The sequence below is a fragment of the Bacillus rossius genome, chromosome 1 (genome assembly GCF_032445375.1).
Source record: "Bacillus rossius redtenbacheri isolate Brsri chromosome 1, Brsri_v3, whole genome shotgun sequence".
In the NCBI taxonomy this organism is placed as follows: domain Eukaryota; kingdom Metazoa; phylum Arthropoda; class Insecta; order Phasmatodea; family Bacillidae; genus Bacillus; species Bacillus rossius.
Genome location: NC_086330.1, coordinates 366,233,666 through 366,746,906, shown reverse-complemented (window position 1 = coordinate 366,746,906; position 513,241 = coordinate 366,233,666). Strand labels below are relative to the sequence as shown.

The 513,241-nt window shown below is 40.7% G+C and overlaps 10 protein-coding genes across 24 annotated transcripts; 4 read left to right on the top strand and 6 right to left on the bottom strand.

Moving 5' to 3' along the window:
• Positions 1-58,870: 58,870 nt before the first annotated feature.
• On the bottom strand, positions 58,871-63,295 carry LOC134528400 (trafficking protein particle complex subunit 2-like protein). The gene is made up of 5 exons (XM_063361999.1): positions 63,066-63,295; positions 60,578-60,750; positions 59,697-59,784; positions 59,369-59,448; positions 58,871-59,200 (listed from the first exon to the last, which is right to left on the bottom strand). Exons 1-5 carry the CDS (start codon positions 63,096-63,098, stop codon positions 59,155-59,157), a joined length of 420 nt encoding a protein of 139 aa, XP_063218069.1. The 5' UTR covers positions 63,099-63,295; the 3' UTR covers positions 58,871-59,154.
• A 3,803-nt stretch (positions 63,296-67,098) lies between these two features.
• LOC134528398 (activin receptor type-1) lies at positions 67,099-109,501 on the bottom strand. Its single transcript, XM_063361997.1, has 10 exons — positions 109,395-109,501; positions 109,032-109,264; positions 107,700-107,913; positions 102,259-102,485; positions 94,672-94,886; positions 93,751-93,973; positions 93,062-93,249; positions 92,128-92,353; positions 90,831-91,019; positions 67,099-79,526 (listed from the first exon to the last, which is right to left on the bottom strand). Exons 1-9 carry the CDS (start codon positions 109,453-109,455, stop codon positions 90,879-90,881), a joined length of 1,728 nt encoding a protein of 575 aa, XP_063218067.1. The 5' UTR covers positions 109,456-109,501; the 3' UTR covers positions 67,099-79,526; positions 90,831-90,878.
• Positions 109,502-110,134: 633 nt separating this feature from the next.
• On the top strand, positions 110,135-123,591 carry LOC134530557 (von Hippel-Lindau disease tumor suppressor-like). The gene is made up of 2 exons (XM_063365487.1): positions 110,135-110,282; positions 122,617-123,591. Exons 1-2 carry the CDS (start codon positions 110,245-110,247, stop codon positions 123,107-123,109), a joined length of 531 nt encoding a protein of 176 aa, XP_063221557.1. The 5' UTR covers positions 110,135-110,244; the 3' UTR covers positions 123,110-123,591.
• Positions 123,592-131,605: 8,014 nt separating this feature from the next.
• On the bottom strand, positions 131,606-134,206 carry LOC134528396 (14-3-3 protein epsilon-like). Its single transcript, XM_063361988.1, has one exon. The coding sequence runs from the start codon at positions 134,005-134,007 to the stop codon at positions 133,246-133,248; it is 762 nt and encodes a 253-aa protein (XP_063218058.1). The 5' UTR covers positions 134,008-134,206; the 3' UTR covers positions 131,606-133,245.
• Positions 134,207-159,048: 24,842 nt separating this feature from the next.
• Positions 159,049-199,627, top strand: LOC134528397 (mannosylglucosyl-3-phosphoglycerate phosphatase). Of its 7 annotated transcripts, none has more exons than XM_063361992.1 (13): positions 159,049-159,141; positions 159,590-159,805; positions 168,268-168,487; positions 170,667-170,753; positions 171,828-171,976; positions 173,098-173,214; positions 174,078-174,200; positions 176,420-176,585; positions 177,669-177,932; positions 178,770-179,020; positions 180,362-180,489; positions 181,357-181,597; positions 184,679-199,627. In XM_063361992.1, the coding sequence occupies exons 2-13, from the start codon at positions 159,680-159,682 to the stop codon at positions 184,781-184,783; spliced, it is 1,977 nt and encodes a 658-aa protein (XP_063218062.1). In that variant the 5' UTR covers positions 159,049-159,141; positions 159,590-159,679; the 3' UTR covers positions 184,784-199,627. The 7 variants fall into 7 exon arrangements, with proteins under 7 accessions (XP_063218062.1, XP_063218066.1, XP_063218061.1 ...); XM_063361991.1 differs by having other exon boundaries at positions 159,071-159,448; XM_063361989.1 differs by having other exon boundaries at positions 159,082-159,178.
• A 1,875-nt stretch (positions 199,628-201,502) lies between these two features.
• Positions 201,503-211,666, bottom strand: LOC134528399 (protein SYS1 homolog). The gene is made up of 3 exons (XM_063361998.1): positions 211,217-211,666; positions 205,746-205,813; positions 201,503-202,587 (listed from the first exon to the last, which is right to left on the bottom strand). The coding sequence occupies exons 1-3, from the start codon at positions 211,385-211,387 to the stop codon at positions 202,347-202,349; spliced, it is 480 nt and encodes a 159-aa protein (XP_063218068.1). The 5' UTR covers positions 211,388-211,666; the 3' UTR covers positions 201,503-202,346.
• A 710-nt stretch (positions 211,667-212,376) lies between these two features.
• Positions 212,377-225,703, top strand: LOC134528394 (uncharacterized). 5 transcript variants are annotated; one of them, XR_010074394.1, is made up of 6 exons: positions 212,385-212,589; positions 214,482-214,620; positions 216,447-217,538; positions 218,491-218,616; positions 223,208-223,441; positions 225,595-225,703. XR_010074394.1 is itself a non-coding variant. In XM_063361985.1 (4 exons), the coding sequence occupies exons 1-4, from the start codon at positions 212,472-212,474 to the stop codon at positions 218,543-218,545; spliced, it is 1,404 nt and encodes a 467-aa protein (XP_063218055.1). In that variant the 5' UTR covers positions 212,377-212,471; the 3' UTR covers positions 218,546-221,035. The 5 variants fall into 5 exon arrangements, 3 of the variants coding, with proteins under 3 accessions (XP_063218055.1, XP_063218056.1, XP_063218057.1); XR_010074395.1 differs by lacking the exons at positions 223,208-223,441; positions 225,595-225,703 and adding an exon at positions 221,063-221,299; XM_063361985.1 differs by lacking the exons at positions 223,208-223,441; positions 225,595-225,703 and having other exon boundaries at positions 212,377-212,589; positions 218,491-221,035.
• LOC134528393 (uncharacterized) lies at positions 223,437-446,598 on the bottom strand. Its single transcript, XM_063361984.1, has 7 exons — positions 446,410-446,598; positions 314,496-314,608; positions 291,200-293,793; positions 234,078-234,227; positions 230,000-230,258; positions 228,577-228,755; positions 223,437-225,909 (listed from the first exon to the last, which is right to left on the bottom strand). Exons 2-7 carry the CDS (start codon positions 314,587-314,589, stop codon positions 225,568-225,570), a joined length of 3,618 nt encoding a protein of 1,205 aa, XP_063218054.1. The 5' UTR covers positions 314,590-314,608; positions 446,410-446,598; the 3' UTR covers positions 223,437-225,567.
• A 13,249-nt stretch (positions 446,599-459,847) lies between these two features.
• LOC134528391 (protein EFR3 homolog cmp44E) lies at positions 459,848-491,248 on the top strand. Of its 5 annotated transcripts, XM_063361981.1 has the most exons (17): positions 459,898-459,979; positions 467,140-467,270; positions 468,109-468,185; positions 468,728-468,855; positions 470,305-470,455; positions 472,428-472,580; positions 473,559-473,665; positions 475,269-475,412; positions 475,911-475,989; positions 476,410-476,545; positions 477,394-477,683; positions 478,349-478,521; positions 482,842-483,073; positions 484,061-484,189; positions 485,338-485,649; positions 486,460-486,615; positions 489,576-491,248. In XM_063361981.1, the coding sequence occupies exons 2-17, from the start codon at positions 467,240-467,242 to the stop codon at positions 489,747-489,749; spliced, it is 2,472 nt and encodes an 823-aa protein (XP_063218051.1). In that variant the 5' UTR covers positions 459,898-459,979; positions 467,140-467,239; the 3' UTR covers positions 489,750-491,248. The 5 variants fall into 5 exon arrangements, with proteins under 5 accessions (XP_063218049.1, XP_063218051.1, XP_063218050.1 ...); XM_063361979.1 differs by lacking the exon at positions 467,140-467,270 and having other exon boundaries at positions 459,848-459,979; XM_063361980.1 differs by lacking the exon at positions 459,898-459,979 and having other exon boundaries at positions 467,018-467,270.
• An 11,723-nt stretch (positions 491,249-502,971) lies between these two features.
• On the bottom strand, positions 502,972-510,759 carry LOC134528392 (peptidyl-prolyl cis-trans isomerase Fkbp12). The gene is made up of 6 exons (XM_063361983.1): positions 510,462-510,759; positions 510,280-510,371; positions 507,552-507,599; positions 506,130-506,242; positions 505,500-505,573; positions 502,972-503,432 (listed from the first exon to the last, which is right to left on the bottom strand). Exons 2-6 carry the CDS (start codon positions 510,314-510,316, stop codon positions 503,375-503,377), a joined length of 330 nt encoding a protein of 109 aa, XP_063218053.1. The 5' UTR covers positions 510,317-510,371; positions 510,462-510,759; the 3' UTR covers positions 502,972-503,374.
• Between the last annotated feature and the right edge of the window lie 2,482 nt (positions 510,760-513,241).

Sequence of the window (513,241 nt, the reverse complement as noted above, 5' to 3'; positions counted from 1 at the left end):
TTTCTCTAAATATTTTCTCCGGAACATCCTTCAGTGAAAATCTTTCCTCTATAAGAATTCACAATACAATATTTAACAGTGTGTGTTTTTTTTTTTTCTTTTTTAATATACTGCCTTTTTTAATTACAAAAAATGCAGTGTATTTACATTCCCTAAAGTTTAAAATCAGTTTTTTTTATTGTTTCAGTTTTTGTGTTTTTGAAAACAAGGATTTTTTATAGCAGACATAATTACGGTAGAAAGATTCTGTCCTTCTAAGGAAGCATCTTTCAAGAGGCCTTTTTGTTTTATTTTCGTGCATTTTTTTTTTGTACGCGGCAACAGCTAAGTCTTGTTCGCGTGCGAGGCAGTGCTCTCAGAGTCCCTCAGAGTCCCGTCAGAGGCGCTGCTACCACAGAGACGACTGCGCTGCTAGCGAACCTAGCGGCCGCTCCACTCACCCTCTATCCCCTCTCTCGCTCCTCTGACAGGTCTTAATGGCTAACGATGTACGTGTGGGATCTCCGCGAAGTGAAGCCGTCTGTCGTTGTACCCTCTTCAACTTCCGAGAACAAAGTAAAAAAAAAAAATTAAGTTATTTGGCCAGAACTCCCGTCCCACCCTACGCGTCCATAGACTCGAACAGTCGGAGTAGTTTCGGCAAAGAAGCTAGCGTTTCACTTTCTCGTTCCACAAAGGTTATACTTCCACTTTGGTGCTCTAACCGGATTATACTCCTCATCACAAACCTCTGAATATTATACCTGATAACAAGTTATTAACCATTAAGTACCTCACAATGAATTCGCGCAGGAAATTCTCTGATGGCCCTGTGAAAATCAGTGAACTCACTCGCTGATACCAAACTGTGAAGATTCTGATTCAGGTGAAGCAGTGCCAACTGATTATCGACCAAATTTTACTGGATCTAAATGTACTTATTATAACTATCTGACATACTCTTCGTTGAGAGATTGGATTTTGATTTCTTTATAAATAATTTTAATTCACTTTACTCCGTAGGCTTGTATTTTTATTATTTAGATCAATAATTTTTTTCCTCCTTCCGGGAAAAAATTTAGTGCCTGCATTATGTATAAAATTCAACAAAATTATTCAAATGCTCAAAAACATTTTTTTCAAAGTAGACCAAAAATCAGCAACGTGAAACAAGTCAAGCTTTCCTAGTTAATGATGTACACCTTATCTTATATAATAATTCAGGCTCTGAAGCACATAATGATTTTAAAACGTGTCAAAATTACTTCAGTACGAATCGAGTTAAACAAACATTGTACACACAAACAAATATTTTTAAAAAATATTGTTTTCCTGCATGGCTTCGAATGTAAACACTAGCCGTAAAAACTTTCTGATAGAAGATTAAAAACAGAACACATTTTTTCTAACTATTTATCACATGTATATAGTTTATGTAGTGTTGTGTGTGTGAGTGAGTGTGTGTGTGGTGTGTACTTAATAAGGTTTTTTTCGGGTGGGTTTTTGATTGCCTGAGTCTCGGTGTTGAGTTCTGTTGCCCGCACTGAAAGTTTTCTCTTTTCTGAAGTGTGATTTCCATTCACGTGAAACTAGCTTCAAGTCTGGGCAAAAAGTCTTACACTAGTTTGGCATCCCAGTGCTACCATTTCATGTGATTAATAGCTCCTTGACATTATCTGGTCGCTGCGGCAAGGATCTGGCCAGCACCCAGACTTGCGGTATTGTGCTGACTTGTGTTACAGAACTTAAAAAGGGGTTAGTAGTGAAAAAAGACGCTAGAGAAGTTGTTTGGCCTAGCAAATTAGTTACACCTTAAAACAGTAAATTGAAATGAGGCTATCTAACGCCTGCCTAGCAGTTTGGCAACCTCTGCTCTTGGTCCAATGAAGTCGTTTCCGTATCGAACTATGTCTAGTAGCGTGAAGTGACTTCCGAATATATATTTTTTTTTCCGTTGCCGATATGCCCCATGGGACTTTTAAGTAATTATAAAGGTAAATTCGTGTTGCATGACCCTACGAAACGTTCGCGTATGAAAATTGTCACAATTGTAAGTGAGGACGTGCAAAATTCTTGTTTTTTTTCCTAGCACCACACCATAGACACATAGACACAGTAGTCACTATAGACACTCACAGACTGTACAGGCACACAGGTCATAGACACACATAAACAGGCCAATTTCTTGATGCCGCATTTTATCGTCTGTCCCGATTGCGTACGGTTGGCTCAAAAGAAAGTGTGGTTATAAGCTTACTAGCTGCCCGACCCGGCTTCGCACGGCTATACTAATGGAAAAAAATTAAACCACATCTCCCATTTACAGTAATGGTAAATAAAAAAAATTCAGTGAAAATGTATTACAATGCTGTATAATGTACCGGAGAGAAAATTAATAGCACCGATGGTTTCCCGACTCGTGCATGCAACGTACAACTGATGTACCCGTACTTCGCTACGGCAGTCTACAGGTGGATCACTCTTGCGTCGCTCATTATACATGCCCCTCCTTGTGGGTACGCCACTGCCGCACGATGCCCGAGGCCATGGAGACGCAGAAGGCATGAACAATGCAAAATCCTGTTCTCATGCAGACAAAGTACCCATTGTTGCCTGATTTTAACCACCCATGGGATCTAATTTTCGGAAAATGTCATCCTGCGTATCATAAGGAACATTACTGTGAAGTTTCAAGTCTGTAAAATATATATACTTGAAAAAAAGGGCAATTTTTTATATTTATAGTACCCGCAAAATTTCAACGGTGATGAGGACTGAACTAACAATGAAATAGTCGTTGCCATAGAGACGAATGAAGTATCAACAAAGCAACAGCCGTTGCCATGGTGATTTCCTACCAAAAACTGGAAATTTTGATATATTACGCCCCCGAAACTCCCCTTGGGATCGGATTTCCGCAGAATCCGTTCTTAGTGAGCGTCTACATCACAAAATGAATAACTATGCTAAATTTCAAGTCAATCGGGTGTACAGTTTTAGAGATCTCGTGATGAGTGAGTCAGTGAGTGGTATTTCGCTTAATAAACTTCTAGCGCCTGCGGCATTGTCAACACACACTTCGTACGTGTACTGCATGTTGTATCTAACCCCCTCCAACGCATTTTATTCTAAATTGGACTTTTAGTAAGGATCCCTAATGTTATTGATAATATAATATAGCCTATAGCCTTCCTCGATAAATGTACTATCCAACACTGAAAGAATTTTTCAAATCGGACCAGTGGTTCCTGAGATTAGCGCGTTCAAACAAACAAACAAACAAACTCTTCAGCTTAATAATATTGGTATAGATTCGAAAATTTCATTTATTTATATGTGTATATATATATATATATATATATATTATAGATACGTGCTAGGCTGTCTCGAAGTAATAACCTCATTCTCAGGTGCTAACCTACAAGTTATCGGGAAAATTACCGTTTTAGACAATTTCTCCATTAAATATTTTACAATTTAAAGATAAAACGAGAAAATATAAACTAGTTGTGAAATGTTTCTTGAATGATGTTCGTGACGTACGTACATACTGAGTAATGTTTAAACGAAAGCTTTTCTACCGTTGCTCCACGCATCGCTCGGCAGGGAAACTGATAAACCTCTTAACAGAAACATTGGCGATGAATTAAGAAGGGACGCTCCAGAAGAGGTTGGTTGGCCGTCTTCTCTCCTCGACTTCGCCCGGGACGTGAGATGTCATCCGCAGGCACTCTGCTCCGAGGGATCCTCCCGAGACTGTAAATCCGCTTCCGGTCTGACGTCAGCGATCTCCGCGCGCGCGACAAGGAAGGAAGCCATTGTCTCCCGACTTCCTCGTGGGCGCCGTTGCGGTGTCAGGGTTTGGCACGCCTGTTTCCCGGCGAGGGTTGGTAACTCTGCTTCGAGCGCCAAAGCCTCTCCTACTACGAGCTTGCCAACTTTCTGGTTGCCACAACTCGTCGCTTCTTACTTTGCTTGGAAAAGAAACGTACCTAACAACCAAACTATACGAGAGGTTTCAGAATGGGGGGGAAAAAATGTACGCGCGTTAGAAGGTATAGGTACTTACTTGACGTAGTAAAAAACTAACTTTAATTTTGCATGCAAATTATTAATATAAATTAAATAATCAAGGGACTGGAGTGATATTATAAACACGATCGGTAACGTACAAATCTAATTAATTTAGAAAAAATATTAAATAAATACTCAGTTTTATACGTGTATATAAAATAAATTATTTAATTTAATAAAATACTCTAGATAAATGTTAATTAATAATGATAATCAATAAATGTGCTGAATGTTTATTCTAATGTATGTATTATAGTAATTATTCATTAAATAAAAAGTAGGAATTTATAATTTTCAATGCAAATAAATAAGAAATACGGTAACATAACCTCACTTATATAAACATACTTGAAAAAATTTATAAACACGAATTGTATCACTAATATTCACAATAAATAAATGTTTTTAATTATATGTACCAGTATTCAATACCAACAAGTTTATGATTTAAAAGCACATATATAATTTTTATTCATTCTATGAATTCATTTTTGCATCGTAAAATTTCATTATCATCAATTTTTTTTCACAATGCGTCTAAAAAAGTATAAATTCAAAGAAGGGGGGAGGGTTATTGCTCTAAATTTGTAATGAAACCTAGTTAATAACATAATTGTGGAAAACTCTCACGCCCCGTTTTTTTTTTTTTTTTTTTTTTTTTTTTACGATTTTCCAAACTAGTTGGGAGTATTTCCTTGACTTGTCTCCATTTTGCAGGTACGTGACCGCCTCGAGCTGAAGCAGAAGCACGGCCTTGTGACGCTGTGCTGTCTCTTGGATGGGGGGGGGGGGGATGGGTTGTGTCCTGGGGGGAAACCTTCATTGGACAGACGAGAGAGCCACACCCGAAGTTCATGCTCGCTTTTTTTCCGTTCTATCTCATTGTATAAACAGGTGTGGCATTAAATTTTGCGGTCGATTAGGATAGGTTAGCTACATTATAAATACCTTAACACATTGTGGATGGTTGGTTATATTAGGTAAGTATAGCTACAGTAAGAATACTGTACAATCATTTTATGGTTGCTTAGTAAATACTTTTTTAATATGTAGCTATCCAGGGCTAGGAAACCGTTTACATGATTTCACAGTATATTTAATGTAGCTATCCTAACCAAATCAACCGTCCACAATGTTTTGAAGTATTTATAATGTAGCTAACCTAACCTAATTGACCATTAGTTATCATGAGTTACAATGAACCAAAAAAAAAACCCAAGATGCACGATCGGGCGTTTGGCTCTCTCGTCTGTGAAAAGAAGGCTTCCCCTTGCAGAGCTCGCGAGCCCCATGGAGGTCGTATCTGTCGCCACTCTGCGCGTCGAGTCCACGCCTTGCAGTGTATTGTTATATTGTTATATAATGCATCATTCTCTTTGGCTGAGGTCGCAGCTATAAAAACAAAAACCTTTGCAACAATGCGAGCACTAAATTAAGCTATTGCGCAAGTTATGTGAGTGTGAACGTATGCAAATATACGAGTGTGCAAACATGCAAGTGCGCAAGAATGCAAGTGTGCAAGCATTCAAGTGTGCAAGCATTCAAGTGTGCAAGCATTCAAGTGTGCAAGTATTCAAGTATGCAAATGTGAAAGTATACAAGCGTGCAAGTACGCGAGTGAGCAAGCATGCATGTGTGCAAGTATGCAAGTATGCAAGTATTCAAGGGTACAAGTGTGCAAACATGTAGGTTTACAAGTATGCAAGTGTGAAAGTATGCAAGTGTGCAATTATGCGAGTGTGCAAGCATGCACGTAATAAAGTGTGCAATTATGCGAGTGTGCAAGCATGCACGTAAGAAAATGTGCAATTATTCAACAATACAAGTGTACTAGTATGCAAGTGTACTTGTGTTCAAGTGTACGAGTGTGTAAGCATGCTTTTGTACAATCATGCAAATGTGCAAGTATGCTGCGCCATTTCTACCTCACCCCTGCCGTCTCCCCCTCTACCGGTTCCCCCACCAAGTACCTAACTATTCCCCTCGTGCGATCAGAGTTTTCGTAACGCTCGGAAATTCTAGCCCCCTCAGCAAAAAAGTTTCACTTAAAAATAAAAATAAAAATACTGTGAAATCAGTTTCAGAACCAAAGTTGTTCAGCTGAGAAAAGAACTACAACTATGGGTAGTGGTTTTTCCTGATAAAAATCTGATCGTTTGCTACAAAAGAGTGTGTGTAAAATAAATATTAAATCAATCTTCCTCGTCGCAAAACCTTTCAAAGCAGGGACTGTCACTATACAGGGCCTACGATGCGATTATTATACGGGAAGCCTACGATGTACATTCTGTATTGCACAGACCCGAATACTCACGTTGGAAAGCCTTCTTTTCACAGGTTAGAGAGCCAAACGCCCGATCGTGCATCTTCGGTTGTTTTTTTTTTTTTTTTTGTTCATTGTAAATAAATATACAACTCATGATAACTAATGGTCAATTAGGTTAGGTTAGCTACATTATAAATACTTTAAAACATTGTGGACGGTTGATTTGGTTAGGATAGCTACATTAAAGATACTGTGAAATCATGTAAACTGTTTCCTAGCCCTGGATAGCTACATATTAAAAATTTATTTGCTAAGCAACCATATTTATAATGCAGCTAACCTATCCTAATCGACTGCAAAATTTAATGCCACACCGGTTTATACAATGAGATATAACGGGGGGGGGGGGGGGGAAACCGAGCATGAACTTCGGGGAACTTCGGGTTTGGCTCTCTCGTCTGTGAAAAGAAGGCTTGCTAACGTGAGTATTCGGATCTGTGCAATATAGAATCTACATCATAGGCTTCCCCTTATTGTACACTAAATATTCCATCTATACCAACATCACAATGTCATTCACATACGGAGCTGAATTCTAAATGATTTTTTTTATGTGGCATGTGAACTAACTGTGATTTTACTTTCTCAATATAATTATTTTAACTTGTACAACATTTTAATGTCGATAAAACAACAACTTAATATTTTTTTTATTAAAGGTGCGAATGAACAAATGTCACACCGTCAAGTTGGAGTCTTTTTTTTTTTTTTTTTAAGTCACGCTCGTTAAAAGATCGTTGTTTTTTGCACGAGCCTGTCTAATATATGTATTTTAAATAATAGATAGGACGCTTAGCTATTAAATAGTGTGTAGCACCTACATGTAAAGAATCCGGGAGACCTCGGTAAACGTTTATGTTTAAATACCAACATTTATGTTAATTTTGTGTGGCCATGTGTGATTGAAACTATCAGTTGATTCTTGAATGCACTAGATAATGGTACTTTCCTATTTACAGTATTTGTAGCTACCGCTTCAAATAAAGCCAATTTATGTGTATTGCATTAGATGGGTTTATGTAAATTAATATCGCGATTTTACGAGCCAAATATGGTTATGTATTGTGAAACATGTTTAACCTACAATTGTTCTAGACCACCAACGAAGACCAACTAGACCACCTTCCGATTCTAATAAAATCTTATAAAATTCCTTAATTATTTGTCATGAATATCAAGACACTAAAATACAAATATTTAAGAGACAAAGAATTCTAAGAATTATAAAAGTAATGTAAATCCTGATATAATTCGGGACAAAACTAAATTTCTTTGGGTTTTTATGCTGTGTGGTTGGTAGTGTGAGAATCATTAGTGACAGATTGCAGAGAAAAAAATTAATTATGTTTATCCTGTGAGTGAAATTTCTGTTTATTTCTATACTCGTTGTTTCAAAGAGCAAAAACAAAAATAATTTTTTCCTATTTTTTTGAAAATAATTACTGATTTTAAATCTGGCAATACTAATTCAAAATGGCGGGATCAGTTTCTTATAAAAGTTGTATTAATATTAAATTAAGTAAATTTTTTTTTAATTTAAAAATTTTTTCCCGATTATTTTGGATAATAATAACGGATTTTCAATATGGCGGCAAAAATTAAAAATGGCGTAATCTGTGTGTATCAAATAAATTCACTGTCATCAGAACTGAACAAATATGTAAATATTTCAGCTCTCTAGTCTGGTTTTAATTGAACTTTTGCAAGATTTGAACCAAACGGTCAAACGTGTGGAGTCAAACAGAGGCTTGTGAGAAGGTTGGTGTCCAGTGGGCCGCCGTCCACACACGTGATTGGCTGAGTGTGTGTGGGAGCCGCCGCTTTGTTGCTGTGCAGTGGCGACCATTCTGCACACGGCCCACCCGGACGGCAAATAAGCGCCCGAACCCTGCGCACGTGCGCGTGGGGGACCGCCGCGCGCGCCGACTAGCGCCTCTTGCGGCGCGCCGCGGCCGTGTGAACCCCGCGCCCAGGTTCTCTCTCCACTTGCGTGCCTCTCTGCATGGCCTCCGCGGCCGGTTCACGCGCGCTTCACACGGCTCTGTCCGCGGCGGTGGCTCGTTTCCTTCTTCATGCACAACATTCTAAATCAACAAGTACTAATTTAATGTTGTTTATTTTTATGAATTCAAAGGCGAATTTTCACGTCAGTCCTAGCATGTACGGAAAGCATTAAAAAATAAGGTATACAGTTTTGGATTAACCATTTGTAAGACGTCTCCCTCTTCAAAACACTTTATTTTTTAAAAATAATTCACTAAAATTAGTTTTGTTCACAGTCGTAGAAACCAGACATTTTCAGGCTTTTGTAAATACCTATTTTTTTTTTATTTATTTAAGAATGACATACTAAAAAAAAAGTTTGGAGACGAAGGCTAAATGAGAACTGTAAATCCAAAACTGTATACCACATGACTTCATGCTTACAGTAAATGCTAGGACTGACATAGAAATTTACCTTTAAGTTCGTAAAAACCATTTAGAATAAAATACATTTTATAAACAATTAATGATGGTTATATTATGAATTAAATTTATACTCATGTGCACAAACATGTAATTTTAGAAGCAAAATTACGTAACCGTGGCATTTTGGGTTAAAATAACTATGAGATACGGCACAGTCTAACTGAAACGACTGGATTCCTGAAGGCATGTGGTTGTATTCACACGGGTTGTAATTCCGGGCGCCGCGAACCGAGGCGCGCGTGAACCAGGCTCCAGGCTGCGCTGCTGCTTCTGTAGTGTGGGCGAGCGGGACTCGTCTGCGAGGGAGCCTCCATGAATGTGCAGTGTTCTGGGACCAGGCGCTGGACCGCCCCCCTGCAGGCCGTCGGCAACCCTCGGTCAACCTCAGCAACCCTCGGCCAACATCGGCCAACCTCGACAAATCTCGACAAACCTCGGTTGACCTCGACAAACCTCGGCAACCCTCGGCCAACCTTGGCAACCCTCGGCAAACTTCGGCCGACCTCGGCAACCCTCGGCCTATCTCGGCCAAACTCGGCAACCCGTGACAACCCTCTGGATTGGTAGTCAGCGATGCTAACCGCACGGCCACGAGGCCATTAACCTCTAAACAATCACCAATCATTAAAGACTAGACTACTGTCGCATATAAAACACATATTTTGTTTTGATGCATTTCTGCAGCTTCAAATAAACATTTATCTAAAATTTATACTTCATTGATAAGATTTTTACTTTAAAATATTTTATTGATAACAATAAATGTGGTTATTTTTTTAATTCGCCTGTGACTTTAAGAGGAACACTTCTTAATTTCTACTATTTTGTCTACATTTAATTCCAAAATTTAACATGGCAATAATTGCTTAATTACACCCTACATAATGCCGGTGGACTAGTTAAAGAGATGGTTTTATACCTAATTTACTGTTGAAGAAGCCATCACACACTTCCATGCCATTTTCTAGATTCAACACTTGCTTGCCCGGCACAGCAAAATGGCCGGTGAATTTGATTTTGCAATACTTAAAAAAAAAATTAAAACAAGTGTGCCATATGAAGGTTTGTGGTCATGTCAATACGGCTGTATTTGTGTGTGTTCCCTGCCAAGAGAGACAGACTTCCACGATTGCAAAATAACAGTGGAGTCTATTGGCAAGCATCAAATGCATCCATGTATTGTGTGGAGACAATCTTTGAGGTGGTTACTGACAGGAATAACAAAACCTTAGTCGAAAATTGTATGGACTAACTTTCTAGAAGGTACCGTTTTCAAATGGCGAGTACATTTTTCTAACCAATCAGAGCGGAGAACGTAAACTGTTTTCCCGCCTCGCTGGTGAGTCGCACTGCGAGAAAACTTTCACGTGCCCCGCCGTGGTTAGCTAGGAAAATTTATTGGCCATTTTTACGTGAAGCCTTTTAGACCACAAGTCCACAGAACGTTTTTGGACTAAATTCAAGTCCCGTTCAGCACTACGGTACGGGGTTGTTATTCTTGAGGCATAATTTTGCAGATTTTTACCAGAGAGTTCTTACCTTACACCTGCCCCACACCGTGTGTGTAAAGTGTTGCAACTTCAGTGTCACCATGCAATAACATTTCCTCCTCTGCAACTTTCAGTGCCCTTGCTTTGTGCTCTCGTTTCCACAAACACAGCTTACTCCGCACGGACCCCCTCTCGTGTTTCCTGTGGCCAAATTTGTGGACGCTCTTCAACTCGGCTGCTTTTGTGAGCTTCTGAGCGCGGTTCCACAACCCCTGTGAGTTTGCCAAGTTGCTCGGGACTATAATTCCACGGTGTATTCCTACTCGCGCTCGAGTCATGGTAAACTTCCATACTTATTTGAAATTCAGCCTAACGCTGTATGTCGAGAAAATTAGCATGTTCATTTCACGATGGGCTAAAATTTAAATACCTACATATAGTCTTACATTTGAGCTGGTTTCTCTGTTGGCTCACTGTTTATCTGGAGGACTCTGGTCTAATGAGAAAAAAAACTCTCAGCCAAAGAAGTACCCGGTCACTAGGGAGCAGGAAAATATCGCAGGTTCAACGATCTCCTTGACAGACTCCACGGTTCTCTCCACACTGAGACAAATGTCACGCGTTCATTGGATCTTGGTTTATGAGATGTCCTAACTGGATTGTTGTGGTTTCGTTATTTTTTGACTGGCAATTTCTCATTGACCCACAGGCATCTATATGAACTGTGTGGTATGGTTATCAGAGTAGCAGCATAAAGGTAAATTATTTGGAATTCTAACCTATCACAAAATGAAACCGCGATTGTTCTTTTTACGGATTCTACCAATCACAGACAACCCATTTGAGACGCCTCACAAGTCAACAACCAGCGAACTGCCCGACTGTACTGAGGACTATGTAGTCTATCCTGAAGGTCACGCGCGAAGTAGAAACAAAATATGATTGCAAGGCAGCTTGGTTGTGGAATGCACCGCGTCAGGGTAGGATCTCTAACAAGTTGTTGCTAAGCTCGTGAATCTCGCTGAGGGAGTGAAGCAAATCCGAGTGCTGTTAGACCTCATTTGGCATTGCCCTTAGAAGTTCAGTAAGGTTTCGTCATTACTAGAGACCGGAAAAATTCGCGGATTCATTTCGTGATAGGCTGAAATTCAAGCATGTGTATAATTCTGCTGGTTCAGATATTGGCTCTCAGGTTAACTGGAGCTCTCTGGGCCAATGAGAGACTATCGACCAAAGAAGCGTCGAATCACAAGCTACCCAGTGGAGACGACTCACAATTTAGTAACCAATGAACACGCGTGTCTTTTTGAGAAATGCAGAGGATAATGGAGGCTATCCTAGAGGTCACTGAATCCGCGAATTTTTCCAGTCCTTAGTCATTACATTTTACACTTTTATTTGATTACTTCATCCTATCCATACCGCAGTCTGGCTTCACCCCTAGCATAGGGTCTTAAATGTGCATTCATGCCCTCAGGCTTTTTGATGGCTCGCGGCTCTGAAAACGGCTATTCACGCTTCACTGAGAGCCTGGTAACATTTCTCTATTAGAGTCACTTGAATCACCCTGAAATTAATTTCACTTGTTTGGACGTGATTTGCACTGATTTTCTGTCACCTACAAATTATTATTCTGATTTATTATTCTGCAACAGACACAAACTATTCATTGTTTATTGAAAATTACTACAGCTTAAATCGGGATGGTCACAAGAGATTTTTTTTAATTACACGCACCTATACAAAAGAAATATAACACTATTGTGAATTTTGTCACTGTGAAAATTCAACGATCTTGTTATATCTAAATTGACTGAATGTCAATATTCAAGTGCGACATCTGAAGACTGTAGCTTATCGAGCCATTTTGTGTTTTCCTGAAGGTGGTTCAATTTTAGTAGGCCATGAAAATATTTTTAAAATGCATACATAAGTACGTACTTAAAAGCTGATCTACAAATGCTACAACTTGAATGGACGTTACTGATTTTGTGTAGCGAACATGGCGTCATGTCCCGCGTGAACTCAGCATCGGTTGAGGACCTGTAGTCTCTTCTCTGGCTTCGAGGTGCTTTGCGCATATAGTGATCCTGCATGTTTCGCAAAGCACGCTTGCTTCGCCTGCTTCTCCGAACTCATTCTTCTGCTTTCACGGCCCGGCATTCTTGTAGTGCACGAAGTGTTGCATGTTTAGTAGGCATTCTTTCTCGTCTCTGTCTGTGCCTGTCTCTGTCTCTGTCTGTACTGAGCTAACGAAACTGTATGTTTAAATTAGAACCAAACGTTTCCCCTTGCTTCGACGTAGGTCTAAGTCTTCCGGCTACTAGAACATTTTGATGAATTAATAATCATAGAAACTAAGGTACCCGCTCTAAATGAACTAGCACAAAAAAACTGTTAAATTTAAATTTAAAGATGTCTCCATTCAAAGGTATTTCCTTAAAATACTAAATAATTTTATTTTTTCCCTTGTTAAATATAAACACAAAATACTCAGTCACTAATAATTAATTAAATTATTATTCTTTGAAATTTTTAATGAAATTTTTAAATATTCTCTGAGTACTATACCAATCACGCACAATATTTGTGGTCAGAAATAATCGCTGAGATAAGAGTTGAAAAAGTAATGTCATGATTAATAGTTTTGCCTAACAATAAGTATCAAAGTGGCAACATATAAGTACGAGAATTTAAAACTGGAATGAAATATTTTCATGTTATTTTATTGAAACTGTACGTGGCTATTAAATGGCTAACATTATACAAATTCACGTCTTCTGTGGGGATCGATATGTGTAAGTTATTGTGTGATGCCGATATGTGTACAAATGAGCATGAGTACACGACGTAAAAAAAAAACATGATATCATACATATTTCTTCTAAAATAACCTAAATACTTAAATGAAGACACACAAGTAAAATAAAAATCACCGTATAACAAGCGGTATTTGGATAGTATCTTATTTATTTGTAACATGCCTGCAGGCACAAACACAAAATGGATACATAGGTTACACAGCAAAAGACACAAGAGGTGGGCACTGAATTCAGGGTAGGCACTACATAACGATAGGCACCTCATATAGGTAGGACACTACAACATGAAGCCTCTAAACACAAGGTGATCACCAACCCATAGACAGGCACCACCTACCAAGGGATAATACAATACTATAGCTCAAGGTGACAACTAAAACACACATAAACACATAAACCCGAAATAACCAAAAAACATGTACTAATTAATAAGGACACCAACTAGTACAAGCGTCTTAAAATAAGAAGATAAGAGACTACTCTAGATACAGACTAGTAAAGAATTAAACTTAAGTATAATATGAATTATAGTACAGTGTCAGGAGTCAAGAAAATTAATATAGGTATCTTGTTTGTTGAAGTTGGCAATTTTTTTATTAATAATGTTTTCTAAAGTAGGCCTACATACAAAAAAAAGACTGAAGACGATTATTAAACTGTCGGCTCAATGCCTCTTTAGAATTTTGGGGCAATTTTTGAAAAACTTCCAGTATGATCTCGTAATGAATTTTCTTGATTATATTTGCATTTATTCTAAAACTTTTGACGTACATCACGTTAAATTAGCCGGTTACACTGTTACCCCCGGAAATGGTTTGCTGGGCTCGACCGAATATTGAATAATTGGGGTTCATCATATCACATGGCAAAATGTTGGTGGACGAAGAAAGAATCGCTCCTATTGTAAATTTTCCTGAGCCTAAGAACCATATTGGGTTATGAGATTTTTGGGTATTTTGGTGTATTTCAGCAGGTTTATTCAGGATGACGCTATTTTGTGCACTCCTCTTAATAATCTTAAAAAGATAAATGTAGAAATTAAATGGGATAAGGAGCAAACGAAAGCTTTACACAATTTTAACAAAGTCGATTCCACGCCCTCCTGTGTAACTACTACTTAATTTTGACCAATTTTATTGGTCAGGTAGATGCATCATGCCTATGTTTTGGGGAAGTATTATTACAAGACCTAGGACAGTGCTTGCAACCTATGATGTTTTCGAGTAGGACTTTAAATCATTAGGAACAACGGTACAGTGCCTATGAGAAAGAGGCTCTGGCATGAATATTTTCTTTTGAAAATTTTGAAAAGTTTCTTGGAACACGACCGTTTTGAACTCTGAACCAATAACTCCCACCAGGCCAGATAGGAAGGAGGTAGATGCATTTGACACGTTTTCCTTTTGATACAAAGCATGTTAAAGACAAATAAAATCTAGTTGCCGACACCCTTTCGAGGGTGTTTGATCCCCAAGAATTAAGCGAGTAGGAAAATAAATTGGAGGACAAAGTTTGGGATTTTTGCAGTTTTTTTACAAGATTTCCCTAAGCTTTTGTTTATCTCGGGGATGGCAGCAAAAGGATCAGGATTCGCAAGAGATTTTGTATCGGTTAAAGAAGTGAAATGGGCAAGGATATATATAAAATAAAGGTATTTTGTATGTTGAGAAAAATAAGGAAAATTAAATCTTTGTTCCTGAAGTTTTTCGAGGTGAGATGATAAAATATATATTTCAATTCTGGACTAATTGGGGCTCATCGGGGGATAGAAAATAACTTACCAGAAGATTATATGGCTGAGCGATATCGATAAGTATGTTAAAGTATGTCAAGAATGTCAGCATATCAAATAGCCTAGGAATACTAAGATAGGGAAATACTTAGATGAGCATCCCTGGCAAAACGTGTACATTGATTATTTTTTTTATAATTTTTTTTTTTGGGCACCAACACGCACTAAGTCTGGGAATAATTGTTTGTTGGTTGCTGTGGTTGGCTTTGCTAAATTTTCGTTCATGATTCCGTTACGAGATTTGGAAAGTACACACATTGTTACAGCTCTTGTAGAGAGTATATCGGGTGTTTCGGGGCTCCTGACAATGCGACCTATTTCGTCAGTCATTCCTTTGGGAGTGTGTGCTTGGACTGGGGCATTAAACACGTGACAACACGCCCACACTACCCATGCCCCAACATGGTTGAAAAAATGAATAAGAATGTGAAGATTGCTTTGAAGCTTTTCAATCGAAATAAAAAAAAATGACATGGGATGAATCAACTATTTATTTGAATTTTTCATTTAATATAGCCAAACATGAAGGAAATAAATTAACTCCTGCTGAGTTGATTATATGGAGAAATTTGCCTCATTCCTTATTATAAACTTCAGCGCCTGTAGCCTTAGACTGCTAGAGTAGAGCTGGAAGGAAGCGGCTAAGTGTTTAGAGAGGGCTAGATAGAAAATTAGTACCCAATTGAATAAAAGCAAGGTAGAAAATAATTTTGTTGTAGCTGTCGATAATTTCCTCAGAGAAAAAAAAAGAGCATTTAAGTCAGCTAAACTGATAAGGTCTTTTTGGTGGTCCATTTGTTTTTGGGAGGATTCTGGTATCAGGAAGAAGGAAATCCCTTTAGAACCAGGAAAGCCCATATCAGTCACGTAAATCTATTTTGTGAGAGAATTTAATCACTCTGTAACTCCCCCCCCCCCCCCCCCCACACACATATTTTTTTTTACTTTTTAGTAACTCTTTAAATTTGTCACGGAAAATAATTTTCTAGTTGATTATGTGTTGTTTTTTTCTATCTGCTAATTTTGTGACGTGCTCTTCACTTGGTGTCTTGTAATTTGTTGTCAATGTTTTATTAGTTTTACTTATTTCTAGTTCCTGACCAAATCATTTTTTTTTTTTACCGTAAATCTTTTGCGAGTTTTAAGCCATGGTAAAGAGAGGTCCAGATTCTGATGTAACTGATTGGATACATTTTGTGAGTGTGTGTTTTTTTTTCTGCTATATTAAATTTGGTTTACTTGTATTATATTGTCTTTAATTAATATATTTTAGTTTTTTCTTTGAACATTTTTGATGGGAGATTTTTTAGTCAAACTTGAGTTTTTTGTACCATTTAAAATTTTTAAAAAAAAATACAAAAAAATACTAGATCTAGTGACTTTTCCCCTCAGTTGGTAACTATGTGGCTTTTAATTTCGACAGTTTGATTTAACTTGCTTTTTTTTTTTTTTAAACAATTCCAATTTATGTTTCTGTTATGTCATGTTTTGCTTTGGCTATGAATTTCGTTTCTCCAGTGATGCTTGCAGCCTTTTCAAAATACTTATTTTTTCTGAGTGCAACAAGTTTTGCTAAGCGGCGTGTGGGAAACTTGTCACGTGTTACGCCACCGTGAGGCGCTGCTGTTGCGGCCAGCGTCGAGCTCGGAGCGTGGAAGCCGTGTTGGCAAGTTCCCGGTGTGCCGGAATGGGGAAGCCTTCATTTCACAGACGAGAGAGCCACACCGAAGTTCCCCGAAGTTCATGCTCGCTTTTTTTTTCCGTACCACGACAGGTGTATTTATTTGGGATGTAGCTTACTCATACGCCATACGCCGTTCTATCTCATTGTATAAACCGGTGTGGCATTGAATTTTGCGCTCGATTAGGATAGGTTAGCTACATTATAAATACTTAAAAAGATTGTTGATGGTTGGTTATATAAGGTAAGTATAACTACATTAAAAAATACTGTAAAATCATTTTATGGTCGCTTAGCAAATAACTTTTTAATATGTAGCTATCCAGCGCTAGGAAACCGTTCACATGATTTCACAGTATCTTTAATGTAGCTATCCTAACCAAATCAACCGTCCATAATGTTTTAAAGTATTTATAATGTAGCTAACCTAACCTAATTGACCATTAGTTATAATGAGTTGTCCAAAATAAACATTCACGGACACACGGCAAACGAAAATTATGGCGGCGTACAAATTAATACCGTTGCCTTGTTTATGGTCTTTCTTTTATCAACACCGCCATATTTATTTACAATGAACCAAAAAAAACGAAGATGCACGATCGGGTGTTTGGCTCTCTCGTCTGTGAAAAGGCTTCCCGCCGGAATGAGCGACACACCGTGCAACTTTTTGAGTTATACCTCTTTAGGCGCGTTTAGAAAAACTCCTTACTATGCGCGCGCAGCATGCAAAAATAAAAATTATATATGTGTTTTTAAATCATATACTTGATTTATATTGAATACTTGTTCATATAATTGAATACATTTAAGTATTGTGAAAGTTAGTGATGGAAATTGTGCTCATAAACTTTTTCGTGTATGTATATTTATATAAATGAATTTGTGTTCCCGTGTGTATAATTTATTTGCATTATAAATTATGATTCATTACATTATTATTTAATCAATAACTAAAATTAATAAATAAAAATAAAAATTCGACATATTTATTGATTTTCATTACTAATTATAATTATTTATCTCCATTATTTCACTAAATTAAATAATTAATTTTATACGCAAGTTTATGTTAATATTACGTACTGATTATTTATTTAAGTTTTTTTGGAAAGTAAATTTTTAATTATTTCAGTATCTTAAATCAAAAAGAAGTATAACTTATAACGCACGTACGTAAGTGCACACATCTTTTTTTTATATTATAAATTTTAACTTAATATAACATTTATTTTCTTCCATAGCCCAAAATATTGATGTCGATTATAATGTAGGCTACACCATGATCCACAAATTCAACGTTTAAGTAATCCAGTCATAACGAAGATGTAAATTGACCACTTCAGTTGACGAAGAAATTGAAAGAGTTAATGCAACGACTCGTGTTGATTGGTGCGATAAACACAGGTGAAGCGAGAATATTTTGGTATAAAAGGTACCTAAAATGATCTTTTTGTAGCTTTTTTCAGCTGCCTTTTCTTCATGCGTGAATGCAATGATTTACACTAAAAAGATTTGCAACTCAAAAAAACTACGCATTGGGGCACACCGGTTAAATGAAATATTGAGTTTCTGTCAGCTAACATCGGTCTCTTGACATCAATTGCTGACACGGTACCCGTAACCACTTGTTCGCCACGGAAAGGAATGGAACATGCGAAGGTGCTTACGTGCCACAGCACAAAGTTTCCAACTAGACATTTATTAACACAGTCCACAAACAACGCATTTTCCCTTAGTTTCTTGCAATTTAAAATTATTCTTCATCCTCAAAACAGTTAAATTTCTAAAAACGATGTGACTCTTCAGTACCTACATTAATTGTACACAGTTTTTTTTTATCCCCCATTATGATAGATTAAGAGAAATTACCTATTTTTCATAAAAACCGAGATTTCTTTTTTTACCCCTATTAGAGGTTGAATTTCGGAAAATGGTAGCAAGTAGTTAATCCTTCCAGGGAGGTCTTTATTCTGTCTGTAAATTTAACATTTGACATTAGCTGATTTTGGCTTGTTTAATGTATGTTTGTGTATTCATCTTTTTTTGTCCATTTTTTTAAGAATTCTCAACGACATGCAGCATAAACCAGCAATGGCATATGTCCACAAAAAATTTTTAAATCATTCTTCCTCACTGCATGAATAATTCAAAATCGGAAAGATTTTTTATGTTCAATTCAATACCTTAACTTTCAGTTGATCAACTTCGTATGTATGTATTATTTTCATCATAAAATCATATTCACCCCCTTTTCCTTACTTACTGTTACATAGACATCTTTGTTATGTTTTGTCGTACTAGGGATGCAAGGGAACGAACAAATGAAATGGAGTGGGCGCCACCACGTGATGTGGGCACGTGGACCCGGCGGAGACTCCCTTCAGGGCGTGACGTGACCCGTGTAGGGCTAGGCCCGGTTCCCTTAGCACGCGATATCGCTCCAGTGGGCTCTTCAGGCGTCCCACACGCCTCGAGGTTCAGGAGCAGGGACACGTGGTCACTCGACTAAAAATCACAAGTTCGACGTACTCCTTTTATTTCAGCAACGTTACAACACGTCTCCAATTGCGCTACATCTACATACACTATGAAACTGTTAATAACGCCAACGGCGGGAGAGAATCAGTTTACAGGCTGACCAGGTCACCTCGTGGCCTGGCCTCGTTAGTTTAGGACGCGGTTCGTGATTAAATGTTCGAATTGAACTTAAATATTTATTAAAACGAGTCGGCCACCCGGAGTAGGCCTCGCAGATACGAAAAGGTTTTAAGAATTATAAAAAGTCCGGCGGATGTTAAGAGATCAGTTGATTAAGAAAAATATGAAGTTGCGCGGTGCTCACCAAGCATCCTACCCCGGGTGACGAACGGAAGCGACTATAGATAAGGGAGGGAATAGATGGATATCTTCCATAGAGCAAACATTGACAGTGCTTACAGCGCTCCTGGTGGCTGGACCTCGAACAAAACCAAAAAAAACTACTGTGGCGGGCAGTTCAAAATGCACTATTGAGACTTACATTCCAACTCCATCAATGAAATTGCTTAACTGTAAGAGCCAATGAGTAATTAAATTTTACAAACAATAAATTCCATTTACCGAGTATACACCATAAATGAATGTCCTGTTTGCAAATTTTAATAAACATTGACATAAATTGTTAGAAGGAAAGCAAAATAAAAAAAAGTTGAATTTCAAGCCTTAACAGTGCATTTTGAACTGCCCACCACATGTGTGCATGTAAATTGTTAGTTGAGATAAAATATTGTAATAACTTTATTATAACAAAAACAGGTATATATGATACTGGTGACTGACGAGGCCAGGGCAGCATGGCGGCCGGAAAAGCGCTGGATTTACCGTTAGCCTCTCCTGTTATTTATTACCACTTATTTAACTAAAACAAATAAACTAAAATTCTATAATAAAATTATAACAAGCTTTCCTTAATTATTTATGTTGAGTACCTAAGTAGTATGTAAATGTATTTCCTAGATCAGGATGCAGGTAGTGGATTGAAGATTGTCGGTCCGCCATCTTGGATTGTGACGTCACGGCGGCAAAAATTCCTCAAAATTCCTCAAAAATGACTCAAAATGACTCAAAATTTCCCGTTTTCGAGGGAAAAATTCCCGTTTCGAGGAAAAATTAGGATTTCAAAAAACCACAAATGTATTTTGCCTTAGAAAGAACACAAATTCCTAAAATAGGCTTAAGCATCCTTAACTCAAGCCTCAGTTAAGCCATTTCTAGGAATAAGGATACCATGACCGCCATCTTGAATTATGACGTCATCGTTGCAATTTCCGTTACGGCCGCCATCTTGAAATTTGGACGCCATCTTGAAAATCTTTAATTATTATCCGATTTTAATGAAAAAAATTCCAAAATTCATCAAAAAATTAACTTATTCGAATTCTGATTGATTATATCGATCATCGTCCTCGGTTCGAACCCGGTGAGTGCAAAAAAAACTAAAAATGGCGACAGGCTCCTTCCTCAATGGTGGATGCAGGCAGACTGACTCCTACCACTTTTTTTTCAAAGCATATATATCATCACCTAGTATGACCACATGTCCGCCATCTTTTCTTCGTCCGCTGGAGATCACCATCTTATTTTCGTCCGCTAGAGTGTGCTGATACCATGTTAGTATAATTATCTGGTCACCACACCTTACACCTTGACATTGAACATTGACATTGACCTTGAACTTTGACCTTGACCTTAAAATTTGACCTTGACCTTGAACTTTGACCGTGACCTTGAACTTTGACCTTGACCTTGAAATTAAACCTTGACCTTGAAAATGACCTTGACCTTTAAATTTGACCTTGACCTTGAACTTTGACCTTGACCTTGAAATTTGACCTTGACCTTGAAATTTGACCTTGACCTTGAAATTTGACCTTGACCTTGAAATTTGACCTTGACCTTGAAATTTGACCCTGATCTTGAAATTTGACCTTGACCTTGAAATTAGCCTTTGTCCTTGAAATTTGACTTTGTCCTTGTCGACCATCATGGATCCGAAATTTTATGTTCAGTACAGGCTACCAGGAGCTACCACCTGCTGGAGTACGCCATCTTGTGTGTGTACTTGTATTATAGAGTACATTTCCATCTGGATAATTTTATTCTAACCCGCTACAGTGCAGTAATCATTTATTACGGAGGTGCCCCCCCCCCCGCCATCTTGAAATTCGGCCGCCATCTTAAAATCATGTAATAATGTAGCTAGAAAAGCGGGAAAAATTCCAAAATTCATTAAATAAATCACTCATTAACTTACATATCGATTCGATCCGCTCCAGTCCTTGGTTCGATCCTCGATCGATGCAATAATGTTTAATTTTATGAAAAAAAATAATAATTCCAATAAACCATGTTCAACATTCTTAAAGAGACTTTAAATCATCTACTACCATCATCCTATCAGACATCAAGACCACCATATTGGAAATTCGTAATTGTAATGCTAGAGATTCGGGAAAAAGTTAAAAATTCATTAAATAAATTTGTAATCCATATAATGATTGATTGGATCGACTAATGTCCTTGGTTCGATCCCTGGCCGATACAAAACAACTTTAATATTTTAAAAAAAGTACCACTAAAGTGGCAGGTTTGATAAAATAAAATACACCACAAGTTCCTTTAAAAAAACTTTTATTACATACATACTACACTACTACAAGTACAAAAAAATACACAGACAAATTACTAAAGCCTTTTGGATTCCTCGATTCAAACAGTCTTCTTATTGTACGGACTAAGCCTTTTACATGACTTTAAATGTCTATCCGATCCGGTCATCACCGCAGCCAGAGACAGACTGAAGTTCATATCACTTATATAGTCTCATTAGCCGGTACAACACATGAGTCAAATCAATAACCATGTTCATTATAGGTCTCGGAGCATTTTTTATAATGACGATGTAAGCTATCGAAACGTGAAATTAGTTTATTGCACTTATTGCACTGAAATTGTATTCTTTGAACATTATTAGAACAACCGCTTCTTTCATGTCTGCGAGCATTTGAGGTGATAGTAAATGATGCACCACAGTATTTGCACTGATGCGAAGTACGCTCTTCATTAATTGAAGTATTCAATGCTGATGAAACTTCAGCTGATGGTGGAACAGCACATATCGAAGTCTCCTTTAGTGTTGTCAGAGGCGTTGCCAACGGGATCTGCTCCAACATCGTCGGCGCTGACGTCATGGTTCCCGTAGTCGATTCTACATCCTCCATCGAGTTCGACGTTAAAGTCGGTAAAGATGCCATCGAAGTCTCAAGAACAGGCAATTACACGACTTATGCACCAGAAGAAACAAACTAGGTGATCCGTACACCGTCGACGGCAGTAACAAACTGAGCGTCCTGCTGTCTAGGACTCGTTTATATACATTAACCGGTTTGAATAATACGCTAGTCAAATCAAGAACAATTTACTAAAATACTAGAGTCAAAACAACATTAAAAAAATAGAAGCACCATCAAAAAAGGAAGCACATTTGGAAGCATCATCAAAAAAGGAAAAACAATAGGAAGCACCGCCAACGAAAAGGCAGCACATTTGGAAGCACCGTCATCGAAAAGGCAGCACATTTGGAAGCACCGACTACGAAAAGCAGCACATTTGGAAGCACCGACAACGAAAAGGCAGCACATTTGACAGCACCGACAACGAAAAGGCAGCACATTTGGAAGCACCGACTACGAAAAGGCAGCACATTTGGAAGCACCGTCATCGAAAAGGCAGCACATTTGGAAGCACCGACTACGAAAAGCAGCACATTTGGAAGCACCGACAACGAAAAGGCAGCACATTTGGAAGCACCGTCATCGAAAAGGCAGCACATTTGGAAGCACCGACTACGAAAAGGCAGCACATTTGGAAGCACCGACAACGAAAAGGCAGCACATTTGGAAGCACCGGTAACGAAAAAGGCAGCACATTTGGAAGCACCGACAACGAAAAGGCAGCACATTTGGAAGCACCATCATCGAAAAGGCAGCACATTTGGAATCTCCATCAACAAAAAAAAAAGGAAAAAAGGAAGCACAAGTTACGAGATCTAAGTCTTAGTTAGAAATCAGAATACAAGAAATAAAAACATTAAATTCTTATAATTTAATTTATTTATTTTATTGCTTTACATTATACAAATTCAAGTAAAACAAGCCATTATTGTATGTAGCCAGCATTCCTCAGTTCCTTGAGTATGAAGGATATTTCTTTGATGCACGAATAGTTTCCTGCACAAAGCGACCCATGTAGAAGTCTTAGCCGGTCAACCAATATGTTTGGATCTTTCCATGATGTGTAATCATTCTCTTCTACCACCATCTTTCTTGCACCTTTATAATAAATATTATGATCTCTGGTGTCTTCCGTTTTACCACCAACCTCAGGGTAACTTTCATGTTTGAGACGGCGATCATCACAAGCTTGATCAGATTTATTTAATATATCACGTCGTTTCCACCGTTTCGGTCTCAGGACACCGCTACATTCTTCGATCTTGGCAGCTTTAGGTGCTTCATCATAATCTATGTCTTTGTCAACAGCCTCAGAGTCACTGTAACAATCACCGTTGAAGGAATCGTCTTCACCCAATTTACCGTAATAATTCGATGTTGATGATGTTGAAGTGTCTTCATCGCCTTCATGCTTCCTTTTTAGGAGTCCATCATTTTTACAAAGTAGGAAAGATCTACTTGAATTCGGCTGGAATATATTCTCACTTTTCACGTTAAAGATTCTTCCATTGTCTTCATTCTTCCGTAAATCATCAACCTCCTTCAATTTAAGTTCTTTGTCGAGATCGGAAGAGCCAAGAAAATTATTGTCGTAATGCAGATCACTTTTCCTTAGGCTAGTAGATTCATCGTTGTCCTCTAGCTTGTACGCAGGCTTGGCGCTACAAGTTCTGCCATGTCTTTTTAGGCTCTCTCTCCGCGTAAACGACTTGCTACATCGAACACAACTTATCATATTGCGCAGTGGATTTTTAACACAGTCATTCTTCTCGTGTTGTCTTTTATTCTTTCTCAAGATAAACTCTTTACTGCAAAACTTACACCTATGTTCTTTCGATACAGCGTCAGATCCCAAATCGGAATTCATATTAGTTACTGAGACTAATGCCAGATACCAATTGAGTGTTTTAAATTAGATGCAATACTTAAATAGAAATTTTTTCATATTTCATCAGCGAGAATTAATATATCTCATGCAAAAGTACTTTATGCATGTAGTTCTGCTTTTCAACAACAGATGTCGCCACATATTGCTTGCAGGTAAATAATATTTAGTTCTTTTATGCAGGATGCGGGATGCTCACTAACGATCGCAAAAGAAGGATGGCTTCGCTAGACTCCAAGGAAAAGGAAGTTCGTCTTGCATGTTGGTGCTCCACAGATATCTCATGGCGTAATATTAATTTAACTGAGTAATGATATTTTTTAATTCCACCTGATAAAAATATTGCAAGTTTTGATTTAGTAGCAGAAATTATCGAATTAAATGTAACTCCAAATAAAATGACATGTCTCATCAGACAAAAAAAAATCCATGCAGAGAGTGGTTTCTCAGAATAGTCAGAAACACTTGAAGAAACCACAGGAATGATTGCAAGAACACGGGAAAAACCATCAAAATATTGACAAGAATAATCAGGAGCACACGGAGAAAACCACCATAATATTGACAAGAATAATCGGAAGCACACGGAGAAAACCGCCACAAGTTTACTTTGATATCATAAAAATACAAAAAAAATTAATAAAAAATTAAAAATAAAAACGGAAAAAATTCAAACATTCTGGCTTGTACTAGAACTCTAACTTTGCACATCAAAGAGAAGTTCACAAGCTAGCAGAATGTTTGAATTTTTTCCGTTTTTATTTTTAATTTTTTATTAATTTTTTTTGTATTTTTATGATATCAAAGTAAACTTGTGGCGGTTTTCTCCGTGTGCTTCCGATTATTCTTGTCAATATTATGGTGGTTTTCTCCGTGTGCTCCTGATTATTCTTGTCAATATTTTGATGGTTTTTCCCGTGTTCTTGCAATCATTCCTGTGGTTTCTTCAAGTGTTTCTGACTATTCTGAGAAACCACTCTCTGCATGGATTTTTTTTGTCTGATGAGACATGTCATTTTATTTGGAGTTACATTTAATTCGATAATTTCTGCTACTAAATCAAAACTTGCAATATTTTTATCAGGTGGAATTAAAAAATATCATTACTCTGTTAAATTAATATTACGCCATGAGATATCTGTGGAGCACCAACATGCAAGACGAACTTCCTTTTCCTTGGAGTCTAGCGAAGCCATCCTTCTTTTGCGATCGTTAGTGAGCATCCCGCATCCTGCATAAAAGAACTAAATATTATTTACCTGCAAGCAACATGTGGCGACATCTGTTGTTGAAAAGCAGAACTACATGCATAAAGTACTTTTGCATGAGATATATTAATTCTCGCTGATGAAATATGAAAAAATTTCTATTTAAGTATTGCATCTAATTTAAAACACTCAATTGGTATCTGGCATTAGTCTCAGTAACTAATATGAATTCCGATTTGGGATCTGACGCTGTATCGAAAGAACATAGGTGTAAGTTTTGCAGTAAAGAGTTTATCTTGAGAAAAGAATAAAAGACAACACGAGAAGAATGACTGTGTTAAAAATCCACTGCGCAATATGATAAGTTGTGTTCGATGTAGCAAGTCGTTTACGCGGAGAGAGAGCCTAAAAAGACATGGCAGAACTTGTAGCGCCAAACCTGCGTACAAGCTAGAGGACAACGATGAATCTACTAGCCTAAGGAAAAGTGATCTGCATTACGACAATAATTTTCTTGGCTCTTCCGATCTCGACAAACAACTTAAATTGAAGGAGGTTGATGATTTACGGAAGAATGAAGACAATGGAAGAATCCTTAACGTGAAAAGTGAGAATATATTCCAGCCGAATTCAAGTAGATCTTTCCTACTTTGTAAAAATGATGGACTCCTAAAAAGGAAGCATGAAGGCGATGAAGACACTTCAACATCATCAACATCGAATTATTACGGTAAATTGGGTGAAGACGATTCCTTCAACGGTGATTGTTACAGTGACTCTGAGGCTGTTGACAAAGACATAGATTATGATGAAGCACCTAAAGCTGCCAAGATCGAAGAATGTAGCGGTGTCCTGAGACCGAAACGGTGGAAACGACATGATATATTAAATAAATCTGATCAAGCTTGTGATGATCGCCGTCTCAAACATGAAAGTTACCCTGAGGTTGGTGGTAAAACGGAAGACACCAGAGATCATAATATTTATTATAAAGGTGCAAGGAAGATGGTGGTAGAAGAGAATGATTACACATCATGGAAAGATCCAAACATATTGGTTGACCGGCTAAGACTTCTACATGGGTCGCTTTGTGCAGGAAACTATTCGTGCATCAAAGAAATATCCTTCATACTCAAGGAACTGAGGAATGCTGGCTACATACAATAATGGCTTGTTTTACTTGAATTTGTATAATGTAAAGCAATAAAATAAATAAATTAAATTATAAGAATTTAATATTTTTATTTCTTGTATTCTGATTTCTAACTAAGACTTAGATCTCGTAACTTGTGCTTCCTTTTTTCCTTTTTTTTTGTTGATGGAGATTCCAAATGTGCTGCCTTTTCGATGATGGTGCTTCCAAATGTGCTGCCTTTTCGTTGTCGGTGCTTCCAAATGTGCTGCCTTTTTCGTTACCGGTGCTTCCAAATGTGCTGCCTTTTCGTTGTCGGTGCTTCCAAATGTGCTGCCTTTTCGTAGTCGGTGCTTCCAAATGTGCTGCCTTTTCGTTGTCGGTGCTGCCAAATGTGCTGCCTTTTCGTAGTCGGTGCTTCCAAATGTGCAGCCTTTTCGTTGTCGGTGCTGCCAAATGTGCTGTCTTTTCGTAGTCGGTGCTTCCAAATGTGCTGCCTTTTCGTTGTCGGTGCTGCCAAATGTGCTGCCTTTTCGTAGTCGGTGCTTCCAAATGTGCTACCTTTTCGTTGTCGGTGCTGCCAAATGTGCTGTCTTTTCGTAGTCGGTGCTTCCAAATGTGCTGCCTTTTCGTTGTCGGTGCTGCCAAATGTGCTGCCTTTTCGTAGTCGGTGCTTCCAAATGTGCTACCTTTTCGTTGTCGGTGCTGCCAAATGTGCTGCCTTTTCGTAGTCGGTGCTTCCAAATGTGCTGCCTTTTCGATGACGGTGCTTCCAAATGTGCTGCCTTTTCGTAGTCGGTGCTTCCAAATGTGCTGCCTTTTCGATGACGGTGCTTCCAAATGTGCTGCCTTTTCGTTGTCGGTGCTTCCAAATGTGCTGCTTTTCGTAGTCGTTGCTTCCAAATGTGCTGCCTTTTCGATGACGGTGCTTCCAAATGTGCTGCCTTTTCGTAGTCAGTGCTTCCAAATGTGCTGCCTTTTCGTTGTCGGTGCTGTCAAATGTGCTGCCTTTTCGTTGTCGGTGCTTTTAAATGTGCTGCTTTTCGTAGTCGGTGCTTCCAAATGTGCTGCCTTTTCGTTGTCGGTGCTGCCAAATGTGCTGCCTTTTCGTAGTCGGTGCTTCCAAATGTGCTGCCTTTTCGTAGTCGGTGCTTCCAAATGTGCTGCCTTTTCGTTGTCGGTGCTGTCAAATGTGCTGCCTTTACGTTGTCGGTGCTTTTAAATGTGCTGCTTTTCGTAGTCGGTGCTTCCAAATGTGCTGCCTTTTCGTTGTCGGTGCTGCCAAATGTGCTGCCTTTTCGTAGTCGGTGCTTCCAAATGTGCTACTTTTTCGTTGTCGGTGCTGCCAAATGTGCTGCCTTTTCGTAGTCGGTGCTTCCAAATGTGCTGCCTTTTCGTAGTCGGTGCTTCCAAATGTGCTGCCTTTTCGTTGTCGGTGCTGCCAAATGTGCTGCCTTTTCGTAGTCGGTGCTTCCATATGTGCTGCCTTTTCGTTGTCGGTGCTGCCAAATGTGCTGCCTTTTCGTTGTCGGTGCTGCCAAATGTGCTGCCTTTTCGTAGTCGGTGCTTCCAAATGTGCTGCCTTTTCGATGACGGTGCTTCCAAATGTGCTGCCTTTTCGTTGTCGGTGCTTCCAAATGTGCTGCCTTTTCGATGACGGTGCTTCCAAATGTGCTGCCTTTTCGTAGTCGGTGCTTCCAAATGTGCTGCCTTTTCGTTGTCGGTGCTGTCAAATGTGCTGCCTTTTCGTTGTCGGTGCTTCCAAATGTGCTGCTTTTCGTAGTCGGTGCTTCCAAATGTGCTGCCTTTTCGATGACGGTGCTTCCAAATGTGCTGCCTTTTCGTTGGCGGTGCTTCCTATTGTTTTTCCTTTTTTGATGATGCTTCCAAATGTGCTTCCTTTTTTGATGGTGCTTCTATTTTTTTAATGTTGTTTTGACTCTAGTATTTTAGTAAATTGTTCTTGATTTGACTAGCGTATTATTCAAACCGGTTAATGTATATAAACGAGTCCTAGACAGCAGGACGCTCAGTTTGTTACTGCCGTCGACGGTGTACGGATCACCTAGTTTGTTTCTTCTGGTGCATAAGTCGTGTAATTGCCTGTTCTTGAGACTTCGATGGCATCTTTACCGACTTTAACGTCGAACTCGATGGAGGATGTAGAATCGACTACGGGAACCATGACGTCAGCGCCGACGATGTTGGAGCAGATCCCGTTGGCAACGCCTCTGACAACACTAAAGGAGACTTCGATATGTGCTGTTCCACCATCAGCTGAAGTTTCATCAGCATTGAATACTTCAATTAATGAAGAGCGTACTTCGCATCAGTGCAAATACTGTGGTGCATCATTTACTATCACCTCAAATGCTCGCAGACATGAAAGAAGCGGTTGTTCTAATAATGTTCAAAGAATACAATTTCAGTGCAATAAGTGCAATAAACTAATTTCACGTCTCGATAGCTTACATCGTCATTATAAAAAATGCTCCGAGACCTATAATGAACATGGTTATTGATTTGACTCATGTGTTGTACCGGCTAATGAGACTATATAAGTGATATGAACTTCAGTCTGTCTCTGGCTGCGGTGATGACCGGATCGGATAGACATTTAAAGTCATGTAAAAGGCTTAGTCCGTACAATAAGAAGACTGTTTGAATCGAGGAATCCAAAAGGCTTTAGTAATTTGTCTGTGTATTTTTTTGTACTTGTAGTAGTGTAGTATGTATGTAATAAAAGTTTTTTTAAAGGAACTTGTGGTGTATTTTATTTTCTCAAACCTGCCACTTTAGTGGTACTTTTTTTAAAATATTAAAGTTGTTTTGTATCGGCCAGGGATCGAACCAAGGACATTAGTCGATCCAATCAATCATTATATGGATTACAAATTTATTTAATGAATTTTTAACTTTTTCCCGAATCTCTAGCATTACAATTACGAATTTCCAATATGGTGGTCTTGATGTCTGATAGGATGATGGTAGTAGATGATTTAAAGTCTCTTTAAGAATGTTGAACATGGTTTATTGGAATTATTATTTTTTTCATAAAATTAAACATTATTGCATCGATCGAGGATCGAACCAAGGACTGGAGCGGATCGAATCGATATGTAAGTTAATGAGTGATTTATTTAATGAATTTTGGAATTTTTCCCGCTTTTCTAGCTACATTATTACATGATTTCAAGATGGCGGCCGAATTTCAAGATGGCGGGGGGGGGCACCTCCGTAATAAATGATTACTGCACTGTAGCGGGTTAGAATAAAATTATCCAGATGGAAATGTACTCTATAATACAAGTACACACACAAGATGGCGTACTCCAGCAGGTGGTAGCTCCTGGTAGCCTGTACTGAACATAAAATTTCGGATCCATGATGGTCGACAAGGACAAAGTCAAATTTCAAGGTCAAGGTCAAATTTCAAGGTCAGGGTCAAATTTCAAGGTCAAGGTCAAGGTCAAATTTCAAGGTCAAGGTCAAATTTCAAGGTCAAGGTTTAATTTCAAGGTCAAGGTCAAAGTTCAAGGTCACGGTCAAAGTTCTAGTTCAAGGTCAAAGTTCAAGGTCAAGGTCAAATTTTAAGGTCAAGGTCAAAGTTCAAGGTCAAGGTCAATGTTCAATGTCAAGGTGTAAGGTGTGGTGACCAGATAATTATACTAACATGGTATCAGCACACTCTAGCGGACGAAAATAAGATGGTGATCTCCAGCGGACGAAGAAAAGATGGCGGACATGTCGTCATACTAGGTGATGATATATATGCTTTGAAAAAAAAGTGGTAGGAGTCAGTCTGCCTGCATCCACCATTGAGGAAGGAGCCTGTCGCCATTTTTAGTTTTTTTTTGCACTCACCGGGTTCGAACCGAGGACGATGATCGATATAATCAATCAGAATTCGAATAAGTTAATTTTGTGATGAATTTTGGAATTTTTTTCATTAAAATCGGATAATAATTAAAGATTTTCAAGATGGCGTCCAAATTTCAAGATGGCGGCCGTAACGGAAATTGCAACGATGACGTCATAATTCAAGATGGCGGTCATGGTATCCTTATTCCTAGAAATGGCTTAACTGAGGCTTGAGTTAAGGATGCTTAGCCTATTTTAGGAATTTGTGTTCTTTCTAAGGCAAAAGACATTTGTGGTTTTTTGAAATCCTAATTTTTCCTCGAAACGGGAATTTTTCCCTCGAAAACGGGAAATTTTGAGTCATTTTGAGTCATTTTTGAGGAATTTTGAGGAATTTTTGCCGCCGTGACGTCACAATCCAAGATGGCGGACCGACAATCTTCAATCCACTACCTGCATCCTGATCTAGGACATACATTTACATACTACTTACCTATTAATTATTTTAATTAATATTATGGTTCAAACTGGTTGCGGGTAGTTCCATTGCCTGCCGTGTGGGGCGCTGCGCCGTCCTTATCAACTAGCACTGCAAATATAATCCTTAGAGAATATTATTTAAGAAAAGACAGGTAGCAATTACGTAAACATAAAAATTGAATAATAAAATAAAAGGGGTCGTGGCACAGACTCTACTCTCGCCTCTTGTCGGCAGCCTCTCATGCACACACACACACACACACACACACACACACACCTGCACACGGGGCGGGAGGTTTGTAATAGTGGGTGGCGACGGCGTGAGGCACATCGGGCTTAGGGAGGGCGTAGCCCCGGTCGACGTCAGTTCTGATTATTGAACAGTGCCTCGCTCAATGTATCAAAACTATGATTTTCTTCCATGATATGCTTTATGCTGCTCCAATTACTCATTAAATTTTGACTTGCATTCATCTATTCTTGAAATAATTTTGTATCTGCACACATTTTTCAATTATTCGTGAACTTGCTTACATTGTCTTGGTGTATGGATTGTCTTTTATATTACTGCTCTTTTTTAGTAGGTAGCATTTACTCTTATGATTTTGTTTATTCTGTCAAAGCTAAAAACTCATTTTTTATTGTATATTTTAAAAAAATGTAATGTCTTCATTGATTTATGGAAATACATACCAAAGTCATAAAGCAAACAGGTGCACAGTACTTAGTTTATTTAAGTTTAAAATTATCTTTTATTTTGAACAAAAAACAAGGTAAGTCATTATTAAAATAATAAATTAAACGAGAAAATGTAGGTTTTTTGATTAACTAATGTTTCAATGAAAAAATTCTGTCTATTTTAGGTACTTTCTCTTCCACCGTCATCAGAAATATAGGTATCTGTGTATAACATTGTGGCGTAAACCCTAAATTAGTTGTTTCGTAAGTCACATGCCTAAGCTACTAGATTGGAAGGAAGTTTAATCCAGGGCTTTGCAAGGTTCTATGTGGAGAGTTTAAAGATAATGCCACACTTAATTTAAATAACTAAAACAAAACCTAAAACCATAAAAACAGCCATGATAAAAAAAAATACATTTTTAAAGATACATATGGATCCAAAATTTTTCATTCATGTATAATTTTCTTTTACAGCCCAATTAGGAATTATAAAGAAAATATCTTACATTTATATTGCTTGGCTCAATTTATCTAAATTATTGATCATATATATTTCATATTTTTCTGTTTGTGGCTAAGTTAAATGAGTCCAAGTTGAAATAAGACACTTAAGGACTTAGGTTGGGGTAATGGATTAAAGCTGGGTGAATTCTATCATGACAGAGAAGCATCGCAGGTGACAGAGTTGAGATTCTGCAGTTAAGCTTATTTTGTTTCTATTTGCTGGTGTTGACATAAATACATTTTTGCTTACCTATTCATTTAATGCAATAGCATATAGAAGATATATTAAAAGTTCAATTTAAATACTAATCAAAATGACATCTGAATCGAGATAGGTTCAGAAACCAAATGCACAACAGTGTCTACTGTGAAGCATGAATAAAAAAAACTAGTGAATTTTCTTAGCCTTACAATGACTTTTGTAACCACATGCAAACTAGTGCAAAGGTAGTAAACATTTGCCATTGATTTTGTACTGCCCTCTTAGCAAAATCGTTTTTTTTTTTTAAGCCAGTTTTAAAATGTACAGTGCAGATCACACGGCACTTTTTGAACACATCCGAATAACATTCAAACCACAAGTTATCTTCACGCGAAAGCTAGACACATCTTAGTGACCAAGAAGATGGCAAAAAGATAAGACAGTGGACTCCCATTCCGAATGACCCCAAGAGTCAAATCTCGGCCCATCCAATCCAGATTTCAGTATTGCACGGTTGTTCCCAGAATCACACTAGAGAAATGATGGGTGGTTCTGTCTCTACTACAGGTCATGAGTAGAGACCTGCTAAATTCGCAGATTCAGTGACCTCCAGGATAGACTCTACTACACTCTACACACTTGGGCAAATTTCCACCTGTTCATTGGCTGCTGACTTGTGAGTCGTCTCGACCGAGTGTCTGTGATTCGACACTTCTATGAGTGAGGGTCTCTAACTGGCCCTCATTACTCCAGATTAGCAGTGAACCAGTGGCAGAAGCAGCACCAAGGTATAATTATTTGAATTGTAGCATATCACGAAATGAATCCGCGAATTTTGCAGGTCTCTAGTCATGAGTGATTCCTTCACCAGTACCCTGACCCACTTGATGTCCTCATCCACTAAACATACAACTAAGTAACAATTTTTATTTTATTTTTAAGAAACATTTAAGTGACACACAAAAAATACTTTGAATTGTGAAAAACCGTTTGGGACATTGCTGAGAAATGAGTGACTTTGTGACCGAGGAGACATCCCAAGCATGAGGGCATGTTCTCCAGCCAAGCCCCGTCCCGGTGCGGGGTTCGGCCTGAGGCGCCGGTGTTGTTCGCAGGCACCCTGCACGTGCCGCTGTCCGAGGCGGGCGGCAGCGAGCAGCCGCGCATGACGGCACGCCAGGCCAAGCGCTGGCGCAAGACCAACGGCCGCGACGCCGGAGGCCGAGGCGTCTCCTGACATCCGGAGGTCCCGGGCTCGGGCCGAGCGCGGGACAGCAACCAGACGTGGATCTAGAGCGCGTGCCCCCCCGTGTTCCGGGGGTCCCGACCGGAGGACGCCGCCTGCTCCGACCACCTCGGATCGTTTAGCACCGGTACCTTGCGAACGCTGACCAACCAACCAACCGGCGATGGTCTTTCGCAGAGAATATATATTTTTGTGCGTGTGTCGCTACACGCTATATAGACTTCGATACTGTGATATGATTTGCGATCCAACTGTGGCATGTCCCAAGTGTAGCTACTTTGCTGACGTGATCTTCATTCCTGACGAAACATTATTCTAGTCTAAATCACGGGGACACGCGTTGGTACAAAATAACTTCCTCCACTCCACGAGAAAGCAATATCCGATCGTTCTGGTCGATATGCACACATGTCCATTTTTCTTTTTTTGTTATCGGTTTTGTTTCTCATTCGATGTGACGTAATGGTAAAGGTTAGATTCTAAATGTGTGAAAGAATGCCTAGAAATGTATAACTAGGTGAATAAATGGTTACATGTTGAGTCAGTGTGACATATCTCAGCTTCACAAATGCATTCGCAGATTTAATACACAAGTAATGTAACTCAGAAATGTATGTAGGCTGTAGCTTTGCTTACTATTATTATTACTAGTATTTAAGAAACGGGTATTCCAATAAGAGCAAGTACACACTTTGTAAAAACAAGTAGTATATACTAACATCTGTTAGATTGATTTATTTTTAAAGAATGTTATAATACAGAAATAAAAAGTTAGCCTAATGTGGGACTGTAAATTTCTAAATAAATACTTTTAAAATAGAAAAGAATAAATAACAACCGCTATACTATAAAATAAAATAAAATAGTCTCAACATTGTGAAGCTCAACTTCAGAATATTTTCTTCACCTGCCAAACACTATCAAGTAGTAAACTGATTATCTATACGTATGGCACATAAAAAAAAAAAATATTTTGTTTCCACATTAATATTAGGTGGTTAAATGCGGCCAATTAAATTATTACATAAGGAAAAATAAAAAATACGTCATCCTCTGGGAAAAAAATTGGAAACTTTCTATATAACTTAATCATGTACGTCATGTACGTCATCTTCTAATATCTTAATTCAGTCAAATTTTTTTTTTCTTTTTTTTTACGACCCATATAAATCTTGAATAATTATTTTAAAATTTGAAGACACTTGTTTCAAAATGAAGTGTTCTAGATACATTAGTCTAAAAAATTAAAACCATGTATATTTGTGTTAAAGAAGGCTATTTTTTTTTTTTTTTGGATTCCACAAAAAAAAAACCACATAGATTTGAATGCTAAAGATATGCTTTACAACATTTGGAACACACAAATTATTAATAATGAAAAAAACACTCTACTGTTGATAAATGTATGTCTATAGCTGGATAAAATTTTACAATTATATTTTTTAATTATTTAACGTAAAATATCAATAGAGTAATACAATAAAATATTAATTTACTGACTTCCTAACCAACATTATTCAATGTAACTATTTAAGGAGGTTAGCTTCAGTTATTTTGAGATATCCAAGAGTTAAGCTTGTAAGATGTTGATGACAGCTGCTACAGTATTATCATCTTCTTCAGAAAAGAAAATGCTTCACAGCTTATGCTTTATCAATTACAATAACAGCTTAAACTCAATAAATAAATTAGGATGTCAATATTTATGAAACAGATAAAATACCTGGAAATAACATCAATAAAATCTAGTTATGTTTATTGATATTTTAATATTCCTCTGACAAATAGTTACTTATTGTCATTACAATACCAAATAAAAACTTCTGTAAGTTATTTTTGTTTTAAGTTTCTTAGCTCCCAGCATAGTAATATTAGTGCATCACTAACATAATATTATGTAGATAACTAGATATGGATTAAATTAATATGTTTTCGCTATGCCTGTACCAAACATAGAAATTGGGCAATTTTATGTTTACTAAACCAGAACTCTCAATTCAGTGAAGAATATGAACCTTTGAACAAAATATTTACCTGAGGTTAGAACACCATTTGTTTTATTTTGTCATATTTTATAGTAGATATGTTCAATCTTTTAGTTTTCCCTAACATGTTGATATTTGAGTTTTGTAAAAAATACATCTAATTTCAAGTCATTTTATTGTTAGTATGTGTTCTTCTGAAAGCATAATTAAGAACATATGTAGTTATAAACATAGTGAAAAGTGTAGCATCAAAATCATTCCTATACTACGGACTAAACCCATAACAAACTTGGAACTATCCTTCCTCATTGAGGGGAGTGATACCACAGTAATTCCCAAACACAGATAATTTGCTAACATAGATGCAATAATGACACAGGTTTAATACAGCATTGAAAGTTACACTGTTGTCGAATTTATTATGGTTATTTCTTACTATAAATAAAAGTGCTTTTTAGCAATCATTATTTGATTAAAATAATGTATATCTTCTGAACAAATAAAATTGACCATTACACCGTATACACAAAGTTGGGCAGAACTTTTAGAAATTGACCAGTTTAATGCCCATTTTCAGTGGCTAATGCCAGAAAACTGGTGATATTTATTGTTAATAAATTAACTGATTTCATTAGTCATATGTCTCCTGAACAAATACATAACATAGAAGGACTTCTTCCTTCTTTCGATTCATTTTCAGTGACTTCTTCGATCAAAAACAAAATTATAATTAGGGAGGGACCACACTTAGCAATTCTGACAATAAAGTTGAAGCATCAAATACTCCATTAGTACAGGTATTTGACAAGCACCCATGTCTTAAATCGAGAGGAAAAACAAAGGGCAATCCGTGGATAACACAGGACATTATCTGCAAAACTAAACAGAGGGACAATGCAGAGATAATATAATGGAATTCACAACTATTAGACATACGATACCTTTGAGAATGGTAATGAGATAGATATGAATATAAATAAATCTAAAAGACTTTAGACTTGTCAGAATTTAATATTTTATTTTATTTCATTTTCTCCAATATTCTTCTTTGAATATTTGTCTCAGATCTTTCAAATACCTACTAAAGATTCGAGGGTTCAAGGATTTTAACAGATCCATTCCTAATATTTAGATGCTCAGGATGTAAACAATTTATTTGTGTTTCCAAAATGTTCCCTGAGGGGCTTAACACATATCCTCGGTGCAATGCAGGTAAATACACTATAAACATTCCTTTGGTAGCTACTTTAAGCGTTAATAATTTAGTCCTTTTTAGCTACACAAGTAATAGAGTTTAAATTTCTGGATTTTCCTTGTCTCAAATATTTCTCTTCAAATTTTTTTTATTTCGATATGTATAAAATCATTTGAATACTGAGGATTTGATTGGCTCATACTTTTTTTTGTAGAAAACAAATGCATTCCACATTGCAAAAATTTTCATGACATACATTGTTCCTCTTTTCCATAGAACAAGATTGTATGCTAGATGCTGATCTATTTTGTCTACTCCCTCCACTGCTTTGTAATAAGGAACTTCTGCTATAGGTTTGACAATTACAGTATTTCTCTTTTCCGCATTGGTCAACTGAGCACTGTGAACGTATGTCAACCAGATTAGAGGAATATACAGATGGAGCATAAGGTCCAATCCTACACGATGGGGGGTGGAGGGGGGGGGGGGTGAAACCAAAAGGTGAGGGGGATTTCAGTGTACGACACATACCAATATGGCGGCCGTTTGTTTAAAAATGTATCAGCTGTACCTGTACTGGAGGTTAAACTGGAGTAAAATGTCAAATCACATCATTACATTTGTATTATGATGATTTGCTTTGGACTTTTAATTAATACAAACATATTGATCATTAATATACTGATCTAATTTTCTTCAAAACAGCTTAGCAAGAGTCATTAACAAAAGCAGACTATAACAGCTGATACAAATAAAAAACACATCTGCCATATTGGTATGTGAAAATCAGAAAAAAATTGGGGAGGAAAAAAATGACCATATCTGATCGCTAATGCTCCATCGGTATCCTTTCCTAATCTCTGATGACAACATGCACACATCTTTGCCTATCCATTATTTTGCCTTAACCTCACTTCTTTCTAAAGCAACAACTTCTCCATTCTTCAATTTTCTGTTGCAAAAGAATGGAGGCTTGTCTTTTCTCTATTGTCGCACAGAGCCACAAACACCTGTTCGTCGTAAGTAGATCAGCTAGTTGCAGAGAAATGTACTATGGTCAAGTGTTTTGCAATAAGCCTCTGTTCGAAAGTGGTTTCATGTGTGTTGTAACAACCCGTGTGGACTGAGGGAGGGCTTTGTATTCTTCATCAAACTAGTTCCTTTCCCAGCGTACATGATGAACGACCAGAGGTACCACCCGTTGACTCCCAAATCACAAAGCTTTTCATCCCAAATATTGGTCTCTTCAAAGGCAAGTACTGCACCCAGTACAGAGCATCGTACTTTCATCAATCGCAACATCTTGTCCTGTAGTCCTACAAGCAGAACTAAAAGTTCTTTTTTTAGGTGCAGCAATACTAGCTACATTTTGTTTAGCTTTGGTTGTGGGCGATTTTCAGGGTCATAGGTATTATTATCTCATAAATGGAGGCATTTATTTTGCATCCAAAACCTTGAATAGCTAAGAATTTGATGAAAAATTGGAGTTGCAGGAAGAGGATTTTTTTTGTCCAATGCATTTGATTTGAAGAACGCATATTTCCATCGACTTTTTTTTTAAAAGCATGTTCATGTGTCAATACTCACCAGTTTATCATCAATAAATTTGCTGATAAAGTGAGTTATATCATCTTCATGATCATGATCAAAACAAACTGCTGCATTTTTTGTAAATGGAAATCATGATGAAGTTGGAGGTAAAGAAACAATGTCTACTTCGCTGAGCGCTTCTAATGTTATCGCTTGAACTTGAATCACTATCTTCGTCTGATCATATTTTTCCCTATAAGATTCAGTTTCTGAGTCACAGGACTCTATAAACAAATATTATCCTCGCTCTCCCATTTTATAAACACTTGTTTAGAATTATGACTATAAAAGAAACAGACTAAGAACCACCGCAAAAAACCACAATTCAATGTTATGCAATTTTCCTGCCACATTCTTCCTGTCTTGTAAATTTAAATAATGAACAGTACTGCTATCTAGCGGAACAGAATAAACATAAAGCATCGATAGGTTGAAATACAATCATGTAAGTTCATAGACTCAAAAAGAAAGATGACATTGATGCTTTGTAAAAATATATATAGCCTCGTGACACTTTTTTGAATGACACTAGTAATGAATGATAATTCCAAGCATAAAGTGTTACCTACCAGCCAAAATATAGACTACTATGTATTAGTGAAACAAAACCCAAGAATTTGGGTTTTAGAGTTTTCTTATGATCATTGCACTACTACACAAATATTTTCAGGGTTTTGAGTTTACCAAAAAATTAAAAAAAAAATTCTGGTTTTTAAGTAAAGAGGTTAATGTTAGGCCAAGTAATTCCTGAACATCCTGTATACATGACCAATGAGGAATATTGTAATGTCAATATGCTGTCAAAGCATGTTTGGCCAGGTTAAGATGGCAATAAAATACTAATTAGTATGCTTTTTCAGTGAAATTATAATTATTTTTATTTTTGCCTTCTCGCCGCTACTAACTAAAAAATATTATTTTTTATTTAAACACAATTTTAAATGACTCAAAACTTTTTTTTAAGTGGATTATGCTCTACACTTGATATATAAACCAAGGAAATGAAGCTACCTAAGTAATTTCCTGCCATTAGTAATATTTATAACACACTTCATTATGGATTGTTTCAGGAATATAAGTTTCACTACTACTAACTGTTGTTCAAGTAAAAGGTGAAACAAAATTAAACTTATTAAGTACAATCATGTGACCATTTATCATGATTCTGGCTTACTCCGAAATTCTAACAACGTTGCTTCTGATTCTCAAAACAAAACTATACTGTTCTGTAAATTTTGTAAAGACTATCCATAAACTATTATGTAAACACTAGCCACACTTAACAAAATCACATTTAAAATAATTCATGGAGGGATAAAAAAATTCTCTGGTTGTGGAACATTTTCCGGATTAGGTATTCAGGATTTAGGAGCCATGTTCATGAAAGACATTTGTGAGCCGAGTGCTTTTTGAGACGACATGATCAGGAGAGACATAACAGGTAACCAGTGGGTGGACTCATACTTAGTTGAATTTGACATACGTTACACAGACGGGTATTAGCTCTTAATTGAACTTAGGGAAACGTGTAAAGAATAGAGAAAAAACTTACAGCAGCATTCATGGTGGCTGCAGATTCCCAAATAAAAAAAATAATACATCAAAACAGCCATACTAGCGAAAACTACATACTAAAAAAGTAAATGTAATAAGGCATTCTTCAATAAATGGGCCTTTTGTCTGCTTAGAGGGTATCTGTATACATTGCTATATTTTCTGTAATGCAAAATATGTTGTAATCACGTAACGTAAACCACGTGTGCATAATGTATTTTAACAAATTGTGAAGCTATGAGTGAAATGGACAAACAATTTTCTAAAAAAATAAAATAAAATAAAAAAACACACACATTTGTGGTATTAAATCATGTAAGAAAACATCTTATTTTTAAAATATACCTAACGACTGTTTGAAATTGTAACTATGACCCTTCAAAGTCATGAAAGTATGTATTATGTTAATTGTTTTGATTTCAGGGCAACTCATTTTTGTAGCTATGTACTTTCTATACATCGCTGAATGAACGTTTTCCAGAAATATTTTTTTTAATGCATAAAAGTGACATACCAATGAAAATTATAATGCTGGTCTATAATGTTATTTATGTACAAAAAAACCTGTTGCTGGTGTAAAGATTTTATGTACATATTCCTGTTATAATTATGTATTCATGGTATCCTTGGAGGTGTATCAAATAAATTATTTCAACTCTACATTTTGATCATTAATATAAATGTATAAGCTCTTGTCAGTGTTCAAGTTTTGTGGTTTAGTTAATTATGCTATAGTCTAATATACGATGACAACTTGTTAGTGTGAACACATGCCAACACTTAGCCTGCACATTCAGTCACAAAAATTCCAAAACAATGTTAAAGAAATAACTTTGGAACTGAAATACTTAAACCAACATAATTTGTATTTTGTTTCTACAAACCAGCCTCAACACTGACAAAAGTAAAAAAAAAAAAAAAAGAAATGGTCTTAAAATGTTATTTATCAGTTGCTGCATTGTTACTTATTTATTAGTTAATAAAAATTTGGGCGAATAAAAAAAAGACCACAACCCAAAATGAAATATCTAAGAATTTTGATGTGTCAAGGTGTGCGTAAGAATTATCAAACAAGAGATCCATCAAATTCTGTGAAACACAATCTTTTTTTTCTTTCTTGGCTTACCATAAATTTGTTGCATTGTATATTTTTCTGTGTATTGAACACAATTCTTTTAAACATAATTACCAAACAAAAATATTGAACATTAGTGGGTAAGCCAATGTTAAAGCTTCCTTGAACCTTTAAAAAAATATTAAAGCAGTACTCAAAGAATGAATAAGCATGTAATAATTACAGAGTTGTCCTAATCTGGTGTGGGTCGTAATTATCTATACATTCAAATTTCATTTGAAAAAAAAAATACAAATTTTAAAAATCGCTGCAGCTGAAAGCTGACAAACCACAAACTGTTTCAACAAAACAATCACGCAACGCGAGTAACCAATGCTCAGTCAAAGACGGCATGGAAAATTTCTGGCTGCCGACTGTAGTATCCTTATTACCAACAAAAACTAATTTGGACCATTAGGTCTAATAGACGGTGAATCAAAGGTTGTATTGGGTTTGAGTTCCCATAACAGATCTGGAATTTTTTCACTTGTGTGATTTCTTTAAGTGACGTCAGTAAACCACAGTAGAATCACCCTTGCTCACTTGTAAGTTTTTAAAAATAATTTATTAAAACAAAAGTATCAAAATAAAGCAAAAACAAGAGAAACAGCACGAGTGTGAATCTGCCCATCCTGCTGTCAACTTGCCGCAGGACCGCGGGCATGAAGCAAGGCCGTGCGGTGGCCGCTAGGCCTGCACGGTCCCTGCTGCTCCCCGCTAGTAGTGGTGGTCGTCTGCCGGCTGCTTCACCCAGAAGCCGTGCGGGGCAAAGTGCTCGTCGTGCGAGGGGCCGCGGTACGCCTTGATCTGCACGCGCCCGTGGTGCTCTGCAAACAGCCACAGACGCTCTGTTCGAGTCGGCACAGACTCTCTGTTTGAGATGGCACAGACGCTCTGTTTGAGATGGCACAGACGCAGGTGAGGTTTTCAACATAGGACTCACGTCTCACCAGTATCGTGGTATAAATATTTGTCCATGATGATGAGGTCATTACCAGGGACTGGAAGTAACGCGCTACTAGTAACGACGTTATTTGTAACAGTTACTTTTTATGGTAATGCAATATATTAAGTTTTCAGTAACTGTAACTGTAACTGAATTACATTTTTCTGCCTTAAAGTAACGATAATTGTCGTTACTTCTTGCGTTACATTTTTTAAATGTATTTCTTATTGACCGAACAACGATTTGTTGATTTTTTCAATGCCAGAACGAAAATCCCGACAAGCATATTATTTGCGATGGTAGTGCTTGTACTTGTAAAACTGCTGTTGGCTAACCTGCGCTCGTATTTTGATTGTCATTTATTTAATATTTGCGACATGCGGGTTTACTGCTGTGCTGTTTAATTAATTAACCTACCTGTGCACACGCGCGAAAGCAATGACAGAATCTAATGAAGCGAGAAGCCGAGAAAGCAGTCCAGAATTTTCGTTGCCGTGGCCTTCATATTCTTATTTTTTCGAAGTTCGGTCAAGTGATAAAAATAACCTTACTGTGAAGTGCTTGTTGTGTGGTTCTGCGAACAATTTTGTAGTGTGAACTAATTACTCAATGTAATTTAAGACCTATTTAAAAAATTTCAGTTTTAATAAACATATATCTTTACTAAACACAATATGTTTTATTAGCTTTTAATTATAACCATATTACGTATCCCGTTTTTAATTTTTCACAAAGTAACTGTTAAAGTAACTTACAGTTACTTTTCTCAGAACTGCAACTGTAACTGGTTTATTTTCAGTAGTGTAACTTGTAGTTGTAACAGGGTTACATTTCCAATGGAGTATTTGTAACTGTAACTAAGTTACTTTTTAAAAGTAACTTTCCGGTCCCTGGTCATTACAGACAAATATATAAATTATTACAAGTTGCAATTATTGAGAATACTTACAGTACTTACAGTACTTACGGTATTGTAAGTAACTTTTTACTGTCACTCATGCTATCTATTACCATAACTAGTTTAATCATGTCTTGTAAACTCCTTAGTTTCTCAACATTTTAAGTATTTTTGTGTTTTTGGTTGATTGAATACAGAGTGGTCTTTAATTAATCAATTTTGGTGGTCCTTTATGTATTTCCGTTTGTTACATTTTTGATGACTGTGTATTTTTCATCTGCATGCCTCACCAATACTTTTGACAGCTCTAATTTAGTAGGATTGGCCTCTCAGCAGATCGGATGTTAGGTCAGCACGGAATGAAAGCCAGGTCTGGGAATAGAGGTGGTTACATACAATAATCAGGGTTATTGTACCAAGCAACCATCCCAACATCCATGATGTTCCTTTCATCCTCCCCCCTCCTACCACCTAAGAATTAAAAATTTAAATCGAGAGAGGTAACAAAAAATAATCTATGCGAGTCCAATTTTTACCGTCAAAATGTGTTAGTTTATATTTTTTTGTGCTATTTTAGTGAGTTATATAATTTTTTTTTAACTTTCAATTATAGTCTTAAAATTATATAAAATTATTAATTCAGTAATGACCTTTTAAGATGTTAAAAATGCATTTTAAAAGGCTTTCATTTTTCAAAAGTTTAGACTCCCAATTCACCAGCCAAAAAACCTCCCTCATTCAAAGTACAAGAAATGGTTTTCTAAGTTTTCAAGTTTATTCTGAGACTTTCTACGATGTGAGTGAACACAGTACACTTCAGTAGCTTCGAAGAAAAGGCCGTTCTAAACTAGTCTCGCATGATGGACCAAGTAGTTTAGTTCAGGAAGAGGATATTTAAACGTGCATTCTGAGTGCACCTTTTTTTTTTTTTTTTTTTTTTTTTTCTTCCATGATTTTAAAAAAATTTCTGTGTGCATGCGAAAATGTGAAATATATGTAACACTTTTGACCTGTAATAAAAAACATTAACAAACAACTTTTTTTTTGTTTACACCATGCTGATAGGGCTAGTTGTGAGAACCTCCTACTCGCGAAGTGCTAAACACAGCCGCAGATGTCAACGGTTCTGTAACGCTCTACGGGACAGTCGCACTGAGGAACGCATGTTAGGAAGTGCTGAACGCAGCCGCAGTGGTCAACGGTTCTGTAACGCTCTACGGGACAGTATGTTCGGAAGTGCTGAACACAGCCGCAGACGTCAACGGCTCTGTAACGCTCTACGGGACAGTCGCGCTGAGGAACGCACCGTGTTCGGAAGTGCTGAACGCAGCCGCAGACGTCAACGGCTCTGTAACGCTCTACGGGACAGTCGCGCTGAGGAACGCACCGTGTTCAGAAGTGCTGAACGCAGCCGTAGACGTCAACGGCTCTGTAATGCTCTACGGGACAGTCGCGCTGAGGAACGCACCGTGTTCAGAAGTGCTGAACGCAGCCGTAGACGTCAACGGCTCTGTAACGCTCTACGGGACAGTCGCGCTGAGGAACGCACCGTGTTCAGAAGTGCTGAACGCAGCCGTAGACGTCAACGGCTCTGTAACGCTCTACGGGACAGTCGCGCTGAGGAACGCACCGTGTTCGGAGGCCGCAGGAAGCTGGTCCACGCTCCGCACCAGCACGAGGGGCGCGCGCACCGGCTCTTCCCGCTCCTGGTCTGCCACCTGCAGGTGCTGGGGGCGGAAGCCCGGGTGGCCGGCACACACTGCCACCAGCAGCACCACCGCGACACAGCTGCGCACCTGTCACCACGCGGCACGCTCCCACAAACAGTGTCGCGTCTGCGTACCCTCGCCAACACTAGGGCATTGCTCCGACACTAGCTGCAACCTGCAACTTCCTTGTCTTCCGCTTTCCTTCGACCATATTACTGATCTGATACATTTCCACAATTACCACATCAATAATGTTGCATAGTTACATCTACAAATAAATAAAATGTACTAATAAACACATTTTACCAGCTACTGGCTGCAGTGGCGTAGCCAGGATTTGTGTATAGGGGGTGTTAAGAAGAATGGCCCCCTTTATTAAAGCGGGGGGACCCGGGAAAATTTGGATTTTAAGGTGTAAAATAGTGCTATTTTAGCAGGTTCCGGTACTTAAATTTAAATATTGTAATGGTAAAAATTTTATTAATTTTTAATATGAAATTTGTTTGAGTGATTAATAAGATATTAATTAATTATTTGGTGTTAAAGGGAGGGGGGGGGAGGTTGAACACCTAACACCCCCCCCCCCCCTGGCTACGCCCCTGACTGGCTGAGTTTTCTCAAATAACCAAAATTTGTTTGATCATGTAATCCCTATTTTCCATCAACTAGCAACAATTTTTCCCTGGTCAATTGAAAAAAAAAAACTAACTCCAATACAGTATAAACATTTTACTTCAAATGTTTTAGAATAAAACTGCCAATAACAGTATCTAACAAAGATATGGCAGAAGCTAAATAGCTTGTATCACCTGTTAAAAAAATTATAACACCTTGAAAGAATTTATTTAAATGTACAGCTGTTTTCAAAATGACATTTGCCCAATTTGAAATATTTGGAACATTTCAAAATAGTGATGGATTTTAAATTATTTTCTTTTCAAGCTGGAAAGTTAATATAAATTAAATAGAACAACATAAAACTCACCACAAACGCCATGATGTTTCACGTGCAGAGCCTGTGCTAAAGTGATCACGGCATGTTCGCTAGTCACCTTTTATACTCCAGAGAGCGCTTGCCTGACTAGACGGCACCCCCCACCTCCGGGCGATGGAAACACAGGAGTGCACGAACGCGGCACCGCTTAAAAAAAACTCATGCAAAACAGTTGAAGATCGTTCCGCCTGCCGCCAGCGACACCAGCGCTCGTCTCGTGGGGCCACAAACAAGGAAGTGAAACTGCCGAGGGAAAAAATCCCACCGCAGGGAAGGAAAAGTCCAGGAGAAAGCCAATGAAACTCTTCCCCAGTCAGTTTTTTACAGTGACCTGAAAGTGCTTCGTCGAGTCACTCGGCCGTGAAGTAGAAAGAAAGTAAAACAACAAGAACGAGAAGAGCCTATACAAACAACCGTCAATAAAAAAACAGCATTTCTTTTGCTTGTAATACTATATTTTACAGAGTAGTTTCAAATTTCACCAAACTTGAGTTTGCTAATATATAGGTAATGTATAAGTAATGAAAAAATTAGCATTTTTTTTTTTACTTTTTTTTCTTCCAATATTAGACTCTATGATTTTTTTATTACGTTGGCTTTTCCATTTAACTTATTTAAAACTTAATATTTACATTCTAAATTTTTGGAAACTAAATAGCATAAATATATAAAATTCTATTATTAAAAAAAAAACCTTTCATTCATGCATTTCTGGGTCAAATCTCCAATAATATTCTCATACTATTTGGCTTAAAGATTTTTGGTAGTAGGATATGTTATCAAACATGAAATACAAATAAACTGTATTAGCTTGGTTCGACTAACATTTTGAAGTTATCTGTACGCATGTAACTTGGTGGCGTGCACATGGCAAGAACATAAAGCATGCTAGACACAAGAGAACGATAATCGGGAAAGCACTAACACATGAAAAGTGGTTAACTGTTTAAACGGGAAGGAACGCTAAGCACTTGTGGTACTGCTGTGGTTTACATTGCAGTGACGCCAAAGCAAAAGCAAGACAGAGCAGCCGTTGCTTCCTTCTTACTGGCCAACTAACAATCAAGAGAAAAGAAAATCATAATTGTTAAATATTAATTTCCAGCAATTCCAAAACAATTACATATGAAAGTTTACATAGTAATGTTTTTTTTTTCTCTATGAATTATGAAATTGTGTGTGGTATGTGTTTATTTTCAAGGTTTTGTTTTGTTTGTTTAGACTAGTTGAATACATTTTTTAAGTCTGTGATTTTAAGGAAGTGATACAAAATAACTTATAACTATATTTTTATTTAAAGAAAAACAGGTTGAAGCAAAGAATAAATTTTGGTTATCTTGTGTTCAATGTGAGAACTGAGGTGCCCAAACAAGAAAACATTCTAGAAAAAGAACAGTCTGTTGAACCATCCTAAAAGCAAGAAGCTTTTCTGCTATTGTGAATAGTTTAATGTATATTTATTAAAGGATGTGTGATTCTGTACTAGACTGAATTATCTGTGGTTACAGTAATGAAGATAAGTATTATATTTGACTTATTTTTAAGTCATTTTCAGAAGAAAGTAAATCGTTGATAGAAAAGTTATGCAAGATAACCAGAAAACGTATTTGTTAATGTTGGGAATTATCAATCACGACTGGAAAGGACAACAAATCTTCTGTCAATTTTGAATTAACACTGCAATCCAGTTAAATGTAGATGCACATTTCTGAAGAGGCGGGGATTTCAAGACAGGGGGTTCACCAGAGTCCAGGACCTAGAAAGAAGAAAGGAAGGAAGAAGGAACGTCAGTTGGTGTGATGGTCCCAATAATCCACCCAGCCCAGTTGAACTTGACGTTGAACCACTATGTCGTCCTAAGATTGGATTCCAGGATCAAGTAGATGAGCCCAACTCATGACGTGGATTACCGTCTTGTAGAGAGCCGATTGACATAATGAAGGCAAAGAAATATCAAGCAAGACTGTAATTGAATGAGAGACTATAATTTTCCTGTTTATTTACCAATGAGTATATTCACTGTCCAAAATTTTAACCAAAATTCATTTTAAACACCTTTATATTCCAGAAATTGTAATTTTCTTAAAATATATTTTAAACACCAATACTTTGATTCAAACCGTTGCCTGTAAAGACTTTCAAGAGATTTAACTTTATGATCTTAGATTTTTTTTAAGTATTTTATTTACTCACTATTTAATCGTGAACTTGGGTTACTTTAATCCAAGAGGTCTAGCTCTTAAAGCACTGAGTTCAAGTCCGAGTAGTTACACATATTTGGTAGTGATTTTAATTTCATGCTAAGTCGTTATTTTGAATGACATTTTGAAGGATTATCCGATTTATTCTGTTTTCTTGAACTGATAGAACTGAGCAAAGGTTAGGATCATTAGTAACTAACTTGGCTACATTTGAATCAAAGTGTATTTTGTTCATTTTTTCTATTATTGAATTAGGCTTGACCATTTATATAAGATACATTGTTCACGTAATATGTTCAAGAAAAGGTTAATCATTAAATTCAGTTTTGATTTATTTGAGATAATTTTCATTTTGTTATTTCTTGGTGCTCATTTAGAGCTTACTTAAACTTGGTGAGTCAATTCCTAGAATTAGTTGGTTAAAAATTTATTTAATTACTATCTTAGGAGAATACACTTTAGTTTTACCAAATACTGTTATTTACGTTTAAAACATTATGTTGTGTCATTACAAATTTTGTCTATCATGACATGAAACATTAAAAACTTCACACTACATTAGCAAAGATGGTGGGCTTCTGCGACATGCCGATAAGACTCAAGTGACACACATGCATTAAGAAAATCAAATCATGCATGGGTAAGTGTCCTAGACAACATGCAAAATGCAAAAATACAGTATATTTGGATTGTTTAATGGAAATAAAAATGTATTTTTGGAAATTCCACAAAAAAAGTGTTTTTTGTAAGTTTGAAAATGTAAATTTTCTAATATAATTTTGAAATTTTTCTTTAAATAACAGTGTAGCAGTTTTGAGGCATTTAACAAGAGAAATTTTACAAATGGAGTTTTAAGTAACTTAGCTAAGATAAGTATGTATCTATTCCAAAAATTCATGAACATATAGTTTCATGCAAAATCTAGCAAAACTAGCATTGAAAGTATAAATTAGTAAATAGCATCTGTAACTAATGTTAACTATTCTAGCACATGTAAATAACTTTGTTGCCATACTTTTAAGTGTTAGGCTAATATATATATATATAGAGGCATAAATGCATTGGCCCCAAAAATGTTGAAATTCCTCAACTAACTTAATACATACCTAGTTGTGATAGCTTTCACAATAAGCACTAATACAGTGAAGACTGATTGCATTCAAGCTGGCAAAAAAAAATTTGCAACACTTTTTTCTTAATTTTAGCTTAATTTGTTTACTTGCAAGTGACTGTATTTATTTAAAGTCCTGCTTAGTTAATTCCTTCAGCTCACTGCTGCATCACACCGACAATTGAACCTGGGTTTCATTACGAAGTACAGTATACATATCATGCTTTGTGTGAATTCTTGTAACCAACCACTGAAAAATAAATCACTGTACATTACTATGGAGGAATAACACCAGCATTATAGGTATGTGGCGAACTTCAGGTTATTTCTGCAACTAGATAAAATAAAACTTATTCCATTAAATAAATTAAATAAATAAATATATTCACTGCCTTTTCAGAACAATAATGTGTGAACTACACAGCCCAAATCATTATTTTATATCAGTGAGAGTAAGATTAGTGTAAATTACACTTACATCTTCCAACTTATTGCACAGTTACGTTAAAGATGTATGATTGATGTTTTTAAAATTGGAGATGATACTACATAACATTTCTTTGAAATATGTATATAACAGCTATTTGTCCATTTTAGAGGTATTCATGTATTAGAATTGCACTCTAATAATCATACTAATTTTTATTATTTACTTCATTTAATTTGACAAAGCTGTTTAAAGTTGTTATTATTGCTGTTTTGTTTTGGATGGTTAAGTTTCCATGTATATTCACATATTTTTGAGGTACCTAATGTTTGCTACATTTCTTTTATTTACTAATGCCTGGATACAGGGAAGGTTCCAGAACATTCTAGAAAATTTGGATGATGTAACCAACAATAACAGTGAAGGCATAAGAACTCACGCACTTCATGAAAAAAAGATAGTGCTGGCCGGAAGTCACAAAGGATGATGGCCCGTTTTCAGTAATGAAAAGTGTTGTGTCATTAGCAAAGATTGTAAGGTGCTCTGTGATTATCCTACGACTCCCAACACCTTCCAGTATTGCCTGTTAACAGCAAAAACTTTCTTCAAGTGTTCTACGCAGTAACAGTCAGCTAGTCGGGACTGTTGCAATGTAATGCATTGAACTGTCACACTGCAAACATATACCTACATAAGCCTTAGTTTTATGCCAGTGTTAAGTTTGATTTGTGCTGTGTCATACAGCAGGCTCTATGAAAAGACATCTTAAGCTCCCAAAAACATTCATTCAAAAGTTAACTAATAAACTATACCTACTCCTTGTCTGGCAGGTATGAAGTGCTTGCCTTGACAGTAGTACCTACCCTACATGCAGTCTGCCTCATCTATATTTTTTTTTGACGTGACGTCTAATAAATCTATGAACGCTGGCTGCACGCACCAAAAAGTGTTCCGTTGCACACATTGTTCTGTTACGCTGTGTCCCGTTACGCTCATTGTACGCTTGCGCCGCATCTATCTCTCTTCCACTCGACTGTTTATAAAGTGAAGTGAAAAGTTAATGTGGTTTTCATTGCTTATTACAACAACAATTTCGGCACTAAAGGTTAATTATTCTTGCATTTAAAAAATCTGATTACTAGTATAATTTCAAATATTTATTCTTTTATTATTAAAATACCAAATGATTCAATTTTATTCATAAAAGTATGCAATCATTTCATCAATGTTTTGTTATGACGTTGTCACATTAAACTATCGTCCGTAAACAGACTTTACAGACAACCAATTTTTATGTGTAAACGTCTTAGCTCTTGGTATACGGCATTTGGTAGCTGTAATTCTGTGGAAACGGAACGGAAGTCGACGAACGAAAATGTGACACAAAGATGGTGAACCCACGGGTAGCAACATAAACCCATGTATGGTCACTTTCGCAAACATTAGGGTACATACCAAATGTATTGGTGTGCCGTATAAAACTTTATGGGAGTGAAACTACCATAGAATATATTGAGTAAACAAATACTTAGTCTTAGTAAAATGTAATCCCAAGTTTTAAAAAAACATAAGAAAACTGGCATTTCACTGTCGATAGTCTCCTTCCCTTAATTCCAATTGTTCCAATAACACAGTGGTATAACGCACAAATGATATATTCAAGCGGTAATTTTTAAAGTGGTTCAAACCTCGTCCCTAAAGCAACTTTATTTATTTTTTGTTAATAACAGATTACTGGATTATACTAATTGTACTTTAAGCTAATACATATGAATAAATTTTATTTATCTTATTAGTATAATATTATTAAGTGCATAGTTGTCCTTTGTAGTGATTATTTCATACTATTAAAGCCACTAACCTTTACGTTTACTTAAAATAAAATGAAATAAATTCTGTTTTTAAGGGGCCTCCCTAGTAAAAATTTTTAGCGCGGTGGGCCACTGGCCACGTGCTACGGCCAGTGGTTGGGCGGGGCGATATACCTGAGCCTGTCGCCTGCGCCGGGGTGGAGGGGGGAGAGGGCGTTTCAGCGAGGGGGGCGGAAAAATGGGAGGGTTGTCATTGTGTGGAGTCCATTTACTACTTATACCTGCGTTATCTGCGAACAAGATCGTGGCAAGAAAGGTGACTGTTTTTCCCTTTCGCTACATTCAACCAAAAGGATAATGTTCTCGCATTGCCTTGCTTGCTTCCTGACAGTGTTTATTAACTTGAAACATTAAATTAGTGTTGCGATCCAGTCCATATCCATTAAATGCAAACAATCGTCAATTCTGTTTAAAACATGTATTTTTATTTTTTAATTAACGTTCTACATAATTAAGAGATTTACATACATTACAAAAAATGCCGTCACCAACAATCGATGTGTTAGCTTGTGTTTTCAGGGGGGGAAAAATGCAAAAATTATATCATTAAAAAAATTTCCAACATTATACTTTCGAACTGACATTTGTGTGATGAATGGTTTTGCACGAACAGTTATGCTTTCATTCATAAAAGTATTCCGCACCGCGACGAGAAATCACGTCCTACTAATAATTGAGTAATAAAACTGGGAATAAAATGATGAAAATAATATTAATTATTTTTACTCTTAGACACAAATCAACTTTTTAAATCGAAATAACGACAAATAAATTTTTAACTTACTTCCTAAATAAAAAGTGCATGTCAAACTTACTTTTAAATTCTGTAAAGAAAAAAAATGTCAGGAACAAACAAGTGTTCCCACCAACGACACATCGTCAACTTTGTATTCTAGGGTTCACGTCATATTTAGTTACACTAAATATTACTGCATATTATTATTTTCTGGCTCTTATTACATGTTTAGCATTTTATTTTATTTTTGCATATTTTTTTAATGACTTTAACGTTGCATAATATGATGAATAAGTATACACGAATGAACTGGAATCCCGTTTCGAGTTACATACAGACTGTTCACTACGAGCAGTGTACATTTCTTAGCTGTTGCAACAGCGGCCTACAGGTGGATTCAGACTGCAGGCTTAGTCAGTCACGCTGAATCCACCTGAGTTCAGATTTTATCGAAGACAAGTGCGGGCGGTATGGAAGAACTAAGTGTGCACTGACTGTTGTGCTCAAGGTGTCAGTGAAATGTATAGCTGGAATCACGGGCGAAAATTTGTAGGATTCCCATGAGGCCCACGGGATAACGTGAAGATTTTGCAAATGCAAGCGGGCCCCCTCCGATGGGCTTTTTTATTTCAGGGAGGTTCGGGCCACCCTGAGATTCTCCCCTCCTCCCGGAATCTACGCATGCAGCTGGAATTAATTTTTAGCCAAGTACGTCATTTGGTGCTGTATTTAGGCTGTCAAAGAAGATACGAAATATGGCTGCTTTGATAATTGACGATAACTCCTTTTTATTGTGGAATAGTACCCATCTACAAAGAAATCCCTAAATATACCACCACTACTGTTGGGGATTTTCTATACAAACTATCAAAATAATTTTGGTTTCGTCACTGTCACTAGCTATTATTGTATCATACGAAAACATGTATGTTTTGTGTATTAATTTACGGTATTCATCTCTGTCAAAAAAAATATATTTTTCGATAATAGAGTGTAAGCAAGGTAGAATACAATGGCTAATTTTAAAATAAAAATGGAATAAAGTATTTTTTGCTTGCAGTAGTTCAAATTTTTGAATTAATTTAGTTGTTTGTCTAAAAAACCCTTCTAAAATCAAAGAAACTACCTACTTCCTAAATAGATAAATAGTGCTTTAAGATCACACGCTTTCATAAATATTTAAACGCCAACATTTAAAATGTAGATTTCACATAATGATAAAATCTTATCTATTTTCATGGTCACGCCTAATGGAAATAATACACAACAATTCGTCATATATGTTTTTTATGCTTTTAATAACTGCTCTACACATGAGCAAATTTCAATATACATAAAACTGAGGAACTCTGCATTACATTTTTAATCTGTGTACGACACTAACAGAAATTGAAGCATAAAACAACATTTTAATTTTTTAATTAATAAGTATTTCATCAACGTGAGCTTTGCTTTCATCTCAATGAAGCCACTCTACATAGAGGAAGTGCACATGTATTCAGTCTTAACATTAGACCCTCCGGATCACAGAGTAAACGAATGAATGGAATTCATAACATTACGCAGGGTTTTAAGACATATTTTCCCTTCTACTCAATCGCAACATCTCACTTAGCGCGTAAAATGGTTTCAGTAAACATAACATAAAAAATATTCGCCCCATGTACAGTAGAGGAAACTAAAATGTTTGGAACACTGTAAACTAATTGTATTGTCACTTCTGTAGTCGCTCGAAGTGGCAAACTATGTATCTTTGTTCAATAAAACGAAATATTAAAACAAACAAACAATAACATTACGTTCAGACAATTCGTTACGTGAAGTGAATGTAATAAAATACACAAGACAGTTACACACACCATTACCAAAACACAATCCCATAAAAATCATAATATTACATGTCGACTTAAAATTATTATTATTCACCATGATAATTTCTTGCGGGTAGCCAGCAACAAAGGGACACAATTTTTATTCATTTAATTAACTTTGACAAAACTTGTAAAACCTGGCATGAGCAAAGTAAGCTGATTCACAATTTTATTTTGCGTCAAAATATTAAACATCAACTAGTAATGAATTAAGAGTATGCTTCGCTTGGTAGAACACCGAATATAGTCATCTCCAGGTATTAAACTGAATTTTGAAAGAGGGACTCAAGTTTCTGAAGAAGTTGTTAACTTTCCTGATGATCCATCGACAGTTCGTAAACGGTCTCATCGTCGGGATGTCGAGCTTGGGACCTTTTTCCTCACCATAGACCCGTGGTCTGTTCTACCATTCGCACAGCTATCCCAACCTATACAAATAGCCGAGTGCTACTACTCCCGTTGCTTCTATCATGGAGCTCGCCCGCAGTCGTACTTCCCTATCCAGCCTGCGTAATACATGCGTCCTACCTGCTAGCCGCCAAGAACACGTCCATTTGTGAAAAAGCCTCACCCGCCAACAATACTAACTCATTAATTATAATATGCAAAACATAAAAACATTACATATGCGATAAAACAAAATTTGCTGCTGTCATAAGCCGAAGAAAAAGAATCAATTTGAAATATAACATAGACAGATAAATCTAAAATGGAGTTATCGATAGTAATGTTTTAATAAACAGAATAATAAATGTCGTATTACACTAAATACGTGTTCTTACTGACAACCGAATTTAAAAATAAATTAAATTACTTTTTTTTTTTCTTTTTAAACCATAACCGCATAGAAGAAACAATACTTTTGATACAATTTTTGCATAACTATACGACAGGACTAAAAGTACATTGTACGTAATAAGTATTTGCTTATAGGAATTAATGCTGCAGAATATACGAATAGATTCAAATGCATAGAATTTAATATATTGTCAAATTTATTTGGAAATATGCATGTAACAAAAGATTGAATTTGAAATGAATTATCTGTTTTTAACTACAAATATAATTTTATCATATCTCACTTTCATTCAAACTTAAGAGTGTCATTTTCAACAACAAAATAGCCACAACTACACTTAAAAATATTTTAACTTGATACTTACATTGTATAACTTTTGATGAAATTAAATGTTAAGAGGTTCATTTAAGTTTGTAAGGAAACATAAATACAACGTTCAAAATAAATAACAAAAATTTTGTGTAGTTAGGAGCTCCGCGTCATGCAAATAAAGGAAAGTTAAACTTTTCAGTATACGGCTGCAATAATTATAGAGGAAAATGTTATTTATTCTTTACTTTTAATTCCCGTTTGGAGAAAATAAATCGAAAAGTGCTATACCGAAAGTATAAAGTTGAAGTTCAATATCGCTTGTCAAGAAAGTTCAAGAACAAAATTTAAAAAAAGAAAATTTGTTTTCTTGAATCTACTTTTTTCAGAAAAGTATACATACATACAATATTATTATATTATAAAAATAAAATTTTTTAGTCCTTAAGTATAAATTACTGAAATATTTTTTAGTTAATTAATTTTTTCATGCGAAGAAGTATTTAATTGTTAAAATCACGAGAACATAATTTATTATATTTATGTATTCCAAAAGCTTATGTTAAAGATCGACTATATGCTATTCAATTTGCCCAAAAATTTTACTGAAATAGGAGAGCATTACAAAAACACAATTTAACTAATGTAGGTATTATAACAATAAGTTATGTTCATAAACTATATTAATGGGAAACAAATATTTATCATTTAATGATATGCAACTATTTTCCTTTGAGGTAAAAATTGAGGTATATTTAATGTAATAAGTAAATCCTCTCATAAAATTTACTGAAACTAATATTCTTCATTGTCCGTCATATTATGATTCCAAACAGTTTAAATCAACTGAAACATTAAATAAAATAGTAAGGTTAACCATGAGGTGTGGAAGAAATTAGAGATTACTTTGTAAAATGTTTTAAAAATTTCTCATGAAATATTGTGATTATTATGTTTGTACATAATGTAAAAAAAAATTCAATACATGAAATTCAACACATACTTTGTATTGCAAGTTATTAAACATATATTTTAAAAACACATGTGCGTATCTAAGTCGAATTGTTATGTAATACATGATGAACATTACCGATACAACTTCCCTTACAAATAACTTTCACCCAAAGATAAGGCCGCGGACAAATTAGGTATACACGCTGGTCGCACGAGGAGCTGAAATAAGTCATATAAGAAAGCCGTCCGGAGTAATTCTTTTCAAGCCAAAGCTAAAAGTAATGGATGTTGTTTGTCTAAAGCAGGCAGTGAAATGACATACAAGTTTACAGAATAGCCATATAAGATCTTTGACGCTTCTAATCCCGTCAGTGGACTGTACGCGAAGAACCAACTGCATCATGGCCCGCCGCCAGTTTTATACTTACGTATGAATACACTTGTAAACGTTGGTTTGTATATTGTGTGTTGTGTATGTTGCCGACATCGATAGGTATTCTTTGGCAGCTCGATTTGGATTCATTCGAACACGTTTGCGCTAAACACGACATATTTTTACATGAGAGTGACATCGCGCACTGAAAAAAGTTGCAGGTCTGTAACGCAACAGTGATACAAATATTACATAGTTCGAACATTTTCTGGAGCACGACATTCACTTTGGGTAATGCTAAGCTACTTGATAGGTACCCTTTACCCGCTTTAAAAGTGATAACTTAAAAAAAAAGTGTACATGAAAGCAGACTCAGCCATATGTTTATTGCTGTTGTATTTGTCATAAACCTACCCTACGTTCAATACGGCCTGTAAGTAGAACCATGTTTTTTTTACTTGTGTACAAGCTGTGGTTGTAAAGCGAATTTATATTCTTAGTTAACTAACGTCTATCATAACATATTTGGAATAAGGCTACCTTAATTTTTTTTCTAGATTGCTATATTGTTATATATATATATATATATATATATATATATATATATATATATATATATATATATATATAAAAGTATTACTTAAACGGAAATATCTGTTAATAAATATAAATAAAAAAAAGCATGAAATGTTAAGGATTATTTTTTTTCAACAACAAATAATTTATGGTTTAACTGCTTTGTGTACTATATAAAAACAGAACAAACTTTCAAAATTTCAAAATTTCTTTGATTATCCGTTATAGTTATGTTTGGTTTTAACTCATAAATATTTAAGTTGATTGCCAACGTCACGAATGTACAATAATTTATTTCACACCGCTCCGGGTTGCAGGTAAAGTAACAGGCGTGCAATTTGATCAGAAACGCGTTCTACTTATTCAGGCCCTTTAATTGGGCGTGACGGACCATGTGCCAAATATGTAACAATTATAAGTAGGTGAAGTATAAAAAAATAAAGAACTTGTATGAAAAATAATGCATCTAACAAAAATAATTTGCAAGGTTCTTTCGTGGATGTTGTAATGTGTGGGCAATATTTACTTAATTTTGGTTTTTGGATAAATTAATTGTGGTTTAAAATTTTTTTGTATAATTGCTGTAAAAAATTTATTTCCTGCCCTTATTAATTAATTGAGCTGTAGAAATAAGTTTATCTGAAAATTTACGTCATCTTTATTAAACATTGCCACTAATTATACTTTTTAACTTCAAAATGGTTTTTGAATTTTGTAATTAATAACGTACCATCCATAACTACATATGTGAGCGATCGGTCACTGACCTCATCTTCAATCCTCCTCGTGATTCCTGCGCCAGGAGGAACATTTACATAATTCTGACTAGCTTATTTAATATAGAACTTCCCTAGTTTTTATTTTTTATTTATCATTCCATGAACATTTTTAAAACAGTGCAGACAATCAGATATCTATCTAACCAAAAAGCATAGCAAAATGACATTTAGTTTTCAAAATACGATTTTTCTTTTAATTTAAGATACATTTTATACAAAACCTACATTTTTAAGTATCAAAACTTTTGTAAATAGTTAACCATTTGGTTAATACCAGTACAAAATTTTTCCTTGGCGTTGTAAGATGTGTAAAATCATTTTGGAAAACTAACATAATTTTAAAAAATATTGGGTAGTATAATAATTGTTTCTTGAATTTTTATTAAAAATAAAAGGAAAAACAATGAAGTGTATTTTCATGTTAAAAATTATATATAAATTTTGTCGAATTAGCTAGCGAGACTGTAAAGCCACCAATAAATAGTTTGTAGGCCAACTTTCAATGTGTTGATTGATTAGTTTCAATACTTTATTTCGTAATACATGATCTAGTATGGTAAGCTTTAGGATATTTGTAGTTTAAACAAAAGCAATGTTTTAGAGATACACGAATATAGTCACAGAGTAAGTCGAGCACATGGTACTGTGGCGAGGCACACTAAAAGCAATTCTGAGAATTTCTTTCGGTCACGGGATTATCTTTTACCGGTGCCGGTTGTGGGTTGTCTCCCTCTCACGCACGCACGCACACACAGGTAGCCTGACTCCCCTCCGGGAACGGGTTCCTCCACCCCGCTACCTGAGATGTGGCCTGCGAGCTGGCTTCGCCGAGCGGCAGCACGAGACGGTGGAAAACTTTCAGGATTTGCAGAAATTGTGGAAAAGATATCTCGGAATTCAAAGCGATGACTATATGTTTTAAATACATGAATTTCTTCAGAAACAAATTATCTTTTTTTCTAGACTTGTACTTTTTTTCTGTCATTCTCCTAAGCAGTATAAAATGGCCCCAAAGTTGGACAAGTTGGTGATTTTTTATTTCATATTTTGATAGAAAAAAACAAAAATGTAAAAGTATACAGACAATTCATGTATTATCTTCTCGTGGGTGAAAAATTTTCAGATTCGTAGTGTCGATTAATAAAGTCCCATCATTATTTTAAAAACATAGTGTTCCGCTAACTTCTGATGCTACTAGGGAGGCCCCTTAAGTATGGCACTAGTAAAATTTACTTGAATGATGGGGGGGAAAAAACAATACAATCACAAAAGTTTTTCTAAAAAAAAATATATATATGTATAAATAACAAATATGGTATGGCATAAAACCAACGAACAACAAAATTATAACATATTCTTACAAATATCCATTCTCACAAACATCAATTTTTTTTTCCAGACACATTCGCTGGGATTCATTTACAAACCGTCCAGTATTTTGCAGATTCACCACGAAGTAAAATTTCACTGTCTTGGTATAATGAAGCACTATCGAGATATCGCACAATTCTTAACAGCATCCAGAGATGACGTGTAGAACAATCATTTCTCAGAGTTCACATGTTCCCAGCCATTATATTGGCAACTGCTTTGTCAAAATGCCTGAAAGGAAAAAAATATATATTTCCACAAATACAAACACTTGTTCACACCTATAATAAAATTCTATAACTGACTTTAGTATGTAATTTTTATGTTCAACATTGCTCTGAAAGCTCCAGGAGATTATTAACAAAGAATATGGCACGTACATTAACAAATACTACTCACTTTGATGTTATGGGATCTCCAGGTATATAGAATGGATTGCACACCACATCTGTGTATAAAGTATGTAGTTTGCGAAACATCTGGAAAGAATGATAGACTTATTTCACAAGTTTTTAATATCAAGTGCATTAAAAAAAACAGATCTACTTAAAATTTCCATTATTCTTGAATGTACTTTTCAAATAGTCATTTTATTGGATATGTCATGCATCTTTCATTTCATATAAATGGATAAAATACACACATATACAAAGGAAATTCTTCTTGACTTTCATCATGCAGTTAAGCATTGTATTAGTTATTAAGAACCACATAAGAAACATCTTACCATCCTGACTTCGTTATCTCGGAGCAGCGTGTTGGAGCTCTCCACAACAATTATGAACTTAATCTTTGTGTTTGTCACGTAGCCAAAGCTGCAAGGCATTAAGGACAAACATTTACACGAGCTTCGAACACTGCTCCATTCAGCCTTGAGTAAATAACATGAATAGTTGCGAGTAGTCACAAGCATGATATAAAAAAAAGCATAAAAAAAAAGAGATAAATACACAGACTAAGTAACACATCATTACAGTAAATTCCCTATTATCTGCGCATGCTACGAAAAAATACAGCACATATGTAAATCTGTATTTTATTACAAGTGAGCAAATTTTAACTCTACTGACGAGTGTATTGTGTGCAGTATACAGTAAAATGCCACAGGCCTTCTCGGAACTCACTTCAGTAAGCTGGCATGCATTGCTGTTTTTGTCTCTGTCGCACTTTGTTTCTAGTCGTATGGTTGAACACTTTTATGTTTACATTATTGAAATGTATTGTATGTTTATTACTCAGTAAAATACTAAAATTTTAGCATCATTTAAAATTTTGTACCTTAATTGTAACTTTTACTGTACATAAACGTTTAGATTTTTAAGTCGAAATTAATGTTTCCATTTTTTGTTTCCCATTTTCGGCTCTTTTGCGGATTATCCACGATTTTCACTATCCGCGGTGGCCCTGCCACTTAATTTCGCGGATAATCGGGAGTGTACTGTGTATCCAATAACACACAAAAAAAACAATACACACTGGTCATAAACAGCGTCGCTATGCAAACACAACATGGACACAACACACAACACAGTTTCCGAACGTCCCTGGAAGGGGATGAAGCATGGATGTGAGGGGTGTTGAAGAGAGGGCAGCAGGGTTGAAAGATACATCTTGTGCTCCTCGGTGGAGTAGAGCAGTCCCAGGTACAGCTCCCGCACGTCCCCGCCGCCCTTGCCCGCCGCCGACAGCTTCTCCTCGACCACGTCCAGGGACGTGTGCACCCGGTAGTGGAACTGCAGCTCCGCGTCGGGGTCCAGGCACGACAGGAACTTGGGCGAGTTCTGCCAACACAGCCTCGCGTCACTCCCCGCAGCCCCCGAGGCGACCTGGCCTTCTGGCTACCGCTCCTTCCCGTGCCGGCAGACACGTTAGTTTCAACAACAAAAAAATTCGGGATAAATTCGTCACGAGATTTTTCAAAAAAATAATTTGCATCACGCAAATATGCAATTAAATTTAATTAAAGTTTGTAACACAACAAAACATCTTGCAATTATTTACCAACTATTATATTGACTTTTTCATTTTTTTTTTTATACTGTATACTGTACATCACTTTTAACTTAAAAAATTTCTAAATTTTTTTTCTTTTAATTTAAATTAACATTAAATTATACAATATAAAATAAATAAATAGATAAATACTGCACACATGTGCCTGCTACAGCACAGAGAGCGTATTATCCTCACCCCAGCGTGTCTTAGCATGGCGGCGGCCAACAGTGCAAAAACGATGTTGTGTTGTAATCAGTTAAGTTACAACCTTCAATTTTGTAAATATATGTTGTCAATCGAATGAAGGGAAATTTTCCACAAAATATGTGGTTAAATTTTTTCAGAAAATTTTCTTCAAACATTTTCCCATTCGAGTCTCTGCATTCTCCCTTTATCACCTTGAACAGCCTTACCAACCTTCCTACCCTACTCCTATACATTTGTAACTCTTAAACATTCTGTCACCAAAAGTTTAGTTTCTCAGAAAAAACAAAGCTTTTGGGCTGCAAACGTTTTGATACAGGAAACCAAATGCAATAAACCAAACCTGACATGTAGAGGTACAAACAAAAAACTTTTTCTTCCTGAAATTTAAATTATACATGCACTTTGCGTCTCTCTGAGATATAATACACGTCAATAAATTCACTATGCACATATACAAATAGGCTACACTAGAAACCAAATTGCTATCAACCTATGCCAAAAAAAATCTAGCGGCACAGTGCGACACCTCAATAATTTTTATAAGTTAATAATTTAATAATGTATTAATATTATATAGCAACCAAATTTTTTTCAATTCTATCAGAAAATTCCAAGCACTGAAAGTCTTTTTTTACAATAAATTTGTATGATAAAAAATGGTTTGCTAAAAGAAAAGAGAATAATTACTTCTAATATAAAGATGGTATAGTACATTTTAAATAAATACCTACAATGTTAATGCTGCACATACATACTACCATCAATTGGACTGGACAATTTGGTCACACAAAAATCATGAACTTGTCATGTATTGGTTTATAGTGTTTGGTACATATACACAAATCAGTAATTATTTTTGTACATTAAATTAATAATTAAATCATCTAAAAAAGACACAATATAAAAAATTTAATATTGCAAAACAAGTAAAAAAATTGATTAAAAATCAGTGTGTGTGTGGTTTTTTTTTTTTTTTTTTTTTTTTTGACCCTGCAGCTTTCTCTATCAGCCAGTGAGTGAAAAATGGCTATGGTTATTAACAATTAGGTCCATTAAAAAAGAAGTCAAACATTCAATATCTTGACAATTTCATATGACTGTACAATATGTATTTTTACCAAAGACATGAATTAAGTTTAGATCGAACTCTATTCTATTGAAGTATCACTTCAATTAGGCTTCCACCATGACCAGAAGACCTGCCCTTACTTCACTCATCCCCTCCCTTCAGCCTTCTGCCTGTGTCCTTTGCAGCTCCCACTTGCAATATTTCTCCCTCAAGCAAATTCCACTCCCTGCTCTCACCTGACATGAGCCCCACCACTCTCACTGGAGATTACAACCGTGATCTCTTCGTTCTCTATACTCACATCTGTGCACCCTAGTTCCCAGCTTTCCCCGGCCTCACCTCCCTTGTACAGCCTTACCAACCTTTCTACAATACATATCCCCTGTAACCTTTCCCACCCCAGCTCCATAGTCATCTCAAATGGCCCACGCATCTCACCCTCTTGATCTTTCCCTCTCCACCACATAGACATGACCTACCTCGTTGCTCTGCGCTGCATATTCTCCAGCTCCCTTACCTCAATCACTAGGCATGGTTCCCAAAACCCCACCGCACACTCTATCATCTGAATGACTAACGTGGAGTACAACTTTGCCTTTACCTTCCGTTCTGTACCCTGCACGGGCCTGCCAAGCAGCCCGGGGACTAGTATACATCGCGATCCCATAATACTAAAGATTAGGACATTAATAAAACTGTGGGTTGGAAATAAGGTTGATTTAAAACATTTCTTTTTTCACTTCCTTCAATTAGATTTACAGATACTAAAAATAAATTCTAAAAATTACTTTTTTTTTTTCCAAACATAACCTCGTTATTACTTACATCTTTTCCTATTACAGCTATACAAACAGCCATTATCACGCAGTCTTAAAACTTTCGTACGTATTTCCACTACAGAAAGGCCATATTAATAATGAAATGGTTACGAAGAAACAATATACTCAATTTAAAATCTTGCGAAGCAAATAAACAATTTTGATTGAAAAAAAAAATCCTTTTTTAAATGTTATGTTTTATGGCCTAAATCTTTCTTTAATGGCCAGAAGAAGAAACGTTTGATGAGTGGGACCATAGAAGGGAGATATAGAAGTATGGTTATTACGGTGGATAAAGAAATCATGTTTAGCACATGTAACGCTTTCTGTTGGGTGGGCCTATAACTACTTCAAATAAACTTTGGGCGGGAGGTTTAAAACTAAAGTTTTAGTTTTATAGCTTTATAATGATAATTCAACTATTCGATGACTAATAGCTTAGTAAAATACAATTAATTAATACTGGTTTGTAATAAAAAAGGCATATTCTATATAAATGAGTGGGAGATGCAGTGTTTATGGTATGCCATATCATAAAATTTATGGCTTACAAAATTAACTGAAATAATTTTTTCACTAGTTTGTTTACCTGATAGCTGATATATTAATTCCCACAAACAGCGTAGCTATGTCAGTAGTACATTATGGAATTACTATCTAGCAGGTAGGCCCAAAACTACTTGGCAATTAGTGTTTCTCCCCCAGTTATGCCAAGGCAATCTGGATACTGTTGTGAAAAATCTATTTTTGCTGTTTCAAGTCTCTGATGTAGATATCTCATCCAACAGGCAAGTGCTACATTATGTCAGCTATATCTGCAAATCTCACGCAAGTAAAATTGTTTGCGACTAAGCTGTCAGCAAGTTTCACAGATGGAAAATTTTTTGTGACCAAAGCATTTCTGTCAAAATAGTAAACTTTTATATTTTCTCATCTCATAAATAATTTTAATTGGCTATAGGATTAGATCAAATAGCATCCCATATTGAGTAGTTTTGTAGTTTTATTAAAATCACTCGGTGGTCTCCAGGTATGTTATCAAGTGCAACTAGTCAAGTTACTTTTCAATACAAACTGTTTTAATTATCTCTGAGCTACATAATGCATCTGAACCCTGAATCTAGATTATTAATAATTTTTCCAAATTTTGATGCATGTTTTGACCTACTGCTGAGATTGCATGATGGGTCTGTGTGCTGTTTTGCAGTACACAGTGGTGTTTAAGAATGAGCTAGTGGAAATGCAGCAGCTAGGTGGGTGAAGATGGAGAGGATGACAAGTTAAGGCACAATTCTAGCCCAGCAGTGCTAATTAAGGAAATAGGGTGGGAGAGAGGTAGAAGGCAAACTGAAGTTAATTAGGATGCACCAGGTATTGGGTGGGATAGGAATATGGGGAAGTATGGGCCACAGTGTACAGAAGAAAAATATTAAAGTATAAGTGAGAACTCCAGAAAAGTCTTTAGAAAGAAGACCCAAAGGGGGAAAAACTCGCTGGACATAAGAATCCGGAATGAATAACTTAACTAGGAGTGTATGTTGATAAATTCAGGAATGAATAACTTAACTATGAGGGTATGTTGATAATAAATTCAGGAGGAAGGTACAAGGAAAGAAGGGGGATTTATCTTGAGAGAACTCTCTCGTAATGAAAACAATATGAATACATATTATTTTGAATTAACCTCACATCAGGTACTTGCGCTTCAAATATTTCTGGATCCAAAGTAGTTGAGCAGTCAAAAATAACGGAGTTCTTATCTAGGCAATCACATTTTGATTCATAGATGTGTATTCCAAAATGTTCCGAAAGCGTGAAATGTGGCCGACATTACCTTTAGTAGATGGGTTTACTCAGAGTTCCCCATTTCCCTCGCACATTCGTTCCATCACTGCTAGTTTCTCATCTGTTCATCCTGCCCCACTGTTGTCAAGACGTTAATACATTGTTCATAAATTCAAATAATTGTCAGTTTTGCATTAGATTTTATTCCAGTTATGAAGCCAAGCTGTCTTTTCAAAGACTTGGGGTAATGTGCATGCACTGGTAGGTATATGTCAAGACTTTATCCATACACACAATTGCTAAGTAGAAAGCGCAGCTGAGTTGTGCTGCATAAATTTACGTAATTTTATTCTTTGTTGGTATATTTCATTATTGTTGGAAGTGTTTTTCCTTGAAACCAAATTTATTTAAAGCTTGACAAAACAATGTATTTCTTGAGATGAAACAAAGTTCAACTGTATATTATTTTCTCTATAAGGTTCAGGGCTGCCGATAAAGGAAGGCACAATGGACCAAAATCTCTTAGGCCCACGCACCATTCGTGATAATTTTTAATGCATGTGTTTATAGTGATGGAATAGAAAATTATAAATCTATTGCTAATAGAATACATTGGAAATCTTACAAATTATGCAATATGCTCACATCACATTTCAGCTATAGTCATGGTAACATTTGCAAGTATTATTATTAATTTTTTTTTTACTTTATGTAATGGGGAGAGGTTCAACCAAATTATTTGCCCCCGGGCCCTTTTTTTCTCTTGACAGTCCTGACTTTAAAAAATGAAGTAAGTTTATTTACTTGAATATAATGCTATGATTTTTACCAAAACTGTGGGAACTAGAAGTGGGATTCGCATTGTAATCGCAAATTTGTATCATGTCCTTGGGAACAGCTTTGTTGAAAAACTACAAGCTGTGCCTCTTTAATGTGGCACATATTCCACTTAAGACAGCTGTTAACTACCACCTCCTGAACCTATACTTAATTAAAAAACTACATGCTGCCTGTAAACTGCATCACTTACGCCTCTGCACAAGTGCGACAGATGAAGAGACAAGAAGGGGGTGCAAATGGACTGGAAAAATTTAAACCTTTTTTGTAAGAAATAAGTCACATATTGCTTCATTTATTAAGTATTACATTCTCATATACACCTATATTACAAATTATTTACAGTCGCATGTCAACACTAATAGTCATCTAACTCCTATTTTAGAATTAAAATGCAAAATCAAAGTGATGAAACTTAAACTATCATAAAAATACTTTTCCACAGGCTACCAACTCACATGTCACATTACACCATGCACAAATAGGACAGGATGATATTCACCACATATATTCCTAAAAACACAAACACTATGTAAAACTAATTAATAAATCACATACATCAATATCACTGACAATTTAGTTTTACTTAAAATCCAAAAATTTTTAATTCACCACTTGCCATACCAAAAACATTAAAATGTCTGCAAAATAAAATACAGTTAAAAGATCTTATAAGTAAATTTTAGAAAATTTGTAAACATAGCTCAGCACAGAGCAAATCTTTTGAAAAATGAATTTGAATGTTTCAGCCCAACCATAGGTTTACCAACTGTGTAACACAACACTTTATGATTAATCTTATACGATTGTATTTTGACTACAATTAGCGACTACCAACACATTATGACATACCAACCTTTATACCATAATTATAAAACTTCAAATGAAAAAAAAGAAATAGAACTACTTGGCTACAGAAATTATAACTTCAAAAAGGTGTGGTGAGGTAAGCCGAATTACTGTATGGATAAGTTGTGAAAATCACGATAACTCAAGCCAATGCATAATTTAATAAAAAGCTGAAAGGTAATGGTGTGGTACCACTATTCAGTACTTCAACTTTCAGCTTCTACACCTAGTTAGCCAGTCTCCCTATGGGGTCATTGACCCATATCTGTGGTATCGCAGGGTTTGTAAGCATGTGAAGTGTGGTCGTACGAGTGTGTGAAAAGTCAAGATGGACCTAGACTGTAAACTGGCTCAGGAAGCCAGAGGGAGAGGAGAGGTAACAGTCATGACGCTTAAATGTTTGTCAAGCAGTGAAGATTTAACCATCAAAAAAACCAACCCCTTAGAAAAAAAAGAAAATAAATTAAACAGACGTCATGAAGTGATACCTGTTTTGTTTCGTGAAAAAAAAAAAACGCAATATAAAAAAAATATCCCCAATCATTTGTAAAATTCATGGGCATTTCAAATTTTTGCCTGACCAGTTACAAGGGAAGTACATAATAACACGATGCAAAACAACACTATTCTATACCGTGGTTTTTTTTTTAAGGTTAACCTCAAATTAATTTTTTTCTTTCAGAATTATGAATTTTAATTTTTTTTTGGGAATACGTTACTTTAACAGTGTTAACGTTACTGTCTACGAGTGTGTGCCTAGCAGCCAGATGATGCCACCCGCTCGGCTTGCCGCGCAAGCTAGTTTCAGAGCCACTCATTATATTTGACTGGCATCGGAATGGTGCAATCTGGACAGGAAACTGAGCTTAGAGTTATTTCCCGTGGGAACAGTTCAGATATGTCTACCACCTTCTCGATGAACGATTTCCTAGCATAAATACCCCCGTTCGAAAAGCAAAGGAGAGAGAAGCCTGCTGATCGATTACACCGCTACCCGTGTACACCGTCAAAGAAGCTCGCCTGCAGTTATTGGTAAGCCCCGTCTCTGTTTTCATTCTCGCCGTAAAACATTGTACTCGTCCTGTGTGTTGCTACAAGGATGTGGACAAATTTCCGAGTCAACGAGGCTAGTGATAAATGATGTTCGTTTGGACAAAGAAATATTTTGGCCTAACGAGGTAACAAACTAATAGCAGTTGGCGTGTGCTGACAGCGTGGTTTGGAGCAGGCGAGTGGCCACGTGCATAGTGTATCCGATTTAAGACTTAACGGCCATATTGACAGTTTACGTGTTGTTACCTTGTTAAGAGATGCACAACCTCTTGCAGAAAACTTAGCAGTATATAACGAGTTGCCAAGAGTGCCGTAGTTTCAGCCCAAGGTTATGTATTGGTAGCGTCCTAGTTGCATGTTTTAAGACTAGGACAAGATTGTTGCAGTATCCGTCCTAGCGAGTCAGCGAGTCTGATCATTGCCTTCTGCCCTCCCAGAGTTACAATGCACAGCCCAGTCAGCAAGTCCAAGGGTCAAGAGTAAAGGGGCATAAGTCGACTTCACTTGCTGAGTAAAGCTGTCCTCGTTACGGTGACATCCCAGTACGTCACGACATCATCCACCAGACTTTGACCCATAAAAGACTACGGCAAGTTGCATCCCGAATGTCACCACATGCAGCGGTGGTTAATATCAGTCATTCTCTATAAATACATACAGAATACTCATGTACGCTACCAAATATGTACGCTCCTTTGTAGGACAATACCGCTGAATGGCTTATAATAAACTGCAACGTATTGTATTTGTCAATTGATATGGAGGACCAGTAACTTTTGTTATTTTTAATTTTTAGAAATTAGCTATGCAGTGGTCCCTGCTATCATAGTTATTTTATAAAGATTGTTGTCTAATAATATATGTTTAACACATATTTTAGAGTGTATTTAGAAATGTTTATATTATATTTATTTTAGCCCCATGTGATATTTTGAATGTAAATAGAGGGCCAAATAGCCTCATCGTTATCCATTGCTTCTTTTTTTATTGGCTTGTGCAATTGTTATATTTTGCTAACAAGTAATACAAGTAAGAGATTAATCATGTTCAGTAATCGTGACAGAATAGGTTATATCATCATAACAGTGCCTTGTGCATTTGCATGGAATAGAGATATTTAGCTACGCATCATGCAACTGCTTCTTTAAGACTGATGTGTACACGTGTTTTAAGGCTCTCTACTAACTGATAAATAATTGTTTGCCCGCAGAATACTGATGCATGGAATTGAGGAGTCCGAAGATTTTCATAACACGGCATATCACTCACATTCCACAGATATTTATTATTAACGTCTGTTTGTAAAGGGTTGTGATATTCTTAATAAACAAGTTTTTGTTACCTCTAAGCACTTTGTACACATTCTCTGCCATTTTTACCCTCTTGTGCCTCACTCCTGTTATTTTTTGATAAGAAGAGGGGTAACAAGGTAAAAAAATTATATAGACTAATGTAGTTTGATTCAAATATAGAATATTCACTATCTACTTGGAAAACACATTTGTAGAAAATCTTTTATACAACATTATACAAAACTGCGAAGCTGATAGCATTTTTTATTTATAATACAAATTTTTAGGATCAAAATTTAAAATTATTAAATTTAAAAATACTGAAGTTAAAAGTTTAAAATGTGAGGCTGGCCACTTTTTAGCTCATTTCAAAGTCATTTCGAGTTGTCAATTCTATATTTAATAGATAATTTTAGTTTGAATTTTATGGCAAAACTGAAAATTGAGCCATATCCAAGTGTGTTTTACATTCCACATCATCTTATAACAGAGACTGTAAAATGTTCATGGTCATCTTATGTTGAAGGTCACCTTATATTCAAGGTCATTTTATATTCAATGTCACCTTGTATTTGAGGTTATGTTACATTCAATTTCTTTCTATTTTTGCACATATCTTACATTTTTGAGGTCATCCTGCAGGACTAATGCTTACCATGCTTAAAATTTAAAAAAATTACAAGATTAGCTATAATATTACACTTTTTTTAATTATAAAAAAATGTCATACAATAAATTCATATTAACCAATCAAACATTCGTTAGACACACAAATATTTGTTTAGTTCATAAAATTTTTGTTTAATTGACTTTCAACAAAAGTTTTTTTGTTTTTTTTTAATTAAAAGTGAAAATTAACAATTTTAATGTCTTGTTATTGACTGCTTTACTGAATATTTGCACAATCCTGCCAGTTACAACATTCCTAACTACTGCACGTGTTTTTGCAAGTTTCCCAAAGACATGTGGCTCCCTTGAGCTATCCACAAAATTTATTTCTTAACTGGCATCTCGCGAACATGCAAAATAGTCTGGTTTCTGATGACAGGGTGTTTACTTGAAATGACAGTATATGCTCAATGAAAACAAACTTGACAGACTTCCAGTAGCAGGCTTTAAAACACAGCTGGCACAAGAAACATTCAAGAATGTATATGCAACTTTGTATTACTGATGCTAAGCATGCTCAACAGATTGCTTATAGATTAACTTAACTTACAGAACTTCTCACTGTATAATAGATTACATTACACTTATGAAAAAAAATGGCAATATGACCAAACATACACATTACAGTTCTTGAAACATTAAGTGCAGTTTATAAAATGTGAAAACAAAATAACATCACATTTAGTAAAATATGAGAACTGATATAAAAAAAAAAAGAACAATACAGTATAGTGAAGTACGATTGATTACACAAATTATGTTTATCACATTCAATGTGTGATTACGGACATCACATAAAAATATAACAGGTGGAAAATTGTTCAACAATTTTTCACAAAAACTAACACATGAACCACTAATATTTGCCATCCATTGGCAAGTAAAAACAGTAAATATTCTAAAGCTCTTAATACTTTGAAAGATAATAAAGGAAATGAAAAAAATTACAGGCTCTCAAACATGACATTAAAACCAAGACATTAGAAAAATTAAATCAATGATACACTTGATTTGACAGCATATTTAAGAATATATTTGTATCAAATAGTTTAAATTGTGAATTTTAAACTTGTTACTTAATTTTTAGGAAGATTAATTTAATTCACTTAAAAAGCTTATTATTAAAATTAATAAAAATTAATCTATTACACTCTACCATTTCTACACACACACACACACAACTGAATTTAACTCAATAAGAATAACAAACACTGAACTAATCTAAAATATGAAATGGTATAAGTAGTTTCTGCAGAGAAATGATACAATGTACCAAGTTCAGAATTATATTTTTCCTGAATTATTCCACCAATAATGTAGCAAACCTATATGTTACTAAACAATTATTTACATTACAATAATCTGGCACCAAAATAGTTTACCATCAAAAATTTGCATAACAACTTAAAATAATGGTGAAATAAATGCAATTTTCAATATAAGTTATACCATCAATTCAAAAGCAAATATTGACAAAATAATAATAATTTAAATTCCAAAAATCAGCTCTGCATAACTTATGAAAAACAAAATCTTTACAAAATAATATACTAGGATTCCATTCACATTTTTAGTGGCTTATGTACTTCTCTTCCACTAAAAATACTTGTGAGAAGGATAATGTAAAAAACAAAACAAACATTTTTTATACATTACTTTCAGAAGTAAGTAAATAAACTACAGAAGGAGGATTAAGTGTTGTGAGGAAAGAGAGTGGCAGGAAAAGAAAGAATGAGTAGAGGGAAAAAAAGTTTAGGCAGTGAAAACAAGTAGGTAAACCTTGCTGTTTTAGCTTACCATTTGTATGGGTAAATTTTCATTCCAATTATGAATCAAATTTTTTTGGTATGACAGGGCATAGCAAGGAATAATGTTGACATATGCGAATGCTACAATTTGTTGTATGGCACATTTTTTGGGCAAACAGATTTTATTCAGTAACCTACCCTGTGAAAACAATTGTTTGAAGAAACGAAGCAAAAAGAAAATAACTGTTGGTGAACATTAGCAATTTCATCCAATACATGCAGTTATTAATACCATTTGGTAGAAAATCATAGGATTCTAACAATATTGGAGTTAAAAAACTTCTAATTGTGCAACATAACTAATTTACTTCACAAATTTTAAGATAAAAGTACATATTGAAAATGTTTATATTATTATACTAATTCACTTGTGTTCTGCAGTCACATAATACATAACCAAAAACTACAATTTTCTTTTCAAATATGAAAAATCACCATGTCATTGCTTGACTAGTTTAGTTGGTACCATCCATGTCATTTTCATGAAAACCTTGCTGTTTAAAACCTATGGCAGTAAGAGTGTGAGTGAATACTGCACAGCTATGAGTGTGTACCCTGTATTAATATTAAGTTCGTAAAGAAAGGGTGCAAAAAAATTCAATATGCTTTAGACTGCTAGTATACATTCATTATAAATTAACTCATTTGGCACAATTTACAAGTTTAACAACTGCTACTGAGACAAGTGCATTAACACACTCTCTCCTAAACACTTAACTGAAAATAATCCACACTTTGTGCTGTGAATAATTTAATAGTGAGCTGTGAGTACTGATGTAGTGTTATGGAAATATAGTAGTAATGTTTCTGTTGAAGAAACATGAAAAATTTAGTTACGTATTTATATATCACGAGGAATGGCAGAGTATACAATTATTATTAAGTACTAAGAGTAATACGAGACCTCAGCATAAACATGAAAAAAAGTGCACATTCTCTATTTACTAGTAGTGCAGATAACTAACTTGGAAACGGTACAGGGTCATTATGAATGGATGGGCAATAGCATATTGTAACAATAGCGGCCGGGCTTTTCGCAGCTATCGAAATGATAATGAATTTTCTACAAAAAAAAATTTAAGTTGACCGTGGTAAACTGTATAAAGTATCCATTAACCCTTCAGTCTTAATGAAGAAATTTTGTGTGCTAAAACCCAAATTTTCCCTAGTTTGTTTTCTACTGCGCAAAAAGGGCAATTTCAATTCATCGTAGATCCAAATTGCATATTTAATATTTTACTTGCAGTACTTTATGAGTAAATAAAAACTGTATTGACTTATTTTCATTAACACCATAAAAATATTTTTCAACAGCTAAACTTTTCAAACTGCAACAAGCTGAAATTTTGAATGTCTATTAATGTAAATTAAATGATTTTGTCCTTCAAGATATACAAGCACTTTAAATTTGTGCTTTCTTTTGTTAATGACAGTCACTAAACTATAGTGTACTTTCATCAAATAAAATACACTTAAACATACACACCTTATACCTTTGCAAGGATACAAATTATTTTAAGAGAATACTCATAATTTCACATTAGTACTTCCAAAACTCATTTTGAAAGTTCACATTACATAGTCAATGTACACATTATTTCATTTAAATGTTTAAACAGAAATTCATTCTGCTTACATTTGTGATTATCTACGATACTATGAATGCCAGCACTAACATATTACCTAATTTTATAACACATATTATACATAAATATCAAAAATCTTTACTATAAAGTATTAACAACTAATCATCAACTACTTTTCAAACACATAAATACGCACTCATTTCTCCCATGAAAATGCAAAGACACTAACAACAAAATGGCACAATAAAGTATACTTGACCAAAATAAAAACTGGTTTTCATTTAAACAGGTTATGAATTACACACATACATACAAAGATTAATTCAATAAAATCATAACAAAGGTTGTAAAAGTGCTAAAAGTGATTTTACTAGGGATGGGATTTTCGAATCTTGGATTCGTCGAATATACCGAATCCTATGGATTCGAGGATTCGTAGGATCCGAGGTGGGATTCGAGGTGGGATTCGAGGTGGGTTTTTAAGAGTTTTAGGTAGTAATTGATAATTGTAGTGCTGGGCGAAGTTTGAAAATTTCGAACCGAACCGAACCCTTGCGTTCGGTTCGGTTCGAAACCTCTTAAAATATATTCGAAAAACCGAACGATCGTTTAAAAAAAAATACGTTTTTCTAATTTTCTAACCCCCATTTGAGACCATTCACAAAACAGCTCAACAAAATTCTATTACTTGTAATATTCCGACTTTTATCGCATAATCGTCGCCTCAACAGTTTCAAGCGCAGACAAAATAAAAATAAAATTATTAATCGTCGCATAACTCGCATAGCATTTTTTCATATGGGCGCGCTTTGTTTTTTGATTACTTTAGAGAATTTTGTATGCATTTGTCGTACTACGTAATATAAACTATCGTACAAATGCCAAAGGTATTGTATATTATACCTTTAACTATAGTGCGTATACGAGAAGTGTTGTAAAATCACCAAACATTGCGTACCCCATACGTTAAACTAAAGCGCATGTACGAGAACTCTCGTATTTCGGCAAAACTAACGTGATCAAGTTAACACAAGACAAATGCGGTAGGAAATGATTACGTAAATTACGTATTTTAAATTACTGGGATGTATTTATTTTCTTTGGCCTTTTTTGGTTATAACAGTCAGGTAATGAAAATATTAATTTAATCTTGTGTATTAAAAGTACTGGTCCAGTAAATGTTACAGTACGGTACTAAGTTGACTAGCGTAGTCGCGGCAGCCATCATTATTTCTCGTGTTTTCTTTTTTCCGACGCAAATTTCTATAACCACACTTTTTACGTTACGTTTACAATATTATTGTTCTTGAGGTGATTTGCGATGAGCAGGCTAACGTCGTTTAAGTTTTCCAAATGGAGAAAAGATAATGACGACCCGGATGACCCAGAACCACCCCAAAAAAACCGTCTAAAGTTTCTTCTAACGAGCAGCATTCTTCTAAGAAAACAGCAACTGCAGACAGCGGGTTTTGTAATGTAGATAGGTAACTTAATTCACATTCGCCTTTTTTTGATGTCCTATTAAAAAGTTTTACTTATTAAAAATGTTAGGTTATGTCTACCACAAACATATGTAGATAGGTAACTTAATTCACATTCGTCTTTTTTTTATGTCCTATTAAAAAGTTTTACTTATTAAAAATGTTAGGTTATGTCTACCACAAAAATATGTTATGTGGCCTTATGCTGAATGTTCGTCATCTTTATCATATTTTTTTTAAATGAAGGTTAGTGTACACTTAAAAAGGAATATAGTCTTTTTGAAATTTAGATGTAACTTCTTCACGAATTAAAAGTTGGTATATATATAAGCTAAGCTATATAATGTTTTAATTTTACATATGGCTGGAGAATCTTTCTCACCACTCAGTTAAAGACCAAAATGCTGGTCATCGGTTCATTTTAATTGAAAACAATTATTTCTGTATGAGGTTCGTCCAGCTCTAGAAAATTGTAGGTATACCTAAACTATATTATAAAGGTAACGGAAATGGCACAAACATAAGATAAACTACGCTGCATTTTGTCAATTAGCATAACTACTCTATCATTTCCAACTTTCAATAATATAACATTGCAGAAAAAAACGTAACTTTTTTTAAATGGTGTCTGTTATACAAACGTATTTTATTGAAAACATAGGAAGGATTAATTTAACAGAGAATTAGACAGATGCAAACTTACGTGTGTGGTTTTTGAGGTTATTTGTCTCTATTTTATATCAGGTGCATACACTATGCACTTATTTTATAATTTTATAAATACACATGTGATTTTTTTTTAATACATAGGCCTATGTAATTTTTTAAAATAAATGTGTGATTTTTTTTAATAACATGTGGTGAAGTTTAGTGTGGGACTGGGATTCGAGATTCGATGACAAACACTGAGGATTCGAACAAGGATTCGGATTCGACCAAAATGTGGATTCGTCCCATCCCTAGATTTTACTTGTAAATCGTATACTAGACTACTAGTCAAAAAAAATTATTATAAGTAAAGTCTGTTCCAATATTACTGTTAGTAAGGAAATTAATACTATGCTCTAGGCTGCTTCAACAGTAGTTACACTATCTTGTTTTCAAACTAAATAAAATCATGTTAAAAAAAAAAGCTACTTCCTTATGTTTTATGCATTTATTTACTCTATGAACAAGTATTTTCTCAAACACTGTTTCTTGCCACAGACTTTTTGCTGTTGCCAAATCACATCAATTTCTTTTAACAAAAGGAATTAAGTCAAATCTCAAATGTTAATGAATCGTTGCCTTGGGATAACTGAGTGCCCTAAATAATAAGAAATGAAATCAGATGCAAACAAAAAACATATCTGTGATGCTCAACTTTTCTTTAAGATAGCAATGTTGTACATAAATATAAAATTAAGTGCACACCACAAAGTTGTTTAAGTTTAAACATTTTACATTGGTACATGTGACAAGAGAATCTGTGTTCTGGTGCAGCAGTTTGGGAGCTATAGCGCTATAGGTATTCTGTTCACGGGGTGAAAAATGAGGAAATGGAACAGACCTACTTGTAACATGTAATTTATTCTCCCTTTAAACCAGTTTAAGTTAGAGCCATGCTTCGTACAAACTACGTATTAACATTACATCCCACTCATGGTTTTCACTCAAGGTGAACTACAAGAGCCCTCGGATGCACAATAAATTAAATTTTGATGGAAAAAATATTTTTTTTTGCATGCCCTTGGTCAGTGAAATGATTGAAAATGTGTGTTGACACTTAAGTGTCAGACACCACTAACAAAATATTAAAAAAAAAATTACTTATGACAAGTAAAACATATTCATGAAATGTCTAAGATACATGTATTTTTTTATAAATATAATTTTAGAACAAATATTGTAAAATCTCTCTTTAACAAGCAGAAATGAACCTCTTTTAGGTTTTGAACCAAAGTAACACACAACTTTAAATTGCACACAAACTCTTGAAACAAGTATTTTTGTTTAGTAACACCACTTAACAAAACACACACTAATATGTAAATGCTGAGGCAAGAATTAACAAAGAATCTCAAATACTTGTCACACAAGTAAGTACCTAACAGGACAAATGGACACACGGTGGTCTCCCCAGAAGCTGCTAGCCAGTAACCAGCCCGGCTGAATATTCAGTTGATCATCCACACACAGCAGTAGTTGAAAGAATGTAATAATTTAAAAAAAAAAAGTAATTGCAGAAATTTTTGCATCCCTTATTTTTCTGTGTCCATTCCAGACTTCCACACTAACATCCTTTAACTTGAAAAGTCAAGTATGTATATAGAGCACATATAAGAATGTTGCAGCGTCTATTCTTTTTTCAAGTGCAAATATTTACAATGATTCTATTTGTGTTTGGTAAATGTTACAAATATTTAAACACAATCATATTTTCAAGTAAAATTGTTGTATAGGTACAGATTTTATTTGATTAATTTTATTTATTTAATTAGACTTTTGTATAGATAATCATGTTCAAATTATTATTTGGTTTAGTTTATACTTACGATAGGAGAAAAGACTGCTAAATTGTATTTTGTAAGTTATGAAATTTTGTTTTTATTGATAAGTTAGGAATGTTAAAAATTACCAAAAATGGGACAGGAAGTTAAATAATTTGTAAAATGACATTTTTTGGGAGCACTTATGTCTGTATCGGGGCTAGAAAAAGAATAATTTCACATTGTACAAGAGTAAAAGAAACAGTATCACCAATTAGCTGAAGGTTTACTTATCTGACAACACTTCAAAGGTATTCCACTTTATTACAATATGTTACCATGTTACTATGCACCAGGCTGCTATCATTCACCATAATCCATAAAGCTAAGTTGCGAATCTCTGTATGTGAGGTCACCTCGTTACTGTATAGATCAGTTGTTCTCAAACGTTTGGAAGTCTGGTGCATTAAAAATAACTGTAGGTGCATCATATACAAACTTCTGACAAATATGTTATAAAAATTAAGTCAAATATTACAGAAAAAAAGAATGTGTTAAAAAAAAATGAAAAATCCTTTAAGTTTATTAAGACTTGTTTACAAAAAGGTAGAGAGACACTACAGCACCATTCTGTTCTAGGAAAACTTGTAGAGTCGTTCAAATAACACATAATAACGACTTGTTAAGAGTATATACATAATGAAATGGCATAAAAGAGTAACTATGTATATATTTATTTTTTATACCTGGACACATATTTCTCTGGATTACCACAGTGTTCACACTTTGAGAAACACTGGTATGGGTTAAACAGTTGGTAGCCGCCATTACTTCAAGGACCACACAGCTCTGGGGAGAACACCGGACACAGGCATCAAACATGATCTGAACACAGACGGCACATTCAATAGTTAACTGATCAATGTATTTTGGATGCCAGAAGCAATTCTCCCGCTCCAAACGCTCGAACAAAGAGCAGGACATGAGGAAGCAGCCACTCGCCCAAAAGGCTTTCCGAAACCACCACGCTCTGAATCTGTCGATTCCAGTCGTAACAGCGTAACCATTCTACGGCACAATTATAATTGGCCCTGCACTGCTTCAAACCGATAACTAATTAAGGTGAAAATGTTGAGGGCAGGAGCCATCGTTTGTCCTGTCAGCTGTCGGATGATAGATAAAGTTCTCTCACGACATGAACGCTACACTCCGACCTTCGAGGCGGGAAAGGAGGTACAAGCTTAGGAAGAGCTGCATTTGGAGAACCAGCTATCTCGACATTTCCGGAGACTGCCGCTACGACCAGCCACCACAGGAGACGGACGAAGAAGTAGTTCACGCCAGCCTCACAGCGAGTGTAAGGCCCTGCTACACCTGGCAGTCATTATTAATTAGGTATAAGTTTATCTTATGTGTATTTACTAATTCACACCACTTAGATTTACATTCAACAGCGTAAGAACGCTGATCACTCCAATGCATGGTCTACCTATGCTAAGTATGTCTGGACAGTTTTTCTGCAAGTGAAAATGCAAAATGCTGGATGCTACAACACAACTAAATCCTACAATTGAACTGATATTAACATTATTTTCTCCTTAGGTAGCAATCAAGAAAAATATGTTGTGTTAATACAAAAATTTTTTTTAAGAGTTTCTTGATAAAAAGATTTCTGGCTTAGCAATAATTAAATTAAGTGTGAAAGGTTTTGCAGCTTACCTAAAAAAAATACAAATAACTCAACCCATTCAGGTTTTCCAGGTTAACAGACCAGTTTTCAGTAATTTCCAATACTTCTTAAGAGTGTTTCACTAATACGTATGTTTTTTTACAACCATACTAGACAAACAACGATCATGACATCCTCAAACCATAAAAGTCATACTAAACTGAAGTGTCCATTTCACACCATCATGGACACGTCAAAAAATTCCACTAACTTAGTGAACACTCACACAGCAATGACAAAATCCACTCTCCAAAGTTTCTCTAGTAACGAACACAAAGTTCACAGACACATGAACCCCTTCTTCCAAACATTGCTTTCTTCCCTCCTCCGGCCGAGGGCATACTCGACACGGTGCCTGACAGGATCTCGGGAACATGTGGCGCACTTGCAGCGTCAGTGAGGCTGCAGAACCCGAGAGCTCACGTATTTAGTCTCCTGGTTATCATTGCTGCTGCAGAAATCGTGCAAAACTTGCAGGAGAAGATAAATACATAGTTGACTGCATGGCACATTTGTACTGAGGATTTCATTCGCAGCAGTTAACGGCAGATAACATTCACAAATCACACATATGTTTTCGTTCAAAGCTCTTAAAAATTCTTCACAAATAAACCTACTGCACTTTAGACAAAGACTCAAACTTTATACATAGTTAGTTTTCAACCAAAATTCTTTCGGTGAAGTTCATCCTGCACATTGCCTTGTGAAAAAGGCAAACAATCCCTGCATTTTTCTTTGCTGTGTTTCCACAAAAGTTTAACAACTTACCTAGGAAGAAAAACAATTTGCTGACACTTAATGTCAGTTTGTAATCAACAGTTTATGGCACTGTGTGTTTTCTGACCTCAACCTTCATATCTTGCTTGCACATGCGCCTTGGGGCACATTTTGCCTTAAATTCAGGCGTCTTCCTGGGGAGGAAAAAATACGAACAATTTTAGAAAAGTATTATTAACAATATTGTTGTTTATTTTTGCTTGCTATCATCCACATGTTTAAAAGTTTTGTGATTTCTTGGATACAAGAAAACACAGGACTATACAGAAATAACAAATTATTTTTATAAATTTTTAGCCCGGAATATTTGATGTTTTTTTGGACTAAAACCAAATACAATGTTACAGTTTGTCACACTAATATGTAATAAAGAAGCCTTTTCCTGGCCAAAATTTAAAATTTCCCAAAATTATTATTATTTTTTCAACAATTTACCTACTTGTAAATTTTCTGCAAGAAATAAATAAAACCCAGCCTCCACCATGATACAGACACCTACATGATCATCAAACTTAATTTAAAACAGAACCATGCATCCACCAATCTATAGTGTATGCATAACCATGCACTACAACACCACCTGAAAAAAAGAATTTAAGAGAGTCCTTCAGTACTTACCAGTGATAATGAACAAATTCATGTGTTCTCATGTTTCAAATACACTTATGTATAACACAAAACTCAGACACAAAATGTAACATATAAATCTTTAAATAATGCTGAGAATGATAAGTACATATATGCAAAATGTGTATTCAACTAATTTTTCTGGACACGATTCACAGGTAGTTACGCACCCGCTGCTAAAATTCGTTGCTGGAGCAGCTAACGTCGCTATTAAATCATTTGATTTTCAGAGCGGTCGGCTAAACTATGTATATACTGAAACAGCTCCGATAAAAGCTATAAATACTTTAAATAAAATTAGTTATGATATATTATTATACAAATGCAAAAGGCATATCTTATATGTACCTACGCAATAAGATTATATATAACTTTTTAGTAGGGCTTATGCCAAAAGACATAACTATGCCTTAACAGTATATATCAATTTTTATACGAACTTTTTTTTTTTTTTTTTTTTAGTAAAGGATACATAAGAATTTTATTTTTTTTAAAAATATTTTTTTCTTTAAACATACTTTTTTTTTAAGACTATTGTATTTCATGATGCCATGGTGGCCAAGCGGGAAAATGTGTACGCTTTAGTACGGACTAACATCAAAGTTAAGCTTGATCGAATGTTGTTGATACTTTGATTGGTGACGACTTTTATAAAACTAGAAAAAATATATAAATATAAATAAATAAATATATACACACACACAAAAACACACATGAACGAACCACGCTGATCCACCATCTTTTTGATGTTTCCGAGACTTAAGCGCAGACGCAGCACCGTAGTTACGCATTTCCAGTCCGTATTCCCGTAATTACTCCTACCACATGCATTATACCAAGAGCTAAGACGTTTACACGTCAAAAATAACACTTTTACTATCTGTGTGATGGCAGATCAACAATTTCCGTAACACCATCATTTTTTTCACAATCATGCCAATGTTTGTTTATTTGTAAGCCATGGCCATAGACTACTATAACCAGTGAAAACACAGCCGAAACAATGCTATCTTCTGCTGAGCGATGGCATCTTCATCGGTTCAAGCCATACTTTCCATGTCTCACAAATCTAACGTGTGTAGGCCTATATGCATGATGTTTACGTTGCTACTGAAAGATTGTGTTAATTCAGGTTAAGATCAATTTTACTACAAGTTTGGTATATAAATTTCGGAAGTTTGGATTATCAAGATCAATATGGACCACGTCGAAACCCAGCTGTTACAGGTTTGCTATAAGATATAAGAAATGACTTTGACTAGTGAACAATTGGAAGACGGTGTTACTTCAGAGAATCGTTAACAGCCTCAGAACAAAGTTCCGGAGCTAGAGTGGTCTACCGCTGCTGTAGAAGGTATTCAGCGCTCCAGGAGTTATCGTGCCCTGTTTCGAAACCTCTGCGTATTTCAGTACTATCACCATGGTGGTGTGGAGGACTCTCATCGCAGGCATCACGCTAGACCACAACTATCATTTCCTAATGTATGAAATATGATGAACCCCTATTGCAAATGTGGTATCGTATTTACTCGCATATAGGTCGCGGCAATTTTACCAGATTTGAAGGGGAAAAAATGAAGTGCGACCTATGTGTAAAGAAAAATTTTTAAAAATTTTTGAGGAATATTTTTTGCAATATTTTGCTTTAAAATGTGAAAAAGAAGTTTATATAGGTATAGGCAAATTTATTTACAATGTACACATACAGCGAAACCCCTTATTTAAGTTACCGTTATTTACGTTTTCCCGTTATTTGCGCTATATTCTTCAGGTCCCGTTTAGTTCCCATTTAGTCCAATACAATACTTTCACGCGAATTACGTCTCAAAAATCGAATCCATCCCGCTATTTACGTCACGTAACAACCATAAACAACCAGAAAATACCGTGGGTACTTTAAGAGTAGATAAGATTAGCTAGTAGGCCTAAAAACATTGTGAAAAACGTAACGTTTATAGTTGGCAATGAACATTTTAAATCGCAAAATATACATATTTTATAACATGAAAAGTTGCTTTTATTTCTAAACATGTAATAATTTAAGCCTAGGTGTGTAAAAGTCCGAGTAATTATAGCAGGAGACAATCTAAAATGCACGAGGGAAAAATGTAAACTCACGAATGTATAAACGTGGCTGATTGTTAAGTTCTGATACTGTATTTATGTCACAACTTAGCCGAAATACTGGTAAGAGACAAACTTCACAAGATAAAATGAGCGGAGTCTTGGTAACTGTTTTATACGTATTTTATAATTTCGGAAGTATTGTACAGTTGATGCATATTTTTTAAACTAACAATTTATTCCTGGGGATCGTAATTAATTAATTATTGGTAACAAGACATCAAGATGAACGTAAACTTGAACATGTCACGGCAGCGAGAAAACTGGTGCGTATACCAATAAACTGGTATTAGAACTGGACGAAACTGGTACACGGGAGGTGGAGCTTATATTTTTTTCCGCTAAGCTCGCATCTATTGGCTGGCTGCTGATAGAAGGTCACGAGTCTGGGCGGAGCGTTGAGTGAGTTATACTGCGCATGCGCAGCTCAGTGAACAAAGAGAGCCAGCAGGCGCGCTGTAACAGCAGCTGACCGAGTACAATGACCTTTCTCCGCGCACGGCGCGCTATTGACGGTAAATTTCCATCAATTTGCGACCTTTTTTTAAATATTTTTTACTGTGGTGCAATACGTATGTGTAATGAATTACCTGTGTGACCTATATGGGGGAATCTTAAATACCAAATTCAAGACCTCAAATTATGGGTACGACCTATCTGCGATGGCGACCTATATGCAAGTAAATACGGTACGTAAATAAGGTAAATTTTGTTATATTGCTATTTGAGTAGGGTTATAATGTGTTGTGTATAATTCTTCACAGTAGATTTTCATTTATTTTACAGCCTATTTAAGTGCTTTGATTCAACCTTGCATTTTTTCCCATATACTCAGTGGATACCAGATATAACTATTCTTGTAACATTATTATTGAATAACATTTTTATAGACTTTGCTAAGCCAAGTAACTTTTGAAATGTTGATATTCAAGTGTTTGAAGTAGACGATTTTGTAGACTCCAACTGATATTTAACATAAAGATTTCAACACTCTTGTATTTGTAACTGTATCATCAATTGCACTACTACAATAATATAGCATTTGAATGTTAGCTATATTTAACTACGTAGTACATAATCCCATATTTCAAATAAGTAATTTGTAACTAAATCTTCTTTTGCGTACAATAATGTCAAGTTCTATGCAGATTGAGATAGAAAATCATAAAGCTGTTGTATCTTGAACTACGTAATTATGTTAACTTCATTCCCATCTGAGTAAAGTAATTTTGTTAATATTAAACATTTTCAAGGGTCTGCAATGGCGCCCAATTTCCGATAACATGACTACTACTTTTAATCATTGAGGAGATTAACATTTATCTGTGTGTATAGCTGGTATCACTATATCTTAATCAGAGACATACAGTCTAAACCTTTTTGTTGCGACCCCATTTATTGCGACCACCTCTCTATTACAACCCGATTTCGAGGAACCGTGAAAAAATTGCTGAAAATCCGAAGAAAATCAGTTTTTTGTGGTGAGTAGCGTGTTACTTTTCTCTTGCCGAGTGCTGTACTGCCAGGCAACGCATATCTAAAAATAGATACCACTTCCTGTCGACCGTTGTCAGCGCTTGACAACCTCCAAACACGTCCCTTTGCCGGCAGGGTGCAGGGTGGCAATGTGTTTCTGTTTAGCTTTTTGCGAGTGTCTAGTGTGATACGCAGTTAAGGCAAAGCTACCAGCTGGAATACTCTTGTTTTTATTACTAACGGTTGGCAATGTTTGCTTAGTTTTTGAAGTCTGATTTGGTATATTTTCTCGCTTGAATTTGTGAACTATTGTTGATGACTTATGCAGGTTTTTTTTCTTTCCGATTTTGTGTATTATGACTTAATAAATAAAATATCATTAAATATTAATTACTATTAATACAATGCAGGAAAAACCCTCCGGCCGCAACGTGTGAACATGGTAGTCGGCCGCTCGCTCGCCCTTGCTCACCCTCACCCTGTACCGTGCGCTGCGGCCGATCTCGGATGCTGCTTGTACTTGTTAACAATCACGTTATCTGCTTCATTCTAACGAGAGTAAAAATATATTAAAACTGTCAGCAAATAGATAAAAGCTTTGTGTGTCCGCAAAAAAGGGCACAACACTGGCCCGCCAGTTGTTTTCATTCAAAACGTGGCTAAAGAACTTGCATGGATCAGGCTGAAAACATCCGGCAATACGTGTAGGTTATAAGGAATCTTGTTATGAATTGAGACGTTATGTTTTTCGAGTAGATATACACAGCGACCGACTGGATGCACGCCCGCCTCGACTTGTTTTAACTGCCGCAGCGATGTTTATTTTGACAGCTCAAGCAATTATCTTTTCCCGTGGGTTGATAGAAAAAGGTCGCTTCTCCCAGCAAAAAAAAAAAAAAAAGGCTACGCCACTTATTCCCCACGCAGGAAACACACAGGCTGCCGTCTGTCTCCCCCGCATTTATCTTTCTTCTAACATTCCACGTCTCGCCTCTCGCGCGAGCAATAACGCAGCGACCACGCATTGGGCCGTTTTATGCTTTGTTTGGTGACAGCAGCTTGATTTTATTCGGTACAGTAGAATCCCGCCGATGCGACCCCCCTTTGATGCGTCCATTCCGTTTATACGATTGTTTTTTGAGATACAGTGAAAATTTTGAGCAGAGAAAGTCGAAAATTTTAGTAAAATCGGCTGAAAAACAAGTCTGTTACACTTTGTTGGGCGCTATGTGTTCACGTTTATCTTGGCGAAAGCTGGACTGTCAACACGGCAGTGTCTAGCCAAGCTCGGCGCGTCCACTATCGCACGAAAAGCCGTCTCAGCTGTCATGTTATCTTACCCGCCCGCACGAAAAGCCGCTGTGGTAGCTTCTGCGAGAGCGTAAGAAACTCGTCCGGCCAGCATCCTCCTCCCCTCCCACACCGCGTGTGACAAAAGCCAGGTTGTATAGTCCATTCTCGGTAAAATAAATATTTTTATGGGCTTATACGACTGTCCTTCGCCGTTAAAAAATACATTATAAGTTTAAGTTATTATGATACAATTTGTTTATTAGTCACACAGCAGTTTCTGCTGAAAAATCACTAATACCTTGAATTTTATTGAATAGAAAAATTCAGCAGGGCCGTAAATATATTTATTTTACTGCATAGTTACTTTTCCATCTGCATTCCAATGTGTTTTTTTTCTCATCTTTTTTTTTACGCTGCGAAGGGACGTGTGAAAGATAATTGCTTGAGCTGTCAAAATTCACATCGCTGACGGCAAGGGTAGGAGCGCACCCTGTCTGTCTGTCGCTGTGATTATCTACTCCAAAAACTAATGATGGGATTTTCGATACTTCGATACCTCAATACCTTCGATACTTGACGGTATCGCAAAGTATCGAGTATCGAAACTGTAAGTTCGATACATTTTTTCGATACCGGAATGCTTGTTCATATGTATTGAATTAAGTTTTGAGTCACCATCGTACAAAATACAACTACAGTTGAACCTCGATGATACGTTCCCGTTTCACACATTTTCCCGTGTCATACGCTGATTAATTTTGGTCCCGCCAAAAGTACTATATTTACAATGGTTTACTTTCCTGGAACATACACTTATAAAGTCATTAATTTCCAGTTTCATACGTTTTTACGAAGCGGAAAAGCCTTAAAATTCACAAATTTTTTTGTTAGATATATTCCTCCTGATAAATTACGTTTTAAATAATGCTTTTATTTTGAAAAACGTTCATTGTTTACCTTTGCAAACGTAAGAAAATAACTTTATCGCACCATAGATATGGATAGTATCAGGAAGACTGTGCCCTTCGCTAGTAGCATCTATGGCCAGCACCAAGCAAGACTAGTGGCGCAAACTAGCAATGATTATGAAAATGGTGCACGCGCTTTACCAAGGCACGGATCTCATATTTTGTGCATTCATTAATCTTTGAACTGAATATACCCATTTGTTATTGTTTTCTTACGATCGGATTGTTTTGTATTTTACGTTTCTCAAGTTCAAATTTTATTGAAAATTTTTCTGTTGCATAAAGTTGTTTGTAAAATGAAACAAACAAGCAAAAATTTCTGATTTTCTTTTTACAATAGCCTAATTTTTTTATTTCCAATTTAGGCTTGGAGACTTCCCCCCCCCCCCCCCCAAAAAAAAGGACTTCAAACATTTTGTAAGGCCACTGTTTCTCATGTCAGCTTTACTTGATTATGGACTGTATTTTACATTTCTGGTGGTTTTATTATATGTATATATAATGATGAATTCATATCTTTCATTAATATAATGCAATTATTTACACATTATGAATTTAAGTTTAATCTGACATTGTGCTGGTATGATTGAATTTATATAGTTTAAAACTAATTTATGTTATTTGTAATAATTGTTACTTAATGGGAAAATATTTTTCCCTGGAGTATCGAAAGTATCGAAGTATCAAAAGTATCGAACTGAAAAAACAATACAGAATCGAGTATCGAAAGTGTGGTATCGTCCCACCTCTACCAAAAACATGTCACAGCATTTCAGGATAGCATTGTTCTTATATCTTTCATTTATAGCCGAATGTTTTCTACCTGATCCACACAAGCTCCTTCGCCACGTTTTGAACGAAAATAACCACCAGCCGGCTAGCATAGCCGAACTCGCGTGACGCGAATTCCTTTAGCGCAAGTGTTTTATGTATTTGGATTAGGGATGGGGCGAATCCTGATTTCCTCGAATCCGAATCCTAACTCAAATCCTCGACTGGAATTGCCGAATCTCGAACCCAAACCCGAATCTTTTAACAGATGATGTCCACATAGTATCTAATGTTAAGTGAGATGTATTCTGCTTGCACTAAAAGTCCCTTGACTTTATCACATGTAGTTTGGTACATTTCTGGTATAGCCTAAGTGTATATAAAGACAAAAATTTTTTTTTTTAAAAATTTCAGTTTTCGTACAGATTAGCGGTTAGGATTTTTTCTACAAATAAGCTAGAGGTCTGCGAGCCTAAGAATTTTACTTTGAGCCGAGCTCGTGCTTTTGTGGTACAGTTACACTTTTGGGAAATTATTTTTATCTTAAACTTAGTATAATGTTTGAATAAAGTATTAAAATGAAGTGGGCTTATTAATTTTGGGAAACTATTTACAGAGTGTGTTTACATTTTGGACTGCTAGAAAAAAATAACATTTTTTTCCATTGAATCTTACCTGTTTCCATTGGTTCATTAGTAACTGATATCATCCAACTAACATAACCCAGTATATGTTTGTGTAAATGTAACATATCTTTGGGAAAATTTCATCCATGCCAATTTATCTGGAGTCCTTACTGAGCTTCAACAAACTTAGCACCAAAAATCATGTTGTTTGAAAAGTACATTCACATTGTTTCAGCATTTCCACTTTTCAGCACAATAATTCTGAGAGAGATTTTCACAGAGTCTTATTAAATTCTGTTCTTTAATCTATCATGCAGAACAATAATTTGTTCTGCACGTTCAGGAGTTAAATTAGCTCTACGATTGGAGATAGTGTTTCCAGCAGAAGAGAAGCGTCTCTCGCTGGCAACCTGCTTGGCTGGAATGCTTTAGTAAAATTGCTTAACCTCAAAATTAGTGTCATAAATATCTGTAACTGGTCATTTAAGTTTAATCAATTGAAAGTAATAAAAATAAAAGCATTTTACTTCATTCAAATTACACTTGCAAAAAAAAACATACACACATAAACCTACTTGGAAATTAAAGTCTTTTTCAATATCCTGAAGTCTGAAATATGTTTACTCATGTCATTAAATGTAGAGCTGTATTGAACAAGCCGATTTTGCCAATATTTAGTTGAATCGGCATTTCTGCCGACTTCCGATACAGTACGCTTGTTAATTTTTAGCCGATATTACTGAAAAACGAAAGAGACTGCCATAACCTAAAAATCCACGAGTACCATTTTCACTTTTCGTAGTAGTACTGCATTCTTTCACATCGCATTATTTCTTAGCAACATGTGCCAACCGTACATATCAAAGTTTAACATCCTTTTTTTTTTAACAATGTTCTTTAATTTAATATGTCATAAATAAATAATACATTACTATCACGGTAAATATACATCTCGGTTGTTACGGTAACTATAGTGCAAATATGGTAGCTATCATGCTTCTGAAGTAGTTATGGTATTCTACAAAGAATCTTTAGTTCTTATTATGGTAATTATCTTAAAATAACTATTGGGTTTGTACTGTAGTTATGGTACATCATCCATATTTCTTCGTATGTTGTTGTTCATTTGTCTTTTCTTCATATTTACGTGCTCCGTTATTTGAGACAGGAAGTTTCAGAAAAAATTTTAACGGACTTTATATCACACATTTAATGGCGTAAATAATGAGACCTCGAGCAATTTAAACGCTTTATACGGAAAACCTACCATGCGGAACCTCGTAAGCGAGTTTTACTGTATTTTTTTTCCCGTAAATAGTAAAAAACCGAATCCTTTGACGAATCCTATATCAGACCCGCCGAATCTTCGAATCCCTAGGATTCGGCGGATTCGGCGGATATTGGATTCGGTCGCCCCATCCCTAATTTGGATATACTTAGTGTGGGGGGGGGGGGGGGGGGGGAAATTGGCCCGAATTCTCTATTGCGACCATTCCGTTTATAAGTCCGTTTTTACGGAAACCGTGAGGGGTCGCATCAGCGGGATTCTACATTCCTTTTCATAGGACCCTTGCTATTAAAATACATTTATATTTAAGTTTGAAAGCTTGTAAATTCCTTGCCAGAGATGACTAAACTCGAACTTGGTGTGAAAAGTGACATATTTTGACATACTTTTTTTTGGGCATGTGTTTTAGTGGGGAGGGAGGGGTCCGAAAATATTTACAACAGTCTTACCCCTCCCTCATAATAGCCCAATTTTACGGGAGAAGGGAGGGTGAAATGAGCATTTTCTCACTGAAGGTTTTTCAAAGGGGAGCGAAGTTGGGGTGTTATAAGGGAGGACACTAAATGGTTTGTGTGTCTGGGAGGGATGAGCTAGCCTTGAAGAATGTTACCGAGAGGAGGGAGGGGTGAGCTTATGCGTCATGAAGCCGCTGCCGCCAGCCAGCCGGGCGAGCTTAGTGTGCGCCCACTCGCGTTGCAGAACATACTGCTGCCATATTTTTAAAGGAAATCTCCCATTATTTTTTTGTTATTCTTACATGAACATTATTGGAAGTATTAAAGCCGACACAAAAATACGCTGTGTGTTAAAATTAACAGATTTTAATGATCTTTCGTTTCATTTCTTTTTTTTAAAATTATTTTTCTGATTTTCACATTTTGGTCAAAATGTCCAATTTTTTGACGGTTCCCGAGAATGTATTCTAAAATCACTGCTTCGTTAAATCCGGGGTTCGTGACATCGGGGTTCTAGTGTATTTAACTACGGCAAGCAGAAAACGTACATGTAAAAATAAACTGTCTTTTGACATCTTTTCTTTAGAGGTGGCCTGTAGGGTGAGGGACTTGTCATGAAGGTTGAAGCGGGTTTAAAGCAAAGCCGTCTAGCATTGTGAGTGACAGCATCCTGCCATTGTACGGCTGGTTTCTTAGCGAGTAGCGGTTTGGAGAGGGGGGGGGGGGGGGGGGTGTTTTGAAATGAACTGAAAATTTTGGAAAACATCTATTACGACCCCCCCTCTATTTCGACCCTATTCCTGGGAACCATGAGGGGTCGTTTTCTCACTTGTAGGGGTTAAACACACACCTTCAAGGGTGAGGCTCTACAGCGTACTTTTGTAAATAAACATTCTGTTTTGCGTGCTTTTTAAATAAACGTACTTTCCATGAATAGGTTTAGTTTTTATGAATAACTTCACCTAAAAGCAATAATTTTTTTTCGCATAAAAGTCATTAACACTACTTTTCAAACATATTTCAGTACAAAATGTGCAGCGATTAGCCGATAAAAGACGGTAGTAACGTTATTAAACTTTTTTTTGTCTTTATTGAATTTTAGAAAGCAAATGTTATAAGCAGGTAATGCACCATTCGTGGAATGTTATATGCAGGAAATAAATACATTGTCCTTATGGGGAAAACCTTTTGGACTTAAGCAGGAACATTAATACATGGTTCTACTGTAAAAACTTTAGGACTTGAAATAAATGCATTAAATTACACTTATTAATGCTATTTCCCTGTATCTCCAGACCTAGTGCAAGTGTTTGTAGTAGTTTGAGGGGCCCGCCAACCCAGGCACACTCAGTGTGCAGAGCTTTAGGAAAAACCACATGACTGGTGGAAAACTACCCAAGATAGCTGAGCGATGTCTGTTTACAGAAAAGCATTTAAGAACGCACTGAGGCCCGACGAGTAGTAACGTTTCCGTATTTCACTTTCAAACTCTCCTAGGTGAGTAAAATAGAACCAGTACGTGTGTTCTCAGAATAATTTTTTTGATATGAAATGCTTTGTTCGGATTCTTGAGAGCAACACAAGGGCGTTGCATTAATTTCCTCCGGCATCTAATGCAATGGTTTTACCGTTCAAATTTCACAAGTTGCCCCACGCACGACGAGAGGACCGGGAGCCACTTGGAGGGGATACCGCGCTAGAAGCACCAGCGAATGCTGCTCTAATCCTGCCTGACCAGGGAGGGCCCCCATCAATGACCCGAATCCCCGAGAGCTCCGACTGGATGGTCGTCTCCCTGAAAACGCCGTACCGGGTGCGGGGACCGCCGGGTCCCGCGAGCCTGCCGGCCGCCACGCCATCAGACGTCCAGGTCCAGGTGCACGTTGATGTCGGAGGACGCCAGCTTGACGAGAGTCTTCTTGATGCGCAGCGCGGGGAGGCGCACGTTGGGGTTGCTGTGCCAGCACTCCTTCATCAGCTTGGCCATCCCACAGAGCATCTGCGCACAGAGCACACACTGTGCTGTGGGAACAACTTCACAACCGGGGTCAACCACCATCGGAGCTTCAGTCGTCAGCCCATCACATACACTGTACTTGCGGCGTAACACTTTTAAAAAAAAAAGGGAAAACACAAGTAAACTGAATGCACCGCCAACTGTGATAAATCAGAATAAACTTCTGGAGAGTAAAACCCTATTAAGGTTGCCACCTACCCGGGTTCATTAGTTAGTTGGGCAGAAGTTCATTAGCACATACAAGATGACTAATGGCAAGGCTGTGGAAGCTGGAACACACTTCAGTTACTCACTGTTCACTTCATATTACTGTATGTGAAATCACTCACAAATAAATCACAGTGGTGGACGCGTGCTATTGCTCTCGCTATAGAGAAATTACGTCCCAAACGTAATTTAGCACTACAATTTATCCACAATAACCGTCACAGCGCCAGGGGATGCTGAAACATAAGATGCCTCTCTTACCTTTCTTTTTTCTTCTTCATTGTTATGCCTTATACATAATCCAACGGGCCACTGCGCTAATAGCTTCAATTTCTTGACCACTTTGAACATCATGCCGCCGAAGCAACGACCAATCAGATTATGACAATTCAAAACGACGAGAAATAAAATTATTTACTGATATTAATTAAATTTACGACCCAAATAACAAACACTGCAGGGAAACATAAATAGGATATGTTTACATTAAAAAACCAACCAAATATTACCATTTAAGGCAAATGGCACAAATATAAACAAAAGAAATAGTCCGGTAGAACCGTAAATAATAATCACATACAAACAGCAATAAACAACATAAAATTATCTCTGTATAATGTACCATTACAATACATGCAGCAATTCATTTAGTCATGCAAATAGAAGTTTTTTGAAGAGCCACTTTGGACTCGGAACAACTTCGTAAAATACAAAGCCGTTATTTTTTGTCTCTTCGACGAGACCAACTGAGGCATACACAAGCAACAGAAGTCAGGGAAACGGGAGAAGGACCATCCCAGAATTCTCCCGGATGACTTGAAAAATCACTGAAAAAACCAAAATCAGGATGAATGGAGCAGGTTCCCAACGTGCGTGGACTCACGGGGTCGGACGTCCAGCGGTTGGGCAGGCTGGGCCGCTGCTGGTCCAGACACACGACCTTCTTCATGTCCTCGAAGCCGGGGTCGCTGGGCACCAGGTCGTGGTACGGCGGCTTGTAGTCCTCCGCGATGCCGTTGGACAGCGTGCGGCGACAGACCTCCCACAGCACCAGGCCGAACGAGTAGATGTCCACGCGGCGGTACGACTCGAAGCACTCGGAGTTGATCCTGCCACGTCACCGTCACATCACAACACTACAACCAGAGGGACTTTCGAACTAACATTTATGAACCCGTAAAACTTAATACAACGTTACACAATTACAAGTTATGCTCTACATGAATAATACAAAGTGTCAGACTTCAGACATATTTCTCTAATTTTTTAATTTTTTTTTATTTTAGAGCAGAATCTTATATTTACGTACCCAAGATTTAGAAATTCCTGGGATTAATTTTTTTTATTACTTGTACCATCATTTTCCCTACAATATTTATTAATGCATCACTTTCCCGCTTTATGCAAAAACATTTCCCTGCAACAGCGCTGCATTTAATAGCAAACCATCAGAAAAGTTTAGACGGATCAATAAAAGTTGAAAGTGAATATGCAGTAGTGTGTTATAGGATACTGCGTGATACTGCGTTATGTTTTACACGCACTGCTGAGCTATTTTAATCAAACAATTTACTCATGACATATTTATTAAAAACCAACACAGGCTAGTTATTTAAGCACATAGTCAACCACATTAGTGCAATATTAATTTTTTTTACCCAAAATTAAATTTCACACATGGATCATAGTACATTTAACTAAACAAAAAAACTGCATAAAATATGTGACCCCTATGTGGGTGGATACGGAACTTCTGGTCAAGCATAAAGCAAACAAAAAACACCACTCTGCTAGTGATTGGGATAGTGGTCGCTCACGTTTCGTCGAGAACCTCAGGAGCCATGTAGCGCTTGGTTCCCACTCTCGTGTTGGTGCCCACATCCAACTCCCCCGTCGACTGGTTGTGGGTCACCGCCAGGCCAAAGTCGGCGATCACGCACGACCCATTTATTTTCACCAGGATGTTCTTGCTCTTGATGTCCCTGTGGGCGATGGCTGGTTTTCCCTGCCGAGGAAGAACAAAACAGAAGCCACGCTCAATGTGACATGCAAATTATTTGTTTGATTATGTTATTGGCCAACTAGTAACAGAAACCACAAGGTATAACATACAAGACTAGCAAACTTATTTATTACTAGGGATTAGGAATGGGACGAATCCACATTTTGGTCGAATCCGAATCCTTGTTCGAATCCTCAGTGTTTGTCATCGAATCTCGAATCCCGGTCCCACATTAAACTTCACCACATGTTATTAAAAAAAAAAATCACACATTTATTTAAAAAAAATTACATAGGCCTATGTATTAAAAAAAAATCACGTGTGTATTTATAAAATTATAAAAATAAGAATCGAACCCGGGATCGTAGCATTTTTGGAATCGGAATCGACCCATCTCTATTTATTACCTAGCTAATTCGGCAGATACATGCACCCAATTATTTCCGAAAGGTTCGTCGGAACGCAGCTAACACGTGATACCTCTCCGGGCCGGAGGCGGCTCACCTCGGTGCCGAATATCTCTGTGTGCAGGTGCACGAGGCCGTTGGCGGCGGACAGGCACAGCTTCACGGCCTGGTGGTGCGTGAGGGCGGTGCGGTTCAGGTGGTCGTAGAGCGAGCCCAGCGGGTGGTGGTGCGTGACCAGCCACAGCTGCGTGCACGAGTTGCGCGACGTCATGTCCGAGCCCACGTAGCCCAGGATGTTCTCGTGGCGCAGCAGCACCGTGCTGTTGGGCAGACACGCGCCTCTCCGCTCTCCGTTCCCGTACACTCCACTCCAATCACACCCAGATCCTGAACAACGCTACGACGTGGACGGGTAAAACCGAGACAACCGCTACAAAGACCATGCATGCGGACATGTTTCATTGTTTTCTTCCAATTATAAGAACCAAATTACCATACAGATGTATGGTCCTCAAGTATGCTTAGGTGGTTCAAATTATTTTTCCAGTACCGATACTGGATTAAGATATCGGGCGATGTTCAGTTCTCAGCCGATCACGAGGTATTGGCACAGGTATCGCTGGTATCAGAAAAAAATTACAAGAACAGATTTAAGCAAGTCATGTTTTGAATCCCAATTTCTCAGTATTCTTAATAATTTTTAATTTGACCTAAAAAAAAAAAAAAAAGATTCAATCCACCTAAAAAAAAAATTGTGTGTGGTCACTATGATGCTGTCCCCTAATTATAATCCCAACATATTAATTAAAAAATCCTGTTTTAATATTTGTACATTTAGTTTGGCAGAAATTGTAAATGTTGAATGTAGCATCAGTTACTTGCGTCGGTATCGGCGCATCTGGAATTGTTATCTGAAAAGGAGGTATTGGAACAGCCCGAATAGCCATCATGATACAACTGAAAAGCTAAAAGAATGTCGGGATCAACTCCCAGACCCGCCGGCGGCGGACGCACGCACCTGTATATCTCCGTCTCCCGGCTCCAGGAGGCCTCGTCGCGGCTGAAGAAGATCTTGACGGCCACGTTCTCCCCGTGCCACACGCCGCGCCACACCTCGCCGTACCGCCCCTTGCCGATGCACTCCGCCAGCATGATCTGCTTGGCGAGCGTGCGCTGGATCAGCAGCGGCAGTCCCGAGCCGGAGCCCGAGGTCAGCGAGTGGTCCATGTACTCCTGAGCACACGAGGCACAAGCCCTGGCAGACCAGCAGCGCATGCACGTCTCTCAGCAGTAATCTCTGTCCTCAAGTACGCTTAGGTCGTTCAAATTATTTTTCCAGTACCGACACTGGTATAAGATATCAGGCGATATTCAGTTCTCAGCCGATCACGAGGTATCGGCAAAAGGTATCGCTGGTATCAGAAAAAAAAATTCCTGCACAGATATTTTTTTTTTCCAAATCCTTGCTTTGTTTGTTTGTTAATTGTCATAGACCACAAATCTTTTTTACTGCCAGATCATGATAATTAAAATTTTTTCTTTAAGGCAACTAATAATCAATATTAAGTAGTGTCTGTCTACTGGTCAACTGAGTAAATAAGGGCTAACTCCGCTACCAAAACTGAGGAAAGGCGGCAAGTCTTTCTTTTCAGTGCCTTGTATGAACGCTAACACGCACTGTTAGAGCCAGCAATAAACTTGAAAAGGAGGAGGGGGATGTAGGTAGTTTTGTTATGGAATGTGGCAGTTTAAGGGGATTGGTGCACCAGCATCGTATTATAAAAAACAATATATTTGTGAATGATTCAGCTGCTAGAGAAGATTTGAACCATTCTGGTGTAAAATTTATTTTTTTATTTTTTTATTTTAATTAAGTTATTGCTGATTTTCGGGAATTTTTTAAATTCAAGCTTTATTAAAAAACTATAAAGAATTCAGTGGTAAAACTTTCGCAGATAAATTTTCAGACACGGGAGATATGACTGTGACCATTATTTTATCTATAATCATTATTAATTTAACGTATTTACAATTTAAATTTTAATAAATGAGCTGCTACGAAATTGCGTGATATTCATTTGCGAATTTAATAACATTCGCGTTTTCATTTGTAATTCAAACGCCTACATATCTGTCGGCTGAATGATTGACTTTATTTTAGTCTTTAGCTTATTGCAGTCGGACCTAAAGTAAAAACGTAGCTGTAGATGTTTGAGCCGCGTGCAAGCTCGGATACGAGAAATTATGGAGCGCGCTGGACAGTAGTGACACCTTGCGACAGTTTCCCGAACATGTTGCAGCCCGTTCCCACCCTGCCACAGCTGTCTGCTGTTTACGAAGGGGAGACGGGATTTCGCGTGAAACTGATATGAAGGTCAACGTATTCATTTTCAGTAGATAAGAGAACGTGTTTGGTCTAGCTCGGCGTATAATTGAATGGTTATTCTCTGTTATTATTGAGCACAGTGATTTAGCTAGATGTTTTTTTGTTGTAAGTGTGAGATTTATTCAGGAATAAAATGCCGAAGAAGCAGAGTACACAAAAGAACAAAACTATCGAAAGCCATTAGAGCGCTTAGAAAAAAGAATAAAGAAAGGTAAGATATTATTTTATTATAGCTTTTTTTGCCATACATTTATTTTTCAGAGTTGCGTATGTACAATGCGATGGACGCGATGCGACAACAAAAAGATGTGTAAAATTGTAAACATGTTTTTTTTTCAGCAATGCGTGAACCATTCATAAACTATACTCAACATGTATACGTATAATTACGTTTGAATTTTTTTATGAGAGGCATCAATGTTAACAAGTTTTTTAAGCCACAATAGACTTTTTTCAGAAAAATAAGTGTAGCAGAAAACACTCAACATAGTCTCACACAAAATCAGTTTACATGAATGCAGTTTTAAGAAGTAAGCTACGTAAATAATAGTTAAACATTATTTAATATCTGCTGGTAACGTTTCCAAAGTATCAGCTTCGCCTTCATTCACGAACAATATTCGTGAGCTTATTTATTTATTTTGCTGGCGTTTCGTTGGTGACTGTTAGGACTGCAAAATTAGTAAACATTTTTCACCCTATCCTGAGTTAAATCTAAGTGTGCGCGGTTAGATGAGGACCTAGATGTGTCTCATGCTTACGCCTTTACACTCTACTCATGCGGGGTATTAACCATGCGCGTAAGGGCGCGTTGCCAATGACCTGTAGGATAGTCTCAACAATCCTCTACGGACTCGAAAAATGTCACCTGCTCATTGGCTACTTGACTTGTGACAACTGTTTGTTGTAATGCCTGTGATTCATCGTTGATTTTGTTGAGGAGTTTTCAGTGATTCAGAGCCTCCCATTTAACTGTGGCCGAATTGAAGAAGCAGTACAAATGTTACATGCTTGAATTCATAGCGAATGGAAACCACAAATATTTACTGATGTAGTGGTTGGTAAAAAAAAAATATTATTCGTATCGCGTCCATCGCTTCGCGCCATGTTGGCTACTATATTATATGGATTTACAAAATATAACGATTCATTTACGACACTTAAGATAAGGTGTGTAGGATTTTAAGAATTCACTTGAATTAATATTTAAGAACATATTTCAGGATAACTTGTGAAGACGCTCGTACAGACGGCACCGGTTGTGATGACTCATTGTTACCAGAGCAGGTATACACGAAGTGGCATGTGAAACCTCAACACAACTCGAAAATCACTAAGTGTTACATTGAAATGTGTCCGCTACAAATGTTCAGGAATTTTTTTTTTGAAATCGAGTAGAAATATTCCTGCAATTAGCATTAGGTATATTTTAATAGACATTGAAAGCGAATCATTAAGTAGCTTCAAAATCCAAATACCAGAATACAGATAGTCTGTAACAAAACAGACCTCACCGACTAGATATGGTCCAGATTGTTAATACTAACACATTTGAAAAAACTGACCAGTTACTGAATATGTTTAAAATTTTTAAACCTGTTTAGATGATTGGTGATGTAATAATGTCTCTTGGAAACTACATAAGATTTTAACTGCTTTTATTTCTCCATAAATTCGTAAATCACCATGGCAACCATTTTACGATCACGATTTAGTTCTTAAATTTTAAATTAGTTTATTTGTTGAGAGCCTGGTACAATGTGTCTGACCACTAAAGCGATCCGAGCCGCATAGTGTATACTACTGCGAGGTTGCTGAAGTAGGCTCGGGTCGGGACGAATTTCGCTGTGAAGAAACAAAGGTTTTTAATACATGTAAAATTATCCCAAAGCCGAAAATTTGTACAGTAGTAGAATGAACATTTCTTAGTAACACGTCAAAAGTTTAAGTACAGCCGCAAACCTTGTGCGTCACACCAGGGGCGCAACAACAAGGGGGGGGCAAGGGTATTTTGCCCCCCCCCCCTCTGAAACATTGAAGTGGGGGCAAACGGGGGCAAATAAAGTGCTGTGTAATCAATTTTTAGATAATAAAACTGCTTAAATAGCACCATTTTCCACCTTGAAATACAAATTTTCTAGGGGGAGGACCCCCGGACCCCCACGCTTCAATAGGGAGGATCGATGATTCTTTATAAAAAGGTATATTCCTCCCCCCCTTTGGAAATTTAGTTGTTCCGCCCCTGCGTCACACCAAAAACGAGCAGTTAAGTACAAAATGACAATTTTTTGAAACGATCCACAATAATGGATATTGCTAATGCAGTTTATGGAGTAGACCGTCAGTATGGAACCAAAAATAATCTAGAAACATTGCCCTATCTGAGGATAGTGATAAAAAGCACAAAGTTTAAACATGTTTCTATAAAATAGACCTTTTAAATCTTTAAAGGTAACGAATTAACTTTCATTCAATTTTAAGGAAATATAAATACATCTTACATAAACTTAAAGAGCCCAACGTGGAAATCGCTTGAAGTAAACGTTGTTGCATATTTATTCATCTTTAAATTGGTATATTTTTTAAGTGTCTCATACAATTAGTCTGACCACTAAAGCGATCCGAGCCGCGTAGTGTATACTACTGCGAGGTTGTCGAAGTAGGCTCGGGTCGGGACGAATTTCGCTGTTAAGAAACAAACATTTTTAATACATGGAAAATTATCCCAAAGCAAAAATTTTGTACAGTAGTAGAATGAACATTTCTTAGTAACACGTCAAACGTTTACCGATGAAACCTTGTGATCACACCAATAATGAGCAGTTGAGTCCTTAATGATAATTTCTACAATGATCCACAAAAATGTTTCGTAAACTTAATAACTTTAATACTTTTTTAAGTCGGTTCTCATTATGACACCAATGTAATATAAAAGAATGCCCTACATGGTAATTGTGATAAACACCTCAAAGTTTAAACGTCATATTATTAAATTGGTAATTTTAATCATAAAAGGTAAGAAAAAAATATAAATTTTTATAGAAATTTGACTAAATGTTACATAAATTAAATATGTTGAGCGTAGCGTCAAAATCACTTCATAAATATTGTCTGTGTGTGTGTTTTTTTTAAAGGTTTAAATGTGTATATTTTGAGTGTCTGGTACAATAGTCTGACCACTGATGTATTTCAAGCTGCGTAGTGTGTGTGCAGCAGTGTTAAAGTCGCTCGAGCTGGGACGTTTTTTGCTCCAGAAAACTAAGGTTTTTAATGTATGGTAATTCCAGACTGAATTTTACTCTGAAAGAATAAAAGTTTCCTAACTACAAGTGATTTTTGCTGCAAACGTAGATAAAAATCTTCCAGGATGCGATTTGCTTAGGTAAAAGTGTTAGTATGATAAACTCTTTAATTTCTAAATTATTAATAAATAACAACAATAGAACTTCCCAGAAAGTTGTGATAAACTGACGATATTGCGCGAGTAGCAGACCCGTACGTGACTACAGAGAAAGGCTATTTTCCTTGACCGTTAGGATTTCTGGGACAAACAACCTCTCACAGCTAGGGTCATAAAATACGGTCAAACTCTTGCAAAAACATCCACCACCGCTCTTTGCCACTAGCAATTCAACGAAGTAAGCTAGGCGCAGCACTACAATGAATTAACAGAAAAAAAAATACTAAATATGTAATTCTATCTATACATTTTACAACACTACTTATGTTTTATTTATTTTCTGGAAAAAAATAATATATGAATTATGTTATAAAAGTGACAAAACTCAATAAGTACATTTACGGTGTATGGTTTTCTTCAATTGTTACGTAGTAAACTAATTTTATACAATGATATATATATATATATATATATATATATATATATATATATATATATATATATATATATATATATATCATTGTATAAAATTAGTTTACTACGTAACAATATATATATATATATATATATATATATATATATATATATATTATAATATAGGCTACATTAAAATTTTGCATAGTTCTGATCGAAAATAATATAGTGTATTAGAAATAAAAAATAATTATATTTTTTGGTATTAAAATCATTTTGAATAATAAAATTTTTGTAACAAAATACGAACACACATATATATATAAAACCAGAGGTCCTCTAGAATTTTGATTTACAAGTTCCAAGCAGAAATTGTTTATTGTTAATTTTATTGTATCAAAAATCATTCATATAAGAAAAAAGATAATGTATATCTCAATAGATGTAACATGAATACACCCTATCATATGCATTAAATATATTTTAAGTAATCCCTAAATAAGACTAAGTTTATTGAGTGTCGCAGTACGCAGCGTGTTTCAAAGCCCGCCGGCCGTGAAAGATCAGTACGGCCGCAGTACACTGCAACGCTCGGGCAGCTTTAATGAGGCAAATAATTATGATAGACTCTTTATAAATATACTATCTTAAAGCTAAAAGTATAATTAAAAAACATTAGACATTTTTTCGCATTGGGCTCTTCAAATCGGTGTAAATCGTATTTTTATCTGGGTGGCAAAGATAAAAAAATATATGTCGTGAATTAATCGCTTTATATCATATCTTAAATATTAAAAATTTATTTATTTTCTAACATTAATGGGTGTATTACAGTTTCTAGATTATTTTGGTAAGTTTACGGACAGTCAAAATTAAAAACTGTATAAATGGGTAGCATTTTAATGAACTGATGCAAGTTGCTGTCACCTAGGACTTAAATGCAAATTTTCGGTGATAACGTACAAAGTCTACAGCGGTAAACTTTCTGTATGTTATTAAGCATAGTCAACTCTACCACAGTACAAAAATTCAGCTTTGGACAAATTTTTCACAGGTTTGTGCATTTTTAAGTCTTGGTTTCCTGGAGTAACACGAAAGTCTACGCGGGGAAGGGCGGCTACCTGATCCGAGAATGAAGGATAGGGCGAGATGGGAAGCGAAGATAATAGCTGGTTATCGCGGTTCGCTTTCCGTCCGTGTTGGAGAGAGAGAGAGAGAGAAAGGCGATATTGTGGAAGACCTTCGAAAGATTCCCGCTAGATGGCAGGCCTCAGAGCTGCGACCTTCGACAACCTCCACCCACAGAAGCTCTCTCGCCACTAACTCGCCAAATCTAACCCGCTAGCTTATATACGTGCTGGCTGGCCTTACAGTAGTAATAAACAAGCATTTATGAAACACTTAAGCTCATTTCCAACAAATTCTGGCGAATGACTGTTTTTTGTCCTGCACCAATCCCCTTAAAGCGTGGGAAATCTCAAGTCGAAAACAATGTTGCGGCACGGTTGCGTCATAAAAACATGTCAAGACAGACACGTGTTCACAAACATTTCAAACGATAATGCTCCTCGAACCATGGCCACAAGCACTCACAAAATGCACAAACAAACTATACTTTATTTTTCAGAACTTTCCATCCTCAAGAGCAGTCCCTGCAACATCACCAGAAGCATTTTGTGGTATACGTATTACTAATACAAAACTGACAAGAGTATTTTAGGTCCGCTCAGAAACCTGAAGTTTTCAAAAATCCAAGGGTTACTAATCCCCTAGGCGAGAGTTTACTGCATTTATAATTGGTGGCCAGTAATTATAAATATTAGTTGCAGTATCAGGTACTGGTGGTGATGACTTGATGTAAGCTTCTGGACATACACCATTGCTTAGCACATGTATGCCTGTAGAAGAAAACTACAAAAAAACACAAATGACAAAAGAACACAAATTAAGAAAAAGCTTGCTGTTGTCAGGACAACAGCAATTGTTTTGCTTAATTTGTGTTTTTTGTCATTTGTGTTTTTTGTCATTTGTTTTTTTTTGTAGTTTTCTTCTACAAACATACATGTGCTAAGTAATGACGTATGTCCAAAAGCTTACAGCAACAAGCAAAGCTGACAACAGCAATTTTTTGCTTAAATTGTGTTTTTTGTCATTTGTGTTTTTTGTAGTTTTCATCTACAGACATACATGTGCTAAGCAATGGCGTATGTCCAAAATCTTACATCAAGTCATGCACTCCCATTGCACAAATCTTTCAAAGATAATACTGGTGGTGATATGGAGGCATTGGTGATGATATCCAAGCATCGGTATATGGGAAAGGAAGTATCAGGACGGCCTGATACAAAGATGTAGTCACCAACTGTGGCGACACATCGCGCCAAGTGGCGCGGACTGCCGCTCACCCGCAGCGTGCTGTCCCCGGCGGCCGTGACGCGCAGCAGGTCGTCTGGCGCGTAGTACGTCTCCGGGTCGTCGAAGTCGCGCGCCGCCATGAGGCGCTTGCGGTGCGACTGCCGCATGAGCAGCAACATCACCGCGCCGATCACGCCCAGCACCACCACCGGCCCCAGGATGGCCGCCGCCAGCCGCGCTACGTACTGCGCGGTGCCCGAGTACTGGTCCAGCTCGTCTGCCGGGCAAACAAGCCGCGCCAACGCCTCAGCTGGCTGCTTTCCCATTCTACTGTCGTTTCAACCTACTGCGATACTGAGAGCGAGTGAACATGAATCACATGTTCCGAAAGTTACAACTGGACGGTCTCCGAGTAAAAGGTAACAAGTCAAGAATTCACTTTTTGCAGGAGAAACAAAAAACTCTTGGATAAAAATTGAATTTAAATGCTTAAATTTTTCTTGCATTATTCTTTTATTTACCAACATATTTACCAACATAGTTGCCAATTATTAAAAATGCATTACATTTTCTAAGTATACTTAAGAGTTTATTGCTGGAATAAACTAAAAATCACCAAAATGTGACTTGTTACCTTTAACCCGGAGACCGTCCAATTGATTCAGGGGGCCCACCTTAGACAAGGATGTATTTATTTCTGTGGGGCGGGATGGTAAGTGCAATGCTCGCTGGTGCTTTTAGTACTATCTCCTCTAAGCACCAGGCTGTGCACTAGTGTGCAGTCTTCTCGTACAAGCATAGGACAACTGTGATATCAGAGTGGTCACCATAACATTAAATGACAGATAAACAAAGATAAAGGTGTTACCTGATGCCCCTCAAAAGTTTATTATGTTAATATGCAGTAATGTGTAGCTTATTTAAATCCATGTTTTTGAGATTAGAATGATTAGATTTTTCAACAAAGTTAGGATGAATATTTATGAAATGAAGCAGCTTATTCTCTTAAAATTTTAAAATGAAAGAATTTTTGAACAGTCTTTTGTTTTAGCATTATTTTTTCAAATAAAACGCCAATCAAAACTTACATAGAGTTCCAGATGATTTTCCACACTTCTTAACAGTCGTGTTTATAACACAAGCGCAAGAACAATAACAACAAAAAAAAAACATCAATTACATCCTTTGGTTAAACTTTTAACCGAAGTACAAAACTTATGCAAGACCTATGTGGTCTGGCTGGCGAATACCGTCGCCACGGTGCTAACATCTGCGTGGTCAAATTTTCTAACTGCCTTCTCGAAAGTTCAAGTTAGGTTGGAAAAATGTGGCTTGGCCCTGACCACGATGTGAAGTTATCTGCCTTGCTGTTCACTTCATTTTTTTTTTAATTTTGAGTTGCCGATGACGCGGTCTGTTGATAGGATGATCTAACGACAGCTAGTTGGATGACGTAGCGGTCTTCCCTTACAAAGTTGGAAATAAAGGGAAAACAGCTCCGTGGGCCAAACGACCAATCAAAAAATACTCCACCACATAGGGAAAAATATGCGCAAAATTTGTTCCCTGAAAGTCTGTAACATTAAATCACCCCACACCATTGTCCGTCCTGATTGGCTGCTGAAAATAGCACCTAGCGAACCTTCTGGACCACTGCTGCATAATCACGGGCCTACGTGCTGGGTTTTCTCAACGACATACTACATAACTTAAGGCATGAAAATAACTTACTGGCGACAGTGTTGCACCCGGCTTTCTTTTTTATGCTTCTAAAATGTTGAATTAAACCAGACAATGTTAAAACGTAATTAAAACACAATACAAGGATATTAAAAAAAAAAATTCAAAAGGGCATCATTACATAACTCAAAATATCATCAAAAGATTTCCAGGGACCCAAACTTAAATTTCCCAAAACGGAAAAAAAATTTAGTTTTTTTTTTTTTGTTTAGAGAGCTATACATTCTATGATTTAAGTCTTTTTAGTAATAATAAGCATATTAATTTTAAGGTGTCGAATTATGAATATAAAAATCACTTCAATTTAATAATACATGTGTGTTAGAATTATATATCCGTAATTTCAAAGGATACTTACTCTATTGTTACACTTCCATTTTCTATTTTATAAACATCTCTATGGAGTAGGCTAATATCTGTGCTTCACGATACGCTTGTCTCCAAGGTATACATCTCTTTGGCATTACAGAGTCAGTGAGTCAGCAATGAGCGTAACTATACATAGGAATATTTCCCACTCACTTGCCCCAGGCATGAACAAATCAGGGCATCAACACACTCCTCCAGCCCCATGCTGGAAGACTGACCACTGGGATTTAGAGCTAGCTTGGCGACTGCATCATGATTCTCGGGACCAGAACACTTGATTTTATTTGTTCGGGGTGTAATTTCCCATTGAAGGGACTGATAAGGCAGCCATTCGGCCAGAAAACGGTGTTGTTGTGAATTTAATCAAAAACTTATTCCGAAACCGTGACATGAAAAGAAGCATAAGTATAGTATTCAGATCGAAGTTTAACAACTTTAACTAATGAAAGCTACAGTTCATTAGCAATGTAATAAATTATTTCTTTTTCTTGGACAGCAGGGTCAAAACAAGTTACATAATTTTTTTCTTTCTCTTATATGCATGTTTTGAGATAGATTTTGCGATGAAGTATTACTTATTATAACTTGCATAGGTGTTTTCCTTTTTGTCGTTCAAGACAGACTCAGATTCCTCACTTGTATTTCATTTGAACTCACGACTGTTTTGTACAACGACAAAACAGTGAATATCTACATCTGTTGGTTTTGAGAGTTGCTCCTGTAGGTGCTGACGTCTCAGGAATTCCGCTGAGTTGAAAGTAGGTGAGCCGCCCGATTGCCCGGCTAGGCGACTGATACCACATTTCTTGCAGACTGTTCACTTTTCTTGTTGCCTGTACCTTTTCTTGCTATGTACTTGACTGCAGGATTTATTTGGATCATTTTTAATTTATAATCCTTTTTTATTTAGGATCAATTAAATTTTTTTTTAAATCTGAAATTTCACTCCTGGAATCATCCATCAGTGCCTTCAGAACTTGATTTTCACTGTTAAGATCATTTACTTTGGTGCACAAAACTTTCACCAGGTCTATTAGTTCACTTAGTTGTTTGTTGGAATTGGTTAATATTGTTGTACAGATTGCGATAGCGGATTCTTTTCCCTTTAAATACATTTTCAAAGGCAAGGTCTTGCTTTTGTTCATTCCTGGGTCCAAACCCAGGTTCCAATATTACAACATCATGATCTAGGGGCATTGAAAACCCAGAAAATTCATGACAGTCATTGATGGATGAGTTAATGATAACCCTTAATCGAGAGTTGACTGATTTAAACCACAATGGGTTAAACCATTGTCTAAACCAAAGGTTTTTATAAAAAACCACATGGTTCTTTATAAAATAAAGTACTTTAAATAGAATATCTTCATTTTTTGACGTTACAACATCTAATAAATCGATGAATGCCGGCTGCACGCACAAAAAAGTGTCCCGTAATGCACATTGTCCCACTACGATGTGTCCCGTTACGCTCATTGTACGCTTGCGCTGCATCTCTCTTCCACTCGATTGGAACAACCATCAATTTAACTTTTCAATCATGTTTTCATCATTTGAATTATTAATATTATTATAATTTAACGATCGTCCACTGATTTTCAGCACAATCGGTACGGTTATTTAAAAGTAATGTTGAATTTTCAAATACGTTTTTTGTACGAACAATGGTGATTTATAGTTACACATAATAATTCAAATTACACCCGGGATCTTTTGCACAATGTTTTAAAAAATATTGTAAGTACAATACTACATTATAAATAAGTTTGGTATATTTGGGATGCGTATTTGTTATAAAATCATATTATAAAAACGAAATAATCTTATTCCCCTACGGTGCTGTCATCTACGGTGACGGACACGAACCGAACAAATCGCGCTATCTACCCGCTTCCGCGACAACCAGGCACTCGTTAATACATATTTTCCTTTGTTTATCACGAGGGGCGTTATTATTAATGAATTATAAATAAAATTTCGTGCCCAGGGCCACAATTGCTTATCATTTTGAGCACTGGAAGACATAAAAACGTAAAATATTTTTGACAAATTTTAATCTCGGCCCCAACGCACCACGAGCATCTGGGTTGGAGATTAAAGCCGAAATTCTTTCTTAAACTTACTAATACTTATTTTATTAACTGCAAGGGCATTTTTATTAAATTCTACGTTTAATTTCACGACGAACAAACTTTATCGTTAAATGTGTAATTGTGAAAAAGCGTAAAACATTCTCGACGATCTTGAAGTTAAATAGCAAACATGTATAAAAGTTATAGTTAAAATAATCTCTTCGTTAAAGTAATAAACATATTTGAATTAATGAGTGCAAAAAAAAGTAAATTTATCAATTAAATTGTAGATTTCATTTCACTCCTTTTTTTGTATCCATACAAAATAGTGATAATTCAATAAAAATGATTCAATTTTATTCATAAAAGTATGCAATCATTTCATCAATGTTTTTTTATGACGTTGTCACGTTAAACTAGTCCCTAAACCGACTTTACAGACAACCAATTTTTTTCAATAAAAGGTCTTAATCCACTCTAATAACTACAATAGTTTGGTCATTATTGTTAGTGATTTACAGGAACAAAAAATTATACAGTAATCAAGATATTATCATTTAAATTAACTGAATAAGTTGTAAATCATACCTACCTAATTACTCCTCTAAAATTAAAAATATTAAATAGTTAATTCCTATTCTGGGGCAAATCACCAACTGTACTCTATATCCCCATTCTATGGAGATTCCTCCTTCTGTGGGGAAATACCCTTTCTGTCCCAGTCAGATATGCAGATTTGCTGGACTTCAGTTATTTGATGTTTATAACTTATCTGGTTCAACATGAGTGGCAGAAAGCAGGATGTTGTTTGGCTTTCATTTGAACATTCTGAGAACCAAAATAACACAATAAAAAAATGTTCATCAACATAGCTAACACAAACCCGGTTTAAACAAAAAGAAATAAGTTTGGTGGTTAAAAAAAAAATGTTTCTATCCCAATCTTGTCTTAATCACAAACTGACGATTATTAGGATTAAACAACATTACCATAACTTCCCAAAAATGAGTGCTCACAAGATATGTCCGTCTACAGACGACTGGGTGCAACCGATAAAAATTGTTGTTCTCTGGATTTTTTTTGATTTTTTCAACAACTTTCTATGCTATCCAAGCAGTAAGTATTTATTTTCATACACAATGTCATTGAACTACTATGCACAAATGCTTCCTCCTAGATCGTAAGTGCAGATTAAGTGCTCATATAAGAGCACAACACGTTGGCAATCATGAATCATGGCCCCTGAGCAGCCGTGACCTGGACAATAGTGACAAGAGTGTAAGGCGGGATGCATCGTGTGGCCTACTCACTCCTGAACACCGTCGCAGGTAGCTCGGGAAACGTGCCGTTGTTACAGAAGTCACCCTTGCAGCAGATGATGGCATACTGGCCGCCCGCGAAGCGCTTGGTGTGCGGAGACCGCGATGCTGGCGGGCAGTAGAACGGCATCTGGTCCTCCATCTTAGTGCACCCCCTGGACAGGCGCTCCGTCCCGTCTGCATCCCGCACGTGGGCCTTCCAGCACTGGTGGCAAAACACTAGAGCTGCAGCAACGAAGAACACACGTGCACAAGCCTCAACCAGCAGAGCTCTCATCTGCGTAGTAGCTCGCCACTTTGCAAAACTCAAACTGAAATCGAGTGATTCTCATTTTTCAACATGTTCATGGAATGTTTGCAGTTAAAATATGGTCCTTCATGCAACTATAGACTTGTGTATCATGTTACAGTAATTTTTAAAGATAACATGCAAAATTTATTAATTTACCCATGATTATGCTTATTCAATGTTAGATTTCTAGTTCAGATGGTTTGCTTCACTTTATTTCTTAAGGCACAGCTACATTACTATATATTTTTTCTACTAATGTGTTTGGATATATACAAGGTAGTACATGACCATGACAAACGGGACAGCAAAATTATTTTATCGCTACAAGAGGCATGACCATGACAAAAGGGACAACAAAATTATTTGATCGCTACAAGAGACATGAACATGTATTGAAAACAAGCATTTGCTCTAACAACAGAATCAAGAGCTAGAGGGAATATAAATTAACAGCAGCACTTATAAACAAACTAAATAAAATGAAAATTAAGATGAAATGTGCAGAGGAGAGCAGCTAGGTGGGGGAAGGGTAAGTGGAGGAGAATTTATAGTGATGAAAAGGGACGGTATAGTCCAACAGAAATGATGAAGGAAATGGGTTGGGAGAACCTAATGGACACAAGGCAGAGGTAAGTAAGGATGTACCAAGTGCTGAGCGGGATGGGAGGGTGGGGAGAGCTGGGGAGACGAGTTGTGATGGGGAAGCCAAGAAGTAGGCGGGAGAACATTAAGGAACTCTTTAAGGAATAAAGAAATACGGAAAGGGGTAAAAATGCTACAGTTGTAAGAACGATGGGGGATTGGAATGTGTTAGATGAGAATTGTGTATTTGCCAGTAGTGAGACTCAGTTCAGGAGAAGAATGAGAGGGAAGTAGGGTTAATGCTTGCTATAGGATGATTTAGCCATTCGCAGCGATAACTATAACAATAAAAAAAAACTTAATGTGCCCTACTTACAGCCCTACCAAATACATGGCTGTATGCACACAAACTTTGTTGAGTTAATAATAACGCGAGCTTTCCTACAAACCTGGTAAGCTCCAGTACAGAGAATGGCGTCCCTGCAGTCTGGTGGTTCACAAGAGATACATTTGAACTTGGGGAAGGCGAAAACATTGGATCTATGCTGAGCATCGAGTAAAGTCGCGTGCAGAGTTTCTTCTTCGCCTCCAGGTTCTGGAGGCTCCTCTAAATCAGGTGGCCTGTCGCTCTCGTGAAGGAAGAATTTATCAAGTAACTCCCCAGTGGGTTTTGTCAAACCACCTGAAAAAAAAAAAAAAAAACATTATAGGCATATTCATAATTTGCTTCCAGCATACCCGAAACATCTTCATGAAATGTCACCCCACGCTCATTAAAATACATAATTAACACACTACTGCATAATACTCACCCATACATACATTACACATAGAAATAAACAGTAAACAAAATTCACTTCTCCTAATCGCCATATTGTTTCGGCCATCACTAATCAGAATAAAAAGTAAACAAAGAAGCATAACACAAAAAGAAACGAGATAAATTGGTTACAAATATAATATGGCACATAAAATTCTCAAATATTAAGTTAATTTAATATAAATTAAATCAATACTGTATTTAAAATAAATTCTTCACCAAACATTGTTTTCATTAGGCTACATTTATGGCCATGAACCTTAAATTATACAGCCATAAATATTTTACAAATATTTTTACTTTGCCCACTAGGAGACATAACTGATAGACCCTTTTACAGCTCAATGAGATTTCGCATCAACCTGTAAACTAATTTATATCGAATACCATACCATACCATACCATACCATACCATTTTTCATAACGTTACCAAGATGGCTTCACAACATAATTTCCTCGCCTACTTTCTTTCGGGTCAAACGTGGAAATATGGGGATTTGTGGCGGGAAAACATTTTATTCCCCATTTTTCACTTTTGTAATTTTCTTCTAATTACTGTTTTCCGGTATTTGTAACAATAATATAATCCCCTACCCTACTTATATAATATTACGATATCTAAATAGATTTCCTTGAAACTGAGTATCAAATAAATATTTCTATCGATAGTTGTTTTAAAATGTAAAACTATCCTCCAGGAATTTCAGCCGGTGACAGTATAAAATGGAAAGCGGCCGTAAATTTGTTATTGTTTTTTTTTTCTATTATTGCTATATTGTTAATATTTTGTGTTACAGTATGTCGATTTCACTACATTCAATGCTTGGTTTGTTATTAAATTAATGCAGGGATTGTATTATTTGGCTAACACACTCATAATGTAAGTAAAATACTAGTTTATTAAATAGGTTATGTTGAATTGTCAGGGCAGAGTACCAGAGCAATGGAAGTAGGCCATACTGATAGCCTCTTTGGGAGAGAGGGGTCATGTCAGTCTGATGTTATTAGAGTTTGATGAAGAAAGGACTTACTAGATACCAAGAAATTAAAAAATAAATTTAAAAAAAACAATGGATTTAGTGTATTATATGTAATTAATGTATGTAAGTAATGCAATTGGTAACGACCAAATATCAATTAAAATGCTGGAAATTGTTTTACCTTTTGTAGTCCCTTCTAGTATGTACTGGAGAAAACAGGAGGCAACCAAATAAATAAAAAAATAAAATAAACATATTTTTAACGTATCCTTTACAATAGGTAAATACCCGACAGAATGGAAGTATTCACACATAAAGCCCATACCAAAAATTAAGTCTCTTGAGACAGCTAAAGATTTTCGCCCTATAAGCATCTTACCAACTGTCTCTAAAGCCTTTGAACACCTGGGGCACAAGCAAACCTATGATTACCTTTTACAGAGAAATTTTTTAGATACCTTCCAATCAGGATTTAGATCCGGCCACAGTACCACTACTGCCCTCATTAATGTTACTGATAGCATACGTCATGCTATTGATAGGCGTGAAATAACGATCCTAACGTTGCTTGACTTTAGTAAAGCGTTTGATTCAGTAGATCACAATCTTATTGTGCGAAAAATGTCAATTCAATATAAGTTTTCTCATAGTGTTTTTGCATGGTTCAGTTCCTACCTAGGTGGTCGTTACCAACGTGTAGTTCTCAATACCGAAGTATCCACGTGGCTCCCGATAGTAGCAGGTGTTCCTCAGGGTTCAATTCTTGGGCCACTTTTATTTACTATATTCATAAATGATCTACCTAAATGCCTAAAACACTGCCAATACCACATGCATGCCGATGATGTGCAAATATATATTCACGCAAATGCAACCAATATCAATCAGTCAATTTGTTCTGTCAATGATGATCTCGATTCTGTTTCTAAGTGGGCAAAAGTTAATAAACTCAAGCTGAATGCAAATAAAACCCAAGCAATATTAATTGGTTCTCCTCATAAGCTATCTGAATTAATTCCTAACAAATGCTGTCACTTAACGCTCCAAGGAGTTGATATTCAGTTTTCTAACGTCATAAGAAATCTGGGAGTCCTGATAAACACAACCTTAACCTGGAGGGAGCAGATAATGCAAATATGGAAGAAGGTACATTTTTCCCTTCACTGCTTACGACGGTTAAAAAATTTGCTTCCACTTAGTATTAAAACCATGCTTGTTCAAACATTAATTATGCCTCACTTTGATTACTGCGATGTCCTCTTTCCTGATCTAACTGATAAACTAGCTAAGCGACTACAGAAGCTCCAAAACTGCTGCGTAAGATACATTTTTTAACCTTAAATTACGTGATCATATAACCCAGTACTATCAGCAGCTAAAATGGCTCACTCTTGCACAAAGATGCAAAATGCTTATAAGGTGCTGCAGCAGGTATCACCTCATTATATGTCAGCCAGTATTAATTAGGTACCTACATAGTTACCATAGCCATGACACGCGATCCACACGCAACCCAATGCTATCTATCCCAGTGCACTCATCCAAATGTCTGTCGGGATTTTTTGCAACCGCGAGTAGCAGGCTCTGGAATAAATTAGACCAAGCGATAAGGCAAACAAAAAATTTAGCTTCCTTTAAGTACAGGCTGAAAAAACATCTTTGTTACAACTGCTTACCATGACCACTTCACTGCTACCCTACTGCTTGATTCTGTGTGTGAATGTGCGAGTGACTGATTTTAATGTATTAGCACCTTTTTTTTCTTTCAGGTTTTGATACTATTTGCTGTATGTTTAATTACTTTCCTTTTTATGTATTCTATGCTTAGTTTTTAATTACTTAAAATTAGTTATGGTTGAATCTTTTGTAATAGTTAATATTTGAACATTAAGTTAAAATTTTAATTTGTTCTTTTAATATTTAGTCAACATCTGCTTATATCATGCTTAATTTTTAATATTCAACTCTTTGATGTAATTGCTCGCCACCAGTAAAGATGATAAATAAATAAATAAATAAATAAATAAATAAACAAACAAAACATATTACTATTGTTCTGCGACGTAAACAAGGGGGAGAATATGAAATGTCATGATATCCAGGAAAAAAAAAATTATATATATAATTCTAGAATTGAAATACTCAAAGAAAGTTAATCAAACAACAATAAGTTGGCCTAAATTTTAAAGTGAGAGTACATAAAAAATAATCCTGAAATATATAGTTCTTTATTACTTGGCATTTATGTAATAATTCTGTAAAACAATTTTCTGATATTTCAATTAATTTACCAGTATTTTACTTTGTGTTAAGGGGGTGTTAGGTTAACAACATTTTAAATACCTACTGTAAAATCATGTAGATGGTTGGTTAAGAATTACCAGGAAATTTTTTTTAATTTTTGGGATTTCTAGAACTGTGTTACGTAAACACTCAATAAATAAATACTTTTGTCATGTAGAAATAATAAGTACCTACATTTTTTTTTCTGAAGAGAACATTGAAGTATAATAAATGGTTTATTACCTGTGAATGTTGTTGAATTGCAGCTCCGGGAAGTAAGTCAAATAATAAATAAGTAAAAATTTGTTTGGATCAGCTACACTAATAATACATACTTAAAATCATTATTAATTTGTAATTTACATGTTATTAATATTACATGCTGATTTAACCTAACCAAAAGTTCTTTGAAGTTACTTTGTGCAGTTATTTCCAGAAGTTGCGAATGAAACATTTTCAAGTTAAAAATCACTTGCCATCTTTTACTCTCCCTTTAATAAAAAAAAAGATAGTGGTATAAGGTCTGGATACCGATAAAATGTATTCAGTTCATATATCCCACTTAGTTCTAATAATACATTACTTTTAACATTTACAGAATTACCTATTTTAGATTTAGTTAACCTATCTTTAACTAGGTAACCAATATTTAAAATAGTTAATTACTAGGAAAGTAGTTGACATATATAGCAATTCCTCTTTACATAATTATTACAAAAAAGATCAGAATGTAAAAAAATTAACATTTTTTTATTTGTATTTTTCTATTTTAAAAATTACCCAACAATAAAATATGTATATATATTACAGAATATGTAATAAATTCTTTGTTATTTCACAGTTTTGCATTATGGGCAGTTTTTTTACTTGAATTTTCATATTCCAGACTTTTTGATTGTTAATAAATTATACATTTTTTCATATTTGTATTTATCATCATGGTCATGAAATGTGCTGGTCATACCAACTTGTAGCAATATATTTAAGATAATTTGAAATTATTATAATATATGCTATTGCTAACTAATCATTTCTCTTCTTTCATACTGATTATTTGTAATTGTTTAAATTTTTGGTTATTTTTTGCAAAATATTTTTGTTATAAAATTAATTAGAATTCAGTCTGAAATAAAAATGAATTTTCTAAACAATCAGTAAGTAATGTTATAATGCTTTGAACATATTTTTAATGTGGTTTTCTTGAACTAAAAATCTTTTGTCGTCAATTAAGTACTGGGACAACCACTTGAATTACCTTTGACGCCGTCCCCGCTACCTCTGAGTATTTAGACGTGATTTTGTTCAGTTCGTGATCTCAGGGAAGGTTCGGCCTTGTGGCTAGAGGTAGGGGTCAACGCAGTAGGGCCCCCCGAGCTGTTGAGGCCACTCGGGACGCCTGAATAATAACACAAAACTTCTTCAGATAGTTCGTGAATTTAATACAGCACAGCCCAATACATGGTGCTGCCCGTTCTGGCCGTAACGGTTTGCCCGACGCGACTAGTCACACGCGCAGCTCACTTCCTCAGTGGCGGCTCACGATTCTTATGCGCGTGAGGGGCAGACTCGTTTACGTGATGCGAAAGTTACAAAAGACACTCTGACATGGCACACGATATTTTGAAGCACAATACACTACACTAATACCTAGCTCTGGATTAAGTTTGGTGGCGCACTGCCGTACGACGGTGATACATAAGCCCTGACATGACGAATTACACTTAGGCGAACAACTATTCCACTAATACATTACACTTGATAAACTGGGCTAGCAGCACGTAGGCCCGTGTCTCCGGCGACTCTACGTGGTGTCTAGGTGTGTCCCAGGGACTGAATCGTTATTAAGTCTGATAGCACGTGTCGCCTGCTGGCTGCCCCGTGCGGGCCAAAACTAAATAGCCGGTAGGCTAGGTTGGGCGTGAAGCGCCGACGTGAAACCACATAATATCCCCACAGTACTTACGTATGACGTGGCACACTCATCTTGAGCACTGATTGAATTAAGTTAAGTACCTCATGGTAAATTTAGGCCGACCGCGGAACTGTACAAAAGGTTGAAAAGAAATTACACTATGGAAAACTACATGTCGGTGAATGCAAAGTTTGAAGGTTCCGCGTTGCGCGCAGGCTGCCGGCCTGGTTGAGCTCTCGAAGGACACTAGCGGTGTCGCCGCGCGCGACCCCCCTCCCCCGCCAGCCCTCCCGCGGAAACGTGTGAATTTCGCGGGAAACTGAACCGGCCAGGTTCGGGACAAATCGCACATTGAAACATGATTTTGCAAAGACTTAATTATTAATTAATAAAAAATAATGTTTAATAAAATCCTGTGGAAAAACATAATTATAACAATTTGTTGTAGTGCGGCGGAAGGATATGCCACACCCGGCCGGATCCTTGCGCCGGTGTAGCACTCGTTGTATGGCGTTCGCCTCGTCGCACGAACTGCACTTTGCTGCGCGCACGGGCGCGTTCGGTGCACACGCTTTTGCGAGACGTTGATGAGGCATAGCGGTCTATGCGACAGAGGAGCATTGGCGGTCGGCGTCACCTTGCTCTACCTTCACACTAACAACACATGAAATACCAAGATCCATGTGTAGTTGCACCTCATGCAAGAATCACTGTTAACTACAGCATTGCCCAAGAAAACGATTCAGAATCTAACAAACAAGAACACAAGCATAAAAATGACAAGAAATCACTTTTTTCGGAGGCACTTTAAATTAATATTATTATGGTACAGTCAGCAGTTAACGTTCGAGGGAAAAAAATATATGATGCACCATGATTTCATTGAATTATTCAAACAATTGTGTAATATAAAAAAAAAATGCTAAAACATACAAAATTCTTAACAATACACATCATACATAATGCAATGGGGGAGACTCATAGACAATCTGTGATGATGGAGAAGCTTGGTTTGGACACACTACAAAGAAGGAGGAAAGTAGAAAGATTGAAGATTGGTAAAGTTTTTTAAGGATGAAAAGGGGGTGTAGGGGCTGGGGAAAGCTGGGAGGTGTATAGGTATAGAGGGATGGAGGGATCTCAAGTGAAAGATCCAGAGGGAGAGTGGAGGCGAACGGAAAGCGGGAAGCAAGAATTCCTGGTGAGGACGGGGCGGGAGTGGGATGGGCTTGAAGGGAAGGGAGTGGAATGGGTTTGAAGGGAAGATACTGGATGTGTGAATGAGGGAATTAGGGTGGGGGGGGACTCCTTGCCACAGGCCGGTAGCCCAATCGCACGTTTATCAAATCAATATCAGTCGAGACGGCCACATTCAAATTATTTTGGGTGGATTCCTGCAGTTGACGTTGGCACAAGTGTACATTACAGTGCTGCTGGCAGTTTTAATTCAGTCAGATTTTATTGTTACTGTCAGTTTTCATTTCAGTAGTGTTTTTTTTTTGTTTTTTTTTTTTTTATGTGGCTTATATGGCACGTTTGAAATTGCTGTTAAAACTATATCAGCGTGATCACATTCTGGAAAGTCAGGGAGGTCGGAAGTGGTAAGGAAAAGTCAGGGAATTTACTTGAAATCCTGGGGGAAGTCATGGAAATTCCCCAAATGCTCCAGTCTTCACCTAGACTGTGATAAAAATAAATGTCAAATAGTGTTTTATTACATAGTCATAGACACTTTAAAATGGCATGAGCAAGGTTCTGTTTTAATTTTAATTTTTTTAATATAATTTTGGACTAACTCTGGCTGTTCATTCATTAGTTCTTATGGTAATCTTCAAAATAGCTGAATTATTTAAAAAAAAAAAATCAGGGAAATGGAAATTTTTGTTTATGGAAAGTCAAGGAATAATCTGGAAAATTTTATTGCAGATTTGTGTGGACATTCTGTATAGCGACATTTATAATCTGACATATCTCTAATCGGGAATGCTCTTTGTCTCGAACAGGCTGTATTAAAGAGCCGTCACTGTTTAAACTGCACATCTACAACCTAAATCAAAATTTCAGCGTGACCAGTCAGTCTCCCCTATAATGCGACAAGATGAAAAAGAGCCTTCTCAGATATCACTCTGCGCTACAACTGTCTTCCCCTCTTGCAGTACGGTACAAGGGGTGTCTGGTCTAACTGTTGCACTTGAGCCTGTCTTACACAAGCAGCAACACTGTAACTCATGAATCAGTTCAAACAGTTTCATGTCCCTCATGACTACACGTTATTTTTTATCTTTAATTTGATAATTTGAATCAGCTCGAGAATCAGCTAGCTCTCGACCACATTGCTAAAGAGTTTATAAAACTTAAAAAACACTTACAGGTAGCAAAGTGTTTCAATTGAGTGTGAAGTATTTTCTTGCCTGTCCGTCGCTTTTTATCGTGTTAAAGAATTTTCGAATACCCGCCAATTTATGATCTTTCTACTGCATATAATTTTATCTAGTTGATGTTATTAGTTTTATTTTTAATGATTTAGTGCTTTAATTTTGTTACGTTGCAATGTATGTCTAGTTCCGTATATACCCTTTTGGTTTTCATGCTAGCAATATGATCCATTAAATGTAATGGATACATAATAAAAACTAATAACTCTACTGATAGGAGTGGTAGAGGATTGCAAGAGATTTTGTGGACTGAAAGAAGGAAGCCTTTCCGGTATATCTGATTTTTGCTAATTGGCTCGCTGAGCACTGAGGGTTGATGACTCGCACAGGCCAGTAAGGTTAACTCCTGGTGAAGATCACAACTCGAAGCGAACGCTGGTCACCAGAAATCCTGACAAACAATATACATTATTATTGTTATGTGTGATTATAACTGCGAACATGTACAGGGTTGTCTGAGTCACACAACCTTGTAATTGCATACTAAATTCCAATTTTCATGAAAACACTTCTCATCAAAATTATTAAAGAGCATAAACATTTCACGTTTGAACTAAAAAGAAACACTTGATTTGGCACAGTTTCTGGTCTGTAATGGAAATTTTATCAGCTTACAGTTTCTTATACGTACTGTTGACTTACCGAGATGCCACCTTTGCAGCTCAGGGCTCTCGGCAGAATGCAGCCTGGCGCAGGAACCAGAGATTGTGGTCACGTGACGGTTTCCCCAGTTACCGGCCTGCAGTTTGTGGGTCAGAGTTCCGACCAGTCGTTTTATTTTGAAGGTTTTACGTTGCAGGGTTACACACAGAGACTTAAAGGTGGCGAGACGTCCCAAGACCATTGGTAGCACCAGACCGTGAGAGGCCCGTATACTGGAGAGGAATCCAGCAGATGGGGCTGGGGGTTATGCAACATCCCCCAGGAAAACAATGTTTTCAAGCCAGCTTGAAACTTAAATTTCATCAATTTTTTTGGTCATTTATCTTTGATAATTTTTATGAACAGGAGGCATACATATAAAATCATTTCGGAGGAGGGGGAGATAAGATTTGTTTTTCAGATTTTGGGGGGAGGTGGGGGTGGTTGTATCCCCCCCCCCCCCTCCACCGGCCTATGCCCCTGATAATGAACAGGGGTCTAGAATTGAATGATGAAAGGTTTGAAGCCGCAGTTAGTCGCGGCTCGCCTGGCCATAGAGCCACCCCTGATGTATGTGGGTACCAGCTCTGTGCCGATATGTTGGGGTAGTGTCGAGTGAGCATGATGCCTCTGCAATCACAACCACAGAAGACTTGGAGGATTGGGGACAAGTTGGAACGGCACGTGGTAGGCCTAGTTATTGAGGCAAGAGGGTCGGCAAGGAGAAGAATTAAAATGAAAGCATGTACTGCGGGTTTAGTGTTGGGTGTTTCCTCACGATAAGATGAAAGCCCAATTTATTGATGAAATAGTTTGGATGTCCACATTCTGGAAAATTGGAAAACCTGGGGAATACAGGGTAACTATAATTGGTCAGGGAATTTATTTAAATTCTGGAAAAGGTATTTGAAATTTTTAAGTGATTGAGGGCCTAAGTATTTTGAAGGGACTTTGAAATCTTTATTTGTGCATAGTAATACTATAAAATGGTGGATGCAAGGTTGTGTTTATGTTTGATATATATATATATATATATATATATATATATATATATATATATATATATATATATATATATATATATATATATATATATATATATATATATATATATATATATATATATATATATATATATATATATATATATATATATATATATATATATAGAGTTTCAAATTAAGTATAGGGTCATTCCATTTGAAATCAACCAGAGGCCTTAACCTCTACACCTTAGTTTTTCATATTTTTTTGTATATTGGTAATATCAACTAAATACATTATAAATCTATTTTTTTCTTAATTTTTTTCGAGTAGTTTTTTTTGTATAAATTTTTGAAAATTGCAAAAATAGCCAATTTTATCAATGTTTTGGATCACTCAAATACTTGTAGGTTTCCAACTAATGGTGCTAGAAGGCTGTTTGACAGCTGATTTTAAAGGTCATTGAATGGGCTTCAATTTGATATGTAACATGACCAACTTCGGAAAAGAAAATAATTTTTATTTGTTTTCAAAATTTTTAATATTGAATTTCTTAAAAACATCATTTACAATTTTTTTTAAAAAAAAGTATGTCATTCCTACATATATTGGTTAGATTTGTGCCAAATTTCAAGGTGGAGAATCAATGGGATCATGAGTAAATAAAAATGAGAAGTTTAGTAGATGCTTAAGGGGCATGGTAGATAAATAAATGCTTTAAGCGTCAGTTGGACGTTATGGGTTTTTGGAAGACAACATTGAAAATCTGCAAAACAACAATCCTACATAATGTTATTTGCCAACTTTATTACCAGACGTCCTAAAAAGACAATTCTCGAGCGTTGTTTCTTCCGCAGCAATTAAATGTTCGAAATTACCAAGGCAGAAGTTTTGGCTTCAAGTAATCTTCAGTTTTTAATTAATGCATTTAGCTCTGGTTTTGATACCATGCCGCCTTAAGAAATAGTTGCAGCAAGGAAGAGTAGCATAATTTTACATCAAATTTTTACTTAGTAAAGTATTCAAATTTTATTGTTATAGACTAAAAATTTTTTACAAATTATAAAACACGGATAACAAATCTTACCTTACATTCATCCAGTGTTCTTTGATTAAACATTTGTTCAATTTGATAATACAAAGCACGTGATCTTGCTGAACAGATGTAGCCTAAGTTCAAAGCACGTGATCTTGCTGAAAGGATGTAGCTTAAGTTATAACTGACAAAACATGTTACTGTGAAATACGATAACTTTTGGTGGCTTGCATGTATATTGGCAAAAAATAATGAGAATAATGAAGTTAAAGTCAGTTTTTTTACATCCCAAAGGACCTGCTGCTTCCTTTTTTTATCCAACACCAAGAGCTGATATACTAGACATTAGAACTGAAGATCTTCTTAAAAAGGTTGAACCTTGTACAGCAACTGGGAGAACTTTTACACTCACTAAAGAAGAGATTGTAGAGACATCACACCTGCTTGATTGAAGTATGCCACAACCTAAGTGAAAACTGTAAATAATTAAATATATACTAAACAGATTTTTTTCATGAGCAATTATATGTTTTGTCAGTTATAACTTAAGCTACATCCTTTCAGCAAGATAATTTGCTTTGAACTTAGGCTACATCTGTTCAGCAAGATCACGTGCTTTGTATTATCAAATTGATCAAATGTTTAATCAAAGAACACTGGATGAATGTAAGGTAAGATTTGTTATCCGTGTTTTATAATTTGTAAAAATCTTTAGTCTATAACAATAAAATTTGAATACTTTACTAAGTAAAAATTTGATGTAAAATTATGCTACTCTTCCTTGCTGCAACTATTTCTTAAGGCGGCATGGTATCTAAACCAGAGCTAAATGCATTAATTAAAAACTGAAGATTACTTGAAGCCAAAACTTCTGCCTTGGTAATTTCGAACATTTAATTGCTGCGGAAGAAACAACGCTCGAGAATTGTCTTTTTAGGACGTCTGGTAATAAAGTTGGCAAATAACATTATGTAGGATTGTTGTTTTGCAGTTTTTGAATGTTGTCTTCCAAAAACCCATAACGTCCAACTGACGCTTAAAGCATTTATTTATCTACCATGCCCCCTTAAGCATCTACTAAACTTCTCATTTTTATTTACTCATGATCCCATTGATTCTCCACCTTGAAATTTGGCACAAATCTAACCAATATATGTAGGAATAACATACTTTTTTTTTAAAAAAAAATTGTAAATATGTAGTGTGTTTTAGAAATTCAATATTAAAAATTTTGAAAACAAATTAAAATTATTTTCTTTTCCAAAGTTGGTCATGTTACATATCAAATTGAAGCCCATTCAATGACCTTTAAAATGAGCTGTCAAACAGCCTTCTAGCACCATTAGTTGGAAACCTACAAGTATTTGAGTGATCCAAAACATTGATGAAATTGGCTATTTTTGCAATTTTCAAAAATTTATACAAAAAAAAACTACTCGAAAAAAAATTAAGAAAAAATAGATTTATAATGTATTTAGTTGATATTACCAATATACAAAAAAATATGAAAATCTGAAACATGAAGTTTCTAAATTAATTTTTCATTGGTTGATTTGATATGGAATGACTCTATAATGATTGTAATCCTAGGAAAGTTTGCATGGTGGCGAGTGGATTTTCTTTATTTTATTCAGAAAATTACAACATAGGTAAATTATTTCATAAATATCAGCGAGGGAAAGTCGAATTCTTGGTCGAGGGAAGTCATAGAAATTTTATTACAGTTTTGTTTGGGCACCCATATGGTGCACAATTATTTTCCAAACCTTGTTAATTTTACATTTCAAAATTTTTTAGTGTTAATAAGGTTTAGAAAAGTCTAGAAAATGATGATGTGTAAACATAACAATGTTAAATGGAATGTTAGATTGTCCAGAAATCTAATTGTCATAGCCCTCTACCCCATCTAAGTAGGAGACATTTAGATATTGATCTCATTAATTGTAAAATTACCCCTTAGATTTTCAATTCAGGTGAAGTTGTAACCTTAAATAATTACATCGGTGGTGCCCAGAGTCATCACGGATGCCTGCAAACACTCGCACTCATTTTTAATTCATCGTTATTCAGCTTGACGTAAGTCACAGTTGTTGGGCAGGAGAGGTGGTGGTATACATGGGGATCATTTGTTCATTTACTCAAGAGGATTTTAGTTACGTGGAGAGCTGTGGAGGTAGGGATCCATGTGCTGTTGCACTCCACAAATACAGCTTATCGTCAGAGCTCTTCCCACCATCAGGTTTCCTAAATGCTGTAAGATTTAAGAAGTTTTCCTTTTGGGAAACACTTAATGGAACATAGTTAGTGTACTTAAATCAATACTCTTTTGAACTGTTTTATGTATTTTAATATGTAAAATGCATTTTCTTGGCTTCTGGGTGTAGGCCGTGTCAGGTAATTGTCTTGCGACGTTTCAGCAGTCATTGCAGCTGCCATCATCAGGTAGACTAAGTCTGACTACTAAGTCTGACTTACTGAGTCTGACTTAGTCTACCTGATGATGGCAGCTGCAATGACTGCCGAAACGTCGCAAGACAATTACCTGACACTGCCTACACCCGGAAGCCAAGAAAATGTAGACAGTGGCCGTGAAAGCCTGCGATCTTTATTGATATGTAAAATCTTCATCTGTATTGCAGGTTGTGCATTATCCATTACTAATCCAACATACAACCATCAATTTTTTTGATGACAACTGAGTGGGAAAAATCTTCAACATTACTGTTACTATAAAAAAAAAAGTAATATTTAAAAAAAAAAATTCTATACGTAGCATAGCTGTTAAATAGTGTGGGGTCTTTCCGTTTCACTTTAATGTGTTGTGTGCAGCGTTTAATGTACTTTGTCAATTTTCCGAGTTTTGTTTCGCAAACGATGTATTCCGAGTCTTCTCATATCGCCCACAGCTCTCTCTGGGTGCTGCACGGTGTTCTCTTCCGCAGGTCCGCTCGATTCCTGGCCAAGAAGTACGGCGAGGAGCAGCTGCGGTCCAAGGTGTCGGCGCAGCCGTGCTACCTGCGCTTCTTCAACAGCACGGAGCACAGCGTCTTCCTGCTGTGGGCGGACTACAAGGGCCGCCTGCTCGTGTACCGCGTCCTGCCCCCCTCCTCCCACTGCGACGTCAACACGTACGCCACGCACCCGTGGCTGTTCCTGCGGTTCCCGACGTTCGACCCGATGGTGGTCGACCGCGAGGAGGTGTACTTCGTGCCGGAGCCGTGCGGCCGCCAGTCGACCGCCAGCGACCGCACGGAGGTGTTCATCACCAACCCGCTCCTCTCGCTGCGGCGGCTGGCGCTCAGGTCGGTCCGGAACGCGCTCTCGTCGGCGAGGGGCGTCGCCTTGCTGGAGCTGCCCCGGGGCCTGCAGCGCGAGCTTGCGCAGTTGCTGGAGGAGGACCGGGAGAGGAGGCGGGACCTCGGGCTGTTGCGCTGACGCGGGCACGCGAGCGTGTCTGTCTTCGCTTCGCTTCTTCGTGAAAGGAAACTTTGCTCAAGTGTGCGATGCACGAACTATGGAGTAGTGCTGAAGAAATATGTCACATTGAGGTGTTTCCAAACGGTTCATTTCGAACGAAGACATTGTGGTGATCAAGGGTATGTATGTTAATGCTAACTAAAGACAATATATGCATGTGGAACTTGAACTGAACATGTCAGTGCGTAATTATTGAAACATGTTACAGTTGAGATTGCTTGCCATTCAACTAAACGTGCAGTGGATGTGGTTTCAAATGACGTCTAATTCGTGCTGTTAAGAGTCATCCGATAGGCGGGGTTTATATCAAATAATTGTACACTTCCCTAAAGTAAGTTGATGTAATGTGTAGCAGTGTGATACTTCCTATACCTACTAATATAAACTACTGTGGAATGTTACAAACATTGTTTTAATAAAAAAAAATTGTTTATTTAAATGTGTATTATTTGGTGCCTTCTTTCTACAGATAAAACCTTGCAAACAGATGTAAGCTTAACTGTTTGATTGGACATGTTTACTTGAACTACTTAATTCACACAAAGTAGTTTAGCACTTTGGTAACTTTACATGACAGCGACCAAGCAACCTCCACAATAACACAGTGAAACCACCAAAAACTAATTGTTGGGGTTCTTTCATCACAATGGAATTGTGGTAGGTCATGTCACCTGAATGAATTTATGAACATTATGGTTACAGTAATAGCAAAATGGTAACACTTTATTTACATCTATAATTTGGTCTATTGGACTGTTATTTGATTCTTGATGTTGATAGAAATGTTTACTTATCACGAGATTAGACCTAAACACTGGCTCTTTTATTAATGAGTATCTTAATGAAATAATTTTTAAAAAACCATAGTTATCAATAAATTAACAACTCTTGATAGTATATTACTCTATAAAAAAAACTGTTTTAAGAAATTTTATTGAAACAATTTATATATTTTTTCAAACATTGATAATTATCTTTATAAATAAATACATTTGTAAATATTGTTTTATTTATTTATTTACATTTGTACCATGCACACCAATAGTCAAAAGACTTCTAAAGTAGAGAATATGAAAGAATACAGATGAACATTAGCCGTCAGACGTGAAGCCATTTTTTCCCGCGGTCTTTTTTTCTGATTTCCACATACCAATATAGCAGACATTTTGTTATTTGTATCAGCTGTTCTAGTCTGCTTTTATTAACGACTGTAGTTAAGCTGTTTGGAAGAAAATTTGATCAAACTATTACTGGTTAGTATGTTAGTATATATTAAAAGTCCAAAACGAATCTTCATAATACAAATGTAATGATAAAGAGTTAACCTTTATCCTCCAATTTAAGCTTCAAAACAGGTACAGCTGATGCATTTGTAAACAAAACTCTGATTGAATTAGTTCTGAAAATTTATAAGGGACCGGGAAAATGTTTTATGTGAGTTATAGACAAAAACCTTCCCAAAACGAGAGACTTGGATGAAATAACTAGCCTTTATAAGAAATAAAAATCACTAAAAATTTCGCTCGTTATGGCCGTAAATGTTTTTTTTTTTTTTGTGTAGATATAAAATGTATTTCGTCAAAACCCAGACACTAAACATTTAACATGAATACACATTTTACCTACTGACATTAGTGTGCAGGATCTAGGTGCTACTACATTATTAGAAATCTTATTTTCTTAAGTGTTATTTGATGGTTTGGTTTCCCATCTATATTGACAGGTTGGTACGTACACCCACCAACCCCTAAAATGACTGTCCAATGAGGCATAAAGGAAGTTTCGCCATCGTGGGAATATGTCTCAGACTCTCCTTGCTCTGTGGTGTTGATTTATTTATTTATTTTATTTGCACCCAATAGATTCAATTTTTGAACAGTATGTTCACAGAATATAGGGCTTGTCAGTTTGATATACATTACAATAAGTAAATAACACTTAAAACATTAAATATATGTATACATGACTTATAGACAATATCATATACATAGGTAGGAATACATATATAATGATATAAAAAAATGTAGATAAAACTAACACAATTCAATATACTTGTTAAAAATCGATAAGTTAATCTTAAAAGCTCTTATTTACCATAAAGGATACATTGTTTCAGCCTTTACTTGTGTTGACCGGGATTCAAACCGTAGGCCTCTGGAGCACAAGGAATTCGTTCTAACGTTACGCTACTGGGTTTGGAGAGCCGGGTTCGACCCGTGGTGGGGATGACGTATGGGCACCTTAAACCTCGCTCGTGATAACCTGAGACAAACAAGCGCACAGAGTCCGACAAACAGTAACCAAGTAAAGTTTTGTTAAGACTCCACGACCAAATTAAGACTTATCTCACCAACTGTGCCTTTGTTCATACTGACATCACTTCTGACGTTTGTTGGACTTAACTGTTGCTGCATAGTTTCAAAAAATAATTTTGAAACCAAAGCACAATAATAAAATATTATTACAGAAAGAAATAATCTAAGGAATTTTAGAAAACCCTTGCACTATAAAATTAACATTATTAACACCAAGAAAACCTCATTTTTCGCAGTATGGATTGGTTTAATTGTGGTTAATAATCATGTCAACGCCAGCTGATACGACGAAAATTGCAAGTGTATTGCTAATAGACGTATGTAATACGAAACTCTCAGCTCATGTGGTAGGCAGAGATTCCATTTAGAGTTATAGCCATGGTAACATTTGTTCTTTAATTTATTTTTTCTTTTTAATTTTTAGTTTTGAAAAGTTTAACAGTAGGTAATAGGGTTTGTTTCTCTCAACTGTCCTGGGTGGAATGATGGGTACTTTGAAAATCAATCAAATTTTCTTAATGGAAAGGAGTTCAGATAGAATTATAAGACTTGTACATGAAAAATAAACTGTTGATACAATTTTCTATAGAGTTACTTGAAGAACGAAGGGTACCTTTTTGCTTAGTTCATACACGGTGAGCCCAGGTAGCGGTGTAGAGATGTGACCCGTGTGTTTTTCACAGCCGGGTGCTCCTGCAATGGGTTGTCAAGGCCTGCTGTGTGGATGTCAAGAACAACACAATACAACACAACGACCAGCCTAAGGAAATTTTCCACAAGTGAACTGTTGTTCAACTGCTGTTGAGGCTGTCAAATATTTGGTCATGATTTTATATTTATATTAATCACAGATCAACTTTTAGTCTTTTTCAATTGTTTAACTTTCACGAAATGAAAAATATATACAGCGCATACTTTTTGCATAGTAGTTAGCTGCCAAAGTTACATTGTTAACGTTATTGGATTGTACAAATAAGTATAATTTGATTTATTGCATAACTGAAACTTTTTAAGTTTAACTGCAATGCCACTGGCTACTTCAAGAAATGGTTTGAATTTCTTTCGGAAAATATTGATTAATTTTACCTGGCTTTTCAAAATTTTCACATTTTTTACGATTTTGACAGCCACGAAACATGAAATTAGTTTTTGTGATAGAAATGCTAACCATATCATGAAGTAGCCAGTGACTTTGCAGTTAAACCTAAAAAATGTCAGTTCTGCAATCAATTAAATTCTAGTTATTTGTACAACCCAAAAACATTAAAAATGTAACTTTGGCTGCTAATTGGGCAAAAAGTATGCTCTGTATATATTTTTCATTTCATGAAAGTTTAACAATTGAAATAGCCTACAAGTTGATCAGTGATTAATGTAAATATAAAATCTTGACCTAAAATGGGAGGCACCCCCTAAGTACAGTGCAAACTGAGGTCTTATTCTTTTTGCATGCACTTTCATCATTTGTATCCTCAACATACTGTTTGCATTCCAGCCCTTGCATGTGTACAGGATGTCCACAAGTATCTCGTCAACAGATTGCAGGACTTGCTCAGAATCTTTTGATAAAATTTTCTTACAATTTTTGAAGTGAAACTTCTTTGGGCTCAATGGGAGTAAAATTTCAAGGCCGAATTTTAATCCAATGTTTTTTTGTGAAATATTGTTGTGAAACTATTTCTGACGCTAAAAGGATTAAGAATAGGTTGCGGACGGTGCAGAGAACTCGTTCCCTTGAGCGGGCCCCACGTGGCGGCGTGCGGCTCAGGTTGAACCCCGCCATGCTGCAGGGATAGGCGGGTCTTAGTAGTAGGGACCCGCCTGCTCCTGACGCTATCTGACTTGCTGGCGTCTAGTAAGGGAGTATCCGGGCAGAGGGCAACACAGCAGGGTTTGAGCTTATTGTTGTGCACCGCACCACGGGCCATATTCACAAGAAAATTATGTTATTTCAAGTACTTATCATTTTAATTACTTGTGTAAATCAGTATTGTTAAGTATTTAAACAAGTATTGTTTTAGCTGTGTAACTAAATAGTTTTTACTGGTATATTGCTTTTTCACACTTCAGTTTGTCAGGGTAATTATTTGATTAAATAAATCACACACTGTATTATAATTATGAGCCCACAAGTGAGTATAACATAAATAATTACAGTGAGAAAGGTTCGTACCATTTAGTTTCTTGGTAGAACATTATCAATGCCTATGAATGCATTACAGTATGTCTATGTAGCCTATTGTTAGAATCTGTTGCACTTTAACTCATTGATGTGATATTTGCGAACTACAAAATCAGTCTATTAGAATGCTTTATCACATCTTGCCTATACATAATGCAAAAAATTTATTAAAAACTAATTTATTATAATTGTTCCTAGCTTTGATATTTACTATTTAAATTTTCGTTACAGTGTAATATTTATTGTTAATCCTTATTGATCAATAATTATTGATATTCAGAGAACTTATTTTGGAGTTATTATTTTGTTCATTCTCATTTAGAAAATTGTTTTCTTCTATCTTTCTCTTTCTACCATTTTACCCTTAATAATATGAGTCAAGGTATAAATCGCCAAAGAATATTAAATTTGTATCACATGTAATGAGTTTATGCACTCTTTTATCTATCACAGGTGATAAAATGTATAAATAATAATTAAACATGTGCAAATATATTACGAAATACATATACTATTTGCAGGGAAGCCAAGACCTTCAGATTTAAGTGATTTACATAGCCTCAAAATATGCATCTTTAATGTGCAACTATAAAAATAAAGTGAGGAATCATGGAAAATTTGCAAGCTAGCAATGTCTGCTGGAAATCACAGTTTCATGAGTTCTGCACCATTACGGTTTATTTTCAAGACTTTTTTCCTGACTTGCGTGACCTGTGCCATGTGGTACACGTCACATCTTGCGTCGTGTGACATCCGCTCGACTCGAGCAATGGCTAGTGACTCGCGGTCACGGAACCTGAGCAGGGCTCTTCCTGGCAGCTGGAGCTACACTGCTGATCACAAATGTTCGACACAAAGTAGACAGCTGAAGGCTGAGAGAGCAAGGGGAACATGATGGCAATGTGCCACGTGCCTAAACAAACACAGCATGTCTTATGACTGTGTATTCTTCATCACTGCTCAGTCCGGCATTACAAGCCTTAGGATTAGACACCACTAGGAACTATTATTCCCTCGAAAACAATGGGTCGAGTTAAAAAGGTTTTAGCCACATATACATGCTTTTCCTTGGAATTAAATAAAAATAGTTAAATTTAAAAATAAATAATAATAACAGGCCACAAACACTTTAGAATAAGATCTTTTAAATTTATGGTCTTAAAAAAGTTAAGACATTCACCATAAACCTAATAGTAGTATTGTAAGACTACTAAGAAAATAACCATTCTTTTCCTATTTAAACATATAAGCTAAGCTATAAAAAATTTACTTTTTTTTCTCAATTAACATTATGTTTTGCATTCTTAAAGTGTTAACTACCAACATCTGTATTTATCATAAGCGAGAGAGGGTGCAAAGCTAAGACTACATCTGGAAACAATCATGGCTTTGTTTACACAAAAGACAAAAATACACTATTTTATACTTCAGACACGTGTAGACAATGGAACATCCTAAATTCAAGGGTACATATTTTTCACATTTCTGCTCATTTTTAGATGACTACTAGAGCAATAAATTCCTGAAGTCACACAGACTTTGTCTTGAAGCAGTCTCTCCTCACACAACTGTAAATAAATTTCCCTGACAAATTTCTGGGGGCGAGAACTGAGCCTCGTACTACGCCAGTGTGCTGAAACCTCAACTTAAACAAGCCTCTTCAGTTCTCTTCACTTATTCACAGCCACAACAAGGCTTTCGCTCCAAACACAATGAATGAAAAACTTATAACCTGCCAAAATCCAAATCGCTGAACTTAACTTTAAAATATTATGACATGTATTTATTACATAGGTAATTCTCAAGATTAGGTGTGGAATTAAATTAACATGTACTTTTAGAACGAAAAAAAAATTAAACTGCTCTTATAAGCGAGCAGATGGTACTATTACTTCCAAAAGTAATCAGAATAGGAACTTCATGTTGCAAGCACAAAAAAAAATTCACTCCCTATAATTATTCAGACTTGATCCAACTTGTCTGCCAGTCCAGTCCTAGTCCAGTTAGGTTGCTAGCCTAGACACCTGTGCTATACTAAGTGTATTAAAAAATATCAATAACATGTTTTTATATCTTTAAATATTCATTGTCATTTCTGTGAAGCACATTAAAAAGTTTGGTACTACGCAGTTTCCAAAAACTTGACCGTGCATTTGATGATAAACTGGTTTAGCATTATAAAATTACTCTTCGCTGTTCAGAAGAAACTACGCATTTTCCCAATAAATCGTAATAATTTTTTTTCTTTCTTATTAAGCTTAAGTCCCAAATCTACACTACGTTCCTCCAAGCATGAGTAATGAGATGAGCGTTAGGGACACAATTGCATTATCTGCTTTATTTCCTTCCCTACTGTTACCTTTTGACTAAGCACTACCAGCCACAGTTGTGCAGAAAATTAAGCAGGTATGCAGACTAGGCCAACAGCAGTTATGACCAAAGCAATAAAAAAAAAACACAAATCTTTCAAATGAGTTAAATAAAAATACTTTAAAATACAGAATTCAATAATTAGCAATTAAAGAACAAGTTATATTCATAATTAATTTAACTGTATGGACTTAAATTTTAAATATCTCAAGTAGAACACTAATATTTTATGAAAAAATTATTTTTCCACAACATTTTAGCATTTTGACAATTAGTTGCTATTTTAGGGTATTTGGCAATGAAGAATAGTCATTTACTAACAGCTTGAGTTGCACCATATGAAAATATAAAAAAAAAATGGTTTTACCATTTAAACACCAAACCGAGAACTTCTATTGTGTATGCATTAATGAAAGCGTACCTGGTAGTCCTACTTTTAATTGAATTCACAGCTGCTTTGCAAATGAAATAGAACCTTCCACATACAATTTATGGTAAATATGTAGTTGGGCGGTATTTACGAAAAAAATGGTAAAAATCCGAAAATAATCTTATTATATGCTCTTTAACTTCCTCTTTTCATTAAACCGGCGGAGATAAGAAATTCCAAATACTTTAGGAGATATCGAATTTTTTAATTTTCATATTTGGGCGATATTTGTTTAAAAAAAATTTTAAATTCCGAAAATACTTTTATTCTATGCTCTTTAACTTCCTCTTTTCATCAAACCCGGCAGAGATAATAAATTCCAAGTACTTTAGGCGATAACGAATTTTTTAAATTCCATCACAACACCTGTGCACTCATGCGGCAACCATTGTTTCTTGTTTACGAGTAGGAATTTTTTTTCTCAACGTAGGTGAACGACTACATCATTTTCTACTAATGGCAAAGGAATTGTACCCGCCTCTAACTTAGGTGAGTTTTTAGCATTTCAAATTTTAATGTTTTGTTATTTGGATATTGTTGCACAAGTAAATAGTAAAAAAAAATTATGTGAGTTCCTACTGTTCATCCTTTGTACCGGTTTGTTTGGTCAGGTCAGTTACATTATAAATACTTTAAAACTAAACAACCATTAAAATTAATTCACATTATTTTTAATGTCCGCTTAGTTTGAAAGTATTTATAATGTAACTGACCTGTCCTAATTGACCAATTTAATTAGGCATTCACGAACACACAGCAAAATAAAAAAATAGCACCGGTCAAATGATTGCACAGGTCTTGTATTGCAAAATAAGAACGGCGATATCTCATTTGGAATTTCTTATCTCCGCTGGGTTTAATGAAAAGAGGAAGTTAGAGCGTAGAATAAAAGTATTTTCGGATTTTTAACATTTTTTTTTTTGCAAATACCGCCCAACTACATATTTACCCAATTTATGGTCAACACCATTCCAAGACAGGCTCCTAAGGTTAACATGTGCAAGTGACCACAGCCACTAAGCCGCTCACTTAGTTCCAAGAGTGAGTCCACACCTAGAAACATTGTCGACCCAACCGACAACTTACACTCCCCGCCATCAAGTTGGACGCACAAAAACTCAATTCATGGCAAAAGGCACAAATTAACAGACCACATCTAGATAACAGAATTATTGGGCAATATATTTCACAAAAATTTTCAGCTACAAAACAAATTTTACATGAAAACAGTCCTGTTACCTAAACATGAGAATGGCAAGATCAATGAATGAAAAAAAAAAAAAAAGATGGAATGAAATGTTTGTAGAGGCATATATCACTATGAATAAACTAGAAGACACGAACATGAAATTATGAAGATCACAACACGGCTGGAAAATTAGGAATACATAAAAATACTCACATTCATGAGAATAACACTCATTTCTTTGTTAACACACAATACATAGACACATAAGTAATGTGATATGATGCAAGTTTTGACTAAGCAGTGCAGTGGAATTACACATTTTATTCACTTTGTGGCGCAACTATTTATACGATAAAAATCTGCACATTAAAGGAAAACACTAAACTATTTGAGAGGAATGGTGAGCAGAGATGTAAAAATTTTTTCTTTAAAAAAGTGTTCACAAATGCATGTTAAAATCTTTCTGACTAGATATTCAAACTTGTGCTTTTAAGATATCAAAAATGTAATGAAAAAGAACAGAGTAAGTAAAACAAGCAAATGGACTCAACTAATCAAGAATTTATATTGCTAGATCCAACAGAAAAAATACTCTACAATACTTTATTACATGACTAACGGTGCACACGTTTCGCCATTACAACAAATACATTAAATCTAGTTGTCAATACTACTGCAAGTAAAATTTTAATCGGGTTTGAGTATTCTACCTGAATTTAACAATGAAACATGCTAGAAAATTTAATACCTTTACATTTCCGATATGCTGACTGCTGACAGCAATAACTGAAATGTACAAATGTGATGCCACTTAAATGGAAACAGCAATATTATAAGAAATTCCTACAAAATAATTGTACTTTGAGGGTACAGAATAATGGCTCCTATAACACATTACGTTCGGTCCCACACATGCACTGACAAAATAAATGCAAGCAGAGCTGCTGCAAAATCGTGAACTTGAGTTAAATAATAAAACAAAGCCTCTGTGCTGTAACGGTGAGGTCTTAGAGAAGTTACGTGGCCAACTCACGTGCAACTTCCTCACAGCAGGCAGTTTAAACAATCCGAATACTCAGTCCAACTGACAACACTCCTAAAAAAAAAACCTGTAACCTAAGCCCTTTTTGCACCAAATTGTGATACAAATAGCAATACTGGAGATTCAGCCTTGTCAACTTTATGCCGTATACAGAATGAACAACCCATCATTGTACAAGCTTATGATCAAACATGTAAATACCAAGTCCAAATGTTTAAACATATTTTAATTTAATAGCTAATAAATTTTTTTTATATTTTGTAAATCCAATGACACCAATTACATCCAAACAATAGCACATTAAAGTTAAGCAGCCTAACAAGAAAATTTATCTAGATCAGCTGAAAAGTAGTAAAATAATGTCCAAAAGTCTTAGAAATTTGCCATTCACTTATCATTCTGGAACGTTGCTGAGCTACACACTTCTCAATTAAGCGTATTCTACATTGTGTGCTCAAGTTCAATCAGCCAGTTCTGATTTTGATTACAGCCACAAATACAGATTATATTATAGTGTCCTTTTTACATTTTACAGGAGTTGCCCTACATTCAACATCACAAAAAAGTTAGGACACAACTTGATCCTCGTTATCTTCTGCTTGATCCTTCTGTTCGGCTCCTTGCATGTCGGAGGTCCACAAGGTGAGGTTGTCTCGCAGCAACTGCATGATGAGTGTCGAATCCTTGTAGCTCTCTTCACTCAGGGTATCCAACTCGGCGATGGCGTCATCAAATGCTGCCTTGGCCAACCTGCATGCTCGATCTGGTGAATTCAAGATCTCATAGTAAAACACCGAGAAATTTAGGGCAAGCCCCAACCTGATCGGATGCGTGGGTGACAACTCGGTAACTGCAATATCACTTGCGGCTTTGTAAGCAACAAGGGAGTTTTCTGCAGCTTCCTTCCTGTCATTCCCGGTTGCAAATTCGGCCAGGTAACGATGGTAATCACCTTTCATCTTGTAATAGAATACTCTCGATTCACCAGTCGAGGCAGAAGGGATGAGATGCTTGTCCAAAAGGCCCAGAATATCTTGACAAATGTCATTCAATTCCTTTTCGACCTGGCCTCGGTAAGCCTGTATCATCGCCAACTTTTCTTTCGCACCCTTAGTTTCTTCCTTCTGCTCTATTGAACTTATGATCCTCCAACTTGCTCGCCTGGCACCAATCACATTTTTATAAGCAACCGACAGCAAGTTACGTTCTTCGACTGTGAGTTCGGCATCCAGCGAAGCCACCTTTTTCATGGCTTCCACCATTTCATCATACCTTTCTGCCTGCTCCGCGAGTTTTGCTTTATACACATTTTCATCTCTTTCAGCCATTACGGATAAATTTGGCTGTTTAATGCAAAAAACCGGAACGCCCAAACTAAAACCCGCACTATGACTCAACACCAGATTTTTTCACAAAATGGCTACATTCACCTTTCACAAATGCATGAAAATTGAATAACGTAATGAAGTAAGGGTTCATGGGAGGAAGTGAAATTCATTCCAACGGTAAGGAGAATGTGGATAGCGCCAAAGAGAAGTACTTAGGAGAACAAATGAATGTTAAGAAAATAAAAATTAAACTTATAATAATCGTCAACAAAAATATTGAAAATAATTTTTTTTAAATATTTAAATAGTAAAAAAAAATATTGTTCCGTAAAAATTGGAATATAACATAACGTATTTAAACTATAAAAAAGTAATTTTAACATGCTTATGGAACTATAAACAATCTCGGGAAGCCAATTTGATTTTCGATAAGGGTTATTTTTCACTCCAGCATTTAATTTGAGCACAGTGGAAGGCTAATTTAGTGTCTAAAATATCATCAGGAAAAGTATGCTGAACAATCAGCATTATAGATAGGATAGCGTCTTTTCAAAAATAACATATTCTGGTGCCTCTCTCTGTCAAATACAGGTCGAACCAAACTGTTCATAGTCTAGGTGAAAGTTAACCTTGCTTGAGTTATCACATATGGGGACATTTCTCAGGAGCTGAGTAATATGAGTGCCTGGGAAATGCTTTCCTTTCCAAAGAAACGAGTGGTGTTAACTTTATGGAATACAATCTAATATTTAGCTTTTTTATAGCAATATTTTTTCTTCTTTTCAGTAAATAATATTATTTGTTGTTGTTGTTGTAAAGTGCTTCCTCGCAGGTAACAAAATTTTAGAAGAAAATGTTTGAAAGTGAAATAGCATACTAAAATAAACATTAGTTATTACTTTGAGCAATGAAATTTATTTCTCAAAATAGTTAGTAGTGACGTCGTACCGACCATGGCCGTTAAGCCCGTGCTCCGCACCGCCAGTACCGTATCCCGTTTTCGGAGCGCACCCCTAGTGCGGCCGGAATGAGTCAAGCGAGCGCCCCGGGCGTGACCTCAATTAACTGAATTAAACATCAGGACACGAAACCCCGGAGGCTCGAATACGAAAAACAATTCCCAAACGAAGCATTAACACAAAGTTAATTAATCACAAGCAGTTGACGTCGTCCGACCGACGACCATCCCTAAGCCCGACCTGCACCCGCCAGTATACTCTCCCGCTAACGGAACGCACCCCTGGCTGTGGCCCACCCGAGTCGAGCGAGCCACCGAGCCGAACGGCCAAACCAGACATTATTATTATAAAGCACACTAAATCCGAGTGGACTAGAGACGAACCACACCCATTCCCCCTCAAACAATTAATTACGAATTTTGCGACCTTAAAGTCTCTTCCAGACGCAGTCATTTAGTTTTTAACGTAATAAGGTCAAGCTTGGCGCGGCAGGGGCCGACGCGCCACCGGACGCCATGCCAGTTCGGCAGTTCAACTCGACTCGCGGACCGGGACGGACCTACGTCCCACGGAAAGACCACAACCATTGTCTTCATCGCAAGTAACGTCCGGTAAATATAGTCATTTAGCATAAACCAAACCTTTTTCTATTCACCTCTCCGTGCGTGCCCGGTCCGTTTTTTACGGTTCAGGACCTAATCCGACCGCGTAAACGTAAAGTCGTCCCGCACCACACCTGGTGCGCAGGGTCGCTCTTCAGCATACGGCACGGGCCGTCTCCCGCAAACCACAGAACTTTTCTTAAGGGCACGCGCCTTCGCGCTGACCACAAACCCACAAGGAAAACTTCGCCAAGTTTAGTGGCGGTGCGTGTACCACCCCAGTGGGCACGGCACCAGCGTAGAAACAATCGCTTACGGGACTGGCCGACTCCAGTCACCCACAAACTCTGTGTGCCACGTCATTTGTGCGCGCCTAATTTTCATTAAGTGTACTTTGTTAACGTAACTTTGCGCCACGTCATTTGTGCGCGCCTAATTTTCATTAAGTGTACTTTGTTAACGTAACTTTGCGCCACGTCATTTGTGCGCGCCTAATTTTCATTAAGTGTACTTGTTAACGTAACTTTGCGCCACGTCATTTGTGGGCGCCTAATTTTCATTAAGTGTACTTTGTTAGTGTAACTTTGCGCCACGTCATCTGTGCGCGCCTCTCTTGCACCAAGTGTACTTGGCCTGCATACTGTTACCCGAGAAACCAGTGCCACGAAACATTGAACATGTACCGGCCTGCACCTCGCAACGGACAAGTAGCCCTCAGGGGCATGTCTGTGCTCAGTAATTGTATGGTGTGACGTCAATCCCTTGAATAAAGGCACATCGCTACTACGGCAATCCCACGCATTCTTCTTTAACGTAAATTCCCAGACAAGACTGCCGACGGTTCTAGCGGACCACGCTGGGGCAACAAACCACGAACCCTCATTGGTTAGACACCGAGCTAACCTGGCGCCCTCCCGGAACATAAAACGTTAACCAGACCAGCCACCCCGCTAGAACTCGCGCCCGGACTCGAACACGAGACCGCGGTTGACGGCACAGTGAGCAAGTGCGTCGTAGAGGCTCCGTGCGTGACGCTCACGCACGGAACAGAAAGCAAATCTCGTTACTAGTGTACAAATTAAGATCTACAAACTGTGCAAAGTGTCCCCGTTTGTTGCATTTTCTACATATTTCCTTGAACGCCGGACAACTAGAGTTTGTATGTTGCAGTCCGCACCTCTGACACCCTTGCTCTACATAGTTATGTTTATTGTACATACCTTCGCTTCTAGGATAATACTCTCTGTGTCCAAAGGTTGCCTTACTTGTAGGAAACCTCTGCTTCCCGCCACGTCCACGCTGATAGCTATTGCCTTTGGAGTGGTGAATGTTGTTGGGCAGGTGTTGCTTGTTGTTATACTGTCCAGCCCTATATCCATCTGTATTCCTTTGTGTCTGTAGCCTCCCATGGTACTCGTCTCTCTTGCTAGAGGTGTCCTGTCTTCCTGCTTCTGCATAGCTGCTCGTGTAAACTTCATGCACCGCTTCCTTTTTGTCTATAGCTTCCAATAACTCCTGCGTTTGTTCTGCCGCTTTGAATATCTGTACCGCCTTTGCGAGGGTCATATTTGGTTCTCTTAATAACCTGTCTTTTAGACGCGTGTCACGTACTCCGCACACAATTCGGTCTCTTATCATGTCATCTTGTAGGCCATCGTAACCACAATTAGCACTAAGTCGCCGGAGTGCAGTTATAAAAGAGTCAAACGTTTCACTTTCCTGTTGTACACGATTATTAAACTTGTGCCGCTCAACACTCTGATTGGTCTTTGGAAGAAAGTATGATTCCAGACTCTGCAAAACTGTTTTATACTCCTTCCTGTTTTTCTCGGATACATCCAGTGTGTAATATAGGTGTTGCACCTCTTCAACAACCACATGTAATAAAGTGGCGATTTTTACCTCTTCACTCTTGCTCTCGCCCCCTGTGGCTGTCATGTAGATCTGTAACTGTTGTTTCCACCGTTTCCAATTAACCGCCAGATCCCCATCGAAGCTAAACGGTCTCGGTGGTTTTAGCCCGTCCATCTCTTGTTTGGGTTATGTTCACTTCACCGTCGTCATTACCGTACCGTCCTCCCAAATCTTCATTTATTTTTTCTTCTTGTTTATACCACCAAATGATAGGATCGATATACTAAACAATTAGTCCGCAGCGCCATGTTATATATTGGATTGGAAGGGATTGGTGAACCAACTCAAGACAAAAACACATGCTTCATCTGGCCATCTTGGTTCCTGTTTATTTGTCCACTTCCTCTCATAGAGATACATCACAACAGAGGGCACCAGGTTAGCCCAGACTTCTAACCCAAGTGATGGTGTAAGTCGCCAGCCCCTGTGTGGCTCATTAAGCTCAGTGGCTGCGCCTGTTGGTGTTCTTGAGTGCTCCCTTCCCCGCATAGGTCGTTGATTCCTAAGTAGATTGGGCAGTGAACTACAGAATAAAACAAACATTTTGGTGGACTTTGTTTTATTCACACGAGCGAATGGATAGATAATAAGCCTGATTCGGTATGCTACAAATTACATTGGTGTTCGGACTTTGTTACTTATGTCCTTGTTGTGTGAAGTGTTACTTGTGCCCCTTTTGCGTGTCGTATAAACAGTTCGGAAAGATGGCGGGCCGCGTGCAAACCATTTGTTTGATTTGTACATGGCTATCGTTTCGTTGTCATAGTTGTATTCACTAAATCAGACTCTTATTATATTTATGGTACTCCGGAAAAAATTCGTTGAATCAAAGAATATTTGGTCCACACGGGCCGGATATTTACCAGTAATCGTGCGTGTACTTGTGTCTTGTCTCGTGTCTATTGTGATAGCATTTTTTGATCTCATGTTGTCGCAGTGTTGGTGAATACTTTATTTATCGGACTTTCATTCGCTTTATTTCTGTTTTGTGTGTTAAACAGCAAAATGAATGACAAGACAGAAGTGTTAAAGATACATCTCGAGTGTGGGGAAAACAGGTTATGTCGTGCCGATGCACTTGCCGATAAAGTGAAGAGTGACGATAAGCAACGTGAGTTGTTTATCGCAACATGTCGTGATCTGTCACAATTGCGTACTTGTTTTGAAGACGATCACTTGTCTTTAGAAATGTTGCTCAAAGATGACCCGGATTTCAACAAAAAACAGCACAGTGATCGCCTAAATGCTTTCGACGACACGTATTTTCGTGTTCAGGCAATATACATTGCCACGTGCAACTAGAATAAATTGCATGACGGCACAAAAGCACCAACTTCGCACAACCTATCTCAAGCAATTCTTCCAACTATAAAACTACCACATTTCTCAGTAAATCCAACAGAGTGGCTTAATTTTTCTAACCTATTTACCACATTGGTAGTAAACAATGCTCACTTGAACGATATTGAAAAGTTATCATACCTTAAAAAATCACTGTCACCAGAACCACTCTCTCTTATCCAATCCCTGTCATTGATCAATGAGAACTTCAAAGTAGCTTGGAATTTGATTGAACAGAGATACAATCTCAGTCTTGTTGTGTCACACCACATTGATGCAATTATGCAAATATCAACAGTGTCTCTTGCTCATCCTGCTTCAGTAAGTGTCTTGGTGTCAGTGTTAAATGAACATATGGCTGCATTGCGTACTCTGAAACTAGCATTAGATTCTTGGGACACACTCTTGCTACATTTTTTGGAAAGGAAGCTAGATAACAAGTTACGTCAACAATGGGAACTACATATTTCTGGGAGTGCCACAGAAATGCTTACATTTGCTCAGTTTTTAGCCTTCCTTGAAAGTCATCGCCGGGCTTCTGAGGCAATGTCTGGAACCTCCAGTAAGTCAGGGTCTCGAGTAAGGCAGGCACACTATAGCACTGTATCTCAGTCTCGCTCTCAACATACTTCACTGTTTGTTGGAAACACGTTTGATTCTGCTGTAAAGTGCAGTGTATGTGACAGTGACCACCCACTTTACAAATGTCCACAGTTTGTACAATGCAAGCCAGAAGACCGCTACCAGATTTTCAAGAGACTTAACCTTTGTTTAAACTGCCTGGGAGCATCTCATCAAATGAAACAGTGTTGGTCAAAAACCAACTGTCACTCATGCAAGAGTAGACACCACTCGCTTTTGCACTTCACTGAAGCCAACACGCATACACTTTTGAAAGAGAAAGCAACTTCATTTCAGCATTCCCCACCTGAATCTGCAGCAACAAAACCTACACCAGCTGTTGCTTTGGCTACAGCTCAGAGACCTGGTCAATCAGAACCCAGAAACATGTTATTATCCACTGCCTTGGTGGATGTACAAGACAGTGTCGGTGGTTACCAGAATTTTTGAGCAGTCTTAGACTCAGCCAGTCAGTCGAGCTTCATAACTGAACATTTTGCCTAACTTTTGGGGTTGACTCATCAGAAGGCGTTCTTACCCATTTATGGACTATCACAAGCTCCCTTACACACAGCAAAGGGATTAGTTAAATGCTGCAATAAACCAGTTGGCAAAACAAACCCAAAACTGCCACTTTCTGCATATGTTGTACCAAAAATAACTGCAGATTTTCCCACATTTCCTGTACATTCTGACTTGTGGGATCATGTACTTCATTTGAATTTGTCTGACCCGGAATTTGCTACTCCAGGTTCTATTGATATTTTGATTGGAGCAGATTTGTTTCCATATATACGCACGGGGCACAAGTTAGTAAAAAACGTGGATTCACCGGTCGCACTGGATACAATTTTTTGGTTGGATTCTTATGGGTAAAGTGCCCACTCTCATTGTACCAACCAACCATGGTATCTTTGTATCGACTATGTGCCCTCCGCCATCTCTGGAAACTGGGGTTGAAAGGTTTTGGGAAATAGAGGACTTCCCCACCTGTGCACATCTATCGCCAGAAGATGAAGCCTGCGAGGCTTTCTTTAAAACCACTCACCATCGAGAACCTTCTGGACGTTTCATGGTTTCCCTGCCATTCCATTCCCTTAAACCAATACTTGGGGACTCAAGAGCTCACGCTGTTCGCTGTCTAGAGGCCTTGGAGCGCCATATAGTCAAGCAGCTTGGACTGCGTACAGAGTACCAGGCCTTCATGGAGGACTACTTGCAGAGTGATCACATGGAGGTAATTGCTAACCCATTGCATGATGTTGAGTCAGCCTATTATCTTCCTCATCATGGAGTTATCAAGGCAGAAAGCACCACCACCAAGCTGAACGTTGTCATCAATGCTTCCGCTCAGACCCTACGAGACGTGAGTCTAAATGACATGCTGATGACCGGGCCCAAACTACTGCCAGATGTTCAAGAAATTCTGCTTCGGGTTCGTGTACACAAAATTGTATTCACTGCAGACATCAAACAAATGTATCGGCAAATAATGGTGGACAAGGAGCATCAAGACTACCAGCGAATTGTGTGGCGTTTTTCTCCAACTGATCCTATAGTGGACTATCGTTTGCAGACTGTTACTTACAGAGTTTCATCTGCCCCTTATCTAGCAATTCGCACCTTCCATCAGCGGGCCCAAAATGAGCAATGTAACTTCCTTCAAGCAGCTCATGTTTTTAATTCTGATTTCTATGTGGATGATGTCACAGGGGCCAATAGTGTTGAAGAAACCATTGCTCTTCAAAAGGAACTAATTGCTTTGTTGGCAGCTGGTGGCTTCAATCTCAGGAAGTTTGCCAGCACTCATAGTGAAGTGCTTGAATGGCTTTCCCAAGACCAGCTACAATCCCCAGCATCTATGTATTTTGACAAAGAACCGCCAGCTGTGGTGAAAGTGCTTGATGTACAGTGGAACCCTAGCTCAGACTGTTTTTCTTATCAGACGACTCCATTAAACAGCTCAAGCACCAATAGAGCAATTCTTTAAAATATCGTCAGGATCTTTGATCCCCTTGGATGGCTGACGCCCATCCAATTGTATGCCAAGTCTCTTGTACAGCTGTTGTGGCTCACTAGAGCAGGATGGGATGAACAGCTTCCTCCAGAGGTCTTATGCAGGTGGTGTGATTTTAAGTCTGAAATGTCTTTGTTGTCACAACTTCGACTGCCTCGGTGTGTATCAGGCTCAGTAAACGCTGTTCATGAACTGCACGGGTTTTGCGACAGTTCAGAGGTTGGCTATGCGTGTGTCATCTATCTTAGATCAATGTTTTCAGATGGCAGAATCAAGGTCTCACTATTGATGGCAAAATCAAGAGTAGCACCGGTGAAAAGGATCTCTTTGCCTCGCCTTGAGTTGTGTGCATCTGTGATGTTAGCCAAGCTAATCAGTTTCGTGACAAATGTATACAAGGAGGTGCTGGACATCATGCAAGTGTATGCGTGGTCAGACTCAACAGTTATTCTTCATTGTATTGCATCATCACCCCACCGATGGAAAACATTTGTGGCAAATCGTGTCAGCATCGCATCCTCTGTAGTGGTCTGGAGCTCCATGGCTTAGACAGCCTCACAGCCAGTGGCCAAACGATACCCTGGGTAGTGTGGTAATCGATGATGCCATTGCATGTGAAGAAAAACTTACAGCAATAAGTTGTATGACAGAGGTATCCCTAGAATTTGTTGCCAGATTCTGTTCCTTCAGCAAGCTGCAGCATGTTGTTGCTTACTGCCTTCGGTTTGGAGACAACTGTCGTCAACCTAAGGAAAGGCTCTCTCTGGGACTATTGACAACTACGGAACTGCAAAAGGGCTTGGACGTTTGCATGAGACATGCCCAACAATGTTTTGCAGACAAGGTTAACTTGGACAAGGGTCAGTGCAGTTCTCATCAAATCCTGCGCTTGTGCCCCTTCGTGAATAATGTGAGTATCATCCGTGTAGGAGGGAGGTTAAGTCAGGCATCTCTTCCATATTCTGTTCAACACCCTATATTGTTGCCCAAAGATCACCCATTCACGTTAATGGTAATCAATCATTTTCATTGTTTACATTTGCACCCTGGTCCTCGAACTTTGCAAGCCATCCTGAGCCAACGATATTGGATTCTTTGTGCGCGCTCTGTCGTCAAAAGGGTTTTACGTGGGTGTATTAAGTGTTTCCGCACTAAACCCTCTCCGTTCACTCCAACCGTGGGAGAACTTCCATCTCCTAGAGTCCAAAAAGTGACTGCTTTTCACCATACTGGTGTGGACTATGGTGGGCCCTTTCAGGTTACCACGACTCGCACTCGTGGTTGCAAGTCCACAAAGGCATTCTTATGCTTGTTTGATTGTCTTGCCACCAAAGCCCTACATTTGGAATTGGTTTCTGATCTCTCAACCAGTTTGTTCTTTGCAGCATTTTCTCGCTTCATCTCTCGTAGGGGAAGGCCAACCCATGTTTACAGTGATTGTGGAACTAATTTTGTTGAAGCTCATCGAGAATTCAAAGAACTCTACCAATTTGTAAGAAAGACAACCTATAACACTGAAGTGAGCAGTCAGCTGAGTCAGGAAGGAATTGCATGGCATTTCAACCCCCCAGCAGCACCACACTTTGGCGGGTTATGGGAGGCTGGCATGAAGTCTGTTAAAAGCCACTTAACTAAAGTCATTGACTTACAGATCTTTCTTATGAAGAGCTCTCGACCATCCTGATATGCATCGAAGGGGTCTTAAACTCTCGTCCTCTTTGTGAGATCAGCTCAGACCCGTCAGAACTTGATGTCTTAACACCTGCTCATTTTTTGATTCTACAGCCCATAACATCATTACCCGAACCTGATCACCCACCTCAACATTAACTGATTAAATCGCTGGCAGCTAGTCCAATGTATAATTCAAGATTTCTAGAAATTCTGGAGAAAGGAATATTTGTACTCACTCCAGCAGAGAAGCCAGTGGACACAGCCAGGTGGTCAGCCCAAGATTTGAGATTTGGTCGTGATCAAAGATGAGCACACCCCTCCACTCAAATGGGGTCTCGCTCGAATTGAAGCTATTCACCCAGGACCAGGCCGAATCCCCCAGGTGGCTACTATCCGGACTGCTACAAGTGTCTTGCAACATCCGCTGATTAAGCTGTGCCCTTTGCCAGTGGACAATGTTTATGATCTAGGACAGAATTTAACAAGATCATGTAATCTGTAACAAATTGCTTTCTTTTCCTTGCTGTATATACCTTTGTATTTGTTACCTGGAGCTAACAACGGGGGCGGAATGTTCGGACTTTGTGACTTATGTCCTTGTTGTGAGAAGTGTTACTTGTGCCCCTTTTGCATGTCGTATAAACAGTTCGGAAAGATGGCGGGCCGCGTGCATACCGTTCGTTTGATTTGTACATGGCTATCGTTTCGTTGTCATAGTTGTATTCACTAAATCAGACTCTTATTATATTTATGGTCCTCCGGAAGAAATTCGTTGAAACAAAGAACAATTGGAATCACTGTTAATACATGCTGCACTTCATGTTACTTGTCTACGCCCTCTGGCGGCTGTCTTGCCGTAGAAATATTTCGATCCTAATCAGTCAGCCCTAAACTCTTTTTAAATCTTCACAGCATAGTCATGCGGTGAAGGAGAAGTTACTGTGGGAGGGTCATGCCCTGCACCACAAACTGGTCCAGGTATTCGAGGTGAATTAAGTACCGAATATTTCGGTTGATTAATAAGATTTACCGGCACGGAGAACTCTGTGAAGTAAACGTTACAACTTCCATACGTGATGATCACGTCCACCTTGTACCGCGAACTCCTTAAGACTGCCGCTAGATGTGAGCTGCGGAAGAGGGGAGGGACTTCGCCCTCGCATGCCACATCCATAAAGTATTAATGAATGCTTTGTTTAAAATTTAACATCTAAACATCTTACAATTTACTTAGTTAAATTACCCATGTGAGAAACGACTGACAGAATGTCTAAATATGTATACATTATCTATATGGCAATTTTTTACTTGAAAAACACAAGTCATAACTAGAGACAGTTCGTCGCTTGTGTGCATCTCTGTTACCTGTAGCCAGACTTTTTATATTTTATTAAATACACTCAGTGAGCACTATGTTTTAACTCTGGCCTGGGTCCACAACATATTGGCGTCCCTCGGCCCTATGTACCTTGGTCCCTGTCAAAGAATGCCCTGAGAACTCGTTCAATTGCCCGCGTAGCTCCAGCCGGAGAGTGATGAATTCAGGCCCACGTGGCCGGGACCGGAATAAGTAGGGCAGGGAAGGGTTTTTTCGTGGAGATTGGAGGTACTGGTGAAGGTAGTAGGAAAAGTACGTATTGTCCGCTTCCGTGACCGGGTTTTATTTGCAGAAGTCCTATCACAGCCTGGCCAACACATTGTGAGACGAACGTTCTCCCTCGCCGCAACCCGGACTCCCGAAATACTAAAATAGTGAGCACTCAATCTGGTAATACTACTGAAGACAGCCCCGTGACGTATTCAGCTAGTCGCGAAACTCGACCGTACGTAATGCGTACTTCGAGCGAAGCGGAGCGAGAGCATGTCTGCTCCGCGCGGCAGCTAGCAAGCGACTGACACTCCGCCCGCCTGCGCGCCGCTGCACGCGGGCCACGGAGGAGGGGAAGGGGAAGAAGGCCGGCGTGGGAGAACGCGAACTCGCTTAATAGGCTGCGGATCTACACATTAACACAGGCACTGCAATCATATTACATACATAAAATATAAATACAAATGAATAATAAAGTAAAACACAATAAAATACAAAATATAATACAAATATGTGTCCGTCTGTGAGCGGTCCAAGAGCCCACGCGGGTGCATCCCTTATCGAAAAACACTACCACTGCACTATGTTGCACCACGGGGACAAGTACCTCCATTAGGCACAAGTCGGTGGACAGGTACGGCCTCTATGTCTAGGAGGGCACGACGATTGTCGTCAATATATTGAGGTGTTTGTCAAAACAGGCACTTTAAAGGGATCACATGAATACTTAATGTGTACTTTCGTTTGTGAATATTATGACTTTACATAAGTTCTCACGGGAATTATGTACACTTGTACTCATACAGGTGCCTAACACATGGCATGGAGCACTTACTTAGTTGTGGACACAATCACTAACTTGACTCGTGGGGATGTGATGCAAGGGTGTGTTCCGCCAGTGGGGAATGGTACTGGTGGGTTGGCGACTGAGCTTTACTATTATAGGAGGTACGACGTCAGTAAGTAACAATATTAACTTACAAATGATTATCCCGTGACATCTTACCAGCAATTTATTTGTACAGTTTTTCAATATATAAATAAATTAGGGTTATATAAATTTTTGAGATAACCTTTCTAACCCTGACACATTTTTATTTACTATTTTCGTTAGTGAGTTATAAGTAATAGCATTAATTAATTTTGATAGTAATAATAACATTGACGTCGACCCAAGTGTCGACCCAGCTCTCACAGCATGTTATGCCACGCTGCCGTCCGCCGCGGTCTCGTGTTCGAGGTCGGGCGCAAGTCCTAGCGGGGTGGCTGGCTTTCTTAGAGATTACTGTTCCGGGGGGCGCCAGGTTAGCTCGGTGTCTAACCGTGTGATGGTCGTGGGTTCGTTGCCCCAGCGTGGCCCGCTAGAACCGTCGGCGGTGATGGAACTTGTTTCCTGATTAGGTTGGGTTGTTTAGGTTAATTTACATACACTGTTCTGGCTGTTCTACAGGTCGCACGTCGCGCACGGGAGGTGCGGGGTGGACGTTTTATTGCTCACGATTTACACTGGTTCATTACATTGGGCGCGAGTTCTACTCGGCGGTACATGACTGCCAGTGAGGCGTCGGAACACGTAAAAGTTTTGGTTACACTATTATTACAATTACACTTGACAAAACGGCACCCTGTGGTGCTCTTACGTACACGATTACACTCCACACGTTATATGAGAGGGACACCTGCGTGCCTCTAAGTTGACGCCACTCCCGCTGCCTGTTTTAGTTTTTAATTAATTATTAGCATTGTAAAATATCTCAGGGGTTTTAACGGGGGTTCGGCCTCGTGGCTGCAGGCAGGAGCGCGTCTCGTTTCGAAAATTACCTGGGCTGTTTAGGCCACCCAGGACGCCTTGTAAATGAATGGTAAACGAGTTACGGGACACTGCACTTTATTCAGTATAGATACACTCATTCGTCCCGAAACTGGCCGCATCCGTTGTCGGACCGCTATGACACGCGTATCTCTATACGTGACGGTTTGCGCGACCAAGATGGATTGCAAAGTTATATCGACAAACTGAAACAGTGGGTTCTTGTCCCTATGAAAGGTTTAGCAAGTGAATGAAACTGGTACTGCCCCAACTTAGGCGGGCTGGTAAATACGTAGAAAGTTCCTATGTTCAGGATGGTTTGCAGTCTAGCCTGCTGCGAATTATTAACGTTTCAGTAATTACGTGGACACGCCAACTGGAGACGTACACGCAAAAGTTCCTTACAAATGAAAGTTAGTCAATTAACATACACGTTACACTTTGCACTACAAAAACGGAGAAAGTTACAAGACGAAAGTTAGTCAGTGTTATTCTCAACACTTATTATTGAGGATCTACGACGATAACGATTAATTGGCTATTCAGCCGAAAATTGCGTACCACTACTACGCGGTCCTTAAACTGGACATGGAATTACGTATGAAAAATAAAGTTCCCCGATGGGAAGAATTTAATAAATTAAGAGCCGCACGAAATATCGTGCGACTGGGTTGGGGTCGGCGCCGAGTTAATTAAAAGGTTTCCGAAAACTTACACTATTGCTGAAATGTTGAAGAGATGCTAAAGTTGATGACCCGACGTTCGTGGAGCGCCCGACCCCTTCGAGCTCCAAACGGTAACTGGGCGCGAGACCGCCCTGCGGCCTCGCGCCTAACCACGTGAAACGCGGGAAAACCGACCCGGCCAGTTTTGGACTTAAAGACAAGTTACAAAATATATGCTTATAAAACAATTAGACATAATTTCCCTTACATGAATCCTCTTTTAAATTGTTATTAATTTAGTTGTTTTAATTTGACAAATAATTATATATAATTAGTTAGGCGCATTGCCACACCCGGCCGGGCGCTGACGTCGCTCTGGTGTTCGTCGCGGCGCACTTTCACACACTCACGCTCGGGCGTGTTCGATGCACTAGGGGCAAGTGTTGTTTGGCATAACGACCTTTGCGGACCAGAGGGAGCACCGGCGGTTGGCGTCAACGTGTGTTTACTTATTAAGCCCTCACGCCAGTCGCAGTTGAGGGAGAGTGTTCGATTAGAGTCGGCTAATCCCGTAATTGGTAAATTTGACGCGCGGGCCCACCTGTGTGGACTGCGGCTCGCTACTAAATTAAAAACACGTCTACGATTGGATGTAGCCTGTGCCAGTGCACTGGGCGATTAATTAAAATTCTGGGGTGGCAGAAGACGGCCCGTACCGTATACTGCACGGCCCCACGTAGTGCTTTGTGTGGGGCGTGTTAAATTGACACGGCTGGGTTAGGCCCTACACCGGAAAAGGACCGGGCGCACACAGGGAGTATTTAAAAAAAGGTTTTGGTTGTGACTATAATTACCAGATGGACGTTCGGTGAACACAAAGAAATGATGGCTCCCCGTGGGACGTGCGTCCGTAATGGTCCGCAAGTCGCGCTGTACTGGCATCTGGCCCTGGCGCGAGGGTAGGGGTGAGCTCCCTGTCGCACCAGAGTTTCTAAAGTTTCGTTATTCGTAAAAAATTACATTAATAATCAAAAGCAAGTGGCTCTAAATTCATACAATAAAACTTAATGATTAACTTAATATCTATATATGTTTTAGAATTGACATTTAATAAGTTTGTCTAAAATAAGTTTGAATATTAGAGTCAAGCTGGAGACTGTCTGTTTCTTGATAACTACTCCAGTGGCGAATGATAATGCTAATTTGTGGCGGTTTGATTTACGTCACATATTTCACTATTGGATTTAGGCTGAAGGCCGCAAGGGTTGCACTCACAGCTGTTTTAGTAGAAAGCTACACGTGAGTGACTCGGGTACACCTACGTCGCACTCTATTAGTTAGGGGCTTTTGTTTGTTTCTGATTAATTAATTATTGTGTGGGGAATTTTTTAGGCACGGGGAGTGCGTTTCATGTGTAATTAAAATGGTTCGCTATTCTCTACCTTGGGCTGCGGTCCGCTCACTTGACTCAGGTGGGCCATGGCTAGGGGTGTTTTCCGTTAGCGGAGCCGAGTACTGGTGGGTGCAGGTCGGGCTTTGGGGTGGCCTTCGGCCGTACGATGGCAACACCAACGCCTTCTCCTGCCCTGTGTTGCGTGTGCGACGATAGTGCTGTGCGGCTAGGGCAGGGGAAGGAAGAGAGATTCGCGCGCCAGTGGAAATTTAATGTAAATACATAAGAACCGGACGTGACTAGTTATTGTAAATATTCTTTAACATTCTTTACTGTAAATAGTGTATTTTATTATTTGAAGTGTTATGTGTAAGTTATGTATAAGTTTTTACTTGTTCACCGGGCGCCAAGGCCGTGGCTTCCGCCTGTGACCAATGAGCGTGTTCCGCAGGCTCGCTGAGAGGGGAGGGACGCGGGCGCTCTGTCGCGCGAGGCGGGGAAGAGGCAGTCGGCAGCTGGGCGTGGGAGACATCGGACGTGTCTGCGCATCGCTCCAAGACGGTGGGAGCGGAACAGGCGCAGTATCTTGCTGTAATTCAGGCCTTGTCGAGGAGAAGGAATTTCTCTTCCTACAGTTGTATTGTCATTCAGGCGAGTGTGTCACATCGTCATTCAGTCGCGGTTTGCAGTTTGTCATTCTTCTCGCGTGCATGTCTCTCTGGAGGTTTACGAGTCGCGGATTACTTTTGTGGACTGGATATTCGCCATTTCGCGTACAGTAATTTACGGGCCCTCCCGGGCACTGTGTTGTCCGGTCAGACAGTCAGCTGATTGCGCGAGTCATAGCGAGTTCAAGTCTTAGCGGCGTGGGTAATGCTCGTCACGATCGGGACGTCACGTATTTTTCCAATACAGTATAAGCGCAGGGAACCGGGCTTCGCCCTACAGAACCAGTCATAGGCAGAAACGCGGCAGCCCCCTGTAAAGGGTTCGATTTACAGTATATAAAGAATCTGGAAACTGTCTTCGAGTGTGTCAATTGTTATTCTGGTGACGTCGACCCAGGTGTCTCCCCGGCTCCTTCAGGCCATTATGCCTCGCCAGCGCCATCTCTTGAGTGTGTTGTGCGACGCAAGTGACGGTGATGTGCGAAGTTTGTTTTCTTTACAGGATTTGACATATTATTTATTGTAAATATATTTTTGTTTTACGTTTTTGTACATAATTTTGCTTATATTTTATTTTAATTAATTTTGTATTGAAGGGTTTTGTATTTTGTAAGTTTTAATTGTTCACCGGGCGCCAAGGCCTCGGCTTCCGCCTGTGACCAATCAGCATGTTCCGCGGGCTCGCGGAGGAGAGGGGAGATGCGGGCGCTCAGGCGCGGCAGGGGAGTGGGAGGGCAGTCGTGGACCCGGCACGAGAGGCGACGGACATCTTGGTCACGCCGCTCCGGGACGGTGAGACAAGCGGGCGCGGTATTAGCACAGGTTCTAGACTTTTGCCGTGCGGAGACGTTTTCTCAACTTTGCAGTCGAGCTTGTTGATTTGCAGTTACGGTCGCGAGTTTTCCTTTTATTATTCGCACACGCGTGTTCTGCTTTCAATTCGGGTGAGTCGCGATTCATTTTTTCAAACTGGTCATTCGCATTCATAGGTTCTGTGTTTTTTCATTTATTTCTGGCCAGTGCGGAGTACAGTCAGACAGACATCCTATCACGCGCGGGTCATAAGAATTATATTCCTTACCGTGGGAGTGATAGTCATCACGGGCGGGACGTCCCGTAATTTTCTTAACAAGAACAGTGCGCGGAACCAGGTTTCGACCCACCTAGAAATAGTCACAGGCGGAAACGTGGCAGCTCCATGTAAAATGTTCGGAGTCTTGAGCATAAGGAACAATAAAACTTTATTAAAATTGTTGTTCTCATTTAATCTCTGGAGACTAAGTTCCTCGGCCACGCGGCCTGAACCCCCTCTCTACCGAACCCTGAGTAGCCGGCAGTACAGCAGCATTGTCAGGAACTAATCGACCAGACCTCGACATGTGGCGCCCTAACTAGTGTGGCCTAGCCAAAATACGTTTTCTAACTTTGTCTATTTTAAAAGACTACGCATGCGGAACATTGAACAGTGGCAAAAGTCGTAGTGCGCGGGACATTGGACATAGTTTTTCGGACATTGTGTACGGGGCGAGACGAGACGTGGAGACAGTCGTGAGACGTATGAGCAGCTGCGCAGGAAACGGGCGCGACACAGTGGCGCGGGAGCGAGATAACGCGGGGCGTCTCACGCCGGCATCGTATTGCTGGCTGCGCGGATCAGGTATCTCGCGACGGGAAGAGATTGCCGACCTGGGGGAGATAAAGTCGTGGGAAGATACGAGATAAGGCGGAGATTGAATACGCCGGGAAGACGAGCAACGGATAATGGCAGATAACTACGAGCAATGCGAGTGGTGCGGATTACTGCAAACGGGACTTATAGGCGCGGTAACTTGCTCGTGCCCTTTGGGTAGCACGATGAAGTCGGAAGAAATGACAGTGCAACACGGAAACACGGACACAGACAGTGCGGGAAATAGTCGCGGACAGACACCGGCAGAGTCTGACGCAGCTAGCCAGGGGGAAGTGTGGCGCGGAGCAGGCGGACAGGTGACTGAGTGCGGGCAATGCGGGCACGGACAATTACCGGTAGTCATGCGTGTAGTGGAGGAGTCGGAACTGTTACCGAGTTTTTCAGGGGAGGCATATGAGGATCCGAGGATTTTTCTTCAAACATGCAAGGACAGATTGAATGATTTATCGCGGGACAGATGGGTGTCGAGAGTGAGTGAACAGTTAAGAGGAAACGCGCAGGCATGGTGGGCGGAGGTCGGAAATTTTCTCGCGGAGTGGGAGGAGTTCGAACGTACATTGTTAAGACGTTACGACGAACCAATGGCGCGCTCCAGTTGTGAACGACAGCTTTACTGTATGCCGCAGGCGGAAGGGGAAAGTGCGGAGGCATTTATTCATAGGAAAGTGTGCCTGTACCGATGTTTAGGCACAAATGGACCATTGAGTGCAGTGTTGCCAATGATCTGCGAACAGTTGCATCCAACTTTGAGGCCGTTTTTGCGCAGTGCTATCGGACTAGATTTGTGGGAGTTTGTGGAGCTCGAGCGCATTGTAGAAGGGGACTTACAGGCAATTAGGTGCGAGAATGCTGCGAAAGACATTGCGCAGAGATCTGGTGTCGCGGAACAGGAAAATCGGGAAGAGACCTGGGCAGTTGTCCCTTACGTGGCCCCACTCCCTCCGTGTCAATCACAGGCAAGATCGGTGGCTAGACACGACCCGGCGACATGTCAGGAGAAGCGCCGCGTCGACAGGCGCACGACTGGCGGCCGACCACCTAGGTGCCTGTACTGTGCCGCAGAAGAGTATCATTGCACGTAGAATGCCCAACGAGAAACCGTGTGTGGAAGAAAATGGCAGACGAGGGACGCCAGCCGGGAAACTACAAGTAGGGAACAGTGATACAGTCAACCACTGTTCCCGGAGTTTCAGCTTGACTGAGTCACGTGAGTCACCACAGGGAACACCAGCACGGCGGCGCGGGGAATGCGAACAGCGGGAGGGCAGTACAGAAGTGCGGGGAAGAGGCGCGCAGACAGTTAGGCCCCGGACAACAGTCACGTTGACACCAGAGTGCCCGGACAACTCAGCACAACCAGACGGGCGGAAGCAGCGGGACAGGACTACGCTGACACGGACCAGTCAGCATGAGGAATCGCCGAGGGAGGACCTGGACACCACCACGAGAGTCTCCGAGGAGACGATGCCGATCATCATACCTAGAGCTACCAGCACACCGAGGGCACCAGCCGTCAACGCCGGATCAGCTGATGTCGCCGACGAGCAGCCCGGTCAACCGGACGTCCCGGCTGTTCCTGGCAGACGCAGGGTCGCGCCTCCGCGTCTCGGACAGCTGGGGGACGACGCAGCTGAGCTCCTCCGGGTGCCAGTCCACCAAAACGGGCGCCCTGTTCGAGCCCTGGTGGACACGGCGGCCAGCCAGACCTTTGTTGCCGCACATCTGGTGCCGGAGGGGGACGTGGATCCGTACGAGGGGAACGTCCAGCTGGCAACGCAGGGAGTTTGCGCACCCACGTCTGGGTGCGCCAAGGTAATCATCGGTGTTCGTGATAAATCGAGTCAGACATCCGGGACTGAGAGAGGACCTGATCCTCGGCCTACCTTGGTTGATACAGGAAGACGCGGCAATAGACGTCAGCGAAGGTAAGGTGCATGTGGGTCGGCAGGGCAGGCGTACTCTGTACCAAATCGGCTTGCGAGCTGCACCCCAGTCCTCCCCGCCCATTAGTCTAGGAGACATTCGCAATAGCGTGCCTCCGGAATTTGTGTCGCTGTTTGAGGACGTGCTCGCGCAGCAACCACGGGTATTTGCGGCAACGGACATGCTGCGCCGCACCACCTATGCCGAACACACCATACCCACCAGGCCCCACACGCCCGTCTTCGTGAAGCCACATGACACTGAGCACGGGGCACGGCAGGTAATTGAGGAACAGATTAGTGAAATGTTAAAAGAAACGGGGTAATTGAACCCAGTGACTCACCCTACAACAGTCGGGTAGTTTTGGTGAAGAAAAAAGACGGGACCCTGAGGTTTTGTGTGAACTTTAAACCGGTGAACTCGGTCACAATTCCCGCCCCACCACCCTTGATAAACATCACAGACGCTTTGGCCGGCCTGGGCAAGGCCAAGATTTTCTCCTCCTTAGATCTGAAGTCCGGGTACTGGCAGGTGCCGGTGCGCCTGGAGGATCGACCAAAGACTGCGTTCACCGCCCCCGATGGCCGCAGATTTCAGTTCTGCGCCATGCTGTTCGGGCTGATGGACGCCCCCGCGACGTTCCAGACGATGATGGTCAGAGTCCTTGACAGGTATGTGGGAAAGTTTGTGACTGCCTACTTGGACGATGTCATCATCTGGTCGGACACGTAGGAGGACCATGTGCAACACCTCGCCATGGTTCTCGAGCGGCTGGCCAGACATGGTCTGACCTGCGCGCCAAAGAAATGCCACATCGGGGCGGAGGAAATTCAGTTCCTCGACCACATCGTTGACGGGGATTGGTGCCGCCCCCTCCCTGAGCACCTAGATCTCATCGAGCCCAAGCCAGTACCCCGGACGAGGAAGCAGCTCCAGCGATTAATGGGGCTCTTAAATTGGCTCAGGACATTTATTCCAAATTTTTCCACAGTAACTGCACCGCTGACTGATCTCTTGTCCCCCAAAACTAAGTACCGTTGGACAGAAGCTGCGTACCAGGTGCTGACTGCTGTCAAGGCCCTGTTTTGTGAGTGTCATATGCTGGCCAGGCTGAGGCCGGCGGAGCCCCTGTACCTCCAGACAGACGCTAGTCAGGTGGGCATGGGGGCGGTGCTCTACCAGCTTGGGCCCGAGAGCGAGCGGCAGGTCCTGGAGTATGCAAGCGCTAAGTTCGGGCCTGCTGCTCGCAAGTATGATGTCAACGAACAAGAGTGTCTGGCAGTGGTGTGGGCGGTAGGCAGGTACCGTCACCACTTAGAGAGGAGGTCGTTTGTGCTTCGTACGGACAATCAATGCCTGAAATGGTTGAACTCGATACAAGGGAGGAAGTCTAAATTCACACGCTGGGCCATGATGCTTCAAAACTTCGATTTTCAGGTCGAACATGTGCCAGGGAAGGCAAATCAATTGGCAGACGAGTTGTCTAGGAATCCTGATCCAGCCGTGGTGTTCGAGGACGAGGGCAGCTGGGATGACTTGGTGCCACCCCAGGGGGATGTCTCATCCACGACAGAGGGGCCGTCACCCGTGGCCCTTTATCTGACCACGCAGGCCGCCCCTAACAGTGACTCGGGCTATGAGAATACACTTTCAGACTTGGTACAGGCCGTGCAGCAGGCGCAACTGGGAGACGGGGCGACCGTGGCGCAGATGGAGGATTGCCGTGCGGGAGACCTACCTTTAAGGCGCTGCAGAGGGGAAACACTGCAGGTCCGAGACCCAGGGGACATGGAGTCCTGGAGTATTTACGTGTCGGAGCGGGCACGGACGGCAGTCATGTCCTTCTTCCATGACCATTCTCTTGCAGGACACCCGGGAGCGGAGCAAACGTTGAGAGCCGCGAGGGAGACTTTCTGTTGGCCAGGCATCACGAGGGACGTCCGGGAGTATGTCCGCCGTTGTCCACTTTGTCAGCATAGGAAGGTGCGGAGATCAGACGGAGAGGAGCAGCAACGGCCCCGTCGGCCCCAGCAGCCTTTCCACACCGTGGCATTAGACATAATGGGGCCATATCCACGTAGCAAAAAAGAGAAGCGGTTCTTGGTCGTAGTAACAGATCTGTTCACAAGGTGGGTTGAGGCATATCTAGTGCCCAATGTACGTTCAGGAACTGTGGTGGCATTGTTGAAGGGGGAGGTGTTCCCGCACTTCGGTTACCCAGCAGTGCTACTGAGTGACAATGGCGGGCAGTTCAAGGGAGCCAGGTGGAAGATGGCTTGCCGGAGGAGGGGCGTCGAACATCATACGACCCTCACTTACCACCCACGCGCCAACCCAACCGAGAGGCGGAACCAGGAGATCAAGGCTCAGCTCCGCCTCCGGTTGGGAGAGGACCATTCAAAATGGGACGTCCACATTCCTAATCTGTTGTATTGCCTGCGGTGGCGGACGAGTGCCATCACCGGCTACTCCCCCGCGGAGCTGGTGCAGGGAGAGTGCCGCGTGGCTGCGGCGGCAACAGAGGGGGGATGGGGGGAGAACCCCCACGTCGAACTCTCTGAAATGAGAGAGCAGGCACGTCAGCGGCAGAAGCAATACCTGCAGCATAACACTCCACTGACAACTCGCCCTCCCAAACCTCTTAAGCCAGGCGACCTAGTATACGTTCGACAGCACCATCTGTCATCGGGCGCCAACAAGTTCAGCGCGGGGCTGGCCCCGAAGTGGGACGGGCCCTGTGTGGTGTTACGTCGTGCAGGCGAGACATCCTACTACATCCAGACACCTAATGGACGGCCATCGAAAATACACCGGGACGACTTGAGATGAGTTAACGACGAAGACAGGGAGGACAGGACGGGTCCCTGTCAGACAACGTGAGGGGACGCAACACATGACACCGGCCGCGCGAGGGGAGTTCCTCACGGGCCGCGGGACGAAGGGGATGCTGACGACAGACGAGAAGAGCGGGCGAATAACCTGGTGGAAGGACAAGACACTAGACAGAGCGGCAAGGGGAGGCATGACCAGCCGCAGGCGGTGGAGCAGACAGGAATTGGTGAGTGGGAGAGGCAGGAGGACACGGCCATCGAGGTGTCCGAGTGGTCAACGGAGGATAGCCAGACAGATGTGACTCTTTCTGGGCTGATTGAAGAGCCGGACGAAGGGTAGACACAGGAGCCCCCGACAGACGAACAGACGCTTCCGGACGACAGCCCTCAGGTCACAACGAGGAAGGTAGTATGGTTCGAGAGTCTGGCCGGGAGACACCAGGAGCCCCAGAGGCTTGGGGAGCCCCTGTGGCCATTAGACTTCAGTCTTACCGACTCTGATTTTTCAGTCCGTATTACAGAGCCTGAGACAGACGATGACGAGGAGCAAGATGATGGGAAGGGTTCACCGCCCCTGCCGACGGACGAGTCACGTTCAGACGGGCCTGCGGACATGACAGAGGCGGAGACGTCATCGGACGAGGAGGCGGAACCGTTCGTGGGGGATGTTTCTGCCCCACCTTCACCCGACACATCCTCTAACACGTCACCCGTCCAACTGACACGCCCCACTAGGACACGATGGGCACCTGGGTACTTGCAGGACTTTGTATGCTCACAGATGGGCACAGTCAGTCTTGTCGTGCCATCGAAGCCCCGAGATAGTGTCATGAACCTATTGCATTATTTTGTCACTAAGGGGGTATGTAATTCACGACCCACGGCGCCAGACGTCACACCCACCACCACACCCAGTGCTACGCAGTGCGCAGCTACGAAAACTTGTGCATAAATGAGAGGCGTTGACGGACATAACGACGTCGTCGGAGGGGGGGCATTTGACGTCGACCCAGGTTTCTCCCCGGCTCCTTCAGGCCATTATGCCTCGCCAGCGCCATCTCTTGAGTGTGTTGTGCGACGCAAGTGACGGTGACGTGCGAAGTTTGTTTTCTTTACAGGATTTGACATATTATTTATTGTAAATATATTTTTGTTTTACGTTTTTGTACATAATTTTGCTTATATTTTATTTTAATTAATTTTGTATTGAAGGGTTTTGTATTTTGTAAGTTTTAATTGTTCACCGGGCGCCAAGGCCTCGGCTTCCGCCTGTGACCAATCAGCATGTTCCGCGGGCTCGCGGAGGAGAGGGGAGATGCGGGCGCTCAGGCGCGGCAGGGGAGTGGGAGGGCAGTCGTGGACCCGGCACGAGAGGCGACGGACATCTTGGTCACGCCGCTCCGGGACGGTGAGACAAGCGGGCGCGGTATTAGCACAGGTTCTAGACTTTTGCCGTGCGGAGACGTTTTCTCAACTTTGCAGTCGAGCTTGTTGATTTGCAGTTACGGTCGCGAGTTTTCCTTTTATTATTCGCACACGCGTGTTCTGCTTTCAATTCGGGTGAGTCGCGATTCATTTTTTCAAACTGGTCATTCGCATTCATAGGTTCTGTGTTTTTTCATTAATTGACTTGTCCCAGGCAGAGAGGAGGAGCGGGAGCGGTCCCCGAAGAGGGGTCGCTGCCCAAGAGCAGGGGAAGATCGGGCAGAGGTGAGGAGCGGGAGCGGTCCCCAAGTAGAGGACGCTGCCCAAGCACAGGGAGAGGTAGGAGCGGTCCCCCAGAGAGGTCGCTGCCTACCAGAGGAGGAGGGAAGGAGGAAGAGCGGTCCTGCAGAGAGGTCGCTGCCTACCAGAGGAGGGAAGGGGGAGGAGCAGTCCTCCAGAGAGGTCGCTGCCTAAAACAATACTGCTCAAGTATTCAGTCACTTTTATTGGCCCAGAATTACTGGGAAAAGCTTTCTGCCTGGCTTAGCTCAGCCAGGGTAAATATACAATGTATGTACATATTCAGTAGAGAGGGCACATCTGTACCCTTCCTGTGCATACATATTCGAATTACAATACTCTTTACATTCACTTGTATCATTAACAGGTTTCTTGTCACAACACTATATATTTACATATTTGTCCTGAATTAGGCTGGGCAGATAGACAAAGTTACCTTAATTCACATTCCCCTTTGTCTGCCATCTAGGGGCGGGTGGCGAACTAACGTTCGCCACCATAGATTGTGTAGGAGGGGTGGCGCACTTGGGGCTTGTGCTATCATACCAGCCGAGGCCAAAATGGTGGACATGACATTCTTTATGGCCAGTGCGGAGTACAGTCAGACAGACATCCTATCATGCGCGGGTCATAAGAATTATATTCCTTACCATGGGAGTGATAGTCATCACGGGAGGGACGTCCCGTAATTTTCTTAACCAGAACAGTGCGCGGAACCAGGTTTCGACCCACCTAGAAATAGTCACAGGCGGAAATGTGGCAGCCCCATGTAAAGTGTTCGGAGTCTTGAGCATAAAGGACCATCAAACTTTATTAGAGTTGTTCTCATTTAATCTCTGGAGACTAAGTTCCTCGTCCACGTGGCCTGAACCCCCTCTCTACCGAACCCTGAGTAGCCGGCAGAACAGCAGCATTGTCAGGAACTAGTCGACCAGACCTCGACACTGGTGACTAAATCCCTTGACCACACAGCCCGAACCCCCCTCTACCGAACACTGAGTAGCCGGCAAAATAATAGCATTCAGGAGCTAGTCGACCAGGCGACGACAACATATGAGCATTGTAATAGCTCTAAGATTTCTTGGAACAATATGATTTATTAATATAAACAGTTATCTAGTTCCTACAGAATGGCTTCCTACTCTACTCTCATTGGTTGTTGCGCCTTTCGTCCATAACAGAAATTATATATATATTCATTTCCCTTCAATACACACGACCTGTATCCCATTCATACAACCATTCTATGTGCTATTATGAATCAGTAGGTACGAAAATATGGCATTCAAATCTTGTGCTCACGACCTGATGTTGCTATTACTATTTTATTTTTTTCATCTGTGAATCGAGCCTTTGGGTGGGTTTATGATTGAAAAACTTGAGAATTATAAACTAACCTGAACACTTATGTGCACATGGTTAAGTAATACCCAGTTAATAAATGAATTGGTGGTCTTTAATTCCAGCCTAATTAAAACAGGTGAAAAATCAGCCATATAATTTAAGTTTTATTGTTTAGGCTTTAGAAAGGCTTTAGCCTTACATTTTTTAGGAACATGATCGTTATGCCTTACACAATATTTGGTCCTACCTCATACTCGATCTATGATATAAACACCGCACAAGATGTGTGATACTTTTATGTGCTTTTATCTTGTGCGAGTTTTGATGGTCTTGGCTGGCAGTCACTCTTTCATAATCGTTTAGTCTATAGTAAGAGATTAATTTAAACTTTCCCTCGCTGTTTGTGGTAATGACTTATCAATTAACAGAACCAAAAATGTTAATGCTAGGATTTTCTTTTTAATTTTAACAGCAGCATGCAGAGTAACAGTAGTAAAGATCAAAGATGAATAGTTAATTTCAAAAGTTTGCCACTAAAATAAGTTTAAGTTTTTTGACATCCCGTTGTTGTGAATAATCGCTTGGACAAGAGATTATCCATACAACGATTTTTGTAACGTGTGATGACATTTAAGATGTGGTTATTACATTGTGAGATCTTACTGACAGTGACCAAGTAAGGTTTTGATAGCTTGTCAGTGCATTGTTTTTGAAAGACTGATGTGATTTTTATGAAACATGCTAGTTTGAAAACTGTAGTTTAACATTTTGATTTTGGTTTTTTTGTGTGTTGCTCTTAATTTTTTTTTTTTTGCAGGTTTAAAATAAAATGTGTATATTGGTTATTAAACATTTCAACTTAATTCCAGCTGAATTGTTTTCAGTTGAGTAACAAAGCAAACTAGTAATGGCAAGTTTTGCAGCTCAGGCTGCTCTTAGATCAAAGTGGACTGATTTGGTTGAGGGTTCCACTATCGATGTGCCTGCAGAGGTGTCGTCTGGTGTCAGGAGTGTAGTGGGATGGCTGAAACAGGTTAACATAATTATTTTTAAATCCTAACTGCACAGCTTTGTAAGTGCATGGCTTTAATATTTGCTGCTAAAGATTTACAATTTTAAAAATTTATTGTGTGCTGATTACCCTGTAGTAAATGCTACGATCATTATGTTATCAGTATTAGTTAACTTGCAGGTATTAGCTGGCAGTAGATAGAAAATATTTTCTGTTTTAAATTGAACTGTAAGAAATAGATGTAATGGGGAAGTAATTGAAGCAGACTCATTGTCTGCACTCCAAACCCTTCTCTTGTGCTTGATGAAGCATAGCCAGTGTGTTCCCTTGTTTTGGGCGTATGTAACTTGTGAGGTCATTGAGTGATGTTCCCACAGTTAACATTTGCCACTGGTATCAGTAACTTCCCTATACTCGTCAATTTTAATTTGTGAACAGTTTTTGCTGCGACTGCACTTTAAATGAAGCCACGCACATTTATCACTGGTTCGTGCATGCAAGACCAAGCGCTTAAGTAGTGTAGGTTCACTGTATGTGCACACGTAACATAGCGAGAGATTCTCAGACACTTTTATGTTGCTAAGTAGCCTACTTTTTGTTTCACAAGTGTATTGTGATTGTATGGAAGACTTTTTTCCCCTTACCACCCACTCTCCTAACTTGCCTAGCAGCCTCATTCTTAGTTTCTCTGTGATCACTTCCTTTATCCTTTCTCCTGGTTTTTGTCTATTATCCTTATTATTTGCCATATTTCTCCGTACAAACTTAATTCCTATTGCAAATATTTTTGTTTCATTGCTCCTGTAGACTAGACCCATCCAGTTTCCCATTCGATTCATCATATAGCTAGGTTCATAGTGCGCAAAGGTAGTTTTTTATCAGCTATGCAAAAATAAAATGATATAATATAATTAAATTAATATAGTAATATAGTACCTAGTTACAATAAGGGTGCTGTAAAATATCATTAAAGTCACATGTAAATAAATTATAAATAACAGTTAAAATTGTTTTGTTTACTTTGTATAAACTATATACCTATGGATACTAAATAAATTTTCTTGTTTAGTACGTAAGTAATTTTTTGATTATTAAATTAAAGCCTAAACTAAAATTGTTGGAATTGGACAAAATGTTGTAATTGAGGTGAATTTTGCTGCATTTTGTGTTATTTATTTATTTATTTATTTATTTATTTATTTATCAATTTGTTACATGCCTACCAACGGCATAAGGCCATGGGTGGTAGGCACGATAAACATAAAAAAATACATAGACAAAACAAATACATGAAACAAAATGAATAACATTGAGGACAATACTATAATAACACATACACAAGACAACACAGCAAGCAACTAACAGATAAACAAGAACAAGTTTCATAATTCTATAACAACAGTAATGATAATCCAGAACCTGATTATAAAAAAAAAATTAAATATGGTAGCATCATTAACCTTAAACATATTCAAATTAAATTAAGATAAGAAAAATTGTTTTATATTTAAATTATTTTTTGATAGAGAGACATAGCAGCCATGTTTATTAAAATTTGATGTAATTCTGTATAATATATCATTTGCTTTGCCTAAGGAGCATAATAAAGGTGTCTTTCGACTGTTATAGGTGGGTACTTTAATCCCAGTATTATCTAGAATATAATTGCATTTTGTTTTATTTGTATAACAGTTATAGATAAAAAGGGCATCTAATAGCTCTCTTCTTAGAGCTAAAGATCTGAGAGAGGATAGACTATTAGAATTGTTGGTAATGTTGGTCTTTTTGATTAATGATATTGATTAATTTATTTTGTAATTTATCTAGTTTGTCACTATCTGTTTTTGTGATATTGTTCCAGACCACAGAGGCATACTCAATCTTGGATCTTACTAAAGCTAAATATGAACTAACAATAGAATCTAAATTAGTGGCATTGAAAGTAATATATTTAATCAACGCTAACAATTGCGATCTAAGAGATTCAATATGGTTATGAAAGTACAATTTATTATCAAGTAAGACACCTAAATCTCTAACACAAACTGACTTCAAGATAACATGACTACCAAGTTTATAATCAGAAGCAATGATATGATGTTTTCTGGAGAATGTTATAGATGTAGTTTTCTCATAATTAAGGTCAACAAGATTTCTTTTACACCAATCGAAAACTGATGAGATGTCATTTTGAAGAAGTTTACAGTCTAGATGAAGAGAAATTTTTCTGTAAATCTTAAGATCATCAGCAAAAATAGGCAATTAGAGAATTGTAATACTTTGGTAATGTCATCTATAAAAATGTTAAAGAGAAGAGGGGATAATGTTCCACCCTGGGGTACACCAGAACTAACTATATGTAGATCAGATTTAATATTATTAATTGAAACATAAAAGATTCTATCTAATAAATAGCTATTGAACCACTTTAGATATTTATCGCTTAATCCTATGTTAGATAATTTTTTTAGTAAAATACAGTGGTTAACTGTGTCAAAAGCCTTGGCTAAGTCAAAGTAACATGCGTCAACTTGACCCCGCGTTATTACTTCTGAATATGCTTTACATTTTGGTGTTATGCAGCATATTGACTTATATTTCACCGTTATTTTAGTTTTATCTCTGTACTTACAGTGCACTTGTTCTGGCTAGTGTTTATCTAGAGCATAATCGCCACATAATCTTGGTGATAGTCAAACGAACGTGATGTGCTCAGTGGACCATTTACTGAGCAGAGTTGCCATTTTCTTGGCTGGGAAAAGCGATGAAAGTGAGAGAGAGCCTGCCTTGCTAACATTGCCTTTATAGCATCGGAAATGAAAGTGGCAACACAACCAAACTTGAATGCATTTTTGCGTGTGTTGGGACAAAGTTATTGATTATTCCCAGTTAGTGCTTGCATTGTTTTGTGTGCTAACAAATCAACAGGACATTCGTGTGACTCGCATGATAGAGCCACTGCGCATACAGTTTGAGGAAAATCTGTGTCCACTGCAACTAGACATTTCCAGCTGTGTAGTTAGTTTTTTTTACATCTTGCACAAAGTCTTGGCTGTGTGAGATGCATTTTCATGTATTTTAGACTTGCTAAATGCAATTTAAAGTGAAACAATTTCACAAAGTGTAACGAGGTAGTGTTATTATCAGGAATATAGATGCGTTAAAAGCTTGCCATAAGTAGTGAAGTAAAAACACAGGAAGGTGTGTTTAAAATGAAATGTTTTAGTTTTGTCAGCGAGGTCACTATGAGTGGTAACGGACAGCACAGTGCCAGCTTGCGGCCGGCAGTGAGGCACTGTCCCAGCAGTTGCCGGGAGTGACTCAGGGCATCGTGGGGAACTGAAATTAAGAAGTGTTGCCTGCGATTCTAACTCAGGTCTTCCCGAATAAGAATCCAGTACCACATCACCCTGCCAGAAAACACAGTGGTTTTAAAACCAAGATAATTTTTAAAGATCTTATTATTTAGGATATCTTTACTTTGTGGTAACTTGGTTTTTAAAAGTGAGACAAGATGTATACAGGTTTACGGGTTCCCCCCCCCCCCCCCCCAATTATTTTTTTCTTTCCTGATTTTCAAGGGTTAAAACTGCTTTATTTTTGAACATTGCTGTTCTGTATTTTGTGGTTTGGGGGAGAAAAAAAAAATTCCCATGACATGATTTAAGTATTTCAGTTTTTTTTTTTTCCAGTAAGTTTCTGTTGGGACTGTCTATGACCACAGCTTCATGGAAACTGTTAAGCTTCGTAGCAACTCACTGTTACAAATGTGTAAGCAAACACTGTTTCATGCTTGCTTGCAGCTTATTAACAATTCGGGCTTTGTAACTAAGGCTTTTAATTTCATGAAATTTAATCTTTAAACTAATGGTAATCAATGACTAACCATCATGTTTTGAATTTACATTCTTTGAAAAATATTATATCTTTGAGCAGTCTTTGTTTGCCTTAAGTTTTGGGTTTGGTTTATGTTGTGTTTAAGTTGAGCAGTCATTCCCTTACTTTTGCACATAATGCACATACTCCAATTAAGATTACCGAGTTGTCGCTTGGAGTACTTTAGTTTGTGTTGAGCAGATGAAGGTGGTGATGTGCTAGCTGCTTTCATTTTTCTTTTTATTTCCCTTTTTTTCGTGCCCCAGCAAATAATTTAACTTCATGTAGTTGAGGTTCTTAAATTGATATATCCGGATGCCACCCCTCATGCTGCATGATAAAGTTCGCATTTAGACTGTCTGTTGTTTACTTTTGGGTGATCTTGCAATGATTATACATTCAAAGAAATATATATTAAGGGATCCATCTAGACGGTTGAATCTGTGTTAATGAGGCGGGATGATAAGTGCTTCTAGCGCTGAATCGCCTCGAAGTGCAAGGCTATTGACATGCGCGCTATATCTCCTACAAATACAGTTAAAAAATGAAATATGGAAACGGAACTACTCATCCGCCCTTAGTTCATTTTTAAATGCTTTTCGTAAACAGGCCCCACTCGGTTATCTTAAGCACTTTTAAAATCGCGTGGTGTCTTCTGAAGCTCTGCACACCGTATGTGTGCCTAGGTAGGTAGGTAGGTAGGTAGGTAGGTGTGGAACTTAAGTTCATTCTGATTTGCAATATGTGAACATATGTTTTGGTGCCTTTGTGACTAACCCTGTTGCCATGCATGTATGTGTTGTGTTTGGTCGTAAGTCCCCCGGTAGCCCTCGGGACTAGGGTGGCAGCGATTGGACAACTCGCCTTCCTGCAAGGCAATCTGGGTTCCGTTCCTAGCAGGATAAAAACCTGCACTTCCCGTAAGTGAGAAAAGTGGCGGGCATTACAGTCTTCCGCACAAAATTTATTTCATCTCTCCATCCACATCACTTTTGCTCTGATTATTAATAACCCAGATGTTGACAAGACTTAACTCTAATTCATTCATTCATATTTGATTGGCCTAACTCATAAAAGCAACCTAATGAAACAATATGATATTTATTTGTATTAAAAATGGACATTAGTTTTGCACCATATAGCAAGTCTCCACAGTTAAGTTATCATCACAGACACACACTCTCGTAAAACCATGCTATTACTGATTTCTTAGGGGCAAGATTGTATGGTGAATTGCGATAAAACCGAAATAACACGCAAAGAATGTCCATACAACACACAGCACCAAAAGCAAGTTAATACACCATTTAGCATCAAAATGTAACTTAAAACATGAAATCATTCAGTAAGTTAACCAAATTTAATCCAAACCACAATATTGTTATATTTTATCATCATAAATTCATTGAATGTAATTATTAGCATGACTTCCGTACCAATTTGTATAAACTAAATGGACTGGAAAAAAATATGTTGTTTGATCCTGCATCTCTTTTTAGTTACATATTTAACATTAATAACATAGTCACATTTTTCAAATGCTCAAAAAAATGCTGATTTATTTTTCTTTTTCTGAGTAGTTCTTTTTTAGACATGCTTATTACAAATTATATTATTTTATAAGTGCATCATGTGTCAGTCAAAATAAAACTATTTTGGTGAAATAAGTACTAAAAATATTGTTTCATATTTGTTAAATAATTCACAATTTTTATGAATAAACACAATGTATGAAAATATAAAACCATAAAATCTTCCCTGGTGATTCTGTGTGGACGGTTGAGACAGCATGGTCACGTCCGGAGACTGGTGGAGAGACTGTCCGGAGAGGGAAATGGAGCATGGAGGGAATATTTGTCGAGAACTGTGGTAGGAACAGATAACTGCAAGTGGGAAGTTTGTAAGCGAAGTGAAGCAGCTAGAGGATTGTATTGACCGATATGCTCTACCAGGCGGCTGCGTGCAACTATTATTAGATGAAACTTGTTTGTTGGCGTGTGTTTATTTCCATTTCAGAGGGGAAAAAAATATTAACTGCTTTTTAAACTGGTTGATGTAGGCTAAGTTTAATTACGTTTAACGCAAGACAGTTTAGTAAGCCTGTGGGTGTATAGTACATCCTCGAAATAACATGAACGATTTTGTGAGCCTAGCTTCACGCTCGAAACGTCAGTGGGAGGTGGTGATAACCGCACCAGTCATGGGGCATTTGAATCGGTGGTTTTGACAAAGTAAAGGTTTTTGGACCCGGCCTTTGACATTAATTTTTGTCTTATTTTGTATCCTTGTACTACCTTTTAATATTGACGTAGGTCTCACTACTTGTATCCGTACATCAATCACATAAAAATTAAATTATTAGAGGTAGAATTATGTTATCATGACACAAATTCGTATTCTGTCTTGTATCAAAGTTTTGTATTACAGTTTTTATGGCCCTCAAATCAAACTTGCAGTGACTTTTTTAAGACTTGAAACCCTCTTTCCTCATCGCTCTTCCATCCTGTGTGTGCACTGGATAATACTTAAGTTCTTTCATATTCAGAATCTCTAGGTGCCTGTCCAGTTGTTAACATGAGCACATATGGTTCCTTTTCGTTTTTCCTTGTGTGTATGTACCTTAGTCGGTTTCTCCTGATAAGTGACACAGTCGTGATGGGATGGCTTGTGCAGGCAGGTTCCTCGGTAATAAAGTTTTGGCCCTGACACTGAACAGCTCTTTTTTCCAACAGAACGGGTTGTGCATGCCACTTTGCGTGTCCAAGTTTCAACGCAAATAGATGTTTGATGTTCAGCAACTTGTGCATTCAATTATGTAGGCTAATGCAGCAACACACAACTTACAAGCAATGATTCAAACTAAAGCAGGGTCTTTTGGGATAGCAGTTGGAAACAAATGCACGTCATTGTATACATGGGCCGATGTGTACAGTTGTGTCGCCACATTGTGAGTCAGTTTACTGAAAATTTCACGAGCGTATACAGAATTTCATTTTGGCAGAGATAGAACCACTTTGCCTGCTGTTTGCATTCAGATTCTTTCCTTTTGTTGGTGGGAATGATAAATATTTTTAAAATTTCGAAGGGGGTGGGGGGGAATATCTTCCCACTTGCATACACCCCTGTTGAACTGAGATAGTTAAAAGTGCCAATGAAACAACATTATCATATTCCAACATTTAAGTAGATTTAAACACGGTAAAATAATATGTATATTTAATTCAAAATGAACAAATGAATGTGACAGACAATCAAAATTATAAAATTATAAACCAGCTGTGTATATCCATATGTATCTGCTTCTGACATGTCTTTACAGCCAATCGCTCTAAAAAAAATGTTTCAATTTTTTTATATAAAAAAAACCTTATTTACAAAAAGCAGCAATTGCAAATTAACTCTTATTTAATTCTTAATTTTCCACAGCAAGATTTGTCCCTAGAAGAGACAAAACATTCTGTCATTTTTTTTTCCTCCCAGCCTCGAAACTACATACATTCAAACGTTTTTTCTTAGCTGTTCAGTGAACAAACATTCTAGTTTAGGCATCGTAACTGGAACATCAAACAGTACACTTGCACTTGTCTTCAGCAATGAACAACTATATCCCTATGCTATATCCCTATAACAACTGCTAATACAAAGAGAAGAAGGAAGGAGAGAAGTATTTAAAAAAACTAAATTAATAGCTGTAGTTTACCTGAGATCTTTTTCAGATACATACAGAATTAAAATAAAACAGCAACAATTTTCATTTATTTAACATTTACTGAAGAAGAAAAAAGAGGACATGTGCTGGTTTCTTAGAAAAACAACTCTGACAGTTTCGGACAGGATTTTTACGGATGAAAGAGAATGTTTGGTAACTACCCCTCCTCCTTCTCACTCTCTCTCTCTGTCTCTCACACGCTCTCTCTTGGTCCATGCTGCAAATACTGCAGTCTCAGGTCGAGCTCTGAGAATGGTTTGTCGTCATGAGACTTCAGAAATATGGCTTATTAATAATGTTTTGCGTGTGGCTGGAAAGTTTAAGCAGTCAATGTAGTATCTTTGTTACATCACCAGGAATATGAATGAAAATACTGTGGTTATGACTTGATGTAATCTTTTGGACATACACCATTGCTAAGCACATGTATGTCTGTAGAAGAAAAAAAAAAAAAAAAAAAAATGCTGTCATCATTTGTGTTTTTTTTTTTTTTTTCGTTCTGTTAGTCCATTTTTCTTTGTTTTTCTTTGTTTGTTGACCATATTCTTGTTGTGGAGTATTGTGTGGTGTTTATATCCTGACAACAGCAATTTTTTGCTTCATTTGTATTTTTATCATTTGTTTTTTTTCTTCTTCTACAGACATACATGTGCTTAGCAATGGCGTCTGTCCAAAAGATTACAAGTCATGCATACTCCCATTGCATAAATCTTTCAAAGATAATACTTTGGATATGGTTTTTTCATTGCTGAGAAATTTAATACTTGGGACTTTTTCATAAATTGGTTGAGGTAGGTTTGGCTTACTGCCGTGAATATAATTGTGTTAAATTTCACCGGGAAGATTGTTGGTGTGCGAGTGGTGGGGCGGTGTGTGCGACGTGTGTCGCTGGGTGCAGGCCTCCCTGGAGGTGCGGCAGGCGGGACGCCGCACTCTGGGCGCGCTGTCGGGGGGAGCCATGGGCGTCACCATCCTGCACTTCAACGACGTGTACAACGTGGAGTCGCGGGGAGTGGAGCCCGTGGGCGGGGCCGCCCGCTTCGTCTCGGCCCTGCGCTCCTTCTCCCCGCTGCACCCCCTGGTGCTCTTCAGCGGCGACATCTTCTCGCCCAGCATGCGTGAGTGTCCGGAGAGCCTGAGGAACAAGTGCGAGTCAGGGTGAACAGTCACGCACACACACGCGTGCACACTGCGCCCCCCCCCCCCTTCCACACACACACACACATACACGTACACGTACACGTACCATTACTGGGTTACAATGTCATAGAGAAACTTCTGAAGGGCCAAAAAAAGAATACGTAAACAAATAGAAATAAAGGGGGGCAAAAAAAATTCAGCAAAAATTTGTAGACATGCATAAGAAAAACTAAAATCGGCAAAATTGGTATGAAGAGTTGTATTAGCTTCAGTAGAGAGCTCTTGCTGCATTGTTGGATCATGCTTACCTACTCAAAGCGAATGTGTGGCTAATTGGCAAGATTCAACACCTTTTAAAATGACTTCTAAATATCTGCGCTCTTATACAGTAACTTCTTTTATCACCACATGTCAAAACTGCGCTACGCTGGTATTTTATGGTGTTAATACAGGGAAAGGTCTTAATTCAACATCTGTTGTTCAGCACAATCTGTAAACCCGGCACCAGTTGGAACTGTTTGCGTTCAGTTTTTTTTCAGGGGAATTCCGGCTGTTTACCTTTTTACTGCGCAGCCGGCATTTTTGTTTGCTTAGAGTTTAACCTTATTCAGTGTTCATTTCAGTAAATCTTTTCTGTGTTCTAGCGAGGTACATATCCACAGTGATACTTTGAAGAAATTTTAATCATGGAAACAACCTGATATCGGAGACTTTTTAAAACAGTAACACTTATCTGACTTCTTTCTTTATATCAACCTATTGCAACTTGTTCTAAGGGTCCCGCTTAGTCAGGGGTGTATCTGGGTTGGTGAGGCTTGCTGTTGCTTCTAGCGTGGTATCTTCTCTAAGCGCAAGGCTCTGAACTGGTGTGCAGTCTTCTCGTCGTGCATAGGGCAACTATGAAATTGGAGCAGTAACCGTAAAATGTGTAATGCGAGGCCGTTGAGTGCTTTCAAGTATCTTTACAGGACATTCCATGTCTAAACATTATTCTGAAAACACACGTGTTAGCCTTTTTCGCTCTTCAGAAAATACAGTTAGAAAATTGAAATACGGAGTCAGAATTATTAATCCACCCTCAGCGTATTCTTAAATGCTTTTCGTAAACAGACATCACTCTTATATCTTGAGCATTTAGTTCATTGCGTGGTTTCTTCTGAAGCTCTGCATATTGTATATGTTCCAGACCCTTAAATACTATTGTACTGTGTATTAATTTTTCTTCGGTATTCATGTTAAATCGATACTGACGTTTGGTAAGCAAGCAAAATCACTAATGTGGCGTGGCTGTGGACCTGAACTTCCCGGATTTAAGACCTGTAACTGTACGTGTAAAAACTGAAATTCTTTTAAAAATAATCTTGTTAGTGTCTGACTACCATATCTGACACATTGAACATGACATATCACCAATCACTAGAGACCTGCAAAATTCGCGGATTCATTCGGTGATAGACTAGAATTCAAACACATATACCTCTTAGATAATTTTGCTATTGGCTTACTGTTCATCTTGGCGAATCTCAAACAATTATAAACCCTCAAGCAAAGAAGGATATAATCACAGACTAACCAGCTGAGACGACTTACAAGTCAACAACCAATGAACTTGCGTTATTTGCCCAGTGTACAGGAGAATGTGCAGTCTATCCTGAAGGCCATCGAAACTGCGAATTTTGCACATCTCTACCAATCACATTGGCTACCAATGTGAAAATTGCGCCTCTAAATGACATGTTAGATTGTGTTGTTACTTTTCTAGTCTGCCACCAACTGGAATGCTTGTGAACCAGGCAAAGGTCGAGTTAAAGTAAAAATGAGCCATGTGCGTTATTTCTACAAACTTTAGCTTAGAAGTGTGAGCTTTCTTTATGGTCGTGATCGCTGATGCATCACACACTTGTATTAAGAGTCGCTGATTCTGTCCCAGTCCTGGCATCGCTAAACTTTATGACACCGAGTTTCTACGCGAGTAGTTTTGAGCCCACTCATTCTAAGTGTACTTCTTACCTTAATTACCTGTAAACAGTCTTAATTGTAAGACAAGGAATTTTTTTTTTACTTGTGATATGTAACATAAATTATTGTAATGTCAAATGCATTATTGTGTGCTTTCTAGTTTTAGGGTTATGTTGATCAATATTATTCGTGTTGCAGTGAGCACGTTCACCAAGGGTGAACATATGGTCCCGGTGTTGAACGAGTGTGGCGTACACTGCGCTGTGTTCGGAAACCATGATTTCGGTATGTTTTGTGTTTTATCTTAATGTATTGTTTTTTGGTTTTTGTGCTTCCATTAAGGCTTCCAGCAGTAGTCAAAAATACATTTTTTTTTTGGGTAGTATTGTATCTAGTTCTGATGAAGGCTACCATACTTGAAGTACTATTTTGTATGAGATTTTTTGTGCTTTGCCTCATGTTAATCATACGTGAAAACTGAATTTTGAAATTCTGCAGCATAGCCGGAAATTAAATTGTCTAGCTGCTTGTATTTAACTGTTCAAACTGTTGAAATAGAGTAAAACCTCGTTTAACCAGCCCTCGTCGATCCGGAACCCTGGATAATCTGGATTAGATTTGTAGACATTTTATTTAATGTTCACATAAAAATTTATATCTTAAGTCAACAAGAATGTAACTATAAGTATGCCAAATAGTCACTTTTTAGTGTGATTCAATGTAGAGTTCCTTCTTAGATTGTAGGATTATGGTAATAACATTCTTTTTGTTGAGTTTGACTGTGCAACAGCCGACAAACATCATGGTATACTTGGAGCGTCAGTTTAACACCACTCCAGCTGAACTATTAATGATAAGAGCTTTCGTTTCACCGTGCTTCATTCAAATGCCATTCATGTTTGAAACAGAAGAGAGTGGACCAATTCTTTGTTAAGAAATGATGTGAAAAGTTATTTTATATATTTTTTTTCATATCGTCTAAACAATATAGTACATGAATACTAGGTATTTTTGTTTCAAAACTTACTTTTTTTATTGTAATAAACGGCAAGTCTCCTTATTTAAGGATTTTGTTTTGCGTATTACCCAGATTATCCGGAGTTTTGATTTTCCAGATTGCTGTTGGTCACAGTTAGTCAAAATGGATGAGGTTTAACTATACCAGTTATTTTCTGTTTAACTATTGTTTGTGTAGTTTATAGCACATGTAATGCTTTTTAAAATAGGATTTTTTTAATCAGTTTTATTGAAGCATGTAATGCTCTGACCTAATTATTAAATATTTACTGTGTTTAAGCAGAGAACTGCTATCATTAGTCCGTAAAGATTGAATTGTATTTTGAACACTGTTCGTTCCAGATTTTGGGTTGGATGTGCTAGGGGAGTGGGTTTCTCAAACCAATTTCCCGTGGCTGATGTCCAATGTGATCGATCAGGAGACTGGACGACCGTTGGGGGACGGACGAATTACGCACGTCGTCGACTGGGAGGGGAAAAGAATAGGCCTTGTGAGTGAACAATTCAACTCTGTCATTTCATTTACTATTTATTTACCAATGTTAATTTTTAAATGTGACTTTAAATTGACATGATATATTTTTATGGTCACATGTTAAAACAAACTGTGTAACAAAGATGTTGGATTCTAGTCCTGGGGTGAAAAAAACAATGAGATTTAATAGAACATGAAGCAAGTTGCACACATTTTCTTTATTACTTTGTTAGTAAATGTATTCTTGGAATGATGCAATTCATGGTGTTTGCAATATTTCTGGATAGTTGTGAGTAAAACTAGGAATGAATGTGAGATACCAAAGTATTGAAAACATAATATCCTTTAAATAAAAATAGTATGTTTAGGTAATATATATACACACACACACATACATACACCTGTGTGTGTGTGTGTGTGTGTGTAGTGGTGTCCCGCTAATCCGAACTAATTGGGGCAGACATCTGTTTTGGATTACCATATTTTTGGGTTAGCAGGATAATTGCTGTAATGCAACAGCGTGTAGTAAAATACATCTCTGTAGGCATTTAGCTATCACATAACATAGCCTATATCATCTTTACAACCATGAATTCATTAAAATTGTTATTAATTGGTTCAAAATATAAAAATATGTTTTAATTCAAAAAATTCAACTCTTCTAAATATTTTTATCCTAAAATTATTCTGCAGTATAATTTGATGTAAGCTACATAGTTTGTTACTGTTGAATAGTTTGGAACCTCAATAAAAATTTGATATATTTATAACTCAGTATCAGGCCCTAATGGTTTGAATGTTCTGATCAATCCCAACCCATAATATTTGAGCTTGGGAAATATGGCATATGTTGCCGTAAGCTGTCGGTTTTCTCAGGGTACTCCCATTCTCCTAACCCAGTCATTCCCTCAATGTCCCATTCTTATCTCGCCAATCCACATCGTGTCTAATGACACTGATGTCTTTGAGATGTTAGTCCTTAATCCGTTCATTCATAACTCAAAATATTATTATATTAGACTTTTAATGCTATTGTACCGAAGGGTTTTTGTGTGATAGGTGATGGTTTTGTGTGTTTAGAATTGATACTGTTTTTTGCTTTGCTACATCGGCTCTGTGTGTTTGTGTGTGTGGCAGGTGGGGCTGGTGGAGCAAGAGTGGCTGGACACGCTCGCCAACATCAACCCTGACGAAGTGACGTTCCTCGACTACGTGGACGTGGGCAAGAGGCTGGGAGCACAGCTGAAGCAGGAGGCGAGTCTTGTGTAGCTTCCGTCTCACTGCCTGGATGTTTGCTGGAGTGAGAGCGAGTGAGTGTGGGAGGGAGTGAGTGTGGGAGGGAGTGAGTGTGGGAGAGAGTGAGTGTGGGAGAGAGTGAGCGAGTGAGTGTGTGAGGGAGGGAGTGAGCGAGTGAGTGTGTGAGGGAGGGAGTGAGCGAGTGAGTGTGTGAGGGAGGGAATGAGCAAGTGAGTGTGTGAGGGAGGGAGTGAGCGAGCGAGCGAGCGAGTGAGTGAGTGTGGGAGGGAGTGAGCGAGCTAGTGAGTGTGGGAGGTAGTGAGCGAGCGAGTGAGTGTGGGAGGGAGTGAGCAAGTGAGTGAGAGTGGGAGGGAGTGAGTGAGCGAGTGAAGTGAGTGAGCAAGCGGAGTGAACGAGTTAGTGAGTGAGTGTGGGAGGGAGTGAACGAGTGAGTGAGTAAAGTGAGTGAGCAAGTGAAGTGAGTGAGCGAGTGAAGTGAGTGAGCGAGCGGAGTGAACTAGTGAGCGAGCGTGGGAGGGAGTGAACGAGTGAGTGAGTAAAGTGAGTGAGCAAGTGAAGTGAGTGAGCGAGCGAGCGGAGTGAACTAGTGAGTGAGCGTGGGAAGGAGGGAGGGAGGGAAGACAGTTAATATGTATTATGACTGTTGCCTACTGTTTACAATATGCCCTCAAGGTTACTTAATTTTAAACTTCCATTACTCAACTCTTTACTTTTCCACGACTATGTTACAGTGACTAAATTAATTATTTTTTTCTAACCTTTTTTATATCAATGCTAAATTAAACAAAAATAGTAGTGAGAGTGTTATCCCCAGAATATATATTGTTTTAATCATATACTTAATGTCATTTTTTTTCCAGGGGTGTGACTACGTGATAGCTCTGACGCACATGAGGACGCCCAATGACTTGAAGCTGGCGGAAGGAGTCGACGAGATAGACCTGATCCTAGGCGGCCACGACCACGTCTACGAAGTGCGACAGGTAGAGCCCCGAACCTTTCTTGTGCTCAACGGTACTCTGCTAGAGGTTCGCAGAGCACGATGTCGGAAAGCCTGATATGTGACTTGACTGTTGGCAGCTAACAGTATTTTGGAAAGGTGATATAATTGTAGTACAAGAGGATGGGTAATGTTCTAGAGTGGAGAATGGAATAAGTGGTTGGGTGACTTGAGACTAAATAAAAGATAGCTTTAATATTTAGCAATATTAATTCAATGACGAGTAATTTTACGTGCACTGTGTTTTCCACTTGCAAACAATCGTGGTTCAAACTTGCTGATATTGGAACCAGATACCATATTTACTCGCATATAGGTCGCCATTGCATATAGGTCGCACCCATAATTTGAGGTCTTGAATTTGGTATTTAAGATTCCCCCCATATAGGTCGCACCGGTAATTTAATGACGCGAACGGCCGGCGCGCCGTGCACGAAAGAGTTAAAGGGTACTATAAAACTCCGCTACTACGAGAGCTGATGATGGCGTAATAAATTGTTGTAACAACAAGTACTCGTAATAACCGAATATAGAAAATTGATGTCAAGTTAGATTCCTGACTTCTTAAAATGTCTTAATTATAGACTATAACTCGAAAACAATGCTTTGTATTGAAAAAATGCACAGAATAAAAGTTGTAGTAAATTTAATTACGAATAAAAAAGGCCTGTTATGATTTTTTATATCTACAGCGGTTTTCGTTATGGGTTCCGATAAATACTCACACTAAGTGAATTCACGTCACGCGAGTTTGCCTATGCTAGCCGGCTGGTTGTTATTTTCGTTCAAAACGTGGCGAAGGAACTTGTGTGGATCAGGTAGAAAACATTCGGCTATAAACAAAAGATATAAGAACAATGCTATCCTGAAATGCTGTGACATGTTTTTGGAGTAGATAATCACAGCGACAGACCGACAGGATGCGCTCCCGCCCTTGCCGTCAGTGATGTTTATTTTGACAGCTCAAGCAATTATCTTTACCACGACCCTTCACAGCGTAAAAAAAAAGAAAGAAAAAAAAACACGTTCGAATGCAGATGGAAAAGTAACTATGCAGTAAAATAAATATATTTACGGCCCTGCTAAATTTTTCTATTCAATAAAATTCCAGGTATTAGTGATTTTTCAGCAGTAACTGCTGTGTGATTAATAAACAAATTGTATCATAATAACTTAAACTTATAAAGTATTTATTAACGGCGAAGGACAGTCGTATAAGCCCATAAAAATATTTATTTTACCGAGAATGGACTATACAACCTGGCTTTTGCCGCACGCGGTGTGGGAGGGGAGGAGAATGCTGACAGTTTCTCACGCAGAAGGTTGAAATAAGGGAGGGAATGTGTTGAAATTTTAGTTGAAAAAGGAAGGGGGGCGGGTGTTTTTACATGGTTTGTGGCTCTGGGAGGGATGAGCCTTGAAGAATTAGCAGGGGATGGGAGAGGTAAGCGTCACGTCACGTAATGACGTCAAGCCGCCGCTACCGCCAGCCTGGCCGGACGAGTTTCTTATGCTCTCGCAGAAGCTACCACAGTGGCTTTTCGTGTGATAGTGGGCGCGCCGAGATCGGCTAGACACTGCCGTGTGGACAGTCTAGAGGGGTGGTATCTATTTTTAGCCGTCTTTTGTATGCCGGCCTGCTTACAGTACAGCTTTCGCCAAGATAAACGTGAACACATAGCGCCCAACAAATGTAACAGACTTGTTTTTCAGCCAATTTTACTCAAATTTTCGACTTTCTCTGCTCAAATGTTTCACAGTTTCTCAAAAAACGGTTGTATAAACGGAATGGACGCATCAGAAGGGGGTCGCATCGGCGGGATTCTACTGTATTGCAAAAAAAATTCCTAAAAATTTTAAAACAATTTTTTTCACATATAGGTCGCACTTAATTTTTTTCCCATCAAATCTGGTAAAATTGCCGCGACCTTTATGCGAGTAAATACGGTATTTCTCTTATTTACACAAAAAAATAATAATTACCGAAGGAATTCATTCACCACCAGTTCAAACATTGCAATTTTAAGACGCTGCAACACACTAAGTTTTTTTTTTTGCCCCGTATGTGTACCAATTTATTCTTTAATTTTAAGTAATATTCATAACAGTAGCTAGTGCTGTTTTTAAAAGTTGATAAAGAAATATTTCAGTTCAGTGCTTAGGACAAGGTTTCCTTGTAAACTTGTATTTTTTCCCCCCAAGGTTAATGGGAAGTACATAGTCAAAAGTGGCACAGATTTCCGCCAGTTCTCCAAGATAACGTTGACGTTCGACAAAGCAGCGGTCGACGTGAAAGTGGAAGAAATCAACGTGACGTCGTCCTACCCCGAGGATCCATGCCTTCAACTCCGGTTGGAGCAGTACTCAGGTGAGGAGACAGAAGTGTCCAGCTGTGATGGTAAGTTTCAAATACTAGCAACCTTTATTTGGAACAGTGTCTGTATTCAGAAGTTTACAACTATTGGGGTTTGTGGTTCTTGAATCATAAATGTAATCCTGTATGTCATGATTCAGTATTTTGCAAACCACATTTTTGGCTAGCTGGTATTTCATTCTCCATCACACCACTTTCCCCTTCCTTCAACCTTTTCCTTCCTCTAACTTCCAAGACTGGGAACAGAACTCACATTCATTAATAGGGGTGTGTGTGTAGACCATTTTTAGGATTTTAATTGAAGTCAGACAAAGACGTAAGTCTTAGCCTCAGACAAAGTCCATATCCAATATCACTTAAATATTTTGCTTCATTGGGAAAAATCCATACATACAACTTTTGAGTGCTCGAGTAAAGTGTTTAATCAGTACTCCGATATACCACACACTGAATAACAGCAATGTAGCAAAATTAACTTAAGAAGTACATTTGAAATGTAAACAGATTACAATTTTTTGCATACAACTAAGCATATTTTCAAACATCTTGAAAACAGCCTGTTGTGCAAAATCTGAAATATTAAATGTAAATGAGGTGCAATATTATGCTAAATGTAAAGAAGACCATATAGGACAACGCTATAATCCACCAACTATATTTTAATAATTATGTTATATTGTTATATATATGTTATATTGAATATACATTTTTAATCTTAGATGTACTCTGTTAACCGGGTCATACAAAAAAATATTTCATTTAGGGGGTTTTGGTGGAATGGACCACTTTGTTGTTTGCTTTCAAATTTTTTTTCGTTTTGTTGGTGGGAATAATATTTTGTAGGATTTCGTAGAGGGGTTGAATCCCCCAAATGTGTACATCCCTGCTGATAATATTTGATGTACTAAGTGCTTGTTCTAGAGTACGTTTTTGAACGTCAATAAAAATGTTTTTAGTTAGAAAAGGTTTTCGTGTAATTTGAAATAAATGTATGATTTATTCTGGATGACCAGAGTAGTGTGCAATCTGCTAGAGCTGTGCCAACATGGCAGAGCTGTGGTGTGTCTGCGCATGCAGGCGTGATGGACGGCAAGATGGGGGAGGTGCTGGGGGCGTTCACGGTGCCCCTGGACGGCCGCTTCCAGCACGTGCGCACGGGGGAGACGAACCTCGGCAACTGGGTGTGCGACGTGGTGCTGGCCGCGACGGGCGCCGACCTGGTGATCCTCAACTCGGGCACCCTGCGCTCGGACATGGTGCACCCGGCGGGGCCCTTCACGCTGCGGGACCTCGTCACCGTCGTGCCCATGATGGACCCCCTGGTCGTGATCTCCGTCACAGGTGCGTGTGCGTCGCACTCGTCACTAGGGACACCTGTATTTTGCAAAACACTGTAGCTTTTTCTAAGAGTCATGGCAAATTGTGAGGGTGCAGCAGTACGGTGACCACACTCTCATTGGCCCCGTCAAGTGCGGGACGACACCTCTCCCCGACCTCAGCCAATAACCACAGGAGAAAAGCTACAGTATTTTGTGAAATACCTTGACAAGAAATGTATTCGCGAAATACAGGTGTCCCTACTCATCACATTTCATCTCTCTCATGACTGCTGTCAGAGAGGTGTCCAGCTCAACTCATTCATATATTCATTTCATATTATGACAAGCATTGATTTCCTAGCAGCTGGTTATGAATAGAGACCCGGAAAATTCGCGGGTTCATTTCGTGTTACGCTAAAATTCAAATAATTATACCTTAGTGCTGCTTCTGTCATTGGTTCACTGTTAATCTGGAGGACTGAGGGCCAATTAGAGACCCTCGCCCGTAGAAGTGTCGGATCACATGCCACCCAGTCGAGACGACTCACAAGTCAACAGCAAATGAACAGTTAGCATTTGCCCGAGTGTGTAGAGGATATTGGAGTCTATCCTGGAGGTCACTGAACCCGCGAATTTTCCGGGTCTCTAGCTGTGAATCACTGCAGCAGATAATGACACACAGTTTACTGCAGGTGATTACAAGAACTAGGCAAAACATTTTGTTCTTCGCTAGTTGAAATCGGCAGAGTGCTCTCTCTTGCTGATGCGCTGTCAGATTGCCAGTGTGTGGTCGGCATCAGCGCGGCGCCTGCCGGAAGTGCGTGGTCGCAGCGCGGCGTGTGTGTGTGTTGCGCGGCAGGGGACGACATCCTGGCCGCGCTGGAGAACGGAGTCTCGCAGTACCCGAAGCTGGAGGGCAGGTTCCCGCAGGTGGCCGGCCTGAGCTTCGCGTTCGACCCACGCGAGCCCCCGGGCCGGAGGGTGGACCCCGAGCTGGTGCGCATCGGGGACGAGTACCTGGTCCGCGACCAGCTGTACCGCCTCGCCACCAAGACGTACCTCGCCTCCGGCTGCGACGGCTACGCCATGCTCCGGGACGCCAAGGTCCTGGTGAGGAGATGACCCCCTTGTTCCAGCTTCCGTAGGCCGCTCGAACGGTGCAGAGAACAAAAACTTATTTTTTATTAATTTCTTTATGTAAAAAATCTTAATTAAGGAACCGGTTTATCTGGGCGCACATATGGTGTGCAGAACGTCAGAAACCCATGCAATTTGAAAACTGCTATAGATAACCTTTTAGTATCTTTTTACAAAAACCATTTAATAATACGCTGAGAGTTGATGATTAGTTAAGTTTCAGTGTTTGTTTTTTTAATGTATTTTTAGAAGAGTGAAAAAAGGCAAAAGCATGTGTTTTCAAAATTATTTTAATGCATGAAACACCCAGTAGAGATATTTGAAACCACTCACGGGACTTGCATTACACCTTTATTTTCATTTATCTTCCATATACTGTTATGATTACCATACTAAAATCATAGTTGCCCTCTACCACGAGAAGACTATGCGCCAATTAAGAGATTGTGCTTAGAGGTGATACAGCGCTAGAAGCACCAGTGAGCATCACACTTATCATCTCGCCTCACTGACAGAAACACACCTCTGACTAGGGAGGTGTCTTGAGTACGTGGCAAGTACAAGTCTCACACATTCACTGAAGTTCTTTATCACACTTAGAACAAGGATTGTACTTACACTCCATGGGACCATGGCTTATATGGTGGATTGCGATATAACAGAAATAACACCGTAAAGCATGTTATTGAATCATATAACACCAAATTGCAATATATATAATTAAATTAAGCTGATTTTAAACAAACATTAATTCTTATTACAAAAGAAAATTAATTTCAACATACAAAATTTAACAAATGTCACTATTCCAGTGTGAAGTTTGTCCCAAAATGTATGGATAAGAATAATTAATTTTTTTTTTGGTTGGCTCTTTTATCAACTAATTTTTCTGTTATTGATTAGTACTTTTTTTTGAATGCACAAAAATGCCAGATATGCTCAATACAAATTGTTTTATTGTAAAAAGTAATATTTCACAATCAAAGTTACATATACTAGCTTGGTGAAATAAATATTAAAAAAAGTTTGGTGTTGTGTTTGTTAGAAAATACAAAATATAAGAATCTTACAAAAAATAAATATAACACATCTCCAGTTTTTTGAAAGAAAAAAAAATATGTAAAAATAATATCAAAAAATTATTTCTCTTTCAATACATAACTTAAAAAAATATATGAAATAATTGAAGAGTATGAATTAACATTTATTAATCAGAACATATTGTAATAGCGATGGTGTTAGATGATCAGCTTAGACCAGGCAGGCAAGCAGGCAGTCTGTCGGGAATCAGAGCTACAGCCGTCTCTCTTCCAGGTGGATGACGAGGAGTGTCCAGACCTGGGGCTGGCCATCCAGAACCACTTCAAAGCCATCGACATCCGGCTGGGCAAGTCCAAGTGGCACTCGAAGCACCGTCAGAGTCTCGTCACGCTGTCGCGCAGGTGAGGCCGCGGCTGGCTCTTTGGAGCCCGGTGTCTGTACGCTCAGAACATTTTGGAGGAAGGGGAACGAAATATGAACACACAATTCGATGATCCAATGAAGGACAATTAAAAGAAAAGTAAAGAAATATATTCACCAAAATTTTAATCTTCAACCTACAACATTTATTAGATATTATTAGTTAAGGGTCGATTCTGGTTTCGGAATCGACTCCACTCGAACAACTTCATTAGCGCTCTCTTTTCCTAGAAATTCAGTAATGCAGAAGTAATATTCTGTCTTATCATCTGTCACCACAGATGACATTTCAAAGGCAGTAAAAAAAAAAAAAAAGTGATCAAAACTGGCACGCAAGTAATGCAGTTTCAGGTGCGGAGCGTGTAGTTTTTCGAGTAAGCTCTTACATTTGCTGAATGTGTAGGTTTTTCAGTCCTTGGCCTGGCATGTGGATACGGTGATGGTTCTGTGTGTGTGGGGGAGAAGAGGTACAAAACACGAGCACAGTAGGAACAGATAACATTTGTGTTATTTTTCGAGTTTTATCACGATCACAATTTTTTTACAGGTTCCTGCCTATAAGATGTTATGCATATTACTGCCTTTTTTTTTTTTTAATTATTGAAAATAGCTTGCAGTAGAGACACTAAAAATATGTTTAAATATATTATTTTTGTATCGTTTCACCGATTATTTCGATAAATAATTATAATTGTAAACTATGTATTAAACATGTGGGTTTAAATTGAAGATGTTGAGGAGCAACCTTCATTAGAGTAATGTCAGTTGGAATGGTTACGCTACACTTCCTGGCGATGTTGTGCGAAGATGAGCGAGGATGGACCGCACAGTGGTTGTCATGGTTGCAGGCACAGCCTGGTGAAGATGCTGGACGCCTCGGCGGACCTGGACGGCCCGCCCCCGCTGCGGCGCGCCGGCACGCTGGACGCCGGCGGCAGCCCGGGAGCCTCCCGCCACTCCCCCGGCCCCGGCCCCCCCCAGCCGCCCCGGGGCCGCCTGCTGCGCCGGGCCAGCCTCGAGGACCTGGAGAGCGAGTCCTGCCAGCTCGGCCCGCGCGTCGAGGGCCGCATCATCCTCCTCACCGACGAGGTGGGCCGTGCTGCTGGCTTGTGTTCGCTATCAGTCGGGTCGTCTCATGTCGCAAGCAATCTTATATTCGTTATACCTATTATGTTTAAAATTGTCTGTTATTCATACCTATCTTATATTTGTCATCTTATAATCATTATAATATTGTAACAAAGGTTGTCGAATTGAATTTTTTTGAGTATGTACATACAGTAGAAACCCGCTGATGCGACCCCTCACGGTTCCCGGAAAAACGGACTTATAAACGGAATGGTCACAATAGAGAATTCGGGGTGTCACCGCATCGTCGGATACATTGTGTGAATGCCGCTCGGGCAGTGTCTAGCCGAGCTCGGCGCGTCCACTATCGCACGAAAAGCTGTCTCAGCTGTCATGTTATCTTAACCCGCCCGCACGAAAAGCTGTCTCAACTGTCATGTTATCTTAACCCGCCGGCACAAAAAGCCGCTGTGGTAGCTTCTGCGAGAGTGTAAGAAACTCGTCGGGCCACCATCCTCCTCCCCTCCCACACCGCGTGTGGCAAAAGCCAGGTTGTATAGTCCATTCTCGGTAAAATAAATATTTTTATGGGCTTATACGACTGTCCTTCGCCGTTAATAAATACTTTATAAGTTTATGATACAATTTGTTTATTAGTCACACAGCAGTTTCTGCTGAAAAATCACTAATACCTCAAATTTTATTGAATAGAAAAATTTAGCAGGGCCGTAAATATATTTATTTTACTGCTTAGTTACTTTTCCGTCTGCATTCCGTGTTTTTTTTTTCTTTTTTTACGCTGTGAAGGGTCGTGGAAAAGATAATTGCTTGAGCTGTCAAAATAAACATCACTGACGGCAAGGGCGGGAGCGCATCCTGTCGGTCTGTCGCTGTGATTATCTACTCCAAAAACATGTCACAGCATTTCAGGATAGCATTGTTCTTATATCTTTTGTTTATAGCCGAATGTTTTCTACCTGATCCACACAAGTTCCTTTGCCACGTTTTGAACGAAAATAACCACCAGCCGGCTAGCATAGCCGAACTCGCGTGACGCGAGTTCACTTAGCGCGATTGTTCGGGGTATGCAAGTCCGAGGTGTATAGCATAATTCCACGCATTTTTTTTTTTTTTTGTTTAGCTGCGCATGTGTGAAGTCTGCGATGTTACAGAAAAATAGCCGAGAACCAAACACCTGGCGACGTCGTTAACACAGTGAACACAGCTTTTTGTGGCCAGTGACAGCTGGCAAGATCACATCACACTAACCAGTCGCAAGACAAAGGCACGGGACCGGGACGGCAATAGACGCGTGCGTAGATGCTATCAGGTGATGCGCGCCGGTACTGGCTAGCATGGATAGTCTAGAGGGGTGGTATCTATTTTTAGCAGTCTTTTGTATGCCTGCCTGATTGTAGTACAGCGCTCGCCAAGATAAACACATATTGTAACAGACTTGTTTTTCAGCCGATTTTACTCAAATTTTCGACTTTCTCTGCTCAAATTTTTCACGGTTTCTCAAAAAACGGTCATATAAACGGATTGGACACATCAGAGGGGGGTTGCATCTGCGGGATTCTACTGTATATACAATAATATTTGTCTTATAATCAAAGTTACGATGTTTTTTCAAAGTCATCATGTTTTCAGAGTCATCTTGTTTTTAAAGTTGTCTTATTTTTGAGTTCCTTTTTTATCTCCCAGTATTCATTGACATGTGAAAGTTTCTTGTGGTCAAGGTCGTGGCAAAATCGAGGCCACCCAAAATTCAACACCATCATTTGTTCTAGATTGACCCAACCTTGAAGTGGTTCTCGTATTTGAGGTCATCTCTTGTACAACTGATAGATGGATATGGTGTTGATAGTTTAAATATGCAGTTTTGTTTCTTAGAGAAGGATGAATTTGAGTTCTGACTAATGAAACAACTTTATATAAACTAAAATAACTATTTTTTAGTATTTGACTACCTATTTCATTTTTTAAAATATTTACTGCTACCAAATATATTCCCTACCTTTTTTTTCTGTCTTAAGCATGGTAAAAAATGCTATTGCTACCATTTTTTCCCTTCTTTGCTATGACTTACTACCTGACAATAAACAAGGCTGAGAAAAGTTTTCCCTTGAAGAGTAAGCAGCAAAAATTGTAATCTGGATGATCGTGAAACCTGACATTTTCCCATCACTATAGTATGTAGAGGAAGTAAGTTTAGTTTATATATTTATAAACTTTGAAACTTCTGTTAGTAATTTTTATGTATTTGCTTGCCACACAGTTAAAATTTATTGATTCCTAAAATCCTAATTACTACGGAGTTTGTATGCCTCCTTAATGTTCTTAAAACATCCCTAGTTAGTCTTTAATGAATAAGGGCCCTTAAAAGTTCTTAAGTTTCACTAAGAGTCCTTAAAAACTCCTCAATAAAGATTGATAACATGCAAGTATAAGGGTATTTTAATGTTGTTTTGTTTCCAACTTGTCAGCAAACAATGCTATGTGCATGCACAGTACAATCAGCAAAGTTATAAGCACATTGTATGATTTTATATATTAAAAAAAAATTAATTATTTTTATTTTTTATCACTCTTTTAAACTAAACAGTTGTGTTATACATACACTGTCTTGTTTTGATTATGTAAAGTAGGTGTTGGTGATCAAATTAAATGTTAGGTAGGGCTACACATTTAAGATGTATGCAATGCTTGGGTTAGATGTGTGTTACAGAGATAAGTCTCAACAAAAGGGGCTTATCTGTAAGAATTTAATTAACTAACTGAACAATTTTTGTGCATTAAGTATATATAACATTGCTGTTTTCTTAATGGATTTTTTGATATTGCTAACAGTTTATTTTCTTCTTGATAGTGGTGAATACGATGAAGTATAGTGATCCCTAAAAACTCAATTTTTGATTGCTCAAAAGGATACGAACCATGTACTAATCCCCAGTTACTAATTAGTCTGTTTTGACTTACCATGCACTGCTAGTAAAAACTGTACTGTCTTGGAATAAATAAAGTTGTGCTCGTGTGAGGCATGTTGCGAGTTGTTTGACCCGGGTGGGGTGACCGCCGTCTAAAAGGCGCTTGTTGTTGCAGACGCGAGAGAAGCTGTTGCACGAGCGTCAGCGGTTCGAAGAGGACTCCGTAATACCGGAGGTGGAGGACGAATGCTCGCCGCCGGGGAGCGTCGACCAGAATTGAAGCTCGGAGCGCTCTCTCTGTTAAGGGTCGCGTCGTACCGCCGCTTCCATCGCTGTGCGTGACGTGCACTTTGCCCGTAGAAGTCGTAGATCATGTGTTTCGTTTGTCGGAAAGTCGGTCACTGCCTTTCAAGGTTTGCTTGTAATGAGTATAGCGTAGTGATTGGGAAGGAGGTTGTCGAGATGTTTGTGAACTGCTGTTCCAGTGATTGTCGTGTTCAAGTGTATCATGAATTGTTTGGTTTTTAATTCAATCTAATGTGAAAATTTTTTTTCATGCCTTCTCAAGGTGAGTAATTACACCTTGTAGTAACCATGCTTAACTTTTTTTTTGCCTAAGAATTATTTTAAAGTATAAGATTTATGAATTTTTTTTATGTTAAATATTGTAAATGTATGGTTCTGCAAGTTGTTCTAATGTAACGTTCTTGTTTTTTTTGTTTTTATTTTTTTATTTTTTTGCATCATGAAAATTTCAAAACCTAAACTTATTCTTGGACTGGTATGAATACTAGGACAGTAGTAATTTTTTTTTGTCAGTGTGTTGCTGTTTTGAAAGCACATGTGATGAATAAGTCAGTTATTTAAAAATTTTAAATATACTGTGTATTCTAATATGTATCAATAATAATACTCATCATTTAGTTAGAGACAAGATTATATGGTGAATTGCGATAAATCCGAAATAACACCGAAATGCAATTTATACCATGAAATTAAGCCACATTTAACCAAAGCTTAATTCAAATCACAAAAAAAGATTTTATTGTTGGAAATTCAAGGAATGTCTTTATTTTGGGATGAAATTTGTATCAATGCATAGAGATTAGAAAAAAGTTATTTGTACTATTTTAAAAATGTAGTATATAAACAATGCACTATTTTGGTGGGATAAGTTTTAAAAAACATAATTTATGAAAAAAAAATAAAAAATCTGTTTTAAACATTAAATATGACTAAAAACATAAAAAACAATAAAATCTTGTCTCTTAGTTATAATATAGGTAGTAATTTATTTTTGAAGGGTATTCAGAGTAATACTAATTTTACATTTACAATAATAATTTTACAGAATACATACTAATTTTAATAATGCATTCTTTATTTATCATACTAGTAAAATAGATGTACAATGAAACTCCCAGTAACAGACATCTCCGATGAATTAAATAAGTCTTTAATTGAGAACTGTCTGCTGTTAGGAAAAACATATCACACAAAATTTTAATAACATTTTAAAAAATTGCTAAAAACAACGATCTCAAAATGTTGGTACTTCTACCACTTATGCTATCTATCTATTGTGATGCGCTATATGAAGTAAAACACAGCTACTACAAGGGTTGATTATGGGGAAAGATTTTTCGGAGGAGCACTCCTATAGTCAAATGGTGATGTTAAAAGATAAAAGCTTAACTATAGGGTTGTGCGAATGTTTGGTATACCGATACCGAAATCGAAATTTTGCTACTTTCATTTTCGATTTCGGTAAGAATTTCATCTGTCGAAGTTCGTTTTTAGCGAAATATTTCGAGCCAAACGAAAGTTCAATAGCTTACCGAAGTTCGTTTGTTCTAGTTGAAAAAGAAATCGTAATTTAATAAAAATGTACAGTATAATACCTGTACAATAACGTTCCTTATTATAAAGTATATTTCACTTAACGAATTTTTTTTAAGTCCCCGCCAAAAATCGTATCTTAGCCATGCAAAACGGTTTCAGTTTAACGTATCATTTTCACTATAACGTATAAATTCTACTAGTAGCGTGGCATTACTACACCAAAATTTACTTAAACTGGTAAATAAATTTCCAGCTAAATGATTAATGTAGTAGAACAAAGATACACAAATACCAACGCAACGTATTTTCTAACCTCTAAATTCTCAAAACAAAGTTAACAAACAGTTGCGCGCACAACCATAGATTATACCGTACGTAGTATGCGACGTGAGCAACACAACACTAGATACATCGAAAGACGGAGGTTTGAGAGAAGTATTAATTATTTAGACAAAAGTGTTACGCTACGCTAAAAATACTGTTTGATGTCTGTGCCGGGATTGTTTATTGTTATTGTTAAGTTTATTTTCAGGTTACGTTATTTAAACACCGCATTGTATTTGTGCTACAATATGAATGATCCTGGAGATAAAAAGAAACGAAAGCAATTCACGCTTAAGGAAAAAGTGGATATACTCAGAGAACTAGACAAGGGGAAAAAAGCAAGTCGCAGTTGCGAATACATATGGCATTGCGGCTCTCCTGTAGCTATTTTTTTATATATTTTTTTCTCTTTGTAAAGATATGTATGCATGTTTCAGTGCTAAGTACAAAAACTTGAGGTACCTGTAAGTACTTAGCACTGAGATTCTATTGTAATGTCTTTATATGATTTGCTTGTTATTTCTAATAATGTAATAACATATGCAAATCATATAAAGACATTAATTAGAAAAAAGATTTCCATTAAGATTAATTTACGTGGTGATGAAAAAAACTTACGTTAATGAAAATACGGTCTGCTTTATTTAAATTTTAAATACTCTGACTGGCATATAAAATCCTCATAATATACAGCCAATTAGACAAAAAGGTCAACAAGTCACTGCATGTAATGACCACTTGGCAGCAACCATTTGTTATGTTTTGTTTTGACCATGTCCATTGCCTAGTTTACAGCTTCCTGAGCTAGCCATGTGTGACAGTGGTGCAAGATGGCGGCCGTTCCGCAGTATTCACGTATTTTTTCATCAGTACCATGCACGTGATAAATATATTATCATAGACTGCGACATTACGACTGTAAAGGAAATAGTCTGTGCGCTGAAAGATCTGGATTGATTCTTGAAATTTACGAGTGACATGGGGCTGTGTTGTGTGGTCTAGGGCGGATGTTGATTTTATTAAATAGTAATATTTATATATACATCAAAAGGTACCAAAATGATTTATGTAATAGAATTTATTACTGAAGAGCAAATTTTGGGGCACTTTTTTTCTTGTTAATTAAAAAATTTCGCTTAACTTTCGTTAAGAATATATTTATCTCATAGAAAAATTCATTTTCGTTTCACTTTCGCGAAACTTGATAAATTTTCTTTCACTTTCATTTCATGTGGATAAAGTCACTTTCGCACATCCCTACTTAACTACCATATCTCCAAATAAATTCCTCAATTTCTCGTGATATCTTTGAAAACAGTACATTTTAAAGATAAAAAGTATGGACTAAAAACTGTTGCAGATTTCATAATGAACAATAAAAGGTTTTAAGTAAATTTTCTGTATCTCTAACCATTTTAATTTTATTGGAAAATGTCACAAGACGTATCTGCGTGAAGCCGCTCCCAGCCCTCTGTATGCTTGTCGATACCGTCTGAACTCTGGCAACTGCTTAGTTGGAAAACTTCACCTTCTGCATCTAAACGGTCACTTACGCTACTTCTAACCACTGTTGTCACCCGGGCACAAATGTAGAATCCTGGAATGCTTCCCTTGCTGCCGCTGCCAAAATACTTTGCATCTTTTGCTAATCAAACTCAGATAATATTTCACTGGGAAGATGTCTACCTGATGTAAACTCTTGCCGAACCGTTAGTTATGGGAAGCGCATGAAACAAAATTTTAAACAATCTACGCTAGATAATAACAGGCATTTGCTGTGGTGAGGTGACCAAACACAATAGTTTGTGTCATTTATCTCAAAAGGCCGTCTAGTCCATTTCTTAGATTGTCCGTTACAGGGAGGTTATAAGAGCCCATGTTCTGCCGAATGATTTAAAAAATTTAGTTGTTCAGTAGTGTCTACTTGGGTAGATAGTTTTCAGTGTAGTCAGTTATTTAAATCCATTTTTGTACTGACAAATTGCATACCATGGATATTCTTACTTTTTACTATCAGAATTCAGAATAAACATTTCACTTATTGATTGCAACAATATTGTTTATTTCTCATTACTTTACTTTAGCACCAAATTTTTTGAAGTTCAAAGAATTTTTTTTATAATGAAGAATGCAAGTCAAACATACAAACCCAGTAAGTAAGGGTTAAAATAACTTCTCACCTTACTTATGGTAACTGTAGTAGCTACAGTAGATGGTGAAATGAGAGAAATTATATTAGATTGATTTTGTACCTCTAAAACTAGTTTTAGATGTCTGAAGTTATTCATTCATATCTGTTTTACTCAGTACTTATTAGTTTAATTTTATATGTACATACTGTTAATTTATACTTACCTGCAGTGTTAAAATATTATTGTTATCTTTTTAATATTTTATTATTTTAGTATTTGTATTTTAGTGAAACCTCTTACTTACTGTACTTTTTTTAACGAACCAAGTCTAAAAATGTAATAACTGTATACAATGTTTTACTTACGATTAATTTGATACATTCATTTGATATTTTACTAGGTCTGTGCTAATATCAGTTTTTTTATTTTGAATCGAATACGGGTACCAGATAATTCTCAAATATGAATATTGAATTCCAAAACATATTAAGAATGAGAATTGGAATGACACTTAAAATTTTATTTCACATCATGTAAAACATACATTGGGAAAAAAATGGGAAATATGGAGTGTAGTGCCTTTTGGCAAATTACACTATAAATACTGAAGTGAAAGGTTTGTTAGCTGAAGTCAGCCACAATAATTATACATATAATGTTTGTTAAAATATTTGAATTTAAAATTAAAATTTGTTTTTATGCATTTATGCAACTAACCTAACATAACCTAGCCAACCTTACTCTTCAGTTTTTAATTGCCATATTTCCCAGAACCAGCTATCTAAATGTTGATCAGTAAAGTTTATGCGAACTGCAAAATGCAGAAAAATGTTTTGTGTTGTAGTACTTTTTTTTTCCTGCTGCACATACGTATTATGAAAAAGAATATACAGAATAGTTAATTTGTTTTGTGTTTGAGATGTCACAAGTAGTCCGTATTTTGAATCATCCAGGTGATTTTTTTCCGTTACTGTTTTACGAGACAGTAGTGAACTTTGAATACTTGTTGCATGTTAAAAACTCTGTTAAAAACTTTTGTAACTCCTGTTCAAAAATTTTATTGTTATTTTTATCACACAAATGACACAAATCAGTGAACATTGGTAAACCACAAACTAACGAGGTGTGCTATATCTAATATTCATTACCAATTGAATATTTGTTATTTTAAAGTGTTAGTATTGGAAGTCGAATCGAATAATAAATGGTTTGTGTTCGTAAATACAAATATTTGCACAGGCCTACATTTTTTTTAAAAAAAAAATAGTTTTATATTTGAGCTTTCAAGTGGCTACACCATGATTTAGGATTATATATTTAATTTAGCCTTTGTAAGCGCATAAATAATACAAAAGTACCCAGATGCATTATATATTTTTATATGGATATAATTTTTTTTAATGTACACTATTCTGTACAATCAGACTCAGCAGTTATTTTATGAAAACTGTCAAATTTTTTTTCACAAAATGCAAAATGGAATAAAATATTACTGTTTTAGTGTTGTGTGCTACAAACTAATTTGCATGTCTTGGGTTAGTTCAGTAAACTAACTTAGGTGTAATAGCCTACAGTTTTAAATAAATTTGAATGAAAATACAACACACAAATTGCAATAAAAATACCCTGTTTCAGTGTTGCATGCTAGGCCTACAAGTATAACTTGCACTGCATAAATCAATCACAATCTTTTATCAGTAACAATAGACGTCAAATATATATTTGCAATTGCATAATAAAACTACAATAAAAGTTGGCTAAATAGATTTTACACACATCAGTTGAAGAAAGACATATCAAGAGTTCAGTAAACTAAAAACTTTGCGTACAGTTTGGAAGAAATCATAGTTTTTCAATTTTATCTTGAACACTTCATTACTTGGGTGTATGGTAGTCACGAAAACATTTCCTTTCGCGAGTCAGGCAAAGGTGCACTTTGCACTTCTGGCACATGATGTGAGACCTGAATTTACTGTTAGGTACATCTTGTGTTCTTACATCTCGTAGGCTCTTTCTTCTGGTCATGAATGGGTAAATGGTCAATGCTGTCCAGCTGAACATTGGCACTAGGAGCTTTCTCCTTCTTGACCCGTGGAACGTTGACATTCAGTTCTGGCACATCTTCCAAAGAGGGCCGTCCACTTTTCCTGCCTATTATTTTACCAACTTTCAGCAGGCTATCAACTACTTGAAAGCGAAATGCCAACTGATCCAAAATCTGGTTTTTCGGGATATCGTTTCCCTTGCAGTCACGCTTGTATTCCAGCCAGGCATGGAATGCCATTCTCAGTGTCCACTTCTTCGAACGAAGACTGATCCTGTGAAAACTCACAAATCTGTCGTACTGGTCAACTCCACCCATGACTTGGTTGTAAGATTTTATGATTTCAGGTCTGTGAACTGGCATATAGGTTTTCGTGGCCTTTTCATACCTGCGCACTTCATCTTCAGCCCCAATACCCAAAAAATTGGAAGCCATTGTGACAGTTCTATTATCCAACCATTTACATAATACTATCTCATGATCAGTACTAACTAGCTCTTCAGTGTAGCCCCTGTGACACCCCCAGAGCTTATCAAGAATTAAAAGGTAAAAGGGGGGTGGCGTCGTAAGAAAAAAAGAATAGTGTGATGCTAGCTGTAATTGGCCAAATTAAAATCAACGTCAACAACTTCGACTTCATAAACAAATTACAATACAAAAACAATTAAATAAAAAAAAATATTAAAAAGAGAAAAACCAACAATATGCACATATAAAAAAAAGCATTAACAGTCAAAAATGGGGCCAAGGGCATTAAACTCTGAGAGGGTCCAGGCGGCTCCACTGCATTCACATGCATTAGCTTCAAAAACCAACTGCACGCATCATCCGTCAACAAACAAAAACACAAGGAGAAAAAGAGAAGAGGGAAGGGACACTCAAAAAAAGTGTCACACCCCTTACATTATTCTTTTTCATGTTTTTGTCTGTTAGCAAATCTATTTTCACAATTCGTTCCACCTGCGAAAATAATTTTTGATTTTAGAAGTTGAAGGAGATTGTAGGAAGTAAACCAGTTGTCAAAAAAGAGGATGTATCCTAGTTGTACCACTCTCTCCGTCAACTTGAGGACTACTGCCAAACCCAGTCCAAATTTTTTCTGAATGCCATTGTCAAATCCAGTTGTACGTACTACCTTGATACAGCACAAAGTCGTATGCTAAACCGGATGTCCCACAAAGCACAAAATTTTTTATTCCCCATGGATTAGGTTTTCCCTTTACATATTGCTTCACACCAAGTTTCCCAGTGAAGGGAATCATTTGCTCGTCTATAGCAATTTCACGCTCAACATGAAGCTGTAAACGACAACTTCGAACAATATAAAAAATTGGTCTTACTTTCCAAAACACGTCAGTGCATCCGTCTGGTTTTTATAAATTATTTACAAAATGCAAATTGGTTCGTAGTTGGAAAAAACGATCCCTCGTCATATTCTCTTGGAACAATCCCAGACCTAACACAGACTGCCACTACATGCGGATCCTAGGGAAGTTCAGGCATCCTGTAGCTATGTGAAGTGCAAATAAAATTTCTACTTCAACTGCTGTCGCAGGCTTGAATTTTGTTGCACCTGTTTGAAGCGCATATATATTGGTGAACGTGACTGCCTTCTCATAAAAGTCCAGTGGTATGTACCTTTGGAAGTACTCGTAGGGCTCTAAAACAGGTTCTGGAACTTGAGTTTGAAATTCTGGTGGTTCTCGGGTGGTAAAAATTCGCCTTCGCCATGTTATATTTTGTTTTGCTGTGGTCAACTCCAACATATCTCTAATATCGTCATGAACATCTTCACCTGCAACCTCTTCTTCATTCTGTACATCTAACACTGCAATGTTCTCATCATCCTCTATAACCTCTTCTTCGCTATCTTTGTTGACTACAGCTGTTTCGTCAATCACAGTATCTTCTTCTTCACTTAGCCCTTCAATATCAGACACATCACCACTCTCAATCAAATCTAATATTTGTGATGTAGTTAACTTCTTGGGAGCCATAATCAATCACAATATACTTCTCGTCTCAAGTACACAATAAACAAACATAACCTGCTAAGTGCCAAATGTTACAAATTGCAGCTGAGACCGAATGTACATGATAGTGTACATCATATTTCACTTGTGTCAAATAACAAAAAATATATTTTCTGGGATCATAAGCATTATTTAGTTAATAAATTGTATACCTAATAAACCAAATAAACAAAGCCAACAAGTAATAATTTGAAAAGAATGAGAGAATATTGTTTACCAACAAAACAGTGCAACTACAAGGATGTCACCATAGCTGCAAGCACTCAAACAAATGTTATTATTTTTATTTATTTCCTTAGACAGTATCAACAAATGGACTAGCTCAATTATACATGTACGGTATAGTGTACATTTGGTCTGAATTCATGGAAATTTTTCAAATGTGTGTTTCAACTGCTCAAAGATATAGATAGGTATGTACACTATTCTGTACATTCAGACTGAGGTGTTATTAGTTGAAAGGTGTTTGGGTCCGAGGAGGTTAAGTGAATAAATGCATTACAGTTGCACATGTGTGTTAAAACTGTATTTTAGACATGAAAACAAAATTTAAAATTTTGTAAAGCTGTCTCACTTAACAAAGGTACCTAATACAGGATGTGCGAAAGGCAAAACTTTTAAGAAATAAAGTAAGTTGAAAGCAGTTTAAGGATAAATTTGGTGATATTTTGGACACGTAGTGCATTCCAACTAATGTAAACATTGTGAAATCAAATTCACTGTCATTCCTGTCAAAAAATGCAAAAAAATTCAACTTGAAATATCTTAAACCTGTTCCAGTTGGCAACATCTCGTCTAGAGATGCCTTATTCACTGAAACCATTCACTTAAAAAATATTTGAACGTGTTCACATTAAGTGGAATACACATTTCTTGCTTTGCGTTTAAGTTCGTGGCTGAACATCCATGTGCTCCTTTTGATGACAAACAAGCCAGCTTTTTTTTCTCCTAAAGCCCTTATTGCTGTAAAATACCACATTTCTGTTTGGAGCTGTAATAGACTTAGTGGTTATGTTCACATGAATTACTATGAGAGCTGTCGTTCTGTACAAATGAGAAATATTTTCAGTGGGGGGAACACTTTCAATTAAGAATTTATCGCTGTGGAATTCAGTTGTGTATTGAAACATCCTTGTAGGGCTCAGTCCTAAGTTTTTTTTTACCTTGATGTTTTGTTGTAAGCGACATCATTAAACACACGACATGGACCACGAATGTAACCTCCACAACTGTCGTAATAATTACCCAGTCCACGGTTGCACAGAGCTCAGTCCTGTGCTGATGTCGAGCCAAACACTAAACATTTCTTGTAGGTTCAAAATGACAATGTCCTAATGGTAAAATATTGAATACAAGACTTAGCTAGATTTTTGAGCTATATTCAACACACGTGGTTTATAAATAATTGTCAACTCACTTTTCATAATCGTATGGAATGCCTGACGTTCACTGTTTCTTATGATTCTTCCGTGGTGACATCAGCAGTCAGTGTTTTGAAGTTTATGTTCTTTATTACATACTACTAAATAAAACAAGGTGTGTAATTTGAAAGGTACTTTTGGTAGTGAAACTATTTTGATTGATTTTTTTTTGCAGTAACACATGATTTCATAAGTGCTCATAAGATTATTATGTTTTTGTCTACATTGATACGCTTACAGAAATTTATTGCAGTGGGAACAAACGTATAATTGCAAGCTTAAAATATTGCCTTCTCAAATTAAATCAATTTTTACTTTTTGTAGCAATAGCCTAAATCACTGTTTGGGGTGATTAGATTTGATCAGCTAGAAAATAATAGAAAATAGTATTAATTATCACTAGCACATTACTATTTCAAATATATTCTCACAAAAAAAAATTGCATAATGAACCAAATTGTGTGATAGGTATGTCCTTGAGTTACAAACTAGTTAGGGTATGGCCCGATGTTTTTTGTAACAATGTTCTTCATACAGAATGTATATGAAGACATTGGCGTTTGCTTATATGTATAAATTTATAATATTTTGTGTTCAAGCAGTGACCTCTGATTGTTGTTTTTGATTGTTTTTGTTACCAAAATAGGGTTTACATTTCTTGTGTAAGTTTGTAACTTATCATACAAATACGTAGTAAGCTCAACTGTGCTTTATGAATTGCAATAAGCTCTCTCTCTGCTCTCTGAATGTGTGTCAGAATCAACGTATTGATTGCTATGTTATGAATTTTGTGGAAATGTGGCGAGCTTATCTTAGTGTAGTAGTTTACATGTATACAAATTTTTATCAATCAATTTGGAATACAAATTTATATTATACTGTCCATTGCATTGCCAGATTAAATTCCACATACCTAGCTTATAAAGTAGCCTGCACAATAAAAACCATTCCTAATTGCAATCCTGTTGAAGTAATGTAGGTGTTAATCGTACATTAGCTTTTGATTGCATTATCAAGTCCTCGACTCTGTAGCTAATTATTTCCACAATTCCATTTTGCTGTTTATAAGTCAAGCTCTGTTAATACAGGTCTGCAAAATGGTCATTAACGTAAACTGTCAAGTTACAGTATTGTAGCGACTGGGCTGGGAATTGGAAATGTTTGTTTTGCCCGCACTATGACGTAACTTGTAATACTCACAGTAGTATTTCCGCGCTTCAGTGCAGCATCCAGGTATTCCCGTCCTTGGGCACGTGGTGTGTGTCAGGGCCATAGAGGAACCAAAGGCCCGGGGACAAATTATTTTGTCGGGCCCCCTCCCCCAAATTCTTTATAATCTATAATAATATATCATTACCAGCAACAAAAGGAGAGAATTGAAAAGTTTAAAAAAGTGGGCAAAGTGGTTCTATGTCCTGAGATGATATGTTGTGCACTCTCCTTGCCATCCACCGGTTATCATTATTTAACATATTTTCGAAACCTTGGAACATGGTGCAACACCACACTAATCAGCTTTTACTAATTACTAATCTACTTAGTTCTCCTTCCTGTTGTAAAGGGATTTCATGTGACGAACTGGACAAAAAAGATTTAACGGTTTAGATTTCCTAAAGCATGTGAAATTTTTGGACTTTACATTTGAACATAAATGGCAAAACCGGAAAACTACATATAATTAAAGTACGAATTTATTTGTGCAGTTTCATAATATATATTTAGTATACAGTAGTTAGTTTTGCTCTTGTTTACTTCATTTACATATACATATTTAAACATTTTCTGTGATACATATAAAGATGATTGTTCAATTCTCCAGCCAATATTCATTGAGGGAAATATTTCTTTCAAGCACACTCCACATGCAGACATATCGCACCTGTGATGACCTCAGCAGAGACTAGCTCAGAACTATGCAACGTGTAATGTTTGGAGCAATCCAGGATAACGTTTTGCCTGCAAGCTTCTCTTCCGTCCTGTTGCTTGCTCAAGTTTCGCCTCGAGATGCAGGCTGCTTGCGGTTAGTTTTCGCTTGTCCTGTCAGTACTCTGTTTCAGAAAACATAGTTTCAACATTTAGCTATGACTGAAATATATTGATAGCCAGAAAATTTTTTTATTTGTTTAAATGGTATTAAAAGTTTCAAATAAAACAATAGATGAAGCAAAATACTGTATTTTGATTCAGTAATTTTACCTTTTGAAATGTATAGAAGAAGAAGCTTTGAGAACACCATAATTATTGCAATTCATAACTGTTTTTGAACAAATATCTATGGCCTAAAATTTTTATAAGTTTAATGTGGTAAATATGTACATACATTGCACATAAAATACATAAATAACTATGTTTAGTGAAAGTGTAATTTATTTTTGTTAATGTCGCAAAAAAAATATGGATGTTAATACTTTGCTGGCTGTAGCTGTGTCATCTGAAAGGTGTCAAAATGTATCCACAAAAAAAAAATGGGCGAAGCCAGGAAATTATTTAAATGCAACTTCTATCATTTTTCTCATAAATAATTAAAGAGAATCTTCCTGTGGTGTTGAATAAAAGATTCAATGAATTCCATGCAAGTGCATTTGAAATAAATCAGACTGCCATCGATAGACCCGAGTGCGATGTGAATCTAATGGAATTACTATAACTGGTGGTTCGCCCATTTTATTGGCTCTGACAATTTGAAGTGATTTGTGAACCTCGCTTGTATCACGCTACTAACACCCTTTGGTAGTTTGATGTTGAGTCCCGAGGGTTGGTGAGCTGCAAGTATGTTGTCTGGCAACTTGAAGCATGAGTAATAATAAATTACACCATGTAAGTCTGACGTACATGGTATTTTCATGTTCACATGTAATCTGAATGGCATTTAAATTCCTTTTGATGGCTTAGTGCACAAAGATTGTGTGTCCACTTTTCTGAGTTCCGATATGCGATAACTTGAATGTTAGCAAATCTTTTTGTTCATTTTGCTCGTACAATGAAATTACAACAGTTGTTCCATTTATGTGAATGAACTGCAGTAATTGTACACCACCTTTAAAAAAAAATACTTGAAAATATACAAATCAAAACATACTGCTGTGCTTGATGTTTCTCTTTGAAAATACAATAACTTCTATTTCCTTATGTATATTAGTGTCAGTGTGTATGTATTGTTTTAAAAATTTATGTTTTGGAATGTTGTTATAGCATCATGAATCCCTTAGTTTTTGTCATTTGCTTAGAAAAGTGGTCTTAATCAAGACTTTGTAATACTTCATAATTATTTTGTTTACTGCAGTGTGTGTTAATATCGCATGACGTGTGACTCTGAGTTTTCAGTGTTGCACCCTTGGGCATTGTATTTTATGTACAGTCAAGAGCTAAAAAGACAGCATATTCTTCTCATTGAGAAATTAAATATCTACATAGTTGTTAAATTATCTGAAATTTCTTAAGAGTTTATCTAAACTAAGGTACATGATGTGTTCAAACATGTACCAAGTAGTAAAGCGTAGATGTTGTGTACCTGCTTGAGGATGGCTTGATTTTGTTAGTTCTTACAATTGTTCGTTTTGAAAGCTTTGTGTGTTGGTTGTTACATATTAAGACATTGATAAGCTTTGTGTGAGAAAAAGTGTTATTTCAATTTTGCCCCTTAGTAAATTCTAGTTGTGTATTCCTTGACATTCCAGCATTTCCTTTTGCTCACTTTTTTTTTAACCTGAGTATTTTTCTAGTCATTTTTTTTTTGTTACTACTGATTAGCAGTGACAACTATTAATGGCACTCTCTTCTGCTCAATATGAAAAATATACATATGCTATAATTGTTATAATTATTCATATTATAATTTGTCTTCTAAAAGCAAACCAGTTTAAGTGGAGATTTTATTTGTAATCAAGACCATTTCTCTGTATGACAAGTAATTTAGAGCTTATTGTAAGTATCGATTCCTGCTGCCTTTCTGTTTGTCACTTTCATCATCCACTATATTTTATGATAAGTATCAGCTCTGTTGTAAACTGTCACCATATCCTCTGCTTTTCCACCATTCCACTTTCCTCACTTCTTACTGAGTCGTAACCAAGTACCGTGTTTTATCAAATAATTGTCGCACATTTTATACTAAAATCAAGTTTTAAAAGTATGGGTGTGACGATTATGTGAAAAAAAGCATTTTTGTTAGGTAAAGTTATTCATTAAACAAAACCTATTCAAATTAAGTACGTTCATTAAAAAAAAAGTAGAGTACACAAGAGCACGCCAAACAATTAAAATTACTAAGTCATGCAACAAAATCATTTTGTTAAACTTTAAATAGGAAAACCAAAACTTTGACACAAACATGAGTCGGAGCGCATAACTATCTTAGTACACACCACGAGATAGCATGGGTTATCAAATGTAGTTAAGTCAGCACCAGACTGATCACGTGCGTTGCATGCAATTGATGAGCTATCTGTATTGATACTTGACTGTGTGCGCATGCTCTATACGAGAATCAACATAATCAAACATGAATGATGCCAACTGGCGCTGACTACATTTTTATAAGCGGTACACAGCGGCGACGAAGACGAAAAGTTAAAAGTTATAACATTTGAAAGCTTCTTTAAAAGAAAATTTACACATCAGGCAACTTTGTATTTCTGTTTATTTAACAAGTAAGCGCTAACATATGAATGAATATTAGATTTGAGTGTTTTATACAGCAAAACTACCTTCACAAAGCGCTCGGAATCTGAAAACATCATGCGACGTTTACGTGAGAAATTTTCTCTCTCCAAATTTTGGTGTCCTAAAATAAAGGTGCGACGAATTATGTGTGTGCGATGATTATGCGATAAAACACGGTGCTTCAAAACCTTCATCTCCTTGGTACGTCTTCACTTCCTGTCCTCAGGGGATCAAATCCTGAACGCTCGTTCACAATCCTGACCCCCGCCAACTGCCATTCTTCTTCGAACATTCATCCAGCCGCTCACATCGCCCGAGCTCCCATCACCCACCTCCGTGGCTATCCGCTCAAGCTATCCAGCTGAGTGTGCGCTGCGCAGACTTGTTAAGGCATATGTCCAAATATAAATAAATATATATAATGTTCATGGAAATCTCACGCCATGTCGACAAAAAGCTACTGTTAATGTCTCCTTCCAAACCACAGGAATACAATTGCACAAGTGCCCCCCCCCCCCTCCCCCCCTCCAATTTGACAAGTCCATTAACAATGCATGAAGTCCTCTTCCAGTGAAAATGCCTCAAATAATCATGTGTGGAAATGTATTTGCTTTATTTTTAATTGTATTTTTTAAACATTTTGTTGAAATAAAACTGTTGCGACAACTTCATGGTTTCTTTCAGCAGTAAACTTGTATCCTGTATGTTCAAAGTAGTGAGGATGCAAAATGATGCTCACAGGATGGGTGCAGCTTGTGTGTGTTTCCTCATCTGCTCTCGATCAACTTAATACACTCTACACTGTCGACTATAGTAGACTGCATGCTTTTACGGCCATTGATAGTTGCAGTGGTTGTGTGTGCTGCATTGGAGCAGACATCTTCAGGGTTAGGAACCGACCACTGCAACAGCTACACCATGAAGGCCAGACCAGTTTGTCCTATCACGTTGCAGGATATTTCTTCCCAGGCTTTTCCTTTCCTGGAAAATAAAATTAATTCAGATAGTAAAGAAATATTTTTTTTTTCCCTGGGGTTGCAAAAAAAATATACATACGAAAGGACGGACCTGAAAAAAGCACATTTAGTAATGAGTTTTTTTTTTATTGTTCACTTTATTTTTTTTGCACAGGTAGTGTGATACACATAACAACCTTGTCCGATTAACCTGGCAGAGCACAACTGAAGTGTGTGTCCTTCCAGGATTACCCGTACTCGTCGCCGTAGCAGGATCAGTTGAGGCCGGGAGCGCAGGCATTGCGAACCGCCATTCAGCTCCCAGCAGGCCACAGCAAGTGAAATACCGTTACTTTTACAAGTATTAGAGATAAGGCTCTACGGGCGTTGTCAAGTTTTCCTTCCACTCTGCAGTGTGTTTGGTATTGTCTGCTAAAGATTTCAAATAGCATTAATTTTTATCTGTAGCAATTGTTCTTAAAACTTGATGGCCTGGTAAGTGGTATTTTACAAAAAAAAAATTTAATATCTTCTCCCTGGTCACGCCCCACTGTTTATTTGACAGCATCTTATCAGCAACAGTGTGATAATAATATAAAAAAAAAAAAAAAAGCTATCCTGGTTCGGTAAATGCACATAGGCATATATATATGATGTAGCTACTTAATGATTCTGTGATAACTTTTTTTCTAGTTCCCAAATTACACTATTTACCACTTGGCGCTGAATAAAACATTGACACAGCTTCTTTGGATAGCATGCCAATTCTTGATCACTGACATTAACTTCACCTCCATTCCTTACTGGCTCAGTCACCTGGGTTCCTGATGTACCTCAGTTGGCCTCTGTGTGACATCCTTCGGCAGGACGTCCATTCACCACGCTAGAGAACCCGCCTCACCAACCAATATTGATAAGCTATTAGTTGTAATTTCAGCCCAAAGTTATTTTTAAAACATTCTGGGAAAAGATACCTGCTCGTTCTACATCATTAATTCCTTTCAGAATTGTGAAAATTCTCTTAAATTTTCCATCTTAGTGAGTCTATAGCCATCCTAACTAATCAAAATGCTGGGCACAGACATTACGAAATTAGGGAATTTTTTTTAAAAAATAAAGAAATTTTGGCATTATCAACACCCTAGTTAGCCAAATTTCCAAGTCGGGCAGTGTAGTTAACTACATATGGTGAACATTTCAACAATTTTGAAGTTTAAAAAGGCTTTCAAGGTTTTTCAACATAAGTATTTGACTAGCTGAATTCAACCTAGCAACAATACTGAAATGTAAATGTTATGTACTGTGTAAAGACTAAACTGGAATCTTAAGAATACATACAACAGAGAATAGTATTTAACATAATACATAACATATTGCATGAACATGATAATGAAATGCTACTCAATGCTATCAAATCTGTTCAGTCAAGACTCACAAGAGAGCGTTTTCAAACCCACTACCTTAGTGAAACAATTTTACAAAATTATAATGTATATAATTATGTATAAATAACTTTTTTCTAAAATGTTCAATGTACTAAAAATAAATATTTGAAGATTTTTCAAAAAACAAATTTTACAAAATATCTTTCATAAATGTAATAAATTAATTTTAAAACATTCAGACAAATATTCACAGAATGGTTCAAATAAATACAACACAGTTCAAACACCACAAATGAAAAAAAACACCACCTAGACACTCGTGATACAAACACAAGTTCTCTGCTACCACAGCAGTTAGCATGCTAATTAATTCAGTCTTCATTGAATATCATGTGATGCACTGTTCAAAGCAGTTGGGTAATGTTCCTAAAGCAAGCGGCTACGATGATGGTAACTGCATCCGGTTACATTACAGGGGATCATCGCAAGAGAGGCTAAAAGTTATTAAATACAAAGTCTTCCCAAATACAAGCAATGAAGATCCAGTTTCTAATTACGTTTACAACGTTCACAAATAATTTTGATAAGAGCACAGTGTTTGCTATTCTTATGATTTACTCAAAACTGTGTTCACGTATTTTTTTGTCTCAGTTTTTTCAGAACATACAACACTCAAAATATCCCACTCATCACTGGCTACTGAGAAAGTAAATATTCTGGCATGTCTATAATTCTCCTTCAAAGTTGTTAATTTTTTTTTAATATATTATAATATTATGGGCTTTGTTCTGTCTGCTCAAGTAGCAATATACTTTTGAGGTCTCGAGGCTTCTCAAGATGTGCCAGCCAGAGTGTGCCGAAGGTGAAATGTGGTCATCGAAACGAGGCAGACACGGAAGTCGCTCCAGTTCCGAACTGCAACTCGCGGAGCCAGCTGTAAGCTCGGCTCTGAAAGACTCGAGCAGCGAGCCGCTACTGGTGCGACAACACGGCGGTGCGGCGGCTGACGCGAGCTGACGCCACGCCCATCGAGGCGCGGCGGCGCTACAAGTCGGCCTTGGGCCCGAGGCTGAGTGGAATGGCCTGCAGCTCGGTGCGCATGCACAGGAACTCTGCGCACACGCAGGTGATGGTGAGGCACGCACCGTTGAGCAGCCACCACAGCGGGGACGCGGGGAAGTGGCCGTTGTAGCCCCAGCACGCCAGCAGGTGGAACAGGTGCATGGTCGCCGAGAAGTCCAGGCACTGCTTGGTCCGTTGCACCACGAACCACAGCCCCAGCGCGCTGTTCAACATCAAACATGTCACACGCTCCGGCCTGCCTCGGCACTCTTCGAACATCTCAGACCGTGAACAAATGAATTAGGAACTACCATCTCGTCAACTCGTGATCGTTAAGAGACGACGCCGGGATTCCACTGGCTGGGGAAACTAGCCCCTGAGCCAGCCCGCTGCAACATCAGCCACGTTTCCGCAGACAACCCGGGTTGAACCGCGCTTGCAATCCAACCCAATCACCTTGCCGGGTGATCTGACCACTCAACCCCTTCAATCTCCGATCACAACTGCGTACAGACAGTTTTACATCTCATGGTCTCCAAACCACTTGAAGGCTGAACTGATGCTCATGAACTAAGTTGTAACACCCAGGTTAGAAACTGAACCACTAACTCACGAGCACGATTCTTAGAAAACAAGACCTCAGAGGATGTCACTGACTACCACGGATATCCAGGTTCCATTCTTAGAGGAGTCAAGCTGTATATTGACATGTGGGGCGTGGTTTTCTCTGTGCACTCCCCCTTCCCCCCTCTCATCTTTCAGAGAGTGGCAGCACTGCGAGTAGAGGTGGATCATGCTAGTGGGCAAAAGTCGCAGTCAGCATGCTTGTAATACACACTTGCACTCTTAGTTGCATTCACGTGCTTGAATTATTTACACTGACTCTTAACATACCGTGCCTATTAGTTACAAATGTGCAGATCTCCACAAATAATTACATCACTGCTTTTCTCATGAATGAGATAGAACATTCAGAATTGTAGGAATGAATTAAAGCATTTTAAAACATGTATTTGTGCATGTTGAAATAGCAAACAAAAAAGAACATTAAGTAAACATCACTAGGCACTCACATAAATCTAAACTACCAGGTAAACTGGACTTACTGAGTCATGTGAGAGAATATTCTCGCTCATAATAGTTTGAATAAATAGTTTCTGAGCATATACATTTTGGTAAAATATTTTTAAATTAAAAAAAAAGAGAGAGCTCATGATAATGATCAGTTTGTTGAAAACCATATCAAGTTTTATTTTAAAACTGTTCTTAGAAGCTAAAAAGTGTTATAGATCACCGGCAAAGCAATCATTTCCATGTTATAATTTTCATTCACAATTAAAAACATAAAATTACATACAGTTTAGTGCTTGAATTTACTTATTCAAATAAATAAAACTGCTTTTATTTTAAATATATTTATATTTGTCATTGCATAATAATTACCGATAGTTTCCCTGCTCTTTCGGACATATAATTCATATTTATTCAGCTTACTCCATGATCGGGCAGGGTCCTATCCAAGGTGATCGAGTAGCGAACTAATAACCTGATCTGAATAAAATTCATTTAAAACCTAATCAACCTAAAAATTTGTTTGTAAGTAGCCAATAATGTAATAAGAAGTCAATACATTACATACATTAATAAACTAATATTAGAACTAAATATAACAACAATACAAATCCATTAAATTATCAGCAGTATTTAGCTCAAAATATACCTCAGTGTTTTATATTCCAGTAACACTAACTTTCTAGCACTGAGGAATGTTTAGTATTTTATTATAAAATATATTCACACTAAAGTTAACATTTTTATCACAATTTTTTCTTCTCATCTTGACTCTTTATTCTGTGCATTTTAGTGTTTCATTTAGATAACTGTTCTTTTTCTACCATAGCACTATAATTTCTGCTCAAAATGTAGAGTTTGTTTCATTATTTATATATACTAGATGTAGTAGGTAACTCATTGTTGAAAGTATTTTGACTTTTTTTTAGAGTAATTTCGTCTTGTAGTTTGCACATCAGTAAGTAGAGCTTAGGCTATTTGAAAGACTTATTTTCTTGTCCCATCACAAGAGCAAAAACTATTTAGGTTATTTCTGGGAAATTTTGTATGTGTATAGTTCTAACAAAATTTAATTCAATTCCATTGCATTGGTTAGGCCAGGGGGTGGTTGTGTCTGCATTATTAAATGCTAACTGCGTGAAGCCCTTTTTTACCCTTCAGCTAATTGTTGCGCCATATTGGTTAAACACCCAAAACATTGGCTGAATTGTAGTGTTTGCAGTGTGGAAACAGTTTTAAGTGGCTTTTATTTATGAAAGTGACTGTTTTTAACAACTGAGATTCTAATTCATACCTACTAACTGTTTTTAACGACTGAGATTCTAATTCATACCTACTATCTATCATCAGACGTGGTGAAGCACTATTTCCGTAATGTTTTGAGCAGAAAAATATGGTGATGGCGAGTTTAAAAAGTGAAGTAGCTTGGCTTCTGGATTGTAGCCGCATCCTTGGTGAATAATTCACAGACGTTTCGGTCGACATTGCGTCGGTGAATTATTCGCCAAGGACGCAGCTACAACCAGAAGCCAAGCTACTTCAGACAATGGTCGTGAAAGCCTGCGAACATTATTGAGTTAAGAAAGTGACTTCACCTACGTCACAGCATGCTGTCTCCTGGCAATTCTTGACTCCATGGTTTAGCCATGATTGCATACCCTACATACCCTCTCCGCCCCAAAATTAAATCTCAAATTATAGCTACAAAACTCAACCCAACTTCTATCGATAGTGTTCCTTCTGATCACAAGAGTATCAGCACACCCCTGCACACGTTTAGTTTATACACGGAGCTTCCACAAGTACCTCGTGTTTACGTCATGTTGGGAGTTTTACTGAGTGGTTAATGGATATCAAATTATACAGCAAATTTCATGGTAGCCTTTAGTATGCGACAGTAAAAACCAATCAGTATTGGTTTTAATTAGTGGTGGAAATAGTTTATAGTAATGAAACCAATTGGAAATTTCAAGCTAAGTAAAACGTTTATTCAACCACCAAATGTTTTGAACCTACTTAAATATCTCTTTGACAAAGTTAATAATGTAATGACATTATATTTGTAAAAAAAAATTATGTTCCTGCCACATCTGAAAATATGAGCATCAAAAAAGCATAGCATTTACATAATTTCCAAAACTATTGGCAAAATGTAGCAAACGACAACTTAAAACCTAAGAGTCACTATAAAATTAAAATGTTAAGAGAAAAAAAAGAATAATACGCTATTTGGTGATGAAAAATAATCTGTAAATTTGCAAGTCCACATACACTTGAAAATTAAAAACAAATTTATGATAAATACTATACCTTGTCAATGCATTCAAAACAAATGCTGTGATTATCAGTTTGCCATCGAAATCATGGATGTGAATTTCCTGCAAAAATCAAGACCACAAAAATTCTAGTAATAAACAAATTTGTATGAAAACACCCAATGTTTTTACATTTTGTCTACAGCTTATCAACACTGAGTACTCAATATTTACACTAATCAGCTTACTCAGCACTTTTTTTTATATAGTACTGGGCTTATCAACCCAACGTCCATTGTGCTGGTTACCTGCAGAACGCCTGCAAGCTAAACTGAGCTGAACTAGACTTCAAGTCTTGTAGAGAACAAAGAGCAGTGGAGCAATGACAACGAATGCGTGGGGAAAACGGAAGTACTCCTAGAAAACCCAGTCTGATGCAAGGCCCCTTCACGTTTCCTACATGTGTTCAAACGAGTGTCGCTTGGTAGAGGTGGTGATAGCAGCCTCTGAGCTAATGCAACCATTAAAAACAGCAAAAACAGCTGTGACTTCCCTGGGGTTTCAAAATGGGACCTCAGACAAATCAGCCACTTGAAAACTGGCAAAAAAAAATTATAAATGTGAAAGAACATTAAAACATCAAAAACATGATGCATATTTCCTGAAAACTTACATTCCTGTTTTATTTCACTGGTCAGGTGATACAATACGGTAACCCATTGCATGGATGTCTGATTCTAGCCTGGCACAAATGATGAAAAACCAAATTGTCATACACAGGAAAAAAAAAAAAAATCAGAAACACACGTTCTTTGACAGAACCGAGGAAAGCAATTTTAAGAGTAGGGATACAAATGGATACATAATTGTAACATTTTCCCCATTTATTAAGCACAAAATTATAACAATCATAAAAGATTTAATAGTTCTTGAATTTAACTATTATTGAGCTCATATAACTTGTTTGAGACGTAATTTTCTTTGAAGTGGAAAAGGAACTACACACAGGTGTTATTCTGTAGGATGAAGTATCGCTGGCAGTTGGCGAGAAATACAGTGCTGCCACCTATTTTCTCAAAATACTTTTACCATTAGAATAAAAATATGATGCTGTAAGTACATATATATGTAAACTTATTTGACAACATTTTAGTATCTATCATAACTGTTAAAAGACATACATTTATCTCAACCTATTTGCCTGGATCTTGAGGAAAAGTAGACAAAACTGCCCATTCGTTGCATTAATGCAGAGCTTGACGCACGTAGCAAGCGTCAATGGTATCGACTACCGGGAATACCCGGCAATGCGGAGGAGGGGGGACAGCAGGGCGGTGAACTGTGCGGGAGTCTTCCCGAGGGGCCGACTGGGAACGGAAAGATTGGTAACACCAGGGGCATCGCAAGCAAGTGTTCTGTGTCCCTGCTGTTCACTGCTATGATAAATAATTCAGGCGATGGAATGGAGAGTGGGTCGAGGACGGTCGCAGATCACAGCGCGATGTGCGGAAGACGCCGGAACGAGTCGGGGCGCTGGTCGTTTGCAAACAGTACGGAGATGAAGGAAAAGGAAGGGTATTCAAGAAGAGATGCAGCAGCAGAAGGGCACAAGTCCAGCAGGTGCCTGGCAGGACACTGATGACGCGTGGTCGGGCCGACGCTGGGGCACGCGGCAGCAGTCAGGGTCCTGTCTCCGGTGACGGAGGCACAACAGCTAGAGAAGATGCAGCGCAGGATAAGCGGATGCAAGAGGAAGAAGATGAGATTCGTGGGCTATCTGTGATGAATCGGGGAGCTGAGGTGTCAGGACGGACAGCCACTAGTGCTTCTCAAGGTCAGCAAAGAGGAAAGGGCAGGGTAAAACTGGGAAACAGTCAGCACAGAGAAGGGAGAGATGTTACAGAGGGGAAAAGGACTACGGGTGGAAATAACTGAGGGTGTGGAGGTGGGAAAAAAAAAGAAGACAGGGTGGGGTCCAGTTCATTTTAGGATACCGGATTCCTATTGGTTGGAAATAAAGTAGGGGAAATGTATGACATCATGGAAGTTGCAATGTCAATGATAACAGATTGAATTGTGGAACAAAGGAAAATATAGATTGTAAAATAGGCAACAGTGAAAGACAAAATAGCACCGTGAAAAAAAAAAGACGAATGATAGTGTGAGTTTTGGGGTGATCGTGGAACGAAAAGGAGTTAATTAATAAGGAAATAAATTGTTATAAAGTGAATAAATAAGTACACAAGAAGTAATAAGTAGATATAATAAAAAATTATTGGATATGCGGGAAATAAGTGTCGTAGTCAGGACAGAAAAGCAAGTTTGAGTTTATTTATATTGAATTAATATAAGAGTGCAATAGTGCAGAATTGGCTGGTTTTAACAACAATTCTTTAAATCAAGTGGTTTTTATATAAAAAAGAAGTTTTTAAATAACATATCTTGAAGTGACAATGTCTAATAAATCGATGAACGCTGGCTGCACGCACAAAAATTTGTCCCACTACGGATGGGTCCTGTTTACGCATGCGTGGCATCGCTCTGATATGTTGCGGACGGTACAGAGAACTCGGCCGGCACGTGGCGGCGTACTGCTCAGGTTTCACCCCGCCATGCTGCAGGGATAGGCGGGTCGCGCCGGTTGGAACACGCCTGCGCATGTCGCCACACACGGCTTGGGGCAGACGACAACATAGCGGGGTTCAAGGTTATTGTTGTGCACCGCGCCACGGGAGTATATTCGCAAGGAAATGGCGTTCTTACAAGTACGTATTATTTTAATTACTAGTGTAAATCAGTATATTTAAACAGTTTTGTATGAGTATTGTTTTAGCTGTGTAAATAAATATTTATTGCTGGTATGATACTTTTCACGCTTTAGTTTGACATTGGTAATTATTTGTCATGAGTTATTATTTGATCAACTAAATCACACACCGTATTACAGTTATGAGCCCACGAGTGTGTAAATATGTTGAGTCCAACAGAGAATATGCTAATTAAAAGAAATTCAAACAAATATTGTGCGTGGAATATTATTAATTTATTTCATCTGAAACAATTTTATTTAGTATGGCCTCGTAGCCGTGAGGTTAGAATGGCTGACTTCCAATCCAAAGGTTGTCGATTCGAATCCCAGCAGTAATGAATTTTTTTTTGTACTTGTAAAAATAAATATGGTGCAGGCAACATTTCAAAGGAATAAATATATTTGAATTAATTAATGCAAATAAAAGTAAATTTATTTATTAAATTGTAGATTTCATTTCACTCCTTTGTATCCATACAAAATAGTGATAATTAAATAAAAATGATTCAATTTTATTCATAACAGTATGCAGAGGTAGATTTTATCATACAAACGATAGAAAAATTAAAAAAAAAAAATTCTTCCTCAAAGAATATAATATTTTTAATGCCTAAATGGTTTGGTTGCAAAAACCTATTACGGCTCAGTCTCAGGCCGGATATGATATTTCCTTTTCTTCTGGATCAATAATTTCATCAATGTTTTGTTATGACGTCACGTTAAACTATCGTCCGTAAACCGACTTTACAGACAACCAATTTTTCAAATAGATAATCTTCATTTCTTTAATGAAAGGTCTAATTTCACTCCAGTAGCAACAAAAGTCAGCTCATTAATGTTTCTTGTGATTTACAGGAACAAAAATTATATAGTAATCAAGATCTTATCATTTAAATTATATGTTTAAGATGTAAATTATATCCAGCTAAATACTCCTGTAAAATTAAATTAATAAGTGAATTGTAGACAGAGTGTAAAAAAAATTAAGAAATAGCCTACATAAATTCATTATTAAAAAAAATAATAATATTCTGTGAGAAATCACCTTCTGTACCATAAATCCCTAGGTATTCTGTGGAAAACACCCGTTCTATGGAGAATACTCTTCCTGTAGTAAAGTCCCAGTCAGAAGTGCAGATTTGCTGGACTTCAGTTCTTTGATGTTATAACTTTTCTGGTTCAACATGAGTGGCAGAAAGTGGAATGTTGTATGGCTTTAATTTGAATATGCTGCCAACCAAAATAATTAATGTAATAAAAAAACTGGTTTAAACAAAAAAAAAACAGTTTTTTTTTCCATACCTGGTGTAGAGAAATATGTGTGGTTGTGTGATTGTAATGTTAACAGGAAAAATACAGTTCATGTTTTGTGACATAAAAATTAAATGGAGAAATGGCAATTGTTTTTGGCCTAAATTTAATATCTACAAGCGAAATATTGATAGTAAACTAGTATTGCCATAAACCCAAGAAAGGTAAGTGGGTTTTTATGACATAAATGTTTATAATTTGTGGTTGTTTTATGTGTATTGTTTGATATTTTAGGTGAGAAGTGAGTTGTGTGTTAAGTTAGTTTGCAACCGTTGAAGTGAAAAAATGAAGCGAAAGTTTTAGTGAGGGTAGGAAAGCTGTTGAAATAAATTATATACATAAACATTGCGATATGGTAGAGATATTGATGAAGTCATCAAAAAAGTTGTGCTGAAGCAATTACGACCTGTATGCTCTTAAGGTAAAAACGGGTAAATTTATGGGTTTTGGCTTGAGACACTGTAAGTGCAGAATTTTTTGTGTATTTCATATAGGTAAATAATAGGTTTAGGTCATCATAAATTAGACAAATTCTGCCAGGTCAAGGTTTTTTTTTGCGATACTGTTATATCATTTGGTGACACTGAGAAATTTTGCCATAATACTTTCGCGGTATTGTGAAGTAGACTACAGTCCCATCCGGTTTAGTCTATTTTGTGATACTAGTATTTAATTTTTTGAAAGTAAGACTTATCAAGATAATATTTCATCTGTATCGTGAAGTAGAATACAATTCCACCCAGTCTAGTCTATTTTGCGATACCAGTATTTTATTCCTCATAATTCACCACTTTTCCAGCAACATTTATTTTTCAGTATCATGAAGTTTTTTACTATATAGGGGCATAGGGCACGCTGTTATATTTCATGATACCGCCAAAAGTTGTAACATCTACAGATATCATTTCTGTGATAATGAAATATTGGTATCATGAAAGAGACTTAGAGTGGGAAGAGAGGGATTATAGTCTAGTGTTCAATCCCGAATTAGTATAACAGTCAATAGTGAAATACGTGAAAAATAATGTGTTTATAGTTCCCTGCCCAAAACCCCCACATTCCTGCTCGTCCTGTAAAAATGTAGGGGTGGTAATGACATAAGCAACGCCATTTTGGTGACATCATCAGTATTGTTATGGAATCTGAACCTAGACTACTTCCATAGGATGGGTTTGCGGTGAAAGTATTGGTTGTGACAAGGGCGAGGGAGTAAGCTCAGAGGTGTGGAAGAGTGAAGGAAGGGAACGACTCCTTGCCATCGGTTAGAAGTTCAAATTGCAAGTTGTCAATAAAATCAAAATTGACTGCATTAACCAGTAATAAATATCAAAATTACTTAATCTAACTTTTGACTTGTCACGCTGATTACCATCTACTTCATTAGTTACAGCATTCCAAAAACTAACCTGATACTTGAAAAGGTGATCCAATGAGCGAGATGATCCCGCTAATAGATCCACCAAAAATATCCATAGTCCAAGACCAAAGTACATAATGCATTGCAGAGATATTATTTGACATATTATAAGGAATGGATCCCACGTAGTGCTCCGAAACTGTCCTGTCAGTTTCTTCATTTTTATTAAACTCCAGCGATCACTTAACTCAGATTCATTCTTGAGTTATGACACAGGTTAGGATCACGATCCCTAAAGCAAACAGACTTTCCACATAAGAAGAGGAAGATATTATCGCAAAAATACGTGCATTGTTTTAAAATAGCAGGGTTATTTTACGGTAACCCATTACTCTGTACGACCTATTATAATAAAACCCAGGCGTGAATAAAACATAATACGAAAGGCACTCACTAACAAGTGTCAACATTCAAAACAAAACAATAGCTCTAGGTTGTTTTCCGTACTATCAAGATATTACTTATACTTACTACTTCGGTGTAAAGTAGTGTAAAAAGAATATGCCTACGTAACAATAACTTATTTATGGAGGATTGTGTCCCACTATCTTTGGTTGTTAATAAATTGATTTTAACCCATTCAAACTTGTTTTAGACTTTTTGAATTAACATTCGTTTAAATATTACGTCAGCATGTAAACATTTCTGATCGATTACACCGCACACTCTGTAAAACCAGATGATGGGAAAGTTAATATATATATATATATATATATATATATATATATATATATATATATATATATATATATATATATATATATATATATATATATATATATATATATATATTGGTTTTATTTGTTATTGATTAGCTGTAATGATAATTCGCCCAAGATCATTGTGCAAAATTGTAAACATAATGTAATAAAATAAAAAAAAAAGAATTGTTATAAAAGATATATCCTTCCTGCAGTTACATGGGAATATTGTTCAGTAATACCAGAAGATAATGGCATTAAACATTTGAAAATATATTAGTTATGCGATATTAACTATTTATATGAAATAACTTTAAAATACTAATTCTGCCAAATATTTATCTAAATTAATATAAAAAACATTATTACTTCTAACACTCACAACATATTTTCTACAGTAAACCGAATAAAAAAAAGCAGATTATTGCAACGTTTCGAACAATTGCTGAATCATTTTTTTCTCTATGTGAGTAGATAAAGTCGTGATTAAATCAAGTTTTTATAATTTTGAATGTGTAAAATTTAATTAAAGTTAAGAAAATAATGAGTTCGGATGATTCTGATGAAGATATTTCCCAATTAAAAGAAGCCGTGGACTCAACATTTTTAAATGATCATTTGTTTGATAAAAGTAAAGTTATAAATGCAAACGCCAAGCAAGGTAATAAATAGGTTATGTTATAATTTTTGTAGAATGTGTAAATTATATTTAAAAAAACATAACACATGATTCAAAAGAAGATAATAGTTATACGAATCTTATTTTTTTATTCCGCAGTGGCTTATTCTTTTAATTCCAACAATTCCCTAATTCATCCTCTTTAAATCACTAATCTGTGTTACAATTAATCTTGGTTTGCATGTTAAACAAGAACACACACATCTACATGCATTGTTGTCACACCATATTTAAAATAATTAAATAATAAAACTTGACAAGTGTAATCAAAAATGGAATTATTTGAGTTTATCAGCCTGGTAGCAAGGATCTTCCAACTTAATTATACTTCTTTTTATATCACAAATAGCTTCTCAAAATCATTCTACTCCCTCCTAGATGTCAAAAAGAATGAGTCATGCTTGTTTTGTACAAAATAAGTTTTTTATGAAACTTAACTTTGAATATTGTATAATATACTAAAGCCCTGTCTATTGTACCACAGAACATGATGCCAAAGATAGATTACCCACTGTAACGTATTATGTACTACAATCCTGCCTGTTTTATTGTAGGGATTTTGAAATACAATTTTTTATAATTTAAATGTTCATTTTCAACTATTTTTTTAATGTTTCAAGTATCATTAAGCATAAGCCTTACCTATTTTAGTATATAACACTTTAACATTCATATATTACCTAAAGAATAATATTCTATAGGCCTACTACAATTTTGTGATACTATATTTACATAATTTCATTATTAATTTTTACTTTGATTTAAACTTACCAGGTATCATAAAGTATATTTCACCCCTACCTATTCTGTATAGAATACAATACCAATACCGAGGGTCCATGTGGGACATCTGATGTCGTAATTCCAATTTCAGAGCTCTATTTCCTCGCTCTAACTTCTGCCTCTACTACAAGTAATCTCCAGTCCATTTCACAACTCTCCTGTCGTTCACAGACTTGTATATTTTCATCAGCGTCCCAATTGACCCTCGACTGTTGCTCCACTCGCACTTCCGGAAGCAGGGTTGTGCAGATTTACAATTGGAAATGGAAAAACATGATGATCTGAATTTTTCGTTTTGAACACATTTGAAAAAATCAACGCTTGTCAATTTCAAATGGGCGTCTGAAGAGTCAGATGACACTTTTCTCTCAGAAACTGATTTCTATCCAGTTGAGGCCTTAAATGAATAGCATTTAGAGCCATTTCATGTTAATACATGCATGCAAGATGTTTATGCTTGTTTTTTTTCAGACATGTTTATGAAATCATTAAAAATAATTATTATTACGTCACATTTCATTGTAAAGTACATGTTAATTGCATGAGAGAACATGAAAATCTGCGTAGTCATTTTTTTGGCCTAGGACAGGTCAGCATGCATGCAGTGAGGCTGTTACTCCTTGGTTACACGAGCCGGACAGGTCGATCTGGGACAAGCACCTGTGCCAAGGGCTCGAGGCAGAGCTGTGATGGAATGTGTCTTGTGGGCTCGTCCCAAGAAGCCACCAGCTCATTGCAGTTGCGACCTTGACAGAATCAAGGCCAATGGCGCGACAGGTGGCAAGTGATCTAATCTCGCGACCAGTGCGGCTACAGGACAGTGTATATCAACCAAAGAGATATTTAGCTTAAATTAGGCAAGACTTTTTTTTTTTTGTAAATGAAAAGTTATAGCCACCACTTTTAATTCCAAGGGAAAACATACACCTTGTTTGTCTGCGTCAAATGAACGAAGAATGTAAACTTTTCAGTGAATAATTTTTTCCAGCTAGAAAGGGTCTTTTAAAGTTAACAGTCCACAACAAAGTGCTATGTACTGTGTTGATGTTTTATACAAAAAAGAATGACTGTCACTTTGTTTTGACTGACAGCAGAGTCGGTTGGAGGAGGGAAACGAGAGAGCGCACCATCTCTGAGGAAAAACGGAGAAGACGGAGAACAGAACGACCTCAGAGTAACACCAGAGTTCCAGAAGTTTGTCGCCAGGCACCTGTCACAGTTCATAGACCAGTGAGTCCATGATACATTACAGGATACCATTAACACACAGTGAAAGGTTTTTAATCTGCTATTCTATGGTTCATAAATATTTTGTAATCCGGGCTTCTATGGTTCAGCGCATTCTGTTGTCTGGCACCAATCAAACTGCTTGTTTTCAGATCTTTCAGGTGGATTCCAGGTCAGATTACTGTCCCACAGGCATTTACAGTTCACTTAGACACTTAGAGTGTATCGTTGTTGTTGGTCCATCACGGCCGTGGTCCCGAACAAGACGCACTAAAGATCTTTCGCTGAACTACTTCCGTGCAGTTAGTCTTGTGCGCATTGGTGGACTTGCGTTTGAGAGTACCCGGGTTCCAAACTGATCCATCCTCATGATTTTGGTTTTCCATGGAGTTCCGAAATCACTTCAGGGGAGCTGTTCCCTAACTTTTAAGATGTAACATATTATTCTTTTTTTTCTCTGTAGTTCATTACATTTATTAGTGCTTTTATAGATCTCTATAAAAGTCAGGAATTTTTGAAACCCTTCAAAGCATCTATTAAAAATTTAGAAGTGCATGTAAATATGTTATATGACTAAAACTTAACTTTTTTGCAAAGAATTTTAAAAGTTTAATCTAGTTCGTAAGTTATATGATACACTTTTATCGTAATTTTCCACAGCACTAAGAGAAATGTGAGCTAGGTACCTTTATTGTGAATTAATGGGTAATTTTTATATTTTTTAATTAATGTATTAAATTATTTAATATGTTATTTAAAATTTTATATCCCTAAACACAAATACACTTTAAAATAATAAATACATCAGTGAAATTTCTAATGTAATAAATGTAATGTCACCTAGTTGTACTAAATATAATTATGTGATAGAAGAACCAATATATTTTATAGTGAATTTTACACACAATTTAATGCTCAGGACTGTGGGATGCACATTGATTAGACACCAAGGCGAATGCAAGGATGCTTCTTTCCCATAAAACCCTAATTAAATAGGAGCCACGTTGGGTTAGTGGTCTTGTATCCGGGTTAGATTCCTGGTAGGGTAGAACCTGTATTTTTCGCAATTGAGAAAGGTGGCGGATGTTGCCATGTGCTGGTGGGTTTTCTTTGAGTAGTGTTGTGTACCCCTCCTTCCTTTCCCATTAATTCCATCAAGCAATGCTTCATTAGCATCTGATCACCTTTCATCTCACCTTGACCCAAACGTCGTTGAGACCTCAATCCAATCCATTCGTTATTTAATAATTAGTAGTCTACACTCTGTCCTCTCCCCTCTGTGTGACTCTGTGTTTTTGCCAGTTACCTAATGTTCACTCTCTCTGTTCTTGGTGCTGGGTCCTTGTGTAGTTGTTTTCTCCACTCCTGTACAGCTGCCACACTGAGCTGTCACATAGCGTTCTCCAGTCCTCCAACTCCTTGTGGTTGTAATTTTACTTGAAAAGATTCGAGCAGAATAAAAATGCCATGCTAGTAAATTTTCTTCTAATTTTGCTATGGCACCACTGGCCTTTTGGCCCTTGTAGTGGTTTCCTTTCTTTTCTACCCGGTACCTGTTGCTATTACCACTATTCAATTTATTATAGGTATCCCTTTTATTTCTTCTACTTCATACTCATCCATCAGCCATCCTCAATACAATATTTTGTTATCCCATCATCAAGAGAGTTTGATTCCCTCCCTCTGTCCCATTTAAATCTCTCCTGTTTCCACTGCCTCTTTGTCCAGATCTGTCCAGATCAGTTGCACTATCAGTGGCACCCTCAGATTCACTGCAGACACTTCATCCTTGTGCTTGCCGCTGCATGTAGCTCCTCCTGGGGTTCCAGGAACCTGCTGGAGGTGGAGCAAACAGCTGCCCCGGTCAAGGGCGTCGACGAGACTGAGAGCGGGATCAAACTCCTGGCCGTGTCGTCGTGCGTCCTGGGAACCAGCCGTGAGGCGGCTCCGGAGTCAACGTCCGCGCAACGACGCGCAGCAAGCAAGAGGAGGGGGGGCAGAGGTGCCTCCAAGGTGACCCGGGAGGACCTGGCATCCGTCGCAGTGTCCCCGGAGTGGGTTCTGACAGGGCAGGGCACCCAGGGCTGGAGTCCCTCCACCCGGGGCGAGGTCATCACCGTCAGGGCCGCCAGCACTGTCTCACCACGGTCCTCTGCAGGCAGCACTGCCTTCAAACAGGATACAGTGGAGGATAGACAGCAACCCAAACTGGTGAATGGCTTGGAGGAGAGCCAAGCTGGTGCACACCAGTCGAGTGTTAATGGTGACCAAGTTGTCGTTGCACCTTTCCTCACGAGGCCAAAGAAAAAGAAGAGACAGGAGCTTGTAAATTCTTTGGAAAAGGACAGTAACGTTATTGTGCAACAGTCGAGTGTTGACGTTGACCAAGTTGTTGTTGCACCTCTCCTCACGAGGCCAAAGAAAAAGAAGAGACGGGAGCTTGTAAATTCTTTGGAAAAGGACAGTGACGTTGGTGTCCAACAGTCGAGTGTTGACGTTGACCAAGTTGTGGTTGCGCCTCTCCTCACGAGGCCAAAGAAAAAGAAGAGACGGGAGCTTGTAAATTCTTTGGAAAAGGACAGTGACGTTGGTGTCCAACAGTCGAGTGTTGACGTTGACCAAGTTGTCGTTGCACCTCTCCTCACAAGGCAAAAGAAAAGGAAGAGGCAGAAGCTTGTAAATGGTACGGAAGAGGACAGTAACATTGGTGTGCAGGTCAATTCCAGTGTTAGCAGCAACTACATTGTTGACTCGGATCTCAAGAGGAAAAGCAGTAAGAAAAGGGAGAGACAGGAGGTTGATAGTGGTTCAAAAAATGGAATTAAGATTGTTGCACAAGTTAATTCCGGTGCTACGGACAACAGTGTTGTTGACTTGGACCTCAAGAGGAAGAAGCATAACATGAAAAGAAGGCAACAAAGGTATAAAAGAAAAGCACTCCTGAGTGGAAAACAATACGTCAGTGCTTGAAGGTGTAAAAGGTGGTTTACGAACTCTGTAGTAATTGTAGTATGAATTTACTGCAAACTTTTCATAATTTTTGTATAAAAGTTTTTTTTAAATTTATTTATTTTGTTATCATTCTGTTTGATGCATCTTGAAACCCACAAGCTTATTTTCTAAAGGTTGCTTTGTTTTTGTAAAATATGTATTGGGGAAATTATTTCATTCAGTTAGGGAAAAGTGGTTTTATTAATACAAGCTGCCTAATTTGTGAAAGCTCTTTACACCATCACGAAGCATGTCTTGTTTCCTATAAATTGGCTTTCATGGTAGGGTACACACACTGCATATTGGGAAAGCATTAAAGTGTTGCCAAAATTTTTATTAAGTTATTTCTTGTAGGGGCCAGTAAACTTTACTTGTAGGTTTGGCAAAGTGGATGGAATATGGAATGTAAAGGGTATTTTGCATATTTTATTGTAATGTGTCTTTTATTGAAGTGCAAGGCTAGTGAGTTTTTGAGGTTCTCTGTTAAGGTTGTAATAATTAAATACAGTAATTGCAGCAAATGTTCCTTAAATTAATAAGTCGTGTATTTTTCACAATTTATTGAAAACAAACCTGAAGAAAACATAATTCTAGTCCTTTTGTGTTAATAATAATTGTATTACTGTATTTACCAAAATTTACGTATCTTAAATTTAACTGAGCATGTTCTGTATAATTATTATTATTACAGGATTCTGTCCAGACTTATTAATGGATAATCTTTAAGTTTTACACATATGTATGCAACAGAAAAAAAAATTGACTTTTAGTAACATCTCTTTGTTTGCAGGAATCCTGCTTGATTTTGTGTGATTGTAAAAAGGAATTTTAATGAGCAAAATGGGGTGACTGTGGTTGAGTGGTCGAATCACCTGCCCCCAGGTTGTGTCTGCTGCGGTCTCGAAGCATTCCTTCAGTACTTCATGACTTCTCATGATGTCAACGAAACATTAAGCATTTCATTCATGTTGTATGAGTGAGGTTGTGACATTATATAATTATGGAAAGGTAATTATTGAAATTGTGTTGCAAGTTGCAGTGATGAGGCATAATTTAAAATAAATAAATATATTTAATAACTAAAATTCTATGTGTAAAAAAGTAGTAGTTTTAAGTACTTCTGTAGTTATTGCTTACAGGTATTACTGATTTTCATAGTTCTTAACTTGTTATAATTACAGATATTTTTATTAATTAACCCTCTTAGTGCCAAAGTCCGATAAATCGGCTATGCCTGGTTGTGCGAAAATTGCCAGGGCCGAAAAATCGGCCCGATTTTTTTTCCCATTTTCAAGACAGTTTTTGTTACTAGCAGCGCATTCTACCTATGTCTAATGAAGTGTCCTACTATCTAGTTCCTTTTTCTGGTAACAGGTAGCGAAAGTGCCCTACTATTTAGTTCTTTTTTCTCACAACAGAGAGTATGAGTGTCATACTGCTGGACATCGCACAGCGTAAGAAACCGCGTTTTGCTGCATTTCTTTATTCTAAAGAAACACTTTCCCTTTTGAAAAAAAAAAATTGTTTCTTTTGTAAATTCTTTATTTTAATTCTTTTATATCATGAAATTTTTTTCCGGCAATTTCTACAAATGTATTTTTTCAAAGTTATGACAACAATGGTTCATTTTAGGTAAACGGTATATGTAACTACCAGTTTCGTGGATATTACAAATTGCGTAGGATTTTATACCGTTGATTATTCTGCGTTGAAAATTATTATTGTAGTAGTCATAGTAAACACGTTTTCCCGCATATTTGTCAGTGGAAAGTGATGTTATTCTATTTTTTTTATACTCTTTTATTCAAACTAATACCACCGCGAAACTTTGTGCGATCAAGGCATTTGTTCTCATTTTCATAATAATGTCTCGGAAAAGAAATTACATTGCGGGTAAAGATGACAAAGAAATACTCCACTATTTTTATTTGCTCGATAGTGATATTTGTGAAAGTGATACAACAAGCGACAACGATACAAGTACTGATGAGGAAGAGCATTTACCATCTACTTCAAACACACCGAGACTTACTCCAGTGGCTGCGGGTAATTATATTACAGCCGGCGCATCACTTCGTACGAATTCAGGCGATAGTTCAAGTGATTCGTCGTATGAAAATAAACTTACTGACGTAAATAATATAATCAGGTCTTCTTGTGAAAACATTTTCACCACCAAAACACAACATACCCCAGTTTTTAGAAAATGCTGGACCAAACATTTACCGCCTCGAAACACGAAGCAAATAGCATTTTTCCAGCTAATGTTTACTTTTTCCTTACTACAGCTTCTGGTAAAGGAAACCTATAGATACGCTCAGCAGTTTTTATATTTTTAATTGAAAAAAAAGTGATAATGAAAAATGCTGATAAACCAAGTCAAAAAATTTCTTCTAAAATTTGAAAGTCAGTTTCACCTAAATTTGTATAAAGGCATATAATAGTTATGCATAATTTTTTAATAATATCGTTTACTTTTTAAATACCGTACATTAATAGCAGACTTATAATTATTAAAAAAATTATAAAGATTCAAAATACACTAAATAGTTGGAGTTAGGCTAAGAGAAGATTTCATTAGAATTGTCACACAGAAGAGCAATGATTTTTTTTTTTTTCAAAAAATTATTATTACAATAAATATTGGAAAAAATTACATTGCTATTATACTATCATATAGAAAAACAATTAAAAATTTTTAAAAAATTCAAACAAAAGAATATTACTGTCAAAACTACTCCCTATTCACATTACAATCCATAAAAAATATTTAATAATTCTTTTTTTAATTTAAAAATCAACAAAAATAAAATATGATTAAGATTTTTATGTTTAAACATGAGAAGTGACAAAAGAAAACATTTATCTATAAACAGTAAAAATTTCATAGTTATAACACTAAAGGTTAAAAAGTTATTAAAATTAAACTCTAGAGATGCAATTTAGTTAAAAAAGACCCGGCAATGTTAGCATTACCATCCTAGCAGAGGCTGGCACTAAGAGGGTTAACTATATTTACGAGCTTTCATTTAAATAGTGTCTTGACAACCTTTTATTCGACAGTGCTGTACATACTTAAGTTAGTGAATATTCACAAAAATAGCAATCTGTGATTAATGTTTTGTTTAAATTTTAAATTTAATTTAATATTATTTTTATGCATTGCATCTACAATTTTGGAGTAATTGCTGTAGGCCTGTGCAAATACCAGTTTTTAAGTTTGAAATCATAATTGAGTTAAAAATATCGAAATATTTTCAAATCTGAAAATTCAATTCAAATACTGAATTATGACTTTTTAGATTAGGTAGGTTAAAAGTCATAACTTAGCAGATTCTTATTCATGATTTTGTGCAACAGCAATAGATATTTCATGTTAATGGTTATAAATAAAATAACAACTATAAGAAAAATATGTTTTAGGTTTTTGTAAGTTTTGTATTTTTTTTTGCAGTGTTTGCCAAAGTTGTTGGAAAATTACCATATTGTACATTTTCTGGCCATCTGAACATCTGCATATGTTGAAATAAAGTATGGCTAGCTACATCCGGCCCGTTAATTCAATGAAATTGGGTTAGTTCACATTTATAATGTGCACTTAAAATACAGTTGAATGTTCATTATTATTTAAAATTGAATTGAATTGAATATTAAAAATAAATGATTTTGACATTGGAAAATTCGTATATAATAGCACAGGCCTAGTAATAACAAACAGGAAGAGTGTTATAAGGAAAAGAAAGAAAAAATAATTTAATTTTTTGCATAATTTAATAATTATTATTGAAGTTTTCAAATGTATTAATTTCAAAAATATCTTAGTATTACAATGTATAAATGATTTATTCTTTAAAAAAACCTACAATATTTTATCACTTTTTTGTAGGCATGTTCTTTTCTTTGCAATGCAAATAGCAGTTTATGTTAGTTAGTAAGTGTAAACATTGAGACATGTTTACATGTTTATACTCATTTATGTCTTAGTTATATGTTTAATTTTTCATTTAAATAAGAATAATTATATTTTTCTTTCCTGTATTTAAGTACTGAGTTGTGCACAGCGCGATGACCCAGGCGTATTCCATAGCATATCAGTTGATATTCATGTTTGGGATTCTATTCTTCTTTGCTGAATATTTATTTGAGATTTATTATTCCATTTATTACTGATTTCGCTTCACTGCTCTCGTTAGCTATGGTCTTCGAGTATTGACTCTCTCGCCAAGTAGGAAGCGAGGTCGCTTAGTCATTCTTCCTAGCCTAGATGCTTACTGGCCGGCGATTTCGAAAGAAGTAAGTAAAGTGTTGAGCTTCGGATTGAGAAGACGTCCTCTGTGCGTGGGGTGGTCCCTCGGTCTAGGGATCCCGCTCAGATTACGAGAAGATACGTGGCTATCACGAATTTATGTAGCTTTGCAAGTATTAAGTCGAGGAAGTCCAGATTTCTAACACACGGGCCATAGGGAGTCATGTTTCACAGTTATTTACACTACCGTGTCAGGTGAATATCCGCCATTGTGCTGCGAGACTTCCAGTCAATTCTGAAATAATTTTTAATGTGACTCATAATGACAGGGGTTGAATGACAAAAAATTCATAATTCTCTTATTAGGCACACTATCAAATCTATTCAAATTGTTTATACATCTTATAATTTTTATCTAAAACTTTTGTCTGTAACAATTTTTGATAAAACAAACCATTATTGCAAGGGGTTGAAAAAACCTGGGGTTGGAATAAGAAAATAAATAACATTTCCCTACCTTGTACACTACCGATTCCATTCTTATTTTTGTTTAACTTTCTAAATATTGACCAAAACTATCGTTAAAATAAATTTTTAACTAACCAACCATTACTGCAAGGGGTGGAAATAACAAGGTTTGAAAGTAAACAATGGTAATTACTTTTTTAAAAATAGATTTACTATCAAATCCATTATAATTTATTGTATAAATCCTAAACTTTGTTTAAAACTCAAGCTGAAACAATTTTTTATAAAAAAAATTATTACCATAAAAGCAGGGGTTGAAATTTAAAAAAAATTCAAAAATTTTGTAGTATCAAATGCATTCAAATTTAATTTAAACCATCTTAATATTATCTTAAACCTTGGTGCAAAGCAAATTTTTATATGACCACATTATTATTGCAAGGGATGAAAAATAGTTCTTGAAGGTTAAAACAAATAATTACCTTATTTGGCATATACATAATATGTTATTCAATGGTGGATACATTATGTTATAAATTCTCATAATATTTTTGCTGCATGGAAAATAAGCAAATATTCAATCGATCATTTTGTAATATTGGAGAACATAAATATGTTATGTACAATAAGTTCTTAAAATGTTCCAGGAGTTTATAGAAGTTTCCATAGTATTTCCAGAAGAAATAGGTACATACTTTGAATTCTACCAATGCCTTTAGGCTGTCCCGAAAAGTTTTCTTTTTCCTTCAGTCCTGTATTTTATACAATAAGTGTATTATAGCTTTGTCAAGAACAATATCCACAATTCAGTTCAACTTCGCTAATGTTTAAAATATTCAATTTGATGTTTGCTTCCCATCAAAAAACTGGTATGTATTGGCGCAGGCCTCCAGCTACGAAGGCCTGCGATCTGGAATGAGAGCAGGTTGAAGTTTTGCTGCTGCTGCGCAGCACGGCATGAAGACTGCGCGCAGCGAAGTCTGGCAGCGTGCTTGTGCCGTTCCCGTGCTGCTGGACCCCGAACTACAAGAACAGCTCTTCACGGATCTTTTGTGAAAAGATTCTTCTTCTGTTGGGGAAGGATTACCGGCAGTTAAAAAAAACTGTAACAAACTACTTGTAAGTCACATTTATTTTATAAAAAAATATTATTTACACTAAATATAATTTTAGTAATTCTATTGCTTTGTATTGTCGAATTTTGGTCCAATTTGTAAGCATCCTTAAGTAGGTATTCTAACAGATACATATAGGCTCATTTAACTGGGGGTTTCACACACTGTAGAATTTGCATAGCAACTTAGATGTCATGTGATATGCATCCTTAATGCATTCCTCATTGAAAATATATTTTTTAAATTAATCATTTGGCAAGAAAAATCAACAGCTGAAATTTTTTAGAAAAACAAGATTTTTGTAACTTTAGCAGGAACTGTTTAATGTGAAAATACTGTCTATATGGGATGGACTAGGATGTATTTTCTTAAATATGTTTAGATTACACATAGATTTGATTAATTTAAGTTGTTGGGTTTTTATGTTAATCTGACAATCTAAACTACACAGAAATACATGACTTCACCTGAAGAACTTAAGAATATTTCTCATGAATTTCAAAAGTTCAGTGGAAGACATTTTAAGGTTTTCATCACATTAAAATGTTTCATTAAGGCACTCTGTTGCCTCCAAGTATAAGTAGTTATTATTACAAAAAAATCCACAGGTTTTACTTATAATGTTCAGTTTGTAACCAGAAGTGGACTTGATTACTATTACTAACATCGGTCTGCAAACCTTCATGTTATAAAAGATGAGGTTAATATTGTACGAGTAGTAAGCACCATGATTCTGGAACCTTGTATCTTAATAATTGTAAAAGTTAACCTTAATTTCAATTAATGAAGCTCTTATAAACATAATGGAAATTTCTATTAAAACATTCCCAGCAAGAAATTACGAGATACCTCTGGCACGATATAACTACTTAACTATTTCCTCATTACACAGCGTCATTCACATTTCATTGACCAATACTTCTATGCAAAATTATATAAAACTAGTTGCTTTTTTTTTTTACAATATAAGTTACATATACAACTGATGTGGTTACATTTTATAATTTGATTTCTTTTCCTCTTAGAAGTTATTAAACATATTTACATCAACGTTTCTCTACATAATAATTACAGCTGTTCCCAATTTATGGAAAATCATTTGCTGTTAAGTTCCCAGTAATCATGTTCTAGGAACAAATTTCAGAGAGGAAACTAAATGTTCATTCCTAAATTCAGCACAGTTAAGAGTTATGTTACAATTTTATATCTTGGATGAACACATGCCAATTATTTACAACATGGAGTATGTAATTTACAGTTATCAGTTAGTTTTATAAACAAACTTGAAATTTCTGCTCAAGACATCACATGATTAGTACAGTATGTCATTTATATGGTAGTTGTCTCGTGAAGAGATCATGTTTTTATTTATTCAATTTTTTCTGTATTAAAACATTTCAACCTTACGTTAACACTTCAATTATTAGTCTTGTAATGATTTTGCCCAAGTGCGTTATATATTGAGATTAAATCACAGGGAGGCTAACCTAAAGATATTTGTAGCACGTTATGAATGAATTGAAAGCAGTCAACAGAGGATTAGTCCAGTACCTATGTTTCAGCCAGTACACTGCTTCTTCAAGTCCGCAGCAAAGTGTGCACTCATCTCAAAGTGTTAGTGTAAAACTCCAGAGAGAGCCTACTTTGCCCGACAGAGGTCGGGGAGACCCAGATGTAGTCACAGCGGCCACTAGCGGGGTTCGTTGACCGTTACTAAAGCTGCACGCTGGGCGTTCCTTGCAGGAGCCGCCTGGCTTTGGAGAGAAAAGGGGGGGGGGGGGGGGGGAAGAGGAGTTAACACGCCCATGCCATTTACAAACCGATCAAGATTTTTTAAAGATGTCTGTTTAAAATATCATTTATGAACCATTGCTCTATGGTAGCTTCGTTCCAAATGATTTTTTTGGATAGCGAACAATGTTAAATGTGTTTCATGAGCGGTTTTAGGTACCTATGAAAAATTTGGTACACAGATTTGTAAGTAGAACAGGTGTGTTGAGGAGCCTTTTTCATCCACATTTCGCCGCTGAAAGTCCCGTAGAGGCGAAGAACGCGCACCAGTTGTACGCTGGCGCGTGGAGGATGTGTGACGGGCTCCAGCCAGGCGGCTGCCTCGGGGCGTGAGCCGCCCTACGCAGCCTGCTTCTTGCTCCGCAGCTTGAACCAGCCGGACGACCGCGTGTCCTTGGGCATGGAGGCGGAGCGCGCCAGCTGGCCGCTCTTCTTGCCGTCGCCGATCTTCCTGGCGGCGCCACCGCGGTAGGAGCGGCTGTTGGCGGGCTCGGCGGGGCGGCCGTGCTGGGGCCTGCGGCTCAGGGACTCCACCGAGGTGGACAGGTCTCGCCGCTTGGCGGGGGCCTGGCCGTGGCGGCTCAGAGACTCCACCGAGGCCGCCTTGCTCACCTTCTTCTTCGTCATGGTGGCGGTGCGGGGCGCCGGCACCTTGGGCGGCTTGCCGCTGCCCCTGGGCGTCTGCAACACGGCACGCTCCCCTAGCTTACACACATCTCTGCATACAAGCCTGTAAAAACACACTTTATTTTTAATGAAGAGGACTAGAAGCTGACTAGTTGTAAAAAACACCAGATATAAAAAAGGATAGGTACATTTTTTGAGGCCAGTTTCTTTAACCCTTTTTACGTTCTAATTCAAAATCTACTAAAATGTACTCTCTTAGTGAATGAGAAGGCACATCACTCGCATCCCCCGAACTAGACCCGAGTCAGATTCCTGGCGGTTTCAGGCTGTAATTTTTCGCAAGTAGAAAACTTGGTGGACGTCACTATGGGTTCCGTGGTTTTCCTACCGTGCAGTCCACTGCTGCTGTGGTCGCGTCTCATCACTAGAATGCCTGCCTGTTTCTGAAACGCTACATGTCCAGATATTTCTCAAAGAACTTCACTACTGTTATGGGTGATAGAACAATTTACTATATAGCATAGTTGTTTCCAGGCAGATCATATATGTTAAGTAGCTCAGAAACTGTCATCCTATTGGTTCAGACTAGAGCAGAAAATTGCCTTACCTATCATGGCCAGTGATAAAACAAACTGGGCCTATACACAGTGTGCCAAACTAAGAGAAGGGCAAAAAATCCAGTGAAATACAGGTGCCTCTGCTGTCACTCCGATGACCCCTACCTCGATGGGGGCAGGACTCCCAGTATAGCAAGAGGGTGCTCTCAGCTCTGAGCCTCCGTTAAGGTCCCCAAGTTGTAATAGTTACAACAAACTTCTATGGGTTTCTTTAAAACAACTTCAAGGACAAATTCTATGACTTAGACCTATAATATTGTTGGTCGGCCAGCAAGTGACGTGGCGTTACTTAACAAGCATCCCGTATAGATGACTTAAGGTGGTGAAAGTTGTATAAATACATGTATACTGCAGCTGAGTTTGTAAATATGGTTTACAAATATTGATGGCAACTAGAAATGAACAAAATCATTGAAAACTCCACCTATCTATCATGTGTATGCACGTGCATGCTTACCTACATAGCATTCTTTGGCATATTTATGTAAACACATATCCTATGAAATAAATGTTTCTTGGTACCTAAATAAAATAATTTTCAAAATTAGTTTGATCAATTGAGTGAAATATTATTTAGTTGGCTTAAAATAAAAAAACCTCTTATCTTAAAAGTATATACACATAAATATATGGTTTTTTAGGTATAAAACCTTGTATCTCAACTATTTGTTAGCCAAAATGACAATAATAATGTATGTTTTGTACCTTGGAGTGGAAAAAATAAGCCATGCTAACCATGTCGGGTGAGAAAATCACAAGTTATTTGTAAAATTGATGATTTCTGAGATAATGAGATTTTCATCCTAAGCTGATGATTTACCGTAAATTGAAATACAAGGAACCATTTTGAACAAAAAATATTTAGGGGTTTAAGTTTAACAAATATAAAGATATTTGATTTTCTTTCCTGTCAATAATATTGAAATGTTAGTGATTAAACCTAGAGGTGGTGTTCAGGGTCGGGCAAGCCAGGCAGACTCCCAAGGCTCTGCCCCAGGAGTTTGCATTTTCATTTTCCTTGTTCGGCTGGTTTCCTGTGAAGGAAGGATTTATTGATTTTACCATGAAATTTAAAGTGTTGGTCAATACCTTTTGATTTCAAATGAGTTTTCATCATTCGTAATTGGAAAATCTTTGAAAGATATTTCATGTACTAAGGCAATTTCACAGTAAATTTATTCTTAGCATTTATAAAACTAACCAGAATATTATTTGTCTGGAAAGGTTATCAAAATTTCTTAAGGTAAATTAGGAAAAAACTATTTATAAAATTTAACTTCCAGTTTTGGCTTAGAAATGTTGTTTTAAAAAGTTTTATTTTTCAAATTGTGCTAGTCTTCCTATTCTCTGGGAGTTTGTTCCATACCTCACCCCTCCCGCCGGTAAGGCCCTGCCCACCTACACATCAGCAGGTCCCGCAAAATCTAGGACCTCCACTGGGAAAGGGGTGCAGCATGGGACAAGTAATTATTTTTTATTGGCCCATTAAATATGTTTAGAATTAAGGTAAAAGAACACAGTCCATTGTGTATCAATACATTGTATTTTTTTTTTTGATACTGTAATTTAAGAATGTAACCATGGCCTCCACATTCGATTATGGGCCCTGGAGCCAGGACGAGATAAAAATACCCAGCCCCACCCTTGTGGGGGCCGTGGATGTAACACAATAAATTTTTTGTGTCCATTAAACAACGAATACTATATTATTTATGTAAATAGAAGTACACTTAAACAAGGGAAGCCTAAGATGTACATCAAGTTCTGTCCCTGCCCCGAACACGCCCGAATATTCACCTTTGGCCAACCTCGGGTTTATTTATATATGTTTTTTTTTTTAATGTAGCTATACTAACCTAACTAACCGTCCATAGTGTTTTTAAAGTGTTTTAATGTATCTAACCTAACCGACCACTTTTAATATTTGAATTAATTTTTCCTACGTGAAAATTAAAACAAATCCCGAAGTTGGCCGAAGGTGAATATTCGGGGCGTGTTCGGGCAGGGACAGAACTTGATGGACATGTTAGGCTTTCCCCCTTGAACAAAGGTGCGAGGCTGAAGGGGGCGAGGGTAGGAGGAGGGGAAAGGGGGTGTGACGCACCTCGCTCTCGTAGTGCACCTCCACGTCGTCGGGGTGGCGCGGCCGCCAGGGCGCCAGCACGGAGATGGAGCGCGACACGGTGCGCGAGTGCGGCTGCAGGCGGTGCGAGGACAGCTCCTCGCGGCTCTGCGCGCGGTGCTGGCGGCGCGCGACCGTGCTGCTGGTCGGGATGTCCCCCACTGCGGGCACACACACACTCACTCACTCCCACTGCCGTCCACTGTAGCATTACATCTGTGACAACTGAGTGCGCAACAACAATACACGACGAACAATCGATTCTTCGAAATGCGTTGTTTTATTTCATTACTAGCTGCAGTACCCAGCGTTGCCCGGGCTGAACACAGGGTGAAGGGGAACTGTTTAGAGATCAGATGTAGTTAGTAATTATTGTCTTCTTAATTTGAATGTCAAGTGTGCAAAATAATTTATATCACTTTCAGATCCCTACAGACGTTGTTCTGCCAGTTTATAGTTATTTACCTGGTCTGAATGTAATCTAGACTCTATAAAGCAATATAAAAAAAACTGAAAAATAAGGGATTACTAATATTGAAAAGATTCCCTTATCTAGCTAATGCTCGGCATGCATTGCAATGCCTCATTAAGTTTTGTTTTGTAATATGTTTGAAGTAGTTACACATATACAAATAATCTATCCATGTCTCAAAATAAATATTTATCTATATTTACATCTATAGTCCTATATATCTATGTATATCTCTATCTGTATTTATCTCTTTATATCTACATATATACCTCACACTATCTCTATGTATTCTATATGAGGGTACTGATTGCTTCGTTGTTAATATCACACGGGTGTTTTTTACTTGTATGGGAAAATTAAGAATGATAAGGCATCTAGTGCGTGGCAACAATGTTAATAGGCAATAGGAAATAAACTTCTAGCGCCTGCGGCATTGTCAACACACACTTTGTACGTGTACTGCATGTTGTATCTAACCCCCTCCAACATGTTTGATTCTAAATTGGACTTTTAGTAAGGATCCCTAATGTTATTGATAATATAATATAGCATATAGCCTTCCTCGAAAAATGTACTATCCAACACTGAAAGAATTTTTCAAATCGGACCAGTGGTTCCTGAGATTAGTGCGTTCAAACAAACAACCAAACAATCAAACTCTTCAGCTTTATAATATTAGTATAGATAATTGGTTTCTAATGATTCAGTTTTACGTAGGTTCTCATCATACACTGGACTGAAGGTATCCCAACATCTTATATAATTTTTTAGTCAGAAAACGTTATTTTCAAAGAGTAGGTTTTGTGACAGAGACCATGGAAATCAACAGTTTGAGTGGTTTTGATCCTGTGGTAAAATGTGTATGATGGTTCGCAGTTTGTTGATAGCACACACATGCACGAAGGACGGATGGAACACCGCAGGGGCGCTGACCTGTGGCGGCGTGCAGGTACACCACGGACTTCTGCGACTGCTGGCTGCTGTCGCCCTCGGTGGTGCTCTCGGCCGAGCTGGTGCCCACGTCGCCGGCGCTGCGCTGCTGCCGGCCCCTGGGGCCCCGCTCCGAAGGCACCTGCAGCCGGTCACCGCTCCGGGGCCTTCTGCCGCCCGCCGAGGCGCTGTCCGCGTCCGAGTCGCCGAAGAACCTGAGGCTCTTGCCGCCGGGCTGCGCCTCCTCCGCCGCGCTCTCCGCCTGCGCCCGGCCGAGCCAAGATCCTGTCTCACTGTGCCTCGCTTAGCCTCGCTGTGCCGCGCTCTGCCTCGCCCTGTCTCACTGAGCCTCGCTCCGCCTCGCCCTGTCTCGCTGTGCCTCACTCTGTCTTACCTTTGAATATATATATACTGTATATAAGTCGCCAGCCCAGGTTTGAGGTAGTTGGTTAATTCACCGCCGCAATCGCCACCATCTCTAGGGCATCGACTTGTGGTGGTCCCTAGCGGACAAGTGTCGAACTCTTCAAACACCCCTTCCCCCTTCCGTTGAACGACCTTGAGCTGCAGTGAATGATTGATGGGGGGTGCGGTGAATGATAGCGGGCGACAGTGCTGCGCTCTAACGTGTAAATAACAACTATGACGATACAGGGCGTTACGGCAGCGCACTGCAGCGGTGAAGTTCCCAAGCTGCTCATCATCTCGCTCTGCCTCGCTCTGCCTCGCCCTGCCTCTCTCTGCCTAGCTCTGCCTAACTCTGCCTCGCTCTGCCTCACAGCGTCGCCCCGAGCGAACACGTCCAGCGGTACAGCCCTCGGTATGCGGCATTTGGTAGGAGTCATTTAGAGAATGAGATGGAAATGTGTAACCGCGGTGCTGCCATCTGTGACGGATGGCGCGAACCCAAAGGTTCACAAATGTCAAGAGTTCAAACTTGATGAATTTTAACACGATGGGAAGTATTTCACATATGCTATAGTTTCCTTTGAGTGTTATGCATGTTGTGTAAAATCAATAACTGCGTACAGCCATTACAATTAGTTGTAAAATATTATATAAGGTAAAAAATGTTCTGTATTTTGCTTATTCTATTTTCTTAAAGAAATTGTAACTAAATAAATAATCGGAGTATTTCAACTGTTTTTTCATCAAAATGTGTACTTTTACACAATAAAAAATAAGAAAAATATCAGATGCTAGTTGCATCAAAAGTATCAGTCGAATGTCGTACTATGTGAAAAACGATGGCGGTCTTAAACTTTCGGTAGAATTTGTAGTAAAATTCCTTGTCGAAAATGAGGTCCAAAGCCAGTTTTTAGTAATTTTTTCTAGTCATTTACGCTTTTATCGGAGCCGTTTTATTATATACTTTAAATTTTCGGTCAGCAAAGGGAATGATTCGATAGTTGACGTAGCTGCTCCAGCGGTGAATTCTAGCGGCGGGTGCGGAAACTATGTGTGATTCGTGTTCAGAAATGTAGTTGAAAGAAGAATTGTACGTAAAATTTGGTATCCGAGTTTCGCATTGTACGTGTATTTGCAACACGATACATTGCAATATCGCTTGTTTCCGATGTTGGATGTTATACATCTCTAGCGGGTACTGAAATACATACTCGCTAACATATATTTTGTTTTAATGTTTGTTTCTCCTAGCAGATAGGCAGTCCGACACGCGTGCGCGTTTAGCATATGCACTCTGCCTACCCATCAGGGGCGGCGCTCGCGCCCAACCTCGCATTAATGCGCTGCAGGTGTGCCACTATGCTAATAGCGTGTCTCATCCGTAGTCTGCATTTACTCTCGTTTTTCAACGCACGATTTCTGTTATTAGAGCCATAGAGCACAAACGTTTTAGATAAAACTATAATGTAACAAATTGTTTTAATGTTTTAATATTGAATGTAATATTCAAAAGGAAAATTTAGAATAAGGATTTTGAAAATATATTATCTTGTTGTATGTGATCAATACCATAATATGATAATATTAAATTTTTATTTTAACAAAATGTAACTAAAAATTGCTATCTTGGTTACAACCTTTTTTGCCATTAAATTTTTATATAATTTAATACTAAAAAACCGGCTCTGTTTGCCCTTGTACATAACGAATGGACTGTCTTGTAATCAATATTAACCGACTGCTACAAACAGTTCCTTCTGAGAAATAATCATTTGTGTTTAGAATTGATATATATTTTTTCAGGATGTATACAACTGTAATAATACCATCAAACGACACAATATTATGGTTCTTAAGTTCTTTTTTTATTTTTACACAAATTTAAAAAAAAAATATACAATTACTATTTGGGGTAATATGGTAAACGCTCCACCTATTGTTAAGGATTGGAAAAATTCGCGGTTTCAAATACCTCTAGGGTAGACCCCATAGGCCTTTGTATTCTCGGGCAAAAGTCGCCTATTCATTGGCTGCTGTCTTGTGAGACGTCTGAACTTGGCTGCCTGTGAATGGATATTTCTATGGTTGAGTGTTTCTCATTGGCACAGAGTCCTCCAGATAAACTGCTAACCAGTAGCAGAAGCAACACAAACGTACGCGTGTTTCTCTACCTGTCCCAGTTATAAATTTCAGTAGTATCAATTGTAAGCGTTGCATAGTGTTGGTTCAAGGTCACAATCAAAGAGTAACTCAAAACAGTTTTAGATAAGCGCATGCTTTTTATGTTTTCTCGCTTGCATCGCCACCTACGCAAAATGGCGGAAGCCTGAGCGAAAAGCGTTTTTGTGTTCTGCAATTTGCTAAGAGTGAATCTGTAATTTCAGTTCAACGTGCGTTTCGTTTCAAGTTAAATTGTGATCCCCCATGTATAGGGGCAGGCCAATTTTCGCGAAAATATTTGAACACTTATTAGACTGCAACTAGGTATACCCGCACCTGTGGTTTCTGCCTTGTGATTGACGGCCGTCTGCGAGAGAAGTCATTGATTTATTTGACCGTGCCAATCAGGACGCGTTAACGTCCTCATTTAATCACTGTGATTGGTGTTGTTACAATCGATATGTACCTGGGAGAAACTCGCCCAATCACGAAACACAGCCGTTGCTATAGTGTTTTAACTTTCATATGGTTTAAAAATCTTTTCGCGAAATCTGCATGCCCCTACCCATGTGGCAGAAACATCCAGCGATGGCTGAGAAGACAGAGCTCTTTTATTTCGCTGGCCTCCGCGTTCACCTCACGTAACGCCAAGCGAATTTTTATCCTTTAGGACGTTTTAAAAGAGCGTGTCTACATTCAGCCGCTACCTAATGATTTGCCAGGGTTGAGACACTGAACCGAAGTGGCTATTGTTCCCATTACTCCGGACGTGTTGACCAAAGTGTGGGAAGAATTCTACTTTAGGTTGGACGTGCGTCGTTCAACTAAAGGAGCACATATTGAACATTTGTTAAGGAAAAACTAGGTTAGTTTACCCTCGATTTGATGTATGATTTGTTGTAAATACTCTAAATTAAACCGTTATAAAATACAATTTGAACTGGGACATTCTTTTGACGTGACGTCTAATAAATCGATGAACGCCGGCTGCACGCACGAAAAAGGATGACTCATTGTCCCGTTACGCACATTGTCCCGTTACGATCATTGTACGCTTGCGCCGCATCTATCTCTCTTCCACTCGATTGGAACAACCAACGATTTGACTTTTTCGAGGCACATTAAACTTGAAACACTCCTATTCGTTTCCTACTTTTCCTATCATCATCCTATCCTTAACAGAATAACACAGATTGGAAGAAGTTAAATAGCAAATATGTATAAAAGTTATAGTTAAAATAATCTCTTCGTTAAAGTTAATAAACATATTTGAATTAATGAGTTCAAATACAAGTAAATTTATCAATTAAATTGTAGATTTCATTTCACTCCTTCTTTGTATCCATACAAAATAGTGATGATTCAATAAAAATGATTCAATTTTATTCTTAAAAGTATGCAATCATTTCATCAATGTTTTGTTATGACGTTGTCACGTTAAACTATCGTCCGTAGACCGACTTTACAGACAACCAATTTTTATGGACAGCTTGTAGAATACAGGCATGTGCACCTTGGTCCTGGAGGACTTGGCCTTGGTGCGGTCGAGGGACTTGAACCAGCTGGAGTCCTTGCCGCCGCTCTTGTCGCGGCGACCGAGCGTGGCGGCGTGCTGGGGGGCGGGGGAGGGCGTGGCCAGCCTGTCACGTGACCGCCCCAGCTCCTGCGACAAAACACACACAACACACACCTCAGCTGTGCATCCACCCTTCATTCTCACTCAGCGAGACATGTACACAACGAATGGACTGTCTTGTAATCAATATAGCCATCAATACTGCTACAAATAGTTCCTTCTGAGAAATAATAATTGGTGTTTAGAATTGATATATATATATATATATATATATATATATATATATATATATATATTCCCAGAATGTATACAACTGTAATAATACCATCAAAAGACACAATTTTATGATTCTTGCGGTTCTTTTTTATTTTGACACAAATTATATATATACACACACACACATACACACACACACACACAACACCTATTCAAGTCTGCTGCAGAGTCGAGAAAGTATTTCGTTCCCTGTTAGGAACAGACAGTACTTAGCGGCAAGACAAATTTACCGTTTGTTAGATATTCATACGTTTTCAACGTTTCGTTACTGGCTGTGGTTAACTTCATTAAATGAAGCAGCACATGCGAGGGGCTAATCAGAAAGCGCCTGAACGCAAGGTTCTTCTAATGGTTATTTGAATGAGAAAGATCGATTTAGGATTTTTTTTTTACACACGCCATTACTGGTTACACTATCTATCATAAAAAAAAGGGGTGCGTGTAATTATGTACGCGCGTTATCAAGTTAAAAAATTAAAATAAATATTCAGTATTAAGTATTAATATAAACACATATATAAAATTAATTATTTAATTTAATAAAATAACAAATTAATTTTAATTAGTAATGGAAATCAATAAATATGCTGAGTGAATAATTCCAATTTATTAATTTTAATTATTTATTAAATAATAATGTATAAATTTATAATGAAAATAAATTATACATAAGGGAACATTACCTCATTAAACACTGCCATTAAAATGGCCAAGAGACTACAAAACCCTCCACAGACACTTCCTGCCAGCTACAATGGAAGCTTACAAGCAACCAGACATCGTTATCCATACGGAAACATAACCTCACTTATATAAATAGCTCACTTAAAAAAGTTTATAATCACAATTTCTATCACTAATATTTCACAATAAATAAATGTTTTCCTTGATATGGACCAGTATTAAAAAAGAATCACTAAAGTATAAGATATAAAAGCACAAATATAAATTTAATTTGTACGTAACCATTTTCTTGTATGTAAGCGTTTTTTTATTCATCCTATGAAAATTTCGTTGCATGATTCGCACACATCGTAAAAATTCACTCATAGTTTTTCAATAATGCACCCAAAGAAGTGTAACTACAAAATTTCAATAACGGACAAAAAATATATAATTTTTCAAACATAAAAAAAACCCATGATCAGACGATGGCAGACAGTATAAAAAAAATTAAAATAAAAAATGGCGAACTAACGTGGTGTAAAAGATTGTGTTTGGATCAATCACATTCCCTCAGCATGGCGTCACGCGGTGGTTGTGCACGTGACCGCGTCAGTGCAGGTAACGGAACACGGTCGAGGCGAAGGGCGCCCACCTGTCGCCGTCAGAGCAGCCGCAGAAGGTACCGCGCGGCGAGCGAGCCGTGATCGATGGTGGTGGCAGGACGCGGTGCCGGCTTGTTTCGCAACACTCCCCGCTACAGCCTCGCTCCAGGGGTCACGGCCCCACCAGCCGGGTGTAGCAACGCCCGACGAGCAGGCCGCTCCTGAGGCCCGCCGCGGAGCACCGAGGGGCGTTACTGCACGGGTGGCATGGAAGCTGTGAAGCCGCTTGTAACTGCAGGACTCCGAAGCAGAACTTAAAATAAATTTAGTTGTGGCAGGCATTACCTAGAGTAAAGGAAAGCGCGGATATTGATTGCTTAAGGAAATGGTTTATTGCGTACATAAAGTGGAATAATAAGGCAACTGAAGGATCGGAAAGATTGGAAAGTGGCCCAAGGAGGAGTGAGTTTAAAATACCATTAGTCTGGTCGTCCTTCCAAAATCTTCCGCCGTTGAAGTAATATAAACCCACCGAGTCATTTAAGTTTGTTTTAGCTGTTGACAAAATTAAGCGGAGTTTTCTCCTTACTCCTGATAACGGGTTAGTGTAGAGATTAATCCCCATGTGTTTGGGTGTAGCCTTGGAGGCACTATTGGATGTGTTGGCCAACGGTGAAAACTGGGAAACCATTAAAAACAGGTTTTGAGTGCTTCTTTGTCACTTCCCGAAAATGAAGATTTAGAGGCTGCCTAACTAAAACGTTTTCAACGGGAGGGGGAACGCATGGAGAAATATATCCAAAACATTAGAGTAGCTGCGGCAGTATTCGGAAAGGAGTATTCAGAGGAAGGGTTGTTTAACCTTGTTTTGGAAAAAATAGGTCCTGCTATTAGGCAGCAATGCTCCTTCGTGCCATGGTCTAATAATCTGGATGAACTCAACACATGGGCCATCCAGGTTGACCACTTGGTCAATAAGTGTCACAAAAATTAAGAGGCCAGGAGTTTTTAAGGAAACGAGATTGAGGGATCCCTTGGGAAAGCGAAAGAGGAGCAACCACATGCCTTTGTTTTTGGGCATGCTATGATATTTTCAAAATTCATCCCAAACTATGCAGAGTTATGCACTCTCTCAAACCGCCTAAAGAAGGATGTATGCTCTAAGTGGGTAATGAGCAAGAACAAGCGTTCCAAGATCTTAAATACGCAATTTCTCACCCTACTGTTCTCCACCAGTCAAGATTCGACGAGCGATTCATCTTGCAATTTTGATGTCTTCAGTTTAGCCGTTTGGGCGGTGCTGCTTCAAGGAAGGAGGGACATCGTGGTCCGTAGCATACGCCAGCCGCAAGCTAAATGATTGTGAGCAAGGCTTCAGCGTCTTTGAGAAGGAGTTGCTAGCCTGCATCGTGGGAATGGAGATAATTTGCGTGTTATTTGGAGCACGCGATATTCGATCTGATGCCCGATAATGATGCCCTCACGTGGATATTTTCCCATCCGCGTCAACTCGGGAGACTCGGACGATGGATAATGCGGCTGAAGCATTTTTGGTTTCGCATCCAGCACATAAAAAGGAAGGAGAATTGTGTGGCGGATGCCCTCTCTCATATGCATGACCCTGCTGAATTTGAGGTAGAGAAGAGGGTAAAGACGGCACTATCGCCTCGGAAACTCCGCCGCGGGAAAGTTACCGCCTGAACTCTGACTGACTCCACTGCTCAACTCCCTGAGGCCGGCGTCCCCCGGCTTTTATATCAGCCCAGGCGCTTTCCAGAAATCACGAGCGCGGCTGGAGCCAGTCGCGTCATTCCGCGCCGACCCGACGGCAGAAATCTCTCGAAACACGTGTCGGCGACTCGCGTAACTCCGCAGCTGTCAGGTTTCGGATGTCAAACTAACAGCGCCGAGGGCTGGAGGGAGGGTAAACGGCGACCCAGATGCGCGCGGAACGTCTCATGTTGCGCGGCCACGTGATGTCAGCCAGCTGTGCACCTGCACGTGTCGCGGCCTTGCTCACGTTCGTAAAAATATTTACTTTTAATAATTATAAGAGTGTGCTTTACCTACGAGAAATATTGGTCTTTTATATTTATTGTGTATTTATTCTTTTATATGGCCAAAATCAATTAATCTATATTAACCTAAGCATACATTTTAATTATTATAATGCATAGAGGTCTATAAATTACTTGCAAGTTATATTTGAAGTTTTAGGCAAATGTTGGTTGGCCATTTTTCTAGCATGTACATACCAAGTTTAATGAATAATGTTGTGGCGTGAAAGAAGATAATATGTTACCTGGGTAGTGATAGTACTGCAAAGAGTAATGTTTATATTACATGCAGACGCTAATGCCTGTTTACTTCAGCTGAACGAAACCTTTAGAGTTCCCCTTTTCTATGATAAAGTAAATGAGTTACAGATTTTTTTTTTTTTTTGATATCTTATGATCTTGCTGTTTGGTGTGGTTTTTTTTAGTTCTCTAAAGAATTTTAAGATGGGCAATATTAACGTGTTTGAGAAATCTGCCAAAAACTTTAACTTGTCTTGATGGTGGTTTATTTATTTTGGTATTACTACCTTTTCCTACCTTTCCCCTTTTGGATGTATGAGAAGGTTAAAGCACGGTAGTGAACAATGCACGTCTGGCAACTCCGCTGCAAGTGAAGGGAATGCGTTAGCGTGGGCGTGCCCGGGACTGTGGAGTCCACCTCGAGGTGACTGGCAGAGAACCGGAGGTATCGTGACTAGACTTGAGGGCGATGTGTTTGCTCAACAGGAGACGTAATAGTCTAGAATGTTGTTCTACATGTGATTGTTGTTTGTTAATCTCTTAGAGCACGCTTAGAGGAGTCCCCACCTCGGATATGCGCTGACGCAATGAGCGGCTTAACGCTCCGGCACTAGCCTGGACAGCTAGTAGAGGCTAGATACGTCTCCAGTACTAACTTTGACAGCTAATAGAGTCTAGATATGTCTCCAGCACTAGCCTGGACAGTTATTAGAGGCTAGATAAGTCTCCGGCACTATCCTGGACAGCTAGTAGAAGCTAGATACATCTCCGGCACTAGCCTGGACAGCTAGTAGAGGCTAGATATGTCTCCAGTACTAACTTTAACAGCTAATAGAGTCTAGATATGTCTACAGCACTAGCCTGGACAGTTATTAGAGGCTAGATAAGTCTCCGGCACTATCCTGGACAGCTAGTAGAAGCTAGATACGTCTCCGGCACTAGCCTGGACAGCTAGTAGAGGCTAGATACGTCTGCAGCACTAGTCTGGACAGCTAGTAGAGACTAGATATGTCTCCAGAACTATCCTGGACAGCTAGTAGAGGCTAGATACGTCTCAGGCACTACCCTGGACAGCTAGTAGAGGCTATATATGTCTCCAGCACTAGCCTGGACAGTTATTAGAGGCTATATAAGTCTCCGGCACTATCCTGGACAGCTAGTAGAAGCTAGATACGTCTCCGGCACTAGCCTGGACAGCTAGTAGAGGCTAGATACGTCTCCAGCACTAGTCTGGACAGCTAGTAGAGACTAGATATGTCTCCAGCACTAGCCTGGACAGCTAGTGGAGGCTAGATATGTCTCCGGCACTAGCCTGGACAGCTAGTAGAGGCTAGATATGTCTCAAGCACTATCCTGGACAGCTAGTAGAGGCTAGATACGTCTCAGGCACTACCCTGGACAGCTAGTAGAGGCTATATATGTCTCCAGCACTAGCCTGGACAGTTATTAGAGGCTATATAAGTCTCCGGCACTATCCTGGACAGCTAGTAGAGACTAGATATGTCTCCAGCACTATCCTGGACAGCTAGTAGAGGCTAGATACGTCTCAGGCACTACCCTGGACAGCTAGTAGAGGCTAGATATGTCTCCAGCACTATCCTGGACAGCTAGTAGAGGCTAGATAAGTCTCCGGCACTAGCCTGGACAGCTAGTGGAGGCTAGATAAGTCTCCGGCACTATCCTGGACAGCTAGTAGAGGCTAGATATGTCTCCAGCACTATCCTGGACAGCTAGTAGAGGCTAGATAAGTCTCCGGCACTATCCTGGACAGCTAGTAGAAGCTAGATACGTCTCAGGCACTACCCTGGAAAGCTAGTAGAGACTAGATATGTCTGCAGCACTATCCTGGACAGCTAGTAGAGACTAGATATGTCTCCAGCACTATCCTGGACAGCTAGTAGAGACTATATATGTCTCCAGCACTATCCTGGACAGCTAGTAGAGGCTAGATACGTCTCAGGCACTAGCCTGGACAGCTAGTAGAGGCTAGATAAGTCTCCGGCACTATCCTGGACAGCTAGTAGAAGCTATATACGTCTCAGGCACTACCCTGGACAGCTAGTAGAGGCTAGATATGTCTCCAGCACTATCCTGGACAGCTAGTAGAGACTAGATATGTCTCCAGCACTATCCTGGACAGCTAGTAGAGGCTAGATACGTCTCAGGCACTACCCTGGACAGCTAGTAGAGGCTAGATATGTCTCCAGCACTAGCCTGGACAGCTAGTAGAGGCTAGATAAGTCTCCGGCACTATCCTGGACAGCTAGTAGAAGCTATATACGTCTCAGGCACTACCCTGGACAGCTAGTAGAGGCTAGATATGTCTCCAGCACTATCCTGGACAGCTAGTAGAGGCTAGATAAGTCTCCGGCACTATCCTGGACAGCTAGTAGAAGCTATATACGTCTCAGGCACTACCCTGGACAGCTAGTAGAGACTAGATATGTCTCCAGCACTATCCTGGACAGTTATTAGAGGCTAGATAAGTCTCCGGCACTAGCCTGGACAGCTAGTGGAGGCTAGATATGTCTCCAGCACTATCCTGGACAGTTATTAGAGGCTAGATAAGTCTCCGGCACTAGCCTGGACAGCTAGTGGAGGCTAGATATGTCTCCGGCACTAGCCTGGACAGTTATTAGAGGCTAGATAAGTCTCCGGCACTAGCCTGGACAGCTAGTGGAGGCTAGATATGTCTCCGGCACTAGCCTGGACAGCTAGTAGAGGCTAGATATGTCTCCGGCACGAGTCGAATGGGCAAAGGGGGATCTGGCGGCAATGTTGCTGGGATAAGCATCTCCTTGCGAGCCGACGCCGAACCAGTCCTGCCCCGCGGGGGGTCGGTGGGCGTGCAACATATCGACGTGTCCGCTGATTGTCCGCGGTTGGCCGGGGCCAGGCGGGGAGCGGGCGTGGGACCGCGGCGAGGCAGCGCAAGTGAAAGCAGGGTCAGGCCGGCGAGGGAAAGGGAAAGCGCCCGGCTGACCGCCTGCCCGCAGGAGGCGCCCGCCTGTATATGGCAGCGGCGCGCGGAACCAGTCGCCTGCCTGCCCCCTCCCTGCCACCCTAACATACCCGCACCCCCCTCCGGGCAGGAAGTCGAGCGGCACAACGCACCGACGTCTTCCGAGGGACTCGCGGCAGTGCGATCCTGCGATGGTGCCTCGCTGCCTTCCGCCCGTGAAGTCGAAGGACAACAACACCTATTTCTAGACACCGGAAAAATTCGCGGGTTCAATGACCACCAGGATGAAATCCATAGGTCTTCGTACGCTCGGTCAAATGTCACCCACTCATTGGCTGCTGTCTTGTGGGACGTCCCAAACGTAGCAGCCTGTGATTCGATAAAGCTTGTTGTTGGGTGTTTCTCATTGGCCCAGAGTCATCCAGGTGAGTTGTGAGCCAATAGCAGAGGCAGCACTGAGGTATAACTATTTGTATTTTAGCCTGTCGCGAAATGAATTCACGAATTTTTCCGGTCTCTACGCCATTTCTCATTGCCGGAAGAACCCATCTTTCAGTTTCACGCCTGGTGGAAGTTTAAATACTTGAGCATTTTGCCAGACAACAAATTCTCCAAGAAATTTAATTACACGCAAATTTAAAATGTTGATAATTCAATACGCACACTATTCGGCCACACGTAGATTAATTTTTCAAACAAACTCACTCAAACATTGATTCGTCTCTTCCGTCCGTCACCCGTCCGTCCTTCAATCACGAGACCCTGCAGCCGATCACGTGACCCGGACAATTCCAGCCGTCCGTCGGTCCGTGAAAACCTTGCCAAGCTTCAACTTTCCACAAATGGACGAATGAAATAAACTCCATAACTTTAGCAAGGTACCTGTTGCCGGCAACCTTCTTTTTAAGTTTGTTTATATGTGTAGCTTTTTCCATTAAATGTTTTTTTTTTAAGTTAAGTTTGGAAACATTTTTTTTTGACGTGACAACGTCTAATAAATCGTTGAACGCCGGCTGCACGCACGAAAAAGTGTCCCGTTACGCACATTTTCCCGTTTCGCTGTGTCCTGTTACGCTCATTTTATATTACTCTTTGCTAACCTGAACCTCCTAGCATTGAGACCGAGTCCGTGGCGTAATTCTGTTTTCATGCATTTCAATGTAACATTTTCATTGCTCTTTGCAAACCCGTTCCTCCTAGCATTGCCGCAGAGTCCGTGGCGCAAATATATTATTTTTTACTGCATCTTGGTGTTGGGTAAGCCATTTTCCTTCACATCATCCTTGAAACACTCCCATTCGTTTCCTACTTTTCCTATCATCGTCCTATCCTTAACAGAATAACACAGATTGGAAGAAGTTAAATAGCAAACATGTATAAAAGTTATAGTTAAAATAATCTCTTCGTTAAAGTAATAAACATATTTGAATTAATGAGTGCAAATAAAAGTAAATTTATCAATTAAATTGTAGATTTCATTTCACTCCTTCTTTGTATCCATACAAAATAGTGATAATTCAATAAAAATGATTCAGTTTTATTCATAAAAGTATGCAATCATTTCATCAATGTTTTGCTATGACGTCACGTTAAACTATCGTCCGTAAATCGACTTTACAGACAACCAATTTTTTTAAAGTTTGATGTTTTATACAAAAAAATTCCTGAGACACAGACATGTAAGAAATGACGCTTGTAAATCAGGAAATATGTTAATAAATATCAGAGCGAAAAAAAAAATTGTGTTACTCTAATGACCGTGAAACCTATACAAAAGATATTGTCACTACTATTAAAAACTTAAAAAAAAAAAACTGTTTTTCAATCCTGCGTTTAGGAGAATGGAACAGGGTAAAAAGAGTTTTTCACAGACTTTTTTAAGTATGAAAACGTGTACACACAGTGCTGTAAATGGTACAAATAATATTCCACCACAAAACTATTAGGTAACCACTTAAAGTCCCGGAGAGGCGCCTTACCGACGCGAAGACCGCACGGCGGATTGGCTCCCGGCGCGTAGAGGCGAAGACGCGTGCGACGCGCCGGCCAGGGTGGTCCTTGGCGACGGGGACGCACCACAACGCCGATCGTACAATAACGCCGAAAACCATAACGCCGAATGCCAAATTGACTACAACGCCGACAGCTAGAAAACTGCTGTGTACCACAACGCCGAAATACATTAACGCCGAAAAATGTCATTGCAGGACTGCCACAAAGGTTAGGTTAGGTAAGGTAAGGTTGGGTTAGGTTAGGTTAGGTTAGGCTAGGTTAGGCTAGCCTAGGTTAGGTTAGGTTGTGGTACATTTTTCGGCGTTACTGTATTTCGGCGTTGTGGTACACAGCAGTTTTCTAGCTGTCCGCGTTGCGGTCAATTTGGCATTCGGCGTTATGGTATTCGGCGTTATTGTACGTTCGGCGTTGTGGTATTTCGGCGTTGTGGTAACGACCCCTTGGCGACATCTGCCCGGGACCACGGAGGAGGAGGTCGACGACCCCCGCGGCCGACGGTAACTCGGCGGCGGTCGGCCGAGTGAAACCCACGACGAGTGTGTGTCGGCGTCCAAATACGGGCGGACGTGTCCCAACGGCCGCCGCTGCCGGCAGCCTATCAGATCGGCCCACGCGTCCTGCCGCGGCTTGCAATTAGCCCTCTCATTCGTTACTATCTCTCCCCTGCTGCGAGCCAGGTATACCGCCCCGCCCTGGAGAAATATCAATGGGTAGAGACCGGAAAAATTCGCGAATTCATTTCGCGATAGGCTAAAATACAAATAGTTATACTTCAGTGCTGCCTCTGCTATTGGCTCACAACTCACCTGGATGACTCTGGGCCAATGAGATACACCCGACCATAGCTTATCGAATCACAGGCTGCTACGTTGGGACGTCTCACAAGACAGCAGACAATGAGTGGGTGGCATTTGACCGAGTGTACGTAGAACTATGGAGTTCATCCTACAGGTCATTGAACCCGCGAATTTTTCCGGCCTCTATCAATGGCCAATGGGTAGGGGGCAGCATTTTCGAAAAAAATAATCTGAACGCCTATTAGACTGCAACAAGGTATACCTGCACCAACAGTTTCTTCCTTGTGATTGGCGGTCGTCTGCGAGAGAAGTCGATGCCTTATTTGACCGAGCCACTCGGGACGCTTTTGCTTCCTCACTAACTCACTGTGATTGGTGTTGTAACAATCATCGACATGTTCCTGAAAGAAACCCACCCAATCACGGAATACAGACGATGCTATACAGTGTTTTAACTTTCTTTTTGTCCTCAGTATCTTTTCGCGAAATATGCATGGCCCTATCAAAGGGGCCCACGCATATAGCACGACAAGATTCCGAGACCAGCTGAAAGTTAAAAACACTGTATCATCGTCTGTGTCTCGTGGTTGGTAGAGGCTGTCTGCTGACGGCACACCAATCACAGCAATTCAGCGCGGAAGCAAACGCGTCCTGAGTTGCTCGGTCGAACAAGGCAACGACTTCTCTCGCAGACGGCAGCCAATCACAAGGAAGGAAATCGCTGGTGCGAGTATACCTTGTTGCATACCTAATAGAAATTCAAATTTTTTTCGTGAAGATATTTTCAGACCAGCTGTGGGTTAAAACATTGTCCGTTTTTCGCGGTTGGCTGGGTCCACAGTTAGCGCACCAATCACAGCCAGCCATTGCGGAAGCTCCTGAATGGCCGAGCCGAATAGGGCAATAGCTTCTCTTGCAGACGGCAGCCAATTAAAAGGGAACAGTCGCTAGCGTGGGCATACCTTATTGCGATCAGTTTTTTTTCCGCGAAAAATTCATGTCCTTGAATGTCAACTGTCCGTGGCTGCAAAACTCAAAAGATGGCTTTACTTTGGTTGAGGGTTTCCCATAGGCTCAAAGTCCTCCACACCAAATAATCGCAGACGAAATCATAATATATGAGTATATGGATTCTAGCCTAACGGAAAACGTAACCGCTATGGACTGGAAAAATTAAAGGGTTCGATGACCTTAAGGGTAGAACACACAGTCTCCTCTATTAAGTCGGGCAAACAGCTAGTTCGTTGGTTGTTGACTTGTGAATCTTCTTAACTGGGTTTTCTGTGATTGGATACTTCTTCGGTTGAGGGTTTCTCACTAGCCCAGAGTCGTCTAGAAACACAGTGAGCCAACGGCGAGAGCAGCTCAAAGATATTCGAATATTAGCCTACATCGCGAAATGAATTCGGGAATATTTCCTGTCCCCTAGTGATCGTCAATACTTCTGGTCGCTGCCCTTGACACGACCTCCTCGCCTGGTCTGGATGCGCCAGGCCCCAGCGGACAGCCGTGGCCTGAGCGGAAGCCTTCTTTTCACAGACGAGAGAGCCAAACTTCCCTCGTGCATCTTCGGTTTTCTTTTTTGTTCATTGTAACTCATGACAACTAATGGTCAATTAAGTTAGGTTAGCTAAATCATAAATACTTTAAAACATTGTGGACGGTTGATTTGGTTAGGATAGCCACATTAAAGATACTATGAAATCATGTAAACGGTTTCCTAGCCCTGGATAGCTACATATTAAAAAGTTATTTGCTAAGCAACCATAAAATAATTTTACAGTATTTTTAATGTAGCTATACTTACCTACTTGATGTAAGTTTTTGGACATACGCCATTGCTAAGAACTTTTTTCTGTTGAAGAAAAACTAATAAATAAAATAAATAAAAATACACAAGAAAGACAAAAAACACACAAAATTAAGCAAACAATTGCTGTTGTCAAGAAGAATATAAACACCACAAAATATTCCGAAACAGAAATATGGTCAACAAACAAAGAAAAAACAAAGAAAAAAGTACTAAGTGAACAAAAAAACACACAAATGATGACAACACAAAAATATTGAAACCAAAATAATTCAGCACAACAGTTGAAACGAGACAAAAACACGACAAAACGAAAAGACAAAAAAATAAAATAGTTTTACCAAAACAGAAACAAGATTTTCGGAAGTTTCGGAATATTTTGTGGTGTTTATATTCTTGTTGACAACAGCAATTGTTTGCTTAATTTTGTGTGTTTTTTGTCTTTCTTGTGTATTTTTATTTATTAGTTTTTCTTCAACAGAAAAAGTTCTTAGCAATGGCGTATGTCCAAAAACTTACATCAAGTCATGCGCTCCCATTGCACAAATCTTTTAAAGATATACTTACCTAATAATACAATGTTTTAAAGTATTTATAATGTAGCTAACCTATCCTAATCGACCGCAAAATTTAATACCACACCGGTTTATACAATGCGATAGAGCGGGGGGAAAAAGCGAGCATGAACTTGGGGTAACTTCGGGTGTGGCTCTCTCGTCTGTGAAATGAAGGCTTCCCTGGCCTGAGGGGAGACACGGCCCTGGGACTCAAACCCCGCCCTCTGCCGAGTGCGAGCCGTGAAGCACAGCTGCAGGGTCTTTCCTGATCACGTCCGCCCGTCATCCCTTACGAGAAACATTTTTTTATGAAGCGTTTATTTAAGGAGCAATGCCTAAATAAAAATGTGATTTTATATAATTTTTGTTTACAATTTAATATCGAAAACCTTTCGCAGCTACGCGAAAAATTTAAAAATAACATGGTTGAAATCATCACTCCTCTTCGTTAATCAAATGGTAGGCTGCATAGTGCACATGCAAAATGAGTTTGGTTACCTCCATTCTATTACTTAAGTGTAGAGACCGGAAAAATTGGCGGGTTCATTTCATGATATGCTATAATCCAAACAACTGTATCTTTATATTGCTTCTGTGATTGACTCACAGTTTATCTGCAAGGACTATGAGCCAATGGAAAATCTTCAACCAAAAAAGTATCGAATCGCAAGCGTCCCAGTTGACTGGTGTCACGAGTCAATAGCCAATGAGCAGGTGGCAATTGCCTGAGTGTGTAGAGGGTTGTGGAGTCTATCCTAGAGGTAATCGAAATCGCGAATTTTTCCAGTCTCTACTTAAATGTGAGGATACTGTCAAACATGTTTTCACAGGTTTAATACCTCTGTTCACTTAAATTAAGAATACTCTTACAATTTCGTTTTGTTCACACTAAGGAGACTGATTGGTCGTTCGAGGTTAGGTGGGGCGTGGTGGGTGACAAAAGTCCTATGTTTTACTTGTGTGTCAACGCAGACCACGAGCACCTACAACATGGATGAGACAGGCTGCGTACATGAGCTGCACTGCGACATGCAGGCTGCTTCTGGACCCGACGTGGAACTGCTCATTCGTCAGCAGAGCTTCCAGCCAAGAGTGCTGCAGCGCCCTCACTCGACACGTGATCCAGGTTGTCAAACATCGCCCGGGTTTCAAAGCAGAGAAGCGCTCGAGAGGTCGCAAGCAGTTCATAAAAAAAAAAGGGTTGTCTGTAAAGTCGGTTATACGGACGATAGTTTAACGTGACAACGTCATAACTAGAGACCTGCAAAATTCGCGGATTCATTTCGTGATATGCTTAAATTCAAATAATTATACCTTAGCGCTGCTTCTACCACTGGTTCATTGTTAATCTGGATTAATGAGGGCCAATTAGAGACCCTCACTCATAGAAGTGTCGAATCACAGACACTCGGTCGAGACGACTCACAAGTCAGCAGCCAATGAACAAGTGGCGTTTGCCCGAGTGTGTAGAGTGTAGTAGAGTCTATCCTGGAGGTCATTGAACCCGCGAATTTTGCAGGTCTCTAGTCATAACAAAACATTGATGAAATGATTGCATACTTTATGAATAAAATGGAATCATTTTTATTTTAATAATAAAAGAATAAATACTTGAAATTATACTAGTAATCAGATTTTTTAAAATGCAAGAATAATTAACCTTTATTGCCGAAATGGTTGTTCTAATAAGCAATGAAAACCACATTAACTTTTCACTTCACTTTATAAACAGTCGAGTGGAAGAGAGATAGATGCGGCGCAAGCGTACAATGAGCGTAACGGGACACAGCTTAACGGAACAATGTGCGTAACGGGACACTTTTTCGTGCGTGCAGCCGGCGTTCATCGATTTATTAGACGTTGTCACCTCAAAAAATGTATTTCAAGTTGTTACTTCAAGTTTACAACGACACGGACACGGATCCGTACGTATTATTTTCGGCAGTGCCCAGCTCTTTCGTTTACGTTACTCCTGGCCACCAATAGTCGCCCAGTATTTAGCTGCGGTGGTAGCCACGTGTTCTTACAATTTAAGGGCTGGATTAACGACCTGTCTGCAGGATAGCCAACCGACAGCTAATCAAACCTCCGGTTGAAAAACGAATGGTGATTTACGACCCGTATTTAGCCGGAGGTTGGCCAACCGAGACTTGACGAAGAGTGTGGTGTAATATTGGATGTGTTGGTAATAAAATAAACTAGAATTTGGTTACATTTGTTTTTTTTTTAAGTGTTGTAAGGCATCTCTTTCCTCTAGTGTGATAGTTATCGTTTTGAATTTTTTTTTTGGTCTGATAATGTAAATTCTGAATCGTAATAATGACGGTTGCAAAAAAATATATATGTTGTAAACTATATCTGGCAGCATAATTACATAAAACAACTACTTTTATAAGATAGGGAGGGGGGAAAGGATATCCTTTATTTTCACATTTAATTGCAGTCGGACGAAATTGACCTATGTCTGGAGTCGTTTGAAGTACATTCAAATCCCGAATAGGATTACTTTAATATGAATAAATGTGCATATATATTTAAACTAAAAATACTGATAGTTAATTAAAAGCTATTTCTCACGAACACACGAATTTTATTGGTTGGAATGACATTCGTTTTGCAATCTTTAAATGCAGTAAATTAACACATGTTATTAAGTCATCGCATGTATATATTATATTTATAACATTAGGATTTATTAAAGACAAATATGATTTATGACTCAGCGATAGGCCTACCTACACTGATTTATAACCAAACTTCGATTAATTGGAAGAAGAATTTTTTGTGCAGTATTAAATTAGTTCATTGAAACCTGCATTGAACTACGTTGGAAATTCCCAAACAGTCATCCTCACTATCTTTGTCAAAAACTAACCTCGCCTGATATCTCGCCAATTTCTTTTATGAAGCTCGTTAACCTCAGGTTAAGCAGCTAGCCCTAAGTTCATTCACGGTAACCTTTGACCGGAAGAATATTTCATAGAATCAGGCGTTAACCGAGGGTCGTATAACCAAAATAAGAGCTATCTTGAAGTTGAAATGTAGCCCTAGGTTTAACCGAAGGTCATAATCCCGGCCCTACATGTGTTAACAATTGTTTCAAGTATGTGCAATCGTATCTAATTTTGTATCATTAATTTGTAGTTTATTGTTATTTATTACCTAAGTAAATCTGATCATGTTATGTTCTCGGAGCTCAATTTGTTTTAAAAAAATATAATTAACTTTTTTGAAGTTGTAAAAATCAATCTCATTGTTTGGCATTTGTTACGTTTCCGTGAATGGTTGAAGTGGCAGACACGATAGTGTAATGTACTGAGAGATCCGTCTCCGTTTACGTGTATTTAGAGCACACGTTAGTGTTTGAATACCACATGTAAACAAACACGTGTGTCCATATGTAGGGACCAGAAAAATTCGCGGGTTCAATGACCTGCAGTATGAACTCCATAGTTCTACGTACACTCGGTCAAATGTCACCCACTCATTGGCTGCTGTCTCGTGAGACGACCCATCGTAGCAGCCTGTGATTCGATAAAGCTTTGGTCGGGTGTTTCTCATTGGCCCAGAGTCATCCAGGTGAGTTGTGAGCCAATGGCAGAGGCAGCACTGAGGTATAACTATTTGTATTTTAGCCTATCGCGAAATGAATTCGCGAATTTTTCCGGTCTCTATGACCATTCTTCACTGTTTTGCATCTGCTGGTTCTGACGGTTCTCCAGGCACAACCACAGAACCGCGCAGTGTACATGGAGGTCAGTATGAGCGATGCGAGGCCAACCCTAACCTATCGTCGTCGCCTCCAGGCATGCTGCCCCCCGCCCCCTCTAACCATCCCTCCAGGCGACCAATTACAGTTCCAGACGCGGTCCTGCCTCTTTTTTTAACGAGCTCTCGGCGGGAACTCTTCCTCTGAGTGTCTGCTGAGTCTGGACCTCCCAGCAACACACCACGAACACTGCTCACACACCACACAAAATGGCTGCCGTGGCGTTACTGGGAAAAGCTGGAAATAAAGCATGCTGTAATAGTTGTTAACTAACAAAGCAAAAAAAAGAAAGAAAGACAGTCTGAAAATGTCAACTTGGTGACCTTTTACATCGTTATTAGTAGAGACCTGTAAACTTCGCGGATTCATTTCGCGATAGGATAGAGTCCAAATACTTTTGACATTATTTTGCTTCAGTGATTGGGCCACAGTTTATCTGAAGGACTCTGGGCCAATGAAAAATCTTTAACAGAAGAATTAGCGAATCACGATCATTCCAGTCAACAGGTGTTACGAGTCGGTAACCAATCAGCAGATGTAATTTGTACGATTGCGTAGAGGATCATTGAGTCTATCCTTTAGGGATTTGAAATCGCGAATTTTACAGGTCTCTAGTTATTAGTGGTCCGGCATAAAAACTACATTTCTGTTATACTTAACGGATTCTACGATTTTAAATTTTGAGTGAAAAAAACGGGAAAAAAAGGTGAAAATTTTAATTTCTTCCTCATCCATAAGAGCATGCATTTTTCGCGAAAAAGAAACAAACTAAACGCCTATTAGACTGCAACAAGGTATACAATCGCCAAAAGTTTCTTCCTTGTGATTGGCGGCCGTCTGCGAGAGAAGTCGTTGCCTTGTTTGACCGAGCCACTCACTTCTGCACTGGCTCACTGTGACTGGTGTTGTAACAGTCGACTTGTTCTTGAAAGAAACTCACCCAATCACGGAATACAGACGATGCTACCGTGTTTTAACTTTCAGCTGGCCTGGAGTATCTTTTCGCGAAATATGCATGGCCCTACTCATCCCATAATAATTTACGAGCCACGTGTCGTCTGACCAACGGAGTAGCGAGAACGGGGTAGTGACGTGTTCGAGTCAGCTCGCGCGGAATTACATGGGGGAGAATTTTTTAAAAAATTTACTTCCAGGAGGGAATCAGAATAGCTCGGATGGACTGTACACACACACACACACACACACACACACCAACACACACACACACGCCCGAGGGCCTAAACCAGTTCCACCACCTTTGAGAAAAAGTTAAATTGTTATCGCTCGTCAGGTCTGCCTCTCTCTCTCTCTCTCTGGTCCGTGCGCCTCTTATATAAATCAGCTGCGCCTGTTCCTCGCCAGGGCGCGCCTAACGAGCCCGGCGCGCTAACAAGTCACGTGGTGGCGCAGTCCCGGCCCGGGACCACGTTCCAGCAGCGCTGAGTCGGGGGGAGGGGGGGGGGGGGCTTATTCAACTGTTGCCCGCACGAAAAAAAATTACGGAAAGATTTATTTTGGAGACGCTGAAGCGTCAGAATCCCAATGCTCGAGGCGTCGGGTGGCTATACGCTGGACTTACCTACTGAGTTTGCTTGTGGTCATTACTAGGGACTGGAAAAATACGCGGTTTCAATGACCACTAGGATATACTCCACGATTCTATATGTACTCGAGCAACTATCACCTGGTCATTGGCTACCGACTCGGGACACCTGTTTACTGCGATTCTTATGATTCGATACTTCTTTTGTTGAGTGTTTGCCATTGGCTCAGAGATCTTCAGGTAAATTGCGGTCCAATCACTGACGCAGCATTAAGCTAAACGAGTTTTGATTCCAGCCTGTTCTGAAATTAATCCGCGAATTTTTCCGGTCTCTAGTCATTACTATAGACCGGCAAAATTCGTGGATTCATTCGGCGATAGGCTAGAAGTCAAATACATATACCTTTTAGAAGATTTTGCTTTTGGCTTACTGTTCATCTGTACGAATCTCAACCAATTATAAACCCTCAACCAAAGAAGGCTCGAATCACGGACAAACAGCTGAAACGATTCACAAGTCAGCAGCCAATGAACTGGCGTTATTTGCCCAAGTGTACATGGAAATGTGCAGTCTATCATGAAGGCTATTGAAATCGCGAATTTTTCCGGTCCCCAGTCATTACGGACTGGAAAAAAATTCGCGGTATCGATGGCCTTCAGGGTGGACTACACAGGACTATGCATTCTCGAGTCGGTTCAACTGGTTTGCCTGTGATTCGATACTTTATTGTTTAACGGTTTCTCATTGGACCACAGTACGCCAGATGAACGTGAGCGAAAAGCAAAATAAGTGTACATGTATTTGAATTCTAGCCTACCACGAAATGAAACCGCCAAATATTTCCTGTCGCTAGTGATCATACGAAGCATATATGTCAACATGTGCCCGAAGGAATAGGACCTTACTTACTGCAGACAGGCAAAATTTACTTCTCTTTTATTTTTACTAAGACATGCTGCACACTCTCATAAATAATTATTTGCATGCTATTTTTTTATTGGTCGCATAATTATGTTAGTATAGCACATGGCTGTGTCTTGTAGCTTTGTTGTTGGTTTCACGTCTCTGCGGACTGCCAAATCACACGCCGCGCTGTCTCCAGTGACCACGGACCTTCTCAGGCCCAGTCAGACTCCACAGACTCAGCAGACTCCACAGACTCCACAGAGTCCACAGAGTCCACAGACTCCACAGAGTCCACAGAGTCCACAGACGTGTGCCAGCCGAGGAGGCCGGACGGGGGAAGCCTGCGCTGCAAACCGCTGCCAAAAGGCAGGTAACGGAACGGAGGCTCGTCATCAGATGGTCAGGTGACGTCACGACGGCTCCGTTGAGAATGCGGGCCTGTCCTGCGCACTTTCTACCAGCCAAGGTTGCGACAGGCGTCTGTGCACACGCCGGCCAATCACAGCGCGCTTCGAGCAGAGCATTTCCTCGCTCGAACTGCTTAGTTTTACCATTGAATATATATATAATAAAAAAAGTACTCTATGATATTGCAAAACGAGTCAAAGTTTGTCAACTTGGGCAGTCGTGGATTCATGAGTTCTAATGCTGGATAATACGGAGAGAAATACACAACATTTTTTGTGAACGTTATAGTTTTACAATAGCGAAAAATCAACAGCAGTTTTAACGAAGCTCAGTGGCGCCTGTACATTAGTGGAGTATATAATAAGGGGGGGGGGGGGGTGTTGTGTGTTATTCTTTGGGAAAAAAACACATTTTATTATTTATATTTTTTTCTTCTAACAAGTATTTATTTAATGTTTTTCACGAAGTTAAAGACCATATTTTATGCCAGGCCTAGCATCTAATGAAAGCCTTAAATCATGAGTTAACCATTCGTACTTACCCTTCGTCATAAAACTCTTTATTTTTAGTAGGCCTATATAATTTATTTAATCAATATAAATTAGTTTGTCCCAGAAACATATGTACCTGATTTTTTTCAGGGTTTTATTAATGAATGCTATATAGCTTACTAAAAAAAGTATTTGCAGACGAAGGCTACATACAAACGGCTAATCCGAAACTGTATACCACACGACTTTATGCTTGGACTTACATGAAATTTTGCCGTTAAGTTGATAAAAATAAAACATTAAATAAGCACTTATTTAATAGCAAATTATTAAGAATTAAATACAATTATATTACGAATTTATTAAAGATCGTTTGCAAAGATATCAAAAAAATTAGAAGCAAATTAATTTACCTAGTATGTTTAGGATGCACTCTGGGGAAAAGTGGGATAAATTTAGGTTCTCAACACGAAGGCTACTCTCCATATTCGCAAGCTTCTGCGTCGGCCACAGATTAGAGTTATTATGTTCCGAAGCAATCAAGGTTACTGCCCGTACAGGTCGCCCCGGTAATTCAGTCGCCGCAAGGACTTAATAACTCAACCGTTTTGTAATTTTTTTCCCCTCCGGTCTTGGGAGCCAAATGACCGGAACCCGCGCGGCAACGCGCTTAGCCGGCGAAGGTCGGCCCGAGACTGAACAGCAGAACAAGAGAAGCGCGAGTGATCTGGAACACAAGGCGAGCAACTGACTTTCCTGATCGGCCGAGACGCTTGGTCGGCGGCGGGATAGCTCTGCCGAGGACGACGAGACAGTCTGCGTATCCTGCAGCTGTCCGCACTGGCTCGCGCGGACGGAATAACTCGCACCGGTTATTCAGATAAGGAAAACCTGGACAGTAAGTATTTCTTGATAAATGTTACGAGGATGCTATAGACGAGGCAGGCCAGTCGGTCCGGTGCACCGGCCAGCGGGGGGGGGGGGGGGGGGAGCCTTCACCCGGACACCTTCTCCCCTCCCGCTAACCGCACGGTGTCTCTCTCAACCCCTCTAGACGGAGTGGTTCCCAAACTGGTGATCCACCTTTCCTTATAGGAATACCTCCACGGTCTATCGGTCCATGGTGGAGTAAAAAACTTATTTGTATCGTATCCCTTCCTTATGTATAGGCTATATAATTTACTATCAAATATTGCATATATATTATTTTTGAAGTTATACTTCTTTTTTAGACGCGTTATGAAAAAATGATGAGAGTGAAATTTTAAGATGCGCGCGCATCACTGTAACACAAAATTAGCAGGTTGAAGCTGCGCGCGCACCATGTGACGACATTCTCACGGGAAGATGGCGAATCCACGTGTATGAACATAAACCCACATTAGGGGACATACCAAACGTATTGGTGTGCCAAATGAAACTTTATGATAGTGAAATTACCATGGAATTTATATTTTGTAAACTAAAATAGTCATAGTAAAAATAAATTCCAAGGTTTAAAAAATACACATTATTTTGGAATTACATCAAATATAATACATATTTTCCTCGTAAACTTCTGTCAGAGCAGTGGTTATACTGCGCGGTCAATCTGCAAAATGGCTGTGGTTCAAAACTCGGCGGTAGATAATTTTTTTTTACTTTTTTTGGAGTTATACTTCTTTAGGCGCGTTATGAAAAAATGATGAGAGTGAAATTTTAAGATGCACGCGCATCACTGTAACACAAAAATAACAGGTTGAAGCTGCCTGCTAAACCGTTCATTAAGTCTCGAACAAAACCTAGTACCCACAAAATAGAAATAGAACCTCTATTAGTCGCGCATGTTGGCACGCTCGTCGCCTCTGATCACTGTTTTCATATTTATAATATTTATCCACGTGTTTCTAGTTTCTACATTCACAACACGTGTTTTAGTTTCATACCAGTGCGAATTATATATCTGCTAATAAATTATATTCAGTAGTGATTTAAATTGATTATTTTTATTAATATTATTTACTATTCGTAAATATATGTAAAAAAAATTGTGCCTTTATACTTTTTCAAGTGCTTCAATATAATAAATTGAGGTTAACTATCCGTATGTATTATTTATTGATATAAATTAAAATATGATTATTTAATATAATTAATACTAAATATTATTAAATTATTAATGTTAAATATTTATTATTGGTTATTTAATATTTACACAATAACGAAATAAATTTAATAAAACATTTAATAAAATATTTGTGATAAAAATTAAAATCGAACATCAAATGAAAATATTAATTTTTAATATTTATTATTAAATTGAATAAATAAAAAATATTTATAAAAATAAATGAAAAAATTTAATGAAAACTTTTTGATAAAAATGGAAAGTGAATATTAGATTAAGAAAATAATAAAAATTTAAAAAATGAATAAACTTAAAATCATATTTTAATTTATTATTAAATGTATATATTTATTTATTTTATAAAATATTAAATAATCAATAATAAATATTTAAAATTAAGATTCTTATAATATTTATTACAAATTATGTCATATATTTTTTATTTTCTAAATTTTATTTAATTAATTCTTCAAATTTAAATTGAACTTTATTGACTGTGTTCACTATCTTTTTCCAGCCCTTTTAATATTTTATTGTAATTAATTATTTTCATGCAACTAAAAACAATTTTTTTATGATGCCAAAGAAGTAGGCCCTATATCTCTCACGCGCGTACATACGTACACGCACCCATTTTTTTTAAGATACCGAATGATTGTTGATAAACAATTTGTGTCCTGATTTAAAAATGGTTTGACAAAATATAAGCACTTTGTAGCAAAACAGTTGATTATTTAACAATATATATGTGTTTGCACACAATTCGATTTGTTCGATTTTTCTTATATTTTTCTGATGTTTTATTCGATGGTTTCTGATAGTTTCAGGATCGAGTCGCGAACCCACGTCTGTAACCCTTCCGCCGACCCACCGGTGGGTCGCGACCCACCGTCTGGTAACCGCTGCGAGTCTTACAGGGTTCGCCAGGTCCGCAGAGCCGCGTCGCAAGAACTGGCGTAACTAGGACGCCACTGTTCTCGCGGCTTCGAGTCGACCTTTGATGAACGCGGCACTTAGGGGGGGGGGGGCTACGGGACATTTCCAAAGGACAAGCCGGCAGGTATAGCCGGTGGACGCTGAACTGCGAGCAGCAGTGACCCCTTGGCGAGCGATAGCGGGCGACGAGAGGACTTTGTGTGCGAAGATAGGAGCACCAGGGGCACTAATACTATTCCTTATAGGCTTTTATTTTTTAACTTTTACCCTCTCGATATAAATCCCGAGGAGTATCCAAGAAAAAAATTTTCTTTTCCAAATTTTTCGTTCTGTGTAACATTATTAACCACTACTTGTCTCTCTTAATTATTTTATTTTGGGTTAAGGGCATAATTCCATTATATATTATTTATATAGATTATATGTATATATGGTTAAATGCGATTATTATTATACATATATATTTCAGCAACATTTATATTTGCTCATATAGATTTCCGTTAATCAAATCCGTTTTATTGCCTGTCCACATATAATCCATTTTAAACAACATATTTGTACTTCCTCCGGTGGTTCAATCACCATGCACAGGAAGAACCACCAAGAAACCTATGCAGGATGTTCAGTTTATCTTTATATAGGATCTCTTTTTTCTCTCTCTTGTATTAGACACTTCCTTATATCCTAAAACTGATTCGTATTCTTTAATTACAGGAACTTGAGAGAAATTCGACCCCTTCCTCACAATATTACATCCGCTTAACATATACAATTACAATTTCCTTGTCCCTTCTGCCATCAGGTCTGCTTAGTAATCTTCCGATCTTGAGTACTTTGTACTCTCCAGGTCTTCTGCAAATATCTCTGTCGCGGCGTGGACCAGAGAGTAGTTCGAGGCTGTGTGTTGGGACAGAGGTGCGTGGTACAGTGGGGAGAGTATTTATTGGACTTAACAAAGTATGGTTAGTTTGTTAAGATTTATTTAATACTACAAATATAAGCTAATTAATGAAACTGCGACTGATCAGCTAGAGAACGGAAAAATTCGCGGATTCAATGACCTCTAGAATAGCTTCCACTATCCTCTGCATTTCTCAAGCAGACACGCGTGTTCATTGGGTGCTAACTTGTGAGGCGTCTCCACTGGTAGCTTGTGATTCGATGCGTCTTTGGTCGATAGTCTCTCATTGGCCCAGAGAACTCCAGTTAAACTGCGAGCCAATAGCAGGACCAGCAGAATTGTACACGTGTTTGAATTTCATCTTGTCACGAAATGAATTCGCGAATTTTTCCGGACTCTACTGATTACTGGGGTTATCCTTCCGGAATGGTGTCCCCCCCCCTCCCCCCCCCCCTAGGGAACATCACGCACACTAACATGAAGGAAACATTAAAGATTCCTTATAAACCACGTTTAGAGTTTTACTTTCACGAGCAAACGCAAACAATTTGGTGGAATCAATAAAGCTGAACTCACGGTGATCCGTCACAATCACGTGACCTCAAGCCAATCAGATGGCCCTGTAAAACTTTCATCTGCCTGTCCGTCTGAAGCTTTCCATGCTTCAACTTTCGACAGACAGATGAATTAAATTATAACCTAAACAAATTAGAAGTTTTTACAGTTAATTTATTTGTTTAGCTATTTCCATGGCATGTTTTATTTTATTTTTGAAAATGTTTTGAAGTCTCATAATTTTAAACAAAAATCAATCGAGACAAAGAAGTGCTCGTATGGTAACGTATAGTTACTCGAAAATATATTTGATAAATATGAGAGGGAAAAAAGTACTTTAATGATTTATAAGTGCTTAGCTTACATTATCATTAAAGTAATTTATCTTTAAGACGTATTTTTTTCCTGTAACCTTGAAATTAATTTTAATAATGCACATTCAGGCAATTTTTGTTTAGTAAGTGAGAAGGAGGTTAAAGGAAACCACACTGAACGTTGCAGCATGATTCACACCAAGGAAACAACGCAGCTGCGAGACACGCGATCACGAGACACGCGTGTCTCGACCATTTCAGCGGAGATAAAAAAAAATTGGTTTTTTGTAAAGTCGGTTTACGGACGATAGTTGAACGTGACAAGGTCAAATAAACATTGATGAAATGATTGCATACTTTTATGAATAAAATTGAATCATTTTTATTGAATTATCACTATTTTGTATGGATACAAAGAAGTAGTGAAATGAAATCTACAATTTAATTGATAAATTTACTTTTATTTGCACTCATTAATTCAAATATGTTTATTACTTTAACGAACAGATTATTTTAACCATAACTTTTATACATGTTTGCTATTTAACTTCTTCCAATCCGTGTTGTTCTGTTAAGGATAGGACGATGACAGGAAAAGTAGGAAACGAATGGGAGTGTTTCAAATTTAATGTGCCTCGAAAAAGTCAAATCGACGGTTGTTCCAATCGAGTTGGTTGAGAGATAGATGCGGCGCAAGCGTACAATGAGCGTAACGGGACAATGTGCGTAACGGGACAGTGTGCGTAACGGGACAATCAGTCATCCTTTTTCGTGCGTGCAGCCGGCGTTCATCGAATGCTCGTGCGCCCGGACAGTTCGCGGACAACAACGGCCGAGGCGCTGTGCGCAGTCACGTTTCCGCAGCCGTCCGCGAGTAGCTGTTGCCGACGGCGGCCCATTGTCCGCGCGCGCCGGCGCCTCTCCGCGGTCCTCCGGGGAATTAATAACCGCGCGCCTGCGCGTGCTTCTCTCAGCGGCCTCCGGGGACGACCTTCACGGGTGGAAATGCCGATGCGAAAGGCGCACAGCTGGGGGTCTTGTTGTTCCCGTTGCCGGCTCTTTTTGCCCCGCGTCGCCCGCGGCTGCCCGCCTCAAGGCCGACAAACGGGAAACACACTCGTCAAATGACGACAATACCAACAAGTAGTGAACGGAAAAATTGCGCGAATTAATTTAGCGACAGGCTAAAATACAAATAGTTATACCTCAGTGCTGCCTCTGCCATATTGGCTCGCAACTCACCTGGATGACTCTGGGCCAATGAGAAACGCCCGACCAAAGCTTTATCGAATCACAGGCTGCTACGTTGGGACGTCTCACGTGACAGCGGCCAATGAGTGGGTGACATTTGACCGAGTGTACGTAGAACTATGGAGTTCATCCTGGAGGTCATTGAACCCGCGAATTTTTCCGGTCCTTACCAACAAGTAAAGAACTGACTAATTAAACAAGCAAGAAGGGAAGTACGGAAAAAAATCATCGGAAGATATTGTAAGTGCATAGATACATACACATGTATTAGGTAAATATTTAAATAATTATACAGAGGATCCGGGAAAGAATTTAATTTGTTTTCCAATCAAAAATGGTATTTGGTTAAAAATTAATTATTATAATTATTTAATGTGAAATAAATTAACGTTATTGAATAAGTTTCGTCAAAACACATGATGGGGTTAATTTTTTGGTCATGGCGGACTGGGCTCGAAATAGAAGGAAAACCAGATAGAAAGATAATGAACTCTTCGAAGAAGACTGGACAAGATCATGAAATACTAAAATAGCTCCTAGCATACTCCATATCGGGGTTAATATCTAGGTGGAGATAATGAAGTTGGACAATTGAATATCGTAATAATTTGCAGTGCAACATGTCCAGCCGTTCAAACCCGCGGGCTGGCGGGCTGGAGGTCAGAGGTCAGAGGTTCGAGTCCCAGATGGATAAAGGAATTATTTAACTTTTTTATCACAACCTGTGGGACATCCACGTGGTACCAGCCGGTACACCCTGAGAAAGGTAGGGTTGTATTAGCGTGGCTTTACAGGATATGCATAAGTAGAGACCGGAAAAATTCGCGTATTCATTCGGCGATAGGCTAGAAGTCAAATACATATACCTTTTAGATGATTTTGCTATTTGCTTACTGTTCATCTGTACGAATCTCAACCAATTATAAAACCTTAACCAAAGAAGGATCGAATCACAGACAAACCAGCTGAGACGACTCACAAGTCAGCAGCCAATGAACTGGCGTTATTTGCCCAAGTGTACAGGGGAATGTGCAGTCTATCCTGAAGGCTATTGAAACCGCGAATTTTTCCGGTCCCTATGCATAAGCCATTGGAACGCGACTGGAGGTGCTAGGGGAAATGCTACAACGCGAGGCAGCGTTGCCACACAACCCCTCGACCTCTTGCAGCCAACCTGTGGTTGACTGTGTCCCCGCCTGAGAGTACCGCAAGGTGTTGCTCCAAGTTCGTCACACATCCGGGACCCCTCAGACCTCAACCAGGGGGACGCACCACAACGCCGAAATACCAAAACGCCGAACGTACAATAACGCCGAAAACCATAACGCCGAATGCCAAATTGACTACAACGCCGACAGCTAAGAAAACTTCTGTGTACCACAACGCCGAAATACATTAACCCCGAAAAATGTCATTGCAGGACTGCCACAAAGGTTAGGTTAGGTAAGGTTAGCACACAAATTCATTCAGTTGTTTTTCAATTTTGCTCCTGTGCCCCCCCCCCCCTCCACGCAGCAACATTTTTCGGCGTTACTGTATTTCGGCGTTGTGGTACACAGCAGTTTTCTAGCTGTCAGCGTTGCGGTCAATTTGGCATTCGGCGTTATGGTATTCGGCGTTATTGTACGTTCGGCGTTGTGGTGACGACCCGTCAACCAGCTGTGGGCCACTCCTCGGGCGCGGACTGGGAGCTGGGTCGTCCTGCGCCTCCAAGCAGCGTGGAGAATACCGCACGTCTGCGCGGGCGCTCATCAGCTCGCCAAGGGAACCAGGCCTCGGAGACACTCTGGACCGTGGACGGGGCGTGGGTCGGCGGCGAGGCCTCGGGCAAGGCCGCCCGTGGCGCCCCCTGGGTCACCCCCCCCCCCCCCTCTAAACCCCTACCCACCGGCGGTCACACGGTGTGCAAGGTTTCACAAGAACCCTCGCCACGTTGAAACTGCTCAACTATCCGAGTGGACCCAGTTCACGAGAAGCATCTGAGATCAACCAGAGGGCCGATAAGTTGTTCTTATCTTTGAAAGATTTGTGCAATGGGAGTGCATGACTTCATGTAAGCTTTTGGACATACGCCATTGCTAAGCACATGCAGCCTATGTCTGTAGAAGAAAACTACAAAAAAACCCAAAAGACAAAAAAAAAAAAACCTAAGCAAAAAATTTGCTGTTGTCACAACAGGATATAAACACCACATAATATTCCATAACAGGAATATGGTCAACAAACAAAGAAAAAAAAAGAGTTTATAAGTGGTTCTGTTTCCATGTTTCGTTTTTAAGCTGTATTTCTTAGAAAAGTGAAAATGGCTAAAACGCTTGTTTTCAGAATACATTTCTATGCATGAAAACACTCAAGGGACTTACATTACAAGACTGCGCACCAGTCCAGAGGAGATACCGCGCTAGAAGCAGAAGCGAGCGTCGCTCTTATGATCCCCCAATCAACAGCCACAAAACACCCTCCTGACTAAGCCGGCCCCGTTTTCCTCGTGACAGGCCGTAACTGGTGGTGCTTCTCCAATTCCCCGTGACTGAAATGACGTAACCGAAATGTGAAGGCAAAACATGAAATAAACAGCACAACTTGTCGACAGCGAGGCCATTTAGAGACGGTAAAACACTTCATACGCAGACCACCTACCTCAGCAGTTACTTCCTCTCACTCTTGTGACTAAATACAAGGTAAACACTGAAACATACCTGGCTTTGCACAGAACTGGCACCTGCCCCACAGACATGCGCCAATGAAAACCCACCGCTAGACAAGTACCGAATCACAAGCAGCCTACTCGAGGCTCTCACGGAATCAGCCACCAATGAACAGGTGACATCGAGCCGAGCATACAGAGGACTGTGGAGTCCAGCCCAGTCCCTACCTTATGACTAGGGGGCAGGCATTTTTCGCGAATAAACCTGAACGCCTATTAGACTGCAACAAGGTATACCAGCACCAATAGTTTATTCCTTGTGATTGGCGACCGTCTGCGAGAGAAGTCGATGCCTTATCTGAACGGGCCACTCAGGACGCGTTTGCTTTCGCACTGAATTACTGCGATTGCCGTAGAGACCGGAAGAATTCGCGAATTCATTTCGCGACAAGTTAAAATACAAATAGTTATACCTCAGTGCTGCCTCTGCTATTGGCCCACAACTCACCTGGATGACTCTGGGCCAGTGATAAACACCCAACCAAAACTTTATCGAATCACAGGCTGTTACGTTGGGACGTCTCACAAGACAGCAGCCAATGAGTGGGTGGCATTTGACCGAGTGTACGTAGAACTATGGACTTCATCCTGGAGGTCATTGAAAGCGCGAATTTTTCCGGTCCCTAGCGATTGGTGTTGTAACAATCGACGTGCTCTTGAAAGAAACTCACCCAATCACGGAATACAGACGATGCTACAGTGTTTTAACTTTCAGCTGGCCTTGGTTTCTTATCGCGAAATATGCATGGCCCTGCCTCATGAGTGGAAGGAGAGGAAATACTGGGTTGTGTCTAGGAGAACCACTGACACAGGTGACCACTCACCACGCAAGGCACATGACTGTATCTGTGCCCACCCCTGCCACGTGTTGCACTGACATTATTACTGGCACAGAAGCAAGAGAGCGATATCAGTAGAGATTATGATTTACTGCGGGTAAAAAGTGACTGTTTGCTATGCTTCACTACACGTTGTCCATATTACTTTTCTTAACGACGCAGATCGCCCAAAGAAGTTCGCTCCGGACTTCACTCGGCCAATGAGAAACATCCTACAATGCAGAACTCCCGAGATTCGTCCTTAAATAATCAGTGACTGGAAAACTTCGCGGAATGACCTCTAGAATAGACTCCACTAATCCCCTATGTTACTGGGACAAATTACACCTGCCCATTGGCTACTGACTCGTGGCACCTGTTAACTGGGGTGCTTGCTTTTGATTCGACATTTCTTGCCAAATCACTGAAAGGTAAAAATATTTGGATTCTAGTCTGTCGCGAGATGAAATTATGAATTTTTCCGCTCTCTATAAATAACTACGTTCTGCCTTGAGAGTAATGACAAGTCACAGTGGAATGTAGGCGGGCTTGGCGCAACACATTTTCGCGATTAATCATTTCTAAATGTGGGTAGGGACCGGAAAAATTCTCGGTTTCGATGACCTTCAGGGTAGGCTACGCAGTATTCTGTGTGATAGGCTGCTGACTTGTGATTAGTTTCATCTGGTTTGCCTGTTCTTGGATACTTTTTTTTTTTTCAGTCAAGGGTTTCTCATTGGCCCCAGAGTCATCCAGATGAGCAAGTGAGCCAACAACAAAAGAATAAGTATTTGAATTTTTTCTATCACGAAATGAAACCGCAAAATGTTTTCGGTCTCCATAGCTAATGGCTAGGGACCCGGAAAATTCGCGGGTTCAATGACCTCCAGGATAGACTCCAATATCCTCTACACACTCGGGCAAATGGCAATTGTTCATTGGCTGCTGATTTGTGAGTCGTCTCGACTGGGTGGCCTGTGATTCGACACTTCTATGAGTGAGGGTCTTTAATTGGCCCACAGTCCTCCAGATTAACAGTTAAACAATGGCAGAAGCAGCACTAAGGTATAATTATTTGAATTTTAGCATAACACGAAATGAACCCGCGAATTTTCCGGGTCTCTACTAATGACAAGTATGATATTTTGAACGGTGATCCCATCGTTGGAAATCCTACGCCAGAAGCTTTTCACGCAGAGAAGCATTCGGTAGCTGCGTGTGTCGTGAATCAGAATGGTTTTGTCGTGTTTTAGGTTCAGGTGAAGTTCAGAGTTCAGTTGATCTCCTTGCGCGCTGAGGCTGCCCAACCCGCTTGTTTACGCCATGATCCAGTCGTGGCAGTGGCGTGGAAGCCGTGAGGGTCGGCCGGCGCCTTGCGCGCGACGACTGACCCTAGATGGGCCGCCGTCGACGGCGATTAGCGGCGATTAGCGCCGGTCTGAGGTCTCGCTCCGCGTTCAGTGCTCGGGTTTGGTCATCGACTCTTTTCAGCGGCGACCGGCAGGCTTCTGATGACGGCGTTTTCGCGAGCTATGCGTTGGGACACCTGTATTTCGCGATTTCATTTCATGTCAAGGTATTTCACAAAACACTGTAGCTTTTTCTAAGAGTCATGGCAAATTGTGAGGGTGCAGCAGTACGGTGACCACATTCTCATTGGCCCCGTCAAGAGCGGGACGACACCTCTCCCGACCTCAGCCAATAACCACAGGAGAAAAGCTACAGCATTTTGTGAAATACCTTGACACGAAATGTATTCGCGAAATACAGGTGTCCCTAGCTATGCGGCCACGGGTAGGTGTAAGTACAGGTACTGGCACAGTTGCACGCCACGCAGCCAACCTGTAAGCACCACTTGTAGCACCACTTGGCACCACCCTCACAAATCTTGAGTCACACCTCCTCGAGCGTGTGGGTTGGACCGAACTACTGGCCCTTGTATTGCGATTACGAACGCGAATACTCTGCAGGAGTGATTAAGGCGTCTTAAGAATGCATTTACCATTTTATGCCTAGTTTGTGTCATTCTCAACTATTTTTTTTTGACCAGTTTTATTCTTGCTGATTTCTGCTTCCTCGCTAGAGGCGCCTACGATAACCATTTAGTTTCCAATCTAATAAACGTTCTAACAAATTCTCGAAAACCAGGATTTAAAAAAAATAATAATTTTGTAGCTGATAAAATGCACATACAAATAAATTTTAAGACAGTTTTCAACAAACTATAAAATTAAGATATGTTTATTCCAAACATCGATTAACATATGTTTTACAACCCACATAAAAAAACTATTATCTACAATCTCGTCAAACAAAAAATAAACTACGTATACTCGAGTATGTTTTATACTAATTAGCTTACGTTTCCTCCCGCTCGTACGTGCTTATCGTCTGCCTCTCTCAACTCACCCTACAACCACGCAGAGTTCAACCCGAGGTTATCGAGTAAAGGATCGAGTTAACCTGGTAAGGTTTCCGTAAGAACCTTAGAGATGAATGCCTAAGGCCTGGTTTGTAAACCTACGCAAAAACGCGCGAAGAAAATAATATCGGCAACCACTTTAGAGTATGTACCGGTTTATAAACTACGCAAGGCACAATAACGCAACGCAAGTATTGTAAACGTTCAACTTTCTTGCATTTTAGCTCGCATTTCCGACGGCCATATTTGAAACTTTTAAAGACTCAGACGTTTTGGGCACAGAAGTCCACGGTGTTAATTTTATTATATACATAATGTTTAAAGTTGTAAAACTTTCATACAGTTAAAGAAAATAACACTTTTGTTGGTATCGTGTTGCGTTGTTGCGTTGTTGTGTAGATGCTTTGTAGAGTTTTTGCGTTGTTGAGTTGCTGAGCTGTTGTGTTGTTGAGTTTCTGAGTTGTTGCGTTGTTGCATTGTTGAGTTGCTGAATTATTGAGTTGTTGAGTTGTTGCGTTGGTGTGTTGTTGCGTTGGTGTGTTGTTGCGTTGTTGAGTTTCTGAGATGTTGTGTTGTTTCGTTGTTGAGTTGTTGTGTTGTTGTGTTGTTGAGTTGTTGCGTTGTTGCGTAGATGCGTTCACATGGGTCCCGCGGGTTGGCGGTTGGTCGACTCGGGCCCTCGAATCCAGAGTCCACGTCGGGCCCGCCGTCTGCCCGGACTGCGCGCCGGTAGAAGTGCGACTCTTGCAGTGGAAACTGAGACCATGATTAGCACGACATGTGACACTATCTGTTGGACGGGCCCATAACTACAAGCAAGCTACCAAAAAAAAAAAACTTGGGCCAGATGTTCAAATCCAAAGTTTTAGGTTTATAATATTAATTTAACTTCTTGACGACTAATTGCTTAGTAAAAGGGATATAAACTGAGCCGGGGGGAGGGGGGACTTAATGGCGTTTCGTAATAAAACAAAAAAAGCATGATCTATATAAATGAGTAGGAAATGCAAACTTTCTGGAATGCTCCACCACAAAATACGTGGCTACCAAAAATAAAGAATATTAATTTTTAACTGGTTTGTGCGGCCGATAAACCTGCATTCATTCTCCCAGTCTCAATGTAGCCATGTTATAAATATATTATGAATGCTACTATCTAGCGGTCGGGCACAAAACTACTTAAAAAAAATAGGTCTCAGTCTCGTCAATTAGAGTGTCTCTCTCTCTCTCTCTCTCTCTCTCTCTCTCTCTCTCTCTCTCCCTCTCCCCTCATGGCGCCGGTCCACTTCCTCTCCTGCAGGCGGCGGCTCGGCGGACGCCGACAGGAAGTTGCGTCATTTCTGCTTTTAACCTGTCGAGGAAACACTAGTTCTTTTTTTTTTTGTGCGCCCGTCCGCCCGAGGACATTTCACCAATCAGCATCTCGCGTGCTCGTTAGGCCGGGGAGGGGGGAGGGCCGGACGTGGCGGCTACGCCCTCTTGTTGGCTCGCAGCTCGGCGAGTCCAGCTCCGGTGGTGTCCCTGCGACAAGCCGTGGACCAGCGACGTGGCCAAGTCGCCGCGACTTTGACGCTCGTAGCGACAGCGTAATCCCGCGTGTTATGGAGGGACATCAAAACAGAACCTTGTTTGTAGTGTATGTGGATGTGAAAGATAAAAAAAAAAAAAATTAACTATGTGTTTTCGTGCATGGAACTGGAAGAACTAAGATTTTTATTTTTTATTTTTAATCAAAAACTCGTTCTATTAATATTTACTGTGTGGCACTGATAATTACCTATCAATTTTAAATACCCGGAAATCATGCATGTTCTGAGAAACCAAATTAGCTCATACTTTATTTCCACGATTCATTCAGTATACACTTCTCTAAATAAGCAAAATATCTTCTGTGATATTTCAATTATTTTTTTTAAAAAAGGGGGTTGTCTGAAAAGTTGGTTTACGAACGATAATTTTACGTGATAACGTCATAAGAAAACATTGATGAAAAATTGCATACTTTTTAATTTTCAAATATAATTTACAGTTATTGCAAATTTAATATAAATAATTTGTTTAAAAATAATCACGAACAATTAATTATAGAAATAAACTGGAATCAAATCAATATTAATAAATTGTTAATTTGAAATGATGAAATTGGACAAATAAATCATATTTTTAAATTGCTGCTTTTCTCGCAGATTTTCTCACACGGTGGTTGGCCGGTTCTTGCACGCTCGGCTCAAGCGGAACGTGACAGTGAGTCACGCTTTTACGTGCGTGCAGCCGGCGTTCATCGATTTATAAGACGTTATCACGTCAATAAACTTTGTGTCCTGGAATTTTTTGACTATATTCTGCGCATTTGTAAAATAATTTTGAGCTAACAGGAATTCGCCATTTCGCGGTAGACGATAACATTTACATGTTATGTCGTAGAGAATAACAGGCGACGCTTGTGTCGCGCTGAGAAAGTCTCGTGTGTTGCTGGTGACCAGCGCTATAGGCGTGTCACGTGTCGCGTGTCGCTGCTCAATAAATGGCGACTTGCCCGTTACTCGCAGCGACACGAGACCCGCGACACGCCTAGCCCTGCTCGGGGGGAGAGCGACGTGATGTAACATTTTCACTGTCGCGGGCTGTGGCAACACACAGCATTGTAAGTGGTATAGGGAAGTGAAGATAGTATTTTGTCTTTAATGTTACACCATAAAGTCCCACAGAGGAGAAGATTGCACGCCAGTTCTGTGCCTGGTGCGTAGAGGCGGTGCGGCGTGTGACGCGCGGGCCGGTGTCGCCCTTAGCGCCTCCGCGCTCGCAGAGCCCGTGCGCGCGACAAAGTTCCTCCCGCGAGGATGGGTCGTTACCACAACGCCGAAATACCATAACGCCGAATGTCAAAATTGACCACAACGCCGACAGCTAGAAAACTGCTGTGTACCACAACGCCGAAATAACAACTGAATGAATTTGTGTGTGTTTCTTAAATGTACCTTAACGCCGAAATACCACAATCAAACCTAACCTTACCTAACCTAACCTAACCTAGTCTAACCTAACCTAACCTTTGTGGCAGTCCTGCAACGACATTTTTCGTCGTTAGTGTATTTCGGCGTTGTGGTAATTCGGCGTTGTGGCGCGTCCCCCGCGAGGATGAGGACTTCTCCGGACGGCCGCGCAACTGGAGTGCGAACCAGCAGAGCGTCACACTTCGGTGCAGGGCGGCGAGGGAGAGGGAATGCCGAGGTCGACGGGCGGGGAAACCCCCACTCCCACCCACTTCGCCGGACACCCGGACAGCGGCCGGCAGGCCACGTGACTCGGGCGAGACTCGTCGACGAGGCGGGAGCACCCCGAGACAACCCCCGTGGGCTCGCGACAACTCCCGCCACTTTCCCCCACTTGGCGAAAAATACGTATTTGAACCCACACGGAGTAAAATTGTTAAACCAAATTACAGAATCGACTGACGCAATTTCAATAGATAGCTTCTTTCTCTCGATAAGCTTACACTTTTTGTTTGCCTCAACAAAACACATATACATATTGAAGTGTAGTATAGCATAAAATTTTTTTTTTTACTTATTGCAAAATTGTTTATTCAACCCAAATGTTATTATATTTCGTATAAGGTGCAGCAAATAAGTTAAGCTAACGCGTCACAGTCGGAGTCAGGCCAACACAATACTGTGTCGCGGCAAGTAAACGCTTAAGTTCTTTAAATGATTGTTGCAATGGGGAAGCTTATTTAAAAGTTTTTCATGGACATATGTCATTTTTTTTTAAAACTCTGTTTCAAAGAGTAACCACAAGAATGAACAAGCAATATGTATGCACAAACACACATAAAACAAGTCGAAATAAGCCGATGTCAAATATTAAACACAGACAGCGCACGGAGAATCCCGTGGACGAATCACAGCACAGACAAACAGTGGGCCGACAACGCCGATACCTGTGCAACTAGAACAAAAAATACAGGCAAACAGCAACCTTGGAGAAATACAGCGACAAATAGACTAACCCAAAGATGATACTGAACAGATAATGTGGACAACATACAACGACAACACAAGAGACGAACAAACGAAGCCAACGACGTGGGTGAAAAGATATTCCGTGCATCACAACGACGACAGCACAGAGAAATGGAGTAAGTAGGCTTCCTAACAGAACGACAGTTGCGACTGTTCGGGAACTGAGATCTGTTCCCGTCCACAGGCACAGACAGACTGATTGTTGTCGGCCCACTGTGTCGGTCTGTGCTATGATAAATTTCTGTGACTAATTTCTTTCACAGAATTTTCTGAGCTGTCTATGTATTTTTTAATATTTTAAAATTGGCTGATTTGGGCTTGTTTACTGTGTGTTTGCATATATATATATATATATATATATATATATATATATACATATATATATATATATACACACATATATATATATCAGTTATTGAGGTTTCTCCAGACATACAATTTAACCAGAAATAACGTAAGTCCAAACAAAATTTTTAATTCAATCTCACCAATAGCAAGAACCGTCCTAATACCGCCAGAAACAGAAGAACAACCAGAGGAAGCAGCGGCCCAGAGATCTCCCCATCAGCGGAGAAGCGCTGTGACGTGTGGAAGCGACCGCGGCGCTGTGCATCTGTCTCAGCATCGTGGACATGTGTGCACTCAACAAAAAAAATTTCATGGTCACCGGAATTCGGTTACCGGTTTGTTTGTCAACATACGCAAACCTCGCCAAAATAGTTTGTGTTAAGACTCGGTCTCACACATCCATGTTGATTTCTAACTGTCTTTTTTTTAATTATTTAAAGGTTCTCTCTAAAATTCCAACAAGATACCTACCTTGCATTGGTTTTTTTGAAACAAAAATTTTCAACTTATATTAACTGAATGTAATTAGTGTAAATATCCGCGCGAGTGATAAAAAATTACGAACAATTGCGCGACGTTTTACACCCATTACATAATACTTAGTAAATATTTGTTGAAACATTTAATGACTCAACAACAAACGAAAATGAGATACCGAGCTAGATTTACAGAAAGAGAGAGCTCTTAGATAACATTAACGACGAAAAAAAATTAACATGGCGTGTAAGAATGGCAACAAAAACCAGAGTTACTGTATTTAGATCATTGACTAAAGATGGAGATAATGGACCGATTCTTGTCTTCTATTCATGGTGTTGTTACGAGTATACTGGAGGCGAGGCCATGAGGCAGCCCAGAGGCTCGTTAACTCTCGCAAGTGAGGCGCGGTCCATTAGCATCACGCCTGATAGGATTAGCAACGGTGACTCACTTCTCCCACTCCCCCAGGCTTCAACCATCCTCAGCGCTTTATCATTGAACCATATGCGGCTCTGGAGGGATTTTGCACGTTTCCAGCGAGGTGACGTAACTAGCACGCCATTGTTCTGGCTGCTTCGGGGTGTCAAGTCGACCCTGATGACGCGACACTTCAACGGGGTGCGAGATCATTCCAGAAGGGGGCTGAGGGGTATGAAAACTACGATACCAGTCTCCAAGGCAGTGAGGTGAAGAAGGCGAGAGACCTCTCGGAGAGCTAAGATGGAGGATGGACTTTTTGCACGGAGACTGATTCATAGGGACTGTGCTGTGTGCGACGGACAAGTGAGCGGTGCGAGGCGGTGTGTTGGGACAGAGGTGCGCGGTAAGAGACGAGCAGTAGAGAGAACCAGTGTCGAGTCGAGCTCCAGTGGGATTCACTCGGTTACCATGTAGGCCTATCATGCAGGCCCCTCCCTCCCCTTAGAAGAACCCAGTGGCGAATATAAGGGGAGGTACAAAGGGATAAGCTGTCCTCTCCGTTCCCCCAAACACCATGAGTAATTTCTTGATAGCAATTCACTCTGCATAGTGCCCTGGCTTTAAGTCTAAATAAGACCACCGGTAAAATATGCATTACATTATAGTAATATTGTCATAATGTATGTACATTTATGTTAACGTGATCATGTAACAATACAAATTAATAAAAAATATTTCACTCAACACAACGTGCAGTAGGGCATGAAAACTTCGGAAAACATCCGTTCCAGAATATGACCTACTTTTTTCTACCCTTCAGAATTCACTTACGAAATTCTGGAAGGATAAAAATACTGCAATGAAAAGTGCATTCCTGCTGATCTGAACATTTTAGATCGGCATTACTGTCACACACATCAGGCGCAAAACTCGACTGAAACATATCTTGTGTGCGTCCGTTCCAACTGACGATGTATCAGGGCAAGGATCTTCGTAACTAACAGAAAGAACACACTTGCAAGGAGATGGTTGGCTCCGTGTTGTCCGTCGTGACCAAGGCTGGCGGGGCACAAAGGAGACGCTGCCACTCCGTCACAGGCTGTTGTCGGCGCAGACAGGGCTGCCACCACGCGCCAGGAACACACACGGGTCGTTACCACAACGCCGAAATACCATAACGCCGAATGTCAAAATTTACCACAACGCCGACAGCTAGAAAACTGCTGTGTACCACAACGCCGAAATAACAACTGAATGAATTTGTGTGTGTTTCTTAAATGTACCTTAACGCCGAAATACCACAATCAAACCTAACCTTACCTAACCTAACCTAGAGTAATATAACCTAACCTAGCATATCCTAGCCTAGCCTAACCTAACCTAGCCTAACCTAGCCTAGCCTAACCTAACCTAACCTAACCTAGTCTAACCTAGTCTAACCTAACCTAGTCTAACCTAACCTAGTCTAACCTAACCTAGTCTAACCTAACCTAACCTTTGTGGCAGTCCTGCAATGACATTTTTCGGCGTTAGTGTAGTTCGGCGTTGTTAGTACACAGCAGTTTTCTAGCTGTCGGCGTTGTAGTCAATTTGGCATTTCGGCGTATTGGTATTTCGGCGTTGTGGTGTGTCCCCGACACACACGCAGGCTCCTACTCGCGGAACGCACAAGCCCCCGCGGCTGTGTGCTCGCATGCTGATGCGCGGGGCGCGGTGATAAAGGAGTCACGAAGCGGCCGCCATTCCGCGCGAGCCGCGGGCAGATCCGCATCGCCCGGCACGCGAGCCCCGCTGTCCCGGGCTCGACATTTACGGATTCAAATTTCTCTCTTTCCTCCCCTTCCCCACTCCCTCTCCTGTGTCAGCCCGAGGGCGGCGGGCGGCTGTAATGACCGGTGCCCGGTGCCGCGAGGGGACAGCTGCTTCGACGGGGCCAGCCTCGCCACGGCCGGGAGACGGGAAGCCTACAACTCACGTAGTTTCGGTTCCCTACCACCTTTGAATATATATACTGTATAGAAGTCGCGAGTGGATAGGATTTACTCTACGTTTTTCAGGAGCGTATGATGAGCAGCTTGGGAACTTCACCGCTGCAGTGCGCTGCCGTAACGCCCTGTATCGTCTTAGTTGTTATTTACCCGTTAGGGCGCAGCACTGTCGCCCGCTGTCATTCCCCGCACTCCCCACCTATCATTCACTGCAGCTCAAGGTCGTTCAGCGGGAGGGGGAAGGGGTGTTTGAAGAGTTCGACACTTGTCCGCTAGGGACCACCACAAGTCGATGCTTTAGTGATGGTGGCGATTGCGGCGGTGAATTAACCAACTACCTCAAAACCGTATTAGAAATTTTAAACTGGGCTGGCGACTTCTATACAGTATATATATTCAAAGCTACCACGTACGTGCAACTTCGGATTTCTCTCAAAAATTGAAATTAAAAAAAAGCGAAGGGTTAGATTAGGTTAGGTCAGTCACAACGTGCTTGCTTTCATTGGAAACTTCTGATGTAGCGGCTGAAGTGGCGTTAATACCAAAACGCAAAACTTGGGAAATCTTCGGAAATTGTTGCAGGGAACCGAAACTACGTGAGTTGTAGGCTTCCCCCGGGGGGAAAAGGCGTTCCCAGGGTGTCCACAAGGAAAAAAAAAACTATATTTCGTACCAACTTAGGCGAGAAAAAAAGTACTAGATTTGAAAAAAAAAAGTACTAAATTATAATTTGTTGTGGTTTCAACAATTTAGGAAGTTGTTATGACATTGCAATGCTCTAGCCTAACTTAAATATCACACCACACACACACATACATTCCATAGTTTTTAAAAAATAATTTACGCTCAATAATAAAACATATTGGAGTTACTGTAATCGTATTATATTAAAGATTAAAGTAAGTACTAGACCTGAGCGTAAATTTACTTGACCACTAAAAAACTTATAAAAGTGCTAGATCTAGTACGAAAGTACTAACTGTGGACACCCTGGGCGTTCCTCCTCCCTCACCACGGGACAAACTCGCGCGAATGTACCATCATTAGAGACCCGTGAATTTCGCGGATTCATTTCGTGTTATGCTAAAATTCAAATAATTATACCTTAGTGCTGCTTCTGTCATTGGTTCTCTGTTAATCTGGAGGACTGAAAGCCAATCAGAGACCCTCACTCATAGAAATGTCGATCCACAGGCCACCCAGTCGAGACGACTCACAAGTCAACAGCCAATGAACAGTTGGCATTTGCCCGAGTGTGTAGAGGATATTGGAGTCTATCCTGGAGGTCATTGAACCCGCGAAAGTCACGGGTCTCTAACCCAGGGCCGGCGCGTCCATATAGACGAACTAGGCAACCGCCTAGGGCGCCAAGTATCTGGGGGCGGCGCAGCAAGACACATAACAGCTGATATAATATGTTTAACGATTATTGAAACTAGATGAAAATGGATTTTTGTAACAGTTTGGAATGCTTATATTGATATAAGTAATTATTTAAAGTCCACGGCGACCTGTTTATTATTTGTAATGAGTAAAAAAGTAAAAAAAAAAAAAAAACATAAGCCTGCTTACATTTGATTGTTGACAAAATCTTAGGCTTACGTGATGTATTTTGAGGCAAGGAAAATTTGGGGGGGGGGGGGGGGGGCAATTAAGGTTTTTCGCCTAGGGCGCCAATTTACCTTGCACCGGCCCTGCTCTAACCATCATATAGTCCGGTGACTTTGTTTTCGACCTGCGCAGACCCCAGTGTCAGATGTGTGGTCACGTGATTCCAACGCAGTGGAGTGGAGGGGATCAGTTGCCAGTTGTACTCTGCCTTTATACGCCGCTCCCTAGATAGTGCTTCGCAGGTCGGTTCACACGACACGGTGTTGCGTTAGTCTGGCATATACCTTTCAGCCACATCGCGAAGAGAGTGATGTGTGTTCGTGTACGTTGTCCTCGAGGGAGGAGTGGGAAGCCTTCTTTTCACAAACGAGAGAGCCAAACGTCCGATCGTGCATCTTCGGGGTTTTTTTTTTTTTTTTTTTGTTCATTGTAAATAAACATGGCGGTGTTGATAAAAGGATACTAATGGTCAATTAGGTTAGGTTAGCTACTTTATGAATACTTCAAAACATTGTGGACGGTTGATTTGGTTAGGATAGCTACATTAAAGATACGGGAAAAAAGCATGAACTTCGGGCAACTTCGGGTTTTCGCTCTCTCGTCTGTGAAAAGGCGGCTTCCCGGGAGGAGTGGCCCTCACCTACCTGCAGACGATTCCGGCTGGGGGGGGGGGGGGGGGAAGGAGGGGTGGGGGAGTTAGGGAGGGAGAAGCTGCGCGGAACGAAAAATGTCCAATGTCAATTACTAAGTTGCCGGGTTATAACAACATATACAATAAATACAAACACAGAAAGATCGCGGCCATTGTCCGGAGTTGCTTGGCTTCTGGGCTGTAGCCGCGTCGAAGGCGAGCATGGAGGCAGCTGCCTATTGTGGTTCTTGGGAAATGAATGTTCCCTGATTGGATGAAGCTGTGGGCCTCCGCCAGAAGCTCAGCTCCGACTGGCCAAACCAACAGGAAGAAAGGAAGGCTCTGATTGTCGACTGGAGGCCTCGGCTCATGTGACGTGTGTTTGGGATGACCAGCTCACGCGGCTTGCAAAGAAGAGAAAAGGTTTTTTTTTTCGACGTGACAACGTCTAATAAATCGATGAACGCCGGCTGCACGCACGAAAAATTGTCCCGTTGTGCACATTGTCCCGTTACGCACATTGTCCTGTTACGCTCATTGTACGCTTGCGCCGCATCTATCTCTATTCCACTCGATTGGAACTTCCATAGATTTGACTTTTTCGAGGCACATTAAACTTGAAACACTCCCATTCGTTTCCTACTTTTCCTATCATCGTCCTATCCTTAACAGAATAACTCAGATTGGAAGAAGTTAAATAGCAAACATGTATAAAAGTTATAGTTAAAATAATCTGTTCGTTAAAGTAATAAACATATTTGAATTAATGAGTGCAAATAAAAGTAAATTTATTAATTAAATTGTAGATTTCATTTCACTCCTTCTTTGTATCCATACAAAATAGTGATAATTCAATAAAAATGATTCAATTTTATTCATAAAACTATGCAATCATTTCATCAATGTTTTGTTACGACGTTGTCACGTTAAACTATCGTCCGTAAACCGACTTTACAGACAACCAATTTTTTTTTTTTACGCAAGAGGGTGTCGGAGAGGGGGAGTGCGAGAGAAGCCGAAGTGATCCGAACACTTTCCAGACGTCACTTCGGAGAAAAGCCGCGATGGACGTCCCACGAAAGTGGTTTAGTTGGCGAGTGTAGTCCCCGTGTGGTTGGCAGCACGCCCGACCAGGCGTGGCTCGCCGCTATTTGCCGGCTCTGCGCGTCGAACACGGCGTTAACGGGATGCTCACATAAACACCACAGGGTGCCTTTCTTAAGGCACGGTCTCACACGCCATGGTCATTTTGTTTACGTGAATACGTCTTTAAAATTGCTTCCATAGTGGGAGACAATTAAAAAAAAGATTGATGACTAGGGACACCTGTATTTCGCAATATCATTTCATGTCAAGGTATTTCACAAAACACTGTATCTTTTTCTAAGAGTCATGGCAAATTGTGAGGGTGCAGCAGTACGGTGACCACATTCTCATTGGCCCCGTCAAGAGCGGGACGACACCTCTCGCCGACCTCAGCCAATAACCACAGGAGAAAAGCTACAGTATTTTGTGAAATACCTTGACACGAAATGTATTCGCGAAATACAGGTGTCCCTATTGATAACTCCTTTTTTTTTTTTTTTCCTTCTCTTAGTCAATTATTCTTTGTTTTTATTTGTTTGTTGACAATATTCCTGTTATGGAATATTATGTGGTGTTTATATCCTGTTGACAACAGCAATTTTTCGCTTAATTTGTGTTTTTGTCTTTTGGGTTTTTTGTAGTTTTCTTCTACAGACATACATGTGCTTAGAAATGGCATGTCCAAAAGCTTACATCAAGAGCTACATATCCATCACCTCCATCCAAAATTTAATTACATCACTGGATAGCTAAAGGATCAAAGAATCCGTTACGCTAAGTGAAGACTGTGAAGCATCGCGCGCGGTGGAGGGGGAAGACGCCGCCATTTTGAGGTCATTTTGGTGCGTTTCGAGATTTCCTTTTAGTATAACTTTTGACTCGAAGAAGCTACGACATTCGTTGTAGTTTCAAGGCCCTACACCGCGGCCCTCCTGCACGACACTAGGACCGTGAAGGAGTGGAAGCCTAGGAGCGCCACTGGCGAGCGAGGGTCGGCGCCTAGACGCTTCTTGCGTCACTCGCGTCGGCTCACTTCCAAGTCGGCCGGCAGAGGGCTTGCGCCACCGCAGGTCCCCCCTGACGACTTCGCGGCCAGGGGTCGACACGCCTGCGTGCTCGCGTGGTAGCCGGGCGAAGCTCGCTCTCACCAGCCGTCTTTTCAACTTACTTGCTTAGTTCGCATGGTATTTTTTTTATACTATGACTTGTCAAATATACACGATTTTAGTTATTTACCCCTAAACGTATAGCTATGGACCGGAAAAATTCGCGGGTTCAATGACCTGCAGGATGAACTCCATAGTTCTACGTACACTCGGTCAAATGCCAACCACTCATTGGCTTCTGTGTTGTGTGACGTGTGTGTCACGTCACATTTGGTGGCGGTTATTTTTGTGTACTGGCGCAGTGTTATTTACCGTTAGCCGTGTGGCGGCGCGAGCCGTACCCTCAGATTTGGTGTTTTGGCCGGTGTGGATCTAGGAGCGCGGGCACGTTTCAGATTGTCAGGATCTAGAGCCGCTCGTGCTCTTGTGAGGCTCTGATCGGCAATTTTCGGTACTCGGTGTTTGCGTTTGTCATGTGTTTTCCTTTTGGTGGGTTGAGGTTGGTATCTGTGGCGCGCGGGGTTGTTGACGAGTTTTCTCTGGGGAGGGTCTGTCTGCTACGAGCCATGGCCTGAGTGGGTTACCTTTTTTACTGCTGATGGAGTGGCTGCGGTAATGAAATTCATGGCTGTAACTTTGTGTGGAAGTTTGGTAAACCTTGGTGGAATATAAGAACTTAAGTTACTGCAGGTTTTGCTCCGTCGGTTACACCATGTTCGAGTGCAGCAGTGTTCTACGCAGTTATTACCAATGAGGAGAAAAATTTTATTTTTAGTATATTGAGAATTTTAAGTTTTTGTAGAGTGAGCCTTGTCGCTAATGTCGTGGATGTCAAATGGTGCCGTGCGTGCTGCTGATCCTCCTTCTTCAGCCCGGTTAAGGCTTGTCTGCGAGGAAGTGTAAATGCTTGGTTTTGAGGCTTCTTGATTGGATATCTCCGGAAGCAGATGGCAACAGACAAACTGTAAGTTTTGAAATTTAGTCTTCGTCTAGATTACGTCAGACGGACCTTCTGTGGACCTTCGCTAGGTAGACCTTGTGGGCTACGCTACGCCGGTATTTTTCACCTTCGAGATAACGTTTGGATATAACTGTAATTTTTTGAAGCAATTTTTTTTTGATTAGACACAGCTGCAAGTAACTACGTCGTTAAGTCTGGAATTGAGTCGTTACCTATTTGGGAGGGAAATTGTTAATATTTTGTACCCTTAATGCGAGTTATGCGCACTGGGTTTTTTTCAATGAGATTTTATTGTAATTTTTTTTTTGCAATTTTTATAACATTATAAATTTTTATGTAGCTATTTATCAAGTTAATTTCAAAAGGTGTGTAGTCAGGTGCTCGATAGGGTATTTTGTGAGGCAGAAAATTGGCTGTGAACTATTTTACTCATTTATCGTATATAAATATTTTTTCTTTACTGCCTGATCATGAACTTTCGAATTGGACTGGAAGAGTTTGAGGCAACAAGTAATTAATTTGCCAAAAACATTGAATGAGTAGATTAACTGAACCGAGCACCTAATTTATTTTGTGAAAGGTGGTAATATTATATATATATATATATATATATATATTAGGTTGCAGTTTTAAGTGATATTGTTTTTTTAAGTAATATTGTATTTTATATTTATTGTGGTGGTTTTTGATGTTAACCAAGTCAGTAAAGGAACAGCATCTAATTCATGTGCGACACCCGTGGTGCACCGGGGTGATATAGGTATACTTGTTATTTTATTGCGTTATGTACTTCTAGTCAAGAGTGTCGAAGCCTGCTATACCCTGTTATTAATTGTTAAATTTAATATACTTATATATTGTTTGGCATGTTCTGCTTATATTTGTTTTATGGTCATATAAAGAAACAAATAATACTTAACTAACTCACTATTTCGCTGTCAATTCTTTGTATCCTGCCTTCCGCAAATTTTTGATCTAAGGGGGAGTACAGTTCTGAGACGTCCCAACGTAGCAGCCTGTGTTTCGATAAAAGCGTTGGTTAGGGTTATTTTTATTGGCCCAGAGTCATCCAGGTGAGTTGTGAGCCAATGGCAGAGGCAGCACTGAGGTATAACTATTTGTATTTTAGCCTATCGCGAAATGAATTCGCGAATTTTTCCGGTCCCTACGTATAGCATGTTTGAATTTATTTTGGATTGTTATCAATAATAGGGTTATTTGCGATTGCGTAGCAGACATTTTAAGTCAGAGTTTGTGTGTGATTTTGTGTAGTGAGGGGATTTTAAAAAAATTGAGGGGAAAAAATGTCCATAACAAAAAAACTACAAGATTTTGAATTTGATTCATTCATAACCGTAATTCAGAGGCCTGTCAACTGTTTTGAGCTTTGACGTTGAGTTACAGGTCATTCTGTATATATTCCCTGGAACTGGTGGTCGGTTATTCTGGTACAACTTGGAAACAGTTGGACAGTAAGGAACCGATCTAGCCTGCACCTGTCTTGTAGGGCGGTAGAGTGCGTGGTTCATGCCGGCACACTGTCCGCTCAGGGCAAGGGATATGTGGAGGCAGGCTTGTCTCTCCGGACCCGCGCAACGCCCCAGCAAACCTCCCAACACTTCAGCGGCTTCATACGGGACTCGTGATACAAGACGGATAAATGAAGAAACACAAGACGGAGAAGATGATAATGGCTGAACACCGAGAATCAACACATGAAAAGAAGAGATATTAATATTTTAGAAGAAATAAGAAGTGAATGGGAAGCCTGAGAACTTGAGGATGATATGAGGTGTGGACAGAGACCGGAGTACTTAAAAGAAAGATATAGCACAGAGAGAGAGAGAAAATGGAGAAGATTTTAGAAGATGTAGGATGATTGAGGATGAGAAGAGGAACTAACAACATATAATAAAAGAAGCATATTAAAAAGGAAGCTATGGAAAATGTCTTTATATGAAAGAATGAAACAAGATAGAAGGATATGAACTAAGGAAGAGTATAAAAAAATTATAAATGAAAAGGGATGAATATAATTCTAGTTGTAGTACAAAATCCTGCCCGATGAGAATAAAAGTGACTTGCGATGACGACACGGCTATGGACATGGACATGTTTAAGAACATTTTAATATTATTTTAATATAGACGTCATGGAAAAGAAGTATGAGCGAAACTGGACGAAATTTCCAAGATCAAAAAAATAACACTGATATTAGCAGTGATTAAAGAAGAAGACCCCCAAAGAGAAAATCAGATTTTAAGGATGACTAGGAACCCAATATAATCAGATGATTTAAAGATTAGAACACATTACCCCTAAAATACCCTAACAGGAAATATATCTAGGTGGCATATAAGGATATGCCATTTATTTGGAATAATATTTCTTCATCTAGAAGAAGAAGTTAAATAGAAGATGATGCTTGCAGATATTTAAGAATATATTATAACAAGAAAAAAAGTACTAACACAAGAAGATTATTGGTTCAAGAAAGGAAAGATGAAGCAAGAGGTAAAGCAATTATGTGAGAATAGCAATTGATTTGGCCACAAGCAAGAACTTGGAGAAGAATCTAACTGGAGTAAGCAAATAAGAAGATTAAAAAAAATACTGAAAGAAGTTAGGAGAAGAAGCGGATGCTTGCGAACAAAACGGAGGAGATGCAAGAAAAGAAAATAATTTAAGCAAGAACATAAGATCAAACAAGAAATCAGTCGGAGAACATGGTGGTACAAAATCTGGAAATACAGAATGAAAGATTTATGTACGATGTCTGCACGAACAAAGAAAGGAAAAGTTCATGACAAAGAAAGAAAAGATACTTATAAGAAATAAAGTACACAGTTATTAAAAATATTCAAGCTAATATAACATAACTGAAACATAAGATGCGCCCCTCTCAGTCATCCGAATGAATACCAAGTGGGTTAAAGATCAATTACATTCAAAAAGTACAGAAATCAAGATAAAAACTGGCAATTAAAAAAAATTTCAAACCAGTCATGAGGACTGCCGACAGAAGTGAAAACTTTTTCGCAATTTTTACGAAAAAATATTATCGCACAACAAAATTTGTTTTATCACGTTAGTAAAATAACTCTTAAATTACTATAAAATACGCATTTGCATAGTAATTGTAGGTATTAAAAAAATAAATAATGATGTTATTAATTTTTAATTTATATTGCTACAAAGACTCCGTTTTCTTCGCTATTCAAACCATACATCTATATGAGAATATTAATATATTTTATACTCAATTTTTACTGCACAGTAAACGTATAGTTAAAGATTTAAAAGCGCAATAAGTTATACTAATAAGAACAGATATAGTGTTATCGTTAGCACGTCACGTGACCATGTCGATGACGACTTACGTGAATTTACTCCCTATCCAAACTTTCCCATAGAAAGTTTTCATTTCAAAAATACTATAGTACAACCTCAACAGGGATCAGAGCTAGGAGGTGTGACAATTCAAGAAGTGCCAACAAGATTGGAGTAATCTGTTTTCATTAGAGACCTGAAAAAATCGCGGGTTCATTTCGTGTTATGCTAAAATTCAAATAATTATACCTTGGTGCTGCTTCTGCCATTGGTTCACTGTTAATCTGGAGTAATGAGGGTCAATTAGAGACCCTCACTCATAGAAGTGTCGAATCACAGGCCACCCAGTCGAGACGACTCACAAGTCAGCAGCCAATGAACAGTTGGCATTTGCCAGAGTGTGTAGAGGATATTGGAGTCTATCCTGGAGGTCATTGAACCCGCGAATTTTTCCTATCTCTAGTCATCATTAAACAACAATTTTAGCAGGGAGTCTCCCAAAGGTAAACTTCAAAAGTCACTTCCCGTTCAGCTGACGAGCAGAAGACCGCGAGGCGGACAGTCGACGACATGACGAGGCTGTTTCACTCGGAGCTGCAGTGTGGGAATCAGCGGCCGAGCGGTTGCAAGAAGTGGAGGAAGCAAAGGGACTTGTTTATTTTGCAGCTGCTGTAAAAGAAAAAACCGGCTGAAAGCGCAGGAAGTTGCTTCAGGGTCGTGACGCAGTTTCCGCCGAAGAGGCGGTTCTGTGATCATCCGTAATGAGGGGCACAATAAGACGACGCGCGGAGACCGAGGAGACAGAGCAAAAAAAAAAAAAACCCGAGAGAGAAGATGAGGTTTACGAGATGAATGAATTAGAGACGGAAAAAGAGAGAACAGGTGAGACGCAGCAGCGGCGAGATGCACCGGCGGTGGAAATAAGGAACGCGCCCAGAGAAAATTCTACAGCTCTTGGCAAAGTCCGCCACGTTTACCAAATGCGATAAAAAAAAATTGGTTGTCTGTAAAGTCAGTGTACGGACAATAGTTTAACGTGACAACATCATAACAAAACATTGATGAAATGATTGCATACTTTTATGAATAAAATTGAATCATTTTTAATGAATTATCACTATTTTGTATGGATACAAAGAAGGAGTGAAATGATATCTACAATTTAATTGTTAAATTTACTTTTATTTGTACTCATTAATTCAAATATGTTTATTACTTTAACGAAGAGATTATTTTAACTATAACTTTTATACATGTTTGCTATTTAACTTCTTCCAATCTGTGTTATTCTGTTAAGGATAGGACGATGATAGGAAAAGTAGGAAACGAATGGGAGTGTTTCAAGCGTAATGTGAAGGAAAATGGCTTACCCAACACCAATATGCAGTCAAAAATAATATATTTGCGCCACGGACTCTGCAGCAATGCTAGGAGGAACGGGTTAGCAAAGAGCAATGAAAATGTTACATTGAAATGCATGAAAACAGAATTACGCCACGGACTCGGTCGCAATGCTAGGAGGTTCAGGTTAGCATAGAGCAATATTAAATGAGCGTAACGGGACAATGTGCGTAACGGGACACTTTTTCGTGCGTGAAGCCGGCGTTCATCGGTTTATTAGACGTTGTCACGTCAAAAATATTCATCTGGTTTTACTCACCAGGAATATGAACTGACCTCACTCGCCGTGTCTCGCTACCAAAAGTAAATTTTTTTTTACAGGAAACACGCAATTAGTTGAAGAATAATGTGGCACATTTCGCAGTGCAGGTTGTTGTGCACGACGAGAATACAGCGAGCAAATTCAGAGCCGTGCGCTTAGAGGCGATACCGCACTAAAAGCACCAGCGAGCGTCGCACTTATCATCCCTCCTCACCAACAAAGATGCAATCCTGACCAGGCGGGTCCCTTAACCAGCCTAATAAAGAAATTTAAAAAAATATATAAGTGTTCATGATTCAACGACACATTAAAAAAAAAGTAATGCTAAATTGTGTAACCAGAGAGCGTACCTGCTGAGTGACTGTGTAATTTTACGGCGCCTTTGGTTCATAATGTGGGTTCATTTGTGTGATGTTACTGCCATGACCAATGCTGCAGGTTAGGTGATAAAATCTGTTTGCATTTTTTTTAATTTTCGTGCGATAAAAACCGAGTGCTTATTTTACATATTGATACGTACATAGGAGCATCCAGAAACGAAGCTTGGAGAAAGGAGGAAATGATGGTTTAGCTTCCTTCTAGTAGTTATAAAACATGATGCAATAATGCAGACGTTGTGGGTATGTTTTCAGTATGTTTTGAATCAGAGCGGAATGAAAATAAACTGAGATCAGCCCTGGGGGGTGCTGACAGTGAAGCCTCTTGAGCCGTGAGTTCTGAGCAAGGTTTCCACGTCACCTAGGAACACACAAGGGAAGACAATCCAACAGACGCAATGTTCCCTGACTCTCCCAGGGCGCTTGTCTCGTGTCGGCACGTGCGGCGTCTTGTGATTGGTTCCGCGGGCGCTGTTCATCTAACCTCAATCTTCCCCCCCCCCCCCAAGTCATAACACACACACACACACGAAATTAAAGTCAATTTACAGTAGCTTCCCCAAGAAATTAAACATTAACACTTAAAACTGGGCCACCATATGATCACAGTACAGCTTCGCAGCTATTAAACCCAATTTTTTTTTTTTTACATATGTCCCGTCAAAAACCTAAAATATTCTAGAATCAAGACTGGAGGTTTGTGGGCCTGGTACTCCTTTGCGGGCCTCGGGGTTCGAAGCCGAGTCCAGGCATTCGGCCGTTAGGCCCGCCACGGCGATGATGAGATCCCTGTCAGCCAGTCGGGGATGACTGCAGGGGGTTGAGCCGGGCCCGAGGAAAGAGCGGGCTGCGTGCGCCCGTGAAGACGACAGGACGACCCTTGCAGGAGGAGGAGACCGTGCCACTGGCAGCCATCGCGAGGCCGTCGATGGCTCAATCGGCGAGGGGGGCGTGGGGAAAGTGACTTGAGCGACGAGAGTATACCACAACGCCGAAGAAACAACTGAATGAATTTGTGCGTGTTTCTTAAAAGTACCTTAACGCCTAAATACCACAATCAAACCTAACCTTACCTAACCTAACCTAACCTAGCGTAATATAACCTAACCTAACTTAACCTAGCCTAACGTAACCTAGTCTAACCTAACCTAGTCCAACCTAACATAGTCTAACCTAACCTAGTCTAACCTAACCTAACCTTTGTGGCAGTCCTGCAATGACATTTTTCGGCGTTAGTGTATTTCATCTTTGTGGTAATTCGGCGTTGTGGTACACAGCAGTTTTCTAGCTGTCGGCGTTGTGGCCAATTTGGCATTTCGGCGTTGTGGTGCGTCCCCGAAGAGACCCGGACAACTGGTCGCCAGCGGAGCCTGCGTTTACGGAGCCGCGCCCCACCGCCACGCGAACTACACAATTGGCCAAAGGTTTCGCTCGCGCAGATTTAACAACAACCGACTCCCATCATATTATACATGTGCGTGCAGAATTTTATTTTGCCTGCTATTTGATTTCAAATACTTTCCTTTAATTGGTAGGGGTATGTCCCCGTATACTTGTTAGATATTACATAGATGTAATTCGTTCGGTCACCCGACCACCGACATATTTGCATATCTATATTTTGGAATTATTTATTCTTTCCATTGAATAATTTTTATTTGTAATTTTTTTGTTTTTTCTTGAACCAGCCTTTTTAAGGTAATTTTAATTAAATTACATTTTTTTTGCATCGAGTAGGGATTGAACCAAGGACGATTATCGATCGAATCACTCAGCATATTAGCAAGTAATTTGTTTGATGAATTTTGAAATTTTTTCCGAATTTCTAGCTTAAAATTAGAGAATTTCAAGATGGTGGCTAAGATGACCGACCAGATAGCAGACGCCACTGTAATAAATTATTCCTGTACTCTAACGGGTAAAAATTAAACTAATATGGCGGCAACACACTCTGGTAGACATTGTGTATGCTAGCACTCTTAGTGTAGATTACAAAAAAACAAGATGGCGGTGGTGCCCTCTAGCAGGCGATGTGTTTTAACTAGTGTTCCTGGTAGCAAGTAATAGAAAAAATTATGGCGGCTCGGTCTCGAACAGATGATGCTATTATTCCTTAAAATTAAAAAAAAAATACATCCCGAATAAGTGTGTTATTTATTATATGCCTTAATTAATTCTCGGTCTGATATATGTTTCGATGACCCTGCGGTTAAAGGCGTATGTTTTCCAACCCAGAGGTCTAGGCTGTCACAGCGCTTCCAATGTATTTTGCATAAAAAAATAAATTTAATATGTCAATAAGGACCACAAGAACATTAGCAGGTAATGAAACATCGACCTTACGTAGATGAGACAGATCGATACTGGCGCTTTCTATGAACAAACACAAAAAACAAAAATGACGGAAGCAAGATGGCGGCCTCCAGCAGTACATAAAAAAAAGATGTCGATCTGAACATAATCCAAGATGACGGCCTCCATATGACGACAACAATATGGCGGCTGTGTCGTCGGAATCTTTAAAAAAAAGAAAGGTTTTGACATCAGATCAAATGGCGGGCATGTTAAGAATTCAATATGATGGCCGTAACGAAAATTGCAACATTTGTAAATTGTGGTGCTCGATTGCAAGATGTCGGAATCCAAGATGGCGACTAAGTACAAGGTCAAAGGTCAAGATCAAGGTAAACTAATATTGCAGCCGTGATGACACAATCTAATATGGCGACCGTTGCGAAAAGTGCAACAGTGAGTGACGTCATTTTCCAAGATGGCCACCGTGACTTCATCGGAGATGTAGGTTCCTAGGCAGCACAAGCTGCCACCTGCACCTCAAATCGGAACCAGTCGCCGGACTCCAATCATATACTACTCCAATTTTCAATTTTTAAATGTTAAGTAGGCCCTAGCCTACTTGGCCTACCCTGTGTAGCCGCCACTGGCCAGGGTGGAGGCCACGAGAGTGGAAGCCAGTGCATCCATACAGATGGCATAGGCCTTGGCCCAGACTAAATTGCCAGCATGGGCGCAACCCTGTGGTGTGCTGTGCGAGTTTAGGACCAACCTTGCGACTTCTAGGATTTGGGATCTCCCTTTAGTCAATGTATTCAGTGACTTAACGTAAAATATGGACATGACCAGGAAAGGCATTTACAGAATATCCGCCACATGACTCCAGCTACCAGCCGCGCGGTATTTGGTGCCATGGTGTGAAAACATTAAAATGTAAACTATTTTAGTTATCTATATGCCATGTTTAGAGAGACGAGTACCTTACAACCTGGGACGCAAACCCTATTTACTTTTTGCCGGTCAGATAGGTGCATGGTAAGACTTCCCCAGAGCTGGTCGATAAGTGAAACAAGTCCCCGACATCTTTGAGTTTTACATCTTTTACTATAATTTTAACAGTGAGCTATTTAGCCGAAGATTACGTGGCAAGGCCTAAATCACATTTCACACCTTGTCACAATCTGATATTAGCAAACATGGTCCAGTCTAACTGGAAGTATAACTCTTCCTTCCAAGTTGCCAAGTCTAGGTACCAGCCAGTAAACACGCGTGTCCATTGGGTACTAAATTGTGAGGCGTCTCCACTGGGTAGCTTGTGATTCGACGCTTCTTTGGTCGATAGTCTCTCATTGGCCCAGAACCAGCAGAATTGTACACATGTTTGAATTTCAGCCTATCACAAAATGAATCCTCGAATTTTTCCGGTCTCTACTTACAAGTAGGGACCGGCATTTTTCGCGAATAAACCTGAACGCCTATTAGACTGCAGCAAGCTATACCCGCGCCAACAGTTTATTCCTTGTGATTGGCGGCCGTCTGCGAAAGACGTCGATGCGTTGTTTGACCGAGCCACTCAGGACGCGTTTGCTTCCGCACTGACTTACTGTGATTGGTGTTTTAACAATCGATAAGGACGCCTGTATTTCGCGAATACATCTCGTGTCAGGCTATTTCACACATAACTGTAGCTTTTTTCTTATAGGTTTGTCGAATTGCGGGCGTGCAGCAGTACGGTAACTACGTCCTCGATGGCCTCGTCAAGAGCGGGAAAACAGCCTTAACCGACCACAGCCAATAATTACAAGAAAAATCTACAGTGTTTTGTAAAATACCTTGACACGAAATGTATTCGCGAAATACAGGTGTCCCTAACAATCGACATATACCTGAAAGAAACTCGCCCAATCACGGAATACAGACGATGCTACAGTGTTTTAACTTTCAGCTATCCTTGGTTTCTTTTCGAGAGATATGCATGGCTCTACTTATAAGTAGGGACCGGAAAAATTCGCGGGTTCAATGACCTGCAGGATGAACTCAATAGTTCTACGTACACTCGGTCAAATGCCACCCACTAATTGGCTGCTGTCTTGTGAGACGTCCATACGTAGCAGCTTGTGATTTGATAAAGCGTTGGTTGGGTGTTTCTCATTGGCCCAGAGTCATTCAGGCGAGTTGTGAGCCAATAGCAGAGGCAGCACTGAGGTAAAACTATTTGTATTTTAGCGTGTTGCGAAATGAATTCGCGAATTTTTCCGGTCCCTACTTATAAGGCGGTGTTGAAGTTTGTTTCTCTAGCGGGATCGAGGGAGGCGCAGCCAGTGACCGGGAGGGTGCGCCGACCACGCAGGTAGCTGCGGTGGAGGGGAGCGAGGCTGCAGGCAAGCGGCGGCCCTGACCAGGCGACCGGCAGCGGCGCGCGGCCATATACGGCGACCAGGCCAAGGCAGACGCCGCGGCTGCTGTCCGCCGTCCACGGAGTGACTCACGCTGCGCCGGTCTCCTCGGCTCCTTGGGCCTCCCAGATCCCTCTCATAGGTCCAGACTAGGAGTCGGTGCAAGAGTACAGACTGTGACGCCACAGTTATTTCCAAGATGTATCCCTATAAGGGTGTACTAGGAGTATGCCTTATTCTTATAAGATCTTTCTCTTGTCTAAAACTGGCTTTTCTTGAGTGCTTCGGTTTTCTACCACTGTGTGCAGGGGCGCAACAACTAAATTTCCAAAGGGGGGGGGAAATATACCTTTTTATAAAGAATCATCGATCCCTCCTATTGAAGCGGGGGGGTCCTCCCCAGGGAAAATTTGTATTTCAAGGTGGAAAATGGTGCTATTTAAGTAGTTTTATTATCTAAAAATTGATTACACAGCACTTTCTTTGCCCCCGTTTGCCCTCACTTCAAGGTTTCAGAGGGAGGGGCAAAATACCCTTCCCCCCCTGTTGTTGCGCCCCTGACTGTGTTATCTTAGTCGGCTTAATTCTTCTTATTCCTTGTTACATGTATACACATGTGTATATATACTAAAATAGGATATGTTAGAAAACACATAGCCTATTTATACTTTGAATTGGGATCTACCGAGCCATATACCTTGCGGTTTTGTATATATTGTTGCAATGTATAAAGTTATGATACAACTATGTACAAGTCCACTGGGCTGTTCTGAGACTCTCTTCGTAATTATAGTTTCTTGTTGCTGTTCTTCATAGCTGAAAGTTGTACCTTATATTACACGTAGTAACTTCCCAGTAATCCTCTTGAAACAGTCCTTGAAGTTTCTTCTCATAAGTGTCTTAGCAGTTCAAAGTCGAATTCGTCGTTTCTCTTGATTCTTCATCTTCTGAAACAAGAATGCAGTGGGCACCGAACCACTTGGGGTGCCGACTCTATGCTCGTGAACTAGAATCACGCCGGGTTGTTGGGCTCGAACCACGACCCTCGCCACATCAGCGCAACAAGTCAGCAGCGACGGCCTACGAGCCCCCTAGAGAGAACGTTCCTTGTCTCAGAGCTAAATACTCTTCCCTCATGTCCGTGAGTAAAATCAGCAAATGGCTGGCTAGACGATTCCTTTGGAAATAAAGTACTACATTGACGTGACAACGTCTAATAAATCGATGAACGCCGGCTGCACGCACAAAAAAGTTTCTCGTTACGCACATTGTCCCGTTACGCTCATTGTACGCTTGCGCCGCATCTATCTCTCTTCCACTCGATTGGAACAACCATCGATTTGACTTTTTCGAGGCACATTAAACTTGAAACACTCCCATTCGTTTCCTACGTTTCCTATCATCGTCCTGTCCTTAACAGAATAACACAGATTGGCAGAAGTTAAATAGCATACATGTATAAAAGTTATAGTTAAAATAATCTGTTCGTTAAAGTAATAAACATATTTGAATTTATGAGTGCAAATAAAAGTAAATTTATCAATAAGTAAATTGTAGATTTCATTTCACTCCTTCTTTGTATCCATACAAAATAGTGATAATTCAATAAAAATGATTCAATTTTATTCATAAAAGTATGCAATCATTTCATAAATGTTTTGTTATGACGTCACGTTAAACTATCGTCCGTAAACCGACTTTACAGACAACCAATTTTTTTTTATTTGGTGCGAGGAATAACGGCTTTAGCGGCCCATCCACCTAGTGAAGGGTTTATTTGTGTTGGCGAGGCGGACTTGCTGCACTCTCGGGCTCCGTGCTCTGTGATTGGTCGACCGCCTCCTCCGATACTTGGTGCTCCAGCCAATCCGGACGTCTCGCGAGTACCAGTGACCTGCGGGCTGGACTTGGCGGCTCCATGTTCTCTCGAGCGTCTTTCGTTCGTTCATCGGCCGGTGTCCTGGACTCGAATGACCTGAATTTCGTTTCACCATTTAATTATTTAATAAGGATCTCAGGCTTTAGGGCCTTTTTTTCCCATGGAGTTTCCAGTCGCCATATTCAGGGTGGCGTTAGGTAACTGCTACTCTTAAGATGGCGACTTCAAGAACGACCGAAACGTTTGTGAAGTTTATTTTTGTCCTTCGACGCGGCTAGAATCTACAAGCCAAACAAATGAGTTATTTGTTTTATTGTCTCGTCAACAGCGAGGTCCGTTAGAGACAGCAACTCATGACGACACAAACCAAGGATGTCCCACGTCCCGGTGTTTCTGGCCTGACCTCGCGAGACCACGCAGAGACAGAAGCAGGGGGGACGCACCGTGACTGAGACCTGTGTCCTCCGCGGCGATAGCCCGGTGACTTAGTCCCGACGCGGGGCGTCGCAGCAGCTGACGAGCTGGGAATAACTGTGCTTCTGCGCACGCAGAAGGCGGTATCATTCATACCTGCTAGGGCGCCTTTAAATATGTTTTTAGTTTTCCCCCGACCACAAAATATAAAAACATATATATACATAAACATACACACACATATATATGGAATTGTGTACTTTGTCTTATTCTGTCTCATTAAATTGGAAACTGTGATCTCTGATGTCTGGCTATAAGTTAATTAAGATATTCACAGCAGTGGAATTACATTATTTAAGTAACTAAGTGAAACATTAAATATCAATTATTTTAGATTACCGATCGACTTAAATTCTGGGAGTCGCTGGTTTCAATTTCAATGTGATGTAATCATTTTTATTAAGTTCATTATTTCAATTACCATTTTAATCTTGAAAAATAGAAGTTACTGATGTACGAACGAAACCTTTATACGTTCATGAAGCACATGTCACTCAAACAAAACATTAAATGCTGCTATGAAATACTGTAAGACCACACAACATGCGGTAGAGATTGAAAGACTTTAAATTATTTGTGTAGTCATCGTAAAATGTTTTTTTTTTTGAGCAAAGATCGTCAAAAAAACGCTTCAACTTCAATTTAGCTCTTTTTGTCGGAAGAAATATTTTATGTGTGACTTTAAGTGACTTAGTCATTTTAAGCAGATTGACGGTTAGTTTATAAAGCATTAGGCGTGTTCTCATTGGCAGAACAAACTTCTCTCGCCGATCAGAAACTGTAAGGAAAATACATGTTGCAGACCTGAGCAAAGCTGGTTGAAGCCTAACACAACAAGTCGACAGCTCACAGCATGCCAGCAACACAAGGAGATGATAAGGCCTACCTGTTGCTCCTCCGCATCTGAAGACAGCCGTCGCGAGGCCCTCGAGGTGGTTCTGTCCTCGGCGCCGCTGCCCTTGTACTCCGAGTAGCGGGTGGTCAGAGGATCCTCCTCCGGGTCCCCTCTCCCCTGATCCTCCCGCTGCTTCTCTTCCTTCTTCTTGCTCTTCTTCAGGGTCTTGGTGTCGCCCCTGGAGAACAGCTGCCTCATCTTGTCCATCGCCGTCACCTGCTTCTTCTTCACCTTCTTCGACTCGCTCTTCTTGTCGGCGGGCTTCACCTCTGCGGGGTCTTTCTTCTTCTTCTCCTCTTTCCTCGGGGGCTCCTCCTTGGTCTTGGCGGCGACCTCCTTGGAGTCGTGCTCGTCGGCCCTCTTGGCGTGCTTCTCCGCCCTCCAGTCCCTCCCCGGGCCCTCGTCCTCCTGCTTGCGCCTGCGCTCCTGCGGGTCGTCGGGGCTGCCCCGCCCGGGCGCGAAGTGTCGGATCAGCACCGTCGACGAGGGCATCGCCTCCGCGGTCCTCTTGTGCTCCTTCACGAGGCGCGCCGACACGAAGGAGTCGCCGGTCACCTCCTTCGAGTAGCTGGAGCGGAGCTTCGCGGCGCCGGGCCTGCGGTGCAGGCTGTCGTCGGCCTCCTCGTCGTCGCTCGGCCCGTTCAGGTCCACCCTCGTCACGTTGGACGACTGCCACTTGCCGACCGCCGTCTTGGCGCGAGGCGTGTCGCCGTACTTGTTCACGAGCGTCCCGGAGGAATCCTTCCTGTAGTCCATCTCGATCCCAGAGTCGGCGAACAGGTCTTTCTTCCCGGGACTGTCTGCTTCCGTCAGCGACTCGTTGTAGTAGTTGGTTCTTACAATGTTCTCACTTTCGTACTTTTTATCATTTACTATACGTCCGCTATCGAAATCCAGCTGAGAGTTTAAGAAATCGCGTCGATTACTGAAGGCGGTGTCTGTGCTGTTCTTGTAGTCAGACAGGTACTTTATGTTAGTTTCGTTTGCTTTCGATTCTAACAATATGTCCTTCTTCTCATTATGCTGGAGTTTCGAGTTTAGCAATCTGTCTTTTCTGTGGCTTTCTATCCTGGACTCAAGCCTATTTCTGCGGGAGCTCAGGTCACTTCTGTTGATTATGTGAGGCTCGATCAAAGGATCCTTCTTTAGCCTCTCGCTTCTGTAGGAGAGATCGAGGTCGTCGTCGTTATTTACAAATTTCGAACTCAAATTATATTCCTTTTCGTAGTTCTCACTTCTCGAGTAGCTGTCCGAGAAGTTATTCACCGTCGGTGGTTTCCTGTCGGTTTCTCTCATCCTGTTGAGTTCATTTTCGTACCGATTGCTCTCCAGCAAGGCGTCCTTCTTCCACGAGTCCATCCCGTCAGCCCTGCCCCTGCCCGGCGGGTCGGGGATGTAGTTGCCGCTGTCGTAGCTGCTGGACTCGTGCACCGTGTACTCCTTCTTGAACACGCTGCCGCCCAGCCCCTGGCCGCCGTAGTCCACGCGCATGTCGGACACCACCTTGGACGAGCTCCGCAGGCCGCCGTCCTCCCGCTCGTTGTTGATCAACTCCCGCACCTGGCTCCTGTAGCCGTTGGTCTTGGGCGGGTAGTCGCGGTCCAGGTAGTCGCCGGAGCCCCTCCTGAAGCCGTCCATGCTGAGTCCCAGCCCCTCGTCCTCGTCGGAGCCTGCGAGCGGGACCTGCTTGCCCGCCGGGACCCGCGTGTGCACTGTGCGCTTGTCGGGCCCGCCCGCCCCTCCCACCACCACCTCGGCGTAGATCACCTGCCCCCCCTCGCGGCCGCGCGCGGGCGTGGGCCGCGTGTACGAGAAAGGCATGTTGTTGTTGTGCTGGCGCTCCTCGCCAGGGGCGACCAACCCGGCGGGCGCCCCGCCGACCCGCCTGGGGCCCGGGTTCGAGTCCCGACTCAGCCGCCTCACCATCGCGTCCACCGTCCCGCCGCGGCTGCCGCTACGCATGTCCGCGTCCCGGCTCAGCCCGCGCTGCTCGAAGTAGTCGTCATGGGGCGACGCCTCGATGATGGGCGACAGCTGCGACTTGCTCCCGCCGCCCGACTCGGTCTGCGCGACCTGCGACGGCGACCCGGGGTCGCTGCGACTCTTCCTGTGGCGGCGCGGCGGGGGGGAGGGGGACTTGTCCGCGGGGCTCCTGACCCGGTGCCGGGACCGCCGGGCGGGCGCCGGGGTGCCGCGGCAGTCGCTGGCGCTCCTCGCGAGCTTGGAGCCGCGGGTGCGCGCGTCGCACGAGCGCTCGGGCGAGGACGACGACGTCTGCAGCAGGTCGCTGAGGCTGGTGGAGCTGGTCTTCTTGAGGCCCGGCTCGGGGGAGGAGGCGGGCGAGCCGGCGGCGGGCAGGCGGGGGCGGCGCCGGCCGCGCAGGGGCGGCAGGGTGCTGTACTTGGCGGGCAGCGGCGAGCTGGTGCAGCGCACGCTGTCGGCCTGCCGGAGCACGCGCTCCGCCTCCCGGGCGAGCTCTCGGCGCGACAGTCGCGTGGGGCGCTCCCGGCGGACAGGCAGCGGCACCAGGCGGCCCTCCCCGTCTCCCGCGAGGGCTCCTACCAGCCTCGGGGTCCCCGGCTTGCCTGCGGACAACCACGCGGCGCGTCACCCTCCATGCATCACACACATCGCACACGTCTCGGGTGCGTCCTGCTGATTCCCGCACGGGTCTGCCGAAAGCGGAATCCAGAGGACAATTGACTGGTCCTGGATTTAGTACAGATCTGATAAATTTCAGCGTGTCTCTGAACGATAAACGCCAGATACAAAAAAAAACGTAAAAATAATTTACGAACCTAACATATAATTGAATCAATTATAGTGCTACCAACGTTTTCAGTCAAACCCAATTTTTCGTTTTGATTTCTCCACATGGACGAAAAAGGTTGTATGATTCACCAAAATATTATATTTTCAAACATATTGACATGGTAAATATTACCAAAATACTGACAACAACCAGGATAAATTAAAATCAACAGTGGTGTTTCGAAACCAGTGAAACATATTTTCTCTGTTAATCTAGAAGTCATATCTCATATGTGTGTGTGTTGTGTGTGTGTCATGTATGCTGTGACATCAAGGATTAAGAATACCCGAGCATGCAGAAGTGTACATTGCACGAAGTACGTGAACTCTAGCCGCACGCTTCAGCATTTACAAACTGACGCAGCAATATGGCGAAGTGAAAAATATTTGTTGACTTCAACAAAACTATCAATTGTATTTCGTGGAAGTAACATGAAAAGTTCATTTGACTAAATTTTTTTTTTCTGTAGAAAAGATGTAGTTGAGCCAACAAAATAATTCCAACTCAAGGGTAGCTATATTTAGAAAGGTGTTCAAAATCAATTTTGTTACACATTAAATTTTGTAAGTATAGCATAATTATTTCCTGCAGCAAGTAATCTTTGTCTCGCCGAAAACAAACAATTATTTGCTAGTATCGAACTAACTTTTTTTTTCTCTCAGTGCGGTAGCGGACCCAAACCGCAGCATGTAGTGGCCAATCTGACTCAAGGTCGTTACCTCAGCCAATAAACTATCGATTATCCATTCACCAAAGGACACGCCACGAGTAGTATATAATAGGGCATACTGGCACAGGCTTCCAGGCTGTGGATTGATGATTGTCGTCCGCCATCTTGGATTGTGACGTCACGGCGGCCATCTTGGATGACCTTGACCTTGACCTTTGACCTTGACCTGGAATTTGATCCTCAAAAATCGCCAAAAATGACCAAAATTGGGCAAAAATGGCCCATAATTCCTCAAAAATCGCCATAATTTCAATTTTTTTGAAAACAATTTCCGCCAAAAAATCTCAAATAATTCCACAGTTCAAAAATTAGGATTTCGAAAATCCTCAAAAGTCGCTTTGCCCTAGAAAAAACGAAAACTCCTAAAAGCGGCTTAAAACTCCTAAGAGCTAGCCGCTTATAAGCCGCCGACCTTGAAAATAAGGATGTCATGGCAGCCATATTGGATTATGACGTCACCGTTGCTATTTTCGTTACGCCCGCCATCTTGAAAATCCGCAATTTTTATGTTAGAAAATCGGGAAAATTTTTAAAAATCATTAAAAAATTAAATAATCGAATTAAATAAAAATCTTAAAAACCACTGTTGGACTTATCGTTACGGTCGCCATCTTGGATTATATAAATGTTGCAATTTTCGTTACGCCCGCCATCTTGAAAATCCGCAATTTTTATGTTAGAAAATCGTGAAATTTTTTAAAAATCATTAAAAAAATTATTTAATCGAATAAATAATAAAAATCTTAAAAACCACTGTTCCAGTTATCGTTACGGTCGCCATCTTGGATTATATAAATGTTGAATATTTCGTTACACCCGCCATCTTGGTTGAGTACCATGTCATTCTTACACTTTACGTTAACACCATATTGGATCCTATTAATGTTGCAATTATCGTTATGGACGCCATCTTGAAATTTAGACGCCATCTTGGAAATCCGTAATTTTTATGTTAGAAAATCGGGATAGATTCCAAAATTCATCAAAAAATTAATGTATTTGAATTCTGTTTGATTATATCGATGTACGTCCCTGGTTCGAAACCGGTGAGGGCAAAAAATAAAAAATAAAATCAGATCCTTCCTCCACAGAAGCCACCTACAGACTGACCTACCACAACCAATAACTAGGTATTTACCATCAGCTGGTATGACATCATGTCCGCCATCTTGTCTTTGTCCGCTGGAGGGAACCATCTTGTTTTCGTCTGCTAGAGTGTGCTGGAGTCATGTTAGTATAATGTTCCGTTCTCCATAACTTTGATCTTGACCTTGAACTTTGACCTTGACCTTGGACTTTAACCTTGACCTTGAAATTTGACCTTGGACTTTGACCTTGACCTTAAACCTTAAACCTTGACCTTGGCCTTTGACCTTGAGCTTGAACTTTGACCTTGACCTTGAAATTTGACTTTGACCTTGACGTCCATCATGGATTCGACATTTTATGTTCAGTACATGCTACCAGGAACTACCACATGCTAGTGGTCATTGCCATCATCTTGTTTTCGTCTGCTGGAGGGGTATCCATATTGTGTGTACTCGTCTTACCAAAATGTTAGTTTTATTCTAACCTGTTACAGTGCAGTAATCATTTATTATTACCGAGGTGCCCACCATCTTGAAATTTGGCCGCCATCTTGAAATCATGTAATTATTTAGCTAGAAATGCGGGAAAAATTCCAAAATTCATCAAAAAAATCACTCATTAATTTACATATTGAATCGATGGATCCCTGTCCACGGTTCGATTCTTGACCAGTGACAGTTGTAACTAAATATTAAATAAATTTTAGATTCTGTTTTCCATTACCTTTCACAGAGTTTATTAATCATTCGCTCTACGAAAATCAACTCAAGTCAATATTCCTCACCAACGAATTAATACAGTACCGCTATGCATTACATGAAAGTCTAATTGTTCAATAATCGGAATAACCTATAAGCCGTTCATGTACAAAGCCACACATATAGATCAATTGTCTTCAGTCCATGAGACCGAGTCATGTAATTATCAGTCGTATAGGCTAGAAATTTCAGGACCGCATGACCTTCGTCGTTATCTAATTATATACAATTAATCCATCGTGACATTTTTTTATACATACTAAGGGACTAAGTGACCTTGAAAAATATTTTAGTAAAACCAAGAGGTTTTAAACTAGTAAATATTCAATCACTACATTTTGTACTACGCGCAATCAACGAAAAGGTAGCACCGCCAACGAAAAGGCAGCTCATTTATCATTGGCTCCAATATTCATTGGCTCCAATATTCATCGGCTCCAATATTCATCGCCTCCAATATTCATTGGCTACAATATTCATCGGCTCCAATATTCATCGGCTACAATATTCATCGGCTCCAATATTCATCGACTCCAATATTCATTGGCTCCAATATTCATAGGCTCCATTTGCTCCAAATGCTCTAATATTCATTGACTCCAATATTCATTAGCTCCAATATTCATTGGTTCCAATACTCATCGGCTCCAATATTCATTGGCTCCAATATTCATCGGCTACAATTGCTCCAAATGCTACAATATTCAACGGCTCCAATATTCATCGGCTCCAATATTCATCGGCTACAATATTCATTGGCTCCAATATTCATTGGCTCCAATATTCATCGGCTTCAATATTCATCGTCTCCAATATTCATTGACTCCAATATTCATCGGCTCCAATATTCATCGACTCCAATATTCATTGGCTCCAATATTCATGGGCTCCATTTGCTCCAAATGCTCTAATATTCATTGACTCCAATATTCATTGGCTCCAATATTCATGGGCTCCATTTGCTCCAAATGCTCTAATATTCATTGACTCCAATATTCATTGGCTCCAATATTCATTGGTTCCAATACTCATCGGCTCCAATATTCATTGGCTCCAATATTCATCGGCTCCAATATTCATTGGCTCTAATATTCATCGGCTCCAATATTCATCGGCTCCAATATTCATCGGCTCCAATATTCATCGGCTCCAATATTCATCGCCTCCAATATTCATCGGCTCCAATATTCATCGGCTCCAATATTCATCGGCTCCAATATTCATCGCCTCCAATATTCATTGGCTCCAATATTCATCGACTCCAATATTCATCGGCTCCAATATTCATTGGCTCCAATATTCATGGGCTCCAATTGTTCCAAATGCTCTAATATTCATTGACTCCAATATTCATTGGCTCCAATATTCATTGGCACCAATATTCATGGGCTCCAATATCAATTGGCTCCAATTGCTCCAAATGCTTCAATATTCATTGGCTCCAATATTCATTGGCTCCAATTGCTCCAAATGCTTCAATATTCATTGGCTCCATTAATTTGCTCGCTCCAATATTCATTGGCTCCAAAAGGCTCCAACAGTCTTTTTGCTCCTATATTCATTGGCTTCATTATTAATTGACTCCAATATTCGTTGGCTCCAATATTCATTGGATACATTATTCATTGTCTTCATCAGTCATTGACAACAACAGTCTTTTGGTTCCAAAAGTCTTTTGACTCCAAATATATTTGGCTAGAATTCTTCGAGTCTAAGAGACTATGAGGCCACATGGCTACGAGTCTAAAATAATCTAGCTGGTTACAGGTTATACATGGCTCGTGAGGCTACATAGCTACGAAACCTCTAGAAAACGAGTTTACGTGACTGTGTGGATACAGGAATACAAGTCTACATGACTACTTGGCTACGAAGCTACGAAGCTACTCGTCTACAAGGCTCCAATTGTCACATCTGTCTTCGACGGAATTTTCTCTTTTGCTCCAACTGCACCATCAGCATTGTTTTATAAGATTATAAGGCTACTTGCTTACGTAGCTTCAAGTCTACGAGGCTCCAATACATCATGACTACGAGACTACGACTCATGAGGTTACGAGACTATGCGATCGCAAGTCTTCAAGGTTACGTGATCGCGAGGTTATAGGACTACGAAGCTTCCAGAACGCATGGTTACGAGACTGCATGTCTAATTGGCCGCGCAGCTACGAAAATTCATGTCTCTAACTGTCTACAATAGCACTATTCAGTGGTGAGAGTTAATTTATCTCATGAAAAATATCCTGTTTAAAGTAGTGTCGATTATTGTCATCAGATGTCATCACGTGTTGCATGCAGGTAAATAATATTTATTTCTTTTATGCGGGATGCGGGATGCTCACTATCGATCGCAATAGAACGATGGCTTCGCTAGGCTCTATGGAAAAGGAATTTTGTTCTTCCAGTAAGTGTTTCACAGATTTCTCAAAGCATATTATTAATTTGACTGAGTAATGATATTTTTTTAAATTCCACCTGATAAAAATATCGCAAGTTTTGATTTAGTAGCAGAAAGTAACGAATTAAATGTAACTCCAAATAAAATGTCATGTCTCATTAGAAAAAAAAAAATATCCATGCAGAGAGCGGTTTCGCAGAATAGTCAGAAGCACTTGAAGAAACCACAGGAATGATCGCTAAAACACGGGAAAAATTATCAAAATATTGACAAGAATAATCAGGAGCACACGGAGAAAACCACCATAATATTATCAATAATAATCGGAAAAACACGGAGAAAACCACCATAATATTGACAAGAATAATCGGAAGCACACGGAGAAAACCACCACAAGTTTTCTTTGATATCATAAAAATTCAGAAAAAAATATTTAATAAATAACAAAAAAAAAATTAATAAAAATTTTTAAATGACAAAATAAAATACAAAAATACATAAACAGATTCTGCTAGCTTGTGAACTTCTCATTGTTGAGCAAAGATATAGTTCTAGTACAAGCCAGAATTTTATGTATTTTTGTATTTTATTTTGTCATTTAAAAATTTTTATTAATTTTTTTTGTTATTTATTAAATATTTTTTTCTGAATTTTTATGATATCAAAGAAAACTTGTGGTGGTTTTCTCCGTGTGCTTCCGATTATTCTTGTCAATATTATGGTGGTTTTCTCCGTGTTTTTCCGATTATTATTGATAATATTATTGTGGTTTTCTCCGTGTGCTCCTGATTATTCTTGTCAATATTTTGATAATTTTTCCCGTGTTTTAGCGATCATTCCTGTGGTTTCTTCAAGTGCTTCTGACTATTCTGCGAAACCGCTCTCTGCATGGATATTTTTTTTTTCTAATGAGACATGACATTTTATTTGGAGTTACATTTAATTCGTTACTTTCTGCTACTAAATCAAAACTTGCGATATTTTTATCAGGTGGAATTTAAAAAAATATCATTACTCAGTCAAATTAATAATATGCTTTGAGAAATCTGTGAAACACTTACTGGAAGAACAAAATTCCTTTTCCATAGAGCCTAGCGAAGCCATCGTTCTATTGCGATCGATAGTGAGCATCCCGCATCCCGCATAAAAGAAATAAATATTATTTACCTGCATGCAACACGTGATGACATCTGATGACAATAATCGACACTACTTTAAACAGGATATTTTTCATGAGATAAATTAACTCTCACCACTGAATAGTGCTATTGTAGACAGTTAGAGACATGAATTTTCGTAGCTGCGCGGCCAATTAGACATGCAGTCTCGTAACCATGCGTTCTGGAAGCTTCGTAGTCCTATAACCTCGCGATCACGTAACCTTGAAGACTTGCGATCGCATAGTCTCGTAACCTCATGAGTCGTAGTCTCGTAGCCATGATGTATTGGAGCCTCGTAGACTTGAAGCTACGTAAGCAAGTAGCCTTATAATCTTATAAAACAATGCTGATGGTGCAGTTGGAGCAAAAGAGAAAATTCCGTCGAAGACAGATGTGACAATTGGAGCCTTGTAGACGAGTAGCTTCGTAGCTTCGTAGCCAAGTAGTCATGTAGACTTGTATTCCTGTATCCACACAGTCACGTAAACTCGTTTTCTAGAGGTTTCGTAGCTATGTAGCCTCACGAGCCATGTATAACCTGTAACCAGCTAGATTATTTTAGACTCGTAGCCATGTGGCCTCATAGTCTCTTAGACTCGAAGAATTCTAGCCAAATATATTTGGAGTCAAAAGACTTTTGGAACCAAAAGACTGTTGTTGTCAATGACTGATGAAGACAATGAATAATGTATCCAATGAATATTGGAGCCAACGAATATTGGAGTCAATTAATAATGAAGCCAATGAATATAGGAGCAAAAAGACTGTTGGAGCCTTTTGGAGCCAATGAATATTGGAGCGAGCAAATTAATGGAGCCAATGAATATTGAAGCATTTGGAGCAATTGGAGCCAATTGATATTGGAGCCCATGAATATTGGTGCCAATGAATATTGGAGCCGATTAGTATTGGAACCAATGAATATTGGAGCCAATGAATATTGGAGTCAATGAATATTAGAGCATTTGTAACAATTGGAGCCCATGAATATTGGAGCCAATGAATATTGGAGCCGATGAATATTGGAGTCGATGAATATTGGAGCCAATGAATATTGGAGGCGATGAATATTGGAGCCGATGAATATTGGAGCCGATGAATATTGGAGCCGATGAATATTGGAGGCGATGAATATTGGAGCCGATGAATATTGGAGCCGATGAATATTGGAGCCGATGAATATTGGAGCCGATGAATATTGGAGCCGATGAATATTGGAGCCAATGAATATTGGAGCCGATGAGTATTGGAACCAATGAATATTGGAGCCAATGAATATTGGAGTCAATGAATATTAGAGCATTTGGAGCAAATGGAGCCCATGAATATTGGAGCCAATGAATATTGGAGTCGATGAATATTGGAGCCGATGAATATTGGAGTCAATGAATATTGGAGACGATGAATATTGAAGCCGATGAATATTGGAGCCAATGAATATTGGAGCCAATGAATATTGTAGCCGATGAATATTGGAGCCGATGAATATTGGAGCCGTTGAATATTGTAGCATTTGGAGCAATTGTAGCCGATGAATATTGGAGCCAATGAATATTGGAGCCGATGAGTATTGGAACCAATGAATATTGGAGCTAATGAATATTGGAGTCAATGAATATTAGAGCATTTGGAGCAAATGGAGCCTATGAATATTGGAGCCAATGAATATTGGAGTCGATGAATATTGGAGCCGATGAATATTGTAGCCGATGAATATTGGAGCCGATGAATATTGTAGCCAATGAATATTGGAGGCGATGAATATTGGAGCCGATGAATATTGGAGCCAATGAATATTGGAGCCAATGATAAATGAGCTGCCTTTTCGTTGGCGGTGCTACCTTTTCGTTGATTGCGCGTAGTACAAAATGTAGTGATTGAATATTTACTAGTTTAAAACCTCTTGGTTTTACTAAAATATTTTTCAAGGTCACTTAGTCCCTTAGTATGTATAAAAAAATGTCACGATGGATTAATTGTATATAATTAGATAACGACGAAGGTCATGCGGTCCTGAAATTTCTAGCCTATACGACTGATAATTACATGACTCGGTTTCATGGACTGAAGACAATTGATCTATATGTGTGGCTTTGTACATGAACGGCTTATAGGTTATTCCGATTATTGAACAATTAGACTTTCATGTAATGCATAGCGGTACTGTATTAATTCGTTGGTGAGGAATATTGACTTGAGTTGATTTTCGTAGAGCGAATGATTAATAAACTCTGTGAAAGGTAATGGAAAACAGAATCTAAAATTTATTTAATATTTAGTTACAACTGTCACTGGTCAAGAATCGAACCGTGGACAGGGATCCATCGATTCAATATGTAAATTAATGAGTGATTTTTTTGATGAATTTTGGAATTTTTCCCGCATTTCTAGCTAAATAATTACATGATTTCAAGATGGCGGCCAAATTTCAAGATGGTGGGCACCTCGGTAATAATAAATGATTACTGCACTGTAACAGGTTAGAATAAAACTAACATTTTGGTAAGACGAGTACACACAATATGGATACCCCTCCAGCAGACGAAAACAAGATGATGGCAATGACCACTAGCATGTGGTAGTTCCTGGTAGCATGTACTGAACATAAAATGTCGAATCCATGATGGACGTCAAGGTCAAAGTCAAATTTCAAGGTCAAGGTCAAAGTTCAAGCTCAAGGTCAAAGGCCAAGGTCAAGGTTCAAGGTTTAAGGTCAAGGTCAAAGTCCAAGGTCAAATTTCAAGGTCAAGGTTAAAGTCCAAGGTCAAGGTCAAAGTTCAAGGTCAAGATCAAAGTTATGGAGAACGGAACATTATACTAACATGACTCCAGCACACTCTAGCAGACGAAAACAAGATGGTTCCCTCCAGCGGACAAAGACAAGATGGCGGACATGATGTCATACCAGCTGATGGTAAATACCTAGTTATTGGTTGTGGTAGGTCAGTTTGTAGGTGGCTTCTGTGGAGGAAGGATCTGATTTTATTTTTTATTTTTTGCCCTCACCGGTTTCGAACCAAGGACGTACATCGATATAATCAAACAGAATTCAAATACATTAATTTTTTGATGAATTTTGGAATCTATCCCGATTTTCTAACATAAAAATTACGGATTTCCAAGATGGCGTCTAAATTTCAAGATGGCGTCCATAACGATAATTGCAACATTAATAGGATCCAATATGGTGGTCGTAACGTAAAGTGTAAGAATGACATGGTACTCAACCAAGATGGCGGGTGTAACGAAATATTCAACATTTATATAATCCAAGATGGCGACCGTAACGATAACTGGAACAGTGGTTTTTAAGATTTTTATTATTTATTCGATTAAATAATTTTTTTAATGATTTTTAAAAAATTTCACGATTTTCTAACATAAAAATTGCGGATTTTCAAGATGGCGGGCGTAACGAAAATTGCAACATTTATATAATCCAAGATGGCGACCGTAACGATAAGTCCAACAGTGGTTTTTAAGATTTTTATTTAATTCGATTATTTAATTTTTTAATGATTTTTAAAAATTTTCCCGATTTTCTAACATAAAAATTGCGGATTTTCAAGATGGCGGGCGTAACGAAAATAGCAACGGTGACGTCATAATCCAATATGGCTGCCATGAAATCCTTATTTTCAAGGTCGGCGGCTTATAAGCGGCTAGCTCTTAGGAGTTTTAAGCCGCTTTTAGGAGTTTTCGTTTTTTCTAGGGCAAAGCGACTTTTGAGGATTTTCGAAATCCTAATTTTTGAACTGTGGAATTATTTGAGATTTTTTGGCGGAAATTGTTTTCAAAAAAATTGAAATTATGGCGATTTTTGAGGAATTTTGGGCCATTTTTGCCCAATTTTGGTCATTTTTGGCGATTTTTGAGGATCAAATTCCAGGTCAAGGTCAAAGGTCAAGGTCAAGGTCATCCAAGATGGCCGCCGTGACGTCACAATCCAAGATGGCGGACGACAATCATCAATCCACAGCCTGGAAGCCTGTGCCAGTATGCCCTATTATATAAGTACTACTGCCACGACCTGTCACTTTTAATATACAAATAGCTCAATCCGTGTACAGGGTGGCAAGTAAACTGCGATACGATCTTATGAGGAAACACGATTGTATCCGGGGGAGTTGGAGGGCAGCAACCCCCCCCCCCCCGCAAATCTTTTACTAAGTGGAAAAACAATAAATAAAACAAGTAGCCAGGTCCAGTATGTGGCTGGAGAAAATTTGCAACTGGTCCTCTCGAAATTTTTATTATTATTATTATTTAGTGGGTAGTGGTTTCATTTTCTTATTGTCTATTATTGAACTGCTCCCGTGAAAGAGTTCTAATTTCGAAAAATTCCTCCCCTTTCCCCTCCTTTTCTTTTCAGTCGGATTCATAGAAAAATGCCCTCTCCCTTCTGTTTCGAGCTGAATACGCCCTAGTGCAGGTGACTCGTTCAACGAATCGGCGAAGTTTTCCAGGTCTCCTCTCACAGGAAGGCGGTTATTGGAAATATTGGAGGAGTACGTAATAACTAGAGACTGGAAAAATTCGCGAGTTCAATGACATTTAGGATGGACTCCACAATCCCCTACACACTCAGGCAAATGCCACCTGCTCATTGGCTATTGACGCTTGCGATTCGATACTCTTTTGGTTGAAGGTTTTTCTTTGGCTCAAAGTCCGTTCAGATGAACTGTGAGTCAATCACACAAGCAATATAAAGATACAGTTGTTAGCATATCATGAAATGAACCCCGCGAATTTTTCCTGTCTCTAGTAATAGAGACTGGAAAAATTCGCGATTTCGATGACCTCTAGGATAGACTCCACAACCCTCTACACACTCAGGCAAATGCCACTTGCTCATTGGCTATTGACTCGTGACACCTGTCAACTGGGACGCTTGCGATTCGATACTTTTTTGGTTGAAGGTTTTCCATTGGCTCATAGTCCTTCAGATAAACTGTGAGTCAATCACAGGAGCAATATAAAGATACAGTTGTTTGGATCATAGCATATCATGAAATGAACCCGCGAATTTTTTCCGGTCTCTAGCAATGACGCAGACTTTAAAACAATGAAGCGTCAAAATTCGACGGCCAAAACCCTACTGCGTCGAGGAGATACTTTTTGGCCACCCCACCCACGGGTCAGCTGATCTCAGCGACGCCTTGTCTCCCCCCTCTCCTTCCCCCCACGTAGTCCACAACCGCCGGCCTACACTTGTCCCGTGGACCTGAGCAACCTCGCCGCTCGCTTTCAATGCAAATGCGCGAGGCCAGGCCGCGCTGGTGCAACAACGGCCCAAGTGTCGCTCCCTGGAGGACACGAGGCGTGCTCGGACAGACCAGTCCGCAGCTCTGCCGTATGTCGTTTGGTGTCCAACCTGTCTCTAGTTACAGTTAGAGACCGGAAAAATTCGCGGATTCATTTCGTGACAGGCTAAAATTCAAACTTGTGAACAATTATTCTGCTGGTTCTGCTATTGGCTCGCAGTTTAACTGGAGTTCTCTGGGCCAATGGCAGACTATTTACCAAAGAAGCGTCGAATCACAAGCCACCCAGTGGAGACGCCTCAATAGTTAGCACCCAATGAACACGCGTGTTTGCTTGAGAAATGCAGAGGATAATGGAAGGTATACTAGAGGTCATTGAATCCGCGAATGTTTCAGGTCTCTAGTTAAAGTCTAGATTTTTTCAGGTATCTAGTTAAAGTCTAGATTTATGAGTAGAGACCGGAAATGCTAGATATGCTAGAATCCAAACAACTGTACCTTTATATTGCTTCTGTGATTGGCTTACAGTTTATCTGAAGGACTTTGAGCCAATGGAAAACCTTCAACCAAAAAAAGTATCGAATCGCAAGCGTCCCAGTTAACGGTTGTCAAGAGTCAGTAGCCAATGAGCAAGTGGCATTTGCCTGAGTGTGTAGGGGATTGTAGAGTCTATCCTAGAGGTCATCGAAAGCGCGAAGTTTTCCAGTCTCTACTAGTTACAGTCTAGATTTACGAATGAGGGGAGTTGCTTCCATGGCTGGCCAATCCCCTCCTAGCACACGATGCATGCGACCCTCTCCCTGCATGGCTGATCCCAGCATGACCAGGCGTATAGGCTTCGGCCTGAGACGCACCTAGGTCCCTCCCCTAACCCGGAGCCCTACCAAATACTCTTGGTTTTTAGTTAGGTTAGGGAAAAAAAAATTTTTTTCAGTTAACACCAACTTTAAAACCAAGGCTGAAAGCTTTCCACAGTTATCATGTCGTTTTTATTTTAAAATACATATTTCAAATGCCTGAAACCAACTTAAGTAACAATATATAAATTTTCATTTAATAAAAGATACAATTTTTTTTTTCAGCTAAGAATCGCGGTTATTTATCTAGATTATAAAAACCTAACTTATTAGTTTACCGCAAGTAAATAACACACATGTTTTTTTTTATTTAAAAAGTTAAAAACCGACATGGTAAATTCGTATTTTTATATTTTGGGAATTTGCAAGTTTCGTTAGAAGACAAATACGAATAAAAAATTTTACGAAATACGTCCGTAATTTTTGTAGACACATTTGGGCTAATACTTCTACGGCCTGAGCCAACGACGAGCCAGTAACAAGGTAAGTGCCGGGTGACGTGCGAAACAGCCGTGACGTCACATACTTATAGTCATAATAATACTTTCGCCAACTCCTCTTAGCCTAGGCCTTACCGAGTACCGATTATTATTTTATATTTGAAAAAATGAATTATTACTGTATTTTTAAATATCAAATAATATCTCATAAACAATTTTTAATTAATAAAATAATATTATTTATATTTTAAAAATATATATTTATAAACAGTAGATTTATTTTAAAATGCGGCATTATTAAAAAGGGGGCTTATCTGTAAAGTCGGTTTACGGACGATAATTTTACGTGATAACATCATATCAAAATTTTTTAAATTGCTGCTTTTAAAAAGCCCGCCTTAACATGTTTGATATTATAGAAGATTTTCTCGCACGGTGCTTGGCCGATTCTATGCACGCTCGGCTCAGGCGGAACGTGACAATGAGTCATGGTTTTTTCGTGCGTGCAGCCGGCGTTCATCGATTTATAAGACGTTATCACGTCAAAAAGGGACCGTCAGAAAGAATCAAAACCCGAGTGTCTGGGCGATATAAGCAAGAAGTTACCTCCTATAGGCCACTGTGCCTTTTGGCCAGAGTGAAACTCAACTAGCATATAATGAGCTTGATTGTTCAGAGGATTTTTTCCTCGCAACTGGCTAGCCAGTGCTATCTATCATGCTAATGGGTGAACACCATAAAGGTGTTCTACCAATACACCGAGTCTAATCCCAAAGTGCCCTCCCCTTGAAATATATTGGTTCCGACCCGGAGTCACTGCTCAGAACACACCCGGCACTTTGTGTTTTTTTTTTTTTTTTACTACTTTCCCCGTGCTACTATGTGTATTGTTTTTCATGTATGCTATATCATCCCTTCGTATTTTATTCGTGTCGTGGACTGCAGTTGAGAGACAATTACCGTCTGGTATTGCAGCAATGTGTGTGTAAATAGTTTTGTTCTGTATGTGTGTATATGTATATATATATATATATATATATAACTTTATTTCTTGGCTTCACCGCCATTTGTAATCTCTTTCATTAATAAATGAATTTATTAAAAACGTAAAAGGAAACGTACAGAGAAGAGCCTTGAGCAGCTGGGTTCAGATCTGACAACATCCTAACACATAGGCTATAAGTTTTAAGCCACAATCAAATTTAAAAAAAATTGTGGCATAAATAACTCAGCTTTTTAAGCCTTAAATAATTATACCAATCACTCTCCAAGCATCTGACTGCGCAAATTAATTTAGCGCAATGTTAATTTTACTATGCCCCAGTCTTGAATACCACATCTGTAGGGACCTGAAAAATTCGCGGTTTCGATGACCTTCAGGATAGTCTACACAGTCCTCTGTACACCCGGGCAAATAACGCCAGTTCATTGGCTGCTGACTTGTGAGTCGTCTCAGCTGGATTGCCCGTGATTCGGTATTTCTTTGGTTGAGGGTTTCTCATTGGCCATGAGTAGGACAGGAAAAATTCGCGGGTTCAATGACCTACAGGATGAACTCCATAGTTCTACGTACACTCGATCAAATGTCACCAACTCATTGGCTGCTGCCTTGTGAGACGTCACAACGTAGCAGCCTGTGATTCGATAAAGATTTGGTCGGGCGTTTCTCATTGGCTCAGAGTCATTCAGGTGAGTTGCGAGCCAATGGCAGAGGCAGCACTGAGGTATAACTATTTGTATTTTAGCCTATCGCGAAATGAATTCGCGAATTTTTCCGGTCTCTAGCCATGAGTTGCCCAGAAGAACAGTGAGCCAATAGCAAAAGCCGCTTAAAGGTATATGTATAGGCCTATGAATTTCAGACTATCGCGAAATGAATCTGCGAATTTTTCCGGTCTCTACACATCTGTAAATTTCAGTAAAATTCAGCCAGCTCCGCATTGCTCTGGGACCCTTAGTCCCCAGCGAACCAGTGCTGTCCAGTCTGGGGCTATGCCCCCCCCCCCCCCCCGCCAAGCACTGCCTGGCTAGCACCTAGCGTACGCCCGTCCCATGGAGTTGCTCCGACACAGGCAGCCAATCAGCAGGCAGGGCACGGCGCTACCCGTCTGATCACAAGCATCGCGAACTAAACTACAGCCATTAGAGCTGAGATTCAATCGGAAGAAACGCACGTGCTACGAACTTCGTAAGAACCAATTCAGTCGGTGCACTAAATCAAGGAACATTGTAGCTTTCATTGTGACTTTAGACTTTAGACTTTAAAAACTGTCAGACAAACGTAGACTGTTAAACATAGGTTACAAATCTCATATTAGTAAATACAATTATAAAAATTTTTACTAGAATTTCTGTTTATAATATTTTGACGTGATTTCGAAGAACGTCTTTATTTGAAATATCTTGGCTTCTGGATTGTATCCGTGTCCTTGGCGAATAATTCACCGACGTTTCGTTCGACATTGCATTCGCCATCATCAGGGAGCAGTTACCTACATGCTGCTTTGGCTTCACCATCATTAGGGAGCAGCATGTAGGTAACTGCTCCCTGATGATGGCGACTGCGAAGTCGACCGAAACGTCGGTGAATTATTCGCCAAGGACACGGCTCTAACCCAGAAGCCAAGCTACTTCGGACAATGGCCGTGAACGCCTGCGAACGATATTTACGTCTTTATGTTTCGTACGGGTCATGGTAAAATCTTGGCAACACTAAAAAAAAAAGGGATGTTTTGAAACGCCGACAGTGGCCAACCTGTACACTCGAGGCTAATAACAACTGTACCATCGCGAAGCCCGCTCTGTCGGCGACGGTAAACGCTGGCGCCTACGCTGTCCTCGCATCCCACACAATGACGTCACCGCGCGGCAGGGAACGCTAAATGCTTAGTAGGCGCGGCTAGCGTTGCTACAAACAACTTTCATTCTTTACGTCAGAGTGTAAACTATGTTTTGTAAAAAAAAAAGTACGTGCTTATGTACACGCGTTAGAAGTTCATCCTCTTTAGATCTACGACACTGAGCTAATTTGAAATTTAATGTAAAAAAATTAATTTAAAAAATGCTCAATATTCATTATTAAATTAAACAATCTAATAAAATTAATTAATTATTTTAGTAAAATATTTAGACAATATAAATTCTAATTAATATCGAAAATTAATAAATATGCTGACTGTTTATTCTTATTCATTAATTTTAATTATTATTAAATAATAATTTATAACGCAAATAAATTATTCACACGGGAATATAAATACACTTGTATAAACATACTTGAAAAAAGTTTATATAAAATTTTATATCACTAATATTCACAATAAATAAATGTTTTTAGTTATTTTGACCAGCTCATATTCAATATTGCTAAATTTCTGAACGCGATTCAAATGTAGTTCCGCACCCGCCGCTAGAATTCGCTACCGGAGCAGCTACGTCGACTACCGAATCATTATATTTGTAGAGCGAAAGGTTAAACTATATAATGAAACATCTTCGATTAAAACGAAAAAGACCTGAAAAATACTAAACGCAGACTCGGGCCTGATTTTTGACAAAACATTCTATTAAAATATGTTCCACCTTTTTCATTAAAACGTTAATACTATCCCTAGTTTCCGCACACGTTAGAAGACTAAAAATTATTAAGTATTAAAGGATAGTTAGACTATTATTGTATTTTTTATTGTCTATAATATATTATATTTAAGTAAAAATAGGCCTATCTAGAAATAAATAAATAATCCATTTTACTAAGCTATGTATTTAATAATATTATAGAAATACGATAAACAAATAAAATATATTCATATATATTAGCTTAAAGCACAATATGTATAATTCAGTAAAAGAAAATTTAAAAAAAACTCCCATGCAGAGTTTAAAACCACGTTCATTTAGATTTCACACCGTACACGGAAAATTTCATGGAGAATATACATTATAATTGTTGTCAATAGTATTCCAACTTTTGTTTCAAATAAAATTACAAATAATTAAATAGCAATGTCACTGCCATGTGCACAAATATTAAAAAAAACTTTCTGTGGGTGTGTACTCAAAGGAGTTCATATTTAATAATCCCGATGATTTAATTAAATTTCTGAGGGTTTCAATGTATGAAACAAAACAATCATGCTCCTGCTAACCTCTTATGCTCCTGCTTAACCCTGAGGTAAGCTATTACCAAGAATTCTGTACTCAGGAGTACTGCAAGTTCCAATAAAATACAGTCGTATTCAAATAATGTGAATATATATATCATCTAAATTCTTAGTCTTCACAAATTGATCGATTTAGGTTAGTACTATAATTACCTGAAATTCCGGCGATGTCAGTATGAAAATGTATCTTTTAATTTGTCATCATATATTTAGTACTTAATTTAAGATTTTGAAAACGCCTATTTGCAAACAGTTGTTTGAATAGCTTTCCATTATTAGCTGCGCATATTAAGTACTGTAAGACAAATGAAAGCCAAAGTGATATAAAAAAGTTAACTTTTCTGTGGCTTTGAAACCAAACAAATAAAATGTTTATACAATAACGTCATGCTTGTAAGCACACACATATTTTAACGTAACACACTCTTTTAATATCTAACATTTATTTCAAAATAAATTTACCATCGACAGTGCAAGATCTTACATACTTTTTACTTGTCTACATTTATATACAATTATTGTACAGCGGGACGGTAAGTTTGTTAGCAGGAAATCAACTAAAAATTGCCAGACTAGTTATACAAATTATATTTCACTGTTATGAAATTACAATATTTCATGCTGAACGAAGAACATAAGAACACATAAATTTGTTCGTTACCGAGGTTAGATGTTACTGCACGTACTGCACCTTTTTTAGTGACAAACCAAACTACAGTAAACATCTAGTAAGCGTTAAGAAGACTGCAAGTATACGCTCTACCACTCTGGTTCTGGGGTAGAGCGCCTGCCTTGTGACTTGTAGGACCCGGGTTCGCGCCCCGGCTCCTCCAAGGCGGATTGCCCAGATGAAATGGTGGCATTTTCTCTGGTAGGAAAACAATCCCTTGCAACAAGTCAGGCTACCAAAAGAAACGGTGGGTGGAACAGAAAAAAACCTTCCAGGTGGCTTCCAAATGGGGAGCCCGTTTCTTTTCTTGGGCTCCCCATGCGGTGGCCATTCCGGGGGTTTCTCCGGGGGAACGGAGTTTTGCAAAAATATTAGTTTTTAGTAACTGTAGCATTATCATTCCACCATGTTATAAATAAAGCTCAAACAAACATTTAAAATATTAAAAAAAAATTGCTTTTGTACATAGAATTTTTTAATTAAGTGTGTACCATTCAGTGAGTGGTTGTATCCGATGTATCTTGAAGTATTATTGACAGTTAAATTTTAGTCACAAACTATTTACCAATACCTTTGTTATGTAGTATTTTAGAAGTTTTTGACGAAAAAATATTATTAGGCACATTAATTTTATTCCTAAAAATATTATTTCTGAAAAACCACATAGTTTTCAATCAGGAAGATCGTCTTTAACACACACACACACACACGTGTGTGTACCGGAATAACATCCAGATATAAATAAAATATTCCATTTATTTCAACATGTAATTTACCAGTATAAACTAGGTAGTTTCATTATCATAATTAATCATTGAGAACACAAATACGCTCGTTATGTCCCCTAATTGTTTATGAAAGTGATTAATATGGGTTTATGTTCATACGTAGGTCCGCCATTTTCCTGTGAAAAGTTCGTTGCATGGTTGCCCGCGCATCGTAAAAATTCACTCCCAACATTTCATCCATAACTCGCCTAAAGAAGTATAACTTCAAAAATATTTTAAATATTTCCTGCACAACAATATTTTTTTTACGTAAGCATCAAGAATTAATTTCCAAATCAAAAGTGAAGAAATCGAAGAAGCAACGAGTGACACCCATTTCTAACCGGCCACCTAGACTTTCCGGTGCAGAGAGATGTATAGGATCGGTTGATTAAGAAACAAGAGAAGCCCAGACAAAAATGCAATGTAATCGGCCAGGTGGCCATTAAGTGGCGTGCGCGCACTACGCTATACGACGCCCAACCAAACGGTAACGCATCGAATATAGAATCAATGGACGTTGATAACCCCCGAATCGCATTCTGTTTTGGAACTTTAATTGAATTGACGAGAAAAAAAAATAGCGGGAGTCGCTCCAACTTCTACCCACACCATTCCTCCCCTCCCCCCTCATTCGCCAACGCACAATCCAAACATGTTTATTGCATTAGAAAATGCGCAATTGCCTTTTAAGTGATTGTACAGTTAGCGGAACTTGAAGGCTGGTACAGTCTCTGACTCATGTGTTAAGGCAGCTTGCCATGTTGCGTGGTGCTGTGAGTAAAACGTTGTAGGTTGACATCGCATGACAAGATGGTGATGGTGCGATAACTCAAATGTGCGAGGGTAGGGGTGTGGGAGAGATTTTTCTCGGAACAGCAGCCAAGTTCCAAACTGGTAAAGTGACTTCCAACGTACTTTTTCGAACGCGTTTGCGAACTACCGCACTTTCACTTGGTGTAAAGGCGAGAAGTGGAAATCAGCCGCAACAATTTGTCCTTGGTGAGCATTGTTGAGGTATCGATCTGAAGGTTTTTCTGCCTTTCTCAGTAGTAAAAAATAAAGTACACACGTAATGTATAGAATCCATACCAGCTATTCCTGACACATAGCATGTCTGTGCAAATTAACTTTCCAAGGAGATCAACGCGTTTTCAGGGCGTATCTTAAAAAGTCTATCTGCTATTGAACGATACATTTCTTTACCTAAAATTAGTTGGTCACTTGTAACACAAAATTCCTTGTTTGGAGTAGGTATCTCTCAGCTGGAAATAACTTTCACACTTCATGAATATCCATGATAAAAAGAGTGCCAGGGATTATTTACTACTTTAAAAAAAAGGATTTTGCAACCTCCTACTTATCTTGCAAGCATGGATGGGGTCGTTACCACAACGCCGAAATACCACAACGCCGAACGTACTATAACGCCGAATACCATAACGCCGAATGCCAAATTGACCGAAACGCAGACAGCTAGAAAACTGCTGTGTACCACAAGGCCGAAATACAGTAACGCCGAAAAATGTTTCTGCGTGGTGTGGGGCAGGGGGGGCACAGGAGCAAAATGAAAAAAACTGAATAAATTTGTGTGCTAACCTTACCTAACCTAAGCTTTGTGGGATCGCTGTAATGACATTTTTCGGGGTAAATGTATTTCGGCGTTGTGGTACAAAGCAGGCAGCTGTGAAATAGAGTTCAAATAGTATTTTGCTTGTGTTCGGAAGTGTTAAAGAACAACGTATGGTTTCTATAATATGGGTTACATTGTTTATTTAAACAAAAATAATCCTAAAACTAAAATTACTAAATACAACTAGCATCTGATTGTTAGAGACCGGAAAAATTCGCGGATTCATTCGGCGATAGGCTAGAAGTCAAATACATAGGTATACCTTTCAGATGATTTTGCTATTGGCTTACTGTTCAACTGTACGAATCTCAACCAATTATAAACCAACCAAAGAAGGATCGAATCACAGACAAACCAGCTGAGACGACTCACAAGTCAGCAGCCATTGAACTGGCGTTATTTGCCCAAGTGTACAGGGGAATGTGCAGTCTATTACGAAACCGCGAATTTTTCCGGTTCCTACTGATTGTTCATATTCTAAATAACACACATCTCACTGGCTGTCAGTGCTGGATCGTGATTCAGGGGCCTGGACGGAGCACGTACCTATGCGCTTCACGTGGACGTCCCTGTTGAAGGAGACGCGGGGTCGCTGAGAGGCGTCGGAGCGCTGGGAGTCGGAGCGGCTCACATCAGGCATCCCTCCCTAGCGCGGCATCCTGCGGACACACCAGGCAACACCTCAGTCCTCGCCCTCCCACACCATCAGGCATCCCTCCCTAGCGCGGCATCCTGCGGACACACCAGGCAACACCTCAGTCCTCGCCCTCCCACACCATCAGGCATCCCTCCCTAGCGCGGCGTCCTGCGGACACACCAGGCAACACCTCAGTCCTCGCCCTCCCACACCATCAGGCATCCCTCCCTAGCGCGGCATCCTGCGGACACACCAGTCATAACCTCAGTCCTCGCCCTCCCACGCCATCAGGCATCCCACCCTAGCGCGGCATCCTGCGGACACACCAGGCAACACCTCAGTCCTCGCCCTCCCACACCATCAGGCATCCCTCCCTAGCGCGGCATCCCTCCCTAGCGCGGCATCCTGCGGACACACCAGGCAACACCTCAGTCCTCGCCCTCCCACACCATCAGGCATCCCTCCCTAGCGCGGCATCCTGCGGACACACCAGGCATCACCTCAGTCCTCGCCCTCCCACACCATCAGGCATCCCTCCCTAGCGCGGCATCCTGCGGACACACCAGGCAACACCTCAGTCCTCGCCCTCCCACACCATCAGGCATCCCTCCCTAGCGCGGCATCCTGCGGACACACCAGGCAACACCTCAGTCCTCGCCCTCCCACACCATCAGGCATCCCTCCCTAGCGCGGCATCCTGCGGACACACCAGGCAACACCTCAGTCCTCGCCCTCCCACACCATCAGGCATCCCTCCCTAGCGCGGCATCCTGCGGACACACCAGGCAACACCTCAGTCCTCGCCCTCCCACACCATCAGGCATCCCTCCCTAGCGCGGCATCCTGCGGACACACCAGGCAACACCTCAGTCCTCGCCCTCCCACACCATCAGGCATCCCTCCCTAGCGCGGCATCATGCGGACACACCAGGCAACACCTCAGTCCTCGCCCTCCCACACCATCAGGCATCCCTCCCTAGCGCGGCATCCTGCGGACACACCAGGCAACACCTCAGTCCTCGCCCTCCCACACCATCAGGCATCCCTCCCTAGCGCGGCATCCTGCGGACACACCAGGCAACACCTCAGTCCTCGCCCTCCCACACCATCAGGCATCCCTCCCTAGCGCGGCATCCTGCGGACACACCAGGCAACACCTCAGTCCTCGCCCTCCCACACCATCAGGCATCCCTCCCTAGCGCGGCATCCTGCGGACACACCAGGCAACACCTCAGTCCTCGCCCTCCCACACCATCAGGCATCCCTCCCTAGCGCGGCATCCTGCGGACACACCAGGCAACACCTCAGTCCTCGCCCTCCCACACCATCAGGCATCCCTCCCTAGCGCGGCATCCTGCGGACACACCAGGCAACACCTCAGTCCTCGCCCTCCCACACCATCAGGCATCCCTCCCTAGCGCGGCATCCTGCGGACACACCAGGCAACACCTCAGTACTCGCCCTCCCACACCATCAGGCATCCCTCCCTAGCGCGGCATCCTGCGGACACACCAGGCATCACCTCAGTCCTCGCCCTCCCACACCATCAGGCATCCCTCCCTAACGCGGCATCCTGCGGACACACCAGGCATCACCTCAGTCCTCGCCCTCCCACACCATCAGGCATCCCTACCTAGCGCGGCATCCTGCGGACACACCAGGCATCACCTCAGTCCTCGCCCTCCCACACCATCAGGCATCCCTCCCTAGCGCGTCATCCTGCGGACACACCAGGCATCACCTCAGTCCTCGCCCTCCCACACCATCAGGCATCCCTCCCTAGCGCGGCATCCTGCGGACACACCAGGCAACACCTCAGTCCCCGCCCTCCCACACCATCAGGCATCCCTCCCTAGCGCGGCATCCTGCGGACACACCAGGCAACACCTCAGTCCTCGCCCTCCCACACCATCAGGCATCCCTCCCTAGCACGGCATCCCTCCCTAGCGCGGCATCCTGCGGACACACCAGGCAACACCTCAGTCCTCGCCCTCCCACACCATCAGGCATCCCTCCCTAGCGCGGCATCCTGCGGACACACCAGGCAACACCTCAGTCCTCGCCCTCCCACACCATCAGGCATCCCTCCCTAGCGCGGCAACCTGCGGACACACCAGGCATCACCTCAGTCCTCGCCCTCCCACACCATCAGGCATCCCTCCCTAGCGCGGCATCCTGCGGACACACCAGGCATCACCTCAGTCCTTGCCCTCCCACACCATCAGGCATCCCTCCCTAGCGCGGCATCCTGCGGACACACCAGGCATCACCTCAGTCCTCGCCCTCCCACACCATCAGGCATCCCTCCCTAGCGCGGCATCCTGCGGACACACCAGGCAACACCTCAGTCCTCGCCCTCCCACATCATCAGGCATCCCTCCCTAGCGCGGCATCCTGCGGACACACCAGGCAACACCTCAGTCCTCGCCCTCCCACACCATCAGGCATCCCTCCCTAGCGCGGCATCCTGCGGACACACCAGGAAACACCTCAGTCCTCGCCCTCCCACACCATCAGGCATCCCTCCCTAGCGTGGCATCCTGCGGACACACCAGGCATCACCTCAGTCCTCGCCCTCCCACACCATCAGGCATCCCTCCCTAGCGCGGCATCCTGCGGACACACCAGGCAACACCTCAGTCCTCGCCCTCCCACACCATCAGGCATCCCTCCCTAGCGCGGCATCCTGCGGACACACCAGGCAACACCTCAGTCCTCGCCCTCCCACACCATCAGACATCCCTCCCTAGCACGGCATCCCTCCCTAGCGCGGCATCCTGCGGACACACCAGGCAACACCTCAGTCCTCGCCCTCCCACACCATCAGGCATCCCTCCCTAGCGCGGCATCCTGCGGACACACCAGGCAACACCTCAGTCCTCGCCCTCCCACACCATCAGGCATCCCTCCCTAGCGCGGCATCCTGCGGACACACCAGGCAACACCTCAGTCCTCGCCCTCCCACACCATCAGGCATCCCTCCCTAGCGCGGCATCCTGCGGACACACCAGGCATCACCTCAGTCCTCGCCCTCCCACACCATCAGGCATCCCTCCCTAGCGCGGCATCCTGCGGACACACCAGGCATCACCTCAGTCCTCGACCTCCCACACCATCAGGCATCCCTCCCTAGCGCGGCATCCTGCGGACACACCAGGCATCACCTCAGTCCTCGCCCTCCCACACCATCAGGCATCCCTCCCTAGCGCGGCATCCTGCGGACACACCAGGCAACACCTCAGTCCTCGCCCTCCCACATCATCAGGCATCCCTCCCTAGCGCGGCATCCTGCGGACACACCAGGCAACACCTCAGTTCTCGCCCTCCCACACCATCAGGCATCCCTCCCTAGCGCGGCATCCTGCGGGCACACCAGGCAACACCTCAGTCCTCGCCCTCCCACACCATCAGGCATCCCTCCCTAGCGCGGCATCCTGCGGACACACCAGGCATCACCTCAGTCCTCGCCCTCCCACACCATCAGGCATCCCTCCCTAGCGCGGCATCCTGCGGACACACCAGGCATCACCTCAGTCCTCGCCCTCCCACACCATCAGGCATCCCTCCCTAGCGCGGCATCCTGCGGACACACCAGGCAACACCTCAGTCCTCGCCCTCCCACACCATCAGGCATCCCTCCCTAGCGCGGCATCCTGCGGACACACCAGGCATCACCTCAGTCCTCGCCCTCCCACACCATCAGGCATCCCTACCTAGCGCGGCATCCTGCGGACACACCAGGCATCACCTCAGTCCTCGCACTCCCACACCATCAGGCATCCCTCCCTAGCGCGGCATCCCTCCCTAGCGCGGCATCCTGCGGACACACCAGGCAACACCTCAGTCCTCGCCCTCCCACACCATCAGGCATCCCTCCCTAGCGCGGCATCCTGCGGACACACCAGGCAACACCTCAGTCCTCGCCCTCCCACACCATCAGGCATCCCTCCCTAGCGCGGCATCCTGCGGACACACCAGGAAACACCTCAGTCCTCGCCCTCCCACACCATCAGGCATCCCTCCCTAGCGCGGCATCCTGCGGACACACCAGGCAACACCTCAGTCCTCGCCCTCCCACACCATCAGGCATCCCTCCCTAGCGCGGCATCCTGCGGACACACCAGGCAACACCACAGTCCTCGCCCTCCCACACCATCAGGCATCCCTCCCTAGCGCGGCATCCTGCGGACACACCAGGCAACACCTCAGTCCTCGCCCTCCCACACCATCAGGCATCCCTCCCTAGCGCGGCATCCTGCGGACACACCAGGCAACACCTCAGTCCTCGCCCTCCCACACCATCAGGCATCCCTCCCTAGCGCGGCATCCTGCGGACACACCAGGCAACACCTCAAGCCTCGCCCTCCCACACCATCAGGCATCCCTCCCTAGCGCGGCATCCTGCGGACACACCAGGCAACACCTCAGTCCTCGCCCTCCCACACCATCAGGCATCCCTCCCTAGCGCGGCATCCTGCGGACACACCAGGCAACACCTCAGTCCTCGCCCTCCCACACCATCAGGCATCCCTCCCTAGCGCGGCATCCTGCGGACACACCAGGAAACACCTCAGTCCTCGCCCTCCCACACCATCAGGCATCCCTCCCTAGCGCGGCATCCTGCGGACACACCAGGCAACACCTCAGTCCTCGCCCTCCCACACCATCAGGCATCCCTCCCTAGCGCGGCATCCTGCGGACACACCAGGCAACACCTCAGTCCTCGCCCTCCCACACCATCAGGCATCCCTCCCTAGCGCGGCATCCTGCGGACACACCAGGCAACACCTCAGTCCTCGCCCTCCCATACCATCAGGCATCCCTCCCTAGCGCGGCATCCCTCCCTAGCGCGGCATCCTGCGGACACACCAGGCAACACCTCAGTCCTCGCCCTCCCACACCATCAGGCATCCCTCCCTAGCGCGGCATCCTGCGGACACACCAGGCAACACCTCAGTCCTCGCCCTCCCACACCATCAGGCATCCCTCCCTAGCGCGGCATCCTGCGGACACACCAGGCAACACCTCAGTCCTCGCCCTCCCACACCATCAGGCATCCCTCCCTAGCGCGGCATCCTGCGGACACACCAGGCAACACCTCAGTCCTCGCCCTCCCACACCATCAGGCATCCCTCCCTAGCGCGGCATCCTGCGGACACACCAGGCAACACCTCAGTCCTCGCCCTCCCACACCATCAGGCATCCCTCCCTAGCGCGGCATCCTGCGGACACACCAGGCAACACCTCAGTCCTCGCCCTCCCACACCATCAGGCATCCCTCCCTAGCGCGGCATCCTGCAGACACACCAGGCAACACCTCAGTCCTCGCCCTCCCACACCATCAGGCATCCCTCCCTAGCGCGGCATCCTGCGGACACACCAGGCAACACCTCAGTCCTCGCCCTCCCACACCATCAGGCATCCCTCCCTAGCGCGGCAACCTGCGGACACACCAGGCATCACCTCAGTCCTCGCCCTCCCACACCATCAGGCATCCCTCCCTAGCGCGGCATCCTGCGGACACACCAGGCATCACCTCAGTCCTTGCCCTCCCACACCATCAGGAATCCCTCCCTAGCGCGGCATCCTGCGGACACACCAGGCATCACCTCAGTCCTCGCCCTCCCACACCATCAGGCATCCCTCCCTAGCGCGGCATCCTGCGGACACACCAGGCAACACCTCAGTCCTCGCCCTCCCACATCATCAGGCATCCCTCCCTAGCGCGGCATCCTGCGGACACACCAGGCAACACCTCAGTCCTCGCCCTCCCACACCATCAGGCATCCCTCCCTAGCGCGGCATCCTGCGGACACACCAGGCAACACCTCAGTCCTCGCCCTCCCACACCATCAGGCATCCCTCCCTAGCGCGGCATCCTGCGGACACACCAGGCATCACCTCAGTCCTCGCCCTCCCACACCATCAGGCATCCCTCCCTAGCGCGGCATCCTGCGGACACACCAGGCAACACCTCAGTCCTCGCCCTCCCACACCATCAGGCATCCCTCCCTAGCGCGGCATCCTGCGAACACACCAGGCAACACCTCAGTCCTCGCCCTCCCACACCATCAGACATCCCTCCCTAGCACGGCATCCCTCCCTAGCGCGGCATCCTGCGGACACACCAGGCAACACCTCAGTCCTCGCCCTCCCACACCATCAGGCATCCCTCCCTAGCGCGGCATCCTGCGGACACACCAGGCAACACCTCAGTCCTCGCCCTCCCACACCATCAGGCATCCCTCCCTAGCGCGGCATCCTGCGGACACACCAGGCAACACCTCAGTCCTCGCCCTCCCACACCATCAGACATCCCTCCCTAGCACGGCATCCTGCGGACACACCAGGCAACACCTCAGTCCTCGCCCTCCCACACCATCAGGCATCCCTCCCTAGCGCGGCATCCCTCCCTAGCGCGGCATCCTGCGGACACACCAGGCAACACCTCAGTCCTCGCCCTCCCACACCATCAGGCATCCCTCCCTAGCGCGGCATCCTGCGGACACACCAGGCAACACCTCAGTCCTCGCCCTCCCACACCATCAGGCATCCCTCCCTAGCGCGGCATCCTGCGGACACACCAGGCAACACCTCAGTCCTCGCCCTCCCACACCATCAGACATCCCTCCCTAGCACGGCATCCCTCCCTAGCGCGGCATCCTGCGGACACACCAGGCAACACCTCAGTCCTCGCCCTCCCACACCATCAGGCATCCCTCCCTAGCGCGGCATCCTGCGGACACACCAGGCAACACCTCAGTCCTCGCCCTCCCACACCATCAGGCATCCCTCCCTAGCGCGGCATCCTGCGGACACACCAGGCAACACCTCAGTCCTCGCCCTCCCACACCATCAGGCATCCCTCCCTAGCGCGGCATCCTGCGGACACACCAGGCAACACCTCAGTCCTCGCCCTCCCACACCATCAGGCATCCCTCCCTAGCGCGGCATCCTGCGGACACACCAGGCATCACCTCAGTCCTCGCCCTCCCACACCATCAGGCATCCCTCCCTAGCGCGGCATCCTGCGGACACACCAGGCATCACCTCAGTCCTCGCCCTCCCACACCATCAGGCATCCCTACCTAGCGCGGCATCCTGCGGACACACCAGGCATCACCTCAGTCCTCGCCCTCCCACACCATCAGGCATCCCTCCCTAGCGCGGCATCCCTCCCTAGCGCGGCATCCTGCGGACACACCAGGCAACACCTCAGTCCTCGCCCTCCCACACCATCAGGCATCCCTCCCTAGCGCGGCATCCTGCGGACACACCAGGCAACACCTCAGTCCTCGCCCTCCCACACCATCAGGCATCCCTCCCTAGCGCGGCATCCTGCGGACACACCAGGCAACACCTCAGTCCTCGCCCTCCCACACCATCAGGCATCCCTCCCTAGCGCGGCATCCTGCGGACACACCAGGCAACACCTCAGTCCTCGCCCTCCCACACCATCAGGCATCCCTCCCTAGCGCGGCATCCTGCGGACACACCAGGCAACACCTCAGTCCTCGCCCTCCCACACCATCAGGCATCCCTCCCTAGCGCGGCATCCTGCGGACACACCAGGCAACACCTCAGTCCTCGCCCTCCCACACCATCAGACATCCCTCCCTAGCCCGGCATCCCTCCCTAGCGCGGCATCCTGCGGACACACCAGGCAACACCTCAGTCCTCGCCCTCCCACACCATCAGGCATCCCTCCCTAGCGCGGCATCCTGCGGACACACCAGGCATCACCTCAGTCCTCGCCCTCCCACACCATCAGGCATCCCTCCCTAGCGCGGCATCCTGCGGACACACCAGGCAACACCTCAGTCCTCGCCCTCCCACACCATCAGGCATCCCTCCCTAGCGCGGCATCCTGCGGACACACCAGGCAACACCTCAGTCCTCGCCCTCCCACACCATCAGGCATCCCTCCCTAGCGCGGCATCCTGCGGACACACCAGGCAACACCTCAGTCCTCGCCCTCCCACACCATCAGGCATCCCTCCCTAGCGCGGCATCCTGCGGACACACCAGGCAACACCTCAGTCCTCGCCCTCCCACACCATCAGACATCCCTCCCTAGCACGGCATCCCTCAATAGCGCGGCATCCTGCGGACACACCAGGCAACACCTCAGTCCTCGCCCTCCCACACCATCAGGCATCCCTCCCTAGCGCTGCATCCTGCGGACACACCAGGCAACACCTCAGTCCTCGCCCTCCCACACCATCAGGCATCCCTCCCTAGCGCGGCATCCTGCGGACACACCAGGCATCACCTCAGTCCTCGCCCTCCCACACCATCAGGCATCCCTCCCTAGCGCGGCATCCTGCGGACACACCAGGCAACACCTCAGTCCTCGCCCTCCCACACCATCAGGCATCCCTCCCTAGCGCGGCATCCTGCGGACACACCAGGCAACACCTCAGTCCTCGCCCTCCCACACCATCAGACATCCCTCCCTAGCACGGCATCCCTCCCTAGCGCGGCATCCTGCGGACACACCAGGCAACACCTCAGTCCTCGCCCTCCCACACCATCAGGCATCCCTCCCTAGCGCGGCATCCTGCGGACACACCAGGCATCACCTCAGTCCTCGCCCTCCCACACCATCAGGCATCCCTCCCTAGCGCGGCATCCTGCGGACACACCAGGCAACACCTCAGTCCTCGCCCTCCCACACCATCAGGCATCCCTCCCTAGCGCGGCATCCTGCGGACACACCAGGCAACACCTCAGTCCTCGCCCTCCCACACCATCAGGCATCCCTCCCTAGCGCGGCATCCTGCGGACACACCAGGCAACACCTCAGTCCTCGCCCTCCCACACCATCAGGCATCCCTCCCTAGCGCGGCATCCTGCGGACACACCAGGCAACACCTCAGTCCTCGCCCTCCCACACCATCAGGCATCCCTCCCTAGCGCGGCATCCTGCGGACACACCAGGCATCACCTCAGTCCTCGCCCTCCCACACCATCAGGCATCCCTCCCTAGCGCGGCATCCTGCGGACACACCAGGCATCACCTCAGTCCTCGCCCTCCCACACCATCAGGCATCCCTCCCTAGCGCGGCATCCTGCGGACACACCAGGCATCACCTCAGTCCTCGCCCTCCCACACCATCAGGCATCCCTCCCTAGCGCGGCATCCTGCGGACACACCAGGCATCACCTCAGTCCTCGCCCTCCCACACCATCAGGCATCCCTCCCTAGCGCGGCATCCTGCGGACACACCAGGCAACACCTCAGTCCTCGCCCACCCACACCATCAGGCATCCCTCCCTAGCGCGGCATCCTGCGGACACACCAGGCATCACCTCAGTCCTCGCCCTCCCACACCATCAGGCATCCCTCCCTAGCGCGGCATCCTGCGGACACACCAGGCAACACCTCAGTCCTCGCCCTCCCACACCATCAGGCATCCCTCCCTAGCGCGGCATCCTGCGGACACACCAGGCAACACCTCAGTCCTCGCCCTCCCACACCATCAGACATCCCTCCCTAGCACGGCATCCCTCCCTAGCGCGGCATCCTGCGGACACACCAGGCAACACCTCAGTCCTCGCCCTCCCACACCATCAGGCATCCCTCCCTAGCGCGGCATCCTGCGGACACACCAGGCAACACCTCAGTCCTCGCCCTCCCACACCATCAGGCATCCCTCCCTAGCTCGGCATCCTGCGGACACACCAGGCAACACCTCAGTCCTCGTCCTCCCACACCATCAGGCATCCCTCCCTAGCGCGGCATCCTGCGGACACACCAGGCAACACCTTTGTATTTTTCGTTTGTTGTGTCTGTGCCGTTCCGTGTTTTAGTTGCCGCTGCACGTATGGGGTCTCACTCGCCATCAAGTAGGTTGTCCGTTTGCGGATGTGGCTACCTGCGGGTTACCTGCTGTGTATTCCCCTCAGATTGTGCTCGCCTGCTCTTGGAAGCGACGGAGGGGGAGTGTCCTCGCACTTGCAGCTACTATTTTTGTACTTGTCTGTACGTTTGCCGCTAGGGCCCTCGCGGCTGTTGGTGTGATTGTGACTAATTAAAAAAAAATTAAATAAGTAAAATGTTTGTACCGAGCATCGTGAAAATCTGAAAGAAACATATTTTAGCAATTAATGTACATTTAATACAATGCGATTTTGTTTTTGAAAAAAATAAGTTTGGGAACTACTTTTTCCGATAACTGCCAGCCTTACTGGGTTTGCACAAAGACAGTGAACACTTCACTCACTCTCAGCTTTATGGGCGGGAATTTTTTTTGTTCTGCTGTTCATTTATTGCTAAGACTGATGGTGAGATTAAGCCGTGTTTACAGCTGCGGTCTACCAAGCTTCGAGTCGAAAGTCGCCATGCTCCATCTAGTTCAACAACTCTCTCTCTCTCTCTTTCTCTCTTTCTCTCTCCCCTCCTTATTGCTACCTACGCAAACACTTGAACACTGGGTTCTTTGAGGTCTTATCGGGTTTACATATCAGTGGATAATCTTGCACAGTAAATCTCTACGGTTACCATATAACTCACGGTCACACTGAGATACTCGAAGATCCATTATCTTTATTCGCTTTTAAAAAGAGTACCCAGATTGGAGTGAAACAGCTGGTTATGACCTAATGTCGCGCGATGGTACAACATTCGGGAAGGACCAGGTTAAATGACGGTCTAGCCCTTGTGGTTTCTGGCGCGCTCCAGCAATGAGCACGGAGTGCCTAAATATAGAGACAGGAAAAATTCGCGGGTTCAGTGACCTTCAGAATAGACTCCAATATCCACTACACACTAGGGCAAATGCCAACTGTTCATTGGCTGCTGACTTGTGAGTCGTCTCGACTGGGTGGCCTGTGATTCGACACATCTATGAGTGAGGGTCTCTAATTGGCCATCAGTCCTCCAGATTAACAGTGAACCAATGGCAGAAGCAGCTCTAAGGTATAATTATGTATTTGAATTTTAGCATAACACGAAATGAATCCGCGAATTTTTCAGGTCTCTACCTAAAGCGTGTCCTGCCGTCGCGCCCTTACAGCTTTATTTCAAATTACAATCTTTAAAATCCTAAATTTAAATAATAATAATAATAATAATCTAAAGACTATAACCACTGACGTAACCATACAACTATACTACTACAAAAACATTCGCAGTAATATACTGGGTTCGGATTCCTACCTGGGCATTTATACCTTGTGTTGCCCCCAATACCTCTATTAGTTTAAATACTTGTAAGAGGTTCCATGAATAGATTTTCAGTATTAACTGTGCACTTAACAAGCACGTTAAAACCAAATAAAGTCAAATAATTGTCGAATAGTCGATTATCTTTTGCACGGTTTCAGAAAAATTGCTTGAATATAATATTAATTTTAAAAAACGTTGTGCGACAATTTTTTTAAGAAATACTTAGTATTTTCTCAGAAAATAGTCAAAAATAACCACAGCCACTTGTTGTACAAAGGTTACAATCTTTCTTGTAGTTGAACGAACTCTTTCATGGCGATTTGTTTCCAAAGGCATCTGTTGCAAAATTACAGAAAGGTTTCTTCCCTGTAAACGTTCTTGTGATCTGCACGTATTGCATATTTGTGAGGTTTCCAAACGTATGCTAATAAAATCATACTTGTGACTTTCGCCATATCAGGGCAAAACCCAAGCACTAAAAATATTTCTGGAACCCCCACCCCCCTTTTCCCAAGAAAGGCATTTCCACTCGACCAGCCTGTCTACATACGTCCATACGTCCGTACGTCCGTCCATTAGAACCTCGCTTTGGACGAGATATTGAAGATTGAATGGTGCATCGTTGCTACATCGAAACGCGACAATGCATGAGCACAGCTTGTCTGATGTGAGCGAACACATCCTGTGACCAACCAAACGAAAGACAACAACCCTCCGACGAAAGGCCGCTCGCCAAAGGTATTTGCACGAGCGCGGACAATACGTCACGAATTTTTTTGAAGTGACGTCTAATAAATCGATGAACGCCGGCTGCACGCACGAAAAAGTGTCCCGTTACGCAAATTATCCCGTTACGCTGTGTCCCGTTACGCTCATTGTACGCTTGCGCCGCATCTATCTCTCTTCCAACTCGATTGGAACAACCATCGATTTGTCTTTTTCGAGGCACATTAAACTTGAAACACTCCCATTAGTTTCCTACTTTTCCTATCATCGTCCTAACCTTAACAGAATAACACAGATTGGAAGAAGTTAAATAGCAAACATGTATAAAAGTTATAGTTAAAATAACCTCTTCGTTAAAGTAATAAACATATTTGAATTAATGAGTGAAAATAAAAGTAAATTTATCAATTAAATTGTAGATTTCATTTCACTCCTTTTTTGTATCCATACAAAATAGTGATTATTTAATAAAAATTATTCAATTTTATTCATAAAAGTATGCAATCATTTCATCAATGTTTTGTTATGACGTCACGTTAAAATATCGTCCGTAAACCGACTTTACAGACAACCAATTTTTTTTTATCGACTGCGCGCGCAGATAAAAAAAAATTTAAAAAAATTACGAAACTGCATTAACGGTTGCAAAATGTGGAACGCCCCGTGCTCGCGACAGTAAATCACAGTCCGTGCATTTGCAACCGGCTGCGCTAGAAAGCTGGGAGGTCCGGGCAGTCGGGTTTTACGACCGCGGCACCGGTTGGGCCGCTGAAAGGCTCTACGCGAGTTGCTCTACACGCGGCTGATGGGTCACCGGCTGAAGCTCTCACGAGCCCACTGGATTCCTGAATTATGTACCAACCTTTACGGAATTTTAAAAAAAAAAATCTTGTGTATTTTAGGACAGTGTTTCTAGTCAAACATGTTAAACACGATTAGGAAATTTCACAACCACAGATTGCACCATACCGGAGTGAGATCACGTTTTGTGGGGTCCTCTGCCACCGGTTTAGAATAAAAACATTTCGAGATCAATGAGTAACACAGTTACTGAATGTTATCAAAACCTTTTAAATAATACTAAATTAAACATAATTGACAATGAAGTTCGGACGCACGCGGATTTAAGGGTGACTTATAAGTTGAAAGTTTTTTTTATTAAAAAACTATTTTTGTTCAGGTTAAAAATTTATATTATTAGTATTGTCATTCACGACGATAATATTTCTTCATATTACAAAAAAAAACATTATGAGAGTTTCTCGTTGGTCCGGAGTCCTCCATACTAATTGCGAGTCAAAAGCAGAAGCAGCACAAAGGTATATGCGCATTTGGATTTCAAACTATCGCGAAATGAATCCGTAATTTTCCCAGCTTCACGTACTTATACTATTACGATGGCCTTCAAAACTTTCGGTTGCAGCAACGAAGTATTTATTTTCAACCATGAGCGAAAATCTGTAGGATTCATTAGTTACGATCACAGTTACCATCAGAGAGGGCCTTTCTGAGTTCATGTGGGGGGGGGGGGATACTTCCAAGGGCGTCGCCAGAGGGGGGTAGGGGGCAGTTCCCCCCCCCCCCCCTAGAGCCCTAGAGATTCAAAAAAATGTAGCCAAATGGAAAAAAATACATACTTTTCCCACAAATTGCGCCCCCCCCCCCTCCCCAGGCCATCGGCTGGCGACGCCCTTGGATACTTCCTTGACCCCTCCGCACCCCCGGGTTCTACGCCCATGATCACAAACACATGAAACCGAATACTTTGTCTTCTTCTTCGGTGCAGGACTGCGAACTTCCTGTCATGCTAAACAGACAACGTGAAAGTTGGCGATAACGCAGCCGAGAGCGAGCTGGTTCCTCGGAGGTTGTTTCCTAGAAAGCGTCCACCCTGCAGCCACGTGGGCCGGCCACGTGGGAGGACGGGGACGGTTCCTGCGCCGACTGCTGTCCGCCGACTCACCGCGCGCAGGGGAGGAGTTCACCGCCTCGCTACCGCGTGGGAAGAGAGATCTCTAGAGACTGGAAAAAAAATTCGCGCTTTCGATGACATCTAGGATGGACTCCACAATCCCCTACACACTCGGGCAAATGCCACCAGATCATTGGCTACTGACTCGTGACACCTGCCAACTGGGACGCTTGCGATACGATACTTTTTTGGTTGAAGGTTCTTCATTGGCTCAAAGGCCTTCAGAAAAAACTTTAATCCAATCAGAGGAGCAATATAAAGGTACAGTGGTTTGGATTCTATCATATCGTGGAATGAATCCGCGAATTTTTCCTGTCTCTAGAGATCTCGCCATCCCCCGCTGCGACAGGTCCGAGGGGTGAGGCGGGAGTACGCGGATATCGCCGCTGTGTTCCGCCAGACATTTGGAGGAGACAATACGTAGGAAACTCGGGTCCGTTGGAACGGGCACGGCACGAGACACGCTATTACAGCGATCCTGGCGGCGTGGGCCGTAAGCACGCGTGCGAAATTTAAATTGGCGAACCTGTTTCCAGGGCCGCAAATCTGTGCGATTCGCAAGGGGGTCCCGCGGTAATTTTGGAGGGGGGGGGAGAGAGTTCTGCACGTGAGGTTAACCGCCATGTCATCTCTGTATACGGTGCTTGTATGTTGTATACTGTCCATATTTTGGCCTACATGCGTGGAATAAAAAGAAAACCTTAAAATATAGGCTTACAAAAAAGGTTTCCCATAAGGCATAGTTTTGACATCAAACCCGTTTCACAGTCACGCTTTTGCAAGTGCAAACGGGCCCCACCTCAAGGGGAAAAAAAAAGGGGGGGGGGCATCGTGATCTACGCCCATACCCACTGGACTGTCAGCTGGGATTCGGGAAGCCTACTTACTACACTTCACCAAATATTGTAGCAGAAGTTATAAAGAATGCAATTTATTTTGTTTATAGCCCATTCACGCATTAAATAGCAACGAAAGAGAAATAAAATCTAAAAAAAAAAATGCCGTGCTGGCAACATTGCTTACAGCTCACGCCGCCAGGATCGCTGCCATCACTTGTCTCGCGGACTTCCGACGGCAACTTCAGACTTCCGCGCCAGGTCGACTGCGCTACTCCCGCCTCCGCTCTACTCCACCCTACTCCGCTCTACTCCACTCTACTCCGCTCTACTCCACTCTACTCCGCTCTACCCCGCTCGCCCACGGAGCGCGAAAGGCACGCCGGATCAGAGCCTCTACTTCAATTATTAATTTGAAAATGGTATTTTATTCATCATCAATCCATACCAATATAAATGACAGAACCTTATCAATAGAGACCGGAAAAATTCGCGGGTTCATTTCATGATATGCTATAATCCAAACAACTGTAGGCCTATCTTTATATTGCTTCTGTGATTGACTCACAGTTTATCTGAAGGACTATGAGCCAATGGAAAACCTTCAACCAAAAAAGTATCGAATCGCAAGCGTCCCAGTTGACAGGTGTCACGAGTCAATAGCCAATGAGCAGGTGGCATTTGCCTGAGTGTGTAGATGGTTGTGGAGTCTATCCTAGATGTAATCGAAATCGCGAATTTTTCCAGTCTCTACTTATCAATATGAGTAATCTTTCATTTTTACAAACCTTTTTTCTAAAACGCTTGATAGATTCTAGATTACATACAATCAATTTCAGACATACAGAGGTAAATATACAAAAACCGGCAGGATAACGTCTGGCGGGTTCTGCCAGTAGAGTATAAACTTCCATAAGCGGGCCGCCAGTTGTCTACCGCGGTTGTAGAATGTACAAATGTTCCACAGATATCTATGGGTCTCTGACAAATGTTCCATTCTGTGGTATGCGGATCTCAGGTTATTGTTTGCTGGCAAGCATCAAGATTGCAAAAACGCTTGTTCGTATCGCGAATGCCAAATTATTTTGAAAGTAGCGCTATCATATATTTAAGTGATTCCCTCCCCCCTTTTTTTTTCTTCTTCTTCGTAAGGAAGGGTCTGAAGTTGAAGGACCGTCGAGGGAATTACGTAAAGCTGGCGAGAGCGAATGGCGACCGGTGCTGACGTAACGCAGCCATGTATGAATGGGGTCGAGCTCTTGGTTCCTGCTGCTTCGCTGCCCCCCCCCCCCCTCCCTCTTCCCAATACCCTTCACTAAACCCACACGACAGCTGGAACACGCTCCTTAAGGAAATTTTACGTGTGGCCTTAAGTGGCCCGCCTTGTCTGAAGCGTATTTGTGTTGGTGAGGCGGGGTAATAAGTGCTTCTGGCGCGGTGCGGTCTCTAAGCGCCAGGCTGTGGACTCGCGCGCAGTCTTCTCTTCGAGCATGGGCCAACTATGAGCTAGGGCCGTGCATATTTCGCGGAAAGATACCGAGGCCAGCTGAAAAGTTAAAAAAACACTGTAGCATCGTCTTTATTCCGTGATTGGGTGAGTTTCGTTCAGGTACACGTCGGTTGTTACAACACCAATCACAGTGAGTCAGTGCGGAAGCAAAAGCGTCCTTAGTGGCTCGTTCAAACAAGGCAACGACTTCTCTCGCAGACGGTCGCCAATCACAAGGAAGAAATCGCTGGTGCGGGTATACCTTGTTGCAGTTTAACTGGCGTTTAGTTTTTTTCCCGCAAAAAATGCTTGCCCCTATGAACGGTAACCATAATATTATACGGCGGAGAAATGAAGATAAATGTGTAATGCAAATACCTTGAGTGCTTTCAAGAATCTCCACCGGGAGTTTCATGCCTAAAAAATTATTTTGAAAACAAGCGTTTTAGCCATTCTTCGCCCTTCTAAAAATACAGTTTAAAAACGCAATACTGAAACAGAGCTAAACATCCAACCTCGTCGTAAACAGACACTAATGCAATATGTTAACAGATTTCAGATCTCGTGTTTTTTTGTCTGAAGCTCTGCACACATATGCGCGGGTAGGCATAGGGAGAGGTAGGGTCTGAACTACACAATGTAGGTTTCAATCGTTTCCATGCCATTACCATTTTTTGACCTTTCATATTAAAACTTTGCTTTGTTCTAATAAGATTTTGAAAGAGAGAAACATATATAGCGTATATTTGTAGTACTATTACAGTAGTAGTTCATCCCAAGAATGATTTCAATACCAAACGCCAGTGACTTCATAGGGGACACAATTAGTTTTGTGTGCTGTGGCAGGGCGACCACAGGAAAAAAAAATTTCTGCACTTTCACAAAAGATCCCTTTGGGAACCAGTTGCCAAGAAACCATTTGTACTACTACAATAAATATATTGTAACTTTGTACAGCGCATGGCTATAGTTATATTTGCATATAATTAAATAATTTTTTTCGAGAAAATACTGAATATTTCTTATGAAAATTTGCGCATAATTTTATATTTTAATTATTGTTTCATTAAATCATGGAAAATATAATCGACAGGGGCAGGCATTTTTCGCGAAAAGATCTGAACACTTATTAGACTGCAACAAGGTATACCCGAACCTGTGGTTTCGTCCTTGTGATTGGCGGTCGTCTGCGAGAAAAAGTCGTTGACTTATCTGACCGAGCCACTCGGGACGCGTTTGTTTCCGCACTGAATTACTGTGATTGGTGTTGTAACAGTCGATATGTATACCTAAGAGAAACTCGCCCTATCACGAAACACAGACGATGCTACAGTGTTTTAACTTTAATCTAGTCTCGAAATATTTTCGCGAAATCTGCATGGCCCTAATAAATAGAGACCGGAAAAATTCGCAGATTCATTTCACGATATGCTAGAATCCAATCAACTGTACCTTTATATTGCTTATGTGATTGACTTACAGTTTATCTGAAGGACTTTGAGCCAATGGAAAACCTTCAATCAAAAAAGTATCGAATCGCAAGCGTCCCAGTTGACGGGTGTCACGAGCCAATAGCCAATGAGCAAGTGGCATTTGCCTGAGTGTGTAGGGGGTTGTGGGGTCTATCCTAGAGGTCATCGAAAGCGCGAATTTTTCCAGTCTCTACTAATAATCGAACATTCGAAAATTTGAGGCTAGGCTGACTGGCGGTGCAACACCTCGCACTGGTGAGTGCCAGCCGCGGCAGCACAGGAGGACTGCACGACGTGGGCGTGGTCACAGGCACCGCCCACACATTTCCTTGACATTTCCCTCCATCACCTTGTCGACACCTCCTCCCCTCCTTTCCCTTCATCAGGGAGTACCCGCGGGCTGCACTGTGGAGATGCTCCCGCCAAGACGTCTCTTCTTCGCATCCGGACAATTCTGCCGTAGTCGCTGTAGTAGCGCCGTTCCTGTATCAGACTAGCGCACGCCCACTAGAGTATCGCAGACGAGACACTCTAGTATCACAGACGAGACACACGAGTACCACAGACGAGACACGCGAGTATCACAGACGAGACACTCGAGTATCACAGACGATACACTCGAGTATCACAGACGATACACTCGAGTATCACAATAGATACACTCGAGTATTACAGACGGGACACGCGAGTATCACAGACGAGACACTCGAGTATCAGACGAGACACTCGAGTATCACAGACGATACACTCGAGTATCACAGACGATACACTCGAGTATCACAATAGATACACTCGAGTATTACAGACGGGACACGCGAGTATCACAGACGAGACACTCGAGTATCAGACGAGACACTCGAGTATCACAGACGATACACTCGAGTATCACAGACGATACACTCGAGTATCACAGACGATACACTCGAGTATCGCAGACGATACACTCGAGTATCACAGTAGATACACTCGAGTATCACAGACGATACACTCGAGTATCACAATAGATACACTCGAGTATTACAGACGGGACACGCGAGTATCACAGACGATACACTCGAGTATCACAGACGATACACTCGAGTATCACAGACGATACACTCGAGTATCGCAGACGAGACACGCGAGTATCATAGACGAGACACTCGAGTATCACAGTAGATACACTCGAGTATCACAGACGATACACTCGAGTATCACAATAGATACACTCGAGTATTACAGACGGGACACGCGAGTATCACAGACGAGACACGCGAGTATCACAGACGAGACACTCGAGTATCACAGACGAGACACTCGAGTATCACAGACGATACACTCGAGTATCACAGACGATACACTCGAGTATTACAGACGAGACACGCGAGTATCACAGACGAGACACGTGAGTATCACAGACGAGACACGCGAGTATCACAGACGAGACACTCGAGTATCACAGACGATACACTCGAGTATCACAATAGATACACTCGAGTATCACAATAGATACACTCGAGTATTACAGACGGGACACGCGAGTCTCACAGACGAGACACTCGAGTATCAGACGAGACACTCGAGTATCACAGACGATACACTCGAGTATCACAGACGATACACTCGAGTATCGCAGACGAGACACGCGAGTATCATAGACGAGACACTCGAGTATCACAGTAGATACACTCGAGTATCACAGTAGATACACTCGAGTATTACAGACGAGACACTCAAGTATCGCAGACGAGACACTCTAGTATCAGACGAGACACTCTAGTACCACAGACGATACACTCGAGTATCGCAGACGAGACACGCGAGTATCATAGACGAGACACTCGAGTATCATACGAGACACTCTAGTACCACAGACGATACACTCGAGTATCGCAGACGAGACACGCGAGTATCATAGACGAGACACTCGAGTATCACAGTAGATACACTCGAGTATCACAGACGATACACTCGAGTATCACAATAGATACACTCGAGTATTACAGACGGGACACGCGAGTATCACAGACGAGACACTCGAGTATCACAGACGATACACTCGAGTATCACAGACGATACACTCGAGTATCGCAGACGAGACACGCCAGTATCATAGACGAGACACTCGAGTATCACAGTAGATACACTCGAGTATCACAGACGATACACTCGAGTATCACAATAGATACACTCGAGTATTACAGACGGGACACGCGAGTATCACAGACGAGACACTCGAGTATCACAGACGATACACTCGAGTATCACAGACGATACACTCGAGTATCACAATAGATACACTCGAGTATTACAGACGGGACACGCGAGTATCACAGACGAGACACTCGAGTATCAGACGAGACACTCGAGTATCACAGACGATACACTCGAGTATCACAGACGATACACTCGAGTATCGCAGACGAGACACGCGAGTATCATAGACGAGACACTCGAGTATCACAGTAGATACACTCGAGTATCACAGTAGATACACTCGAGTATTACAGACGAGACACTCAAGTATCGCAGACGAGACACTCTAGTATCAGACGAGACACTCTAGTACCACAGACGATACACTCGAGTATCGCAGACGAGACACGCGAGTATCATAGACGAGACACTCGAGTATCACAGTAGATACACTCGAGTATCACAGTAGATACACTCGAGTATTACAGACGAGACACTCGAGTATCACAGACGATACACTCGAGTATCACAGACGACACACACGAGTATCAGACGAGACACTCGAGTATCACAGACAAGACACTCGAGTATCACAGACGATACACTCGAGTATCACAGACGATACACTCGAGTATCACAGACGACACACACGAGTATCAGACGAGACACTCGAGTATCACAGACGATACACTCGAGTATCACAGACGAGACACTCGAGTATTACAGATGAGACACCGAAATACAGCCATTTTGAGCGACTGACTGACGCGTTGTTGCCACATGAGTACTACCACGTCACAAGCTTCAACACGTCTCAAGCTGTAACACGTATCGGTGGTCGACCCGGGTTCACTTCCCTGATTAAGGCGACTGTACGGTCAACCGAAACGTCGGTAAAATCTTTGCCTTTGACGCGGCTGCATCCCAGAAGCAAAAATATTTATGTATTATAAAAGGGAAAATTCCATTAATATTTATTCAATAAACGTGTAGCAACTAGAGACAGTCAATTATCTTTTTTTCTAAGGGGACCTCGTTCGTTACTTTTCCCATGTGTGAATTTTACGAATCGCAAGACTAACATTCACGTAGGAATAATGTAACAACTATAGCTCAAGACTGACTAGATGAAACCCGTGTATCATATTTCAACTTTAAGGTGTTGATCACATCGTCTTCAAAGCTTTAATGGGGTCCAAGACCATTTTAATTTCCGTATGAATGTATATCATATATCTCCACGATTTGAACTATTCCCCCCGTGTAAGTTACCATTCAAGGCTGGACTTTACACCCCACGATGTGTTACTTCATTTTCATTATAATTTATTATCTGGGACAATTTCTTCAGATATTCCATTATATTTATACTTATTACATTTTGTTTTCTGTAAAGAATTTTTATCACCATATCTATATTAATTTTTGTGTGTCATTTGTTAAAAGTCAAGCGAATATATATAATTATAATATTCATTTAACTAATTGTAATGAGGTCATTCACTAGACGTTCTTTTTCTGGCTACGATAGTTGGGTTGTACATAGATAATTGTTTCTATAATCAATTTTTCCGATATATTCCTTTATGAAAATCTGCAATCAGCGAAAAAAAAAATTAATATGGAGGGTGAAACCGAGCCTTAAGGAGTTTTCGCTGTTTATTCGCGTTGTAGCCAAACGATGGTACACCATGGTACGCGAGGCTCACTTAGCGGTACGAGTACCATTATAGTGTCTCTGAGTGACAGTGAAATCGCGGTGCAGGCAGTAGTTACCTCGGTGTAATGGGCCTCGAGGTTTCTGCACGAAGGTCAGCAGCAATCGCTTGGCTGGAGCGAAGTCGCCGCGGGTCCAAAAGTCAGAGACCAGATGGCGTGTGCGCTCCTTGCATCGATTACTGAAAGCAAGATGGCCGCCATGACGTCATAGTCAAATATGGCGGTCGGCAGTTCAACAGCTCACCCATCTGAAGCTGGAGGAACCGGTATATGCCACTCGCACGACCCCAGTGAACGTCAGTTCAGAAGTATTATCTGCGGCAACACCGGACAGCAGCATACGGCACAGAGACGCATGACAGTTGGTGTTTGAAATGTTCTTCCTGGATTCAAAGCACGGGCTAACCGTTCACGTAGTCTCGAGTCATCGTAAAATAATTTTCTAAAACTCTCCTGAACAAAATCCGCCCAGAATTTTTCTTTAACGTAGTCATGCACACACCCGTTGAAGTCGTTAACACGTTAGAACCCGTAGTGTCATATCTTAACGCCGTAGTGATCAAAACTACACTTAAGAAAAAGGGCTTTCGAATTACATTTTTGACGTGATAACGTCTTATAAATCGATGAACGCCGGCTGCACGCACGAAAAAGCATGACTCATTGTCACGTTCCGCCTGAGCCGAGCATGCAAGAACCGGCCAACCACCGTGCGAGAAAATCTTCTATAATATAAAACAGGTTAAGGCGAGCTTTTTAAAAGCAGCAATTTAAAAAATTTGATTTATTTGCCCAATTTCGTGATTTTAAATTAACAATTTATTGACATTGATTTGATTTCAATTTATTTCTATAATTAATTGTTCGTGATTATATTTAAACAAATTATTTAAATTAAAATTGCAAAAACTGTAAATAATATTTGAAAAATAAAAAGTATGCAATTTTTCATCAATGTTTTATCACGTTATTACGTAAAATTATCGTCCGTGAACCGACTTTACAGACAACCCTTTTTTAAAAAATAATAATAATTTCAACGCATGGTTTAAGTGTCTGATATTTTTCCCACTCCAAGATGACTTTTTTTTTTTTTTATACGTTCCGTTCTGGGTTTTCTGTTGTTTTTATACGCTCCGCAGAGTCTGTGGTTTCTGTCTGGGAAGATGATTTAGAAACCCGCAGCGGGGAGGCTTGATGACGTAATCGCCAGTCTGTGCTAACAAGTGCCGCTCGTGCTTTGGCGCGACAAAGGCCGCCGCTTTCCGAGAGACAGTTACGGGACCTTCCTTCCCCGAGTCTCACGAGAGCGAAAGTACTTATCCGTCAGATTAGGCGGTACATTATATTTGTTTATATACAAATGAAAGTCTTTGAAAGCTGCCGGGAACTGTAGTAATTTTATTTTAGATTTTGCATGTGCCGTGTGACTAAATAAAAATTGGCGATAGAAAATACTAAAGTTTATTCTACACACTCAAAGTAATTTCATTTTATAGAAATTGCTGTTCATTATTTTAATTTGATGTTTTTATATTTTTTTACGACAATGTAAATACTTTTTTTACGAGCATTAAACTTACAGACTCCCGGGTGTGTCTTCAATGCTGTTAAAGGCAGACCCTTCAAAAGAATGTTCAGTAGGGTTACAATAACGGACACGTTTGGAAATGCCAGCGCGCCTTGTGATGGCACAGGTGGCCTGTACAGTAGTTTCATATGCTAAGGATTGATTGGCCATGAGAAAGAACACTCTAGAAGGCTGGCTTGCATTCAGAATTTTGTGGATATCACTTAAAGGCTATTTCATGCTATCAATTTTTCTTCATCTTAAAATAACAGCCTTTTATCGATTCAATCCCCTGAACGGCAGAATACGTCATCTGCAACAGGGATGACGAGAAAATGTAAGGACCCGGGGCTAATTTGTTCTGGCCCAGTCTTAATTACTTAATGCACAGATTTTTAAATCCTTCTAAAAAAAATTTAAATAATAATCAATGCTTCAAACGTTACCGCGGCCAAAGACGTAAATGTGATATGAGCGTATCGTAGGCCTATAGTTTGTATTGTTTATAATATATTCTAATAGCAAAATACTTATTATTTGCTATTCTCTCAGTGTAAGTTTATGGGTTAAAAAATATAGCGAATCTTAACCGGATCCTCCTGTTATTTTTAAGGCCCCTTGGGATTCCCCCCTCCCCCTCCACACGCCCTCTTGCCTGCTTCTCCCGACGGTCCTGCCTGATTGTCATAACTGCGGACTTCGTCGAGGAACTATTTTCATTCGGGTTCATTCTTGGATAACCAACTACATATAAACCAAAATAAACGAACCTCTGAACTACGATGAATAATAATTATTATTTAACGTGAACATGTTACCTTTACTGGTTAGAATATTTTAAAAGTGTGTGAAACGCCTTCCAACAAACATTATTTTTTGTCACTGATCCAATCTCTGAGATTCCTCCGCAGTTCGACAACTCAATTCTCTGGCGTGACGACACGCGCGAGGGGGAATGACGACGTGAGGAGGGGTAGGAGGGGAAGGAGTGGTGGGAGAGGTAGGAGGGAGGGGCGCCCCGTGGGCGGACTGGACGGACCATTTCGCGAACTAGTGTTAGTAAATAAACATATTAACTTTCAAAATAATGATAATACTATTATTATCTCGACATTTTCTTACCACAATATCTTTAATAAACATATTTCTAGTCCCGCCAAAAAAGCACCCTGCTCTTCTCTCATTGGCTGTTGTGCCATGCGTACGCGACCGAAATAAAATATATTCATTTCACTCCTATGCGCACGACCTCGCTCCCATGCACACGACCAACTTTCTGCTATTGTGAATCGTTAGGTTAGGAAACATGGCGTTCATATCCTATGCACACGACCTACTGTTACTGTTACTGTTATTTTTTCAATTGTGAATCCAGCCTAACTGCTCCGCTCCATAAAGGCAACGTCGCTCGGAAATGTTTCACGTGACGGAGAGCTTCCAGCATCATGTTATGTTCAAACCCGCGCTCGTGAATAATATTGTTACGAGTGACGCGGGAGGAGTGGTATCGAACCAGCTACCCTGGCCAGGCCATGCAAGTGAAACGCCTTAGCGATCAAGGCCAGCGAGGTGCATGCTTTTCTGCATTACACAATGGGTGTGGTTTTAGGTGCTCTTTCTTCAATTTACTCAACGTGCTTTTACGTGGTTAAAAAACGCGATAAACACAATGTGACTAATATTCAGTACGTTAAAACATATTTATTTACAACAGTTTTGATTTCAAAGCAGAACACATATTATTATTTTTTTTTGGCGTCAGTGACATAATGATTCCTGAAGTGTTAGTAATTCCATTTGACGCTCTGTATTCAGGTATTCTTCCGTTAAGGAACAGTCTGTAATCCGACACCAATCCAAAGTTCAGCTTTTTTTTTTGGCATGAAGAGATCCTAACTCACGGAAGCAACGTGACATCCGAATACTTGTATTAACATTAAAACACCGTGCACTGTTGTTCCATAGAGTAGTTTATTACAGCTTGTTTTGATTTATCATTGAACTGCATACTAATTTATCTTCGATTTTCCCGTTGAAACTACATTGACGTTCAATAATCCGGCGCAATCGCTAGTCCGGCATGGTCGCGTTTCTGAAAGGCCTTCTAATATAACACATGTAATTCGGCCTGGACTTCTAAATCTTTAAACCTAGAATTTCAATGGAAATTTTGAAACAAACCTGTGGACAAACCACAAGATGAATTACGTTTTTTTTTTTTAATTTAGCTTTTACAAATATCTACCGAACAGTCTGATATGATGACTAAGTTACAGGTTTGAGCTGACCACGGAATATTCAGTGTTGTTGGAAAGTGTGTCGCGGCAAGCCGCAAACCCAACAAATACTGAAACCCGCACACAACCAACCGTACAGCCTTGTATCTGGAATTGCAAGCACCCGTGACGTTAACGTGACAATTCCAAGGGGGGGACTTCTTCGCCGCGTGGCAACTGTTGACGAGGTAGCGGGTTGTCGTGACCTTTAAGGATGATTTTGCGGTTTTCACATAATTGCTGGCATTAAAACACATATTTCATTTTTTTTTTTTTTTGCTAAGAGGATAGGTACTTCAATCACACAACAAAAAAAAGGTCAAGCGATTACTTCACTTAATGGCAAAGATCGTTCCATGGTGGCATTTTCACATAATTAAGTTATTTATACTCGCGAAAAAATTATTCTTTGGTTTTGAGCGTATACTATTTCAGACCATCTACATATTTCGTGGCCCAAGCTTTCATCTGGTACGACTTTATAAGTTTTCCACAGTTGTATATTTTTAAATGAAGATTTATGGAAGCCCTGCTTAAAATTCTCTTTTAATGTCCTTCAGTCATACGTGAGCCAATAACATCTCGACGGGACTAGGATAACGTGAAAAACTGCAAGAAAACTGTAAGTAATGGCATTTTTTTTTTTCGTGATGAAAAAACCCTGATCCCTCATTAGACTGCAATAACTGTAGAGACCTGCAAAAATTGCGGATTCATTCGGCGATAGGCTAGAATTCAAACACATATACCTCTTAGATAATTTTGCTGTTGGCTTACTGTTCATCTGGGCGAATCTCAACCAATTATAAACCCTCAAGCAAAGAAAGAGCGAATCACAGACAAACCAGCTGAGACGACTTACAAGTCGGCAGCCAATGAACTTGCGTTATTTGTCCAGTGTACAGGAGAATGTGCAGTCTATCCTGAAGGCCATCGAAACCGCGAATTTTGCAGGTCTCTACTCATTACTAGAGATCGGAAACATTCGCGGATTCATTTCGTGATATGCTGAAATTCAAACATGCGTATATTTCTGCTGGTTATGGTATTGGCTCGCGGTTTAACTGGAGCTCTCTGGGACAATGAGAGACTATCGACCAAAGAAGTTTCGAATCACAAGCTACCCAGTGGAGACGACTCACAATTTAGTAACCAATGAACACGCGTGTTTACTTGAGAAGTGCAGAGGATAATGGAGGCTATCCTAGAGGTCATTGAATCCGCGAATTTTTCCGGACCCTACTCATTACTCATTAGACTGCAATAAGGTATGTGCCTGCGCTCTTTCAATTGGAGGCCGTCTGCAAGAGAAGCCATTCAGGGCGCGTCTGCTCTCTCTCTCTCTCTCTCTCTCTCTCTCTCTGGATGACTGTGGTTGGTGTGCCGACAGTAGAAGTGTACTTGAGATAAACCCAGCCAATCATGAAACACAGACAATAACAATAAGTTTTAACGCACAGCCGGTCTGGACATATCTTTTCACGAAATATGCACGGTCTTAGAAACTAGTGACTTGACGTTATTTATCTAGCAGTCGTGAGCTAGTTGGCTTGTGAGGTTCGTCAAGTACTTCGATGTCCAACTATTTCTGGCGGGCCGCAGTAAGGACTGCCGCTAGCGGTTACGCAATCTTAAACATTAAAGTAATACTTACGGACTTTTCAATACTTACGGACTTAAGTAACCACTAATAAACCAGGAGTTCTTTGTAATATCAGATAACAGGATCTCAGCAGGGACTACGGATGGTTCCTACAATGGAGTTAAGTAGCTTCTCTGATAAACAAGTCAAACACATGCGCAGGAGGAAAAAGTAAGTTTTTGCTGTAGACTTCACAAGTTTTTGAATGTTCTGTAAATGCGAGGGTCAACCAGAAAATAAAGATTATGACATGGAAATTCTGATGCTCGTAAACAGACAGATACCAAAAATGTTTAAATGTAGGAGGTGATTATGTAAAGAAGTGAAGGAAGCTTCTGGTAGGTAAAATATTTTTTTTTCAATAAATATTGTGTTTTTCATTTTTTATAATTAAATGGTATTTATTTTATGTATAATTCTTATTTTTGAATCATCTTCGATGAAAGAGATCTCAAACCTGTAAAATTACGAAGGTAAACTGCAAATTTTTCCAGATCCCTGAATATTTGAAACCAGAGGTTTTTTTTTCCTTCATAAGTTAAAGTTAAGAATTGTTGACAGTGTGCAGGCAATTATAACTAAGAATCGGGGATAACGTACTTAATAGTAACGGCAAACTACGTTTCAAGGAACACTTTGGTAAACTTGTAAATGTTTCCACTTATTAAATGCAGATAGGCATAGACCGCATTGTGAGAAGACTTATACCTAAGTAGAGACCGGAAAAATTCGCGGGTTCATTTCATTATATGCTATAATCCAAACAACTGTACCTTTATATTGCTTCTGTGATTGACTCACAGTTTATCTGAAGGACTATGAGCCAATGGGAAACCTCAACCAAAAAAGTATCGAATCGCAAGCGTCCCAGTTGACACAGGTGTCACGAGTCAATAGCCAATGAGCAGGTGGGATTTGCCTGAGTGTGTAGAGGGTTGTGGAGTCTATCCTAGAGGTCATCGAAATCGCGAATTTTTTCCAGTCTCTGCTTATAAGATGCCCCCCGCGCGAAAAACTCTGTTCGACAACGGATGCCGCCCCCCTACCCCCTGACCCACCACCGAGCGAATCCAACAGATTTTCGCCCTTGGTGCAAACGGAAGAAAGGTCGGGTCTATACCTAGGGCCGAGCATATTTCGCTAAAAGATACCGAGGCCAGCCTGAAAGTTAAAACACTGTAGCATCGTCTGTATATTCCGTGATTGGGCGAGTTTCTATCAGGCACACGTCGATTGTTACAACACCAAATCACAGCGAGTCAGTGACGAAGCAAAAGCGTCCCGAGTGGCTCGGTCAAACAAGGCATCGTCGACTTCTCCCGCGGACGGCCGCCAAGTCACAAGGAAGAAATCGCTGGTGCGGGAATGCCTTGTTGCAGTCTAACAGGCGTCTAATGCAGTATAATGCTTGCCCCTATCTGTACCTGAGAACGTCTCTGAGGTCCGTGAAGGTGCAGAGGAACTCCGGGAGAGCGCGTGAGGCGAGGGCCCAGCGGCGCGACGACCGGACAGCTCGTCGACGGACACCCGGATGATCGATGGCGCGATCTAGGCCCTGATTGGAGGAGCCGTGTTCCCAGGGCCCCGGCGTCGGGCGGCACGGACCAAAGAGACGTAATTACAGGCGGCCAGGAGCAGGGATACGTGCGGAGGGAGATTACGTAAGTGCGGGCGAGGCACCTAAGCGTGCGGGGGGGGGGGGGGGGGGGGGGAGAAGGAATAGGGGCTGAACGGAGTCCTGGGTCGAGATGCCTCCTGCTGATTGGTCGCGGCGCAGCCACGCGCTGGCGTGAACACCTCTCAACTGAATGGAACAAGAAATGTTTTTTGTTTTCCTAGCAAAATGTTTCTACGTGGCCAAAATTAATGCACGCGGTTTGTTTCAAAACAATATTTTGAAAGTTTTTGGTTAACCAGACAAAAATGTTTTTTTTGTCAACTCAACTGTACAAGTGTGGCGTGAATAAAAAATCTTTTTTCAGTGTTACAGTCAGCGCTATTTATCTTGTTACGAGCCGCCATCCATGTTGGATTAAGGTTACCACAGCAAGTTTAACTTGGCAAGCTTAGCTGAAGCTTACTACAAGATGTACGGCAAGTTGGCACAGGCAGTCTAATCACGACTAAACGTTTTCTGCTGCAAGTCGAAATGCGAAATGTATTGTGTATGAACAAAAAAAAATTGTTAGGTTTTTCAAACTATATATACACGAATGTATATACTTCAAAGGTTGGTCTAAAAAAAATTACCAGAAAATAAAATAATACAATTAGTTTGAAAAAAAGATACGTTTATAAAATCCTACACGAACCTTTATTTTTCGGTAAAAAGTATCACGAATTTAATTGTTACAGTTCCATATTTCACCTACTCGCATTAATTGAGTCTAATATATTACGGTGACCTGATGGTAATTCCACCCTAAGCCACCTGAGAGGTGGTGTCTGCACTGCAGTTCAAACGTACTCTGCAGGCAGCAAACATCGAGCGTGTGTGGGAGACTCTCTCAGCTCACAGCTACGAGATGGAATGTGTAGACCGTGGATGGCCGCACGTTGCCAACATCCGGCCTGCAACACCCCCCCCCCCTCCACACACACAAACACGAACACACTAAAACAGCCTCCAACAGTCAGCGCGCACCGCTGGTATTTCTTCAGTATGATTCCCAGCAAACTCTCGATAGTTACAAATAGTGCTAATCTGTCGAAAAAAAAAAGCTTTACTTGGATACGTAATATTTTTAATAATAATATTATAATGTCCTGTGGCGATAGTTCTCTAATTTTTATCACTCATTCCACAGTGAGTTCAACTGACAGAAGATTAGATTTTCGGTAAATTTTACTAATTAGTAGAGACCGGAAAAAAACGCGGGTTCATTTCATGATATGCTATAATCCAAACAACTGTATCCTTATATTGCTTCTGTAATTGACTCACAGTTTATCTGAAGGCCTATGAGCCAATGAAAAACCTTCAACCAAAGAAGTATCGAATCGCAAGCGTCCCAGTTGGCCGGTGTCACGAGTCAGTAGCCAATAAGCAGGTGGCATTTGCCTGAGTGTGTAGGGGATTGTGGAGTCTATCCTAGAGGTCATCGAAATCGCGAATTTTTCCAGTCTCTACTAATTAGCAATTGAATAAATTATATCTTTACCAGACACTTCATAAGCCATTAATTCGCAGATTGAAATGACTTTTTTGTAGGGACTGGAAAATGCTCAGACCTCTAGGACAGACGTCGAGGACCTATGCGCACTCGGGCAAATGTCGCCTGCTCATTGGCTGCTTGCTGGTGAAACTGCAATGCCCATTGGCTCTCAGAAGCAGCACAGTTTGGGTGTTCAGCTAACCGCGAAAAGGATCCACAAATCTCTCCGGTCTCTGCGGTTGTTAAGATTATGCACATAACAATTTTAAAACGTTTAATACTGATAATTAGCTTTCATTAAGGACGATATAAACTTAAAGATTTTCAAACACAAATAAAATGATGTCCATTGAAAGTAATATAAAGTTAAAATCCAATCCTCAAAATGACTGCAATATTTCACGCCAATGACTTCACGGAGCAAAATATTTGCAACAGCCTACACATAACTTTAGGCATTCCACTAAACTGTACAATTTTTTTTTTTTCGAAATTAAAATGATGAAAATTAAACTTTAGAAATGAGCCAAGGTCTAAAAATAGTTGAAACCAGGATGTGTACTTTTTGTTCTGACGTCTCCCCCTTCAGAGCGTACATGAAGCCAACAGTCGCACACCACTCCCTACTCGCCGCTTCACCTCCATGTCTTCGGAGGTCAGGCTGACGGGAGACTCGACCCATGAGAGAACCTCAACACTGGCGGGAACCTCGACTCTAGCTGGTACCACGACTCTGGCTGAACCCTCAACTCAGGCAAGTACCTCGACTTTTGCAAGTACCTCGACTCTGGCAACTACCCGGACTCTGGCCGAAGTCACCACTCTGGCAAGTACTTCGACTCTGGCAAGTACTTCGACTCTGGCAGGATCCTTGACTGGCGGTAACCTCGACTCTGGACTCCGGCGGGAGCCGACGGCGCGGTCTCTGCCCGCGGAAAGCGAGAGGGCCGTCGGCCGGCGCGGGTCGCGGCTCCGCAGACACACCCGCCCACGACCAGCACCCGGGGCGAGGCTCGTCGTAAATCCCGCGGCGTCGTGCCCGGGCCGACGCGCGCAATGGCGAATGTCCGGGCCGCAGTTAAACGCTCGGAATTGCCGTGCCGCAGCGCCAAAGGAGAGCAATTAGATCAGCGGAGAGTTATTGCGGCCCGCACTGGCGTGTTTCTCTCTGGCGAGCCTCGGCCTCGGAGTTCTCCCTGGAGCTGGAGGACACTGGAGGAACAGGCTTATGGACACGAGGCCCTTCAGCACCGTTCATTCCTTTCACTTCGGGAAACTCTTTCATTCACTTGACAGATCAGAGTCTATTAACATTCATTACGATTATTATTAAACATATCACTAGGGACACCTGTATTTCGCGAATACATTTCGTGTCAAGGTATTTCACAAAATACTGTAGCTTTTCTCCTGTGGTTATTGGCTGAGGTCGGCGAGAGGTGTCGTCCCGCTCTTGACGGGGCCAATGAGAATGTGGTCACCGTACTGCTGCACCCTCACAATTTGCCATGACTCTAAGAAAAAGATGCAGTGTTTTGTGAAATACCTTGACATGAAATGAAATCGCGAAATACAGGTGTCCCTACATATCACTAAGTTTTCAATTTCTTGAAATATTTTGATTTAACGTTTCAGTTATACTTAATTAAACATTCATTTTCATTTACAGATCTTCGTTTTTTAATTTTTATTTTGCCAGAAGGAAAAGCATTAAAACAGTTTTTTTGCGATATTATTTTATGTTAATACATGTTTATGTTTCTATTTCTTTGAATTATGTCAAATGTTGCCTAAAATAACATCCCAGAAAATCCTCTGGATCGTTTTAGAAATAATTGCGATTGCCGATCAAGCATAAAAGCCGTTATAAATAATCGCTTGGAAAAAAAATTACTTTCGAAAGAATTCAGTATGTGTAAGAAAAAAATCTTCGGAAAAAATTTAAATATTAAAAATTATGAACATCAAGATGATTTCGATTATTGTCCTCATATATAATTCAATGGAGTGAATTGTGTGAATTGTGTAACATTTCATTTTGAAAATGTTTTTCCTGCGATTTTGCGTTTCATTACATCTCAGCAACCAGCAAAAGATTCTTTGGGCACTGTATTGATAATTTTCTTTAAGAGAATTAAATTATGTACCAGCCTAACAAAACTAAACTATAAGCTGTGAGAGAGTCGGCGCGTGTATATAGTAAACCAAATAACTGCTATTCAGGCGATAAAGATGTAAACTTAATGTATTCGACAGAAATGCCCTTACAATCCACGGTGGGTTGAAGCAATTGGCTAGACATAAGATGCAGGCCGCTTCTTGTCTTGTGAGCACGAATCTAACATTGCGATTTGCCTTCATAAATGTCAAAATTCACATGTGTTTGTTGACAATAAGTAGGGGCAGGCATTTATCGCGAAAAATTATGAACTCTTATTAGACTGCAACAAGGTGGCGGCCGTCTACGAGAGAAGTCGTTGCCTTGTTCGACCGAGCCAATCAGGACGCGTTTGCTTCCGCACTGAATTACTGTGATTGGTGTTGTAACATTAGACATGTACCTGAAAGAAACTCACCCAATCACGGAACACAGACGATGCTACAGTGTTTCAACTTTCAGCTGGCCTCGGTATCTTTTCGCGAAATATGCATGGCACTAACAGTAAGTATCAAACTATTTGTTAAAATATTAAATATAAAGTAGCATATAGGCCTACGTATAATATAACGTAAAATATATACCTTTGAAATATTTGTGCAATGGGAGTGCATGACTTGATGTAAGCTTTTGGACATACGCCATTGCTAAGCACATGTATGTCTGTAGAAGAAAACTAAAAAAATACCCAAAAGACAAAAACACAAATTAAGCAAAAAATTGCTGTTGTCAACAGGATATAAACACCACATAATATTCCATATTCCTGTTGACAACAGCAATTTTTTGCTTAATTTGTGTTTTTGTCTTTTGGGTATTTTTTAGTTTTCTTCTACAGACATACATGTGCATAGCAATGGCGTATGTCCAAAAGCTTACATCAAGTCATAACGTAAAATATATTGTATATCCAGAATATGTTAAAATACACTAGTAAGTAAGGAAATATTAAAATCTAACTGCATTGCAACCTAGACAAAGTTACATACTGTATATACATACGCTAGATGCAGTACCCGGCGTTGCCTTAAGTGAACACAGGGTGACATATTGTACGCGAGTTAAAATAAATGGAGAGCGCTATACGAAAGTGTAGAGAAATTACACACAATTACTGTTTGTATGTTTATGACCTATGGTTTTCTGTTTACCCATGGCAATAGGTTAAACGGTTGAGACGTTTTATGTACTGCAGTGCCATCTAGTGGCGAGTTATAACAAAATGGATATCGCGAAAATATTCTCCGAGTTCAAATATCTATGTATACCAATTCGATCGGTTTAACAGTTTATAAGTTGATGCGCTGCAGTGCCATCTAGTGGCGAGTTAAAAAAAAAATGGATAGCATAAAAAACTGCTCCATGAAAAAACACTTCGATGTGCCAACTTTCATAGCGATGGGTCAAACGGTGTCGGAGTTTATAAAACACACACACACATACACACATACACACATACATACATACATACATACATACATACATACATACATACATACATACATACATACATACATACATACATACATACATACATACATACATACATACATACATACATACATACATACATACATACATACATACATACATACATACATACATACATACATACATACATACATACATACATACATACATCCTATTATATATATACATAGAGATAATATTTTATTTTATAACCTCTAAAACACGTCCGTTGCGTGCGGAATGTATCCATAGTTAGTCCAACAGGCGTCCATGGCCATTTTTTTTTACAATTCACCTATTTTACAATTTTATTAAAGAAACGAAGAGAATCCAGCCTTAACCATCCCCATAGCTGGCCTAGTTCAAACAGACCGTTAATACTCCATTTTACAGTGTGCAAGACAATGCGCGAAAAATATTATCCGGAAAAAAAAAGTTGTTTCCACAGTCTGGCAGATAGCAGGCTCGAGCATATTTCGTCTTCATACTGCAATCACCGGGGGGATTTCCAGGGTTTTTCCTTGTATTTCAAGTAAGTACCTACCCTGACTTTTTTTTTTCCCCATTGCCAATTCCAACTTCCCCTGACTTCCCAGAATACGGACAGCCTCTGCGCGACCCTAGATGCAATCCGGCGTGAGGCGCCCGCCGCCTGCAGGATCTAGGCGCGGTCTCGGCCAATTAGCGGCTTCGCGCGCGGTGACGTCACGCGCCCGGCGGGGACACGCGCGCCGCAGCGACAAACAACCGGCCAACACGCCAAATGGCGCGAAGGCGTGATATGCCGCTCCTCGGAATTATTGTACGAGCAGCATCGGGTAGTGAAAACATTGGTCGAGGTCTCCAATAGGCGGAGTCCGCAAACTTAACTAGCGCTGTGTTTGATTTGATTTTTTTTTTCCTAACCTAACTAAAACTAAGTGTATTTTGGAGGGGTCCGGGTTAGGGAGGTACCTAGGTGCGTCTCAGGCCGAAGCCTATACGCCTAGTCATGCTGGGATTAGCCATGCAAGGAGAGGGTCGCATGCATCATGTGCTAGGAGGGGATTGGCCAGCCATGGCAGCGATTGGCGCCATGACTAACTCCCCTCACTCTTAAATCTAGACTATAACTAGAGATAGGTTGGGCCCAGGTAAAACCTGCATAGACACAGGGAAAACCCTGGGCACATTCATGCGGGATGCAAATTGGCATGCATTACGTGTAGGAGTTTACAGGAGACAGAGGATGGTCTGGATGAAGTGTTGGACAGAGTAGAAAAGAGTCTACCATGCGGGGGTTGGGAACTTGGACTCGTAGTCCGCTTTGCTTTTTATCCAGGACTGGATTTAGTGACCAGGGACGCAAGCGCCCCTGGTGGTGAGTGGTTGCACTGACCACTCACTCCGCCGCCAGTCAGCACCTAAAAAACTAAGAAACTAAAACAGAAAAAAGATAAATGACTTACAAACTAGGCATTTCGTTACGAAATATGCAAACACCCAACTCAGGGATGGACGTGCAGTGCTTAAGATAAAACTAAAATAAGAACTAAAAATATATATATATTTTTAATTTTTTTTTTATTTTTTTTAGATTTTTATTATTATTTTAGAAATATATATTTTTGATGACTATTACTTAGTATCTAGGACATTACTAATTTACAAATCTCTAATATCTACTACTATACTACTAGTTAAATATAGAGGAACTGTCGGTGTATAAAGTTACAGGTGAATTAAGTCAAGACCTATTCGCATTCTGGCATTGTTGCAAGCTTGTAATTCAAATGTATGTGTGTTTGATTTACGTCTCTCTGTAAACGAAAACGGCCGAGCGTTGACGGACGCGCCCGAGGAGCGGCAACACGGTCGCGAGGTATAGTCTGTCTCTTGCCCGGATTAGCAAGTGGCACCCACTGTTGCCGGACTGATACTACCCGGCCTGATATTCATTTTTATTTTATTTTGTATGTGACCGATAGTTATAATAAGTGTTTATAGGCCTATATATTTTTTAAGATCATAAAACCGTGTATTTTGAAAGTATTATTACAGTTGCATATATTCTGGAAAAAAATATTGTTAACACCAATTATTATTTCACTGTAGAAAATAGTTAATAACAAGGCATCCCATTAATTATTTGATATGGTTAAACAAAGCTAAAATCTTTAATATTATATTATATAAATATAATGTTTGACAAAAAAAGGTTTGAAACCAAGATGACTTCTTTCAGTTACGTTTCCTTAGAAGTAAGAATGGAATATATCATAATATGATGCTCAGGATGAAATACAATACAATAATTATCATTATAAATTTTTCTTTACAAATAAAATATTTTAAATATATTTTTTTTTAAATATCAAGACATTATATAGTTGTGTCTACGACTTTTGTGCTCTTTGGGTAGGTATATCTGACAATAGCGGACGCCGAAAGGACAGCGCTAATAGTTTGGGACACCTGTATTTCACGAATACATTTCGTGTTAAGGTATTTCACAAAATACTGTAGCTTTTCTCCTGTGGTTATTGGCTGAGGTCGGTGAGAGGTGTCGTCCCGCTCTTGACGGGGCCAATGAGAATGTGGTCACCGTACTGCTGCACCCTCACAATTTGCCATGACTCTTAGAAAAAGATACAGTGTTTTGTGAAATACCTTGACATGAAATGAAATCGCGAAATACAGGTGTCCCTAGCTTATAAGTAAATATCGCACATTGGAGAGAGAGAGAGAGAGAGAGAGTGAGAGTGAACGCCCATTAAAATGCACACTGCCATCTGAAGGATGAGACGCCGCGGGGGACCTTGACATTGCCGACCCCGCGCGACGTGTACAGACCTGCGCATGCGCAGAGCCGCCCGACCTCTGCCGCGGCGGCGGAGGTGACCGCTGTTCGCCCGGGCAAGTCGCCGCTCGTGCGCATCTGCCGGGACGGTCAGTCGGTCACGTAACCACTCTCTCCCCGCGCACGGAACACAGATGCACCGAGAGGAAAAACACCGGGTCGTTACCACAACGCCGAAATACCATAACGCCGAATGTCAAAAATTGACCACGCCGCCGACTGTACCACAACGCCGAAATACCATAACGCCGAATGTCAAAAATTGACCACACCGCCGACTGTACCACAACGCCGACTGTACCACAACGCCGACTGTACCACAACGCCGAATTACCACAACGTCGAAATACCACAACGCCGAATGTCAAAATTGACCACAACGCCGACAGTTAGAAAACTGCTGTGTACCACAACGCCGAAATAACACAATCAAAACATACCTTACCTAACCTAACCTAACCTAACTTAATCTAGCCTATCCTAGCCTAGCCTAACCTAACCTAGCCTAACCTAGCCTAACATAAGCTAGTCCAACCTAACCTAGTCTAACCTAACCTAGTCTAACCTAACCTAACCTTTGTGGCAGTCCTGCAATGACATTTTTCGGCGTTGTGGTACACAGCAGTTTTCTAGCTGTCGACGTTGTAGTCAATTTGGCATTCGGCGTTATGGTTTTTGGCGTTATTGTACGTTCGGCGTTGTGGTGAGTCCCCCTCTGCGACTGGCTCGAAGTTCGTCTGAGCCAACGAGAAGCCGATCAAACAAAGGAGCATTGAACGCGGGCACAGCAGTCAACACACGTGTCTCAAGATGAAGCAACCAACGAACAGGCGACACTTACTTGTCGCCACTCATTGCAAACTCCGGCCACGCGCGCGTGTAAGAACGTGTCGAACCGGCAAGCAACACGGCGGACCACCACTTGCCAAACAATGTCCCAGGCGTGAACTGATCAGGTGGCGGAGTTTCCAGAGCTGGGCAAAGCGGACGATGTAACTTCTAGTCACGTAGCCATTGAAAATATTTCTTGGGAAAGTAAGTATCTGCAAATGGCACGCCACTAGAACTGAGACATGGCGGATGAACCTCCCGCGAGACTCCCGTTCTGGCGTGAGGAAGGCTTCGGAGGGTAGTAGGGGGAGCGCACGACTTCTAACGCGTTCATTTAGTACGCCCAATAATTATGGTACAACGTATCATTATAATGGTATACACAGTGCTAAAACTTTGGTACAAATACGACGTGCCCGAAAAATAATAATTATGGTACACTGAATGTACTATATGGTAAAATTATGGTACGCTGCATGCGTACCATGAGAAAATTATGGTATGTAGCATGTGTTCCATGAGAAAAATATGGTATGCAGGATGTTTGCCAGGGGAAATTTATGGTATCCATAGTGCAGTCATGAAAAATGTAGGCCTATGTGGTGGTACATGGAAAGGAAGTGAAGGGAAGAATTATGGTACGAGGGAGATATAGAAGAATGGGTGTAAACAAAGGTATGCTATAGTCATTAAGATGACGCTGAGGCGCGAGGCAGACGTCGGGGCGGCGGGGCTCACTTTCACTCGCCGCGTCGTCTGCCCTGGCGGTTCGCGCGATATGCGCAGTGGAGCCCACGACCCACAGAGCCGTCCACAGCGTGTTTCATCAAACACACGTCGTCGTCGTCGTGTTTGAGCGCAGACAATTGGCAAACAGTTCAAGCACAGCCTGTAACGTGCTAAACACATGATAAATATTGTATTCGTAAGAACCTGGAGAGGAGCGCATGCAGAATTTCATTTCGATGTGAAGGGGCAATAATACTTTTATTCATTTGTTGGTAGGAACGCTAGGTTTTTAGGTTTTTGTGAGGGGGTCCAGGGGAGGGACTATTCTCAATCTCCTCCCCCTGGGTACCCTCCTGGCTCCAAGACAAATTTTAGTTTATTTACATTCCCAGAGTCTTACTAGAAAGGGATTCCTTGCAAACTAAAACTAAACCCAACTTGTAAAGCTAAAAGAAAACTCAGTTCAATAAAGTGTGTGCCCCATCTGAAGTTCGAGCACAATACCTCTCGCGCCGGGTGGGTCCTGAGGAGTGGCCGTGATCATAAGGTCGGAATTACAATAGCCCATCACCTCCCTCAGACCGTCATCTCTCCGTCATCCGTTCGTTCGATGGCGCGACCTTCAGCCAATCAGTGGGGCCCGAAAAGTTTTATCAGTCCACACGTAGAAAATTTTGGCAGGCCCATAAGTTTTGATGGACGGACGGATGGGTCATATGCATGGTTTGGTTGTGCCAGTCAATTGTCACAAGAATACAGGCCTGTGTTCAAATGTTTGCATAATAGCATTTCGGTTGTTAAAGCTCATGTGCAAACACTTCAATTACGACTCTAAATTTTTTTTTCCGAGGATGTGCTGATACAATACGTACAGAAACGCAACGCAGATAGCAAACATCGGCGATATTAATGTCTGAGAGAGAGAGAGAGAGAAAAATCACGGATATTTTTGGCACACTATTTGGGAGAACAGTTCTGATGGACTGGCGTGAAGTCTCTTGGGCCTAGATGCGTGGCGTTAACGGATCGATAGGGACCGGAAAAATTCGCGGATTCAATGACCTCTAGGATAGCCTCCATTATACTCTGCACTTCTCAAGTAAACACGCGTGTTCATTGGTAACTAAATTGTGAGTCGTCTCCACTGGGTAGCTTGTGATTCGACGCTTCTTTGGTCGATAGTCTCTCACTGGGCCAGAGAGCTCCAGTTAAACCGCGAGCCAATAGCATAACCAGCAGAATTATGCACGTGTTTGAATTTCAGCCTATCACGAAATGAATCCGCGAATTTTTCCGGTCTCTACGGATCGACGTGTCCAGGGCTGTCAACCTGCGAGCGCCGAAGTAGCTCGGGGCCCACCGCTGTCTAGGAGGTCCCTGCGAGTCGAGGCTGCCGGCACTTGGACCGGCTGCTCCGCGGAGGTTGGTATGAATAGATGATAATTACGGGTCGGAGACGTCTTCGGTCTCGCCCGAACAATGCCTGGGAGGATGCAAGAGGCGCCGCAAAGGGGCTGATGGATACTTCAAGGTCCAGTGGCTATAAATCGGAGAGGTCATTGGTACTTTCTGGATAAAGACCGGTTGATTAATTTCGACCGGATGAATGGTCAAGGGGGAGGGGCAGATCCCACTCCTCCCTCCCCCCCTTCCCTACCCGGGTGTGCTGACGATGACAATGACGCATGGCCCAACAGGAGCCGCCGAGCAAACAAGGACGGCGCGTGTGGGGCGACATCGTGGCCTCGTGAACAAGTAATTTCAGTTCCGAACCTCCGCGGCATACGCCTTTTGTGCCTCTTGTCGGGCCCACGTCCCGAGAAGCATGGCTGGCGTAACACGTTGAGGGTGTTGCGTCACCTCGAAACTACTACCTCGTCCATCTTCGCGGTTACTGGGGATGGACGCGTGAGTTCAAAAGAGTAAGCGTGTAAACTAAATCACTTCACGCGACGAGAAAAATTAGTTTGTTTCGTCGGACAAAATCAACAAGAATGAGAATAAATATGGGCATCAATTGCCATTTGTTGGTAAAAAATATAAGGCTAAGTGGTGTTAGACTCTAGACTGGAGCATAAAATGGAATCACGTTAAGTTCCGAAACACGACAGTTGTAAGAAGATAAGAAAACTAAAGTTTTGTTAAATTAACTTGAAGCAAGCTAAGAAAGAAAAAAGAGGGGAAGTTTTTGTCTTTTTTTTACTAAATTTTTCCTTTTGTGACTTAGCCTTGAACATATACCATTTTATATGTACCCGCTGTTTGTTTTTTTATATAAAGTGAAATGTACTCTGTATTGTATAGCATTTGTACTAGAAATGGATGTGTACATGTGTACAGCTTGTCTTGTTCTATGTGCCGAAGTATTCAACTCCAGTCGGATCCACGGAACAGAAAATTAAATTTAAAAAAAAAAAATTATATTAAGGCGCGGGTTGTGCGGTAACAAGACATTCTCGAGGAGAAACTGTCCCCGGGAGATCGTTAAGGCTGTAAGCTCGTCGTTTAGTCGTGAAGTCGCGCGGCCGGGGGAACAGGAAGCAGGTATCCTCGGCCAGCTTCGACCAACTTTCACGCGAGCGAGCGAGCGAGACAAATGGCGCGTTAACACAGGATCCGATTGCGTGCTCGACACGACGCTTTCCACAGCAAGTGTTGCGAACAACCTACACTTTATAAATCTGAACGCCTATTAGACTGCAACAAGATATACCCGCATTAACCATTTTATTCCTTGTGATTGGCGGCCGTCTGCGAGAGACGTCGTTGCCTTGTTTGACCGAGCCACTCGGTATGCGTTTGCTTCCGCACTGACTTACTGTGATTGGTTTTTTTAACAGTCGACGTGCTCTTGAAATAAACTCACGCAATCAAGGAATACAGACGATGCTACAGTGTTTTAACTTTCAGCTGGCCTTGGTTTCTTTTCGCGAAATATGCATGGCCCTCGTAAGTCAGCCATCCAGAACTAGAAAACGTATTATTTTTAATGCGTTAGCTTGTTATGTCTATTCCACTAGAATACAATTCCACTATCTGTTGGTATAGCTATATGTGCATATGTTTCAATATTGACGTGGTGGTCGTATGTAGGGACCGGAAAAATTATCGAATTAATTTCGCGACAGGCTAAAAATTAAAATGCATGTACCTTAAGCTGTTTCCGCAGTTTGTATATAGGGATTTTGTCCAATGAGAAATTGGCGGCCGTCTGCAAGAGAAGCCATCGCCTTATTTGGCCGCGGGCCATTCAGGACGAGTTTGCTTCCGCACTGGATGGCTGTTGATTGGTGCGCTGACAGTGGAAAATGTAACTGCCCCAAATGAACCCAGCCAATCACCGAAACACAGATTGAACACACCGGTGGGTCTGGAAATTGTGTTCGCAAATAATACAGGGCCCGTTTTATTAAATAGTAATAATGACGATAAATGGGAAGGGGAGTGGAGGGGGGGGGGTGTTGTTTGTAAAGATGGCGCTCGAGGCCGAGGTCACTGGAGAGGATGTAGTTAGGTTGGGAGGGGGGGGTAGTGGGAGCACCCGGAGCCCACCCACGGGGGCTGTCGACACCCCCGCAGCCTCCAACGCGCCTGGGACCGCCTGGACCAGCCCAGCCTGCATCCCCCCTCCCCCCTACCCTGCCCAGGGACCCCCGCACATTTGCACTGTCGGGTTGCTTGCGTGGTTCTTGCAACGTGGAAGATCGATTTGTAGGGGTAGGCATTTTTCGCGAAAAAACCTGAACGCCTATAATACTGCAACAAGATATACCAGCACCAACAGTTTCTTCCTTGTGACTGGCGGCCGTCTGCGAGAGAAGTCATTGCCTTGTTTGACCGAGCCACTCAGGACGCGTTTGCTTCCGCACTGACTCACTGTGATCGGTGTTGTAATAATCGACATGAGCCTGAAAGAAACTCACCCAATCACGAAACACAGACGGTGCTATAGTGTTTTAACTTTCAACTGGCCTTGAATCTTTTCGCGAAATATGCTTGACCCTATCGATTTGAAACATTTTTATGTGGCACACGCCCTCATGTCGCAGAGAAACTACAACAAAACGGACAATGAAGTTGAATACACAACACACACGCAGAAAAACAACACAATATCAGCCGATGACAATAGCTGAATGAATACGCGGCAATCTGCTTGTGCTTGATGACGGAAACCGGTCTCTGTTCCCGAAACGTCGTAACTATTTAGTCTTGCACATCCTACCGTGTTTGTCCGTGCCGTCGTTGTTTTGTTGTCCAGAATTTTTTTTTTTTTTCATTGTTGGATTCGACTGTCTGTCACTGTAAGTTATTCAAGGCCGATGTTATACTGTTTTTGCTTTATGTTCTTGTTACAACTGTCTCGTCGTTGTAAACCCACTGTGTTCATCTGTGCCTCGAAATGTTTTTGTGAATAATTCCTTCCACGTAATTCTCTGTGCTCTGCTGACTATTCATTTAACTTCCGCTAATTTTTGCTTGTTTTTTCTGTGCATTTGTGTATTCATCTTACTTTTCCATTCTTTTGGATACTGCATGACATACAGCGCAATTGCTTTTGTCCATAAAAATGTTTAAAAATTGGTGCTATTGTTTTACGACAGGCTAGACTCAAAAAGTGTGTACATGCTAATGAACAACCGATAAGGATAAGCTTTGTATTCATGCAGAGGGGCGTGTCCAAATAACTGCGGTCCAATCATGAACACGGTGCAAGAATATTAAGGTTTGATTTCTAAGTTGCGACCTGACGAATGCGCGAATTTACCGTGCATCTGTGAATAGGGCCATTCATATTTCTCGAAAATAAACCGAGGCTAGCTGAAAGTTAAAACACTGTGGCATCGTCTGCTTGTTCCGTGATTGGGTGAGTTTATTTCAGGCACATGTCGATTGTTACAACACTAATCGCAGTGATTCAGTGCGGAAGCAAACGCGTCCTGAGTGGCTCGGTCAAATAAAGGCATCATCGACTTCTCTCGCAGACGGCCGCCAATCACAAGGAATAAACTGTTTGGTGATGGTATACCTTGTTGCAGTCTAATAGGCGTTCAGTTTTTTTTTCCGCGAAAAACGCCTGCCTCTATGTACGTAACTTTGTTTATTAGTAGGGACAGGAAAAATTCGGGGTTCCATTACCTACAGGATGAACTCCATAGTTCTACGTACACTCGGTCAAATGTCACCACCATTGGCTGCTGTCTTGTAAGACGTCCCAACGTAGCAGCCTGTGATTCGATAAAGCTTTGGTCGGACGTTTCTCATTGGCTCAGAGTCATCCAGGTGAGTTGTGAGCCAATGGCAGAGGCAGCACTGAGGTATAACTATCTGTATTTTAGCCTGTCACGAAATGAATTCGCGAATTTTTCCGGTCTCTACTTATTTATTAGCGTGATATTGGTGAAGAGGCTTCTCGTGGCGTCGGGACGAACTACGTGCGGGCCGGCCCGGGCGGAGCGCCTTGCCCGAGGTCAGGCGTCGAAGCGGCGACCCTGCGCGCATAACGGCCCGACACACAAACCCTGCGCCCGCGGGCGGCGTGACGTCACCGATCACCGGCCCGGTGGGGGTGGGAGGGGGTGGGGTGGGGGGTCGGCGACCCCGGGCCCCCGTCGACTCCCGCGCGCCCAGATGTCTGCCTCGCTGATCGCACCAGACACCGGCAACATCCCCGGGTGCAGCTCGCCTTCGAGTTGCTCTTGCTGCTGGCTCGCCGTGTACCTAGTCTCTGGGCCAGAAGGTTTTTGAAGTGAAAACTTCTATGGGAAGGTTTGGATAGGGAGTAAATTCATGTAAGTCGTCATCGACATGGTCACGTGACGTGTTAACGATAACACTATATCTGTTCCTATTAGTATAACTAGAGACCGGAAAAATTCACGGTTTCAACGACCTCCACGATAGACTCCACTATACTCTACACACTCGGCAAATGCCAACTGTTCATTGGCTGCTGACTTGTGAGTCGTCTCGACTGGGTGGCCTGTGATTCGACACTTTAATGAGTGAGGGTCTCTAATTTACTCTCAGTCCTCCAGATTAACAGTGGACCAATGGCAGAAGCAGCACTAAGGTATAGTTATTTGAATTTTAGCACAACACGAAATGAACCCGCGATTTTTTCAGGTCTCTAGTTATTGCGCTTTTAAATCTTATGAATACGATTACTGTGCAGTCAAAAGTGAGTATCAAATATATTAATATTCTCATATAGATATAGGTATAGTTTGAATAACGAAGGAAACGTAGTCTTTGTAGCAATATAACCTAAAAAATTATAAACATCATTATTTATTTTTTAATACCTACAATTACTATGCAATGCGTAGGAGTTATTTTACTAACGTGATAAAACAAATTTGTTGTGTGTGAATATTTTTTCGTAAAAATTGCGAAAAAGGTTTTTCACTTCTGTCGGCAGTCCTCATGACTGCTATGAATTTTTTTTAATTTTTCCTTTTATTTTAGTGTAATGTTTTTTTGAAATGTAAATTAAATTTACAACCGCTTTTTTTTTTTTTTTTTGGCACAGGAACGATAACTGCTGGAATGCCCATGTAACCAAACAAAACTGTATAGTGCAAACATGTGTAATAAAAAGGTTTTGAGATTTGAATTTTGAATTTGACGAAAGAAGTGACCTAACACAAGGCCAACCCGTTGAGACGGCTCACAAAGTCAGCGACGTCAGCGTGATAGAAATGGCGCACGCGACTGACTTCCCGACTAGAAATATTTTTTGACGTGACAACGTCTAATAAATCGATGAACGCCGGCTGCACACACGAAAAAAGATGACTTATTGTCCCGTTACGCTTTGTCTCGTTACGCTCATTGTACGCTTGCGCCGCATCTATCTCTCTTCCACTCGATTGGAACAACCATCGATTTGACTTTTTCGAGGCACATTAAACTTGAAACACTCCCATTCGTTTCCTACTTTTCCTATAATAGTCCTATCCTTAACAGAATAACACAGATTGGAAGAAGTTAAATAGCAAACATGTATAAAAGTTATAGTTAAAATAATCTCTTCGTTAAAGTAATAAACATATTTGAATTAATGAGTTCAAATAAAAGTAAATTTATCAATTAAATATTAGATTTCATTTCACTCCTTTTTTGTATCCATATAAAATAGTGATAATTCAATAAAAATGATTCAATTTTATTCATAAAAGTATGCAATCATTTCATCAATGTTTTGTTATAACGTTGTCGCGTTATACTATCGTCCGTAAACAACTTTACAGACAACCAATTTTTACTTCCGTAGCGTCAGTTCACACTGGCGCATTGTTGATTCTATCATTCTTGTATTTTTAAGGATTTGTTTACTAAAGTTATCTGTGAAATCTCTGATGTGTTGACCCACACTGATTTTTTTTTCTAATTGAATATTAAATTTTAACTAAAAATATTTCTCTGAAACGTATCCGTTAAAAATAAAACCTCCAAGCATTGGGGACTATCGTATGTTTGTTACGTATGTAACAGCAAGAAACATTTTTATTTACAATCGGTTGATTTTGGTTGTCGTACCGAGTAAAAACAGTTTGTTCCCAATAACTAGAGACCGTAAAAATTCGCGAATTCATCTCGCGATAGACTAAAATACAAATAGTTATACCTCAGTGCTGCCTCTGCTATTGGCTCACAACTCACCTGGATGACTCTGAGCCAATGAGAAACGCCCAACCAAAGCTTTATCGAATCACAGGCTGCTACGTTGGGACGTCTCACAAGACAGCAGCCAATGAGTGGGTGACATTTTATCGAGTGTACGTAGAACTATGGAGTTCATCCTGCAGGTCAATGAACCCGCGAATTTTTCCGGTCCCTAGTCATTACAAGATTACAAAACTGCTTTTTATGAAACACTCTCACTGGATATTTTCCCAAACTTGCGCAGTTTTGACTTTACGACTTTGATAGTCGAAGCTGAATAGGTGAGTGAGAAAATTTTGAAACAGAAAATTCAGAAAATTTGCAGGAAAATTTTAACCATGTATTTTTGCGGAAAATTTTCAACGCAAGAGTTACATAAATTAAGATAGGCATATATACTATCTTTTTTTATACTGTGGTCCGTGCGCGTGTGTATTGTTCAGTATTTAATCTACATTCTGAAATTCTATACCACTTGTAAAATTAGGTTATTACAGTAATTTTTTTTTAAAATTCAAGAGTGGGTTATAACTGTGGAGTATGCCTGAATGGATGGTATATTTTAGTTCTCTCTAGCGCCCAGTGGCTCACTTCTTTTGCAATTTTTTTTAACAGTTGGTAAAAAATTATGTTTATTGTTTTGTGAAAGTTATCTCGGATTATTTCCCGGTAAACTATCGGTAAATTCTCCTAAAACTACTTTCGCGGAAAACTAACCTCTCCACTCGAGGCCGCCACAGGCGCGCCGGAGGGTGAGGGCGCAGCGCGGTAGGGGGAGGGAGGGGAAGACGTGCTGGGTTGGGCGCGCCCGCTGTGACGTCACGCCACAGAAAGGAATCACGTCGCACGCGCTGAGTTAACGGTAGCGGAAAAAAAAATTACTTGCATTTTTGCAAAAAAAACTGAAAGTAATGACTAATGAAGTACGACTGTTCGTCGCTAGGCAGACCGAGACAAAAGGGCACCTCGGCATCATGACTTCCAGCTACGTACGCCACTGGAATGGCCAGCAAAATGGCCGAATACAAGTGACCAATTATTACAATTAAATACACACGCGCCACCTAGACCAGAACCCTATTAGGGTGTCCTAGGGGTTTTAGTTTCCCTATTAGTTTATAAAATAATGTTTTCTTCATCAGGTCCTCTTTATTTTATTTTTTTTCTTTATGCTTTGTGCTTTATATATTTTTATCTGCTGTGTCTCGAACTATTCACTTCAAATTTCTTTTTTTTTTTTTTGGTTCAATTTCTTCTTAATGATTATAATTTATAAAGTTTAAATGATATATATATATATATAATAAAATGCTCCAATAGTGTCCAGGTCGATAGCAGGGTCGTCATAATATTTATTTAGACATAATTGTTCTATTTATTATTTCATTTGTCTACCTTATTCTTGTGTTCCTCTGTCAGTCTCCGTGGGTCTTAAGTTTCGTTTCTTTTGTATTCTTTTTTTAAATTTATCTTATTATCGTCCCTTTTCTCTCTTTTACATTAAGTTGTCGAAGATTCTCTTCTGTCGTCATAACTATCTTCAACTATCTTTCTTTCCATGACATCTAAGTTGTGGAAGATTCTCTTCTGTCTTCATAACTACATATCTTCAACTATCTTCCTTTCCATGCCAACAATTATTATTTATTTCTTCTTTCTTTTTCTTCACATAGTTATTTATTGTTCTTATTTCCTGCTTTTTCTGTAACTTAATTCATGTCATCATTTTCACTCTTCTTTCTTCTCTCTTATAAACTTAAGTTATATGTAGGCTATTTAATTTTGTTATTTCCTCTCCTTTTCTTATAATTATGTATTATTCTGTCTTCAGTCTCCTTAGATGCTATTTAACAACATATTCTTCTATCACGCTTCTCTTTTTTCATGTTCCTTCCATCTTCTTCCGAGTCAGACTCGGATGGTATCTTCTGTTCTCAAATAATCTGTAGCGGCAGGCATTGAGAGACCGGAAAAATTCGCGGGTTCATTTAATGATATGCTATAATCCAAACAACTGTATCTTTATATTGCTTCTGTGATTGACTGACAGTTTATCTGAAGGACTTTGGTTTACCTTCAACCAAAATAGTATCGAATCGCAAGCATTCCAGTTGACAGGTGTCACGATTCAATAGCCAATGAGCAGGTGGCATTTGCCTGAGTGTGTAGGGGATTGTAGAGTCTATCCTAGAGGTCATCGAACTCGCGAATTTTTCCAATCTTTGAAGGGACTTTTCGCGAATAAACCTGAACACCCACTAGACTGCAACAAGGTATACCCGAACCAACAGTTTATTCCTTGTGATTGGCGGCCGTCAACTAAAGATGTCGATGCCTTATTTGACCGAGCCACGAGGTATGCGTTTGCTTCCGCACTGACTCACTGTGACTGGTGTTGTAACAGTAGACATGTACTTGAAAGAAACCCACCCAACCACGGAATACAGACGATGCTACAGTGTTTTAACTTTCAGCTAGTTTTGGTTTCTTTTCGCGAAATATGCATGGCCCTAACCATAAGTCGTACGGAGGTTTTAAACTTATTGTGTGGTGATGAAGCTGCAGAGGAAGGCTTGTCGTCGCACTCAGGCCCTCTGGGACAGAGCCGTGTCGGGTTGCTGCCGGGCGGAGTCGCCCTTCACGCGTCGCCGGACGAGGCCCGGTGTTATCTGCGGGGCGGAGCCCGGGGAAGCTCGGCTGCCCCAAGGCTGCGCCACCTCCACACTCGGGGCAGCACGTGCCGGCGACCAGGCGGCGCTAGGAGGCCACTCGCGTCCCTCCTCCACGACCAGCAGATGCAGGACTGACCAATCCATAGGGACTGGAAAAATTCGCGGATTCAATGACCTCTAGGCTAGCTTCCAAATCCCTCTGCTTGCTCGGGAAAATACTACCTGTTCATTGGCTGTTAACTTGTGATACGTAGGGGCATGCAGATTTCGCGAGAAGATTTTGAGACCATATGAAAGTTAAAACACCATAGCACCATCTGTGTTTCGTGATTGGGTGAGTTTCTCCCAGGTACACGTCGATTGTAACAACACCAGTCACAGTGATTCAATGAGGAAGTTAACGCGTCCCGATTGGCTCGGTCAAATAAGTCGATGACTTCTCTCGCAGACGGCCGCCAATCACAAGGAAGAAACCACAGGTGCGGGTGTACCTAGTTGCAGTCTAATAAGTGTTCAAATCTTTTCGCGAAAAATGCCTGCCCCTAGTGATACGTCTCGACTGAGTAGCCTTGTGTTTTGATGTTTCTTTGGCTGATGATCCCTCATTGGCCCAGAGTCCTCTAGTTAAACTGTGAGCCAACAGCATAATCAAGCCAAACGTATAGGTAGGGATACCTGTATTTCGCGAATACATTTCGTGTCAAGGTATTTCACAAAATACTGTAGCTTTTCTCCTGTGGTTATTGGCTGAGGTCGGTGAGAGGTGTCGTCCCGCTCTTGACGGGGCCAATGAGAATGTGGTCACCGTACTGCTGCACCCTCACAATTTGCCATGACTCTTAGAAAAAGCTACAGTGTTTTGTGAAATACCTTGACATGAAATGAAATCGCGAAATACAGGTGTCCCTACGTATAGGTATTTGAATTTTCACCTACCGCGAAATGAATTCGGGAATTTTTCCGGTCCCTACCAATCCACGTGTTCCCCGACCCGTAGGGCCCTGTATGTCCTCGGGCGAGTGACATTCGTTCACTGGCTGCCGACCTGCGTGACGTCAACTGGGTTTACCCTGATTCGATACTTCTTTACGTGATGGCTCCTCATTGGCTCGAGGTCCTTATTTACGTTGTGCAAATACCACGAGCAACATCAAGGTAAAATTGTTTGGATTTTCCAAATAATTCCACATATTTTTCCTGTCCGTGCTCGTTATTTATGCTTCAATTTCTTGTAACATTTAACATATGATTAACCTAAAAATATCTATGTTTTATTGTCTTGTTTGTGATTGGACCTTCGAGGATATGAACGAACTACCAAGTGACTTTGAGCTACTGGAAAACATATTTTTTAAACGCTGAGTCATCTAATTAAAAAAAAAATCATCTAGCAGAAAAAGAAAACAATGGATAGCAGAACAGCTATTCAGTACATACAGTCGCTAATAGCTTCAACATGTTGAAACTACAGTAAATCAATAGAACTTCACTTGTAAAACTGTTAAAATGGAGCAGTAGTTACAAGTTAAAAATTTATGTCGGTAATCGCAGGGTTTCAAACAGAATGTTTCAACCCACAAACCTCAACGACTAACTGTATGAACGACCACCAGCTGGTTACGCAGTATCGGCTGCTGATACCAGAGGTCTCGTCTCTTATACCACGTTTACCAATTACAGACATGTTCTCCAGTTAATGGTCAGGGCGCTGAAATGAATTATTCGTGAATAACCAACGATTCAATTTCATATAAATAGAGACCTGTAAAATTCGCGATTTCAAATCCCTAAAGGATATATTCCATGATCCTCTACGCACTCGTGCAAATTACATCTGCTGATTGGTTACCGACTCGTAACACCTGTTGACTGGAATGATCGTGATTCGCTAGTTCTTCTGTTCAAGATTTTTCATTGGCCCAGAGTCCTTCTGATAAACTGTGGCTCAATCACTGAAGCAAAATAATGTCAAAAGTATTTGGACTCTATCCTATCGCGAAATGAATCCGAGAATTTTACAGTCTCTACATATGAGCTATACCTTAGGGTCACGAAAAAAATGCGCGGTTTCGATTACCTTCAAAGTAGACTACACAGTCCTCTGAATAGTCGGGAAAATAACGCCAGTTTATTGGCTGCTGACCTGTGAGTGGTCTCAAATGGTTTGCCTGTGATTGGATACTTCTAATCGGCTCAGAGTCGTTCAGATGAATAGTGAGAAGATAGTAAAATCAGCTTCAATGTATATGTATTTGAATTGTTGCCTATCACTAGACACCGGAAAAATTCGCGGGTATATCATTTCATGATATGCTATAATCCAAACAACTGTATTTTTATATTGCTTCTGTGATTGACTCACAGTTTATATGAAGACTTTGAGCCAATGAAAAACCATCAACCAAAAAAGTATCAAATCGCAAGCGTCCCAGTTGACAGTTGTCACGAGTCAATAGCCAATGAGCAGGTGGCATTTGCCTGAGTGTGTAGGGGATTGTGGATTGTATCCTAGAGGTCAACGAACTCGCGAATTTTTCCAGTCTCTACCTATCACGAAATGAGTCCGCGAAATTTTCCTGTCTCTAGCTATTACCTAAAGAAACAAAAGTCGGACACTTTCAGTTTCAATTAGATCCGGCCGTCCAAGTGTCCTGACAGTATCTGTTGAAAAGTATTTCTTTTCCCCGCGCGCGCGGGAGTGTATAAAAGCCAAAGACCTATGGGCCATTCTTCAAACAGCGGCGCGCCCGCGGCTTTTGTTTGGCGGGTCCATGAAAGGCGGCGCCCGGTGACGAGAACTCGACGCGCGCGAGCGTGTGGAACGCATCGGGGCGAGTGAGCGGAACTGTCGCTCGCCGGGTGAAAGTCAAGTCAAGTCAAGTCCTCTCGTGTCGGATCGCGACGACAAACCGGGGCGGGCCGGGGACTGGCGGGCTCGGGACCTGGAAGGAACCCGATGCGGCAGGACCCGGGGGCCGGGCCGACAGCGGCGAGTCAACGACCGGCGACCGGACCCGACGCGTCGCCCACGGCGAGGCACCTCGTGGTCTGTGGCGCGACTCCCCCGCGGCCTGCCAGCGATCCTTGCCACGGGGTTCACTGATCCCTAGGGACCGGAAAAATTTTCGCGAATTCATCTCGCGACAGGCTGAAATACAAATATTTATATACCTCAGTGCTGCCTCTGCCATTGGCTCACAACTCACCTGGATGACTCTGTGCCAGTGAGAAACGCCCCACCAAAGCTTTGTACGAATCACAGGCTGCTACGTTGGGACGTCTGACAAGACAGCAGCCAATGAGTGGGTGGCATCTGCCCGAGTGTACGTAGAACTATGGAGTTCATCCTGGATGTCATTATTTAACCCGCGAATTTTTCCGGTCCCTACAGTGATCCCAAACACTGCTGGTCGTAGAAGAATGGACAAGACATACAGAAGAACAAGTTAAAATTGATTCTTCCAGTGATTCTTGATTCAAACATTGCTGGTCGTAGAAGAACGGACACACAGAACAAGTCAAAATGGACACACAGCACAAATACATGCCCGTGAAAGGAATTGATCGCTGCGATACCCCGAGGTTTTTTTTTTTTTTTTTTTTTGTTCACTGATTCCTTTCATGGAATTCTTCTGTGTTGTCCACGAATTTAACATTTGACATTGGCTTTTTTTTTTTTTTGCTTGATTAATGTGCGTTTCTGTCCGATATGAAAAAAATATATAATAGTGTGAACCAGCAATTTGGCGAAAGTCCAAAATAATGTTTTAAATCGATCTTTCCCACCTGCAAGAATCGTTCAAAGAACGTAATAATTAGGCCCATGATTTTGTCGCGAAACGGGTAAATTCGCTGAAATTCAAATAAATATGTGTACCATTCTATTGATTCTGCTATTGTCTCCCGTTTAACTGGAGCTCTCTGAGCCAATAAGAGACTGCCAAGAAAAGAAGCATCGAATCACAAGCTACCCAGTGGAGACATCTCACAAGTTAACACCCAATGAACGTTTGGGTTTGTTTGATAAAAGGAGAGGAAAATTGAGGCTATCCTAGAGGTCATCGAATACGCGAATTTTTTCTATCTCTACTTATTGCTAAAGCCCAGAAAAATTCGCAGTATTTCCTCGCACCAGTATGAATTGCACACTACTGTACACAAACAAGTGGGTGTCTACTGTCTATTGGCTGCTGCAACATTTTACATTACATGTCCTAGGGTCATTTCAATTTTGTAATTTTGTAATTGGTCTCTTTATCTTGGGGGCGGGTTAAAGCTACTTACGGTCCAATGAGGACGCAGTTAAAGTGTGTAATGGTGTGCAGATAAGACTCTCTCCAATTAATAACGCGAATTTTTCAGGTCTCTACGTATTGCAGTCCTCTGCGTTCTTTGGGAAATGTCACTGGCTGGTGACTTGTGAGGTTTATTCACTGGCTAGTCTCTGATAAGACGTATCTCTGGCCCACAGTAACCCGCGTGAGCTGTGTGCCAATAGCTAGAGACCGGAAAAATTCGCGGATTCATTCGGCGATAGGCTAGAAGTCAAATACATATACCTTTTAAATGATTTTGCTATTGGCTTACTGTTCATCTGTACGAATCTCAACCAATTATAAACCTCCTACCAAAGAAGGATCGAATCACAGACAAACCAGCTGAGACGACTTACAAGTCAGCAGCCAATGAACTGGCCTTATTTGCCCGAGTGTACAGGGGAATGTGCAGTATATCCTGAAGGCCGTCGAAACCGCGAATTTTTTCGGTCCCTACGTATCACACAAAGGAATAAATGTACAGCTACGTGAACAGAAACTGGGTTACGCCGCTTCCAGGATCTATATTTGAACGATGACGCCACGACGTTAGCGGTGATATTAACATAATTAAAACGAGTTCCGCGACCCGTAGCGCGCCCCTCTTTTCCACCGCCGCAACCTACGTCACCTTCAATCTTCACGAGACTTTCCGGGCACGCGACGTCTGTGGCCTTGCGGCCGAACCATCTCGGCGGCGCGCGCCATCTTGGGACGTCGCATTTCCGCGCCGTTGCCTTGTGCCTGGGACCTCTTCTGCGGGTGTTCCAATGTTAGAGACCGGAAAAATTAGCGGGTTAAATGACCTCCAGGATGAACTCCATTGTTCTACGTACACTCGGTCAAATGTCACCCACTCATTGGTAGAGACCGGAAAAATTCGGGTATTAATTTCGTGATAGGCTGAAATTCAAACATGTGTACAATTCTGCTGGTTCTGCTATTGGCTCGCAGTTTAACTGGAGCTCTCTGGACCAATGAGAGACCATCGACCAATGAAGCGTCGAATCACAAGCTACCCAGTGGAGACGCCTCACAATTTAGTACCCATTGAACACGCGTGTTTGCTTGAGAAATGCAGAGGATAATGGAGGCTATCCTAGAGGTCATTGAATCCGCGAATTTTTCCGGTCTCCACACGGGGGGGGGGGGGGGGGGGGGGGGGGTAGCGACGAACACGCGCAGCTACTTCTGGGAGATGACATAGAGAGAGCTGACGTCACGAAGAAAGAGGCCGCGATGCGTCACGGGAGCCGTAACTCCTGCCTGCTCTCCTCTGCGGCGACCCGGACCCAGGGGTGCGGCTGGGTGGACTCCTGGCTCCACTTTAGTTTTAACTGTCTAACTATTATAATTTTTTTTTACAAACTAGAAATCAGCATACCGAATATTTTATAAATAACTGGCTACCCGCCCCGGCTTCGCACGGGTGCAATGCTGATACTAAACATACTAATTATTACAGACTGGAAAAATTCGCGATTTCGATGACCTCTAGGATGGACTCCACAACCCTCTACACACTCAGGCGAATGCCACTTGCTCATTGGCTATTTACTCGTGACAACTGTCAACTGGGACGCTTGCGATTCGATACTTTTTTGGTTGAAGGTTTTCCATTGGTTCATAGTCCTTCAGATAAACCGTGAGTCAGTCATAGAAGCAATATAAAGATACAGTTGTTTGGATTCTAGCATATCATGAAATGAACCCGCGAATTTTTCTTGTCTCTACTAATTATAAATATACACTAAAACAAAATATAATCAACAAATATCAACAACAAAAGATACCTATTCTATTCAGTTCTTATTTGAAGTTAAATACCTTACCTTAAACTACGATTTTCGATAGTTAAATAAAAAAATATTTTACTTACTATTCGTTCGACTAAAACGAAATATAATCAACAATTACCAACATGATATATCTCGTAGGGTTCTGCCAGCGTTTGCAATGTAAGCGCAAAAATAAAAATGTGTTTATTTACATCACATTAGAAACCTCTAGAATTATCAGAGTTTCTCTACTGTATTATGCATGTATTATTAGAGATCGGAAAAATTCACAAATTCATTTCGTGACAGGCTCAAATACAAATAGTTATACCTCAGTGCTGCCTCTGCTATTGGCTCACAACTCACCTGGATGTATAGAATAATTTCGAGTATTTGAAAATATTTTCTTGGGGAAGGCATGCCACCAAACATCTCCTCCCGTTGGCTAAGTATCTGGTCCCGAGTCAAAACGCCAATGGGAAAGAATATTTTTAGAATGAAAACATACATGCTTGAGAAATTCAGCCTACCGCCTAACTAAGCTGCTTTATTTTGTCAATTATGCTAATGTCTACGAAAATAAAATCATTTTCGCACCACATTTTGATACATGATATAAATCTCGAGTGTTCAAAACCTGGGATTTTGCAGTTATTTATCCGCCTAAGCCTGAGCACTAAGGTTTTTTATTGAATGATGTCATGCTGAGAACATTTTAACGATTACCTGCATTGTGTTTGGTTCACTAATTTTATTTTCAAGATTTTTAAAAATAAATATCTTCACAGTCGGTCATTAGAAAGTAGCGTAAAGTATAGTAACGAAAAAAAAGTGTTACAGATATTTTAACGATCTGGTAGAGAGTGGCGTAACACCGTTGTTACTGGCGCCACTTGCACCTCTACGGCGACAAGAGTAACTAGGCGTGGAGATCCCTTGTGGCTGCGGATACGTCAATTGCACACTGCATATTCATACTGAACCTCGTGACTCTATTTAAAAATGAATTTTCAGGCTTATGTAATTTTTAGAAAACATAAAAAATATTATTACTTTTAGTAACTTACATAATCCATTATAAATAATAATATTACAATTAATTAAGTGTTGCTAGAAACGTTTATGCAGATAATCATACTTTTTTTAATACTGTAAATACTTATAATTGTGTTTGTTCATTGTTTTTTTTTTGTCGTATGTGGTATGTAAGTATTTTATTTGTATTTTTATTTGTCATTGTTGTCTTGTCCGTTGTGCACATCAATGAAACTCAATCTGAGTGTTGATGAGCATAAAACAATGAATAAACAAATAAAAATAAATTAATAACACTCACACAAACTTTTACCATGCTGTACTAGCTCCTCTAATCGGGAAAGTGTGTATTATATTCGATCAAGTGACTGCGGGGAACACAGACTGCCTGCAGCGATGCCGGTGAGCCGACGAGGAACTACAATCAGTCTGTGACGTGGCAGCCTCGCTGCATGTCATTCCTGAAATGGCCCGGGCGGCTGAAAACAAGATGGCTCCCGCTGAAGCCAGTTCGCCGGACTCGCCCACCATACGTGCGAAAGTCCGTCGATGTGACGTCTGGCTCCGTCCCGCTGATTCGCGCTGTGACGTCCGGTCGCGGAGATGGATCGGCGAAACTTGACGATGACGTCACCGTCCTTATCCGTCCGTTCCGCCCACCTCGGTGGCGTCCGAGACAAGATGGCTGACGGCGACTCGCGCTGTGACTAACGGGAAGCCTTCATTTCACAGACGAGAGAGCCACACCCGAAGTTCCCCGAAGTTCATGATAGCTTTATTTTTTTTTTTCCGTCCTATCTCATTGTATAAACACGTGTGGCATTAAATTTTGCGGTCGATTAGGATAGGTTAGCTACATTATAAATACTTTAAAACATTGTGGATGGTTGGTTGTATTAGGTAAGTATAGCTAAGTACATTAAAAACACTGTAAAATCATTTTATGGTTGCTTAGCAAATAACTTTATAATATGTAGCTATCCAGGGCTAGGAAACCGTTTGCATGATTTCACAGTATCTTTAATGTAGCTATCCTAACCAAATCAACCGTCCACAATGTTTTAAAGTATTTATAATGTAGCTAACCTAACCTTTTACAATGAACAAAAAAAAACGAAGATGCACGATCGGGTTTTTTTCTCTCTCGTCTGTGAAAAGAAGGCTTCCCATGACTAACTACATCTTCCCTCTATTGTTGGAGGAGAGACGAACAAAACAGCACTCCAGCATTATTAAGAAGAATTATTTGCAGTTAAACATTTTGATGAATTGACATGATATGGTCAGTGTGATAATTGAGCCACCGCCTCTGACAAGTCGGCGTTAGAGACCGGTAAAATTCGCGGATTCATTCGGCGATAGGCTAGAAGTCAAATACATATACCTTTTAGATGATTTTGCTATTGGCTTACTGTTCATCTGTACGAATCTCAACCAATTATGAACCCATAACCAAAGAAGGATCCAATCACAGAGAAACCAGCTGAGACGACTCACAAGTCAGCAGCCAATGAACTGGCGTTATTTGCCCAAGTGTACAGGGGAATGTGCAGTCTATCCTGAAGGCTATTGAAACAGCGAATTTTTCCGGTCCCTAGTCTGCGTAGCCCAAATAGGCTACTTCTGCGACGAGAAGCATTGAGTCCAGACCGTGGAGATTGCACCTACTCCTGGCCAGAAATGACGTGTCCGTTAGATATGGCGGAGGAACAGATTTTCGCATTTATGTAGGTAATGGATTCTTGAAACTCCATCGACATATCCCGAATGTTTTCCGATATTCACTGGCATATTATTATGTACTAGCTGAAGTACTCGGAATTTCCCTTGGCTAAACATATCAAGGAACATCACTACCGAGTTTCAATCTGTAGGCCACACAATGTAAAAACGAGAAATTTTGATTTTAAAGTCTCGTTGATTGACAACCTCGGGCAACCAAGGCTACGCATCAGAAAAACCGGAACGCCAATCTTCAGCTTAATTTTGTGAGAAGGTAGGTCAAGCCCTAGGCAAGATGTGATGGATGCACAAAACTATAGCGCTTTACAAATTCAAGGCTAACACCATCTATTGACGAAGTTCTAAACTAAACTGTTACTAGCGTTTTTAGTTCGCTAGCCGCCGCGAGCTCCACAAAGCGGATGGGTTTCGCCAATAAGAAGAATAGGAAGTTGTTAGACCTTACTGTATGACCGTGTGGCGGACACGGAGAAATGACACAAACTCACTGCTTGCCTCCTATGATTTTCTATTATGAAACTGAATTTACCCTTTTTCAACTTCCTTAGAAATGGAATTTCATAATTATATGCAGTTTTTTTTTTTTTTTTCACTCTCTGGCCCATAAGCTATTTATACGCAAAAAAAATTCCTGTCGATCCATCTCTCCGTTGCTGCGAGAAAGAAGGACAAACATTAAAGAATGGATGTTTGTAAGACACCACATACACCACGGGGAAGTCCATGCATATTTCGCGAAAAGATACCGAGGCCAGCTGAAAGTTAAAACACTGTAGCATCGTATGTGTTCCGTGATTATGTGAGTTCCTGCTTTGAATATATATACTGTATAGAAGTCGCCAGCCCAGGTTAAAATTAATAATACGGTTTGAGGTAGTTGGTTAATTCACCGCCGCAATCGCCACCATCTTTAGAGCATCGACTTGTGGTGGTCCCTAGCGGTCAAGTGTCGAACTCTTCAAACACCCCTTCCCTCTACCGTTGAACGACCTTGAGCTGCAGTGAATGATGGGTGGGGGTGCGGGGAATGACAGTGGGCGACAGTGCTGCGCTCTAACGTGTAAATAACAACTAAGACGATACAGGGCGTTACGGCAGCGCACTGCAGCGGTGAAGTTCCCAAGCTGCTCCTCATACGCTCCTGAAAAACGTAGAGTAAATCATATCCACTCGCGACTTCTATAAAGTATATATATATATTCAAAGGTTCCTGTCAGGTAGGCCTACATGTCGATTGTTACAACACCAATCACAGTAAGTCAGTGCGGAAGCAAACGCGTTCTGATTGGCTCGGTCAAATAAGGCAACGACTTCTCTCGCAGATGGCCGCCAATCACAAGGAAGAAACTGTTGGTGCTGGTATATGGTGTTGCAGTCTAATCGGCGTTAAGATTTTTTTCGCGAAAAATGCCTGCCCCTAACCATGGGAAATGTAATGTGAATTTCAAAAACATTTTAAAAAAAATTCTGTCCTCTGCTACTTCATTACACAATACAGCAACAGACTTCTGAAAATGGCTCATCTACTGGACATTTTTCTTCATTAGTTAAATTTTTTTGACGTGATAACGTCTTATACATCGATGAAAGCCGACCGCACGCACGAAAAAGCATCACACATTGTCACGTTCCGCCTGAGCCTAGCGTGCAAGAACCGGCCAACCACCGTGCGAGAAAATCTTCTATAATAGCAAACAGATTAAGGGGGGCTTTTTAAAAGCAGCAATTTAATTTTTTTTTTATTTATTTGTCCAATTTCGTCATTTCAAATCAACAATTTATTGACATTGTTTTGATTTAAGTTTATTTATTTAACTAATTGTTCGTGAATATAATTAAACAAATTATTTAAATTAAATTTGCAAAAATTGTAAATAATATTTGAAAATTAAAATCTATGCAATTTTTCATCGATGTTTTCTTATGACGTTATCACGTAAACTTATCGTCCGTAAACCGACTTTACAGACAACCCCCTTTTTTTTTTTTTAATATTAGCTACTACACATTACTGGAAACTTTTCGTCTAACATTGCTAGCCGTTCTCCCTGGCTGGGATATACGTAGAGACCGGAAAAATTCGCGAATTCATTTCGCGACAGGCTAAAATACAAATAGTTATACCTCAGTGCTGCCTCTGCCATTGGCTCACAACTCACCTGGATGACTCTGGGCCAGTGAGAAACACCCGACCAAAGCTTTATCGAATCACAGGCTGTTACGTTGGGACGTGTCTCACAAGACAGTAGCCAATGAGTGAGGTGGCATTTGACCGAGTGTACGTAGAACTATGGAGTTCATCCTGGAGGTCATTTAACCCGCGAATTTTTCCGGTCTTTTAGATCTAGGCGCCGCATGGTGGTCTTCTAGACCGCTCCGCGACCTGGCCGGCGGGGACGCGAGGCCGGCGCACGGCGACTCAAAGACAAACGAGCCCCGGCGGGAAGTCGTGCGAATGACGTATCCGGTCGACCGGAGCCTGTCGCCGGGAGTCAAGCCCCGCCCCGGCGGTCTGACGGGCACAGCTGGGGTGCGTTCCGACGCGTCGACGAGCATCAGCGTCTGATCGCCGACTGCACTCGCCTGGAGGAGTGTCGTTCCGTGGTCCCGTCCTCGGCTCCGTCTCGCTCGCCAAGTCCAATTACATCGCCATTACTAGGGGCATGCACATTTCGCGAAAAGATTCTAAGAGTAGCTGAAAGTTTAAAATACTGTAGCAAGGTCTGTGTTTTGTGATTGGGTGAGTTTCTTTCAAGTGCATGTTCAATGTTACAACACCAGTCACAGTAATTCAGTGCGGAAGCAAACGCGTTCTGAGTGGCTCGGTCAAACAAGGCAGCGACTTCTCTCGCAGACGGCCGCCAATCACAAGGAAGAAACCGTTGCTGCGAGTATACTTTGTTGCAGTCTAATAGGCGTTCACATTTTTTCGCGGAAAATACCTGCCCCTAGGCATTACTATTACTAGGGACCGGAAAAATTCGCGGTTTCAATAGCCTTCAGGATTGACTGCACATTCCCCTGTACACTTGGGCAAATAACGCCAGTTCATTGGCTGCTGACTTGTGAGTCGTCTCAGCTGGTTTGTCTGTGATTCGATCCTTCTTTGGTTGAGGGTTCATAATTGGTTGAGATTCGTACAAATGAACCGTAAGCCAATATAGCAAAATCATCTAAAAGGTATATGTATTTGACTTCTAGCCTATCGCCGAATGAATCTGCGAATTTTCCGGTCTCTAACTATTACTAGGGACCGGAAAAATTAGCGGGTTAAATGACCTCCAGGATGAACTCCATAGTTCTACCTACACTCGGTCAAATGCCACCCACTCATTGGCTGGTTTCTTGTGAGACGTCCCAACGTAGCAGCCTGTGATTCGATAAATCTTTGGTCGGGTGTTTCTCATTGGCCCAGAGTCACCCAGGTGAGTTGTGAGCCAATAGCAGAGGCAGCACTGAGGTATAACTATATTTGTATTTTAGCCTGTCGCGAAATGAATTCGCGAATTTTTCCGGTCTCTAGGCATTACTATTACTAGGAACCAGTAAAATTCGCGGTTTCAATAGCCTTTAGGATAGACTGCACATTCCGCTGTAAACTTGGGCAAATAACGCCAGTTCATTGGCTGCCAGCTTGTGAGTCGTCCTGCTAGTTTGTATGTGATTCGATCCTTCTTTGGTTGAGGATTTGTAATTGGTAGAGACCTGTATAATTCGCGGATTCATTTCGCGATAGGATAGAGTCCAAATACTTTTGACATTATTTTGCTTCAGTATTGGGCCACAGTTTATCTGAAGGACTCTGGGCCAATGAAAAATCTTTAACAGAAGAATTAGCGAATCACGATCATTCCAGTCAACAGGTGTTACGAATCGGTAACCAATCAGCAGATGTAATATGCACGTGTGCGTAGATGATCATGGAGTCTATCCTTTAGGGGTTTGAAATCGCTAATTTTACAGGTCTCTAATAATTGGTTGATATTCGTACAGATGAAAAGTAAGGCAATAGCAAACTCATCTAAAAGGTATATGTATTTGTCTTCTAGCTTATCGCCGAATGAATCCGCGAATTTTTCTGTCTACTATTACTTAAGGGCTCTTTCTGAAATTATAACACCACCAACATTCCCAACAGACAATCACCAAGTGTAACGTAATTCAGTGTTAAAAGTTGTGCTATTTTTTTTTCGTATTTTTTATAATTTGCGCGAATATTTACGCCAATTGTATTAATCTTAGCTAATATATGTTTAAAATGTTAGTGACCGAACAACAAATCCAATAGAAGCACAGTTTTAAAATGTCAGAAACAGCCATCAAAATAAAAGTAATGTAATGACCATAAAATTAAAAAATAAATAAACATGAGGTGGCAGACCGAGCCTTGCCAACCCAGCGGACCGAAAGTGTCACACAGAGAAACAGTGAACTCGGTGAAGCGCGTGGAGCCTATATCTTCTCCTAGCCAGCTCACTCAGTTCTACACCCTCCAGTCCACCCCTGATATACACGCTCCCCTCGCATTTTAAAAGCATAACATATTGTAAAGTGCAGCTCCGTGGGTTGAGCTGTGGCGGGGACACAGACAATTGAGACAATTGGGATATTTCAAAAGTAACAATTTCAGAGATTATCATGAATTATTAAAATGCAAAAACAACATATACTTATAATTCATAAGAAAAATGTCAAAACTAGAATTCCTCACTGTTGATGATTAACCGTGTGGACATAAATATAAAACATGCATTTTTTTTTTAATGCCGCCAGTTCACGAGAGCCCTGAGTAACGAACCTGAAATACCAAAAACCGCAGCTGGCTATACGATAACAATGTTTAAGAATCAAAAATCATAATTATTTATTGTTACTAGAGACCTGCAAAATTCGCGGATTCATTTCGTGATATGCTACATTTCAAATAATTATACCTTAGCGCTGCTTCTAACACTGGTTAACTGTTAATCTGGATTAATGAGGGCAAATTAGAGACCATCACTCAAAGAAGTGTCGAATCACAGACACTCAGTCGAAACGACTCACAAGTCAGCAACCAATGAACATGTGGCATTTTCCCGAGTGTGTAGAGTGTAGTAGAGTCTATCCTGGAGGTCACTGAACCCGCGAATTTTTCCGGTCTCTAATTATTACTTGATTATTGGGGAATAAAACATTTAGAAGGTTTTTTTGTGTGTACAATAGCACATATTTGTTGTTATTCGCTTTATGGACCAAAAGAACACACTATGTACATATCACTTTGGAGCCACGTCCACCACTACGGGGAAGTGACGGTTTGTGATAGACCACACACGAAGAACGCAGGTTACAAACTATCCAGGGATCTTCGTATATTTACGGTTATCTTCGTGATTTAATGGGTACTTTGAACATTAATCAACAATAACAAATTGGTGAAGATTGATATATGTTGTTTTTTTTTCTTATTTAATATAAAACAAGTTTATCAGTTATTTTATTTACGTTTAGAGACGTCACAAAGTAAACTAACTGCAACTAGACATGATGCACGTCAAAAGCAGAGCCGCAACATGAACACACGTGTGTCCTGGTCGGGGTCAGTATGGATGGTGTTGTGCACAAATGAGTTAACAACAAAGGTAAAAAAACAAAAAAGTTATTGAAATAATTGTGTAGGTAAAATGACACTTTTAATTGAGCTAATTTTTTTTTTAACCGACATTCCTTGCTACTATGCCATCTTGCGACCGAACATTCAAACGCACTGCCACAATACCGGTTATTGTGTGTTCGACTTTGAGTTGGAAATGTTTGCGGGTTGAACCGTTTTTACGTAACACCGTCCAGTTATCTCCGACAAAGCTGCGGAGACCGTGCAGAGGAAGCAAGGTGGAAGGACCAGGCCTGCGGTGGAGAGCGGTTCAGGGGACGGCCGCCAGGGGCGCCGGCTGGTCGCGGTCGGCCCTCGGGCCTGGTGTCGGGTTCAAGGACACTCGAGGACTCCCGAGGACTCCCGAGGACTCCCGAGGACTCCCGAGGCGTGGGTCGCGCGGTCGGCGGGTGCAGTAGCATCCTCTAACGGCCGGGGACTATTCACACCAGAACACATTACACTGCATTCACAGGAAGATAAAAATATACGTTCTTTGGATGGTTCTTAAATGGTTAAAAGATTGGTTTGAGATTTTTTTAAATTTAAATACGACATTACTAGAGACCTGTTAAATTCGCGATTTCAAATTCCTAAAGGATATATTCCATGATCCTCTGCGCACTCGTGCAAATTACATCTGCTGATTGGTTACCGACTCTTAACACCTGTTGACTGGAATGATCGTGATTCCCTAATTCTTCTGTTAAAGATTTTTCATTGGCCCAGAGTCCTTAAGATAAACTGTGGCCCAATCACTGAAGCAAAATAATGTCAAAAGTATTTGGACTCTATCCTATCGCGAAATGAATCCGCGAACTTTACAGGTATCTAGCCATTGCTGGATGTCCAAAGAAAAATTAGTCTGTGTATGGCTGAGAACGGGAACATATCTCAGTTTGAAACGTCGCAACTGATTTATATTAGGAAGTTTACTGGGTTCGTCTGTGCTGACGCCGTTGTACAGAATAGGTATATGTTTTGTCACATCGCTAGGTTCGTCTGTGCTCTGTATTGTCCAGGGTTGTTTTTTGTCATTATATGCTGTTATTGTTGTGACTGTCTCGTCGTTGTCGGCCCTCTCTGTTCCTCTGTGCTGTAATGTTTTTCTAATTCCTTCCGCTGGCATTTCTGTGCTGTCTATGTTGTTATCTTTTGACATCGGCTGTTTTTGGCTTGCTTTCTGTGTTATTGCATATTCATATTTTTTTTTGTCCGTTATTGATGTTTCTTGTAACCTACAGTGTAACCAGCAATGATGTATGTACAAAAAATCTTAAATCAATATAGAATATGCTGTGAAAACGCTTGGGAAGTTTAATTCTGCAATTTGTGTAGTTTTAATTTTGAGTATAGGCAGCTAAAATTTGTTGAAAATTTGGTTCAGACCTAATCACGCAAAAAATTATGAAAGGATGTGGGCATATTTTCATCTTGTGAAATAAAAAAAAACGTAATTTAAAATGTCTTCAAGTATACCATGTTCCACGTAAATGTTAAGTGACGATGATCTGCTAGGGCATCTCGCGTTACCCATCGTTGAGGACAAGTTCAAGGTCGGCCGCTCTGTGACGCGTGCATGCCATTGGCTCTGAGGCGATAACTTTTGAACTCGATAATGAACGGGTCTCATGCGCGCATCTTCATTGCAGTGGGGTACATTAGGGTTGTGTCGTTTCAGATTGTATAGTTAATGCTAACGTTTTCCTACGTAACGCTTTGAAACGGTCTAAAAAAACATTCTGTGATTTTTGAAACAGTTTGAAAAAAAAAAAAAAATTTAGAAATAATATATATAGCCTACATACAGCTATAGTGACCCTGTTTTCCGCTTTTCCTGATAAATTATAAACAATATATCAGTACAATTTATTTTAGGTTGCAAAAATTATATTAACTTTCAAAAGTGACGCTTTGAGTCCGGAGACTTCAACTCAGTGAAGAAAGAAAACATTTCGGAAACTTTAACGAAAGTATAGACGTGAAGCATGAAGTCAAATATTAAACTCTTTACAGTTTTCAGGCTACCACACGACGAACATTTTTATCTTAACGGAATAAGTAGGGTCCTGCATATTTCGCGAAAAGATTCAGGGACAAGCTGAAAGTTAAAACACTGTAGCATAGTCTGTGATTCGTAATTGGGTGAGGTTCTTTCAGGTACATGACGATCGTTAAAACACCAATCACAGTAATTCATTGCGGAAGCAAATACATCCTGAGTGGTTCAGCCAACTAAAGGCAACGGCTTATCTCGCAGGCGGCCGCCAATCACAAGGAAGAAACAGTTGGTGCGCGTATACCTTGTTGCAGTCTAATAGTCGTTCAGCTTTATTCGCGGAAAATGCCTGCCCCTAAGAATAAGTATATGCATAAGGTGAAATAAACATATATATGATTCAAACAAATTTTCTGTAGTAGGACAGATTTTGTCGACTAAAAAAAAAAAATATTTCTTTAATTCAACTGTATGTTTTGATACGTGTCAAAAATCAGTTTTATTAAACATTAAATTTGGTTGTGGGAACAAAATGGTTATTTCAGCAAGTAGATGTTTGTTTTGCCGTTTTGTATTTGAGAAACGTGTTTCTCGGTGTCCGGCGACTAAAGGAAGGAAGAGGTCAGAGGGCGCGCCGCGCACACGCAGTGACACACAGACACAGAGGCGTGACCTCCCCTCCCACGTGACACGTGACACGTGACCTTCGCGCGAGCGTGGGCCGGCGTGAGGCCGCATCTCTCCGTCAAGCAAGGCAGCCCGCCCGTCGCACCAATCACAGCCACGCGCGGCTCCAAGGTCGCCGAGCTCCGGCAAGTGCGTGTGTGTGTGTGTGTTGATTCCCGGGAGGATCGCACACGTTCTTTACGCGTCACGCTAAAATCCATAGCTAGAGACCGGAAAAAATCGCGAGTTCATTTCGCGATAGGCTACAATCCAAACTATATCACCTCCATGCTGCTTCAGTGAATGGACCACAGAATATCTGAATGACTCTAAGCCAATGGAAAACACTCAACAAAAGAAACAGCGAATCACAATAATTCCAATCGGCAGGTGTTACGGATAAGTTTAGTCAATGAGCAGGCATTGGCCATATTTTGGTTATTTTGTCAATCAATATCTATAGGAAAAAAATGCACGTCGCGATACAGACAGAGAATCCACACGTATTACCATGTTTTCACGCATTTAAGGCTTCTTTGCACGTTGCGTATCCGCGGTATGAGCGCAGAGAGCCATAAGGGCGACTCTGGCGGCTTGCGAGTAGCAAGGGGGAACAGCACAGTTTGTGCGAACCATAACCCGGTACCCACAACCCACACAGATTGTTTGTATAGGGGCACAGCTATCTAGGAGGTTGTTACAATGTAAAAAACACTTTATGACAAAAAATATCCAAACAATGTTTTGTTAAAATTTAAAAAAAATCCATAGATAAATCAAACTAATATGATTATTGCCAGTGAAAATTTTCTTTCGTATGTTTTGTTTTCGTTATTTTATCATTGATATGTCTTTAAGGTTGGTTGCAATAATTTGGCTCGTAATAATATTCTCTAAAAAGCAATAGTAGATATCGTCGTTACTATGAGAAAAAATGTTGAACTATTTTAATGAGAAAGCAAGCTTTCTTGTTACGTACACTTCACACACGAGTTCACGATAGTGCATCTCCCGTCCCACCTACTTATTGGTAGTGGCGCACGAGAGCTGAAGTTTAGTTCGAACGATACATTGAACATGTCTTCTGCACAGCGGAGAACATTTATTTCCGTCAAATATCATCAACTTCAAACATTCTATTAAATTTCGTGCTACGCTTTAACAAAGTTTAGTTTTCGATCACAAACTTTAATGATCCAAATTGGTCGGCTCCTGGTTTGTATACATATCCTTAGGGCCATGCATATTTCGCGAAAAGATACCGAGGCCAGCTGAAAGTTAAAAAACCGTAGCATCGTCTGTATTCCGTGATTGGGCGAGTTTCTTTCAAGTACATGTCGATTGTTACAACACAGCTCACAGTGAGTCAGTGCGGAAGCAAACGCATACCGAGTGGCTCGGTCAAATGAGGCAACGACTTCTCTTGCAGACGGCCGCCTATATCACAAGGAAGAAACTGTTTGGTGGTGGTATACCTTGTTGCAGTCTAATAGGCGTTCAGTTTTTTTTTTTTCGCGAAAAATGCCTGCCCCTATTTATCCTTAAAAATTCAGGGAGATACAAAAAAAAATATTTCGTTTGTTCGAGTCAACTGTTCCCTTGTCGTTACGCGCGCCGTGGTTCGGGAAAACGAAACCGTTGACGATTTTTTTTTTTATTTTTTTATTTTGTTGTAGTTGTGGTTATGTGCGTGCGGCGCCTGCGCAATGGCCGCGGAAAGCGTGACAAGTCGTTCTCTCCGCTCCAGATCGCGGCTTAGTCGCCGCCCGTCGCCAGGCGACAGAGCCCGGGCGTGGTAGGCCCTGGCTCTTCACCACCGCGCTCAGCTATGAGTAGAGACCGGAAAAATTCGCGAATTAATTTCGCGATAGGCTCAAATACAAATAGTTATACCTCAGTGCTGCCTCTGCTATTGGTTCACAACTCACCTGGATGACTCTGGGCCAATGAGAAACACCCGACCAAAGCTTTATCGAATCACAGGCTGCTACGTTGGGACGTCTCACAAGACAGCAGCCAGCCAATGAGTGGGTGGCATTATACCGAGTGTACGTAGAACTATGGAGTTCATCCTGGAGGTCATTGAACCCACGAATTTTTCCTGTCTCTACCATTCATGAATTCAACGAAAATATATAATAACCGCAGGATAGGCAGCGTGGATGATTACATCAAACCGGTCTGCAGACTGAAGAATAAAACTTGTTTTCACCCTTAAAAAAGTTTTGTGGCTATCTCACTTCGAACATTTACCATTTGGAAGAATGACGCAATGATGGTTTTTAACTGCCGTATTTTCGCGAAAACTCGCCAGCTCATATTCAGCGCCGGCCACTTTTGTTCGAGTTGAGGTGCTGCTCGGGTCCGCGCCGCTGCGGGCGGTGACGTCACAGCTCGCGAGGGAGCGAGGGGGGGTGGGGGGCGCCCACGGGCGCCGAGGCGGCCAGGTCGCGCGTGGGGGCTCTGCCCCGGCTAGCGGGCCCCGCCTCTGCGCGCGTCTGCCGCGTGGACTCCAACACACTGTTCCTTGTCGGAGACACAGAACTGCTACACACTTCCCAGAAGGACCTTCAACGACTTCTCTGTCATAGAAGATATCAGCTATCAAGAACAGCAACAAGAAACTATAATTATGAAGACCGAAGATGCTACTAGATGAAGAGAGTCTCAGAACAGCCCACTGGTAGAGACCGGAAAAATTCGCGGGTTCAATGACCTCCAGGATAGACTCCAATATCCTCTACACACTCGGGCAAATGCCACCTGTTCATTAGCTGCTGACTTGTGAGTCGTCTCGACTGGATGGCCTGTGATTCGACACTTCTATGAGTGAGGGTCTCTAATTGACCCTCAGTCCTCCAGATTAACAGTGAACCAATGGCAGAAGCAGCACTGAGGTATAATTATTTGAATTTTAGCATAACACGAAATGAATCCGCGAATTTTTCAGGTCTCTACCCACTGGACATGTACTATTGCATGATAACTTTACATTGCGACAATGCACAGTATATGGCGTGGTAGTTCGCAATATAAAGTATGAATATGTCTTGTCTAATCTAACATATTTTAGTGTAATTCACGTGTGTATAAATGTGCAAGTTATGCGATACGGGCTGATCACGTGCACAGTTGGTTTTGGCTATGACCATGCAAATTTCGCGAAAAATCTTTTTCATACCAGCTGTGCGTTAAAACTTTGTAGCATTGTCTGTGTAACGTGGTTGGTTAGGTTTATTTCAGTCCACCAATCACAGCCAGCCAGTGCGGAAGCTCCTGAATGGCCCGGCCGAACAGGGCGATGGCTTCTCTTGCTGACGGCCGCCAATCACAAGAGAACACTCGCTAATATTATTGGTAGAGACCGGAAAAATTCGCGAATTCATTTCGCTGTAAGGTGAAAATTCAAATACCTGTACCTTTGGCTTGATTATGCTGTTGTCTCACAGTTTAACTAGAGGACTCTGGGCCAACGAGGGACTATCAGCCAAAGAACCATCAAATCACAAGGCTACCCAGTCGAGACGTATCACAAGGTTAACAGCCAATGAACAGATAGAATTTTCCCGAGCAAGCAGAGGATTTTGGAAGCTAGCCCAGAGGTCATTGAACCCGCGAATTTTTTCAGTCCCTAATTATCAGGGACTGGAAAAATTCGCGGTTTTAATGACCTCTAGGATGGACTCCAATATCCTCTATGTACGCGGGAATATTACACCAGCTCATTGGCTACTGACTCGTGACACCTGCTAACTGGGATGCTTATGAATCGATACTTCTTACGTTGAGGGTCATTCATTGGCTCACAGTCCTTCAAGCAAACTGTGTTCCAATAACTGAAGCGGCAATAAGTTACACGCACTTTGATTCTAGCCTATCGCGAAATGAACCCGCGAATTTTTCTTGTATCTTCTAATTATTGGAAGACAAAAGGATTTTTCTTTTTTCAGCGATAAATTCGTGCCGCGTGCGATGTCTCACGTGTTTGCTTCGCGGTCCGAGCGGGTGTTCCTTGTTCGCCTCTCTCTCGCCGAGAGACCACAGAGCGAGGGGGGAGAGAGAGAGAGAGAGAGAGAGAGAGAGAGAGAACTAAAAGAGAGACGCGAGGTCAAATTACTCCGTTCCGAGAAAAACGGGACAGGCAGTTCCAACAAGAGTGGTTTTTATGGCACTTAGAGAGACCAAAGTCAAGCAAGATTTTTAGCACCGCGAGAGTGGAATATAAATAGCTTTTTCCTCTCGGCTCGTTAAACAGTTTGTCATGCAACCAGACGTCGGGGATGTTAATGGTAGCGCAGTTTACTTGCTGAGGACGATGTTGTCTGAGATGTCATTGGGAGATGCGGCCTGCACGCCCACCCTGTGCGGGTTCGCGATGCTGTGGTCGCTGGAGGGTCGATGGTTCGATGCCGGAGCTGGGGCACTTAAATAACATTATTGTTGGGTAATGAAATGATTGCACTATTGATAGGGACCGGGAAAATTCGCGGTTTCAATAGCCTTCAGGATAGACTGCACATTCCCCTGTACGCTTGGGCAAATATCGCCAGTTCTTTGGCTGCTGACTTGTGAGTCGTCTCAGCTGGTTTGTCTGTGATTCTATCCTTCTTTGGTTGAGGGTTTATAATTGGTTGAGATTCGTACAGATGAACAGTAAGCCAATAGCAAAATCATCTGAAAGGTATATGTATTTGACTTCTAGCCTATCGCCGAATGAATCCGAGAATTTTTCCGGTCTCTAACTTTTGATGTATAGTTTTACATAATTAAGAAAATTTGAGAGGTTTTCACATATATCTTTTTTGAATGCAATACTCTGCAGTAATAAGTAATAATTATTATTTTTGTGAATTTATGTATTCTCGCAAAGACTTTGTATTTTTTGACGTGATAACGTCTTATAAATCGATGAACGCCGGCTACAAGCACGAAAAAGCATGACTCATTGTCACGTTCCGCCTGAGCTGAGCGTGCAAGAACCGGCCAACCACCGTGCGAGAAAATCTTATATAATAACAAACAGGTTAAGGCGGGCTTTTTAACTAATTGTTCGTGATGATATTTAAACAAATTATTTAAATTAAATTTGCAAAAACTGTAAATAATATTTGAAAAATAAAAAGTATGCAATTTTTCCTCAATGTTTTCTTTTGACGTTGTCACGTAAAATTATAGTCCGTAAACCGACTTTACAGACAACCCCCTTTTTTTTTACAATAATTAATGCTGGCATAACCTAACCAGTCTTTCACTTTAGCTATTATTTGCCTTTATTTCTCAAAAGCCGCTATGCTAGAAAATTATTTAGAGTACCGCCATTGTTGCTTGACCATCCTGCAAATGGCGCCACTTGGTTCGGTGCCCGATGTGATCGTGGAGATTCCTCCGCTAACGGCTCTCTGACGGGCACACAATATTAAAAAAAAAAAACCTCCTTAAAAAAATTACCTGAAATAATTATACCATGGATGCTGGATTAAAATCGCTTTACAGAGACTTTCCGGCTACCAGTTTAGGTGTGTCAATTTGTTTAACGTTTAGAAGTGTTTGATATATAAGGACACCCAGACTGCAAAGTTTACAATTCATAATACGCTACATATGACGTTTTCCGCGAAAAGATTTCGAGACCAGCTGAGAGTTAAAACACTGTAGCATCTTCTGTGTTTCGTGATTGGTCGTGATTTGTCTACTGACAGCACACCAATTACTGCCATTCAGTTCGGAAGCAAACTCGTGGCTCGGTCAAATAAGGCAATGGCTTCTCTTGCAGACGGCTGCCAATCTCAAGGAAGAATCCGCTGGCGTGGGCATGCCATATTGCAGTCTAACGGGCGTAAAGGATTTTTTTTTTTAGAAAAGTGCTTGACTTACAAACAGACATATGAAAAATCGGGGTTTCATTTCGCAATAGGTTAGAATCCAAATACGTTTATCTTTTGGCTGTTTTGAGTGATTAGGTAAAAATATATCTGAAAGAAACTGGGTCAATTAAAAACCTTCAACAAAATAAGTATCGAACCACGATGATCCCAGTAAACAGGTGTGACGAGTCAGTAGCCAGTGAACAGGTGTAATTTGCCCGAGTGCATGTGGGATCATGGAGTCTATCCTAGAGGCCATTGAAATCGCGAATTTTTCCGGTCTCTACCTACAAATGAGAATTGAAGTATGTGTTACAGAAACAGAGACCATTGAATGCCCGATCCTGCACCATAAAGAAAAAACTTTATTGGCCTCCACCCTACCAAATAAATTTGTTTGCGAAAATAAATGTTGACGTCTCAACATAATAATCAGTTGGCGATAGCTATAAACAATGGTTCATCACGCGGAAATGTGAGCGGTGGACAAAACTCCTTGGGCATGTCGGCAGATAATGGATAGAGACCTGAAAAATTCGCGGATTCATTTCGTGATATGCTACAATTCAAATAATTACACCTAAGCGCTGCTTCTACCACTGGTTCACTGTTAATCTGGAGTAATGAGGGCCAATCAGAGACCCTCGCTCAAAGAAGTGTCGAATCACAGGCCACCCAGTCGAGACGACTCACAAGTCAGCAGCCAATGAACAGGTGGTATTTGCCCGAGTGTGTAGAGGATATTGGAGTCTATCCTGGAGGGCATTGAACCCGCGAATTTTTCCGGTCTCTGCTAATGGACAATCCGTGACCCTCCCGAGAATAACTACAACGTGTGAAATGGTCCGCCTATTCAGGGGTGTATCTGTGGTATTGAGGAGGGATGATAATTGCGACGTTCGCTTGTGCTTCTAGCACGGCGACGCCTCTGAGCGCAATCCTGTGGACTGGCGCGCAGTCTACTTTGTCGTGCATTGGTCAACTATGGAATTTGAACGTTAACCATAACATTATATGGTGGAGAAATTAAGATATAGGAATAATACAAGACTCTTGAGTACTTTCAAGAATCTGTACCACGTGTTTCATAACTAAATTGTATTATGAAAACACGTGTTTCAGAGATTTTATGAGCAAACATGCCCCCGCGTATTCTTAATTTTTTTTTTTTCGCAAAGAGATCTCAGTTGGATATAGCCTATTCATTACCTATTATTAGAGACCAGAAAAATTCGCGGGTTCATTTAATGATATGCTATAATCCAAACAACTGTGTCTTTATATTGCTTCTGTGATTGACTCACAGTTTATCTGAAGGACTTTGGGCCAATGAGGAACCTTCAAACAAAAAAAAAAAAAGTATCGAATCACAAGCGTCCCAGTTGACAGGTGTCACGAGTCAGTAGCCAATGAGCAGGTGGCATTTGCCCGAGGGTGTAGGGGGTTGCGGAGTCTATCCTAGAGGTCATCCAAACCGCGAAATTTTTCCGGTCTCTAGAGATCGCGTCGATGGATCCGCCGCGCTGGCTGTGCGCTTCTGGCGAGACTGCTGCTCTGCGCCCGCGTGGACCCGGCGGCCTCGCGCAACGCGACTCGCCGACCCCACGCCTCCGGAGACATCCTCGCAGCCGGCCTCGCCCACCGCTGGCCGGCTCCTTATCGGGCCGCCGGCCGCCCCCCCTCCCTCCTGCTCCGTGGAGCCACCTCCATAGTCCTGCACGGCGCTCACCACTGCACCACAGTTGCTTGAACACGCGCCTCTGCGACCGAGAACTAATTATTTTATTGGTAGGGACCGGAAAAATTCGCGGGATCAATGACCTCCACGATAGACTCCAATATCCTCTACACACTCGGGCAAAATGCCAACTGTTCATTGGCTGCTGACTTGTGAGTCGTCTCGACTGGGTGGCCTGTGATTCGACACTTCTATGAGTGAGGGTCTCTAATTGACCCTCATTACTCCAGATTAACAGTGAACCAATGGCAGAAGCAGCACTAAGGTATAATTATTTGAATTTTAGCATAACACAAAATGAACCCGCGAATTTTCCAGGTCTCTATTTATTGGTATATAGTCCCCCTGGTAAGTTTTCAACCAATAGCAGACGCAACAAAAAGATTTCAGTGTAATAAGTTTAGCCCATCACGAAATTAACTTGCAAATGTTCCCGGTCTCGCACTGAAAGAGAATAAAATTTAAAAAAAAAAATGGGTGCGTGTACTTATGTACGCGCGCCGTTAGAAGTTATTCTTACTTGGCGTAGTAAAGAAATTACTTAAATTTTGCTTTAAAATAATATAGATAAAATAATAAAAGAACTGGAGTGATATTATAAATGTTTGGTAAAAATTATAAACTAAAATAAAATTTAAAAATCAAATAATAAGTACTCATTATTTTATATTAATATAAAACCTATATAAAATTAATCATTTAATTTAGTAAAATATTCGAGATAATTTTTATTAATAATTAAAATGAATAAATAAGCTGAACGTTTATTATAATTTATTAATTTTAATCATTTATAATCCAAAAACATTTATATATGGGATCGTAACTTAACTTATATAAATACATTTGAAAAACTAAAAACATTTTATATTACTAATATTCACAATAAATAAATATGCGACTTCCGTTCCATTCTCTAAATTACTCCCACCAAATGCCGTATACCAAGAGCTTAGACGTTACAAATAAAAAAAAATTATAGGTCTCTACGAAGGTCTTATTCCAGCTAACAAGTTATGCAGTCTTTCTGTTTATCATGAATAATGAGATCCGTCACATTCTTTGTACGTTCCGTATAAATGTGTTCGGAAATTATACACATTCTTCTTATAATTAGTAAAGACCGCAAAAATTCCCGGATTCAGTGACCTTTAGGATATCCTTCATTATCCTCTGCTTTTCTCAAACAATCCCACGTGTCCATTGGGTGCTAACTTGTGTGAAGTCTCCACTTGGTAGACTGTGATTCGATGCTTCTCTGGTTGATAGTCTCTCATTGGCCCAGAGAGCTTCAGTTGAACTGCGAGCCAATAGTAGAATCAGCAGAATGGCACACTATCGCAGAATGAATTCGCGAGTTTTTTTTTCCTGTCTCTAGTGACAAGGCAGGTAGGTAGAGACAGGAAAAATTCGCGGATTCATTTCACGGTATGTTAGAATCCAAACAACTGTATATTTATATTGCTTCTGTGATTGACTCACAGTTTATCTGAAGGACTATGAGCCAATGGAAAACCTTCAACCAAAAAAGTATCGAATCGCAAGCGTCCCAGTTGACAGGTGTCACGAGTCAATAGCCAATGAGCAGGTGGCATTTGCCTGAGTGTGTAGGGGATTGTGGAGTCTATCCTAGAGGTCATCCAAAGCGCGAATTTTCCCAGTCTCTACAGGTATCAAGAAAACATTTAGCGGCCTGATTACTACGGGGGATTTTTTTTCCCCCTTCCTTTAAGTGTTGTCGGCCGTGGGAGCGCGGGGTCACGCTTCCTGGAAGCGGATGATGTCGCAATAAAACCGCGGAGGAGCGCGGTGACGCAGTTCTCCGCCAGGTAGCAGCACTGGCGTGGGCGCTGGTCTCGCGCCAGAGGGTTCTCCTTTCCCAGGCAGCGTCTGGACCCCGAGGAGTGGGTGTGCGGACTGCACCGGACCTCCGTTCTTTAATGCACAGCACTCGCTGCGAAACCACTCGGAACCACTTTCAGGGTCGGCGGGGAGACCACACAGCTTTGTTCCAACCTCTTGGTCGGCATCCTCCACCAGTCCTCCCATATGTGCGCCCCTTTAAGGGACCCGCCTCGTCAGGGGTGTATGTCACTGTAGAGACCGGAAAAATTCGCGAATTCATTTTGCGATAGACTAAAATACAAATAGTTATACCTAAGTGCTGCCTCTGCCATTGGCTCACAACTCACCTGGGTGACTCTGGGCCAATGAGAAACGCCCGACCAAAGCTTTATCGAATCACAGGCTGCTACGTTGGGACGTCTAACAAGACAGCAGCCAATGAGTGGGTGAAATTTGACCGAGTGTACGTGGAACTATGGAGTTCATCCTACAGGTTATTGAACCCGCGAATTTTTCTTGTCCCTATGTATGTGTGTTAGTGAGGCAGGATGATAAGCGCGACGCTCGCTGGTGCTTCTAGCGCGGTATAGCCTCTAAGCTCAAGGCTCGGAACTGACGCGCAGTCGTCCCGTAGTCACAGGTCAACTGTGAATTTTGAGCGGCGACCGTAACATTATAAGGCCGAGAAATGAAGATAAAGGTGAATTGCAGGTCCCTTAAGTGCTTTCAAGAATCTGTACTGGTTGTTTTAAGCCTAAAAATTACTCTGAAAACATGCCTTTTAGCCCTTTTAACTCTTCTAAAAACACAGTTTCAAAACTTAATCCGAAATCAAAAGTACTTTTCGGCCCTCAGCGAACTCTTAAATGCTTTTCGTGAGCAGACCCCACTCAGAAATATTGAGTAGTTTTAAAATCGCGTTGTTTTTGCTGCAGCTCTGCGCACCGTGTGTGTGCCCGATTGGGAGTCGGCTTACAGAATCATTTTTTTTTTAAATTCCAGAGCAAGTAAGATTACGACAGAGCTGTCAAGAGATTACTCCCTCCCCCTCCCCCCTCTCCCTTTTGACCAGGAAGGTGTCAGAGCCTCAGCTCGGCTGAAGTCATCACCTTAGCCCCCCTGTCTCACTCAGCTGACCAGACAGTTGGCTGGGTCCTTGGTCCTAAGAGTTTATCAGCACTGCAGGCGCTTGCCCCGATCTACCACATCACTGCCGGGTCATGCCCTCAGGCAGGCCGGCTCCAGGGCAAGACGGGCATTAGCTATCGGTCGGGGCACTTGCATTTCGCGATTTAATGTCAAGGTATTTCACAAAATACTGTAGCTTTTCTCCTGTGGTTATTGGCTGAGGTCGGTGAGAGGTGTCGTCCCGCTCTTGACGGGGCCAATGAGAATGTGGTCACCGTACTGCTGCACCCTCACAATTTGCCATGACCAGGGACCGGAAAAATTCGCGGGTTCAATGACCTCCAGGATGAACTCCATAGTTCTACGTACACTCGGTCAAATGTCACCAACTCATTGGCTGCTGTCTTGTGAGGCGTCCCAGCGTAGCTGACTGTGATTCGATAAAGTTTTGGTCGGGTGTTTCTCATTGGCCCAGAGTCATCCAGGTGAGTTGTGAGCCAATAGCGGAGGCAGCACTGAGGTATAACTATTTTTATTTTAGCCTGTCGCGAAATGAAATCGCGAACTTTTCCTGTCTCTAGCCATGACTCTTTGAAAAAGCTACAGTGTTTTGTGAAATACCTTGACATGAAATGAAATCGCGAAATACAGGTGTCCCTAACTATCGGGGCCCCGCCGATGGTCCGCATTTCTGTTCTACTTCTTGGTCTTTGTTCTGTTAAGAATAGGGGCATTAATGGGAAATCAGAATTTTATTGGCGTAAAAATCAAAGTTCTGGTCAATACCAATTTCAATTCATGACTTCATATTGGAAACACTTTCAAATGTTTTATTTATACGTAGAAATACGCGATGCCACTGGAATTTGATCGTTAGCATTAATAAAACTGACCCGAGGATAATTTACCAGGAAATAATATCAAAGTTTCTTAAGATAAATTAGCAAAACCATAGTCTAAACATAAAGTTCCAAGTTGGCTTGTAATTTTGTTTGAAAATTTTAATTTTTCAAATGTTCCAGTGGAGGTCTTCCATAAAAGTAAATATTCCAGGGCCCTGCAAAGTCCAAGGCCGCTACTGATCACACAAGTCATGTTTGTGTATTAATTCATAAGCGACATGTCTATGGGTGTATGCTTTCTTCAAAACAAATTCTGTATAATAATCACAGAAAATTTGGATGTGCGAATAGTTACCGTTAAAGTAATTAAATTCTCTTATGTAAAATGAGGGATTTTGACCTACTATATGTGCAGTTTCTCGATAACCCTAAATTTATTAGTATGCAAACTGAAGCCGTTGAAATAAAATGTCAAGTGGAGTAGTTATAATTTGAATTGGTCCAAAAATTCATTATTACAATACGTTTAATGTACTAAAAATAAAATTTCATTGTAAATAATCACAAAATGGAATTTATTGCAGAGGTATATCCACGGAGCGCAACTCAATTCGTTTGTTGGTTTCGTATGCGAACAGGACGTGGGAAAAGTGCCCTAATGGAAAACTAATATAAGGGAGGAGTACCAGCGGAATTCTATCACCACTTCTTATACCTACACTCCATGGATTGAGTACAACAGTTTCGCTTTCAGGGTTTTGAGAAAGTAGTGTATAGAACATGTCGGTAGGTAGCGCAGTAAAACCCAATAGTTTCCTATGTTAACTTAAAAGACTACAGACGGCACCTCTGAAGGTGACTTTATGTCATTGCAATCATAAATCGACTCGGCAGTTCTCACGCGAAAAAAAAAAGTTTCAAAAATGTGTAATAGGCAACACTGTAATTGCATAACTATGGTATGTAAGAAATGATAGAAGAATTCCGCTGGTACTTTTCTACTGTGGCACTTTATCCCCTGTTTTGAGGAGGCCAGAGGAAAGAGTACCTTCTCTATTGAGGCACTTTCCCGCCCTCCCAAACGAGCTGAGCAGAATAGGTGTGGATTCGGCCGACAAACAATAACTACAGGTTCCTCACATCAAAACAAGTTGAAAATATCTATACAACTTGTGGTCTAACTCACGTCCCGAAGCTGGTATACATACGTCTTTCAAGTTGGGGCTGACAACATCGGTCAGTCGATCGAATTCCAACTCAGCCAGTATTATTTAATACAATTTCTTGGTCACACGCCATTGCAGTTTTGCTCTGTTTGTAATGGGAAAATTTAATAAAAATAATAAATATAAATAAAAAAATTAACAAACAGAACAAACTAGACTAAATAGGCTAAGCTGATGCCAAACAGATAAACACAACGATGAACCTAAACAATTATTATAGACAACACAACGATGACAGCACAGATGAACACATTCAAACAGACAAAAAAAACAGGACAAGTTCTTTAAATGATTCATACAATGGGGAATTTTAATTTAACGCAGTTTTTTTTTTTTTTTTTTTTTAAATACGCCATTGCATTTGCAACTGTTGCAACTGGAAATCTTCTTCTGTGTTCGTCAGCGCTATCGTCGTTGTGGTGTCCATAGTACTTGTTTATCTTCATCGTTGTTTTTATGTGTTTGCTGCGTTGTCCAGGTTTGTTGTCTGCCTGCATTTAATCTGTCTCGTCGTTGTTAGCCCAGTGTGTTCGTCTGTGTTGTTATATATTTTTTTTCATGATTAAGTTCCTTCAACGGAATTATTGTGCTGTCTAATATTTTTATGTTGAATATTTTTTTCCGTGCTGTCGTCGTTGTGTTTTCCATAGTACTTGCTTAGTTTCATTGTTGGTTCCGTTTGTCCAACATCAGCTAATTCAGTCTTGTTTTCTGTGAATTTTTTTATCTTTATAATTTTGTTTATTTGTTTGATTTTCGGAATTTTTCCAAGTCAAACAGTGCAAAACTGCAATGTCATGTGTCCAAAAAAAACCGCATTAAATCAAAACCCTGCACGACGCAGGTAATAAACGAACACGATGAAGATGAACAGACGTTACGGTTCCCTGTGACGCAACAGTCGCGAAGTTGCGGGAGATGGCGCCGGGCACGCACAGACTGTTTATCAGCAGAGCACAATGCTCGCTGAGCGGCACGGGGGGACGGAGGTCGACCCGCGCACGTGTGCACGTGTGCACGTGCGTGCCGGTGGAAACCGCGAGCCCGCGGCCTTCCCACGCCCCGGGGGACCTCGCCGGGACTCGAACCCGCATTCCTGCGCCCGGCCTCGCCGTCGCTGCGAGAGACAGACGAGCAAGTCAGGACACGCCCGCGCCGGGGGTGAGAAGTTCTGCTTCCGTGTTTAGTTTTTAAACTTAATTATTAGAATAGTGCAAATGGCCAAAACGCGTGCATCCAGAAAAACATTTTAGGCATTAAATGCCTGGTACAGATTATTGAAAACACACAATGGTCTTGCATTACACCTTTATCTTCATTTCTCCGCCATATAATGTTACGGTTACCGCTCACATCTCATAGTTGCCCTCTGCACGAGGAGAAGACTGCGTCGGTTGGAGGAGACACCTTGGAGGAGACACCGTGGAGGAGACACCGTGGAGAAGACACCTTGGAGACATCATGGAGGAGACACTTTGGAGACATCTAAGAGGAGACGCCTTGGAGGAGACACCTTGCAAGAGACACCGTGGAGGAGACACTTTGGAGACATCTTGGAGGATACGTCTTGGAGGAGACACCGCGCTAGAAGCAGCAGCCGGGGAGTTTCGGCCTCTGCCGACGGAGGGATACTGCGAGATCGGGAGACGGCATATCATTGCTAGAAATTAATTCTTTTACTCTTTCTGTGCAATGAGATAGTAGTTTTAGATGGCGCCCGGGCTAATAAACGCCTTCCGACTGGGGACGGCGGACCCTCCAGAGATTACCAAGCCCGGCCACAAAATAAATGCGAGCTAGTATTTCAATACCATCTGATCTCGTGTGTTCTCATGTCGCAAATATACTTAAAATAGGAAACTTGAACACGAAACTTTACGTAGAATTCTTTAAAATAATGCCGGGCGTGATAAATATAAGCAAATCGTTTTTTCAACTACATTTCTTCGCGCGAATCACACGTAGTTTCCGCACCCGCCGCTAGAATGAGCTACCGGGGCAACTACGTCGACTATTGAATAATTTTCATTTGCAGACCGAAATTTTAAACAATAAAATGAAACGGATCCGATAAAAGCGAAAAAAAGACTTGATAAAATACCAAATCCCGGATTTGGATCTGATTTTCGACAAAGAATTTTATTGAAAGACTGCATAATTTGTTAAAACTCATTTAACAGTTAATACCATAAAGTTCCCTTTGGGTTTGTGAACTTTGGTTGGTGCCATTAGCCCCAGATGGCAGCACCGTGGTCACACATTTCCGTTCGATACTACTTCCGTTTCATTCACGCAATTACTCATCAGATCTTACGCATCAAAAATACATGATAAAATATAAATAGTTTGGCAAACGGCAGTAGGCAAACATTACAAATTAAATAAACTACAAAATAAACAACTTTGAATGTGGATAACCCCTTCTAATAGATAAATTAAAGAACATATGTAAACCCCAGTAAGGCCTCTAACCGAGAGGGGTAAGAGGTTGATGCTGTGTAACCCGGAGTGTTCCCTAAGAGAGCTGGCAACACCGCCGCGGCGAGGCAACACCGCCGGAAGTCGCGTCGAGAGCGACAGCGCAGAGCAAACATTGGGCGTCCGCAAGTCGCCACGCCCCGCCCACGTCATGGTCACGTGTGTGGTCGCCCCGCCCTCCAACAAGAACAGTAAATCTGAACACGCAATGCTATAACTAGAGGCAGGAAAAATTCGCGGGTTAATTTCACGATATGCTATAATCCAAACAACTGTGTCTTTATATTGCTTCTGTGATTGACTCACAGTTTATCTGAAGGACTTGGAGCCAATGACTCGCAAGCGTCCCAGTTGACAGGTGTCACGAGTCAGTAGCCAATGAGCGGGTTGCATTTTCCTGAATGTGTAGGGGATTGTGGAGTCTATCCTATAGGTCATAGAACTCGCGAATTTTTCCAGTCTCTAGCTATAACTATAGGTCCGTAAAAAGGTTTTTATCATTCTTATCACATTTCGATTTTAAGGTTGGGCATATCGGTTTTAATTCGCTGTTATAATTTTGCGTGGTTTCAACTTCTAAAAAATAAAATACTGATGTACAAAATTTTCACATATTTTAGTTCAACATAATACGTAAAAAAAACTAAACCTTTACTTAAACAAGTAACAACTCCGAAAAAATTTAGGTAATCACGCAGCACCCATGTATCTGATAAGTATATGTAGGCTACATGGTGGGAGTAGATATCGATTGTTATTGATGGCTCTGAGAAAGTTGGCAGTTCACCATTATTTAGTAGTTGGTAGACTATGTTTCAGAGCGAAAATAACGTTGTGATAATAATTTTAGTTCTAAAGCTTATTAACAAGTTTTTATAACATAGTATGAAATGCACATTCAAAGAAAATTTTTAATTTAACGAGGAAAATTAGTATTTTTTTTCTTCTAGATAATCAAATGCTATGGTGCATCTTCAACTATTGTAGCGAAAACATGGCGAAACAGTATACACGGAAGACTATTTTTAAGCTGGAAAAAATCTTAGGTATAACAGTGTGATAACTTTCGTTTTGTAATTTTGTATTTTATTTAATTTTTGTAAACGCCGGCTCTACTGTTGAATTTCGGTTTTATTTAGCTAAAACGAGTTATTTCGCTGTTTTATCGTTAATTGAGGTTAATTTTGGTGTTATTTCACGATATTGGAATTCGCGAAATTTCCATGCCCCTAGCCACATAACTAAAGCTCTTATTTTCTTTGGAAATTAGCGCACTGTGCTGTAGTGATAGGCAACCTAAAATCCTAAAAGTCTTTAACGTTTTGAAAGTAAACGTTGGCAACCTTAGTTTTTTTTGTGGTCGTTTGTTGTTGGGATTATGTAGCATAAACGTTCAAATTTATTTATTTTTTGCAATACGGAACAACCAAAACACTATATTAAAATGCTTTATCTTGTGTTTCAAAAAATAAAAACTGTTTAACTGCATGTGTGTACTATGAATAAAAATTAAAACTAGAGTGAGACCATCTTAAAGATTGCACCGGGGCTTTAATAAGCCTCGAATGTATGATTTGCATGGCATCAGCAACAAACATTTTTTTAAAACCCACTTTGCGAACTTTCTACGATAGAGCAGGTACAACATCCCATTTGAAAAATACTGTGGATATCCGAGAGGGGTCTGTCTAAGAAAAACCATTGAATAATATACTGAGGGTAAATTAGTGGCTGTGTTTCCGTGTTTCGTATTAAAGCTTTATTTTTATAGGAGTGAAAATGGCTACAAATTAGAGACTGGAAAAATTCGCGCTTTCGATTACCTCTAGGATAGACTCCACAATCCCCTACACACTCAAGCAAATGCCACCTGCTCATTGGCTACTGACTCGTGACACCTGTCAACTGGGACGCTTGCGATTCGATACTTTTTTTTTGGTTGAATGTTTCCCATTGGCTCGTAGTCCTTCAGACAAACTGTTAGTCAATCACAAAAGCAATATAAAGATACAGTTGTTTGGATTCTAGCATACCGTGAACTGAATCTGCGAATGTTTCCTGTCTCTACTACAAATAGATTCTTGAAAGCACTCACGGGACTTGTATTAAACCTTTATATTCATTTTTCTGCAATATAATGTTATCGTTACCATTCGAATAACATAGTTGCCCCATGCACTACAAACAGGCTGCACGTCAGCTCACAGTCTTTGCTTTAGAGACGACACCGCACTAGAAGCACCAGCAGAGCAATACTCCCAGGACTAGGCGGGCCCCTTTAAATAAAAAAAAATAAAAAAAGGCGCACACAGCCTTTTTCGGGATTCGAACCCAGAACCCCCTCGCCCAAGTTTCAGCGCTGGAAACAAGATCGCTACGTAGGTCGGCAAGTGGTACTCTGCGGAACGCCCCAGACGCGGGTAAACGGTTCTTGGAGCAGAGGCGGGGTTGCCACACGCACAATAAACGCCTTCTCGCCGGTTGCCGCACCGGGTCGGCGGCACCGTTGCGCGAGGGCGCCGGCCAAAGGTCGCCGGGTCTCCGGAGCGCCCCACAAGGGCTGCCAGCCGCGCCTGTCGGAGCCTGCACGGCGCGCGCGTGGGCCGAGGTCCCCGCGAGGGGCAGCCCACGGCCCCGTCCTGGCGAGGCTTCGACCGCTCAGCTGGGCCGGGGCGACTGAAATGCTGCCCCTTGGAAGGGCAGCCCTTCAGGATTTTTCTGGCAATGGTTTGTTTGTAAAGTGACCTAACCTGAACTAACCTAACCTAACCTAACTTAACCTAACCTAACCTAAACTAAACTAACCACTGTCAGAAAAATCCTGAAGGGCTGCCCATCCAAGGGGCATCAATTCAGACAACCTTTCAAAAACACCACTGTCAAAGATATCCTGATGGGCTGCCCTTCCCAAGGCGGCAACAATTCAGGATTATAAAATTACGAAAATAGACACATTTTAAGATACTGGAAGGGCTGCCCTTCCAGTCGCTTTACAAACTAAACCACTGTCACAAAAATCCTGAAAGGGCTGCCCATCCAAGGGGCAACAATTCAGACAACCTTTCAAAAACACTACTGTCAGAAAAATCATCATGGGCTGCCCTTCCAAGGGGCAAGTTTTCAGGATTATTTAAACACTTAAAGAAACATGTTTTCAGAAATTGGATGGGCTGCCCTTCCAGTCGCTGTACAAACAAACCATTGCCAGAAAAATCCTGATGGGCTGCCCTTACAAGGGGCGACAATTCAGCTCCCCCGCTGGTCCGTGATGCGCATGGGCGTCCACCCGCTACGGCAGCCGAGGGCAAGTTGGAGGGCCGGTGACACGCATGCAACAAGTGGCCACGCGTAACTGTCCTACAGCACAGTGCAGCATACTTCCAGAGAACATTTTCTACACTCGTGGCACTTCTTATCGTCAGCAAAACTATACTGGTTGTGGTTTCTAAATAGCTTCTTGCTAAGGAAAGTCCCATCTGTGAACTTGGAATCAAACTAAGACATATTTGCACTGGTGCTAGTCGCTAAATCCACACTGAGGGACAGAATCAAAGACTGAAGACATCCAAGACGGTAGACTACCACCCGGGGGAATTTTTTTTTTTTGCGTCACTAAAAGGCGACGCTCTGTGGCGCATGTTTATGCAGTGTCGCCTCTGTGTACCTCGATGGGGATCCAACTGTTTGCTGGGAACTCCCAAAACAAACACCACTGCACATTATACGACAGTTTTCCTCGCAAGTATTCAGAAAGAAAATTTGTATTCTTATACATAACACAACAGTCAGCCAGTGATTTTTTTTTTTTTTTCGTCTTTTTTGATGTTTTGACGTCATCTGAAATCTTTCAAGGGTTCGCAGGGAAACAGAGTAATATTTTCTCGGTGCTGGTTCGGTTGTGAAGCAGCCTCCTACTAGTCAGCAGCGGGGTTCATGGACAATGCCCGCGCGGCGACCTTGGCAGCCCTTGGGGGCGAGTCGCTGGGTGCGAAGTCACCCGGGCGTGGGGCGCGCGCAGGTGTCCCCGGACGCCGGCATGTCAAGGGCCCACGCCCCAGACGGTATCTGGAGCCGCTTCCCCCGGACACTGCGGAGCGTGGGGCGAGTCCCAGGTGCTCTCGTGGCAACCACCTTCAGTGCCAGCAACACACTGCTCTGTGACGAGTAGCAACTGCAGGCACAGTCTCGTGGCACGGCACGGCGGTGGCTACCACCTTCAGTGCCAGCAACACACTGCTCTGTGACGAGTAGCAACTGCAGGCACAGTCTCGTGGCACGGCACGGCGGTGGCTACCACCTTCAGTGCCAGCAACACACTGCTCTGTGACGAGTAGCAACTGCAGGCACAGTCTCGTGGCACGGCACGGCGGTGGCTACCACCTTCAGTGCCAGCAACACACTGCTCTGTGACGAGTAGCAACTGCAGGCACAGTCTCGTGGCACGGCACGGCGGTGGCTACCACCTTCAGTGCCAGCAACACACTGCTCTGTGACGAGTAGCAACTGCAGGCACAGTCTCGTGGCACGGCACGGCGGTGGCTACCACCTTCAGTGCCAGCAACACACTGCTCTGTGACGAGTAGCAACTGCAGGCACAGTCTCGTGGCACGGCACGGCGGTGGCTACCACCTTCAGTGCCAGCAACACACTGCTCTGTGACGAGTAGCAACTGCAGGCACAGTCTCGTGGCACGGCACGGCGGTGGCTACCACCTTCAGTACCAGCAACACACTGCTCTGTGACGAGTAGCAACTGCAGGCACAGTCTCGTGGCACGGCACGGCGGTGGCTACCACCTTCAGTGCCAGCAACACACTGCTCTGTGACGAGTAGCAACTGCAGGCACAGTCTCGTGGCACGGCACGGCGGTGGCTACCACCTTCAGTACCAGCAACACACTGCTCTGTGACGAGTAGCAACTGCAGGCACAGTCTCGTGGCACGGCACGGCGGTGGCTACCACCTTCAGTGCCAGCAACACACTGCTCTGTGACGAGTAGCAACTGCAGGCACAGTCTCGTGGCACGGCACGGCGGTGGCTACCACCTTCAGTGCCAGCAACACACTGCTCTGTGACGAGTAGCAACTGCAGGCACAGTCTCGTGGCACGGCACGGCGGTGGCTACCACCTTCAGTGCCAGCAACACACTGCTCTGTGACGAGTAGAAACTGCAGGCACAGTCTCGTGGCACGGCACGGCGGTGGCAACCACCTTCAGTGCCAGCAACACACTGCTCTGTGACGAGTAGCAACTGCAGGCACAGTCTCGTGGCACGGCACGGCGGTGGCAACCACCTTCAGTGCCAGCAACACACTGCTCTGTGACGAGTAGCAACTGCAGGCACAGTCTCGTGGCACGGCACGGCGGTGGCTACCACCTTCAGTGCCAGCAACACACTGCTCTGTGACGAGTAGCAACTGCAGGCACAGTCTCGTGGCACGGCACGGCGGTGGCAACCACCTTCAGTGCCAGCAACACACTGCTCTGTGACGAGTAGCAACTGCAGGCACAGTCTCGTGGCACGGCACGGCGGTGGCAACCACCTTCAGTGCCAGCAACACACTGCTCTGTGACGAGTAGCAACTGCAGGCACAGTCTCGTGGCACGGCACGGCGGTGGCTACCACCTTCAGTGCCAGCAACACACTGCTCTGTGACGAGTAGCAACTGCAGGCACAGTCTCGTGGCACGGCACGGCGGTGGCTACCACCTTCAGTGCCAGCAACACACTGCTCTGTGACGAGTAGAAACTGCAGGCACAGTCTCGTGGCACGGCACGGCGGTGGCAACCACCTTCAGTGCCAGCAACACACTGCTCTGTGACGAGTAGCAACTGCAGGCACAGTCTCGTGGCACGGCACGGCGGTGGCAACCACCTTCAGTGCCAGCAACACACTGCTCTGTGACGATTAGAAACTGCTGGCACAGTCTCGTGGCACGGCACGGCGGTGGCAACCACCTTCAGTACCAGCAACACACTGCTCTGTGACGAGTAGCAACTGCAGGCACAGTCTCGTGGCACGGCACGGCGGTGGCAACCACCTTCAGTGCCAGCAACACACTGCTCTGTGACGAGTAGCAACTGCAGGCACAGTCTCGTGGCACGGCACGGCGGTGGCTACCACCTTCAGTACCAGCAACACACTGCTCTGTGACGAGTAGCAACTGCAGGCACAGTCTCGTGGCACGGCACGGCGGTGGCTACCACCTTCAGTGCCAGCAACACACTGCTCTGTGACGAGTAGCAACTGCAGGCACAGTCTCGTGGCACGGCACGGCGGTGGCTACCACCTTCAGTACCAGCAACACACTGCTCTGTGACGAGTAGCAACTGCAGGCACAGTCTCGTGGCACGGCACGGCGGTGGCTACCACCTTCAGTGCCAGCAACACACTGCTCTGTGACGAGTAGCAACTGCAGGCACAGTCTCGTGGCACGGCACGGCGGTGGCTACCACCTTCAGTGCCAGCAACACACTGCTCTGTGACGAGTAGCAACTGCAGGCACAGTCTCGTGGCACGGCACGGCGGTGGCTACCACCTTCAGTGCCAGCAACACACTGCTCTGTGACGAGTAGAAACTGCAGGCACAGTCTCGTGGCACGGCACGGCGGTGGCAACCACCTTCAGTGCCAGCAACACACTGCTCTGTGACGAGTAGCAACTGCAGGCACAGTCTCGTGGCACGGCACGGCGGTGGCTACCACCTTCAGTACCAGCAACACACTGCTCTGTGACGAGTAGCAACTGCAGGCACAGTCTCGTGGCACGGCACGGCGGTTGCAACCACCTTCAGTGCCAGCAACACACTGCTCTGTGACGAGTAGAAACTGCAGGCACAGTCTCGTGGCACGGCACGGCGGTGGCAACCACCTTCAGTGCCAGCAACACACTGCTCTGTGACGAGTAGAAACTGCTGGCACAGTCTCGTGGCACGGCACGGCGGTGGCAACCACCTTCAGTGCCAGCAACACACTGCTCTGTGACGAGTAGAAACTGCTGGCACAGTCTCGTGGCACGGCACGGCGGTGGCAACCACCTTCAGTGCCAGCAACACACTGCTCTGTGACGAGTAGAAACTGCTGGCACAGTCTCGTGGCACGGCACGGCGGTGGCTACCACCTTCAGTGCCAGCAACACACTGCTCTGTGACGAGTAGAAACTGCTGGCACAGTCTCGTGGCACGGCACGGCGGTGGCTACCACCTTCAGTGCCAGCAACACACTGCTCTGTGACGAGTAGAAACTGCTGGCACAGTCTCGTGGCACGGCACGGCGGTGGCTACCACCTTCAGTGCCAGCAACACACTGCTCTGTGACGAGTAGCAACTGCAGGCACAGTCTCGTGGCACGGCACGGCGGTGGCTACCACCTTCAGTGCCAGCAACACACTGCTCTGTGACGAGTAGAAACTGCAGGCACAGTCTCGTGGCACGGCACGGCGGTGGCAACCACCTTCAGTGCCAGCAACACACTGCTCTGTGACGAGTAGAAACTGCTGGCACAGTCTCGTGGCACGGCACGGCGGTGGCTACCACCTTCAGTGCCAGCAACACACTGCTCTGTGACGAGTAGCAACTGCAGGCACAGTCTCGTGGCACGGCACGGCGGTGGCAACCACCTTCAGTGCCAGCAACACACTGCTCTGTGACGAGTAGCAACTGCAGGCACAGTCTCGTGGCACGGCACGGCGGTGGCTACCACCTTCAGTGCCAGCAACACACTGCTCTGTGACGAGTAGCAACTGCAGGCACAGTCTCGTGGCACGGCACGGCGGTGGCAACCACCTTCAGTGCCAGCAACACACTGCTCTGTGACGAGTAGAAACTGCAGGCACAGTCTCGTGGCACGGCACGGCGGTGGCAACCACCTTCAGTGCCAGCAACACACTGCTCTGTGACGAGTAGAAACTGCTGGCACAGTCTCGTGGCACGGCACGGCGGTGGCAACCACCTTCAGTGCCAGCAACACACTGCTCTGTGACGAGTAGAAACTGCAGGCACAGTCTCGTGGCACGGCACGGCGGTGGCAACCACCTTCAGTGCCAGCAACACACTGCTCTGTGACGAGTAGCAACTGCAGGCACAGTCTCGTGGCACGGCACGGCGGTAGCAACCACCTTCAGTGCCAGCAACACACTGCTCTGTGACGAGTAGAAACTGCAGGCACAGTCTCGTGGCACGGCACGGCGGTGGCAACCACCTTCAGTGCCAGCAACACACTGCTCTGTGACGAGTAGCAACTGCAGGCACAGTCTCGTGGCACGGCACGGCGGTGGCTACCACCTTCAGTGCCAGCAACACACTGCTCTGTGACGAGTAGCAACTGCAGGCACAGTCTCGTGGCACGGCACGGCGGTGGCTACCACCTTCAGTGCCAGCAACACACTGCTCTGTGACGAGTAGCAACTGCAGGCACAGTCTCGTGGCACGGCACGGCGGTGGCAACCACCTTCAGTGCCAGCAACACACTGCTCTGTGACGAGTAGAAACTGCAGGCACAGTCTCGTGGCACGGCACGGCGGTGGCAACCACCTTCAGTGCCAGCAACACACTGCTCTGTGACGAGTAGCAACTGCAGGCACAGTCTCGTGGCACGGCACGGCGGTGGCAACCACCTTCAGTGCCAGCAACACACTGCTCTGTGACGAGTAGAAACTGCAGGCACAGTCTCGTGGCACGGCACGGCGGTGGCTACCACCTTCAGTGCCAGCAACACACTGCTCTGTGACGAGTAGAAACTGCAGGCACAGTCTCGTGGCACGGCAAGGCGGTGGCAACCACCTTCAGTGCCAGCAACACACTGCTCTGTGACGAGTAGCAACTGCAGGCACAGTCTCGTGGCACGGCACGGCGGTGGCAACCACCTTCAGTGCCAGCAACACACTGCTCTGTGACGAGTAGAAACTGCAGGCACAGTCTCGTGGCACGGCACGGCGGTGGCTACCACCTTCAGTGCCAGCAACACACTGCTCTGTGACGAGTAGAAACTGCTGGCACAGTCTCGTGGCACGGCACGGCGGTGGCTACCACCTTCAGTGCCAGCAACACACTGCTCTGTGACGAGTAGCAACTGCAGGCACAGTCTCGTGGCACGGCACGGCGGTGGCTACCACCTTCAGTGCCAGCAACACACTGCTCTGTGACGAGTAGAAACTGCAGGCACAGTCTCGTGGCACGGCACGGCGGTGGCAACCACCTTCAGTGCCAGCAACACACTGCTCTGTGACGAGTAGAAACTGCTGGCACAGTCTCGTGGCACGGCACGGCGGTGGCTACCACCTTCAGTACCAGCAACACACTGCTCTAAGACGAGTAGCAACTGCAGGCACAGTCTCGTGGCACGGCACGGCGGTGGCAACCACCTTCAGTGCCAGCAACACACTGCTCTGTGACGAGTAGCAACTGCAGGCACAGTCTCGTGGCACGGCACGGCGGTGGCTACCACCTTCAGTGCCAGCAACACACTGCTCTGTGACGAGTAGCAACTGCAGGCACAGTCTCGTGGCACGGCACGGCGGTGGCAACCACCTTCAGTGCCAGCAACACACTGCTCTGTGACGAGTAGAAACTGCAGGCACAGTCTCGTGGCACGGCACGGCGGTGGCAACCACCTTCAGTGCCAGCAACACACTGCTCTGTGACGAGTAGAAACTGCTGGCACAGTCTCGTGGCACGGCACGGCGGTGGCAACCACCTTCAGTGCCAGCAACACACTGCTCTGTGACGAGTAGAAACTGCTGGCACAGTCTCGTGGCACGGCACGGCGGTGGCTACCACCTTCAGTGCCAGCAACACACTGCTCTGTGACGAGTAGAAACTGCTGGCACAGTCTCGTGGCACGGCACGGCGGTGGCTACCACCTTCAGTGCCAGCAACACACTGCTCTGTGACGAGTAGAAACTGCAGGCACAGTCTCGTGGCACGGCACGGCGGTGGCAACCACCTTCAGTGCCAGCAACACACTGCTCTGTGACGAGTAGAAACTGCTGGCACAGTCTCGTGGCACGGCACGGCGGTGGCTACCACCTTCAGTACCAGCAACACACTGCTCTGTGACGAGTAGCAACTGCAGGCACAGTCTCGTGGCACGGCACGGCGGTGGCAACCACCTTCAGTGCCAGCAACACACTGCTCTGTGACGAGTAGCAACTGCAGGCACAGTCTCGTGGCACGGCACGGCGGTGGCAACCACCTTCAGTGCCAGCAACACACTGCTCTGTGACGAGTAGCAACTGCAGGCACAGTCTCGTGGCACGGCACGGCGGTGGCTACCACCTTCAGTGCCAGCAACACACTGCTCTGTGACGAGTAGCAACTGCAGGCACAGTCTCGTGGCACGGCACGGCGGTGGCAACCACCTTCAGTGCCAGCAACACACTGCTCTGTGACGAGTAGCAACTGCAGGCACAGTCTCGTGGCACGGCACGGCGGTGGCTACCACCTTCAGTGCCAGCAACACACTGCTCTGTGACGAGTAGCAACTGCAGGCACAGTCTCGTGGCACGGCACGGCGGTGGCAACCACCTTCAGTGCCAGCAACACACTGCTCTGTGACGAGTAGCAACTGCAGGCACAGTCTCGTGGCACGGCACGGCGGTGGCTACCACCTTCAGTGCCAGCAACACACTGCTCTGTGACGAGTAGCAACTGCAGGCACAGTCTCGTGGCACGGCACGGCGGTGGCAACCACCTTCAGTGCCAGCAACACACTGCTCTGTGACGAGTAGCAACTGCAGGCACAGTCTCGTGGCACGGCACGGCGGTGGCAACCACCTTCAGTGCCAGCAACACACTGCTCTGTGACGAGTAGCAACTGCAGGCACAGTCTCGTGGCACGGCACGGCGGTGGCAACCACCTTCAGTGCCAGCAACACACTGCTCTGTGACGAGTAGAAACTGCTGGCACAGTCTCGTGGCACGGCACGGCGGTGGCTACCACCTTCAGTGCCAGCAACACACTGCTCTGTGACGAGTAGCAACTGCAGGCACAGTCTCGTGGCACGGCACGGCGGTGGCTACCACCTTCAGTGCCAGCAACACACTGCTCTGTGACGAGTAGCAACTGCAGGCACAGTCTCGTGGCACGGCACGGCGGTGGCTACCACCTTCAGTGCCAGCAACACACTGCTCTGTGACGAGTAGCAACTGCAGGCACAGTCTCTTGGCACGGCACGGCGGTGGCAACCACCTTCAGTGCCAGCAACACACTGCTCTGTGACGAGTAGCAACTGCAGGCACAGTCTCGTGGCACGGCACGGCGGTGGCAACCACCTTCAGTGCCAGCAACACACTGCTCTGTGACGAGTAGCAACTGCAGGCACAGTCTCGTGGCACGGCACGGCGGTGGCTACCACCTTCAGTACCAGCAACACACTGCTCTGTGACGAGTAGAAACTGCTGGCACAGTCTCGTGGCACGGCACGGCGGTGGCTACCACCTTCAGTACCAGCAACACACTGCTCTGTGACGAGTAGCAACTGCTGGCACAGTCTCGTGGCACGGCACGGCGGTGGCTACCACCTTCAGTGCCAGCAACACACTGCTCTGTGACGAGTAGAAACTGCTGGCACAGTCTCGTGGCACGGCACGGCGGTGGCTACCACCTTCAGTACCAGCAACACACTGCTCTGTGACGAGTAGAAACTGCTGGCACAGTCTCGTGGCACGGCACGGCGGTGGCTACCACCTTCAGTGCCAGCAACACACTGCTCTGTGACGAGTAGCAACTGCAGGCACAGTCTCGTGGCACGGCACGGCGGTGGCTACCACCTTCAGTGCCAGCAACACACTGCTCTGTGACGAGTAGCAACTGCAGGCACAGTCTCGTGGCACGGCACGGCGGTGGCAACCACCTTCAGTGCCAGCAACACACTGCTCTGTGACGAGTAGAAACTGCTGGCACAGTCTCGTGGCACGGCACGGCGGTGGCTACCACCTTCAGTACCAGCAACACACTGCTCTGTGACGAGTAGCAACTGCAGGCACAGTCTCGTGGCACGGCACGGCGGTGGCAACCACCTTCAGTGCCAGCAACACACTGCTCTGTGACGAGTAGCAACTGCAGGCACAGTCTCGTGGCACGGCACGGCGGTGGCTACCACCTTCTCGGGGTATCTCCCACTGGGCTCATACTCTATACCTCGAGCTAATCCCCCCATTTTGCACCTTGTCTTGAGTGGGCGTTCGTGGTTGTTTACGCAAAGGTTTGCATAATCAACTGCGTTCTGTTTTGCTGATTTGGTGTGAATGGGAGCATTGAATTGGAATTGGAATTGAAATTTTCTTGGAGAGAGGTTAAAGGGTATCGGGCACTGCCCCACCTCAAAGTTGGTCCGTGGGTGGCAACGACTGTTGGCTATCAGTCAGCCGGGTTTTTTTTCTGTGTGCTGCTATAAGACCAACAGCGGCTAAGAGGGCAGCTGGCTTGGGGTGATAGCCTCCTGCTTTAACGCATGCCAGACAGTCAATAGTACTGATTAGACAGTGTGAGCCCGCTGGTTCTACGATGGATCGAAAGCATTGGCATGAAGATTTGCAAGAGGCAGTTAAACATCCAATAGAAGGAGACTGGTCCGAAAGGAAAACCCTTTTGACGGATTACACTAAGGACAGAGGATTGGACTTGAAGAGAGTGACCATACTGGTTGACAAATTGCTGGATAAGAAAGTAAACTGGGCTAAGGAACCAGTACCAAATTTAACTGAAAGAAAATGGCTGCTATCTGTTGGTCCCATAATATGTGAACAAGACCCTACTATAGTTAAAATGATGATAAGGGAAATCTTCAGGAAAGACAAAACTACGGCTGAGAAGGAAGAATCGACTGAAGAGTTTGTGATAAACCCTAAATGGGATGAACAGGAGGTGCTTTCATGTGCTGAAAAATTAATAATTGAGCTAACCACCTACACGACCACAGAGATATCTAAGGTTAACAAAGCATCTACAAACTATATTCTGCCCAGAGTAACACAGCTAAAAGGCCTATTAGATAAGGTTCTGATAGACAATTCCCGGCTTAACGGAGTGATAAAGGGGATAGAATTAAGTAAAGGCCCTGTGATAAGGAAGACGTATGCGGAAGTAACAAGTGCAGCTGAAATTGGAGGGACTACTCGTCAACAGATCATACCTAAACAGAAGAAGGAGTTGCTGATTGTCCTGCCAAGTGACGAAACTCAAACAAGTGACACCACCAAAAGAGAGATCTTAAAGAACATTGATCCAATAAAGAATGGGCTGAAATTCAAAGGAATAAGGAAAATTTCGAAAGGAGGAATTATAATCGAAGCACAAGACTCCAGCACGATTGAAAAACTGCAAAAAAATGAGAAAATATCTAAACTAGGACTACGTACTGAGCGCCCTACAAAGCAGGGCCCGAAAGTTATTATGTACGACGTGCCTAGGGAGTTCGATAACCCTGATATAGCTGGCACAATATTTGCTCAGAATCTGAGCGCAGATGAAGTCTCACTGGAGGAGTTCAGAGCTGGTTTCATGGTGCGAACAAGACGCGGCAGAAAGGATAATAAAGAAACAGTGCACCTTGTCATTGAATGCACACCTAAAATAAGGAATATCTTGCTAAGCAGAACACATATGTATATTGGTTTTTCTGCATGTAAAATTAGGGATTTTGTGTCAATAACTAGATGTTTCAACTGTCAGAATTACGGACACCCCGCACATAAATGTAAAAGCAAAACTATCTGCTCTATATGTGGACTTGATGGGCATAAGTATACAGAATGTAGTAAGAAAAATGAAGGAAATAAGTGTGCAAATTGCAGACGAGAGAATAAACCACACGAGCATAGGGTAGATAGCACTGATTGCCCTGCCTATAAGAGAGCTTACGAAAGAGAAATAGAAAGAACTAATTATGGTGAAATATGAAAATAACATAAAAATAGGGCAACTAAACGCACAACGTTCAGCTGTTGTCAGTGCTGAATTAAATAAGATTGCAGAAAAAATGAAGCTTGATGTGATCTTATTACAAGAACCCTATGTATTACGTGGGCAAGTTGCAGGAATCCATGGTTTAATATATGCAATAGGAGATAATCCGAAATCGGCAATTTGGATTAGAAATGAAACTCTAACTACGATGTTACTCTCCGGCATTTCTAATGAACATCATGTTTGCATGATCATGCAGATGAGGATGATGAAAATATACGTTATCTCATCCTATTTTCAATTCTCAGATCCTATTGAAGTACATATTGATAAGCTTAATTCAATATTGGATACAATTGGACATGAAAATATAATAATTGGTGCAGACACAAATGCAAAATCTTCTTTTTGGAATTCACCAGTGAATGACGAAAAAGGTGAGATCATGAACGATTTTATCATGGAAAGAGATCTATATGTTATTAATAATGATCCATTAACAGGAACATATCTATCACCAGCAACTAATACTGAGACTTTCATTGATGTGACATTGACTGATAACAACATGAAAGAAAGAGTCAATGAATGGAAGATTCATCTGGACAGTTCAAGTGACCACAGATTGATGACTTATGAAATCCAATTGCAAAGAACTGAGATGCCTCCCATAATAATAAGTCCACGGTACATACATAAGAACGCGGATTGGAAGAAGTTTGATGAATTAATAACAAGCAAAATAAATGAATTATCACATGAAGAAGATGTATATAACTCCGCAGAAGCACTCGCCATGAGATTAACAATTATATTACAGAATATCTGTGAGAAATGCTTTAGGAAACAAACGAAAATTATTCCTGGAAATCCCTGGTGGGATGTTGAATTAGAAGAAACTAGAAGAGATCTGGAAAGACTAAGAAGAATCATGAAGAGAGCGGCAAATGGATTTTATAAACTTTTAATTTTACAACAGTACAGAATAAGGAGAAAGAAATATAAGAAAGATATTTTATTAAAGAAGAAGGTATACTGGGAAAAACTTGTCCTTAACAAGGGGAATATGGACCCTTGGGGATATGTGTACAAGGTGATGGCTGGCAAAGTACGAAGTTCTTTTGAAATCCCTGGGATGATGATGGCAAATAGACAAATTACTGACATTACAGAAAATTTGGAAACTATTCTACATGATTTACTACCTAATGACAACCCAGATGAAGATACGAATATTCAAAAGATGAAGAGAGAAGCGATGAAAGAACTGCCTGATACAGAAGACACAGTTTCTTTCACCATCCAAGAGCTTGACAAGATCATTAAAGAGTTAAAACCACGAAAAGCACCAGGTAAAGATAATATAACAACTGAGTTAATTTGGCGAGCTTACCCTCGAATCAAGGAAGTACTGTTACATCTGTATAATTTATGCTTATCTTCAGGAACATTTCCAAAAATATGGAAGGAAGGAGTTCTCAAAATCATATACAAGGGAAATGCTAAGGACCCGAAATTAACTAAGTCATACCGGCCTTTAACTATGCTGCCTAACATGGGAAAAATTTATGAGCGGCTCATTAATGCAAGACTAACAGCTTATTTGGAAGTAATACAGGGAATAGATAAACAGCAGTATGGCTTCAGAAGAGGGTATAGTACAGAAAAAGCGCTATACGATGTAAATCAATATATTAGAAACCTACAAGAAAAATATGTGCTTGGAGTGACGATAGATATAGCAGGAGCATTCGACCACGCTTGGTGGCCTCAAGTATTATGGCGCTTAAAGAATCTTAACACACCTAAGAACCTGTATGCCGCCATAAGGGGCTTTCTGCAAGATAGAAAGTGTGAATGTCGATTGGGCCACATAGTTGTGGAAAAGAAGCTCTCCATGGGCTGTCCTCAGGGTTCAGTCCTTGGTCCGCTACTATGGAATATAATATTTGATGAGCTTCTGAAAATTGAGTTACCAGTAAATAACATTATATATGGCTATGCAGATGATGGCTTGCTCATTATACCCGCTACTTCACGCTACGAATTAGAGCAGACAGCAGAAATTATTCTACGCTCTATCAACACCTGGGCAAGCAGTGTCCGACTTCTTATATCATCTGAAAAAACTGAAGGCGTATTACTAAAGGGAAAATTACATAAAGACAGACCACCTTTAATAAGATTTCAAGAACGAATAGTGAAGATAAAACAAAAAGTTAAGTATCTAGGGGTACAAATCACAACGGGAACAGGATACCAAGAACACATACAAGAAGCATCACAAAAGGCCCTAATGTTAATGCAAAAAATAAGGAGTCATAAACCTACAAATGTAGGATTGAGCACTAATACTATGACAACACTGTACAATGGAGTATACCTGGGCATACTTACCTATGCTTGCTCAGTCTGGTATGAACTACTACGCAATTCACATGTAAGAAGAAGGTTAAACTCATCCCAACGAACAGCTCTAATTGCTGTAACAAAAAGCTACAGAACTACGTCTTTAGAAGCACTGCAGGTTATCGCTGGAGCCTTACCTATAGACCTACTAATACAAGAAAGAGCAAAAGTTGTGATATTAAAGATGAACAAGGAATACACTGCTTCAAAATATCGCAGAATTCACATAGAAAATATTGAAATCTGGCAAGAAAGGTGGCGAAACTCTGACAAGGGAAGGCATACACACAATATATTCCCTTCAATAGAAGAACGGATGAAATTTTCATGGATAAGTACTGACCACTACACTTCACAATTCCTAACAGGTCACGGGAATTTTAAACACAAATTAAACTCTTTTAACTTAGTGGAAAGCCCTATGTGCCCTGTGTGCATGGAAGAAGACACAGTAGAGCATGTTCTAAATGATTGCGTTAAAATAGAAGACATACGAAACAAGTACACAAGGAAGATGGCTATGGAGGATGTTGATATTAAGGATATTAATCAAATTGTGAGAGATAAGAAGACTTATGACATATGGAGAAATTACACCTTTGAAGTATCCAAGAGACTGGAGCGTTTCGATAGTTGGATGCACGAACAATCTCTGATGGAAGATCTGCTTTCCGATACAGAATAACTTACTACAGAAAAATAAAATAACTCTTTGAATCTCCTACACAAGTTTCTTTGGCTGTTCTTCTTGTGTATAGTGTAATCGAACAGCCGGAATATTATATCAAATTAGATAAATGAACTGAAAAGAATTAATTAAGAATAAGAGAATTAAAAATATACACCAGATCTCTCTTTGAAAATAAGAATAAGAATTATGACAGAATAACGCCCTGGAAACCTGTATAAGCAAGCTAAAAGGATATGAATTATTATATAATATAAACTGTATTATATTATATAATATATATATATATGTGTGTTAAAAATATAATCATGTGTGCAATAAATATAAATAAACTACTCTTGCAAACCTTATAAAAAGGATTATATCCAGAGTAGTCTTTAAGTAAACATACATAATCTATAATATGATTATTTTCTATAAAGCTACAAGATAATCTGGCTACCACCTTCAGTACCAGCAACACACTGCTCTGTGACGAGTAGAAACTGCTGGCACAGTCTCGTGGCACGGCACGGCGGTGGCTACCACCTTCAGTACCAGCAACACACTGCTCTGTGACGAGTAGCAACTGCAGGCACAGTCTCGTGGCACGGCACGGCGGTGGCAACCACCTTCAGTGCCAGCAACACACTGCTCTGTAGCGAGTAGCAACTGCTGGCACAGTCTCGTGGCACGGCACGGCGGTGGCTACCACCTTCAGTACCAGCAACACACTGCTCTGTGACGAGTAGAAACTGCTGGCACAGTCTCGTGGCACGGCACGGCGGTGGCTACCACCTTCAGTACCAGCAACACACTGCTCTGTGACGAGTAGCAACTGCTGGCACAGTCTCGTGGCACGGCACGGCGGTGGCTACCACCTTCAGTACCAGCAACACACTGCTCTGTGACGAGTAGAAACTGCTGGCACAGTCTCGTGGCACGGCACGGCGGTGGCTACCACCTTCAGTGCCAGCAACACACTGCTCTGTGACGAGTAGCAACTGCTGGCACAGTCTCGTGGCACGGCACGGCGGTGGCTACCACCTTCAGTGCCAGCAACACACTGCTCTGTGACGAGTAGAAACTGCTGGCACAGTCTCGTGGCACGGCACGGCGGTGGCTACCACCTTCAGTACCAGCAACACACTGCTCTGTGACGAGTAGCAACTGCTGGCACAGTCTCGTGGCACGGCACGGCGGTGGCTACCACCTTCAGTACCAGCAACACACTGCTCTGTGACGAGTAGAAACTGCTGGCACAGTCTCGTGGCACGGCACGGCGGTGGCTACCACCTTCAGTGCCAGCAACACACTGCTCTGTGACGAGTAGCAACTGCTGGCACAGTCTCGTGGCACGGCACGGCGGTGGCAACCACCTTCAGTGCCAGCAACACACTGCTCTGTGACGAGTAGAAACTGCTGGCACAGTCTCGTGGCACGGCACGGCGGTGGCTACCACCTTCAGTGCCAGCAACACACTGCTCTGTGACGAGTAGAAACTGCTGGCACAGTCTCGTGGCACGGCACGGCGGTGGCTACCACCTTCAGTGCCAGCAACACACTGCTCTGTGACGAGTAGAAACTGCAGGCACAGTCTCGTGGCACGGCACGGCGGTGGCAACCACCTTCAGTGCCAGCAACACACTGCTCTGTGACGAGTAGAAACTGCTGGCACAGTCTCGTGGCACGGCACGGCGGTGGCTACCACCTTCAGTACCAGCAACACACTGCTCTGTGACGAGTAGCAACTGCAGGCACAGTCTCGTGGCACGGCACGGCGGTGGCAACCACCTTCAGTGCCAGCAACACACTGCTCTGTAGCGAGTAGCAACTGCTGGCACAGTCTCGTGGCACGGCACGGCGGTGGCTACCACCTTCAGTACCAGCAACACACTGCTCTGTGACGAGTAGAAACTGCAGGCACAGTCTCGTGGCACGGCACGGCGGTGGCTACCACCTTCAGTGCCAGCAACACACTGCTCTGTGACGAGTAGAAACTGCTGGCACAGTCTCGTGGCACGGCACGGCGGTGGCTACCACCTTCAGTACCAGCAACACACTGCTCTGTGACGAGTAGCAACTGCTGGCACAGTCTCGTGGCACGGCACGGCGGTGGCTACCACCTTCAGTACCAGCAACACACTGCTCTGTGACGAGTAGAAACTGCTGGCACAGTCTCGTGGCACGGCACTGCGGTGGCTACCACCGTCAGTGCCAGCAACACACTGCTCTGTGACGAGTAGCAACTGCTGGCACAGTCTCGTGGCACGGCACGGCGGTGGCAACCACCTTCAGTGCCAGCAACACACTGCTCTGTAGCGAGTAGCATCTGCAGGCACAGTCTCGTGGTCGCTTCAGCCCAGCTATATGTTCACCCATTTTAACATTCTTAAAGGGCTGTGGGTACAGAATTCCAGTTCCTTCGACAATTTGTTGACGTGAATACGTCTTTAAAATTTGCTTCCATAGTGGGAGACCATTCAAAAAAACGAATTATAACAAAATCGGGGGATAAAGTTTGGTGTTGCAGCTACATATCTATCATCTCCATACAAAATTTAATTACACCACTGGATAGCTAAACGATCAAAGAATTTGTTACGCTAAGTGAGGACTGTGACGCATCGCGCGCAGTGGAGGGGGAAGCGCCGCCATTTTGAGGTCATTTTGCTGCGTTTCGAGATTTCCATTTAGAATAACTTTTGACTCGTAGAAGCTACGACGTTCGTTTGAGTTTCCATCGTCAGCTCTCGACAAAATCTATCGATTGCATATATAAAACATTAGTGTTAAATAGTTACAATGCATATTTTATTTTTTGTATGGAAAATATTACCTGTTACGTACACGTATTCACGTACAACACACGGCCGTGTCCATGACACAGCTATGCCCCATTTTTTTTTTTCAACGTGTGAATGTGTCGTGTTTTCTTTCAGAACAAATGAAGATGACAGTCTTCCTTACGAAGAATCACGAACATAAGTGTCCTTAATCTTCTTTCTAACGAAAGGAGTACAAATCTGGATTCTAACTTTCATGACACTAAATGTCAGGTAAACGCTGTGTTAACACACTCAAAATATATATAAAAAAAAATATTGGGGCGTGTACTTATGTACTCGCGTTAGAAAATATAGGGCCTACTTACTAAGCGTGAAAAAAACTCACAACTTTAACTTTGCTTGCAAAAAAAAATAGAAATAAAATAATAATAAAAGGACTTGAGTGATATAAATGACTTTTAATTAATAATGAAAATCAATAACTATGCTAAATGTTTATTCCTATTTATTTTATTTATTAAATAATAATGTAATAATTTCTAAAGCAAATAAATTATAGGTAGCCTACATAAGGAAATCTCACTTATATAATTACACTGAAAATTTTTTTAACACAAATTCTATCACTAATATCCACAGTAAATAAATATTTTTAATTATATGGGGCAGCATTTAATATAAATCACTAAAGTATATTATTTGAAAGTACATATATAATTGTAGCCTTTTTTTCACTGTGTGAATATTTCGTTGCATGGTGCGCGCGCATCCTAAAACTTCACTCTCATAATTTTTCTCATAACGCGCCTAAATAAGTATAACTAAAATAAAAGTATTTTCACAATGCTCTGTATTTTTAAATATTTTGATTGAATATTTATGAAACAGTACCCTGCTTTGAACTATGTTACTCATTTTACAGAAATAAAACTACAGCGTCTCTGCTCAAAGTCCCCCCAGTGACACACGGCGTAACGACAAGACTGCGCGCCGACTCATATGTTGCTGTGGTCGGACGATAGACCAACATTAGCATGAAACCACTTACATGTTTGAAGAAAAGCTAAAATTTAAAATTTACAGCAAAAATTTGAAGGGCATCCAACAAATATACTATTCCACTATCATTTAAGGTAGCATGCACCATGCTGTATTTTTGAAGGCCTTGCCTGTAGAACTATTGCCAAATATTAATCCATTAGTATTCTCAGCTGGTCCGACCATAAATAACATCGGTCCGCCAGGAGTATACGAGATTTGTCAATGATCTTTGACCAACGCTGGCTTGAAATAAAGTGAATGTGAAACAGAGGTGAGTCCTCTTTCTCGTGCCTCTCCTGGCGAATACTAAGCAGTCTGGACCGACGGTTGCTTCTGCCCCGCCCCCGGCAGAGACGCATGGAGTCAGTCACCTCTGACTCGTGGTGACTGGAGAGTCAGAGGGCTCAGCGACCTCTAGGGTGGGCTGACTGCGAAACCCGACGAGCGGAACTACTTCTCTGGTCGAGGGTTTTTTTTTTTCGATTGGCTCGCGGTCTCCCAGAATAAAATGTCCGCCATTTGTAACAGAAACACACGTGTAAAAAGGTGAAAACAGCTCGAGTCCAGCGCACGTCAGCCTTTTGAGCTCAAGAAACAAAAACCTTCCATGAAAACGGCCAGTGCTCTGCTAATTCCTCCGCAGAATCATCCATACCTGCTGCCGTGGAAGACCTTCCAAGGAAACTTCCATCGTGTGACAGGGGCTTAACTGGTTCCTGGCGCCTGCAGTCACGTGCAAGCCTGGCTCACGTGTCACAGCTTCACACCAGCCGCCACTGCTTACACGCCTTCACAGTTAAGCTTGTCGCTCGATTCATCCGTTAAAATTTCATCACGCCAATCTTTAATCGAGTTCTGCTTCCTCCTTGTTCTTTATTGTGCTCGTTCTGCTTGGTTTACGCCACAGATGTGCTAACATTTTGGAAACACGCGCGGACTTGTTATTCTGCGGTTGGTAATGTATTCAGCGACCTTGGGCAAACCTGTTATGGACTACGGAATTTCTGTCCGCTTGAGTCGCCGAGCCTGGGGATTAAAGCTGGAGGACACCGGGAGTCCTGACCTGAGCAATGATGTCCGTGAACCAGGGGTGTGACAGAATCAAATGTAGGCACCACCTATTGCTGCTTTCAAGCACGTTACATGTTAATGTATCATTGAAGTTTACATGTTATATGAAATCTAGCGTAGGCAGTTTCCTTGATGGCATTCAAGTGTGCCATGCCAGGAAGTACAAAATTTAAAAAAAAAAAAATTGGTTGTCTGTAAAGTCGGTTTACGGACGATTGTTTAAAGTGACGTCATAACAAAACATTGATGAAATGACTGCATACTTTTATGAATAAAATTGAATCATTTTTATTGAATTATCACTTTTTTGTATGGATACAAAGGAGTGAAATGAAATCTACAATTAAAATGGTAAAATTATTTTATTTGCACTCATTAATTCAAATATGTTTATTACTTAACGAACAAATTATTTTAACTATAAATTTTATACAAAGGAGTGAAATTAAATATACAATTTAATTGATAAATTTACTTTTATTTACACCCATTAATTCAAATATGTTTATTACTTTAACGAAGAGATTATTTAAACTATAACGTTTATACATGTTTGCTATTTAACTTCTTCCAATCTGTGTTATTCTGTTAAGGATAGGACGATGATAGGAAAAGTAGGAAACGAATGGGAGTGATTCAAGTTTAATATGCCTCGAAAAAGTCAAATCGATGGTTGTTCCAATCGAGTGGAAGATAGATAGATGCGGCGCAAGCGTACAATGAGCGTAACGGTACACAGCGTAACGGGACAATGTGCGTAACGGGACAATGAGTCATCCTTTTTCGTGCGTGCAGCCGGCGTCCATCGATTTATTGGACGTTGTCACGTCAAAAAAAGGCACGCCTCTAAATAATTTGAACTTTATTCTGGTATTTGGTTGGTGCATCGGAGTCCTCCCTGAAAGAAGAACCACCCAGCCAGACGCGGGCACAGGACGGCCTGAGGCGCGACCGTGTGTGCCGGCTTGTAGAGTTTACGAGCTCTCTGAGGACCGTGACTAGTTGGCTCTTACAGTTCAGGAGATTCAAGAGAGAGAGATACTGCACTTTACGATCAGACGGCGCGTGGTCCTCAGTTCAGTGCCCGGGGAAAGTTACGCCCCATCAGGTCCTCTCTCTCTCTCTCATTGGCCGCACCGCGCCACCCCGAGACAGGTGCTAGTGGTTATGTAAACGGATCGGCCGAGAGCGGCGGCGATAAACTGCTTTTGTAGCAACTTTTCCCGGCTGTAAACGTCAGCGGGTGCCCTTAAAGTCGTGTCCGCGCAAGAACTGGACCCGCTGGGGCGGAAGTCCTTGGGTCCGGAAAAGGAGAAAGGCAGCCATGACGTCAGATGGAAAAGAAAGGCTAACCTCAAATACGAGAATTTGGTTTCTGTCAGAAAAGCATTTGGAAGTGTCAATATCTCGGTGGTATGAGGTTCCTTATGACTCTGAGAGTCGAGATGAGATGACTCCCCCATAGAGACAGGAAAAATTCGCGGATTCATTTAGTGATAGGCTAAATTCAAATACGTATACGTGTGCTATTAGCGCACTGTTCATCTAGACGACTCTAGGCCAACGAGAAACCCTCAGCCAAAAAAAGTATCGAATACCAGGAAATACAGTTTAGATAACTCACAAGTCAGCAGCCAATGAACTGGAGTTATTTGCCCGAGTATTCAGAGGACTCCTCTGTCGTAAATATGAGCGAAACCACGTATTTTTCCTGTCTCTGCCATTTCAAGGAAGTTGAAATTCGTGGATTGGACTTGATCATGTCATGTTGCCGAATGAGAACTAACGAGTCAGAATGTGTGAAGAGAGTACACGGTGTGTTTTATCACACGACAGTACACAATACAGTTACAATTGGCAACACAGTCTATGCACTATCCCTTCTCTCCTCGCATTTTTCCCCCCTGTGTGGCCGGCAGGGCCACATTTTTACTTGTAATTTATTTTTGTTGCTGGTCTCTAGTTTTATATGGTTTTTTATTTCACGTATTTTTACGCCTTTTTTAATTAACGTTAATTTATCTGTAAAATTTTTTTTAATTATATTTGTTTCTGTTAATTAGTTATACGCCGTTTGGTAGCTATCGATTATGAGTTTAAGAACATCGATTGTGTTTCACGTAAATACCACTTGGCGAGCGCCCGGCGGTTGGCTGATGACGTCAGACATTCGGCTTGCCGGGAGTGAAAAATCAGCTGGGGCCGCGTGGAGTGTGTGGCGAGCGACCGTCGAGGAGAGAGCCATGTGACGGCGCGGACTGGTGGGCCGGACGGCAACGGGCGACGAAGAATATGGGGGTGGAGGCTCCACGCTGGGTGACAGGGCAATGGTTTGCCCTGTGATACTGAACTTATCAAGGTAAAGAGAGGCCGCAATTTTGATTTTTACCCTCGTGGTGCTGCACTGGTTTTTGGCAAACCTAGTGAACTGTGTATTTTCCCATACTAAATTTTATTTGGACGGAACTTTTATTAGCCTGTTTGGTGAAGAGGCCCATTCGTTTCACACGTTGTTCCAGTGTGGGATTTTTTAAAAAGGTCGCCCGTTTGCCTGTAGTTGTAATAAAAGTATAAGTTTGGAAGAAACGAACATTTTGCAATTTGTTTTTGAGACTTTGTCTTCGTAATTTGCATACTTAAAGTTGGCTTTAGCTAATATAATCAGCTTGTGCAGTATTATTAAAAGTATGCGATCTGTATTGGACTACATGCGCAGCCTGATGTTGGTTGGTGCGGCCATTCTACGTTTTTATGAAATCATTGGCAAGTTAATAAAGAAGTAAGACTTTGTTTGAAGTAGATGATAAATACTTCTGTGGTAACATGGTTATGTTACGTGAAGAGTTTTTGCTACATTTCCCTTAAAAATAAGATAATTGTTTTTTGATCATCGTTCACGCCTTTGTGAATTCGTACCTATGGCCCGGCGTGGCATTAGACTCTGGAGTTGGTGAGGAAGGTCAGGAAGCCAGCGCACGCCTAGGATATTAACTTTGTTTTTTTGGCAAGTCTTTAGCAACGAACATCAGAAGAAAGACTAAACTGTTGATTGAGAGTTTAAGAACTTTATTTAAATAAATTTTTTGTACTTCAGTATTATTATTGTAGAATTTTTTATATATTTGTATTGTTTGTCTTGTTTGATTTTTGGTATTAGGGCAGTCAGTAAATTTTGATATATTATAGTGGCCACGCCTCACGCCCTTATATATTTTTATACTTGTTGTTATCAGTATTTATATTTTTACGATTTTTTTAAAGGTTATTGTTAGTATCGCAAATGGGGATAAGATGCTGCCATTATTAACGTCAGCTTTTGTAACTAAGCTTGTATGGTTATGTAAAGTAAATTCTATTTTTGCAAATTTCTATTTTTTAATAACATACGTCCAAAGTCTTGCCTCTTGTTTGTTTAATGGTTACTCTGCTAGTATATCCTTTGAAGTTTTTGGCCTGACCCCTGGGCAGTGGTGTGGGGAATTTATATTGTTTAGCTTTTTATGCCTGGTTTTAATATTTATTTTTTCCCTTCGCGCCCAGAGTGAGTCGGGGACGCAACCCCTCTTCCAATTAAGGAGGAAGAAGGGTTACACCTGTTAAATTGCTTTCTTGCTTGAACTCGTCTGAAGCAGGGAACTTCAAAGTACGAGGTGGAGCGACGCTTTTCGGATGGTATTTTTACCGCGTTTCGTTTTATTTTACAACTTGAAATACGACCCCTCTCCCTGCACAGATTTCAAGACATAATTTATAAGTTTAAAAAAATAAACACGGACGAGCATTCACTCGAATAAATCATGTTACTGTTGGCGTTGGTGAGAAAGGAGTTCCATGATTGACGTAACACTGGGGCCACTTCAACATTCTGCGCACATGTCATGTCGTCGTTAAAATGCTGACGACATATTCTACTGGGCATCTAGGAACTTTGTTACGCCCTCCGAGAACAATGGACATCCGTGATCAGCATCCAAGCAGATAAAGCGAATCGGGGAAAGCCCTGCCTTTTATATTCTGCAACGGGACTTCAGTTCTTTTGACATACCTTGAACGGTTTTGGGAAACTGAACAGTTTCGCGAATACATTTAGTCGCACGTTTGTTTAAACAATAAAGCGTATACTTTCTTACGTTGAGAAAAATAAACAGAGAGAAGACTTAGAGACAGAGCTGTAAAGGCGTTCAAGGGAATTCAGTACCTGCAACAGAATGATCCGTGTACACGATATTCTAAACCTTGTTTTTACGACAGTTGTAACGTAGCAGGAACAGTTAGGTGTTACAAATAATCCAGCTCATTATTGTTGTTGTGGTTGTTGTGCATAAATTGACAGTCTGGGAAAGTTTATACCACAGAATGTTAGCCCTAGAAACATATATTTTTCTCTGAAATTTCGACGCTACCTCTACGACCGGTGACAGCAAGTTACGAGCAGAGTAACTAACTTGTTCTAGTATTCTGAAAACACGAGGTTTATATCAAATAAAACAGTCGATTAAGAGTCTCCAAATTGATCTGATATATGAAAATTGCCGGCTATTAGACAATGATCATCTGCGGCAAAAATAATTTGAAGTTACACACAATGCAATCAAAACCTTATACAAAACCAGGAACCAAGAGCGTACGCAGAATATCATTTCGAGGAGGAGACAATACCTTTTTTGCCCTCTGTGTGCTTTCAAATTCTTTCCTTTTGTTGGTGGGGATTATAGATTTTTTGACGTGACAACGTATAATAAATCGATGAACGCCGGCTCCATGCACGAAAAAGTGTCCCGTAACGCACATTGTCCCGTTACGCTGTGTCCCGTTACGCTCATTGTACGTTTGCGCCGCATCTATCTCTCTTCCACTCCATTGGAACAACCATCGATTTGCCTTTTTCGAGGCACATTAAACTTGAAACACTCCCATTCGTTTCCTACTTTTCCTATCATCGTCCTATCCTTAACAGAATAACACAGATTGGAAGAAGTTAAATAGTAAACATGTATAAAAGTTATAGTTAAAATAATCTCTTCGTTAAAGTAATAAACATATTTGAATTAATGAGTGCAAATAAAAGTAAATTTATCAATTAAATTGTAGATTTCATTTCACTCCTTCTTTGTATCCATACAAAATATTGATAATTCAATAAAAATGATTCAATTTTATTCATAAACGTATGCAATCATTTCATCACTGTTTTGTTATGACGTCACGTTAAACTATCGTCCGTTAACCGACTTTACAGGCAACCAATTTTTTTAGTTAAATTCATATATTTTTTTCTTTTTTTTTAGGGTTTTTGGAGGGGTTAGGGGTTTAGCCACTGAGGAAGCACGTAAAAAGAAAATATCAGTCTGAGCAGAAGTCCTGTTCGGAGAACTGTGGAGTCTAGCCCTACAGGTCCCAGAATCTCTGGCTATGCTATCAAACTGACCCAACGTAATGGACCACATGCTATTCCTAGATCCGACACGGGGCCCGCGATCCAAGATGGCCGCGGCGGAGGACCCGTCAAGTAACAACCTGAGGTCTCCCACGTCCGTGTGTGAGCCGCGATACCTCTGTTACAAGGACAGGGATAGTCACCATGCTATAGCGAAGTGGGTTAACTTTCAGGTGTGGTACGTGCAGCGTGGAAGAGCGGAGTATCTCCCTATACTGTACGCGGAACGACGGTAACGTGGTGAAAGTAGTTTTTTTTTTCAACAGTGATTACAGGTTGTGATCATCTTAGTCGAAATGTGTGTAATTGCGGTTAATTTCCATTTGCGTTTGTGAGTAATTACATGGTGGAAAGTAATTTATGTAACCAGGACTACACTACGTTACAAAGATTCACTTTTTGGCCTACTTTCTTTTAAAGAATAGGTTGTGTGTTCGTGACGTTGTCTAGGCGTGTGTATTTAATGGCCGTTCCTTTTCCCTATCTTCCAGGTAAAACATTTCGCACAGTTATATGAACCGTGGTGAGTTTAGAAAGAGAAAGCTTGCTCTGAAATATTATACCAACGCACACTTCGACAACCACATAAATTTCGGTAAGAAAAATGCAAAAGTTCGAATATCTCAATAAATAAACGATTTCTGAGATATAAACTGGCAACGGTAAACTGAAAACTGGAACAGTAATATCTCTACTAATCGTGAACTTCTCCCTATTTATGACTTTAAGGCTAGTGTTATCGTGCCGTCTTTATCGCAAATCCACCTAACACACTATTACACTTAACGTATACATAATCCCTTGTGTTAGCAAAACCTACCTTTACAAAAAAAAAAATAATCTCTATGCATTGGTTAGGCTCTACAAAAACTAATATTTTGTTAACTCAAACGTAAAAGTAGTTTTTTTTTTTTACATAGATTCTCTATCGAGTGTCACAAAATTTTCGAGAACGAAATATTGTGGATAGTATTGTGCAAATTCTGAGAGTTTAAGCTGAGTTTAAACACTGATCTGAAATTAACTGTAACCGCAACAAAATATTTTCGCTACATAGTATAGACCCTAACAAGTATTTTATGGTGACAACAAAATAACTCAACAAAACAATTGATTAGAAATAGCCATTTATTTTTGCCATTAATAAACAAATTAAACGACATAACATTTATTTTTGCTGTCAACATAAATATTTTATGGTATCTATGTTGGCAACAATATACTGTGTCGGCCATAAAACTGTTTTTTTTTAAGTGTAATGACCTTGACCACTTGTCTACTTGACCAAAAATGCTCGTGAGATTTTTTATGTTTTGGGTACTACTTTAGGCGTTGAGGGTGAAGTTGTAGTATGCAACGGAAATTTAACAGGATAATGTCCAATGCGCAAGAGCGGTTCGTCCAGTTGTATTCAAATGCAAGACAAACAAAGTGGCACGTGGTTTATTTGCAAAATAATTAAAAATTAAAAATATTTCATATAAAAAACAAACTGAAAGAAAAGCATATGCTAATAATTATGTGGTTTTAATGTATAAATAACAGCTAAAACTACTAGTACTTTTTTTAATGCTGAAAACAGCGTAAAGATTTATGTAATTTGGTTTTCTTCGTATTTACATGTAATATATTAGCCGATAAAATTGTGTTAGAACATACATGGAATCAATAAATTACCGCTTTGTTGGTTCTATTTAGTATGACAAACGCTTCGCTGTCTCTTTCTTTTGGTATTATTTGTCAAACTGAAGGTTGCATTTCAAAAGTCGTATGTATTGTGCTACCTCTGGCTCGTGATTCGTAATAAGAAATGCCGCGTTATGTATTTGGATAATATTTTGTTGCCCGTAAAGAAAAAAGTCAATAGAAGACAAAGTATTCCCCTACAGATTACAAGAGTGTTTTGTGTTGTGTCACCTAATCATGCCAAAGAATCACGTGAGAACGCGCCTACGTAAGAACATCCAACTTAAGTTTTTCGAGAACAATTCACAAGTTAAGGACCATCCCATTGTTTCTAGATACCACAAACTAAATAAGTGCTCAAATATATATTAATTAGTAACCAAAACAAAACAAAACAATATATTCATGACTATTTCCATGCACATCCATCGAGTGGGAAATAAATATAATAAATAAACTTCATTTCCACTGTCGTTATTCATTCTCGTCAGTAATATAATAATTTATAGCCACCGCTTACAAAATTGCAAAGAAAAGTATGTTTCCTGGACTACCTGCTGTTTCCGCGTTCAAGAAGGTTCATGAAGGTCTGAAGGCCTAGTGTGCAGCCCACACGCCAACGGAGGTCAACACATACAACTGCGTCTCTACTGCTGGGTGGAAGGCCCGTTGCTAGAGGTACGGAAAATCTTACGGGTTTACTCCGTCGCAATCTGGAATGTACTGTGTTCGTGATTGGACCGCAGTCATTTGGACACGCCCCTCTACGACCGTGGGCGAACGATGCCCAGCTAGGGGGAAAAAAGTAAGCGAATCATGTTGTGTCAGCTAAGAAATCATTAGAAACCGTAAAAAATCGCGAATTCATTTCGCGATAGGCTAAAATACAAATAGTTATACCTCAGTGCTGCCTCTGCTATTGGCTCACAGCCCACCTGGATGACTCTGGGCCAATGAGAAACACCCAACCAAAGCTTTATCGAATCACAGGCTGCTACGTTGGGACGTCTCACAAGACAGCAGCCAATGAGTGGGTGACATCTGCCCGAGTGTATGAAGAACTATGGAGTTCATCCTACAGGTCATTGAACCAGCGAAATTTTCCGGTCCCTAGAAATCATCAAATGTAGAAAAAAAGCAAGCGTTGGTAGAACAAACATAACTAAGGCTTTGAATTTTTGCCTGACGCAAAACGAGTTCGTGAAATTCTGGATCTCTACCCATTACAGACGTTGGATACTTTCACATCATCGCTTACACCTGTGTGAGAATACAAACATGTTATAGGTATTAATTTTTATTACTTGCATTGCATAACACTCCAGGATTGCACAGTTTTGCAAAATTATTTTCCAATGTCACGATGATTATAAAAACATAACTTCCGTCAAAACTTAGGTATTGTAGTCCAAAATATGCAATGGTTAGGGGCAGGCATTTTTCGCGGGGAAAAAAACCTGAACGCCTGTTAGACTGCAACAAGGTATACCCGCACCAGCGGTTTCTTCCTTGTGATTGGCGGCCGTCTGCGAGAGAAGTCGTTTCCTTACTTGATCGCGTCACTCAGGATGCGTTTGCTTCCGCACGGAATAAGTGTGACTGGTGTTGTAACAGTAGACATGACTCCTGAGAGAAACTCGCCCAATCACGAAACACCGACAGTGCTACAGTGATATATCTTTCAGCTAGTTTTGGAATCACTTCGCGAAATATGCGTGGCCCTAGTGATGGTTAAGAGACTGGAAAAATCACGGGTTCAGCGACCTAATTCGGGTTCAAACGTCTAATTTTCATTGTCTGCTGATTGGCGAGGCATCTCTAAATTGGTACCTTGTGATTCGATACTTCTATGGTTGAAGGTATCTCTAATTGGCCCATTTCCCTAAATATGAACCGGTATAATTATTGAAATTATAGCATAGCACGAAATGAGTCCACGAATTTTTCCGCTCTCTATAACCCGAGTCAAAAGTATCTTTCAATTAATAGTGGTATAAACGTTGTCATTTTAGCTAGTGCTTTTTTTCTATTGATAAAGTCAATAAATCTACAGATTATTCCGACCTTGCGGCCGGCGTACTCACGTTCCCCTCCCACATATGCGCCCTATAACTAGGGACACCTGTATTTTGCGATTTCATTTCATGTCAAGGTATTTCACAAAACACTGTAGCTTTTTCTAAGAGTCATGGCAAATTGTGAGGGTGCGGCAGTACGGTGACCACATTCTCATTGGCCCCGTCAAGAGCGGGACGACACCTCTCACCGACCTCAGCCAATAACCTCAGGAGAAATGCTACAGTATTTTGTGAAATACTTTGACACGAAATGTATTCGGGAAATACAGGTGTCCCCAACTATTAGGGTAGGGTGGGAGTAAATTCCAGTTCTCTTAAATTTGACATTACAGAGCTTTTAAAGTAACAAAACTGTAAGGGATCGCTCCATGTTGTTGATCGGGAGGGTATTAGAGCTTCGGCAATGACCAGCGGCTGGGGCACCAATCCAGCATAATCACCACAGCCCCTTTACCACACTCAGCTAACCAGACAGTTGGCTGTATCCTGAGCCCTAAGACTTTATCAGCACTGCTGGCGCCTTCCCCGATCTCCCACATCACACTGGGACCCCTCAGTCACCCAGTGAACACGTGGTCCGGTGGAGGCCTATCCAACCTCTGTTAGCTGTCCAGGCTAGTACCGGAGCTGTGTCGTCGCTAACCAAGTCGACTCCGCACAGAGATAGGGAACCCTTGGAGCCTGCTCCAAGTGATCGGAGCACCACCTCCAAGAACGAGGCCTACCCAACAAAAGTCCAGGGCCTTGGAGGAAACCTCAGCAGGACCTTCTCGTAACTTCCCGTACTACTACCAAATTGGCGTCTTTTCGGCAGACTGTTCGCCAGCTGCTAACCGACTGCCACTCTTCAGAGTTACTCAACAGGATGTCCTCGTCTCCTCGGACTACCCTCCGACCTGCCGTACCTCGGCCCGGCTGATTTACAGCCGGTTAAGGCCTGGAAGTGCCTGAACTCATCCGGCGGCGATCGCAGGAAGCCCTGGCTAGAAATGACAACCACGGTGCATGCACAGGAGGGCCTCGGGGTTACCTCGGTACCTCCCACGAACACTGAACTAGGGGAACGTATCACACCTAGGCGAGTAGTTTACAGCTCTTTTTTTTAAGCCCGGATGCACCCGAACACAGGGGTGCCTTTCATGGTCCATCCATTACCATAGGCCTGATCCATTCACTATGGGGCCCTTTGGGACCAGTACGCCGGGGCTCGGCAGTCGAACCCCCCGGAAATGTTTCAATCGCATCTGCTGTTGCCCGCACATTCAGCCAATCCACCATTTCTGGTCCCATACATGCAATTGAGGACGCACTGCGGCAGGGGTACGCCCGGCATTGTCCTCTTCAGTTAAGGCGATGCTATGACCAGAGGTTGAGGTTACCCATCACAACATGGTCACCACGATTCGCCCCCAACATCGGTGCCCACGTGGAGGCAGAGGATTGCCACTTGGTGCGGAGAGGCTATGTATTCGCATCCTTGCACCCATTCTGTGAACCTGTTGGATCATGTCTGGGATACTAGAGCCGGCAACAGCTCCGACACCTCAAGGGACAATCACCTTCCCCGCAGGGTCAGGTCCACTCACGCCTCAATAAATCTACATGTTTTCGGAGGCCCGAAGGCCAACGCACCCTCCTTCCGCCCCTCCCAAATGTGCGCCCTTTAAGGGTAGATTGGGAGTGTGCTTGCAGATCTGTGTAGTCCAGAGCCCCGCCTTACTGAATCTACCAGATCCAGAAAACATGTCCCCTCCACCACTGCAGCACCCGCTGGGCTAGAAGAGTGGCTTCACAGGAACCTGGAGACTGAAATCCCCAGGTGGAGCTACGTCCGGGTAAGGGTTCAAGTCAGGTGCTTCCATAGCCCAGCAAACTAATTTCCATGCGATTTTTTTTAATCCACTATATGCCCTTTATATGTCCATTATATATTGATTATATGTCAATTATATGCCCATTATATGTCCATTATACTTTATATTGCCAGACATGCTTCATCACACTGCTACCCATAAGTCAATCCAGGTATATCCATAATTGGGGACTCAATAAATCTACAGTGGTAATTTCGCAGGTAATTAATAGTCATGTTTTTTCCGCGAAAAATACCTGCAGGCTCATTAGAATGCATTTAGATATGCCCGCCCTAGCGGTCTCTCCCTTGTGATTGGTGACCGTCTGCAGGATAAACAATTGCCTTATTTGACCGGGGCATTCAGGACGCCTTTGCTTTCGCACTGAATGGCTGTGATTCGTGTACCAACAGCAAACGTGTATCTGAAAGTAAATCAAAACCAACCACTAAACACACACGAATGCCGCAGTGTTTCAGCTCTCAGCTGGTCTCGAAATTATTTCCGCAAAAAAACACGTGCGCCCTAGTAATCAATCAGTAGAGGGCCATGCATTTTTAGCGAGAAGATTTACACACCAGTTCTGTGTTAAAAACTTTGTAGCATTGTCTTGTGTGTCGTGGTTGACTGGGTTTAATTCAGGTGCATATCTACTGTCAACACACCAACCACAGCCGTCAAATGCGGAAGCAAACGCGACCTGAATGGCCCGGCCGAGCAGGGCAATAGCTTCTCTTGCAAACGGTGGGCCATTTAAAAGGAAGCAATCGCTAACACGGATATACCTTGTTGAAGTCTAATCAACGATCAGATTATTTTGGTTTCTTTTCGCGAAATATGCATGACCCTACTGATTGAGTGATTGATAGGGGCATGTATAGGGCCATGCATATTTCGCGGAAAGATGCCCAGGCCAGCAGAATGTTAAAACACTGTAGCATCGTCTGTGTTTCGTGATTGGGTGAGTTTCATTCAGGTACATGTCGATTGTTACAACACCAGTCACAGTGAGTCAGTGCGGAAGCAAACGCGTCCTGAGTGGCTCGGTCAAATAAGGCATCGACTTCTCTTGCAGACGGACGCCAATCACAAGGAATAAATAGAGCCACGGAATTTTCGCGCATTCATTTAGTCGCAAGCTAGAATGCAAACCTCCACACTGTGGCACTGTGTTCGTGATTGGACCGCAGTTATCTGGACACGCCCCTCTGCGACCGTGAACCAACGATGTCCAGCTAGGAGAGAAGTAAGCGAATCAGGTATTGCCAAATAACAAGGATAAAATTGTCCTCGCTAAGAAATCAACCAATGGGAAAGTAAACATGGGTCGAGCACACCTATAACTTTAAATTCTAACCAGAGGCCAGAGGAATCCGCGAAATTTCCGGGACTCTAGGAATAAACTGTTGGTGCAGATATACCTTGTTGCAGTGTAATAGGCGTTCATGTTTATTCGCGAAAAATTGCCTGCCCCTATCAATCAGCAATGTGATACGGCAGACCTCGAGAGTGATGGTGCTTCCGACAACCGTGTGTGGTCGACGGTGGAGTGGGCGTCACGGCCGTGCTTGGCCGCTATTGGCCAGCCGTGGCTCCGCGCACTCACCCCTGCTGGTGCCGACACGGCGTCTCCTCCCCCCCCCCCCCCCAACCCAACAGCTGCTCCGGCCGTGGTGGGGTCAAGGCCACGTTTATGTACTACCCGCAAAGAGCGCATCGTAGCAAAGAAGACAGACCCGGAGACTTCGCGGATTAGTTTGGCGTCCAGCTGAAATTCAAAGCTAACGTGTTTGCTCCACCAGCGTTTGCTTTCCCATTAACGCTTAGTGAGAACAATTTTTATCTCTTCAATCGGCACTGCCCGATACGCTTACTCCTCTCCCAGCTGGGCATCGTTGGCTCCCGGGCGTGTCCGAGTAACTACGGTCCAATTATTAGAGACCGGAAAAATTCGCGGGTTCAATCACCTGTAGGATGAACTCCATAGTTATTCGTACACCCGGGCAGATGTCACCCACTCATTGGCTGCTGTCTCGTGAGACGTCCCAACGTAGCAGCCTGTGATCCGATAAAGCTTTGGTAAGGCGTTTCTCATTGGCCCAGAGTCATCCAGGTGAGTTGTGAGCCAATAGCAGAGGCAGCACTATTTGTATTTTAGCCTGTCGCGAAATGAATACGTGAATTTTTCCGGTCTCTATGCATGTTGCACACAGCCGGTCTGGAAATGTTCTCGCGACAAATGCGTGGCGCTCGAATCAGCCAACGAGCGTGCATGATCGCAGCCCGGAGGGAAGCAGCGCTGTCGGCTCTGGTAGCACGGGCCCACGAGGCGGCACTCTAAGTGGAGTGGCATTGGCAGGCACTTGGCACCCGGCCGCGAGCCAGGAAGCTCTCGGCACACGAGCTCGGGTCGCTAGCTCGGCGCCTTCCGTGCTCGCCTGCGAATCGTTACGACACCAATCACCTGTGTTTTCGTACCATGTGCGTCTCTGCCTGAGGACGGGAGCAGATAGCAGTTCCCGAAACGACGCTTGTTTCTATTTTAGAAAACTATCGTGTTTGTTTCGTCTTTTCGTTTCGTCGTGTTTTTATCTCGTTTCAACTGTTGTGCTGAATTTTTTTGGGCTCAATATTTTTGCGCTGTCATCATTTGTGGAGGTTTTATCGTTCTCTTCGGTTTTTGGAAAACTATTGTGTTTGTTTCATCTTTTCGTTTTGTCGTGTTTTTTGTCTCTTTCAACTGTGTGCTGAATTTATTTGGGTTCAATATTTTTGTGCCGTCATTATTTGTAAGGGTTTTTTCGTTCTGTTAGTCTATTTTTCATGTTTTTTCTTTGTTTGTTGAATTCCTTTTATGGAATATTATGTGGTGTTTATATCCTGTTGACAACAGCAATTTTTTGCTTAATTTGTAGAGACCGGAAAAATTCGCGGATTCATTTCATGATATGCTAGAATCCAAACAACTGTACCTTTATATTGCTTCTGTGATTTGAAGGACTTTGAGCCAATGGAAAACCTTCAACCAAAAAAGTATCTAATCGCAAGCGTCCCAGTTGACACATGTCACGAGTCAATAGCCAATGAGCAGGTGGCATTTGCCTGAGTGTGTAGGGGATTGTGGAGTCTATCCTAGAGGTCATCGAAAGCGCGAATTTTTCCAGTCTCTATTAATTTGTGTTCTTGTCTTTTATGTTTTTTGTAGTTTTCTTCTACAGACATACGTGTGCTTAGCAATGGCGTATGTTCAAAAACATACATCAAGTCATGCACTCCCATTGCACAAATCTTTCAAAGATAATACCAATCACAGTGATTCAGTGCGGAAGCACAACGCGTCCCGAGTGGCTCGGTCAAACAAGGCGACGACTTCCCTCGCAGACGGCCGCCAATCGCACTGAAGGAACCGCTGGTGCGGGTACACCCTGTTGCAGTCTGATGAGAGTTCCGACAATGACGCTTCGACATTTGTTGACATCCGCGAGTAATTAGCCGTTTCCAACGTTCGCCCGCGCAGTAGCGCCATGCGCGGGTCCCTGCTGTGCTTGCGAACAGCTCGCAGGTACCTACACGACAGGTGCCAATTGACGTTACAAACACACGCTGAAATTTACAAATAAATATTTTTCTCGTTTTTGTCACTTTATACCTTTATGTCGGACTTTTAACCCGCGCGTTTTTTTTTATAAACACCTTTATTTTTTTACACATTTTTGTGGAGTGCTACTACCACAAATCATTAAAATTAAATAATTTTCCTTCAAATACAAAATTCGCGTTTTTTCCATTTAAATATTTTCTCTGTTATTTATAGGGACCGGAAAAATTCGCGGGTTCAATGACCTGTAGGATGAACTCCATAGTTCTACGTACACTCGGTCAAATGTCACGCACTCATTGCTGCTGTCTTGTGAGACGTCCCAACGTAGCAGCCTGTGATGCGATAAAGCTTTGGTCGGGTGTTTCTCACTGGCCCAGAGTCATCCAGGTGAGTTGTGAGCCAATAGCAGAGGCAGTACTGAGGTATAACTATTTGTATTTTAGCCTATCGCGAAATGAATTCGCAAATTTTTCCCGGTCTCTATCTATCAATAGCCTCCCGGCTACAACGTGTGTTGATTCTAGCGTATCTGGAAAGGAATCAGCTCGTGGTTCGCCAGGGCGAGTCTACGGTAAGTATAAAGGAAGCTGGCTTGCAAGTGCTTGAAGCCTGTGAACCCGCGGAGCCCTCGAGCTCCTGGCGACCAGTGTCACGTGCTCCCGTCCAGACAGCCGCGTGTCCGCCGCGCTCCTGGCGGCGAGTGTGGCAGCGCTCCAACCTGTCCCCCGCGCGCCAAGGTCAGCCCCGGGACCACGCCCCACCGGCCGGGCGCCTCTCGGCTCGCCGCCACGTGCCGCCACCTGCACTAGGCACGTCCTGGCCAGGGACGTCGGAACAGGGGGGGGGGGGGCAGGGGCGAGTCGGCCCCGTGCTGTATGCATGGGGGGGGGGGGGGGCGAGAGTAGCATTTCGCTCCCCTCCTTTTCCCAGAATAAATGTTTGGTCCTAGTAGTATTTTTCTCAACCAGTAGTTACAAACGTTGTATTGGTGATCACATCGATTAGAAAATCAAATTTATGATTGTCAGTATACTGTCAAATGAATGCAAATTCCTAGATGGTATTTTATTTAAATTGTACTACATCTACTTTCAGAGTAGTATTTAATACATACTACGTCATCAAATTCTTGGAATGGTATATTTAATATTTTGATTCAGAAACTCATTAAATAGCACAATTTTGCATCTAAAATTACAAATTTTTCCGGGGTAGGGCCCCCGGGCCCCCCGCTCTAGGACTGAGGTAAGTGTTATACATCTTTTCGCCCCCCCAATCATGAAAAAGTTCCGACGTCCCTGGTCCTGGCGCCGGACTAGACCCCACGACATTCGTCACAGTGCAGTCCGAGGTATCTGTTCATTAGTAGGGCCTTGCATTTTTTTTCGCGAAAAAAATTTCCAGACCAGCTGTGTGTTAAAACTTTGTAGCATTGTCTGTGTTCCGTGGTTGGCTGGGTTTATTTCTACTGTCAGCGCACCAACCACAGCCGTCCAGTGCGGAAGCAAGAGCGTCATGAATGGCTCGGATAAACAGGGCAATAGCTTTTCTTGCAGACGGTTGACCATTTACAAGGAAGTAACACAGATATACCTTATTGCAGTCTAATCAACGATCAGATTATTTCGTGAGAAGTGCATGCCCCTGTTTTGCGTGATCGGGTTTAGTTTCTTTCAGGTACATGTCTACTGTTAGAACACCAGTCACAGTAATTAATAGAGACCGGAAAAACTCGCGGATTCATTTTCACGATATGCTATAATCCAAACAACTGTACCTTTATATTTCTTCTCTGGTTGGCTCACAGTTTATCTGAAGGACTCTGAGCCAATGGAAAACCTTCAACCAAAAAAAGGAATCGAATCGCAAGCGTCCCAGTTGACGGGTGTCACGAGGCAGTAGCCAATGAGCAAGTGGCATTTGCCCGAGTGCGTAGGGGATTGTGGAGTCTGTCCTAGAGGTCATCCAAAGCGCGAATTTTCCCAGTCTCTAGTGATCTGTCTTGTAAAGCCGAGGGGCGAGCCCGGGCCTCTGGCACTTGCGGACGCCTGGAGTCGAGGCTGCACCAGATCAGCTCGCGAGTGCCGGTGTTGTTCGACCACGCCTCCACGAGAGCCGCCCCCTCCAGCCCGGGGCTGGCCGCCGGGTCGACACCGTTACAGCCCCGCCACTGCACAGTTACGCAAACACGGCGCCGCCAGCCGCGACGAGTGCGTGCTGCGTCTCCCGCGGGCTGGTCACCAGCACCCGGCGCCCGGCGAGCATCCAAGGTCGCGGAACAAGCTGCGTGGTTACTATAACAACTACCGACCATCGATGACGTACTGAATGTATATACCGTGACCTGATGACTAGGGGCAGGCATTTAGTCGCGAATAAACCCGAACGCCTTTTAGACTGCAACAAGGTATATACCCGCACCAATAGTTTATTCCCTGTGACTGGTGGCCGTCTGCGAGAGGAGTCGATGCTTAGGGCCATGCATAGGGACCGGAAAAATTCGCGGGTTCAATGACCTGCAGGATGAACTCCATAGTTATACGTACACTGGGTCAAATGCCACCCACTCATTGGTTGCTGTCTTGTGAGGCGTCCCAACGTAACAGCCTGTGATTCGATAAAGCTTTGGTCGGGTGTTTCTCACTGGCCCAGAGTCATCCAGGTGAGTTGTGAGCCAATAGCAGAGGCAGCACTGTGGTATAACTATTTGTATTTTAGCCTATCGCGAAATGAATTCGCGAATTTTTCTCGTCTCTAGCCATGCATATTTCGCGAAAAGATTCTGAGACCAGCTGAAAGTTCAAACATTGTCATATCGTCTGTGTTTCGTGATTGGGTCGGTTTCTTTCAGGCACACGTCTACTGTCACAACACCGATCACAGTAATTCAGCGCGGAAGCAAACGCGTCCTGAGTGGCTCGGTCAAACAAGGCAACGACTTCTCTCGCAGACGGCCGCCAATCACAAGGAAGAAATCTCTGATGCTTATATACCTTGTTGTAGTCTAATAGGTGTTCATATTTTTTCGCGAAAAGTACCTACCCCTATCGATGCCTTATTTGTAGAGACTGGAAAAATTCGCGGATTCATTTCGCGATACGCTAGAATTTAAATACACATACCTTTAAGCTGCTTTTGCTATTGGCTTACTGTTAATTTTGACGACTCCGGGCCAGTGAGAAATCCTCAACCAAGGAAGTGCGAATCACTGGCAAATCAGTTCAGACGACTCACAAGTCAGCAGCCAATGAACTGGCGTTATCTGCCAGAGTATGCAGAGGACTGTGTAGTCTATCCTGAAGGTCATCGAAACTGCGAATTTTTCCAGTCCCTACTTATTTGATCGAGCCACTCAGGACTCGTTTCCTTCCGCACTGACTCAGCTGTGATTGGTGTTGGTAACAATCGACATGTACCTGAAAGAAACTCACCCAATCACGGAACACAGATGATGCTACAGTGTTCTTACTTTCATATGGCCTCGCATTCTTTTCGCGAAATATGCATGATCCTACTTATGAGTAGGAACACACATTTCGGAGGGTTTATATTACACTGGTGCTAGATTTAAATGTCTGAAATAAAATTAAAATCTAAAAAAAAAAAAGTAATTTTGATTTATCGTTGAAAAAAAAATGTCCATATGTCACTAACCAAATGTAGTTTATTCAACGCATATGTAAATAATTCATTGTTTGCTGGCCCTTTGGCGTCACTGATTTATACTGTGACGATAACGGAACACACACCGCATGTCGGTTACGTAATCTCGGAATGCGGTACGTGCTTGGCAGAGCGTGGAGGATACAGCAGTCTCGGCGAGTGCTCGTATTCAGCGCGCCACAATCACTGGCTTACCACCTGCCCCCAACGCCGTCTAACGACGTGATAGGCTCAGTACGAACACTCTTGCCCAGGGCTCTACAAATCTCGGGTGCCAGGTCGCCTAACTTTTCCTTGCTGGCGACTAACTTCCGCCTGTAACTACACTGCAGTTTTGAAACTTCAGCAAATGTTGCTGTGCAAAAATATCTGCGTTCGGAAAACCGGGACGGGTTTTTAAATGGTTTGCGCGTGTTTTATTTGCGGTACGCAACACGACGTGAGCTCGTAGATAAATGAAGTACTTGTGGTAGATCGGTCGTCAGTTTCCCCTGCAGCGAACAGATCCCCCACCCGCGAATGCAGAGCCCGCGCGCCCCAAACGTGTGGCAACATCGCATATTCACAACCCGGCAACTGCGCTACCTGGAAACAGAGTGCGACATTTCCTGGCTCTGTGTCGTTCACTAGTCCGCTGCGCGAGGAGCGATAAATAATTAAATAAGCGGCCAAGTAAGATTGGGTTTCCAACTACAAATGAAAAACATGAGCGAGCGCACAGCAGGCCATGCGCACGACTGTGCAAAATCGGTTCACGATTTAAATCTTACTTTTTATTTCAGCCAATGAAATTTTACGACATATTTGACATCTGTTGACAGTGTTAGTATGTAACTATATTGTTACGATTTATTATGTGGGGAGAATGGGGTTCGTAAAGGATATCCCAGTTAAGTTTTATTACAGTCTTATTTATTACTAATATTTACATTAATAATAAACAATTGTATTTAAAAATGTACGATCTCAAATCACTGGCACTTAAAATATATCGCTATTTTTATTATTAATATTAGAGACCCGATTAATTCACGTTATTTTCTCTCCACGGCCCCCCACCCCCCCTCAACCCCACATAAACATTACATACATTGGTTACTGACAAAATTTTATCATGAACGTAATTTCAAATGATTCGCTCAATTTAATTTAATTTTAAAATTTAATATTGTTGTCTTTTTATAGATGACGTGTAAACACTACCGATGATTCACTAATAATGTGCAGTGATGGTGATTTATCGCGGCAATATTTTTGCGCCAAGATTGACTGCAATTTATTGCAATCAACTCTTAAAACTGGAATAAATGTATTATTTTACATATTATAATTACTTTAGGGCCATTTACGGACATTCGATTTTGCAGTACATGTTTCCTTATTTGTCTGAGTTAACTGCGGAACGATATTTATTCGCCGATAAGAAACAATAGGAAATTAAACGTTGCCAATCACCGTCTATAATCATTATTATAGTATGCAAGGTATCGTGCAGTCTATTGTAGAGGTCATTGAACCGGCGAGTTTTTCCAGTCCCTATCCATGATTATGGGCAGGCTTTTCCCGAATAAATCTGAATGTCTCTTAGACTGTAACAAGATATACCCGCACCAACAATTTCTTCTTTGTGATTGGCGGCCGTCTGCGAGAGAAGTCGATGCCTTATTTGACAGAGCCACTCATCAGGACGTGTTTGCTTCCGCACTGAATTACTGTGATCGGTGTTTTATAGGTAGAGACCGGAAAAATTCGCGGGTTCAATGACCGGTAGGATGAACTCCATAGTTCTACGTACACTCGGTCAAATGTCACCCACTCATTGGCTGCTGACTTGTTTGTCGTCTGAACTGATTTGCCTGTGATTCGGCACTTCCTTGGTTGAGGATTTCTCATTGGCCCGGAGTCGTCAAAATTAACAGTAAGCCAATAGCAAAAGCAGCTTAAAGGTATGTGTATTTAAATTCTAGCGTATCGCGAAATGAAACCGCGAATTTTTCCGGTCTCTGGTGTTGTAACAGTGGGCATGCACCTGGAAGAAACTCACCCAATACACGGAATACAGACGATGCTGCAGTGTTTTAACTTTCAGCTAGCCTCGGTTTTTTTTCCCGCAAAATATGCATGGCCCTACCCATGATATTAAAATCAGCTTAATTCTGTTGAAAATATTTGTGGCGGAACAACAAATGCAAGAGAGGTATCTAAGTAGTTGCAGTTGTAGAAGTAGGACGGAAAAACGAAAAGATCAACACGGCTTGTTGGACGGAGCCGTAAGGACGTTGTTGTCGTCTCAGTCCGCTGCGAGCACCGTCCTTGGCCGCCTTCGGCAGACTCCACTCCGGAAGCTGCGCGCGGCCTTTTGTGTCCATCCGCGGCTCTTCCCATTCACGGCAGTCGCTGCCCCGTGACCTTGATCGCTGGTCGCGCCCCGTGTCCCAGGGAGCAGGAGACATCGCCCCCACACCCGAGTTCCTCCGGGCACTTGGGGCGCCCACGCCCGGCGACTGAAACAGTCCTGTTCGTTTCCGGCACCGAGGTGGAGGCGCTACAAACCGGACCAATTCGCGGGTTCATTTCACGATATGCTATAATCCAAACAACTGTAGGCCTATCTTTATATTGCTTCTGTGATTGACTCACAGTTTATCTGAAGGACTATGAGCCAATGGAAAACCTTCAACCAAAAAAGTATCGAATCGCAAGCGTCCCAGTTGACAGGTGTCACGAGTCAGTAGCCAATGAGCAGGTGGCATTTGCCTGAGTGTGTAGGGGATTGTGGAGTCCACCCTAGAGGTCATCGAACTCGCGTATTTTTCCAGTCTCTACTTATACCATTTTTGCTCACTGTTTTCTGGAGTGCTCTGAGCCAATGAGAAAACCTCCAGCCCACAGAAGTATCCAATCACAGACAACCCACTTAGGCTCGGATACGTTGCTTATGCTGACAAAGCAGTCAACAACACACTAATCCTATTCTTTATAGGCGTTTATTTTAACTTTTATCCTCTTGATATAAACCCCGAGGGGTATGCAAAAAGACATTTTCTTTTCCAAATTTTTCGTTCTGTATAACATTATTAACCACTACTTGCTCTTTAATTCTTTATTTTGGTTTAAGGGTGTAATTCCATTATATATTTTTTATAATTATTATATAGATTATATGATTAAATGCGATTATTATATATGTATATTTAAGCAACATATATTTGTTCATATAGATTTCCGTTAATCAAATCCATTTTAGTGCCGGTCCACGTATAATCCATTTTAAAAAACACATTTATACTTACTCCGGTGGTTCGATTACCATGCAGGGAATAATTAAACTCTAGAGACACCTAAACATAGAATGACTATAGATGTAACGACAATACGTTTACAACACACAGTTCAAATTCATTAAAATATTATCCGAACGTGTTAGACATGCTACACAAATAAAAATTAAAATTAGGTAAGCAAGTGATAACGAAAGACAGAACTAAAAACTAGTAAATAACCCAAATCCAATTTTGTCAGTTTTTAAACACGGACTTAAGCATTCTGAGCAGGAAATGTTTCAAGAGCGCAGGGACCAGACGGGGGGAACTGCCACCCACTCGGTGAGGCAGCCAATGACGTAGTCGAAACGCGATGCACAAGAGGCGCGTCCCGCCGTTTTGCGCGTGTTTCGTGCATCGAAGTCTCCAGCAGCTGGCTGCGTCGCGCCGGTCGCCGCTCGTAGCCAGTAACAACTCGGACCAATGAGCATTCAGATAAGTGTTACAGACACTTTTCTCCTCCCCCCTCCCTTTTCCTTCCGTCCAGGGCAACCTCAGCGTCTTACACTTACACGCCCTTGCCCAAGGAGTTGGGGATTGTCAGCAGATGGCATGTGTTACGTAACTGAAGACACTTTCTAACTCCGTCGTTAAGGCCCCTGCCTACCCAGGCATGCATACGGTGTGCACAGCTTCAGAAAAAAAACACGCGATTTGAAAACTTTTCTTTCCGACTAGAGCCTGTTTACTATAGCATATATATATATATATATATATATATATATATATATATATATATATATATATAAATATATAAATAAGAATATGCTGAGGGAGGATGAGTAGTTATGTTCCCGTATTTCGTTTTAAACATGTATTTTTGGGATGGTGAAAATATTAGAATTCCGTGTTTTCATAATAGATTTTTGGCATTAAACATACTGTACCTATTTTTGAAAGCACTCAAGGTACTTGCATGACATTTTTATCTTCATTTCTCCGCCGTATGAGCAACGTTAAATATCATCGTTTCCCTATGCACGACGAGTAGACTGCGCGCGCTAGTTCAGAGCCTTGAGCTCTTAGAGGTGACACCACGCTAGGAGCAGCAGCGAGCGTCGCACTTATCATTCCGCCTCACTGACACAAATACACCCATGAAAATGCGGGTCCCTTAAATACAGCAAATGACCTATAACTAGAGACCAGGAAAATTCGCGAATTCATTTCGCGATAGGCTAAAATACAAATAGTTATACCTCAATGCTGCCTCTGCCATTGGCTCACAGCTCACCTGGATGACTCTGGGCCAATGAGAAACGCCCAACCAAAGCTTTATCGAATCACCGGCTGCTACGTTGGGACGTCTCACAAGACAGCAGCCAATGTGTGGATGACATTTGACCGAGTGTACGTAGAATTATGGAGTTCATCCTGTAGGTCATTGAACCCGCTAATGTTTTCGGTCCCTACCTATAACTGTTTCCAAAACAGGGAATCAGGATTGCCAAAAATCCGCTTATCCCCGCCTCTTCCATTTGGCAATTTTGGCTGTCGCCTAGGTGCGTGCATCCACTCCACTCGCCAGATGTTGAACTGAGGTGTATAGTCTTCATTCTCTTTCTAACCACAGCGCGTGACGCGTTTTGACGCTTCACGGCGTAGTAATAAAGAAGAATGTATTATGAATGCCTCGTTGTTTTCAAGATTTTTCACGTGAATTTCCTCTGGAAAAAACGATCGTGAAAACCTGTTTCCAGCATTTCTCTCTATCTTTCTTTCTCTTTCTCGCACTTTTTTTTTGTGTAAAAAATATCGATTTAAAGAACAAGAGCAAGAACCGAACTTTATTTCGACATCGAGTGTTTGTTAAAGCTATTAGCGAATACGTGCTACTCAAAAATGTCGCAAGTTTTTATTTTTTTTCTGGTCGGTGGCACAGACAGCTCTAGCTAGCCAAACTACGACAACGGTTTTTTTCCCTCGCAATTTTCTTCTCTTTTTTTGACATGATAAAGACTTATAAATCGATTAACGCCGGCTGCACGCACGAAAAATTGTCACGTTCCGCCTGAGCCGAGCATGCAAGAACCGGCCAACCACCGCGCGAGAAAAACTTATATAATATCAAATAGGTTAAGGCGGGCTTTTTAACAAATTGTTCGTGATTATATTTAAACGAATTATTTAAATTAAATTTGCAAAAAACTGTAAATAATATTTTAAAATGAAAAAGTATTCAATTTTTCATCAATGTTTCTGGGACGCTTGCGATTCGTTACTTTTTTGGTTGAAGGTTTTCCATTGGCTCAAAGTCCTTCAGATAAACTTTAAGCCAATCACGGAAGCAATATAAAGGTACAGTTGTTTGGATTCTAGCATATCGTGAAATGAATCCGCGAATTTTTCCGGTCTCTAATTATCGTCCGTAAACCGACTTTACAGACAACCCCCCCTTTTTTTTCTGATCGGTGGCACGGACAGCTCTAGCTAGCCAAACTGCGGCAATTGTTTTTTTCTTCCTCGCAATTTTCCTTCTCTTTATCGTTTTTTTGTCGGTCGTTCTCGTCGTGACCCGCCGGATCGGTTTCGCCAGCCGCTCTGACCCGCGGCCACGAGCCGCCATGCCCTCGGCGCCCGCCGCAGCCTTGGCGTTCCGTTCCCGTCGTCAGTCTCTCTTAGGTCTGCCTTTCGCTCGAGCCGAACACGGAGGTAAACGCAATGCACGGTCACTCGACCTTGGGGGGGTGTCTCTCTCGCAATCTGTCGTTCTTGACCGTATTGCGGGGCTCGGTCACAACTGGGCGACATGTGGCCGCGGTTTGTAGACTTCGCGCCGCGTGCAAGAACAGAACAACACCTGTCGTGTTCCAACCAATGGGTAGAGACCGGGAAAATTCGCGAATTCATTCCGCGATAGGCTAAAATACAAATAGTTACACCTCAGTGCTGCCTCCGCTATTGGCTCACAACTCACCTGGATGACTCTGGGCCAATGAGAAACACCCGACCAAAGCTTTATCGAATCACAGGCTGCTACGTTGGGACTTCTCACAAGACAGAAGCCAATGAGTGGGTGGCATTTGACCGAGTGTACGTAGAAATATGGAGTTCATCCTGGAGGTCATTGAACCCGCGAATTTTTCCTGTCCTTACCAATAGGTCGGAATCCTCGCCTGTCCTCCCAAATAAGCGCCCTTCAAGGGTGGATTGGGAGTCGGCTTACAGATCGATTTAAAATTTTCAGAGGAAGTAATTTAGACAGAGCCGTCAGGGATTACTCCCCCCCCCCCTTGCTGCCAATAGCCAATAGCAGCAGCGATCGTGAGGAGGTGACTCCCCTTGCCTCCCGTCACTCCGATGCGGGTTCGAGTCCCGTCGGGGTCAGCCCCTGATTCCCGCGATGTGGAAACTTGGCGGACGTCTCTGGCGGCCGGCGCACTCGTCTTCTAAAAATGTCTGAACACGTGATAAAACTACATACTTCTCGGTCTTAAGGGGGCCCGCCTGGTCAGGGGCGTGTCTGGGTCAGTACGGGGGTTGCTGCTGCTTCTCCTCCAAGACGTCTCCTCCAAGATGTCTCCAAAGTGTTTCCTCCAATATGTCTCCAAGGTGTCTCCTCCAAAGTGTCTCCTCCAAGGTGTCTCCTACAAGGTGTCTCCTCCACGGTGTCTCCTCCACGGTGTCTCCTCCAAGGTGTCTCCTACAAGGTGTCTCCTCCACGGTGTCTCCTCCAAGGTGTCTCCTACAAGGTGTCTCCTCCACGGTGTCTCCTCCAAGGTGTCTCCTATAAGGTGTCTCCTATAAGGTGTCTCCTACAAGGTGTCTCCTCCACGGTGTCTCCTCCAAGGTGTCTCCTATAAGGTGTCTCCTATAAGGTGTCTCCTCCACTGTGTCTCCTCCAAGGTGTCTCCTATAAGGTGTCTCCTCCACGGTGTCTCCTCCAAGGTGTCTCCTATAAGGTGTCTCCTACAAGGTGTCTCCTCCACGGTGTCTCCTCCAAGGTGTCTCCTATAAGGTGTCTCCTATAAGGTGTCTCCTCCACTGTGTCTCCTCCAAGGTGTCTCCTCCAAGCGACGCAGTCTTCTCCTCGTGCAGAGGGCTACTACGAGATGTGAGCGGTAACCGTAACATATGGCGGAGAAATGAAGATAAAGGTGTAATGCAAGGCCCTTGGGTGCTTTCAGGAGTCTTTACCGGACGTTTCATGTCTAAAATTGATTCTGAAAACACGTGTTTTTAACCCTTTATACTCTCCTCAAAAATAAAGTTAAAAAAAAAAAATAACTAAATACGGAAACGGAACTATTCATCCACCCTCAGCTTATTCTTAAATGATTTTCGTTAACAAACATCAGTTGTAAGTATATCATCAGTGGTCTCTTCTGAAGTTCTGCACACCGTGTGTCTCTGTGTGTGTCAGGTAAGCGGGGCCTTAACAGTAGTATTGTGTCACAGGAACGTAAGCAGAATTTCATTTCGGGAGAATAAAGAACCACTTTACCAGCTGTTTTCTTTCAAATTATTTCCTTAGGTTGGTGGGAAAGATTGATTTTCTTTTAGGATTTCGTCGTTCGCTGGGGGGGGGGGGGGGTAATTCCCTCCATCCCCGCCTCCCTGTGTACGTCCCTAGTGTTTCATCCTTCCTGTCGGCCGGGTTTACACTCACTATATATCACACTATATATATCACTATAGATATGTATATATATATAACGTTCATGGTTCGGCAGTTTCGACAACGTAGTTCACAATTTGCGTGCTACAACCGACGCGGCGCGACGTGGAAAAAATCAAACGAATGGTAAATGATGAGAGCTATAATGTTTTGAAAGTTACATTATGTTCCTAAGTCATTATATGAAAAAAAAAAAACTAACTTATCATGCTTCTAAACGTTCAGCCCCGTCTAAGTCCGGCATGGTTTGAATATTAACATAATATTGTTCAAGACACTTAATCGACAATTGAAAAAGACCATTAGCTAAATAATCAACATTAAAGCAAATTTTTTTTTCTAATTTTTGAACACTCAGAATAAAAAAATAACAGGAGACAGTTATGACACGCCATGACACACTATTGTGACTTTTTTTTTGTAAATAAGGCGTTCAGCGATAATCACAAAATGTCTCTATTGTGCAGGTTGCGCGCGTTGTCCTAGGTCCATGTTTAGTCCATGATCTTGACGCATACGGCCCAGCCACAATCAAAATAAGCTTTTCACAAGCACAACACAGTATTATACATAACAGTTGAACTGGAACTCAATGTTATTCATGCTACAATCGTACATTACCATAAGCATTTACATAAGCCCGGAATTAGTACGATTAAGTAGAGCTAGCTTTAGTTAAACGATATTTGCTTAACACGCTGTTATTGCTAAAACCGTGATAATTTGTCTGCCAATCATAAGCTCTGAACGTCCTACTACATAAGTCACCATTTGTGGGCTGACTAGATTTTTCAAATTTTTTTTTTTTTATGTTCACACATGAAGTTAAGCTAAAAACAGCACGGGCCGATTTTCGAAGGGTAAAATATATTTCTGCATGTAACTGTGTAATTATTGTGCTATTTTGAATTTTAATATGTTAATACTATTTTCGAAGACTTTACCAAACAAAATTAACAAAGGAATGACTTTATGTTTATTTGTGTTGCAGCCAGACCGCTGTGCTAATTTTGCGTTGTGTGAGTGCTTATCGTTGTAACTATACATGTGTTAATACTACGGTATGTTTACTGTGTCCTAACTTTTACAAGTTCTGTGTTGCCAATATAATAGTTAGCTGGCGAAAACCGTTAGAGAATAGACTCTATGAGTAGAGACCTGCAAATTTAGCGGATTCAATGACCTCCAGGATAGACTATACTACACTCTACACACTCGGGCAAATGCCACCTGTTCATTGGCTGCTGACCTGTGAGTCGTCTCGACCGAGTGTCTGTGATTCGACACTTCTATGAGTGAGGGTCTCTAACTGGCCCTCATTACTCCAGATTAACAGTGAACCAGTGGTAGAAGCAGCGCTAAGGTATAATTATTTGAATTGTAGCATATCACGAAATGAATCCGCGAATTTTGCAGGTCTCTCTATCCATGAGTAAGATTTTTGTGCCCGTTGCAACTTGTTTACATGATACACTCTAGCTTGTAGGCGCGCCGTTACGCTCGAGAAAAAAAGGCTTTGTTTCTGCTGACTTCAGTGTTTAGTGGACTAACTACTATACTCAAGCTCTCTTTGAATAGGTCATTTATGACCTAATATTCACTATTTGTTGTTTCAATGCGGATGGAGTTGGCAATAACTTGTTTTGTCATAACATCTATATTTAAATATACATTGAACAAATCTTTATATCTAAATCGCATGTATTTTTCTATATTATTTTACAGTTATCTCCAAACTATTGCAAATGCTAACTTTTAATCTTAAAAAATAAGAATATATGTATTAATCAATAATTATTTCCAAGAGTTTAATGAATATTAACTCAACAATGTAACGCAAAACTGTGTTTTGTTTTATCTTTTGTGTTTTCATTGAACCTGAAACACTATATTATATTTTGTAAATACAATAGACGAAATACAACAGACAATTAACACTGGTAAGTACACAGGGTTTGTTAAAATTTAACTTAAAACATACGTTTTTTGCTGTTTTGATTGGTCAGGAGGGGAGGGGGACTTGTCACAATTTCTGCCCGGGCGAAGGAAAACCTAGATCCTCCCCTTCAACATGGCGGCGAATTGTCGAATTTGTATTTTTGTAAATCCATTACTAGCTGAAACGCAATAACGAAATATTTATTTTATTTGATATAAAATATCTGGCCACATAAGGAAATTGCCAATTCCAAGTGGTTTTATTGACGAGGCCTTGTAACATGGTACAAGCAAAGTCACTGTAGGACAACCACTTACAGAATATTCAAACCTATTAAGAATTCTGCGGCTGATGCATTTTATCGTCAGTTTACAACTTCTGAAACTCGGAATATCACTGTGATTTGTCCGGTTTTTAATTCCCAGATACTTATTTTATTCATAGTATTACCATTCGAAAAGTAAATATATCCATTTATATCACATAGCACACTGTATTTAACACATTTTCCCAATACTGATTAAATTAAGCCTGAGTGGTATTTACATTGCGAAATTTTTAGTGACTGCCTACCTAAAATATTAATTTAACATAAATTAATTTTTCTTTATTTTTGTGGGATTTTATGTAGTCTTTCGAGTTTAGACGTTAAATATTTACCCCACAACGAGTACCCTTTACGTGTGACATTTATTTATTCATGCACTCCGTTTAGTCGCACATTCCAACCTTCGACTATCTGTACAGGTCTTGCCGTCTCCTTTTTTTTCCTTCGTGGTTGTTAGTACTCTTGACAGTACGAAGGCGGAATAACCACTATGACATCACACCCCAGATAGCAAATATCTACGACAAGGTCCGGGAATGAGAATCACAGTTTACCTGGCGCTGCTGTTGCGGATGCAGGCTGATTCGCTGAGGACAACTCCACTCGCTGGACGGATTTGCAATAAAAGACGCGCGAAAAGTTGTAAATATGCTGGGAACAAAGGCACTGGTCGCGGCGGAGGTCGCCGCGTGACGTCAGAGAGGGAAGGTCGAGACGGACTCCACACGGCCCGACCCGCTCGACGTCTGTCCGCGCACTGGCTCCGTGGAGGACCGACAACCTGCGCGCGCACCCACCGGCCCGTGCCGGAGGGAGGGGGCAGCCGGCAGGTGCTCGTATACAATAAGGGGGAGAAGGGGAGGGGGTCAGGGCGGGTTCACAAAGCCACGCTCACCTCGCGGGGCACGACTCCGGTAATGTCGGTCTTTCTGAATGGGAGCTGATGAACGACCCGCCGGAAACCAGGTCGCTTCCTGCCGGCTTTCGAAAACTAGCTAAATACAACCCGCGAACGTTTCATTTACCAGCCCGCTGGGCTCCGCGTTGCGTAATGTTTGGAAGTGTTTTGCAAACGGATAATACATAATTACTAGAGACCGGAAAAATTCGCGGGTTCAATGACCTCCAGGATGAACTCCATAGTTCTACGTACACTCGGTCAAATGTCACCAACTCATTGGCTGCTGTCTTGTGAGGCGTCCCAACGTAGCTGACTGTGATTCGATAACGTTTTGGTCGGGTGTTTCTCATTGGCCCAGAGTCATCCAGGTGAGTTGTGAGCCAATAGCGGAGGCAGCACTGAGGTATAACTATTTGTATTTTAGCCTATCGCGAAATGAATTCGCGAATTTTTCCTGTCTCTAATAATAACATATAATAGAATAGCTCGATCAAGCTTTCAATTGAATGTGCGTGTAAATAAAATGGTGAAGAAAAGTATACGCAAGGTGAGGACTAAAGTACAGAAGTGTGAAAGGAAGAGAGAGAGTGTCTGTGTGTTTTGGTGTGTGTGTGTGTGTGCAGGATAGAGGAGAAGACTGGAACAAACTGGAGACCGAGAGAGAAGTCGTGATGACAGGAGAAGAAAGAATGGCTCATGTTCTAAACAGACCTGGCTAGTGGCTACACAAGATGTTGAAGATATTTTTGTGCAAAATATACTTACTTATGTTGTTTATGTTGCTAGTTGTGAACCACTGTTGTATCAGAACTGCACCGACGGCGACTGTATGCTGAGAAAAGTCCAGCGTAAGTAGGTACTAATACTTCCTCTTCTTGCTGCACTGCCATATTTTAGGCGCAGTTAGATTATAACTAGGTATCGAAAACGTAAAGAAGGAATTTAAGCTTCTTCCCCAACATTTTCTCTGCTGTATCCTTCTGTAATGATATCATGCGGCGTTTCGATAAACGATCTGAAAATGCATTTTGCCTGATACTATGCAGTCTCTTAAATTTAAATTTAAAAAAAAAACATAGTTCTATCAAAACACTAAGATGACTCACGTTAATCGAGAGCGTCGCGTGATTTAATAGCACCCATAGGAAGTCAAGTGGCTCAGAACCCATTGTGATCCTTGATGACCTTCAGCTTTGGTCTACAGGTGCAAAAAAAAAGTGTGACGTCACACTGTTTCTGCGTGTTTTCGCGCCCTTTCGCAACACAAACGAACTCTTTTAATAAAGAGCGAGGTGAAACTCGGACGCCTGCTGATAGGTTACTCGACACACTCCAGAGTCACGTGGTGTTGCCTACTGCCCCTTCATCACGTGGTCTCGGTTTGCTTCCCCTGGGAGTCGACAACCCGCTGGTCACTGTGCACGTCACGTGACTATACCACAGGCGCGAGCGCCGGTCAGGTCTAGTAATGAACCCGGAGATAAAGTAATAAAAAACCGTTAATAAAAAAATCTGTTGTCTGTAAATACGGTTTACGGACGATAGTTTAACGTCACAACGTCATAACAAAACATTGATGAAATGATTGCATACTTTTATGAATAAAATTGAAATGTATTTTAATAATAAAAGAATAAATACTTGAAATTATAATAGAAATCAGATTTTTTTTAATGCAAGAATAATTAACCTTTATTGCCGAAATTTTTGTTGTAATAAGCAATGCAAACCACATTAACTTTTCACTTCACTTTATAAACAGTCGACGAAACAAATATCTAACATAACCTATTATTACTGCACTCGCCGACAGATGCTACTTTTTTTTTAATAATAAAAGAATAAATACTTGAAATTATACTAGTAATCAGATTCATTTTTTGACGTACATTTGACTTTCTTTGACGTAGAAATTATACACATTTATAAACAAAGTTTTAAGTTTTCACTTCTGTCGGTGCGGCGCAAGCATACAATGAGCGTAACAGGACACAACGTAACGGGACAATGCGCGTAACGGGACACAGCGTAACGGAACAATGAGCGTAATGGGACACCTTTTCGTGCGTGCAGCCGGCGTTCATCGATTTATTAGACGTTGACACGTCAAAAAAGAGCACGTGATAGAAGGTGAAACTTCTTTGGCAATTCAAACCTCTACTCGTAAGTATATCGTAAGGGGTAAAACGGCAGAGACAGTGAGAGTGAGAAAGTGGAAGAAAAAAAATTTCTAATTAAACATGAACTAAAAAAAATATATCACACTTCAAAATAACTCCTTAGGATATAAATAATTATTAATCAATAATAATAATTAATAACAATAAATATTACTCACTGTTGAAGTATTCGCACCATTAAGAAAATTTGTTCTGTAAATATCAAAGCTAGGATTGAGTACAATAAACTAGTTTTTAATTTTATTGACGTGACGTCTAATAAATCGATGAACGCCGGCTTCACGCAGGAAAAAGTATCCCGTTACGCACATTGTCCCGTTTCGCTGTGTCCCGTTACGCTCATTTTATATTGCTCTTTGCTAACCTGAACCTCCTAGCATTGCGACCGAGTCCGTGGCGCAAATATATTATTTTTGACTGCATCTTGGTGTTGGGTAAGCCATTTTCCTTCACATCATCCTTGAAACACTCCCATTCGTTTCTTACTTTTCCTATCATCGTCCTATCCTTAACAGAATAACACAGATTGGAAGAAGTTAAATAGCAAACATGTATAAAAGTTATGGTTAAAATAATCTCTTCGTTAAAGTAATAAACATATTTGAATTAATGAGTGCAAATAAAAGTAAATTTATCAATTAAATTGTAGATTTCATTTCACCCCTTCTTTGTATCCATACAAAATAGTGATAATTCAATAAAAATGATTCAGTTTTATTCATAAAAGTATGCAATCATTTCATCAATGTTTTGTTATGACGTTGTCACGTTAAACTATCGTCCGTAAACCGACTTTACAGACAACCAATTTTTTTATATTATGTTTCGGTATAGGTATAGACTGATTTTTTAGTTCTGCAAATATCACCTTATCATTGAATTATAGTGCAACAGATTCTCCAAATAATCTACATAGACGTACTGTAATGAATTCCAAAGCATTGATAATGGATTGCCGTAGAATGAATGAACAATAAGTAACATGTCCACCGCTCTGCCACGTGATAGTTAAAAGGCAAGGACCCATCTCACGGTAATTCTTTAAATTATAACCATTCTGCCACAAAGTGAAAATAAAAACAATATTCCACGCACGGGAATTGTTAGAACATATATAAACTAACATATTCTTAGTTGGTCTTAACATATTTACACGCCTGTGGGCTTGTAATTATAATACGGTGTGTGATTTAGTTTTGCTTCAGCGATCAATACTCCGCGGCCATTTTCAAGCTGGAAGTATTGTGCGTATACAGTAGTGATGGACAATCTTGTGCTTTCAAATGAACGTCCTTTTCGTTGATTATGCGTCGTCAAGTCTGTATTCAGATCATGATTGGTCTCGGGGTTCTGAGACGCCTGGTCTAGGGTAGGGTGGGGCTATTTGGGCCACGGGGCTATTTGGATCGAAATAAAGAAAAAGAAAAAAAAAACACCACTTTTTTTTATCTAAGACGCCATTTACCGCGTGAGAGCTTGTGAGTGAAATTGTAAATGGAAGTTCTAGAAGGGTTAACTAAATATCTGTAATGTATCTCATGTGAAATCAATTCAAAATTTGCGAGGTAAGTATTTCCTGTGAAGAAATGGCATTGATGTAGTTTCCGATGTTCGTTATTTAAGATCTTACGGGAAAAATAATTGAAGCTCTGTGCATGTTGTGTTTGTATAGCGGTCTGAAAAGACCACTTCGTCGTTCTATATGACAATTAGCGACATCTGTTGCTTGGTTTCGGAACTATTTGAAGTTTTGAACTTTGTATCCCGTGGGGCTATTTGAACCATTTCTGGCGGGGCTATTTGAATCACACTGGATTTTTCCTTCGTTTACGTTTATATTGCCTTTATGGTTTTTAGATTTAAGGTAAATAGATTAAATTTAAAAAAAATATAATACTATATACAACAAAATAAGAATTCAGGTTTAATAGTTAAAAGTATATAAATGGTATAAAAGTATCATAATTAGAATTTATTTATTTAAATGTTTATTGTGAATTTATTCATAGCAATATTGTTTGTACTTAGTATAAACTAGTCTTTTTTTATTCCTGAAACAATAAACTTTTATAATTACAGCTTTTGCATACAGATAAAATTAATTTTTGATATTTTCAATGCAGCATGGAGGAAGGGTGCAACTGTTGGCAACGCAGTAAAGGGATTCGAATGCACTGGTATTTATCCGTTTCATGGAGATAAAGTGTCTCCAGAAAAGTTCCTTCCTTCAGCAATTTTTGACAATACACTTCCTAGCAACCATTACAATGGAACTGAATTACAAAATGAGGAATCATCAGAAATGCCAACTTCGTCAGCCAATTTATCTGCGCAACAAAATTATGAAAATCAAAAATCTTAAATTGCAACCACATCATTTTATGTAGTACTGCCAACACCAGAAAAATTAAAAAAGAAAATATTGAACAGAGCAAAGGGATCAGCGTGTCATATAACATCTCCGAAACACATTGAAAAATTAAGAACGAAAAAGAAATTATTTTTTAATAAATCAGCACAGACAAGAAACAAGCCAAGTTCTATCGAACAGTTTCATAGAAAACATAAGCGACAGCGCAGAATGAGGAAACAAAGTGAGAGCTCTACGAGCTCCGAAGAAATTTTGTCAGAAACATCAGATGAAGAAAATACACCATGTGGCTTCTGTGGTGTTAGATATTTGGAAGAAAAGTCACAGAGTAAAGGTGACTGGATAAGTTGCCAAAAGTGCTGCATGTGGTTCCATAAAATTTGTGTTGGTGCTTATGAAAAAAAAAAATTCTTTGTGGTAAATGTGTTTGATGATTTTGAGAACTGTTTTAGACTTTATTATTGTGTTAATACGTGCACTATTAGGCAACAAATTACGTGATCCAAATAGCCCCTTGTGCAGTCCAAATAGCCCCACGATTTTTGGATGGTCATGTTGGAGTTGTGCTGTAGTTAATAATTTTTTACCAGGAAATGACTTGACTAAAAATTTTGAAGTTGATTTCATATGATGCAAAAATTGTAACATTGATGTACGTATTTTTTTTATTTGATCGGATACAATGTTGAATTATTATTAAGCTTTAAACTTGAAATGATTCAAATAGCCCCACCTTACCCTATATGTTTGATATCTTACATGACTTGCTTAAAATGTAAAAAAAAAAAAAAAATTGGTTGCCTGTAAAGTCGGTTTACGGACGATAGTTTAACGTGACGTCATAACAAAACATTGATGAAATGATTGCATACTTTTATGAATAAAATTGAATCATTTTTATTGAATTATCACTATTTTGTATGGATACAAAGAAGGAGTGAAATGAAATCTACAATTTAATTGATAAATTTACTTTTATTTGCACTTATTAATTCAAATATGTTTATTACTTTAACAAAGAGAAAATTTTAACTATAACTTTTATACATGTTTGCTGTTTAAATTCTTCCAATATATGTTATTCTGTTAAGGATAGGACGATGATAGGAAAATTAGGAAACGAATGGGAGGGTTTCAAGTTTAATGTGCCTCGAAAAAGTCAAATCGAGGTTGTTCCAATCGAGTGGAAGAGAGATAGATGCGGCGCAAGCGTACAATGAGCGTAACGGGACACAGTGTAACGGGACAATTTGCGTAACGGGACACTTTTTCGTGCGTGCAGCCGGCGTTCATAGATTTATTAGACGTTGTCAAGTCAAAATGTTCGCCGAGTATCGAAAAATTATACCGCTTGGCTGTATATGCCTGAACACCAAATGTACATGCCTGTCCAACCTATCTGAGGTGCGTGGCCACCGAATGGATTTACCTGGCCAACAACTGAATGTGCCACAACAAAATAACATTAAGAAAGCGATAAATCAATTTCCACAATTAATCTCTCGAATTTTATCAGATATATCTGTAAAATAATTGTTTTTTTTATTGTTACAGTAATTTTGCAACACTCAAAACATATCCAGTTTTGCAACACTGAATTTGTTGTATTCCACTTGCCTACAACAGTCTTCTTTGGGACTGTACAGGAGTTGAGCCTGTATTGCACGCATCCACTGCCGTTAGGCCGCGCGGAATTGAGTTTCTCCCTCGGGCAACAGACTGCCGTCTGACCTTGAAGATTAGTCACGGTTCAAGGGGCAGAGTGAACACCAGTAGCATAAAGTAAAGAGAAATTTGTTTAAATAATTAATACCTCTATAATACATCTCAATTTGGGTATTTATTTTCTGAATTAAGATTGCACATTAATTTTTTTATTTTTGAAGAGAAAACTTGTATAGGAAGGTTTGGATAGGGAGTAAATTCATGTAAGTCATCATCGACATGGTCACGTGACGTGTTAATCTTTTTGTATTTCAAAAATAAAACTTAATTTGTTATATTTTTAAAGATACAAGTTTTTAATTTTATCTTTATTTTCCAAGGAAATTTTAACGTTATTGTGTTGTACATATTTAGAGTATTGGATATTTTTTAGTAGGTAGTTAAGTTGAGGTTATGTTTTTTCTTTTGTTTATTTATTTACGACGTGAATTTCTTCAATTGTCAGGTTATTGATTTATTAGAAATAATGTTGTTTATTTGTAGTTTAAGTTAATAATTTTTTATTCATTCAATGAAAAAACTTCATTTCTTCTAGTTTTAAAGTTATTATTGGTAGTGGCAAAACTTATGGGTTCGCGTCACCAACATGTTAGTGATATAATACCAAAATCATTTTCTTGCGTGCATTTGACGTAGAAATGATTTCATATTACACATTTAAAAAAAATGTTAAGTTTTCACTTCTGTCGACAGTCCCCATGGCTGTTTTTTTTTTAATATTAAATTATTAATGGGTAAACAAATTCCGGGTAACACCTCCGCTTCTCGTCCACGGAAGCGAAACAAACAAGCGAATGCTGCAAATGAGATATGGATAAAAATTCCAGTAATCATCACAATAATGAAGTGGAATAAAAAATATTTATTAATTAACTGAGTTTTATGGAAATAGCGTTTTGTTTAATTTTACGTGAAACAATATAGTTTAATATTTGGAATAAAACATTTCTATTTTAGTTTCTCGAAGTAATAATTAGAAATATGTTGATATTAATGTATTCCTCAATGTGAATTGAATTTGAAAATGTAAAATTAAAAACACATATTTTTTTTTTTTTTTGCAATTTGAGTATTAAGTACAATGTGTTGCTTCGAAATTTGAATCCAGAGCTTTAATTCTCCATGCGGATTTAATATAGTGTTAAATTTTAAATTTCAGTTGGAATTTCGCTTTGTTGTAGTTATGTATGTTCAGTTTTACATTTAATAAATGTATACTCTGTAGAACGCCCACTAATGATGAAAGATTTTGCTGATTCTTACTCTTGCCTGGCCTATTTGTCTTGTGGTCATTGGGGAAAGTTAATATGTAAGCCTTTCTCATGAGCAATGTAGCTTATAAACCCAGGTGATTTTACTTCTGCTTAAACAACTTGGCTATAAATTGTAGTGTATATATATACACTATATATATATATAGTATATATATACTATATATATATATATATATATATGGACAATTTTCTTTGCTGTTTCTGTGGTTCTAACAAACGGTTAGTAAATTTCCAATTTAATTTCGTTATTGGCTATATACTGTGAGTGACGTTACTTTCATATTAAAATAACAGAAAGAATTCTGACCTGATAATTTTAAAATCATGCCAGTAGTAGCCAGAAGGGGAAATTATTTTAACTAAATGTATTTATCAAACCTGTTGTTTAATCTGGATACTACAAATTTTTCTGAGGCATGTCAACAAAATTCACTAGGCAGGTAAGTGTCACCACATACATATGTCTCCCCTCCCCTACTCTTTCTACTGTTTTTCACGCTTTTCTAGCACAATATTAGGTACCCCCATGTTTACAGTAGATGGTTGTTATTAGTCTGCAACCTTCTAATCTGTGTCATAAGTATCTAATTGTCCAATTTAATCGAAAGTACGCAGTAGGTTTTGAAAACTTGTTGACATAATGACATACCACCATATGTAATTGTAGCCGGTATTTTGATGAAACGTTTTTAGCAAAAATTTTTAAGCCTTTTTTACCCTCCAAAAATTACTTTTAAAGCCCGAACACTATAACAATGCTGACCTTCTGTCAAATTATTGTATGATTCTGTTCGTGAACTAGCGTCACTCATTAATCTTGAGCAGTTTCTTAATGGCACGTTTTATTCTGAAGCTATATACATAATTTGGTGTCTCAGTTAGGTGGGCACCTTAAAATGTTGTCACAATAGAAAATTATTATTCCACTTCGACACAAAAAATTGATCTTGCATACATTTATACAAAACTCGCGTTCCCACTTATTCCATTTATGTGCAGACTTACGCAAAACCAAACAAAATATATATTTCAGAGATAATAATTTTATTAAAACGACGTGGTGTATACCTAACATGAGTTTCTCAGTTTGCATTGAAAATCCTCTGTATCCAGCGACAAACAAGGAGAAATGTTTCGAAAGAGCGTCTTGCAGATAGGCAACCATTCGTGCAGTGCCGAAGAGCGGGCGGCGGTATGCCAGGCGCGCATGTTCGAAAGCCTGGAACTGGCAGACTTGGCGGTAATAGCTGCCAGGAAACAATCCAAGAAAGAGAATAACATACACACGTAGTAAAAGAGCTTTTATTTGCTCATGGAACTAAGGAGTTTCCATTCTAGCTTGGCTGTGATGCAAATGCAAAATTTAAGTGTTACTTATAAAACCTTTATAAGTAAGCTGAATCAAATGCATAAATTTACCAACATTATTAAAATAAAGAGGATGCATGAGATACATTCGAAAAAAAATTTAAGATTCTATCAGGAATGTTCTGTGCATCTTTCAAGAATTTAATCTAGAATTGATCACTTTTCAGATGCTTTCATGAATGCATTGCCTGAAAATTCCCACACTCCCGAAATATCATAACTCTTGGGTGTGTACTGTCTCGAGTAGAGTAATTCTATGTTTCAGAGCTATAATAATAGGAGGGTGATCTGTTGCTTCAGTAGTGGAAGTCCTGGCTGGTCAGAAACAGGTGTGAGGCAGAGTCCCTGCTCTGTCGGGGAATTACTGTCTGGGCAGGGCCTTCGAGCAAAGGGGGGGGGGGGGGGGAGAGACAGGGGCCCGGTGGTTTCCATATTTTTCCATGCTTGGGTTTACCCTGATAGAAATAAAATTACAAGTATATTGTTAATAGAATCCATAGGAAACCTTACAAATAATGTGATACGAACAGACCACGTTCACAACTATGGCCACACAGTAACTTTTAAAGTCTTTGGATTATTTTTTTTATTTATTTAAGAGGGTTAGAAACTTGTACATGAAATAATAGTGAATGGGCTGACAGAATTATTTGCCCTCTGACCATTAGTTTTTCTTGATGGCCCTGTTCCTGGGCCCTGGACTGAGAGTTCGTATACACACTTCCACACTGAGTGTACTGAGGTAGGATTGCCTGTACTTCCCTGCATATCCTGTGCCGTGTAACTGTTCACAAATTTGACAGTTCTTAAAAAAGTAGTCCCAATGGTCTACGTATCCCCTGCCACTATTTTTCTATCAACAATGTTGGTAAACAACTTCATGTGGTTCTCAGTATTGTAAACAAACATACGTGTTTTTATGCTTTGCAAGGAACAGTTGGTACTTCTTTGAGAAATGTCAAATTTGAGACAAGTTACGTTACACATATTATAGCTACTACAGTTTAGTGATATATTACATAAAGTAGAAAACATGTGCCCTGAAAGTGTTCTAAATCAGCGCGTGATACTGTACCTGTACATCATTTACTTAATAATAAACAAAAACAATAATTTTAAAAAAGAACCTTTTTTTTTGCTAATAAAATAATATTTTTAGAATTCGATTTAAATAAAGATCTGTATTTGCAACTTTCTCATGAATTAAAAAAAAATTGGTTGTCTGTAAAGTCGGTTTACGGACGATAGTTTAACGTGACAACGTCATGACAAAACATTGATGAAATAATTGCATACTTTTATGAATAAAATTGAATCATTTTTATTTTAATAATAAAAGAATAAATACTTGAAATTATACTAGTAATCAGATTTTTCAAATGCAAGAATAATTAACCTTTATTGCCGAAATTGTTGTTGTAACAAGCAATGAAAACCACATTAACTTTTCACTTCACTTTATAACCAGTCGACGAAACAGTTCACGTGTAGATGTAAGTTGTGTGCTGCCGCTGTCTTTCTTCTCCTGGGACGCATAGGCCAATCGAGTGGAAGAGAGATAGATGCGGCACAAGCGTACAAATCAGCGTAACGGGACACAGCGTAACGGAACAATGTGCGTAACGGGACACAGCGTAACGGAACAATGTGCGTAACGGGATACATTTTCGTGCGTGCAGCCGGCGTTCATCGATTTATTAGACGTTGTCACGTCAAAAACTGCCAAAAATGTATGTGTTGTTTACATGCGTAGGAAAGGAGATGTGGATGATTTTCTAGATAAACTTCCTTGGCTTATTCATGCTCTTACTGTGTGTATGTATATATATATATATATATATATATATATATATATATATATATATATATATATGTGTGTGTGTGTGTTGGTGTGTGTGTGTGTGTGTGCGTGCTAGCGATTGTCTATAAGCAGAATAACTGATGAAACACTCATTGTCGAGCAGCGGAAACTGATAAACAGCCACAAACAAGTCAAACTTCGGTGTACGTGGGCTACGTCAGACGTTATTTAGCTGACTAAGCACTTTGTTGACGGATAGTACGGTCCTTGTTCAAGCAAGCACACAAGCTTATAAATCGTTATCTCCACATGGGATTCTTCCGAATTGCTCCACCATAGTTTAGGCATGTTTACGGCCTCGCTCTGTGGTTCCGAGAGGGTTTTCACAGCGGCCTCAAGGACAGAATAAATTTGCTGTTATTTCTTTCGTCAACTTAGTTTGACGCAACTTTATTTCCCCCCGCTTATTGTAACTCAAGGCCAGAACAGCTACAGGCGACGATAATAAACAAAACGGCCGTAACAACGCTGAGTTTGTGGAGGCGTGTCATCGCTCGCTCCCGCGCTCGTGACTGTCCATCTCTAAGCCCATGGAGAAAAGTTTTGGATAAGGATAGTCTCATTGTCTCGCCCACATAGAGATCATTAAAGATGCGGAGCTTAACACAGCTTCCACTTTATGTAAAACGTTTTTAACATTCTCCTGTCGATCTGTCTCCGAACAGAATTTCTGAGTCTTATTAGCAGCTCGCTGAACTTTAATCTCGTGAGTGTTATAACGGCTTAAAACCTATATTTCTTGATGTGGAGATTAATTTTCCAGAACTTCATGTGGCCGGGTCCACTACTATAAAAGTTTTCGCCGAACGGGTTCGGTACAAATATTTTCGCCACAGTTTAAAATTTATTTTCAGATAAAGTTATAAAATCACGCGTGGAGGTTAAGAAGCGTCCGCATTTCGGTTGGAAAGTAATTTTACTCTGTTTCATCATACGTTGTAATAACTATCGGTTTATTAGAGTCCAATGTTGTTTCATTCTTATTTCAGTACATACATTCACTTAAGTATTGGAAAAATCTATTTGTGTGTGAATTTCCACATGGACGAGGTGCTTTCAGCGGCGGCTGCAGGGCAGCGCCCCTTGGCTGTCGGGTTCCCCGCGCCGGGGCATTTCATTTCGCTTTTACTTGTTCGTCTAGTGTTAAGTTCGAAATGTGGACATTAATGGGAATAGGAACATTAAAATTTTACTAGCGTGTACATTAAAGTACTGGTCGATGACAAATTCAATTCACGATTTCACGTTAGAAAACTTTTCAAATATTTTATTGCCACGTACAGTTACGCGATTCCACCGAAAATTGGACATAATCGTTTATGAAAACCGACCCTAAGAAAGAATATAAAAATTACTTATAATATTACTAGACAAACCATCTAGCTGGCTTAGAATTTTTATTGAAATCGTTTTTTTTTTTTCCTTCTAATTTTCTAGGGGCCTCCATAAAAGTAAATAGCCCAGGTCCCCGCAGATATTTGCACCAGGAAAAGAACTGCCTTGAGGATAGAATAAGGTGCCTTCCCGACCTGCAAGCGACACGGCTGCGAGGTCAGAGCCTATTGGTCAGAGCAGCCAGAGCAGTGGTCTAGCGGCCTCCACGCCAGCCTGACTGGAGACCAGCGGAAGTCCTTTATCCGCCACGTGCAGCCACTATCGGAGCGCGGCCACGGACCTCCGACACAAGCAGTAGCGGATCCAGAGAGGGGGCTAAGGGGCTCAAGCCCCCTCCAAAAGCATCTGGGTCCACTATTGTTTTAGTGTTTGCCTTGATAAAGCCTAGCCTCAGCTGGGTCAACCCCCTCCCAAACCAAAATCCTGGATCCGCCACTGGACACAAGTCGGCTGTCTGCTACAGTGCTACACACCGCTTTGCTCATAGCTCGTCATTTGATATGAGCAGACTCACAAACTTAGCGATTTTATTTCGCAGTCTTTCATAAAATAGATAACGCGTTATTATGTTAAACCCACGCTCTACTTCAGAAACGACTGATATCTTCTACCTTCGAATTGACCGCGCGAACTTTGGCACTGCAGCACATTGTTACGTTTAACAAGGTCTCGGGCATGTGTGAGTTTTTACTACGGAAGTGTCACCAGAATATACACATGACACTATTTCGCCAACCTGTGAAATTTCCACCAGTCAATATTCTATGGATGTTAGGTATCTGGGTTCTAGTCGTTACTCTATATACTCAAGAGTCGGTCAAAGATCACACGGTGTGTTGGGGAGGGGGAGTTGTCAACGAGGCCGAGGACGACAGCGATAACGAACAAGCGGGGCACTGCCAGTATCGCGGCGTGCCTGCTGTTCGCCGCACGTGACTGCGCATGCGCGTGCTCTCTCGCGGCGGTTATATGTACTACTAGCACCAGCGCGCCAGCCGGCGGACTGCTCATGGACTCGCTATTGTTGGACCGGCTCTGCTGCTGTCAAGGTACGGTATATATACAGCGTATCAGCCAAGATAAGCTGTAGGCACGTGGCTAGCGGATATGCGTGCACTTAATTACAATTGTAATGTCCTAGTAGTTCGCCGGTGTCGGTTTAGCACAAGCTGTGGCACGTGAACAGTGAATGGAATACAACTCATGTTAATTTGTTGCAATACGTATTTCATGGATTTCTCAAATAGCATTAAGATAGAGGTCCAACCCTTTATCTCCATAGTGCATTAGGCAATGTTAAAACATTACAGACACACCCTTCCGGGCTCATAGCGCTCGTATTTGAGTCACAAGGAACTATCATTACCACGGAGACAGTGAAACTGTATAAGTATGGCTGTGTTGTAAGGTTCAGAACACTTAAAACTCGGCATGCTTACATCATAAGACGTAAACCAGTGGATGGCGCCAGGGGCGCGACAACAGGGGGAGGGGCCAAGGGTATTTTGCCCCCCCCCCCCCCCTTCTGAAACCTTGAAGTGGGGGCAAATGGGGGCAAAGAAAGTGCTGTGTAATCAATTTTTAGATAATAAAACTGCTTAAATAGCACCATTTCCCACCTTGAAATACAAATTTTCCCGGGGGAGGATCCCCAGACCTCCCGCTTCAGAAGGGAGGATCGATGATTCTTTATAAAAAGGTATATTGCCCCCCCCCCCCCCCTTGGAAATTTAGTTGTTGCGCCCCTGGATGGCGCATAGATCTGCAGAAATGGTGGTGAGTACAACGGCGTTCGTGGATGCGTGTGACGTAGGCAGGGCTGTCAAGAGAGACTAAGGGCTCGGGAGCAATTAAATATTTAATGTACAACTTCTCAATATCCACCATTTAAAAAAAAAAACTAAGATCGCGTAAACGTTATCGTAGCCATAACTAAATGTGATCTGCATGGATCACATAACTTGACAGGTTTCCAATGAATTATATTACCAATCTCGAAAGTCAACAGAGCCAACCTCTCCTTGTCTGTCCTCAACGGCCCTTTACGTATGAACAGGCATGACTTCCTCAGCGCATAGTGCGCATGGAGGAGGTTAGGGAACAGGCCGCGGCGAGGCGCTGGCGGCGTGGGCGGCGGAAGGATGAGTTGGATGAGTTACGAGCGCGCAGGGCAGAGGCGTAGTCTACCCATTAGCGCGTTAGCCTTGCTGCGTCCTTCACGCGACACTGTCAGTAAACATTCTCAGTGATGATGTGAGGGAATATAGACCTCGCTTTTATGGTTGCAGCTTATACTCTTAGACTAGACACTTGTTTAAAGGCGAGGGATTGAGGAAGCAAGCAGGTGCATGCAAGACGAGAAGGAAGGATGGGAACTCAGATCCAATGCATTAACTTCCGTTTGCAACATGTGCTTACCACATGCCAAACTCTCTCGGTTAGCGTCAATAATTAACCATGTCTTAGACTTCAAGATGTTAACATTTGACGGCAATGGTAATATTTAATATGTGGTTATCGACAGAATAATTCACGATAAAATATAAAAGTTAGTTTCATATTTTTTTTTTTTTTACACCGGCAGTAGAGGTATCCTGGCATATTATTCATAGAAATTAGTACAGACTTTTAACATTAGAACGAGTGTTTTAAGTGTTAATATTAATGTCTATTAACTAATTAGCGTTCCTTGACATCGAGAACTTAGAATAGGCCTTAGATAGTCGTCCCTTTGCCCTTGTGTTATTAAATAAAGGCTAAACGGTTACTGGTTCTTAGTTCTCAAATTATTTTGAGTCATCATAGGCTGCAAACGTTGCACGTAAAATTTAAAATGGCATTTAATGTCACCGTTTACCGTTTCGCATTACAAAAGTAATTTCTTTTCATTATTGAGTCAAATGGAACAGCAATGACGTGCAAATAATCAGTTCAATACTACACGATAAGATATCTCGCGTGTAGCTGAAGGACGTGGAAGTGATTTCCGGCGTAGAGTTAAATTTATGCGCGGCACGGAACTTGAGCAGCACGCAAACTGCATCACACGCCTGCCAACCTATTGCCGACTAATTCCACTAGGGGTCAGCAGTTCCCAAAGGTCGCCATGGTCGCTTTAGCCGCGCGAAATATCTGGAAAGGTCAGAGCAGCAACCTTTTGTGGTTCGCTTGTAGCCGAGATGTTGAATCACGCCTTTTGTGTTTTCGCTGTCGCTGTGAAATTAATAGTGCGATTATTTGATAAAAGTTATTGTTTAACTTCCAACGCAGGACCAAGGATGCACTACCACACATTAATGGCACGAACAACTGACGTGATGATTTTTCTTAGGCTCTGATCGTTATGGGAACTTGTCTAGGATCGTGATTCACGTTTCCGGTGGGTTTTCTCGTGGGTCTCCCGTTTGCTCCACATCTGTGTTCCGTTGCGGCACACGCTCCTCGAGGACTCCACAGAGCGTGCAGTTGTTTCCTTTTACCCTCGTCTCTCGGCTCAGCCACTGCGCGGAAGGATACCTGCATAATGAATTGTAAAACACACGTTTGTTTTGAAGTGAAACTTCTTTGCTGAGGGGGGCTGCAATTTTCGAGCGTTATGGAAATTCCGATGGCACGAGGGGAATAGCTAGGTACGTGGTGGGGGAACCGGTAGAGGAGGAGAGTGCGTCAGCGGCGACGTCACTCCAACGCATGCACTAGCGGTCGAATGGGAAGACGGTAAGGAGGGGGGCGGGATAGGTACGTAGCGGAGCATGCTGTATGCTAGTTGTAAAGGCCGGAAGGGGAGATGGCAGGGGAGAGGTAGAAATTATGCAGCAGTGATGCTACGGAATCCTCTTAACGCTGCTTGTGTGTTTGTCTGCTCTTTAGTTTTCGTAACGGCTAGCGATTGACGTTACCATATTTCGTTTATTTTATTTAAAGTATCTACAATTGAATCAGTTTGAGGAGAAAGGGACTGAGTTAAAAAAAAAAATCAAAGTTTTCAGGAGAGTTTAAATATGTTGTAAATCGTAGTGTTTAATATCTAGCTATTATTATTATTATTATTATTATTATTATTATTAGATATACTCATACATCTCATACATAACATATTTAATATGAAAATATAAATATTTATACAATACAATTTTTAAAAAAATTGTAGTTAGTCCGTTTAGTTCCTTTCGCCACCGATTTTGTGCTTCCTGTAGCCGAATAAAAAACATTCCGAAATATTTTTATTATTTATTCACCTGGCAATTATAATTAACGTAAATAAAAAATATCTGCATAGGATATGACAGTGTTTATTAGAAAATTTATGATTATCATTATGCATAAAATTACTTACATGATATGTAGAGTTCTTAAAGTACCTTTACTGAAAAAAAGTACTGGGTCAAAACTGAAACTGGAAGAGAGATTTTTATATATTTTCATATTAGGAATTATCATGTCACAAACTAAACTCTCAAAATGTACACACGTATGTCAATCTTAGCCATCTGTTTGGGATGTCCTAGGTCAAGGAATGATATTTTTGTAAAATTCCTGTGCTTCATCACATGGTTTGACATAAAAGATCAGTTTGTTTATTCAACAGATTGATACTTGACAAAACTCATAGGCAATAGGAGCTGTCATACCAAAAGGAATTTTTCTGTGCGTCCGATGTCTGAAAGTATGGAATACTGTACTATATGTGAAAAGTGTTGCAATGACATCACCTGGCATCTCTGAAGCATAATTAAATTCCTTGAAACTGGCAGGTGTAAAACCCTGTTTTTCACTTTGAGAGGAATGTTACTTTTGGCAGTTTCGTCGGATAGAACTGTCTTTTTACAATACGTCAGCCACCAGTTGTCAAAGTCAAAAACCTCATAGTTGCTGTCACCCATATTTACTGTAATATTATGCATACTATTAGCAACCACATTAACATATTGATGACGACTATAGAATCGGTCATACTGCTTAAGTGTTTAATAACACCAAAAAACAAACACAGGGCAAGAACGAGTCTCTGCTGCTCGCTTTATGCCGTCACTTATGTGAGGACTCTTTAACTTGGGTGTTCAGTAGTTTACATTTACAACCTATATCAACCTGTGGGCGTTCAAATCAGTATTTGAAATTTTAAGAAAAATTATTCTCTATAGAAGTTATATTTAACTGCCGTGTCTGGATGTCTCTGAAGGAACAATTGGAACATTTGCTTGATGTTTTGAGTAGAATCCAATTATTTTGTTCCCTTGCCACTATAATGTGTCGCCTTCAGTGGAAAGGATTCAACATGCTTGTGAATTAGTTCGATAATGCATTCAGAGATGCTGTGTTCTTTTGGATTCTTCCCTCTTTGATATCGTGGAGATTGTTCCAATAGAAGCATATTGGAAGATGATGGCCTTCAACTATAAAGACAGCCAATATTTAAATAATAATAAATAAGATTCATTGCTAAACAAACACCACTACTACTTTCTGCTAATGTAAAGCAGAAATATACAACTCTGTAAGAGTATATTATATTGGCATTACTAAAAAAAAAAAAAATTGGTGTAGAAACTAAGTCATAATTACGTTAATTTATAGAGGAAGGAACTAAGTCAATTACTTAGTTCGTATCTCCAAATATTAACATTTTTAGATGTGTGATTTAAGAAATGAGGAACAATGGGACTTAGCTCTTTTCACCACTATTTGAAGCGTCTACGATTATTTTGTCCACATTGATTAAAATGTAAAAAGAAACATAAAAAATTGACTTCGTTCCTTTCTCCAAAGACCGGTTCCATTTATTTATTTATGTGGAAAAATTTATTGATTTTTGCATGTAACTTTATTAGGATCATTCATATTTATATGAATCGTGTGATTGAAAATGTAAAAGAAGACATACAGTCTTGAGTGATTAGCTTTATAAGTGTAATTTATTTTTGATAGGTGATAATTGTGGTTTTAAATGTCAAAAAAACTTATAGATTTGTATTATAAACTTTATTAAGTTAATTGATGTTCGAATGGAGTGTTTTTTGTTGTTCTTTTATTTTACTTGGCTGGAGATCGTGATTTAACATCATACCTAAAAATAATAAAAAGGCAGAAACAAGATAAGAGGTATTATCAAAGACAACGTGGGAATAAACCGCGCCAAGAAGTGCCAGTGAACTGATGCGAGAATACAGGCCGCGGAAAAAAAAAAATTGGTTGTCTGTAAAGTCGGTTTACGGAAGATAGTTTAACGTGACGTCATAACAAAACATTGATGAAATTATTGCATACTTTTATGAATAAAATTGAATCATTTTTATTTTAATAATAAAAGAATAAATACTTGAAATTATACTAGTAATCAGATTTTTAAAATGCAAGAATAATTAACCTTATTGCCGAAATTGTTGTTGTAATAAGCAATGAAAACCACATTAACTTTTCACTTCACTTTATAAACAGTCGACGAACAGTTCACGTGTAGATGACTTGTAACTAATTTTAAAAACTGGCGTTTAACCTATTATTACTGCACTCGCCGACAGCGTAACGGAACACAGCGTAACGGAACAATGAGCTTAACGGGACCCAGCGTAACGGAACAATGTGCGTAACGGGACACTTTTTCGTGCGTGCAGCCGGCGTTCATCGATTTATTAGACGTTGTCACGTCAAAAAAAATTATTCGAGATTATGCCCGCATCCTTACTATTCTCAATTATTATCACTTGTTCAATAAAAAAAAATACTAATAATTTATCTTATCTATATCTAATAAGCAAGAATTTCACTTCTGTCGCGCGTGTGCATTTTTTTTTTCGAATGAACAAGACACTCAGAAATACTTCTCAATGGTAAAACATAATCTTGCAGCTTAGAACCCGATCTAGCACATATGATTTTGATGCTCCATGTTTTCCCGAAATCAGCCAAAGAAAATTCTGGGATGGCTCCTTTGCATATCCATGGCAGATTCCTTCTTCTACACATGTCTCTGATGAACTAAAACATTATGTTGCCTAAAGATATAGAACAAAAGGAAGTAAATTGTTATGCATGAATAAGTCTTAGTTAGCTTTTGTACTATGTATTTTTTTTAATGTTATCTTGACGTCTTTGACATTACGTCTTCATAAGCATACTTTGTTCAATTTGAAGTTAAATATTCTAATTCCGAAAAGGTTTTGTATAGAAAGGTCTATGTACAGTAATGCTACTATGTTATGTATCGTGTTATTCATAAGATATTGCATGTGTATTTTCGTACAATGTATAGTATAGTAGTATAGTAGTAGTATAGTAGTTTTATTGTCCAAGTCGACTACAAAAATATACAATTATATTGTACATGTAGTATAGGACTCGTCAAGAATATTAAACATTATGAATACACATTTAAGTACAATCATATACACATAAACAAAAATAATAGTAAAAAACAAATAATGTACATCATATGATAATAATAATAATACATTTTTAGCATAGTTTTGCTTCCATAAAATCATTAATAGAATAAAAACTGAATTCCAACAGCAAATCTTTGTTTTTTTTTTTTAAATACACAAAGTTGGTTTTATGATTTAAAATGTGGTGGAAGTTTATTATAAAAACATATAGCAGAGTATCTTGGACTATTTGCAAAACATTTTGTACGATGTTGTAATATATGTAAATTATTTTTTGATTTCGTCGAATAATTATGTAAATTGAAATTCTGCAGTTCATTCAATTGTTATGATAAACAATGGCTATTCTTTACTGGAAGAACAGTTTTTCCCTGTTGACATACATGTTTTTTTCGAGTAACCTAAAATTTAAAATAAATAAAGTATTTTGTATTAACATAACATTCACAAGACCGAGAGTTTATTAGGCATTTGGTTGCATCTATACGAATAACAATTTGTTGGTAAAGTTAGAAATGTACCAGTTTTTAAAAACGTATAAGTACTATTTCAGATTAAAGTTTATTTATTTACTGTCTCATACAACACTAGAGAACAGACATATTTCTCAAACGTTGCAGAAATATCAAAATTATTAATTGTTACATCTGAAATGTTTGTGAAATGCGGTACATAGCGACAACATTTTCCCACATACATTTCAATAATATAACTCTCCCTTTCTGGCCTCTCTCCAATAAACTTCTAGCTACGGTCTGGATGCTCTAGATCCACTGTGATGCAGGGCTCTGGGATGGAAGTAGGTTATTGTTGAGGCTGTGCAGGGACCAACAGATCGTCGATAGAGCAGGCCTGGCGGCTGTTTTGTGAGTGGGCAGCCCTGCGCAGTGCGCAGCTGCAGATGTGCCCGGAGAAGCCCAGCTGATGTGTGGCGGGTCGGCACGCCAATGCAAGGGTAAGGGCCCGAGAGGTGGCTGGGAGCGTGTCGTTGGCGCAGTGAGATGCTGTCACGGCCTGAATAACAAGTTACCTCTGCGAGCGCAGCGGTGCATGACTCGGTCCGCTCTTCGCGTCGGTGCTCCGCGGAATATTACAATAGCACCCGCAGTTCCTCTCGCTTCTTAGACGCGTCTGACGTTAAACTAGGTCAAGCAGGGTTGACCTGTTTAACTGTGAACGGCGAGTGCGGACACTGACGATGTTCGAGCCCTGGCTCATTTGACAGTGTTTCCTGTGTATTGATTCATCTGGTTTTGTTTGAGAAGCATGGCTTTCGGGGCTGTGAAGTGTTGTTTTGATTCGGAATTACCAGATTTTGTGGAATCAGTAATACAAAAATGTTCATACCCGGGATGTAAGTTTAATAGCTATGTGTTTACTGTAAAGTGTTTAGTAATTTAGGTAATTAAAATAATCGCATAATAATATTGAATGTATTGTTGTAGCGAGTAATTTTTTTTTCTACATTCATAAGTTGGCTGTACTGTTTTATGTATGCGAAGTGACGAAGTGACAGATGTAGTTTGACAGGTTATAAATGAAGTAGCAGTTTTATTGTCTATCGTGTGTAGTGATGAGTGAAAACTTACTAATTGGTGTTATTTAATACATTTAATGTATTAATAGTTTATTGAACGTGCAAACATGTGTGGCGGTAAGTATTTTAACATTTAAAGTAAGCTTTACGTTTATCTCACTTCGCCGCTAACGTCAAACACCCATATTTTAAATAAGAGAATGTAGGTGTTCCCAAGTATGTCTATCGTAATTTGCATTTATTTTGTTTCTTACAGGTTGTTGTGGCTGTTGTGCGGCCTTACGCCCTCGGTACAAGCGGCTAGTGGACAATATATTCCCCGTGAATCCACAGGTAATACATCACAGTGCTTCGTTCCCCGGTCCACGTAATATAATGTAGTTCTTATTCAAAATAGGTTTACAGTTGGCTAATGCTAACGTCAGAACAAAAATAATTTTCAAGAATTCCTAACTTAACTTGCATGTTCTAGCATTGTGATGGGGATTTTTTTTTAACGCAGTGGAAAATTATTATATCAGAACCCAATCCAGAAAATGTATTCTAATAGTAAGATGCATGTCAACATTTTTAATAATTTAATAAATTCATCTCGTGTTTGTTTATTAATTCTTTTAAGTTTAAACTATATGTCAATAATTCTGGTCTATTTATCTCCAAAATATCCCCAATATATATATGTTTTTTAAATGACAAATCTTTAATGCAAAAGCTGCTACTCTGAGATACTATTACAATTTTGAGTAATAATACTGTTGTCCCTCATTTTTAATTTTTTTATTTTGCAGTTTTGTCAGGCCCATATTGGCATTGTGTATAAGTGGCTTAGTACTTGCATGAACTGTGAATATCTCGTCATTTTTTTCAACACGCAGGATGGCCTGGTGAAAAACAACATGGAGAAACTGACATTCTATTCTCTCTCCTCGCCAGAAAAGCTCGACCGTATTGGAGAGTATCTGTTTCAGAGAGCTAGTAGGGACATCAGTAGGCGACGAAATGGGTAAGCATATAAATTATTTTTGAAGCTTTATTTTTTTTTGTATGAAATTAGTTTTATAGTTTTAGAAATAGTGGTTGCACAATTTCTTTTGTTTTAAAAAAATAATTGGGCCTTGTATTTGATTAATAGTGCGGTTATATTTTCAATCAAACGTAAATGCAAATATTCTAGTAAATACTTAATAAACCATGTATTATACGGTAATTGTTCCATATAACGTATGCAAGTTTATCCCTTGATCCTGAAAGCATGATCCTGTAGGCATGATCCTGTATATATTAATCTTGTGGTTTGTGACGCTTGATATTTTAATTTAGTACTTCGAAAGATCCTGGCCAAACTAAAACCAAAATATCATAATGCAAACAAATTATGTCAGGTCTTCATTCGTATTAAATTTTTAATCATATTTATTGTATAGTTACAATATTATAATAATTACAGTCATAATCAGGGGTGCAACAACAGGAGGGGGGGGGGGGGGCAAGGGTATTTTCTAAAACCTTGAAGTGGGGGCAAACGGGGGCAAAGAAAGTGCTGTGTAATCAATTTTTAGATAATAAAACTGCTTAAATAGCACCATTTTCAACCTTGAAATACAAATTTTCCCGGGGGAGGACCCCCGGACCCCCTGCTTCAATAGGGGGGATTGATGATTCTTTATAAAAAGGTATATTGCCCCCCCCCCCCCCCCCTCTTTTGGAAATTTAGTTGTTGCGCCCCTGGTCATAATTATTATATAATTTCATATCACATATCCAAAGTCTATTCCTTGATCCTAATGGCATGATCCTGAATACATTGATCCGGTGATACATGATGCTTGCTGTTTTAATTTAGTACATCGAAAGATCCTGGATACAACAAAAATTGTGATGTTACAAAGAATAATAATCGTATTATCAGACAAAATAAAATTCTGAAAATGAATTTGTTTTTACTTCCTTACATTGTTTGTATTGTAATATTTTTATGTCCTGGATCTTTCGACGTACTAAATTAAAACTGCAAGCATTATGTACCACAGGATGAATGTACACGGCATCATGCTATCAAGATCAAGAGATAAACTTGGATTAATGATACTGAAATTTTACCCATTATAAAATAAATATTCAATTAAAATTATAATACAGTAAATGATTTAGTGGTGGTTCATATTTGAAAGGTTTTACATAGTGACTTTGTGTTACTTAAAATCAGTATTGACTTACTACCAATAGTTTTAAAATTTTTGCAAGGTCATTGTAAGCTCTTGAACCAAAATTATTATTATTAGGTTATTGTGCTTATACTACATGTGAAATAATCTTGTACATAAGAATCACACCAAAAACTACGTAACAAGAAAATTTTGTCACATATTACTTAAAATGTTTATAGTGCTAGTGTCTGAGAGACTGTGCTGGGCAGACTTATTGAGAGTAAACACGATATGAAATGCTGCAGGTTTGTCGTGATAGCAATGGAGGCGATGGACCAGTTGTTGGTGGCTTGTCACGCACAGACTCTTAACTTGTTTGTCGAGAGTTTCTTGAAGATGGTTCAGAAGCTCCTGGAGTCCACGGATCCTCAGCTCCAAATTCTCTCCACGCAGTCTGTGAGTTCCAATATGTCATCTTTAGTTCAGGACTTCAGTAATTAAATGTGTTTAGTGATTACTTTCAGGTCTTAATTTTCTATTGGCTAAATTCAGCAGTTCGTTAAAAAAAAATTGTTGTAAAGGGGCCCGCCTTGTCAGGGGTGTACTCGCGTGAGGCGGGATGATAAGTGCAATGCTCGTTGATGCAAGGCCAGTCCACATGGACAAAATCGTTCCTTCCCTCATGTACAACATGCAGAACTCCAGGTAATGAGTTTTCATCTAGTCGCATACCTTTTGACCTTTGTGCAAGTTACAGTAACTAAAAATAGGAATAGGAAACTATGAGATTTCAGTGGTAATGATAATATTAGACGGCGGAGAAACGAAGATAAATATGTAATGCAAGGCCCTTGAGTGCTTTCAGGAATCTGTACTGAGTGTTTCATGCCTAAAAATAATTTTGAAAACAGTTTTAGCCATTTTCCCTCTCCTACAAATACAGTTTACAAATTAAATTTGGAAATAGAACCACTCCTCTGCCCTCAAATGCTTTTTTTAAACACACCTCGCTTGGATATCTTTAGTAGTTTTGACATCACCTGGTTTCTTCTAAAGCTCAGCATGCAGTGTGTGTGCCCGGGTAGGCGGGCCCTCAATGTGTAGGGTAACCTCTTCGGGGCCACAGTAGTTTAGTTATCACATTCCTCATCTCCCATTTAGGTGGTCCACGATTGATTCTCTGAAGGGTCAACCCCTGATTTGTAGCGATTAGGAAATGTGGTAGACATTGCTGTGGGCAGTGGGTTTTCTCAGGTATTACCGTCATGACACCACTGCATACCATTGTTGCTTCATCTTGTTTCCTCCTCATCCGTCGTTCATGACTACAACGCCAGTGAGACATTTGGCCGTTGCCCCTAATGTGTTCGTTCAGTTTTACCTGCGTAGATACTGAAGGCCTACGTAAGTAGACTAGGGTTCAAAAAATTAGATGCTCACTATATATGCTAAAAAATTTTACGAAGTTTTAATTTTAGGTGCTATTAGTTTGTAAATTTCCAACATAAATTCAGTTTTAGCTATTTTCCTAAAAATTGCTTTTTTTTAATTTTATTAATAACTAAATGAGTTTAAAATATCAGTAATTAGTAAAATATCCTTTATAAAATGCCACAACTTCTACACTTTTGTTTTTTAATTTTTCATACTGAGAAACAACTCTGTCTTGTAGACATTGTGACCTAACTCACCTTATCTTTGTACTTTGTGTGTGCTTGTATAATTAAATGATTTTAATGTATGTTATGTCATGTAAGACATCAGCAATTCACCAGAGATTTTTAGTTTTGTCTCATGGACGAAAGATAAATGGTTGCCTAGTAAGATAAGTACAGCCAGGCTTCACTCTTTTTCATTTTACTGTAGGGGAGTTTGAAGTGAACCACAGCATTACTACAGGCATTGGGCGTTCCTCGAATGTTACACTTGAACCTGTGATGATTTCCTACAGTAGTGCTCATGACCAGCTTGTCTGTGGTGCAGCCAAGTACGTGCATTTGAGATCAATTTAAAAAAATTTAGGTCCCACCCTACTAACCCAATTTATTTGTGAATTCCTTTGAATTAATCCTGCATCTTCATATTTGCTAGCATAATTGCACAACCAATTTTTAAATTAAAATCAGCATTATTATTTTTGATGTTTTTATCTAAAAAGACATTACTAATTGTTGTTTGTACTTAAGGAAATAGTGTCATTTATCAATATTTCAGGGTATTAATATTAGGTTTTCAAACATTTTGAATGCAATTATTAAGTTTTAATCAATTTACATTAAAAATGCTGGTTTCACAATAATAGATGCTAATTTTGGGGGGAAAAAATAGATGCTTATTTTTTTGGCCCCAATACAAAACATTATTCAACTTAGTTTTTGAAGGAGGTGGCAGTATTTGTGATTCCCGTGTGTCCTGTCCCCTCTTGAAGTTCGTGAAGTTCGCGAACATCGAGGAGGACACCCCGTCGTACCACCGGCGCTACGACTTCTTCGTGTCCAAGTTCTCGGCCATGTGTCACAAGGACAACTGCGACCCGGAGCTGCGGGACAGGATCCGCCTGGCCGGCATCAAGGGACTGCAGGCGAGTCCCGGCCGTCCCCTCTTCGACGTTCCGGCTGTCTTGGTTGCGATTCACACGGACTTTCGAGTTTATTGTTCCGTATCAGACATCCAAGTTAATCCCGTGATCCTGTGGTACATGACGCGTTAGTATGTCAAAAGATCCTGTGCAAACAAAAACTCTAATACCACAATACAAGTTGTCGGGTCTCGTGGAAATTTTTTCTTTCATTTGAACTTAACAATCATAATTAATTGTTACGTCACAAGTTTTTGTTATGTTCAGCAGGATCTTTCAGCATACTAAATTAAAATCAGAAAGCATCATGAACCACGCGTTCGTGCCATCAGTATCAAGGGATTAACTTGTATATGTGTTATGGAAATTTTTTCAACAAACCATTAAGTGCTACTGTAGTTTTATGTGAATATGCCATAAAATATCCTTTTCCCCCTGCTACCTTGTCCCCCTGGAATAAAACTAGCTGTTACTGTATAGAGGCTCGGTTAGTGTGATACTGCTCATCCAGCTTCGATGCAGGAAGTATCATTTGCTGTGTATTCTCAAGATGGGCCTAGTGTAAGTTATAGCCCCTAGCTCGGTTGTTGTTTTCACTGGTTGAAGCACTTTTTCACTTTTCTGTTATCTCGGTCCTCGGTGGCTGTGGGTTCAGACCAACCCCAAATCAACTATTATTGTCTGAATTCTCGAGTCATTGCAATGTTTGAAAGTTTATTGAGTTTGGTGATAAATTCATTAATGAAGTCATACCTTATGCCTGTGTTTGGCAATTTGAAAGTGTCCGCTTAGTTTCACTAGTAATGACCGATGTAATACCTATCAAGTATTAAGAAATGATAACCTTTGTGTACTACAGTATTACATAATCGTGTAAAAGTGTTCTATAATCACATAGTACATAATAGTAAGAGATATTATTTCATTTTTGCCTCCTGAAATCATAATAATCTCACATTGATGATTGTTTTCAATTTTCAGGGGGTGGTGCGGAAAACCATCTGTGACGACTTGGTGGAAAACATATGGGAGCCAGTGCACATGGACAAAATCGTTCCTTCCCTCTTGTACAACATGCAGAACTCCAGGTAATGAGTTTTCAACATCTAGTCATACCTTTTGACCTTTGTGCAAGTTACAGTAACTAAAAATAAAGGTTTTTTACTGGGGGGTTATGCTTACCATGGCTACATGTATTGAGTTGGTAGGTCGGCATCTTGCGTTCCCTGTCGCAAGTCGAAATCAGTGTTTGAACAGGCTAATGATTGTAACTGTTGGTTGTTTAAAAACTTCAAAGTTAGAAACATTCACAAATAGTTAATGATAACAGTTATGTATGCTACCAGCTACTACCATTACACCAATTCCTGCTCAAACTAAAAGAGAAGTGACTGCCAATATGGAATGCACAGTTCAACTTCTTTATTTTGTCACTCCAAAAATGTTTTTTTTTCTATCAAGTAAAATAAAAATTGTGTTCAAGGACACCAAAAACAGAAGTGTATTGCAGCGTACCTGGACCATCATGTGCACGAGTGCTTGGCCGTCGGTGATGCTTGTGATTAGCACATGAGCCGTGCTAATGAGATGTTAATAACAGGATGCTCTAGAGATAACACGTTGCACAGGAGTTATGTCCATGTAGTGTTGTTAGCGACCTAGCGCAGTGGATTGCGCTTGGCCTGAGCTCTACATTGTTGGTAGAGGTCACTGTATGACGTGGCATAAACACCATGTCTTGGTGACCTGTGGGCTGAAACTGCTATGCCGCCCTCTTAAGGTATGCCATGGACGTGTGTCATTGTTGGATATGTTGGGTTAGGAAACCCTCTCTTAACTTTTCGTAGGATGAGTAAATTATGTTACCTAACAAAAAGAGTCAAGAACAAGAGTAAAATGGAGAAATTTTAAACTGCAGGGTTCCTGCAGACAGGGAAAATGTGGAAAGCAGGTAAAACTCAGGGAATTTAAAAATTTTCTTCTCTACCTGGAAAACAGAGGGAAATAGATCAATTATTAGTTACAGAACAGGATTATTAATTTTCACTATTTTCAGTAATAGTAGATTCCTTTAATGTCTTAAAACCAGTCCCTATTTTATTCACAAAATCAAGTTGGGTTTAAATTTTATCTGTTTTCTAAGAGCACAAATGATTGATAAACTGTGTAATAATTTAATGAATTGAAGCATGATCAAATGTCAGTAGTATTTCCCCTGGTCTGATCAGTAATGCATTGTTACAAAGTTTGATACAGTATAGTGGTGTTGTGTTACAGCCTGGCATTGATGTATATTGTGCAGGGAAAGATATAATGGCTAGTTTGACATGTTAGATGTTGTTAAAATCTGTTTAGATAAGTATTAGTAGTAAATTTGATTGATAGACTGGGGGGGGGGGGGGGACAGTTTGGTTGGACAGGGAAACGGGGAAAACTAAAGGATATAGTCTCGCGTAAGAGTGTGGAACCCTGAAGTGATTTGTGTGAAAAAGGCTCTTCAGTATAAGTGCCTTCTGTGCCATGGACTTCAGCATAGGCAGGAAACGGCAAGTTTAAATAAATCTCAAATTTGTCTGTTTGCTGGTGGAAACTGGTAAGAAGGTTTGTCACCGTGTTAATTGTAAACGAAAAACGTAAATCATTCACTCTGACAGTTGTTCTGTGCGGTAGCGGCGAGCATGTTTGTCGCAGGTACTTGTCGAAGGAGGCGGGCACTCCGGACGCGCCCCAGGAGGAGCGCTGCGACCCTCCGACCCTGGCAGAGACGTGCATGCGAGAGCTCGTGGGGCGGGCCTCGTTCGGCCACATCCGCTGCGTGCTGAAGCCAGTCCTCAGGTGCGCTGCACTAGGCTGCATGCCCGCATCGCTCGGATTGGCATTTAAGAGCACCCGTGTTCCAATCCCAGTACATCCATTCAGATTTAGTTTTGTTTTTATTTTGATTTGTACTGGTTCCATGTAATCATCCTTTCTTCCCCTTTAAAAACTCATATCCAAGTGTTACAAATGTTTTTTTCTGAAATTCCTTTTTACTCGTAAGTATACCAGCACTTTGACCATGGGCAATGACATAAGTGTGACATTAGTGTGATTAAATATTTGAGATTTGCCGATTACGTTAGTGGAGAGTTGTATGCCTACTAGTCCTTTTTTGAATTTGAATTTTTGATAGTTATTGGTGATTTACTAATAGTAGTGTTCATGGAAAAAATTTTTTACAAACCTGGTAAAGGTCAAGGAAGGTTTTATCACAATTTTGCTAGCCACCCTGTGTATGCACGTTTGCGCACACATCGTGGTTGTGTGTTGACGGAGCGTGACCCTCTGTTACAGACATCTTGATCTCCACGAGCTGTGGGTCCCCAACCAGTTCGCTATCCACACCTTCAGGATAATCATGTTCTCCATACAGGTATGTCATCACATGCTTGGTTACTGTCAGTACTGGCTGTCAGCTCGCAGCTGATTAGCCCAGCTGCTGTTTGAGCCAGTTTGCCCATGCTGCAATGGCGGCAATACGATGGCTCAGTCAGGTGATTCCATACGTCTGGAGGCATTCTTCAAAAAATACATTTTGAATTGTTGTGTAGGTAGGTCTTAGTTTTTATACCATTTACATTAATGAATACATGAAGTTCTGTGGTATTTGTTGCTTGTTTCAATATCTTTCAGTTACAAACTTATTATTATACCGTCCAAGTGTATGAGACTCCAGGCAGAATCAGATGTAAAGGTTGTGTGTGAACTCAGGGCTGTGCAATGCATTTCAATGTGTAATGTGTTTCAGTTTCAGTACTCATACACAGTCATTTCAATGTGTGATGTGTTGCAGTCTCAGTACTCGTACACAGTCGTGGAGACGCTCATGTGCCACCTAGACGAGAACAAGGAATCCAGTCCCAAGATACGGACCAGCATAGCCGACGTGCTGTCCAAGATCATATCAATAGCAGCTGGGGAGAGCGTTGGTAAGATGCTGAACATGCAGTTGCACACATCGTAATTACAGGACATAGAGTTGCATTCAAGCCAGGGGCAACGGGTGGTTTTCATTCGGGAACCAACATTTTAAGAATCAAAATTTACATACTGTAAATGCTTTTAATTTTTTTAATATACATAACTTTACTGTTTGTTGAACCGTTATATTTCTTAATACCACTAATTGCTGAAATCTGTAGCTTACTACAAATATTTAATGCCATTTTTTTTCATAGAATTATTCTTAAGTTTTCCTCTGTGTTTATTTTATTTTTAGAACCTATATAATCAAAATTAAACAATATTAAGTAAATAGTATTCAGCAATAGTTATTTAAGAAACTGATTTGAATTACTGGCAAAGGTGTGACACTTGTGATAATTTTTTTTTCACCTAAATAATGACACTCCTACAGAGGTTCAAAGATCAAAGTGGTTGGGAAATGCTGACAAGTTGATAATATTGTATTATTAGTCCGTAATTCATTTTAGGGTCTTTTGTGTTCAAAAACTAAGAGCAGTTTTACAGTTTACCAAAGTTTTTCTCATGCCTAAGATGTAGTCAAATTGAAATGCGAGCTTTTCCTTGTCTGCCGACTGCTTGGCTGTTGAATTAATCCCTAGTCCACCCTCAGTAGCGGATCCAGAGGGGGGGCTAAGGGGCTCAAGCCCCCTCCAAAAGCATCTGAGTCCACTATTGTTTTAGTGTTTGCCTTGATAAAGCCTAGCCTCAGATGGGTCAAGCCCCTCCCAAACCAAAATCCTAGATCCGCCACTGTCCACCCTACTTGCTCTCGCGTGAGCAGGAGTAACGTGGAGGCTTGCTCGGGCCACAGGACCGTCGGTGCTGGAGATCATCAACTCGCTGCTGACGCACCTGCGCATCTCGGTGACGCGGGAGCTCCCGGGAGACGACCCGGGGGCCCACGTGGACGAGAAGCTGTACCAGGAAGCCCTGATCAACGCCCTGGGGGAGTTCGCCAACCACCTGCCGGACTACCAGAAGATAGAGATCATGATGTTCATAATGAGCAAGGTGCCCCAACCCTCCCTGGACCACCTGCGAGGACTGGGCGGCCCCGGGGACGCGATGCTGCAGAGCATCCTGCTCAAGTCCCTGCTCAAGGTCAGTGGCTGGGACAGTACCCAGACATGGGGACCATCAAATCCTTAGTATTCGAAGCATTCAATATTCAAGGAAAAATATTAGAGGAAATGAATTTAATTTAAAAAAAATTCAACACTGATAACCTCTGGAGTTTTAATTTTAATTTTACGGTTCCTACCTGTCCTGTTAGCATGCCCCAAAATAGTGTACTTTTAAAATTTAATATATAAATAAAACATAATATGTATTGAACTTTGAAACTTAGTTTGTGAAATGACTATTTAAAGGGTTTAATATTTCAGCACCATAATTAATATTATTAATTTTGTGTATATTATTTTATTTTTGACCCTTCAGATCTAGATTCGGATTCGAGGGGTTTATTTGAGGTACTACTTGGGATTTGAATTCGAGATTTCAATGTGAAAAAATTGGGTTTTGTTTCGCCACTACTGATTTTTAATAATATTTATTTTATAAAATGATAGTCTATTTTTTCAAATTGCATTTTGGTGTTATGTGGGTATTGACAAGCTTCTCAATGTTTTGGTTTTATTGCACTTCGCCATGAAACTTTGCCCCTGTCAACTTGGCCCGAGTGCAGTCTCGAAGCCACCTGTGAACACGAGCGCGGTAGGCCGCAGCGCGAGCGAGTGTGTGTGTGTGTGTGTGTGTGGGCGCAGGTGGGCACCAAGTACCAGACGATCCACTTCAACACGACGTTCCCGCTGTCGTTCCTGGAGCCGCTGCTCACCATGTCGCTGGCGGACGACCCCGACATGCGGCTGCTCGTGCAGCGGATCCTGCAGACGCTGATCGACCGCCACGCTAACCGGGACAAGCTGCTGCGGCCGTCGTGAGTGCCGTTCCCAGAGCTGCGCCTTCGAACATACATACTGTATAGAAGTCGCCAGCCCAGGTTAAAATTTCTAATACGGTTTTGAGGTAGCTGGTTAATTCACCGTCGCAATCGCCACCATCTCTAGGGCATCGACTTGTTGGTCCCTAGCGGACAAGTGTCGAACTCTTCAAACACCACTTCCCCACCCTCCCGTTGAACGACCTTGAGCTGCAGTGAATGATGGGGGGGGGGGGGGGGGTGCGGGGGAATGACTGCGGGCGACAGTGCTGCGCTCTTAACTTGTAAATAACAACCTAAGACGGTACAGGGCGTTACGGCAGCGCACTGCAGCGGTGAAGTTCCCAAGCTGCTCATCATACGCTCCTGAAAAACGTAGAGTAAATCCTGTCCACTTTACAGTATATATATTCAAAGGCTGCGCTCTGCGTGATGCGTACATCATTCATAATGGTCTGTCCCACACTTGGTGTTATAGCGCGATGACTGAGTGGACTGTATACGATAATGATTATAGTTGCCATTATAATACAACAATTTAACCGTGAGGCTACACCATAGTACTACAGTATAACCCCGACCTAACGAACACCGTTATAACGACAAACTCTTTATTACGAACATGCAATATGGTCCCGCCAAAACTGTATTATTTTTTACGTATATTAACCTCTAATTAACGAGCATTTTTTCTTCGCCACATGACGTAACTCCGTTATTACGAATTACTTTTACCATAGGACGAGAACTAAAATAACTTTAAACACGATATAGTGTTTGCAAGCTACATATTTCCTTGTATGTATTATGCTTTCGCGTAATATGTATACATTCGACTTCACAACGTAAATATTGGCTTAGCTTCATAGATAACCATAGTACAGGCTACATACCACATCTATTGAAAAAAGTAAACATCTATGAAAACCTATTCCATAGCTGCGACAATACATTTTAGAAAAACCTCGACAGTAACTATCGATTATAGCCACAGTTGCAGTCTCATCTCTGTTTTGCCAGGTGACGATTACTGCATTTAAGTATGACATCTCTGACTGTTATGAGTTTTTTTTACCGCCCGCTAGTTACATTCGTGTGATGTTTGTGTGCGCGATACACTGCAACGAAATTAACGAAGTGAAATATTAATTTGTTTTGATCGATGGAGGGTAAAAGAAAACGCAATGCAATTTCGCTAGCCACAAAAATGGAAATTCTGCATGCTGTGGATAGTGGTGAAAAAAAATCTGACGTCGCTAAGAAGTATGGAATACCATCATCAACTCTCTCGACTATACTTTCGAACAGAAGTAAAATAGACAGTGCAGTTCTTCTTGGGACAGATAAAAAGAAATATCGACCATGCCAAGATGAAGCGTTAGATACGAAAATGTTCGATTTTTTGATGGAGTCACGATCAGCAAACATACCTATTTCAGGGCCGATTCTGCAGGAGAAGGCACGGTATGAAGCACTGAGAATGGGGATAGAAGGCTTTCAGGCATCTAATAGATGGTTGCACCGATTTAAAAGTCGATGGAGCCTGACAACTTTAAAGGTTTCTGGCGAAGAAGGCTCTGTTGACCCTGCAGTAGAAGAAGCATGGACTTCAAAACTCAATGGAATTACAGCCGGTTATGCACCAAACAACATATTTAATGCAGATGAGGCTGGTGTGTTCTTTAACCTCCTTCCAGATAAAACCTTGGCACTGAAAGGGGAAACATGTCACGGGGGAAAGAAAAGCAAGGACAGGTTTACAGTTCTTTTGTGTTCAAATTCAGATGGAACAGAAAAGTTGGCACCACTTGTCATTGGTAAATTTGCAAGACCCCGCTGCTTTAAAAATGTGAAGAACCTGCCATGTCCTTACAAATTCAACAAGAAATCATGGATGACCTCATCTATATTTTGTGAGTGGCTTGGAAGCGTAGATGCACGAATGGGTTGTAAGAACAGGAAAATATTAATGTTTCTTGACAACTGCTCTGCACACAGAGTGGAAGGAATACAACTGAGAAATGTAAAAGTGGTTTACTTCCCACCAAACACCACTAGCAAGCTCCAGCCAATGGATCAAGGTGTGATATCGCAGGTAAAGAGGATTTTCCGTCGCCAACTTGTGCAGTACCTCATCAGAAAAATGGAATGTCAAGATACAGAAAACATGAAGTGGAACATACTACAGGCAATGCAACGCATATGTATGGCATGGAGCAGCATTGAAGCAACTTCCATTGCCAAATGCTTCCAGAGAGCAGGCTTTCAAGTTAGCCCTAACGAAATAGATGATGAAACACTTGAACATGTTGATGAGGATGAGTGGAAGCATGTTACCAACAATGCAGCAGGTGCTACATTTGAAGATTTTGTTGAGGTTGACACTGCAGTCATCACAAGCTCATCTTCCACAGATGAAACTCAACCAACATGCAAGGATAATGAACAAGATGAAGAAGGTGAAGAGATTGAAGCTGAAGTGACCAGACCATCAAGAAAAGATGTGTATTCTGCTCTTGACGTACTCGAAAGATTCCTTTTGACGTCAGATTGTTCGAACAATCAGTCAAGCTTGAAATCACTACGCCAGGTAGAGTGTGCAGTTGTACAAGAAATGAAAATCAGCAGCTGTAAGCAAACTTCAATTCGGGACTACTTTTCAGAAAAGTAGATGTATATTTTCTGCATTGTACAGTAACCTGTACAGAATTACATATTAATGGGTCAGTGCCGATTGTCCTTATTAATCAAATCAATTAATTTTCTGTTTTTATTGTGAAATGTTGATATTATTTGCTAGGGCCTAATTGTAAGTTATTCTCTTGCAATTGTGCCATGTTATTATTTTTTATGATTGATGTGTACAGTATGTAGGCTATTGTGTTTGTCTTGGATCGTTTACTGTATTTCAAAATTCCTATTATCGATACCTTATTAAATTTGTCAAAAAACAAACTTTTTCGAGATTTTGGATAAAAAAAATGACCCCTTTATAAAGAACTCCTTTATAACAAACATGCCAAAATTTAATCCCTTCAATTTTGTTATAAAGAGGTTTTACTGTACTCACCGCCGTGGTGAAAAACATGACCTGACTTCCGGCTGGAAGTTCAGGGGCTGCCAACTATTGGGCAGAGGACGCTGGATAATGGTTGCACACTACACAGCAGCGCGGGAAGTACAACTTGGAAGTATTCAGAGACTTCTTAGAAGCACTGATTACGTTGAGGTCTAATCAATGTTAACTAACACAAAATTACACACGCTAATACGCAGTCTGAACACTTGGATACTACCTGGCTTGATAACATTAAAAATATTATATTATATATCATCTTTAATCATAATAAGTTTTAAGTATTTTTTTTTTTAATTTTATGACTAATTGATTTTTCCAAGACCATAAATTAGTGTCTGACAGTATTATTACAGTTGTAACCATTCTGACAAAAAAAATTATGTGCCGAACACCAATAATTGTTCCACAGTGGAAACTATTTGTAGCAGTCAAGTCACTATTAATATCAAGATATTCCATAAAATTATGTGATGTGCTCTAAAGAAAAAATTTTTTTATAAATTATTTAAAAAGTTTTTGACAAACACAGTTGAAACCAAGATTGCGCCTTTCAATTATGATTCTGTATAAGTATTAGTAGAATATTATCAGATGATGCTTTTTATGAAATACAACAGGAAGTCCAAAATTCTCATTCCAAATAGTACTTTACAAAATACAATGTTTCACATTTAAAAAAAAAACGTAATTCCATTATAAAGTTGTGGCTAAAACTTTGTTGCATAGATCTGGTATTAGAACAGTTGAAACGACAGCCGTAGAAGCAGAAACATGTGTTGGAAAGAGAGAGTATATATGCCCCTTTAATTGCGCACTGCAAACTAAGCATGACACGTGCTGTGGTCATGATGTGTTCGAGTGAGGTGGCTAAGGGGCGAGATTCTAGACGTGCGTTCCGGAGGACCTGGATTCGAATAATGGTCTAACAAGTTGGTTTTTGATTTTCGAAGGTATCCTTACATTCCTGTTCTGTATAATTTCCTAAAATAAAATCATTCTGTGCGAGTAGGCCATGGCCGATTCTGTTCCAATACCCTTGTTTTTTTCTCCCCAGTGTGTGCTGTCATCTTAATGACCTCAACTGCGGACCAGATGTTAAGACCAAGTTAATACAGCAAGGATAGACTGAAGTGGTGGTCACGCGAGGCATTGTGTGCAGTACGGGAGACGGGAGTGAGCACTCGACTGGGTGGGTCCCCAGCGACTGCAGGCTGTAGCAGAGGGGGGGCCTGTCTCAGGGTGAACGTGTCGGAGCTGGAACTGGTGCTGGAGAAGACGTCGAGGCCCGACATCATCTTCGTGCGCAAGAACGGGCCGGAGATCTACCTGAGCCTGTACGAGAGCCTGCAGAAGCCCAACAACACAGTGGAGAACGTGCAGGCGGTGTACACCACTCTGGCCCTGCTCGTGGTGGAGCTGGCCTCGGAGGAGACGGTGCTGGACCTGGTTCGCCTCGTCGTCAGCATCCAGGTAGCCCGGCCGTGCGCTCTCCTGCGTACGCACTCTGGTACACTCTGTTTCATCGCATAACTGTCAAACATTTGATACTGAATTAGAGTTCGCAAAATGGGGGTGCGATTTTTATGCGAGAAAAGCATTATCCATAGAAACAAAACCCATTGCATGGAAATAAGTTTAATTCAAAAGTACGTTATAAAAAAAGCACGCCAAACAATTTAAATTAAAAATTCATGGGTACAAAAATATATTTAGTTAGTTTTTAAATAGAAATGCAAAAACCGGCATAATATGAACCGGAACTGACGAAAGTGGGTAGGCTATTAAATATGTTGTTCACTTGGCACAAGACGGAGCGCGTGCTCGTTGCATGCTATAGACGAGCAATCGATATTGATGTTTGACTACGTGCATGCACTCTGTAGGGGCATTAAAGTAATCAAACTTGAATGATGCCAACTAGTGCTGGCTTCATTTTTATATGCACTACACAGCGGCAGCGAAGATGAATAGATTAAAGTTATAATGTTTGAAAACACCTTTAAAATAAAATTTACACATTTGACAACTTTGTATTTCTGTTAATTAAATAAGTCGTAATATCTGAACTAATAATAGCACATCTTATTGATAAAATGGCAGGACCGAAACATTTGACCGTTTTACTGTAATTGTAATTACTGTATTTTCCCATTATAACAACCAAACTGCCTGACAGCAACTGGAAAAATTGATTGCTGTTGCACATCATGCAGTTTTTGTGCAAGAATTTTTTTTCTTCAATTTTTGACGCCTTGAATTAATGGTGCGATGATTATGTAAGTGCGACAATTATGCAATAAAACCACAATGCTACTAAAAACATAACTCACATTCTCGTACCCTCAAATCTTCTAATGCTCATTCGCTCGTGCAGTCACTTCACCTGACGTGAGGTCAGCTGTGATCTCAGTGACAGCCAGGGCCGTGCGTGTTGCGAGTGGCGTGCCCTTGTTCCAGGACATGGCGCTGACTTGCACGTCCCTCGGCGCGACTCAGAGGTTCAACCTGCACGCGATTGTGGCTTGCCTCCTGGTCCTCATACCGCACGTTGTGCCGATATCCCCCTTGCTGGAGTATGCTGAGAAGGTGGGTCGCTGCAGCTGTCACTTTCTATTACTTGATGTAAGTTTTTGGACATACGCCATTGCTTAGCACATGTATGTCTGTAGAAGAAAACTACAAAAAAACACAAATGACAAAAAAAAAACACAAATTAAGCAAAAAATTTCTGTAGTCAGGATTTAACGCCACACAATACTCCACAACAGGAATATGGTCAACAAACAGCAATTTTTTTGCTTAATTTGGGTTTTTTTTTTTTTTTTTTTTTTGTCATTTGTGTTTTTTTTTGTAGTTTTCTTCTACAGACATACATATGCTAAGCAATGGCGTATGTCCAAAAACTTACATCAAGTCATACACTCCCATTGCACAAATTTTTCAAAGATAATGTTACTTTCTATTGTTTTGAGGATTTACCGTCTGTATGAACAGTAGTGTGGTGAAGCGGGAACCATAGAGTTCAAACAAATTCCTAACTGGTCTGCTTTAATCTTGTTATAAAAGTTCTAAAGAATTTCTGAGGGAAATGTATGTACTATGTAAATGTCATACATGTGTGAACTGAGTAATTATTCTGTATTTCCCCAAATTAGGTTATTTAGTTTTACTTTAAATTAATTACATTGTAATTACAAGTATATAAAAACATTTTTAAAGTAATGTAAATTTTAGTAAATTAAATTAGTAATGACAAAAAAAGTTACTGTTGGATGCGTGCATCAAAAAAAAAATCCATCTCGCAAAATATCTAACCCATCAAAAAAACGGATACGACCACTTGTAGTTTTTTTTGTTTGATAGGATTCTACGTCGCAAGCTTAAAAGATAAGATCTCCAAGATCACTTCGGTCGGAGCTGCTGGAATCGCACCCGAGCTCCTACACGGGCGTGTCTCGGTGATACACACCCCTGATTATCCTAATGCAAGTAGCATCAAAGAAACATGATCATTATGTATTTGTGGCTTTTCATTTAGATTTGATTTCCTTTAAATGTGGAAGGAAAAAAAAAGTACGAATGCTTTCACAAGTTGGGTGAAATTTTCCAATGCTGCGGATAGGGTGAGAATGTAAACCCTGATTTGCACTTCGGTTGCTGTTACAACTGTGTGTTGCACAGTGGGTACTGCGCTGGACTTGCACTCGAGAGTAGACTTGTCCGGGCGACTGCAGGTGGTGGCGGCGCGGCGCCTGGCCGGAGCCGCCCACCTCCTCCCGCCCCTGCTGGAGCACCACGACCTGGAGAGCTGCCCCGCGCCCTCGCAGCTGGGGCCGGGCGTGCTCGTGGACCTGGCGGCCGTCACGGACTGCCTGCGGGGGGCCGGCTTCGACCCCGCCCGCCTGCAGCAGGTGTCCCCCTACTCGGCGGGCGGGGGCCCGGCCCAGGCCCACCGGCACTCCTGGGTGGACGCCGCGGGGGCCGCCGACCTGGGCTCCTTCCAGGTGGAGCTGGACAGTGCCTCCTCGTCGCCCGGCGTGCAGAAGGTGAGCAGCGTATGGGGGGATTAAACATTTGGCTATTAACCCACCCCCTTTAACGAAGCGGGGGGGGGGGGGGGGTCCTGGGGCCCTCCCCCCTCCCCCCCGGAAAAATTTGGATTGTTACGTGCAAAATGGTGCTATTTTAGCAGTTCTCATAATATAACATTGAATATTGTTCTGCTGTAAACATTATTGATTTTGATTATTAAAATAACACAAATTACAAACTCAGCTCGGGTAAAAAAAAAACCTTCCACACATTTCGAAGGGGGATGGATCCCTATGATCCCCCCCCCCTTCCCTATGCCCCTGGAACCAGTATAGTGCGTGATTAATAAACTTATTGAGCAGTAAAACATTGAATAATGAATAGGTTTAACTGCAGTCACTATTTGTTCACGTGCAAACTTTCTTTTTGTGTTTGTAGTTAATCATCAGCGTTACTTCGTTTTAAATTTGTTTCCATTTATTGCCAAATAATTTTATATACGGTATGTAGTTGAAAAAGCTGTGTAGTATGTGTTAAAAAGTGAGCTACAGCTTTGTAATAGGGATTGGTTATACTACATACTACATAGTCAGGATTCAGCGTGATGACAGTGTTAACTCTTTTGAGATGTTTCTCTGAAGGAACTTCAAAAATTTATTTCACGAACTGCGAGAAACTTTTTAAAATGACGAAATAATTTGTGTTTGCAGATCAGAGTCAAAATAATATAATATATATATGCTTATTCACTAGGTCCTTCTAAGAGTTTGATAGGCTAGTACTGAAAGCTGTTGGTGAACCGGCGATGGTGCTTGGCCTTGCAGAGGCACCCGCAGGAAGAGCTGACGTTCGAGTCGATGAAGAAGATGGTGTCGGAGTCGGTGGACACTAAGGAGGAGGAGGAGGAGAAGCGCTTGCAGCTGTGCGAGACCTTCCGGACGGCGGACTTCGAGGAGCTGGTGTGTCGAACACAGGCGAAGGTACGTCCACCTGGGCTGCACCACAAACAAACTACAACACACGACCGTGTAGGATTAGCGATATTGCTGAAATAGTGTACTTTAACTGGACTACCAAATGTGAAAATTTTAACTGCAGCTGAATATTGAACTAGCAGTATCAAACTCTGAGCAAACTAAAATGGAGACAGTGTGGTGATGTGACTTGTTGGCCAACAACAGCCGGAATCAAACTGAAGAAAATCTGAATGTAAGTGGCTTGGTTGGTGTACTGAACCGTAAACCACCCGATTACGTAATTTACTGAACCATAGAAAGGTTTGACCCATGGAATGCCTAATTATGAAATGTGCCAAACCAAAGAATGCAGGATTAATGGCTTCAACAGTAACATAAGTACAATTTCAAATCAAAAATATCAGTATTTATGTTACTTGAGGACCATGGTCAAATGGTCAGACCACTTACTTCCCAGAAAGGACATCTGGTACAGTTCCTATAGGGTCGAACCTTGTTTTTCCCATGTGAGAAACTTTCCTCTTTCCATTCATTCCATCATTCTTCAATCTTATCACTTATCGTGGTCTCTACTGACCTTGATGTTGACAAGGTTCTATTTACTTTGTAAGTTTTTGTCCCTTGGTTGGTATTTTGCTTCCCTGCAGATTGTGCTTGAGATTTATATAAAGTTAAAAACTATTTGAAACATTATTTTTTTATATCCACCATTTTTTTTATGTCTTGTAATTTAATGTTTGTTTCCTGCACTAGTAATTATTTAGCATTTTATTTGAGGTGCTCGTGAGTTTTACATTTTCAATTCAACTTCTTTATTTGTTATTGGGAGGAGTAAAATATTTATATAAATTTTGGAATTTATCTGTCCTTAATCCAACTATCTCACTCATGCGTAATTAGAACTGTAAAAATAGAAAAAGGTCGCTTCATCCAGCATAAAAAAAAAAGCTACGCCACTTATTCCCCACGCAGAAAACACACTAGCTGCTGTCTGTCTCCCCCGCATTTATCTTTCTTCTAACATTCCACGTCTCACCTGTCGCACGAGCAATAACGAAGCGAACAGGCATTTGGCCGTTTTATGCTTTGTTTGGTGACAGTAGCTTGATTTTATTCAGTATATTCCTTTCCATTCCGTTTATACGACAGATTTTTGAGGAACCGTGAAAAATTTGAGCAGAGATAGTCGAAAATTTGAGTAAAATCGGCTGAAAAACAAGTCTGTTACACTTTGTTGGGCGCTGTGTGTTCACATTTATCTTGGTGAGCGCTGTACTGTAAGCAGGCAGATACAAAAGGCGGCTAAAAATAGATACCACCCCTCTAGACTGTCCAAGCTAGCCAATACCGGTAAACTGCGCGCATCACCTGATAGCATCTGCGCGCGCGTCTATTGCCGTCCCTGTCCCGTGCCGAAGTATTAGGTGCTTCAAGTGTGAGTGAGAGATAAGATAAAGAAGGTGAAGAGAGAGCGAGCCCTGTCAGCAAGTGTGTTTGTGGGAGGGGGAGACAGAGATAAAAGAGAGCGAACCCTGCAGCAAGCGGAAGTAGTGAAGGTCAACATTTACCGTCACTCTCTCGCTAGCTAACAATGCTGCTATTCGTCAGCCCCCCACCCCCCTTTTCTCACTCTCTCTTTTATTCTCTCTTTCTCTCTCTCTCTCACACACACACACGCACTTACCCTACTTCTCGCATTCCTGCACGTCAGCCGGGCGGACCAGAGCGATAAGCGGCGCCAGACCACCCGTTGTCACGGGACGCAACCTTTCAAACGCCACACTAATACAGCCCGCAAGAGACATAATAAACCTTTAATAAAAAGTTATCATTTCAACACTAAATCATCTGTTTTTTCTATACAAAGATGGCGAAAATGGACACGCTGCACTGTGTTGACATTTTTTTTATATCGGCAACGGGAGCTCCAATATTGCTTTCTAGGGTATCGTTTTTTTCGGGAGACATTGTGCTATTTAAATACTGTAATATGAATTTAAAAAATTTTCATCTTTACACCATAGACTATTTGAATATGAAATCTATACGAACAAAGGTGATTTTTTATGTATTTTAGGGGGGGGGGGGGGGGGTGGAGTGTTAAAATTGGCCCGAATTCTCTATTGCGACCATTCCGTTTATGTCAGTTTTTCCGGAAACCGTGAGGGGTCGCATCAGCAGGATTCTACTGTGTATTTAAGTTTGAAAGCTTGTAAATTCCTTGCCAGAGATGACTGAACTCGAACTTGGTGTGAAAAGTGACATATTTTGACCCCCCCCCCTCAAATGAACTGAAAATTTCGGAAAACATCTATTACGACCCCCCCTCTATTACGACCCTATTCCTGGGAACCGTGAGGGGTCGTTTCAGAGAGGTTTGGCTGTACTTATGAGAGGTGAGATTGACAGAATATTGTTTTTGATGTTCTACAGACATATGCTTTTTTTCTGGATTGGAGTGGAAATTTGTGATTGGTGATTGGAATGGGGAATGGTTTGTATATAATTGGTTGTTTCTTTGATACAACTCTTATCAGGATTCACAATTGGAAATTTTTAACATGAAGCATCAAATATACTGATTGTTTTAAGGATTAAGTTTTTTTCTCAATAACTCTGCTAAAAATGATTATTATTTACTAATGATTTTGTAGATGTAATATAAATACCATAGTGTCTTCCTATTTATTTTAATGTGTATTTATTTTTGTAAATTTTTGACCTGAGTACAACGAAAGATGAATATCCAGAATTTACATGCTTGAGATTAGAATTGAAATGTTTTATAAAAAAAAATATTATTTTAAGTATTTTTGTGATTTGAAAGTAGAATTTGTATAAGTACATAATTGTACTTTGAATTTGGTATGTCCTGTACTCGATACATAAAATAAGCTGTTGCTAAAATCTTGTTGCATTAATGTTTGTTTGTGGTATTCACGGTGGAAAACTTTCTGTCCCAGAACGACATCTTGCAAAACAAGCTGAACGAAATCTTTGGGAAGTTGTCGACGAACTTCATGGACGGCATGCGAGCGCCTTCCACGCCGACTCCCAGCGCCAAGGACTTTGATGCCCAACGACCCAACAACACGCCGGTGTACGAGCGCCTGTTCCCCGAGATGTTTGCGTACTGAGCACGGCGTGCATCCTTGTTGAAGGCTGCTAGTAGTGTGAATCTAGTCTTGTGTTCTCGATTGTCTAACACACATGTTGATCATGTGCAATGTTATTTAGGTAAACAAATGTATGCTACGTACGTAGTTTAGATTCTTACTCTATACATTTTTGTTACTATTATAATGTACTATTATATTGTAATATTTTTGTTGTGAAACTATGTAAACGAATTTGCAAATTAATTGCAGTACAAGGAAATATTTGATGTTTTAAATGCATTGGTTGTATTTATATACACTCCAAAATTTACGCTATATAAATATTGCACAAGTTGAACAGCACTGCGATTAAGAATTTAATTTGTTGACATGCCGGTTGTGGTGGTGGTCGAAGGAGAAATACCAGGTAGCAGGAGTTTGTGTTTTTGACATGGTGTGTTGTCGTCCAAAAATTAAATTAGTAGTAATGTATAGTAATCTTTTAAACTCTACAAAGTATAGTATACTTCAGTCTTGCTCAAAATGTTTCACTTAAATATTGTTTTAGTTTTCTACTTCTTCTTCACTAGAATAATACATCATATTGCAAGTGTTTGTGTAAAAGATAAACTGATGGAATAATTTCAATAACCTTTCTTGCCTACAGTTACAGATATTCAACTTTAACTCCGTGTAATAAGTCAAAATAGTTGTTGTCACTAAGACTTTGATAATAGATATATTATGTAAGAAAATACCAATTTATCCTGTACTAAAGTATAAGTTTAATTTATGCTGCTAGGTTTAAATCCTTATACTAAAAACTCTCAGGACGTCTGGCTATTTTTGTGTAGCAGCCTTTAAATAAATAATGTTTGTGTTGTGCTAATCACCCACATGATTTCTGGAAACTCAGCAATGGGCCTGCTTATCTGTGAAGAAAGTAATGATGTTGGCTGAAGTAAGCAAAACCACAGCATTAAATTAGTGTGGGACCAAAATATTAGCAGTTAACTGTTTGACCTTAATTTTCTATTGCATTTTTGTACTTGAGCTAGTTACAAGGAGTCTTTCACTAGCTTAAAATTGTATTTACTAGTTGAGTTTTTCAAATGTCTTGTATAGGTATTTAAGATTTAAGGTGCTGTAGCTACCACCACCAAAGGCAAATTACGAATTGTTATGATACTGGTCTTTAGTACTTTTTAGTATATAAATGTTTTCCTGTTATGAACCGTTAATAGTTTTTGCTGTCATTTTGTCTTTTATAGCAGTGAGACAGTTGAAATGTTGATCTTTGAAACCATAACTTGTCTGTTGTCTGTTACGTGAAGGCTAAAGCAGTTTGCAGCTATGTTGGCTGAGTGGCATTGAGCTGGCTCCTGACGAGACACATGTACATTTTTACGTCGATTGGAATGTCACCTAGGTATATTACGTCCGTATGAAAAGTAATATAGTCTGTTTGAGCCAATGTTATTTGACTATTGATATTACTTAATACTGTGTTCAAGTAAAGCATATAATGTCTAAAGGAATGTGTTTAAGTGATTTAGTTGACAAAGGGATATAAAAGCACAAAAATTGGTGTTTGTGGTAATTGTGTGAAGTTAGAGGAGAGGGTAACTGGAATATGTTCCCCCTCCCTCTCTCGTGTACTGGAATTCCCTGTAATTGATTTCTTTGCCTTAAGTAGATGTGCATGCCAATGCTGTGGTGTATGAAGTCTGCTTGGTGTTTTTGAACAGCAGTAATGATGGGAAACATGGTCCTCAGAAGAGAAGACTTTAATTTGCGGTCATTGAACTGAACTAGTATGTTGGCTGTTAGGTTACCAACTTCGTGGTACTAGTGACCACATCAAGTCCAATATTTGATCATGCAACTGCTGCCTAGTTTCTTCAGTTCACACATTTTAAATCCCCTGTTTACCATGATTTAATTTTATAGAAAGGCAGCTGGTTAAAGAAAAAACCATGTGTGCATGGAGTCCACGTGTGACATAATGTTACTGCCCTTGTGTAGTTAAAGATAGCTTTATTTTAATTTGGTTATAAAAGCCATGGAAGCTGGCTTGAGTGGGCCAGTGACGCTACAGTATACTCAGAGGTACACAAGGGAGAAACATTAAAAAAGGAAACTTACTTCTCACGAGAGGAAGTAGAGAAAAAATGGATCGTATTTGAAGAAATAAAAAAACTGAGGTTGTCTAAAGCCTTCTATTTTATTGTTCATTATGGAGTTCATTATTTTCTTTGATAGTTTCAAGAATTACAAAATTACTCAGAGCAAAGTTACTGGGGTCCCGGCCATCAAAACTTATTGATTACAAATAGATTATTAATTATACCTGGAATACAAATTAAAATTTTTCTGATTAACTATTTCTGATTTAACAATATCTGATATTGTTGACTGTTCACTGACGGTAACTAGAAGTGAGGAGAAGAGGAGTTGGCTCAAAGGTTAACCGGCTGGAGAGACGTGTGTATTCATATCCATTCAAGAAGGAAGGATGTAAATTTAGTTGAATTTAGCAATGAACTTGAGCCGGAGAAAAACCCAAACTCTTGGAACATCTCTTGGACCCCACTGGAACCAAACGAAAAAAGGATCAGTCGTTTGCAAGTCGCAATTGCAACCAGCTACTTGGAATTTAAGCTTTGACCCCCTAGAAGAATTTAACATAGCATGCAGTAAATTTCAGTACATTACAACTTACTTTAATGAAGTGCACAATGAGACAAACAAAGCAAACAAACGTATTACGATTGCTCACGCGAATCAACCACGCTCTGCTACCATTTATTGTTACACCTCGTCAGTCTCTCCTGATGACAGGAGTAACTAGTGGATCTTTTGGTTTCAGAAAGAAAAATAATGATTTCGTCCAGACATTAGTTCCTCTGTTTTTATTTTACTTATGATTATTTACCAATATATAATATAAGTATATAATATAAGATGATTAACAAAAAACATATACAACATGGATTTAAGATTACATTATTAAAAGAATAGGCCGGCCCTTATTTGACAATTAAATAATGATAAACTGAGTTGCAGTAAACTTCTGGCTGTCTGATCTGAACAACGTCATGGTTGAATGCTAGTCTGAAAAGGTTTTAAAAACTAAAATACTGGCAGTTTGAAGGATGCTGGACGAAGTGGAACAGCTGACGGGATGTCAGAGGGCCTTATTCATCCGGCCCATGGAGACTGATTTGGTCCTTGGTCCCTGACTGTGAACAGATCCGAAACACTTATGTTCAGGACTGATTCACAGACAGGTGGTGAAATAGGTAGAAAATGCCTTCTAGTCACGATGATGGTCGGGAAGTAAAGGTAAAAAAACTCACCAAACAGGGTGATGTCTTCCAGGATCTGCCCAGTTGTTGAGCACACGAACCCGCCACGGACGTTTCATGATTTTAAAAAATTAATTAATTATGATAACTATGACATGACTACTCGAGCTAGATCTACACGGACTGACTAATGCCTAAACACTACCGTTGTGGGAATCATCCCTTGTCTAGTTTGATCACATTTTAAAAGAAAAACGGAGAGGCGTCCCGATGATGTAGATGCGAAGTAGTCAGCCCAGAATCGTGGTGCGCAGTGAGTTTGGGACGTCCGAGACTCATAATTAAAAGGCGACGTTAAAGAAAGAAAAGGGGGGTGGGGGAGCTTTATGACCGAAAGATTCCAAAGATTACTGAGGTGCTTTACGAGCAAAGCAGACTTCAATATCTCGAAGTTGGTGGTACTGCCCGATGTCAGCACAACCTACTAAGGTGTGGCTGGACCGAGTAGAGGTCAACTCCCACGAGGCGGCTGGTAGCAGCATAAGGCTTATGGAGCGGACTAGGCCAACGCTCTAGTGGCCAGGGAAGGAACTATGGGGTACTGGTTACTGCGGGAGATGCCAGAGGGCAGGCGTTCAAACTCCCAGGGGAAGTGATTCGCAAAACTACCATCAGGTGGCATAAGCATGTACTTTTGGGACTAGTGTCGTGGCCTTGGGGAGAGGCCAACTCTGGCCGGGGTTAGTGGCCAGTCAAAGCCCTGGGCCGGTGTTCCCAGGAAAACTTGTGGAGGGGGGGAGTGTGTGTGGGCTGCTGTGGTAGTGGGGAAGAGGCTCCACAGGACCCAGAGGCGTTACTATGCTTTGGTGAAAATGGCTCGCATCAGGGGAGGTCTTGGAACTGGCCTGCCCTGAGAGCTGGCACGACCTAGCAGTTCTCGTCACGGATCAGAGGCGGTAATAAAAGGATACCCAGACTGACTGGCAAAGACTCTGCAAAAATTGGATCTAGGGCTGAGAAAATTTGGGGAGACAGGTCTGACAAAGGTTGAATGGGAGTGTACAGGAGGTTGAACAAGTTTAAGTTCTTTCAGCAAAAGAATAACTGGTGACATTGTTTAATTTTTTCAAAAATTCAAATTTAAAATTGTGCCAAAAATACTAATTGGCGGCACAACCTCTGTCACTAGACTTTTGTCAAGTTGTTACACGTTATCATTATCGCAGTTGCTTACAGACTTTCGAACTGTAAACATGGCGAGTAAACGAAAATCTTTGTGTATTGACGAAAAAGTTTTATTAATACGCTCAATAGAGGCGGGAGAAAATATCATTGATGTTGGAAGATGCTTTGGATTTAGCCGCTCGGAAAACAAAGAAAATATTCTGTAAGCAGAGGAGGATGGAAAATCTGCTAAGAAATGAAAGAAACCTCAATACGAAGGTCTGTATCAGGTGATGCTATCGTGGTTTTATAGACAACGCCAGAATAATATGCCTTTCTCGGGGCCGATCATCATAAATGCTAAGGTGGAAAAATTTGCCGAAGAACTAGGATTAACTGCTTTCAAAGCATCAGAAGGATGGCTCAGGAAATTCAATCACCACCACCATATTAACTATGGTATGTATGAATATTAATGTTTGTGTGGAAAATGTGCACTATATTAGTAAATACATATTATTATAGAATAGTAAAATATATTTTATTTGTCTCCATTTAACGACCACACACTATAACGCCGAAAAATGATCAGTCCGTTAAGTGTCGTTATATAGAGTTTACACTTTATTTCTTCCACTGTGGATCACTATTGTGCATGAAAGATGGTGTATTGGTAATGTTGGTCTTGGCTTTCCAGCTGACCACGAAGCAGCTTCAAGACTACCATGAAATCCAAAGTGTTCATCACATGAATTTTTTTTGTATAATTCACGAGCCCCAATGTAGCATAATTGTGTACCAGGGTGCTCATTTTCCCCAGGACAAGTACAATAGTCTCGATTAATAGAATTAATGCGGACAAAGACAACCTCGGATAACAAAATCCCTGGTAACACAGAATAGAAAACAAGTCTTGGTGTTAAGTAAGTCCAGTGCTATCAGTTTTCACGTTAGTTTTTTCCAGCTTTCCTTCAGTGTATCAGTGTAGATTCAGTTCATGTCACTCCATGATTTTCCCAACCAGTAAATTACAGCTTTGAGGTTAATTTTCTGGAGGCTTTTGTAAACAGATCATTTCCTAGTTTTCTAGGTCCTCAAGCAAATGGTAATGGCACTACAGACTGACTGCCGATACGGAACTTCGGATAATTGAGATACTCTGTGTAAAGTTACTGTTCATTCTTGAACTTGGCTGCTGGTGGACATGGGAGAGTACTGCAAACATTTTTCATGATCCATAAACTTTCCCTCTTAAATTCCTAGCATAGGCTCCATTTGCAGACATCTGTGAAAACCATTAAGCATGCATTACAAAACATTTAATTTGCTAACAGCTACACAAATGCTTGAAGAAATTATTTCTGGCAGCATTGTGTTAAATGTGCATACGTTTAGTGTGGTAGTGCTAACAAATACACTTGCTGCATTAACGACAAACTTAAGTTATATAACTAGTATTAATTTTTGGCAATTCACAAAATAAAGTATAGAAAATTATTTTTTGGGAAAACTTTTTTTTTTTTTGAAAGATTTAATGGTTTTATATTGCCAATTTTGCCATGAAAACTTGTGATTTTATTTTTATGGATGTTCTGTATCACTAATATTTGTGCACAAATATATTTAACTGGCTGAAGTTCCCGGTGTTGCTCATCTGGCTAAATGCATCGTAATATAAGGAACTTCAATACCGAGTTTGTACGACAAAACACTTGAAAAACCTGAAATTTTGATTTCAAGTCCCACTAATTGCACATTTCAGTGCATCAAGTATACACAGCAACAACCGGGGTGCCTATCTTCAGCTTCATTTTGTGGGAATGGAATGTAGGAAACTCCTAGGCAAGACGTGACAGATGCACCAAACGATAGTGCGTTACAATTTCAAGACGACGACAGCTATTTAAGTTCTAAAACATATAACTTTTATTTGTGGGTTTCGCAGAGGATAGAAAGTTGCCAGACCTTACTAAATGACACAATTTCACTGTTTATGTATTACCTAGCTTGTGAGATTTTCTATTATGAAACTGAATATACCATCTTTTTTTCTTTCACTTAGGTCTATCACACTCAGGCCCATAAACTATCTCTATGTAAAAAAAAAAATCATGTCTAACCGTTGCTCTGTGAAAGGACACAGTCAAAAATACTTTCACATTTATATTATTAGAGATTACTCAAAATTGGCATATATATCAGTTCATGTATCAAAAGACCTTGGTGCTACATTTTCAAATACACAACTGGGTAATGCAGGTGAATTTCATTGCATGTCTGTTCTATGGCTTGTCACCATTCAGTCTTACATCTAGATCTAGCAATAGATTTAAAAAGATGCAATCTGATAAAAATTTCAATTCATCCCTGTACGTGTTTAATTTATATTCCAAAATATGCATTGAACACAATAGGATCGTCATGAGGAAATAAGACCAAGTTTGGTGAAATAAACTTTTTTTTATATTACATAAATTCTGAAATGAAAAAAATTACAGCACGCACTATTTTGGGGGAAAAAATCTATTCTGATCAAAATATTTTGTTTTTTGCACAATTTTCTTCAAAGTATCTAATTTCATATTTCCTGCCAATTACTGTGTTAAGTGGTGGTTACCATAGTTCTTAAGGAAAAATATAACCAATTCTCTTACTTCTCCAAGTCAACAGCTGATTTGCAAAAGATCCTTAATGTAATGACACCAACACAATTTTAATCCACTACCTTTGTATGAATAGTCATAATTTAAGCACAGGACTAATTCTTGAATTTCAATCTCAAATCCACCTAAATACCTAGGTCTCAAAGTTATATGTCAGCCTGAAAGTCTAGAATCGTGGAAAAATAATGTATAGAGATTTTTGTGGATATTATTTTTTTTTCTAGTGAACAGCTGCAACTGGTTGAATGATCAGTGAAATTATTCAGCCAAGTGAGTAAAAACATTAGGCGAGTGGGTTGTTGCGAGATCACTGGGTTATCCTCTAACAATCACCACAGTACATATTCAGCACCATAATTATATATGTATATTGTTACATGCGTGCTAGGAGGCAAGACCGCTACGCGTGCCAGGCACCTGAGTGGTCCAGCCCGGGCGCTGTCACACATGCCATACGTGCCCGGCCGGATTACCATCCCCCTTCGCTCCTGGACCACTGACAGCGGCCTGGGGATTCTGCGAGTTTCAGCACCGAGTGGCGACACATCTCAGCCGTTCTCATCTCTTCGAGGACGCCATGCGTAGGAGTTCCGAGAGTGAGGGGAATTGTGACATTGGCGAAGAGGTTCGAGAGATCCCCTTCGAGAGCGGTGCGACAAGGAGTGACGGGACCGTGAGAGTGCGACTGAGTGGCGCGAGGCTGTGTGTGTGGACAGGCGCGAGGTAAGGGGCGAACCACTGTTGAGCCTAGCTCCAGTGTGGAGTGCGGACTGCGGAACTTGACAGACATTGAGTGACTTGCGAATAAACATTATTAAGTGCGAGTGATTGGTGATCACATTTGTAGGTACAATTATTGAAGTGAAACTTCTAATGAGACTTCCAACAAGGTTGCGTTAAATGTTTAATGCTACCATGGAGGGGGTATGAAAGCACTGTTGCGTTAAATGTTCAACGCTACTGGGGAGGGGGAATAGAAAGAGACAGAGCGATAGTGAATGTGTGGCACTCAAATGCATCCAATATTCCAAGCACATGCGCGTGGTATTCTTGCTATGCAGCGAAGTAAACAGTGTGAGCGTCGTGAAATTAGCTGAAATACGTACTTGTTCTATTTTAATTTATAATATTCATTATTTCATTTACTTGTTTTTTTAGTTTGATTTGATACAATATGATTTCACTAGAAATCAATTTCTACCCCTTCCTATTTTCATTTCCACATTACGAAGTTTCACTTCTTCCGCACGGAGGGACTCCACGCACTATTTTTTTATTAGTAATGTAAATATTAGTTAGTAAAACTTTATTGGGCTATCCCTTACTCGTAACAATATGTATACGTTTATACAGTATTTTGGAAATGCCATAAACAAGCATGTATCACTGAACAAATAACCGGGAAAGAAACACTATAGGTGCAAACAGCAGCGTGCAAATTTTAACATGGCAAGCTTCAAGGTACAGGATGGGTGACCGCAGCGCATTGACAAAGATCCGCAGCAAGCAGGTGACAAGCTGGGCCCCAGACGTTCCCGGTCACTGTATTGTCCTGAATGAAGTCTGAGAAGTTTCCATAAATTTAATAAGAAAATGGCACACCCAACCCTGGCATTTCAGAAATTGCAAGAAAACCAAAATATATTTAGTATAATGTCCCCTAAAAATATGTCCATAGTATCCTGCATGTCAGAAAATTTCTAAAATTTTGAAAATAAGCAAAATTCTTTTTATAAATACAGTGAAAGTCGGTTGTAGCGAATACGGTCTATAACGTAAAGTCAGCTACAACGATAATTGCCATCGGCACCGTCAGTTTTGCATATGCTGCGTAGGATGAAAATTTCGGAAATAACGAATGCAGCGTGGGCTCATTTTCGCTATAGCGATAGATTACACACCTGTAATTTTGCTCTAAAACAATGAGAAAACATCTACAATTTCCTTAATAAATGAAAAACAGCTTCGCACAATTCCACGCGTCCGGCAAATGAAACAACGCGCATGATGTGGCCGTCTTGGCAACACCGCACAAGGTGGGGCCCCACAGCGAGCATAGCTTGCCTCGCGGCGACGAAAGCAAGACAGGGCCCCGCTGCGAGCATTACTTATTTAGAATCGCGCCGACTGTAGCCCGTAAATGAGCATAACTCGTCTCACACTTGCATCGTAAGCGTGCGGGGAGTTGACGAACACGGAACTTGTCGAGCTCGTCTCTTCTAATCAAAATGAAGTGGCGTCTGAAGATGATGACAATAATAACGATGAACCAAGTGACGTATCTGTTCCGTCAAAAACGTCAATGATGGAGGCACTTGACACAATCGGTTGTTTTTATCAGCATACAAATGCTTTGACTAAAGATTTGATGAACTTCCAAGAGGTCCAGTTGTTTATTTTGTCCGAAAGTCTAGTGAAATCAAGGCAAACGAAAATTGATTCGTTTTTTAAAAAGCTATTTTTAATTTTGTGTTATTTTCCAAGGGTCTGTACGAGTGATTATTTTTGTGTTGCTGACCAATTGCCGGAAAAATTATTTTATATAATTTGTATGGTTGTCCAACGTAATTAGAGATTTTTTAAAATTTTTTTGTATTCAAAACTCGCAAATATGCACTCAATATCAGCAGCTTAGCGCACATGTCTCCAGCAAACTAGCTGCGGTCAAAGTGACAGGAAGCGGCCGGCATGACCTTGCGTGACCCCGCCCGCCCGTCTCCATGTAAACAAACAGCTGTGCGCTTAGCCACGATGTGCGTGACGGCCTTATCACGGCCACGCAGTCTCATATTCGTAGTCGGCAAATGCTGATATAGCTTTAAAATGTTATTTCAGTAAGTTTTATGTACCGTATTTACTCGAATAATCGTCGTCATCGCTTAATCGTCACACCTATTGTTTGAGGTAATGAATTTGGTATTTAAGATTCTCCTCATAATCGTCGCACCCTAATTTATTGACGGCGACTGAGGCGCGAGGCGCGAATGGAACAGCCGTAAACACAATGGAACAGCCTGCTTTCATGTGGCGTGTGGTGCGATCGGAACAGCCGTAAACACAATGGAACAGCCTGCTTTCACGTGGCGTGTGGTGCGATCGGAACAGCCGTAAACACAATGGAACAGCCTGCTTTCACGTGGCGTGTGGCGCTTCTCATTGGTCCAACATTGAGCGGCATGTCCTAATTGGCCGTGTGGGAGGAAGGAATGTGTGTGGAAGATAAGATGCTGTGATGCCATTGTTTATCTCGTTTGCATTGGAGTGGAAAGTACCGGTAATTGCAGAGTTTGAGAAAGTTCATTTTGTGAAAATATAGGTAAATACAATTCGTATACTGCCGCTTTCAAGTTGCGCGTAATCACATTTGCAGAAGAGCACGGAAATCGGGCCGCGGAAAGAGAATTTTCAGTAAGTGAAAAACATGTTCGTGACTGGCGAAAACAAAAAGACAATTTGAATAACACGTGGCGATAGCGGCGACTAAGATGACGTTGACGTCCCGGCAAATGAATCTGATACATCAGAATTTAGTTCAGACAATAAATAGATAAACTTGGTTAGTGTTCAGACTATATGTGTTTTATAAATGTATTTTGTTTATTGATTTTTTCGCAATGTCGTGTTTATACTATATTTTTATTTTGCCAAACTTCTTGTAACCAAAAGTTGTTTTGTTTATTTTGCGCGTATTGTAAATAAATATTACGTATAGGTACCATGTACCTAGATATTAACTTCTTTAATTTAGCATTTTCACGTGATTTACAAAAAAAAATTTACTTAAAAAAAATTTTTTTTTTTTTTTCAATTTTTCCTCACTTAATGGTCGCACCTCAATTTTTCTCCTTAAAATTTGGTAAAATTGCTGCGACGATTATGCGAGTAAATACAGTGTATTTAATTTACATTTGTTGTGAATTTCCATAGTAAAAACAAGCAAGAAAATAATATAATTTAAAAATGCTACAAAAATATTCCTTTTTTTTTAATTTTGGCTATAACGAAAATTCGCTATAACAAACTTTTGGCGCCATTATAAATTTATGTTATAATGGACTTTTACTGTAACAGATTTTGTAATCTACTAATTGACAAGTTTTAAGTTGTTTGTTAGCCAGGAACATGTTGCCTGCAGGGTTGGCCGATTTAAACCACAACTGTTTAAAACGCTGTTGAAACCAAATAGATATTTAAATAATGTATTTTTAAAAAGGTCTAAAAAATTTTTAATATAATGTTTAATTCCACTATAATAACAAAAAAATTTTGGTAAATGTTTCTAGTGATTTACAGGAACAAAACGTTACATACTAATCAAGATCTTAACATTTTAATTATTTGAATAAACTGTAAAAAATAACCAGCTAAATACGCCTCTAAAAACTTTGAAATTAAAAATATTTAATAGTTAATTCCCAGTTAGATGTGCAGATTTGCTGTAATTCTTTGATTTTCAACTTTTGTGGTTTAACTACCGCGTTTTCTCGTATAATCGTAGCACATTTTATTCTAAAATCAAGTTTGAAAAGTAGGGGTGCGACAATTATGCAGAAAAAAAATTTGTTAGGTCAAGTTATTCATAAAAAAACCCATTTATGGAAAGTACGTTTATTTAAAAAAAAAAAAAAAAAAGTTGAGTATACAAGAGCATGCCAAAAAATTTATATTAATAATTCATTTAAAAAAAACATTCTTCAACTTTAAATAGAAAACCAAAACTGTAACGTGAACGCAGGCCACTTGAATCTGTGACGTGAACTAACGTGCAACTATTGCCGTAGTAGACATTTACCACGAAAGAATGCCAGCCATCAAATGTAGTTCACTCGGTACTCAACAGAGAGCGCGCGCTGCATGCAATCGGCGAGATATCAATATTCGACTACGTGCGCGCACTCTATACGGGAAGCAACACATCCAAACATGAATGATGCCAACTAGCGTTGGCTACATGTTCATAAGCGGTACACCGCGGAAACGCAGACGATCAGACAAAGGAAATAACGTTTAAAAATTCTTTAAAAGAACATTTACTTGTCAGACATCATATTTCCGTTAATTAAATAAGTGGTAATGTCCGAATAAATATTAGTTTTCTGCTTGAAAATACATAGTTTTATACGGAAAAGACACCTACACAAAGCGCTCGGCATCTAATAGCGGGACCAAAAACATAATTCGACGTTTAAGCGAGAAGTTTTTTTATCCCAATTTTGACGGCCTAAAATATGGTGCGACGATTATGCGATAAAAGAGGGTAAGTAGCATAAAGTGGGATTTTTATGGCTTTCATTCGAACATGCTTAGAATAAAAATTAGTAATATAAAAAAAACTTGATTAACAAAAAAGGTCCCTCCCCCCCAAATGCAGGTAGCTAGCAAAGGGGGAAGTGCAACATGCTGTGAAGAGAGTAAGCTGCAGTGATAGTGACTGCAGTTGTTACTTTGTGTTACAGCCTAATTTGTAAGTTGCAGAGATGGTCGCTATGTTAATGGTGCACTGGCAGGTGAAACTAAATTGCGGCAGGAGCAGTGTCATTTACGAAGGGCTATTTCACAACAGACGTGACCCTACAGGGAGACCTTCGTGCCGCTGAGCCAGCAACTGCCTGTAACTGGGAGTTTCACACTGCGAAGGGCATGCCACCTAACTGCATCCGGCTTGTCGCCTGCTTCCCGTGGAGTGTCTGAACATCACGGCGCTGGGATTGCACATGGAGTAGTCCCATGAAGCCTGCTACTGTTGGCACCCGTAACTTTGCAGATTTTCCTTTCTGGACATAGGTTCAACAAAAATTGATTGTTTTGGCATTCCCTGACACGCATCAAATTCATTCCCCCGCAATAGTGAACACGATGTTTATATGAACTGTGTCCCAGAACTCCATGTCAACCAAGAACTGCTGACAGGCCAATATTAACACATAAATTTACCTGGCAGACACTGGACACATTGAAATCAAATCACATAAAATACATGCTTCACGAACCAGACCCAAATATTCTACATTTTTGAACAGATGAAGAAGAATAACCAAAAGATGCCAGTTATTCTTTGGGGGTTCGTTAGAACAATATATGTATTTACCCAACACACTCCCACAACTCACAGAAAAACACCAACCATCACATTACTGCAATTTACATTTATTTGGCTTGATTCTATAACAAGTTAGTTACGAAGTAAGAAAATTCAGCATGTGTGTACTAGTATAGAAAATTCACATCGGTAACACAAATTAAAAATGTAATGTCACATTGAAATAATATAATTTTGATTGATGCTAGTCACATGAATATAACAAAAAAAAAATTACAAAAGAGTAAAATACAATATTACAATTATAAGAGCTATAATAGCTCACCAAAGTACCTATCGTAGAATATCTTTAACACTTAACAGACACAGCTGCCAGAACGTAAATATTTGATTACAGAGGTGTTTTCTAGTAGGTTCAGCTCTGGCTTCCAAGATTCTTAGAAGATACTTAACAGTAGGCTGGTTTTGAAGAAGCTGTACACATTTGGTTTATGGCTCCACTTTGATGAGTTCCACATCGAAGATGAGCGTGGCATCCGGCGGGATAGTGTTTCTTCGTCAAGGAGAAAACCACACCACATGTGCTTATGCCAACATCAGTCATCACCTACACACTATGCTAGGTTCTGAATTATGTTCTTCTATGCCAGTCCCACAGTACACATGAACTGATGGGATCGTGCTGAATGGTAGGTACTAATGAGCATTGAAATTCTTTAAATACAAAATTTAAAGTTAACATTTAGATGATCACAATAATTCCGGTGTTACAAATAGAAACCAATTAACCAATACAGCAAGGCATAACTTAGTTCACGGCGCATTATGTAACATGGCACTGGTTGAACCTCTCCCATTTGAATTTTTTTTTTTTTTTTTTGAGATTCGGACATTTGAAATACCATCAAAAATGGTATAAATACCTAGCTAAAAAATTTATTTTAGATTTCTTAGCTAAAAAAATTTTAGAGGCTGTATTTTTGCTGCCATTAATTTATACCCCCAGTACATTAACAAATATGTAAAATGGGAAATTAATTAATTTTTTAACTGCAGTAAATGTTTTATAACTTGGACCAAGGTTTACGTTTTATTTTTAGGTTAATTCCCTTTTTAAAATGGAAGGTTTTCAGTGTTATTGGTTTTCTTTATGTAAATGCTGTTTATAAAGATAATAAAGTATTTAACATACACAACAGAAAATTATTTCCTAGTGTTATTTTTACAAAAATAGTGTCAATTTGAGTGTGATATATGCTGCGTTTTTGATTCAAATATGTACTGATTATATGAATTTCTTAAGGCAACATTCAGGGAAAAAAAATTGGAATTTGTGTATTTTATATACACATCAGAATCTTTGGAATAAAAATAAAATAATCTGTTATCAATCAGGAAACACAATTGATCTTCAAAATCTTTTTTGCCATTACATTGTTAAAAAAAATACTACTAAAACAATGGCATTCATTAAATTTTGAATTGATTTTATTTCATCACAAATCACATTTCAGTGTTACATGGTGTATTAACTTTCATTTCAGCGTTGTTCTGGTTTTATCGCAATTCACCATTCATGTTGCCCGTTATAGCTACTCCAGTGACACCACTCCAGCCTCCCTGCATCACTGTGTGCTACTTTGTTCTACACTCGCCCCCTCTTCCCCTTGCTGGACGAGATGCCCCGTCTGTCGCCAGTCTCAATGGCTATTATCGCTTATCCCTCCATTTACACAGGTAAGTAGGCTTCTGTGAACACTTTTTTTTTTTTAACTTTTATCAAATATTAATGAATATCAAATATTTTGTTAATCTAATTTGAAGACACAGATATTATTATTTTTTCAAAATTTTACAGGAGTCCAAAGAAATGTATCAAAAAATTACACATACAAACAATCCCCCCCCCCCCTCACACACACACACACACACAAAAACCCAACAATGCATTTTCTTAAACCAGTAATATTTAAGTTTGAAAAAACAAAAAAGTGATCCAACTGACTATGTATACAAAAAAGTACAGTATTTATTACGTATAAAACTTAAGTATGGACAATGTTGCAGAAAACAATTCCCGATTTCTGAAGAAATCTTATCGGATCCATACATTTTACACTTTTTTGTTTTTTCATTAAATTTTTCTTGTGAAAGAATCGGATTTGCTTTACCTATTAATAAAAAATAATAAAAAAAATTATTTGATTTGAACTGTCAGATCTAATTTTAACTTATTTACGAATAAGAATATTTTTTGAACACTCGCATACTCCTACACTCAAGGCTACTCGACTTGCAGATAACCACATGAGGCACGCTCAAAATACATTGCAATTCATTGTCGCACACATGGAATTGGTGCCACAGCTTCGATTGCTCTTATTCATGCCCGAGGAGGTTTTCAACTGCTCTTTAGTGGAGTGGTTTTAGTCCCCAAGACGTCTTATCTACAAAAATTAATTTTCATCTCCATAAAAAAATTTTTAGCAACGGAAATGAGCCCAGAACATTGAACCCGGGAGAGCTTAGAAACACCAAGCAATTAGCTTCAGTGACGGTAACAAACATGGCAACGTTCGAACACAAGACGGCTGTAACAGACAGTAAAGGATATATTCCAGGGTGTCCCCGTGACCCGTAGGCGTAATCGGGAGAGCAGATTAGTCTCGCTCTCTGTCCCACACACATCTGTAACACACACAACATGGCAGCTTCACAGCTGGAACACACAGCTACAAAATAGCGGGTGTCCAGGAAGTCTCAGCACACTCAAGTTAGTGTCAAAATAACACAATCATTATTGTGTATTTTCCATAACACTTTTGTTAACACAAGAAGAAATTCCTGAAATATGTTGATTACCCTGACATTTTCTGGAATTCCCTGAACTTTTTAAACTCCTTGACTTTTCCCGGTTCTCCATTTTCTAGTCCTGCTGCAACCATGGAAGATCATAAGAAATGGGCCTCCATTCCTCCAATATTACTTAGTAGTTGTAAACGAAGTGAAATTACATGACTACAGATGACCATTTGCGAGTATAATTCATTCGTTCAACTTGGTTCAACCGTAGAAGGGTCACAAAGAGCAGACATGTTGACCACGAAGAGTGAAGAGGCATCACAGGCAATATGCTGATAAACAATCTACCGACATTATTGAAACCCTAAACAAACATTGAAATATTTTTTTTTGTCTTTTCCACTACCACATAACAAACTGGCAATAACTAGATGGAACATACTTGAGCAACTCCTTGGTCCCAGCCTTTGATAACTTCGCCTTTACCAAGCCGAAACTTGAACGGTACTCCTCTGTCTCGGGAGGAGTCGAACTTGACTCCATTTTCTAAGGTACCTGGAACACAGATATGATGTAATTCATAAAGACATACTAAATCAACACAGTGATGTAAGACATGAAGTTCCGTCATGTTTAAAATTAAGTATTGTAGCATCACTTCAGCTCTAGCTGGTAGAGTTAATATAATTTTTAAAAATACAATTACATAAAATGTAATTTAATTAACTGATCATTAAGAATCAAAGTACTTTGCTTTGATTGCCAAAGGTGATTTAATGAACTAGGTGTGCCACAAATAAAATAATAAAATTTTGAAATCTGTGTCTCCCCCCCCCCCCCCCCACCACAGTACTACAGACATTCCTTGTTTGATGCTGAAAATCGCTTTGATAAATTCCCGCTGGTTTCCAAAGTATTACTATTTTTGGTTACATTACAATACCTGCGCATTGACATGGCCGCCACAATCGTTTGCTTTAGTTGCATTACTGACTCTGCAATTCACCACATATAATCTATATATTTTGGATTTGGATTTTCTGAAGCAGCTAAAGGATTTTTTTTAAAAAAAAAAAAAGGCTTACACCCTACTGCACATCCAAACCCAAGCGTCCCTTGACTGGGATGTTTTCCAGCAGTATGGAGTGCATGCAATAGCAAGTAACATCAACCATATTCAATAATAACCCATTTGCATCCACTCACTTTAAAGCCTGACATACCATGGAATCCATAAACTTTTTTTTATATATTACAATTATTAAAGTAATTTTCTATTTTCATTATATTTTTATTCTTTGAAAAAAATTTAATAAATGGTTTAATAGAATACCTATATTGACTAAAGTATTCCAAAACATACAAACCCCACATGTCTATGGAAAAAAAAAAAAAAAAAACCAACCAACATTGACACCTTTCCTGCATGTTTCCCCCCTACATTGTGTGCTACCGAAGTTGCATGAGCAGGCGGCAAACTGCAGGACTGTTCGGGCCTCGGAGTGGACTGGTGTGAATCTTAGGTTTCCCAAGTTGCTACGCTAAAGCACAAAGGTGGTGACCACATCACTATACTGGCTACTAAATGTAATCTCTAAATGTTAATTTCTCTAAAACCAGTTGTAATTTGCAAACGCTGTTTCAAAGATAAATAGATGAACATCTATAATACTGAAAAAACACAATTTTCAGAATTTTATTGTTTTATTTACGGAATAGCTGCAACTTGAGAAATTTACCAATCATTTATTGAAAACCAGTATTTAATTTAGGCTATGTATTATTATTGAAACAATAATTGGTCTACAAATACCGATTCGAAGAGTAAATCATGAGGAAAAAGGCACTGCAGTATGCTACGAACCTGTGTAATGTACAACCACTGTTTGGCCCGTCTTTGGAAACGTCTGACCTGCGAACAAAAACTTAAAGTTTCAGAACACAAACTAACGATCTTATGGCCTATCATTAAAAACATACTCACTTCAAGTAAGTGTAATAAATCTTAGGTAATTATCTTGATTAGTGGCTGCTCTGTAAAAAAAATAAAGACATTTTAAATGTGTTATACTTCAGTTCTACTAACCATTGTGGTAGTTGTTATGACAGAAGTACCAAATTGTTAGATTTTAATTAGGTACATGCAAATGTTTTACAGTTCCAAGTGCTTTTTATCTTATGAAACTGAAACACACAAAATCTTTTGGTGGGATCCACAAGAAATACTGAACTACTATATTTCTTCATCCTAGTTATTCTGTTTCCCACACAATTAAAAAATACCAGTAACGTCTACCCAAAAGCGTTTAAAATCCTGCAACAAAAGAAATAAAACCCTAGTACGTAGTACTGTGTCATATACACTGGCTAAACCACATCAGCAGTCTTAGGAAAATTAATAATTAAAAAACAGCCACTCGTCAACAGTAATGTCTTTAGACAGCACAAAACCAGTGTGATAACCATCAATAGTGTTTCGCTTAAACTGGATTCAGGTGGTTAAGGAAAATCAAAATCTGTATAGCAGGACCTGGAACCTCCAGAATGGGGTAAATGGATTCAAGGGACAGTTTAGTTTATGTGTTCTTCTAATGGTTCCTAACCATACAAGAAAACACATGTGTAGAGTAAAATGAGAGCACATTATGCCTAGGTATAATATAGTTGTTTTCCCATCTCGCTGAAAAGAATTTTTTGGTTATGTCAAGGTTTATTATTATTTAAATAATTTATAACGTTACTAAATTAAAATCTTGCAAACAGTATGTTCTTCAGCCTCATAAAACCAGTTTGTTATTTCATTTGATAATTTGATAGATTAATTAATTTGCATTTCATCATTATTTCTAGCTAGTTGGTACCACATACTAACTTTTCTTTTATAATATGCATAACAATCACGTAACATATTGTAATGGAAAACAAAATTTTAAAATTTTTATAAACCAACATAATAAAGACTTGTTTATAGGTAAAAAAAAATTATTATTATTTCAATGCACTTAGTATTAATTCTTCATGATTATTAAAATTATTTTGTTTGGTAATTTACTGAAAAAAATACATACTTTAAAAATAGTTAATTTGGAATTATTGGCGATTGCTAACATAACCGACAATTTACAGTAATGCTAATACAGCGCAGTAATTCTGGAGAGCCACTTTGCTATAGAATTTATAATAAAAATTCCATAACTTTTCTTTTACTTCCTTCTTTAAATGATTAATGCAATGGGTATTATAAGTTATGTAATACAATTTATAACTGGAACAGATGCCAGTTCCAGACACAACGCAACTGTTCGTCATAGGAAATCTACAGAATTCGTTGTTGTCATAGTGTTGACTACAATATGTTTATCTTCATCATTGTGTTTGTTTCTTTGATGCAATGTCCACGATTTGTTGTCTGGCTGCATTTACTGTTACTGTTATAACTGTCTTATTGTTGTTAGCCCACTGTCTGTCTGTGCTAAATTCCTTCCATGGAATTCTTGTGCTGTCTGATATTAAAGTATGAATGTGTTCGGTTGTGCTGCCCCTGCATCCGTCTGGACTTCACCCGGGAAGAAGGGGTCCTTCCTTCCCCCAACTTCAGTCTCTCAATCCTTGTAACTTTCTCTGCAAATTCCTTAGCACCTCTCACTTCCAAAACCTTTGCCTCAAGCTGGTGAATATCTTACGTCACTGCTTTTCCGCAAAGTAAACGTACAATTACAAAAATGCCTTTTTGCAACATTAGCGACGTTCCTGTATTTACCTTGAAAACAGTGTTAATAAAGTCCTACTAGTTTCTGAGAAATCACAGTTTTTATCTAACATTTCAATACCTGTGCATTGCCGCTGCCACCGCAGCCATTTATTGTTTACCCGTGTGTTTGTTTTGATTAACTTTATTCCAATGTTGTGAATGGCCAATTAGTTAAGGTTAGCTACATTAAAAATACTTTCAAACATTGGTTGGCTGGGTTAGTATAGCTAAATTAAAAAAACTATAAAATATTTCTTATGGTTGCTTAGGAATTACCAATTTAAGATGTGACTATCCTGACCTAACCAGAAGCTATACTAACCCAACCAACTGTCCACAATATTTTTAAGTATTTTAAATGTTTCTAACCTAAAGTAACATGATTTCACAGTATTTTTAATGTCCTATACTAACCAAACCAAACATCCACAATTTTTGAAAAAGTAATTTTTACATTGCTAACCTATTGTAATGTTTAAAGTGTGATTTCTCATTAACTGTTACATATTTATTAACGCTGTTTACACAGTAAATAAATGAAAAGACTATAGTGTTGGAAAATGGTTTCTAAGTAATTTTTAAGGAAAAGCCGCGAACAAAGATATTTACCCCCCTGCTAATTTTACTCTGTCTTCACCAAGCACGAATGATTTCCTTTTATACGCCTCCACTCCCTTGGTATCATAACTCATAATAATATAGAACAGTCCCCATTGCAAAAGCTTTCATAACACACGCTATTTAACACTAAATATTTAACAAACCAATGACAGTTCCAAGCAATTCCCCACAATGTATACAAATAACGGGCAAGTAATAGATACAACAGAAGGTAACATACCATCGCCCGGCGAAAGAACTTCAACTTCCACACCCATATTTGAAAGACTGGGTAAATGAACGACTTAACACAACTGAAAGGAGCAAAACTGCCTGAAAATAAAACAAACATCATTAAATCAAGTAACACACGTAAAACTGCTCACATCTATTTATATCAAGACATACATACACCCTTCTTACCAGATATTTGGTAACGATTATCCTATATCCTAATGTACTATCTAAAACATGGCGCCCTAGAGGGACAAGAGAAGAGAGAGGCTCCATACAGACCAAAGAATAATTAAAGTATCATAAAAAAATTGAGCAGGGAAATTGTCTTGTGGGATCTCCACACATAACTGAAAATTTATAATTATAAATATGCAAATAATATAAAAATAGTTTACGAAGCCAGCAAAAATATAAAAAAAATATTATTAGTTACGTGGAAAGTACTGGTCGCTTTTTTCCCACCGATTCACGCCATTTTGGAAGGAACATTAAAAAAATTACAGAGGGCCTATTTTTGGTGCTATCGGAAAATTCCGTTGGCGGAATGACTTAATTCTGATAGAAAATTACTTAACCCTATTAATAAATACTCTGATACGTTACTCCCGCTGCCTGTTTTTAGCATTTATTTAATTATAAATAATGTGAAATATCTCAGGGGTTTTACGGGGGTTCGGCCTCGTGGCTGCAGGCAGGAGCGCGTCTCGGGGTTTGAAAATTACGTTCAAAAATTACCTGGGCTGTTCAGGCCACCCAGGACGCCTTGTAAATAAATGGTAAACGATTTATAGGACACTGCACTTTATTCAGTATCAATACACTCATACGCCCCGAGACTGGCCGCGTCCGTTGTCGGACCGCTATGACACGCGTATCTCTAAGGGCCGAATTCAGAGAGCTCTTTCGACGGTTATCCACACACCGAAAGGCTTTTCCATTGAAGCTGATCGGCAGAGACGTTTTTCAGTGGTTGGTTGACTGCTGGATAAGGAGAGCCAACCACTTGAAAGTGAATGTGGTCTGAAGCTCAATCGAATGCCTGTTCAGTTGAAAATCGGCAGAGCAGTTGATGGTTTTAATATATAATTCCCACATCAAAACGTGTTCATGTATGTTTGTAATTGTTTAAAACATTTTTGTCATATGGCAGATATGTAGTATATGTTTTGGAATTAAATATGCGTTTTTAAAGAAATCGTTTCGCCCGCAAAGTGTGCATCAGACACGTGTTTTGTAGCGATGGCAGAAGATATGGATGAATTTCCAAATCACATTGACGAGGTTTTTGAATTTTTTGATGATCTTAAAAATGAAAATCCAGTTCCGCGAAGTTATATAAGAAATTTAGCAGACCCGTTTGATTTTTGTCGGGATCAAGAGTTCAAAACACAATTTTTTTTCTCTATAATAAACTGCATCTGTTTTTTTTGTTTTGTTTTTTATTACGGTTTTGTGCTTTCTCACGAGATCAAAAATAATCGCTTTTTCATCTGGAGAAAACACTATAATTTTAGGCAACGTAACCATCTTAAAAAAATTTCTCAACCTCGTGTAGGGTTACCAGACGTCCGGCAAAAGGAGGACATGTCCTCCTTTTTATGTATTTTTTGCGTCCGGCCGGATTTTCCTTAATGCTCCAAAATGTCCGGCTTTTTTATAAAGTGAGATAATTCCTGCAGTTACACTCTGGGCAAAGCGCGCGCTGTCCGCAGAGACATCCCACTAGTAAGTAGTACTATGACAGCTTGACAGGTAGCAGCACATGCAGAAGCACGTGTTTTTAATATGCTGTATATGCGTAGTTTGTTTGATTCTTTATACTGAAACTGTATTAAATGCCAAAACATTGTAAAATATCGTACTCCATTGTAATTAATTCATGGCTTTGACGCCGTCCCCGCTACCTCTGAGTATTTAGACGTGATTTTGTTCAGTTCGTGATCTCAGGGAAGGTTCGGCCTTGTGGCTAGAGGTAGGAGTCAACGCAGTAGGGCCCCCCGAGCTGTTGAGGCCACTCGGGACGCCTGAATAATAACACAAAACTTCTTCAGATAGTTCGTGAATTTAATACAGCACAGCCCAATACATGGTGCTGCCCGTTCTGGCCGTAACGGTTTGCCCGACGCGACTAGTCACACGCGCAGCTCACTTCCTCAGTGGCGGCTCACGATTCTTATGCGCGTGAGGGGCAGACTCGTTTACGTGATGCGAAAGTTACAAAAGATACTCTGACATGGCACACGATATTTTGAAGCACAATACACTACACTAATACCTAGCTCTGGATTAAGTTTGGTGGCGCACTGCCGTACGACGGTGATACATAAGCCCTGACATGACGAATTACACTTAGGCGAACAACTATTCCACTAATACATTACACTTGATAAACTGGGCTAGCAGCACGTAGGCCCGTGTCTCCGGCGACTCTACGTGGTGTCTAGGTGTGTCCCAGGGACTGAATCGTTATTAAGTCTGATAGCACGTGTCGCCTGCTGGCTGCCCCGTGCGGGCCAAAACTAAATAGCCGGTAGGCTAGGTTGGGCGTGAAGCGCCGACGTGAAACCACATAATCTCCCCACAGTACTTACATATGACGTGGAACACTCATCTTGAGCACTGATTGAATTAAGTTAAGTACCTCATGGTAAATTTAGGCCGACCGCGGAACTGTACAAAAGGTTGAAAAGAAATTACACTATGGAAAACTACATGTCGGTGAATGCAAAGTTTGAAGGTTCCGCGTTGCGCGCAGGCTGCCGGCCTCGTTGAGCTCTCGAAGGACACTGGCGGTGTCGCCGCGCGCGACCCCCCTCCCCCGCCAGCCCTCCCGCGGAAACGTGTGAATTTCGCGGGAAACTGAACCGGCCAGGTTCGGGACAAATCGCACATTGAAACATGATTTTGCAAAGACTTAATTATTAATTAATAAAAAATAATGTTTAATAAAATCCTGTGGAAAAACA

What these genes read in the sequence shown, in the direction of transcription:
- LOC134528398 (XM_063361997.1), bottom strand. Translation starts at nt 109,455, where the DNA reads ATGGCGATTAGGAGAAGTGAATTTTGTTTACTGTTTATTTCTATGTGT. An exon ending in TATGTGTAATGTATGTATGG is followed by an intron (nt 109,265 to 109,394) that starts GTGAGTATTATG and finishes TTTTTTTTTCAG; the next exon opens with GTGGTTTGACAAAACCCACT. An exon ending in ACCGCTGGACGTCCGACCCC is followed by an intron (nt 91,020 to 92,127) that starts GTGAGTCCACGC and finishes CTCTGTGCGCAG; the next exon opens with ATGCTCTGTGGGATGGCCAA.
- LOC134528394 (XM_063361985.1), top strand. Translation starts at nt 212,472, where the DNA reads ATGAGTTCGGATGATTCTGATGAAGATATTTCCCAATTAAAAGAAGCC. An exon ending in AAATGCAAACGCCAAGCAAG is followed by an intron (nt 212,590 to 214,481) that starts GTAATAAATAGG and finishes TTTGACTGACAG; the next exon opens with CAGAGTCGGTTGGAGGAGGG. An exon ending in ATGAAAAGAAGGCAACAAAG is followed by an intron (nt 217,539 to 218,490) that starts GTATAAAAGAAA and finishes ACCTGCCCCCAG; the next exon opens with GTTGTGTCTGCTGCGGTCTC.
- LOC134528399 (XM_063361998.1), bottom strand. Translation starts at nt 211,387, where the DNA reads ATGAAGAAACTGACAGGACAGTTTCGGAGCACTACGTGGGATCCATTC. An exon ending in ATCACCTTTTCAAGTATCAG is followed by an intron (nt 205,814 to 211,216) that starts GTTAGTTTTTGG and finishes TGATTTTTGCAG; the next exon opens with GAAATTCACATCCATGATTT. An exon ending in GTTTTGAATGCATTGACAAG is followed by an intron (nt 202,588 to 205,745) that starts GTATAGTATTTA and finishes GATGTTGAACAG; the next exon opens with CGCGCTGGGGCTGTGGTTCG.
- LOC134528396 (XM_063361988.1), bottom strand. Translation starts at nt 134,007, where the DNA reads ATGGCTGAAAGAGATGAAAATGTGTATAAAGCAAAACTCGCGGAGCAG.
- LOC134528391 (XM_063361978.1), top strand. Translation starts at nt 467,582, where the DNA reads ATGGCTTTCGGGGCTGTGAAGTGTTGTTTTGATTCGGAATTACCAGAT. An exon ending in AAAATGTTCATACCCGGGAT is followed by an intron (nt 467,670 to 468,108) that starts GTAAGTTTAATA and finishes TGTTTCTTACAG; the next exon opens with GTTGTTGTGGCTGTTGTGCG. An exon ending in CGTCGCCCGGCGTGCAGAAG is followed by an intron (nt 485,650 to 486,459) that starts GTGAGCAGCGTA and finishes TTGGCCTTGCAG; the next exon opens with AGGCACCCGCAGGAAGAGCT.
- LOC134528400 (XM_063361999.1), bottom strand. Translation starts at nt 63,098, where the DNA reads ATGGCTGTTTGTATAGCTGTAATAGGAAAAGAT. An exon ending in TAGCTGTAATAGGAAAAGAT is followed by an intron (nt 60,751 to 63,065) that starts GTAAGTAATAAC and finishes CTGTGTTGGCAG; the next exon opens with AACTCGCCCAAGTTCCTGTC. An exon ending in TCCACCGAGGAGCACAAGAT is followed by an intron (nt 59,785 to 60,577) that starts GTATCTTTCAAC and finishes AATGCCTTGCAG; the next exon opens with CTTTGGCTACGTGACAAACA.
- LOC134528392 (XM_063361983.1), bottom strand. Translation starts at nt 510,316, where the DNA reads ATGGGTGTGGAAGTTGAAGTTCTTTCGCCGGGCGATG. An exon ending in AGTTCTTTCGCCGGGCGATG is followed by an intron (nt 507,600 to 510,279) that starts GTATGTTACCTT and finishes TTTTGTTCGCAG; the next exon opens with GTCAGACGTTTCCAAAGACG. An exon ending in AGTGGTTGTACATTACACAG is followed by an intron (nt 506,243 to 507,551) that starts GTTCGTAGCATA and finishes TCTGTGTTCCAG; the next exon opens with GTACCTTAGAAAATGGAGTC.
- LOC134530557 (XM_063365487.1), top strand. Translation starts at nt 110,245, where the DNA reads ATGCAGGGATTGTATTATTTGGCTAACACACTCATAAT. An exon ending in TTGGCTAACACACTCATAAT is followed by an intron (nt 110,283 to 122,616) that starts GTAAGTAAAATA and finishes TCTCTTCCGCAG; the next exon opens with GTCCGCTCGATTCCTGGCCA.
- LOC134528397 (XM_063361992.1), top strand. Translation starts at nt 159,680, where the DNA reads ATGGCAAGTTTTGCAGCTCAGGCTGCTCTTAGATCAAAGTGGACTGAT. An exon ending in GTTCGGAAACCATGATTTCG is followed by an intron (nt 170,754 to 171,827) that starts GTATGTTTTGTG and finishes TGTTCGTTCCAG; the next exon opens with ATTTTGGGTTGGATGTGCTA. An exon ending in TCCGGGACGCCAAGGTCCTG is followed by an intron (nt 179,021 to 180,361) that starts GTGAGGAGATGA and finishes TCTCTCTTCCAG; the next exon opens with GTGGATGACGAGGAGTGTCC.
- LOC134528393 (XM_063361984.1), bottom strand. Translation starts at nt 314,589, where the DNA reads ATGCCTGATGTGAGCCGCTCCGACTCCCAGCGCTCCGACGCCTCTCAG. An exon ending in CCAAGTCCTCCAGGACCAAG is followed by an intron (nt 230,259 to 234,077) that starts GTGCACATGCCT and finishes GGCCGGGCGCAG; the next exon opens with GCGGAGAGCGCGGCGGAGGA. An exon ending in GTACCTGCACGCCGCCACAG is followed by an intron (nt 228,756 to 229,999) that starts GTCAGCGCCCCT and finishes GTGTGCCCGCAG; the next exon opens with TGGGGGACATCCCGACCAGC.